The sequence below is a fragment of the Pristis pectinata genome, chromosome 17 (assembly GCF_009764475.1).
Source record: "Pristis pectinata isolate sPriPec2 chromosome 17, sPriPec2.1.pri, whole genome shotgun sequence".
In the NCBI taxonomy this organism is placed as follows: domain Eukaryota; kingdom Metazoa; phylum Chordata; class Chondrichthyes; order Rhinopristiformes; family Pristidae; genus Pristis; species Pristis pectinata.
This window is the reverse complement of record NC_067421.1, coordinates 43,386,866-43,959,484: the sequence shown is the minus strand read 5'-3', so window position 1 is coordinate 43,959,484 and position 572,619 is coordinate 43,386,866. Positions and strand designations below refer to the sequence as shown.

The following is a 572,619-nucleotide window of genomic DNA, read 5'->3' as shown; positions in this document are numbered from 1 at the left end:
TATGCAGGGGTTGAACTGGCTTTAACAATAATAAAGACTACTTGTTATGGGTAAGGAAGCCTTCAGCTGCAGGCTTATCTCTGTCAAATATTAAGGACTCCGATTTGATGGATGAGAGTAAAGTTTATGTGGGGACTGATGTGACTGTTTTACAAGAGACTGCAGATGCTGGGATCTGGAGCAACACAAGCAGAAGATGAGGTGTAACCTCCAGCTGGCAGTAGAAGGGGCCGTGGACAGGCATGTTGGTGTGACAGTGGGAAAAGGAGTTGAAATGGCTGGCCACCGGGAGATCCTGGCTGTTCCAGCAGACAAAGTGAAGGTGCTCGACAAAGCAATCCCCCAGTCTGCATCGGATCTCACCAATGTAGAGCAGGCTGCACTGGATGGTGTGTGTGTGGCTGACTGAACAATGTGATGAACAACAGTTCAACTGTGTCTTAGAACCCCGGGATTTGTGTGTGAACCACTGCCTCACCGGGAAGGACTTTTTAGGGTCCTGGATGGTGGTGAGGGAGGTGGTGTTGGGGCAGGTGTGACATGTAGCGAGGTTATAGGGGCGAGTGCCTGGGGAGGGAGAAGTGGATGAGTGGAGGGAGTGATTGTTGTGGAAAGCAGGGAGGGAGGGGAAGATGTTCCTGGTGGTGGGGTCTGTGGTAGGTGATGGAAGTTGTGAAGAATGACGTGCAGGCTGATGGAGTGGTAGGTGAGAACCGGGAGAACTCGATCCCTGTTCTGCCTGGGTCAGGGGACACAGGCTGAAGACAGAAGTGCGGGAAATAGAGGAAATGCAGGTGAGGACTCCATTGATAACAATGGGGTGGATCCCTGTTTTCTGCGATGTCCGGGAGTGGAAGGCCTCATCACGAACACATGCGGCAGAGACTGAGAAAAGGGAATGGCCTGCCTGTGACAGGATGGGAGGAGGTGTTGTCGAGGTAACTGAGAGTCTGTGGGTTTGTGGAAGATGTCGGTGGATAATCTGTCTCCTGAGATAGAGAGATCGAGAGGGGAGAGAGGTGTCGGAGGTGTACCAAGTGAATCTGAGGGCAGGGTGGAAGTTGGAGGCAAGGTTGATGAAGTTGAAGCAGCCCCAATGCAGGCGTCAATATAGTTGTTACAACATGGGCTGGTAATTAAACATTGAGCCTGAGAGGGAATGTTGTCGCTTTGTATTTTCAACCCAATCTTGGTTGTCAGCAGGTCAGGCTGCACCTGCAGGAAGAGAAATGTTCAGATCAGTCATGATCTTAATTGGGACCGTCTGAAGGAGCCTGAGTCCTGGTCTGAATTCACCCTTCAGCTTGGTCTCCAGTCCTGATTGAAGTGTGTGGCTGGGAGAAGGCAGCATCAGTTACAGCAGGTGGAACAGGGAAACAGGACCTTAAAACAGAGGTGGATTCCTAGGTAATGGGAAAAGTGTGTAGGATAATAAGAAATTGGGCCCTGATACAGAGAATGGAAAAACCAAAGGATGTAAAGAAATTAAACAGAAAAGAAAACTCAAAGCAAAAGAAGTACTGTAGGCCAAGCAACATCTGTGGAGCAAGAGAGGAGGGTGAGTTAGTGTTTCGGTCATAGATTACTACAGCACAGAAACAGGTCCTTCAGCCCATCTGGTCCATGCCAACCTGATCTGCCCCGTCCCATCTACCTGCATCCGGACCATATCCCTCCAATATACCTATTCAAACCTCTCTTAACTGTTACAATTGAACCCCGCATCTACCACTTCCGCTGGCAGCTCGTTCCACACTTGCACCACCCTCTGAGTGAAGAAGCTCCCCCTCAGGTTTAGGGTGAAAGGTGAAATATTTAAGGGGAATTTGTGTCCTCTAGTTCTAGTCTCACCCAAGCTGAGGGGAAAAAGCCTGCATGCATTCACCATAACTATACCCCTCATAATTTTGTATACCTCTATAAGATCTCCCCTCATTCTCCTGTGCTCCAGGGAATAAAGTCCTAACCTATTCAACTTTCCATGTAACTCGGGTCCTCAAGTCCCAGCAACATCTGTGTAAATTTTGTCTACAGTCTTCCAAACTTATTGATATCTTTCCTGTAGGTAGGTGACCAGAACTGTGCACAATACTCTAAATTAGGCCTCACTAGCATCTTGTACAACTTCAACATAACATCCCAACTCCTGTACTCAATGCCCTGATTTATGAAGGCCAATGTGCCAAAAGCTCTCTTTACGACCCTATCTACCTGTGACACTGCTTTCAAGGAGCTATGGATCTGTATTCCCAGGTCCCCCTGTTCTACCACACACTTCAATGCCCTACCATTCACTGTGTAAGACTTACCCTGGTTTGTCCTCCCAAAGTGGATCACCTCACACTTGTCTGTATTAAACTCCATCTGCCACTTTTCAGCCCATTTTCCTAGCTGGTCGAGATAGATATCTTTGTTAGTCACACGTACATCAAAACACAGTGAAATGCACCTTTTTGCGGTAGAGTGTTCTGGGGGCAGCCCGCAAGCATCGCCACGCTTCCGGCACCAACATAGCATGCCCACAACTTCCTTTGATAGCCTTCCTCGCTGTCCACTTACCAAGTGTGGACACACTTTAATGGAATGTGTGGACCAGGTCAAGACCAACAACACTTACAGCCACCTGATAACAGTAGAAGGACCAGGACCCTGTATCCCACTCCACAGATGGGAGGGAGTGAGTGTGTGAAGTGGTCTGACACAGGCAGAAGTGTGGATGTTGAGACGTATGGTGCAGGCCTGGGAAATGGAGGTTACAGAAGCTGGGAAGTCCAGAACAAATGAGGGAAGAACGAACCACCATGGGGAGCCAAGACAAAGGTCCTGCTGGAGAACAGAAGGGATGGGGCAGAGAACAAAGTGCAGTTTCTAATTCCTGTTTTAACTTCAAATTCTCTCTTTCCTCCTTCCATAACCCTCTCATACCACTGGCTGTAGCCACAGCAGCTCATTCTGCCTGTGCTTTCCTTGCATCTTCCCAAAACTCCAGCGCGCACCCTCTCATGCTTATTCGAACCAGATGGGCCATTTATGGTAACGTACTCTTGGAGCATGTTCCAGATTCCGTCCAAGGGCTCGGGAAGCGGTTGGGATGGGGGTCCGGTGATTCTGATCTGCAGCTGAGGGGGAAAGGTGTATGGACGACCTCATAAACCCTCGGTGACTGCCTTCCCTCAGTAAATTCGCAGTCTGCCTGAGTTGATTCACAGCAGGTGTGCTGAACACACCCCAAGGCCGACCCCTGGAGTTTACCCTTGCCCCTTGACCAATTTACTCCCCTCTAACTGTGGTTTCGTGCAGCATATCTGTGACTCGGATGTGGTGAGAACACAAAACTGACCACTTAGCCATGTCCATTCAGGCCTGCCAATGTTGACCCTCTGACCTCTAGGGTATCAACTGACGTATCACAGAATCTGAACCAAGGTTTAGTACAATTTAGTCTTTATTAGTACTCAAGTATAGTAACACTAGTAATAGTATAGTAACACTTTAATCTGCATTCTGTTATTGTTTTCCCTTGTACTACCTCAAGGCACTGATGTGATGAAATGATCTGTATGGATGGCATGCAAAACAAAGTTTTTCATTGTACCTTGGTACATGTGACAATAATAAACCAATTACCAATATGTCAGTGTACGATTAATTTCCAGTAACAGCATTTGATTCACTGTTCTAACTTATCACTCGTTATACTAAATCACAAACCTCACAGCTTGAACTGAACTACTGCTCAGGCTCACTACTGGCCCAGTTCCAGACCAGACTCAGAATCCTTTCTCACCACTCCCCTTTTCCTCCCTGTGCCGACCATCTCCCACCTCCACACTCAGGCCTGATGCAGGGTTTCAACCCAAAACGGTAACAACTCCTTTCCTCCCACAGATGCTGCTCGACCCGCTGAGTTCCTCCAGCAGATTGTTGCTGCAGAGTCTTCCTCCTGCGATGGTTGTTCCTGGGTTATCACCACCAATGTCCTTGATGGCCCCTCTTTGATACAGTTCCTTCTGATCTTCTAGAAGATTGATTGAAGTATGCCTGCCCAGGACTTGATGACTCTGAGATCATTCAGCCAAGGGTCAGGTACACATCTGTTCCATTATTCCCTTTTCCATCCTGGGCTCCATTGAGGGTGAACGACCTTCACAGCTGGCATGGTTGGCTGAGGCAGCTGTCCGGTTCCATTTCCTCATTATACCAGGGTAGAGGTATACATAAAGGTGACTCATGCTGAGGGGTTCAGCAGTTCGCCAGACCCTGTGAATGGTTGGGTACGAGGGAGTATGAGGGACAGAGGGACCACTGAGTACAAGTACACAGATCCTTAAAAATGGTAACAGACAGATAACCTGGTCAGAGTTGTATGGGATACTGGCCATCAGCTGGGAAACTGAGTACAAGACTTGGGGGTGGGGTTGTGCTCCAGGTTTGTAGAACCTCAGTCAGACCTCAGCTGGAGCACTGTGAGCGGTTCTGGTCACCGTGCTACAGGAAGGATGTGAAGGTGGTGGAGAGGGTGCAGAGGGGGTTCACCTGGATGTTGCCTGGGATGGAGCAGTTCAGTTATGAGGAGAGGCAGAGTCTGTTCTCCCTAGGGCAGAGGGGACATGGGGTATATAAAATTGAGGGGTATAGACAGAGTAGACTGCAGGAAACACTTCCCCATACCAGAGATAGATGAAACTAGAGGACACAGATTTAGGGTAAGGAGGAAGAGACTTGGAGAGGATCTGAGGAGGACCTTCTTCACCCAGAGAGTAGAGAGTACCTGGAACACACTGCCTGAGAGATGAGTTGAAGCTGGGTTACTGACATTTAAGAAGTGTCTGGATGAGCACTTGAATTAGAATTGGTTTATTATTGTCACTTGTACCAAGGTACAGTGAAAAACTTGTCTTGCATGTTGTACAGATCAATTCATTACACAGTGCATTGAGGTAGTACAGGGTAAAAACAATAACAGAATACAGAGTAAAGTCTCACAGCTACAGGGAATGCATTGCAGGTAGACAATAAGGTGCAAGGTCATAATGAGGTAGATTGTGAGGTCAGGAGTCCATCTCACCTCAGGCAATTGCCCAGGTATTGAGGGGAATGGGCCAAGTGCTGGAAGGTGGAATTAATATGTAGAGGTGCCCACTGGTCAACATGGACATGATGGACCTAATGGCCTGTTTTCATGCTGTATGACTCTACAATTTGTTACGCTGACAGAGATGATATCTGGAAAGTGCTGCCAGAGGAAGTGGACAATCAGATACAATTACAATGTTTAAGATGCCTTTAGACAGACTCTGAAATAGGAAGAAAACAGTCCTAATGCAGCTAGTGGGATTAGTGCAGGTGGGCACAAAGGTCAGCAAGGACGTGGTGGGCCCAAGGGCCTATTTCTGTGCTGTACACTGACTCAAGGAATAACAATACCAATAAACCAATACGATAAAATTTGTTCTGGTCCAGATGTGTCTGTAAGTCATTAAAATGCAGTGGATGGACACAAACTGAATTGGACAGGTGATGATCTGCTAATCTTTACGTGTGGGAGAGGAGGTAATGGGTCAGACTGGCCCACAGCCCGGTGTGGATAGTCAGTGAGCTCCCGTCTCACAGCGACTGCAGGAGGATTCACCAGAACATCTGAATAGGAGTGAACATCATCAATAGCCTGTCCTGGTCCAGCCACGGCCAAGAAAGCTCACTAGGAGGCTGAGGAAATTCAGCATCTCCCCTTTGACCTTCACCAACATTTATCGATGCACCATTGAAAGCATCCTATCCCGGATGCATCACGACTTGGTACGGCAACTGCTCTGGCCAGGACCACAAGAAACTGCAAAGAGTTGTGGACAAAGCCCAGCGCATCACGGAAACCAGCCTCCCCTCCATGGACTCTGATGCTGGCTGCTTTCTGAGGCAGCAAGAACTGTAGACAAAGTCCCCACCCACCCCGGACATTCTCTCTTCTCCCACCTCCCATTGGGCAGAAGATACAAAAGCCTGAAAGCACGTACCACCAGGCTCAAGGACAGCTTCTATCCCACTGTTATAAGACTACTGAATGGTTTCCCTAGTATGATAAAATGGACTCTTGACCTCACAATCTACCTCGTTATGGCCTTGCACCTTATTGAATGCCTGCAATACACTTCCCTGTAGCTGTGACACTTTACTCTGTATTCTGTTGTTGTTTTTCCCCTGTACTACCTCAATGCACTGTGTAATGAATTGACCTGTACAATCGGTATGCAAGACAAGTTTTTGACTGTACCTTGGTACAAGTGACAATAATTAAACCAATACCAAAAGATCTACCAGCATTTGGAAAGGCAAGCACTGATTAGTGACAGTCAGCGTGGATAATTGTGTCTCATGAATTTGACTGAGTTTTTTGAAGAAGTGACCAAGAGGATTGGGCAGGGACAAGGTCCTATATGGTATGCTGTTCTGGAGGTTAGATCACATGGGATCCAGGATGAGCAAGCTTTGTGGTAGGAGTCAGAGGCTGGTAGTGAAGGGTTGTTCTTCAGACTGGAGGCCTGTGACCAGTGATGTGCTGGGTCGACTGTTCGTCATCTATATTAATGATTTGGAAGAGAATGAAGTTGGCATGGTTAGTAAATTCACAGATGACACCAAAATTGGTTATATTGTGGACAGTGTAGAAGGTTATCTAAATTAGAGCAGGATCTAGATCAACTGGGAAAGTGGGCTAAGGAAGGGCGTTTGAAATTTAACTCGGACAAGTGCGAAGTGTTGCATTTTAGTAAGTTAAACACAGTAAACAGCAGGTGTTGTAGAACAGAGAGATCTAGGAGTACAAGTACATAGTCCCCTGAAAGTGGCAACACAGGTAGACAGGGTGGTGAAGGTGGTGCTTGGCAGCTTGCTTTTATCAATCAGGACATTGAATAGAAGGTTTGGGACGTCAGGTTGCAGTTGTCCAAGGCATTAGTGAGACTGTATTGTGTGCAGTTCTGGTTGCCTGGCTCTAGGAAGGATGTCATTAAGCTGGAAAGGGTACAGATTCACAAGGATGTAACTAGGGTATGGAGGGCTTGAGTTGTGTAGAGAGGCTGGACAAGCAGTGTGTGATCTTATACAAGTTCATGAGGGGCAGATATAAGATGGATGGTCAGTCCTTTTTTGGTGTAGGGGAGCCCTAAACTAGAGGGCACAGGTTTAAGATGAGAGGGGAAAGATTTAGAAGGGATCTGAGGGGCAAGTTTTTCACATGAGGGTGGTGAGTATATGAAATAAGCTGCCGGAGAAGTGGTGGAGGCAGGTACGTGGAAAGGTAAGGTTTAGAGGGATATGTGGCCAAATGCAGGTAAGCGGGCTGTTGGTTTAAAATTCTCATCCAGACAGTAAATCCTTCACTTGTTTAAATCCAAAACCCATAATTTCTCATTCATGATGAAACTTTTTTTATGGCTTAAATATAAGTTGTTTCTGCAAATCTACCAAACACAAGACAAATATTCTTCACCTGGACTGAAAGTCCAGTCCATTTAAGGGTCTCAACCCAAACATCGACTCCATAGATGCTGCCTGACCTGCTGAGTTCCTCCAGCGCCTTTGTGTGATCCCAGCATCTGCAGTCTCTCTTGTGTTTTCATAAGACAAGTACTGGCCAGTCTTTTAACAACAGGTTTCAAATTGGTTGTTTATTATTGGATAATGGGACTATACATGGTGTTTAGAAAGAAATCATTCAAATGATTAAGTTACTTCAGTTAAGTGGCATCTGTAGGTTCTTTTAAAGATTTTTAAATTGTCTTTTCTTTCCAAATTATCTTTTGCTTTCCTTTTCTTCTCTTGTTTTTCCATTTGCTGTTCTTGTTTTTCCTTCACAACTTCACTGTTTATTCCTTTGTAATAGACATCGAGCTTTTCTTGCAAAATTGTTCTGGCTATTTTTCTGTTCTGATCCACTGATCTGGTTTGATGGCACTAAAGGAAATGTAAAAGATGACATTATTTGGAGTAGGCTGTGTACTAGTGTTAGAATATTTGAATTTAAATAACAATAAGAACCATGGTACTTCAGCACAAGTGATTATGTCACCATTTTAAATGTGTTACAATTACCTTTACTACAATTCCAGATGGAACATGTTTGAGCACAACACAGTTACTGGTCTTGTTGGTTGCCTGACCTCCAGGGCCATGTCCTCGGACAAATTGTTCATCTAAATCATCTTCAACCACCACAGGCAGGTCTAGAAAGCCCTTCTTCCCAGCAATCGGAAACAACAAAGTAGTATGCTTAGTATCCAGAAACTCCCTTTGCTGTACTCCATTGTCGCATGGAAGTGGCTGTGCTCGTCCTAATGACCGTAAGAAACGGTACAGAATGGAGGAAAACATTGGGTTTTGAAGGCAGTTTTCTGAAAAATACAAATTTATGTTATTTAATGTATTTTAAAAATACAAGGAAGCAGCTACTGAAATCATGAAAATTGTACAGCACAGAGGAGACCATTCAGCCCATCATGGCGGCACAGCCACTGCCTCACCAGAAACCCAGGTTCAATCCCAATCCTGTGTGCTGTCTATGTGGAGTTTGCACATTGTCTGTGACCACATGGGTATCTCCTGGGTGCTCTGGTTTCCTCCCACATCCCAAAGAGGTGCGAGTTGGTAGGTTAACTGGCTGCTGCAAATTGCTTCCAGTGTGCAGCTGAGTGGTAGAATCGGGGGTTGGGGGGGGGGGGGAATGAGTAAGACGTGGGGAGAATAAAAACAGGCATTATTGTAGGATTAGCGTGAATAGGTGGTTGACGGTTAGCTCAACATGGTGGGCCAAAGGGCCTGTTTCCACGTTATCTCTCTGACTGTGCCAGTCAAAGGAAGAGCTGTTGAGTGCAATCCCACTTTCCTGCATCATCTCCATACTGCAGGCCACAGCTCTTCAGGAACTCAATAAGTATTGTTTAAGTAGGACAAAGGCTTATGTGTCTACCTCATCTATGGGCAGCAAGTTCCAATCACCACTACCCCCCCCCCCCCCCCCCCCCCCCGGTGAAAATAGTTTTTCTCAGCTCCCCTCTAATCCTTAAACTAATTAGTTAAATCTTTCCTTGTTTTTGACCCCTCTGCTAGGAGAGGAAAATCTTCCATATTTGAAGGAATAGAGGGTTATTAGCTAAAGTGGGTGAGGTCCTTGATGAGTACTTTGCATCAGTATTCACCAAGAAGGACATGAAGATCAGGGAAGTGCATGCTGATACTCTAGGTCATGTTGATATTAAGGAGACGGCATTGGGTATTTGGAAAAATATTAAGGGGGATGTCTCCAGGACCTGATGGGATCTATCCACCTTAATGAGGGAAACAAGGGAAGTGATTGCTGGGGTCTTGACAGAGATCTTGTCTCCCTTTTAGCCACAGGCAGAAGACTGGAGAAAAGCTAGTGTTGTTCCTCTATTTATGAAGGACAACAAGGATGAACTGGCAAGTGACGATGGTGAGTCTTTCATCAGTGGTGGGGAAAGTATCTAAGATTCTTGGACAGAATTCAGTCATATTGGAAAAGCATAGATTTATTATGGAAAGTCAGCATTAGCTTTGTCAGGGGAAGGGCCTGCCTCACAAATCTGATTTGAGTTTTTTTGAGGAAGTGAAGATGGTTGATGAGAGTAGAACAGTGAATGTTGTATAGGTGAACTCTAGTAAAGCATTTGACAAGATCCCTCATGATAGAAGATTAAATCACATGGGATCCACAATGAGTTGATAAATAGGATCGAAAATTGCATAAGAAGACAGATGGTAGTGGTAGAGGGATGTTTCTGACTGGAGGTCTGTGACCACTGGTGTTCTGCAAGGATAAGGGCTGGGGCCTGTATTATAAATGATTTGGGTGAAAATATAGGCGGTCTGATTAGTGAGTTTGCAGATGACATGAAAATTGGTGGAATGGTGGATTGCAAGGAAGGATTTCCAAGGTTACAGCAGGATATATTTTAGATGGAAAGTTGGGTAGAGTGTTGGCAGATGGAATTTAATCCAGGCAAGTGCTAGGTGATGCATGTTGGGAGGTCAATACAAGAGGAAAGTATACAGTAAATGGCAGGACCCTTAGGAGTACTGATGTACAGAGGAATCTTGAGGTGCAAGTCCATTGCTCCCTGAGAGTGACAATAACAAGTGGGACAGGGTGATAAAGAAGGCATACAGTATGCTTGTCTTCTTCAGTCAAGGCATTGAGTTTAAAAGTTGGGAAATCACATTGCAACTGGATAAAACTTTAGTAAGGCCACATTTGTAGTATTGTGTGCAGTTCTGGTCACTGCATTACAGGAAGGATGTGGAGGCTTTGGAGAGGGTGCAGAAGAGGTTCACCAGGATGCTACCTGGATTGGCTATTAGGAGAAGTTGGAACAAATGGATTGCTCTCTCTGGAGCACTGGAGGCTGAGGGGTGATCTGATAGTATATAAAGTTATGAGAGGCACAGATAGGATAGGTGGTCAGAGTCTTTTTCCCAGGTTGGAAATGTCAAACCTATGCCCTCCAGTATTTAAGGCGAGAGGGGGAATATTTAAAGAGATGATACTCCAATGACTGGGGTCATACCTTGTACATGGGAAGATGGTTATGGATGTCAGAATTCAATCACCTCAGCCCCAGGACTTCATTGATGACTATCTTTTCATCACAAGGTCAGATGTGGGGATGTTTGCTGATGATTGCACAATGTTCAATTCCTATATTTGTTGAGGTGTTGAAAATGGAAATTGTCTTAGTCTTGATGCATGATCAATGGTCAGATATGGCCAGTAATTAGCAAAAAACACCTGTGCCAGAGATATGGCAGTTGATAGGCAACTGGCAACTGCAAACTACCCCTGCGTAGGTGGGTGGCAGGAGAATCAAGGACAAATCAATGGACAAATGAAAGGTGACTAGGATATAAGTGGGAATATGTGTTTGATGGGAATGCAATATTTTAAATGGCTGAATGGCCTCCTACAATGTAAAAAATATAACAGAAATATGGAAAGGCAGATGGATGTAATATGGAGAAATGCAAGGTGGTCTACTTTGGTTGAACAAAAATTGAAGGGTGGTATTTTTTTAAATGGAGAGAAATTGAAAGCTGTTGGTGTTTACAGGGACCTGGATGCCCTTGAACATGAAGCACTGATCATTAATGTTTAGGTACAGCAATCGATTTGGAAGGGAAATGGTAATAGTCACAGAGCACATAAACAAGCTCTTCCGTCCACTGAGTCTGCACCAGATATCAAGCAACCATTTACATTAATCCTGCAATAATCCCACTTTATTCTTCCCATATTCCTATCAATTCCTCCAGGTTCTACCTCTCACCAGGACACCAGCGGCAGTATAGATGTGGGAGGAAACCGACTCAGTCGAAGGGAGAATGTGCAAACTCCACACAGATAGCACTAGAGTTAGGATTAAACCCAAGTCACTGGAGCAGTGAAGTAGCAGCTCTAATAATCACGGACACAGTGCCATCCCAAAGGACAAGGGGACTTCATTTCCTAAAATAAAATCTGTCATGGATTTTTTTTTGGGTTTGCTCCACATCAATAAAAAAGTAATCTTCTGAATGCAACTAACACCTTTTGCACTGACTAGTCTCAGTTAAGATTAGGATAATTGGAATCTATTATTGTCCTAGTGCTGATGCACATCAGAAACTTGATGATCAGCAAGGAGTATATGTTGTTACCAATCCTGCTTACTGATTGAGGTCTGTCAATGAGGAAGTTGAGTATCCAGTTGCAGAAAGAGGTACAGAGGGCCAGGTCTTGAAGTTCGGTAATGAGTTTGGATGGGATGATTGTGTTGAACGCCAAGCTATAGTCAATGAACAGCAGCCTGACGTATATGTTCCTGTTGTCCAGAGCAGAGTGAAGAGCCAGAGAAATTGCATCTGCTGTTGACCTGTTGTGGTGGTAGGCAAACTGGAGCGGACCCAGGTCATCTGAGGCAGGAGTTGATTCACGCCATAACCAACCTCTTGAAGTAATTCATTACGGTTGGAGCGAGCACTACCAGACGGTAGTCAGTGAGGCAGGTCACTATGTTCTTCTTGGGCACTGGTACAAATAGATGCCCTTCTGATGCAGGTGGGAACATCAGACTACAGAAGGGAGAGGTTTGAACATGTCCATAAACACTCCAGCCAGTTGGTCCGCACAGATAGCCGGCACGGTAGCATAGCAGTTAGTGTAACGCTATTACAGTGCTAGCGACCTGGGTTCAATTCTGGCCGCTGCCTGCAGGAGTTTGTATATTCTCCCCATGACTGCGTGGGTTTCCTCTGGGTGCTCCGGTTTCCTCCCACATTCCAAAGACATACGGGTTAGGAAGTTGTGGGCATGCTATGCTGGCGCCAGAAGCGTGGCGACACTTGCGGGCTGCCCCCAGAACATTCTACACAAAAGATGCATTTCACTGTGTTTCAATGTACATGTGACTAATAAGAAATCTTATTCTATAGCAGTTGGCCAAGCACACCATCTCAACCATAGTTCTCCCTGTGTGTCATATTTCTCCTTATTAAAGCATGCATAAAAGGCATTGAGCTCATCTGGGAGTGATGGGTCATTGCCATTTATGCTGTCTGAACTCGCCCTTGTAGGACGTTATATTGTGTAAGCCCTGCCACAGCTGTTGAGCGTCCACCTGTGGTTCCAGTTTAGTGCAAAACTGCCTCTTCACGCTGTGAGTGGCCTCCTGCAGTTTGTATCTGGACTTATACGACTTCTGGGTCACCACCCTGAACGCTACAGACCTGGACCCAGCAGATTACAGATCTCCTGCTTCATTTCGGGCTTCTGGTTGGGGATGACTCGGAATTTTTGGCATTGTCTGAAAACCCTGTAATCAGAGAGATTCCTGCAGCTTTCTGTCACGTTTCGGTAAAACTATAATATTTCCAGGCGACTTCTCCTTCTGCGGATAAGCGAGAGGAGGGCAGCGTTCCCGGGACCCCGTCCAGCGCTGCCCAGCAGCCACCGTGCTTCAGCTTACCTCAGCTCTGGAGCTAACATCGAGAATAAGTGAGCCTGTACTACTTCTCAGGCCGTCTCTCGGCTTGTGGGCTCCCGGGTCCGTGAGGCGGCCGGTGTGCGAACCGCAGACTCGGCCACCGACGGTGCGGGATATACCGGTCGCCCGCCCAACCCGAGCGCCGCGGCTCGAAGGCGCAGGCCGCCGCAGGCAGCCAATCAGCTTGCGCAGAGTTTGTTTTGCCGTTGGCAGCTCGAGACGTTCGAAAGTAAACGGCTGCAGCGCGCGCTCCGGATTGGCGCTGGGTCGGTCGGCGCGGGTGCGCGCTCCGGATTGGCGCTGGGTCGGTCGGCGCGGGTGCGCGCTCCGGATTGGCGCTGGGTCGGTCGGCGCGGGTGCGCGCTCCGGATTGGCGCTGGGTCGGTCGGCGCGGGTGCGCGCGCACGGTCTGTGGCCGTTGGGAAAGCGATCCGCTCTTGGTACCGTTGCGTCGGATGCGTTCGTCTCACGGGAAAGTTGGACAGAAGCCGCTGGTTCCTCTGCCTAATCTTGCGGATTTCCATTCCTGGAAGATCCAACTGGCCATTCCGCGGGTGATTGACAGACCAACCGGCCACTCAGCGGTGAGGATGTACCTGGAAACGTTCAAAAATAGAATGTTGAGGCTCGTCCCGGCCAATGAGTGTTGAGGGGGCGTCGCCCGGCTCTGTCGTCCCGCCTCTCTCTCTCTGTCGGTCGGGCCCGGGCCGGTGTGTGGAGGCCGGTGACCGGTACAGGCTCGGGCATTTTGTTTACCTCCCTCGCACGGCCGGCGAGGCGCCTGTTCTTGTTCTAGGGCGCGCATTGCAAGTGATGTGCATCGCTGTACACAATGTGGCGTTGATAGCGGTTAGGAACGGGGCATCCTTCCCTGGGCCGTAGATTCATCGTGCCCTTCCGTCAGGATGTGCATTCTCCGCCGGCGCGCCATCCCGTTGCCGTCCAGCTGTTGAAGGAAGCGATTGCACGCAGTGTCGGAACTCTTCCACCTCAGCACCAGGAGCCCGCAGTCTCTCCCGGGCACCGAGAGCGCCGGCAGCCGGGGCTGCAGCGGCGGTGACGTTGGATCATCGTTCAGAGCGACAACTTTACCTGTTCATACATGGCCCTCGAGGTTAGTTGGGGAATTCTGCGCTGTAGGTGACTCCCGGAGGACCATGGAGGACTCGGATTCTGACTCCGAGCAAACTGTTAAGGAACTGGCCAACAATACACCAAAACCCGCAGCTCAGCAAGATGTTGATTATAATTCCGCCGCACAGTGCACGGAGTCTGCACCAGCTGCAAACAGGTATGGAAGAAAACTGGATCTGGGAGTTGATGAATCAACTCTGCCTCTTCACGTGCGTGGCATTGCATTCTATACAGATCAGTAAAAATGTGGCATAGAGTCGCCAAATCACCTATGATGGCCTATGATCCAAGAAAAAAATTAGTTTAGCCAATTCCCTTGCAGGTGCTATGTTGTAAAAGTGGATTTGAGTAGTTAACGTGATGTTGCCATTTAGTTCTCGGAGCTTTCGGCAGTTAGATATATTGAAATCATGGTGATCTGTAACCGACAGCTGTTTACTTGTCTTTGGATTTTCTCCCTTAATACTTTTAGCTAACAAAATCTGAGCTCTTCATTTTAAAATTAACAAATGATGTACTGAAAGAGGGTTTTAAATGTCTTCCACCTTTGCGAGTAGAAGTTTTTTCTAACCTAAAAGGTCAAGCTTTGAGACTTTTTTCCTGGCTGAGCACACTTGTTCCAGACACTTGAAGCAACGGAAATAGAAGGTGTACAATTGAGTACCCCTGGTTCAATACTAGGTACCAGGGGTTCTGAGAAATGAGCTGAGCCAAGTGGAGCATTTATCAGTGAGGGCACATCTGGAAAGGAAACGGTGCTAGAGTTAAGGTTAGGGTAGCTACAGAAAAGCATGTTTACCACTCCATAAACTGTTAGAATGATTAGCACGTGATGTCCATGCTGGCACCCACTGGCCCTTTCAACGTAGCTTTGAAAAATTTCTCTATCAAATATTTATCCAATTTCTTGAAAGCCACAGTAGAACCTGCTTCCACCACATCTGTCAGCGTGCATTCTAGATTCCAGTCATGTGGTGTATAAAGAAACCTTTTCTCATGTTACTCTTCATTATTTTTTTCCACTAATGTGAACAGCCTCCCACTACCCACTCTGTACAGCCCTTGTTATTTTATATAGTTCTATAAAATCTCCCCTTAACTTTCTTTTCGAAGAAAACAGCCCCAGTCTCTCTAATCTATCCTTGTAACTGTAGTCCATTTTCCTAGGAGTCATTCTTGTAATTCATTTCTGGATCTTGAAAAGCTTTCACATCCTTCCTATTAATGTGGCAACGAGACTTGAACATAGTGCTCCAGCTGAAGCCTTAGCAGTGTTTTGTAAAGGTTCAGCATGACCTCCCTACCTTTATAGTCTATGCTTCTAGTGATAAACCAAGAATTGTGTGTGCTTTATTAATTGCTTTCTCAACCTGCCCTGCCACATTCAATGATTTATGAACACATACCCACATCCTTTTAAGAAAACTGTTTTTAAATTGCCTTTTCTTATTCATTCTACATAATGCATAAACTTGCATTTCTCTGCATTAAGCATCATCTGCCATTCAATCAGCCTATTTTTATCCTGTTATCACTATCCTTTTTGCAGTTCACAATACTGTCAAGTTTAGTGTCATCTGTACACTTAGAGTCTAGGTCATTAATATAGATCAAAAGAGGCAATGGCCCTGACACTGTTCATTGTCATTGTCATAGTCACTGGCAAAATAATCACAAGGAGAAGGACCAATTTCAATGGGATGAGAATGCTTCTGGCTAGGTAAATTGGAATCAAAGCATATCAGGCAGAACTGTAATTGAATAATAGGTTTTTAAGGTGAAGATGTTTCAGCAAGAGTCTAGGTACATTCTTGTAAGGGAGAAGGATGGGAAAATTAAAGACTAAACTCCTTGGTTCACTAAAGACGGAGTAAAATAGAGCAGAAAAAAGCATGTGACAAATGCCGGGTTGTTAAAACCAGTGACAACTGGATCTGTTATCGAAAGCTCAGCGGGGAAGGAAAAAAAATAAGAGACAGAGAGAGACCACGAGAAAAGTTTGGAAACAAAGTTAAAAGAGAATCCAGAAATATTCTAAAGGCATTTGAACAGGAAAAGGGATTAAGAGTTGGAGATGATTGGAGACAAAAAAAACCAATTACTTATAGAGACTGAGGGCAGGGCTGAGTTGTGAAATGAATTCTATACATTAGTTTCCACCATGGGAGAAGATGCTGATGGATTCTCTGCAAAAGAAGATGCAATTGAGATTCTGAATTGGCTAAAAATTGATTTAAATAAAAATGTACAAGAAAGGTTAGCTGCCCTTCAAGTGGATAAGTCATCTCTTCAGAATGGGATGCATTCTTAGTTGCTGAGGAAAGGAAAGGGATAAAATTGCAAGGTCCTGGGCATAATCTTCCAAACAACTATGGACTGGAAATGTTACACCCTGTTCAAAAGAATACGTAGCGGTAAACCCAGTGACTGCAGACCCAAGTTAACCTTGGTGATGGGGAAACTTATGGAAACAATAAATCAGGACAGAATTAGCAGTTACTTGGACCAATATAGATTGATTAAAGAAACATTATCATGGATTTGTTAAAGGCAGTATTGGTTCATCTAACTTGATTTTGTTTTGCTGAAGGAACAGAGAGGGTCCATGAAAGGGAATGTGGGTAATGTGATTTATTTTTTTAGACTTCCAAAAGTTGTTTGATAAGATGCCATGTAATAAGCTTGTTATTAAGATGGGAAGGTCATGAAATAAATGTGGCTGTAATGGTACGGATAGAAAATTTTCCAAGTAACAGGAAATGGGTAGTCCTGAAAGCGTGTTTGGGACTGGAAGAAAGTGTACGATGGAGTTTGCACTGGGACAGGTACAAGGACCACTGATTTACTTAATATGTATGTAAATGACTTGATGTGTGTGTGCAGAGCATAATTTCCAGATTGTAGATGACGAAAATTTGAAGGTGTAGTGAACCATGCAGAGGATAGTGATAGATTTTAAGGAGATGTATACAGGCAGATGAAATTTAATATTGAGAAGCATGAAGTGTTACATTTTGGTAGGGGGAATGAGAGGAGACAGTGGAGGAATTAAGATTTATAATGTTGCCAAAAAGAGCAGTAAGCCTGAGGATTGAAAAATAAATCAAATTTTAGCAAAGAAGGGCTATGAAATTGATAAAGGGACAGGAAAGTAGAATATGCAAGTAACCTAGTGAGGAACGTGGAGATGAGCTGTAAAAGCATCTATTGATGGGCAGAAAGAAAACGATTAGCCAAAGTTACTATTGGTATCTTACAGACTGAGGCAGGAGAAAAGAAGTGAGGGAGAAATTAAGCAAACATTTTGTGTCTACCTTCATAGGCACAGCGATAGGGAATAAAGAGCTGAAAGAAATTATCATGCTTTTTTAAAAAAAATCTGAAGTCAGAAGGATTGAGAAGTTTCCCAGGACCTGATGACTTGCATACCAAAGCTTGGAAGAGATGGCTGTAGATATGGAGAATGAACTGGTTGTTAGATAAGCATATGGAGGAATTTAAAATAGAGGGATATGTGGGAGGAAGGGGTTAGATAGTCTAAGGTGTGGTTTGAAGGTCGGCACAACATGGTGGGCCGAAGGGCCTGTATTGTTCTATGGTATGGTTCTATGGTTCCAAGATCCCATAGATTCTAGAATGCTTCCTATAGCTTGGTAGATGGAAAATGTAATTCCCCCTATTCAAGAGAGGGAGAGAGAAAACAAGGAACTATAGAATCAGAATCAGGTTTATCATCACTGACATATGTCATGAAATTTGTTGTTCTGCAGCAGCAGTACAGTGCATGACATAAAAATTACTATAAGTTACAAAAGTAAATAAATAGTGCAAAAGAGGAATAACAAGCTAGTGTCCATGGACCGTTCAGAAATCTGATGCTGGAGGGGAAGAAGATGTTCCTGTAATGTTGAGTGTGGGTCTTCAGGCTCCTGTACCTCCTCCCCAATGGTAGTAATGAGAAGAGGACATGTCCCAGATGGTGAGGGTCATTAATGAGGGATGCCACCTTCTTGAGGCACCACCTCTTGAAGATGTCCTCAATAGCAGGGAGAGTTTGTGCCCGTGATGGAGCTGGCTGAGTCTACAACCTTCTGTAGCCTCTTTTGATTCTGCACATTACAGCCTCCATACCAGGCGGTGATACAACAGCCAGAATGCTCTCACTGTACCTCTGTAGATATTTACAGAAGCCTTTGGTGACATACCAAATCTCCTCAAACTCCTAATGAAGTTAGTGGATTTCAGCACTGATGTTAGGTTATTAAAGAACTGGTAAAATTATATAGGATTGAGCAGAGTCAACATACATTTATGAGAGGGAAATCACGTTTGACAGATCTGGTATTTGAGGTTTCTCCTTATCTATTCTATTAGTTGTAACCAGTTGACATGGTGTAATTGGACTTTCAAGGGACTATGATAAGGTACTAGACAAGACATGATTAAATAAAATTGAAGCACCTTGGATTGGAGATTAGATACTGACATGGACTGAGGTTTGGTCATTTTTGGGTTTGGGATTCTGTCACTGATGGGATGCTGTAGGATTTGGCGCAGGCACCTCAGTTAATCATAGTCTATGTCAGGGATTTGGATGGATTGTTCAGTTGTAATAAGTGGACTAGAACATAAAGCAGGGATGTACTGCTGAGGCTTTATAAGGTGTTTGGTCACATTGCATTTGGAATATTGTGAGCAATTTTGGGCCCCCTATCTCAGGAAAGGTGCTGGCCCTGGATAGGGTCCAGAGGAGGTTCACGAGAATGATTCCAGGAACGAAGGGCTTAACCGACAGGAGCATTTGATGTCTCTTGGCCTGTACTTGATGGAGCTCAGAAGGATGAGGGGGAGATCTTATTGAAACCTACAGAATACTGAAAGACCTGAATAGAGTGGATGTGGAGAGGATGTCTCCATGAGTAAGAGAGTCTAGGATCTGAGGGCACAGCCTCAGAATAAGAGATTTCCTTAAAACTGAGATGAGGTGGAATTTCTTCAGCTGGAGAATGGTGAATCTGTGGAATTCTATGGAGGGCCAAGTCATTGGATGTATTTAAGGCAGAGAGTAATAGGTTCTTGATTGGTAAAGGGGTTAAGGGTTATGGGGAGAAGGCAGGAGAATGGGGTTGGAAGAAAAGAATCAACCATGATCAAATGGCAGAGCAGATTAGATGGGCCAAATGGCCTAATTCTGCTCCTATATCTTATGGTCAAATTTATGATAGAAAGCTAGGTGGCAGTGTGAGGGATATGTGGGGAGACTTCAAGTAATTATGAACGGGTTAATTGACTCAAGAAGGACCTGGTAGATGGAATATAACATGAAAAAAAATGTGGGCTCATCTGTTTTGGTAGACAATATAGAATGGTGGAGTGTGTTGCAAATGATGTAGGATTGAAAGGTGTGTGTTGTGAGGGACAGGAGTTTTGTTGCAAATGAATCATTGAAAGTTAATATACAAATTAGGCAAGCAATTAGAAAGGCTAATGGTATGGCTTTTAATCACAGGAGTATTGGAGTACAAGAGTAGAGATGTTTTGCTTCAATCACATCCAGAATTTCATGTTCAGGTCTGATTTCCCTACTTAAGGAGGGATGTGCTTATGATAGAGCATCTGCAGCATACATTAACCAGGTTGATTTATGCATGATGGATTTTTCATGAGAAGAGGACCCTTGACTTTGGAACAATGAGAGATTATCCCACTGGGATAGACAGAGTATAAGGGGAGTTGATGTTTCCCCGGCTTAAAACATAGAACACTACACCACTGGAACAGGCCCTTTGGCCCACGATTTTTATGCCGACTGTGATGCCAATTCAAACTAATCCCATTTGCCTGTCCACACTTGACATTCCTCCATTCCCTGCCTGTTCATGTCCCTGTCTAAATGCCCCTTAAGCATTGCTATTGTAACTACTTCCACCACTTCCCCTGGCAGTGCATTTCAGGCACCTGTCACTGTCTGTGTGTAGAGAAAAAAAAAATTTGCCTTGGAAATCTCCTTTGAGCTTTTCCCCCTCTCACCATAAAAGCTATGCCTTCTAGTATTTGACATTTCCACCCTGGGAGAAAGACTCTCACTATCTACCTTGTCAGTGCCTCTCATGATTTGGATACTTGTATCAGGTTGCTCCTCAGCCTCCACTGATCCAGAGAAAATAATCCAAGTTTGTCCAACCTCTTTCTAGTTAATACTCTCTAATCCAGAGAGCATCCTGGTAAACCTCTTTTGCACCCTTTCTACAGCCTCTGCATCCTTCCTGTAATGTGGCGACCAGAACTGCACACAACCTTCCAAATGCAGTCTAATCAAAGTTTTATACAGCTGTAATGTTATTCTTTGACTCTTGTACTCAAAGCCCCGACTGATAAAGGCAAGCATGCCATATGACTTCTTTAACACCCTATCCACTTGTGTTGCTACTTTTGGGGAGCTGTGGACTTGCAGCCCAAGAGCCTTCACAACAATGCTCCTAAGATCCCTGCCATTTACTCTGTACTTTCCCCCTTATATTTGACCTCCCAAAGTGCAATGCCTCACACTTGTTTGGATTAAACTCTGTATGCCATCTCTCTGCTATTCAGCTGGTCTATATCTTGCTGAATCTTTTGACAACCTTTCTCACTACCCACAACTTTGCCAGTTTTTGTGTAGTCTATAAATTTGCTAATCAGCCCAAAGGTAATATCTCTGTTGGAATGAGACGAGATGAGCTAATGTGGTAGTTAAGGAGCAGAAAATCAGATTAAGCTTCTTTATCTATAAAACATAGAACAGTACAGCACAGTATGGGCCCTTCAGCCCACAATATTATGCCTACTATAAAAAGCTACTCCACAATCAATCTAACTCTTCCCTCCTACACAGCCCGTAACCCTCCATTTTTCTTGCATCCATCTGCCTATCTCAGAATATTTTAAATATCCCCATTGTATCAGCCTTTACCACCACTTCCCACAGTGCATTCTAGGCACCCACCACTGTTTTTGTTAAGGAAAAAAACCTACCTCTGACATCTCCCCTAAACTTTCCTCCACTCACCTTAAACAGATATCCTTTGGTATTGGTCATTGCTGCCCTAGGAAAAATGTGCTGGCTGTCCTCTGTCTGTGCCTCTCATAATCTTATACACTTCTGTCAAGTCACCTCTCATCCTCCATTGCTCCAAAGAGAAAAGCCCTAGCTCGCTCAACCTTTCCTCATAAGACATGTTCTCCAATCTAGGCACCATCCTGGTAAATCTCCTCTGTATCCTCTCTAAAGCTCCCACATCCTTTCTATACTGAGGTGACCAGAACTGAACTATCCAAGTGTGGTTGAACCAGAATTCATAGAGCTGCAACATTACCTCGCAGCTTTTGAATTCAATCCCCTGATTAATGAAGGCCAGCACACCATACACTTTCTTAAGCACCCTATCAACTTGCACAACAGCTTTGAGGGATTTATGGATTTGGACTGCAAGATCCCTCTGTTCCTCCACACTGCTAAGAATCCTGCCATTAACCTTGTACTCCACTTTCAAGTTAACTCTTCCAAAGTGTATCACTTCACACTTTTCCAGATTAGACTCCATCTGCCACTTCTCCACCCAACTCTGCATCCTGTCTATATCCCGTTGTAACCTACAACAACCTTCTACACTATCCACAACTCCTCCAACCTTTGTCATCTGCAAATTTACTAATCCACCCCTCCATTTCCTCATCTAGGTCATTTATAAAATTCACAAAGAGCAGGGGGCCCAGAATAGATCCCTGCAGAAAACCACTAGTCACTGACCTCCAGATAGAATATGCTCTATCTACTACTACCCACTGCCTTCTGTGAGCATGTCAGTTCCTAATCCACACAACCAAGTTTCCATGGATCCCATGCCTCATGACTTTCTGGATGAGCCCACCATGGGGAACCTTGTCAAAGGTGTAACTAAAATCCATATACACCACATCCATCGCTCTACCTTCATCTCTTTGTTTTGTCACCTCCTTGGAAAAACTCAATTAGGCTTGTGAGGCACAACCTGCCCCTCACAAAGCTATGCTGACTAACCCTAATAAGACTGCACTTCTCCAAATGCTCGTAAATCCTGTCCCTAAGAATCTTCTCCAATAGTTTGCCCACCACTAACGCAAGACTCACTGGTTATAATTCCCAGGGTTATCCCTATTACCTTCCTTGAAGGACAGAACAACATTTGCCATCCTCTAATTCTCTGGTACCACTCTTGTGGCCAGGGAGGATGCAAAGATTATTGTCAGCACCTGAGCAATTTCTTCCCTTGCTTCCCATACTAACCTGGTGTCTGGCCCCAGGGACTTATCTATCCTAATGTTTTTCAGAAGCTCCAACACTATCTCTTTCTTCACCTTGATATTGCTCAAGCACATTGGCATGTTCTGTGCTGACCTCACATTCATCAAAGTCCCTCTCCCTGGTAAACACTGAAGCAAAGTATTCATTAAAGACCTCTCCTACCTCCTCCACCCCCATGCATATGTTTCCCCCTTTATCTTTGTGTGGTCCTAATCTCACTGTAGTTATCCCCCTGTTCTTCACGTAGGTGTAGAATGTCATGAGGTTTTCCTTAATTCTACTTGCCAAGGCCTTCTCATCTCCCCTTCTAGCTCCTAAGTCCCTTCTTAAGCTCCTTCTTGGCTAATTATCATTCTCAAGACCCCTGCCTGATTTTTGCTTTATTAAACCTTAAGTATATTTCCTTCTTCCTCTTGAATAAATGTTCCACTTCTCTTGTGCACCATGGTTCCTTCAGCCTGCCATCCTTTCCCTGTCTTAGTAGAACAAACCAATCCAGAACCCCAGACAGGTGGTCCATAAACAACCTCCACATTTCTGCTGTGTATTTCCCTGAGAACATCTGTTTCCAATTTACACTCCCAAATTCCTGCCTGGTACCATCATAATTGGTCCTCCCCCCATTAAGTACTTCCCATATCATCTGCTCCTATCCAGTCCAACAAAGGGATAGGTTATTCTGGACCTGGTGTTGGCTAATGAGCCTGGCCAGCTGACTCACCTATCAGTGGGTGAGCAATTGGGGGACAGTGACCACAGCTCATTAACTTTCAGGATAGCTATAGATAAGGTAGGGATATGGGGCTTGTGGGAGGATTTTAAATTGGAGCAGGGCTAATTATGAAAGGCATAAGGCAGGAACTAGGTAGGGTAAACTGGGGAAAACCTTTTTGCTGGCAAGTCCAAGTTGAGCATGTGAAAAGTATTTAAGGATCAAATACACAGAGTTTAGGATAGCTATGTTCTGATTAGAAAGAAGGATATAAATGGGAAAATAAGGGAACCTTGGATGTCCAGAGAAGTAATGAACTTAGTCAAGAAGAAAAGGAACAAGTATGTAGAGCTTCGGCAGTTAAGATCAGACAGAGTACATGAGGACTATAGAGAAGCTAGAAATGAACTCAAGAAAGGAATTAGGAAAGCCAGGAGGGGCCATGAAAAGTCCTTAGCAAGTAGAATTAAGGAGAATCCAAAGACATTTTATACCTGCGTAAGGAATAAGAGGATAATGAGGGAAAGGGTAGGACCACTTCAGGATAAAGAAGGGAATCTATGTTTGGATGCAGAGCATATGGGTGAGGTTCTGAATGAGTATTTATCTTCAGTATTTACCCAGGAAAGGGATATCTACAGGATGCAGAAATTGAAACTGAGAGTGTAAACCTGTTTGGGCATTTGGAGGTCAAGGAGGAGGTAGTATTAGGTCTCCTAAACAGTATTAAGGTGGATGTCCCTGGGGCCCAATGGGATTTACCCCTGGTTACTGAGGGAGGCGAGAGAGGAAATTGCTGGGGCATTGACCAGTATCTTTGTGTCCTCTTTGACCACGGGTGAGGTCTCGGAAGACTGGCGAGTGGCTAATGTTGTTCCTCTGTTTAAAAAAGGAACAAGGGAAGATCTGGGAACTACAGACCAGTGAGTCTCACATAGTTGTAGGGAAATTGCTGGAGAAAATTCTTAGAAATAAGATATACGAGATCTGGAATCCAATGGCTTGATTAGGGAAAGCCAGCGTAGCTTTGTGCGGGGTATGTCGTGTCTTACTAACCTGGTTGAGTTTTTTGATAGGGTGTTGAGAGAGACTGATGAAGGTAGAGCTGTGGATGTCATCTATATGGACTTCATTAAGGCATTTGACAAGGTCCCACATAATAGGTTAATCAAGAAACTTCGGATGCATGTGGTCAGTGGAGAATTGGCTGTGTGGATCCAGAACTGGCTTGCTTGTAGAAGGGTGGTGGTTGAAGGGACTTATTCAGGCTGGAGGCCTGTGAGTAGTGGTATTCTGCAGGGATCTGTATTGGGAGCTCTGCTGTTTGTGATGTACGTAAATGACCTGGATGAGTATGTTTAATGGATGGGTTGGTAAGTTTACAGACGATACCAAGATTGGTGGAGTTGTGAATAGTGTAGAAGACTGGCAATGAGTACAGCGTGATATAGAACAGTTGCAGATGTGGGCAGAGAAATGGCAGATGGAGTTTAACCCAGATAAATGTGAGGTGTTGTATCTTGGTAGGATTAATGTCAAGAGGTAGTACACTCTTAAGGGCAAGACCCTTAAGTGTTGAAGAGCAGAGAGACCTTGGGGTGCAAGTCCATGACTCATTGAAAGTGGCTACACAGGTAGAACAGGTGGTTAAGAAGGCTTATGGAATGCTCTCATTTATTAATCAGGGTACTGAGTATAGGAGTTAAGAAGTTATGATGCATCTCTATAGAACTCTGGTTAGGCCGCATTTAGAATATTGCATGCAATTCTGGTCATCTCACTATAGGAAGGATGTTGAGGCTCTAGAGGGAACAGAGGAGGTTTACTGGAATGCTGCCTGGATTAGAAGGCATGTACTATCAGGAGATGCTGGACAAACTTGGGCTTTTTTCTCTGGAGCGGCAGAGGCTGAGGGGTGATCTGTTGGAAGTGTATAAAATTGAGGGGCATAGATAGGGTGGACAAGCAATATCTTTTTCCCATTATTGAGCGATCCAATACCACAGGGCATGCATTTAAGGTGAGGGGGGTAGGTTTTTTTACTCAGAGTGGTGGATACCTGGAATGCATTGCCTGATAGGGTGGTGGAGGCAAATACATTGGGGGCTTTTGAGGGGCTTGGATGGGCACATGAATGAGAGGAAAATGGAGGGATATGGGCATTCTGTAGGTAGGAGGGAATAACTATGTCGGCACAACAAGGTCGGGGAGTTGTGGTCACTATTCCTGAAATGCTCAGCTACTGAGAGGTCTGTCACCTGACCAGGTTCATTGCCTAGTCCAGTATGGCCTCTCCTGTAGTTGACCTGTCCACATACTGTGTCAGGAATCCTTCCTGGACACCTAACAAATTCTGTCCCATCTAAACCTTTCACACTAAGGAGGTGCCAGAGTATGGACTTTGCTGAATAAGGGGATGAGTTTTTTTATTACAAGTATTTAAATGTAGGTAATTTAAAAGTTAAATCATCTTAGCTTTGTAGCTTTCAGTTGAGAACATAAACAAGGAACCTCAGGCAGCTGCAGTCAATTAGGAAGCATTTCCTATCACGTTCCAGTTAATCAAAGTCAGTTGACTCAGACTCAGGTGTACAAAGCTGAGGGCTACTGAGCACCGCACAGGACCACAGGGAAGCTCTCCACTCAGTCCACAGGAGTGACCCCAAGTTTCTAGCCACTTTAATTCACCATCCCAGACCCACTCTGATCTTTGTCTGTAGCCTCCTGCATCATTACAACAAGGCCCGACACAAGCTTGAGGACCAACCCTCATCTTCCATCTGGGCACGTAGCAGCCTGCAGGACTCAATTCCCCAACTTTTGATAACTTGCTCTCTGCATGGATGAAGGCTGGCCATTTCCATCTATCAACTTAGTTCAGTTTTTCTTTCTTTTTTTTGTATAGTTTGCCTATAAGGAATGTCCCACTGCCATACCATTAAAAACACATTACATATTGTAATGTTGTGGCCATTACAGAGACTTTGCTGTTGCAAGGGCAGGATTGGCTGCTTAATGTTGTGGGGTTTCAAAAGAGATTGGAGGGAAGAAAAAGAGCAGGGAGGTGCCACTGCTAATTAGGGATAGTATCACAGCTGCAGAAAAGGAAGACATCTCAGGGATCATCTACTGAGTCAGTGTGGGTGCAAGTCAGAAACAGGAAGGGAGCCATCACTCTATTGGGACTATTCTATAGGCCTCCCAATAGCCACCGGAACACTGAGGAACAGATAAGTAGGCTGAATTTGGAAAGGTGCAAAAATAACAGGGTTGTCATCATGGGTGACTTCAACTTCCCTAATACTGATTGGCACTCTGAGGACAGTGCACTCAGAGGAACAGTGTGCTCAAACTATATATGTGAGAAAGTAATTGGACTGAAAGCCAATAACTCCCTAGGAGAAGCGTTCTAGGGTTTTGAAGGAGGTGGCTGTGTTGTGATCTTCCAGAATTCCCAAGATTCTTGAATTGTTTCCACAGATTGGAAGTGATGTATGTAACCCCACTATTTAAGAAAGGGGGAGAGATAAATGGGGAACAATTGCTTGACATCAGGAGCAGGGAAAATATGGTACATAGAAAATACTAATATGAAAGGGAAATCCTATTTGGCAAGCTTGTTAGTCTTATTTTGAAATTGTAACTAGCAGAAGAGATTTGATGTAGCACATTTGGACTTTCAAAAGGCTTTCCATAAGAATACCCTGGAAGAGATTATTAAACAAAATTAGAACGCATGATTTTGTAATAATTCAATGGCGTGAATTGGTTGATGTGCAGAAAATAAGAGGTTAGGAATGAATATCTGGGCCACTTTTAGTTTGGGAAGTTGTGATTAGTAGAATCCCACAGGGATAGGTGCTGGGACTTCAGCTGTTCACAATCTATTGTCAATGATTTGGGTTAGGGTATCAAGTATAACACAGGGGCTTCCCTGGAGGACCTTTCTTGCGGAAACTCAACTTTACACATTCTCCATAATTTTTTAAAGTGTTTTTCAAGATAATAAGATGTTTCATGGTACTCATTGACAACTGTATATAATCCATTAATTTATTTATGGGTAGTGTTAGGGTGAATATTTGATGAAATAAATTATAGGAAGTGTTTGCAGAGCAATGTGATATAGGTAGCTAGAGGGTAGCTACAGAAAAATTGGCTTATTGGACAGTTCTTGGGATTGGAACCCTTGCATAACCTGGAGGCTGCCTGTATATCTAGTTTGCTGTGGTCTGCAAGAAGGATCTGGAGAGGTGGGGTGGGAAGATGTTGCTGGGATTAGATGGACTAAATGAAGAAGGAAGGACGTGGTTGATGGAATACAATGTGGAAAAACATAAGCTTACCATTTTGGTATTTAAAAATAAAAGCTAGGTAAGTTTTAGATGGTGAGAGGTTGGAAGTTGTTCACAGTTGGAGGAACGTGGGTGTCCTTGTGCATGAATCATTGAAAGTTAACACACAGGTACAGCAAGCAAATATGAAGGTAAATTGTATTTTGACCTTTATTGCAAGATAATTTGAGTGGATATGTCTTGCTCTCATGTATCCTGATGAGATGTAATGTGCAGGTCTGGTCTTCCTACCCAAGGAAAAATGTGTTGCAATAGAGGGAGTGAAGCTAGCATTTGCTAGATTAATTCCTGGAATTGTGGATAATCTGCTAAACATGTTTGGAAATTCTGGTGTTCAGTATCTGACTCTCCCATTTCCCACACCTCCTTTCAGCTCAGCAAGACCCTGTTTCCTGCGCTTGCTTTCAATTCACCTGGTTCATTGGAAAATTTAGTGTAATAGCTACAAAAAATAGGAATTTTAAATCATTTGCAGTATCAATAAGAGTAACATCCAGTAGTTTGAAACATCTGCCACTCCAGCAACACCAAAGTCCTGAGGATGCCAGATTATTGGAGTTTTTCTGTATGTTGTATGAGGAATGGTGGATGGGCTTAAATCCCCTTGTGTTTAGGAGAATGAGAGGTACTCTCATTGACATGTATAAGATTGGTAAGGAACTCAATGAGTTAAATGCAGAGTTGCTGTGTCCCTTAAATAGGTTGTCCTGAACAATGGGTCACAATCTCAAATAAGGGATTGGGTATTTGGGACAATATTGAGAGGAGTTTTCTTCAACTAAAGATAATAAATATTTAGAATTCTGCATCCAGAAAGACTGGTGGCTCAGTAGTTGTGCATATTTAGGACATAGGCAGAGAGAAGTTTTAATATAAAGGGTTAGTGCAGGAAAGTAGCACTTGTGTAAAAAGTCAGCCATGAATTTATTAAATGACAGAGCTGGCATGGGGGGGTCAAATAGGCTACTCCTGTTTGTTTCTTATGTTTCTATGTTCCAATTTCAATGTTACATTTGGTCTGTAATCTAGCTGTAGAAACATTTTAGATCCTTAGCAACATCTCCTGTTTTCTAACGCTAGATGTCGCAAGAGTATTGGGAAATATAGTTGTGAAAGTGCAACTGGTTTGTGCAGTTATTCTTAGAGAAGAATACAAAATCTTTTAAAAATGTTGGCACTCACATTGGACATTAGATTGTAGATGTTGCTATTACTACTGTGAATAAGGGTACACATTAAAGCTCTATGTTCCTGCATGCAGTTGCTAATCCATCATTGTGTGAGCTCCTTTGATTTGGAAAGGTGATTAATAAAATAATAACTATGGGAGATTTTTTGTTTCCTTTTATGCAGTTTTTATAATATAAAATTACAAATGCAAAAACATTTACTTTGCTAAGCATGTAAACGATACCTCATCTTCTTTGGAAAAATAATGCAAGAAGATAGGATGGTGATAGTAGGTACAGAGGCCATTTGTCCCATTGAATCTGTACTAGCTCTGCAAGAGCAATCCAGCTAGGACTTGTCATCTGTACTTTCCACGTGGTCCTGCAAATTTTTTCCTTCCAGATATTCATCCAGGTCTATTTTGAATATGACAGTTGAATCTAACTCTGCTACTATACATGGCAGTGCAGCTCATTCCAACCCCTGACCACTTGTGTTAAAATGTTTTCTTTATCCAATTTTGGTTCTTTTGCTAATTACCTTCATTCTATCTCCTCTGTCCTCTACTTCCATGAATGGGAAGTATTATCTATCTGCCTGGGCCCTTCATCATTTTAAAAACCCACCTGATTCCTCACAACTTCCTCTGCTCCATGGTGAATGATCCCAGCTTCTCCAGTCTTTCCAGATAACTAAGGTTGCTCATCCTTGGGACCATTCTGGTAAATCTTTTCTACACCCCCTTCAAATCCTTCACGTTTTTCCTAAAGAACTGGACACCATCTTAATGGCCAAATCATTTTTGTTATATAAAGGTTCACCGTGACTTTCCTTGTCTTGTACTTTGTGCCTCTATTTTTAGTACCTAGGATCCCATATGCATTTTTGACTGATCTTCCGGTTTCAATAAACTACACAGAAATACCCCTAGATCTCTCTGTTCTTGTATTCTTTTTAGACTTGTGCCTTCCGGTTCATATTGCCTCTTCTCATTCTTCTTATCAAATTGTAACAGCTAATGAACATTAAGTTCTATCTGCCATCATCTGCTTGTTCTACCCAGCCTGTTGATAATCTCCTTGAAGCTTATTTCTTTCCTCACAGTTCACTATCCCTCCATGTTTTGCTTCACCTGCAAATATGGAAATTGTGGCCTGTACACCTAAATCATTAATATATATCAAGTGGTCACTGTACCAAACACCAGGGAGCCCCATTGTATGCTTCCATCTTGTCTGGAAAACAGCCTTTCGCTACAGTATGTTTGCTGTTGGCTCAGCCTATTTTCACAAGATCACAAGACAAGGAGCAGAAGTAGGCCATTTGGCCCATTGGGTCTGCTCCATGAGCTAAACTAAAACTATTCCTATCTAGCCCCAATTTCCAGCCTTATCCCATATCCCTTGATACCTCGACTAATTAGATGCCTATCTATCTCCTCCTTAAATGCCTCCAATGATCAGGCTCCACAGCTGTACATGGCAAAGAATTCCATAATTTCACTACCCTCTGGCTAAAGAAATTTCTCCTCATTTCTGTTTTAAACCGGTACCCTCCAATTCTAAGATTGTGCCCTCTAGTCCTGGACTCGCCCACCAAGGAAACAGCTTAGCCACATCTACTCTGTCCAGTCCTTTCAACATTCTAAATGTTTCTATGAGGTCCCCTCTCATTCTTCTGTACTCCAGTGAGTACAGTCCAAAGAGCCGACAAACGCTCATCGTATGTACGCCCTTTCATTCCGGGAATAATCCTTGTAAATCTCTCTGAACCCTCTCCAACATCAGTACATCCTTCCTAAAATATGGGGCCCAAAACTACACACAGTATTCCAAATGAGGCCTCACCAGTGCCCATAGAACCTCATCAATACCTCCCTACTTTTATACACTATACCTCTTGAAATGAATGCCAACATGGCATTCGCTTTCTTTACCGCCAATCCGACTGGTGGTTAACTTTAGGGTATCCTGCACGAGTACCCCCAATTTCCTTTGTACTTCTGTACTTTGAATTTTCTCCCCATCTAGATAATAATCTGCCTGTATATTCTTTTTCCAAAGTGTACAACGGCACATTTCTCAACATTGAATCTCATCTGCCATTTCTTGCCCATTCTCCTAAACTATCTAAGTCTCTCTGCAACCTTCCTGTTTCTTCAATACTCCCTACCTCCATTTATCTTGGTGTCGTCTGCAAATTTAGCCACAAAACCGTTTACTCCATCATCCAAATCATTAATGTACAAAGTAAAAAGAAGCGGCCCCAACACCGACCCCCGTGGAACACCACTAGTAACTGGTAGCCAACCAGAACAAGATCTTTTTATTCCACCCTTTGCTTTCTGCCTACCAACCAATGCTCCACCCATTCTATATCCTATCTGTAATTCCATGACCTCTCATCTTATTAATCAGCCTCTTGTGCGGCACCTTGTCGAAGGCCTTTTGAAAGTCTAAATACACAACATCCACAGCCTCTCCCTTATCCACCCTACCTGAGATTTCCTCAAAAAAAACTCCAATAGGTTGGTCAGGCAGGATCTTCCCTTCACGAAACCATGCTGGCTTGGGCCTATCTTGCCTTGCACCTCTATGTAATCCATAACCTTATCCTTGAGGATCGATTCCAATATCTTCCACCACTGATGTCAGACTAATAGGTCTGTAATTTCCCTTATGCAGCCTCCCACCTTTGATACAGCGGAACTACATTTGCGACCCTCAGTCCTCTGGAACCATGCCGGAGTCTATTGATTCCTAGAAAATTATCACCAATGCCTCCGCAATCTCTAAAGTCACCTCCTTCAGAACCCGGGGATGCACCTCATCTGGTCCGGGAGACTTATCTGTCTTTAGTCCATTTAGCTTCCTAGCACCTTCTCTCTAGTAATCTTAACTGAACTCGGTTCCATCCTTGAGACCCCTGACTATCCGGTATATTGATGTGTCCTCCACAGTGAAGACCGACGCAAAATATTCATTTAGTTCCTCTGCCATCTCTTTATCATCCATTATAATCTCTCCCGCACCATTTTCGATTGGTCCTATATCAACCCGTGTCTCTCTTTTACTCTTCAATATTTAAAAAAACTTAGTATCCTTTTGAATGTTATCTGCCAACTTCCTTAAATAATTCATCTTTCTTTCCTAATGACCTTCTTAGTTTCTTTCTGCAGGTTTTTAAAAGTTTCCCAGTCTTCTGTTTTCCCAATAATTTTTGCTTCCTTGTATGCCCTCCCTTTTGCTCTTATTTTAGCCTTAACCTCGCTCATATCCAATTTGTGCCTTTTTTCCATCAAAACCTTTTTTCTTGGAATATATCTATCCTGCATTTTCTTTATTTCTTGTAGAAATTCCATCCATTCTGCTCTGCCGTCCCTCCAGCTAGCTTACTCTTCCAATCAGTTTGGGCCAGCTCCTCTCTCATGCCACTGTAATTTCCTTTGTTCCACTAAAATATCGATACACCTGCTATCAGCTTCTCCTCAAATTTGAAACTGAACTCAATCATATTGTGATCACTAGTTCCTAATGGTTCCTTTACCTTTAGTTCCCTAATCACCTCTGGTTCGTTACACAGCACCCAATCCAAAACAGCCGATCCCCTGGTGGGCTCATCATCAAGTTGCTCCTAAAAGCTATCCTGTAGACATTCCACAAACTTGCTATCCTGAGATCCACTGCCTTGCTGGCTTTTCCAATCCATCTTCATGTTAAAATCCCCCATAATTATCTTACGTTGTCTCTCTGACACGCTTTTTCTATTTCTAACTGTAACTTATACTCCACATCCGGCTGCTTTTAGGAGGCCTATGTATAACTGCTATTATTGTCCTTTTACCCTTGCTATTTCTTAGCTCCACCCATAAGGATTCCACTTCTTCTGACCCAATGTCCTTTCTTTCTATTGATTTTATATCATATAACCATCAGGGCCACGCCACCCCTCTGCCTACCTGCCTATCCTTCCTATACACTGTGTACTCCTGGACATTCAGTTCCAATCACATCCGTCATAAAGCCATGACTCGGTGATTGCCACAATGTCATATTTATTAATCTGTAGTTGTGCCACTAGGTCATCCACTTTATTCCTAACGCTATGTGCATTTAAATATAGTACACTTAGGCCAGTATCTGCTACTGATTTTGTTGTACTATTGTTCAGCAATTTATCCTGACTTTTCACCTGTCTGTCTTTCTTACCATCTTCACTGCACATATCTTGGACTTGTTCCTATATACCTCTCCTCTATCCTAACATCCTGTATCCTAACATCCTGGTTTCCATCCCATGCTTGCTGTTACATCCCTTTTAATTTATGACACGAAGCTTGATGACAAGCTATTATGTGGCACCTTATAAAATGCCTTCGAAATGCCTATAATAATACTACATTTCTCTCATGACCCTCTAGGTTAGTTAGGCACTGTTTACATTTAATAAAACCACATTGGCTTTCACTAAAATCTACACCTGTCCCAGTAACTGTGAATTCTGTGTCTAGTTGTTGTTTCTAGGAGTTTTACCCCTCACCACTGAAGCTAAAATGACTGGTCTGTAGTTATTGGGTTTATCTCTACATCTTTTGAACAGGTGTAACATTTTCCAGTTCTTGGACACCTTTGTGAAATCTGTGGATGTTTGGAAGATTGTGCTAGGGCTTGCCATTTACTGTTGTACTTCCTCAGCAACATAGGATGCAAACCATCTGGGGCAGGTAACTTATCCATGTTAAGTGCTGCAAACCTGCTAGTATTTTCTCTTTATCATTTTTTTAGCTAATTGGAATATCAATTGTATCTTCCTTTTGAGACCCTCTTTGCAATTCTTCCTTGTTAAAGATGAATTATTCATTTCACGCCCCCCCCCCCCCCCCCCCCCCCCCCCCCCCCCCCCCTCACCCCCCCCCCCCCCCCCCCCCCCCCCCCCCCCCCCCCCCCCCCCCCCCCCCCCCCCCCACCCCCCCCCCCCCCCCCCCCCCCCCCCCCCCCCCCCCCCACCCCCCCCCCCCCCCCCCCCCCCATATGTAATCTTGTGTGGTTGTTGCATTTGCAGCTGAACACCTTGTTAAACCTCTTGCTTCAGTTACATAAATGAAGTACACATTTTTGTACTCTATTCTATCCAAAATGTTGTATTACTTGTTATGCTAGTCTTTTATAAGATATTTATTTAGTAGTCACATGTATGTCAAAAACACAGTGAAATGTATCTTTTGCATGCTGAGAATGTGCTGGGGGCAGCCTGCAAGTTGTGCCACTCTTCCGGCGCCAACATAGCATGTCCACAGCTCTCCCAATCCTCCAATCATTCTTGTATCTCCCAATCATTCTCCATACCTTTTCAATGCTATTTCACGTGCTCATCCTGCTGCCAACTTTCCTCAGTTTGTGTGTGATCACCTCATAAGAATTGGACAAAGCACTTCCTAAGTCAGCCTTTCAATTTGTTTTCTGGGGACACGATTACTGTTCACCATCTATGAGCCAAGAGTGACTTTGTTGTCAATATTTCCAGCTCTTTTCTTAATTGTGATTTTTTTTATACACACAGATGTTGATAAGTTTTCGCATTATTTAGTAGTTCTGATGGTGAGGCACCCTTTAAGATGGTAACATGCAGTCAGCATATTTGTATTTGGGTTTAATCTTAACCAAATTTGTTGCTTGAATTACAAATCCCAATGTTACTCTAAAATGGTATCTTTTTAACTTTTACAGTAGAGAAAATTTCTTTTTATTGTTATAGGATATAATTTTGAATTAAGGTTTTTACAGTTATTTCAAAAATGGTGAAAAGGGAGAATCTTCTCATGTTATTATTCTTTCAGTAACTGTATAATGGTATATCTCTGCTCTTTTAAGCTGGACGGTAGAAGTTATGTCAGAACTGTTATACAGAGATGCAGCATGGAATCAGCCCTTCAGCCTATAGTTTGTGCTAACCTCAAGCACCATTTTTACACTAATCCTACCCTAACCCATTTTATTCTCTCCACATTCCATAAACTCCTCCAATATTTTACTCCACATCTACACACTGCAGGCAATTTAAAGTAGCCAATTCACCAATCAATCTGCAAACATTTGGGAAGTGGCAGGAAAATGGAACAACTGTGCTGACGTAGGGAGAATGTGCAAACTTCACATAGCACTGGAGGTTGATGTTGAACCTGGATTGCTGGAGCTATGAAGCATCAGCTCTACCAGTGCCCTTGTTCTTATCTTGATGCATAGAAAATTATTACTTTAATGCATATATCCACATTTTAGGTTCATGGTAATATTAACATATATTACTGAAACATAACTTTGTGTTAAGGCATTAATATGAGAGTAGTGCTGACAGTAACCTTATACCTATGTTGATTCCAAAATGATTGTCATTACTTAACTGGGTAAACACATTGTTGTCTGATATTCTCACTCTGATAATTTTGCACTCTACAATTAGGTTCTACTTCATGAACATTTGAAGAAAAATTTACCATCAATTAATCCAAGTGCTCTTCAAACCTTGGATGTTTAATGCAGGAGATTCAAAATACTAGTCGGGCAGATCCTGAGATTCTGAAGAGTTGTGAGTTGGTTGCCTGATTTCATTCTGGAAATTTAAGTATTTTTCAGACTATGAATTAATGTACCACTGGGTATGTTTATAAAGTCAGACTAGCAAGGTTTTATTCATGATCTGCACTGATTTGTAATTTTGACTTGTTTTGTGCATTCTAGATCAAGTGCAGATCCTCCAGATATTCTTTCTAGTTTGTCCTTTCATGCAGTTGTACATCTGAAAACACTGTGTTACCTTGTCAAGGGACACTTTACAATCAAACCTTAAGTTGCTCCCTTTAGTTTTGTTCTGAGATTTGTTTTCACTTCCTTCTGGTCTTTGGCAGAAGTATAGAGAGAGCAAGCGAGCAATTTTATTTTGAACTTTAGAATCAAATTTTTTTGTCTGCACTTCTAGAAGTTAAGCTGCTGGGTTACAGGAGGAAAGGGAGAAAACATGCACTTTCCCTGGAGTCTTCATGTCTTTGGGACATCCCAAAGATGTTCAAAACTAGGAATCCTTTTTATGCCAGTAGATGTGGCAGCCAGTTTGCACGTAATTCCACAGAACAGCTACTGATATAAAAGATCATTTATTACATTTACTGTAAATTGAAAACCGTTGGCCAAGAATTTAGCCAGATTTTCCTGTTGTGTACCTGCTCACCTAAACCGGGAGTCAGGGCCAGTTCCTTCTGTAAGTCAATGACTGTAACAGTTGAAATGCTAAATTGTTACCTATTATGTACTTAGGTTCTAGAATGAGACTTGAACCTGCAATCTCCTAACTCCAAGGCTTTTAGTTGGTCAAACCCTTCAGCATCATGTCCCAGTGAACACATTTACGTTTATTTTGAGTATAGAGAGTTCTGTAAAAGAAAATGTATTGCTGAGGTTAATTATGGATATAATTGAATAAATGCTGATGTAGATAACATGCACATTTTTGTGGATTGTTAGGTAAGATGGCTACAGCTATTTAAACTAGTGGAGAAGCAATACCAAGACCAGATATTGTCCCAGCAGGACCAATACCAATGTCAGATCCAAGTGAGTAAAGTGTATGTTATTGCATTTTTTGATGATTATGCTAAAACTCATTAAAGTGAAGAATATCATTACTGGTAGGTGGAGCTGTTCCACATTGAACACAAAACTGTTGACACTAAGCATTCTAGGTTGGCTTGTGTGGCTACAGGGAAGTCCTATGCACTGAGGCAACCAAAGCATTTTCTCTGTGCCATTTGGTTTCTCCTCCTTGTTTTCCCTGCACCTTGATTGCAGTTAATAATCAAATTCAGAATCTGGAAAACTTCAATGGGGTGAAATTCTCTTCTTATCTCACTTAATAATTTCAATTCTTTTATATACAAAAACATATGGTGTGCTTGAGGTTTCGCATTTGGCATAACTTGGCTTCTGATTTACGACAATATTACTTTTCTACATTTGCCAACAGTAGAGCAGCTCCTGCCCCAATATCAGATTTTAATATAGAAGGATTCGGAGGGATGAAACTGCCCCAATATCTGATGGCAAATTACCAGTTAGTAATATGTTGCATGCAGAATGAAAATAATTGTTCTGATGCATCAGGATACTAAAGTTGTAGAATTGGATACTGATTCTGGAAGGCTGCAACGTACCCAGATGGAAGATGGTGTGTTATCCTCAAGCTTGTGTTGCACCTTATTGTAACAGTGCAGAAGGTCATGACGGATAGGGTCAGATTGGGAGTGGGGAGGAGAATTAAAGTGGAGGGAAAGAGAAGCTCAGGGCCATTTCTGCAGATGGAATGCAGGTGCTCTGCAAAGCAATCACTCAATCTGTTTTGGATTCTACAAGCAGATGAGACCATATTTGAACACTGAATGCAGTACACCAGACTGGAAGAAATGAAGTACTGCTTCACCTGGAAAAACTATGGTTCCAAGATAGTAGAAAAGAAAGATGAAAGGTTGAGCATTGTGCTCCTGCAGTTTCAGGGAAAATAACATAAGACAAGGAGAGGGAACAAACGAGCAGCCCAGGCAGTCGTGAAAGGAATGGTTCCTTCAAATAGCTGATGGGGAACCGGAGGGGAATTGTATATCTGGTGGTGGTGTGGAAACTTGTGAAGAATGATCCTTTGAATGCAGGGGCGATTATGTGGAAGGTGAGGATCAGGGGAACTCTACCCAGGAGGAGAGGGGATGAGAACAGAGGTCATTGATGAAATGAGGTAAGGCTCTGTACATTGTGGTGGAGGTGAAGTCACGGTTCAGGAAGAAGGATGATGTATCAGAGACATCTATGTTAATCTCATTATCAGAGCATGTATGGCAGAAATTGAGGAACTGGGAGAATGGAATGGTCCTGAAGGAGAGGTTGGACAGGCTTAGGACTTTATTCCTTGAGCATAGGAGACTGAGGTGATCTACAGAGGTGTATAAAATCATGAAGGGCATAGATAGGGTGACTGCACTCAGTTTTTCCCAGGGTTGGGGAATCAAGAAACTAGAGGGTATAGGTTTAAGGTTAGATATTTAATAGGAACTTGAAGATCAATTTTTTTTTACACAAAGCGTGATCATGTGGAATGAGCTGCCAGAGGAAATGGTTGAGCAGGTGCAATAACAATTTTAAAAGGACAGTTGGGACGGGTACGGATGGAGAAAGATTTAGAAGGTTATCGGCTAAACGCTAACAAATGGGACTAGCTTGGATAGGATGTCTTGGTGTCATAACTCTATGACGTGTGGGAGGAAGTATCATTCAGATAGGCTGGACACGAGCATCCATCTCCATCTCAGGGGATAGTAAATCCAGGAAGGGAAGATTCAGTGATGGATCTTGGGGCAGAGATGTACTGTACATTATTGACTACATTGGTGCTGCTCCCTGTATTCATACAGAACTCAAAAGTCATTACTTTTTGCTATCACGTTCCACTTGCTCTCGCTTTCACATGGTCCATGGTCAGTCACAACAATGATTGCCAAACCGAATGATACTTGCCATATATCAATTCTGCTGAAGTGTTGTTATGCTTTCACTGTAGCTTGAGTTGAGAATGGAACTGAAACACTATGCGATTACATCAAGAATCCCTTCAGTCATCAGACCAAAAGCAGCAATGTCAACGGCGTGAGCAGCCAGATAACAAAAGGTGTAAAAGCAGCAACAGGATGTTTGCCAGCTCCACATTCACTCTTCTCTATACAAGTTCAAATCCATTATCACTTAAACAAAATAGAGAGACTTTTGAATATTGAATGTACTTAATGACATCCTCCACAGCCTCTTGGGTAGAGAATTCCAAAGATTCAGTACCATCTGAGTGGAAGAAATGTGTTTTTTTCCAGTGTAACTTGCAGATTTTTTTGAGTGAGACTGTGACCCTACTTCAAGATAACCAGTCGGCTTGGTCTCTCTCTAAGTCCCCCTTCCTATCTAGATTAATTGGTGAACCTTAGATGTGCTCCCTGTTACAATTATTATTCCTTAGGAATGGAGGCCAAACCCATGGTGTTCCAGGTGTCGCTCTCAGGGACTTGAGCACTCAGGTCCTCTTGTCATAAAGACCAACAGGCCTTCCTAATTTCCTGCAGTACTTGCACATTGACTTTCAGTGATTTCATGTACAGGACATCCAAGTCTTCTGAACTTGTCGCATTTTCTATATTTATCAAAAGTAAATGATCAGATACATTTTTTCCATAATATTTCATTCACTTCACCTGTCTTTTCTTCTTGAAATCTCTGGCACTTGGTATAGATTGTTAACAGCTCAGTTCAATACCAATCATTGTGACCCCAGTAGTTGCAGCTCCAAAACCCAAAGTGTAAGCTTATTTGTTCTTTCATAAATTTTTTTAATTCCATTATGTTACTCCCAATCCATGTGTTTAACTTTCTGTACAGCACTTTATCAAAGGTCTTCTGAAATCCAAATATGCCATATCCACTGGATGCCCCAATCTTTTACTAGTTACAACCTCGTAAAACTATTAATAGATTTCTCAAACATTATTTCCCTTTTTATAAATCTGTGTTGACTCTGCTCATCCTGTTATATTTTCTAAATGTCTGTTAGCACTTCTCCAATATTAGCATTCTCCCTACTGTTGATGTTAGGCGAATTGTTCTGTGGTTAGGGTTTTCTCCCTCCTTCCTTTACCAAAGAGTAGGGGTTACATTTGTTGCCTTCCAATCTATGGGAACCATGGAACCAAAGTCCATGGAAAATCCATGGACTTTGAAGATGACAACCAGTGCACCCACCATCTCCATAGCACTTCTTACAATACCTTGGGATGCAGATCATCGAGTCCTGCGGGTTCATGGCTTTTAATCCTATTATTTTATCTAATTTGTGCTAATGCATACTTCTTTCAGACCTTCATTCACTCTACGTCTGCAATTTACACTGAGGTTAGGACCTTAGGAGGTTGAGGGTGATCTTATAGAAGTTTACAAAATTAGGAGGGTCATAGATAGGCTAGATGGTTAGATTCTTTTTTCCAGGGTAGGAAAGACTAAAAACTAGAGGCACAGATTTTCAAGGTAGAGAGAAACTCTACTACCTTAATACCATTTAACCAGGTAGAGGAGGTTAAATGTGTGCTGAGGGATTGGAGTAAGGGGCAGGGATTCAGATTCTGGATCACTGGGGCCTCTTTTGGGGCAGGTATGACCTGTACAAAGAGGACAGGTTGCACTCGAATCCCAGGGGGACAAATATCTGACGGGGAGGTTTGCTAAGGTACTGGGGGAGTTTAAACTAGATTTGTTCGGGGGATGGGATCCAAACTGGAGAGACTGGGGAAGAGGTGTTGGCTCTCAAATAGAGAAAGCTAGTAGTAGGTATGAGAGGGAGGATAGGCAGGTGATAGAGAAGGGATGTGCTCAGACCGGTTGAGATGTGTCTATTTTAACACAAGGAGTATTGTGAACAAGGCGGATGAGCTTAGAGCTTGAATCAATACATGGAGCTATATCATGTGGTGGCCATTACAGAGACTTGGATGGCTCAGGGACTGGAATGGTTACTTCGAGTGCCGGGCTTTAGATGTTTCAGAAAGGACAGGGAGGGAGGCAAAAGAGGTGGGGGAGCGGCACTTGATCAGAGATAGTGTCATGGCTGCGGAAAAGGTGGATGTCATGGAGGGACTGTCTACGTAGTCTCTGTGGGTGGAGGTTAGGAACAGGAAGGGGTCAATAACTTTACTGGGTGTTTTTTTATAGGCCACCCAATAGTAACAGGGATATTGAGGAGTAGATAGGGAAGCAGATCCTAGAAAGGTGTGATAATAACAGAGTTCTTGTGATGGGAGATTTTAATTCCCAAATATCGATTGGCATCTCCATACAGCGAGGGGTTCAGATGGGGTGGAGTTTGTTAAGTGTGTTCAGGAAGGATTCTTGACACAATATGTAGATAAGCCTACAAGAGGAGAGGCTGTGCTTGATTGGTGTTGGAAAATGAACCTGGTCAGGTGTCAGATCTCTCAGTGGGAGAGCATTTTGGAGATAGTGATCATAATTCTATCTCCTTTACGATAGCACTGGAGAGAGATAGGAACAGACAGACGAGAAAGGCGTTTTAGTTGGAGTAAAGGGAATTATGAGACTCTCAGGCAGGAAATTGGAAGCTGAAAATTGGGAACAGATGTTCTCAGGGAAAAGTACAGAAGAAATGTGGCAAATATTCAAGGCATATTTGTGTGGAGTTCTGCATAGGCATGTTCTAATGAGGGAGTCACGGGAGGATACAGGAACTGTGGTGTACAAAGGCTATAATAAATCTAGTCAAAAGGAAATAAAAGCTTACAAAAGGTTCAGAGAGCTAGGTAATGTTAGAGATCTGGAAGAGTATAAGGCTAACAGGAAGGAGCTTAAGAAGGAAATTAGGAGAGCCAGAAGGGGACATGAGAAGTCCTTGGCGGGCAGGATTAAGGAAAACCCCAAGGCATTCTACAAGTATGTGAAGAGCAAGAGGATAAGATGCGAGAGAATAGGACCTATCAAGTGCAGTAGTGGGAAAGTGTGTATGGATCCGGAAGAAATAGTGGAGGTATTTAATGAATACTTCACATCAGTATTCACTATGGAAAAAGATCTGGGTGATTGTAGTGAGGACTTGCAGCAGGCTGAAAAGCTGAGCATGTAGATATTAGGAAAGAGGAGGTGATGAAACTTTGGAAAGCATCAAGTTGGATAAGTCACCGGGACTGGATGAGATGTACCCAGGCTGCTGTGGGAGGTGAGGGAAGAGATTGTGGAGCCTCTGATGATTTTCTTTGCATCATCGAGGAGACAGAAGAGGTTCCAGAAGATTGGAGAGTTGCGGATGTTGTTCCCTTATTCAAGAAAGGGAGTAGAGATAGCCCAGGAAATTATAGACCAGTGAGTCTTACGTCAGTGGTTGGCAAGCTGATGGAGAAGATCCTGAGAGGCAGGATTTATGAACATTTGGAGAGGTATAATATGATTAGGAATAGTCAGCATGGCTTTGTCAAGGGCAGGTCCTGCCTTACGAGCCTGATTGAATTTTTGAGGATGAGACTAAACACATCGATGAAGGGAGAGCAGTAGATGTAGTGTGTATGGATTTCAGCAAGGCATTTGATAAGGTACCCATGCAAGGCTTATTGAGAAAGTAAGGAGGCATGGGATCCAAGGGGACATTGCAGTGTGGATCCAGAACTGGCTGGCCCACAGAAGGCAAAGAGTGGTTGTTGAAGGGTCGTATTCTGCATGGAGGTCGGTGACCAGGGTGTACCTCAAGGATCTATTCTGGGACCCTTACTCTTTGTGATTTTTCTAAACAACCTGGATGAGGAAGTGGAGGGATGGGTTAGTAAGTTTGCGGATGACACAAAGGTTGGAGGTGTTGGATAGTATAGAGGGCTGTCAGAGGTTACAGCGGGACATAGATAGGATGCAAAGTTGGGCTGAGAACTGGCAGATGGAGTTCAACCCAGATAAGTGTGAAGTGGTTCATTTTGGTAGGTCAAATATGTTGGCAGAATATAGTCTTAATGGTAGGACTCTGGCAGTGTGGAGGATCAGAGGGATCTTGGGGTCGAGTCCATAGATGCTCAAAGCAGCTGCACAGGTTGACTCTGTGGTTAAGAAGGCATACGGTGTATTGTCCTTCATCAATCGTGGAATTGAATTTAGGAGCCGGGAGGTATTGTTGCAGCTATCTAGGACCCTGGTCAGACCCTACTTGGAGTACTGTGCTCAGTTCTGGTCATCTCACTACAGGAAGGATGTGGAAGCCATAGAAAGGGTGCAGAGGAGATTTACAAGGATGCTGCCTGGATTGGGGAGCATGCCTTATGAAAACAGGTTGAGGGAACTCGGCCTTTTCTCCTTGGAGCGACGGAGGATGAGGGGGGACCTGATAGAGGTGTATAAGATGATGAAAGGCATTGATCGGGTGGATAGTCAGAGGCTTTTCCTCAGGGCTGAAATGGTGGCCACAAGAGGACATAGGTTTAAGGTGCTGGGGAGTAGGTATAGGGGAGATGTCAGGGGTAAGTTTTTTTACTCAGAGTGGTGAGTGCGTGGAATGCGCTGCCGGCAATGGTGGTGGAAGTGGATACGATAGGATTTTTAAGAGACTTTTGGATAGGTACATGGAGCTGAGAAAAATAGAGGGCTATGGGTAAGCCTAGTAATTTCTGAGGTAGGGACATGTTCAGAACAGCTTTGTGGGCTGAAGGGCTGAATTGTGCCTGTAGGTTTTCTATGTTTCTAAGATCTGAGGGGCAAGTTTTTCCACACAAAGGGTAGTGAATATTTGGAGTGAGCTGCCAGAGGCAGATACTATTACAACATTTAAAAGCCATTTGGACTGGTACTTGGAATAGCAAAGGAGTAGAGCACTATGGGCCTAATGCAGGCAAATGGGATTAGCATAGATAGGCATTAAGGTTGGTGTGGATGAAGTGGGCCGTTTCTGTGCTGTAGGTGTTAATGATTTTGTGATCTTGGGACAGCAGCAAGAGCAATGTAGCCTTAGCAATAATGCTATTACAGTGCCAGCGACCTGGGTTCAATTCCACCGCTGTCTGTAAGGAGTTTATACATTCTCCCCATGACTGCATGGGTTTTCTCCGGGTGTTCTGCTTTCCTACCACATTCCAAAAGAAGACATACGGGTTAGGCGCTGGAAAACGTGGCGACACACGTAGGCTGCCTCCAGCACATTATCAGACTGTGGTGGTTGTTAATGCAGAAAGACGCATTTCACTGGGTGTTTCAATATACACATGACTAATAAATATTAATTTTAATTAAAATATTCTTTATTTCAGGGAAGTTTTGTCTTCTATGAAGATAGACACAAGATATGTTTAATATATCTCTGCCACTTTATTCTCAATATAATTCCGTAAGGGACTCTCATAACTAGAGTGAATCTTTACCTTTTCACATATCTGTAGAGTTTTCGCAGTCTATTTTATGATTCTCTCTGGATTAACCTTCATACTCTCCCTTTCCTTAAGGATTTCTCAGTCTGCATTTGCTGAATCTTTGTTTTCTCAAACTATGGGCTTACTGCTTTCTTAGAGACATCATAAGCCCTTTCCTTTTATCAATACTATCTGTGCCATCTCTTGTTGGATGGGCTACTTCCTGTTGGGTTTTTGAGTCTTAAATTATATGTTACTACTTTAAATGTTAGTCATTGCATAAGATTTGACAGTGGTTGAGCAGTTTTCCAATGTGCCATTACCAGCTTACACCTCATGCCTCTATAATGGCTGTGTTTTGATTTTAGACCCTAGTTTCCAATTTAAACTAAATCATTTTAAGTCTTTATATAAAAGTCTATGAACTCTTCCTTAAAGGCTCCTTAACTACCAGATTATTAATTAACACTTTCTCATTGAACAATAGTAGGTCTAAAATAGGCTGTTCCCCTGTTGGTTCCACAAATTGAGCTAGAAAGCCATTTATTATACATGCCATGAATTTGTCCTTCATGCTAATGCTGCTAATTTGATTTGGCCAGTCCATATGTACGTTAAATTGAATCATGATTATTGGATTACATGTGCTGCTAATTTCCTGATACTTGCTCTATATGTCAATGCTCTTGGTGGAGGGTATATGACAATTCCGCCAATGTTCTTTACTCCTTGCGTTTCTTGTCTCTACCCATATAGATACTACCACTTGCTTTTAGGAGCTATGATCCTATGTCTCTGTACCATTGTTTAACATGGGGCTGCCCCTCTACATTCTATTTTTTGTCCATTTCTTCTTTAGATAAATGTCCTAGAATAGAACATAGAACAGACAGCACAGGACAGGCCCTTCGGTGCACAATGTTGTGCGACATAGCTAATCCCTTCTACCTACAGAATGCCATATCCCTCCATTTCCCTCTCATTCATGTGCCCATCCAAGCCCGTCTTAAAAGCCCCCAAAGAATTTGCCTCCACCACCCTATCAGGCACTGCATTTCCAGGCTTCCACACTCGGAGTAAAAAGTTCCCCTCACGACTGTTCTGAACCTACATCCTCTCACTTTAAATGCATGCCATCTGGTATTAGGTCACTCAATAACTGGAAAGCAGTATTGTTTGTCCACCCTATCTATGCCCCTCATAATTTTATACACTTCTAACAGATCACCACTCAGCCTCCGCTGCTCCAGAGAAGAGAGCCCAAGTTCGTCCAGCCTCTCCTAATAGCACATGCCCTCTAATCCAGGCAGCATCCTAGTAAATCTCCTCTGCACCCTTTCTAAAGCCTTGACATCTTAATGAAATCGATTAATGAAAGCAAGCATTCCATAAGCCACCTTAACCACCCAGTCTACCTGTGTAGCCACTTTCAATGAGTCATGGACTTGTACCCCAAGGTCTCTCTGCTCTCAACACTGTTAAGGGTCTTGCCCTTAAGAGTGTACTGCCTCTTGACATTAATCCTACCAAGATACAAACACCTCACATTTATCTGGGTTAAACTCCATCTGCCATTTCTCGCCCACATCTGCAACTGATCTATATCACGCTGTACCCATCGCTGGTCTTCTACACTATTCACAACTCCACTAATCTTGGTATCGTCTGCAAACTTACCAACCATCCATTAACATACTCATCCGGGTCATTTTTGTACATCACAAACAGCAGAGGTCCCAGTACAGATCCCTGTGGAACACCACTACTCACAGGCCTCCAGCTGAATAAGTCCCTTCAACAACCACCCTTGTCTTCTATGGGTAAGCCAGTCTGGATCCACACAGCAATTTTCCACTGATCCCATGCATCCGAACTTCTTGATTAACGTATTATGTGGGACCTTGTCAAATGCCTTAATGAAGTCCATATAGATGACATCCACAGCTCTACCTTCATCAGTCTCTCTCATCACCTTGTCAAAAACTCAACCAGGTTAGTAAGACACGACCTGCCCTGCACAAAGCCATGCGGGCTTTCCCTAATCAAGCCATTGGATTCCAGATGCTCATATATCCTATCTCTAAGAATTTTCTCCAGCAATTTCCCTACAACTGATGTGAGACTCACCAGTCTATAGTTCCCTGGATTTTCCTTTATTCCTTTCTTAAATAGAGGAACAAACTAGCCACTCGCCAGTCCTCCGGGACCTCACCCGTGGTCAAAGAAGACACAAGAGTTGGGTCAACGCCCCAGCAATTTCCTCTCTCACCTCCCTCAGTAACCTGGGGTATATCCATTGGGCCCGGGGACATCCACCTAATACTGTTAGGAGACCGAACACTACCTCCTCCTTGACCTCTAAATGACCTAACATGTTTACACCCTCAGTTCCAATTTCTGCATTGTGCAAATGTCCCTTTCCTGAGTAAATACTGAAGATAAATACTCATTCAGAACCTCACCCATATGCTCTGCATCCAAACATAGATTCCCTTCTTTATCTTGAAGTGGTCCTACCCTTTCCCTCGTTATCCTCTTATTCCTTACGCAGGTATAGAATGCCTTTGGATTCTCCTTAATCCAGCTTGCTAAGGACTTTTCATGGCCCCTCCTGGTTTTCCTAATTCCCTTCTTGAGTTCATTTCTAGCTTCTCTGTATTCCTCACATACTCTGTCTGATCCTAACTTCTGAAGCTCTACGTACTTTTTCTGTTTTCTTCTTGGCTAAGTTCGTCAATTGTCTGGACATCCAAGGTCCCCTTATTTCCATTCGTGTCCTTCTTTCTAACCGGGACATAGCTATCCTGTACTCTGTGTATTGATCCTTAAACACTTACTACATGCTTGACATGGACTTGCCAGCTAAAAGGTGTTTCAGTTTACTCTACCTAGTTCCTGCCTTATGCCTTTCATAATTATCCCTGCTCCAATTTAAAAACCCTCCTGCTTGCCCCATACCTGTCCTCTATAGTTATCCTGAAAGTTAATGAGCTGTGGTCACTGTCCCCCAATTGCTCACCGACTGATAGGTGAGTCACCTGGCTAGGCTCATTACCAACACTAGGTCCAGAATAGCCTTCCCCTTGTTGGACTGTCAACATACTTATTTAAGAACCCCTCCTGGATATACCTAACATATTCTGCCCCATCTAACCCCTTGCACTAAAAGATCCCAATTTATGTTAGGGAAGTTGAAGTCTTCCATGACCACAACCCTGTAATTTTTACACATTTCCCTAATCTGTTTGCATATCTGTTCCTCAATGTCCTGGTGGCTATTGGGAGGTGTATAGTATACCCCCGAGAGAGTGATTACACCTGAGTTCTACCCATATAGACTCTGTGTCCGAGCCCTCCATTATGCCTCCCTGGTGTGCAGCTGATATATTATCTCTAATTAGTATTGCAACTCCTCCCCCTCTTTTACCCCCCCCCGCCCCATTCTTCCTAAAACTTCGAAACCCTGTTACATCGATCACCCATTCCTGTCCCTTCCTTAACCAAGTCTGTAATGGCCACAACATCATAGTTCCATGCACTGATCCATGCTCTAAGTTCATTCACAACCTTTCACTTTACAGCCATTATTTCTTTTTCTAAATTGGGATTTAGAACTCTGTCTTAAGGGTCTCCTAAGACAAAGTCTTAGGTGAATGATTTCCAACCACAACTATCTTCCTTTGGGCTAGATATGGCAAGCCCATGGTGATTTTCCTCTTGGTTCTCATTGATTTTCGTTTACCTGGACTCCTTGATGCCACGCTTGTGCAGTTTGGTGTAATGGCAGTCACTATCATATCCATTTGGAATTTGGCTTTTTGTCCATATTTGAGAAACTGGCTGTAATTAGACTTTGAGCTGAAAAGCAAATTTAAACTGGGCATTGGTGAGTGCTGCTTGATGATACCTGTTATCACTGCTGATACTTGGGAGGAGACTGAATAGTAATTGGCCAGATTGGATTTTCCTGCTTCTTGTAGTCAGGACACCTAATCATTTTCTACTTTGTTAGTTACTTGTTAGATGAAAACATTTGCTGTGTGTCTGGAATGTGAGCATTTACATCCTGACTCTATGTCGAAATAGTACACCTATTGATACTTGGTTGGGTTGGTGCTGATAGTGATTAGTGGGATTGTTGGTTGGGGAGGCAAATGTTAGTTTTGTCCCTCATAAGTAACTATAAGTTGAAATAATGTGTTTTTAAATATATTGCGATGTTTGCTGGATTTTAAAAAAAGTATATAATGTACAATGTTTAATTATTTGGTTTACATTCACTTTACCCTGACCCTCTAACTTGTACAATCTTGTATATTTATTACGATTGTGTATTAAAGTCAAGCTGACTTCTGTAAGAAAATTTGTGTATAAAAATGTTATATTGTCAGTTTAGCATCTAAATTATATTTTCAACCTGCCATTTCTAGCTTATCCAAGATGAAATCAAAGCACTAATTCAATTACAAAATGAAAATGGTGTCAAACATTGTACAGCCAGATTACCATCTCCTTCAAAGAACATGGGTGACTTGACTGGATCTGATATTGTCAATGGCCATCATATAGAGGAGTTGGAATATAACTTGGAATCCGATGTGCATTCTGACAGCAGCAAAGCAAAGGAACATCTGATAGCTAGCAACCAATGTAATGATGAAGGGAGAAAATTTCAAGACAACATGGAATTGACCTGTGCAAATGGGACATTTTTAGCACATGAACAAAATAATTTCCAAGCCTTGATGCAGTAAATGAGGCAAGATTGAACACTACAAACAATATACAGGAAATGAAGGAAAAGGATTTAATTCAATTCCAGCATAACCAATCCAGTCTTCCTCATCGGAAAGAAAATAGACAAGAAACCATTCATTTTGCCACTAGGATAAACACTCTTTCACACTTAAATTTTTAAGCAAACCAATTCAAGACTTGAAGATCAATCAGGAAGGAAATAGCAATAAATCTGATTTGGAAATTAAAACTGTGACTGACAGTCAGCTTGGCAAACAGAATAAGACCAATGGGTATGTAACAAAGATGTGAAAAAAAATGGAAGACCTAATATTGTTAAAGTTGATGCTTATTGTAAAATTCATGTAATTTTCATTTTGCCCATTTAAAAATTATTTGTAAGATCTAAAGTATCATGTTGAACAGTCAATATTGAAATGTTCTCTTTTAACAGAAAATTTGAAAAGACTTTGCCCTAATAGCTCAGTTTTATTCATTTTACTCTTGCAGCTTTGTTCTTTCAGCATGAAATTTACCTTTGTTGGTTAAACCTTTGAGAAGATGGTGGCTATGCTTTTGTACTACTTGCTAGTAAAAAAAAAGCCTTGTAAAATTACCTTTTTGCGAAGTGTACACTATGTGGAATTTTATTATAGAGCAGAGGGAATGCGAGTTGATTGTTGGGTTATTTTCAATGAGGTGATTGCTGACAGTCTCAAATTGAACGCAACATAAAGTATCTCAAGGTTGGTGTGATCCCCATCTAGGGGTTTGCTTTTCTGATTGGGATTGAGCCATGTCCTGCTGAAAAATACAGACTACTTGTGATATGTGCTGAGATTCTTTCCTGTCAGGGTGAAGGAAAAGGATGAGGGAACTCTCAATGACAAGCAATATTGAGGGTCTGGTCAGGAAAGAGGAGGAGGCAATGTCAGGTTAAGTAGATCAAGTGAATCCCTTGAGGAGTATAAGGGATGTAGAAGTACACTGAAGGAAATCAGAAGGGCTAAAATGGGATATGAGATATCCTTGGCAGATAAGGTAAAGAAGAATCTTAAGAGATTCTATAAGCTTATTAAGAGCATAAGGAATAGGTGCCCATAAGGATCAGTGGTTGTCTATGTGTGGAGCTACAGGAGATGGGTGACATCTTAAATGAATAGTTCTAATGTGTATTTACCATGGAGAAGGTCATGGAAACCAGGGAGTTCAGGGAAGAGAACAGTGTCTGGAGGTCGGTGACTAATGGTGTTCTGCAGGGATCTGTTCTGGGACCCCTGCTTTTTGTAATTTGTATAAATGACTTGGATGAGGGAGTGGAGGGATGGGTTAGTAAGTTTGCGGATGACACAAAGGTTCGAGGAGTTGTGGATAGTGTAGATGGTTGAAGTAGTATACAATGGGATATAGACAGGATGCAGAGTTGGGAAGAGAAGTGGCAGATGGAGTTCAATCTGTAAAAGTGTGAAGTGATGCACTTGAGAAGAACATACTTGAAGGCGGAGTACAAGGTTAATGGCAGGATTCTTAGCAGTGTGAAGGAACAGAGGATCATGGGGTCCAAGTCCATAGATCCCTCAAAGTTGTAGTGCAAATTGATGGGGTGCTCAAGTGTGCTGGCCTTCATTAGTCTGGGGATTGAGTTCAAGAGCTGCAAGATAATGTTGCAGCTCTATAAATTCTGGTTAGACCATGGAGTATTGTGTTCAGTTCTGGCCACATCATTATAGGAAGGATGTGGAAGCTTGAGAGAGGGTGCAGAGAGATTTACCAGGATGCTGCCTGGATTAGAGAACATGTCTTATGAGGAAACCTTGAGTGAGCTAGGGCTTATCTCTTTGGAGCAATGGAGGATGAGAGGCGACTTGATAGAAGTGTATAAGATTATGAGAGGCACAGACAGGACAGCCAGCACCTTTTTCCCAGGGCAGCAATGGCCAATATCAGAAGAACCATAGAATCATACAGCACAAAACAGGCCCTTTGGCCCACCATGTTGTGCCATCCATCAAACCACCCTCACACTATCTAACCCTTTCCTCCCGCATATCCCTCTATCTCACACTTCCTCCATATGCCTATCCAACAAACTCCTGAACCTGTCCAACGTATCTGCCTCCACCATCACCACATCCGTTTAAGGTGAGTGGAGGAAAATTTAGGGGAGATGTCAGAGGTAGGTTTTTTACCCACAGAGTGGTGGGTGCCTGGAACACACTGCTGGGGGTGATGGTAGAGGCTGATACAATAGGGACTTTTAAAAGACTCTTAGGTAGGCACAGGATATAAGAAAAATGGAGGATTATGGGCTGTGTAGGAGCGAAGGGTTAGATTGATCATGGAGTAGGTGTTTATATAGTTCAGCACAACATTGGGCTGAAGGGCCTGTACTGTGCTTTACCGTTTCTATGTATGTTCTATGTGGACATACCAACATTACAAAAGGGGTGGTGAAGGTCTTGGAACGCATAAAAGTGGATAAATCTTTGGGCCCTGACGAAGTGCATCTTAGGACGTTTGTGGCAAGCAAGGAAGACATTGTTGGGCCCCTGGCACAGACCTTTGTATCTTTCTTAGTCACGTGTGAGCTATCGGAAGACTGGAGGGTGGCAAGCGTTGTGCCTTTATTTAAGAAGGGCTTCAAGGACAAGCCAGGGAACTATAGACTGGTGAACTGAACATTAATGGTGGCAAAGTTACTGGAGGGAATTCTAAGAGAGAGGATCTATCTGTATTTGGAAAGTCAAGGACTAATTGGGGATAGTTAGCATGGCATTATGCATTGGAAGTCATGTCTCACAAATTTAATTGAGTTTTTTTGAAGAGGTGACAGGATTGATGAGAGCAGAGTGTTAGACATTCTCTGCATGGTCTTTAGTAAGGGTTTTGACAAGGTCCTGCTTGATAGGCTGGTCTGGAATGCTCCACCACATAGGATCTAGGGTGGTGTGGTGGACAGTGAAGAACGTTGTCTAAGGTTACAACAGGATCAAGATCAACTGGAAAAGTGGACAAAGGAATGGCAGATGGAATTAAACTCAGACAAGTGCAAAGTGATGCATTTTGGGATGTTAAACCCGGGTAGGACGTGCATGTGAATGATAGGGCCCTGGGGAGTGTTGTAAAACAGAGACTTGGTACAAAGTTCCCTGAAAGTGGTAGACAATGTGGTGAAGAAGGAATATGGCAGGCCTGCCTTCACTGGATGGGGCATTGGGCACAGGAGTTGGGACGTCATGTTTCAACTATACAAGATGTAGGTGAGACTGCATCTGCAAAATGTTCGCAGTACCCAACATCTAAGATAGCTGGTGCTGCCATAGCTTGCAGCTTCTGTCCAGAAGTAGAGGTCCATGGAACCTCTGTGCTAGCCTCTGGATATATATCAAACAAGATGGTCAGAATGAGTGACATTTTGCCCTTCTTGGAAACACATTTTTGATATTAATGCATCTATAAATCTCAATGTAATCTCCCTATTCTAAAAGTTTCTCCTTTTCTGAATGTTTCTCTTTTTTGATGCATTAGGACATTTATGACTTTCTCTGCAAAAGTTGTTAGATGATGAAAGTTTCCAATTTCTATTTATCTGAGAAAAACAATTACAAGAGTACCAGTCTGATTTACATGTCCTACCCTGTGAACTAGAAATTATTTTGCCGGTTACTTGAGCTGAAACAACATTAGATCATGAAATGTTTGAATTGAATTAATTCAAAAACTGCACAATGTCTTATTTCTCTTTCCCAAATGGAGAGGTGAAATATTTACTATCAACTCTGTTTTTTTGGGTGCTTGGGAATGCAGTGCTCTGATTACACATAGTCCTTTGGCAGTTGTGTGAAACCCACCTTCTCCTCCAGTACTGCAGCCATGTCTCTTTCCTTGGTTCAGGTTTCATTAGTTAGAACATAGAACAGTGCAGCACAGGAACTGGCTCACAGGCTCAGAATCGTAGAGTAATACAGCATGAAAATGGGCCCTTTCGTCTGACTTGATTCCCATCTAAGCTTGTCCCATTTGCCTACGTTTGACCGATATTCCTCTAAACCTTTCCTATTCATGTACCTGTCCAAATGTCTTTTAAACGTTGTTAATGTATCTGCTCCACTTCCTCTGGCAGCTCGTTCCATATATGCACCACCCTCTGCATGAAGAAATTTCTGCTAGGTTTCTTTTAAATCTTTCCTCTCTCACCTTAAAACTATGCCCTCTTGTTTTTGATTACTATTCCCTGGGAAAAAGACTGTGCATTCGCCCTATCTGTGCCCGTCTTGATTTTATACACTTCTATAAGATCACCTCTCAGTCTCCCATACTCCAAGGAATAAAGTCCTACTCTACCCAACCTCTCCCTCTAACTCAGACTATTGAGTCCTAGCAACATTCTCATAAATCTTCATTGTACTCTTTCCAGCTACATGACGTCTTTCTGATAACAGGGTAACCAAAACTACACAATGCTCCAGGTGTGGCCTCACCAATGTCTAGTATAACCGCAACATAATATCCGAACTTCCATTCTCAATGCCCTGAGTGATGAAAGCCAACATACCTTTCTCCCCACCCTGTCTACCTGTGATGCCACTTTCAGGGTACTATGAACTCGTACTCCTTGGTCCCTCTGTTTTACAAAACTGCCCAGGGCCCTAACGTTCACTGTGAAAGTCCTACCCTGGTTTGACTTCCCAAAATGCAACACCGCACACTTACCAAAATTGAAATCCATTTGCCATTCCTCGACCCATATTCCTAGCTGATTGAGATCCTCCTGTAATTTTTGAGAACCTTCTTCACTGTCTCTGATACCGTCTATTTTGTGTCATCTGCAAACTTACTAACCATGCCTTGTAAATTCTCATCCAAATCGTTTATATAAATAATAAACAAACATGGTCCCAGCACTGATCCCTGTGGCACACCACTAGTCACAGGCCTCCAGTCTGGGAAAAGCAACCTTGCACCATCACCCCCTGCTTCCTACCGTCAAGCCAATTATGCATCCACTTAGCTAGCTCTCCCTGGATCCCATGTAATCTAACTTTCCAGGACTAGCCTATACGACCTCGCTAAAGTCCATTTAGACAATATGCACCGCCTTGCCCTCATCAGTCCTCTTGGTTACCTCTTCAAAAAAAAAACTCAAACAGATTTGTGAGACACGATTTCCCACGCACAAAGTAGTGCTGATTCTCCCTAATCTATCAGTCCTTGTTTATCCAAATGCTGGGAGATCCTGTCTCTCAGAATCCTCTCCAGTAACTTGCCCATCACTGATGTCCAGCTCACTGGCTTGTAGTTCCCTGGCTTGTCTCTGCCGCCCTTCTTAAATAACAGTACAACATTAGCCACCCTCTAGTCTTCTGGAACTTCACCTGTGGCTAAAGTTAATGCAGATGTCTGTGCCAACCATGATGCCAATATAAACTAATCCTATCTGCCTGCCCATGATCTATATCTCTCCATTCCCTGCCTGTTCGTGTGCCTGTTTTAATGTGTCTTAAATGTTGCTATTGTATCTGCGTCCACCACTTCCCCGGGTGGCTCATTCCAGGCACCTACCACTCTCTGTAAAAGAAAAAACACTTGCTCACAAATCTCTTTTAAACTTTTCCCCTCTCACCTAAGATATGCCCACTAGTATTTGACATTTCCACCCTGGGGGAAAAGAGTATCTATCCTATCTTTGCCCCTTATAATTTTATAAACTTTTATCAAGTTTTCCCTCAGCCTCCAGTGCGCGCCAGAGAAAACAATCCAAGTTTGTCTAACATCTCCTTATAGCTAATACTTTCTAATCCATGGAACATTCTGGTGAACCTCTTGCACCCTCTCCAAAGCCTCCACATCCTTCTTGTAATGTGGTGACCAGAAATTCACACAATATGTGCAGGAACTTCCAGTTTGACTGTGGCAGCCACTGGCCAGCTTCATAATCCCAGATGTGCTATAGCAAGATCATCACTGCAAAGCCACGAGCTGACAGCATCATTACAGGGTCAGAAGTAACCCAAAAAATGAACTAAAAGCAATGGCTGAAGATGAGGATTTCAAGATTCGTGCTGGAAGAAAAATGGAGAAAAGTATATGATTCTTTCATGAGGGAAAATAGTCTCATAGAAGGCTATGGACTAATTGCTGGTGAATGATGTGCTGTATGACTTGGGCTCAATAGGGAATGCCAAAGCATTTATTGTTGCTTTCCAGAGTTCCTTCAGTGACTGCTGTATGGTGGTCCTAGAAAGTGCAGCACAAGTGAAAAATCTTGTGATCAGGTTACAGCAGACCAAAGAAGAGAGGTTAGCCATTTAAACTGCAAGCAGACTGGATGATGAGAGTGGGAGTGACCCTATCTGATTCTAGTGTGATTGCAGGGGAGAATCCAATGTGCAGGCAACTCCCGTGTTATGGCCATTCAGGTTATGAAAATACATACATTTTACAGAATTCATAAATCACTACCAAAAAGTTTGAAATATGGAACAAAATTCACTCTCGTAGAATTTATGTCAGAGAAAAAAAGTAAATAAAACAACACAGTGTATTTATTGTAAACTTGTGTTTCTTGATGCATGCACAGATGACAGCTTCGCATACAGGCTGTTTTCTAGAAATGCAATGCCGCTCTCCCCCCTGTAACACGGGGATCACCTGTATTGTGAACTGAAGTGAGAACTGGGGAGCTCAGTTTTATGGGTACCCCAAAGTAGTTTATGCAGGTATTTGTGATGGCATTAAATCTATTTTTATTTTTTTAAGTTTTACATCTTGGGCACAAAAGGTTAAACAGAAAAACTGGAAATCAAAATCTGGAAACAGAGCCATGTGTGAAATAATACAGCCACAAGGAGCTGGGCAGCCACAGACTGAAACACCAGAAGATGTAAGTGTTCTGATAATTTAAGTTTCTCTTCTGAAGTTTTCACGAGGTGTTGATAAAATCGCCATTGTTATTACTTATTTACGGATGGAAAGATACTCCTTCCAATACATTGTAATTTTAAGCTGTTTTGACGTTTTGCAGCTTCCAACAGACTTACACCGTAATAAACACAATCTTGGTTATGAAATCTTAACTCTGTTGCTTTTCTCTGCTTCAGATGGAAGAGAGCTGATCAACCAAGATATTTTCCAACCCTGAGACAGAAGCCAAATAGATTAGGGGCAGGTTGCAATTTGGGCATTTGCACTAGGAAATTATCCTGTCTTTAAGAATAGCCTTTGCTATTACAAGTATAGCTTGCAAAATTTTATCCTTGTTTATTCAAGGCTTTCTGAAATTACTACTTAATAGAAGGGACCTGGGAAAGAACATTTAATTATTGTGGCAAGTGAATCCTTGAATAGTGTTGGTTACTCCTCTGAAGCATTAAACACAACTGTAAACATTCAGCTTCAGGTAAACACAAAATTGAGGGCCTCATGTTTAACATCTAGTCTCCATTATTGGTTGGCTCCTTATCAAAAGAACTGGGTTTGTTCCTTTATAAATAAGTTTTAACCATCATTTTGACAAGTTCCTTTTTTATTGTGCACTTGTATAGTTTAATTAAAAAAACACAACTGAAAACTTGTCAGTTACCTGGGTAATACTAACACCACCATAAAGACTGGTTGTAGAAGTTCCAGAAGACTTATAAACATACGTACAGAATGTAGTGTTATGGATGATAATTGCTATTCAGAGTCTGAGGGGAAAGAAATGATGAAGAATAATATTTAGGAGATTTAGCATGACTTTGTGAATATCTTTGTGTATAACAAAGCTTTACATTTTTTTTTCCAATTTTCAGGTTCATTTGACATCTGCAGGTTCCTCTCCCAACAGCTCTTTCTACCTCAGCAGACCTTCCAGCAGTCCAAATTCTTTGGTATCTAACGTTTCAGGTAGATACAAGCATGAGCTTCTCTGATTATTTAAGTTTAAACTCTGGTTAATTTTGTGATATGACCTGGTACCTTTCTACATTAGATTGCAAGAATCATGAACAGATTTTTGTAGGTTTTTTTTAGCTGGATGATTGAGGACTAACGCTTCTCCCTGTGGAATTATTGGATATGTTACTATGAGCTCTGTTGTGGGTACTGCCCCAAGTTTCCAACTTTACCTTGTATAGCTCGAAGGGGAATTACACATGGTAAGGGATCTGACCTCTGATGTTTCCATTCCAGGGATACATTTTGTGTTCAGCACTCTGCATAACCACCCCATTATTGTGAGCTATGGTTTTATTCAGAGTTTTTTTTGATGAGAATTAAAATATTTTGTTATGAAAGCAGTAATTTTCCATACATTGGATTGAAGTTTATAATTAACCAATGGGAAAGAGACAGTCAGTAACTCCCTTTTATTCTGTCTCCGTTCCATCCTAACTTGCCGTATCATAATTTTGAACATGATTCCTGCCACAATATTGAAATGGATTCTTACCATTTATAATAAATCTAGTGTGGCTGCCTTAACCTGTTTGCAGCTTTTGAGATAGTTGAGCAAGGCATCCTTCTACAAAGTCTCTCCACTGTCAACTAGATGGATGGAACTGCACTTCAAAAAAGGAAAAAAAACTGTAGATGCTGGTAATCTGAAATTATACAGGAAATGCTGGAAATACTTGGTAGATCAGGCAGTATTGAAGGAGAGAAAAAAGAAATTAACAGTTAAGGTCAGTGACCTTTAATCAGAAGGGTCATCAGCCTGAAATATTAATTTTATTATTTTTTTTGTGGTGCTGTTTGAACTGCTAAATACTTCCAGAATTCTCCTTTTTCTTTGGGATGGCACTTGCCTGATCCATTTATATCTATGCAGTTGTAACAAGAGACTGATCTGCTAAGACATCTCTCCATCTCCTGTCCTACTACCTCTGGTCTTTGTTCATGGCTGCCTTCTGTTTCTCATTGTCATGCATCCTCTCAGCAACATCATCCAAAATCATGGTGCCAGCTTCCATTTGCATTGACAACACTTTACCCTGCTTCAACGCTACCCTCAGTTTCTTCAGTCAGAGGGTGGTGACTCTGTGGAATTCGTTGCCACAGAGGGTGGTGGCCAAGTCATTGAATGTATTTAAGGCAGAGATTGATAGGTTCTTGATCGGTAAGGGGGTTAAGGGTTATGGGGAGAAGGCGGGAGAATAGAGTTGGAAAAAAAAAGTCTGCTCTGATTGAATGATGATCAGCTGAATGAAATTCTGCTCCTATATCTTACGGTAAATCAAACAAAGATCGCTTATGAAGCATCCACTACTATATTTATCCCATCCTACTCTGCAATAGGATATAGATAGTTTGAACAAAAACTTGACAAATGTAGTATAATGTGGGAAAGCATGAGGCCATGCACTTCAGTAAGAGGAATCTAAAGGCAGATTATTATCTAAATGGAGAAAGGGGATTGGATTTTAGAAGTAGGGTAATATTGTAACAATTGTACTGGGTATTGGTGATACCACACCTGCACTACTGTCCTCTTATTTAAGAAATAATACACCAGTGTTGGAGGCAGTCCAAAAGAGAGTCACTAGGCTAATTTCTGGGATCAGAGGATTGTCATATCACAAGCAGCTAAATAAATTAGATTTACATTCTTTTGTATTTCCTGTACTAAGTTCTATTGGTATTCGTATTGCATTTTTCTCACTTGAAAACATCTGTGGAAAGAGAAGCAGAGTTAATGTTTCAGGTCACAAGCCTGATAGTGTTCGTTGAAGAGGTGACCAAACAGATTGATGAGGGTACTGCAGTAGATGCGGTCTACGTGGATTTTAGTAAGGCATTTGGCAAGGTTCCACATGGTAGGCTTCTTCAGAGGGTCAGAGGGCATGGGATCCAGGGAAGCTTGGCCGTGTGGATTCAGAATTGGCTTGCCTGTAGAAAGCAGAGGGTTGTGGTGGAGGGAGTGCATTCAGCTTGGAGGGCTGTGACTAGCGGTGTCCCACAAGGATCGGTTCTGGGACCTCTGCTTTTTGTGATTTTTATTAGTGACTTGCATGAGGGGGTAGAAGGGTGGGTTGGCAAGTTTGCAGGTGACACAAAGGTTGATGGTGTTTTGGATAGTGTAGAGGATTGTCGAAGATTGCAGAGGGACATTTATGGGATGCAGAGCTGGGCTGAGAAGTGGCAGATGGAATTCAATCTGGAGAAGTGTGAGGTGGGACACATTGGAAGGACAAACTCCAAGGCAGAGCACAAAGTTAATGGCAGGATTCTGGTTAGTGTGGAGGAGCAGAGGGATCAAGGGGTCCACATCCACAGATCCCTGAAAGTTGCCTGACAGGTGGGTAGAGTAGTTAAGAAAGCTTATGGGATGTTAGCATTCATAAGTTGAGGGATTGAGTTTAAGAGCTGCGAGGTAATGATGCAGCTCTATAAAACTCTGGTTAGACCACACTTGGAGTACTGTGTCCATTTCTGATTGCCTCATTATAGGAAGGATGTGGAAGCATTGGAAAGGGTGCAGAGGAGATTTACCAGGATGCTGCCTGGTTTAGAGAGTATGCTTTATGAGGAGAGACTAAGGGAGCTAGGGCTTTACTCTTTGGAGGGAAAGAGGATGAGAGGAGACATGATAGAGGTGTACAAGATATTGATAGGAATAGATAGAGTGGACGGCCAGCGCCTTTTTCCCAGGGCACCAACGCTCAATACAAGAGGACATGGCTTTAAAGTAATGGGTGGGAAGTTCAAGGGAGATATCAGAGGAAGGTTTTTCACCCAGAGAGTGGTTGGTGCCTGGAATGCACTGCCTGGGGCAGTGGTGGAGGCAGGTACATTGGTCAAATTCAAGAGATTGCGAGATAAGCATATGGAGGAATTTAAAATAGAGGGATATGTGGGAGGAAGGGGTTAGATAGTCTTAGGCGAGGTTTAAAGGTTGGCACAACATTGTGGGCCAAAGGGCCTGTATTGTACTGTACTGTTCTATGTATGTTGTTCAAAGTCCTTGTCATCAGAACTTGGAAAGAGGGAAAAAAAATGTTTGTCAGGCAGAAGAGGTGGGGAGAGGGATGGGTAGAACAAAGGGAAGATCTCAGGTAGGGTGAGACAAAATGAGATGATTAACAAGACTGTTTGCATTTGATCTATGCACAGCGGCTGAAGCGTGATATCCTTCTCTGGCTGAGGTGGCTGGTGAATCCTACAGGCCCTAAGTCATAGAGTTATATAGCAGGGAAAACATTTCTTCAGCCCAACTTGTCTATGCCAACCAAGATATCTATCAGAGTGAGTCCCAATTGCCTGCATTTGGCCCATATCTGTCGAGGCCTTTTCTATCCATGAACCTGTCCAAATGTCTTTTAAACATTGTAATTGTGCCTGCCTCTACAGCTTGGTCTGACAGTTCGTTCCATATTCCCAGCATCCTCTGGAAAAAGTTGCCCCTCAGGTACATTTAAAATTTTTCCCCTCTCACCTCAAATCTGTGCCCCCTAGTTTAGGTTTCCTCCACCCTGGGAAACAGACTGAGACCATCCACCTTATCTACTCCCCTCATGATCTCCTATGCTCCAGGGAGAAAAGTCTCAGCCTATCAGGCCTCCCCTTGTAACTCAAGTCCTCCAATTCCGGTAACATTGTCATGAATGTTTTCTGCACCCTTTCCAGCTTCATGACATCTTTCCTATAGCTGGGTTACCAGATCTCCACGCAATACTCCAAGTGCGATCTAACCAACACTGATGTTCCAAATCCTGTACTCAGTGCCCTGACTGATGAAGGCAAGCAGACCAAATACATTCTTCACCACCCTATCTACCCGTGTCACCACTTTCAGGGAATTATGTACCTGTACCCTTGGGTCTTACTGTTCTACAACACTCCGCAGGGCCCTACCCTTTACTGTGCAAGTCCTGTCCTGGTTTAACTTCCCTAAGTGCAACATCTTGTACTGATCTGAGTTAACTTCCATCTGCCATTCCTTGGCCCACTTCCCCAGATCATCTAGATCCTGTTGTAATCTTAGCAAACCTTCTTTACTGTTTACTACACCACCATTTTTAGTGTCATCTGCAAACTTACTAACAACATTGTCATCCACATAATTTATATTAATGACAAACAACAGTGTCCCAGCACTGATCCCTATGGCACATCACTGGTCACAGGCCTCCAATCTGAATAACAGCCCTCCTCTATTATTCTCTGACTCCTTCCACCAAGCCAATTTTGTATCCAATTGGCTTGCTCGCCCTGGATCCCATGTAATCTAACCTTCCAGTAACCCATTGTGCGGGACCCTGTCAAAGGCCTGGCTGAAGTCCATGTAGACAATGACTACTGCCTTGCCCTCGTCAATCCTCTACGTCACCTCTTCAAAAAAAAATCAATCAAATTCATGAGACACGATTTTCCACACTCAAAAGCCATACTGATTATCCCTAATCAGTCCTTTCCAAATGCTGGTGAATCCTGTCCCTTGGAATATCCTCTAGCAAATTTCTGTCAACTGATGTTAGGCTCACTGGCTCATAGTTCCCTGGCTTGTCCATGCAACCCTTCTTAAATAAAGCATAACATTGGCCACCCTCCAGTCCTCTGATATTTCATCCATGGTTAAAAATGACGTAAGTATCTCTGCCAGGGCTGCTGCAATTTCTTCCCTAGCTTTCCACAGTGTCCTAGGATATACTTGGTCAGGTCCTAGGGACTTATCCATCTCAATAGGAGCCAATTCACTTACAAGAATGCCTTTGGGATGTGGGAGAGAACCAGAACATGCAGAGAAAACCCATGTGGTCAGAAGGAGAATGTACAAAGTCCACCCATGGTCAGGATCAAATCTGGGTCTCTGGAGCTTTGAGGCAATAGTGCTAACCACAGTGCCACTGTGGCTACCCATCAAATCTAGATATTTTGTGTTCAATTCTTTAGAAGGGGATTTGAGCTCACAACCTGTGACATCCCCTTTGTTTATCCTGAGTGATTTTATTATCCTCTAAATGATAGACTATTAGAAAATTAGGGGGAACAACTGGAGAGAAAATTCAAACAAACAAAATTTTAATCATGGAACATCAAACAAGAGCAGCATGAGTGTAATCTGGCAGTAACTGGCCAACACAGTTCAAAAGATTGTGGAAAAAAAACTGAATTAAAACAAGGGAGATATCAGAGGAAGGTTTTCTACCTAGAGAGTGGTTGGGGCATGGAATGTGGTGGTGGAGGCAGGTGCATTGGTCAAATTCAAGAGATTACTGGATAGGCATATGGAGGAATTTAAAATAGAGGGATATGTGGGAGGAAGGGGTTAGATAGTCTTAGGCGAGGTTTAAAGGTTGGCACAACATGGTGGGCCGAAGGGCCTGTATTGTGCTGTACTGTTCTATGTTCTATGATATGTCTTAAGACTGCCAACATCTCTTTGTAATGTGGATATGTTCGAAGACATCACTGTTCATTTCCCTTAATTCTTTGGCTTCCATGACCATCACCATGGTGAACTCAGAAATATCCATATTAGACCTTGCCCGTATCCCATGGCTGCACACATAGATGACAGCATTGTTCCTTAAGGGGACCAATTGTCTCCCTAGTTACCTTTTTGCTCTTACTATGCATAGAATCTCTTAGGATTCTCCCTTATTATCTGCCAAAGCTGTCTCATGTCTTTTTGCTCTCCTGATTCCCCTCTTAAGTGTACTCCTACATCTCTGATACTTCTCAAGGGTTCGCTTGATCCCGGCTGCCTATACCTGACATATATCCTCAATATCTCATAAACCAAGGTTCCCTAATCCTGTGAGTCATGCCCTTCACTCTAGCAGGAACATGCATCCCTAAAATCCCCCTTTCTCACTCTTAAAAGTCTCCCACTTGCCAGTTGTCCCTTTACCTGGAAATAGCCTCTCCCAATCAACCTTTGCAAGGTCCTGTTGAGGTTTGCCTTGCCCCGATTTAGGATTTTAACTAGGATCTGCAGAATTTGTCACGTTGGGCAGCGGGTGGTGAATGAATGAATTGTGTGTATTTTGTGCTGTTTGCACTTTCTGTCCACATGCTCTAGTAGTAAAGGCTCAAGGTGCTCGCTGCCGTCCTGGATATTCCTCTGTCCACAGGCCAGAGATTCCTCTGATTTGAGGAGGATGTTATATTGAGTTAGTACAAAGTGCATTGATGTAGTATGGGTGAAAACAGTAACAGTACAGAGTAAAGTGTCACAGCTACAGAGAAAGTGCAGTGCAATAAGGTGCAAGGTCACAACAAGGCAGATCATGAGGTCAGAGTCCATCTCATTGTATAAAGGAACCGATCAATAGTCTTATCACAGTGGGGTAGAAGTTGTCCTTAAGTCTGGTGGTATGTGCCCTCAGGCTCCTGTATCTTCTACCTGATGGAAGAGGAGAGAAGAAAGAATGTCCCGGGTGGGTGAGGTCTTTGATTATGCTGGCTGCAACACCAAGGCAACGAGAGGTAAAGACAGAGTCCAAGGAGGGGAGGCTGGCGTCCATGATGTGCTGGGCTGTGTCCACAACTCTCTGCAGTTTCTTGCGGTCCTGGGCAGAGCGGTTACCATACCAAGCCATGATACATCCAGATAGGATGCTTTCTATGGTGCATCGGTAAAAGTTGGTGAGAGACAAAGGGGACAAACCAAATTTCTTTAGCCTCCTGAGGAAGTAGAGGCGCTGGTGAGCTTTCTTGGCCGTGGCATCTACGTGATTTGACCAGGACAGGCTGTTGGTGATGTTCACTCCCAGGAACTTGAAGCTGTCAACCCTCTCGACCTCAGCACCACTGATGTAGACAGGTGCCTGTACACTGCCCCCTTTCCTGAAGTCAATGACCAGCTCTTTAGTTTTGTTGACATTGAGGGAAAGGTTGTTGTCATGACACCATTCCACTAAGCTCTCTATCTCCTTCCTGTACTCCGACTCATCGCTGTTTGAGATACAGCCGACAACGGTGGTATCATCTGCAAACTTGTAGATGGAGTTAGAGCAGAATCTGGCCACACAGTCATGAGTGTATAGGGAGTAGATTAGAGGGCTGAGGACACAGCCTTGTGGGGCACCAGTGTTGAGAATAATCGTGCCAGAGGTATTGCAGCCTATTCTCACTGATTGCGGTCTGTTTGTTAGAAAGTCAAGGATCCAGTTACAGAGGGAGGTGTTGAGTCCTAGGTCTTGGAGTTTGGTGACAAGCTTGCTTGGAATTGTATTAAGGCAGAGCTGTAGTCAATAAACAATAGGGTCATGATTTTTGAACATCTTTTTTGCAGTCAGCTGGAGACAGTGGAGAATTTTGTCAGTGATAGCAGCTCCTGAGATGTGGAAGCTAATTCATATTTTCAAGCATCTTGACGTGGATCTTGATTGTCAGTGCTCTGTTGGGTACTGGGTGAAGATTGGTAGAGAACTTTTATCTTCTATATGTTTAACATGAGGTTCTCATTTTATATATGAACTAATGGATGAATCAACAATAACTGAGCTTAACCTCCATGTGTACACAAATGCAGATGTTGTCTGCATATTGTAAATTAATGACTAAGGGTGGAATGATCTTAGTTCTGGAATGGAGTCAACAGAGATTGAACAGTTCTCCATTTGTCCTGCAGATTACCCTATTCCAAAGTGTCTGCACTTCTGATCCTTTAGCTAAAAGAGATGAGAAAAGACCAACTGAACCTCTGGTTTTAAAATAAAGATCTCAAGCTCAAAAAATTCATGTAATTTCCTAATTAGTTTTCTGGTATCTACATTTTGAGATTAGTTTTCGTTGGAACCTTATTACTCCAATGTTTGTTTAGTTAATTTTATCTTTGCTTTAGGACTATCTTATTGGAAGATGGATGAGGGGGAGCTGTACCACTCATTACCGAAGAACAAGGAGACTGATTTTGCTGATGTGTTCTCTCCCTCGAAAACCATCAAAACATTCCATGTATGTCAAAAATGTTTCACTAAGCGTCTACTATGCAGTTATATCAAGGAGGAGATCTGTGTAAACTAGAAAAAGGGGATAATTGTAAAACTGCTAATTTTCTCAAATAAGCTGTGTTATTTCCAGCTGTTTCTCGTATGTCCTAAATTCTCGGATGTATTCAAATTATGGCATTATATGAATGTCTTGATGTGTCATTTTCTCATATTTTTCTTCTATAATATAAGAATAATTTAACTTTTCTTTCAGGCTTTCATTTGTCTTTTCCTCTTGAACATAAACAGAATAGTGAATTTACTAAAATGCATTTGAAGCGGGCAGACAAAGTGGGAATACTGGGTCTCTTCTGCAGATATGAGGTTGCATTCAGATTGGAGGGTGTGACTAGCAGTGTCCCACAAGGATTGGTTCTGGGACCTCTGCTTTTCGTGATTTTCATTAATGACTTGGATGAGGGGGTAGAAGGGTGTGTTGGCAAGTTTGCAGATGACACAAAGGTTGGTGGTGTTGTAGGTAGTGTAGAGGATTGTCGAAGATTACGGAGGGACATTTATAGGATGCAGAGCTGGGCTGAGAAGTGGCAGATGGAGTTCAATCTGGAGAAGTGTGAGGTGGTACACTTTGGAAGGACAACAAGGCGGAGTACAAAGTTAATGGCAGGATTCTGGTTAGTGTGGAGGAGCAGAGGGATCTGGAGGTCCATATCCACAGATCCCTGAAAGTTGCCTGACAGGTGGGTAGAGTAGTTAAGAAAGCTTATGGGATGTTAGCATTCATAAGTCGTGCGTTCGAGTTTAAGGGCCGCGAGGTAATGATGCAGCTCTATAAAACTCTGGTTAGACCACACTTGGAGTACTGTGTCCATTTCGGGTCACCTCATTATAGGAAGGATGTGGAAGCATTGGAAAGGGTGCAGTGGAGATTTACCAGGATGCTGCCTGGTTTAGAGAGTATGCTTTATGAGGAGAGACTAAGGGAGCTAGGGCTTTACTCTTTGGAGAGGAGGAGGATGAGAGGAGACATGATAGAGGTGTACAAAATATTAAGAGGAATAGATAGAGTGGACAGCCAGCGCCTCTTTCCTTGGGCACCATTGTCTAACAATAGCATTAGATTTTATCTAACTACTTGACATCCTTGCATGAAACAAGATCGTCTTGATTGGCTGAATTGCCGCCTCCTCTGTTATAAGAAGTCCATGATTCTATAAAATACAAAGAATACAAACTGGTTTTGTTGGTTTAGGCAGAGAGTAGCTCTTTGGTAATCTAGACTGTCTTCGTGCCTGCGGGTTTCAGAGTTGTTCTGATAGTGCTCCAGCTCCCAAGGGAACCAGACATTTTAGTTTCACCGGCAACCAGCTCCCCCTATCTAGGCCATCTATGCAGCTGCATGGCTTCTGAATGCTCTGCAGTACAAACTTGAACTGTTCCAACATAATCTGTAGTGGCATATTTGGCTGGGACAACATTTGTTGTCTTAATTTTTTGAGCCTTTGTCTTCTGCAGGTATTGTTTATAAGCACCTGTAATGCTTTGGCCTAATCTTCATCTTTCACTGGGCCACGTGTGTCTTGGCAACTAGTCCCTCTTCCTGACTTGTAAACTGATGTAAGATAAGATATCTTTATTAGTCACATTTACATTGAAACGCATGGTGAAATGCATCTTTTGCGTAGAGTGTTCTGGGGGCAGCTTCCGGCGCCAACATAGTATGCCCACAACTTCCTAACCCGTACATCTTTGGAATGTGGGAGGAAACTGGAGCACTCGGAGGAAACCCACGCAGACACAGAGAGAACGTACAAACTCCTTACAGGCAGCGGCCGGAATTGAACCCGTGTCGCTGGCACTGTAATAGCGTTACGCTAACCACTGTTACTGGTTTCTGCTGTTGTCTCCAAATTACATTCATATGTGCAGACAAGATTAGGATATTCCCTTATCTCAGGTTATTAAAACACAAAAAATCCAAGGATGCTGGGATAGCTTTGCTTTTTAAATTGCCTTAAAATATTTAAAAGGCTTGCATAAGCTGGACCCATATCACTATGGCGAGGAAAACAAAATTATTTTTAGCTTCCAGCAGGTTCCCGGTGTGAGATCCCTTCACTGAAGGAGATTTATTGTATGAAGCAGAAGGACAAAAAAAGTCTATCTGGCTGGGGTTCGTGTTCACCTCCACTCTTTCAATCTCCTCCACAGGTAAGACAGTTTAGTTCAACACAACAGCATTTTACCTTTAATTTAGCATAAGATCTAGAATTTTCAGTGAAGAGTTTTGGGATTGGGTAGGTTATGGTATGCTGAATTATTGGCAAGTTTGAGTTGCAGGAGGATGGGCTGAAGTGTGTCTACTTAAATGCAAGAAGAATCAGGAATGAGGGTGATGAACTTGGAACTGTGGCACGGCTGTCGCCAGGGCAGGAATGGCTGCTGGATATTCTGGGGTTTAGATGTTTCAAAAGGGATGGGGACAGAAGTAAAAGAGGTGGGGGAGTAGCTTTGTCACAGCTATAGAAAGGGAGGAGGTCCTGGAAGGATCATCTATTGAGTCAGTGTGGGTGGAAGTCAGAAACAGGAAAGGAGTGATCATTCTATTGGGAGTATTCAATAGACCCCCCAGTAGCAGCAGAGACACTGAGGAGCAGATCGGGAGGCAGATTTTGGAGAGATGCAAAAATACCAGGGTTGTTGTCATGAGTGATTTCGATTTCCGTAATATTGATTGGCACCTCCTTAGTGTAAAGGGGATAGATGGGGTGGAGTTTGTTAGGTGTGTACAGGAAGGATTCCTGACACAGTATGTGGAGAGGCTGTACTGGACCTGGTACTAGACAATGAGCCTGATCAGGTTTCAGATCTCTTGCTGAGAGAGCATTTTGGAGATAGTGACCATAACTCCTTGACCATTACCGTAGCCTTGGAGAGGGATAGGAGCAGAAGATATGGAAAAGTATTTAACTGGGGGAGGGGGAATTATGATGCTATTAGGCAGGAACTTGGGAGTGTAAATTGGGAACAGATGTTCTTGGGGAAATGCACAATGGAAATGTGGAGATTGTTTAGGGTGTACTTGCATGGGGTTCTGGATAGGTTTGTCCCGTTGAGGCAGGGTAAGGATAGCAGAGTGAAGGAACTGTGGTTGACACAAGATGTAGAATATCTTGTCGAGAGAGAGAAGCTTACTTGAGGTTTAGAAAGCATGGATCAGACAGGGCTCTGAAGTTACAAGGTAGCCAGGAGGGAGCTTAAGAATGGACTTAAGAGAGCTGGAAGGGGGCATGAGAAGTCCTTGGCGAGTAGGATTAAGGAAAACCCCAAGGCGTTCTCCTCATGTATGAAGAATGGGAGGATGACTAGAGTGAGGGTAGGACTGATCAGGGATAAAAGAGGAAACATGTGCCTGGAGTTGGAAGAGGTAGGGGAGGTCCTTAATGAATACTTTAGTATTCACCAGTGAGAGAGACCTTGACGTTTGTGAGGATGGCGTACGACAGGCTAATACACTAAAGCATGTCGATGTGAGGAAAGTGGATATGCTGGAACTTTTGAAAAACAGTAGGATAGATAAGTCACCAGGACTGGACAGGATATATACATGGTTATTACGGAAAGTGAGTGAAGAGATTGCTGCGCCTTTGACTATGATCTTTGCGTCCTCACTGGCCACAGGAGTAGTGCCAGATGATTGGAGGATGGCAAATGTTGTTCCTTTGTTTAAGAAAGGGAGTAGGGATAACCCTGGGAATTACAGAGCAGTGAGTCTTCAGTCATGGCCAAATCACTGGAGATGATTCTTTGAGACAGGATTTATGGGCATTTGGAGAAGCATAGGCTAATTAGGGACAGTCAGCATGGCTTTGTGAGGGACATGTTGTGCCTCATGAGCCTGATTGAATTCAGGTTGTGCCGACCTTCAAACCACTCCTACGACTATCTAACCCCTTCCTCCCACGTATCCCTTTATATTAAATTCCTCCATATGCTTATCTAACAATCTCTTGAACTTGACCAATGTATCAGCCTCCACCACCACCCCAGGCAGCGCATTCCATGCACCAACCACTCTCTGGGTGAAAAACCTCCCTCTGACATCTCACTTGAACTTCCCACCCATTACCTTAAAGCCATGCCCTCTTGTATGGAGCATTGGTGCCCTGGGAAAGAGGCGCTGGCTGTCCACTCTATCTATTCCTCTCAATATCTTGCATACCTCTATCATGTCTCCTCTCATCCTCTTTCTCTCCAAAGAGTAAAGCCCTAGCTCTCTTAGTCTCTCCTCATAAAGCATACTCTCTAAACCAGGCAGCATCCTGGTAAATCTCCTCTGCACCCTTTCCAACGCTTCCACATCCTTCCTATAATGAGGCGACCAGAACTGGACACAGTACTCTAAGTATGGTCTAACCAGAGTTTTGTAAAGCTGCATCATTACTTCGTGGCTCTCTAACTCTATCCCACGACTTATGAAAGCTAACATCCCATAAGCTTTCTTAACTACCCTATCCACCTGTGTGGCAACTTTCAGGGATCTGTGGATATGAACCCCCAGATTCCTCTGCTCTTCTACACTGCCCAGAATCCTGCCATTTACCTTGTATTCTGCCTTGGAGTTTATCCTTCCAAAGCGTACCACCTCACACTTCTCCAGATTGAATTCCATCTGCCACTTGTCAGCCCAGCTCTGCATCCTATCAATATCCCTCTGCAAGCTGCGACAGTCCTCCACACTATCCACAACACCACCAATCTTTGTGCCATCTGCAAACTTGCTAACCCACCCTTCCACCCCCTCATCTAAGTCATTAATAAATATTACAAAAAAGTAGAGGCCCCAGAACCGATCCTTGTGGGACACCACTAGTCACAGCCCTCCAATCCGAATGCACTCCCTCCACCACAACCCTCTGCTTTCTACAGGCAAGCCAATTCTGAATCCACATGGCCAAGCCTCCGTGGATCCCTTGGCCTCTGACCTTCTGAAGAAGCCTACCATGCGGAGCCTTGTCAAACGCCTTACTAAAATCCATGTGGACCACGTCTACTGCACTACCCTCATCAATCTTCCTGGTCACCTCCTCAAAGAACCCTATCAGGCTAGTGAGGCAAGATCTTCCCTTCACAAATTCTTTAAGGTTGTGACAAAGCACATCAACGAAGGTAGAACAGTGGATGTGGTGTATATGGATTTTAGTAAGGTATTTGATAATGTTCCTTATGGAAGGCTCATTCAGAAAGTCAGGAGGCATTGGATCCAGGGAAACTTAGCTGTGTGGTTCAGAATTGGCTCACCCCTAAAAGACAGAGGGTGGTTGTAGATGGAGTGTTTTCTGCCTGGAAGTCAGTGACTAGTGGTGTTCTGCAGGGATCTGTTCTGGGACCCTGCTCTTTGTGATTTTCATAAATGACTTGGATGAGGATGTGGAAGGTTAGGTTAGTAGGTTTGCAGATGACACGAAGGTTAATGGTGTAGAAGGTTGCTGTAGGTTATAACAGGATATTGACAGAATGCAGAACTGGGCTGAGAAGTGGCAGATGGAGTTCGCACCAGAAAAGTGCGAAGTGATACACTTCGGGAGATCGAATTTGAAGGCAGAATACAAGGTTAATGGCAGGACTCTTAGCAGTGTGGAGGAACAGAGGGAACTCGGGGTCCATGTCCATAGATCCCTCAAGGTTGCCATGCAGGTCAGTAGTTACGAAGGCATATGGAGTGTTGCCCTTCATTAGTCGGGGTATTGAGTTCAAGAGCCACGAGGTAATGTAGCTCTAGAGAACTCTGGTTAGACCACAAGTATTGTGTATTGTGTTCAGTTCTGGTCGCCTCATTATAGAAAGGATGTGGAAGCTTAAGAGAGGGTGCAGAGGAGCTTTACCAGGATGCTGCCTGGATTGGAGAGCATGTCTTGTGAGGATAGGCTGAGTGAGCTGTGGCTTTTCTCTTTGGAGAGGAGGAGGATGAGAGTTGACTTGATAGAGGTGTACAAGATGATAAGAGGCATAGATTGAATGGACAGTCAGAGACTTTTTCCTAGGGTGAGAATGGCTAAGATGAGGGGGCATAATTTTAGGCTAAGGTGAGGAGGCACAATTTTGTGATTGGAGGAAGGTATAAGGGGGATATCAGAAGTAAATCTTTTTTACACAGTGGTGGGTGTGTGGAACGCGTTGCCGACAGAGGTTTTGGGGACAGATTCATTAGGGACATTTAAGAGACACTGATAGCCACATGAATGATAGTAAAATGGAGGGTTATGTGGGAGGGAAGAGTTAGATAGATATTAGAGCAGGATAAAATGTTGGCACAACATCGAGGGCAAAAATGCCTGTACTGTGCTGTAATGTTCTATGTTGTAAGGCACAGTTGAAGAACAGAGTTTTGTGTCTTTGAAGATTGCTTAAGTGTTGAAGGTCTAAGTTTTACTGCAGAATTTCAGTAGGCAAGCCTGAATAATTGGCCATTCTAGAGTAGAGGAGATATGATGTATAGTGGGTCAGAAGGGAGAAAAACAGTTGAATTGTGGCAAGGAGTATGAGTGTCTAGCTGGTTGATCGATCAGGACAGGGCTTTTGAAGTTTGTGGGAAAGCCATTGGAGTTTATCAAGGGCAAAGTAGGGTGAACTTAATACAGTATAGGTTGTATTTAGTTAGGGTGAAACCCTGGATGGAGGCAGTCTTAAAAAGTCAGAAGTGGAAATGAACTGTGAATAAATGTCCTATTGGCATTTGTGAGACGTGAAATGGATTGGATGTTCAAGAAGATATTGAATGTGATTGAGATGAGGTTACAGAATTGTCACTTGTATATTGTTATGGAATAAAGGTAGAAAGTTGTATCAGCAAGCAGTCCCTTTTTTTTGATCTTCATGGTGGCAAATTTAGTCCTGACAAATTGGATTCTTTGCATTTCAGCTGGCAGTTTATTGGGGCATTTTGTTCTGTAGATTGAGAGAAACTGGATTAGAACTGATTGAAATTATTTTAAGATTTTTACAGAAAAGAAATAGAGATTTTTTATAATATTGATCATCAGGGCAGGATTTGAGGTTGGACTGAGGTTTTTGCCAAGGAGATTTTTATGTGATTCCTTGCAGTACCATGGTTGATGCTGGTACTGTTTATCCCATTGCACGGGTTAGTGTTTACATTCTTTCCACTTTCTTCCTTCCAAACCCAAGAAGACTGAGCCCAGCTTTGAATCCTCCATCACAGGTTAATTTGGGATACTACAATTTATATAATTTAAATTTAATTTTAAGGCCATTATATATGCCCTCAGGATGTATTTGTGCCTGCATACACACACCTACTTGCTGACCCTAGAAATCTATGAACCAAGGAGAAGTTGACGGTTTAGACTTGTGCTTGGATTTCTGTGCTTTGATATTTTAGAGAAATAACAAATACAGTGATGTTATCTATTCGTTATCATGCATAACATGATTTGGTGTATATTGAATTTTAGATCAAAGAAAGTAGTAATTTAGCCCAAATATACAAAAACTTTTACAGCTACATGTCAGAAATTCTATGAATCTTTTACTTATTGTGCTTTTCAATATTTCATAACATTAAGGGTGATATACTAGCATGTGTTGAGGATTGGCTAACAGACAGAAAATAGGTGGGCTTGTAAATGGGTGATTTTGGAGTTGGTAGGCTGTGAATAGTGGGGTGCCACAATGACTGGTGTTTGGATCCAACTGTTCATTATCTATAGCAGTGATTTGGATGAGAAGACCAAGTGAAATATATCCAAGTTTGTTAATGATACAAAGGTGGGCGTCAGTGTGGGTTGTGAGGAGGATGCAAAGAGGTTTCGGGGGATATAGACAGGCAAGGACATGGCTGTTAAAATGTAATGTGAAAAAAAAATGTGATGTCATCCACTTTGGTAGAAAAATAGAAAAACATTTATTAAGTGGTAAGAAATTCAAAGGTATCGATGTTCAGAGGACTTGGTACTTTATATGACTCACTGAAAGTTAAACATGCAAATACGTTAGGAAGGCAAGTGGTATATTTTACCGCAATTATATAGGGCTCTGGTGAGACTGCAGCACCCAGAATAGTGTGTGCAGGGCTGGTCTCCCTACCAAGGCAAGGATATACTTGCTCTAGAGGGAGTGCAACAAATGTTTCCCCACATTGATTCAAGGGATGGAGGGAGGGGTTTGTCATCTGTGGAGAGATTAAGCAGACTGGTATTATACTCTCTCAAATTTAGAAGAATGAGAGGTAATCTCATTGAAAGGAATAAAACGCTTATGGGGCTTAACAGGGTAGGTGCAGAGATTATGCTGTCCTTTGTCTGTTGTATCCAGAACCAGGATCTCAAGGTAAAGGGTCAGCTACTCCAAAAGAGTTGAAGAAATTCCTTCACCCAGGAATGGTGAATCGTTGGAATTCTTTGCATAAGAGTTGTGGAGGTTCAGTTGCTGCATTCAAGGCCGAGGTTGATAGAAAGTGTTTAACACTCAGCAGGTCAGACAGCATCTGAGGAAAGAAACTTAACGTTTCAGGTTCAATGAAGGGTCTTTGGCCTGAAACATTAACGCAGTTTCTCTTTCTAAATATGCTGCTAGATACCTGCTGAGTGCTTCCAGTGTTCTCTTTATTTATTTTGGATTTCCAGCAATGTATAGCTTTTTTGATTTCCAAAGACGTTATCGGATTGTGAAGGAACTGAGGGATATGGGACTAGTGTAGATTAAGTGATGCTGTGGTGAAAAAATTATCCATGACCTTACTAAATAAGCAGGCATGAGGGGCCACGTTGTTCCTCCTGTTTCTATTTTTGTTTTTTAATGAAAGCATATTTGATAATTGTTTTTGTAAAATGCAATGTGTTCATATAGAATGAGATTTTACATTAGAACTTAATCTGTTACTTTTTTCTCCAAGGTTTTAACACTTGATCCCACTCTTCACATGAAGCAACCTGTAGCATTTTCTCCACATAATCATTGTAGTACCTCAGCAGTGGTTTCAGAATGTGATACTCAGTCTTCAATTAGCCCAGACTCTCTAGTGGGTGTAACCGCACAAAGCTATTGCCCTCCTAATTCAGATTTGTGTGTACGTACTACTCTGGAATCAGAATTGACAGATACTTCCAGATGTGCTGTACGGAAAAGCTCATCACCTTCTCAAAACTGGAATCTCCATTCTGGTTCTCAGTCTTCCGCTGCTACCCAAGGTCAACACTTGATAAGCTTGAAACAAACAAGGAATGCAAGTTCATTACAAGGGCAAGACAGCAGTTCTACATTAACTCCATCATCTGTGCCTTGCATTGAGTTGAGTGCAAATAATGTAAATGGATCATTGGACCATAATGTTTCTGCATCATCTCTTGAGGATCCCATTATGTTATCTATGTAAGTAAAGACCTCATTATTTAAAAAAGACTTTAGTTTTACATTGCTTGGAATCTATCAAAATTCCCAACTGTTTTCGTTACTTTTATTACATTGACATACTTTAACATGCCTTTTCACGGTGCCACTTGTTTTCATTAGGCACTGAATCCAGACTTGAATGATAGTGTACAGTTGCGGAGCTTCAAATTTGCTTACACAGATCGGCATTTCAGGGGCTAAATATGATTAAACTGTCTGATTTATGCAATTTATTTCTGCATCATAAACTTAAATTCATATTCTCTTTTTAAACTTGTTATTTCCAGTGCTCGCCTAAACTTGCGTGAGAAGCATGCACGGCATGTGGCTGACATTAGAGCTTACTATGAGGCAGAAATCAGCAGCCTTAAGGAAAAACTGGACACTTTAAATTCACCTTCCGCAATAATTGAAGCAGAGAAGCATAACCAGAATCTTTCAAAAAGGTAGCTTTTTGGTTTCAAATAAATAAAAGCAAAGTTTGGAAAAATCAAATATAATTAATTTTCTTTACCTCTCTTGCTGTTCTTGTGCTTAATTTTTTTTTGAAATGCAACCAAGGTATACATGTTCTTTCTCGTGTAGTCATATTACACATTAAAAAGACCAATTGCTTAAAATAATCACAATTCAATTAAAAACGTAACACACACGAGCAGAAATGTACTTTGACCTGTTCAATAACACGATAGCCCAGATGCATTAGGATAGTGAGTTATTGGACACAGGCAGGATTGTATGTACTTGACCAACACAGCTTGGAGAGCAAATATATTGATGAAAATTTGATCTCATGCTTTGAGATGGAAAATTCAGTTAAAAATTTGAAATGATTATGGTTTATAGCACCTCTCTCCTAAAATTTCTGGGCATTGACAGTCTTCTGGTGGCTCATCTTTAATTGCCATTCATCATACTGTGTGATAACAGATTATTCAATTAAGACAGTTAATGCAGGCAATTCTTTTCAGATATCTAAAAACCATAGAACCATACAGCACAAAACAGGCCCTTCGGCCCACCGTGTCGTGCCGTCCATCAGACCACCCTCACACTACCTAACCCCTTCCTCCCGCATATCCCTCTATCTCACGTTCTTCCATATGCCTATCCAACAAGCTCTTGAACCTGTTCAATGTATCTGCCTCCACCACCACCCCAGGCAGTGCATTCCATGCACCAACCACTCTTTGGGTGAAAAACCTCCCTCTGACATCTCCCCTGAACCTCCCACCCATAACCTTAAAGCCATGACCTCTCGTCTTGAGCATCGGTGCCCTGGGAAGGAGGCGCTGACTGTCCACTCTATCTATTCCTCTCAATATTTTATATACCTCTATCGTGTCTCCTCTCATCTTCCTCCTTTCCAGTGAATAAAGCCCTAGCGCCTTAAGCCTCTCCTCATATTCCATACTATCCAATCCAGACAGCATCCTGGTAAATCTCCTCTGCACCCTCTCCAACGCCTCCACATCCTTCCTATAATGAGGCGACCAGAACTGAACACAGTACTCTAAGTGTGGCCTAACTAGAGTTTTGTAAAGCTGCATCATAACCTCGCGGCTCTTAAACTCAATCCCGCGACTTATGAAAGCCAACATCCCATTGGCCTTCTTAACTGCTCTTTCCACCTGTGAGGCAACTTTCAACGAACTGTGAATATGAACCCCCAGATCCCTCTGCTCCTCCACACTGCCAAGTACCTTGCCATTTACCCTGTACTCTGCCCTGGAGTTTGTCCTTCCAAAGTGTACCACCTCACACTTCTCCGGATTGAACTCCATCTGCCACTTGTCAGCCCAGCTCTGCATCCTATCAATATCCCTCTGTAAGCTCCGACAGCCCTCCACACTATCCACAACACCGCCTATCTTAGTGTCGTCCGCAAACTTACTAACCCAGCCCTCCACCCCCTCATCTAAGTCATCTATAAATATCACAAAAAGTAGAGGTCCCAGAACCGATCCCTGCGGGACACCACTAGGCACTGCCTTCCAATCCGAGGGCACTCCCTCCACCACAACCCTCTGCTTTCTACATGCAAGCCAATTCCTAATCCACACAGCCAAGCTTCCTTGGATCCCTTGGCCTCTGACCTTCTGAAGAAGCCTACCATGAGGAAGCTTATCAAACGCCTTACTAAAATCCATGTAAACCACATCCACCACACTGCCCTCATCAATCTTCCTGGTCACCTCCTCAAAGAACTCTATCAGGCTTGTGAGGCAAGATCTTCCCTTCACTAAGCCATGCTGGCTCTCCCTAATCAGTCCATGATTCTCAAGGTGTTCATAAATCCTATCCCTTAGAATCCTTTCTAACAGCTTACCCACCACAGACGTGAGACTCACTGGTCTATAATTCCCTAGCCTATCCCTATTACCTTTTTTGAACAAGGGGACCACATTCGCAACCCTCCAATCCTCCGGCACCACCCCCGTAGACAACGAGGACTCAAAGATCCTTACCAGCGGTTCAGCAATCTCCTCCCTAGCCTCTCGAAGCAGCCTGGGGAAAATCCCGTCAGGCCCCAGAGATTTATCTGTCTTAATATTATTTAACAACTTCAACACATCCTCTCTCTTGATATCAACAACCTCGAGAACATTACCCCTACCAGCACTCCCTTCTGCATCATCAAGACCCCTCTCCCTGGTGAATACCGAAGAGAAGTACTCATTGAGAACTTTCTCCACTTCCTGCCGCCTCCAGGCAAATTCTCCCACCTTTTGTCCTTAAGCGGACCTACTTCACCCTAGCATCCTCCTACCATTCACGTACTTGAAAAAGGCCTGGGAATTTTCCTTAACCCTCTAGCCAAAGCCTTTCATGTCCCCTTCTAGCTCTCCTCAGCCCTTTCTTAAGTTCCTTCCTCGCTACCCTATATTCCTCACGGGCCCTGTCTGAACCTTGCTGCTTATACCTCACGTATGTTACCTTCTTCTCCCTAACTAGTCGTTCCACCTCTCTCGTCACCCACGGTTCCTTCACTCTGCCATTCCTTCTCTGCCTCACCGGGACATATTTATCTCTAACATCCTGCATAAGATCCCTGAATATCGACCACATCCCCATGGTACATTTTCCTTCAAAAAGGACATCCCAATTTACACTCCCAAGTTCTCTCCTTATAGCCTCGTAGTTAGCCCTTCCCCAATTGAAAAACCTCTTGTCCTCTGCACCTGTCCCTGTCCATGACAATTTTAAAGGTTATGGAGCAATGGTCACTGTCCCCCAAATGCTCACCCACCAATAGATCCTTCACCTGTCCCGGTTCATTTCCTAAAACTAGATCTAACATGGCATTCCCTCTAGTTGGCCTGTCAACATACTGCGTCAGGAATCCCTCTGGACACACTTAACAAATTCTGTCCCATCTAAACCTTTGGCACTAAGCAGGTTCCAGTCTATATTTGGGAAGTTGAAGTCTCCCATTATAATAACCCTGTTATTTCTGCTTCTCTCCAAACACTGCCTGCCAATCTGCTCCTCTATATCTCTACGGCTACCGGGGGGCCTATAGAATACTCCTAGTAGAGTAACTGCTCCTTTCTTGTTCCTTAACTCCACCCATACGGACTCTAGAGATGATCCTTCTACAACATCCATCTTTTCCACAGCCGTAACAGTGTCCCTGACCAGTGTCGCCACCCCTCCCCCTCTTCTCCCCCCTTCCCTATCCCTCTTAAAACACCGAAAACCAGGAATATTCAATATCCACTCCTCTCCTGACGTCAGCCACGTCTCAGTAATAGCCACGATATCATAGTCCCCCATACTTATCCAAGCCCTCAGTTCATCCCCCTTATTCCTGACACTTCTTGCATTTAAGTAAACACACTTCAGTCCATCTATCTTACTACTTTTATAGCCTGTATTCTGCTTCTCCTTCCCCAAAGCCTCTCTACCTGTTTGATCTAACTTTTCCCCATTCTTTTCTTCCTCTGACCTACTCCTCCGGTTCCCTTCCCCCTCACAAACTAGTTAAAACCCTCCTGTACCACCCTAGCAAATCTCGCCGCAAGGATATTGGCCCCCTTCTGGTTCGGGTGTAACCCGTCCTCTCTGTACAGGTCCCACCTTCCCGAGAAGAGATCCCAATGATCCAGAAATCTAAAACCCTCCCTCCTGCACCAACTTCTCAGTCACACATTTATCTGCCACCTCCTCCTATTCCTACCTTCACTATCACGTGGCACTGGCAGCAATCCCGAGATTGCTACCCTTGAGGTCCTGTTCCTCAATTTTTTGAAAAGTGGTCATTGAATGCTGAACAGCAATGGGAACTTGGAATTTACTTATTTACACTCCACATCCCCAGGTTAAGAACGTTGGCAGATTTGATTACCCATTCCTGACATGTATTATTTAATGAGTATTGTTAATGACTTTACAAAATTATTACAAGACTTCTAATAGTTAGTTTGAATTTTCAGATGTGAACAATTAGAAGGAGCATTAACTGAAGCTGCCAAACGAATTCGGGACCTTGAGAACAAGAACTGCTTGATGGAAATGCAGTTGGTGGGTAAAAGTCATCGAGTAAGGGAATAGAATTTGTGTACAATTTGGAGCAAATACTACAGTCAAATCTTGATAAAACTGCTTCAGTCCTAAGTGGGGAGTGTACAATAGGTTAGAAAATGTTTTAAGAAATTAAGAATCTTGTACCATCCACAGAAATGCCAGTTGTTCCTTGCTTTATTTTTCCATTTTCTTTCCTAACCACTTGTGCTTTGGATTAGGCTGACTGGCCTGGACGTTATGATGCTGTTAGTACTGCAGCTAAGGCTTTACAACAGCGCCTTGATGAAATGCGAAAAGATAGCAAGGACAAAGATAACATGATCAACAAACTTAATAGCAGGCTCAAAGACCTAGAAGAAGCTTTTGAAAAAGCATACAAACATTCAGATAACAAAGATGCCAGAAGGAAACAAGAACACAAAATACTGCAGGATGTGAGTCAAGAATTTTATTTTTATGAATTGGGTTAGCTTGAGAGAGCAACAGAACCACATTTGCATTGAACTCTGTACATCATGCTTTAATTTGTAAAGAATTTAGTTTTTGGGTTTGAATTTAAAAATGGATATTTTTCATTGCAGCTGCTTACAGAATACGAGTCACTGGGAAAAGAACATGAACGAGTCAAGGTAATTTCATAATCCTTTTGCAGTTTGGGTTCAGGGAATGATTACATAGAACAGCACAGTACAGGCCCTTCAGACCATGATGTTGTGCTGATCTTTTAACCTACTCTAAGATCAATCTAACCATTCACTCCCACGCACTCCTCCATTTTTCCTGTCATCCATGTGCCTATCTAGAGTCTCTTAAATGTCCCCAATGTATCTGCCTCTACCACCACCCCTGGTTCCACGCACTCACCACTTTTTAAAAAAAAAAGAATTTGCCTCTATCCCCCCTGTACTTTCCTCCAATCACCTTAAAATTATGCCCCCTCGTGGTAGCCATTTTCACCTTGGTGGGGGGGGGGGGGTGGGAATGTTTGGGAAAGAAAGTCTCTGGCTGTCTACTTGATATATGCCTCTAGTCACCTCTCATCCTCCTTCACTCCAAAGAGAACAGCACTAGTTCACTCAACCTATCCTCATAAGTCATGATCTCCAATCGAGGCAGCATCCTGGTAAATCTCCTCTGCACCCTCTCTAAAGCTTCCACATCCTTCCTATAATAACACAATACTCCAACTGTGGTCTAACCAGAGTTTTATAGAGCTATAACATTACCTCGTGGCTCTTGTACTCTACCCCAGTTAATAAAGTCCAACATGCCATACACCTTCTTAATGACCCTATTGACCTGTGCAGTAACCTTGAGGGATCCATGGACATGGACCCCAAGATCCCTCTGTTCCTCCACACTGCTCAGTCCTGCCATTAACCCTGTACTCTGTCTTCAAATTCAATCTTCCAAAGTGTATCACTTCATACTTTTCCAGATTGAACTCCATCTGCCACTTCTCAGCCCAGCTTTGCATTCTATCAATGTCCTCTCGTAACCTACAGCAATCTTCTACACTATCCACAATACACCAACCTTCGTGTCATTTGCAAACTTACTAACCCACCCTTCCACATCCTGATAGAAGTCATTTATATAAATATATATTAAAAAAAATCACAGACAGGGGTCCCAGACAGATCTCTGCAGAACACCACTGGTCACTGACCTCCAGGCAGAAAACGCTCCATCTACAACCATTTTCTGTCTTCTATGGGCAAGCCAATTCTGAATCCACACAGCCAGGTTTCCCTGGATCCCATGCCTCCTGACTTTGAATGAGCCTTCCACGAGGAACCTTATCAAATGCCTTACTAAAATCCATGTACACCACATCCATTGCTCTACCTTAATCAATGTACTTTGTCACATCCTCAAAGATTTCAATCAGGCTCGTGAGGTACGACCTGCTCCTCATGAAGCCACGCTGACTGCCCCTAATCAGCCTATGCTTATCCAAATGCTTATAAATCCTTTCTCCAAGAATCTTCTCCAGTAATTTGGCCACCACTGAAGACTCACTGGTCTGTAATTTCCAGGGTTATCCCTACTCCCTTTCTTAAACAAAGGAACAACATTTGCCACCCTCCAATCATCTAGCACTACTCCTGTGGCCAGTGAAGACACAAAGATCATCACCAAAGGCGCAGCAATCTCTTCCCTCACTTCCTGTAATAACCTTGGATATATCCTGTCTGGCCCTGGTGACTTATCTATCCTAATGTTTTTCAAAAGTTCCAGCACATCCTCTTCCCTCACGTTGACATGTTTTAGCATATTAGCCTGTCGTATGCCATCCTCACAAATGTCAAGGTCAGTGAATACTGAAGTATTCATTAAGGACCTCCCCTACCTCTTCCGACTCCAGGCACGTTTCCTCTTTTATCCCTCATCATTCCTACCCTCACTCTAGTCATCCTCCTATTGTTCACATGTAGAATGCCTTGGGGTTTTCTTTAATCCTACTCACAAAGGACTTCTCTTGCGTCTTTCTAGCTCCAAGTCCATTCTTGAACTCCATCCTGGCTACCTTGCAACTCTCTAGAGCCCTGTATGGTCCTTGCTTTCTAAACCTTAGGCAAGCTTCTTTCTTCCTTTTGACAAGATATTCTATGTCTTGTTAACCATTGTTCCTCCACTCTACCATCCTTGCCCTGCCTGAATGGGACAATCCTATCCAGACCCCCATGCAAGTACTCCGTAAACAACCTCCACATTCCTGTTGTGCACTTCCCCTAGAATATCTGTTCCCAGTTTGCACTCCCAAGTTCCTGCCTAATAGCTTCATAATTCCCTCTCTCCCAATCAAATACTTTCCCATATCGTCTGCTTCTATCCTTCTCCAAGGCTATGGTAAAGGTCAAGGAGTTATGGTCACTATCTCCAAAATGCTCTCCCACTGAGAGATCCAAAACCTGATCAGGCTCATTGCCTAGTACCAGGTCCAGTATGGCCTCTCCTCCAGTCAGCCTGTCCACATACTGTGTCAGGAATCCTTCCTGGACACTTCTAACAAAATCTCCTCCATCTATCCCCTTAACACGGAGGTGCCAATATATATTAGGGATGTTCAAATCACCCATAATAACCACCTTGCTCTTTTTGCACCTTTCCAAAATCTGCTTCCCAATCTGCTCCTCAGTGTCTCTGCTGCTATTTGGGGGGGTCTGTAGAATACTACCAATAGAGTAATCGCTCTCTTCTTGTTTCTGACTTCCATCCACACTGACTCAGTAGACGATTCCTCCAGGATGTCCTCCCTTCCTACAGCTATGACACTGTCCCTGATCAGCAAAGCCAACCTCCCCCCCCCCCCCACCCCCCCAACCTCTTTTACCTCTGTCCCTGTCTGTTTTGAAACATCTAAACCCCAGAACCTCCTGCAGCCCTTCTTGCCCTTGCGACAGCCAAGTCTCTGGCCAAAATGTCATAGTTCCATGTACTGACCCATGTTCTCAGTTCACCACCCTTGTTCTTGATACTTCTCACATTAAAGTAGACACACTTCAGCCCATCCAACTGACTGCAATTTTGCCCTTTCAACTGCCTATCCTTCCTCGGTTTTTCTACACGCTACATCTAATTGTACACTAAATGTACCAACCTCTGACCTATCACTCAGGTATCTACCAATCATCCTATCATCCCCTACCAAACTAGTTTAAACCCTCCCCAACAGTTCTAGCAAACCTGCCCACAAGAATATTGGTCCCCCGCCAGTTCAGGCGTAACCCATCCCTTTTGTACAGGTCATACCTTCCCCAGAAGAGATCCCGATGATCCACAAATCTGAAACCCTGCTCCCTGCATCAATTCATCTGCCAAATCAACCTATTCTTACCCTCACTGGCGCGTGGCACAGGCAGCAATCCAGAGATTACTACCTTTGAGGTCCTGCTTTTCAGCTTCCTACCTAATTCCCCATAGTCACTTCTCAGAACCTCATTCTTTTTCCTACTTACGTTATTGGTACCAATGTGTACCATGACTTCTGGTTGCTCTCCCTCCCCCTTTAGAATGCTGTGGACCCGATCTGAGATGTCCCTGCCCCTGGCACCTGGGAGGCAACATACCATCCAGGAGTCTCTTTCACATCCACATAATCTCTTGTCTGCTCCCCTAACTATAGAGTCCCCCAGAGTCACAGAGCCATAGTGCCAGCAGCCTGACCGCTGTGGCTTTCCCTTGATTGGTTGTTTCTCCTCCCTCTCCCCCAAAACAGTATCCCAAGCGGTAAACATGTTATTGAGGGGAACAACCACAGGGGTACTCTGCACTATCTGCCCATTCCTTTCCCCTCTCTTGACAGTCACCAGCTACCTGCCTCCTGCAATTTGGGTCTGGCTACCTTTCTGTAGCTTTTATCTATCACTTCCTCATTCTCCTGTATGAGCTGAAGATCATCCAGCTGCAGCTCTAGTTCCCCAACACGGTCTGTAATGAGCCTGCAGCTGGATGTACCTCACATAGGTGGAGATATCAGGAAGACTTGAGATCTCCCACATCTGGCAGGAAGAACACACCACTGACCCTGGATTCATTGTCACTACTTTAGCTAGGCATTAATAGACAAAGAGAGAAAGAAACTTATCTTAGCCTCTTCTCACCAAAGCCTTTTGAGTCAAAACCTCAGTTCCCCATTCTAACACTAGTCCACTCCTCTTGAGCTAAAGCCTCAGATTCCCCACTCTAACACTGGTTCACTCCAACAATAGCCGCTCTGCTTGACCCTACCTTTTTATTGGTTGTTGCCAATTGGCTAATTTCCCATTTAGTTATCATCTAACAATTTGCCACTGTGCCTCTTGTCTGCAAAATATCTGGAAAAGAACTGGGCCCCGACACTCACCTCTTTATATGGCTCCCACTTCTTACACCAAGAGTCCCGCTTTTCGTTCCAAGTCATGGCCCTAGCTACCTGGATTACGTATGTAAGGAAGACATTTGGCCCACCTGAACTGCGCAGTTTACGAACAATCCTGTTAGCCAGTCCTTCCCCCTGCCCCCTATTCCTCCAATCCCCCATTGCCCTAATTTTTTTTCCTTTCAGTTACTTAACCAGCTCCATTTTTGAGCACAGTAATTGAATCTGCCTCCACGATGGCCTCTGCATTTCAGAGCTCATCCACTTGCTTTGTAAAAAAAAATTCTTTGTGTTACTTTTAGTTCTTTTGCCAGTCACCTTGTTTCTATGTCAGCTGGCTCACTTTTTGTCTCTGTTGACTCTAGAGGTCATTCATAACTTTAAACATATCATATTAGCACAGCACGGAGGGCCCTTTTGGCCCATCTTCTCTACACCACCTGTGATGTCTATCTAAGCTAATACCATTTGCCTGCATTAGTGCCCTGTATCTCTTTACACCTTTTCTGTTCAAGTACCTGTCCAAACACCGTTTAAAGCCTGTAATTGTACCTGGCCCCACTCCCTCCTCTGGCAGCACATTCCTAGATATTCACCACTATTTCCATGGATGAATCTGTGCCTCCAGATCTTTTAAATTTCTTTCTCCTCTTAAACCTGGGGGAGGGGAAAAGACTGTGACCATCTAATCTATCTAATTTTATAAACCTCTGTAAGGTCACCCCTCAGTCCCTACGTTACAGTGAGAACAAACCCAGCCTATCCAATCTCTCCCCATAACTACAGCTCTCCATTCCAGGCAACATGCTGGTGAAGTTGAAGTTATTGATTTTTCCTGACATGTTATGTATAAATGTCGACACTGTCAATAATTTTTCTTATGTTTTTTTTTGCCCAGGAGGCTTTAAATACCACAGAAGATAAACTGTATGATGCAAATTCTCAGATTTCTGAGCTGAAAAGGTTAGATGATGAGATTTTTATTACATAATGTTGTAAGTCATCGTGGCAAGTATGCTAAATTCATTAGTTTTTTTAATGTTGATTTAAAAGTGAATCTAGATACTTTACAGTAATATTTAGAAAATTTCATATTGGAGTAAGAATTTATTGATATCATAGATGCTTGGTGCTTCTTTGATACTTTTCACATTTCTGTGACAAGCCTCTGTTTTCTTTACAAATTTGGGTACAATTCTAAAGCAGCAATGGGGAATGAAAGTTTCTCCTGAGCTGTTATCTTTTATTATCTAATTAAGTAACCATAGCCTGTATCAGAATAGTCTGTATCAGGAGACCATTCAGTTCTTACCTGCCCTTTGTGGAGAAATCCACTTGCATTCCTCACGTTCCTGCATCTGTTTTATTTTCAAATATGTATCTAATTCTGTTTTTGAAATCCACAGGTGAATCTGCTACCAACATCCTTTCAGGCTGTGCATCATAACCACCATCCCATAAATTTTTTTTTGTCACGTCACCTCCTTGATAGTTTGCCATTCTCTTAAGTTTTTGCCCTCTGTGCTTGATCCTTTTGTTAATGGAAATGGCATTTATTTACTTACTTAAAACTAATAAGATTTTGAATACGGGAGGAGGTCGGCGGGTCAGGCGGCATCTGTGGAGGGAAATTGACAGTCGACATTTCAGGTTGAGACCTTTCATCTGGACTAAACCTGAAACGTCCACTGTCCATTTCTCTCCACAGATGCTGCCTGGCCTACTGAGCTCCTCCAGCATCTTGTTTGTTGCTTCAGATTCCAGCATCTGCAGTCTCTTGTGTTGTAAGATTTTGAATACCTTTATCAAATTTCTAAACTTTCCTGTTTGTGAAGGAACAACCCCAGCCTCTCTAATCTGTCCTTTTAACATAAGAAATAGGAGCAGATGTATGCCATATCACCCCTTGAAATTGCTCCACCAGTCATGGCTCATCTGATCTTGGCCTCAGTTGTATTCCTCGCGCCCCACCCACCACCACCACCCCCCCCCCCCCCCCCACCTTTTTTGCCTATAACCCTTGACACACCAATAGACTAGAAATCTCTCTCTGTGTCTGTCTTGGTTTTGAATACATTCAGTGATTCAGCCTGTACATTCTCTGGGATAGAGAATTGCAAAGGTTCACAAAGCTTATAGAGGAGAAATTGCTCCTCATCTCTGTCGTGAATGGGAATGTCCTTGTAATGTCTCGTCAAAGACTGGTCCAGCAGAACTAGGAAAGAGAGAAACCAAGTTAGCTTTAGTTTTCTCTCTCTTCTCTCACAGTTCTGATGGCAGGTCTTTGACCAGAAATATTAACTCTGTTTCTCTATCCACAGGTGCACCAGAACTGCTGAGTCTTTACAGCATCTTCTGATTTCCAGCATCTGCAATATTTTGAATGTCATTAACTTATGACAACATAGTTTTGAGGAAATGTATTATCAGGACAAAGAACTTTCTCCCTCATCTTTGAAATGATGCCATGGTATATTTTATCTTCATGTGAGAAGGCAGATTAATAGAAATGTAGAAACTAGGAATGGGTGTGGGTCATTTTGCCTTTTGGCATGCTCCACTACACATGTCAGTGCGCTGTTCACACCTTTGTTCCACATCCCTTGATCCCTTTGATCACGAAGGAGGTAGACATAAAGACTTGGCTCCATTACCTTCTGTGGTACAGAATTTCACAGGTCCACAATCCTCTGAGTGAAACAAACCCTCCTGATCTTGAAGGGCAGCACAGTGGTGCATCTAGTAGAGCTGCTGCGTCACAACGCCTGGGTTCAATCCTGACCTCGGGCGCTGTCTGTGTGGGGTTTGCACGTTTGCTCTGTGACTGTGCAAGTTTTTTCTGGCTGCTCCGGTTTCCTCCCACATGCTAAAGACGTGGGTTGGTAGGCTAATTGGCAGCTGTAAATTGCCCCTAGTGAGTGTAGAATCTGGCTGGGGGTGTTGAGGAAAATGTAGAGTTAGTGTAAATAGGTGATTGATGGTCTGCATGGACTTCATGGGCTGAAGGGTCTGTTTCCATGCTGTTCCTCTCTATGACTATGATTCTAAATGGCATACTCCATATCCTGAGGTTGGTACAGGGCCTTGGTATAGATATCCTTTCTCTTGCAATGAAAGCCAACGTTCCATTTGCCTTCCTAAATGTCTGTCAACCAATTCTTAACCTTTGCCAATATATTACTCCAAATGCCACATGCTTTAATCTTAAACACTAACCCCATTTGTAGGACCTTGTCAAAAGCTTTTTGAAAGTCCAAATATGCCATATCCCATGATTCTCCCTCATCTATTTTACCAGTTACATCCTCAAAAAAAACCTCTGGTAGATTTGTTACGCATAATTTCCCTTTCATAAACCCATGCTGACTTTGTCCAATCCTGTCAATGCCTTCCAAATGTTCTGTTATCAAGTTTTTTATAATAGCTTCTAGTATTTCACCTACTTTTGATGTTGGGTTTACTGGTCTGTAATTCTGTTTCTCTCCATCCTTGTATTTAAATTTGTACCTTTTAGAAGGCAAGTATAGTTTAATTAGTCATTGTATCTTATCTGTAATGAAGTAGTTTATTCTCTTTTCAGAGTTGTATCAAAACTGGAGGCTCAGATTAGACAAGCAGACCATGAGAGAAACTACATGAAGGTCCGGGCTGGTGCAGATAGCTGTTTACGTACGACAAACACCAGGTAAATAGGTACAGGAGTCAAAACTTCTGTTTTTGAAAAAGATCGTAAGATCTTTTACATAAAATTACTACATAAAATTCACTTTCATGGCTTAGTCCCATAAACGTAATTTCCTTAGTACTCAAAAATCTATTGATTTCAAACTTGAATATACTCAATTTTCAAGGGTGGGAATTCTGAAGATTCACGATCCTCTAAGTTATATTTCTTCTCCCCTGTTTCTTAAATGGCTGGCCCTTATCCTGAAACTGTGTGGCTTCCAGCTGTAGATTGTCCAGTTAATGGAAAGAGTCTCACAGCATATACCCTGTTGAGGATACATTTGAGACTGGCTTTTGCTCTATGAAATACCAGAGAATGTGGGCTCATCCTTCATAAGATGGCCTTCTCAGGAATCAACCCAGAGAACCTTTATTGCACCACTTGTAAGTGTGTAATTCCTTGGGTAAGTCGTCAAAATCATTCTTGGCTCCTTCAGTTGTTGTCTCACTTGTACACAGACTCCCCTGCAGCAAAGGCAGACTTATCATTTGCTTGTTGGACCTGTATGTGATTTGTTACAAGAACTTCCAAATCGAAAGGATATTGGAGCAGATGATATGGGAAAGTACTTAATCTGGGAAGGGCTAATTATGATGGTATTAGGTAGGAACTTGGGAGCGTAAATTGGGAACAGATGTTCTCAGGGAAATGCACTGCAGAAATGTGGAGGCTGTTTAGGGACCACTTGCAAGGGGTTCTGGATAGGTTTGTCCCATTGAGACGGGAAAGGATGGTCAGATAAAGGAACCATGGTTGACGAGAGATGGAACATTTAGTCAAGAGGAAGAAGGAGGTGAGGTAATGTTGTAGCTCTATAAAACTTGGAGTATTGTGCTCAGTTCTGGCCACATCATTATAGGAAGGATGTGGAAGCTTTAGAGAGGGTGCAGAGGAGGTTCACCAGGATGCTGCCTGGATTAAAGAACATGTCCTATGAGGAAAAGCTAAGTGAGCTAGGGCTTTTCTCTTTGGAGTGATGGAGGATGAGAGGCGACTTGGTAGAGATGTATAAGATTATGAGAGGCATAGATAGAGTGGACAGCCAGCAGGTTTTCCCAGAGTGGCAATGCCCAATACCAGAGGACATCTGTTTAGGGTGAATGGAGGAAAGTTTAGGGGAGACATCAGAGCTAGGTTTTTAACACAGTGGTGGGTGCCTGGAACGCACTGCCGGGGTGGTGGTAGAGGCTGATACAATAGGGACATTTAAAAGACTCTTGGATAGGCACATGGATGTAAGAAAAATGGAGGGTTATGGGCTGTGTAGGAGGGAAGGGTTAGATTGATTGTGGGGTAGGTTTATATAGGCCAGCACACATTGTGAGCTGAAGGGCCTGTACTGTGCTCTACTGTTCTAAGATAAAAAATGAAGCTAGACTCTCCTAAATCGAAAATTCTGTTTTCCTTTCATTTCTAATGGATAATTTCATTCTCCACCTTCATTATACTCTATTTGCTGCCTTCTACAGATGCCTGTCAAATGGGTTATTTGCTTGCCTCCTTTATGATGACTAATTTAATTTTTTCTTTAATTTGAAAGTTGAAGCTTAAAACCCGGTGTTAGGTTCATTAGCAGCTGTGAATTACCCCTGCACACTGGAATCTAGACCATGAGTTTCTACAGTAGTAAGGCGGTTCCATCAGGTGATTTGTTACTCCTTAGCTGATTGTTAGCTTCCTCTAGCATCAGAGTGATGCAGGAGGCCGGGTAGCAGGCCGTGCCTCTCGTAACAATCAACGTGTGACCCAACTGAGAAATGGGACTTAAACCTCCAGAGGAAAAATACTATTTAAAGTTTAATCCTCTGTAAATCCCAATTACTCCAGATAAACAGTGTGACTGCTGCAAATGGCACTGCAGTTATTTTTATAACTTCATTGTGCAGAATGAGAACTTTTGTAATCAGTTTTGGCAAGTCTGGTAAGAGGAGTGGGGTTGGACCTAGTTTTAGGAATGAATCTGGGCAAGTGGAAAGGGTGGCAGAAAGGAGAACATTTTGGAGGTAAGAATCATTATTAATTTATTTTAGTATATAATTTATCAAAAGTGGACTGGAAAGCTGGACTGGTATCGTAGAAGAAGAATTTGTGGAGTGCGTTGGGTTGCTTCTTGGAGTGGCATGTAATGGAACCGACCTGGGAACAGACTGTCTTAGATTTAGTGATGTGTGATGGGAAGGATTAATAAGAGATCTAGTTGTTCAAGACCACATGGGTGGTGGTGAATGTAATATGAAGAATACAGATGCAGTTTGAGGTGATCACTACAGGGCCAACACAGAACATAGAATGCAGAATAGTACAGCACAGGAATAGGGCCTTTGGCCCACGACATTGTGCCGAACTAATTAAACTAATGACACCTAATCTGCTCTGCCTGTACATGGCCCATATCCCTCCATTCTCTGCATATTTATGTGTCTATCTAAGAGCCTCTTTGTCACGAACCAGCAACAAAAGAAATACACTGAGCATGATTCAGTGTTAAAAACTATTTTACTAATCACTACTTATGATAATGTTAGTATGTTAGAATTCAAAAATGTTAAACCTCGAACGTTAACCCCAAAACTAAACTCTTCGGGTGTGTTTGTGGCAAAGTCCAAAACTCCCAGTTCCGGACTGGTTCTTAAAGTTCAGTTCCGCAAGCCATAAGGTGAAACATGAGCAAGGGCTTCTTCAACAACCACCGTTGTCTGAAGATAAGACGTAGACGTAGAGAAACATAGAGAGAGTAAATACGAAATCCAAATGTTCCACGATGGAACCCCAGCGACACTTCAGTGTTTACTCGGTAGTGACTTCCTCACCCCGAAAAGCATCCGAATCGTGGTCGTCCACACACAAATACCTGTTTCCTTCTACAGGTCAGCAACAAAGTGAACTCCACCGGATTACTTCCAACTTCCATACATGGATTTCAGTGGCAAACACAGTTATTGTTTCTCATCCATCGATAGAGAAAACAAGCAGGCTGGTGTCTCTCTCCCTTCTCTCTCTCTCCTTCTTCTTACTTCTTCAACAACATCATTACGTCCTTTATCTTCTATTGACGTAAGCACGCCCCACACACACATACACACACACTCTCTATCTTAAAGGGACTTTCACTGAGTCCGTAACACTCTTAAACACCTCTAATATATCTGCCTCCACCACCACCCCTGGCAGTACATTCCAGGCATCCACCACTCTGTGTTTTAAAAAAACTTGCCCCACACACCTCCTGTGAACTTGCCTCCTCTCACCTGAGATGCATGTCCTCTAGTATTTAGACATTTCGACCTTGGGAAAATGTTACCAACTGTCTACTCTATGTATGGCTCATAATCCTATAAACTTCTATCAGGTCTCCCCTGCGCCTCTTCTATTCCAGAGAAAACAACCCTTAGTTTGTCCAATCTCTGCTCATAGCACATGCCCTCTAATCCAGGCAGCATCCTGGTAAACCTCTTCTGCACCCCCTCCGTAGCCTCCAAGTATTTTTCTGTAATGGGGTGAATAGAATGGAATGCAATACTCGAGATGCAGCCTAACCAGAGTTTTATAAAGCTGCAGCATAACTTTCTGACTCTTGAACTCAATGGCTTGACTAATAAAGGCAAGCACCCTATCGATTTATGTGGCCAATTTCAGGGAGCTATGGACTTGGACCCCAAACTAAGTATCCTCAACTGAAACGAGCAGTTTATAATGGCATGAAAGTGGGGTTGTCTAAGGTGGACAGTGTGGTATGCAGTCCTTACCATGTTCCAGCCATCACTCATGTTTTGCTGTCTTCACATATTTCTCTGAGCAGCCATGTGGTGTGTCAGGGTTCACTGCATAAGGGCAATCTGCTCCATCCAACATGGAGATGGATATATTTATTTTTAAATGTGAATTTTTTTTCAAGCCTTTGGGATTTTTCCATTAACATTTTGCCATTAATGCAGCTTTTAAAAATAAGTTAATTTGAATTCACTTCAATCGTGTGTTAATCTGTATGCTGGATAATTCTGGCATTTGATTTTCAGTCATATAGAAAGGTCCTTTACAGCATGATTTTAGGTAACAATGCGTTATGAGGCATGTTAACATCTGCAATTTATTGATACAAGCATGGAAGCAAGCATTTTGTTACAAGCTACTTGTAGGCAACTACAAACTAATTTTAAATTACATTTCATTAATTTTCCATTTGTCTTTGAACTTTGGCCAAATTTGATGAATTACCTGAAATGGAAATTAGATTACAAATATAAAAACTCCCTAACAGATATAGGTTTCATTGAATTATCTCTGGTGACAACGCCGTAAAGATACCATGTTCTGATTTTTCTACCACTGGCAGCTGTGCCTTCAGCTGCTGAGGCTCTATGCTGAGGAAATCCCTCCCTAAATCTCTTTCTACCTCTTCCTTCCTTTAAAATTCATTTTAAAATCAATTGCTTTGACAGAGCTTTTGACTGTGTGTCAACTTTCGTCATTGAAAGACAATATATAAATACTGGTGTTTGTTGGATAAGTAGTAGTATAAATGGGAGTGGATTACTGAATACAGCTTGGATAATCCTTCACATCTGGACTTTGAGATCCAGGGTTGTAACCATTAACAAAAATATAACTTATGTCCCCATCTGAGAAGTTAAATGGGCACCTCCTAATTGAGAATACAGATGAAACATTGAAGTAAATAATTATGCACTAATCAATATTATCTCATTCGTGGCTTCTCTGAATTGTTTCATTATTTCTATTGTTTAAAAACAGCCTTTTCCACCATCACGATCCATATCATTCTCCTGTAAAATCTCCTTCTACTGATGTGGCAAGACGGAAGTGGCTGACTCCAGGTTCTGATTATTCCATCTTCACAGGACGACCTTTGGAGAGTAGCTACAGTGTTTCTGGCAGTGGATTTGAGGAAACTCACTTGCAGCCCAGAAGGTCAGTCCAACATTTATCCCTTAGGAATGAATACAGAAAATTGCAGATCAGGTAACATCTTGGAGAGTAAAATAGAATTAATGTTTCTGTTCAGTGACCTCTCATTGAGGAAAAAAACAGTACTGGAATTGTGAGATGCTGAACATTAGAAACCGAGTGCTGGATATTTCCAGGATCTACTACGTTTTGCATTTCACAGTTCCAGCAGCTTTTCCTCCATCTGTTCTCATTCAGCTCTTTTTCCATTCCAACAGACTGATCAGCCACGATTAACTGGATGACACCAAAAAGCATTGGAGTCACCAGGACAATCTTGACCTCTACCCAATCACAGACATTCCCTTTGTTCTCTCCACTTCTTTCCTTTCTGTAGTTTAAAACACTCCTGCTTTCCCATGCTTATAGTTCTAATGAAAAGTCATCAACACAAGAATACACACGAGGGGCAACGATAGAAACATCTCAGCATCTACCTTGTCATGTGTCCTTAGGATTTTGTATGCATCAGTAGGGTCACTTCTCATTCTTTTGAGCTCCAAAGATTACAGATATATTTTTTAGCTGTTCATGATGGGACATCCCAGGAATTAGCCTAGTGAATTGCTTTTTGGACTACCCCCAAAATCACTGTATCCTTTCTTAAATAAGAGGACCAGAACTCTGCACAGTGCTTCATGTGCAGCCTCACCAACATCCTCTGCAATTGTAACAGTACTTCTCTACTTTCAAACTTTATCGACAAAGGCTACTAATTTCCCTTCTGAATTTCAAGTTGCACCAGGTGATTTCTTTGTGCTTCATGTACAAGGACACCTAGATCCCTCTTTACTCCTCTAATTTGCAGTCTCTGCCTTTTGATACCTTATTGAAGTACATGGCCTCACACTTTCCTAAACTCCTTCTTGCCATGTTTGGCCCATAGCCCTCTAAACCTCATCTATCCATGTACTTATCTAGATGGCTTTTAAATGTTGCTGAAAGGGCCCGCCTAAACCACTATTTCTGGCAGCTCATTCCAAATACACACCACCCTTTGCATGAAGAAGCTGCCCCTGATGTCCCTTTTAAATCTCTCCCCTCTGATCATAAACTCATGACCTCTTGATTTTAATCACTCCCTCCCTGAGACAAAGACTATGTGTTTTCACCCTGTCTATGCACCTTATGATCTTATATACCTCTATCAGGTCACCCCTCAAATCTCCTATGTTCCAGGGAATAAAGTCCTAGCCTACGCAGCCTGTCCTTGTAACTCCATACAATGTTACTGTATGTTTCGTTATATCTACCTAGGTGTAGCTCAGTTTGTTGAATTATTTAAACACAAACTAGTGAGACCACTGGATTTTTGTAAAAGTCCATCTAGTTCACTAATATCATTCAAGGGAAGAAATTTGGTGTCATGAAGTTATACAGCATGGAAACAGGCCCTTCAAGCCCAACTGGTCCATGCCTCCCAAAATCCCCATTTAAGCTAGTCCCATTTGCCGTGTTTGGCCCATATCCCTCTAAACCTTTCCTAACCATGTACCTGTCCAAGTATTTTCTTTAAAATGTTAATTTTCCTGCCTCAACCACTTCCTCTGGCAGCTCATTCCATATACTGACCATTCTCTGAATGAAAAAGTTGTCTCTCAGGTTTCTATCAGATCTCTCCCCTCTCACAAACCCATGCTCTCTAGTTCTTGATTCCTCTACCCGGGAAAAAAAGACTGTCTATGCCCCTCAATTTTATACACCTCTGTAAGGTCACCCCTCATTCTCCTATACTCCACTGGAAAAGTCCTGCTCAACCTCTCTCCATAACTCAGCCCCTCAGGTTCTGGCAACCTCCTTGTAAATCTCCGCTGCACTCTTTCCAGCGTATTAACATCTTTCCTATAGCAGGGTGACTAAAATTGAACACTATATTGTAAATGTGGCCTCAATGTCTTGTACACCTGCAACATAACATACCAACTTCTATACTCAGTTCTCTGACTGATGAAGGCCAGTGTGCCAAAAGCAGCCTTCACCACCCTGTCTACCTGCGACATCACTTTCAGGGAACCATGTACTTGTACTCCTAGGTCCTTCTGTTCTATAACACTCCCCAAGGCCCTGCCATTCACTGTGAAAGTCCTCCCCTCACTTGTCTTCCCAAAGTGCAACACCTCGCACATATCTGAATTAAACTCCATTTACCATTCCTCGGCTCACTTACCCAGCTGATCAAGATTCCTCTGTAACTATCCTGATAACCATCTTCACTGTCAGTGACATCACCTGTTTTGGTGTCATCTGCAGACTTACTAACCATGCCCTGTACATTCTCATCCAAATCATTGATATAGATGACGGATAGCAATGGGCCCAGCAACAATGAGCATGTACAAAGCATGAATAAGTTTGCAGATGACATTGGTGTCCTCACCTTTTCTGGCTTATTTGTGACTCCATTTCTGCCAATGTGGTTGACTCCTAAAAGTTTGCTCAGTTTAGAGGCAATGAGATAATGCAGCTTCAGTTGAAGGTGCATTACCAGAAGAATATCAAATTTCAAAAGTTGTTGTCTGGGATGCAGTGCTCCACCACAAGCCTTGTAAAAAGAAAAAGAGCAGCTCTGTGTGACTCATGATTAAATGTATTACATGAAGTCTTTGTATTTGTAGTATAGAAAGTTGGAGCTGATCTGAAGTGATGGGTATTTAAGGCCTATGCATGACTGAATTAGCTCTTAGAGACTTCTATTGCTCTTTCAGATCATGCTCCTGTGCTTTTATCTTTAAATCTTCCTGGATTCCCTTAAACAAACAGATTTTGGCGTTTTAATCTAACTTTGTTATCTGATAAAGACATTAAAATTTTTGGAGAAACAAATTATTGTTTTCTTCAAAGAAAATATGCCGGAAGAGACTTCCAGTCTTATTATATGGGATGCTTTTAAAGCCTTTATTAGAGGACAAATTATCTCTTATACGGCAAGCATTAAGAAAAAAGCTAACAGAGAGAGAGTTGATTTAGCTAATCAGTTGTAACTACCAGACTAAAAATATGCCTTGGATCCAGATCCTGCTTTATATAAATGGTGAGTTGAAATTAAAACTAAATATGATCTTCTTTTAACGTATCCAATTGAAAGTCAACTTTTAAAAGATAAAAGTCAATTTTATATTCATGGAGACAAAACAGGTAAATTACTGGCTAACCAATTAAAAACCTTTATTGCTAGACGGCAGATTAAAGAAATTTGCAAAGCTAATGGTGAGAGGACAACTGATCATTTAGAAATAAATGATACTTTTAGAGAATTTTATTCTAAACTTTATAGTTCTGATTTTCCTAAAGATGATACCATAACGAATAATTTTTTTGACCAATTAAACATACCTACACTCTCTGCTGATAACCGAAAACAGTTGGATCAATCTGTTGCTTATGAGGAAATTGCCAAGGTTGTACGTTCATTGCACTGTGGAAAGACTCTGGTTCCTGATGGATTTCCTGGAGAATTTTATAAGGCCTTTTCCTCTTTGCTTATACCTTATTTATGTTCTGTTTTTTTTGGACTCTTTTAAATTGGGTAGGTTACCACAATCTTTTCATGAAGCTTGCATTTCACTCATTCTTAAGAAAAATAAGAACCCAATGGAATCTTCTTCGTACAGACCAATTTCTTTACTTAACGTTGATGTTAAAATTTTATCTAAAGTTCTGCCTCGTAGATTGGAGAATATTTTACCATCAATTATATCCGATGATCAGACAGTTTTATTAAAAATCGTTACTCTCATTTTAATATTCGTTGCCTACTGAATATTATCTATTCTCCCTCTAAGGAAATATCGGAATGTGTGATATCTGTGGATGCTGAGAAGGGCCTTTGATCGGGTTGAATGGAATTACTTATTTAAAAACTTTAGAGAAATTTAACTTTGGGCCTGATTTCATTCAGTGGATTAAGTTACTTTATTTATCCCCCTCTGCTCGTGTTCTTACTAACTTTCAAAATTCTAAACCTTTTAAACTTCAACGCAGAACCAGACAGGGATGCCCTTTGAGCTCTTTGATCTGGCTTTAGAACATTTAGCTATTGCTTTTCGAGAATCTAGAGATATTGCTGGTATCTTTAGAAGAGGTATTACTCACAAAGTTTCACTCTATGCTGATGATTTATATTCTCTACTTTCCTGTTTTAGCCAGTTTTCAGGATATAAATTGAATTTACACAGGAGTGAACTTTTCCCTTTGAATAAGCTGATATCATTTGATATTAACCTTCCTTTCAAAATTGTAAGAAATCATTTTACCTATTTGGGCGTAACAATTACTAAAAACTATAAACACTTATTTAAAGAAAATTTTCTTACCTTACTGAATATGTGAAAAGGGTTTTATCAAATTGGTCACCCCTCTCTATATCATTGATTGGCCGAATTAATTCCATTAAAATGAATATTCTACCTAAATTTATATACCTATTTCAGGCCTTACCTGTTTTTATTTCTGTCCTTTTTTGATTCTCTTGATTCAATTATATCTTCTTATATGGAAAAACAAACATCCTAGATTAAATAAAACTCACCTTCAGAAAGTTTAAAAAGAATGGAGGTTTAGCCTTACCCAATTTTAGGTTCTATTACTGGGCAGTCAATATACGAAATCTTACGTTTTGGTTACTTTACATTAATCATGAGGCTTTTCCTGTATGGGTTTCTTTGGAAGCTAATTCTGTTAAAAAAAAATCTTCTATTATTTCTTTGCTTGGCTCTTCACTTCCTTTATCATTAAATAAACTAACTGATAATCTGGTAGTTAAATGTGCTTTGAGGATTTGGTTACAATTTAGAAAATATTTTGGCTTATTGAGATTTTCTTTGTCTAGTCCCATTTTTTTCTAATTGTTTTTTTAAACCTTCTATGACTGATGTAGTTTATAAAGAATGGGACAAATTGGGTATTACTTGTTTTCAGGACCTGTTTGTCGGAGGAAATCTTTCCTTGTTTGAACAATTGTCAACTAATTACAGTTTACCAAAAACTCATTTCTTTCGATATCTACAAATTAGAGACTTTCTCCAATTTCAATTACACACATTTCCCATGAGTCTTGATAAGAACTTACTAGCTGTAAGTTTTAATTTGAAGCCTTTTTATGATGGCTCAATATCTAATATTTATGGCAGGTTATTAAGAGTGAGTAAGGCTCCTTTAGATAAAATTAAAAATGCTTGGGAACAAGACTTGCAGATTTCAATTTCTGAGAAATCTTAGAATGAAATCTTTGAATTGGTCAATACTTCATCATTATGCGCCCGTCCCTCTCTCCTTCAATGTAAAGTGGTCCATAGAGCTCACTTGTCCAAAGACAAGCTATCTCGTTTTTATTCGGATATATCTCCTTATTGTGATATATGCAATAATGGAGAGGCTTCTTTAATCCACATGTTTATTTTCCAGCGACGAGAGCGGAGAGTGCCGGAAAATAACGAGCGAGGTTTTTTTTTCTCTTTCTAGCGTTCGGGACAGCGGCGAGTGACTGCGCAGGCGCGTGACGTCACTCGGAAGCGCGCGGGCGATTTAAAAGTCGGAGGTTCGCCTTCAGTTTTCTTTCCAGCGACGAGAGAGCGGAGAGTGCCGGAAAATAACGAGCGAGGTTTTTTTTTCTCTTTCTAGCGTTCGGGACAGCGGCGAGTGACTGCGCAGGCGCGTGACATCACTCGGAAGCGCGCGGGCGATTTAAAAAGCAGACGAGCATATCCAGCGGGCAGCGTCGGAGCGGGCAGCTGAGTGTGAGGGAGCAGAGTGGGTTAGGCTTTGGCTCAACGGGCTTCGGCGAGAGCGGGAAAGAGGCGAGATTATAGAGAGGGGGTAAGTTATTAGTTTAGTTTAGTTGTTGAGCTCAGTGATATTCAGCAGTATGCATCTGGGATTAGTGTTGTGTTTGGAGTGTCAGATGTGGGGCCCCTGGGAGACGACCAGACTCCCTGATAACTACATCTGCGCAAAGTGCACCGAGATGCGGCTCCTCAAGGAACGGATTGAGAGTCTGGAGCAGCAGCTGGATGACCTTCGGTTGGTTAGGGAGAGCGAGCAGGAGATAGACAGGAGTTATAAAGAATATGTAGACAGCACCTCAGTGGCGGTCCCCGTCAAAAACCGATATCTCATTTTAGATTCGGTTGGAGAGGATGACTTCATAGAGGAAGACCTCAGCAGCCAGGACCTTGGCACCGTGTCTGGTACTGTGGTCCAGCAGAGGAAGCGAAATGCAGTGGTTATTGGGGATTCGATAGTAAGGGGTACGGATAGCAGATTCTGCGATACCGACAATGAGTCTCGGATGGTGTGTTGCCTCCCTGGTGCCAGGGTACGGGATATCACGGACCGTGTCAAGAATATTCTGAGAGGGGAGGGTGAGCAGCCAGAAGTCTTGGTACATGTAGGTACCAATGATGTAGGTAGAAAAAGAGAAGAGGTCCTGAAGGAGGAATACAAGGCATTAGGGAGAAGGTTGAGAAGTAGGATCTCAGGACTACTACCCATGCCACGTGTCAATGATAGGAAGAATAGAAAGCTTTGGCAGTTAAATGCGTGGCTGAGTGACTGGTGCAAGGGGCAGGGCTTCAGATTCTTGGATACCTGGGACCTTTTTTGGGGGAGGCAAGACCTATTTGCTAAGGATGGGTTGCACCTAAACTCCAAAGGGTCCAATATCCTGGCGGGAATGTTTAATTTAGTTGTAGGGGAGGGTTTAAACTGATCTGGCAGGGGGATGGTAACCAGGATGCTAGGTTACAAGATGCTAAGGTGAGGGAGGAAGTGTATAGAAACGAATCCATTGAGGATGGCAAGAAGGACAGGCAGGTGATAAGTCAGGATAATTTACTGAATAATAGAAGTACAACAAATCAGGATGTTAGGATACAGAATGTTAGGATCGGGGATGAGGATGTTAGGATACCGAATGATAGGATAGGGGATGAGGTCTACAGGAACATGTCTAAGATAGTAGGTAGCGAAGATAGTAAGAAGGATGGACAGGTAGAAAGTCAGGATAATCTGCTGAACAATAGAAGTACAATAAAATCAATAGCAGATACCAGTCTAAACGTACTATATTTAAATGCACGTAGCATCAGGAATAAAGTAGATGACCGAGTGGCACAACTACAGGTTAATAAATATGACATCGTTGCAATCACTGAGTCGTGGCTTCATGATGGATGTGATTGGGAACTGAATGTCAAGGGGTACACAGTGTATAGGAAGGACAGGCGGGTAGGCAGAGGGGGAGGTGTGGCCATGATGGTTAGTAGTGATATAAAATCAATAGAAAGGAAGGACATTAGGTCAGAGGAAGTGGAATCCTTATGCGTGGAGCTAAGAAATAGCAAGGGTAAAAGGACAATAGTAGCAGTCATATATAGGCCCCCTAACAGCAGTCAGGAAGTGGACCATAAGTTGCAGATTGAGATAGAAAAAGCGTGCCAGAGTGACAATGTGAAGATAATTATGGGGGATTTTAACATGAAGGTGGACTGGGAAATCCAGCAAGGCGGTAGAACTCAGGAGAGTGAGTTTGTGGAATGTCTAAGGGATGTTTTTCTGGAGCAACTTATTGAGGAGCCCACCAGGGGATTGGCTGTTTTGGATTGGGTGCTGTGTAGTGAACCCGACGTGATTAGGGAACTAAAGGTAAAGGAACCACTGGGAACAAGTGATCACAATATGATTGAGTTTAGTTTCAAGTTTGAGAAGGAGAAGCTGATAACTGGTGTATCGATATTTCAGTGGAATAAGGGAAATTACAAAGGTATGAGAGAAGAGTTGGCCCAAATTGATTGGAGGAGTAAGTTAGCTGGAGGGACGGCGGAGGAGAAATGGAAGAAATTTCTACAGGAAATAAGGAAAATGCAGGATAGATATATTCCAAGAAAAAAGAAGGTTTTGAATGGAAAAAAGGCACAGATGTGGATAACGAGGGAGGTGAAGAATAAAATAAAAGCAAAAGGGGTGGCGTACAAAGTAGCAAAAATTAGTGGGAAAACAGAAGATTGGAAAGTTTTTAAAAATCTGCAAAGAGAAACTAAGAAGGTCATGAGGAAAGCAAAGATGAGTTATGAAAGGAAGCTGGCGGACAACATTCGGAAGGATTCTAAGAGCTTTTTTAAATACATAAGGAATAAAAGAGAGACACAGGTTGACATAGGACCAATTGATAACGGTGCAGGAGGTATTATAATGGACGATAGTGAGATGGCAAGGGAATTGAATGAATATTTTGCATCGGTCTTCACCATGGAGGACATAAGCAATGTGCCGGTTAGTCAGGAGTCTCACGAATTGGAACTGAGTTCAGTTGAGATTAATAGGGAGAAGGTGCTAGGAAAACTAAAGGGGCTTAAGACTGATAAGTCTCCCGGACCAGATGAGGTGCATCCCCGGGTTCTGAAGGAGGTGGCTGTAGAGATAGCGGAGGCATTGGCGATTATTTTCCAGGAATCGATAGATTCTGGCATGGTTCTGGAGGACTGGAGGGTAGCGAATGTAGTTCCGTTGTATAAGAAAGGTGGGAGGCAGCACAAAGGAAATTACAGACCTATTAGTCTGATGTCAGTGGTGGGAAAATTATTGGAATCTATCCTCAAGGAGGAGGTTACCGAATACCTAGAGGCGCAAGGCAAGATTGGACCTAGTCAACATGGTTTTGTGAAGGGGAGGTCCTGTCTGACCAACCTATTGGAGTTTTTTGAAGAAATCACAGGTAGAGTGGATAAGGGAGAGGCGGTAGACATTGTGTATTTAGACTTTCAAAAGGCCTTCGATAAGGTGCCTCACAAGAAACTGATTAATAAGATGAGAGGTCATGGAATTATGGGTAGGATAGCAGAATGGGTGGAGCATTGGCTGGTTGGCAGGAAGCAAAGGGGGGAAATAAAAGGATCTCGTTCTGGTTGGTTACCGGTTACTAGTGGTGTGCCGCAGGGGTCGATGTTGGGGCCGCTCCTTTTTACCTTGTACATCAATGATTTGGATGATGGAATAAATGGTTGTGTGGCTAAGTTTGCGGATGACACCAAGATAAGTGGAGGAGTAGGGAGCATAGAGGAAATAGAAAGGATGCAGAGGGACCTAGACAGTTTAGGAGAATGGGCAAGGAAATGGCAGATGAGATTCAATGTTGAGAAATGTGCAGTTGTACACTTTGGAAGCAGAAATAAGCGGGTAGATTATTATCTAGAAGGAGAGAAGATTGAAAGTACGGTAGTACAAAGGGACTTGGGGGTACTCGTACAAGATACCTTAAAAGTTAACCACCGGGTTGGATCGGTGGTTAAGAAAGCGAATGCTACGTTGGCATTCATCTCGAGAGGTATAGTGTATAAAAGTAAGGAAGTGTTGATGAGGCTCTACGGGGCACTAGTGAGGCCTCATTTGGAATACTGTGCGCAGTTTTGGGCCCCGCATCTTAGGAAGGATGTGCTGACGTTGGAGAGGGTTCAGAGGAGATTTACGAGAATGATTCCGGGAATGAAAGGGCTTACGTATGATGAGCGTTTGTTGGCTCTTGGACTGTACTCACTGGAGTACAGAAGGATGAGAGGGGACCTCGTAGCGACATTTAAAATGTTGACAGGAAAGGATAGAGTAGATGTGGCTAGGCTGTTTCCCTTGGTGGGCGTGTCCAGGACCAGAGGGCACAATCTTAGAATTAGAGGGTACAGTTTCAAGACAGAGATGAGGAGAAATTTCTTTACCCAGAGGGTGGTGAAATTGTGGAACTCCTTGCCACGCACAGCAGTGGAGGCCAGATCAGTGGGGGTGTTCAAGGAGGAGATAGACAGATATCTAAATAGTCAGGGTATCAAGGGATATGGGGATAAGGCTGGAAAATGGGATTAGAATAGTTTTTTTTTCCCACCCCATTTCTTTTTCCCTTTTCCTTGGAGCAGACTCGATGGGCCGAATGGCCTGCTTCTGCTCCCTTGTCTTGTGATCTTGTGATGTTTTGGACATGTCCGAGTCTTAAAAAATACTGGATAGGGGTGTTTAAAACTTTTTCTGTGCTTTTTAAAATAAATTTTAAACCTAATCCTTTGACTGCATTATTTGGGATTGTTGGAGAAAAAGATATAACTTTGGAGATTTCTGATCTACACACTTTGGCCTTTATTTCTCTTATAGCCAGGAGGGCTGTGTTGCTTAAATGGAAGGAAGTTACTCCGCCTACTCATGTTCGATGGTTACAGGATGTTATGTCATTCTTAAATTTAGAGAAGATCCATTGTTCAATTTCTGATTCTAACTTAGGCTTTCAAACGTTGTGGGGACCTTTTCTGAACTATTTTCAAAACCTTTGATCTGGTGGTTAAAGTACAGATATTGGCTGATATCATTATGTGTTAAGGGTTTTTCCTTGTCCTTTTTTTGTTACCAAACAGCTTCAGTCTTGGTAGTGGGTTTAGATTTTTTTTATAATAACAAATAAATTGGAATATTTTTATTAATTAATTATCATTTTTGATTACTAATATAGAGTATTGTGATTTCAAGTAGGATTTAACACAATGTATTTAGTAGTATTTTATCTTTTTGATTCATGTATTCTGTATTTTCTTTGCGGAATTAATAAAAATATTGTAAAAGAAAGGAAGAAAAAGAGACTCTTCTAATGTGCTTGGTGTTTGTTAATGTTAACGAGCCTCTTTGATACCAAAATTTAATTCTAACAAGTATGAGCTCATTTTTTTAGGTTTTAATTATATGTTTTACATAGAACATAAAACAGTACAGCGCAGGCTGACCACAATGCCAAATTAAACTAAACGTATCTGACTGCATGATCCATGTCTCTGCATTCCCTGCATGTTCACGTGCCTGTCTAAATGCTTCTTAAATGCCACTATTGTGTCTGCTTCCACCACCACCACCTGTGGCGGCATGTTCTAGGTACTACCACTCTCTGTCAAAATACAAGATCCCGCACATCTCCATTAAACTTTACCCCTCAGCTTAAAGCTATGCCCTCTAGTATCTGACATTTCTACCCTGGGAAAAAGACACTGATTATCTACCCTATCCAAGTCTGTCGTAATTGTATCTGGTCTCCCCTGACCCTCTGCTTCAGAGAAAACAATCCAAGTTTGTCCAGCCTCTCCTTATAGCTAATACACTCCAATCCAGGTAGCATCCTGGTGAATTGCTTCTGCACTTCTCAAAAGCCTCCACGTCCTTCCTGTAATAGGATGAGCAGAACTGCACGCAATACTCCAAATGTGGCCTGACCAAATTTTATACAACTACATCATGATTTCCTGACTTTTATACTTAATGACCTGTCTGATGAAGGCAAGCATGCCATATGCCCTATCTACTTGTGTTGCCACTTTCAGGGAGCTATGAAGTTGAACCCCAATATCCCTCTGTCCATCAATGCTCGTAAGGGTCCTGTTTTTTACTGTAAATTTTCCCCTTGCATTTGAGTGCAACACCTCACACTTGACCAGATTAAACTCCATCTGCCATTTGAAAGGAATGGACAAGATCATAACACATTTAGATATAATTAGAAAGAAGCTGTTCCCATTAATAGATGGTTCAAGCACTAGGTGACACAAATTTAGATTGATGGGGAATGACATGGTGATATGAAGAATGAATATCTTTTCTCTCCCCGTAGAGGGTGGATATCATCTGAAATTTCCTGCTTGCAAGTGCTGTGGAAAGAAAGTAGATCAGGGCTTTCAAAAGGAAATTGGATAGGCATTTGAAGAAAGTAATTTGCAGGGCTATGGTTAACAAGTGACCAAGCCATAAGCAAGTTGTATGGTGCATTAAGGGAAATGGATTAAATCTCGTGTCTGCTGGCCATATAACCTGATCCAAGTGTGAGTTAATTGAAAAGCAACAAATTGAATGTAAAGTGTTATTCTAAACTAGCTGAATTCCTGTGACATTGCATATGAGAACTGAGATAAATAACTTCGAGAAGGCGGATAAGGGAATAGCTAATTACACCTGTATGTGTGGGTATAATTTAGTCCACATTTCATAATCATATTTTGTATTTGCATTATAAATTTCTTTCCATGATTATAGGGCAAACAGTCTATGCAAGCTTAACGATATAATTGCATCCTCATATACAGATTTTAATGTGTAAAAATAAGAACTATGCTTCTAGCTTGGTTGGTTAACACTTGTTCTTAATTGTGAAACAACCAACTCTGGTGAGGCTGTTTCCCAGGGAGATTTCACTCTTGGTATAAATATTACACTAATCATTATTGCAGTCATTTAGACCAAAGATCTGTTTTATACTTGCTCATGACATGCAGACGTACATTGTGTTGCTAACATTTATTGCCCTCCCCTAATTGCCACTGAATTGTTAGAGGCAACAACATTTGGTGGGCATAGTCATAAAACAGACCGGCTGGGTAAGGATGGCAGATCTCCTTCTCTGAAGGACAGCTGTAAACCAGGTTGCTGTTTCTAGATTTTCCTTTACTTTTATTTGCAATCTTACTTATTTTAAATATCTAAATAAAAATCTACACATTTAATTATTTACTGCACAAAATTTACATTCTTGGCGGAGGGGAGGGGGGGTGTGGGGCAGAATTCAAATTCACTTATCTGGATCAGAATTTGCTTGCAATAACTTGGTCAGTAATACTACCAAAAATATGTGAGTTGTGTTATGGAGTCACAGATGATATATGGTCCTTTTTCTTTTGTTGTTTTGCCCAGATACCATTCTCCACCAGAGAAAGATCACACATGCAGTCAGCAAGATTCTTCAAATGGCTTGGAGGAGCCAAATCCTCCCATTCTGAGAGCATTGAAACAACTTGATGCCAGAAAAGTTTCTGAAAACTGGGGAGTACAAGCACCATTACATGATGTTTCTGGAGCAGGAGATGGTACAAGTAAGGCCCAGTTTGTTCTGCTCATCTTGCCATACTTTCTTTGCTGTTTAGCAAACTTCATTTGAATTAAAATCTAAATTCACTTAATTTTTTTTGTTTAATTACTGGTTCTCTTGGTGTCATATAACTGCAAATTATTACAATGAATATCAAATATCCCATCATTGAGAGAAATGTTTTTAATTTCAAGTGAACCTTTGGACCACTTCTATTGTAATAAAACAAAATTTTTGAAACTTAAATATTCCCTTGGTATTTTGTAAAGAATGGGAGTATGGCATTAAAAGACAGTGAATGGAATTCACCACTAAGGAAGATTACACTGACGTAGTTTCAGCAAAGGAAGACGTTGTTGAGATCCTGGTTGACTTAAAATTGATAAAGAGATCCTGTTTGAAGGGCTAGCTGCCAAATCTCCTGTGCTGGATATGATTCATCCTAATTTGCTGAGGGAAGTAGACAAAGGAATTGCAGAGGCCCTGGCGGTAATCTTCCAATTATCTGCAGAATTATAGGTAGTGTCTGAGGACTGGAAATTGCAAATATTACTCTTATTTTTAAAAAAAAAGTTGTAAGGATGAATTAAGTAATAACATTTAATGGTGTTACCATCACTGAATGCCTCACTATTGATGTTCAGGGGGTTATCAATGACTAGAAGCTGAACCAGAGCTATATACATAATGTAGCTACAAGAGCAGGTCAGAAGCTAGGAATCCTGTGGCAAGTAATTCACCTGCTAACTCCAAAACCTGTCCACCATCTATGGTACAAGTCAGGATTGTGATGGAATGCTCTCCACTTGTCTCGGTGAGTGCAGCTTCAACAGCACTCAAGAAGTTCCACGCCATACAGCACACAGCAGCCCATTTGATAGGCACACCATTTACACCCAGTCACCCACTCCACCACCCACACACAGTAGCAGCAGTGTGAACTATCTACAGGATGCACTGCAGCAACTCACCAAGACTCCTCAGAGAGCACCTTCCAAACCCACCACCTCTGCCAGCTAGGAGGACAAGGGCAGCAAAAGCATGGGGAACACTGGCCCTAGAAGTTGCCCTCCAAGCTGCATACCATCCTGACTTGGAAATATATCCTCATTCTGTTGCTGGGTCAAAATCCTGGAATTCCCTCTAACAGTGTTGTGGGTATACCCACGTCTCAAGGACTGCAGTGGTTCAAGAGTCCAGCTCAACACCTTAGGGATTGGTGAACACGGAAAATTAAATGCTGGCTCAGCCTGAGAGGTCCACATTCTTTGAATGAATGAAAACAAAGGCCAGTTAGTTTAATCTTGGTTGTGAGAAAAGCAATAGAAAAAGTAGCTAGGAACTGAATTAGCAGTTGCTTAGGTAAGTGTTTATTGATTGGGGGAAATAAAACAGCATAGGATAGAGTTTTTTGATGAAGTAACAGTTGATAAGGGAAATGCAGTTGATGTAGTATATACAGACATCTTAAAGGCATTGGTTAAGATGCCACATAATAGGCCTGTCGACAAGATTGAAGGCCGTGGAATGCAAAGGGCTCTGAACCAAAACAAAATTCCAGAAGCGTTCAGCGGGTCAGACCATGTGACTTCAAAACATCTGAAGGATGATGTCAGTTAACAGAATTTGCAATCTAGATATGCTAGAAAACTGCCTGAAATTGGGAATGCAAATCTGACAGCATGCCTTGACATTTTGTCTACTTATCACAGCAACAGAGATTACAGTGTTAAGGGGGTTAAAAATGAGAGGTCATAAATAAAGGATCAAATGATGGAGATTTTAAAGTGAGCAGCAGCAACTCCCTCATACAGAACCGAGGTTTAGTGGTTGAGGCAGAAAGAATGAAAATTAAGTTGAATCAGGAAATGAAGGAACATGGGTTGAGGGGACATGGGAACAAATAGGTAAATATGATTAGTATTACTTGTCTGGAAAGAGAACACTAATGTGGACTAGATGGGCTGAATGTCCACTTGCCATGTTGTGACTTACTTGTTTTCTGCATAGAAGATATTTATATAGAACTTAACCATACCGCCTAGAGTAACTACTCATTGTGTTTCTTCCCTCCTGAAAGCCTCTTACTTATGCTGAAAGTAAGACCATAAGATAATAAGACAGAGGAGCAGAATTAAACCATTATGTCTGTCTGCCATTCGATCATGGCTGATTTATTTTTCCCTCTCAACCCCATTTTCCTGCCTTCTCCCTGTAACCTTTGACACCCTGACTAATCAAGAACCTATCAACCCCCGCTTTAAATATACCCAATGACTTGGCCTCCACAGCCATCTGTGGCAATGAATTCCATGAATTCATTACCCTCTGGCTAAAGAAATTCCTCCTCATCTGTTCTAAAGGAACGTCCTTCTGTTCTGAGGCTGTGCCCTCTGATCCTAGACTCTCCCATTACTGGAAACATTCTCTCCATGTCCACTCTATCCAGGCCTTTCAATATTTGGTAGGTTTCAATGTGATCCCCCCCTCATCCTTCTAAACTCCAGCGAATACAGGGCCAGAGCCATCAAATGCTCCTCGTACATTAAGCCCTTCATTTCTGGGATCAATCTCGCAAGCCTCCTCTGGACCCTCTCCAATGCCAGCACATCCTTCCTTAGGTATGGGGCCCAAAACTGCTCATAATATTCCAAATGTGGTATCACCAATGCCTTATAAAGCCTCAGCATTACATCCTTGCTTTTACACTCTAGTCCTCTTGAAATGAATGCTAACATTGCATTTGCCTTCCTTACTACCGACTCAACCTGCAAGAACATAAGAACACAAGAAATAGAAGCAGGATTAGACTGGAAAGGATCCACGAGCTTTCCATTCAGTAAGATCATGGCTGACCCTGTGACTCATGTTAACTTTTGTGCCAAATTCTCTGATTCCTTCAGTTCAAAAATCTATCCATCTTGGCCTTGAACATACTCAAAGATTGAGCATCACAGCAAACTGAAATACAGAATTCTAAAGATCTGTAACTCTGTTTAAAGAACTGTCTTCCAATCTCAGTTTTAAAAGGCAGATCATTCCTCCTGAGTCTATGTGCCAGAGTTCTAGATTCTCCAGCTGGGCCTAGTGTGAAGGTTGAGCCACTGGATAAGCAGCCAGAAATCTTGACCATTGATCCAGAGGCATGAGTTTGAACTCCCAACAAGACAAACCATATTATTCTTGTGATGCTATTTTGTAAGTCCCTGTTACTACTACCTTAAAAATACATTCTAACAGCAACAGATATAAACTAATTGGTTTTGTATTCACTAATTTTCTCTTTTGCCCTTAAACAAATTAAGTTTCATTTGCTGTCTTCCAGTTTGTTGAGACTGTTCCAGAAGCTGAGAAAATCCTAGACCCAAGGGATTCAGGCTACCAAGACCAGGGGATTTGCCTGGCTTTATTCCCTTTATTTCTCAGGACACTTAAGTGGTGGTTTGTTACTATCATTCAACTCTCATTTCCCTTCCATTTCTGCTGCATTTAATATGTCTTCTGCAGTAAAGATAGATTAAAAAGAAATAGCTATAACTCCTGTAACATTACCTCCTGGGTCTCCATACATGCCTGACCCAGGCTATGCTTAAACTAAGTGTGACTGCTTCCTGGATCAACTCTACAGGTAACACTCATTGATCCTTTGTAATTTTGCAGTTTGGATACCAGCTGAACAAATCTCGAGTCGAAATATCTTGAAATGCTGACACTGGCTGTAAATATTGTTGCTGGGGTTCCAAATGGACTTTACAAACTATTAGTCTAGAGAAAGAGGTCAGCTGTAGAAGCATGACTGGGATAACCTTCTGGACCAGTGACCAACTCTCTCACCCTTTTGGTCTGTGTGGTTCAATTTCATGTCGGTCATTGTGGAAGTTGTAAAATTTGCTCCAGAATTGAAATTTTTGATAAAAGTGTCAATGTCAGTTATCTGTTTGTTTAAGAAGAAATCTTGAAACGCACACAGACCTTGGGATTTGTGGACTCCAGCTGCAGTAGAGGCCAATCAATGGACTCGTATAAGGATCGAACTAGATCAAAAGGCAACAGTTCTCCCTCAGGCCAAAGATCATCATCTGTACCCCCTTCAAGTAGGAAGTCAACACCCACTTCTACTCCGAGTAAGAATAGTTCTGTAACCCTTTGGATGGGGTTAACTATTTGTTTATTGACCATCTCGTCTAGTTAAATAGTTTCTCCATGTGTATTAATCTCTTGTTATTTTTTCTGTCTTGGCTTCTATGACTTATGACAACAAGTAAAAATCAAGGTTAATTGTTTCTCGTAAAACCTTTTATGTTCATTTCTATCCTTGTTTCCACTTACTTCTAAATATTGTACCTCCTGCTTAACAGCTCTGTTATCATCATATAATTATTTGCATCGTGGTAAATAAAATAGATTGATCTTGACTTCAACCAAAATAGGTTAGAAATCTGAAAGAGACCAGATATGATTCAAGATAGGGTCTTACCGGGGCTCTATAACATTGGAGCAAAATGTCTCCACTCTTGTATTCAAATCCTCTTTCAGTTAAGGCCAATGAACCGCTTGTCTCTGAATGATTTGTTGAGCATGCATGATCACTTTCATGGACACCCAGGCCCCCCTGAACAATGCTTTTCAATTTCTTGCTATTTAAAAAAAATCTCTGCCTTTCTGTTTTCATACCAAAGTGGATGATATATTTTTTCACATTATACCATATTTGCCATGTCCTTACCCATTCACTTATCCTGTCTGTATCCCTTTGAAGACTATCTACGTTCTCCTCGCAGCCCACAATGCTGTCTTGCTATTTATCATCAGCAAAGGTTGAGTATATTACAGTTGATCCCCACACTCAATCCAGACTGTGAACAGATGTAGCACCCCACTAGAAACCATAGAAAACGACAGCACAGAACAGGCCATTCGGCCCTTCTAGTCTGTGCCGAAACATTATTCTGCTAGTCCCATTTACCTGCCCCCATCCCATACCCCTCCAGCCTCTCTCGTCCATGTATCTATCCAATTTACTCTAAAAGTTAAGAGCGAGCCCGCATTACACGTATCAGATGGCAGCCCGTTCCACACTCCCCACCACTCTCTGAGTGAAGAAGTTCCCTCTAATGTTCCCCTAAACCTTTCCCCTTTCACCCTAAAGCCATGTCCTCTCGTACTTATCTCTCCTAATCTAGGTGGAAAGAGCCTACTTGTATTAATTCTGTCTATGCCCCTCATCATTTTGTAAACCTCTATCATATCTCCCCTCATTCTTCTCTGCTCCAAGGAATAAAGTCCTATCATGCTCAACTTTCCCTGTAACTCAACTCCTGAGGACCCAGCAACATTCTAGTAAATCTCCTCTGCACTCTTTCATCTTACTGACATCCTTCCTGTAGTTCGCGACGACCAAACTGCACACATATTCTAAAATTTGGTCTCACCAATGACTTATACAACCTCACCAAAACATTCCAAACTCCTATACTCAATACTTTGATTTATAAATGCCAGGATGCCAAAAAGCCTTGTTTACAACCCTGTCTACCTGTGACTCTACTTTCAGGGAATTATGTATCCGAACTACCAGATCCCTTTGTTCCTCCGCACTCCTCAGTGCCCTACCAAATTACTGTGTATGTCCTCCCTTGATTTGTCCTTCCAAAATGCAACACCTCACACTTGTTTGCATTAATTCCATCTGCCATTTTCTGGACCATTTTTCCATTTGGTCCAGATCCTCTGCAAGCTTTGAAAGCCTTCCTCGCTGTCCACTACACCTCCAATCTTAGTGTCATCTGCAACTTACTAATCCAATTTACCAACATTATCTTCTAGATCATTGATATAGACACAAACAAACGATGGCCCTAACACAGATCCCTGCGGCACACACTAGTCCACAGGCCTCCAATCTGAGAAACAACCATGCACAAACCACTCTCTGTCTTCTCCCACTCGGCAATTCGATGGAAATTTTACAGCCTTTCCATGGATACCCATTGACTGAACCTTCTGAACTATCTCCCATGTGGGACCTTGACAAGGCCGTACTAAAGTCCATGTAGACAACATCCACAGCCTTATCTTCATCTACTTTCTTAGTGACCTCCTCAAAAAAAGTCCACAAGATTCGTTAAACATGATCTACCACGCACAAAAGCCACGCTGACTATCCTTAATCACACCCTGGCTGTCCAAATCTTATATCTCCTATCTCTCAGAAACACCTTCCACTACTGATGTCAGGCTCACTGGCCTGTAATTACCTGGTTTTACTCTTCGAGCCTTTCTTAAACAAATGGAACAATATGAGCTATCCTCTAGTCCTCTGGCACCACACCGAGGCGAAGGACATTTTAAATATATCTGCCAGGGCCCCTGCAAATTTCTACACTGAGTCTCTCTCAAGGTCCGAGAAATATCTTTCAGGGGCCCTGGGGTTTACCTACCTTTATTCGCTGTAAGCATCAAGTACCTCTCCTTTTTAATCTCTAATATGTTCCATGACACTAGTGTTTGTTTCCTTCCTTCCATATCCACGATGCCATTTCCTGAGTAAATACTGATGCAAAAAATTGTTTAAGACCTCCCCCATTTCCTGAGGCTCCACACATATACACCACTCTGATCTTCTAGAGGACCAATTCTGTCTCTTACTATCCTTTTGCTCTTAATATATCTGTAGAAACCCTTTTGGGTTTACCTCACATTATCTGCCAAAGCAGCTCATGTCTTTTTGCTTCCTGATTTCCTTTTCAGGTATTTCTTATATTTCCTATACTCTTCAAGTACCTCATCCATTCCTAGTTGCCTATACCTGCTATACACCTCTCTTTTTTCTTAACCAGCTCACCATATCCCTTGAAAGCCAAAGGTTCCCTATGCTTGTTACCTTTGCCTTTAATCCTGACAGGAACATACAAACTCTGCACTCTCAAAAATTTCGCCTTTGAAGGCTTTCCATTTACTGAGCACATCTTGCCAGAAATTAACTTATCCCAATCCACCCTATCTAGATCCTTTCTCATTTCCACAAAATTGGCCTTTCTCCATTTAGAACTCCACTTGAGGACTAGACCTATCCTTATCCATAATTATCTTGAAACTAATTGCTTTATGGTCACTGGACCCAAGAATGCTCACCTACACAATACTTCTGTCACCTGACCTGCCTGGTTCCCTAATAGGAGATCAAGTATTGCATTCTCTCTCATTGGTACCTCTATATATTGATCTAGAAAACTTTCCTAACACATTTGACAATTCCAAGCCATCCAAGCTTTCGTAGTGGTGGGAGTCCAGTCAATATGTGGAAAGTTAAAATCCCCTACTATTACAAACTTTCTGTTTCTTACATTGGTCTGCTATCGTCCCTACAGATTTGTCCCTTCCATTCTCTCTGACTATTGGGCAGTCTATAATACAACCCTATTAGTGTGGCCACACCTTTCCTGTTCCTCAGCTCCACCCATATGGCCTCTGTAGACGAGCCCTCCGGCCTGTCCTGTCTACGCACAGCTGTGATCTGTTCCCTGACCAGTAATGCCACTCCTCCCCCTTTCATCCCTCCCCCTCTATCACGTCTGAACAACGGAAGCCCGGAACATGAAGCTGCCAGTCCTGCCCCTCCTGCAACCATGTCTCACTAATAGCAATAACATCGTAATCCCACGTGCCAATCCACGCCCTAAGCTTATCCGCTTTACCTACAATACTCCTTGCATTGAAATAGATGCACCTGAGAACATTACTATCATGTACAAACCTTTGATTTCTCTCCATACCTGCAGACCTCGCATGATCATTTTCCTCCTCACTTTCTTCTCTAACACTCTGGTTCCCCTTCCCCTGCAAATCTAGTTTAAACCCACCGGAGCAGCACTAGCAAACCTACCCGCAAGTTTGTTAGTCCCCTTCCAGTTCAGGTGTAAACCGTCCCTTTGGAACAGATCCCACCTTCCCTGGAACAAAGCCCAATTATCCAGAAACCTGAAGCCCTCTCTCCTGCACCAAATCCTTAGCCACGTATTTAGCTGCATGATCCTCCTATTTCTAGCCTCACTAGCACGTGGCACTGGTAGCAATCCTGAGATTGCAACCTTGGAGGTCCTGTCTTTTAACTTTGCACCTAATTCCCTAAACTCTCTTTGCAGGACCTCCTCCTTCTTCCTATCCATGTCATTGGTCCCAACATGGACCACGACATCTGGCTGCTCACCCTCCCTCCTGAGAATATCAAGAACTTGATCTGAGATATCATGGACCCTGGCACCAGAGAGGCAACAGACCATCCGGGATTCTCGATCTCTCCCACAGAATCTCCTATCTGTCCCCCTAACTATTGAATCCCCTATCACTACTGCTCTCCTCTTTACCCTCCCTCCTATCTGAGATGAGGGTCCCGCCTCGGTGCCAGAGATTTGACCACTACAACTTGTCCCTGGTAGGTCGTCCCCACCAGCAGTATCCAGAACGGTATACTTATTGTTGATGGGAATAGCCACAGGGGTGCACTGCTCCTTCTGTCTAATCCCCTTCCCTTTCCTAACAGTCACCCAGCTACCTGCCTCCTAACTTATAGGTGTAACTATCTTCCTGAAACTCCTATCTATGTCTGCCTCTACCTCCCGAATGATCCAAAGTTCATCAAGCTCCAGCTCCAGTTCCCTAACACTGACCAAAATCTTTCAACCAGCTTCTTTGGTTTCTGTTCAGTAACTAATCCTTCATCTGCAACAGCATATTACTCTCGATGCTACGAACTTCTCTTTTATGTGACGTTTTATGGAAGGTCCTCTGAAAGTTCTACCACTTCAAATGGTTTGACCTTATTGGAAATACAGGAGACTGCAGATGCTGTAATCTGGAGCAACAAACAAACTGCTTGACAAACTCAGTGGGTGCGGGGATGATGCAGGATCTCAACCTGAAACGTCGACCATCCCTCTGCCTCCATAGATGCCGCCCAACCTGCTGAGTTCCTCCAGCAGTTTGTTTTTTTTGAGCTTATCTATTTTATAACCTTATTTTATAACCTCAAGAATTCCTACTTAGTTTTCTGACCTTTGTCCAAACCACCATTATTACCTTCAACATTATGAGCTTCATAAAATGATGTTGACTCCCTCTATCCTAAGTGACGAGTTTTCTAAATGATGTGTTAGCACATCCTTGCAAATGGATTCCAGCAGTTTCACAACAGCTGGTGAAAGACTAGCTGGCTTTAGTTCCTATTTTCCCTTTTTCATGATTTTTGAGAATAGATTTGTTGCATTTATTATCTTGCAATCCTTTTCAAAATCTAGTGAATTCTAGAAGATCAGCACAATTGTATCCATCTCTGCAATCACCTCTGTTAGAATCACTGGATGTAGCTCCAGGGGATTTTACAGCTCTTAGTCCAGTTAATTTCTTCATTACTTTCATCTTTCCTCCTTTGTTATTAAATTTCTCACTTTCATGAGACCCTTAGTTTTCCCAGTGTATCTGCCAAGTTATATGAGGTTTCTATGATGTCTGTACCATTTTCTTATTCCTTACTTTAATTTCTCTGCCTCTGAGGAACTTTCAGATACCTCCCAGTAGTCTGTAGTATTTCTTGATTTATCACAGTTTAGGAACAAGCTATTCACATTTTGAATAGTCCCATGAGTAAAAATAGTTCAGCACTTGAATATGTAATGCCCAATGAAATGTAAACTCCTGGAGAGTGCAGAGCCCAGCTGATAGATGACTTTTAATTATTCCAATTACTGTTAAAACATTGATTATTTTTTTCTCCTCTCTTTGCTAGCCAAACGAAATACTTTGCTAACATCATTGTCTGCTAAGTCAAGTCCCAAGCGCTGTCCTAAAGAAAACCTATCCCCTGGATTTAATCACCTCCTTGGCAAAGAAGAAAACACAGTGACAAGGTAATTAATGCTGTCATAAAGTCATGGAGTTGTACAGCAAGGAAAAAGGCCCTTTGGCCCATGCGTGTCCATGCTGACCAAGATATCTATTCAAGCTAATCTCATTTCCCAGCACTTGGCCCATATCCCTCCAAACCTTTGCTATCCATGTACCTCTCTAAATGTCTTCTAAATGTTATAATTGTACCCAACCTTACCACTCTCATTGGCAGCTTGTTCTATTTACCCACCACCCTCTTTGTGGGAAAACTTGCCCCTGAAGTTTTTCTCTTCTCACCTTATCCTGGGAAAAAGGCTGTGACCATCCACCTTATCTATGCCCCTCACGATTTTATACCTCCTTCGTGCAAAGGAAAACAGTTCCACCCTATCCAATCTCTCAATATAACTCAAGCCCTCGAGTTTAGATAACGTTCCTGTGAATCTTTTCTGCACACTCTCGCTTAATCACATCCTCCGTATAGTGTGATGACCGGAACTGCACATGATGCTCCAGGTGCGGCCTCACCAACGTCTTGTACAATTGTAACATGATGTCCTGGCTCCTATACTCAATCCCTTGGCTCATGAAGGCAAGCATACTATACACGTTCTTCACCACCCTGTCTATCTGTGTCGCCACTTTCTCGGAACTCTGTATTTGTACCCCAAGGACTTGCTGTTTGATAACACTCCCCAGGGCTCTGCCGTTCACTGTTTGAGTCCTGCCCTAGTTTAACTTCCCAAAATACCACACTTCACAATTGTCTGAGTTAAATTCCATCACCACTTCCTTGCCCACTTTCCCACCTGATCTAGATTCTGTTGCAAGGAGGAACTACTTTTCCCAGAGAGTAGTGAATCTTTGGAATTCTCTGCCCAGGGAAGCAGTAGAGGCTACCTCATTAAATATATTTAAGGCACAGTTAGATAGATTTTTGCATAGTAGGGGAGTTATGGGGAAAAGGCAGGTAGGTGGATCTGAGTCCACGGCCAGATCAGCCGTGATCTTATTGAATGGCGCAGCAGGCTCGATGGGCCGGATGGCCTCCTGCTCCTATTTCTTATGTAACTTTACACAATCTTCTTCACTGTCCCACTATACACCAGTTTTGCATTACCACCCTCTGCCTCCTAGTTGTAGAGTAATACAGTGCAGAAACAGGCCCGTCAGTTCACCTTGCCCATGCTGCCCATCAAGTAACCATCTACACTAATCCCACTTACCAGCACTTGGTCTGTAGCCTTCTATGTCTTGGCCTTAGACCACCTCTAATCCTTTTACTTCATACATCTCTATGCTTCGTGGTTTTGGATATCTCTGCTAGGAAAAAATGTTTCTCCCTATCCACCCTATCTATGCCTTTCATAACTTTGTTATACCTCTATCAGGTCCCCCCTCAGCCCCCTATGCTCCAAGGAAAACAAACCCAACCTATTCAGTCTCTCCTCAGAACGGAAACATGCTATCCCAGGCAACATCCTGGTAAATTCTCGGCACCCTGTCATGGAAATAAATTAGGGTTCTGAACAGCAAGAGTTTTTATATAAAAGTGATTATGGAATCTTCTTCAAGAAATCATTTTATTTTTAGGTTTGATGTCAACTTGGATGAAGTCGACTTTGCAGATTCAGACCTCTCCTGCAGTTCAAGCCCAAGAAAGAGACTTCAGTTCTTTCCACTGGAAAATACAGAACGTAAATATACGTAACATAGAGTCATAGAGTTGTACGGCATAGAAACAGACTCTTCGGCCCATCGTGTCTATGCCAGACATCATGCCTATCTATACTAATCCCACATGCCTGCATTAATTCCATTCCTCTCTATGCTCTGCTCATTCAAGTACCTATCCACATGCCTCAAATGTTGTTACTGTTCCTGCCTCCACCACTGTAACATGACATCCCAACTCTTGCACTCAAAGCCTTGGCTGATGAAGCCAGGCATGCCATATGCCATCTTTGCCACCCCGTCTAGCTGTGTTGCCACTTGTAGGGAACTATGTATTTGTACCCTTGGGTCTCTCTGTTCAACAACACTCCCCAGGGATCTGCCATTCACTGTGTGTGTCCTGCCCTGGTCCTGTCCAAAACGCATCACCTTGCACTTGTCCGAGTTAAATTCCATTTGCCATTCCTTTGCCCACTTTCCCAGTTGATCTAGATCCTGCTTAACCTTAGACAACCTTCTTCACCAGCAATTTTGGTGTAATCAGCAAACTTACTAATCATCACCTACATTCTCATCCAAATCATTAATATTCATGCCAAACAACAGAGGACCCAACACTGATCCCTGCGGCACACCACTGGTCGCAGGCCTCCAATCTGAAAAACAGTCTTCCACTACCACCCTCTGCCTTCCACCACCAGGCCAATTTTGTATCTAATTAGGAAATCTTTGGGAATTTTTTGAAATAGCAATTTGGAGATAATTAATTTCTCATCTGATAACATGAAACTTTTTTTTTGCAGCAAGGCAAAATTCAAGGTATCACGTTGACAAGTTTCAACATGCATTGCACACCGATTCTGTACTAAATGCAGTTAAGCTAGGGTCTATCACTAGTCGACCAGCCTGGGAAGACAAGACAACAACTTCTCAAAAAGAGAAAAAAAGTCCCCCGTTACAAACTCCCTATGAGACTGAGCTGACATTTAAAGCAAGGATGGAGGCTTTGGGAGAAACAGAGAAACTCTTTGATGCGCTTACACAAGAAAAGCAACAGGTAATGAAGCAACCAGCAACTCATGCCAATGTTGAGGTCCGGTTTAATTAAAATCTTTGTTTGAGAGTAATTATATCCTTTACCACAGATTTGGGATTTAGTAAAGCACCTCTGCAATTGGGTATGGACCAGTCCCCTATCAGGTATTTGAAAAAAAATGTTTTATTAGTTTTACATGCAGTTGATTTTACAAATATTGTCCTTTAAGCCAACAAGCTCTTGAGATTCATTAAAATACAGCCAGTGCAAATTGTAGCACCTGAACCGCAGTATTTCAGCACAAGTGGAATATTAACTAAATGAGGTTTTTTTTTGCTGTGTGGGTTTTGCTGCAAGGCCTCAGTGGTGTGTATTGGATTGATATGTGGCTTTTATTCTGCTCAGCTGAAATACTGATCGGCAGAAAGACTTTTACTGGGAAAAAAAACTGCAAAGCAAAGTTGATCTATTAAAGGGATGTTGGTTATTGTGATCTAGTTTTTTTTGCAATTTAATGTTAGATGGTGTGATAAGTGTTCAAAAACACTGTGAATGATATGGATATGTAGTGCTCATTGCCCCCGTGTGGATTCATTTATTTTCTTTGTTGAATCATAACCTAAACCTTGGGTCCCTCATCTGATGCTGACCATAGAGTACCCATATATGTGAATCCATTTTTTCAGCTCTTGGCTCATAGCCTTCTATGTCTTGATGATTCGTGTTCATATAGATATTTGTGAGAGAATCTTCATTCACCACCCCCTCAAGCAGTGAGTTTCAGATTCCAATCACTTCCTCAGATGCCCTTAAACTTGTGCCCTGTGGCTTTAAACACCTCTGCTGGGGAAAAGTTTCTTGCTACCCAAATAATCTAAGCCCTTCATAACTTTGTATACCTCAGCCAGGTAGCTGCCTTGACCTCCTCTGCTCTGAGGAAAACAAACCCTGCCTGTCCAGTCTCTCCTCATAACTGAAATGTTCCACCCCAGGCAACTTCCTGGTGTATCTAAAATTAAAACAGAAAATTCTGGAAATGCTCAGCAGGTTAGACCACATCCATGGGAAGTGGAACAGTCAACATTTCAGGTCGAAGACCCTTCGTCAGAACTGGGAAGGAGACAAGAGAAGCTCACTAAGCTGCAGGGAAGGTGGGAGAGGGGAATGTCTGATAGGGTAAAATCAGGGTGACTATGGAGCTGTCAAATGATTGTGAATGAAGAAAGATCTAACAATTGGAATACTGTATAATGTGGGAAAGTGTGAAGTTGTCCATTTTGACAGGTAATGTGAAAAAGGAAGCCTATTGTCTAAATGGTGAGAGATTGCAGAGCTCCGAGATGCAGAGGGATTTGGGAGTCCTCAAGGCGAGTATACAGGTAGAGCATTAAATAGAAACGCTAACAGAATGATGTTACTTATTGCTAGAGGAATTAAATATAAAAGTAGGGAAGTTGTGCTTCAATTGGTGGGACCACATCAGAGATACTGTGTTCAATACTTAGTTAAGGAAGGATGTTAAATGTACTGGAAGCAGTCCAGATAAAGATTTCCTACTGATAGCTATAAGGATAGGTTGGACAAACCAGGGTTGTATCTGCTGAAACTTACAAGAAAGAAAGATGACTTGATTGAAACCTACAGGATCTTGAGGAGTCTTGACAAGATGAGGTTGAGAAGATGTCTCCACTTCTGGGGTCACTGTTTAAAAATAATGGGTTGCCCAATTAAGATTTAGATGAGACAAATTTTTTCTCTCAGATGGTTGTGATTGTTTGGAATTTTGTTTTGCAAAGGGTGGCTGCAGTGGTATCTTTGAATCTGTTTAAGGTGGAGCTTGGTAGATTCCTGATAAGCAAGGGAGTGAAAGGTTACCATGGGTAGATCAAATCAGTTATAATCTTTTTAAATTTCATATGATCTCTCTGCTCTTGCTCTGTATCCTGGCCAATAAAGGCAAGTGTCCAGAATGTCGCCTTAACCACTTTATCTACCTGTGCACCTGCTGTTGGGAATCTGAAAATGCATCCCTTTGTACCTTTACACTTATCATATATTCCCTTGCCTTATCTGCCCTCCCCAGTTGCCTCTCTAGACTGAACTCAATTTTCCACTCTGTACCCTGTTAGAGTTCACCAATATCTTCTTGCAGCTGGAACTCATTGTTTGACCATCAGCCACACTGCCAGTTTTGGTGTCATTGTCAAATAATGGCCTGTAATTTATTAATATATATTGTAAAAAGTACTAAGCCCTTTCAAACCTTATTGCACACAGTCACCAATATCCCTGTTGGCCAACACCTTTTGGCTTTCTTGTACAGACCTATTTTTAATGCAACTTGATGTTTTCTCTTGGATGCCACATTTGTTTACAATCTGCTACGTGGGGCTATGTCAAATATTTCTAAAAACAATGCTGTCAATATCTAATGCTGTATCGTCATGAACAAATTTATGCTGATTGTCCTTGATTAACTCACATTGTCTTTGAATGCTGACTTATACTATCCCTTAGAATTTTTTTACAATAATTTGCTCTCCATTGATATTAAGGTTACTTGGTATTAATCCTTTCTCCTTTTCTTAAAAAAAATTAATGTCATGTTAGCTGTTTCCCAGGCCTTCAGCACCTTGCTTGTAGCCAAGGAGTATTGAAAACTGATGGTCAATGAAAAGAGAGTCTAACCCTTAACCTTGATATTCAATGGCATTGCTATCATTGAGCACCCCACCATCAATACTTCTGGGATTAACCATTGACCAGAAACTCATCTGGACCAGTCTACCATGGCTACACAAGCAGGTCAGAGGCTGGGGATCTGGTGGGGTGAACGATGCTTCCTAAAACCCCAAGGACTTCCCACCATCCACAAAGCAATCTTTAAAAATGTGATGGAATACTCTCCATTCACCTGGATGACTGCAGCACTAACAACTGTCAAGAAACTTGACATCATCCAGGACAGATAAGTCTGCTTGATTGGTGCCGCATCTACCACACTGAAAAACATCCATTTCCTCCACACAGTGGCTGCAGCGTGTATCATCTGCAAAATGCACTACAGTTACTTGACAGCACCACCCAAACCTTGAATCTCTACCACCAAGAAGGACAAGGGCAGTATCACCATGCAGATTTGCCCTCTAAGTTTCATGGCATCCTGATTTACTGTTCCTCAGTCGTCTCCAGGTCTAAATCCCGGAACTCACTTCCCAAGCACTTGGGAGCACCTTCACCAGAAGGATTGTAGTGGTTAAAGAAAGCTGCTCACCACCACCTTCTCCAGGAGAATTAGGGATGTGCAGTAAAACCTAGCCTTTCCTGCACATCCCTAATGACAGGCAATGACATGCAAATCATAAACATGTATGTATACATAAAAGAAGGGATCTATTGACAAGGTTAGATGGAAAAATGGTGGGGGGGAGACTCTCTTGGTGTTTAAACACCAACATACACCTATTGGGGAGAATGGCCCATTTTTCTGCTGTGGTTACTGCAATAATTTGCAATAGTATCAGCAAATATGGATCAGCTATAATAAATTAACATAAAAAGGTGGAAATCAAACTGTCTTAAGGGAGTGACTGACCACTAAACCTGTGGAAATACCTGCAGGCAGTTCCATATTCTTTTGGACACTATTCTGAAGGTTATCATAGAATCATAGAAAGTACAGCACAATATAGGCCCTTTGGCCCACAATGTTGTGCCGACCTTTAAACCTCACCTAAAAACTATCTAACCCCTTCCCCCCTACACATCTATTTTAAATTCCTCCATTTGCTTATCCAGCAATCTCTTGAATTTGACCAATGTACCTGTCTCCACTACCGCCCCAGGCAGTGCATTCCATGAACTTCCCACCCACTACTTTAAAGCCATGCCCTCTTATATTGAGCATTGGTGCCCTGGGAAAGAGGCACTGGCTGTCCACTCTATCTATTCCTCTTAATATTTTGTACACCTCTATCATGTCTCCTCTCATCCTCCTCCTCTCCAAAGAGTAAAGCCCTAGCTCCCTTAGTCTCTCCTCATAATGCATACTCTCTAAACCAGGCAGCATCCTGGTAAATCTCCTCTGCACCCTTTCCAACGTTTCCATATCCTTCCTATAATGAGGCGACCAGAACTGGACACAGTACTCTAAGTGTGGCCTAACCAGAGTTTTGTAGAACTGCATCATTACCTTGCGGCTCTTAAACTTGATCCCACGACTTATGAATGCTAATATCCCATAAGCTTTCTTAACTACCCTATCCACCTGTGAGGCAACTTTCTTACACATGTGATATTCCTTTCACAGCCTAGTAATGCGAGGGTGGATTATGGGAATGATATTGGTACAAATTTAGGAAAAGTGTTGCCTTGGGTGTTCTGTACATTATCATCTGTTTATCTTTCATAAAAGATTTTTCCAAGTTTGAGCAATGCCTTTTGAAATGGGTTCATGTATATTATGCAGCTCTGAGTTGGTTAGGTTGACATACGGGTGAATGAGTAGAACAAATCTATTGCAATGAGAAAGAGGCAGATTGTGTTGTGAAAAAATAATGACAAAGGATTTTGGCATCTCTGGCATGTTTTACATTTACTTTGAACTTAATTTAGAATCTAATTATTCATTGCAGATTGAAGCTGCATTAAGTCGCATACCTGGTTCAACAGGTAGAATGACTTTACAAGCAAGAGTGGAAAAGGTATGATCTAATCTGCTTTATAGGATGTATATTATAATGTTATAGTTCAATTGATGATGTTTATGACAGTTTTATTTCTGTATTCCTACCGGGAAGAAGACAAACAAATGTTAGAATCATAGACTAATGCAGCACTGTAACAGGCATTCTGACCCAACATGTCCATGCCAACCAAGATGCCCATCCAAGCTAGTCCCATTTGCCTGCATTTGGCCCATATCCCTTTAAACCTTCCCTATCCATGCACCTGTCCAAATGTCTTTTAAATGTTGTTACTGTACCTGCTTTAACCACCTCCTCTGGCAGCTTGTTCCATATACTGACCACCCTCTGGGTGGAAAAAGTTGCCCCTCAGGTTCCTACTAAATCTTTCCCCTCTCACCTTAAACCTATGTCCTCTAGTTTTTGACTCCCTTTCCCTGGGAAAAAGATTGTGTGCATTTACCCTATCTATGCTCCTCATGATTTTATACACCTCCATAAGGTCACCTCTGTGTCCTATGCTCCAAAGAATAAAGCCTGCCCGGGCCCTCGAGTCCTGGCAACATTCTCATAAATTCGCATTCTTTCCTGCTTAATGACTTTTTTTTTACTATAACAGTGGAACCAAAACTGTACACGATACTCTAGGTGCAACCTCACCAATGTATTGTACAAATGCACATAAGATCATCCCAAGTCCTATACTTAATGCCCTGAATGATGAAGGCCAGCGTGCCAAATGCCACCTTCACCACCTTGTCTAACTGTGATGTCACTTTCAGGGAACTATGTACTTGAACTCCTAGGTGCCTCTGTTCTACAACACTCCCCAGGGCCCTAATGTTCACTGTGTAAAGTCCTACCCTGGTTTGACCTCCCAAACTACAACACCTCACATTTATTGGAATTAACCTCCATTTGCCATTCCTTGACCCACTTAGCCAGCTAATCAAGATCTCCTTGTAATTTTTGATAACCTTCTTCAAAGTGTACAATACCACCTATTTTACTGTTATCTACATACTTATCTTGTACATTCTCATCCAAATCATTTATGTAAATGTTGATGAAGTAGAAATTATCTTTCACTATTTAAAATAGTTTAACATTGTTAGTGTGTGTGAGAAGTGATAACACTTCAACAGAAATAATGAATGATAATGCAGGTTAGGTTAAATGGTGCCAAACCATTTTTCTAGAGAAGGCCAGATTGACGATTCAAACCACCTCTGAGGTCCACTCTGGTGTAATATGCTTTAATGATATGTAACCAGATACCAATATTTTCAGTCACTTAATAAATTCTAGCATTTATTTTTTCCATTTAACTGTTTAGTTTCTGTTCAGATTGCTACCCAGCAAACAATAAGGCAACAATGGTTTTCTGTGGCATGCTTGAAATCATTTTTAGGCTTTCATTCATTCAGGAGACTTGATAGCAGCCTGGATCAATAATCCAAATAGCATCTAGTCTCATTTTTTCTTATTTTCTTTCTTAATTCTTGTTCTTAAAGTATTAATTTATTTCCAACAACTTTATTTTTAACTTCTGTCCTCTTAATTTGGTGATTACAATTCTGATTGATGTTAGTTTATTGTGTTATACTCCAAGGTGCAATGAAATTCCTTGTCTCTTTGAAGCTCACAGAGTAAACAGTATACATGGTAATAATATAAAACAATAAGTACAATGACGAGTACAAAACAACAGAATGGTGCAAAGTACAGTGTGCAAACTGAACTGTTGTAAAAAGAAATGCTGAAGAGACAATAACGGAAGAGGTAGAATTAAGGGTTCGAGAATGCAGTAGCACTACTGGGAAGGGGATGTGAAAGAAATGATTGGAGTGGGAAACTTTAGTTATGAGGAAAAATTGAATAGCTGTGGTGATTTGTTTGCAGCACAGAAGGGTGAGGAGAGAATTAATTGAAAATCATAAATTATGACTGTCCTAGTAAAGTATTCTTAGCAGAGAACACTGCTCAGACCAGTCCATCAAGCAAAACCAGCCTCCCTCTATTGACACTGTCTACGCTTCCTGCTGGCCCGGGAAAGCAGCCAACATAGTTCAGGATCAACAAACAACTTGCTGGAGGAACTTAGCAGGCTGAACCACATCTGTGGTGGTGGTGGGGAGATGAGGATGGAGAACATGGAGAGGATGCTTCCGGTAATGGGAGAGTCTAGGACAGCCTCAGAATAGAAGGACGTCCCTTTAGAACGGAGATGAGGTGAAATTTCTTCAGCTAGACAGTGGTGAATCTGTGGAATTCATTGCCACAGATGGCTGTGGAGGCCAAGTCTTTGGGTATATTTAAAGTGGAGGTTGATAGGTTCTTGATTAGTAAGGGTGTCAGATTACTGGAAGAAGGCAGGAGAATGGGGTTGAGAGGGAAAAATAAATCAGCCATGATCGAATGGCGGAGCAGACTTGATGGGCCAAGTGACCTATTTCTGCTCCTATGTTTTGTGGTCTTATGGGCTGAAGTGAATATTTTTTTGCCCAGTACTTTTGTATCTATTTTTTTAACATTTTTTGTGACATTTTCAAAACAATTGTTCATGCAATTTCCAGCTATGTAAAGATTCTTGGGTAAGGATGCAAAAGCCTAGTCTGTAGTTTAAACTATAGTTTAACAATTACAGTAAACTACACTGTCCATTTAGGGGACTGTTTGCAAAAAAAAAAATATTTTCTGGGAGATGTAACTTGGCTGAGGTAATTTGGAAGGCCTAAACCTGCAGGATTCTAGTTACCTGTCCCAGCACATTTGGGGAGAGTTCGTCATCACAAAGCATATTCTGTCCATTTTCTTCCAGTAGGTTTGCATTTATTTAAACTTTATATTGTTCACTTGATACTCATTATTTTGAACTTTTTTGCAGGAAGCTTTAGAAGATCGATTGGAAAAGATCAATCGTGATCTAGGGTCAGTCCGAATGACGCTGAAGCGATTTCATGTGTTACGAACCTCTGCAAATTTGTGAACTGTTTTCAACTTTTGTTTGACCAGATCTTTACTTGCACTAAAATTACATAGTTATGCACAGTTATCACTAACAGAAGGCGGGTTTATTTTGGATCATTTTATGACTAAATGATGGCCTTATAATGTACATCCATGTATTAGAGGTCACACTGTTGTGTATATAAAGTAAGACATTTTGTGCCTTTTTAGGAAATGCAGTCCATATTTCACAATTAGTTTTGTTATTAAAGGTTGGAACCAAAACCCATAAAAGATATATTTTGGTAATGGTCAGAAAGTGTATTATATACATACTTTTGTAAATGATTCAGAGCGTCTAGAAGTGAATACTATTTGTTAAATTTAGATTAAGATGAAAAATGTCTGTCAGAAACTGTTTTGCAGACAAGATATTTGTCAGAAATTTTAATATTTATATTTGAAGTTGAAATTTATGAACTAATTTTTTAAGAAATATCATTAAAATGCAGTATTGAATAAACTAATGGGCCACATTTGTTTGGTTGCAAAAAAAAATTCAATGAAGATACCTTTGAATGACAAGACCCTTATATAGTTTGTTTTTGGTTATAGCAACAAGTTTCATAGATTCCAAAGCAGAAACTTTAACAATCAGTCCTTGGTCAGTGTCTGGGTTTCTTTAACATGGTTAATGATTATATTTAGTTTGGGCAAAACCATTTACAAAATTATAGAAGATCTTAATTGCTCTGTGATGTGAACAGTTTATTAAAAATATAATGCTAATACTGTGATGACTAATCTTTTTGAGCTATAAGAGATGTACTGAGTAATTAAGAGCAACACTTTGCTATATCTTGGCCCACCAAGTCAAGAAAGTTGGTGGATTAAGCAATTAATGGGGATGAAATGAAAAACCAAGTGCTGGAATAACAGGTCAGCCAGTATCTTGCAATTTTTTAGGCTGACCTTTTATCTGAACTGATGAATCAGAAGTAAAACAAATTTTAAACTGTAGAGAAACATGTGAGGGGAAGAAAGAACAAAAGAGAGGTATATTATGTGTGAAACTAGGAGAGAGTGAATGAGATGAAGTGGTGCCAGCTGAAAGAAAATATTAAAGGCTAGTGTGGCAGAGGGGTGGTCTAAAAGGAGGAAATGAATGAAATTTGAATTTATTGGAAGAGAAATTTAAAAAAAAAACTGGAAACAAGATATGTCTGGAATGGCTGATTACCTGGAATTATTAAATTCATTGTTGAGTCTAGAAGGATTTGATGTGCCTAGTGGGAAGACAAGGTGTTGCTTCTCAGTCTCATGTTGAGATTTGTTAGAAGAACATAGGATGCCAAGTACAGTGAGGTCAAAGTAGGAGTGGGATAGAGAACTGAAGTGACAAGCAAATGGAATTCAGGGTCACCCTTGCAAACTGAAGTGATGTACTGCAAAGCAGTTAACCAATCTGTCTTGTGGTCTCCTGTGCATCGAGGAAACCAATCATGAGCACTGAATGCAATAAATGAAATACAAGTAAATCGCTGCATCACTTGGAAAGAACTTTTGGGTACCAGCACTTCAGGAGGTAAAAGGCAGATACTGAATCCCTATTTTACCTTTTGATATTTTCCCAGCTGTGGTTAAAGGTCATCGACCTGAAACACTTCATGTTTGATAGAGTATATACTTTATTAGTCAAACTTCACTTTGTCAAAGATATTTCCCGTAGCTCAATGTAATCATATAGGATCCTGGTGAGACTGCACCTGGAATATTGTGCACACGTCTGGCCCCCCTACCCGGGAAGAATAAAGGTGCAAGAAGGGGTCACCAGAGTGATTCCTCGAGGGGAACGGGTGCTCTGTGGGAGATTAACCGGGCATATGCACTTAAATGTTTAAAAAGAGATGAAAGGGGTGGATGTTTCATTGGTTAAGGGTCCAGAACCAGAGGTTACAGTTTCAAAATAAGGTCTTGGTCATTCAGGATTGAGATAAGAAATTTCTTCACCCAGAAGCTGGGTAGCCTTTGGAATTATTTTCTATCATCGTGTTCATGTAATTAGTCCGCAGCTGTGTGCTGGGTTTACCGGTCTGCAGCCACCCCGTTCCTCATCTGTGAGTGAGTGAGCGCTGCAGCCTCCTGGCAGCGGGCGGCGCTGTCGTTCCGGGGAGCACGGTCCGCTGCTGCTGCCGCTGCCGCGCCGGGCCGGGCTGGGCTGGGCTGGGCCGGGCCGGGCTGGGCTGGAGCGGGCGGCGGGGCGCCTCTGCAGCCGTGGGCAAGGCTTCCCTCAGTCTAGTGAGGTGGAATCCGCCCCTCTCCAGGACTCGGCACTGAGCGCGGGAGTTCGGCGGCGTTACCGGCTACCATGACTGCGGCGGCTGGCGAAGGGCGTTGGGCGGCTCGGGCAGACCGGCGGTGCCGCTCCGGGAGATGAGGTGAGCGGGGACCCCACCGATAAATGAACGGGCAGCGTGTACCGGGGCGCGGAGGCCTGCGGGCGAGGCCGGGCCAAGCGTTGCCCAGCCCGTTGGTCCGCCGGTCAACGGCAAGGTTTTCAAATGCAAGCCCGGGACCCGTTGCTAGGAGACGGGGCAAAGCGGCTGCACTGAGTCCCGCCCCGGAGCCGCCGGCCGCGGCTCGCCCGCTCCCGGAGCCGCCAACACCAGTGCGCGCAGGAGTTAGCGCCTCCGCGATCTCTGCCATTCCGGCTGTTAGTTCCTTTGCTTTTCTAAGTATTCAACCGACTTCGCCGTGTAAAGATTGCTGTGGACACTCTGCATAAATTACTTAGGTTTCGACCAAAATTATAGCTTGAGGTAAGCGATCAGCCGTGACACTTCAGTGATGCAGGAGTTTATCTCGAGTCACTTCCAGAATGTGGGTGTTGCCGGCGGGGATGGTTGATGAGATGGTGAGCAGCTTCCTTGAAACGCTGTGGTGCCAGTGAAGCTGCATCGGCAGGAGGAGTTTCAGGATTTAGATCCAATAACCAGGAAGATATTTTCACGTTAGGAATGAGTGTGATTGTTGCCGCTGACTGGGGTTGCACGTGTCTGCGGCCCTTTCTTGATGGCTCGGATTGCTGGTTTGGTAGGTGTTGTCGAGTTTTGGTAAATTGCTGCAGTGCATTTTGTTAATGATGAACAGTGAAGCCACGTTGAGTTGGTGGTCGAGGCAGTGGGTGTTAGGGTGTGGATGTGGCTTCAATCTGGTTTGTTCTGGAGCTGCACACACCTCGGCACATTGTGGTTTCCTCGCAATGGAAACTCTCACACATGGTTCTGTGAACATCCTCCTCCTCCTCTGTTGCAAGGGTACATACATTAACTGTTTGAAATTCAGCTACGAAGTACATCCAGGGTCGAAGCAGATCTTTTCTAAGAATGAAAGACATTACCTCTATTGTAATACTTCAAGTCAGACCATATGAAGATACAATATCTGAATAGCTGGGTACAGGGATGATTTTGTTTTCAAACTATCCTGTGGATAATTAGCAACATGGCAAACGTTCTTTTCAAATGTTTTTACAGTATTTTGTAGGAATTAAACAGCAGCTTTAGAACACAGAACAGTGTAGCACAGGAACAGGCCCTTTGGCCTACGATGCTGTGCCAAACTAATTAAACTAGTAATTAAAAGCCTAACTAAACCAATCACTTCTGCCTACACAATATCCATATCCCTCCATTCTCTGCACATTTATAAACATTTCTATCATATTTGCCTTTACTACCACTCATCACTCACTGTGTAAAAGAAAAACTTGCCCCGCACATCTCCTTTGAACTTGCCCTGCTCACCTTGAATGCATGCTCTCTGGTATTAGACACTTTAACCCTGGGTAAAATATACCGGCTGTCTATCTATGCCTCTCATAATCCTATAAACTTTTATCCGGCCTCCCCTCAGCCTTTGTGGCTCCAGAGAAAACAACCCAAGTTTGTCCAACCTCTCCTGATAGCACATGCCCTCTAATCCAGGCAGCAGCCTGGTAAACCTCTTCTGCACCTTCTCCCAAGCCTCCACATTCTTTCTATAATGGGGTGACCAGAATTGAATGCCATATTCCAGGTGGGGCCTAACCAGAGTTTTATAAAGCTGCAGCATAACTTCTCGACTCTTGAACTCAGTGCCTCAGCTAATGAAGGCAAGCAAGCCATTATGCTGCCTTTATCATCCTATCGAACTGTGCAACCATTTTTGAGGGAGCTATGGAATTGGATCCCAAGATACCCTCTGTATATCGACTCTGTTAAGGGCCATTAACTGTCCCTTTACAAATGATCTCCCAAAGTGCAACACCTCGCATTTGCCCGGATTAAACTCCATCTGCCATTTCTCTAACCATATCTACAGCTGATCTATATCCTGCTGTATCCTTTGGCAATCTTCTACACTATCCACAATCTTTATATTGTCTGAGAACTTACTAACTTACCCATCCATGTTTTCATCCAAGTCATTTATATATATCACAAACAGCAGAGGTCCCAGTACAGATCCCTGCGGAACACCACTAGTCATGGACCTCCTGCGTGAATCAGTCCCATCAGCCGCTTCCTCTGTCGTCTAGATCCTGCAATGATCATGCTTCATTCCTATACAAATACCACACTTGTGCTTCAAATGAACTGGTGTAATCATTGTGCACTTTAAAAGAAAGCTTTGTTCCTGTGAAATTCTTCACACAGGGTGGTGAATATCTGGAATCAGTTGCCAGAGGAGGTAGTAGTGGGAGATACAACATTTAAAAGGCGTTTGGGCAGGTACATGGGTAGGAGTGGCATGGAAGGATACAGGTAAATGGGACTAGTACGGGTGGGTATCAGCAAAGGTGAGGTGGGCCAAAAGGCCCACTTCTGTGCTGTAGGATTCTATGATGCCAGGTCATCACAATGTGCATCAACAAGGTACTTCTAAAGTTGTGATGTAGTGAATCAGCAGTCAATTTACACACAAGATCCGGCAACAGGAATGAGGTTTTAAGCAGGTCATTATTTTTAAATGAAATAAATATTGGTTAGAACTGTTGGGGATTTCTAGGTCAAAGTGAATGCATGTAACACAACATCTAAAGCAGATAATTGTTGTTAGATATCTTGCTACACACTTTGGTTAAAGCACATTGCCATATGGTGACTATGTATTTGTGGGATTTGTAGCACTACTGAACTTTAGTCTGTCTTTATTGTGTCCTGGGGCATGTGGCAATTACTTGCATGGTCCTCTCTGCTCAGACAACCTTACCAATGGTTCCTTGTTCATGGGGTCTGCAACAGCCTGGGGAAACTGACTCACATCCTGAGTCTGCTTCAGAGTGTAGACTTAAATAGGTGAGGGGAGTCTGCAGAATTTTCTAGGTCATAAATGCTAATTTCAGACTAAGAGGAATAAGGTAGCAACTGAAGCAGATTTGTTAATTTCTCTGCCCTAGGGAAATCCATCACTGTCAGTCCTGAAGATTTCAGTTAACCCCCAGCAAATGCAGGCTTTAAATGTGGTGAATTTCAGAGTCTCCCCACCCCTGTGATATTACTCCTCCATGTCTCAACCACATTGTAAGATTCCTCTTGCTCTCTTTCTTTTCCACCTGGAAACTTCTCTCTATCAATTTTATTGATTTACATAAAATCTGAATTAGAATGCCCCCAAACCTTTCAATTTTGAAAGAATGCAATCAGAATTGATATTTAATATTTTGACCATTTACACCTGGTTAATGTGTGCAATGCCCCCTCCATGACCTTATCCACCCTGAGTCTTGCTGCCCAGAACTGAACACAATGAACCAGTGGCAGTGACTTCTTTTGAGGTGACTGGGGCTGAGTGTTATAGATTCGTACGTTTGTTTACTGCTGTGGTCTATCACTTGGAGCACTTGAGGAGGCTGCTTTCTCCTAATGCTTTCTGAACAGTCATCATTTTGCATGAGCAGAGAATCATTTCTTGAGTTGGATGATTGTTTTATTCTGGCTAATTTCAGTGAAAAATTAGATTATAGTTTATAGATGTGCACTTTTTACTTAAAATTATCTACATCCTTTCTCTCAAGATTCCTTTTATAAGTACTGCATGGTCTCCCATTATGTGAAAGAACATTTGTAACAATACTGCTGTTGTAACTTTGTAGGTTTTATATTGGGAGCTGTCTACTTCGGAAGTAAAGCTGTGTGGGCAAAGGGATGGTCGCCATTTTGGATTGTGACCCTGAGGTCCTCCAGCAGTTTGTTATTTGCTCCAGGTTGCAGCATCTGCAGTCTCCCTTGTGTCTCCAGGAAGTACAGCTGTTACCTCTGTCTGCTGCAGAGGGCGAATTGTAAGAAAATTTGCAGCTAATTCAAGAAGGAAAGTAAAATGGGAGGCATTGTTTACATGAATAAACCCAGCTCTTTTCTGGGTCTTCCTTGATACAAGCCAAATGCCATAAAACTTGTTGTCAGAGCAAATAGACATCAAATGAACAGCACACAAACACACCATTTAAAATATTTGGCCTCTGCCAATACTTATGTTCCACGTGAGCAGTCTTCACCTTTTGTTCCTTCATCTCTTGTGTACATTTTGCTTTCCCATAAATGTGTCTGTAAAGTTGATGTTAGCAACTCTTTGTGGTATTGTGTTTCAAATTCTCATTGCTCTCTGGGTTAAAAAGTTTTTCCTGAATTCCCTATTGGATTTACTTCAGTAGGGGGCAGAGTGGGGCAACTGGTAGACCTGCCTCACAGCACCAGTGAGCTGTGTTTGATCCTGATGCCTAGTCCTTCTGTGTGGAGTCTGCACAGGTTTTCTCTGAGTGCCCTAATTGAAATGTGTATGATGCTGAGAAACGTTATGGGTAGATGTTAAAAGGCTGCTTTTCTGACTGTAGAGTCTTGGACCAGAAGGCAGAGCCTCAGTATTTGGGATTGGCTCCTTAGTTGTCGTATATATTAGTGATTTGGAAGAGAATGTAGTTGGTATGATTAGTACATTTGCAGATGACACAGAAATTGGTGGTACAGTGAAGAAGGTTGTCTAATGTTGTAATAGAATCTATATTACCTGGGAAAGTGGGCAAGGGGATGACTAATGGAATTTAACTTGGGTAAATGATGCATTATAGGAAGTTAAACCAGACCAGGACATGCACAGTGAACGGCAGGGCCCTGGGGAGTGTTGTTGAACGGCCTTTGGGTACAAGTATATGGTTCCCCGAAAGAGGTAAAAACTGGTAGACAGGATGGTGAAGGAGGTGTATGCCTTCGGCTGAGGCATTGAATACAAGAGTTGGGTCTTTGTACAAAACCTTGATTAGGCCAAACTTGGAGTATTGTGTGCAGTTCTGGTCGTCATACAACAGGAGAAATATGATTAAACTGGAGAGGGTGTAGAAAAGGCTCACACGGATATTGTCTGGATTGGAGGGCTTGAGTTATCAGGAGAGATAGGATAGGGTGGGTCTGTTTTCCCTAGAGCAGAGGAGGCTGAGAGGTGACATGATATAAAATTATGGGAGGCATAAATAGGGTAGATAACCAGTGTCTGTTTCCCATGGTAGGGAGATCCAAAGCCAGAGGGCCTTAATGGCATCTTTCCTCAAGCAAGATGACCAAAACTGAACACAGTACTCCATACGTGGCCTCACCGAAATGTGCAACATAGCATCCCAACTTCTGTACTCTGTGCCCTGAGTGATGAAGGCCAGCATGCCTGAAGCTGCCTTCACCACCCTGTCACGAACCAGCAACAAAAGAAACACACTGAGCATGATTTAGTGTTAAAAACTATTTTATTAATCACTACTTATGATAATACGTAAAATAAAAGTAAAAATGTTAGTATGTTAGAATTCAAAAATGTTAAACTTCGAACGTTAACCCCAAAACTAAACTCTTTGTGTGTGTGTGTGTGTGTGTGTGTGACAAAGTCCCAAACTCCAAGTTCCGGAATGGTTCTTAAAGTTCAGTTCCGCAAGCCATAAGGTGAAACATGAGCAAGGGCTTCTTCAACAACCACCGTTGTCAGAAGATAAGACGTAGATGTAGAGAACATAGGGAGAGTAAATACGAAATCCAAATGTTCCACGATGGAACCCCAAACGACACTTCAGCGTTTACTCGGTAGTGACTTCCTCACCCCGAAAAGCATCCGAATCGTGGTCGTCCACACACAAATACCTGTTTCCTTCTACAAGTCAGCAACAAAGTGAACTCCACCGGATTACTTCCAACTTCCATACGTGGATTTCAGTGGCAAACACAGTTATTGTTTCTCATCCATTGATAGAGAAAACAAGCAGGCTGGTGTCTCTCTCCCTTCTCTCTCTCTCTCCTTCTGACTTCTTCAACAACGTCATTACGTCCTTTATCTTCTATTGACGTAAGCACGCCCCACACACACATACCCACACACTCTCTATCTTAAAGGGACTTTCACTGAGTCCGTAACACCTCCCACCTAAAAAAAATTTTTCCCAAGAAAAATTTAACCGCGCATACAGTTAGTAATGTTAATAATTATCATGCTACACAACTACAGACTATCAGATTAGTACAGATACATGTTTCCCATTTAACATCGGGAAAGACAATCAGCAATCACATTATCTTTGCCTTTAATGTGAGTTATCATGAGATCAAACTCTTGCAAAATTAAACTCCAGTTTAACAGCCTTCTGTTCTTGTTTTTGACTCGGCTCAGAAACACCAATGGGTTATGATCTGTATACACAGTCAATGGTTTCTGAGCGGTGCAAACATATACACTGAAATGTTGCAAGGCTAAAACAAGCGACAGTAATTCTTTCTCTATGGTGGAATAATTCTTTTGATGCTCATTAAATTTCTTTGAAAAGTAAGCTACAGGATGGTCAATATCATCAAGGTCACCCTTCTGCAATAACACAGCTCCTGCAGCTTCATCACTGGCATCTACTGCTAATGAAAATGGCTTTTCAAAGTCAGGTGTTTTGAGCACAGGATGGTAGCATAAAATGGCTTTCAGCTTCTCAAATGCTTCTTGACAAGAATCTGTCCAAACAAACTTTACTCCCTTCTTCAGAAGATTAGTTAGGGGAAGAGCAATATCAGCAAAATTTTTACAAAATTTTCGGTAATATCCAACCATTCCCAAAAATCTTCTAACAGTCCTCGTACCTGTGGGAATAGGGAACTCAGATATTGTTTGAACTTTTGCCTGAACACGAGTTTGCTTGCCTTGACCTACAACATAACCAAGATACGTCACAGTGGCATGGCCAAATTCACTTTTAGCCAAGTTAACTGTAAGGTTAGCCTTGGAAAGTCTTTCAAACAATCTTTCTAACGCAGAGATGTGATCTTCCCAAGTATCATTCCCAGTCACTAAGTCGTCAATGTAGGCATCTGTATGTTTTAACCCATGAATCACTGAATTAATCATTCTTTGAAATGTTGCCGGAGCATTTTTCATTCCAAATGGTAAAACATTGTATTCATACAATCCAGAAGGGGTCACAAAGGCTGAAATCTCCCTTCCTCTATCTGTTAATGGAACACACCAGTACCCTTTTAATAGGTCAATCTTTGTAAGAAATTTTGCCTTTCCCACTCTATCTATGCAGTCATCCACCCTAGGAATAGGGTAAGCATCTGACTTTGTTACAGCATTCACTTTCCTGTAATCTGTGCAAAATCTAACAGTTCCATCAGGTTTAGGTACAATAACACAGGGCGAACTCCAATTTGAAGTAGAATGTCTAATAATATCATTTTCCAACATGTATTTGATTTCCTGATCAACAAGTTTACTTTTTTCCACATTCATTCAATAGGGGTGTTGTTTGATTGGTTTTGCATCCCCAACGTCAACATCATGGGTAATTATCGATGTTCTGTTTGGAACATCTGGGAACAGATTTTTAAATTTTAAAATTAATTCTCTCATCTGTTGTTTTTGTGAAACTTGTAAATGGTCCAACTTCGTTTCAAGGTTCTCCAGGATATTTTGGTTTTTTAGTTTCGATGGAACAATATTTGGTCTAAATTGGCCTTCCTCAACATCAACATCAGGCATTCTAGAAACAACCTTCACATCATCCACCAAGGCCACAACTGAATCCCTCTCATAATAAGGTTTTAGCATATTTACATGACAGAGTTGTGTTTTCTTGCCTCTATCTGGTGTTTTGATTATATATGTTAAATCAGTCATTCGAGATTCAATAACATAGGGTCCAGAAAAAAGAGATTGCAAGGGATTATTTTGGCTAGGGAAAAATACCAACACCTTTTGCCGCACTGCAAATGTCCTAGGCCGAGTACGTCTATCAAAATATGTCTTCATTCTTATCTGGCTAGTTTTCAAATTCTCTCTCGCTAGCTGGCAGACTCTCTCCAACCGAGTTTTAAATTTTTGGACATAGTCCAACAGACTCAAGTGCACTTCCTCATTAACCCATTGCTCTTTTAACAACTCCAAAGGTCCTCTCACCCTATGTCCAAATACAAGCTCAAATGGACTAAATCCTATTGACTCCTGGATTGATTCTCTAACGGCAAACAAAAGTAAATGAATACCTTCGTCCCAATCCTTTGTGTTTTCAAAGCAATATGTCTTCAGCATATTTTTGAGAGTAGAATGAAATCTCTCCAGAGCTCCTTGAGATTCTGGGTGATATGCAGATGATACAATTTGCTTTGCTCCCAGCTCATAGACTAGTTGTTGAAAAAAATTTGACATAAAATTACTACCTTGATCAGATTGGATTTCTTTTGGCAAACCAAACAAGGTAAAAAATTTTAAAAGAGCCTTTGACACCGTCTTGGCCTTAATATTTCTAAGGGGTATTGCCTCTGGAAATCTAGAAGTGATACACATAATGGTTAACAAATACTGATTTCCAGTCTTAGACTTTGGTAATGGGCCAACACAGTCCACAATCACCTTCGAAAATGGTTCACCAAAAGCAGGAATTGGTTTCAACGGAGCCACAGGGGGTTTTTGATTTGGTTTACCTGCCATCTGACGTGTGGCAGGTTCGACAAAACATCACCACATCTTTTCTCAAACCAGGCCAATAGAATTGTTTCAAGATCTTCCCTACAGTTTTATTCACCCCAAAATGACCACCCAAAGGCATACTATGGGCCAAATTTAAAATCTCATTCCTATAAACTTTTGGAACAACAACCTGATGAATAACTTCCCATTCCTCATTAACAGGAACATGAGGAGGTCTCCATTTTTGACATAATATCCAATTGGCACTTTTTCAATCTCCTCACATGAGAGTGCTTTTTCTTTCAATTCTGTCAACTCAGGATCCTTTGTCTGTTCCACCATAAAATCCTTCCTCGACAAAGACAAATCTTTAAATTCAGGCTCACTACAAGGATGTTGATCCTCCAGTGAAGACAGAAAAGTCTCAGATAAGGCATCATAATTTTCTTCCTGTTTAGGACTGTCACAAGCAACTACATCAGACTGCACCGGACTGTCTGTCTTGGCTAATTCTCTAGCTCTAGCTTGAGTCACCGCACATGATGGGTAAACATCTGGATCATTCTCAGACTCATCAATCCTTGGTTTGGTTGTTAACCGTACCACAGGAACAATTTCTCCATCTTGCAAGGTCATTTCCCAATAACAAAGAAACTCCTTCCACTGGCAAACTAGGTCTTATCCCTATCTCGACTGGTCCTTCTACGAACTTTGACTTTAAAATCACCCTGTGTAAAGGGACAGACATGGTGTCATCTGTAACGCCTCGTATTAGATTTACCTCACCAGTGTCACTTTCTTCACCAAAATTTAAAACACTGTCCAGCAAGAGAGATTGACTAGCCCCAGTATCTCTAAGAATTTTCACTGGCACCTGGGGTGACTCATCATTCAGTGAAACAAAACCCTCTGATACATAAGAACGGAATTCCTTTCTCACCTCCTCCAACTTTTCCGCTTTTCCCTCTTGCAAGGACTGATCTTTAACAGCATCTCCTGAACCTTTTTGATTTTTAATTGCCTGAAAGCAAGCATTGGACACAGCTTCCTTCCTTTTCTTCAAAAGGGCACAATTAGATATCACATGGCCAGGTTTCCTTCAGTAATAACAAGTACGCTCAACCGGTTTCTCCAGCCCTGGCTTCTTTTCATCCTTCCCTTTTTGATTACCTCCCAATTTAATCTCCGGTTTACCTGGATTGTCCTTGTAACTCTTTTGAAAGGTTTTAGGTTGTCCCCATTTTGATTTATGGGTTAAAGCATAATCATCTGCCAACCTAGCAGTTTCTTGTAAAGTTTCCACTGCCTTTTCATTTAAATATGTTGTTAATTCAGCTGGAACACATCTTTTAAAGTCTTCCACTAATATCAATTCTTTCAATTTATCAAAATCCTCATCTACATTTTTAGCCATGTACCATCGTTCAAAACATATTCTCTTTCCATTGGCAAATTCCATATAAGTCTGATCTGCAGATTTCCTCAAGTCTCTAAATTTTTGTCTATAAGCTTCAGGTACCAATTCATAGGCCTTCAATATAGCTTGTTTTACCTTGGTATAATCAGCTGCATCCTCAGCAGACAAAGCAGAATAAGCTTTTTGAGCTTTACCTTTAATCACACTCTGTACCATAAGAGCCCATCCTTTCCTTGGCCAGTTTGAACTCACAGCAACCTTTTCAAAATGTTGGAAATACTGATCAACCTGATCTTCCTCAAAAGGAGGGACTAATCGAACCTCCCTACTGGCTGAAAAGCCATCATCAGAATCAGATTCCAAACTCCTACGCTTCATTTGTAACTCATGCTGCCTCTGTTTTTCCTTCTCCTCTGCCTCAAACTTTAACCGAATTAGTTCCCGTTCCTGTTCAGCTTCTAACTTCATCTGAGTTAGCTCTCGTTCCCGTTCAGCCTCTAACTTCATCTGAGTTATCTTTTGTTTGGCCTCTAATTTCTTTTGTTCTCGTTCAGCCTCTATCTTTGCCAGCTGCACCTGTGCCTCAGAAATTGCTATTTCACTGCCAGGAAACTGTCGTAACACTTCCTTCTCAAACACCTTCTTTTCCACATAATGGCCAGCTATCAGTCTCTGAATATCTGCCTTTCTCATAGACTGCTTTACTTCTGTAAGGTTTAACCTTGTAGCAATCTTTATCAGATCATCCTTTTTCGCCACCTCCAATCCCTTTTGGGTTGGTGACTCCAAAAATGCCTTAATATCCATTGCTGCTGGTTTCCACACACACAAGCCAATTAAAAAGAATTTATCAGACCTCCCTCAAAAATCTTTGGATTGAATCCCGAACAAATCTCGTCAATCTGGGGAACGATCCCAGACGACACTCGTTAACCTTGGGAACTATCCCGGACGAGCCCCCAATTTTGTCACAAACCAGCAACAAAAGAAACACACTGAGCATGATTTAGTGTTAAAAACTATTTTATTAATCACTACTTATGATAATACGTAAAATAAAAGTAAAAATGTTAGTATGTTAGAATTCAAAAATGTTAAACCTCGAACGTTAACCCCAAAACTAAACTCTTTGTGTGTGTGTGTGTGTGTGTGTGTGTGACAAAGTCCCAAACTCCAAGTTCCGGAATGGTTCTTAAAGTTCAGTTCCGCAAGCCATAAGGTGAAACATGAGCAAGGGCTTCTTCAACAACCACCGTTGTCAGAAGATAAGACGTAGATGTAGAGAACATAGGGAGAGTAAATACGAAATCCAAATGTTCCACGATGGAACCCCAAACGACACTTCAGCGTTTACTCGGTAGTGACTTCCTCACCCCGAAAAGCATCCGAATCGTGGTCGTCCACACACAAATACCTGTTTCCTTCTACAAGTCAGCAACAAAGTGAACTCCACCGGATTACTTCCAACTTCCATACGTGGATTTCAGTGGCAAACACAGTTATTGTTTCTCATCCATTGATAGAGAAAACAAGCAGGCTGGTGTCTCTCTCCCTTCTCTCTCTCTCTCTCTCTCCTTCTTCTGACTTCTTCAAAAATGTCATTACGTCCTTTATCTTCTATTGACGTAAGCACGCCCCACACACACATACCCACACACTCTCTATCTTAAAGGGACTTTCACTGAGTCCATAACAACCCTGTCTACGTGTGATGCCACTTTCAGGGAACTATGTGCCTGTACTATGTAGTAGTTGATTTATCATACGAAATTTTCTAGACTGTTTGGTTTTGAGTACTTAGTAGTGTTGCTTTGTATGAAACAGCTTTTCACATTGCAAGATGTTGCTTTGATTGTAATTGCAAATCTGGTAATTGGAGGCGAATTTATTTGGCAGACCCTTGGTGTGTACCACCACTGGCAAAGCTTATTTTCAATGTATGCAATAGACTCCAAAAGGGTATAGCTACACTGGCAAAATGGGTAGACAAGCAGTGAAATTTAATACAGTTATGAAGTAGGAGTAATGAATGTGTGGTTGGTTCAGGTGGTACTGAGGTAAAAGCACAGCCCTAACCTCATTGAATGGTGGAGCACATACAAAGAGCTTACTTCTATCTATGTTTTTACATGGATGGGGGATATAAACTTGTGGACATGGATAGGGAACGGGCAAGACCTGGGGCATGCAGTCTGTGCATGAATCAGTGAAAGGCTGGGCCAGTTGATAAAGCAGTAACAAAAATATGTGGAATCCTGAGTTTTACAAATTGAGGCACAGGGTATCTGAGCAAAGAAGCTATGAAGAATCTTTGTAACGTGTTGATTTAGTCACAGCAGGTATATTGTGACCAGTTCTGTACACCATACTTGAGGTAAGGAGTGAAGCCCTTAAAGAGGGTGCCAAAGAGGTTTGCAGGAATAATTCCAAGGATGAGGGACTTTAGCTGTGTGACTAGCGAGTTGTTCTCCTGGGAACAGGTGATGTGTGTGGTGTTCTGACAGAGATTTTAAACTCCTGAAGGGACCAGTCAATAGACAGAATCTGTTTCCAATGGCAGAAGGATTAAGTCCCAGTGGGTCTTTTTTTTGATGAGCAAAAGAGCCAAAAGTGACATGAGAAAAACCCATTTTTGTTTATGGTGAGTAGTTAGAATCTGGACAATGCTGCCGGGAAGAGTAGTGGTACTTGAAAGGGGAAACAAGATCAGGACCATGGAGAGTGGCATTGGACCAACTGGATTGTTTTTGGACAGCTTGATGGGCTGAAGGACCTCCTTCCATTGCTATAGCCTTTTTGATTCTGTGAAGGGAAAGATGGGAACCTATCCAAGATTGAGAGTTAGTTTTCTTCAGGAGACAGTAGGACAGCTAGTAGAGCCACTGCCTCTTGGTGCCAGTAACCTGAGTTCAATCCTGACTTCCGTGCTGTCTCTCTCCATGCTGACTCCATGGGTTCCTCTGGGTGCCGTGGTTTCCTCCCACATCCCAACATTGCGCAGGATTGGTTGGTTAATTGGCCGTTGTAAATTGTTCCTAGTGTGTAGGTGAGTGGTAAAATCTGAGATGGTTGAAAATGTGGGGAGAATTAAAAAAAATATGGAAATATTGTAAGATGAATGTAAATGGGTGGTTGGTGATCAGCATAGATTTGGTGGGTTGAAGGGCCTGTTTCCATGCTGCATCCCTCAGTGATGCTACTGGAAATTAGGCCTCTGTACCCAGCAAGATTCCATTCCCTAGATAGAGAGAGAGAGAGAGATGGGATGTGTACCCAGGTTAGTGCCTGTGCACTGAGTAGCAGAGACATGTTTGCTGTACTGAAGGTGCGTATGTTGCCGGTACTGTACAAACATTTGATGCAGTTAATAATTTTTTTAAGAGTGGAAGGGATAGTCGAGCGCTGACTCTGTGGGGAGAGGACCAGAAATGCTAACTTTTGTGTGACTGCCCTTAACCTCCTGGCAGGATTTGACTCAGTATGGTATAAAGGAATCTTGATTAAAAGTGAAGTCGGTGAATAGTAAAGATGGTTGGATTCGTACCTCATACAAAGGGAGATGGTAGTGATTGTTGCAGGTCTCTCACCCCAGCACGGGGACGTTGTTGCTGGAGTTCCTTTCCAAATATCTTCAGCTGCTTCAATGATCTTCCTTTCACATAAGGTCAAAAGTGGTGTCTTCAATGATGGTTGCACAATATTCAGTTCCACCAAATGTAGGGCCCCCAGTAGTCAGTGAGAAAGAGGAGCAAATAGGAAGAAAAATCACAAAGGAGGTGTAGGAGTAATAGGATTTAATAGTAGGTGATTTTAACTACCCTGATATTGACTGGGATTGCCATGGTGCTGTGGGATTAGATGGGGCAGAATTTGTTAAATGTGTCCAGGAAAGCTTTCTCATGTAATAAGTAGATGAATCCTACTAGAGAGGGGGCAACATGTGACCTTCTCTTGGATATTGAGGCTGTCTAAGTGGCTGATATGTCAATGGGGGAGTACATCAGAACCAGTGACCATAAGTCTTAGTTTTAAGATAGTTATGGAAAAAGGTAGGACTGGTCCTCAAGCCCCAGTCCTAAACTGGGGCAAGGCTAATTTTCATGGCACCAGACAGGAATTTGCAAAGGTTGATTGGGAGAGGCTGTTAGCAGGTAAAGGGATGTCTGGCAAGCGAGAGGCTTTGAAAAGTGAGATGGGGTGAGTTCAAGGGCAGTTTATTCCTGTCAGAGTGAAGGGCAAGGCTGGCATGATTAGGGAACCCTGGCTGATGAGGGATATTGAGGCTCTTGTAAGGGGAAAAATAAGGAGGCATATGTTGGGTATAGGCAGCTGGGATCAAGTGAATCTCTTGAGAGGTGTAGGAGTTTACTTAAGAGGGAAATCAGGAAGGCAAAAAGGGGACATGAATATCCTGGGCAGATAAGTAAAAAAGAATACTAAGAGGTTCTTTAAGTATATTAAGAGCAAAAGGGTAACTAGAAAGCGAATAGGGCCCCAAAGGATGGATGTAGTTGCCTATTTGTGGAGCCACTGGAGATAGATGAGGTCTTAAACGAATATTTCTCTTCAGTATTTACTGTGGTGAAGGTCGTGGATATGAGGGAATTTGGGGAAGAGAACAGTGATGTCTTGAAACATATCCACATTACCAAACGGGAGGTCATAATGTGCACAAAGGTGGATAAATCACTGGGTCCTGACCAAGTGTATCCTAGAATGTTGTGGGAAGGTAGGAAAGATATTGCAGGGGCCCTGGCAGAGATATCTGTATCTTTAGCCACAGGTGAGGTACTGGAAGATTGGAGTGTGGCTAACGTTGTGACATTTATTTAAGAAGGGTTGCAAGGACAAGCCAGGGAACTACAGGATGGTGAGCCTAATATCAGTGGTGGGAAAGTTACTGGAGGGGATTCTGAGAGATAGGATCTTTCTGCATCTGGAAAGGCAAGGACTGATAAGCGATAGTCAGCATAGCTTTGTGCATGAGAAATTCTGTTTCATGAACTTGATTGCTTTTTCTTGAGGTGACAGAGTTGGTAACTTGGTTGACATGGATGAGTTGGGGTGAAGGGCCTGTTCCTGTGCTGTGTGACTCTATAAGTTCCCAGGCCCTGATGGGATCTATCCCAGGCTATTGAGAGAGACACGAGAGGAGATTGCTGGAGCTTTGTATCCTCTTTAGCCACAGCTGAGGTCCCAGAGGACTGGAGAATAGCTAGTGTTGTTCCTCTGTTTAGAAAGGGTAATAGACACAAACCAAGAAACTATAGGCTGGTGAGCCTTGCATCTATGTTAGGGAAATTATTGAAGGAGATCGTTGGGGCTAGGATCTACTTTTATTTGGAAAAGTATGGACATTTTAGGGTTAGTCAGTATGACTTTGCGTGGGGGAGGTCATGTCTTACAAATTTGATTCAGTTTTTTGAGGATTTGATGAAAATGAGTGAGGGTAGTACAGTGGATGTTGTATACGTAGGTTTTAGGGAAGCTTTTGACAAGGTCCCTCATGGTAGGTTGATCCAGAAGATTAAAGCACATTGGATCCATGGAAAATTGGCTTGGTCATAGAAGACAGAGGGGAGGGGTGTTATTCTGACTGGAGGTCTGACGAGTGGTGTTCTGCAGGGATTAGGGTTGAGACTTCAGTTTATGATGTATGTAAATGACCTGGACGAAAATGGAGGTGGGCTAATTAGTAAGCTTGCAGACGACACAAAAATTGGCAGAGTTGTGGACAAAAAGGAAGGTTGTCAAAGGACTCGGCAGGATACAGATCTGTTGGAAATGTGGGCAGAGTAAAGCAGATGGAGTTTAATCTGGGCAAGTGTGAGGTGTTGCACTTTGGGAAGTCGCATGTGAGGGGAAAGTATTCAGCAGGACCCTTCGAAGCATTGATGTGCAGAGGGAATGCAGGGCGCATAGCTCCCTGAAAGTGGCAACACAAGTAGATAAGGTCATAAAGAAGGCATACGGCATACTCACTTTGATTGGTTGGGGCACCGAGTATAAAATTCAGGAAGTCATGTTACAGCTGTATAAAACTTTGGTTTGGCCACATTTGGAGAGGATGCAGAAGTGGTTTACCAGGATGTTGCCTAGGTTAGATAGTATTAGCAATAAGGAGAGGTTAGAGAAACTTGGGTTGTTTGTTCTGGAGTGTTGGAGGCTGGGGCACATCCTGATAGAAGTATATAAAATTATCAGAGGCATAGATAGGGTAGACAAGAGTCTTTATCGCAGGATGAAAATGTCAAATATTAGAGGGCATAGGTTTGAGGTGAGAGGGGAAGTTTCAAAGAGACATTTACCAGAGAAGTTCTTTTACACAGAGCTGTAGGTGACTGGAACGTGCTGCCAGAGCAAGTGGTGGGAGCAGATACAATAACACTGTTTAAGAGGCATTTAGATAGACACCTGTTCAGGCAGGGAATAGATCAGGTGCAGGCAGTTGGGATTAGTTTAAATTGGCATCATGTTTGGCACAGACATTGTGGGCTGAAGGGCCTGTTCCTGTGCTGTACTGTTCTATGGTCAGTGAACCTTTCATTTCACCTGTTTGCCTTCTCTTATCTAGACAAGCTGCAGTCTGCTGGGTCATTTAGAGTCTTGGCCAGTTAACATTAGCAGGATGAGTAGAAAGGCTGGTAGCTCCTCAATGACTATGTATTTTAATGGTTTTCCTTGCTGCTGTGCCATCTCCTTTGTCTTGGGCAGTAGTGTGAATCAGATGGGTTTAAACAGGCTGCTGATCCTCTACACATCAATTGACTGAAGTTTTCAAGGTATTAGTATTCCTTAACTTTCTAAATGCCAGGGATAGCAACCTGCATTTCTGTAATCTTTCCTCTTAGTTTAATCCTTGGAGTCCAGTTATCATTCCACTGAACTCCCTTCAGGATCTAGTTAGTAATTTTGCTGTCAAGAACAGCTTTTAGTACTTTGGGTGTGATTTAGCCAACATTCTGGATATGTGTGTAGCAAAACTTGCATTTCAGTTCTGTAGATTTGGATTATTTTGTATTCCTCTGACATCTTGATTATGTATGTAACAAGTCTCTTTGGACTTTTCCATTGCTTTTTGCTGTTTTTAAAAAAAAAAATACTTTTTGGTCATTTCCAATACGTTTCTGATGGAATTGAAAAACACAAAGCTATTCAATTGATGTCCACTTGCAGGAGCCAAGAACTGAGAGGCAAACTTTTAAAAATTAACTTTTTCCACTTCACAAATTGAGCAGAACCAAAAATCTCCATCTTGTTCCAATAATAAACATCCGCTGGTCCTTCGAAGTGTAGACGTCAAGTGGCTGAATGTAGAGAGAACAGATTTTTGGTGCTGGTTGTCGGCTGATATAGCCACTCCATCACTTGATTGTACAACATGAGCACCAAAACCGCAGCATGGTAACCATATATAAATGGTAATGGCTGTGATCATCTAGAATCTATCACTCCAGTGAGGTATTACAAGCAACTAATTGTTCAGCATGTAGAATCGTAGAGCCATAGAAATGGGCCCTTTGGCCCATCACATCCATGCCAAACATCTCACCTATCTATACTAATCCTATTTGCTTGCATTTGTTCTTTCTATGTTCTGTCTATTTAAATACCTGTCTGAATGCCTCTTAAACTTGGTATCTGATCGGTAATCTGGAGGGCATTCCTTGTATCAACCACTCACTGTTTCAAAAAAAGATATCCCCTCCAATCCCCTTCAAAATGCCTTCTTTTCATCTTAAACCAATGCCCTCTTGTTTTCGATGCTCCTATCTTGCAAAAAAAATTTTGACTATCTACCCTATCTATGCCTCTTATCTTATGTACATCTATCAGGTTCCCCTCTCATTCACCTTTGCTCCCAGCCTATCCAATCTCTCCCCGTAACTAAAGCCCTCCCATCCAGGCAACATCCAGGTGAATCTCCTCTGCACTCTCTATAGCACCATCGCATCCTTCCTATAATGCAGCAACCAAAACTGCACACTGTGGTCTGACCAGCATTTTGTAAAGTTGCAACATAATATCCCAACTCTTGCATTCTATGCCCTGACCTATGAAGGTAGGCATGCCATATATCCTATTCACTACCCATCTACCTGTAGTGCCACATTCAGAGAAGTATGGATTTGGATCCCAAGGTCTCTCTGTTCATCATGTTCTTGGTACCCCACCATTTACTGTATATGTCCTACCCCTACTTGACTTTCCAATTTGCATCACCTCATACTTCCTGGGATTAAATTCCATCTGTCTGCACACTGCCCAATTTTCTATCTGGTCTATATCTTTCTGTAGCCTTGGAGAACTTTCCTTACTATCCACACCACCACCAATTTTTGTGTCATCAGTAAACCTACTAATCATACATCCAACATTCACATCCAAGACATTTATATTATCAGAAACGATGAGAGTCCCAGCTCCAATCCCTGTGGTACACCACTGGCCATAGACCTCCAGTCTGAAAAACATCCTCCACCACTGCTCTCTGCCTCCTGTTATCCAATTAACCAGCTTGTCTTGGATCCCATGTGCCTTATTCTCCAGATGGCTAGTGAGTGCACTGAGATACTCTAAGTGCACTCACCAGCCACCGTTGAATTGAGGGTGTTCTTTATATACTTGAAGGTTTATTGTTTGCTGCCAAGGACTGAAGGTTGAACAATAGCCTATGAACGTAAGTGATGTTGGTATGGAATCTGTGTCTGTTAAAGTTTCCAAATATTGATGTCACAAGATAAATACTTCATTTGACTGTTAATTCTCTTAAATATCTCCTGATGAAAGTTTGTGTATGAGGAATCAACATGGTACATTTTAACATTTCATTCCTGGTTCATGTTCGTCTGTGACGTTATTAAAATATTTGGAATATGTGGCTGTGTAAATGATAAGATAATGTGAGGAAATAATAGGTGAAGTCTTCTGAATCCATCGCAGCTGGTGGATTACCTTGATGTGTCCATTCCTGCATCAGAAACTTGCACAAGGAATTCTGCAGATGCTGGGATTTGGAGCAATACACAGAAAGTGCTGGAGGCTCTCAGCAGGTCAGGCAGCATCTACGGAGGGAAATAAACAGTTGATGTTTCAGGCCGAGACCCTTCATCAGGACTGGAAAGGAAGAGGCAGAAGCCAGAATAAGAAGGTGGGGGGGAGGGGGAGGAGCACAGGCTGGCAGGTGATAGGTGAGTTCAGGTGTTAGACAAGTCCAGGTGAGAGGTTTGGGGGGGTGGGGAGATGTAATAAGCTGAGGGGTGATGGGTAGAAGAGGCAAAGGGCTGAAGAAGGAGGAATCTGGTAGGAGGGGGCAGTGGACCATGGAATATAGGAGAGGAGATAGGCAGGTCATCAAGGTGGAGGAGGGAAGACAAAGGAATGGGGGGGGGGTGTGGAAGAAAAGGGGTGGGGTTACCAGAAGTAGAGAAATCAATGTTGAGGCCTTGGGTGGATTGTCTTCAAAGTTCAGCTGCATCCAAATGGTGTCCTGGCCCTTCTCTGACGTTAGCTAAACCACATGTAATCCTTGTATCAGGTGATCTATAGAATCAATTGTATTTTAATATGTAGAAACTTTGATTATCTAAAACAAACACATTGAACTCTGATAGATTGGGGAGTTCATTGAAAGGTATGATGAAGGATCAGTAATAGCTAACAGTTAAGGAATACTTGCAAGACTGCAGCAGTTACCCATCCCTTTCTGGCACAAACCAAAAAAAGAAAAGCTACCCAACCATGGCAACAAAACAAGTTAAGGATGGGTTGGACCCAACGAGGAGTCACCTAAATTTTCCAAAAAAAATCCAACAAGCATGAGGTTTGGGAGCAGGTCAGAATTAAGCAAATCAAAAAGACCAAGGGTTTGATTAAAAAATAGAGTATGAGAATAAACTTGCAAGAAACATGAAATCAGGCTCTAAAAGCTTCTGTAAGTAAATGAGTATCAAAGATAAATGTAGATCCCTTGCAATCAGAAACAGCAAAATTTATTATGGAGTACAAGGAAATGGCGGAACAGATAAACAAATACTTTGGTTCCGTCATCACAGAAGAGGATACAATTTTCTCACAGAAATATGAGGGAACCAAGGGACTGTCACTAACAGGTGGTAGTGATGCAGTCGTTGAATGGACAGTTTACCTTCCACCCTGCCCTCAAATCCACCTGGACTATTTCTGACACTTCTCTCCCTTCTCTGGATCTTTCTGTCTCCATGTCAGGAGACGTACTATCCATTGATATCTGCTATAAACCAACGGCTTCCCATAGCTACCCAGACCACATCTCTTCCCACACTTTTTCCTGTAAGGATCTCATCCCCTTCTCTCAATTTCTCCATCTCTGCTGCATCTGTTCTCAAGATGAGGCTTTCCACTTGAGGACTTCTGAAATGTTCTCGTTCTTCAGGAAATGTGGCTTGTCCTGCCCCCAAAGATGCTGCTTGACCTGCTGAGCTTCTCCAGCAGATTGTTGTTACTCCCTGTCTACCCCTCTGCCTTTCCTGGTGGTCACCAGTTGCCTGCTGCGTGCACCTTCAGCATGACCACCTCACTGAAGCTTCTGTCTATGATGCTCTTAGCTGAGTAAGTTCAACTGCAGCTTCAACCACTTGATGCGGTCAGTCAGGAGCTGCAGCCAGACACACTTCCCACAGCTATAGTCAGCAGGGACACTGGGAGTTTCCCTGATCTCCCACATCCTGCAGGAGGAGCATGTGACTGCCCTGACTGCCGTATCTAAATCACCAAGACTACAGAGGAAAATAAAAGGTCATACCTCATCTTTTCACTGCTCAGCCTCCTCACTGAAGCTTCACAAGACAAAGCCTCAACACTTAAACACAGCACTTACACGTCACAATAGCCACTTTCAAAATGGCAATCAAAGCTACACACAATATTCCAAGTGTGGCCTGACCAATGTTTTTTACAGCTGCATCGTGACATCCCAACTCGTATTCTCAGTGCCTCAGCCTATGAAGACAAGCATGCTAAATGCCTTCTTCACTACCCTGTCCACCTGTGTCACCATTTTCAGTGAGCTATGGACTTGCATCCCAAGGTGTCTCTGTACATCAACACTCCTGAGTTCCCTGCTGTAGATATCCTGTTAGTATTTAACTTCTCAAAATGGATTACCTCAAACTTGCCTGGATTAAATTCCATTCCCACCACTCTGTCCAATTTTCCAACTGATCTATGTCTCTCTGCATCCTTTCACAACTTGCTTTGCTATCTATGACTACAATTTTTGTCATCAGCAAACCTGCTAATCATATCATCTACGTTCTCATCTAAGTCGTCTGCCAAACAACAGTGGTTCCAGCACTAATCCCTGCAGAACAGCACCGGTTACAGATATCCAGTCAGACAACACCCCTCCTATAACCCAGTCAATTATTGATCCAGTTTGCCAACACACTTTGGATCCTGTGTGCCCTAACCTGTTGGATCAGCCTACCATGCAGAACTTTGTCAAAAGCCTTGCTAAAGTCCTTGTAGACCCTGTCTATCATGCTGCCTTTATTGATTTTCTTAGCCACCTCATCAAAAAACTTCCTTTCTCATCAAATAAAACTTGATCAGGCTCATAAGACAGGAAAAAATTCTAAGGACAGGATTTATGTTCACTTGGAAAGGCAGCGACTGATTGGGAGGAGTCAGCATTTTTGACTCCTAATCAGTTCAAGAACGTGAATCCCTCCCTCCTGCAGCAGCTCCTCAGCCAAGCATTCATCTATCCTGTCCTGCTATTCCTACCCTCAATAGCATGTGGCACCAGGAGTAATCCAGAGATTATTATAACCCTAGAGGTCCAATACTTTCACTCCGGTTGATGGAAGGCTCATTGACTTGTTTCCTAGCTTATCCCTACTGGCCATGACATAAGCTATCCTCCAGCTCTTACTTTGGTTGAATTTAATGACGAAATTGTAGTTTTCACTGATTTTATTTAGTAGCCATAAATTGCCGCAAATTCTCATGGAAACTAGTGGCAACAGGTGAAGAAAGCCAAACTGATGTACAGCACATTTTAACTCTGGGGTTTCTCAAGAATACCTGCCCAGAATGAAAGAAGTTCTCAGTTATAAATGCCGGCTACATTCTTAATCTTAAATGAGCTGATAATATTTGGTCATTTAAAAACTTTTTATAGTTGGCTATCTACTGGAGTGTTTTTCTACTAAAACTAAGCTACTGGATAATGGATAACGTTAGTTCACTTGATTGCAGGGCTGGCAATCTCCCACATTTGACCACTGGGACCCATAATGGGTTACATAACTGACTTGTTAAAGCAAAGCTTTATGGTTTCTCTGTGATCAAGTGCCTGTACAGCTTAGTGAACATAAGGGTGAATCATTCAATTGTTGTGTAAAAGTATTTGCAACATAGAACAGCCCTTTGGCCTAACTATTTTCCACTTCTCTTCCTCAGCAGTCCCTCGGACTCTAGGATGACTCGCACTCCAATTCCGAGTTGGCTGATGAGGGCAGGTAGGCAGTGTGGGAGGTGTGGCACTCCTGCCGTTTATGCTGGGCTTTGTGCTCCTGATGAGGTGCCAGCCTGAATGCTCTGCTTCCATTTTGAGTTGTGATGGAAGGAATTGGTGACAATGTTGCACTTTTGCAAGGAAGCTTTCACCATGTCCAACTGTTAGTCATTTGGTGTGATAGAGTTTGGAATAAATGTGTATTTCTGGTGTGGGGCAAGCAGACTTTGTGGCCTGAATATAAAATACCCAGGATGTTGGTCTGGGAGAGCACGCTGATGTCAAACTGCTTATCCTGCCATTAGATTTGTGGAGGCAGCGTAGGTGGTCTTGGGAGTGGATAGAAGGATGTGGAGCACAGCTCTGTCCCACTGGGACTTCCTACACCTCGTGTCTGTTGTGGGCATAGAGACTGCTGCAGCAAGAGGGTTGTGGAGGGAGAATTGGGTCTTCGGGCAGTTCAGACTTGTAAAGTTAACTGTAAATGCCAGTTGATGCATTCACATTTTATTTGCAGCCTGAAAATTTATTCCTTTTGTAATACAGATATAAAAGAAAATGATGAATCTTTCTTCCCTTTTACTTCACTAAATCTCCTGATGTGTTGTCCAGTGCTTCTACTGACATTCTTTGTTCAGTCTGAGGAGAATTATATTTTTACTGAATAGAAAAACAATTGCTTGAATTTATGAGTTGCCTTTGATAATACTGTGGGATACTTGATATCAAGCTAAAGGACAGATGGTCAAAAGCTTGGTCAAAGAGCTGTTTCAAACTACTACTTAAAGGATGAGAGAGGGAGGTGAAGAGGCAAGAGGTTTGGGAATTGCAGAGTTTAGGGCAAGGCCAGATCTACACGGGTTGGGCAGCATCTATCGGTCCTGATAAAGGGTCTCGACCTGAAATGTCGACTGTCCATTTCCCTCCATAGATGCTGCCCGACCAGCTGAGTTCCTCTTTCTTGTGACTATGCAGGTTATATGAGCTGCAAACCCACTCTTTGTTTAAACATATTTACTTACTATTTGTCTTGAGGCTTAGAACCAGTGGTTTTATACACACATTTTGACAAACAAATAGAATATTTTTGAGCAAGAATCCAGGGATTCAGGGTTTTATTTGTGAACTTTTATTGTCGGGAATGGTTTGAAGCATGGCCATTAAACATAGAACCTTGGTGTAATAAAAACAAAAGATTCTGGAAATAGTGGGTCAGGCAACATCTTATGGAGAGGGAAACAGTTAACATTTAAAGTTGATAAACAGCTTAGGGTTCCAGTAAAGGAAATGTGTGATTTATAGGTCTTGTTCACTGATCTGAAATGTAAGTAACAAAATAATATTATGACAGAAGTGCTCTGAAATTTTCTGATTGTCTAGAGTTGCCTGGTCTGTAGTTTCCATTTTAAATCTGCCTGTAGTGTTTGCTTGTAAACTATAAATCAATTGGAAACACAGTGATGACGTGCAGTCTGTGTAAAACATGTCTGGAAGCACACTAAGCTGTGTGACATGTAAAGTACATGTCAGTACTGGTCCTTTGAAATTTGTTGGATCAATAAATTGAACAAAATGCAGCAACCCTTTGCAAGGACTCTGTCAAACCTCCTGTCTAACCAGCTGTTTTAAGGTAAGAGAATATGGTGCATGCTTTTAATTCTCCTATTGTCATGTATATGTATAGGAAGGGAATGGGGAGGCACTTAGAGTTGAAATAATTTATTTGCTGGAATGGATGCTTAGAGCAGCTTTGGCCCTGGTGGTTGAATGCCACCTCTGTAGAGCCCAGGAGACTAAATAAAGAGATGGATTTTGCAGAAGCCTCCATTCCATGAGTGGCCTTGAAAGCGTGCACACTGCTGTCTGATACGAGCTCCGGGTAGACTGAGGCTCTATCCATGCATGGCAGTGAAACAGTTTGATTTGCACATTGGCCCTTTATGGATCTGAATTGTTCTCAAACTGCCACACAGTATAAAAGTCACATACAAGTAATTTCTTGCAGCTGAGTTAGTTGGAAATGGGGGGGGGGGGGGGGGGGGGGTGGGTAGAGAAGGGAAGTGAAGTGACATTTTAGATTGGTGTCATTTAATTTGTTTCTTTTGAGTGGAGCCTTGTGTGTAACATTTCTGTTGGTAACATTGTCACTGCAGAGCAGATAATGGGTTCAAGCTGCACTCTGGAGCCTTGATCCCAGGCTTGTTATTCCAGGGCTATACTGAGGGTGTGTTGCATAGTCAGGGAGGCTGAATTTTGGATCTCACGATGTCAAGGATCCTATGGCACTCTGTATTTCATTGAGTACAGGAATTATCCAGGTGTTCAGAACAATTAATTTTCCTCCACCAACATCATTGAAGCAGATTTTCTAATCACTTGGGTGGCATTTCTCATTTTTTTTTGTTTTTATTTGCAAATTAATAGCAGAAGGAACCTGTCCTGGAAATGTAGTCTCAATGTGAAATTGTTTTGCAAAATACCAGTTACCACACTTCAGAAGTGTGTGGGTGGTAAAGTGGAAGTTTGTGCTATGTAATTGAAGCCTTTGACTCTCACTTAAATGGCAGCATAATGCTTCTATAAGCACATCATTCCTCAAGATGGATAGAATTTTTAAAATATATCGATTTTGTTCATTGGAGGAAACGTTTCCAGGGGAGTGGGGTTAATTGGAGAAGTATTCCAAAGCACTGGCAGAGACTTGATGTGATGAATGGAATTCTGTGTTGTACAATTCTATCATGAAAATGTACACTAAGAGAAAAATAGTTTTTATTTTCCTATGTAACAGCTTGTAAATAATGCCAACTAATTGCAGTTATAATATTCGACATTGTACTAAAGAAATGTCTGATTGCATTTCTGAGGAGTGCCTTGGGATACTTAACTATATTAAGTGTTATCCAATGCAAGTTTTGTAAAGCAGTGAAAAGTGCACATACTTCATGAAGTATTCCTGAAGAGCAATAATTAGAACATGTCAATATAGCCTAAGGTATTTCAAATTAATCAGCTCTCTCAATGCCTTCATGATATTGGGGATGCAGCTTTGTTCCATTGTTTATAGTCTTTGAATATAGAACAGTACGGCACAGGAACAGGCCCTTCAGCCCACAATGTGCCAAACCAATTGCATTAGTAATAAAATGCCCAACTAAACTAATCCCTCTGCCTACACAATGTCCATATCCCTCCATTTCCCTCACATTCATGTGCATATCTAAGAGCTTCTTGAATGCCCCTATCGTATTTGCCTCCACCACCACCACCACAGGCAGTGCATTCCAGGCACCTACCGCTCTCTGTGTTTATAAAATAAAACCTTGCTGCACATCTCCTTTGAACTTGCCCCCATCACCTTAAATGCATGCCCTCTGGTATTAGACATTTCAACCCTGGGGAAAAGATACTGGCTGTCAACTTTACTGTATCTATGCTTCTCATAATCTTATAAACCTCTATCAGATTTCCCCTCAGTCTCCGCCGCTCCAGAGACAACAACCCAAGTTTGTCCAACCTATCCTCATAGAACATGTCCTTCAATCCAGGCAGCATCTTGGTAAACCTCTTCTGCACCCTCTCCAAGCCTCAACATCCTTCCTAGAATAGGGTGACCAGAACTGAATGCAATACTCCAGATGCAGCCTAACTGAAGTTTTATAAAGCTGCAGCATAACTTCCTGACCCTTAAACTCAATGCCTTGACTGATGAAGGCAAGCATGCCATATGCCACCTTTACCACCCTGTCAACCTGTGTAGCCAATTTCAGGGAGCTATGAAGTTGGACCCCAAGGTCCCTCTGCTCATTAACACTGTTAAGGGTCATGCCATTAACAGTCTACTGTCTCTTAACATTTGATGCTCCAAGGTGCAACACTTCACATTTGGCTGGATTGAGCTCTATCTGCCATTTCTCCGCCCATATCTGCAACAGATCTATATCCCGCTGTATTCTTTGCCAGTTTTCTGTACTATCCACAACATCACCAATCTTCGTATCATCTCCAAACTAACTAACCCACCCATGTACATTTTCATCCAGGTCATTTATATATATCACAAACAGCAGAGGTCCCAGTACGGATCCCTGAGGAACACCACTAGTCACAGACCCCCAGCTAGAATAAGTCCCATTGACCACTACCCTCTGTTTTCTACGGGCAAGACAGTTCTGAATCCAAACAGCTAATTCACCGTGGATCCCATGCACCTTAATCTTCTGGGTGAGCCTCCCATGAGGGACCTTGTCAAATGCCTTACTAAAATCCATGTAGACAACATCCACAGCTCTACCTTCATCAATCACTCTTGTCAAAAAACTCAATCAAGTTAGTAAGGCACAACTTGCCCTGCACAAAGCCATGCTGACTGTTCCGAATTAGGATATGGTTTTCCAAATGCTCATAAATCCTATTCCTAAGCATCCTCTCCAGTAACTTCCCTACCACTGATGTGAGACATCAGTCTATAGTTACCAGGATTATTCCTGTTTCCCCTGAATAGTGGAACAACATTAGCTACTCGCCAGTCCTCCGGGACCTCACCTGTGGCTAGAGAGGACACGAAGATATTGGTCAAGACCCCAGCGATCGTATCTCTTGCCTCTCTTAATGACCTGGGGTATATCCCATCAGGCCATAGGGACTTATCCACCTTGATGCTCTTTAAGAGACCCAACACTACCTCCTGCTTTATCTCGAAATGCCCCAGCATATTAGCACACTCCGCACTGACCTCCCTATCCTCCGCGTCCTTCTCCTTGGTAAATACTGATGCAAAGTCCTCATTAAGGACCTCACCCACATCCTTCCCTTCCAAGCATATGTTCCCTCCTTTATTCTTGAGTGGTCCTACCCTCTCCCTAGTTATCCTCTTGCTCTTGAAGTATGTATAGAATGACTTGGGATTTTCTTTAATCCTACTTGCCAAGGACTTTTCATGGCCCCTCCTGGCTTTCCTAATTTCCTTCTCGAGTTCCTTTATGGCTTCTTTATATTTTAAGTGCTCTGTTTGTTCGTAGCTTCTGAAGCTTTACATACTTTTCCTTTTTCTTCTTGACTAAATTCACCACCTCGCTCAACATCCAAGGTTCCCTTACCTTGCCATCCTTGTCCTTCCTTCTTACTGGAACATCCCTGTCCTGTGCTCTGTGCAGTTGGTCCTTAAACACCCTCCACATGTCAGATGTGGACTTGCCCAAAAACAGCAACTAACTTTCCCTTGTTCCTGCCTAGTGCTCCAGTAATTTGCCCTGTTCCAATTTAATACTCCCCTGCAAGGTCTATACTTATCATTATCTATAGTTATCTTAAAACTTAAGGAGTTGTGGTCACTTTTCCCTAACTGTTCTCCCACTGAAAGGTTGGTCACCTGGCCAGGTTTGTTACCCAACACCAGGTCCAGTACGGCCCCTCCTCTTATTGGACTATCTACATGTAGATTGAAGAAACCCTCCTGGATGCACCTAACAAATTCTGCCCCATCTAAACCTCTTACACTAAGGAGGTCCTAGTTTATATTAGGGAAGTTGAAGTCCCCCATGACAACAACCCTATTAGTTTTACACCTTTCCAAATCTGCCTGCATATCTGTTCCTCAATGTCCCGGTGGCTATTGGGATGGGGGGGGGGAGGGGGTCTGTAGTATAATCCCATCATAGTGATTGCACCTTCCTTATTTTTGAACTCTACCCATATAGACTCAGTGGACGAGCCCTCCATTCTGTCACCTCTGAGTGCAGCTGTGATATTGTCCCTGATTAGTTGTGCAACTCCTCCCTCTCTATCTTATCTGAAACATTAAAACCCGGGACATTACGCACCCTTTCCTGTTCCTCTTTCAACCAAGTCTCCGTTATGACCACAACATCATAGTTCCATGTACTGATCCATGCTCTAAGTTCATCATCCTTACTCGTAATACACCTGGCATTCAAGTACACACACTTAAAACTGTCCGTCCCATTGTGTCTATTACTTTGCTCCTGCCTGCTTTTACTGGCCCTGACATCTACCTTCCTCTCAACCCCTCCACTTTCTGACCTGGTGCTATGGTCCCATCCCCCTGCCAAACTAGTTTAATCCCTCCCAAGTAGCAATAGCGAACCTCCTGGCCAGGATATTGGCTCCCCTCCAGTTGAGGTGCAACCCGTCATCCTTGTACAGGTCACCCCTGCCCCAGAAGAGGCTCCAATGATCCAAGAACGTGAAACCCTGCCCCCTGCACCAGATCCTCGGCCAATCATTCATCTTTTCTGTCATCCTATTCCTGCCCTGACATCACGTGGCACTGGGAGTAATCCAGAGATTACTACCTTGGAGGTCCTGCTTTTCAGCCTCTTTCCTAACTCCCCATCTTTGCTGTACAGGACCTCTTCTCCCTTCCTACCTATGTCATTGGTGCCAATGTGCACCACAACCTCTGGCCTCCCCTTTGAGAATATTCTGCAGCTACTCTGAGATGTCCTCACCCCCAGCACCTGAGAGGCAACACACCATCCTGTCGTCTCTTTCGTGGCCACAGAATCTCCTGTCTGTCCCCCTAACCATTGAGCGTCCTATCACTATTGCTCTGCCTGACTTACCCTTCCCTGCTGAGCCTCAGGGCCGGCCACAGTGCCAATGACCTGGCTGCTGTTGCTGTGCCCTGATAGGTCCTCCACCCCCAGCAGTATCCAAAGGGGTATGGCCACTGGGGAACCCTGCACTGACTGCTTACTCCCTTACTTCTCCTGGTGGTCGCCCATCTATCTGAAGACTGTACTCTGGGTGTGACCACCTCAGTAGAAGTCTCATCTATGAGGTTTTCAGTTTCCTAGACGGTCCTGAGCACATGCAACTCCAGCTCCATTTCATTGACCTGGTCAGTCAGGAGCTGCAGTCTTGATTTTAAAACTTCTTCTGTAAGTCACAGTTATTGTGTGTGTGTTGCATACAATGTGCATGTTTGTATACAGCAAATGGTCCAAAACCAATTTGGACATTAAGTGATGGGCAACCCAAAATGTCTGGAATTACCAGTGTGCTTGCAGCTGTGCCCAGGGCCTTGTCGCTGATTTCTGATTAAAGCTCCATTACCATAATAAGGTCAGGCCCTTCTTTTTGTCCCTTGATTGGTCAGGTCTCTTGAACCATTTGGGTCAATGAATTAGTGATTGTGTGGTCACCAAAGGGGTATAGCTGGTCAAATTTAAATTTGGTCTTGTTTTGACTATAATAATAGGTCCAGTGAAACAAAATGTATGATTACTTTGCTGGGGAAATGGATGTGGCAACCTCTGGTAAACACACTTACTCTGTAGGACTTGAAAATTGTTATTTTTACAGGACTAATGAACATAAATCATCATATTTATGCTGTCTATGCAATAAGCATTAATAGGCCTTTCCAAATACTCTTTGCCCTCTAAGTGAAAGTGACATACACAGCTCTTAACAGCTGTTAACTTGACTGATGCTAGTTAAGTGTTGAAACAATAATAGGGCTGTGGTTGACTGTAAGCTCTTGGCTATACTCATTTGCATCATTCATTTAGAATGACACTTACTTTGCATATGCACAGGTTCCAACTAGAGGGTCAAAATGATTAAACAAGTTCACAGTGCAGAGGTGACCATTTGGCCCATCGTGACTGTGGTGGTTTTTGTTAGTGTCATTCAGTCCTATTGTTCTTTAACTGAATAGCTTCCTCTCCTGCAAACAGACTGGCACAAAAGGGAAGAGCCCTCGGGATCCAGGGCAATTCAGTGAATTGGATGCAAGATGAACTTGATAATGGGAGGCAAAGGGTGATTTTTGAGGATGGTTTAGTAATTGGAAGCCTATGACCAGTGATGTACTGCAAGGTTCGGTGCTGGGAACCTTGCTGTTTGTTTTGTGTATATAAACAGTCTGGTTGTGAATGTAGGAGGTGCGATTAGTAAATTTGCAGATAAAATGAGGATTAATGGTATTAAAACATAGAACCGCACAGGACAGGCCCTTCAGCCCACAATGTTATGCCGAACTAATTAAACCAATGACTCCTAATTAATCTAATCCCTCTTCCTCACACATTGACCATATCCCTCCCTTCTCTGCATATTCATGTACCTATCTAAGAGTCTCTTTAACGCTTCTATGCTACTTCCTCTACCGTCACCCTGGTAGTGCATTCCAGGCCCCACCACTGTGTTTTTAAAATAAAAACTTGCCCTGTAAACCTCCTTTGAATTTCCCCCCTCACTTTAAGTACATGCCCTCTAGTACTAGACATTTCAATCCTGGGAAAAAGATACTGGTTGTCTATTCCATCTATGCCTTGCATAATTTTATAAGCTTCTTTCAAATTTCCCCTCAGCCTCTGCTGTTCCAGAGAAAACAGCCCCAGCTTGTCCAACCTCTCCTCATAGCACATGTCCTTCAATCCAGGCAGCATCCTGGTTAGCCGCCTCTGCACCCTCTCCAAAACCTCCACACCCTTCCTATAATGTGATGAAAATTGAACGCAATGCTGTAAATGTAGCCTAACCAGAGTTTTATAAAGCTGTAACGTACTACCTGCCACGGGAGTTCACTTCAACTATCCTGATGGCAGTCTAAATCCCACCCCAGACGGACATGAAGCCTGCACCCAATCAACTCTACTCTGTGGTCAACAACCTTGAGACAGGATACCCTGAGGCCCTCTTCATTATTGCAGGTGACTTTAATCAGGTCAACCACAAGAGTGTGTTACCAAAGTACTACCAACACATCTGCTCCACCAGGGGACCTAGCACCCTTGACCATTGCTATACAACCATCAAAGATGCCTTCCGAGCCACCCTTCGCCCTCACTTTGGTAAATCAGACCACCAGGCTGTGCTTCTTCTTCCTGCATACAAACAGAAACTGAAATGGGAGGATCCGGTACAGAAAGTCATGCAGTGCTGGTCTGAGGAAACAGATGAGCTCCTGCGTGACTGCTTTGAGTCAGTGGACTGGTCCATGTTCAAAGACTCAGCTGCCAGCCTAGATGAGTATGTCACCACCATCACGGACTTTATCAGCAAGTGTGTTGAGGACTGTGTACCAAAGAGGATGATATGGGTGTTCCCAAACCCATGGATGAACTGGGAGATCCACTCCTTACTGCTGCATTCCAATCAGGTGACCCTGACCTTTACGAGAAATCGAGATACAACCTCCATAAAGCTATCAGATGCCAAGAGACCATACCAGTTCAAAATAGAGTCCCAGACCAGCCGACAGTTGTGGCAGGGCTTGCATGCTATAAATGGGCTACAAAACAAAGTTGGGCAGCATCGTCAACAGCAGTGCATCCCTTTCTGATGAGCTTAATGCATTCTATGCACGTTTTGAACAGAAGGGGATTGGTTTGTCACCACCCACACTGACAGCCTCCAATGCAACTGAACCCACGGTCACCGTTGAGGACGTAAGGTCAGTCTTCCGGAGAGTGAACCCAAGGAAAGCATCTGGCCCGAATGGTGTCCCTGGCCGTGTCCTCAGATCCTGTGCAGATCAGCTGGTGGGGGTATTGTTAGACATATTTAATCTTTCCCTGCTTCAGTCCGAGGTTCCCACCTGTTTTAAGAAGACCATTATCATCCTGGTACCGAAGGAAAAACAAGGTAACGTGCCTTCATGACTACCGACCAGTGGCTCTGACATCCACGATCATGAAGTGCTTTGAGAGGCTGGTCAGGGCACGCACTAACTCCAGTCTCCCTGGAAGAGTTTGACCCACTGCAATTTGCCTACCGCTGAAACAGGTCTACAGTGGACGCCATTTCCCTGGCTCTACACTCAGCTCGGGAGCATCTGGACAGTAAAGGCACCTACATTAAACTATTGTTTATTAACTACAGCTCCACCTATATTACTATAAATCCAAGCAAACTCATCACCAAGCTCCAAGATCTGGGACACAGCAACTCCGTCTGCAATTGGATCCTTGACTCTCTGACCAACAGACCATAATCAGTGAGGATAGGCAGCAACACCTCCAGCACGATTATCCTCAACACTGGTGCCCCACAAGGCTGCATCCTCAGCCCTCTACTCCCTATACACTCATGACTACATGGCCAGATTCTGCTCTAACTGCATCTGCAAATTTGCAGATGATACCACAGTAGTGGGCCGTACCTCAAATAATAATGAGTCGGTGTACAGGAAGGAGATGGAGGGCTTAGTGACATGGTATCATGACAATAACTTTTCTCTCAATGTCAGCAAAACAAAAGAGCTGGTCATTGACTTCAGGAAAGGGGGTGGTGTACATGCACCAGTCTACATCAATGGTGCTGAGGTAGAGAGCTTCAAGTTCCTGGGAGTGAACATCACTAATAGCTTGTCCTGGTCCAACCATGTAGCTGTCAGCACCTCTACTTCCTTAGGAGGCTAAAGAAATTTGGCATTTCCCCTTTGATGCTCACCAACTTTTATCAATGCACCACAGAAAGCATCCTATCTGGATGCATCACGGCTTGGTATGGCAACTGCTCTGCCTAGGACAGCAAGAAACTGCAGAGAGTTGTGGAGACAGCCCAGCACATCACAGAAACCAGCCTACCCTCTATAGACCCTGTCTATACCTCTCACTGCCTCAGTAAAACAGCCACCATAATCAAAGACCCCAGCCTCCCAGGTCATTCTCTCTTCTCCCCTCTCCCATCAAGCAGAAGATACAGGAGTCTGAGGGCACGTACCACCAGGCTCAAGGACAGCTTCTGTCCCACTGTGAGAAGGCTATTGAACGGTTCTCTTAAATGATGAAATGGACTCTTGACCTCATGTTATTATGACCTTGCACCTCATTGTCTACTTGCACTGCAATTCCTCTGTAGCTGTGAGACTTTACTCTGTATTCTGTTATTGTTTTTACCCTGTACTACCTCAATGCTCTGTAATGAATTGATCTGTACGAACGGTATGCAAGACAAGTTTTTCACTGGACCTCAGTACAAGTGACAATAATATACCAATACCAACATAACTTTCTGGCTCTTGAACTCATTGTATTGACTAATGAAGGCAAGCTTCTTTACCACCTTGTCAATCTGTGTGGCCACTTACAGGGAGCCATGTACCTGGACCCCCAGATCCTCTATTCATCAACACTGTTAAGGATTCTGCTGTTAACAGTGTACTCTCCCTTTATGTTGGATCTCCCAAAGTGCAGCACCTCGCACTTGCCCGGAGTAAACTCCATTTACCACTTCTCTGCCCATATCTGCAACTGATCTATATCCTGCTGTATCCTTTGGCAATCTTTGCGTGGTCTGCAAACTTACTCATGTACTCTTCCACATTTTTAATGTATGGTTGATAAAAAGGAGGATCTTCAGCTAACGTCATTATTGATGTGTTGACAAGATAGGCAGCGACATTATCCTGAAAAATGTGTAAGGTATTAACTAAGCTGGAACAGATATAACGAATGTAGGGTGCTAGGAAGCATTGAGGAACAGAAAGATGTTGGTGTATGTGTCCAAGGATCCCTGAAGGTAGCAGCTCCGGTAGGTGAGATAGGCAAGAGGGCATATGAAATACCTTCCTTCATTAGCCAAGGCACAGAATTCCAGAACAGGGAGTTAATGGTACAGTTGTATAAAATGTTAGGTATGCCACAGCTGGACTATTGAGTACATTTTGGTTAACACCAGAAGAAGGATGTGATTGCATTGTAGGTGGTGCAGAGCAGTTCACCAGGACGTTGCCTGGGATGGAGCATTTCAGGAATGAGGAGACATTGAATAGGCTGCATTTATTTTCCTTGGAGCAGAGAAGGCTGAGCTATACAAAATTATGCAGGGCATATTTGGGATAGATACGAGAAACCTTTCCCTTCAGTAGAGGTGTCTAAGACCAGAGGGCAGGAGATTTAGAGGAGACGTGAGGAAGAATATTTTCACTCAGAGGGTGAACAGACTACTGAGGGGGTGGTGAGGCAGAGAACACCATTTAATGTTTGTTCAGTGACCGAGATACCATTGCATAGAAGGCTATGAGCTGAGTGGTGAAAATAAACTGCAAATACACAACATTTAAAATAAAAATAGAAAATACTGGAAATACTCAGAATATGTGGTGAGAGAGAGTGAGCGTTTCAGGTTGGGAAAGTGGGTTGGTGTAGATGGTACATGATGGACACAGTGGGCTGAAGGGCCTATTCCCATACTCTGTGATAAGATAAGATCTTTATCAGTCACGTACATCGAAACACACAGTGAAATACGTCTTTTGCGTAGTGTTCTGGGAGCAGCCCACAAGTGTCGCCACGCTTCTGGTGCCAACATAGCATGCCCATTAGCATGCCCACAACTTCCTAACCCGTACATCTTTGGAATGTGGGAGGAAACCGGAGCACCCGGAGGAAAACCACGCAGACACAGGGAGAACGTACGAACTCCTTACAGACAGCGGCCAGAATTGAACCCGGGTCGCTGGCACTGTAAAATGTTACACTAACTGCTACATTACCGTGCCTGCGATAGATCACCAATACAACCTAGGCATTACATGAACAAAGCAGTCATTGCCCGACAGTCGACCTGACAAAATGCTCCTCTCAAACTCTTTAGTCCTGATGAAGGGCCTCGACCTGAAACGTCGACTGTTTATTTCCCTCCATAGATGCTGCCTGACCTGTTGAGTTCCTCCAGCATTTTGTGTGTATTGCTCCAGATCCCAGCACCTGCAGAATGTCTTATGTCAGAAATGTGTGGGGCTTGTATCTAAGTTGGGAAAGTTGTCCCATAGGTGATTTGAGCAACAGCTTGACATTGTCATTCTTACTTAGTCCAATAATATACCAGACTCCTTTATCACCCTTCCTAGACACATCCTGTCCCACTGGCAGGACATACACCACCAGAGGTGGAGGTACAGTGGTATACAGATGTGCAGGAGTATTTCTGGGAGGCCTAACCATTGACTCCATAACCTCATGATGGCAGGTCAGATTTGGGCAACGAAACCAGTTGATACCACCTGCTCTCCTCCCTCAGCTCATGAACTAATGCTGTTCCATGTAGAATAATGCTGGGAAGAAGCACTGAGAGGCGTACCGGGGCATAGAATGTACTCTCGATGTGGGACTTCGGTGTTCATCAACAATGATTTAGTAGCGCTGACAGGGTCCTGAAAGACAGAGCCACCAGGCTGGATCTGCAGCAGGTGGTGAATGAAACATCAGCAGGAACAAACCAATGTGACCTTTCTTCGCCAATCTACTCGAAGCTGCCAAAGGATATGGTGGAATCTGATAAAGTTACCATGTTTAAGAAGTATTTAGACAGATGCTTAAATAAACAAGACGTGGAAGGATGCAGTCCTAATACCGGCAATGGGATGTGTTGATGGGTAGAAAGGTTGCTGTAGACGTGTAGCTGAAGGGCCCATTTCTGTGCTGTGTGGCTCTGACTTTCCTCATTGGTTTACCTGTTGCAAATGCATCTATTATAAAGTTCCATCTTCACACTGAGGACATTGTGTAATCTGATACAACCATGCTAAATGAGAGAAACTCAGAATGGATCTGGCTGCTCATCACTGGACATCCATGTGGTACAGTGCACTCCAATCCAAGACCTCGTGGTCCAACATATCCTTGACTCTGCCACTACAATCAAGCCAGCTGATTGACCCTCCTTCAATGTGGAGTGCAGAAGGGCATCGGGCATACCTAAAAGCAGTAGGTTTATCAAATGATAAGAGGCATAGATAGCGTAGACAGTAAGAGTCTTTTTCCCAGAGTAGACATGTTAGATACTAGAAAGCATAGCTTTAAGGTGAGAGGGGGATAATTTAAGGGAGATCTGTAGGGCAAGTGTTTCTCTTAGGTAGGTGCCAGGACTGCTCTGCCAGAGGAGGTGGTGGAAGCAGACACTTCAGTGGCATTTGGACGGACACGTGAACATTCAGGGAATGAAGGGATATGGGTCTTGTGCAGGCAGGTAGGTTGAGTTTAATTTGGCATGATGGTTGGCACAGACATCGTGGGCTGAAGGGCCTGTTCCTGTACAGCTGTTCTGTGATGTGATAATTCCCATACAATCTGTTCTATGCAAGTGGGGATGTTTGCTGATGTTCAGTTCTGGTCACAACTTGGCAAGTGAAGCTGCCCTTGCCTGAATGCAGCAACATTTACATTCAGGCATAAACTAATAAGTGACGAGTAACATTCACACCATAAAAGTGCCAGGCAATCACCACCTACTGTTGACATTCATCACTGAGGACACCATCGTCAATATTCTGGGAACTACCATTGGCCACTAACTCACTGGAGCAGCCACACAGGTCAGAGGTTGGGTATCCAGTGGTAAGGCATTCACCCCTTAGAAATTTCCAAGGGGCAGCACGGTAGCGTGGCAGTTAAGGGGCGGCACGGTAGCATAGCTGTCTGTAACGAGTTTGTACCTTCTCCCGTGTCTGCGTGGGTTTCCTCCAGGTGCTCCGGTTTCCTCCCACATTCCAAAGATCTACAGTTAGGTTAATATGGGTTTAAAATGGGCGGTGTGGACTCGTTGGGCTGGAAGGGCCTGTTACCACGCTGTAAATAAAATTTAAAAAAAAATTTAAAACAAGGCACAAGTCAGGACTGTGATGGACTAATCCTCACTTACCTGGATCAGTGCAGAGTCAACAACTGTCAAGAAGTTTGACACCATCAGGACAAAGCTGCCAGCTTGACTGGTACCCAATAAGTTCCCTAAACATTCAGTCACTTCACCACCAGAGTACAGAGGTTGCTTGCAAATCGTATACAAAATTTACAGCAGTTATTTTCCCTGGCTACCCTGATAATATCCCCCAGCCTCCTAACCTCTATCACCAAGAAGGACAAGGGCAGCAGGTGCATGGGGACACCAGATTCCCCTCCAAGTCTCACACATTGCTGAGTTGGAAATATTTTGCAAGTCCTTTATTGGAGCTGGGGGGAGTTATCAGGGTAGCCAGGTCAAATAACTGCAGTTATTGGTCCTGGGTGAAAATCCTGGAACTGCCTACCAAATTCAAATAGCTCACAGGAGGAAGAGACTCCAAAGACATCCTTGTCCACGTGAGTGCGAAAGATAAGGCTGCAATATTGGCAACTGTGTTCAGCCAGATCCACCTCGAGTTCCTCCTGAGGTCAGAAGCCAGTCTTCAGTTTGATTCACTCCACATGTGGTTGAGAGCACTGTGCACAGCAAAGGCCATGGGCCAGATAATGTGGCTGTAATGCTGATGACTTGCAAAAACTGTTGTATTTAGATTCAAGTTCTCTACAGTTATGCATGCAACTGACTATGAAGTTTGCCCAGATACATCTAGTCCACAAAAGTACACAAATCCAATCTGGCTAATTACTGTACTCTTAGTCACCAGCAAAGTGATGGAATACGTTGTTGATGGTTGTGTCAAGTGGCAAAGTATACAACAGCTTATAGATCAGTTGCAGATATGGGCGGAGGAATGGTAGTTGGAGGTTAATCCGGACAAGTGTGAGGTGCTGCACTTTGGGAGGTCAAATATAAGAGAACAGTATACAGTAAAAGGCAGGGCCCTTCAGAGCATTGATGTACAGAGGGATGTTGGGGTGCAAGTCCATAGCTCCCTGAAAGTGGCAACACAAGTAGATAGGGTGGTAAAGAAGACCCCATACTTGCCTTCAGTGGTTGGGGTGTTGAGGATAAAAGTTGGGAAGTGATGTTGCAGTTGTATACAACTTTAGTTAAGCCACATTTGGAGTACTGTGTGCATTTCTGGTCACTGCATTATAGGAAGGATGTGGAGGATTTGGAGAGGGTGCAGAAGAGGTCCACCAGGATGTTGCCTGGATTTGTGAATATTAGCTATGAGGAGAGGTTGGACAAATTTGGATTGTTTTCTCTAGAGCATCAGAGGCTGAGGGGCAACCTGATTTTAAAAATATGTAATTGGTTTATTATTGTCACATGTACCAAGGTACGGTGAAAAACTTTGTTCTGCATGCCATCCATACAGATCATTTCATCACATCAGTACATCAAGGTAGTACAGCTGTAAAGCAAATAACAATTCAGGATTTAGTGTTACATGTAGAGAAAGTGCAGAGCAGGTAGACAATAAGGTGCAAGGCCATGACGAGGTAGATTGAGGTCAAGAGTCCATCTTATCATACAAGGTCCATTTTGTTGTACAAGAAGTCCAGATATGCAATTATGAGGGGTATATGTAGAGTAGATGATCTTTATCCCAGGGTTCAAATGTCAAATTTTAGAGGGCTTTAGCTTTAAAGTGTGAAGGGGCAAGTTTAAAGGAGACTAACAAGGCAGGTTTTTTCGCACAGTGAGTGGTAGGTGCCCAGAATACACTGCCTGCTGAGGTGGTGGAAGCAGATATAATAGCAAGGAGGCATTTAGATAGCCATATGAACAGGCAGGGAATGGAGGGGTATAGGTTTGCGCAGGATGATGGGATTTAAATTGGCAACATATCAATTATCTGATAAATTGCATGTTACATTTGCACCACTGAAATGCCAAGCAATGACCATCCCCAACAAGGGAAAATCTAACTACAGTCCTTTTGATATTAAGGGGCATTTCCATTGCCAAAACCCCTACTGCAATATCGTGGAGTGTCACCATTGGCCAATACTCACAGTACCAGCCAGATTAATATTATAAGCATTTCAGAGCTAGGTGTTATTTGGTGAGTGATTCAACTCCTCATGCCCCAGAGCTGTTTTACCATCTATACTGTATAAGCCAGGAGTGTGATAGAATGCTCTCTACTTGCCTATGTGATTTGACTCCCTACCAACTGCTGGTGGGTGTTGGCTGCAGGGTGTCCCATTTAGACAATGCACTGCCACTAGTGCCCGAAGGACAAGGGCAGCAGGTGAATGGGCACATTACCACCTGCAGGTTCTCCAAGTTAAACACCATCCTGTCTTGAAAATGTATCACTGTTCCTGAATTGTTGCTGTGCCTAAATCCTGGAACACCCTACCCAACAGCATTGTGTATCTTCACCAGAAAGTCTACAACTTTTTGAAAAGAGCAGTAAGCTTGAGAATTGGGAGTGCTTTAGAAATCAAAGGATAACTTAAAAAAAATCAATAATGAGGGGGAAAGTAGGATCAAAGTCAAATTTATTATCATATGCACAAGTACACGTCTGTACAGGTGCAATGAAATACTTGCAGAGTCACAGGTACATCGCATATAAGCAGCATTCACAAGACATGCATAAATCATACACAATCTTACAAGAAAGAAGACAAGTAGAACAAAAACCAGTCCATTTTAGTGCACGGTTGTCATATAATTGTAAACTGAAAAGATTATCAGAACAGATGTTAAGAGCTTCTATAAGTATGTAAATAAAGCAATCACAAATTTAAGCACTGGTCCCTTGGAAGCTGAGGCAAGGAAATCAATGATGGGGTCAAAGGAAACAGGAGTTAAACAAGTATTTTGCATACTCCTTCACAGCAAAACACAATAAAAGCAAACCAAATATAAGTAACATTTAAGGAGCAAAGGAGAGTCAGTTCACTTAAGAAGGTATTGGACAAAATACTGGATTTGGTCTGTATCTAGGGTCAGGAAGCATTCACTAAATGGATACTAAGTGCATTGGATTTATGCAAGATGCCAAGCATTAATTCTGGTAAGGTTCCAGCATACTGGAGAGCCTCAAATGTAAAACCATTGTTCAAAAAAAGAGGAATCAAACAAGCATGAAACTACAGACTGGTTAGTCCAGCATCGGCTATTGTGAAAATGCTTTAATGAGGAAAATGATGATAAAGTACTGGGTGAAGGATAACATAATTAGCCAAAATCAGAATAATTCTTTGAAGGTGAAATTGTGTTTTAACAAACTAATTTGTCTTTTCTGAGCATTTCACCAGAAGAGTGGATAAAAAGGACCCAGTGAGGAGGGATCTCATTGAAGCCTACCAGATACTGAAAGACTTGGAATAGAGTGGACTTGGAGGATGTTTCCATTGGTAGGACAGTCTAGGATCCAAGGGCACAGCCTCAGAATAAAGGGACGTCCCTTTAGAACTGAGATGATGAGGTATTTCTTCAGCCAGAGGGTAGTAAATCTGTGGAATTCATTGGAACAGGGGGCTGTGGAGGCCAAGCCATTGGGTGTATTTAAGGCAGAGATTGATAGGTTCTTGATTGGTAAGGGGGTTAAGGGTTACAGGGAGAAGGTTGGAGAATGGTGTTGGGGAAAAAAAATCAGCCATGCTTGAATGATGGAGCAGACTCAATGGGCTGAATGGCCTAATTCTGCTCCTATATCTTATGATCTTAATAGATCATAGAGATTTCCCAAAGGCATTCATAAGGTGCCACATGAAAGCTTATTGCACATGATGAAAGTTTAGGGTAATGTATTAGCATGGATCGAAGACTGATTAACAGACCAGTGACACAGTACTGAGAGATATAAGATATTTTAAATCAGCAAATTGCAGGTTAGGGATCAATTCTGGGCTTCAGTTATTTACAATCCATTTTAATGACTTAAATAAAGGAACTCAATATTATATCCAAGCTTGCTGAAGTTTGTGTACTTAAAACTTATGGCACCTGGAGAATACAACTCTGTGGTTCTGCTAAACTGCACTGTGTGTTTAAGTACCAAGTACAGTGCCCACCGAGTGCTGTTTCAACAATAGACTTTGACGTAAGGCTAATGATGTAGCTTTATACCTAAAGAATTAAATAAACCAAAGATGTACAGGTTAGGAAGTTGTGGACATGCTATGTTGGCACCAGAAGCGTGGCGACACTTGCGGGCTCCCCCCAGAACACTATGCAAAAAGGTGCATTTCACTGTGTGTTTCGATGTACATGTGACTAATAAAGATATCTTAAATCTTAAAATCTTAACTGTATGGACAAAAGCAGATACAAGAGAACAATGAGCAAGCTGTCCACAGCATCATGTTGAAAAGGAAAGTGACGATAATAGGGGACACTAGAATTGGCTGGCTGATAGTGATTCTGAATCCATGAGTGTTGATCCTGAAGATTATGTCAGCTGTCCATTGCCAGGGATAGAAACACCTCAGGGCTGGAGAGGAAGTGGCAAAGGTCCAGCTGTCATTGTGCAGGTGGCTCTTTCACTGGGATGAGCTTCATTTGAATTTGGCTGGGACAGTGTTCTAGTGAATCAAATAACTAGGGTTGTAGATAAGGTTGTCAACAAAATAATGGGATTGCATGGGGAGGGTGCTGGTGACAAGAAATTTAGGAAGTTGGGAGGAAAAGCCAGTGTTGCAACATACAGAAATGGGTAATGATAATTGGAGTCTGGAAGAAAGGGACAGTGCGTACAGATAAGAAGATGCCTCCAGTTAGGAGCTAGAGCTAGGAAAGCTGGTAAACAGACAACATTGAATTCTGCGTGTCTGAATGCAGGCAGTATTTGTAACACAATATTTGAATTAATGGCACAAACAGAAATAAACGGATGTGATCAAATGACCATTGCCAAGACATGGTTGCATGACCAAGGTTTTAGGTATTCCTGGATACATAAAGAGGCACAATGGAACAGTAGATGGGACAGCTCTGATGATAGAGTCATAGAGCACTACAGCACAGAAACAGGCCTTTCTGCCCATCTAGTCCATGCCGGCATGGTTTACTACCTAGTCCCATCTACTTGCACCCAGACCATAGCCCTCCAAACCCCTCCCATCCATGTACCTATCCAGACTTCTCTTAAATGTTACAATTGAACCCGCATCCACCACTTCCGCTGGCAGCTCATTCCACACTTGCACCACCTTCTGAGTGAAGAAGGTCCCCCTCTGATTTTCCCCTTAAATATTTCACCTTTCACCCTAAGCCTATGACCTCTAGTTCTAGTCTCACCCAACCTGAGGGGGAAAAAGACCTGCATACATTCACCCTATCTATACCCCTCTTAATTTTGTATACTTCCATAAGATCTCCCCTCATTCTCCTGTGCTCCAGGGAATGAAGCCCTAACTTAGGTCCTCAAGTCCCGGCAACATCTGTGTAAATTTTGTCTGCACTCTTTCAAGCTTATTGTTATCTTTCCTGTAGGTAGGTGACCAGAAGTGCACACAATAAATTTGGCCTCACCAGTGTCTTATAAAACTTCAACATAACATCCCAACTCCTATACTCAAGGCCCTGATTTATGAAGGCCAATGTCACAAAAGCTCTCTTTACAACTCTTATCTACTTGCGATGCCACTTTCAAGGAATTATGGATCTGTATTCCCAGATCCCTTTGTTCTACCACACACCTCAGTGCCCTATCATTCACCGTGTAAGTCTTACCCTGATTTGTCCTCCCAAAGTGCATCACATCACACTTGTCTGTATTAAATTCAATCTGCCATTTTTCAGGCCATTTTCCCAGCTGGTCCAGGTCAGTTTGCAAGCTTCAATAGCCTTCCTTGCTGTCAACTGCGCTCCCTATCTCGGTGTCATCCGCAAATTTGCTGATCCAGTTCACTATGTTATCATCTAAATCATTAATATAGATGATAAACAACAACTGACCCAGCACTGATCCCTGCGGCACACCACTAGTCACAAACTTCCAGTCAGAGAGACAACCATCTACTACCACTCTCTGGCTTCTCCTGCTAAGCCAGCATTGAATCCAATTGACTACTTCATCCTAAATGCCAAGTGACTTAACTTCCTGGAGCAGCCTCCCAGAGGCCTTGCTAAAGTCCATGTAGACAACGTCCACGGCCTTCCCTTCATCAACCTTCTTGGTAACCTCCTTGAAGAACTCTATAAGATTGGTTAGACGCGACCTGCCACGCACAAAGCCATTCTGACTAGCTCTAATCAGGCCCTGTCTATCCAAATACTTATATATCCTGTCCCTTAGAATACCTTGCAATAATTTACCCACAACTGACATCAGGTTTACCGGCCTATAATTTCCCAGCTTATTCTTAGAGCCTTTTTTAAACAATGGAACAACATTAGCTATCCTCGAGTCCACCAGCATCTCACCCGTGGCTAAGGATGTTTTAGATATCTTTGCCAGGGCCCCTGTAATTTCTGCACTAGCCTCCCACAAGGTCCGTGGGGACACCTCATCAGGCCCTGGGGATTTATCCACCCCAATTCGCCTCAAGACAGCAAGTACCTCCTCTTCTATAATCCAGATACGGTCCATGATTTCACAACTCTTTTTCCTCAGTTCTATAGACTCTGTGTCTGTCTCCCGAGTAAACACAGATGCAAAAAATCCATTTAAAATCTCCCCCATGTCTTTCGGCTCCACGCATAGATGACCACGCTGATCTTCAAGAGGACCAATTTAGTCCCTTGCTATCCTTTTGCTTTTAATATAGCTATAGAAACCCTTTGGATTTTCTTTCACCTTGTCTGCCAGAGCAACCTCATGTCCTCTTTTAGTCCTCCTGATGTCTCTCTTAAGTGTTCTCTTGCATTTCTTATACTCCTCAAGCGCCTCATTTGATCCTAACTGCCTATACCGGATATGCACCTCCTTTTTCTTTACCAGGGCTTCAATATCCCTCGATAACCAAGGTTCCCTAAACCTTTTAGCCTTGCGTTTTATCCTAACAGGAACATGCAGATTCTGTACTCTCAATATTTCACTCCTGAAGGCCTTCCACTTACTAAGTATCTCTTTGCCAGAAAACAACCTATTCCAATCCACACCTGTCAGATCCCTTCTGATGCCATCAAAATTGGCCTTCCTCCAGTTTAGAATCTTAACCTTAGGACCAGTCCTATCCTTTTCCATAATTATCTTGGAATATGATCACTGGATCCAAGGTGATCCCCTACACTCACTTCTGTTACCTGCCCTGTCTCATTCCTGAAGAGAAAATCCAGTATCGCATTCTCTCTAGTTGGGACCTCTACATATTGATTAAGGAAACTTTATTGAACACATTTGACAAACGCAATCCCATCCAGTCCTATTACAGTATGAGAGTGCCAGTCAATATTTGGAAAGTTAAAATAACTTACTATCACAGCTTTATATTTCCTGCATCTGTCTGCTATCTCTCTACAAATTTGCTCCTCTAAATCCCACTCACTATTGGGAGGTCTATAATGTAGTCCCATTCACGTGGTCATCCTTTTTTTTATTCTTCAGCTCCACCCAAATTGCCTTGGTAGACGAGCCCTCCAGTATGTCCTCTCCGAGCACTGCCATGACACTTTCCCTGATGAGTAATGCCACCCCTCCCCCTTTAATACCTCCTTCTCTATCATGTCAAAAACAACGGAACCCTGGAACGTTGAGCTGCCAGTCCTGCCCCTCCTGCAACAAAGTCTCACTAATGGCTACATCATCATAATTCCACGTACGGATCCACGCTCTAAGTTCATCTGCCTTACTTACAATGCTCCTTGCATTGAAATAGACACAACTCAGGACGTTAGTCCCACCATGCTCAACCTTTCGGTTTCCATCTTTCTGTCTTAATGTCTACTTTCTCCACAGCCTCTCCACTTGTTGTCCTGCCACTCTGATTCCCACCCCCAATAAAGAACGGGATAAAAGCCATAAAGAGGGAAGATCAGAGCTGTGAAAATCAAGAAGTAGAATCTAATTATAGATCTAAAATCTAAAATAGATCTAAATAGATCTAATTTCTTTAGAATCTAAAATAGATCTAATTTCTTTAGCCACTTATGATGGATCAATCTTCTGTCCCAGGAATTAGTCTAGTGAATCTCTTTTGGACATGGAGAGGATGTTTCCAAGCAGTGGGAGTGTCTTGGACCAGAGGGCACAGCCTCAGAATAGAAAGACATCCCTTTAGAATAGAGATGAGGAGGAATTTCTTTAGCCAGAGGGTGATGAACCTGTGGAATTCATTCCCACAGATGGCTGTGGAGGCCAAGTCACTGGGTATATTTAAAGCAGAGATTGATAGGTTCTTGATTGGTCAGGGTGTCAAAGGTTACGGGGAGAAGGCAGGAAAATGGGGTTAAGAGGGAAAAATAAATCAGCCGTGATTGAATGGCGGAACAGACTCGATGGGCTGAATGGCCTAATTCTGCTCCTATGTCTTATGGACTCCTCCAGTGGCAGTGTATTCTATCTTAAATAATGGTACCAAAACTGTGCACAGTATTCCAGGAGCGGCCTCAATACCCTGTATAATTGTAACAACACACTCCTACTTCTAAACTCCAATCCTCTTGCAGTAAAAACCGACCAACCTTCCCGTTTGTGATTCATGTACAAGAACACCTAGATCCCTCTATACTCTGCTCATTTGCAGCCTTTCTTCATGTAGATAAAAAGCTGCCTTTGGGTTCCTCTGATGAACAGCATGAGGTTACACTTCTGCACTGTAAACCCCATTGGCCAAGGCTTCACCCACTCACCGACCCATCTCTATCCTGTTGCAGAATCCAAATATCACAATGCGCTCTCCCACCTATTTTTTACTGTCATCAGCAAACTTGGATACCTTGCACTCTGCCCTGTTCTGCAGGTTGTTAATATAAATCCTAAGTAATTGAGGGCTAACAACTGCTTCTTGGACACTTATTACGTCCTCCAACTTGGAAAAGACCCATTTTTTATGATTTTCTGTGTTCTATGCTATAACTAATCTTCAGTCCATGCTAACACATTCCCCAACACCATGAGCTCTGGTACACCAACTTTTATATGGCACTCTGTCAAATGTCTTAAGGAAATCTAAATATGCTGCATCTACAGGTTCCCCTCTGTCCACCCTTTGTGTTATGTTAAAGCAAATTTATTAAATTTGATTTACCTTTCATAAAACCATGTTGACTTGATTACATTAAGCTTGTTTAAATGATTAGCTGTTTCTTCCTTGATTATAGACTCCAGTGTTTTTCCAACAACAGCTGTTAAGCTAATAGGCCTATTATTTTCTGATTGCTGTCTCCTTCCTTTCTGAAACAATGGAATCACACTTGCAGTTTTCCAGTTCGCTGGTACCTGCCCAGAATCTGGTGAGTTTTAAAAAGCTTCAACCAATCCTTCCTGTGTCTCTGCACCACTTCCTGTAGAACCTTTGGCTGCAGGCCCTGGGTGCTGGCAATTTGTCTGCCTTTAGTCCCACTAGTTTTTCTAATACCTTGTTCCTCGACAGTGGCTATGCAAGTTTTTCCATGTTATTTAAAGTCAGCCCATCAGATATCTTTGGAATATTTACAGTGTCCTCCACTATGAAGAATGATGCTAAGTATTGATCTAATCTCTGCATTTTCTTGTTTGCTGTTATTAGTTCCCTTGTCTTGTCCTCAGAGGGTGGGGATGGGTGAGATGGGGGGCGAAGGTCCACACTTACCTTAGCTATTCTCTTGGCTTCCAGATATCACTTAGCATGTTTATCTAGGCCGCATCAGGCTGCTCCACCTTCATACGTTTGTAATTGCCCTTATTTAAGTTGAGCACCTGAGATATTTGCCCTCGCACTCTCTCTGAACCTCTACCTTGTTGTGATCACTCATCGCCAGGGGATTCTTAACCACAACATCATTCTAGCTCATTACACATGACCACATTTAACGCACCTTTCCTTGGGAAGGTTCCGTAACATAATGTTTTAAAGAAATAATCCATGATGCACCCAGCAAATTCCTCTTACCTAGTTTCCATATCAGTTTGAGGTGTCCAACCCGTGTGCAGATTAAAATCACCTACGATAATTACAGTTCCCTTTTTACGTGCCTTTTGATAGTTCTCCATTCATAGAGTCATCAAGTTATACAGCAAGCAAACAGGCCCTTCAGCCCAACTCATCCATGCTGACAAAGTTGCCTTCCTGAGCTAGTCTTATCTGCCTGTGTTTGGGCCATATCCCTCTAACCCTTCCCTATCCATGGTGGTTAGACTGCACGTGCTGGAATCTGGAGCCGCATACAGGATCCTGGAGGAACTTGACAGGTCAGGCAGCATCTGTAAAAGGAAATGGACAGTCGGCATTTCGGGTCAAGACCCTTCACCTGGACTGAAAGATAGAGAGGAGATAGCTGGTATAAAAAGGTGAGGGGAGGGGACGGAGCAAGAGCTGGCAGGTGAGGGGGGGGGGTGATAGGCAGATGGGGGAGGGGAGAGTGGGAATGATTGTCAGAAGTGATAGGTGGAAGTGACAGAGGGCTGAAGCTGATGGAATCTGATAGGGGAGGAAGGTGAAGAGGGGAACTGGTGGGAAGAGTGTGTGGGTGATGGGTAGATCAAGAGGGCAAGGGAGGGGAAAGAGACAGGGTGACGGGGCCAGGTGGATCAGGAGGAAAGAGAAAAGAGACAGGGGGAGCAGTTACTGGAATTTGGAGAATTCTGTATTCATGTCACCGGGTTGTAGATTACCCAGGTGAAATATAAAGTGCTAATCCTCTAATTTGCATTCAGCCACATCTTGGCAATAAGAGTATGCCAAGGACAGACATGTTGGTGTGAGAATGGGGAGGAGACTTAAGGTGGCTTGACCCACTGAGTTTCTCATCAGACTGTTTATTGCTCCGTGGTTCATGTGTTGGCCCTATTGGCCACCTCAGAACTTGCAAAACCATAGTTGAACGAAGTCATCCTGACTCTGAGGGACTGCTTAAGAAGAAAGAGGCCACCTTGGGAATCTCAGATGTGGCAGATGCTGGAACTCAGCAGGTTGAGCAGCATCTGTGGAGGGAGAGAAATTGTTGATGTTTCAGGCTGAGATCCTACATCGGGACTAAGAGTGGAGAGGGAAGATAGCCGGTATGCATAGGAGAGGGGGAGGGGTGAGCTGGGGCTGGTAGGTGACAGGTGGATCGAGGAGGGGTGACGGATGATGGGCAGAAGGAGCTAGGTGGGGACAGGTTAGGAGTGAAGACAGAGATAGCTAGGAGGGTGATAAGCAGGAACACAAAAGCCCCCAGTCCTGAAATCTGATACATGGGTGATAATGGGAACTATTAAGGGAGAGATGGTGTGGGAGTGAGCAGGGGAGTTGAAATCCCACCATCAGCCACATCTTCCCCTCCTCACCCATTTTCCACAGGGACCACTGACTCCCTGGTCCATTCATCCCTCCTCACCCCCACCCACCAGTCCCTGACCCCTAGCACTTTTCCCTGCAACCGTAGGAGGTGCAGCACTTGTTCCTACATCTCCTTCCTCACCACCCAGGAATGTAAACAGCCCTTCCAGGTAAGGCAAAGATTTACGTGAACCTCCTCCAACCTTGTCTACTGCATTTGGTGCTCCCAGAGTGGCTTCCTCTACCTCAGCGAGACCAAGCGCAGACTGGGCGGCCAGTTTGCAGAGCACCTGCGCTCTGTCCCCAGTGGCCATCCTGAGCTCCCAGTTGCATGCCACTTTGATTCCCCTCCCCATTTCCACACCCACCAATGTCTGTGCTCGGCCTTCTCCACTGCCAGGGTGAGGCCCAAAGCAAACTAGAAGAACAACACCTCACATTCTGCCTGGGTAGTTTACAACTACTGTGAAAATCCGTGGAATTTTTGATTTGCAGGTAAACCTTGCCTCCTGTGTTTCCTCTCTCTCTCCTTCTGATCCTTCCTTCCTCCTGGTTCCATTCACCCACTACCCACACACGTCACCCACTGTATCCCCCATCTGATTTCATCTGCCCTTCACCTCTCCCCTAATGGCTCCCATTATTACCTTCCTTATCTGATTCCATTACTGGGAGCTTTTGTATCTCCACATCACCCTCCAGCAGCTGTCCTCCCTCCCCTCCCCTAGTTTTCCCCTCCATCTACCTTAGCTTTTTTCCTTGTCTGCTTCCATTTCTGTCTCCCAACCTCACCCCTCCTCAGTCCACCAATCACCTACTGGCCCCTTCTCACCCCTCGCCTCTCCTCTTTATACCGACTACCTTCTCTCTCCACTGTTCTGAGGCAGGGTCTCGACCCAAAACATTGACGATTCCTTGGCCGCCACAGATGCTGCCTGACCCACTGAGTTCCTCCAGCCAGTTTGTTTTTCGCTCTAGATTCCAGCATCTGCAGTCTCATGTCTCCACTGTTTTGTGAGATGATTTGTTCATTCCTTTGTTTCCACAGGGCCTCTTTGTGCTCTTCTCTATCCATGGTCTCACCAATTAGTTCCGAGATATGGGAAATGCCCACATCCTGCTCTATTATTGTCTAAACAGGATGCTCCAAACATTTGTCAAGAGATGAGGCCCATTGTAGTTGGCCTTTCTTACTCCTTCCTTGCCAGTTGTGCCGTCCTAGCTGGTCGTGCCCCTTCCTACCTTGGCCTTGAAGTTACCCAGGAGGATCAGTTTGTGCCCCTTTGGGATATGAACTAGGAATGTCGAGTAGAAATCCTCTTTGTCTTTACCTGAAGCTTCCAGGGTTGGCTCAGTGCTCAAATCACTGTACATGTTGCTTTCATGTCAGTATGAGCAGATTGGTCAGAGGCAGTTGCTGAGATGCCAGAACAGCTCACTCTTGATAACGAAAGCTCACTCTGTGAAGATGGCTTTCTTTTTCTGGTTTGCCTCCCTAGGAGAAGGCTTGTTGTTTTAACTGACCGTGTCACTCAGCGTAGTGATGGTTATGTCAAAGCCTTTAAGTCCCCAAGCTACCACAGCGGAGTAGTGTTGACTGCTCTTGAGGGTCCTGACATTCCGAGCATATTATGCAGCAGAAGTTGCCTTTGTGTGCATTCTTTCATTGTGGGGTACCTGATGCACACCAGCTACCACAGGAACTTCACAGAACAAGGTCTTTGGTATTGGTTTATTATTGTCACTTATACTGAGGTACAGTGAAAAACTTGTCTTGCATACCACTCATACAGATTCGATTCATTACACAGTGCATTGCGGTAGTGCAGGGTAAAACAATAACAGAATACAGAGTAAAGTGTCACAGCTACAGAGTAAGTGCAGGTAGACAATAAGGTGCAAGGTCATAAAAAGGTAGATTGTGAGGTCAAGAGTTCATCTCATCGTATAAGGGAACCATTCAATAGTCTTATAACAGCAGTATAAAAGCTGTCGTTGAGCCTAGTGGTATGTGCTTTCAGGCTGTTGTATCTTCTGCCTGATGGGAGAGGGGAGAAGAGAGAATGTCCTGGGTGGGTGGGGTCTTTGATTATGCTGGCTGCTTCACCAAGGCAGTGAGAAGTGTAGACAGAGTCCATGGAGGGGAGGCTGGTTTCTGTGATGTGCTGAGCTGTGTCCACAACTCTCTGCAGTTTCTTGCTGTCTCAGGCAGAGCAGTTGCCATACCAAGCTGTGATGCATCCAGTTAGGATGCTTTCTATGGTGCATCGATAAATGTTGGTGAGTGCCAAAGGGGACATGGCAAATTTCTTTAGTGTCCTGAGGAAGTAGAGGCGCTGGTGAGCTTTCTTGGCTGTGGCATCTCTTTCTTGACCCTAATTCTGCTCCTATGTTTTATGGGCCCAGTGACGAGGAAACCCAGATTGGATCAAAAATTGGCTTTGTAATAGGAGGGCAAAAGGTGATGGTGGAGGGTTATTTTTGTGATTGGAAGCCTGTGACCAGCAGTCATAGAGTTGTACAGCATAGATACGGGCCCTTCGGCCCACCGTGTCTATGCCCACCATCATGGCTATCTATACTAACCCCACTCACCCACGTTATTTCCATATCCCTCTATGCCCTGCTCGTTCAAGTACTGGTCCAGATGCCTCTTAAATTTTGTTCCTGTTCCTGCCTCCACTGCCAGCTCCTTGCAGACACCAATTACTCTTTGTGTGGAAAAACTTACCCCTCAGATTCTCTTTAACCTCACCTTAAGCTTCTCACCGTAAACCTATGCCATCAAATTTTAGACACCCCTACCATGGCAAACAGACTCTGGCTATCTACCTTTCATAATTTTACATACCTCTGTAATCACACCTCTCTGCTTCCTTTGCTCAGTACATGGAAAACAGACCCAGCCTATCTAATCTCTCGCTATGATTTAGGCCCTCCCAATCCAGGCAACATCCTTGTGAATCGTGTTTGATGTGGATTGGTGCTGGGACCCCCAATGTTTATTATATACATTAATGGTTTGGATGTGAATGTAGGAGCTATCATTAATAAGTTTGCAGATGACACTAAAATTGATGTGTTGTTGACAGTGAAAAGGATTGTCTTAGGTTACAGATTAACTGATATTGATCGGTTGGTAAAATGGGCACAGCAATAGCAGATGGCATTTAATGTCATAAGTGTCACTTGATGCACTTTGGGAGGATGAGTAGGAGGTAGGACATGAACAATGAACGTTAGGGCATTGAGGAACAGAGGGACCACGGTGTACAAGACCAAAGATCTCTGAAGTTGGCAACACTGGTAGATACTATGCTGGTAAATAAGGTGGTGAAGGAAGCATGCAAGACACTTGCCTTTATTAGCTGGAGTATAGAATATGATGGCAGGGAGGTTGTGATACAACTTTGTAAAACATTGGTTAGGCTGCAGCTGAAGTACTGTGTACATTATTGGTTGCCACACGATAGGACAGTATTGGGTACAAATGTAGAGAGCCAAGCTTGGAGCTGTTACATCTTTAATATAAGCATTCTAGACTCTGATTCTTTTGCTAATGTATTCATCAGAGCAAATAACACTTGCACACAATACACAATGCAAAACCTACAGAAGATACTGTATTAAAATTGCTGAGGACCGTAATGGGGTGATCAGATCCCGGAATCTTTTAATTTGCATTACATTAATCTTGTATTTATCAATCAGATAAAAGGGCGCTTCATGTTCTGTTCTGTACTTGTGCTTTGCAGTGATTGTTATTTGCTTATAGTTCTAGATCTGTTATTGGCAAGTGAAAGTTCCATGTTGGATTTCAGTTAAAGTCAATTAAGGAATAGGGATAGTGAACTCTCTTCTGCTTTTGAATTGAGGCCAAATGGACTGGAGTGATTTTTCTGGCCAAAGACATTACGAAAACCAGTTGGCCTGAGAAATGGAATTAGAACAAATGATATAACTGAAAATAAATAACTATATGTCTGTAATGTTTTAGTTTAATAGCAAAATATCAACTGTCCAAGTAACAAAAATATCACAATTTTGTTTTGTTCTCTGAAGTAGTTTGGCAGCTTAGTGCCTCAGGAATATTAAGGTCTTCAACCCAGCAGTGTACAGTTAGTGCCTTTGAAACAAGATGGCTGCAGTCTGTGTACGACTGAATTTTGATCAAGTAGTGAGTGGCTGGTATCCTATGGTTTGTGAGCTGACTGAGACTTCAGAAAATCAGTCTTGTTCTGCAAGACACAAAGGATCACGGTTTTCACTGTAATGGTTGAGGAAGGTCACCTGTAATTGCATTTCGGGCTGAGTTATTTTACTACAGAGGACAGGATTTCTTCACTATTATCACAAATAGATCAAAAAAGTAATTTTATTTTGTGATTTTTTTCATCTGAATATTTCTATCATGTGAAATTATTCAAGTATCTGTTCCTTGAAGGGGGTGAGTCATGCTGTTTTTGCTGTTTCTTTATCAATGTTTATTTCAAATTACTTATTAACATTTAATTTGCAATTCACTAGCTATGGTGTATGCAGTTTTCACTGCATTGAATCAGCTTCTGTTTCAGTGCTAACTAATGGCCAGAGACGTGATGGCTGGATGTTTACATGTCTGTACATGTAAATCAGTTTTGCAAGAGTCCATGTTTTTGTGGAATGAATTTATGTGGCAGTATTAATCATAGAATATAGTTTCCAAATGTTTTTTGTTTTAAATGTTGTAGTACATACTGTAGCATATAATTTGACCTTTTCTTCTAGGAAGTGTTGGAGAAAGGAAATGTAAAGTTGATTAGATGGAACATTCAAAGTGAAATACATTGAAACAATGCAGTAGTCTGCAGCACTGAGCACTGCTGTTGGTACAGCAGTAACAACATGCTGCTGAGTGGTGCAACAACTTCTGTTTCAGCCGAACTGAATGAAACAATTACTGACTTCAACATATTAATAAATTGTGACATGCCTAATTTAGTTGGACCAGGTGTGCTGGTACTGAAAAACTCATCACTGGGCAGAAATCAAAATGGATCCTTGTTTTGTGAACACAACCAATAAAATAATTGTTCTATGTTTAGTAATAATGGAATATTACCAGCAGTTGTTTAGAAGACAGATGGCTTCGTTGTGCCAAGCTAAAAGTAGATGGGGTTTGTGATAGAAATGATGATGTCTCTGTTAGTCGAGTGGTGTTTCTGAATTGTGATTCAGATCTAGACTCAGGTCTATAAAATGTCAGTTTTAAATATCCAAAGGGTGTCCTGTGTGTGCAATACTTGAAATTCTTTCCTGTTAAGCTATTTTTATAATGCTTAAATCTGCATACTTGATATGCACTTGGCTGAACTCTCCCACTTTGATTTGTGTACCAGATTCGCACTTGTGCTGCTTCTCTCCTGTGCACGAATCCATTTCCCCCACTTCCTACTCCTCTCCTTCTGCCTTCCTCCCCCACCACCACCCTTTTTCAGCCATTGTTGCAAGATCTTCCTGTGATACATTGTCGCACCATCATACCTGGCCAACAAACAGTCCCATTGTACCAAAGCCACGGTTTTCTGTGAGATATTATGGAGTGACGACTCTCCATAGGAAAGAACCTGGTTGTCCAGTCTTAAATATCAATAGTACCTTTTCCTTCTAATGGAATTGAAGATTGTTTTAAAAATTGGATGCACATGTTAGTGGGAATTCTTCTGCTGTAAGTTAGTACTTCCTGGAATGAGTCTACCTGATAATGGTCTTTCCTTTCATCAGCTGCCTCTCCTAAAGGCAGATTTTGCTGTCAACTTTCTGCAGATTGATCCAAGCTTTACTGCATGCACTCCACTCTTTTTATTAGACCGTCCCTCAGTATTGAGGATGATTTGCTTCTACTCAGTTCTATAGGTTCTGAGATGGGTCATGAAGCCAGTGTGGGAGTCACAGGCTTTCCCATAGACGGGTTATGTGTCGCCTGATGGGGCAGGCAAATGGTTAGATTCTGAGGTGGTGTACTCCTCCTGCTGTTTACTCAGGACCTTTGTGTATTTCAAAACCATTCAAGAGATGAAAGATTTAAAAGGCACCTGAGGGGCAACTTCATGCACAGGGTGGTGCGTATATGAAACGAGCTACCAGAGGAAGTGATTGGGGCAGGTACAATAACAACATTCAAAAGACATTTTGATAAGTACATGGATAGGAGGGGTTTAGAGGGATATGGGCCAAATGTGGGCAAATTGGATTAGCTTGGTGGGCAACATGATCAGTATGGACGAGTTGAGCCAAAGGGCCTGTTTCCGTGCTGTATGACTGTGATTCCATGACCATCTTGAAGGTACCTTCTCCACTGAGCAGTTGTGGGCCAGGGTTCCAGGAATCATTGGAAATCTTGCATTCCTTTAATGAAGCTTTGAACACATCTTTGACTCTTCTGTCTGCCTGGTAATCTCTTCCCATGTCAGAGCCTGAAATGGTATCTCTTTTTGGGAGTTTAATATTGGGCATGTGAACAAGTTAGCCTACCCAGCGGAGTTTAATTAGGGCCTCGCGCTGGTGATGTTGGCCTGGGAGGGGACATTGATGTTGGTTCACTTGTCCTTCCAGTAAGTTTAGAGGATTTTCTGGAGACAGCATTGATGGTAACTTTCCTCTGCCATGAGGTGCTTGTTGGAGATAGTCCAGATCTCAGTAATGTATAGGAGGGCAGGAAATAGATGAGATTGCAAGCTGTCGTTATGTAGGCATCTTGGGAATAAGAACCTTTTAACAACTATAGTGTGACATAATGCATCTTAGAACATATCATCCAGTTCTGAGACTGTTTCCATGCTCAGGTCTTTGCTGATGTGCACATCAAGCCATTTATTCAACTTCAATTATATCTTTGATGTTCTTAACAAACAAAGATGATTGAGGGCAGGGCAGTGGATATTGTATACGTGGACTTTAAAGCTTTCGACAAGGTCCGTCATGGTAGGCTGATCCAGAAGATTAAAGCACATGGGATCCATGGAGACTTGGTAGGTTGAATTCAAAATTGGCTTGGCCATAGAAGACAGAGGTAGTGGTGGAGGGGGGTTATTCTGATTGGAGGTTTGTGACCTGCGGTGTTCTGCGTGGATCAGTGCTGGGACCTTCATTGCTTGTAATGTTTGTAAATGATTTGGATGGGAACTAGAGCATCAGGTCAGAAAGTGGAGGGATTAAGAGGAAGGTAGATGTCATGACCAAGTCTGTAAGGAAGGACAGGCAGAAGCAAAGTAATGGGCACGATGAGACAGACAGGTTGAAGTGTGTTTATTTTAATCCTCGGAGTATTAAGGGTAAGGCTGATGAACTTAGAGCATAGATCAGTACATGGAACTATGATGTTGAGGCCCCTATGGAGAATTGGTTGAGAGAGGGACAGGACTGGGTGTTCAATATTCCAGGGTTTTGATGTTTCAGCAAAGATAGGGAAGGAGGTAAAAGGTGAGGGAGTGGCACTATTAACAATATCACAGCTGCACTCAGTAGGGAAATAATGGAGGGCTCGTCCACTGAGTCTATTTGGGTAGAACTCAAAAATAAGAAAGGTGCAATCACTCTGATGGGATTATACTATAGACCCCCCATAGCCACCGGGACATTGAGGAACAGATATACAGGCAGAGTTAGGGATAGGTGCAAAAACAACAGGATTACTGTCGTGGGTGACTTCGACTTCCCTAATATGGACTACGACTTCCTTCGTTTTAGACGGGGCAGAATTTGTTAGGTGTATCCAGGAGGGTTTCTTAAATCAGTTTGTAGATAGTCCAGCGAGAGGAGGGACCGTACTGGACCTGGTGTTGGGTAACGAGCCTGGCCAGGTGACTGACCTGTCAGTGGGAGAATGTTTTGGAAACAGTGATCACAGCTCCTTAAGTTTTAAGATGGCTATAGATAAGTATGGATTTTACAAGAAAGTATTAAATTGTGGCAGGAACTAGGGAAAGTTAATTGGGAACAGCTATTTTTGGACAAACCCACATCTGACATATGAAAGGTGTTTAAATACCAACTGCACAGAGCACAGGACAGGTATGTTCCAGTAAGAAGGAAGGAGAAGATGGCAAGCTAAGAGAACCTTGGATGTTGAGAGAGGTGGTGAATTTAGTCCAGAAGAAAAAGGAAAAGTATGTAAAGCTTGGGAAGCTAGGATCAAACACAGCACTTGAGGATTATAAAGAAGCCAGAAAGGAACTCAAGAATAGGGAATTAGGAAAGCCAGGAGGGGCCATGAAAAGTCCTTGGCAAGTAGGATTAAAGGGAATCCCAAGGCATTCCATACATGCATCAAGAGCAAGAGGATAACTAGGGAGAGGGTAGGATCATTCAAGGATAGAACATATGCTTGGAGGCAGAGGATGTGGGCGAGGTCCTAAATGAGTACTTTTCGTCAATGTTTACCAAGCAGAAGGACACGGAGGATAGAGAGATCGGTGTGGAGTGTGCTAATGTGCTAGGGCATTTTGAAATAAAGGAAGAGGTAGTGTTTGGTCTCTTGAAGAATGTTAAGGTGGATTAGTCACCAGGGCTTGATAGGGTATTACCCAGATTATTGAGAAAAGCAAGGGATGAGATTGCTTGGGCCCTTCACCAGGATCTTTGTGTCCTCTCTTACTGGAGGACTGGCTAGTAGCTCATTTTATTCTGTTGTTCAAGAAGGGAAATGGGGATAATCCTGGAAACTGTGGACTGGCGAGTCTTGCATCAGGTGGTAGTGAGCCTATTGGAGAGGATCCTTAGGGATAGGATTGATGAGCATTTGGAAAGCCATGATATAATTAGGGACAGCCAGCATGGCTTTGTGGGGGGGGGGGGGGGGGGAGGTCATGTCTTACTAACTTGATTGAGTTTTTGAGGGAGGTGACAAAGGTGATGAAGGTAGAGCTGTAGATGTTGTCTCCATGGATTTTATTAAGGCGTTTGACAAGGTCCCTCATGGAAGGTTCATCCAGAAGATTAAGGTGCATGGGATTAACAGTGATAGGGCCATTTGGATTAAGAATTGGCTTGCCCATAGAAGACAGAAGTTGGTGGTCAATCAGACTTATTCTGGCTGGAGGTCCGTGACTAGTGGTGTTCTGCAGGGATCCATACTGGGACCTCTGCTGTTTGTGATGTACAGTATATAAATGACCTGGATGAAAGTGTAGGTGGGTCGGTTAGTAAGTTTGCAGATGATACAAAGTTTGGTGGCGCTGTAGATGGTGTAGAAGATTGCTAAAGGATACAGAATGATATGGATCAGTTGTAGATATGGGTGGGGAAATGGCAGATGGAGTTTAATCTGGCCAAGTGTGAGGTATTGCACTTTGGGGGGCCAAATGTGAAGGGAAAGTATACAGTAAATGGAAGGATCCTTGAGCATTGAGGTACAGAGGGATCTTGGGGGTCCAAGTCCAAAGCTACCTGAAAGTGGCAACACAAGTGGATAGGGTGGTAAAGAAGGTTTAAAGTATACTTGCATTCATTGGTTGGAATGTTGAATATAAAAGTCAGGAAGTCAAGTTGCATAATACTTTGGCTAGGCCATGTTTGGAGTCGCCCCATTACAGAAAGCATGTGGAGGCTTTGGAATGGGTGCAGAAGAGGTTAACCAGGATATGGCCTGGATTAGAGTGTATTAGCTGTAAGGAGAAGTTGAGAAAACTTGGATTGTTTTCTGTGGAGGCTGCGAGGCAAACTGATCGAAGTATAAAAAATTATTTTATCTATATATATGTGTCTATAATCTCTTCCTCACCCTCACCCTCTCACTGCCTCTTCACTTGGCTTTGGAGCACCTAGGCAACAGCAATACATACGTTAGGCTGCTGTTTATCAATTACAGCCTGGCGTTCAACACCATCATCCCCTCACTACTAATCAACAAGCTTCAAAACCTGGGCCTCTGTACCTCCCTCTGCAACTGGATCTTTGACTTTCTTATTGGGAGACTGCAGTCAGTGCGGATTGGTAGTAACATCTCCTCCTCGCTGGCGATCAACACAGGCACACTTCAAGGATGCGTGCTAAGCCCACTGCTCTACTCTCTCTACACTCTGGACTATGTGGCTAGTCACAGTTAAAACGCCATCTATAAATTTGCCAATGACATTACTGTTGTTGGCAGAATCTCAGATGGCGATGAGGAGGTGTACAGGAGGTAGATCGGCTGGTTGAGTGGTGTCGCAACAACAACCTCACGCTCAACATCAGCAAGACCGAGTAATTGATTGTGGACTTCAGGAAGGGGAAGTCGGGAGAACACACACCAGTCCTGATTGAGGGGTCAGCGGTGGAAGGGGTGAGCAGCTTCAAGTTCCTGGGCATCAACATTCCAGAGCATCTATCCTGGGCCCAACACATTGATGCAATCACGAAGAAGGCACGCAGCGGCTCTACTTCATTAGGAGTTTGAGGAGATTTGGTATGACACCAAAGACTCTTGCAAATATCTACAGATGTACGACGGAGAGCATTCTGACTGGTTGCATCACTGCCTGGTATGGAGTCTCCAATGCACAGGATTGAAAGAGGCTGCAGAGAGTTGTAGACTCAGCCAGCTCCATCGAGGACATCCTTAAGGAAGTGCTTCAAGAAGGCGGCATCCATCATTGAGGACCCTCACCATCCGGGATGTCCTCTTCACGTTACTACCATCGGGGAGGAGGTATAGGAGCCTGAAGACCCACACTCAACGTTTCAGGAACAGCTTCTTCCCCTCCGCCTTTAGATTTCTGAACGATCTATGAACACTACCTCGTTATTCCTCTTTTGCATTATTAATTTATTTTTTTGGTAACTTGTATATTTTTTATGTCTTGCACTGCACTGCTGCTGCAAAACAACACATTTCACAACATATGTCAGTGATAATAAACCTGATTCTGATTCTGAATTATGAGATGCATATGCAGGGTAGTTAATCAGAGTCTTCCCAGGTTGGAAATGTCAAATACTAGAGGGCATATTTTTAAAGTGAGAGGGAGAATGTTTAAAGACAACTTGTGAGGCACGCTTTTTTACACAGAAAGTGGTAGGTGCTTGGAACGCACTGCCAGGGGAAATGGTGGAAGCAGATACAGTAGCACCATTTAAGAGGCATTTAGACAGACACATTAACAGGCAGGGAATGGAGGGATACAGATCATGTGCAGGTAGATGGGATTCGTTTGGATTGGCATCATGTGTGGCACAGACATGGTGGGTGGAAAGGCTAGCTTCTGTGCTGTCCATATGTGAAGAGGAGTAGGCCATTCAACTATGACTTCCTTAGTTATTATATACCCCACTTGTTAGATGCATTATTTTATTCCCTCTTTTCTACTTTTTTCAAACCAGGAGGGAGTAGAGTTGCCTAGTTGTGTTGCCACTTTCAGGGAGCAATGGACTTGCATCTCAAGATCCCCCTTTCTCAGTGGCAATCTTTCTCCAAGGGTTCTGCAATTTATTGTATACTTTCCTCGGGCATTTGACCTCTCAACATGCAACATTTTACACTTGTTTGGATTAAACTTCATTTGAAATTTCCAACAGGTCTGTATCCTGCTGTATCCTTTGACACCTTCCGTCACTATCCACAACACCACCAATTTTGTGTCATCTGCAAATTACTAATCAGAACACCTAGGTCCTGCATCGTAGGCTGGTCTGGAAGGTCACAACACATGGGATCTAGGGTGAGCGAGCCGATTGGACACAAAATTGGCTTGGCAGTAGGAGGCAGAGGGTGGTTGTGGAGATTTGTTTTTCAGATTGGAAGCCTGTGACCAGTGGGTCCTCTACTGGTTGTCATGTATATTAATGATTTGGATGAGAATGTAGGTCCCTGATTAGCAAGTTTGCAGATGACTCCAACATTGGTGTATAGTGGGCAGTCAAGAAGGATGTCTAAGGTTACAATAGGATATTGATCTAATAGGAAAGTGTGAAATGATGTAAATTTGTAAATTAAACTAGGGTAGGAGGTACACAGTGAATGGCAGGACCCTGGAGATGGCTATCAAACAGAGAGACTTCAGGGTACAAATACATCATTCCCTGAAAGTGACAACACAAGGTGGTGAGGAATGTGGATTACCTCACTGACCAAGGCACTGAGTACAGGAATTGGGACATCACACTACACTTGTGCAAAACACTGGCTAGGCCCCTCATGGAGCATAGTGTACAGTTCTGGTTGTCACACGGCAGGAGGATGTAATTTAGCAAGAGAGGGTGCAGAAAAGGCCCTCAAGGATATTGCTTGGATTGGAGGGCTGGAGTTATCAGGAGAGATTGGACAGTGTGGGTCTGTTTTCCCTGGAGCAGAGGAGGCTGAGAGGTATAAAAAATTCTGAGACGCAGATAAGGTAGCTAGCCAGAGGCTCTTTCCCATGGTGGGGGTGTCTAAAACTCGAGGGCATAATTTAATTTTATGTGTGGTGACCAGAACTGCACACAGTGCTTCATATGACCTAACCAACGTTTTGTACAACTGTAACATGACATCCAACCCTTGCATTCAGTACCATATGTTGTTCCTTTCGGGGAACTATGTACTTGTAACCCAAGGTCTCTCTGTTCTGTGATATTCCCCAGCGTCCTGCCATTCACTGTGTGTGACCTGCCCTGGTTTAACTTCCCAAAATGCATCACGTTGCTCTTGTCTGAGTTAAATTCCATCACCCATTCCCTTGCCCACTTTGCTAGTTGATCTAGATCCTGTTGTAACCTTAAACAACCTTCTTCACTGCCCACTATACACCAATTTTGGTGTCATCCACAAATTTACGCATCATATCAGCTACATTCTCATCCAAGTCATTAATATGTATGACAAACAACAGTGGCCCTAGAACTGATCCCTGTGGAACATCACTGGTCACACACTCCTCTACCACTACCCTCTGACTTCTATGGCCAAGCAAATTTTGAATCCAATCTATCAAGTCACTGTGGATACCATCTTTTGGATCAGACTAGCATGAGGGACCTTGTCCAATGCTTTACTAAAGTCCATGCAGACAACATCCACTGCCTTGCCTTCATCAGTCATCTTCACCTCCACCTCAAAAAACCCAATCGTTTGTAAGGCATGACCTGCCCAACACAAAGCCATGCTGACTATCCCCAATAAGTATGTTTTTTTTTAGATGAGAATAGACCCTATCCCTAAGAATTTTCTCCAGTGATTTCCCTACCACTGATGTAAGGCTCACTCACCTATAATTTTTTTTGTCCCTATTGCTCTCCTTAAAGAAGCAACATTGGCTATTCTCCAGTCCTCATCCGTGACTAAAGAGGGTACAAAGATAGTCAAGGCCCGGCAATCTCCTTCCTTGCCTCCCTCACTATCCTGGGATAGATCCTACCAGGCTCTGGGGATGTATCCACCTTAATGTTGTTAAAGAGACCCAACGCCACCACCTCCTCGATCTCATTGTGCCCTAAGATTTTAGCATACCCCACACTGATCTCGCTACCCTCCACGTCCTTCTCCTTGGTGAATACCAATGTGAAGGACTTGTCTAGTATCTTGCCCATTTACTCTGGCTCCTTCTTTGTTCTGAATCCTGAATATTTACATATGTGTATGTCTTGTTTAGGGTCTGGGTGCTATTGTCACCTGTTCATCACTCCATACTTGGTTTACACTGCCTTGCCAAATATCTTCCAGCAACTGATGAGAACATAAGAAAAGGAACAGAAGGGAAGTTCAGTTTGAAGTCAAAGGGTGTGCAGAGTTTGTGGACACCCTGACTCTCAGGTGGCACCTGGAAGAACTTTGATACTGTTAATACCCCTCCAAAGTGAGAGGGAGTAAAATCTTGGGGAAGAACATCAGGTTTGTTTGTATTGTAACAGTAAGAGCAAAAGCAGTAATTGTGTTGTCCGGGTTTATTTCCTCAGCCACTGTATACACAAGGGAGCTGTTGTGACGTTGACAAGTTAGTGATGCCTCTCTGACTTCCTGTATCTCGAAACTGAATGAAAGTTGTGTGCAACTCGGGTGAGTAATTGTACTGAAATCTACAGCTTCTCATGTGCACTTCATTAAAAGTTTGTGCTAAAGGAAGGGGAAGGAGTTCATAGTTTAGAACTACAAAGATTAATAACTCCAAGCTTCTGTACTATTCAGTATTGTCTTCTTATCTTGGTCATTCACTCGTTGTGCTTGCAAAGCTGGATCAGTAAATTCTGTTGTGTGTAGAATAAGCAACAGACTACATCTAGAGGCTTGAGCAGAGGATGGTGATATTGCACATTCAATCATTTGCTGCTATGGATAAAAACTGTGATTTTAAACTCTCTTCACTGTGTTAAACTGGACTTCCTGTTCAATTATCTTAAATAATATTAGGTGTAATTAAAGTTAATATTTTGTGAACCTAATATTCTCTTGTTGTTATAATTAATATGTGTAACTGTAAACCTCTCCTCAGAGTATGCAGGGCAAGAGTTGGTGAAGTAAACATGTCAACTAGAAAGGCAAGGTCATACACTTCAGGAAAGGATAAACAATCCCTGCCTCTTTTCTTTTTGAAGAAATAAAGCTGAGGGGTTACTTAATAGTCTCTTAAAAACATCAAAGGTTTTGATTGAGGAAGCAGAGAAGTTTCCATGTGAGGAAATTCATTACTAGAGGCAGTTGTTATGAGATAGTCATCAATAGGGAATAGAAGAAACCTGTTTACCCTAACAGTGGTGACAATGTGGAACTTCTCCCACAGAGAGAGGTTGAGGCAACTTAAGGGGAGATTAGAAGCAAGCACATGGAGAAGGTTACAAAAGTTTGAAGGTAATTGAAATTATTGAAATGAGCAGAATACAGTGCAATACTATATCTGCACTGTATCAGAACACTATATCTGAAATACAGTGCAAAATAATCAGCTTTTGATAACATAGACTTTAAATGTTATTCTGCAGTGCTGCAGTAACTGCAGCCTCTGGAATTACTGAGTTGGTCTCTGTGTTTTGGTGCCAGGGCCTTTGACTCCCTTTGACTTTTGCTTGCTTGCTTTCAGCAGCACACTGTCAGTTTGCCCTGTTTTCTTCCCCGCCTGCCATGTTCTCCCCTATCGATTATTATGCATGAAAAACATGATGATGCTGGAGGAACTCAGCAGGCCAGGCAGCATCTGTGGAGAAAAGCAGGTGGTCAACATTTCAGGTCAGGACCTTTCTTCAGGACTGAAACGAGGAAAAGGGGAAGCCCAATGTATAAGAGGGAAAAGCCGAGCAGTGAGATGTGGACAAAAGAGGGGAGGCGGGGTGGGCACAGGGTTGGTGACAGGTAGATGCAGGTAAGAGATAGTGATAGGCAGGGCGGGGGAGGAGGGGAGAGCAGATCCACCAGGGGATGGGTCAAAGGTAAGGAGAGAAAAAAAGGGGCTGTAGAAAAAAAGAGAAAGAGGCTAGGAAAGGGAAGAAAAGAAGAAGCATGGTTGGTGGGGAGGAGTTACTTAAAGTGGGAGAATTCAATGTTCGTGCCGTTAGGCTGCAAGTTTCCAAGACGGAAAATGAGGAGCTGTTCCTCCAGTTTGCAGTTAGAATTCTCCTGGCAGTGGAAGAGGCCGAGGACTGACATATCAGTGATAGTGTGGGAGGGGGAGTTGAAGTGACTGGCAATGGGGAGATGCAGGTTGTGGTTACGGACAGAGTGCAGGTGTTCTGCCAAATGGTCACCTCGTCTGTATTTAGTCTCACCAATGTAGAGGAGGCCACACTTGGAGCACTGAATGCAGTATATGATATTAAGGGAGGTGCAGGTGAATTTCTGTCTCACCTGAAAGGACTGTTTGGGTCCTTGGATGGAGGTGGTGTAGCGGCAGGTGTTGCACCTATGGTGGGGGCAGCAGAAAGTTCCCGGGGTGGGAGCTGGATGGGGGGTGGGGGGGTGGTTGGAGGGGTGAACTAGGGAGTTGCGGAGAGCGCGGTCCCTGCTAAAGGCAGAAATGGCTGGGGAAGGGAAGATATGCTTGGGGGTGGGGTCCTGTTGGAGATGGCGGAAGTGGTGGAGAATGATGTGTTGGATACGTGGGCTGGTGGGATGAAACGTGAGGATGAGGGGGACCCTATCCCTATTGGGTCTGGGAGGGGTGGGGGTGAGAGCGGAGGTGCAGGAAATGGCAGAGATATGGGCGGGAGCTCTCTCAACCACAGGTGGGGGGGATGCCCCTGTTAGAAAAGAAGTTGGACATCTCGGATGTCCTGGAGTGGAAAGCCTCATCATGGGAGCAGATGCGGTGGAGGTGGAGAAATTGAGAAAACGGGATCATGTCCTTGCAAGAGACCGGGTGGGAGGAGCTGTAATCGAGGTAGATGTGGGCGTCAGTGGGTTTGTAGAAGATGTCAGTGGATAAGGAATCTCCTGAGATGGAAAGATCGAGGAAGGAGAGAGAGGTGTCAGGGATAGTCCAAGTGAATTGGAGAGCCAGGTGAAAATTTGTGGTGAAATTTATGAAACTGTTGAGTTCCGCACGGGTTCAAGAGGTGGCACCAATACAGTCGTTGATATCGTGGGGAAAGAGGTAAGGAATGGGGCAGGAGTGGGCTTGGAACAGAGACGCAGGCACAGCTGGGGCCCATGCGAGTGCCCATAGCTATGTCTTTGGTCTGTAGAAAGGGACTGGATGTCCATGGTGAAGATGAGGTTGTGCGTGCCGAAGAACGTAAAGCTATGGAAGAGTTGGAGTGCTATTATTATGCACGCGTTCCCTTGCCTGATTCTGTGGATTGAAATCCTTGCATCTATTTCGTGGTCAGCAGGACCCAAGCTAATGCCTGTCCTCCTGGGGAGCATCTCGACCTGTACTGGGGCCATTATACCATTCTGGCTTAGGTGTTCTTAGATGTTCTAAGCCAGGCCAGGGGATTAAATCTAAGACATAACTGGGATTTATTACTCAACCTTTTCTCCTGTTGCTGTTGATCAAGTTGTCGATGAGGTTTACTTTGAGGTGCTGTTTAGGATAGACTCTGTATTCAGGAAAGAAATAACTTGTGGTCATCTTAAAGTACATGCAGCAGCACAGGTTTTTTGACTGTTCTTCCTATACAACATATCTCAGAAGATGTTTTTAAAATGACTCCAGTGATACTAGGGACTATGAGTAGCAGTATTTCCTGAGTGAAAATATTTTCAATTCAGTTATTTAGCTGTCCTTTTCAAAACTGCAAAGGAAATGCATTTAAATGTTTTATGCAGATCTTATCTCCATACTGAACTTGTGGTCTGATTGGGTCTCTGCATTTTACCTCTAGTCACTGGTGAAGTTGACGATGTGAGGGTGATGTTTGATGCTGTTGCCTAAAGGAAACTTGCTTTATAGGGCAAGCTTTAATAGTGAATTAAGCTGTACAGTGGAGAGAGATCCTCCATAGATTGTACAAATCTTTGTAAAGAGGTAATTGTTACATGTTTGGGGTTTCTTAGAGTTGGATGTTTTTCAAAAAATGATATACTTAAAGCTATTGACAGATTGTGTGGAGAAAGTTTGTTCAAAAAGCTCTACATCAGCTAATATTTTCAAGTAATTACACGATTGTGAATCTTATTGGTGAAAATTTTTACGATTTAACAAAATACTGTTGTATTTGGAAGGTTAGGTGTCATGCAGCTTGGGAAGAGATCACACATTTTCTGGATGTAGCAACCAAACTTCAGGATCACGGTAGCTCTAATTATTTATTTATCAAAAAAAGCTTCTAGCAGCAAATAATGCACAAATCCTCAGAAACCTGTTATATTGCAAGTATCTTGCAAAGGAGATATTTGAGGTAACTTGTCTGTGTGGAATCAGGAAGTGACTGGCACTGCAGAATGTGTACCTCTGACCAACTCTTGTAGCCAAAGTACTTAAGCAGCTGCTCCAGTGAAGTTTCTGGTAACTGTTGATTACCAGAGTTTTGGTATTGGTTTATTGTTGTCACTTGTACCGAGGTACAGTGAAAGACTTGTCTTGCATACTGTTCATACAGATCAATTCATTACACGGTGCAGATACATTGAGTTAGTACAGGCGTTGGGGATACAGGGCTGGTAAAGGAAGCAATTTGCAGGTAAGTGCACAAGTACACTTCCAGTTCAATTATTAGCAAACAACTCCCACAAATAATCTAACTGGTAGTTTATAAGTTTTTATAGAAAAACTTTGACTAATTTGGTAAAATATGCAAAGAAAGTTAATCAAATAGGAACAGGAGTAAACCATTCACACCCTTGAGCTTGTTCCTAATCTGTACCTCAGTTCCAGTTATTTACTTTAGATTTGTATCCCTTGATACTATTATCGTTAAAAAACGTAGGTATTGGTTTATTATTGTAAGTACAGTGAAAAGCTTGTCTTACAAACTGATTGTACAGGTCAATTCATTACACAGTGCAGTTACATTGAGTCAGTACAGAGTGCATTGATGTAGTACAGGTAAAAACAATAACAGTACAGAGTAAAGTGTCACAGCTACAGAGAAAGTGCAGTGCAATAAGGTGCAAGGTCACAATAAGGTAGATCGTGAGGTCATAGTCCATCTCATTGTATAAGGGAACTGTTCAATAGTCTTATCACAGTGGGATAGAAGCTGTCCTTAAGTCTGGTGGTACGTGCCCTCAGGCTCCTGTATCTTCTACCCAATGGAAGAGGAGAGAAGAGAGAATGTCCCGGGTTGGTGAGGTCTTTGATTATGCTGGCTGCTTCACCAAGACAGTGTGAGGTAAAGACAGAGTCCAAGGAAGGGAGGCTGGTGTCCGTGATGCGCTGGGCTATGTCCACAACTCTGTGCAGTTTCTTGCGGTCCTGGGCAGAGCAGTGCCGTAGTTTATGTTGATCCTCAGCATCCATAGAGTTACAGGTTTCCAATGCCTATTGTATGGAAAATAGTTTCCTGATATACCCTTGAGTGCTCAGATTTAATTTCAAAATTATGCCTCTTGTTCTGCATTTTACAGCAGAGGAAGTAAGGTCACAGACTTGGGAGGTGCTTTCAGAGAAGCCTGGGCATTTTATAGAAGGTACACAATGCTGTCACGGCATGCTAGTGGTGCAGGGAATGAACTTTTCAAGTGGTGGATGGGTACTAATCAAACAGAAATAAAACAGGAAATGCTGTTGGGAGAAAGAGGCCAAAGACAAGAGGTCAGAGTGGGTGTGTTGTGTCGAATTTAAGTGATAGGTACCTGGAAGGTCAGGATTTCTCTTGTGGACTGAACAATGTAAAATGGTTATTTCATCTGCATTTCTCTATAAAGGGGACCACATCATCAGCACAGAATGTGGTTTGTGAAACTAGTTGTACAAGTGAATTGCTGCTTCACCTTGTGTGCACTTCTGGTTGCCTAGTTACAGAAATGATGTCATTAAGCTAGAAAGGGTACAGAAAAGATTCACAAGGATATTATTGGAACTGGAGGGTTTGAGTAATAAGGAGAGACTGGATAGTCTGGGGCTTTTTTCCCTAGAGTGTAAGAGGCTTGAAGGGTGACCTTATAGAGGTGTGTACAATTATCAGGGGCATAGATTGCGTGGGCAGTCAGTCTTTTTCATAAGGTAGAGGAATCTAAGACTAGGAGGCATAAGTTTAAGGTGAGAGGGGAAAGATTTAAAGGGCACCTGAGGGGCAACGTTCACACAGAGGGAGGTGGGTATGTGGAATGGGCTGCTGGAGGAAGTGGTAGAGGTGGGTACAAGTACAATATTTAAAAGATATTTGGACAGGTCCATGGTTAGGAAAGGTTTAGAGGACACGAGCCAAATGTAGGCAAATGGGAGGAGCTCAGGTAGGCAACTTGATCGACATGCAGGGGTTGGGCTGAAGGGCCTGTTTCTGCGCTGCATGGCTCTATGACTCTGACCTGAAAGGAGTGTTTGGGCCTGAAGATGGTGAAGAGGAAGCAGATTAAAATGGCAAACCTTCCCCCCCCCCCCACACCCCCCCATCCTTTTCTTTTTCCCTCCATCTAGAGATCGGCTTATACATTGGAGAAACCAAAAGCTGTTTTGAATGACCTCAGTGCTGATCCTCCAGGGTTCCCTTGGGGTAAAGAACTCCAAAGATTCATCACCCTTTGTGTGAAGAAATCCCTCCTTGCCTCAATCCTAAATTGTCCTCCCGTATTTTGAATAGTGACCCCTAATTTGAGATGCCTCGGCCAGGGGAAACATCTTTCTGCATCGAGCCTGTAAGAATTTTGTAAGTTTTGCTGAGATTCTTATAGCCTCCAGAAAATCTAGGCCTAGATTATTTAATCTCTTGTTTTACAGTAAATATGATAACTTTGGAACCAGTCCAGTGAATCTCTACTGCAGTTCCTCTATGGCGAGTATATTCCTTCATAGTAAGGAGTTCAGGTGTGGTCTCACCTAGGCCTGAGGTAATTGCGGGGAGATGTCTTTATTCCTGTACTCATATGTTCTTGGAATAATGATTTGGCTTCCTAATCACTTAGTGAGGCAGCATGTTGGCCTTCAACGAATTGTGTACAAGGACACCAAAGCCTTTGAACATTAAGACTACTCAATCTCTCATCACTTTGGAAAAAAAAGGTCTGTTTTTCTGTGTCAAAGTGGATAACTTCCCATTTTTCCACATGATGTTGTGCCTGCCATGTTCTTGCCCTCTCACACCTTGTCCATATCCTCTTGAAATCCTCCATATGCTCCTCCCTGTACACAATCCCACCAGGCTTTGCATCACCAGCAGACCTGGAAGTGTGACCTTGTGGGAGGCTAGTGCAGAAATTGCAGGGGCCCTGGCAGAGCTATTTAGAACTTCCTTAGCCACAGATGAGGTGCCGGAGGACTGGAGGATAGCTAATGTTGTTCCCTTGTTCAAGAAAGCCTCTTAAGAATAAGCTAGGGAATTATAGGCCGGTGAGCTTGACCTCACTCGTGGGTAAGTTATTGGAAGGTATTCTGAGGGACAGGATATATAAGTACTTGGATAGACAGGGCCTGATTAGGGATAGTCAACATGGCATTGTGCATGGTAGGTCATGGCTAACCAATCTTATAGAGTTCTTCAAGGAGGTTACCAGGAAGGTTGATGAAGGGAAGGCCATGGACGTTGTCTCCGTGGACTTTAGCAAGGCCTTTGACAGAGTCCCGCTTGGGTGGCTGCTCCAGAAGGTTAAGTCACTTGGCATTCAGGTTGAAGTAGTCAACTGGATTCAACATTAGCTTAGTGGGAGAAGCCAGAGAGTGGTAGTAGATGTTTGTCTGACTGGAGGCCTGTGTCTAGTGGTGTGCTGCAGGGATCTGTGCTGGGTCTATTGTTGTTTATCATCTATATTAATGATTTAGACAATAATGTGGTAAACTGGATCAGCAAATTTGCGGATGACACCAAGATTAGGGGTGTAGTGGAGAGCGAGGAAGGCTATCAAAGTTTGCAAAGTGACCTGGGCTGAAAAATGGCAGATGGAATTTAATGCAGACAAGTGTGAGGTGATGCACTTTGGGAGGACAAACCAGGGTAAGACTTGCACAGTGAATGGTAGGGCACTGAGGTGTGTGGTAGAACAAAGGGACCTGGGAATACAGATGCATAATTTCTTGAAAGTGACATCACCAGTAGATAGGGTCGTATGTTAGTGAGGTCGAATTTAGAGTATTGTGTGCAGTTCTGGTCACCTACCTACAGGAAAGGTATCAATAAACTTGAAAGAGTGCAGAGAAAATTTACAAGGATGTTGACGGGACTTGAGGACCTGAGTTATAGGGAAAGGTTAGGACTTCATTCCCTGGAGTGCAAGAGAATGAAGGGAGATCTTATAGAGGTATACAAAATTATGAGGGGTATAGTTATGATGAATGTATGCAGGCTTTTTCCCCTCAGGTTGGGTGAGACTAGAACTAGAAGACATAGGTTTAGGGTGAAAGGTGAAATATTTAAGTGGAATCTTAGGGGGAACTTCTTCACTCAGGGTGGTGCGAGTGTGGAAGGAGCTGCCAGCGGAAGTGGTGGATGTGGGTTCAATTGTAACATTTAAGAGAAGTTTGGATAGGTAAATGAATGAGAGAGATTGGGAGGGCTATGGTCTGGATGTAGGTAGATGGAACTAGGTAGTAAACTAGGCCAGCATGGACTAGATGGGCCGAAGGGCCTGTTTCTGTGCTGTGGTGCTCTATGACTGGTCCTCTCAGCCAAATTGTCGATAGAGTCATAGAGCAAATACAGCACCCATACAGGCCCTTCGGCCCAACCAGTCCATGCCGACCACGGTGCCCACCCAGCTAGTCCCAATTTCCTGCGTTTGGCCCATATCCTTCCCAAGCCCTGCCCCTCCATGTACCTATCCAAGTGCTTCTTAAATGATACTGTTGTACCTGCCTCACCCACTTCCTCTAGCAGCTCATTCCATATACTCACCTCCCTCCACGTGAAAAAGTGGCCCCTCAGGTTCCTTTTAAATCGTAAATCAAATGTAGACTTTGAATAGCTGGGGCTCAAGCACCAATCCCTATAGTTACAGCCACACAAAGTGTAGTGAATAAAGTTAGTGAGTTGCACATGCAAAGAGCCCTATGAGAGTAAGGTGAGATAATAACTAATGTCCCAAGAATGACCATGTCCGGAGACAATATTTCTGAATACAAGGTGTTTGGAAAAGATAACGAAAGACGTGGAGTGACAGTATGATTCAGGAAGATTTTATCGTGCTGGTGATGCAGAATGTCTTTGTGAGCTCAGGAACAGAATCCATTTGTTTAGTTAGAAGAGCACATTCATTTTACTTGAGGTATTTTACAAACTGTCAAGAATTGGTAGGAAATAGATGTGTACATCAGGAGGAAAAGAATAGAGATTCATGTAAGATTAACTCGAATGGTTGAGAGGACATGCAAGAGTGATGATATTAGAGGACTTCATTAACAAGTGTGATAATTATCTGCTAGGGGTGAAAGACAAAATCTGAAATGTATTCAGGAGAAGATCTTTGATTGGAATGTTTTTGCCCAATGAGAAAGGAAGCTTTGTTAAACCTGGTTCTGAAGAAAGAGATGGGTGGGCCAAGTGAACATTGGTTTAGAAGGAGAATAATTAATGGAAAGTGATCATCCTGTTCTAACATGTAGATTGATAATGGATAGCAGCAGTAAACAATTTAAAGTAGAACTTCTTAACTGGAGAAGCACCAACTTTGGTAGTTTGAGTGGGTATGTGGTCAGGTAAAGTGGAACCAAAGGTTGGCAGCTTGTCTGAACCCTTCCAGCCATGTTCTTGTGGCACCACGCGGCTGCCTGCTATCCCACTCTAGCTGGTGTTCCTTGTATATAGAAGCTTAAATGCAGATCCAGCACATATTTGAATATCACCACAATCAGTGTTAAATTAAATGTGTGTCATTTGTCTCCTCCATGATGAAGTTGACTTTCTCAAGATCATTCCAACTGCTAGGGTCAAACTGAGGATTTTATTTTTACTTTTACTGGCTGCCTGGGTTCATTCCCAAGTTGGAAGCTGTCTGTGTGGAGTTTCCACGTTCTCCATTTGAACATGTGGGCTTTGGTTTTCTCTCATCCCAAAGGTGTGCTGATGGGATCATTGGTTACTATGAATTGCCTCTAGTGTCGGTGGCAGGACATTCAGAGGACATGTTAGAGAGAATAGGTTACAAAGAAATAAGTGGAGGAGCAGGTCTGTTGGGAATACTGTGAGAGCTGGGATAGACTAGATGGACCAAATAGCTTCCTCATGTATCGTAAGGTAATATGAGCACTGCATTGTCATACTGACAGTTCTATTGTGTTCACAACACAAAAACAATAAATTGTAGGAACCTTGAACATCCTGGGGTGGTTTCTTTGTCAGTGGCACAACGTCTTGGGTGTTGTTACTTACACTGGCATCCTGCTGTGAATTGTGTCTCATTTACTGACAGCAGATACAGCAAATTTCTTTGTTTTACTAATGTAAGTAAATCATTGTCCTTTCAGCACCTAGTCAACAAATAGGTTTGGAGCTGTGCTGAACTTTTATCTCCTTGAACTGTAGGTTGAGAGGGCAATAATTGTTCCTGCTTGCGTCTCTTCTTAAGGGCACAATTACATGCTTGCTGTAATAATTGGTATCAACCACCTGACACTGATGCTGCTGTAATAATGGAGACAGAGCAAAAGAAAGGAGACTCACTCTGCTTCATTGCAGAGACAGGGGAGGTGTCCATGCCCATTTTACTTAGAATTTGTTTCATTTGAACACTAAGCGTTGAGTATTAACATTCCTAAAGAGTTGGAAGAGAGTGTAGTGGTAACATAACCTGTTGATGAGACAGGAGTAGAGGGTTAGTAGCAGCAAAAGGAAATATTTAAAACAAAACTGAGGAGTTCTTGGATAGAATTTAATACAGGGAAGAGTGAGAGTGCATTTTTGAAGGGATGAGATTTTGCACATTTTCAAAAAAACATGGTGCAGAGTAAGAAAGCAACATTGGGTGTGGGTAAGTAATTCTCTGAGAGTGGAGATAAATAAAGTTATAAAACAATAAATTACATCTTAGTTTCCAAAATAGGAGCAGATTTTAAAAGTGAAGCAGTAATAGGATAATGGTTACGCCAGGGTTCAGTTTGTGTGCTCAGCTTTGGGTGCTCTGTACAGGAAAGGCACTAAAGCCATTGGGAGTGTTTAGCACAGATTCACCCAAAGGTCCGCTTAGATGTAAAGAGGAACTCAGAATGGGTAGAACTTGGAGTTATCAGATATTTAAAGACCAACTTGTGTTCATAAATATCAATGTGAAATTTAAATAAAGCACAGGACGCTAATGCACATGAAATAGTTGCTTGACAGTTAACAATATAGTGTTAATAGGATCTATGTTTAACTTTTATGATTAACTTCTACCAAGTTCCTCCCATGCAACCTTTAGCATTATTCAAACTCAGTTGTCTCTGGCAAGTTTTGCCATTAATCAACTGTTAGTTGACTGGGTTACTATTTTGCAATGTAATTTGTCCATTTGTGTGTTGCCATTAAATAGTCCTTCCATTTATTCGCTTTATGGGATCATAATTTATTGCTCATTCCTAATTACCCTGGAGAGCTGACTTCATGATCTGCTGCAGTCCTACTAGTGAATGTGCTTCACAACGCTGTTAGGTAGGGAGGTCTGGGAATTAAAGCCAGCAGTGATAAAGGATGAGATCAAGATGCTTGTGACTTGGAGAGAAACCTGCAGGTGGTGGTGTTCCCTGCTGCCCTTGCCTTTCCTGGGGGTAGAGATCGCGGGTATGGAAGGTGTGGTTGGAGTTGTTTGGGTGAGTAATCAGAGTGCTTTTTTTGGTACATATTGAAGCTGTTGTGAACTGTTGGGGAAGGGAATGAATATTTAGGTTAATGAATAGGGTGCTAATCAAGCGGGCTGCTTTGTCTTGGATGGTTTTGAGCTTATTGAGAGTTGTTGGAGTCATCCAGGTAGGTGGAAAGTTTTCTGTCAGGCTCCTGATATGTGCCTTGTAGATGGTGGAATAACGCTGGTTATTCCTGTGAGTGCCTGCATAGCCTAAAATCCAATGTTAAAATAATGTAACTCAGTTTTTACTAAGAACATAATAGAACATCAAATATAGAACACAAAACAGTACAGCACGGGAATGTTGTGCTGAACTAATTAAATTAGTAATTAAACGCCTAACTAAACTAATCCCTTTTACCACACAATGTCGTATCCCTCTACACTTGTGACCTGAATCGGATCAGAAGTAATATATACCTAGAATGTGAAGTGAAGTGAATGGAAATGTGAAGTGAAGATGTGAAATGCACAGTTGGCCGTCTGTGGACAGAAGAACAGAGTTACTGTTTCAGGTTAATGGCCTTTCGTTAGAAGTACAAATGGTCAGAGATGTGGCAGGTTATAAGTGGGAAAATGGGGAGGAAAGAACAAAAAGCTCTGGAACAGGGTGGATGGCAGGAGAGATTAAATGAAGAAAGTTATGTTGGTACAAGAGGATATATAGGGGAAAAATAACTCTGAGGGAAGTGCAGAATCATTCTGTAAAATAATTGATTTCATCATTGTGTCCAGATGGCCAATTGAAAGTCCATGTGAAAGGTGAGTGTTCTCCACTTGTGCCATTGGGCCAGTGTAAGAGACTGGAAAATAAAGGAAACCCTTCCAGGATTCTCAACAAGAATATGTCTCATTTGGAGGAAGGGAGTGAAATTGTTCAAGAAGTTGTTCAGTGTGACTTCAGGCAGATGTGGAGAGTGGTGGTGGATGAAGACTGTGCAGAGGGAACCAGAGAGCCCTCAGGCGAGTGGAAGTAGATACCAGGCCTTTCAGACAAACCTTACCTCATTTACAATTGTACATTCTTGCAGCAGATGGACTGAAAGCCTAGAAATTCTCTCGGTGTTCTTGTGAACTGTGGGATGCTGACTGCATTGAATTTACTGTGCATGTGCCCTCCTGTGCATCAAGGTGCCTGAGTGCAGGCAGTGGCTTTGAATTGTGTTCAGCACAGTTATGTATAATTTAATGATTTTGTGCAGAAACGTGTTCTGTTTAAGTTCTATGCTTGGCGCTCGTTGCAGGTCTCCTTCATGTCCCCATGAATGAAATCAGTTCAATTGTAATTCTAGCCCGTCTCCTCTCCTCACCACTTTAGCAACCGATGTGAACACCAGCTCCTGGAAGTTGCCCTCCAAGCCGCACACCATCCTGACTTGGAAATATATCACTGTTCCGTCACCGGGTCAGAATCCTGGAACTCCCTCCTTAGCAGCATTGTGGGTACACCCACACCTCAAGGACTGCAGCGGTACAAGAAGGCAGCTCACCACCACCTTCTGAAGGGCAACTTGGGATGGGCAATTAAATGCTGGCTCAGCCTGCGAAGCCCACATCCCTCAAAAATTATATTTTAAAAAAACTCAGTTCTCAACAGCATTGTGGGAGTACCTTCATCAGAAGGACTACAGCAATTCAAAGAGGCAGCTCACCATCACTTTTGCAAGGACAATTGGAGATGGGAAATAAATGCTGGCCTAGGCACCAACACTTGCAGTCAGAAAAATAAATGAAAGAAACTATTAAAATTGCACACAGGATTATTGACATAAAAAGTACAAGCAAGTAAGTTTTGTTAGAACAAATCTAGCAGAGTAATACGGCAGAAATCCGTGGGTCAGCTAGTAGAGCCGCTGGGTCACAGCTCCAGCGACCCAGCTTCAATCCTGACCTCCAGTGCTGTCTGTGTGGAGTTTGCACGTTCTCCCTTGGAGTTTGCACGTTCTCCTTTGGCTGTTTGGGTTTGGTCTGAGTGTAGCAGTTTACTCCCACATCGCAAAGATGTGTGGGTCAGTAAGTTGACTGGGCACTGTAAATTGTTCATAGTGTAGCTAAGTGGTAAAGTCTGGGGGGGAGTGGGTGGTAGCATGGTGAAACTAAGATGGGTGTCATAGATTCATACAGTACAGAAACAGACCCTTCAGCCCATCATGTCCATGCTGACCATTGTACTTATCTATACTAATCACATTTGGTCCATAGCCTTCCATGCCTGGGCAATTCAAGTGTTTGTTTAAATGCTGCTTAAGTATTGTGAGAGTACCTGCCCCCATCACTTCCTCAGACAGCACAGCCCAGATTCCAACTGCTCTCTGTGTGAGAGGAAAAAATTCCCCTCTGATGTAAACCTCCTACCTCTCCCCTTATACATGTGCCCTCACTGTGGGAAGAAGATTCTTACTTTCTACGCTATCATACTTTTATGTTGCTCTATCAAGCTACCCCTCAGCCTCCTCTGCTCCAGAAAAGCCAAACCAGCCTATCCAATCTCTCCATATAATTGAAGTGCTCCATTCCAGGAAACATTCCTGCATTCTCTTCAGTAAGATCACTTTCCTCCTCTGGTGTAGTGACTTACTAATCATACCTCCTATGTTCACATCCAAGTTGTTCGTGTTTCACAAATATCAAATATCCCAGCACTGATCCGTGTTACACCACTGGTCACAGATTTCCAATCAGAAAAGCAGCCCTCTACCATCACTCTCTGCCTCCTGTCACCAAGCCAATTTTGGGTCCAATTTGCACTTGCCTTCGATCCCAGGTGTTCTACCTTTTTGAACTAATCTATCATGCAGGACCTTGTTAATGGCCTCACTAAAGTCCATATAGGTATCTACCACACTGCCCTTGTTGAATGTACTCATCTCTTCAAAAAATTCTATCAAATTAGTGAGACAGGACTTTCCATGACCAAAGCCATGCTGACTGTCCCGAATCAATTTCTGCCTTTCCATGGGTAAATAAATCCTGTCCCTTAGAATTTTTTTCCTTGCCACTGTTGTAAGGCTCACTGGCCTTTCATTACATGGCTCTTCCCTGCTGCCCTTCTTCCACATTCGACATCCTCCAGTCACCTAGCTATCAAAGATGTAAACATCTCGGTTGGGGCCCCAACAATCTCCTCACATGTCCACCTAGCAGCCTGGGATACATCTCATTAGGCCCTGGGGATGTATCCACCTTTATGTGCTCCAAGATGTCTAACACCTCCTTAATGATAACATGTTACAGAACATCACCACCCCTCTTTCTGAGCCCTCCATCTACCACGTCTTTCTCTTTGTTGAATGCAGATGAGAAATATTCACTTAACACCTCATCCACGTCCCCTGGCTCTATGCACAGGTTTCCCTTTAGTCCGTAAGGAGACCCACTCTTTCCCTGGTTATGCTTTTGCTCCTAATGTACTAATAAAATGGAGACACAAGAAATTGCAAATGCTGGAATCTGGAGCAAGAAACAATCTGCTGGAGGAACTCAGTGGGTCGAGCAGCATCTGTGTTGGGGGGTGGGGGGGGTGGAATTGTTGATGCTTTCGGTCAAAACCCTGCATCAGGACATTTCTGTCAAGCTGCAGGGTTTTGACCCAAAACGCCGACAGTTCCTCTCCTCCCACAGATGTTGATTGACCCAGAGTTCCTCCAGTACATTGTTTGTTGATACCAATAAAATGCTTTGGGATTCTCTTTGTTTAAGGTGAGTGGAGGAAAGTTAAGGGGAGATGTCAGAGGTAGGTTTTTTTACACACAATGGTGGTGCCTGGAAGGCACTGCTGGGGTTGGTGGTAGGGACCGATATGATAGGGTCATTTAAGAGACTGTCCATGTGCCTATCGAATAAAAGAAAGATAGAGGATTAAGGGAGGTGAAATACAGCGGGGGATAGATTGAATGAGGATAAGGTTTATACAGGTTGGCACAACGTGGTGGGCCGAAGGGCCCATACTGTGCTGTATTGTCCTATGTTCCTTAATGGTCAGCATGACATGATGAGCTGAAGGTCTATTTCCATGATGTGTCACTCTGTGATGTGAATGAACCTACAACATGTAATAGAAACAGAAAACTTTGGAAGTAGTCAGCAGCTCAGGCAACACAAGAGATTCTGCAGATGCTGGAGTCAGGAGCAACACATATAAAATGGTGGAGGAACACGGCAGGTCAGGCAGCATCTATGGACGGAAATAAACAGTCAACATTTTGGGTTGAGACACTTCATCAGGACTGGAAAGGAAGAAGGCAGAAGCCAGAATTAAAAAGGTGGGGAGAGGGGGTGGAGCACAAGCTGGTAGGTGTTAGGGGGGTCCAGATGAGGGGGGGATGAAAGGGAGTGATGTGAGAAACTAAGAGGTGATAGGTAGCTGAGGCAAAGGGCTAGAGGAGAAGGAATCCGATAGGAGAGGACAGTAGACCATGGAACCATCTGTGGAGAGAGTTACACTGGTTAAGCCTCAGATGGAGCATTGTTGCCAATCTGACCATCTTTCTTTAGGAAATAAATCAATATTTTCGAGAGTGTGTAGAAGAGATCTTACGAAAATGATATCAGGAATGAAAGTCCGAGTTATGTGAAGGGGCTAGATAGTTGTTCTTGCTAAAACAGAAGGTCCAAAGGAGATTTGCACTTAATGTCAGCAAGACCAAGGAGTTGATTGTGGACTTCAGGAAGGGGAGGTCAGGAAAACACACACCAGTCCTCATTGAGGGATCAGTGGTAGAAAGGATGAGCGGCTTCAAGTTCCTGGGCATCAACAAAAAAAAATTGGGATGGCACGGTAGCGTAGCAGTTAGCGCGATGCTATTACAGCGCCGGCGATTGGGGTTCGATTCCCGTCACTGTCTGTAAGGAGCTTGTACGTTCTCCCGTGTCTGCGTGGGTTTCCGCCGGGTGCTCTGGTTTCCTCCCACATTCTAAAGACGTACGGGTAGGTTAATTTGGGGTTTAAAATGGGTGGCGCAGACTCGTTGGGCGGAAGGGCCTGTTACCACACTGTAAATAAAATTTAAAAAAAATTTAAAAACATCTCAGAGGAGCTATCTTGGGACTAACACATTGATGCAATCACGAAGAAGGCACACCAGCAGCTCTATTTCATTAGTTTGGGGAGATTTTGTTCGTCACCAAAGACTCTTGCAAATTTCTATAGATGTACGGTGGGGAGCATCCTGACTGGTTGCATCACTGCCTGGTATGGACGCTCCAATGTGCAGGATCGCAAGAGGCTGCAGAGAGTTGTAGACTCAGCCAGCTCCATTACGGGCACAACCCTCCCCACCATCGAGGACATCTTCAAGAGGCGGTGCCTCAAGAAGGTGGCATTCATCATTAAGGACTCTCACCACACGGGCCATGCCCTCTTCTTGATACTACCATCAGGGAGGAGGTACAGGAGCCTGAAAACATACAGGCTCAGCTGTTTCAGGAACAGCTTCTTCCCCTCCATCATCAGATTTCTGGATGGTCTATGAACACCACCTTGCTGCTATTCTTTTGCACTATTTACTTATTTTGAAACTTATAGTAATTTTTATGTCTTGCACTGTACTGCTGCCGCAAAACAACAAATTTCATGACATATGTTAGTGATAATAGACTTGATTCTGATTTGAAGGAAGCGTTCAAAATCCTGGAAGTTTGAGTCATAGAGTATCCCAGCACAGAAAGAGGCCCCTTGGCCCATTGTGTCCATGCTGGCTGTCAGGACTAATTCCATTCACCAGCACTTGGTTCACTGCCTTCTATGTCCTGGCAATTCAAGTGCTCATCCAGGAACTTTTGTTAAATGTCACGAGAGTCTCTGCCTCCACCATATTCTCAGACAGTGCATTCTAAGTTGCAACCACTCTAAGGGTGAAAAATATTTTCCTCCCATCGCCTCTAACCCTCATGCTACTCACCTTAAACCCATACCCTTTGGTTTTAGTTGTCTCCATTATGGGGAAATGTTTCTCACTGTCCACCCATAATATTGTATACCCTTTGTCAGATCACCCCTCAGCCTTTTTTTTGTATTCATCCAAGGGATGTGGGTTTCACAGGCTGGGATACACAGGCCTACTTATCCAGGGTGACACACTGAGCCAAACCAAAGAGGACGGGAAGATATTTAATTGGGGAAAGGCGAATTATAAGGCTATAAAGCAAGAACTTGGGAGTGTAAATTGGGATGACATTTTTGAAGGGAAATATACTATGGAGATGTGGTCGATGTTCAGGGATCTTTTGCAGGATGTTAAGGATAAATTTGTCCCGATGAGGCAGAGAAGGAATGGTAGGGTGAAGGAACCATGGGTGACGAGAGAGGTGGAACAACTAGTTAGGAAGAAGAAGGCAGCATACATAAGGTGTAAGCAGCAAGGATCAGACAGGGCTCATGAGGAATATAGAGTAGCAAGGAAGGAACTTAAGAAAGGGCTGAGGAAAGTGAGAAGGGGACATGAAAAGGCTTTGGTGAGTAGGGTTAAGGAGAATCCCAAGGGTTTTTTCTCGTACGTGAAGAGCAGAAGGATGGCTAGAGTAAAGGTAGGTCAGATTAAAGACAAAGGTGGGAGGATGTGCCTGGAAGCTGTGGAAGTGGGTGAGGTTCTCAATGAATACTTCTCTTCAGTATTCACCAAGGAGTGGGCTCTTGATGACGCTGAGGACAGTGTTGGTAAGGGTAATGTTCTAGAGTATGTAGATATCAAGAGAGAGGATGTGTTGGAGTTGTTAGAAAATATTAAGACCGATAAGTCCCTGGGGCCTGACGGAATATTCCCCAGGCTGCTTCGTGAGGCGAGGGAGGAGATTGCTGAACCGTTGGCTGGGATCTTTGAGTCCTCATTGTCCACGGGGATGGTACCGGAGGATTGGAGGGTGGCGAATGTTGTCCCCTTATTCAAAAAAGGTAGTATGGATAGTCCAGGGAATTACAGACCAGTGAGCCTTACGTCTGTGGTGCCGTGTGGATTCAGAATTGGCTTGCCTGTAGAAAGCAGAGAGTTGCGGTGGAGGGAGTGCATTCAGATTGGAGGGCTGTGACTAGTGGTATCCCACAGGGATCGGTTCTCGGACCTCTACTTTTTGTGATATTTATTAATGACTTAGATGAGGGGGTGGAAGGGTGGGTTAGCAAGTTTGCAGATGACACAAAGATTGGTGGTGTTGTGGATAGTGTGGAGGGCTGTCGAAGCTTACAGAGGGATATTGATAGGATGCAGAGCTGGGCTGACAAGTGGCAGATGGAGTTCAATCCAGAGAAGTGTGGGGTGGTACACTTTGGAAGGACAAACTCCAAGGCGGAGTACAAGGTAAATGGCAGGATTCTGGGCAGTGTGGAGGAGCAGAGGGATCTGGGCGTTCATATCCACAGATCACTGAAAGTCACCTCACAGGTGGATAGGGTAGTTAAGAAAGCTTATGGGATGTTACCTTTCATAAGTCGGGGGATCGAGTTTAAGAGCCGTGAGGTAATGATGCAGCTTTACAAAACTCTGGTTAGACCACACTTGGAGTACTGTGTCCAGTTCTGGTTGCCTCATTATAGGAAGGATGTGGAGGCGTTGGAAAGGGTGCAGAGGAGATTTACCAGGATGCTGCCTGGATTAGAGAGTATGGATTATGAGGAGAGACTAAAGGAGCTAAGGCTGTTTTCATTGGAAAGAAGGAGGATGAGGGGAGACATGATAAAGGTATACAAGATATTGAGAGGAATAGATTAGAGTGGACAGCCAACGCCTCTTTCCCAGGGCGCCAATGCTCAATACAAGAGGACATGGCTTTAAGGTAATGGGTGGGAAGTTCAAGGGAGATGTCAGAGGGAGGTTTTTCACCCAGAGAGTGGTTGGTGCATGGAATGCGCTGCCTGGGGTGGTGGTGGAGGCTGATACATTGGTCAAGTTCAAGAGATTGTTAGATAAGCATATGGAGGAATTTAAGATAGAGGGATATGTGGGAGGAAGGGGTTAGATAATCTTAGGTGTGGTTTGAAGGATGGCACAACATGGTGGGCTGAAGAGCCTGTATTGTGCTGTATTGTTCTATGGTTCAAACAAAGATGATGTGAGGTATTGATATCCATTAGTAACAGGCAATTGCCCATCAACAGCTCTCAATCTCAGTATGAATACTTCAGTTATCCTGCAGCATCCACAGCTGTTTAGGGAAAATAATTTGGGATTTCTGCTATTCTCCATGTGAAACAATTTCTTTCCTGTATCATACAGCTGTCATTTCAAGATTATTACCGGGAAGTGTTATCTCCAGATCAATCTTAACAAAACCTATTTTAAATAGACAGTTTCAATATAAAACTGAATCAGAGAAATGAATGCGGTGTCTTTCATATGTTAATTAGCAGTGCATATTTTCACTGGCTGTAGATAGTGAGCGGAAAGGGGCACCGTTTTGTCCTTTTCTGATCACGGCTTGATGAGCTAACTCAGGAGCAGACTGCAGAACAAAGTAGGTGTTTTATTTAAAAATAACACTTATTCCTGTCCTATTGATGTTTGTCATCTGATGTGGTAAGTTATTTCAGAATCCCTTTTCTGTTATAAAACACAGCAGTTGATTGTTTCATTTAAGCAAGAATTGAAGAACAGAATGCCAGTGATCCATTAAAGTGGTCAGAAGGTACATCTGTAAACCACAGACTGCAGAACAAAACCAAGTCAGTGTAAAACATATTCTGGATCATGGTCTGTGAACATGAAAGCTAATTACGATATGGTACACTAATGTGTTTCTTTAATGTGGTTGGCCAATAAACGCATTGTAAAGAACAATATGCAAGGATAAAGTCAGGATAGTTGCAGACTCCAAACTATTCATTCTTCTGGAAACTAACAACAACAGTTCGCAGTTATACAGCATGTTTATACTGTAAAAAAAATTTATTGAACAAAATTTAACACTGACTGCATATGGTGTCATTAGGAAAAATGACAAGAAAGAGAGCGGTTTTAAAAACCATCTTAAAGGAGGAGAGTGAAGTAGATAGTTGGAGAGAACGACGTAAGGAATTCCAGACATTAGGGTGTTGGGAGGTGAAGGCACCGTTTCTGATGATAGAACAATCCAGACGAGGCATGGCCAAGTGTGGTTGGCCAGAAGTGGACAAGCTCATGGATTTCAGGTTTCTCGGACTGGAGTGGTTTATAGAGGAGGGGGGGATGAAGCCCTGGATGAATTTGAAAAGAAGGATGAAGATGTTAAAATTGTGTTGTTTCCATGTTAAGAGCCACTAGAGGGTGGTGATTGTTTAATAGGCAGTAGAGTTTTGCATCAGTTTAAGTCTATTGATTGTGGATGATGGAAGCAAAACCAGATGTGGATTGGAACAGTGGAATCTAAAGATCTGGTTCAGGGAAATCTGGTGCTGTTTCAGTACCTGTCATCACATAGGATACAAAGAGCATCCCTCTGGACCAGTCGTTCACAGTCTGGATGCGCTAGCTCACTGGTAAATGATTAGGAGTAGGCTTCCAATTTTACCTTCTCCCTACCCTCTTGCAGCACTTGTGGCACCTTCAAGCATCATGAAACGCAAGAAAATAGGAGCAGAATCAGCTGCCAGGACCGTCAATCCTGCTCCGCTATTCTATATGATCATGGCTGATCTGAGCTGGCCTCAACTCCTTTTCTGTCCCAGATCCTCATAACCCTCAATTCCTCCATCTATCAAGTATTCATCCACCTCCTCTTTAAATACTTCTAATGATCCAGTTTCCACCACCCTTGGGGGCAGAGAATTCCAGAGATTCACCACCCTTTGCCAGAAGAAATATCTGTACACCTCAGTTTTAAATGACCAGCCTTTATTTTGTAACTATGTCCCTTGTTCAAGACTCTCCCACTGGTGAAAACATCTCTACATCTACCCTGTCAGGCCCCTTTAAGATCTTGTGTGCTTGAATAAAGTTACCCCTCATTCCGAGAGTCATACAACATGGAAGTAGGCCTGTGGTGGAGGACAGGTACATAGAGAGGAAAGGTTTATAGGACGGTGTGCTAAACCTAAGCAAATGGGACTAGCTCAGGTAGATACCTTGATCAGTATGGATGGGTTGGGTTGAAGCACCTGTTTCTGTGTTTATTCACTTTTTTTTCATTCATTCAAGCAATGTGGGCTTCGCAGGCTGAGCCAGCATTTAATTGCCCATCCCTAGTTGCCCTTGGGGGTGAGCTGCCTTCTTGAACTGCTGGTGTTCCTGAGGTGTGGGTGTACCCAGAATGGTGTTAGGGAGAGAGTTCCAGGAATTTGACACTGGAAGGACCTTTGTTTCCTTCCTATCCTGAAGGAACCATGATATATTTCCATGATGAACGAACAACAAGATCCTGGCGGAACTCAGCAGGCCAGGTAGCAGCTGTGGAGAAAAACAGATGGTCAGTGTTTCAGGTCAGGACCCTTCAGGACTGAAGATAGGAAAAGGGGAAGCCCAATGTACAGGGGGGAAAACAGGGCAGTGATAGGTGGACAAAAGAGGGGAGACGGGTTGGACACAAGGTGGTGATAGGGAGATGCAGGTAAGAGATAGTGATAGGCAGTTGCAGGGGAGGAGGGGAGAGCAGATCCACTGCCCTGCCAATGTAGAGGAGGGCACACTTGGAGCATCGAATGCAGTAGATGATATTAGGGGAGGTGCAGGTAAATCTCTGTCTCACCTGAAAGGACTGTTCGGGTCCCTGGATGGAGGTGGTGTAGGGGAAGGTGTTATACCTGTGGCTGGGCAGTGGAAAGTCCCTGGGCTGGAAGTGGGATCGGTGGGGGAGGGGGGAGGAGTGACCTAGTGAGTTGCAGAGAGAGCGGTCCCTGCGAAAGGAACAAAGGGGTGGGGAGGGGAAGATATGCTTGGTGGTGGGGTCCTGTTGGCCTCCTTTACATTGGTGAGACCAAATGCAGTCTAGGTGACCATTTCGGAGCACACCTGTGCCGTCCGTAACCACAGTCTGCATCTTCCCGTTGCCAGTCACTTCAACTTCCCCTCCCACTCCATCACTGATATGTCAGTCCTCAGCCTCCTCCACTGCCAGGAGAAGACCAAATGCCAATTGGAGGAACAGCACCTCATTTTCCTTCTTGGGACCTTGCAGCCTAACGGCGTGGACATCGAATTCTCCCACTTAAGGTAAACCAAGGCCCCCCCCCCCACCTTTCCTCTTCTTTTCTTCCCTTTCCTAGCCTGTCTCACTTCCCATTCCCCAGGGGATATGCTCTCCCCTCCTCCCAGACACCTACCTATCACCACCTTGTGCCCACCCTTCCTCCCCTCTTTTGTCCACCTATCACTGCTCTGCTTTTCCCTCCTATATGTCGGGCTTCCCCTTTCCTATCTTCAGTTCTGAAGAAGGGTCCTGATCCAAAATGTTGACTGCCTGCTTTTCTCCACAGATGCTGCCTGGCCTGCTGAGTTCCTCCAGCATCATCGTGTTTTTCATCTAGATTCCAGCACCTGTTTCTCCCGATATATTTCCAAGTCAGGACGGTGTGTGGCTCGGAGGGCAACTTCCAGGGGGTGGTGTTCCCCGTGCTTTTGCTGCCCTTGTCCTTCCAGCTGGGAGAGGTGGTGGGTTTGGAAGGTGCTGTCTGAGGAGTCTTGGTGAGATGCTGCACTGCATCCTGTAGATGGTACAAAGTGCAGCTACCGTGTGTCGGTGGTGGAGTGGGTGACTGGGTGTGGATGGGGTGCCCATCGAGCGGGCTGCTGTGTCCTGTGCGTGTTGAGCTGTGAGTGTTGTTGAAGCTGCCCTCATCCAGGCAAGTGGAGAGTGTTCCCTCACACTCCTGACTTGAGCCCTGTAGATGGTGGACAGGATCTGGGGAGGTAGGAGGTGGGTTACTCACTACAGGGTTCCCAGCCCCTGACCTGCTCTTGTAGCCACACTGTGGATATGGCTACTCCAGTTCCATTTCTGGTCAATGGTAACCCCCAGGATATTGATAGTTGGGCATTCAATGATGGGAATGCCATTGAATGTCAAGGGGTGAGAGCTGGATTTTCTCTTTTTGGATATCATCATTGCCCAGCCCTCATGTGGTGCAAATGTTGCTTATCACGTGTCACCCCCAGCCTGCATGTTGTCCCGGTCTGTTGCATTTACCTGTGGTAACTTTGCTAATGATCGAGAGTAGACAGTAATTGGCTGGGCTGCTTGTGGACAGGACATACCTGGGCAACTCCCCACATTGTTGGGTAGATGCCAGTATTGTAGCTGTACTGGAATAGCTTGGCCAAGGGCGTGGCAAGTTCTATTGAACATAGAACAGTACAGCACAGGAACAGGCCCTTCGGCCCACCATGTGCCATGATGCCAGTCTAAACTAATCCCATATGCCTGCACATGGTCCAAATTCTCTCCATTCCCTGCCTGTTCATGTGCCTGTCTAAATACCCCTTAAACATTACAGCCGTATCTGCTTCCACCACTTCCCCTGGCAGCGTGTTCCAGGCACCCACTACTCTCTGTATAAAAGAATACTTGCGTCTTAAATCCCTTTAATTTCTCCCCCTCCCCCCCCCCCCTCCACCCACTTTAGAGCTTTGTCCTGCAGAATTTGACATTTCCACCCCAGGAAAAGGACTCTATCTACCCAACCTATGCCTCTAATAAATTTATATACTTCTATCGGTTTGCTGCTCAGCCTGGAGCATGTCTTCAGGGCTATTGCCTCAATGTTGTCAGGGCCCATAGCCTTTGCTGCATCCAGTGCCTTCAGCCCACGTGGAGTGAATTGAATTGACTGATTGCAAAGACATATGGGTAGGTTAATTTGGGTTTAAAATGGGCGGTGCGGACTCGTTGGGTTGGAAGGGCCTGTTACCACGCTGTAATTAAAATTTAAAAAAAAAATTAAAAATCTCATACTGAGGGCCACTGGAGGAGGCCGAGATGGATCATCCACTTGGCATTTCTGGCTGAAGGTTCTTTCAAATGTTTCAGCTTCCCTCTTTTGTACTGATGTGCTGGGCTCTTTCATTGTTGAGAATGGGGATATTTATGGAGTTTGTTCCTCTAGTGAGTTGTTTAATTGTCCACCACCATTCACAACTGGATGTGGCAGGACTGCAGATCTGTAGAACTTTATGACTCTATATGCCAGGGAGAGTTGATAGAGGGGAACCTGTAGATGTCGTGTATTTAGATTTCCAAAGGACATTTGACAAAATGTCACATAAAAGGCTGGTTTATAGGAGCCCAAGGTATTGGAGGAAGTGTGTTAGGATGGATTGAAAACTGGCTGGCTCATAGAAAACAAAGAGTTGGAATAAATGGGTCCTTTTCAGGCTGGAGGCATGTAACTGGTGCAGATCCCAGGGATCAGTTCTTGGTCCTCATTTGTTTACTACTTACATTCATGACCTGGAAGAGGGAACAAAATGTAAAGTTTCCAAGTTTGCCCATGATACTTAAATAAATGGAAGGCCGTGTTGTGATGAGGGCATTGTGATTCTGCAATGGGAAATGGATAGATTGAGTAATTGGGTGAAAACCTGGAAAATGGAGTTTAATGTGGGCAAGTATGAGGTCATAGACTTCGGTAAGGGGAATCAAACAGTGGATTATTGTCTAAATAGAGAGAGAGAGAGAGAGAGAGAGAGAAAGAGAGAGAGCAAATGAGTGACATTCAGAGGGATCTAGGTATTCTAGTGCATGAATCCCTTCCCCCCCTTTTCCCCAACTCTATTCCCTACTTTTGCCCCATTTTCCCCCTTTTACCCTCTCTACCCTCTATACCCCCTTCCTCCAAACCGTGTATTTTGTGACATTTATATGAAATGATTAATTTCATTGTGAGTGTTTCTTACATTATTCTGCTGCTCCTCCACGTCCTTGGTGAAAGACCCACTAGTTTTGTGCGAGAATAACATCCCTTTCTACTTGCTGTGTATGTTTCATGAGGGTAATAATTGAAGCCAGTGTGTATGCACGTTTGATCTCTCTAACTGATTAATTAGGACCTAATTTGTATGGCTGAACATTGTATAACCTTGTATCTAGGGCACTAATTTCCAACTAGATATATGTACACTGCAGTCTTAAGGTATTGCATTTGGATCTGATGTCTTCCTTAGAAGTGAGTATTATCAGTTTGTTTCTCGCAGTCTTCATGAATTTAATTTTACGGAACAAGGCCAAACATGTAATCAGCCTTGGGGATCTGGCTAGGTAGATTTAGCATTCTCTACAAGTGCCTGTTGTCATTCCTGACTGAGAGTGGTAACCCACCTCAGGCTGAGCTGCTTAGGAGGTATTGGAATTAGTATTTTCATTCCCTTTTCCTAATCACGTATACACTCTCAGTTCAGGCCCTTTGCCCAACTTGCTCAACTGAGGGTAGGTACCTGTTTATATGGGTGAATTTAGCAATATGATTTCTTCCCTGAACTCTTTGAAGTAAATGTAAAATGCACAAATACATGATGAGTCCGATGGATAATGAGTAGGTTGGTATTGGACCAGCAACCTACACGTGGAGTAAGCAAATTCTCTTATGGCTTTATGAGAAATTGAATTTCATAAAATATATTGATTTGTGACTTAGAAAGAACAACTATAACATTGCCTTTATCAGGAACCAGGAAAACTTGGAGATAGGGCGTGAGCAGTAATATATGCTGTCTGTTCCCCTTCATCTCTCCTGCTTTCCAATTGACCACACCCTCCCATTTGTTCTCTCTTTCCCTCTCTCTAAATCTTATCTCTAATTTTTCCCATTTCAGGTGGTAGGCCATTGGCCTGAACTGTTTTTTATGTTTCTGTTTTCAGATGTTGCCTGACCAACTAAGTATTTTAAATATTTTCCTTCAGATTTCCAGCATCTACTGTATTTTACTTTTGTATTAGTCTTTTTTTATGTGGAGCTTGCCTAGTGGTCATCTTGGAAGTGTACTTTGTGGTAAAAGTTTCAAGTTATCTGGGTGTTATTTTCTGTTTGCCTTTCCTTTGATGTTTTTCTCATTGCTGTTACACAGTGTAAGCCCCTGCTCAGATCCTATTGTTCCGTAACATTTACAGTCCTTAAAGGAATGTAGTCTTCTGATTTCTGTCTCTCATTCTGTGGTGCTAAAATGGCTGAGTAGCTTTAAAGATATGAAAGCCTTGAGAGAAGTCAATTAAAACTTACAGCAGTGTAGATCTGTATAAACGTTATTGTAAGAACTCCAGTTTAAAGCAATAATGTACGTACTACAACCAGTATTTTGTTAAAAAGCTGATCATTTAAATTATTGATGTCGAGCTCAAATCCTGTGAGTTGCTAAGCAAAATGATGGCTACGGGCACAGAGACTGCACATTGATTTTGTTGTGAGGGTGCCTTTGGGCATCAGTCCTTGTGGTTTGAGTCTTGTGTTAGTACGAGGTGACACCACTTGTGATAGAATCCAAGTGATGTTCATGTCATTTGTAGAAGTTTCCTAATATTTTCAATGTTTGGCAATGTCAGGCATTAACAGATATTGAAAGCGTTTTTTACTGTGTGGGTACCTGGCATAATCAGTTGTCAAATCCTTTCTGGGGGTGGGGCAGGGATGTCCAGTGGCACACCACACTGGCACAGGCTGTGCAGACTCTGGTGCCACTGCAGGTAGATGTAGGTAGGGATGCAGCGCACACAGAAAGTTGCTGGTTACTGGTAAGTCAGATAAAATCATTATGTCGGCAGGGTTTGGCCCTCCATGGGCCATGTGTTGTGCAGCACCGTCATACAGTAAATCATCTCGTGAAATAAATCAGTAGTATTTACTACATTATTCAATCAATTATTTAGTTCTCTTCTTTCACTTTAAATGAAGGGCTCAGTATCTGCCTACATGAGAAGCTTTTAACTGTAGGGCATCCATATATATAAATCTATGGGGGAGGAGCTTCTTCATGTTAAACAGCTGCTTGCCGTGTTGATTGGCTTTGAAAACAACTCATGCATGCAGTCAGAGCGGATGAGCTAAGGGAAGGTTCTGGTTGCAGTGAGATGTGTGGTGGTGCTGATTAGTCGTTGCCTTGAGCTGGCATATTGTAGCGTTTCTCCACCTACCGAGCAGCTTCTTTCTCCATGGGAACTTGGTATAATGGTTCCAGGAGAGAAAAAAATGTCTTCCTGAGTGTGGCTTTCGTATCGAAGTGAGACATTTGCTTGTTTGTATTGCTCTGGCGAGCTGTAAGTAATGGAAGAGTAATGGTGTGCTTTAGAGCCGGCAGGAGGTGGATAATGGGAAGCATCCCCAATTCCCTAAGAAATCTTTGATGATGCTTGAGTAACCAAGGCTTCAAATATGTTAAAAAGGTAATTTATTTATCCTGCTACAGCAGAATATAATCTGGCTACAATTAAGCATGTGTTGATTTTGCAGTGGATCTCTCTCACAATATATCACACCAACTAGTCAAAATTTTAAATAACTTAGTCTCCCCAGAATGGATTAGATGTGTAAAATGAATCATGCTTATTGGCTCTGCAGTAGGGAGTGATAAGATTAATTGAAAAGCTTTTGAATCATCCCAGTATGAGGACTGTGTGAATATTGAGAGGATTGGTGCAACTTGCTGATCTGAAATCAAGAGACCCATGAAGAAAATAATATTATTTAACTACCATAAATACTTATCAGTTTTAACAAAGTAAGATATGTGAATCCCTACTTGTGTTTTTTTTTACAACCAGGCAATGAAATTATGAGCATTCCCCAGAGAGGGGAACTCCATTCAGGAAAAGCTGTAAGATTTCCTGGAAAACATTCGAGGTTCATTTTATCATTCATTTATGTTGGGTAGCTTTCAGCCTTCTGGAGATTGACTGAAAGTGTTCTGGTATTCAGATCTATTATTGGCTTCATGTTCAGAAGGTTTTTGTGACTGTACCTTTTTTCAGATGGTTTTCTTGATCTATAAGAGTGTTTTTAGCTTATTTCTATCCCAGTTCTTTTTATTTTGTGTATGTAATTTTGAAGTGAATGTAAATACCCGAGGTTATATTTATGTCTGTCAATAATTTTTAATTATCTGTAGCCAACACTGCACCCATTTTCAGTTTGTGTAGAGGGAATGAGACAGATAGGATTTAAAAAACTTTGCTCTGTATCAAACATTTTTCAGATTATTAAATGGATTTAGTTTTCCAATATTAGTGAAATAATAAGGCAATAAGTAGAATTCAGCCTTTTTTAAATAAAACTTCTTAACTATTCAGCATTTGCTTAGTTTGTAGCTATTGTATAAGTAGCTATTGTACACTGCTTTATTCTGTTCAGAGATTTGAAATGAAACATGCATGTTACCTGAATTTACAGGAACTTCTATATGTGAAGATTAGACTGCAGTTCATTATTTCTTCAGTCCAGCAAAGATTATGATATGCTGGTTAAAATGAGAGTTCCAAAAATGACCACATGATGGCCCTTTGTTAACTTGTCACAGGATATTAAAAGCAACATATGAACTACTCTGCAGGATTTGAAGAACCCAAAAATACTCAGCATTTCACAACAGCCCTCGAGCAGAGTTATGCACATTAAGTTTCATCCCAGCCTTTGCACATGATGTTTTTTGTGAACATGACTGCAATGCTCAGAGCTGGAATTTCTTGCAATTCTGAACTGTTTCAGAAAGATCTTGGGGAGGAGGGAATTGGGTAACATCCCACAGACAATCACAGGATAAATTCCCAGTTCAAAGCAATGGCTGTATACCTAAAGGTATTTCCTTTCACCTTGTCTGGGAATTGTCTGTGTTAACCATTTCTGGCCCACACAGCAAGCAAAGGCTTGATGTCATCCCTGACACTGATGTGATATTCTACAGATATTTGACATCTTGTATTGGTATGAGCTGCATGAGATGAGCAAGTTTATTTCTGTCTCCTGATCTGGCTTATCTCATTGATTGTAATTAATTTTATAATTGAATCTGTACAAGATTTGCCCCAGAATGGAATGTATGATACAAGTCTGATATAGTACACCACTGAAGAACACTTGGCCACAGTTCAGTGTGTTAAGTGTTCGGTGTTTTGTACCTAAGATATTCCAAGCAGTGTTTTTGTTCAATGTCAGCTTGGTTGAATAATTGAGAGGGTAATAATTTTGTGCACTGGGACAATAGATTGTCCAATGTATTTCTTTTTTTTAATAAAAGAAATGGCTAATTTTAAAATAAAAGTGTATGCTATATTAAAACATTAGTGATTTTGAAGTGTGCAACTACCCTTGACTTACCACCACATTACCTTTCATTACCATCACTGACTTACCTGGGGGTGGTCACCATTGCCACGAAACTCACCTGCCAAATCACAGAAATAGTGTTTCTACAAGAGCAGGTCAGAGGCTGGGTGATCCATTTCAAACCTACACTTGAAAAGGGATACTCCTACATTAGACTAAGGAGAACCAGTTTGAGGACTTTTATTTGCACTGTCACGCCAGAAAAATAAAATTTTACAGCACTGAAGGAGGACATTTGGCTCAGGAATTTGCTTCAATTGTTTGGAAGAACTTTCTAACTAGTTCCACTCCTCCTGCCTTTTCCTCAGAGTTTTAGAAATTTTGCCTTCTCAAGTAAATAACCAGATTTTTTTGTAATGTGCTGGGTAGATACCATGTTGTCAGATTCAGTGTGCACACTAAGAATTTGTAGCTCATGTAGCTAGTTGCTTTTCATGCCCCTTCACAAGTTCTTTTCCTTGTAAGCTTTATTTATTTCAGAACTATGGCTTGATGGAGCCAGTGTCTGCCAAAATCTCATTACAGTCTCAGCTGAAATTTAAGCAGGTGTCATTTGAACAAGAAAGATAACTTGTAATTGAAGAATTTTATTGGTCTCAGTGCTTTTCTTAATATCCTTGCTGGAAATAACAGAGCAATAATGTAATTAAAAGTGTTAATTCTCTCTATGAAAGGATCTGTCTCTTCATATTAAGTTATTATAGATTGCCTGCTTCCCTTTTTCTCTGAGGTTCTCCAAACTATCCTAAAGCAGTTCCTGCCATTGAACTTCATCTTGCTATTCCACACTGTACACTCTACCTGCATTGTGTTGTACCTAGTGTTTATTAAATTTGTTACACAATGCTTTCCCAGGTTTTCCCACTTTACTGAAAAGGAACAGACTTATTGAACTAATATTACAAGCTTGAAAATGGATGCTGTGATTTTTTAAAAAATTTTTGAGCATAACTCGGAGTCATGAGCAGAGTATTGAGACTATTGTTATGCTGTATTCAGGCTTTTTATTTAACAGAATTTGGATTCATGTTAAAAATAGAGAGACACAGTATTGAAACAGGCCATTCAGCCCAACACGTCCATGCCAGCCAGTGTGGACACTTCTGTATTAATCCCATTCAAGTGCTTGTCGACATTTCTTAAATGTTGTCAGTGACTCTGCTTCTACCACTCCCTCAGGCAGTGTGTTCCAGGTACTCCCCACTCTCTGGGTGAAGAAGGTCCCCCTCAGATCCCCTCTAAATCTCTCCCCCCTCACCGTAAACCTATATCCCTCTACTTTTATCTACCCCTGTAATGGAGAAGGGTTTCCTGCCATCTACCCTATCTATACCCCTCATAATTTTATGTACCTCAATCATGTCCCCTCTTAACCTCCTCTACTCCAGAGAAAACAGAGCTAGTTTCTCCAGTCTCTTCTCATAACTGAACTGTTCCATCCCAGGCAACGTCCTGGTGAATCTCCTCTGCACCCTCTCCAGTACTATTACATCTTTTTTATTATGTGGTGACCAGAACTACACACAGTGCTCCAGCTGAGATTCAACCGATATTTTATAAAGCTGGAGCATAACTTCCCTGATCTTGTATTCAGTGCCCTTACTAATGAAAACCAGCATCCCCTATGCCTTCTTAACCACGTTAGCTACCTGCACTGTCACCCTGTAAGGATCCATGGACTTGTACATAGAACAGTAAAGCACAGGAATAGGCCCTTCAGCCCACAATGTCTGCACCAAACATGATGCCAAATTAAATCAAATCTCTTCTGTTTGTATATGATACCTCTCCCTCCATTCTCTTCATATTCATGTGTCTATCTAACAGCCTTTTAAACGCAACTATCTTATCTGCTTCCACCACCGCCCCTGGCACCTACCACTCTCTGTGTAAAACAAAACTTGCCCCACACATCTCCTTTAAACTTTCCCCAACTCACCTTAAGTACCTCTAGTACTAGACATTTCTACCTTGGGAAAAAAAGTTCTGACTGTCTACCCTATCTATGTTTCCCATAGTTTTATAAACCTCTTATCAGGTTTCCCCTCATCCTTTGATGCTCCAGAGAAAACAATCCCAAGTTTGTCCAACCTCTCCTTGTAGCTCCTCCCCTCTAATCCAGGCAGCATCCTGGTGAACCTCTTCTTCACTCTTTTCAAAGCCCCTACATCCTTGCTGTAATGGGCGACCAGAATTGCACACAATACTCCAAGTCGGCCTAAAGAAGGTATACCAAGGCACTCTGTTCCTCAGTACTCCTTAGAACTAAACCATTCATGGTGTATGCCCTAGCTTCATTAGTACTCCCAAAACATATCACCTCAGAGTTATCTAGATTAAACTCCATCTGCTGTTTCTCTGCCCATTTCACCAACATATTGATATCACCCTGTAGCCTAAGACTACTTTCCATACTGTCAACTCCACCAATCTTTGTGTCATCTTTGAATGATAATGTAATTCAAATATTAATGTTCAGCATTTAACAACTATAACATTTAATTGATGAAACTAAATGTTGTCCATCCGTTGCCATAAAGTTAAAAAATTCTTGACATTCTACATTTGTATCTTATGGTTTTATTTTCCATATGGAATTTGTTAGTGGAGGATTGCAGATGCTAATGTCTTGCATTAAAACACCAAGGCACATCATTCACTGGATTTGCAAATTGCTTCTTTTACCTAATATAAAGCTCATCATTTGTCAGTAAAGCCTGTTTTATGTAAGTGTTGGCTTCTAAGTTTTTTTTGCATGTTGCACTTAATAGCAAATAGAAAGTCTAATCTGACGTTTGGAAAGTCACGTGTTAAAGTATCGCCATGTTCCCACAGTTAGTGAGAGTGCACATGGGAAGTAGCCCAAGCTCTCCTCCAAAAGTGGTGCAGTCCATTCCAAATGTGTGGTAACATCAGCAGCTGTCAAAATTATGTGTCAATTCAGAAACAAGTTTGTTCTTAAGATTATGTATCTTGATTGTGAATTGGTAAAACCAGTGGAAAAACAAGCAAAGTTCCTAATACAGATTTAAAGGCCTAATGAGAACTCATTCATTTTGGTATAATGTGTGGAAAAATACATCACAGAGATGTCATAGTCATAATTTTTATTGTACATACTGTGGAACCTGGCACTGAAACTGAGAATTGAAATGATTTTATTTTGAACTGCAGTGATGTTTGTCCATTCATTGCCCTAGTCAGTGAGAATATTTTGTCTTGCCTCATGGGTAAATTTTATTCATGTCTTGTGCAGGTAAAAGTTCTGCCAGCCAGTCTTTTGAGTTGCTATCAATTGCAACATTAATTGATGCTTCATGAAACCATTGGGTTGTGACCCTCAGATTTATGGAACTTGGGATCGAAGTTGCAATACAAAAATCCTGACACGATGTTTCAATATTTTGCACACATAGTTTCCCATTTAGTGCTTTGTTTAATGTCATCTTGATAGAATAATAACGTTTCTTTGAAGGTGTTAATTTTGTGCACTGGAAGAATAAATTACCCGATAAAGTGCTTTTAAATAAAACAGTATCAGAAATTGAAAAATAAAAGTGTAAGGCATAAAAAATTAGTGACTTTGAAGCATATTGAAAAGGTTACTTAATTCAAGGATCTCTCAGCTCTAATAAAAACAGAACATGCTGAAATACCCAGCAGTTCAGGCAGCATCTGCAGAGAGAAACAGACTTAACATTTAAGGTCAATGATTTTTCATTAGAACTAAGAAATATTTGAAATCCAAGATGTCTTCATTTGCAGAGAAGGAGAAGGTGTGAAGAGAATGAGGTAGTAATTTTATGTATTGAAACAATAGATTGTCTGACAAAGCCAATATGGTTAACTGAAAACTAAAAATATTAAGCATACTGTACTAAAACCTTAATAATTCTGAAGCGTATTGAAATAATTATTTAATTGAACTGACTCTGTTTGTCCAACTTGGGCCTCTGGATCATTTGCCTTGCCACATCTGGTCATGAATGGTGGCAGACAATTAGCTAATGGTAGGAGGTTGCTCCAAGAACATCCTCATTCCCATCGTCAGTGATGGTGGGGAGCAGTATGTAAGTGCAAAGTATTCATAGACATTTTCAGCCCACAGTGAACATGGTTCATCTTGAGATGTCCATCATCACAAAATAAGTCTTCAGCCAATTTGATTCATTTCACTTGATATCAAGAAATGGCTGAATAGCACTGGATATGGTAAAGGCTTGATGGGACCAGACAACCTCCTGGCTGTAGTACTGATGTCTTGCACTACTGCACTGGCTGAGCCTCAGTCCAAGCTGTTCCATTACAGTTACAGCAGTCATACCTACTCATCAATGTGCATTCTGAGAGACGTTACAGAATCATGGTTGTGAAGTTACCAAGTTGGGAATTAAATATTCCAGATATTTAACTCTTAAAAGAGGGAGACTGGATGGTCTCAATCTTAAAAGGAAGGACTTGAGTTCAAAACAAAAACAAAAAGTGGTATTAGTTTAGGTGGGGCTAAAAGACAGAAAATATCTATGGGAGTTGTCCACAGCTCCCAAACAATAATGGTAATTCTAATCATGAAATTAGAAAAACATGTAATAAGGGTAATATAATAATATAATAATCACCGGGGATTTCAATCTACATGTAGACTGGGAAAACCAAATGAGCATTAATAGTGTGAAGGATAAGTCACGTAGTGCAGAAGTGTTTTCCAGATCAGTATGTTGAACCAACAAGACAGCAGGCTATTTTAGATCTAGTAGTGAGCATTGGGAAACAGTTAATTGATAATCTGCTAGTTAAAGGCCTTTATTGAGAACTGTTATCATGATTTTATGGAATACTGTATAAAAATTGAAAGTGATTTACTTCAATCTGAAACCCAAGTCTTAAATCTGAATAAAACAAATTACAAAAGCATGAGGGATGAGTTGACTATAGTAGATTTTGTTTTAATTTATTAATTTTTCAGGATCTGGGCATCACTAGTAAAGTCTGCATTTGTTGCTCTTAAATGTTAACAGTTCGGGTAAGGATGGTACATTTCATGCTGTGAAGAACATTGGTGAACAAGATAGGTTTTTACAATAATCAAATAACTTTTTGAGGCACCATTACTATGGCTAGTGAACTGAACTTACATTCTGCAGCTTGTGTGATGGGATTTGAACATGAGTGTCTGGGTTGTTAGTCCAGGCCTCAGGATTACCAGACCAGCAATTTAACTGCTGTGTCACTGTGGTTCCCCATATTAGATGGTGTGACAATAAACATACATAGTACACGGCAAACATATATCCCTTTATGGCAAACTCACCCAAAAAGGGGTTTAACTGTGGCTATCAGTAGAGGTTACAGATAGTATTAGCTCAAAGGGAAATGGGAGTACCATGGTCTTTTTCAGGATCAGCAGAGGGGACCAAGGCACTGATGGTAGGCTGGCAAGAAGCACAATAACAAGATAAACAGAAAGGCAAAGATAGCATGAGTTTCTTTAAGTCCTTTGCAGACTGAGACAGGAGACATTATATTGGGGAATAATCAAGTAGAACACAGAAGAATACAGCACAGTACAGGCCCTTTGGTGCACGATGTTGTTGCCAACCATATAAACACATATTCCTTGATCAATCTACCCCTTCCTTCTTACAAAGGCCCATCACCTCCATTTTCTTTTTACATCCATGTGCCTACCTAAGAGCTTTTCAGATGTCCCTGTTGTATCAGCCTTTACCACCACCCCTGGCAGTGCATTCCAGGGGACCCACCACTCTCTGTAAAAAAAAGCCTACCTCCGACATCTCCCTAAGCTTTCCTCCTCTGACCTTAAACGGATGTCCTCTGGTATTGACCACTGCCACCTGGGTGAAAAGGTGCTGGCTGTCCACTCTATCTATGCCCCTCATAATCTATACACCTCTATAGACCCTCTCTAAAGCTTCCACAGCCTTCCTATAATGAGGTGACCAGAACTGAACACAATACTTCAGTGTAGTCTAACCAAAGTTTTATAGAGCTGCAACATTACCTGGAGGCTCTTGAACTCAATCCCCCGACTAATAAAGGCCAGCACACATACACCTTCTTAACCAACCCTATCACTTGCGCAGCAACTTTGAGAGACCACAAGATCCCTCTGTTCCTCCATCCTGCAAAGAATTCTGCCATTAACCTTGTACTCCACCTTCAAGTTTGTTCTTCCAAAGTGTATCACTTCACACTTTTTTGAATTGAACTTCATCTGCCACTTCTCCGCTCAACTCTGCACCCCGTCTATATCCCATTATAACCGACAACAACCTTCTACCTATCCACAACACCTTGAACCTTCGTGTCATCTGCAAACTGACTAACCATCCCTCCACTTCCTCATCTAAGTCATTTATAAAAATCACAAAGAGCATGGGTTCCAGAACAGATCCTGTGAACATAGAACATACAACACTACAGCACAGTACAGGCCCTTTGGCCCACAATGCTCTGCCGACATTTTATCCTGCTCTAAGATCTATCTAACCTTCCCTCTCACATAGCCCCCTATTTCTCTTTCATTCATATATCTATCTAAGAGTCTCTTAAATGTCCTTAATGTATCTGTCCCCACAACCTCTGCAGGCAGTGCGTTCCACACACCCACCACTCTGTATAAAAAAAAACAAACTTACCCCTGACATCCCCCTTATACCTTCCTCCAATCACCTTAAAATTATGTCCCTTCGTGTTAGCCATTGTTGCCCTGGGGAAAAGTCTCTGACTGTCCATTCGATCTATACCTCTGATCATCTTGTACACCTCTATTATCCTCCTCCTCTCCAAAGAGAAAAGCCCTAGCTCGCTCAACCTATCCTCATAAGACATGCTCTCCAATCCAGGCAACATCCTGGTAAATCTCCTCTGTACCCTCTCTAAAGCTTCCACATCCTTCCTATAATGAGGCAACCAGAACTGAACACAATACTCCAAGTGTGGTCTGACCAGAGTTCTACAGAGCTGCAACATCACCTCATGGCTCTTGAACTCAATACCCCGACTAATGAAGACCAACACTCCATATGCCTTCTTAACAACCCTATCGACCTGCGCGGCATCCTTGAGGGATCTATGGATGTGGACCCCAAGATCCCTCTGGAAAACCACTAGTCACCGACCTCCAGGCAGAGTACTCTCCATCTACTACTACCCTCTGTCTTCTGTCGGCAAGCCAATTCCAAATCCATACAACCAAATCTCCATGGATCCAATGCCTCATGTTCTGGATGAGCCTACCATGGGGAACCTTGCTGAAGTCCATATACACCACATCCACCAATCTACCTTCATCAATTTATTTTGTCACCTCCTCGAAAAACTCAATCAGGCTCGTGAGGCATGACCTGACCCTCACAAAGCTATGCTGACTATCCCTAATAAGACTATGCTTCTCCAAATGCTTGTAAATCCTGTCCCTTAGAATGGCTTGCCCATCACTGGTGTAAGACTCACTGGTCTGTAATTCCCAGGATTATCCTTTTTACCTTTTTTGAACAGGGAACAACACCTTCCATCCTCCAGTCCTCTGGTACCACTCCTGTGGCCAGGGAGGACACAAAGATCATCATTAACACTCCAGCAATCTCCTCCCTCACTTCCCTTAGTAACCTGGGGTACATCACACCTGGCCCCGGGGAATTATCTATCCCAATGTTTTTCAGAAGCTCCAACACTACCCCTTTCTTAACCTCGACAATGCTCCAGCACATCAGTCTGTTCTACGCTGATCTCACATTTGTCAAAGTCCCTCTCCCTGGTGAACGCTGAAGCAAACTATTCATTAAGGACCTCCCCTACCTCCTCCGGCTCCAGGCATATGTTTCCCCCTTTATCCCTGAGCAGTCCTACCCTCACTCTAGTCATCCTCCAGTTCTTCATGTATGTGTAGAACTCCTTGGGTTTTTCCATCCAGAACCCCAGATGAGTGGTCCCTAAACAACCTCCACATTTCTGCTGTGCATTTCCCTGAGAAATCTGTTCCCAGTTTATGCTCCCAAGTTCCTGCCTTATACCATCGTAAATAGCCTTCCCCCCAATTACAAACTTTCCCATATCGCCTGCTCCTATCCTTGTCCATGGCAATGCTGAAGGTCAGGGAGTTGTGATCACTCTCTCTGAAATGGTCACCCACCAAGTAGCAAAGAAATTAAACAAATGTTTGTCCTTCTTGGAAGAAGACACAGAAAACGCTCCCAAACAGCAGAGACCTACATATTCAGAGCGAATAAGGAGTTCAAAGAAATTGGCATTAGTTAAAATAATATTGGCGAAATTGGTGGGAGCCCTAGGTGATAAATCCCCAGAAGGATCCCCTACATCCCAGAGTTTTATTGGGGGGGGGTGTGGGGTGTGGAGGTGGGATCATGGATACACTGGTTGTCATCTTCCAAAATTCCATTGTTTCTAGAACAGTTCCAGTCCACATTTCCTCTGGATATAGAAGGCTGTTTCAGTTCTTCAAGTCCATGCCGGCTCACTGAGCATTCCTGCTCCCCACTCATTTTCTCTGTAACCTATTCTTCCACATTCCCACCAACTGTACTCCCAGATTCTGCTGCACACAGTTTTTGTCTCCTTATCTGAGAAAGGATGTAGTAACACTGGAGGAAAGCCAAAGGAGATTTATCAGCCTAATTCCAGGGATGAGAGCCATAAACAATCTGCTGGAGGAACTCAGCGGGTCGAGCAGCATCTGTGGAGCGGGGAGGAATTGTCGACATTTTGAGCCGAAACCCTGCATCAGGACTGCGTGTGGAGAGGGAAGATAGCCATTATGTAGTGGAGAGGAGGTGTGGTGAAATAGGGGTCAGAGGTGATTGGTGGACTGGGGAGGGCTGAAGGAGGATGGGCAGATGGAACTGGTGGAGGACGGGGAGGAGTGGAGTTGGGAGACGAGGGGTGGATGATGGGTGAAGGCAGACAACAAAAGGCAAATGGAGCCAGGGAGGGGAGGGGAAGGTGGAGACAGCCGCTGGAGGGTGATAAGTAGGGACACAAAGGCTACCTGTTTTGGATTCGAGTTCCTCAGGGCAGTGTTCTAGGCTCAGTCATTCTCAGCTGCTTCATCACTGATCCCTGCCTCACAAAATCAGAAGTGGGAGTGTTCACTGATGGTTGCACAGTGTTTGATTCCATTCCTGTGGCCTGACCTGCTGAGTATTTGCAGCAGTTTCTGTTTTTATTTTAGATTTCCAGCAACTGCAGTGTTTATGATTTTCACTGCCAATCTGCATCTGCCCTATTTTTATTCCAAAGTGGATTTCTAAGCAGCACAGATGGAGTCATAGATCAACACGGCATGGATACAGGTCCTTTGGCCTAACCAGTCTATGCCGACCACGGTGCCCACCCAACTAATCCCAATTTCCTGCGTTCAGCCCATATCCCTCCAAGCCCCACCCCTCCAGGTACCTACCCAAGTGCTCCTTGTTGTACCTGCCTCACCCATTTCCTCTGGCAGCTCGTTTCACATACTCACCACCTTCTGTGTAAAGAGTTGCTCCTCAGGTCCCTTATAAATATTTCCCCTCTCCCTAAATCTATGCCCCCTAGTTTTGGACTCCCCTACGCTGGGGAAAAGACTGTTACCATCCACCCTATCTCTGCCCCTCATGATCTTATAAACCCTTTTAAGATCATTGCTCATTTTCCAACACTCCAAGGAATAAAGACCTAGCCTGGCCAACTCAGGCCATCTAGTCCTGGCAACATCCTCGTAAATCTTTTCAGCACTCTCTCCAGTTTAACCACGTCTTTCCTATAACAGGGCGACCAAAACTGTACACAGTACTCCAAGTGCAGCCTCACCAATGACTTATACAGCTGCAACATAATGTCCCAACTCCTATACTCAGTGCCCTGACTGATTAAGGCCAGTGTTTTAAATGCCTTTTTCACCACCCTGTCTACCTGTGACACCGCTTTCAACAAACTATGCACTTGTACTCTTAGGTCCCTCTGTTCCATTACACTCCGTAGTGCCCAACCATTCATTGTAAAAGTCCTACGTCTATAAAATATGTTAACATATCACAAATGAGACTTCTGTTTTGTGACTGTGGGCTCTCTCTGAAGGTGGAGGGTTTATAACGGGACAACATTGGGAATTAGTATTTCCTGGTGGCAGAATCTCAGTGGACCTCTTACTGAGGTCATTCTTGGTTCATCTGGAAAGAGTAATGGCGCACCATGCACATTGTGGTCTTGTTCATCCTGTTGGGAGGATGGTGGGTCAGCCGAGGGAGGAAGCTGAAAAGCAATGCAGTCTGCACTTCTGCTGGAGCCAGCCATAACCCTCAGATTTGATTAGGATATTTTCTGTTTGGCAGTTTAAAACAACTGGTGAGGGGGAAATAGCCTAAAAATGGTAAATTCATCACTAAAAAATTTATTGAAATGTGCAAATTAACCAATTATTTTGATTAAGTGATCGATCTGCACCTGGGTAAAAAAACATCAGGAATTTGAGGACAACTTACCATTGTTGGGCAGTGAGTTTGAGTTCTGCTCTAGTTGCAGACAAATTCATCACCGAAGGATGACAGTTTATTTCAGTTTGTGGCTTTCCTGTTGTAGCTTGTTTTGATCTTGTAGCTATGGATGTGCTTTCCGCAGAATACATTGACATTTAAAGCTGTGACAGTCTTACTAATGTGTAAGCTAGGCTTTTGTGTGTGAGGCTAATTTGTAGGAAAATATACAAGTCAAAATTGTATTTTAACACCATTTAGTTTCTGTCTGCCTAAGCAATTTTATCTCTGAATTTTAGGAAATGGTTGCTCAATATTGCCATGCAGCTTGCTGCTAAGTTTAGCTCGATGTTAACTGAAAGTTTCAGAGAATAAACAAGAAGATTGGTAACATTTGACTATGGCAGCAGAATACTTGGAGCATCTGTGTAAAAAAAATGTGGATGATTCAGGCTGTTCAGATTTCAAGGTACACAGCAACTGGAGAATTGTATGTCTCTCCTTACTCTGTTCAACATTTTAGTTTAAGCACTGCAGGATGTGGTTTTTATTGTTTTCACTAAGAAGTTTTACACTGAAGTGCTAGCTAATTGCAACAATTTACATAAGGAGTTTAAAAGAATATTAAGGTACTTTCTCTTGTAGAAAGGCCATTAGTTACAGTTGGATGTTATAGAGAGCAGTGAACAGCTGAATTACCAGATACCAATGCAGCAATGGTGAACTTAGTGATTCTTGAAATGAAAACAGAAAGTGCTGGAAATACTTAGCTTCAACCATTGTCACTGACAGGTCTTGGAACTGAAATGTAAACTCTTTTCTCTTTTCACAGACGGTGTCTGACGTACTGTTTCCAGCATTTTGTTTTTACTTCAGATTTCCAGCATCTGCACTTTTATGATTTTCATTTTTTTTGATTTTTGCGTTTGTGCCTTGTAAGTGGTGATAGGCCCTGTGGTAACTAACTGTCACTGTTTGGATAGTGAATGGAAAAACTTCATTTTTAAAATGTGCTGCATGACCTTGAGCTTTACATGAAGGAAGGAGGGGGTTAGAAAATTAGGGGTATTATTTAGATCTTCCAGAGATCTGTGTTAGTGAACACATTAAGTGGAAAAAATGAAAGCAGGCAGAGATGATGTGGAAATGGTCCACCGTTGGTAGATTGTATCTCATGTCAGTCAGATGTTGCACCATCAAGGCTGCTCTTAGGCTACAGTCAAAGTGCTTAGGTTACAGTCTCTTCTGAAACATGTAGTTCCTCCTTCCTGTGAGCAGACTTGAGCATACAGCATCTGATGTACATGGCAGGAACAATGTCAGTAACCGGGAGCAAGAAACAAACTCCAGAAGGAACTCAGCGGGTCAGGCAGCATCTGTGGGGCATCTTAGGGTCTAGTCTGTTCACCTACGCCTTTGTAAGATCTGTACACCTCTAGACGATCCTCTCCCTTCCCTCCATTGTTCCCTCAGTACTAATAACCAAGCTTCAAAACTTTTCTCTAGAATTGGATCCTTGCCTTCCTTATAAGGAGACCATAGTCAGTGTGGATCGGCAATAACATCTCCTCCTCGCTGACCATCAACACAGGTTTACCTCAAGGATGCGTGCTTAGCCCACTGCTCTACTCTCTCTACACCCATGACTGTGTGGCTAGGCACAGCTCAAACACCATCTATAAATTCGCCAATGACACTACTGTTGTTGGCAGAATCTCAGATGGCAATGAGGAGGCGTACAGGAGTGAGATAGATCGGCTGGTTGAGTGGTGTCGCAACAACAACCTCGCGCTTAACATCAGCAAAACCAAGGAATTGATTGTGGACTTCAGGAAGGGGAAGTCGGAAGAACACACACCAGTCCTCACTGAGGAGTCAGCGGTGAAAAGGGTGAGCAGCTTCAAATTCCTGGGTGTCAACATCTTGGGGGATCTATCCTGGGCCCAACACATTGATGCAATCACAAAGAAGGCACTAATTCGTCAGGAGTTTGAGGAGATTTGGTATGTCACCAAAGACTCTTGCAAATTTCTACAGATGTACGGTGGAGAGCGCTCTGGCTGGTTGCATCACCGTCTGGTATGGAGGCTCCAACGCACAGGATTGAAAGAGGCTGCAGAAGGTTGTAGATCCGGCCAGCTCCATCATGGACACAATCCTCCCCACCATCGAGGACATCTTCAAGAGTCGGTGCCTCAAGAAGGCAGCATCCATCATTAAGGATCCTCACCATTCAGGACATGCCTTCTTCTCGTCACTGCCATTAGGGAAGAGATACAGGACCCACACTCAACGATTCAGGAACAACTTCTTCCCCTCTGCTGTCAGATTTCTGAGTGATCCATGAACACTACCTCATTATTCCTTTTTTTTTGCACTACTTATTTTTGTAATTTATAGGTTTTTACGTCTTTTATGCAAAACAAAAAATTTCATGTCATATGTCAGTGGTAATAAATCTAATATTAATTCTCCCTCCTTCCTTCTGTCTCCCTACCTTTTTTCCTCCCTCCCTTTTACACAGAACACTACAGCACAGTACAGGCCTTTCGGCTCACAATGTTGTGCCGACATTTTATCCTACTCTAAGAACTATCTAAACCTTCCCTCCCACATAGCCCTCCATTTTTCTATCATTCATGTGCCTATCTAAGAGTCTCTTAAATGTCCCTAAGGTATCTGCCTCCACAACCTCTGCCAGCAGTGCGTTCCACGCACCCACAACTCTGTGTGTGTATAAAAACTTACCCCTGACATCCCCCCATACCTTCCCCCATCAGCTTAAAATTATGCCCCCCCGTGTTAGCCATTTTCGCCCTGGGAAAATGTCTCTGACTGTCCACTCGATCTATGCCTCTTATCATCTTGTATACCTCTATCAAGTCATCTCTCTCCAAAGAGAAAAGCCTAGCTCGCTCAACCTATCCTCATATGAGAAATAAAGGACTGCAGATGCTGGAATCTAGATAAAAACACAATGATGCTGGAGGAACTCAGCTGGCCAGGCAGCATCCGTGGGGAAAAGCAGGTGGTCAGTGTTTCGGGTCAGGACCTTTCTTCAAGAAAAGGGGAAGCCCAGTATATAGGAGGGAAAAGCAGAGCAGTGATAGGTGGTTTTTGTTATGGCCAATTGCAATTTGGCAGTTTAAGACATTTGGACAGGGATATGGGCCAAATACAGGCAAATGGGAGTAGGTCAGACAGACTCTTGGTCAGCATGGACGAGTTGGGCCAAAGGGTCTGATTCCATGCTTTATGACTCTATGACCAAAAGTCATATTTCCAAGTTTGCTGATGTAAACTAGGTGAGTTCATGAGTAGATGTCAAAGGGATATAGATGGGCTGAGTGAGTCGGTTAGAAACTGGTAAGTACACCTGGAGATTGGTGTACTCTCCAAAGAGAGAGTGCGTTGAAGCTACCAAGAATGGTAGGTTTACCACTGCAGAAAATAGGCCTCTATTCTCTGCAGGTAAGATTATTATTAAAGTTTACAAAATACTTCCAGGATTCAACAGAATGCATGCAGAGAGGATGGTTTCACTGGCTGAGAAGTCTAGAACTGAGGGTCACGGACTCAGAATAAGGAGTTGGCCACTAGGGTTGAGGTGAGAAGTTTCTCTACTGCAGATGGCTGTGGAGGCTTAATCGTGGAGACCATTCAAATCAGAGACTGGGCAGCATTGTAGCACAGCTGGTAGTGTTGCTGCCTCACAGTTTCAGTGACCCAGGTTTGATCCTGCCCTCTGCTGTCTGTGTGGAGTTTGCATGTTCTTCCTGTAACCGCAAGGATTCCCCCCGGGTGCTCTATTTTTCCTTCCACATCCCAAAAATATGTAGGTTGATAGTTTAGTTGTCTGCTGTAAATTGCCCCAGTGTGTAGGGGAGGGGTAAAATCTGGTGGGAGTTGATATGAGTGTGGGGAGAATAAAATGGGGTTAGTTAAGATTAGTGCAAATGGGTCCTTGCTGGTCAGTGGGCCGAAGGGCCTGTTTTCATGATGGATGACTCTACGGTAGAATTCTGGATATTAAAGTTAGGGGATGGTGCAGGACAATGGCGTTGAGGTAGATCAGCCATGATCTTGATGCAGGCTCGAAGGACGAGATGGCTCATGTCGTCTCCTAATTGTTGTATTGTGGAGTTGTAGAGTCATGAAATACAAAAACAGGCCCTTTAGCCCATCATGTTTGTGCTGTGATTTCACCACCTCCTCTGGCAGCGAGTTCTGTGTAAAAAAAATCTTTCCCCTCAGACCCCCTTTAAAACTCCTTCCTCTCACCTTAAACTTATATCCTCTTGTTTTTGATAGCCCTACCATGGGAAAAAGATTTTGACTCTCTACCCTGTCTTTGCTTCCCATAATCTCATATACTTCTATCAGGATGCCTCTCAGCCTCCTTCGCTCCAGAGAAAACAAGCTCAAGTCTATCCAATCTCTCCCCATGCTAAAGTTCTCCCATCTGGGCAACATTGGCGAATCTCCTCTTGCACTCTCTCCAGCCCAATCACATCCTTCCTACAACGTGGTCTAACCAGTGTTATATAACCAGTGTTATATAAAGTTGCATCATAACCTCTCAAATCTTATATTCTATGACCCAACCTATGAAGTAGTAAATTAGTTAGATTTATGATTATTGGTTAGTGTTGTTAAGAATTATTTACTGAAATAGCTTAGATTGTAGGTTTATTTTTGTGGCAGTTGTTAGTTGGCAACTTTCCACAGCTCCTTGTGAATTAAACTTTGATAATTTGTTCCATATATCCCATTTGTTAGATGCTAAACCAATCACGAAAGCTCATTTAGATTAAGTTATTTTTCTTCATTGTGGTTTGTGAGTTGCGATACTGAGTGAATAAGACTCTAACGTTACATAAGTAGAGTTGGCTAAACTTAGTCTACTGCTTTGTTATTTTTGGGTTTGTAACTGCAAAAGCAGCCGAGGTTCATAGTCAATGTTGCATTTACGCACAGCTCCACTTGCCGTAGAATGGTTGTCTTGTATGTCGCCATTTATCTTTTAAACTTGGTTGTGGCTATGTAATTTTCCTTTACACAGCAGACCATCATTTGCTCATTCTTTAACTGCAATTTGAAAACAGTTAACTGAATTATATTTAAATTTTCCATGTATTAAAAGGTAGCACCTGATTTTATTTATATTACACACACACACACACACACACACACACACACACACACACACACACACACACACACACACACACACAGTCGTATGCAAAAGTTTGAGCACCCCTGGTCAAAATTTCTGCTACTGTGAATAGCTAAGCGAGTAAATGACCTGATTTCCAAAAGGCATAAAGTTAAGGATGACACATTTCTTTAATATTTTAAGCAAGATTACTTTTTTATTTCCATCTTTTACCGTTTCAAAATAACAAAAAAGGAAAAGGGCCTGAAGCAAAAGTTTGGGCACCCTGCACGGTCAGTACTTAGTAACACGCCCTTTGGCAAGTATCACAGATTGTAAATGCTTTCTGTAGCCAGCTAAGAGTCTTTCAATTCTTGTTTGGGGGATTTTCGCCCATTCTTCCTTGCAAAAGGCTTCTAGTTCTGTGAGATTCTTGGGCCGTCTTGTATGCACTGCTCTTTTGAGGTCTATCCACAGATTTTCGATGATCTTTAGGTTGTGGGACTGTGAGGGCCATGGCAAAACCTTCAGCTTGTGCCTCTTGAGGTAGTCCATTGTAGATTTTGAGGTGTGTTTAGGATGGTTATCCTGTTGTAGAAGCTATCCTCTTTTCATCTTCAGCTTTTTTACAGATGGTGTGATGTTTGCTTCCAGAATTTGCTGGTATTTAATTGAATTCATTCTTCCCTCTACCAGTGAAATGTTCCCCGTACCACTGGCTGCAACACAAGCCCAAAGCATGATTGATCCACCTCCATGCTTAACAGTTGGAGAGGTGTTCTTTTCATGAAATTCTGCACCCTTTAGTTTTACTTTTCCTGAGTGAAAAGATGGTGCATTCAATCTCAAGCATGTGATGAAAATTTGAAACTGAACTGCAAAGTTGAATACCTGTCTAAAATCAATTGTCAGCATGCCATCAGTACAATAAATATTAGCTCTCACTCTGAGTCTGCTTGGACAGAAAGTTAAATCTGGCTGGAACCCAAACCCACCTCAGCCCATCCCGATGTTGACCCAAAACCAAACACTTACGGTTCTTTCATTGCTAACCTGACTTAATTCAGAGGCATTTACAATAAACAAAAAAAAGTTTGGCATAATATATGTAGCGTTTGATCACGGACCCGTGTGGTAATACTAAGCAAATCATCTGGACCTAGATAAAGTACTGAGCCAGGCCAGCACAGCACGGCCCAATCCAGCCTGGACCTGAATGTTTTATCAGAATGTGCTCCCAACCTAACATAAAGAGCCTAGCAACAACCTTTCCCTCAATGTCAGCAAAACAAAGGAAATGGTCATTGACTTCAGAAAGTGCACACACTCCTGTTTACATCAACAGTGCAGAGATTGAGAAGGTTGAGAGCTTCAAGTTCCCAGGGGTGAACATCGCCAACAGCCTGTCCTGGTCCAACCATGCAGATGCCATGGCCAGGAAAGTGCACCAGTGCCTCTACTTACTCAGGAGGCTAAAGAAATTTGACATGCCCTCGTTGACCCTTACCAATTTTTACAATGCACTATAGAAAGCACACTCTCTGGATGCATCATGGCTTGGTATGGCAACCAATTTACCAATAACCTGGTCTCATCAGGTAGTCAAGCTGTAGTCAGCATTCAGGTCCCATTCCAGATCCTTGAGCTCAAAAATCCAGACTGACATTAAGAGAGTGCTACACTGCTAGACTGCTGGAGGTGCCATTTTTAACATCTAATGCTAGTCCTCTAAGCAGGTGGACATTGTAGAGCCTACTGGACTCTTGAAAATCATTAGAGCATTTAGCGCCAGTGTCCAGGATAACTATTAATCCGTCAGTCAACATTACCAAAAGATAGATTATCAGGTCACTATGTGCAAATCAACTGTGAAGTTTCCTAAATTACAATTGTGGTTACACTTTAAAAGTACTCTGTTGCCAAACACTTTGCAAGTAAGAAAAAATGGGTCATTTCCAGGTACATCTGGTGGGGTCCCTTGGGGATCAGTATTAGGGCTGTAACTATTTACTATCTAGATGGAGGAATTGAATTTAATATATCCAGGTTTTCTGCTGATACAAAGCTTTTGTGGAAAAGTAAGCAGTAAGGGGGGCACAGAGTCTTTAAAGGTGTGTATTCAGATTAAGCAAAAACATTGGTAGCATTGTGAGGAAGTGTGAGACTTGGAAGGACAGAAACAGAATATTATTGAAGTGGCATCAGACTATTAAATGTTGGTGTGTCGAAAGATCTGGGTGTCCCTGTGCAAGAAGCAGAGTTAGCGTGTCAGTACAAGTCGTTAAAAACACACATGGAATGTTGGCCTTTATTGCACTGGGGATGGAATACAAGAGTACGCAAGTCCTTGCTGCAACCTTATGGGCTTTGCTGAGGCCACACCTAGAATATGGCATACTGTTCTGAAGTCCTTTTTAAGAAAAGATATAGTTGCCTTGGAAGCAGGGCAGTGAAGTTTCGTTGAATTCCTAGTTTGAGAGGATTGACGTGGAAAATTATTGAGCAGAAAGGGCCTATGCTTGTTCGATTCAGAACAATGACAGATGACCTATCTTATTGAAAGATGTGGGATTCTGAGGGGGCTTGACAGAGCAGATGCTGAGAGGAAGCTTTTCCCTCATAGGGATTTGAACTAGAAGGGATCGTGATGGATAGAGGAGAAATTTCCTCTCTGCGGATCAGACAGAAAAGTGGACCCGAGGCCAAAGAATGGATCGCCTGTGATTTTATTGAACGGCATAGATAACTTAAGTTGCCTTTTCCTTATGTTTTTGTGCTTTTTTTTCTCATACCACTTAGGAAGGAGTAAATCCCACTCCCAAGTCTCGAGCTGACACGTGGCTGATGGTATGCTGCATGGTTCGAGGTGGCCCAGGAATGTGTGCTGCTGCCTCACCATTCCTAGAATTGATCCTGACCTTGGCTGTTGACTGCATGGAGTTTCCATGTTCCTTCTGTGACTGCTGGGTTTCCACCAGTTTCCTCCCACATTCCAAAGGCATGCAGGTAGTTAACTGGCTCCCGTAAATTATCCTTAAAATAAGTCAAAAAGAGAAAGGGAGCATATGTAAGGTTGAGGAAGCTGAAATCAGACAGGGCCTTTAACAAATAGAAAGAAAGCAGAAAGCAGGGAATTACGTGAGAGTAGGGGAGTGGATGTTATCTACGTGGACTTTAGTAACGTACTTGACATGATCCCTCACAGTATGCAATTCTGCTGATTTGGTAAATTGTATTCAAAATTTGCTTTTTCATAGAAGACAGAGGGTAGTGGTAGAGGGCTGTTATTCTGACTGGAGGTGTGTGACCAGTGGTGTTCTACAGGGATCAGTGTTGGGACCTCTGTTGTTTGTGATATATATATGGTGGGTTGATTAGTAAATTTGTGGATGACACAAAAATTGGTGCTGTTGTGGATAGTGAAGAAGGTTGCCAAAGGATACAGCAGGATATACATCATTTGCAGATACAGGCAGAGAAATGGTAGATGGAGTCTAATCCAGGCAAGTGTGAGATGTTGCATTTTGGGAGGTCAAATGTGAGGGGAAAGTACACAGTAAATGGCAGGACCCTTAAGAGCATTGATGTACAGAGGGATCTTGGGGTCCAAGTCCATAGCTCCCTGAAAGTGGCAACATAAGTAGATAGGGTGGTAAAGAAGCTGTATGGCACACTTGCCTTCATTGATTAGGGCACTGAGCATGAGAATCAGGAAGTCATGTTGCAACTGTATAAAACTTTGATTAGGCCACATTAGGAGTATTGTGTGTAGTTCTGGTCACCCCATTACAGGAAGGATGTGGAGGCTTTGGAGATGGTGCAGAAAAGATTTACTAGGATGCTGCCTGGACTTGGGGCCTGAGTTACAAGGCAAGGTTGCGTAGACTAGGACCGTATTCTGTGGAACGTAGGAGATTGAGGGGGACCTGATAAAGGTTTATAAGATCATAAGGGGCATAGACAGGGTGCAAGCACACTGTCTGTTTCCCAGGGAGTGGGTGCTAAAAACAAGAGGCATAGGTTTACACTCAGAGGCGAGAGATTTAAAAGGGACATCAAGGGCAGCTTTTTCACGCAAAGCGTTGTACATATTTGGAATGAGCTGCCAGAAATCATGGTTGAGGTGGGGACATTAGCAACATTTAAAAGCCTTCTAGATAAGTACGTGGACAGGAGAGGTTTAGAGGGCTATGGGTTAAACATGGGCAGGTGGGACCAGCTCACTGGGCAACACAGTCAGCATGGATGAGTTGGGCCGAGGGGCCTGTTTCCATGCTGTATGACTGTGATTCTAAGAGGTTCACCAGGGTGCTGCCTAGATTAGAGAGTATTAGCTTTAAGGAGAGGTTGGACAAGCTTAGACACATGAACATTCAGGGAATGAAGGGCTATGGGTCTTGTGCAGGCAGGTAGGTTTAGTTTAATTTGGCATGATGGTTGGCACAGACATCGTGGGCCAAAGGGCCTGTTTCTGTGGTGTATTGTTCTATGTTCTATAAGTAGCAGAGATCCAAAGGGGCTTGATGAGCATGTGAGAGAGAATAAAGGGAAAAGAAAAGGGAATGCCATTGATGGGATTGATCTGCCAGGAGTTGACATGAACTATATTAACACCATAGTCCTGTTTGCTCTTTCATGTTAAAAATAACTTGTGACATTTAATGTATGCAACCATAATACCATTGTTGTAACTGGGTTAGCTTTTTTAGGGGAAGGTATAAATATTGGGTTAACAGACACATTGCTGGATCAAGGAGTTGGGTATTGCCTGCTTCATTCAAGGGATGTGGGCTTCGAAGGCTGAGCCAGCATTTAATTGCCCATCCCGAGTTGCCCGTCAGAAGGTGGTGGTGAGCTGCCTTCTTGTACCGCTGCAGTCCTTGAGGTGTGGGTGTACCCACAATGCTGTTAAGGAGGGAGTTCCAGGACTTTGACCCAGTGACGGTGAAGGAACGGCGATATATTTCGGGACGGTGTGTGGCTCAGAGGGCAACTCCCAGGGGGTGGTGTTCCCCATGCTTTTACTGCCCTTGTCCTTCTAGCTGGGAGAGGTGGTGGGTTTGGAAGGTGCTGTCTGAGGAGTCTTGGTGAGATGCTGCAGTGCATCCTGTAGATGGTACAAACTGCAGCTACCGTGTGTCGGTGGTGGAGTGAGTGACTGGGTGTGGATGGGGTGCCCACCAAGCGGGCTGCTGTATCCTGTGTGTGTTGAGCTGTGAGTGTTGTTGAAGCTGCCCTCATCCAGGCAAGTGGAGAGTGTTCCCTCACACTCCTGACTTGAGCCCTGTAGATGGTGGACAGGATCTGGGGAGGTAGGAGGTGAGTTACTCACCACAGGGTTCCCAGCCCCTGACCTGCTCTTATAGCCACACTGTGGATATGGCTACTTCAGTTCCGTTTCTGGTCAATGGTAACCCCCAGGATATTGATAGTGGGGGATTCAGTGATGGGAATGGCATTGAACGTCAGGGGGCGAGAGCTGGATTTTCTCTTATTGGATATCATCATTGCCTGGTGTGAATGTTACTTGCCATCTATTAGCCCAGGTTTTGCTGCATTTGGATGTGGACTTCTTCATACCTGAGGAGCAACAAATGGTGCTGAACATTTGGCAATTATCAGTGAACATCCCCATTTCTGACCTTACAACTGAAGGAAGGTCAACGATGGAGCAGCTGGAGATGGTTGTGCCGAGGGCACTACCCTGAGGAACCTCTCTCTGCTCTGTTAGTTACAACTCCAATAAATCCTGACGGCTTTGCTTCCAAATGTTCAATGTCTGAATGATTTCCCCTTCATAAATCTACATCAACCCTGCCTAATCCTAACATTATGGTCCAAGTGACATGTTACCATATCCTTAATAATAGATTCCAGCCTTTTCCTGATGTTTTTATGATTTGTATTCTATGGTTTTTGGTATTAAAATGGGAAAACTATTAAACAGCATTTGATTATGAGAAAGTTCTCAGAATCAGGTTTATTATCACTGACTTGTATGTTGTGAAATTTGTTGTTTCACTGCAGGAATAAAGGAAGGATTCTTGTCAAGCTTTTGAACCTATAATTTGGAAATCTGTCCTTGCTGTCTCTGTGGTTCTTCAGCTGCACTTTGAATTGTTAGGTAAAGGAGCTTGAAAATCTTTGAAAGGATTCTTTAACTTTGTTGAACATTTCTCTCTGGCAATTCACGTCTTAAGGCTGAGGTATATGGAATTTTGCACATTTTTTAATCAAGGGATATGGTGATTGAGCAGGAAGACGAGTAAGAAAACCAGCTATGATCCATGGAATGGGTTGTGAAAGTTCTACATTTTCTGTTTCTAATGCTTCAGGCTTGCCTTCCAGGAAGTGCTGTAACTGTTTTGATGATCACTGTTTATCTTTTTAAATTGCAGTGACTCCTTAGTGGGTTGGTTGTGGAGGGGCGGGCGGAGGCAGGGTGTGGTGTGGTGGGGCGGGGTAGTGGCTTCTCACCTGGACTAATGCCTTCTCCCCACGGTAGGACAGATTCCACCAAAGCCATAATGTCTGATTGACTCATTCTGTTACATGTATGTCACGAAAGGAGAATCTGTTGTGTTGATTGGAGGTTAGATGGAAGTTCTTCCATCCATCTAAGGGATGTAAGGAAAATTCCCTTGAATGGCTTGTAACCTGCATTGGAATTTGTTGAAGGACACTGGGCTCATTTATGAAGCGATGGAGAAAAGAATCTCTTTTACTGGTGTTGTTGCTTGGTGTAATATTTCTGCCTCAAGGCCAATCCATGTCTGTACATTTTGCCCAGCTACATTCATCTCACCAACGTTCAGATTTAGTGTCTGAACAGTCCCTAACTTTTCACATTTTATGTAGATTCCATCTTACGTTCTCGAACGAGGGACGCATGCAAGGTACTGGAAGTACTGTTTCATTCACAGGAAAATTTGCCTCAACTGCTGATTCTGCCCTCAGGTAGTGGTCAATGAATCAGAATGCGGCGCACGGTAGCGTAGCAGTTAGCGTGACGCTATTACAGCACCAGCGATTGGGGCTCGATTCCCATCACTGTCTGTAAGGAGCTTGTACGTTCTCCTGTGTCTGTGTGGGTTTCCTCCGGGTGCTCCGGTTTCCTCCCACATTGCAAAGACGTATGTATAGGTTAATTTGGGTTTAAAATGGGCGGTACGGACTCGTTGGGCTGGAAGGGCCTGTTACCATGCTGTAAATAAAATTTAAAAAAAAATTAAATGCATGGAAGGACAAACCATTTCTAAATTTAGGTACAGAATAGGAATGAGTTACTTGATCCAGTAGTTCATTAAGGCAGTAGCTCAAAGTCATTTTGTGCATGGGGATTTTTGTTGGTTCGTATGCTGCACAGTAGTTAAATGCTCAACAGTCAGCTGAGAGATTTTCCTAAGTTATAACATCAAAGCTTTACACAAATTTTAGAATCTCCTTCACATCCCATTTAATCTACTTAGCTCTCAAATCGGTCTCAGTTTCTCTGTCTGTAACCAAATCCCTCATCCTCTGATTTCATCTTCATAATCTTTCTCGCAACAAGTTCCAGACATCCTTCCTAAAGTAGGGCACCCAGAACTGGGAGATACAATTGTCTGCAACATAACCAAAGGTTAATTTAATTTAGCTTAGGCACACTTTTCATTCATTTGATTTTCAAATCCTGTTTACTAATCTAAAGTAAAAGCAGAAAACACTGGAAACACTTAGCAGGTCAGGCATCACCTGAGGCAAGAAAAACCAAGTTAACGTTTCAGGGAAAAGACTCTTTGTTCGAACTGGAAAATTGAGAAAACAAGTAGTTTAACTTGCAGAGAAGGTGAGAGTGAAATGCACATGACAAAGACAATATCTCTGATAGGATGAGGCCAAGGTTACCATGGTGAAACTCAAAGTCGTTTAATTGATAGATTAATGAGGGAAGTTGAAATGAGAGAAAACCAAGGGGTATGTAAAAGCTGTGAAATGCAAGTCAGGACTAGTGCAGGGATCTGAAACCAAAGAAAGAATGTTGATAATGCCCAGTGCATAAGGCAGGGTCTACAGCAAGAGGAAAGCAGAGTTAGTATTGGCAGTGGATAAACTTGGAGCAGAACCCCTCCCACCCCAGTCATTCTCTCTTCTCTCCTCTCCCGCCAGGCAGAAGATACAAAAACCTGAAAGCACGTACCACCAGTCTCAAGGACAGCTTCTATTCCACTGTTATGAGACTATTAAACAGACTTCTTGTACGATAAAGACGAACTCTTGACCTCATAATCGACCTCATTGTTGCCCTTGCACCTTTTGTTTACCCGCACTGCACCTGCTCTGTAACTGAAACACTATATTCTACATTCAGGAGATGCATGATGCAATGGGTGGCTTCTGAGGTGATTCACTCCTGCTATGTATGCTGGGCTTCTGGATGCTTGCAGTGCATGGACAGGGCTTTTCAGTGTATTCCAAATCTTTTCGACTTTGAGCAGTCATGGGTCAGAGACTCCCAGGAGTCAGTGAGAATGCAGTACTTTTTTCAAGGAGTTTTTGAGAATATCCTTGAATCTTTTCCTCTGTTTGCCTGGTAATCTATTCCTGTGACAACTCAGAAAAGAGTATCTATTTCTGGATCTGGTGTCAGGCAAAAAAAAAACCATGGTCATCAGGCTGCACAGGACTGTCGGCCTTGGCTAATTCTTTAGCTCTAGCTCGAGTCACTGCACAGGATGGGTAAACATCTGGATCATTCTCAGACTCATCAATCCTTGGTTTGGTCATTAACCATACCACAGGGACAAATTCTCCATCCGCAAGGTCATTCCCCAATAACAAAGAAACTCCTTCCACTGGTAAACTAGGTCGTATCCCTCTCTCGACAGGTCCTTCTACGAACTTTGACTTTAAAATCACCTTGTGCAAAGGGACAGACATGGTGTCACCTGTAACGCCTCGCACTAGATTTACCTCACCAGTGTCAGTTTCTTCACCAAAATTTAAAACACTGTCCAGCAAGAGAGATTGGCAAGCCCCAGTATCTCTAAGGATTTTCACTCGCACTTGGTGTGACTGATCATTCAGTGAAACAAAACCCTCTGATATATGAGAACGGAATTCCTTTCTCACCTCCTCCAACTTTTCAGCCTTTATCTCTGGCAAGGACTGATCTTTAACAACGTCTCCTAAACCTTTTTGATTTTTAATTACCTGAAAGCAAGCATTGGGCATGGCTTCCTTCCTTTTCTTTAAAAGGGCAAAATTAGCTATCACATGGCCAGGTTTCTTACAGTAATAACAAGTCCGCTCAACAGGTTTCTCCAGCACTGGCTTCCTTTCATCCTTCCCTTTTTGATTACCTCCCAATTTAATCTCTGGTTTACCTGGATTGTCCTTATAACTCTTTTGAAAGGTTTTAGGTGGTCCCCATTTGGATTTATGGGTTAAAGCATAATCATCTGCCAACCTAGCAGTTTCTTATAAAGTTTCCACCTCCTTTTCGTTTAAATATGTTGTTATTTCAGCTGGGGCACATCTTTTAAAGTCTTCCACTAACATCAATTCTTTCAATTTATCAAAATCCCCATCTACATTTTTAGCCACCTACCATCGTTCAAAACATATTCTCTTTCCATTGGCAAATTCCATGTACATCTGATCTGCAGACTTCTTCAAGTCTCTAAATTTTTGTCTATAAGCTTCAGGTACCAATTCGTAGGCCTTCAACACAGCTTCTTTTACCTTTGTCTAATCAGCTGCATCCTCAACAGACAAAGCAGAATAAGCTTTTTGAGCTTTACCTTTAATTACACTCTGTAACATAAGAGCCCATCCTTTTTTTGGCCAGTTTGAACTCACAGCAACCTTTTCAAAATGTTGGAAATACTGATCAACCTGATCTTCAAAAGGAGGGACTAATCGAACCTCCCTATTGGCTAAAAAACCATCATCAGGATCAGAACTCTTTCGTTTCATTTCTAACTCCATCCTTTTTTGTTCCAACTCCATCTTCCTTAATTCCATCTGGGCCTTCCTTTCCTCAAACTTCAACCGAGTTAGTTCCCGTTCAGCCTCTAACTCTAGTTTCCTTTGTTCGGCCTCTAGGTTCTTTTGTCCCAACTCGAACTTCATTTGCGTTTGTTCTAACTCTATCTTTGCTAACCGCACCTGGCCATCAGGAATCTCTGACTCACTCTCAGTAAACTCGGCTACCTCACTCACCTCAAACACTTCCTTCTCCAAATAACAGTCAACTATCATTCTATGAATAACTGCTTTTTTCACAGACCACTTTACTGCTTTAAGGTTTAACCTTGTAGCAATTTTTACCAAATCATCTTTTTCGCCACCTCCAATCCCTTTAGGGTTGGTGACTCCAAAAATGCCTTAATATCCATTGCTGCTGGTTTCCACACACACAAACCAATTAAAAAGAATTTATCAGACCGACCACAATCAGTCGTCCACTAAGACCCCAATTTGTTCAAACTCAGACCTCCCTCGTCAATCGTTGGATTCGATCCCGGACGAATCTCGTTAATCTGGGGAACGATCCCGGATGACCCCCCAATTTTGTTACGAACCAGCAACAAAAGAAACACACTGAGTCATGATTCAGTGTTAAAAACGACTTTATTAATAACTACTTATGATAATAAGAAAAATAAAAGTAAAAATGTTAGTATGTTAGAAGTAAAAATGTTAAACCTTGAACATTAACCCCAAAAACTAAACTCTTCGTGTGTGTGTGTGTGTGGCAAAGTCCCAAACTCCAAGTCCAGGAATGGTTCTTAAAGTTCAGTTCAGTAAGTCATAAGGTGAAACATGAGCAAAGGCTTCTTCAACAACCACCGCTGTCTGAAGATAAGACGTAGATGTAGAGAACATAGAGAGAGTAATTACGAAATCCACAGGTTCCATGATGGAACCCAAACGACACCTCAGTGTTTACTGGGTAGTGACTTCCTTACCCCGAAAAGCATTCGAATCGTGGTCGTCCACACAAATACCTGTTTCCTTCTACAGGTCAGCAACAAAGTGAACTCCACCGGATTACTCCCAATTTCCATACGTGGATTGTAGTGACAGACACAGTTATTGTTTCTCATCCATCGATGGAGAAACTAGCAGGCTGGTGTCTCTCTCTCTTCTCTGATTGACTTCGACTGACTTCTTCAACAACGTCATTACGTCCTTTATCTTCTGTTGACGAAAGCACGCCACACACACACACACACACACACACACACACACACACACACACACACACACACACACACACACACACACACACACACACACCACAGTGCTCTATCTTAAAGGAATATTCACTGAGTCTGTAACACTAGCAATAAGCAATAACATGCTGCCAGCTTTCCTAATGACTTGCTATACCTGCAGACAAACCTTTTTGTGCACTGGGACCCCGTGGTTCCCATCTTGGATCTTTGCAATCTCTCACCATTTCGATAAAATGCTTTTGTATTTTTCCTGCCTAAATGTACGGTTTACATTTTCCCACGATATACTCCATTGGCCAGATCTTTGCTCACTCACTTAACCAGTCTATATTCCTTTGTAGTTTCCTTATATCCTCCAGTAGCAGCTAGAAATATATGTCACATATCAGTGAGGAGAGCTGCTGTCTTGCATCTCTGGTGACCTGGCTTTGATCGCCACTTCTGGTGCTGTCTGTTTGGAGCTTGCCCATTCTTCCTATGACCATGGGGGTTTCACTGGTGCTTCCACTTCCCAAAGAACATGCAGGTTCATGGGTTAGTTCGTCACTGTTAATTGACCCTAGGTGAGTGGTAGAATCTGGGGGTTAATGGGAATGTGGGGGGAAAAGGGGATTAGTGTAAATGAGAGGTGTGGTTTTATTGGGTTGAAGGGCTGTTTCCTTGCGGTATTATTCCATGTTTCTGCAGTTCTCTAGATTCTTCATAATTTACTTGCCAACCTACCTTTGTGCCACCAAGATAAGATATCTTTATTCGTCACATGTACATTGAAGCACACAGTGAAATGCATCTTTGCGTAGAGTGTTCTGGAGGCAGCCCACAAGTGTCACTACACTTGCGGCGCCAAAATAGCATGCCCGCAACTTCCTAACTCATACGTCTTTTCTGGAATGTGGGACGAATGCAGAGCACCCGGAGGAAACCCACGCAGACACTGGGAGAACGTACAAACTCCTTACAGACAGTGGCAGGAATTGAACCCGGGTCACTGGTGCTGTAAAGCGTTACGCTAACCGCTACACTACTGTGCCTGCCCCAGCTAATTTAACATCCATATTTTCAGTGCCTTTATCAATATCATTGATATAAATTGTAAAAATTGAGGTCCCATCACTGATCCATGTGGCACATCACCTGTTATCTCTTGCTAACCCAGAAGAAGACCCACTTATGCCCACTCTCTGTTTCCAGTTAACCAGCCAACCTTTTGTCCAATATATTATAATGAGTTTTGTGTCAGGTTTGAAATCTTGATCATCAAACAGCCTTTTGCTCAGACACCAAAGCTTGTGTTGGTGCACTGACTATGATTGTGGATTTAATCATAAGTGTCTGCCTTTGCTGAGACTTGGCTCCCGAAATATGGTCCAGGGTTTTGCCTTGGAACTTTATTGTTAGAGAGTGGTATTTACACTGTGGGCAGATTAGTAAAGGACTTTTGCTTTGCAGATGTAGAGTGTAAGGCCTGTCGTTTTGTATGCATCAATGAATGAGTGGATGCTGACTTAGAGCTCATCCTCCGAAATATTGTGTATGTAAGCACAAACTACACTGCCGCTTAGTTACTGAGGTTCTGGAGCAGAGGTATAATTTGGTTAAATAGTTTTTCGTTAGTCCTATAGATAGCTCTACCCTAGCAGAAGTTTGTTGGAGGTAAGGTGCAGCGCATAGTGGCAAGAAAGATTGAAAGAAATCAGGTCAATGACACACCTTGTTTGACACTGGTTTGCACTGAGATTTGGTACTTTAAGGACCTGTTGGTTAGGACCACGACTTGAAGTCCATCTTGAAATGAAAGATGAAGTTGATTTTCTGTTGAGAATGAAATTTGAGGATGGTGCTTCCCAGTGCCTCTCCCTTGATGGAGTGGAAGTCAAAAAGGCACATGTATTAGTAATTGGTGCTGTCCTTGTGTTTCTCCTGGAGCTGTGGCAAGGGGAACATTAGATTCACTGCACCTCAGGATCCTAGACCGGGAGCTGGAAGGTTGAGAAGGATCCTGGCGATACTTTTCCTTAGACAGCAGGACAATTCCTTTGTAGTTGGAGAGTCAGACGTCTCCTTTTGTGAAAATGGTCACAGTTACATTATCTCTGAGGTTCCCTGACATGTTTTCCTCTTTCCAGCTATGCTTCCTTAGTGCCAAGTTAGAGGATTTCAGTAGAGATGCCTTCTATTCCTGAGGTCTGGCTGTTTCTCAATGAAGCTATGGCCTTTTCAACTTCTTGTTGGTCAGGAATAGTGACAAAACTGGATTGATAAGGTTTCTGTGGAATGGAGTTAAAGGCTCTCAGGTCAAGGACAGAGCTATGATTGAGGAGATCTTTGAATTGGATGTTCAAAGTGTTTCTTCCATTGGGTCATAATCAGCTGGACATAGGGATGTTTGTCAATCGAATTTGCTTGTATCTGTATATCAGCATGCATTGAGGACATTTATAGTTGTAATGACATAATGTTAATTTCAAGCTGGAGGCCTTCAGTACATCTAGCTCACCTCTAATTCCCTTGGTGCATTTCTGTTAATAAGAGTCCATCTAGTTATTTCTTGTCCTTACTGGTTTGATTCATTTTAATTCATAATTTTCTTTGATAGTTAAATGTGCCATTTCGTTTTATTGATAGAACATAGAACAATTACAGCACAATTCAGGCCCTTCGGCCCATAAGGCTGTGCCAAACACTTCCCTACCCTAGAAATTACTAAGCTTACCCATAGCCCGCTTTTTTACTCAGCTCCATATACCTATCTAACAGTCTCTCGAAAGACCCTATCGTATCAGCCCCCACCACCGTTTCCGGCAGCCCATTCCATGCACTCACCACTCTCTGAGTAAAAAACTTACCCCTGACATCTCCTCTATATCTACTCCCCAGCACCTTAAACCTATGTCCTCTTGTGGCCACCAATTCAGCCCTGGGGAAAAGCCTCTGACTATCTACCCTATCAATACCTCTCATCATCTTATATACCTCTATCAGGTCCCCCCTCATCCTCTTGTCTCTCCAAGGAGAAAAGGCAGAGTTCCCTCAACCTGCTTTCATAAGGCATGCTCCGCATCCCAGGCAGCATCCTTGTAAATCTCCTCTGCACCCTCTCTATGGCTTCCACATCTTTCCTGTAGTGAGGTGACCAGAACTGAGCACAGTACTCCAAGTGGGGTCTGACCAGGGACCTATATAGCTGCAACAATACCTCCCGGCTCCTAAATTCAGTTCCCCGATTGATGAAGGACAATACACCATATGCCTTCTTAACCACAGAGTCAACTTGCGCAGCCGCTTTGAGCGTGCCATGGACTCGGACCCCAAGATCCCTCTGATCCTCCACACTGCCAAGAGTCCTACCATTAATACTATATTCCGCCAACATATTTGACCTACCAAAGTGAACCACTTCACACTTATCTGGGTTGAACTGCATCTGCCACTTCTCAGCCCAACTTTGCATCCTATCTATGTCCCGCTGTAACCTCTGACAGCCCTCCAAACTACCCACAACACCCCCAACCTTCGTGTCATCCACAAACTTACTAACCCACCCCTCCACTTCCTCATCCAGGTCATTTATAAAAATCGCAAATAGTAAGGGTCCCAGTACAGATCCCTGAGGTACACCACTGGTCACCGACCTCCACTCAGAATACGACCCTTCAACAACCACTCTTTGCCTTCTGTGGGCCAGCCAGTTCTGGATCCACACTGCAATGTCCTCTTGGATCCCATGTCTCTTCACCTTCTCCATAAGCCTCGCATGGGGTACGTTATCAAACGCCTTGCTGAAATCCATATACACTACATCTACTGCTCTCCCTTCATCCATGTGTTTAGTCACATGTTTTGATTAAGATTGCTTCATCAAATATTACATGGTTAAAGAATCACAAGTGACAAAAGTCACAACTCAAACAATGAAGGCAACTGAAAAATTGCCTTGGACCAGTTCTTTATACACTTGGTTCCAATTCTTGCCAATCTCGATAGCACTAAGAGTCGTACCACTTCTTGTTTAAAACTGTGATCATAACCATTGTTATTTAGCCAACCTTGGCAGCAAGTTAAATACAGCAAGGCTCCATAATTGTGGGATGAATCTGGGTTGTTGTCAGCAATCTGACCGGAGGAATTCAGATCCATGAGGTCCACATTTTATCAGAAGTAATATTGTAGTGTTGGAATGCTTAAAGATTTAACAAATTGAAATTATAGCTCAGCATATGTTCAGCTAATTCTGTTTGATATTTGAAATTTCCAAAGCTGCAGGTGCTGGAAATCTGAAATAAAAGCAAAAAATGCGGGAGACAGCCAGCAGATCAGACGGCGTCTTTGGAAAGAGAAACGGTTAATGTTTCGGGTCTGGGGTTCTGATAAACAATCCTGGACCTGGAATGTTAATTTTGTTTCTCTTTCTACCTGACCTGTTGAGTGTTTCCTGTGTTTTCTAATTTAAAACTTGATATTTATTTTGCATGTAATCAAAACACAACATAGCATTTAAATACATGCTAAATCAAAGAATTTTTTTTTATACACATAAAGATGCATCTACTCAGCTTCTGACGAATTTGAAATTTCTTAGCCTCCAGCTTCCTATAAAGGACTTTGATTTTTGCTACCAGCATTGTGAAGAGGCGTGCATTAGTCAGACCTGTTTAGTCAAAACACAGGATCAGTTCATCCCAAAGAAGAAGAAGCATTCTAAAGGGAGGATGAGGCAACCATGGCTGACACAGGAAGTCAAAGACAGCGTAAAAGCAAAAGAGAGAGCATACGGTATTGTAAAAATTAGTGGGAAGCTGGAGGATTGGGAAGGTTTTAAAAACCAACAGAAAGCAACTAAAAAGGCAATAAGGGGAGAAAAGATGAAATATGAAGGTAAGCTTGGCAATAATATAAAAGAGGATACCAAAGCTTTTTCAGATACATAAAGAGTAAAAGAGAGGCAAGAGTGGACATCGGACCACTGGAAAATGACGCTGGAGAGATAGTAATGGGGAACAAAGAAATCACAGACAAACTTAATAAGTATTTTGCATTAGTCTTCACTGTGGAAGACACCAGCAATGTGCCAGAAATTCGAGAGAGTCAGGGGGCAGAAGTGAGTGTAGTTGCTATTACTAAGGAGAAGGTGCTTGGGAAACTGAAAGGTCTGAAGACAGATAAATCACCTGGACTGGATGGACTACATACCAGGGTTCTGAAAGAGGTAGCTGAAGAGATTGTGGAGACATTATTAGTGATCTTTCAAGAATCACTAGAGCCAGGAATGGTTCTGGAGGACTGGAAAATCGCAAATGTCACTCCGCTCTTTAAGAAGGGAGGGAAGCAAAAGGCAGGAAATTATAGGCCAGTTAGCCTGACTTCAGTGGTTGGTAAAATGTTAGAGTCCATTATTAAGGATGAGGTTTCATTGTACTTGGAAGCACATGATAAAATAGGCCGAAGTCAGCATGGTTTTCTTAAGGGGAAATCTTGCTTGACAAATCTGTTGGAATTCTTTGAGGAAGTAACAGGCAGGAAAGAGAGAGGAGAGGAGCATTTGATGGCTCTGGGCCTGTACTCGCTGGAGTTTAGAAGGATGATGGGGGGATCTCATTGAAACCTACTGAATATTGAAAGGCCTGGATAAAGTGGACATGGAGAAGACGTTTCCAGCAGTGGGAGAGTCTAGGACCCGAGGGCACGGCCTCGGAAGTGAGGGATGTCCCTTTAGAACAGAGGTGATGAGGAATTTCTTCAGCCAGAGGGTGGTGAATCTGTGGAAATCATTGCCACAGACGGCTGTGGAGGCCAAGTCATTGGGTATATTTAAAGTGGAGGTTGATGAGTTCTTGATTAGTAAGGGCATCAAAGGTTACAGGGAGAAGACAAGAGAATGGGGATGGGAGGGAAAATAAATCAGTCCTGATTGAATGGTGGAGCAGACTTGAAGGGCCGAATGGCCTAATTCTGCTCCTATGTCTTATGGAATTCTTGTGTTTCAGAATCTACCACCTCTTGGGTCACATGACAGACAGTTACAACAGCTGAATAATCATCCATTCCAAAAGCCCCATTCATCTTGGGCAGCTAATTCAACTTGAATCTGAATTAGCTTGGCCAAAGTTTAAATCCCTTATGTAATAGGAATTTATTATCCAGTGGACAAATAGCCTATTGTTTTGTAAGTAGCACTGAAGTAATGCCTTCTATTAACAAGCAAAGTACTCAATCAAAGTCAAGTACCTATTCTGTTCATAAGATTTCTACGTTATATACTCACTCATCAAATTATCTGCTCCGCATTGTGGAATTGTCCAATTCACTCAGACATCTCTGTCCAGGACTTGAGGAAATAAACTGCCGACACCTTGGTGTGGTACTGAATGTGAGCTACATGATCAGAGATGCCTTCCTTTGTATGAGAGTTTAAATCAAGGTTCTGTCAGCCTACATGTGTACAGTTTAAGATTCTGGGTCAGAGAGTTTCCCAGTATTTTTATTAATATTCATCCTTGAACCAATCCCATCAAAAACAACAGATCAACTGAACATTAATCCCAACTTCCCCAAGTAACAGAGGTTGGAAAACAATGCAGGTCAGTGATCACCACTATTTCTAGTAGGAATGATTGAGTTGGTACATGAAGAACAATTGAAAGGGCAAGTTACCTTGGTTTGTGTCTCCATGTGGCCAATTATTGAAGTGCAGACACAGAGCTCTTGCCTCAGCTGGATAAAAGCCAAAGTTGAAGGTTTCCTTTGTGCTATTCCTACCACTGGACTACTTAGTACATGGAGTTTAAGTAGTGGAGTAGCAGGATGGAACAATGGATGGAAGAGTTCAAAGTAACAAATGTTTTGGAAGGAAGGATTATGGAAGGGAAATGCATGTTAAGAATTAGGAGCTAGAAAGGGCCACGGTCCAACAAACGTGCTCCACCGTTCCAAACTGTTCCCATTTCCTTTGAGTCTTTAGTGCTCAAAAATCTATCGATCCTTACCTTCAGTATACTCGATGCCTGACCATCCTCTGAACTCTAGAATAGACAATGCCATAAATTCACAGAATTAGAAGCAGAGGTACTGGAATGTTGTGCGTGGTTTGGCACTCAAAGATTTAGTAGGATATAAGAACAATGGAAAAAAGCACAGTGGATTCATGAAGATTTTACCAGAATTAAAGGAATACACAAAGGGTTCTTTCACTAGGGTTGAGAATGTTAAAGGTTGTGGTAGGTTTTAATGAAAAGTTGAATTAAGGTAATAGTGACAATTTGTTTGAATGATTATGTGAAATATTAATGTTGTGCAGAAACATAAGTTGATCATGTAGATACGACAGGAAGGTAGAATTGCTCTTTTACCCAGATGGTGTTTAGACTGTGGAATTCTTTGCCAGAAATGTTTGCAGAGAGAGTTGCTGCTCAGTATTTGCCTTGGAAAGTGAATGAATATGGAATTGGCTTGATATAATGTGTAGTGGGAATAAGGAGGTTGGTTTAGCTGCTGTTTTTGTAGAAGAGCACTAATAAGCAAAACAGCCCGTTTTTGTGCTGGGATGTTTAGTCAATGTAAATAGCTTAAGTTCTGTCAATGTAAAAGTCTTTCTTTCAGCAGTTTTGAAGACAGTAGCCAAAGTAATACTGGGCTAGAATTGTAAGTGGATATATGAGATTACATGACCACAGAAAGTGGATTACATTTTAATTTTGTTTGTGAAAAGGCTGCTTTATTCTGTAGATTTATCACAATGATACTGTGAATATTGATTGATGGGAAAGCTCTCACACTAAGAATTTTTTTATTTTGCTAAGGGATGTGGGCTTCACAGGCTGAGCCAGCATTTAATTGCCCATCCTGAGTTGTCCTTCAGAAGATGGGGGTGAGCTGCCTTCTTGTACAGCTGCAGCCCTTGAGATATGGGTATCTATCTAATCTCCACAATGCTGTTCGGGAGAGAGTTCCAGGACTTTGACCCAGTGACGGTGAAGGAACAGCAATATATTTCCCAGTCAGGACAGCGTGTGGCTCAGAGGGCAACTTCTAGGGGGTGGTGTTCCCCGTGCTTTTGCTGCTCTTGTCCTTCTAGCTCAGAGAGGTGGTGGGTTTGGGAGGTGCTGTCTGAGGAGTGTTGGTGAGTTGCTGCACTGCATCCTGTAGATGGTACAAACTGCAGCTACAGTGTGTCGGTGGTGGAATCAATGAATGGGTGTGGATGGATTGGTTAGAAAGTCAGGGATAATTAGAAACTATTCAGATTACTTTAAATGTAACTTTATTAAATATTGTAAAATATTAAATTACATTAGAACAAAATTAAAATATTAATACTAAGTAAAATAAATAACTGAGGGCTTTCTCCCATCTGATCTCTCGGGCTGGGGATGTTAGCCTGATCTGGCTTGGCTGCTGGACTCCGTGTGGAGTGCAGTGACAGATGTCCCAGAAAGTCCAGGGTTTGCCTGTGAGCAAACCCAGTCAACCTGATTTGGGCTGACAACTTTGAGTTGATCTTCTGATCAGAACAGAACAGAGTAGAATCATGTTTATTATCACTGACATATGTCGTCAAATTTGTTGTTTGGCATCAACAGTACAGGGCAAGACATAAAAATTACTATAAGTTACAAACATAAATAAATAGTGCAAAAGAGGAATGATGAGTGTTCCTGGGTTCATGGACCGTTCAGAAACCTGATGGTGGAGGGGAAGAAGATGTTCCTGAAACATTGAGTGTGGGTCTTCAGGCTCCTGTACCTCCTCCCCAATGGTAGAAACGAGAAGAGGGCATGTCCCGGATGGTGAGGGTCCCTAGTGATGGATGCTGCCTTCTTGAGGCACCACTTCTTGAAGATGCCCTCGATGGTGGGGAGGGTTGTGCCCATGATGGAGCTGGCTGAATCTACAACCCTCTGCAGCCTCTTTCGCTCCTGTGCATTGGAGCCTCCGTACCAGGCGGTGATCAACCAGAATGCTCTCCACTGTACATCTATAGAAATTAAGAAGAGTCTTTGGTGACATACCAAATCTCCTCAAAGTCCTGATGAAGTAGAGCTGCTGACGTGCCTTCTTCATGATCATATCAATGTACTGGGCCGAAGATAGATCCTCTGAGATGTTGACACCCAGGAACTTGAAGCTGCTCATCCTTTCCACCGCTGACCCCTCAATGAGGACTGGTGCGTGTTCTCCCGACTTCCCCTTCCTGAAGTCCACAATCAATTCTTTTGTCTTGCTGATGTTGAGTGCGGGGTTGTTGTTGTGACACCACTGAACCAGCCGATCTATCTCAGTCCTGTACGCCTCCTCATTGCCGTCTGAAATTCTGCCAACAACAGTAGTGTCATCAGTGAATTTATAGATGGCGTTTGAGCTGCCTAGCCACACAGTCATGGGTGTAGAGAGAGTAGAGCAGTGGGCTAAGCACGCATCCTTGAGGTGTGCCTGTGTTGATTGTCAGTGAGGAGATGTTACTACTGAACATTCCTGTTCCCTCTCCCAATTCCCTATGTGGGTGACATGTAGCTCACTGTGGTATAACATTATTACAGCTACAGACTTAGTAAACACCACCATACATTGTATTCCAGTCATTGATGAATAGCTGAATGATATGTTTAGGTTCAAACTGATCACGCAACTTGGATCAAAGTGCAGTTGTATGTGGTCTTCTAGGACTTATAATTTAAGTGCAGAAAGAATTAAGATTGATAATTCCAAATGTTGTCTACAATACGTGTCTTATATGGTGTTGGGCTTCTTGAGAGCTGTTGAAGCTGCACTCATCCAGGCAAGTGGAGAGTGTTCCATCACACTCTTGACTTGAGCCTTGTGGATGGTGGACAGGATCTAGGGAGGTAGGAGGTGAGTTACTCCTCACAGATTCCCAGCCTCTGAGTTGCTCTTGTAGCCACACTGTGGATATGGCTACTCCAGTTCAGTTTCTGGTCAGTGGTTGCCCTCAGGATGTTAATAGTGTGTTAATGCCATTGAATGTCAAGGGGTGATAGCTGGATTTTTTGTTGTTGGAAATCATCATTACCTGGTGTGAATGTTACTTACTGATTACATGTAGTGGGATCTGGCTTGAAGTGTGATGAGTGAGTGATTTCTTTAAAATTTGGGATTCAGATTTGACTTGTCATACGCACCTTGATTCAAAATCCAACATGGGCTGGCAATAGGTGTGGCCTGGAGCAGTATTTCAAAGTATCAGGGGCTCATTTGACTGTTCTCTAAAGAGTAGGATTGCAGAAAGGTATCACAATGGCAATCTATTATGGATAATTTTCCCATTCGAATGAATTTGGCACATTAATCACTGTTAGGCTGACGCTAATATCATTCACGTAGCTTATTTTTGAATTTCTTCTGCTGGCACCTATGATACAGGAAAATGGGTTTGATAAAGCCAGAAGCATTTATTATTTTAAGCTTTGCATTTAACTGTGTCTCAAATTTGGGCAGATTTACAGACATTGAATAGATATTGATTAACATTCAGCTGTTTACAAACCACAATAGTGAAGTCACTGAGATATGTTAATAGACTGGGAGCTATCAAGAAATCTCATTCTCTGACTTGTATTTCAGCATTTTACCGTGCTCCATAACTGATCAGCATCAAATGTGATGATCTATGGTGAATATAGCAATAGGAAATGTCATCCTCAAAGTGCATCAGAATAATTAGTTTTGCAGTCTCTGTGGCTTCCTTACTATTGCATGGTAGGTAAGCATCCAGCAAACTGAGCATTTTTTAGACAAAATGCATGTGAGGAAATGTTATCTTTAAATGAAAGACACAAGTTTAAGTTAATCAAATTGTAAATTATTCATCAAGCTTGTCCCTATTTTAAAGCTAGAAAATGCTAACTATGATCAGTTGGTTTGGTACATCTGGAGAGAGAAATTTCAGCTCTGACTGTTCATCAGAACTGGTGAAAGACCAGTGTCCTGAAACATTAACTCCATTTCAATCTCCACAGGTCCTGCTAGTTACATGCAACATTTTTTGCCCTTTTTGAGCTTTCCAGCATCTACATGTTAGATTGCACGTTAAAAGCAATAAAGTAACAAAAGCAAAGAGTTCAGCAGTAACACTGATTGGTAGAAGATTAAGGGGAATCTGTTCAACCTACAGTACCTCCACTCCAGAACCAAGGTACTTAGTTATCAGGCCCTCCCCTTGTATGTTTCAGTGACTAAGTTGATGAATTTGTCTACAGAGTTCACAGTGTAATACACTTGTATTTGCATATGTTCAACTCAGTCACTGAAGCGTACAAGGGGAGGGCCTTGTACTCAGCAGTGGGAGAGTCTAGGACCAGAGGGCACAGCCTCAGAATTGAAGACGTCCCTTTAGAACAGAGATGAGGAGGAATTTCTTTAGCCAGAGGGTGGTGAATCTGTGGAATTCATTGCCACAGATGGCTGTGGAGGCCAAGTCACTGGGTATATTTAAAGTGGAGGTTGATAGGTTCTTGATTAGGAAGGACGCCAAAGGTTACGGGGAGAAGGCAGGAGAATGGGGTTGAGGAGGAGAAATAAATCAGCCCTGATCAAATGATGGACCAGACTCAATGGGCCAAATGGCCTATTTCTGCTTCTATGTCTTATGGTCTTATCTGCAAGGCAAGGTCTTCTACCAACCTGCCGCCAGTATCCAATATCCTCCAACAATGAAACTTCATGGTGAGGTCCTGCAAAACGTGGATGAGTTTTCACGTGAGTTGATGATAAAATTTGCCTTCAGTGCACCAGCCCAGCCTTCGGTTGACTGAGTAAAAGGCAGTGTGTAGATCAAGACCTCGGATTGTCTGTGGCTAGCTGTGATCGCTTGGACTGGGAACTGGACTGATGCTCAGAAAGCAGGCAAGACTGAAAGACTAGAAAAATATCACCAGTGATGTCTCTGCAAAATCCACTGGAAAGGTAAACCAGTGTCAGTATCCTCTCCCAGGCCAGCAACCCTAGCATCGAGGCCTCATTTACCCTCATTTGCCTCTGTTGGATAGACCATATTATTCACATCCCAGCACCATACCTCCATGACACAGCCTCTATCCCGAGCTGTCACAGGAGGAGAATACCAGGTGAACAGAGGAAAAGATTCAAGGATGTGCTCAAAGCCTCCACTATGTATGGGATGCTTGCCTTTATTAGTCAAGGCATTGAATTCAAGAGTCAGGAAGTTATATTGCAGCTTTATAAAACTCTGGTTAGGCTGCATCTGGAGTATTGCATTCAATTCTGGTCACCCCATTACAGGAAAGATCTGGAGGCTTTGGAGAGGGTGCAGAAGAGGATGCTGCCTGGATTAGGGGGCATGTGCTATGAGGAGAGGTTGGACAAATTTGGGTTGTTTTCTATGGAGTGGTGGAAGCTGAGGGGGAGACCTGATAGAGGTTTGTAAGATTATGAGAGGCATAGACAGAGTAGACAGCTGGTATCTTTATCACAATGTTGAAATATCTAATACTAGAAGGCATGTCTTTAAGGTGTTTTAAGTTCAAAGCAGATATGCAGGGCAAGTTTTTTCACACAGAGAGTGGTGGGTGCCTGGAATGTGCTGCCAGGGGTGGTGGTGGAGGCAGATAAAATGGAGGTGTTTAAGAGGCTCTTAGGTAGGCACATGAATGTGTAGAGAATAGAGGGATATGGACATTGAGTAGGCAGAAGGGATTAGTTTAGTTAGAACATAGAACATTAAAGCACAGTACAGGCCCTTTGGCCCACGAGGTTATGCCGATCTTTTAACCTACTTTATGATCAATCTAACCACTCCCTCCCATATACCCCCTCCATTTTTCTATCATTCAAGTTCCTATTTAAGAGTCTCTTAAATGTCCCTAAAAAATGTCCCTAAAAAAATCATAAAGAGCAGGTGTCCCAGAACAGATCCCTGCGGAACACCCTACTATCCTTTTCCTGCCTCAATGGGACAAACCTATCCAGAACCCCCTGCAAGTGATCTCTAAACAGCCTCCACATTTCCATTCTGCATTTCCCTGAGTACATCTGCTCCCAATTTCCACTCCCAAGTTCCTGCTTAATAGCATCATAATTCACCCTCCCCCAGTTAAATACTTTCCCATACCATCTGCTCCTATCCCTCTCCAAGGCAAGGGTAAAGGTCTGGGAGTTGTGGTCACTGTCTCTGAAATGCTTACTGACCGAGAGATCTGATACCTGACCAGGTTCATTGCCTAGTCCCAGATCCAGAATGGCCTCTCCTCTAGTAGGCCTGTCTACATATTGTGTCAGGAATCCTTTCTGGACACACCTAACAAATTCTGCCCCATCCAAACCTTTTGCACTAAGGAGGTGCCAATCAATATTAGGGAAGTTGAAATCATTCACGACAACAACCCTGTTATTTTTGCACCTTTCCAAAATCTGCCTCAGTGTCTCTGTTGCTACTTGGGGATCTATAGAATACTCCTAATAGAGTGATCACTCCCTTCCTGTTTCTGACTTCCACCCACACTGACTCAGTAGACGATCCCTCCAGGACATCTTCCCTTTCTGCAGCTGTGAGACTGTCCCTGATTAGCAAAGCCACTCCCCCACCTCTTTTACCTCCCTCCCTGTCCCTAGGCATTCAGCACAACATTGTGGGCTAAAGGTCCTGTTCCTGTGCTGTACTGTTCTGTGTTTATATTAACAAGTTAAACGAGCAAGGAGTGATGGGTGAAATAATTTAATTATAAAATACTTTGGAATGTCCAGAGATCATGAAGATGCCAAATAAATAGTTTTTTTTTCATTTATTGCCCTTAATATATGTGACATTGTTGTTACCATGCAATATTTAACAATAATGTTTTTGAGGAGAGGATTTGGGGACTTAGCCTTGGTAATTGGTTTATTATGGTCACATGTACCAAGATGCAGGAAAAGCTTTTGTTTGCGTACCTTTCTGACAGATTACTCAATATATAAGTACAGCAAGGTATACAAACGGAAAACAAAACAGAATGCAGAATATAGTGTTACAGTTACAGAGAAATTGCAGTGCAGGTAGACAATAAAGTACAGGGGCCACGACGAGGTAGATGAGTGATCAAGAGTTAATTTAAAGGCCAGCTGGTCAGAATTCAGGACCAGCATCTTCCAGTGAGGAAGAAAGATGAAGATGGCAAGGTTTGAGAACCTTGGATGGTGAGAGATGTTGCAAATTTAGCCAAAAAGAAAATTCAAAATCAGAATCAGATTTATTATCACTGACTTAGATAACATGAAATTTGTTGTTTTATGGCAGGAGTGCAGTGCAAAGACATAAAATTAATATAAATTGTGAAAATAAATAGTGCAAAAAGAAGGAATAATGAGATAGTGCTCATAGATTCATGGACTGTTCAGAAATCTGATGGCGGAGGGGAAGAAGCTGTTCCTGAATCATTGAGTGTGGGTCTTCGGAGTCTCATATGTAAGGAGGCATATGTAAGGTTTAGGAAGCTGAAATAAACAGGACCTTTGAGGAATGCAAAGTACAAGAGAACTTAATCAGGGAATCAGGAGGGCTAAAAAGGCGGCATGAAATGCCCTTGGTGAATAGGATTAAAGAGAATCCAAGGGGAGATTTTGCTTGACAAATCTGTTGGAATTCTTTGAGGAAGTAACAAGTAGGTTAGACAAAGGAGAGTTGGTGGACGTTATTTATTTGGATTTTCAGAAGGCTTTTGACAAGGTGCCACACACAAGGATGCTAAACAACATAGCCCATGGTGTTAGGGGCAAGATACTAGCATAGGTAGAAGACTGGCTGACTAGCAGAAGTTAGAGAGTAGGCATAAAGGGGTCCTTTTCAAGGGTCCGTCCTGAAGAAGGGTCCTGACCCGAAATGTTGACTGCCTGCTTTTCTCCACGGGTGCTGCCTGGCCTGCTGTGTTCCCCAGTGTTTTTCATCCTTTTCAGAATGGCTGGCAGTGACTAGTGGAGTTCCGCAGGGGTTAGTGTTGGGACCACAACTTTTCACTTTATACATTAATGATCTGGATGATGGCGTTGTGGACAGGTTTGCACCAATAGGTGGAGGGACAGGTAGTGTTGAGGAAGCAGAAAGTCTGCAGAAGGACTTGGACAGGTTGGGAGAATGGGCAAAGAAGTGGCAGATGGAACACAGCGTAGGGAAGTGTGGGGTTATGCACTTTGGTGGGAAGAATAAAGGTTAGGCTATTTTCTAAATAGGGAGAGAATTCAGAAATCAGAGGTGCAAAGGGACTAGGGAGTCCTAGTTCAGAATTCCTTCAAGGTTAATTTGCAGGTTGAGTCGGTAGTAAGGAAGGCAAATACAATGTTAGCATTCATTTTGAGAGGACTAGAATATAAAAGCAAGGATGTAATGCTGAGGCTTTATAATGCATTGGTCAGACCACATTTGGAATATTGTGAGCAGTTTTGGGCCCCGTATCTAAGGAAGGATGTGGTGGCCCTGGAGAGGGTCCAGAGGTAGTTCACAAGAATGATTCCGGGAATGAAAGGGTTAATGTCTGAGGAATGTTTGATGGCTCTGGGCCTGTACTCAATGGAGTTCAGAAGGATGGGGGGGAATCTCATTGAAACCTACCGGATATTGAAAGGCCTGGATAGAGTGAGCGTGGAGAGGATGTTTCCATCAGTAGGAGAGTCCAGGATCCGAGGGCACAGCCTCAGAATAAAGGGATGTACCTTTAAAACTGAGATATGGAGGAATTTCTTCAGCCAGAGGGTGGTGAATCTGTGGAATTCATTGCGACAGATGGCTGTGGAGGCCAAGTCATTGGGTATATTTAAAGCAGAGATTGATAGGTAAGGGGGGTAAGTTAGCATAACGCTTTACAGCGCCAGTGACCCAGGTTCAATTCCTGCCGCTCTCTGTAAGGAGTTTGTACGTTCTCCCCGTGTCTGCGTGGGAATCCTCCGGGTGGTCCGGTTTCCTCCCATGTTCCAAAGATGTACAGGTTAAGAAGTTGTGGGCATGCTATGCTGGCGCCAGAAGCGTGGCGACACTTGTGGGCTGCCCCCAGAAACACTACGCAAAAGATGAATTTCACTGTGTATTTCGATATATGTGTGACTAATAAAGATATATCTTATAAGGGTTACAGGGAGAAGGTGGGAGAATGAGGTTGAAAAAAAATCAGCCATGATTGAATGGTGGAGCAGAGTCGATGGGCCGAATGGCCTAATTCTGCTCCTGTGTCTTATGGTCTTCTGGACATGGAATTTAACTCAGACAAGTGCAAAGTGATGCTTGTTGGGAAGTTAATCCAGGGCAGGACATACATAGTGAATGGCAGAGCCCTGGGAATGTTGTTGAACACAGAGACCTTGGGGTATAAGTACATAATTCCCTGAAAGTAACAACATATGCAGACAGGGTGGTGAAGATGGCATATGGCATACTTGCCTTCATCAGCCAAGGCCAAGCCGAGGTCTGTGACCAGTGGTCTTCTGCAAGGATCAGTTCTGGGGCCACTGTTGTTTATGATGTATGTAAATGATTTGGACGAAAATGTCAGTGGGCTGATTAGTAAGTTGACAGATGACACAAAAATTGGCAGAGTTGTGGATAGAGGGAAAGATTTTGACCAAGGATTCAGTGGGGTATAGACCATATGGACAGAGAAGTGGCAGATGGAGTTTAATCTGGACAAGTGTGAGGTGTTGCACTTTGGGAGGTCAAATGTAAGGAGAAAGTAGACAGTAAATGGCAGGACCCTTAGGAGCATTGCTGTTGGAAAGTATAAAAGTTGGGGAGTTTCGTTGCATCTGTATAAAACTTTGGTTAGGCCACACTTGGAGTATTGTGTGCAGTTCTGTTCACCCTGTTACAGGAAGGATGTGGAGGCTTTGGAGAGGGTGCAGAAGAGGTTCACCAGGATGTTGCCTGGATTAGAGAGTATGAGCTATAAGGAGAGGTTGGGAAAACTTGGGTTATTTTCTCTAGAGTGTCAGAGGCTGAGGGCGATCTGATAGAAGTGTATCAAACTATGAGAGGCAAAGATTCAGTAGATCGAGTCTTTTTCCCAGGGTGGAAATGTAAAATACTAGAGGGCATAGGTTTAAGGTGGGGGGGGGGGGTGCTTAAAGGAGATTTACCTGGCAAGATTTTTAAACAAAGAGTAGTGGGTGCCCGGAATGCACTGCCAGGCAAGGTGGTGGAAGCAGATACAATAGCAATGTTGGAGAGGCATTTAGAGCAGGCAGGGAATTGAAAGTTATAGACCATGTGCAGGCAGATGGGATTAGTTTAAATTGGCATCATGTTTGGCATAGACATGGTGGGCCGAATGGCCTGTTCCTGTGCTGTACCGGTCTGTGTTCTATGTGTGATTCTTTTTTTTAATCATAAGTGTACTTTGGAAAAGTTATTAGATGAATGGCCCCAAGGATGCTCCCAGTCAGATGTTCAGTGGGCTTGGAGTCTAAATCACAAGCTTATACTATTGAAAGCAAGGGGAGGTGATAGGTGCTCTGCAATACCTACTTGAGTGATAAAGCCGTTGTTCAGTCCCATGAATGGTAGAATGGGAGATTTCATATCTTGAAAAGGAGCTCCCAGTGTGGCTGCTCTCCTGCACATTTCCTCACTTGGGGCTAGGATTTTACTCAAAGGGAGTGAAGGAAACATCTCAGGATGTATCACAATATCAAGTTTGTTTGACATTTGCTACCCAGGATATGAATGTGCATGGATAATGAATTAACTCCTCTGTGCCTAGAAAAGATTTATACAATTGTAGTAGAAACAAAGGGAAGGTACATTGTGGCAATTAATTTTCCTTTGAACAGATATGTGTTGATGTTAATTTTGATAGTTACCCTAAAACTATAACTTCGATATTTATTTTAGTAATTCTCTATAAAGGTTGCTTATTTCATGGAATTAGTAGGATATGAGGTGCTGTGGCATTATGTTGCAAAAATGCTTCTCTTTCCCTGAACACTAGCTATTATTCCTACTATTACTGTTACATTTTTACCTCAGAACATAAGAATCAAGTATAACCTACCTCCTTGTAATTGGTAAAATCTATCTATTTAGACTTACAAATATCTACTGTGTTGAGGAATAGATTTTGCATGGTGTAACATTTTGAGAGCAGTGTCTTGGTAGTAACTATAGCCCAACACTGCTTAATTTTCACTGTTAGCAGTAATACAAAATGCAGGGATTAGCTGCATTAACCCAGAGTTGGTGCCAGGGATTGGATGATTAGAATAAGGAGGTGGGGTGGGGGAGGGTGGTGGTTAATTCTAACCAATAGATTATTAAGGTGGGTGGGTTGTGTAATGCTACCTTTAGACTTAAGAACATTATAAATATTTATTGGAAAAGTGTTTAAAGGTGCTGGTGTTCCTTCTTTTTTCAGGTGTGTTTAATAGATCATAAACCGAGGGTTTGCTGGCAGTCGTTGGATTAATTTTAAACTGTGAAGAGTCTTTCCATAAGGCAAAATGCTCATAAAGGAATACCACATCCCTCTTCCCATGAGCGTTGAGGAGTATCGTATCGCACAGCTGTACATGATTCAGGTATGACCTACAGCAGCCAGAGATTGTAACTGACTTAGAATTGGTCAATATCACTGATCAACTCATCAATTGGTATTGCTTGATTGAGAAATGTATGGTACTTCTGGTGACATAGAACTGGTTTGGGTTAGTGCAGCATGGGGAATGTTTCCCTCTGTCTCCCACAACACAGATTTTTATTGTTTTTCGATAACAAGAAAAGATTGTTGAGGTTTGATCTAAATGGTACCTGCATGTTGCTAAATGTTATTCCTCTGATTGTAAACTTTATAAATTAACTGGGTATTTGCCCAAGAATGTTGATTAAGCACAGTGATAGAGCTGAAGAGTCTTTAGAAAAATCCTGAAGCATCTTGCCAGCTTGTGAAAGTGTTGTTCCATTCTAGAATGCTCTTGCCAATTAAAAGATGAATATTTGTAGCAAGTGAAGAGTAACCCACCAAACTTATCAACAAGAACAATATCTATTTATGTAGCATCTTTCATTTAGCACAATGTTCCAATAGGCTTCACGAGGGAGCTGACCAGGGTTGAAATAACCAAGTCTCAAGGTAATAAGGGCATGGATGAGGTTTATAGCAATGGGTGAAACAAGGGATGTGTTGAGTCAGGCAATGTTGCAGAGTTGTAGAGCCTTACAGCACAGAAACAAGTACTTTGGCCTGCCATATCCTTACTGACCATCAAGTACTCATCTATACTGATACCATCTACCAGCATTTGCTCCATGTCTTGGCAATTCAAAAGCTCATCCAGATGCTTCTTAAACGCTGTGAGCAATCTAGAGCGGAACAGCACTTTCACAAGCTGACAGAATTTTTTAGAATTTTTCTAAAGACTCTTCAGCTTTAACAGGCAGTGCATTCCAAGGCAATATTTTTGCATTATGATGAAAAAAGTGGTCTGGGGTAATGGTGTGGTTATAAGGTTTGAAACTCAGCTCAGCTTCTGATGTGATACCATAGTTTCAAACAGTCTGGTTTGGTTTTGGGGCAGAACCATGATGCAGCAAGGAGAGCTGCTGCCTCATGACTCCAGTGACTCAGTTCAACCCTGATCTTTGGTGCTGTGTGTGTGCATTTTGCATGTTCTCCCTGTGACTAGGCTAGTCACAGGAGAACATGCAAGAGATAGGCTAGTTGGGAACTGTGAATTGCCCCCAGTGTGTAGACAAGTGGTAGAATCTGTGGGGAATTGATGGGAATGTGGGGTAAATAAAGTGGGAGTAGTGTATATGGGGACCTGATGGTCGGTGTGGAGTCAGTGGGACAAAGAGCCTGTTTGCATAGAAGCTGCAAAACTCACTTCTGGTTACCGAGGAAAGAGATGGAATTGGTGGTCAGGTACGGAGACTGTGACAGGGAGAGAAGTTGGGGGGCTCCAGGCTTCAATGTTTGGTTGGAATAAGTTCCAGCAAATCAGTACTAGATGTTGAATTAATGTTGGTTGTCTTACAGTTTAAAGACAGTGGAGGTTTCAAATAAAAAGTGGCAGTTAGGTAGAGCTAAATATGTTACCAAAGTGAAGGGGAGAATTTCCTATAATATAAATTATTTTTAGCTTGCTTGCATTTGTATGATATATAACATAATTTGCTTAATTCACTTTTTAAATTTTAATTTTTTATTCTGAAATAAAATTGAATATTAATGTCATCCTTAATATTTAGTATGGTGGTGATAGCTTTTACATGCTTAAATTTCCTTTGCTTAAAATTCATTGCACTTGGACACAGAACACCCTGCTTTTAACATTTCTGTTGAATTTTTCTCATTTCCACATTTTCATTCAACATTATGAAAATATGATGGACTCAGTTGCTTTGTCAAGCATCAAATATAATTATTCCATATGGCTTTCTCGTGTCCACATTACACTTTCACAGATGATGCACAGCTAGGCAGTTACTCTACAATATTGAAGATGATTAGAATAACTTGATGCAGTCCAGGGGCATTAAGCTGTAAGACTGGGGTGTTAAGTTTGAGCCTTTAATACAAGGATTTTCTGATTTGAATCTTGACAAGTGTTGAAGAAATGCTAGATAAAGTGTGGTTAAGATATTGAGTTTTATCAGCTATACTGTGCCTCCAACTTCAAGACTGCACTCCGTGTGGGAAGGAGAGATAAGTAAGTGGACGGTGAGGTAGACGTGGGAGGCAGAGGAAGTGAAAATAATGGTGATCAGGTGGGAGTTAGCAGGGACTGGGCAACTAAAAGGAACCTGAGGGGCAACTTTTCCACACAGAGGGTGGTGGATATATGGAATGAGCTCCCAGAAGAAGCTGTGGAGGTGGGTACAATTACATCATTTAAAAGACATTTGGACAGGGATGTGGGTACAATTACATCATTTAAAAGACATTTGGACAGGGACGTGGGTACAATTACATCATTTAAAAGACATTTGGACAGGGACGTGGGTACAATTACATCATTTAAAAGACATTTGGACAGGGACATGGATAGGAAAGGTTTAGAGGGATATGGGCAAAATGCAGGCAAATAGGACAAGCTCAGGAAGGCAACTTGGTCAGCATGGATGAGTTGGCCCAAAAGGCCTGTTTCCGTGCTGTATTACTCCATGACTCTACATGGAGCCTGAACAGAAACTTATGAATTAGGGGCATGAGTGACTGGGCTTTCAGTGGGAGAGCATTTGGGATCAGTGATCACAAATCCTTGAGTTTTAAGATAGATATGAATAAGGATAAGTCTGGACCTTTATGGAAAGTACTAAATTGGGGGAGGGCAAATAATGACGTTATTAGACAGGAGCTGGGGAAGTTAATTGGGAACAGCTGTTATTGGCCAAGTCCACGTCTGACGTGGGAGTTGTTTAAAGACCAGTTGATCAGAGTTCAGGACCGATGTGTTCCAGTAAGGATGTTGAGGTAAGGGAATCTTGGATCTCGAGAGAGGTTGTGAATTCAGTCAAAAAGAGAAAGGGAGCATGTGTAAGGCTTTGGAAGCTAAAATCAGACAGGGCTCTTGAGGAATATAAAGAAGGCAGGAAAGAACTCCGGGGAATTATGAGGGCCAAAAGGGGCCATGAAATGTCCTTGGCAAGTAGGATTAAAGAAAATCTCCAGGCATTTTATACATATTTAAACACTAGAGGATAACTAGGGAGAAGGTAGGACCATTCGAGGATAAAGGAGGGAATTTATGCTTGCAGTCAGAGGGTGTGGACGAGGTACTAAATGTGTACTTTGCATCGGTATTCACCATGGAGAAGGATATGGAAGATAATGAGAGCAATGTGGGGCATGATTATGTTCCAGGGCATTTTGAGATCAAGAAGGAGGAGGTGCTGGGTCTCTTGAAGACCATTAAAGTGAATAAGTCCCCAGGGCCTAATGGAATATATTCCAGCATATTAAAAGAGGCAAGAGAGGAGATTGCTGGGGCCTTGATGAAGATCTTTGTGTTATCACTAGCAACAGGTGAGGTCCTGGAGGACTGGAGAGTAGCCAATGTTTTTCATTTGTTCATGAAGGGAAATTATAGGCCAGTGAACCTCACATCAGTGGTAGGAAGCTATTGGAGAGGATTCTTAGGGATAGGATTTGCACGCATTTGGAAAAGCATGGCCTGATTAGGGACAGTCAGCCTGGCCTTGTGTGGGGCAGGTCACGTCTTACAAACTTGACTGAATTTTTTTTGAGGAGGTGACGGAGATGATTTATGAGGGTAGGGCAGTAGACGTTGAACACATGGATTTCAATAAGACATTTGACAAGGTCCCTTATGGTAGGCTGATCCGTTAGATTAAGATGCCTGGGATCCACAGTGGATCCACTTGGCAGTTTGGATTCAGAATTGTCTTTCACAGACAACAGAGGGGTGGAGGGGTGTCATTCTGGCTGGAGGTCTGTGACCAGTGGTGTTCCACGGGGATCGGTGCTGGGGCCTCTGTTTTGTGATATATATAAATGACTAGGACGAAAATGTAGATGTGTAGATTAGTAAATTTGCTGATAACACAAAAATTGGTGGAGCTGTGGACAGTGTAGAGGGCTATCAAGGATACAGCGGGATATAGATCAGTTCCTGATATGGTTGGAAAATGGCAGATGGAATTCAATCTGGAAATAACAGAGACTTGGCTGAGAGAGGGATAGGAATTAGTGTTTAATATTCCAGGGTTTCGATGTTTTAGAAAAGATAGAGAGGTAAAAGGTGGTGGGGGGGGGGGGAAGATGGGGAGTTGCACTACTAATCAGGGACAATATCACAGCTGCACTCAGAGGGGATATAGTGGAGGGCTCGTCCACTGAGTCTTTCTGGGTAGAACTGAAAAATAAGAAAGGTGTAATCACTCTGATGGGATTATACTACAGACCCCCCAGTAGCCACCAGGACATTGAGGAACAGATATGCAGGCAGATTAGGGAAAGGTGTAAAACTAATAAGGTTTTTGTCATGGGGGACTTCAACTTCCCTGATATAAACTGGGGCCTCCTTAGTGTAAAAGGTTTAGACGGGGCAAAATTTGTTAAGTGCATCCAGTAGGGTTTCTTAAATCAATATGTAGATAGTCCAACGAGAGGAGGGGTCGTACTGGACCTGGTGTTGGGTAACGAGCCTGACCAGGTGACCGACCTTTCAGTGGGAGAACAGTTAGGGAACAGCGATCATGGCTCCTTAAGTTTTAAGATAGCTGTAGGTAAGGATAAGTATGGACCTTGTGGACAGCATTAAATTGGAGCAGGGCATTAGGCAGGAACTAGGGAGGGTTAATTGGGAACAGCTGTGTTTGGACAAGCTCACATCTGACATGTGGAGGGTGTTTAAAGACCAACTGCACAGAGCACAAGACAGGTATGTTCCAGTAAGAAGGAAGGACAAGGATGGCAAGGTAAGGGAACCCTTGGATGCAAGGGAGGTAGTAGATGTCAGAGCCACTGGTCGGTAGTCATTGAGGCATGTTACCTTGCTTTTCTTCGGTACCGGAATGATAGTGGTCTTCTTAAAACAGGTGGGAACCTGAGATTGAAGCAGGGAGAGGTTAATTATGTCTGCAAATACTTCTGCCAGCTGATCAGCACAAGATCTGAGCACATGGCCAGGGACACCATCTGGGCTTTCTTCGTGTTTGGTATTGGTTTATTATTGTCACTTGTACTGAGGTACAGTGAAAAACTTGTCTTACAAACCGATCTTACAGGTCAATTCATTACACAGTGCAGTTACATTAAGTTAGTACAGAGTGCATTGATGTAGTACAGGTAAAAACAATAACAGTACAGAGTAAAGTGTCACAGCTACAGAGAAAGTGCAGTGCAATAAGGTGCAAGGTCACAACAAGGTAGATCGTGAGGTCATGAGGTCATAGGTCATAGTCCATCTCATTGTATAAGGGAACTGTTCAATAGTCTTATCACAGTGGGGTAGAAGCTGTCCTTAAGTCTGGTGGTACGTGCCCTCAGGCTCCTGTATCTTCTACCCAATTGAAGAGTAGAGAAGAGAGAATGTCCTGGGTGGGTGGGGTCTTTGATTATGCTGGCTGCTTCACCAAGACAACGAGAGGTAAAGACAGAGTCCAAGGAGGGTAGACTGGTGTCCATGATGCGCTGGGCTGTGTCCACAACTCTCTGCAGCTTCTTGCGGTCTTGGGCAGAGCAGTTGCCATACCAAGCCGTGATACATCCTGATAGGATGCTTTCTATGGTGCATCGGTAAAAGTTGGTGAGAGTCAAAGGGGACAAACCAAGTTTCTTTAGCCTCCTGAGGAAGTAGAGGCGCTGATGAGCTTTCTTGGCCATGGCATCCATGTGGTTTGTCCAGGACAGGTTGTTGGTGATGTTCACTCCCAGGAACTTGAAGCTCTCAACCCTCTCGACCTCAGGACCATTGACGTAGACAGGTGTATGTACACTGCCCCCTTTCCTGAAGTCTCTCTGGAAGACTGATCTTATGTCCTCAACAGTGACCATGGGTTCAGTTGCATTGGAGGCTGTCAGGGTGGATGGTGACAATCCAATTCCCTTCTGTTCAAAATGCGCATAGAATGCATTAAGCTCATCAGGAAGGGATGCGCTGTTGTTAACTATGCAGCCCATCTTCATCTTGTGGCCTGTTATGGCATACAAGCCCTGCCATAACTGACGGCTGGTCTGGATTTACCCTAGGTTATTGAGAGAGGCAAGAGATGCGATTGCTGGGGTCTTGACCAATATCTTTGTGTCCTCTCTAGCCACAGGCGAGGTCCCGGAGGACTGGAGAGTAGCTAATGTTGTTCCATTATTCAAGAAGGGAAACAGAGATAATCTTGGTAACTATAGACCGATGAGTCTCACTTCGGTGGTAGGGAAGTTACTGGAGAGGATTCTTAGGGATAGGATTTATGAGCATTTGGAAAACCATATTCTAATTAGGGACAGTCAGCATGGTTTTGTGCAGAGCAAGTCGTGCCTTACTAAAGGCTGAGTTTTTTGACGAGGCGCCGAGGGTGAAGGTAGAGTTGTGGATGTTTCCTATGTGGATTTTAGTAAGGCGTTTGACAAGGTCCCTCATGGGAGGCTCACCCAGAAGATTAAGATGCATGGGATCCACGGTGAATTGGCCGTTTGGATTCAGAACTGTCTTGCCCATGGAAAACAGAGGGTAGTGGTCAATGGGACTTATTCTAGCTGGAGGTCTGTGACTAGTGGTGTTCCTCAGGGATCCGTACTGGGACCTCTGTTATTTGTGATCTATATAAATGACCTGGATGAAAATGTACATGGGTGGGTTAGTTAGTTTGGAGATGATACGAAGATTGGTGGTGTTGTGGATAGTGTAGAAGACTGGCAAAGGATACAGCGGGATACAGATCAGTTGCAGATATGGGTGGAGAAATGGCAGATGGAGCTCAATCCGGCCAAGTGTGAAGTGTTGCACCTTGGAGCATCAAATGTAAAGAGACAGTACACTGTTAATGGCATGACCCTTAACGGTGTTAATGAGCAGAGGGATCTTGGGGTCCAAGTTCATAGCTCCCAGAAAGTGGCTACCCAGGTTGATAGGGCAGTAAAGAAGGCATATGGCATGCTTGCTTTCATTAGTCAAGGCACTGAGTTCAAGAGTCAGGAAGTTATGCTGCAGCTTTATAAAACTTCAGTTAGGCCACCTCTGGAGTATTGCATTCAGTTCTGGTCGCCCCATTACAGGAAGGGTGTTAAGGCTTTGGAGAAGGTGCAGAAGAGGTTTACCAAGATGCTGCCTGCGTTAGAGGGCATGTGCTATGAGGAGAGGTTGGACAAACTTGGGTTGTTTTCTCTGAGGGAAGACCTGATAGAAGTTTATAAAATTCTGAGAGGCATAGATAGAGTAGACCGAATCTTTTTCCCCCAGGTAGAAAAGTCAGATACTTGAGGGCATACATTTAAGGTGAGGGGGGAAATGTTTAAAGGAGATGTGCAAAGCAAGTTTTTTACACAGAGAGTGGTAGGAGACTGGAACAGTGGTAGTGGTGGAAGCTGATGCAATAGTGGCACTTAAGAGGCTGTTAGATAGACACATGAACATGCAGGGAATAGAGGGATATGGATCATGTGCAGCAGAAGAGATTTAGTTTAATTTGACATCGTGTTCAGCACAGACATTGTGGGCTGAAGGGCATGTTCTTGTGCTGCACTCTCAACTAAAATAGGCCTTTCTTGCCAAAAAGCTCAGAAAAATATTGTTTCAAAAGAGGAGAGTTCAGAGGCAACATATTCCCATTAAGTGTGAAAAGTAAGGATGGAAAAATCAGGGAACCCTTGATGACAAGGGATATTGGGGGTTTTATGTAGAAAAATAGGAGGCATATGGAAGTATAGATGCCTGAAAATGGGAGAGACCCTTGGGGAACATGCAGAGTGTGGGAATGTGGTTAAAAAAGAAAGTAGGAGAGCAAGGAGCGGCCATGAAATATCACTGGCAGACAATCCTAAAGTAGTTTATTTTAGGGGCAAGGGGGTGATCAGGGAAAGAGTAGAACACCTTAGGGACAAATGAGGTCATCTGTGCTTAGAGTCAGGCAACGTGGGTGAGGTCTTAAGTGAATATTTCTAACCCCTATTCACCAAGGAAAATAATCTGTGAGATGGAGAGCTCAGGAAGAGGGATGGTGATTTTCTATAACATGTTGGCAGTAAGAGGAAGAGGTGCTAGATATCTTGAAGCACATAAAGGTGGATAAATCCCCAGGGCCTGATGAGATGTATCCCAGGTTGCTGTGGAAGGCAAGGGAAAAGATTGGAGGGGCCCTATTGGAGACTTTTACATCTCCACTTGTCACAGGTGAGGTAGCAGGTGACTGGAGGATAGCAAATGTTATTCCTGTATTCAGGTAGAACAGCAGGAATAAGTCAGGTAATAACAGGCCACTGAGTCTTATATCAGTGGTAGGGAAATTATTGGATAAAATTGTAAGGGACAGGCAGGGATTGATTAGGGATAGTCAGCATCGCTTTGTATGTGGGAAATCCTATCTCACCAATTTGATTGAATTGTTTGAAGAGGTAACTAAGCATATTGATGAGGGCAGTGTGGAAGTGGACTTCAATAAGCCCTATGACGGGGTCCTGCATGGTAGTCCAGAAGGTTAGATCCAAGGCAAGCTGCCAAATTGGACCCGAAATTGGCTTGGGAACAAGAACCAGAGAGTGGGGTGCAGCGTGTTTTCTGATCAGAAGCTTTGACCAAGGTGTACCACAAGGATTGGTGCTGGGACCGTTGATGTCTATGATACACATTTATGACTTGGATTTGAATGCAGGAGGCATGACTAGTAAAGTTGCAGATGGCACACAAATTGGTGATGTCTTAGATAGCAAAGTGGATTGTCTTTGGTCTAGAGTGTGATAGATCTGCTGGAACATCAGGCAGAGCAATGGCAGATGGAATTTAATTTTGACAAGTGCAAAGTGATCTACTTTAGAAGGTCAGATAAAGGTAGAACATGCACAGTAAATGGTAGGGCTGTAGGGAGTGCTAATGAACAGAGGGACTTGGGTTGTGCAGCCTGAGGGTTGATGGACACATGTACTGTTTCAACATTTATGAAGCATCTCGATGACCACTTGATTTGCCACAGCATACAAGGCTGTGGACCAAATGTGATTAAGTGGGGTTAGTGTCAATGGGTGCAATGGTCAGCATTGACATGTTGGCCGAAGGACCTGTTCCTATGATGTGTGACTCTGTGATGTTTGTGATGTTATTTGATAATTTTGGACATGTTGTTCATTTTATTTGGAAATATGACATCTTCCTTAAAATCACTGCTGGTTGTGATGGGAAATTACAGAAGCCATTAAATATTCTGCAGAATCAGATGAAGTGATTTGAGCAGAAGGAAGTACTTAATTATATAACAGAAAGTAAGCCCTGAAGCTTTTAAATAAAGGTCAATAGTTCTGTACGGCTGTACTGATGAATGGCAGCAAGTCTTTCAGATTCAACTCATTTCTGCTTGGCTGTTTTTTGTTCAATATTGTATGCTGACATATTTTAAAAGAGGCATTTTGCTCCTTTCTGCTTTATTGAGAATGTGTTGTGCATGATTGCAAAGCAGAACGAGGATGACGTAGGTGGGAGATTAATGAAAAATACTAAAAGTTAGAACTGAAGGTATGTGCAACTGCCTGTGAAATGTCTGTTCCCGAATGCCTAATATGGAGAAAGCACAAACTGAGCTCTATCCATGTTAGGCATCATTAGCTTAATTAGTCCAGTACAACATTGTGGGCCAAAAGGCCTGTTCCTGTGCTGTACTGTTCTATATTCTAAGACTGAATCATGTTAACAGAGCGTGAAGTAGTCTGAGAACAGACGCAGATGTGCTGAGGCATTTGTCTGATACTCCAACAAACCTGTAAAACCAATGTAATCTCTTAAAATGTCAATTCACACCTTCAATCATAATTTAAATAATTTAGTTTTTTATTGCGGTTTTGATCATTCTATTTGTTGATAACAACTTGAGATATCTGCTTTAGACAGAAATGAGGAAAAAGTAAAGAACAGTTGGACAATATTATCTGTGACTAACTAAAGGCAGTCCATGAACATACTGTAAGGTAATTTTAAACAATTCTTTTCCATTTAGCTTTGTGGCTCAAATCAAAAAGATCAAGTAAAGATCAAAAAGAACTCTTTTTCATTGGTTTGCTGCGACTTTACTTAAGATATGGAGACTTGCACTTAGAACTGACATAAAATGCCATCAATGCTGCTGGAGACACTAGACTGCAGCTGCTCGAATCTGCAACAACAGACAGTCTGCTGGAGGAACTCAGTGGGTTGAGCAGCATCTGTGGCGGGGGGGAAGGAATTGTTGACATTTCGGGTCAAAGCCCTGCATCAGGACCAATCCTACCATTGAACATCTGTGATGAAATGGCTGATAGCTACATCTGGATCCCAAGGAGGGAAGAATTAACTGATCATCGATGGCTCCAAATTAGATGCAGGGAACCAAATTCTGTGATTTCAGATGCTGAAGTAATCGTATTTTCAAAATGTTTTCTTGTCTCGCTCATCAAGGTTCGATGGTTATTACAATATTTGTAACCTCTGTCCATTAACTTGAGATTTGAGACCTTCCAGACTTGTTTTATGGGGACCCAAACAGCAGACAGTGGAGAATTTCATCTAGGCTGAAGCCAAATCCCAGTGACTCTGCACTTATATCACCCAGTTTCCTGTTGTTTGCTGTGTGAAACCGTCGATCTTATCGCCAGAGCTGCTCTCAATCCCCAACACAATTCTGTTTGGAAGTGCTGCAGAACAATGTAAACAAAATTGAAGTGAGGAGGCGTTGTGTGGGTGTTGCTTGCAAGACCAGCATTTGTTACTCATCCCTAATCACCTTCAGGAAGGTGGTGGTGAGCTGCCACCTTGAACTACTGCATTTCTTCTGGGGTGAAAGTATTCAATAATATTGTTGAGATGGCAGTCCCAGAACTTAGATCCAGTGGGGATGAAGGAAGTGTGAGGATGGCCTGTGCCTTGTAGATGGTGGAAAGGCCTTTGGTTCTCAGGAAGGGAATCACTTACTGCAGGTTATTCAGCCCCTGACCTGCTGTTAGAGCCACAGTACTCATGTGGCTTACCCATTTCAGTTTGTGGTCTGTGGTGACCTGGAAACATTGCTGGTGAGGGGCTTGGCCATGGTCATGCCACTCAATGTCCAGGTAGGGGTTGCACTCTCTGTTTCTGGCGATGATCAGTATCTGCTGCTATAATGGCATGACCGTTACTTGCCACTGATCTGTCCTTCAGCTGGGGAAACAGTTTCTTTCTGATTCTTTCTAAAAAACATTCGTGATTTTAAACCCACCAGATTATTCATTACACCCTTGAGCTTAAAAAAATGCTTCTTAAGTAAAGGTGGAAGTGGTCACTGCATGGAAAATATAGGAATTGGAATGGGAAATTATCACAAAGTGAGTCCCATTGGGGGCTTTAGAAAACTAGGTGAGGCTCTGAGAAATAGTTTTAGAGAGAATTCTATAAGACAAGAATATTGCTGGGCTTGTTATCTTGCAAGTAAATTGTCATTCAGAGCCCTACAACCCCAATGTTACCTCGCGTTGTCTAGCTAAATTCTAGCCTGCTGCAAAAAATGTCCAGAGAGAGCTACTGTTAAAGGGAAGAGAAAGGAATCGACGAAGGAGGCTGCACTGTGAAGCTGATGTCTGAAGAAGGCTTGGCTGAATTTAATTGGGGAAAGGCGAATTATGAGGCTATAAGGCGAGAACTTGGGAGTGTAAATTGGGATGACGTTTTTGAGGGGAAATGTACTATGGAGGTGTAGTTGATGTTCAGGCATCTTTTGCAGGATGTTAGGGATAAATTTGTCCCGGTGAGGCAGAGAAGGAATGGCAGGGTGAAGGAACCGTGGGTGACGAGAGAGGTGGAACAACTAGTTAGGAAGAAGAAGGCAGCGTACATAAGGTGTAAGCAGCAAGGATCAGACAGGGCTCGTGAGGAATATAGAGTAGCAAGGAAGGAACTTAAGAAAGGGCTGAGGAGAGCGAGAAGGGGACATGAAAAGGCTTTGGTGAGTAGGGTTAAGGAGAATCCCAAGGATTTTTACTCGTACGTGAAGAGCAGAAGGATGGCTAGGGTAAGGGTAGGTCCGATTAAAGACAAAGGTGGGAAGATGTGCCTGGAAGCTGTGGAAGTGGGTGAGGTTCTCAATGAATACTTCTCTTCAGTATTCACCAAGGAGAGGGGTCTTGATGATGCTGAGGACAGTGTTGGTAAGGGTAATGTTCTAGAGTATGTAGATATCAAGAGAGAGGATGTGTTGGAGTTGTTAGAAAATATTAAGACAGATAAGTCCCCGGGGCCTGACAGAATATTCCCCAGGCTGCTTCGTGAGGCAAGGGAGGAGATTACTGAACCGTTGGTTAGGATCTTTGAGTCCTCGTTGTCCACGGGGATGGTACCGGAGGATTGGAGTGTGGCGAATGTGGTCTGCTTATTCAAAAAAGGTAGTAGGGATAGTCCAGGGAGTTACAGACTGGTGAGCTTTACGTCTGTGGTGGGTAAGCTGTTGGAAAGGATTCTAAGAGATAGGATCTATGAGCATTTGGGGAAACATGGACTGATTAGGGACAGCCAGCATGGCTTTGTGAAGGGAAGATCTTGCCTCACAAGCCTGATAGGGTTCTTTGAGGAGGTGACCAGGAAGGTTGATGAGGGTAGTGCAGTGGATGTGGTCTACATGGATTTTAGTAAGGCGTTTGACAAGGTTCCTCATGGTAGGCTTCTTCAGAAGGTCAGAGGCCAAGGGATCCGGGGAAGCTTGGCCGTGTGAATTCAAAATTGGCTTGCCTGTAGAAAGCAGAGGGTTGTGGTGGAGGGAGTGCATTCGGATTGGAGGGCTGTGACTAGTGGTGTCCCACAGGGATCGGTTCTCGGACCTCTACTTTTTGTGATATTTATTAATGACTTAGATGAGGGGGTGGAAGGGTGGATTAGCAAGTTTGCAGATGACACAAAGATTGGTGGTGTTGTGGATAGTGTGGAGGGCTGTCGAAGCTTACAGAGGGATATTGATAGGATTCAGAGCTGGGCTGACAAGTGGCAGATGGAGTTCAATCCGGAGAAGTGTGGGGTGGTACACTTTGGAAGGACAAACTCCAAGACGGAGTACAAGGTAAATGGCAGGATTTTGGGCAGTGTGGAGGAGCAGAGGGATCTGGGGGTTCATATCCACAGATCACTGGAAGTCACCTCACAGGCAGATAGGGTAGTTAAGAAAGCTTATGGAATATGTTAGCTTTCATAAGTCGCGGGATCGAGTTTAAGAGCCGTGAAGTGATGATGCAGCTTTACAAAACTCTGGCTAGACCACACTTGGAGTACTGTGTCCAGTTCTGGTCGCCTCATTATAGGAAGAATGTGGAGGTGTTGGAAAGGGTGCAGAGGAGGTTTACCAGGATGCTGCCTGGATTAGAGAGTATGGATTATGAGGAGAGACTAAAGGAGCTAGGGCTTTACTCATTGGAGAGAAGGAGGATGAGAGGAGACATGATAGAGATATACAAGATATTAAGAGGAATAGATAGGGTGGGCAGCCAGCGCCTCTTTCCCAGGACACCAATGCTCAAAACAAGAGGACATGGCTTTAAGGTAATGGGTGGGAAGTTCAAGTGAGATGTCAGAGGGAGGTTTTTCACCCAGAGAGTGGTTGGTGCATGGAATGCGCTGCCTGGGGTGGTGGTGGAGGCTGATATGTTGGTCAAGTTCAAGAGATTGTTAGATAAGCATATGGAGGAATTTAAGATAGAGGGATATGTGGGAGAAAGGGGTTACATAGTCTTAGGTGTGGTTTGAAGGACGGCACAACACGGTGGGCCGAAGGGCCTGTATTGTGCTGTATTGTTCTATGGTTCTATGGAAACGTGAACAGGTTGCACAGAGCAGTGAAATGACTTGTGAAAGAGGTTTGAGGAATAGGGAGATGAATTTTTTTACGTGGTGTGTTATGACCTCGATAAATACCTGAAAGACAAAAGTACAGCACTGTCGGGATAAAGGAGGATTGTTGGGGACAGTTTGTTGGGGCTAATTGGATAGCTTGAGTAATATGGCCAAAATGGCCACTTCTTGCCCTGTTTGGTTTGATGTCTAATCCATTAAACCTCTCTAGTCCACATGTGCCACAGTGTTAGTTTTCCCTTCTTCCGTCTTCTGTGTTCTGAACCTAGAAAGCTGTGGTCTATGAAGACTGTTGGCCTATGAAACTGATGGCGCAGAGGGGCCTTGCAGCTGGGGAAGGCTACCGGTGGAGGGTCTGAAGGAACATGTTAGAAGAGATTTATGAGGTGTATGACTGTGGATGTGTTTATTACAGTGCAGAGAGCATTGATAGCCTTTATAAGGCATTCACGTAGATGGAAGAGAGAAATCTCAGCTCAGAGGCGAGCAAGTGAACTTGAAACCATCCAAATACAACAGTTTCCTTATTTAACAGCAATGGGACAGCTTCCATTGGTGAAGCACCTTAGTGGAGTAAGTCATTGCAAGGCTCATCACACAGGAGTCACTCAGACTCAGATATCCTTCTGAGACCTTAAGTCAAAAAGGTAGATTTTAAGGAGCAGCTAATGGAAGGTAGAGAGGCAGTGTGTTTCAGGGAGAATTCTGGAGCTTAGGCCTTTGGCAGATGAAGAAAGCCCAGCAGCTAATGATTTGGCAGTTAAAACTGGGGACACACTGGAGGGCAGAACTCCAGGAGTGCGGACATCTTGAGGAATAGGGAAGGTTTGGAGGTATATGGGCTCTATACGGGAAAATGGGATTAGCATAGATGGGCATCACTGCTGGTGTGGACACGGTGGGCAGAAAGGGCCTGTGTCTGCACTGAAATAGGGAGGGAAAAGACCATGGAGGGATTTGAAATCAAGGGTGAGAGTTTTAAAAATCAAGATATTGCTTCCAGGAGCCAGTGGTTTTTATTCATAGGGGTTTTAGGCATTGCTAGCCCATCCCTAATTGCCCTTGAACTGAGGGCTTGTTGGGCCATTTCGGAGAAAAGTTAAAGTCACGCTGGGCGTCAGGAGTCACATGTGGCTTGGCTGGGGTAAGGGCAGCAGGTTTCCTCGGATAAAGGACGTTAATGAACCGGGTGGAGTTTTCCATCAATCTGCCAATTTCATGGTTATCATTACAGATGCTTTTTCATTTTGGAATAGAGTAAATCAACATTTTAAATTACCTTATGCGGTGCTGGAATGTAAACTTGTCTTTGGATCAAAGACGATCTGATCTAGGTGAAGGTCAGCAAGAACATGGATGATGGATGAAGGCGAGTAATTTAGGACACAAACAACTGAGTTTTGGACAGGCAAGTTCATGCAGGGTAGAAAAACACATTCTGGCAAGAATGGGTTGAAGATTTTAAAGGTAACCACGTTCCTATCTACTTCTATCTGCAGGCTTGTTGCTGGAGTTGATGGTTGAAGTGGTCCATCACCCATTTCACACAATGAGCCACAACAGCCACATCTGTTTCTTTTGCATTGTCAACATTTTCTGCTGAAATAATACAACTTAAATAGTACCTCATGTAACCTAAATAACCTGCTCACGTGACAGACTTTTCGGTAAAGAGCTTATATAGGGCTTTGTAAAGTGATTGTGCTACAGAGCTAGAATGAGCTTAACTGGTAATAATGTTTATTGTTCAGACTTTGAATTTAACAAGCAGCAGAACAGATTTTGTTCAGGTAACAACTGTTTCTTTTTCCTTGTTGCCCTGTGTCTCCCCACCACCACCCTCCATAATCCTGAGCTTATCGGTCTTTGATCGTTCTTATCACTGCCAATTAGACATGTCTGCAAGCTAAATCTTTTATTATTTTCAGCCAAATTGCAAGATGTGATGCAGTCCTTATTTGGAGCAGATGCCATTATAGTTTTATGACCCATTGCAATGGAGGGTTTTAAACACTCATACGTCTACCGTGACAAACTTTGTTTTACTGGCAATACTCTCTCCGCTTGAACATAGAAGACTTTAAGCTATATTCAGGTATGGATGAACATAGACCAGTACAGCACAGGAACAGGCCCTTCAGCCCACCATGTCCACGCTGACCATGATGTCAATATAACTAATCCTATCTTCCTGCATATAGTCCATATCTCTCCATTCCCTGCCTGTTCATGTGGCTGCCAAAATGCCTCTTAAACATTGCTGTCGTATCTGTTTCCACCACCTCCCCTGGCAGCACATTCCAGGCACCCACCACTCTCTGTGTGGGGGAAAAAAACTTGCCCCACACATTTCCTTTAAACTTTCCCCTCTCACCTTAAAGCTTTGGCCTCTAGTAGTTGACATTTACACCCTGGGAAAAAGACTGACTATCTATCCTATCTATGCCTCTCATTATTTTATATACTTTCAGGTCACTTCTCAGCCTCCGACACTCCAGTGAAAACAATCCCAGTTTGTCCAACCTCTCCTTTTAGCTAATACACTCCAATCCAGGCTACATCCTGGTGAACCTCTTCTGCACCCTCTCCAAAGCTTCCACATCCTTCCTGTAGTGTGGTAACCAGAACTGCACACAGTACTCCAAATGCAGCCTAATCAAAGTTTTATACAGCTGTAAATGACTTCTCAACTTTAATACTTAATTGGTATTGGTTTTGGTTTATTATTGTCACTTGTACCAAGGCACAGTGAAAAATTTGTCTTACAAACCGATCGTACAGGTCAATTCATTACACAGTGCAGTTACATTGAGTTAGTACAGAGTGCATTGATGTAGTACAGGTAAAAACAATAACAGTACAGAGTAAAGTGTCACAGCTACAGAGAAAGTGCAGTGCAATAAGGTGCAAGGTCACAACAAGGTAGATCATGAGGTCAGAGTCCATCTCATTGTATAAGGGAACTGTTCAACAGTCTTATCACAGTGGGGTAGAAGCTGTCCTTAAGTCTGGTGGTATGTGCTCTCAGGCTCCTGTATCTTTTACCCGCTGGAAGAGTAGAGAAGAGAGAATGTCCCGGGTGGGTGGGGTCTTTGATTATGCTGGCTGCTTCACCAAGACAACGAGAGGTAAAGTCAAGAGTCCAAGGAGGGTAGACTGGTGTCTATGATGCGCTGGGCTGTGTCTACAACTCTCTGCAGTTTATTGCGGTCTTGGGCAGAGCAGTTGCCATACCAAGCCGTGATACATCCTGATAGGATGCTTTCTATGGTGCATCGGTAAAAGTTGGTGAGAGTCAAAGGGGACAAACCAAGTTTCTTTAGCCTCCTGAGGAAGTAGAGGCGCTGGTGAGCTTTCTTGGCCATGGCATCCACGTGGTTTGTCCAGGACAGGTTGTTGGTGATGTTCACTCCCAGGAACTTGAAACTGTCAACCCTCTCGACCTCAGCACCATTGATGTAGACAGATGCATGTACATCGCTCCCTTTCCTGAACTCAATGACCAGCTCTTTAGTTTTGTTGACATTGAGGGAAAGGTTGTTGTCACGATACCATTCCACTAAGCTCTCTATCTCCTTCCTGTACTCCGATTCATCACTGTTTGAGATACGGCCTCCAATGGTGGTATCATCTGCAAACTTGTAGATGGAGTTAGAGCAGAATCTGGCCACACAGTCATGAGTGTATAGGGAGTAGAGTAGAGAGCTGAGGACGCAGCCTTGAGGTGCACCAGTGTTGAGAATAATCGTGCCGGAGGAATTGCTGCCTATCCTCACTGATTGTGGTCTGTTAGAAAGTCAAGGATCCAGTTACAGAGGGAGGTGTTGAGTCCTAGGTCTCGGAGTCTGGTGACAAGCTTGCTTGATATTATTGTATTGAAGGCAGAGCTGTAGTCAATAAACAATAGTCTAACGTAAGTGTCCTTACTGTCCAGATGCTCCAGAGCTGAGTGAAGGGCCAGGGAGATGGCATCTGGTGTAGACCTGTTTCAGCGATAGGTGAATTGCAATGGGTCCAGGTTGTCTGGTAGACTGGAGTTGATGCGTGCCATGACCAACCTCTCAAAGCACTTCATGATGGTTGATTGATAGTGGTCTTCTTAAAACAGGAGGGAACCTGAGATTGAAGTAGGGAGAGGTTGAATATGTCCGCAAATACTTCTGCCAGCTGATCAGCACAAGATCTGAGCACGCGGCCCGGGACACCATCTGGGCCAGGTGCTTTCCTCGTGTTCACTCTTCGGAAGACTGATCTTACGTCCTCCACTGAGATCACAGGTTCAGCTGATCACCAACTGATGAGGTAAGCATGCCATATGCCTTCTTACCACCCTATCCACCTGTGTTGCCACTTTTAGGGAGCTATGGACTTGCACCCCAAGATCCCTCTGTCTATCAATGCTCCTGAGGATCCCACATGAATAGAAGGGTCTTAGGGAGTATTGAGGAACTGAGGGACCTTGGAGTACAAGTCCATAGATCCTTGAAGGTGGCAACTCGGATTGATAATGTGGTTAGGAAGGCATATGGGATACTGGCCTTTATTAGTTGGGCCACTGAATATGGAGGTTATGCTCCAACTTTAGAAAACCTTGGTTGGACTACAACTGGAGTACTGTGTGCAGTTCTGGCCACCAGTCTATAGGAAGGATGTGCTAGTGATGGAGAGGGTGCAGAGGAGGTTCACCAGGATGTTGTCTGGTATGAAACAGTTCAGTTATGAGGAGAGACTGAAGAGACTGGGTCTGTTCTCCCTGGAGTGGTGGAGGTTAAGAGGGGACGTGACTGAGGTATATAAAATAATCAGGGGTATAGATAGGGTACACTCCTGGAAACGTTTCCCCATACCAGACATAGATAAAACTAGAGGACACAGATTTAAGGTAAGGGGGAAGAGATTTAGGGGTATCTGAGGGGGACCTTCTTCACCCAGAGAGTGGGGAGTAGCTGGAACACACTGCCTGAGGGAGCGGTGAAGCTGGGTTGGGAGCAGTATTTAAGAAGTGTCCAGATGAGCACTTGAATCACTTAGGCAAACAAGGCTATGGATCAAGTGCTGGGGGATGGGATTAATACTGAAGGGTGCCCATTGGTTTGTGTGTATGAGTTGGGCTGAGTGGCCTTTTTCCATGCTGTACGATTCTATGATTGACCTCCCAAAATGCATCACAGAATTGTCTAGACTAAACTCCATCTGCCATCTCTGCCCAAATTTCCAACTGGTCTGTAAGCCTGCTGTATCCTTTGACAACCTTTCTCACTAACCACAACTGCACCAATTTTGTGTCATCTGCAAACTTAATTATCAGGCCCTCTACAATACATCCAAGTCATTCGAGGTTGTTAGGTGCAGTCCAGAGACATGACCGTCACAGCACTGGACTGAGTTTGCTGCACTGCCAGAGATGATATTTTTTAGACCTTAAACCTAAGCAAAATAGGAAATGCAGAAACCACTCAGCAGTTCAACCAACACCCGCAGGGTCAGAAACAAAGTCAACGTTTCAGCTCAAGACCCTTCATCAGAACTATTCCAGTTCTGATAGAGTGTTTGACCTGAAGCAGTGACTGTTTCTCTCCCCACAGATGCCTCATGACCTGCTATGAGTACTTTTTTGTTCTTGCTTCACATTTTCATGACCTGCAGTACTTTTCCATAAGAACTAATGAATTATCTGTCTTCATTGAAAAAGGTCCCAAGGCTACTATTTGAATAAAAGGAGGGGAGTTCATCCAATGTCCTGACCAACAGCATTGAAACAAAATACCTGGCCACTTATTGCTTTGTGGGACTTGACTGTAGGCAAAAAGCCTGTTGCATTTTCTACATTTGCATTTTCTACATTTGCATTTCCTTCAATGTCAACAAAGCTGAAGAGCTGGTCATTGACTTCAGGAAAGGGGGCGGTGTACATGCACCTGTCTACATCAATGGTGCTGAGGTCGAGAGGGTTGACAGCTTCAAGTTCCCGGGAGTGAACATCACCAACAGCCTGTCCTGGTCAAATCACGTAGATGCCACGGCCAAGAAAGCTCACCAGTGCCTCTACTTCCTCAGGAGGCTAAAGAAATTTGGTTTGTCCCCTTTGACTCTCACCACTTTTACCGATGCACCATAGAAAGCATCCTATCAGGATGTATCACGGCTTGGTACGGCAACTGCTCTGCCCAAGACCGCAAGAAGCTGCAGAGAGTTGTGGACACAGCCCAGCGCATCACGGACACCAGCCTCCCCTCCTTGGACTCTGTCTTTTAACTTTCATTGTCTTGGTGTAGCAGCCAGCATAATCAAAAACCCCACACACCCTGGACATTCTCTCTTCTCTCCTCTTCCATCGGGTAGAAGATACAGGAGCCTGAAGGCACGTACCACCAGACTTAAGGACAGCTTCTACCCCACTGTGATAAGACTGTTGAACAGTTCCCTTATACAATGAGATGGACTCTGACCTCATGATCTACCTTGTTGTGACCTTGCACCTTATTGCACTGCACTTTCTCTGCAGCTGTGACACTTTGTACTGTTATTGTTTTTACCTGTACTACATCAATGCACTCTGTACTAATTCAATGTAACTGCACTGAGTAATGAATTGACCTGTACGATCAGTTTGTAAGACAAGCTTTTCACTGTACCTCAGTACAAGTGACAATAATAATCCAATACTAATACATTACAGTACTGACGATACCTGTGAATAACATACACCGTACCTGTAAAACATTTTGTGAAATTCAGGAGTGAGGTATTATGAAATGGAAATACGTTTGCTATTATTTGAATGCAAAAGAAAGATACCCTTGACAGGATGGAGTATCTTAAATTGCTAAAAATTCTCAAATAACTAACCAGTCAGCTATTTTGTTTCCTTTTGAAGTCTGCCCTCAGTCCTGACGCAGGGTTTTGACCCAAATTGTCAACAATTCCTCCCCCCATTCCCCCCCACAGATGCTGCTCGACTCACTGAGTTCCTCCAGCAGATTGTTTGTTGCTGCAGATTCCAGCATTTGCAGTCTCCTGTGTCCCCACCCTCTGATTGCTGCTCCTTTGTACTGTTCTTAAGTCTGTGGTGATTCCATGAGTAATGCCAGCTCTCCAGCATCTAAAAATGCACACGTTTGAGCAGTGCAGTTCATTGAGATAGTCAACAATAACTGAGTTAGATCTTTCCTTTCTAGCATTCACTCATACTGCCAGCTGTAAATTTCTGGAATGTTCTGTGTAGCAAGAGTCCTGGTTCTATTTCTGTGGGTGATGCAGCGGTACGGCCAGTAGAGCTGCTGCCTCACAGCTCCAGATACCTAGCCTTGATCCTGACTCTGGGGTTGTCTGTTGTCCTCTTCTCTCAGAGGGGGTTGAATCTCTGGAATTCTCTGCCCACAAGGGTGGTGGAGGCCAGATCATTAAATATATTGAAGGTGGAGATAGTAAATATTTGAAAGATTGAGGAACTGAGGGTTGTGGGGAACTGGCACAGAAGAGGAGTCGAGGTATAGATCAGCCATGATCATGTTGAACAGTGGGGCAGGCTTGAGGGGCCTAGTGGCCTACTCCTGCTCCAATTTTCTTTTGCTCTGGCACGTTCTCTCAGTGACTACGTGTTTGCCTAGGGTTAGCCTGGGTGAGTTTGTAGATGGTACACACTGCAGCAAGCAGTCCTGACCATGACTTCCAGCACTAAGAAGAACAATGGCTGCAGGTGCATGAGAATGCCAACTCACCTTGATTTGGAAATGAATCATCATATCTTCATCGTCACTCATTCTAAATCCTGAACTTCCCTGCCCCCAATGGAATTAGAATCCAAACTGTACAGTACAGAAACAGCCCCTTCAGTTCACCTCATCCGTGCTGACCATGATACCAATCTACGCTAATCCCATTCACCCACATTAGGCCTGTATCCCTCCTTTGTGGAAGCATCTTCACCAGAAGCACTGCAATGTTCAAAGAGGTGGCTCATCACCATCTCATGAACAATTAGGGAAGGGCAATAAATGCTGGCCTGCCTGCAACACGTATATCCTGGAAATAAGTATTAAAAAGGCCCAACTAACCTCCTTACAGTGCTGTATCATTCTATGATCCAGACCCTGCCACAAATGGACAGGTGTTTCTGGATGAGGTGTAAGGACAGGTAATTTGCAACACTGTGCACTCTCTTCACTCTTTGCACATTGCTCAGGTGTTCCTCTTGTAATGACAAGATATACACTTTCCCATGAAGATTCACCTTCCCCATTTTGGGTCAGGGATTCCCATGGGTCAATAGGTACCTCTCAGTTTATCAGAGAGGTTTGGAGAACATCCTGGAATCATTTTCTCTGTCTTCCTGGATATCTCTTGCCAGTGTGGTGTTTGTCCTTCCACAGATGCTGCCTGAACATCTCTGTTTTCATTATCTTGGATTAGAATACTTGTTTCAACATGCTGGTGTAACGTATGCAGATGATGTGGCCTGCCCACTGGGTTTGGGTAAGCATGACCAGAGCCTCGATATTGGTCTAGGAGAGGATGCTGATGTTTGTTTTGTTTATCATGCCAATGAATTGAGAGGATTTTCCGAGCCAGATTTGAGGTCTTGGTCTAATACTCCTTTTGTCAGTCACCTGAAGACCTTGCTGGCATCCTGAAGGCAGTTGTCCTGCAGGTTGTACATACTGCAATCACTGTGGGTGAAGGAGTGCACCTTTAGATAGGTTGATTAGGTAATGATTCACCATAATTTGGATGATGTTGCAACTTCACCTAATCAGTAAAACATAAGATGTTCCATCACAGGCCTGATATCATGCCCCCTTCTAGCTCTCCTAAATCCATTCTTAAGCTCTTCCTGGTAACTCTGTAGAACGCTGTCTAACCCTAACCCTAACCCTAACCCTAACCCTAAACCTTGAGCAAGCTTCTTTCTTCCTCTTCACTAGATATTCCACATTTCTTGACAACCATGGTTCCTTCACCCTACCATGGTTTTCCTGCCTCAATGGGACAAACCTATCCAGAACCCCATGCAAGTGATCTCTAAACAACCTCCACATTTCCTTTGTGGATTTCCCTGAGTACATCAGCTCCCAATTTGCACTCCAAGTTCCTGCCTAATAGCATCACAATTCGCCCTCCCCCAATTAAATACTTTCCCATACCATCTGCTCCTATCTCACCTCCAAGGCAAGGGTAGTTTAGTGATAAAATCTCCATATTAGTGGCAGAAATTCCAGAGGATGATCCAATGACTTTGAAGGCTGTTGGGGTGTAAGGCGAGGACAAGGGGAACCCTTATCCTTGCTCTGGGCAGTAGAAGGGTAGGAGAGGGCCACAGTTAGGGAGATGGGAATGCATCTCAGAAGCCGTCTGATTGCCCCTACTTTTTGGAACTTTCCAAAACCTTCCACTTTGCTACTTCCTTGCAACCTTTGAATTACTCAAAATACATCTCTTTGATCAAGCCATCAGCTGTCTCTGCTCACTGTTTGATAGGTCTGGTGTCTGATATTTTACCCTTTGTAAAACATCTTGGGCCTTTTCTACCTTCCCCACTACTTCAGCATCTCACTGCAGCCTATTAATTTCCAATAGCAGATTGATTTGTCAGTCCCACTGCTGATCATTAGGAGTGTTTACATTGAGTAAAAATGGGCATCAACTTCAATTCAGGGAATTATTTCAACTTTTTTTTAAATGTTAAAGGTTATTCAGTATTATTTCTAGTAATCTGATTCCTTATGATTCTGGTATTTAATCAGCCTACGCAGTAATTGGACATTACTTGCAGATAAATTTAAAATCATACAAATTACTGGCAATTAGCATAGAAATAATTGAAACTGGCTTGTGACAACTTTAGAGATTTTACCATTTGATGTTGCAGATAGCGCTTGAACCCTGTGTTATTATAATCAGTGTTGGAAAGTTTTGGACTTAGATTAGTTGAAAATATATCTCCATTATTTATGGACAGTCAGAAATGTATGAATCTGCTGAATTTAGGTTCTGTGTAATCTATACTGTATTTTTGTGCTTGTTGAGTGCAATGTGAACTTCAGAAACAATAAATAATCGTTACATTGCATTGTGTTACACACAACTTCTAAATAGAAGAAAGTGGCTTGCAAATTTAACTTGTAAAGCTATGGAATTGTACAAGCAATCAGAAAAATGCATTTGATCTATCAGATGTGTTCATGACAACCCTACAGAGAAGTCTTGGCTTTGAATATTTCTTCCCAAATTACTGGGATCCTCTGTTTGATTTTCCACTCCAACAAACTTGGAACTTAGACCACAGAACAGTAGGGCGCGGGAACAGGTCCTTCAGGCCACCATGTCTGTGCGGACCAAGATGCCAATATAAACTAATTCCATCTGCCTGCACATGGTCTATATCCCCGCATTCTCTGCCTGTTCATGTACCTATCTAAACGTTGCAATCATATTTGCTTCCACCATTACCCCTGGCAGTGTTATCCAGGCACCTACCACACCCTATGTAAAAAAAAAACCTTGCCTCATACATCTTCTGCAAACTTACCCCTGCCTACCTTAAACCTCTGCCCTCAAGTATTTGACATTTCCACCCTGGGATAAAGACTCTGACTCTCTATCCTGTCTATGCCTCTCATAGTTTTATAAACCTCTATCAGGTCTCCCCTCAGTCTTCAATGTTCCAGAGAAAACAACCCAAGTTTGTCTAACGTCTCCTTAAAGCTAATACTCTCTAATCCAGGCAGCATCCTAGTGAACCTCTTCTACACACCCTCTCTAAAGCCTCCACACCCTTCCTCTAATGTGGTGCCAGAAATGCACACAATACTCCAACTGTGGCCTAACCAGAGTGTTATACAGCTACAACATGTCTTCCCTACTTTTATACTCAGCACTCTGACCAATGAAGGCAAGTATGCCGTACGCCATCTTTTACCACACGGTCTACTTGTATTGCCACTTTCAGGAAGCTATGGACTTGCATCCCAAGATCCCTCTGTACATTAATGATCCTAAGCGTCCTGCCATTTACCATATACTTTGCCCTTTCACTTGACCTCCCAAACTGTAACACCTCAGACTTGTCCGGATTAAGCTCCATCTGCCATTTCTTTGCCCACATTTCCAACTTGTCCATATCCTGCTGAATCTTTTGACAACCTTCTTCATTATCCACAACTACATCAATTTTTCTGTCACCTGCAAAGTTACTAATCAGCCTGCATACATTTTAAACACATAGAACAGTACAGCACAATACAGGCCCTTCGGCCCACAATGTTGTGCTGACCTTTAAACCTCGCCTAATACTATCTAACCCCTTCCTCCCACATATCCCTCTATTTTAAATTCCTCCATATGCTTATCTAGTAATCTCTTGAATTTGACCAATGTACCTGCCTCCACCACCGCCCCAGGCAGCACATTCCATGCCCCAACCACTCTCTGGGTAAAAAACATCTTTATGATCTCTCTCTTGAACTTCCCACCCATTACTTTAATGCCATGCCCTCTTGTATTGAGCATTGGTGCCCTGGGAAAGAGACGCTGGCTGTCCACCCTATCTATTCCTCTTAATATTTTGTACACCTCTATCATGTCTCCTCTCATTCTCCTTCTCGCCAAAGAGTAAAGCCCTAGCTCCTTTAGTCTCTCCTCATAATCCATACTCTCCAATCCAGGAAACATCCTGGTAAATCTCCTCTGCACCCTTTCCAACATTTCCACATCCTTCCTACAATGAGGCGACCAGAACTGGACACAGTACTGTAAGTGTGGTCTAACCAGAGTTTTGTAGAGATGCATCATTACCTCGCGGCTCTTAAACTCAATCCCTCGACTTATGAAAGCTAACACCCCATAAGCTTTCTTAACTACCCTATCCACCTGTGAGGCAACTTTCAGGGATCTGTGGATATGGACCCCAGGATTCCTCTGCTCCTCCACACTACCCAGAATCCTGCCATTAACTTTGTACTCTGCCCTGAAGTTTGTCCTTCCAAAGTGTACCACCTCACACTTCTCCGGATTGAACTCCATCTGCCACTTTTCAGCCCAGCTCTGCATCCTATCAATGTCCCTCTGCAATCTTCGACTATCCTCTACACTATCCATAACACCACCAACCTTTGTGTCGTCTGCAAACTTGCCAAACCACCCTTCTACCCCCTCGTGCAAGTCATTAATAAAAATCACAAAAAGCAGAGGTCCCAGAACCGATCCTTGTGGGACACCGCTAGTCACAGCCCTCCAATCTGAATGCACTCCCTCCATCACAACCCTCTGCTTTCTACAGGCAAGCCAATTCTGAATCCACATGACCAAACTTCCCTGGATCCCATGCCCTTTGACCTTCTGAAGAAGCCTACCATGTGGAACCTTGTCAAATGCCTTACTAAAATCCATGTAGACCTCATCTACTGCACTACCCTCATCAATCTTCCTGGTCACCTCCTCAAAGAGCCCTATCAGGCTTGTGAGACATGATCTTCCCTTCATAAAGCCATGCTGGCTGTCCTTGATCAGACCGTGATTCTCTAAATGCCCATAGATCCTATCTCTAAGAATTCTTTCCAACAGCTTGCCCACCACAGACATAAGGCTCACTGGTCTATAATTCCCTGGACTATCCCAGCTACCTTTTTTGAATAAGGGGACAACATTTGTCACCCTCCAATCCTCCAGTACCATTCTCGCGGACAATGAGGACTCAAAGATCCTAGCCAAAGGCTCAGCAATCTCCTCCCTCGCCCTGCGGAGCAGCCTGAGGAATATTTCGTCAGGCCCCAGGGACTTAACTGTCCTAATATTTTCTAACAGCTCCAACACATCCTCTCTCTTGATATCCACATGCTCTAGAACATTAACCTTACCAACACTGTCCTCAGTGTCATCAAGGCCCCTTTCCTTGGTGAATACTGAAGAGAAGTATTCATTGAGGACCTCACCCACTTCCACAGCTTCCAGGCACATCTTCCCACCTTTATCCCTAATCGGTCCTACTTTTACTCACGTCATCTTTCTGCTCTTCACATAAATGAAAAGAAATTTTCATCCAATCAGCAACAGAGGTCCCGGCTCTGATCCTTGTGGAATACCATCAGTCACAGACCTCCACCACTACCCTCTTCCATGGCCAAGCCAATTTTGAGTCCTACACATCTAGGCAAATGGGACTGGCTTGGATGGGGCACCTTGGTCAGCATGGACCAGTTGGGCCGAAGAGCCTGTTTCCATGGATCCTATGTGCCTTAATCTTCTGGACCAGTCTACCATGAGAGACCTTGTTGAAAGCTTTGCTAAATTCCATGTACACATGATCCCCTGCCCTGCCCTTAATCACCTCTGTCACCTCCTCAGAAACTCAGTCAAGTTTGTAAGACGTGACTTGCCCCACACAAGCCATGCTGTCTGTCCCAAACTAGACTACGCTTTTCCAGATGCGAGTAGATCTTGTCCCTTAGAATCTTCTCCAATAATTTCCCTTACCACTGATGTGAGTGTAAGTTAACTGAGCTTCATTCTGCTGTTACATGTGGCCTGTTAAACTAATGTGATGTTATGTCAAAGACTGGTCTTCACATTGCCCAGGCATCAACTCTGGGTACACTGTGAACAATTATTTTGCATATATTACATTTAGTTGTAAGGGTAAGACTGATTCAATGTAATTTAAATATAAATTTTTAAACTTGTAAATACATGATTGGCAATTATTGATTTAAAAAGTGATGGTTTTCTTGGATATGTGGTTCTTTGGTTGCTTTTACAACATTTGTTTCTCAAGCCACATATGGAGCAGTAATTCCATTTCACATCTTTAGATATAATTGGCTAATTCTGAGGCCAGTTTATTTGTTCTCTATGCTATCTTGATGGAACTGTGCAGCTCTTGAACACCTTTTTCCTTTGGAGTTAATTGGTTAGCAATTTAATTACACTGGATCAGCAGCTAGATTAAATTAATTGTTCATATTGGCCACATTATTGATTTAAAAAACAATTAAACAAAATCAGGCCAGCGAGTTAAGTGAATGAAGTATATACTCTAATTAAGCTGATACTCTTAAACATTTATAATTACTGTTTAAATATAATAAGTTTTTCCTATAATGCTTTTTGTAGAGTGATGGATAGATAGAAATCAATCAAAGATGCAGTGAGATGAAAGCAGAATGGTGTTGTGGCTCATGATGAAATGTCACTTAATGAAAAAGAATTGTTGTCAGGAATTGTCTGTGGGAAAAGGAGTTTCAACTCTTGGTCAGAGTACCACATAATACCTAAAGTAATAACCTTGTCTCTTTTCTGTCCAGCTGCTGCCTGAATGTTCCCAGGATTTTTTCACATTTATAGCCCCAATATATTGCTTTGTATATTTTTAGTGATCTTTATGAAATAACACCTACAGTAATTAGCTGTATTCATGGAATCATGCAGCATGTAGGATAACTGTTCAAAACATCTTGTCACTGTTCACTCTGACAAAAAGCTCCTCATGGTTTCTCTCCACTGCTCTTCCCCCACACTGCTACAAAGTTTCTCCCTCCAAATACTTGTCCAGTTCCTCATTGAAAGTTCATACTGAATGTGCTTCCAAAAGAAAACCTTTCAACCTTGACTGTGAGAGTAACCTAACAGATCATTTTACTGTCTGCAGGAACTACTATGACTAACTTGCCTTCCATCCTGTTGTCAATTGCCTGTATGATAAATTATTTGCTTCAGCATTTCTCTTGGTTTTGAAACAATACAAGCCTACAGTATCTTATTCATGCAATCTATTTGCTACATCGGGAGTTAACTGTTATCAGTCCATTAAATGCCCAATACCTGTGAGTTGTATTATATCTACATTGACTATGATTAAACAATTTTTATCAATGGAACAAAACTGATTAATTTTGTGTGATGTGTATGAAGCTTAAATTGGTGCTCCTTTTCAGCTGTGAGTCCACACTGTGGAAGTGAAACAGCTCTATCAACTAAAGAAGAGGTGACATTCCATTCATCAAAGTCTTGGTTATAAAATGCTGAAAGAGACAAAGTTTGGAGTATTTATTTTTGAGGAATTTTGAAGTATTACATCAATTATGCCTTGCATTGCTAATTATATTCAGTGCTTTTGATGAAACATGTCAGATAAGTTTAACCAGTAGTTTTGGTCAGAACAAGGCAGTGTGGTGTTTTCTGTCTTTGAGTGGTTAGGAGCGGAGGTTGAAATCTCCCAGTAATAAGGCAATTGTTCACCCAACACATGTAACCTAGCACACAAAAAGAGGATGAAGCTTATGGGGGATTTTAATTCATGAAGGATTATGCTCTTCAGAATTTGGAGAGTTTGATTTCTGGTAGGTTGGTCCAGAGGTTAAGACACAAGGGATCCAAGGCAGGCTGGCTAACTGGATAGAAGGGTGCTTCTCTGATTTGGGAGTCTGTGACCAGTTGTGTACTGCAGGGATTAGTGTTGGGACCTTTGTTGTTTGTGATATATATTAAAGATGTGGATGTTAGTGTTCAAAGTCTAATTGATAAGTATGCAGATGGCACAAAAATTGGTGGTGTTGTGAATAGTGAAGAAAGTTGTCAAAGGCTACAGCAAGATATAGACTAGTTGGACAGAGCGTTGGCAGATTTAACAATCCCAACAAGTGGAGGTGAGGTATTTTTGGAGGTCAAATAGGGGTAGGATGACATGGCAAAGACTGTACAGTATGGTAGGGCACAAAAGAATGTTGGGGGTTAAAGCCCAAGATTCCCTAAAGGTGGCAACACAGGTGGCTGGGTGGTGAAGAAGGTGTGTGACATGCTTGCCTTCATAGATCAAGGCCCAGAATATAACATTTGGGACATCATGCTGCAACTTTACAAAACACTGGTTGGACTGCATGGAGTATTGTGTACGGTTCTGGCCACCACAGTGTAGGAGAGGAGGATTCAGCAATACACAAAAAATGCTGGAGGAACTCAAGCAGCATCCATGGAAGGAAATAACCAGTCGACATTTCGGACCAAGACCCTTCATCAGGACTGCAGGATTCAGCAGGATGTTTCCTGGATCGGAGGGCTTTAGTTATGGGGTGAGATTGGATAGGTTTGGGCTTGTTTTCCCTGGAGCAAAAGAGGCAGAGGGGTGGCTTGATAGAGGCAATAACATTATAGGAGGCACAAATAGGGTAGATGGTCAGAATCTTTTTCCATGGTAGATCGATCAAGAACAAAACAGCATAGATTTAAGGTGAAAGGAAGAATTTTAAAGAGGATTAGAGGGGAAAGTGTTTTACATGGAGAGTGGTCAATATCTGGAACTCACTGCCAGAGGAGGTGGTAGAATCAGATAAGTCATAATGTTTGAGACGCAGTTAGACAGGCACATAAATAGGCAAGGAAAAGAAGGATACGGACAGTGCAGGGAAATGGGATTCATGTAGATGGGCAAAAAGGTCGGCATGGATGTAATGGGCTGAAGGGCCTGTTTCTGTGCTTTACAACTCTTGAGACTCCATGAGTAAGTGCTGGAATTACTCAGTAAGTGAGGCAGCAAATATAAAGAGAGAGAAAAAAAAATTCACATTTCAGGTCAGTGGCTCTTCTTCAGAGGTACTTTTGATCAAGTTACATAGCCTCCATCTATTCAATGAAAATCAAAACAAAACTGTAGAGACTGGAAATCTGAAATAACATTAAAAATGTTGGACAGCCTCAGCAGATCAGGCAGGTTGGGAAAGAGGAACATCAATTGTTTCAATTTTCAGCAATGTTGTTGTTTGTATTGATGCAGTCATTACTCAGGATTAGACATGTGATAGTTACTAGCCACTATAATTTGCTTCTAGTGTGTTTGTGTATGATTGATAGAAGCTGGGGACAGTTGATGGGAATGTAGGAGATTCAAGTGGGATTTGTGTAAAATGGGTTCCTGAAGATCAGTGCGGATAATGAGCTGGAGGGCCTGTTCCATGCTGTATCACTCCACGTTTCTTTTCCATTCTACTAGTTAGTTTCTGCCATGTGTATCAGAGACATTGAGCTTGCTTGGGGTTCAGGTATATGCATCTTTAAATATGGGTAGGGCTGTTAAAAGCTCTTTGGTGGGGTAAAAAAAAAGAACTTGTAGGTAGGTTTTATAGAATCCAGCTCAGAGAACAAAACAAACCTCCAGGAAGAATGGTTTGGGTGTCCTTTTAAAAAAAAAGTCATCAAGATCATACAGGGCAGGTCAAGAGCCCAATAGAAGAGCTTTGATCAGGTAAACATAGGAAGGCTGCTTCCACTGCTTGCTGTGTCAGTAACTGGAAGGCATCAATTTAAGTTCTTCAAAATAATAAAGGGAGTAGGTAGAAATCTAGCCTGAGGACATTCCAAAGCATTTTGCGGTCAGTGAATTAATTTTTGAACTGTGGTAACTATAATAATGTAGGAATACTGCAGCTAGCTTATCAACAGAACAGGCCTCTGAACAGTAGTTAACAATGACCAGACAATTTATATGTTGATGCTGATTGAGGCACAGATCTCAGCCAGGACACTGGGGTGAATTCTCCAGGTCTTCAAACTTTTACATCCAACTGAGAGAGGATGCTGGGCTTCAGTGTAACAGAAGGAGCTGGAAATATTCAGTAAGTCAGGTAGTGTCTACATAGAGAGAAACTGTTAATATTTCAGATCAATGACCTTTCATCAGAACTGGGAATGTTAAAAATGAAATAAATGTTAAGTTGCAGAGAAAGATGGAGCAGAGATGAAAAGAACAAAATGGAAAGTGTGTGATAGGGTGGAGACCAGGAGAGTGGTGGTGGTGGTACTTACTGAAAAGTGTGCTTCAGTATGTCAGCAGCAGTCTCTGAAATACCAGAAGGGGAGAAAGAAACAAAACCAAGTTTGGTGTGGACATGGAGTCACAGAGCTATACAGTATGGAAGCAGGCCCTTCGGCCCAATTCATCCATGCTAACAGACTTGCCGAACTGAGTTAGTCCCATTTGCCTGCATTTGGTCCATTTCCATCTAAACCTTTCCTATCCACGTACCTGTCGAAGTGTTGTAACTGTACCCACCTCACCCACTTCCTCTGGCACCTCATTCCACACACTCAGCGCCTTCTGTGTGAAAACGTTGCTCCTCAGGTCCCTTTTAAATCTTTCCCCTTACCTTAAACCTGTGCTCTCTAGTTTTGGACTTCCCCACCCTGGGAAAAAGACAGTGACCATTCACCCTATCTATGCCTCTCATGATTTTATAGACCTATAAGGTCACCCTTTAGTCTCTTATGCTCCAGGGAAAAAAGTCCCAGTCTATCCAGCCTCTCCGTATAACTTAAACTTTCCTGTCCCAGTAACATCCTCATATTTCTTTTTTGCACCTTTCCAGTTCACGTCACGGAGTCACAGAATTGTACAGCATGGAACTAGGCCATTCGACCTAGCTTATCTCAAAGCCATCCAGTGAGCACCATTCTGTATTAATTCCATCTCTCAGCACATGGTCCATATTCTTGTAGGCCTAGGCGATTTGAGTGTTCATCTAAGCACTTCTTAAATACTATCAGTGACCCAGCTTCAACCACTCTCTCAGGTAGTGCATTCCAGGTACTCCCCACTCTCTGGGTGAAGAAGGTCACCCTCAGATCTCCTCTGTATCTCTTCCACCCTTCACTTAAATCTATCCCCTCTAGTTTCATCTACCTCTGATATGGGGAAATGTTTCCTGCAGTCGCCCCTATCTATACTACTCATAATTTTATATACCTCAGTCATGTCCCCTCTTATCCTCGTCCGCTCCAGGGAGAACAGACCCAGTCTCTCTTTGTAAGTGAACTGCTCCATCCCAGGCAACACACTGGTGAGTCTCTCCTGCACCCTCTCCACCACTATCACATCCTTCCTATACCTTGGTGATCAGAGCTGCTCACAGTGCTCCAGCTGAGGTCTGGCTGAGGTTATAAAGTTGGAGTTTAACCTCCCTACTTCTGTATTCAGTGCCCCAACAAGGCCAGTATCCCATATGCCTTCCTACCACTTCCTAATCTGTGTTGCCACCTTCCAAGAATCTACGAACTTTTACTCCAAGGTCCCTCTATTTTTCAATACTCACCAAGACCCTACCATTCATGGTGTATGTCCTCGTCTCATTAGTACTCCCAGAGTGCTTCACCTCACATTTGTCTGGATTGAACTCCATCTGCCATTTCTCCATCCATTTCACCAACACATCGATATCTCTCTTCCAACTGTCAACAAGTCCGCCGACATTTATGTCAACTGCAAACTTACTGAAGCCTCCCACATCTACACCCACACCCACCTCATCGACAAGTATGGAATTGCTGCTTATCTGAAATTGTTGAATTCATGTCAGGTCCTGGAGGCTGTAATTTGCAACATCAGAAGATGAGCTGATGTTCCTCAGGGTCATGTTATGCTTTAATAGAACAGTGTAGGGGTCAAAGTAGATGTGGCATAGATAATTACAGTGACTACAGTTGGAAGCTGGGTGGGGGTGGGGGGGGGGGGTCACCCTTGAGGCAGGCACCCAGTCTGTGTTTGTGGTCCCTGTTGTGGAGAAGACCACAATGTGAGCACTAACTGCAGTACAATGGACTGGAAGTAAATCAAATGAATCTGTTACAGCTGGAGGGAGTGTGTACGTCTTGCCTCTGTGGTATTTTGCTTTTGGCCTCAGTTTAACATTTCAGCTGGAGGATAGATCGAACTATTGTAATGCAGCAAATCGTTAGGCTGCAGGACACATCAACAAATTGGGGAACCAGAATCTACAATTTTAAAAATGGAAACATTTGAAAAATGGTTTAAAAAGAAAAATTTTCAGTTTAAAATTTTAAATTTATGAGCAAAGAAAAGCATTATGGGTCTGTAGATGTATTCTTCAAAGTTTTAGCACCAGCAGGATGTGCCAAATGTCTTTCTGTCTTTGCTTTAGAATTCACTATTCTTATTATGTTATGTTCTCTAGTAGCCATTTTCTGCAGCTGACTGATTATCAACGTGACTAACCAATGTCTTTAGCAAGTAATGGTTCTGTTTAGCAGCTATTTCAGGATATCTCATGAACACTGCTATTTGATTCTGCTGTGTGTTAATGTTATCCCAAAACATCCAATGATAGTTCAAGCTGACAGCAGTTGTCAGACATGCTTGTTGGCAAGAGGAATATAAATTATATTTCTTGGACGTGATGGGGCAGTTTTCACAAAAGATGTGATTATGGGTTGCTGAAGTAAATCCAGCTTGCATCCTTCATCTCTGCGAGACATCCCTCTTTACCATGTAACAAGTACTGACATGGACAGATGAGTATTTCTCATCAGTTTAATGTGAGTATGATGGTTTTATCCCCCATGGGCACAGATTGAAAATAGGAATGAATTCATGATGAAGGCCAAAAGCTTTCAATTTGGATAAACAGCTGTTCAGGCTTGTTGAAAACCAGTTAGGAGAAATACTTCACATGTTTGTGTGCCACAACCGCATTAAAATCCCTCAAAGCTGACAGGGATTCCAGGCTGAGGCCCACACCTAAGCCAGAAAGCAGTGTATTATCCAGCCTTTATCTGGTGAATGGACCTATAGCCACTGGAAAGGTTTGTCTCTGATGCATCAGGCTTTTCTTCCACACCACTGCCAAGAACCATTCACTGACTGACTTTGTTAGTCTCCTTTCGCTTGTCAAGATGCTGGACGCCTTCGAAAGCTACAGTCAGCTCTGCCAGTCACTTCCCCCACATCTACATCCAGTGAGATGGAAATTTAGAATAATTTTTTGGTGCATCGCTGTTTTATAAATCGTTGTTCTACTTTCCTCATTTCCCCGCTGCCTTAACCTGCCGCGTGGATGTGGGCTTTTTTGTGCTGTCATTTTCTGGACTCTTCAGCTCAGGAAAATAACTGAAGAGAAGTAACTTAAATCTTTCTTTTTCATTGGTGAATAAATACACTCTACTTGCATCTTTTCATAGCTTCTCCCCATTCCCGCCATCAGTAGATGGCGGGGGAGGTATAGCATTCTTATGGTCCTTGATTACATGTTGGATTTCCCCCTTACTTGTCATTAGGCAAGGCAGACAAAGAGAAACTATTCCTGTTAGCTGATGGTACAAGGTCCTGGGAATATAGATTAAATCTACATAAATATTTAAATATAACAAATGTGTCTTTCCTAGTACCAATGCAGGGTTTCGATCCAAAATGTTGACAGTTCCTTCTCAAGATGCTGCTCGACCCGCTGAGTTCCTCCAGCAGACTGTTACCTGTACTGTAAGTGAGTGGCAGGAGAATCAGTGAGTTGAAAATCATGTGAGAAAGAATAGGTTACAGGGAACTAATTGTAGGAATAGGTTTGGAGGGTTGGAATTGTAGGAATAGGTTTGGAGGGGAGGAATTGTAGGGATAGGTTTGGGGGGTTGCTCTGACAGTTGGCAGAGGCTCGATGGGTTCCTTCTCTGTTGTTAGAAAGTATAGACAATTTGCAGATGATACCACTGCAGTGGGCTGTATCAAATAATGATGAGTTGGAGTACAGGAAGGAGATAGAGAGCTTAGTGACATGGTGTCATGACAACAACCTTTCCCTCAATGTCAGCAAAACAAAAGAGCTGGTCATTGACCAGGAAAGGGTGTGGTGTATGTGCACCTGTCTACATCAGTGGTGCTGAGGTCGCGAGGGTTGAGAGCTTCAAGTTCCTAGGAGTAGTCATCACCAATAGCCTGTCCTGGTCCAACCCCATAAACGCCATGGCCAAGAAAGCTCACCAGCACTTCTACTTCCTCAGGGGGCTAAAGAAATTTGGCATGTCCCCTTTGACACTCACCAACTTTCATCGATGCACCATAGAAAACATCCTATCTGGATGCATCACGGCTTGGTATGGCAACTGCTCTGCCTGGGACCACAAGAAACTGCAGAGAGGTGTGGACACAGCCCAGCGCATCACGGAAACCAGCCTACCCTGCTGGGTTTGTTCTATATCTCGCTGCCTTGGTGAAGCAGCCAGCATAATCAAAGACCCCACCCACCTAGGTCATTCTCTCTTCTCCCCTCTCCCACCAGGCAGAAGATACAGGAGCCTGAGGGCACCAACCACCAGGCTCAAGGACAGCTTCTATCCCGCTGTTATAAGACTGTTGAATGGTTTGATGAGATGGACTCTGGACCTCACAATCTACCTTGTTATGACCCTGCACCTTATTGTCTACCTGCACTGTGACACTTTTTGTTATTGTTCTTACCCTGTACTACCTCAATGCACTGTGTAATGAATCAATCAGTATAAATAGTATGCAGGACAAGTTTTTCACTCTACCTCGGTACAAGTGACAATAGTTAATCAATATCAGTAATTTTCACCACAACCCCACCTCAGCAGATTTCCAGACTGATCCAGAAACCCAGTTCTTTCTCTGGGTGTCGTCAGTTTGAGGCCTTCCACCATTCAGTTATGCAGGCACACCCAAAATCTTTGGCAGAGCCTGGATTGCTGTCAGTTGAATTTGTGCATGGAGAGATTCTCAATGACGCAGTGAGGAACCTGTTTTGCCAGGGAGCTACTAGGGTCATACAGCATGGAAGCAGGCCATTCGGTCCAACAGAAGGACCATTCTCCCAGTCCTGTCACCCTTTGCCCTGGATGGAAGGTGAGTGTAACTGCCAGTAGGCAGATCGGATATATCCAGTCCCTTGAACCAAATCTCACCTGTTCCCATTGGTTTGTCTCATTTTCATACTAATGTCCATCTGCACCTCCTGATCCATTGATGGGATGTGCCAGTATTAAAGGCCCAACCCTAATTCCAAGAATGTTGGAAAAGCGGTGCATAAATTTGGTTTTTGTCCTTTAAACATTCAGATGGTAGACCAAATAAGACAACGAAGAAGACTGGAGCCTGAGTTAAATCTAATTAACGATCGGAGTGTGCACTGGTAGTGTGGCATGCAGCTTAACCTCATGGAAAATCAACGTTATTATTGAAGCAGTAAGTGCTGGAGTAATTGAGTCACCGGCTGATGGGCTGGTGAAACTGAGAGATGTCCGTCTCAGGAAGACTGATGAGGAAGGTTCCTGTGTCACTGAGTACAGGGGTCACCTGATTCAGCTAATCTCTTATTTATTACTGGAAGAAGCAATGAGCAATCGCCCTTGGTCTATGACTTCAGTCCTCACACCGCAGATAAATGGGAACTTGAAACAGTCTTATTAAATGCTAAAGTGAACCCAGCGGCTGGGAAAGGGTGCAGAAGAGAACTACCTGGAATGAAGGGCTCTAGTTACAAGGTTGGATAGGCTGGGTTTGTTCTCACTGGAGCATGGGGTGGGGGTGGTGCCTTATGTGATGCTAAGGGTCATAGATAGGGTCTTTTCCCCAGGGTAGGAGAGTCTAAAAGAGCACAGGTCTAAGGTTTAATATGAGAGGAGAGAAACTTAAAGGACATCTGAGGGGTACACAGAGGATGGTGGGTACATGGAATGTGTTGTCAGAGAAGGTCAGAAATACAAATGCAATTACAACATTTAAAAGGAATTTGGAATTGGTATTGGTTTATTATTGTCACATGTACCGAGGTATGGTGAAAAACTTGTCTTGCATACCGTTCATACAGATCAATTCATTACACAGTGCATTGAGGTCGTACAAGGGAAAACAATACCGAGTGCAGAATAAAGTGTAACAGCTACAGAGAAATTGCAGTGCAGGCAGACAGTAAGGTGCAGGGTCATTACAAGGTAGATTGTGAGATCAAGTGTATATCTTATCATGCTAGGGAGCCATTCAATAATCTTATAACAGCGGGATAGAAGCTGTCCTTGAGCTTGGTGGTACGTGCTTTCAGGATTTTGTATCTTCTGCCTGATGGGAGGGGGGAGAAGAGAGAACGTCTGGGATGGATGAGGTCTTTGAATATGTTGGCAGGCACGGTAGTGTAGCAGTTAGCATAATGTTCTACAGCGCCAGCGACCCGGGTTCAAATCCAGCCACTGTCTGTCAGGAGTTTGTACGTTCTCCCCATCTCTGCATGGGTTTCCTTCGGGTGCTCTGGTTTCCTCCCACATTCCAAAGACGTATGGGTTAGTGGGCATGCTATGTTGGTGCCGGAAGCGTGGCAACATTTGCAGGCTGCCCCCAGAACACTCTACACCAAAGATGTATTTCACTGTGTGTTTCGATGTACATGTGACAAATAAAGATATTTTATCTTATCCTTACTGAGGCAACAAGAGGTATAGACAGACGGGAGGCTGATTTCCGTGATGTGCTTAACTGTGTCCACATCTCTCTGCAGTTTCTTGACAGAGAGAGAGAGGGCGAGAGAGAACATAAGAAACAGGAGCTGGAGAAGGCCACCTAGCCTGTTGAGCCTGCTCCGCCATTCAATAAGATCATGGATGATCTGGCTGTGGACTCAGATCCACCTACCTGCCTTTTCCCCATAACCCTTAATTCCCCTACAATGCAAAAACCTATCTAACTGTGTCTTAAGTATATTTAATGAGGTAGCCTCTACTGCTTTCCTGGGCAGAGAATTCCACAGATTTACTACTCTCTGAGAAAAGCAGTTTCTCATCATCCCCATCCTAAATCTATTACCCCAAATCTTGGGGTTTGTCGCTTGGTTCTAGTCTCACCTACCAGTGGAAACAACCTTCCTGCCTCTATCTTATCTACCCCTTTCATAATTTTATATGTTTCTATAAGATCCCCTCTTATTCTTCTGAATTCCAGCGAGTATAGTCCCAGGTGATTCATTCTTCTCCTAGACTAACCCCCTCATCTCCAGAATCAACCTGGTGAACCTCCCCTGCACCACCTGCAAAGCCAGTATATCTTTCCTCAAGTAAGGAGACCAGAACTGCATGCAGTACTCCAGGTGTGGCCTCACCAGTACCCTGTACTGTTGCAGCATAACCTCCCTGCTCTTAAATTCAAACCCTCTCGCAATGAAGGCCAACATTCCATTTGCCTTCTTGATAACCTGTTGCACCTGCAAATCAACCTTTTGTGATTTATGCACAAGCACTCCCAAGTCCCTCTGCACAACAGCATGCTGCAATCTTTCACCACAAAGAGGACAGGTTGCACTTGAATCCCAGGGGGACCAATATCCTGGCAGGGAGGTTTGCTAAGGCTTCTGGGGGGAGTTTAAGCTAGAATTGTTGGGGGTGGGATCCGAATTGAGACTGGGGAAGAGGTGTTTGGCTCTCAAATAGAGAAAGCTAGTAGTAGGTATGAGAGGGAGGATAGGCAGGTGATAGAGAAGGGATGTGCTCAGACCGGTTTGAGATGTGTCTATTTTAACGCAAGGAGTATTGTGAACAAGGCGGATGAGCTTAGAGCTTGGATAAATACTTGGAGCTACGATGCGGTGGCCATTACAGAGACTTGGATGGCTCTGGGACAGGAATGGTTACTTCAAGTGCCAGGTTTTAGATGTTTCAGAAAGGACAGGGAGGGAGGCAAAAGTGGTGGGGGAGTGGCACTGTTGTTCAGAGATAGTGTCACGGCTGCGAAAAAGGTGGATGTCATGGAGGGACTGTCTACGGAGTCTCTGTGGGTGGAGGTTAGGAACAGGAAGGGGTCAAATAAAATACTGGGTGTTTTTTATAGGCTGACCAATAGTAACAGGGATATCGAGGAGCAGATAGGGAAGCAGATCGTAGAAAGGTGTGAGAATTAGAGTTGTTGTGATGGGAGATTTTAATTTCCCAAACATCGATTGGCATCTCCAGACAGTGAGGGGTTTAGATGGGGTGGAGTTTGTTAAGTGTGTTCAGGAAGGATTCTTGACACAATATGTAGATAAGTCTACAAGAGGAGAAGCTGTGCTTGATTTGGTATTGGGAAATGAACCTGGTCAGGTGTCAGATCTCTCAGTGGGTGAACATTTTGGAGATAGTGATCATAATTCTATCTCCTTTACGATAGCATTGGAGAGAGATAGTAACAGATTGACTAGAAAGGTGTTTAGTTGAAGTAAAGGGAATTATGAGGTTCTCAGGCAGGAAATTGGAAGATTAAATTGGGAACAGATGTTCTCAGGGAAAAGTACAGAAGAAATGTGGCAAATATTCAGGGGATATTTGTGTGGAGTTCTGCATAGGCATGTTCCAATGAGACAGGGGAGTCACGAGAGGATACAGGAACTGTGGTGTACAAAGGCTATAATAAATCTAGTCAAAAGGAAAAGGAACGCTTACAAAAGGTACAGAGAGCTAGGTAATGTTAGAGATCTGGAAGTGTATAAGGCTAACAGGAAAGAGCTTAAGAAGGAAATTAGGAGAGCCAGAAGGGCCCATGAGAAGGCCTTGGCGGGCAGGATTAAGGAAAACCCCAAGGCATTCTACAAGTATGTGAAGGGCAAGAGGATAAGGTGAGAAAGAATAGGACCTATCAAGTGCAGCAGTGGGAAAGTGTGTATGGATCCGGAGGAAATAGCGGAGGTACTTAATGAATACTTCACATCAGTATTCACTACGGAAAAAGATCTGGGTGATTGTAGTGAGGACTTGCAGCAGGCTGAAAAGCTTGAGCATGTAGATATTAGGAAAGAGGAGGTGATGAAAGTTTTGGAAAGCATCAAGTTGGATAAATCGCTGGTACCGGATGAGGTGTACCCCAGGCTGCTGTGGGAGGCAAGGGAGGAGATTGCAGAGCCTCTGACGATGACTTTTGCATCATCAATGGAGACAGGAGAGGTTCCAGAAGATTGGAGGGTTGTGGATGTTGTTCCCTTATCCAAGAAAGGGAGTAGGGATAGCCCAGGAAATTATAGACCAGTGAGTCTTACCTCAGTGGTTGGTAAGCTGATGGAAAAGATCCTGAGGGGCAGGATTTATGAATATTTGGAGAGGTATAATATGATTAGGAATAGTCAGCATGGCTTTGTCAAGGGTAGGTCCTGCCTTATGAGCCTGATTGAATTTTTTGAGGATGTGACTAACCACATTGATGAAGGGAGAGCAGTAGATGTAGTGTATATGGATTTCAGCAAGGCATTTGATAAGGTACCCCATGCAAGGCTTGTTGAGAAAGTAGGGAGGCATGGGATCCAAGGGGGCATTGCAGTGTGGATCCAGAACTGGCTGGCCCACAGAAGGCAAAGAGTGGTTGTTGAAGGGTCGTATTCTGCATGGAGGTCAGTGACCAGTGGTGTACCTCAGGGATCTGTTCTGGGACCCTTACTCTTTGTGATGTTTCTAAACGACCTGGATGAGGAAGTGGAGGGATAGGTTAGTAAGTTTGCAGATGACACAAAGGTTGGAGGTGTTGTGGATAGTATAGAGGGCTGTCAGAGGTTACAGCGGGACATAGATAGGATGCAAAGTTGGGCTGAGAAGTGGCAGATGCAGTTCAACCCAGATAAGTGTGAAGTGGTTCATTTTGATAGGTCAAATATGATGACAGAGTGTAGTATTAATGGTAGGACTCTTGGCAGTGTGGAGGATCAGAGGGATCTTGGGGTCCAAGTCCATAGGATGCTCAAAGCAGCTGCACAGGTTGACGCTGTGGTTAAGAAGGCATATGGTGTATTGGCCTTCATCAATCAGGGAATTGAATTTAGGAGTCGACAGGTATTGTTGCAGCTATATAGGTCCCTGGTCAGACCCCACTTGGAGTACTGTGCTCAGTTCTGGTCACCTCACTACAGGAAGGATGTGGAAGCCATAGAAAGGGTGCAGAGAAGATTTACAAGGATGCTGCCTGGAATGCGGAGCATGCCTTATGAAAGCAGGTTGAGGGAACTCGGCCTTTTCTCCTTGGAGTGACGGAGGATGAGGGGAGACCTGATAGCGGTGTATAAGATGATGAGCGGTGCATTGATCGGGTGGATAGTCAGAGGCTTTTTCCCAGGGCTGAAGTGGTTGCCACAAGAGGACATAGGTTTAAGGTGCTGGGGAGTAGGTATGGAGGAGGTGTCAGGGGTAAGTTTTTTACTCAGAGAGTGATGAGTGCGTGGAATGGGCTACCGGCAACGGTGGTGGAGGTGGATACGATAGGGTCTTTTAAGAGACTTTTGGATAGGTAGATGGACCTGAGAAAAATAGAGGGCTATGGGTAAGTCTAGTAATTTCTAAGGTAGAGACATGTTCGGCACAGCTTTGTGAGCCGAAGGGCCTGAATTGTGCTGTAGGTTTTCTATGTTTCTATTTAAGTAATAATCTGATCTTCTATTTTTCCTTCTTATCTTACCTTTACTGAGGCATCTGTATAGTAGTGGTTCCATCAGGCAGACACAGCATGAATTCAGGAAGGGCAGGTCCTGTTTGACAAACTTACTGGAGTTCTTTGAGGATATAATGAGCGCAGTGGATAGAGGGGAACAGGTGGATGTTATTTACTTGGATTTCCAGAAGGCATTCGATAAGGTTCCGCATAGAAGATTTATCCATAAGATAAGGATGCATGGAGTTGGGGGTAATGTATTAGCATGGATAGAGGATTGGTTAACCAATAGAGGGCAGAGAGTTGGAATAAATGGGTGTTTCTCTGGTTGGCAATCAGTGGTGAGTGGGGTGCTGCAGGGGTCGGTGCTGGGCCTGCAACTGTTCAAGATGTACATTAATGATTTGGAAGAGGGAAATGAGTGTAGAGGATCTAAGTTTGCTGATGACACTAAATTGAGTGGAAAAGCAAATTGTGCAGAGGATGCGGAGAGTCTGCAGAGAGATGTAGATAGGTTCAGTGAGTGGGCAAGGGTCTGGCAGATGGAGTACAATGTTGGTAAATGTGAGGGCATCCACTTTGGAAGGAAAAATAGAAGATCAGATTATTCAAATGGTGAAAGATTGCAGCATGCTGTTGTGCAGAGGGACTTGGGAGTGCTTGTGCATGAATCGCAGAAGGTTGGTTTGCAGGTGCAACAGGTTATCAAGAAGGCAAATGGAATGTTGGCCTTCATTGCTGGAGGGATTGAATTTAAGAGCAGTGAGGTTATGCTGCAACTGTACAGGGTACTGGTGAGGCCGCACCTAGAGTACTGCGTGCAGTTCTGGTCTCCTTACTCAAGGAAAGATATACTGGCTTTGGAGGCGGTGCAGAGGAGGTTCACCAGGTTGATTCCGGAGATGAGACTGTTAGCCTATGAGGAGAGATTGAGTTACCTGGGAATATGCCCGCTGGAATTCAGAAGAATGAGAATCGTATAGAAGCACATAAAATTATGAAAGGGATAGATAAGATAGAGGCAGGAAGGTTGTTTCCACTGGTAGGTGAGGCTAGAACTAGGGGACATAGCCTCAAGATTTGGGGGAATAGATTAAGGACAGAGATGATGAGAAACTGCTTTTCCCAGAGAGTAGTGAATCTGTGGAATTCTCTGCCCAAGGAAGCAGTAGAGACTACCTCATTAAGTATATTTAAGATACAGTTAGATAGATTTTTGCATAGTAGGGGAATTAAGGGTTATGGAGAAAAGGCAGGTAGGTGGATCTGAGTCCACGGCCAGATCAGCCATGATCTTATTGAATAGCAGAGCAGGCTTGATGGGCCAGATGGCCTCCTCCTGCTCCTATTTCTTATGTTCTTATGAGAGGGCGAGGGGGGGGGGGGCAAGAGAGAGAGTGGGGTTGAGTGAGAGAGAGAGAGAAGGCATTCATATTTTTGTTTCTCTGCCTGACAGTCAACTATATCTTAATGTTTTGCTGTTATGTGTCAAATATTTCTGTTTTTGAACACAGAAGCACTTTTGTCACCTTTCAGTGTGGGTGCTGAGCATATTAAACCTTATATGGCATGAGGAGACCATGTCTCGGAACCCTGGTTACCATTGACAACGTCAGAATAAATATTGACAATAGTTTGTGTGCAGTGTGATGTCTAACTGAGGTTGGTCTGAGGATAGGTTGCTGATGAAGTCCCATTGTCATAGCAACAGATGCTAGTGCAAAAATGTCCCTGTTCTATGATGGAGCTGCTTCTCTGAATAACCAGAGCAACTAACTATGTGCAAGTAACTAAAAATACTCTAATATACATAACGTGTTTGATTAAATCAAAGATGTAATTAATTCCAAGTTAAAATGGTGAACCCACTATTTGAGATTAAGTAATTCACAAACAGATTACGAAATTCAGTTTTTGTTGCTTGGATGACATCTGCATTCCTCAGCTCAGCTGTAAACAATTTCTGGATAAATAAATGCCGCACTTTGAGCGCTGTCTTGTCTGGAATACATCGATCATAAAGTGGAAAGCTGCAAGGCAGGTGCTGAAAACAGGCTCCTGGTAATGAATTAGCTGTCAAAGCCAATAAAAGCACAGGACTGGTCACAGCCTGCAGCACTGATTTAAATCATTCTTCCTCCTTTACCAGGTAAAATAACCTAAGTTTTAAACGATTGATTTCACTAATTTTCTGGCTCCAGAAGTAACTTCCCTCAGTCACAATACATGAAATGACTGTACTAAAAGGCAAGCAAATTGGCTGTTTTAAAGTCTCAATGTGTTATGATTTGGCTACTGCAGATATTGTCATCTGCTTCTATCTCTTCTTGCTCAGTGGAAGTGCATTACCTGAGCTTAACTCTTCACTCACCTGAGCTTAACACCTAACTCCTCACTTACCTCTAATGTTACAAAGATCTCAAAGACAGGTGAAGATAAGGAAGCTCCTACACGAGACATTTGCAGCATCTAATTGCCTCTTGAATGGTTTCAATATTTCCATCCACTCAGTAAGATGGGTCTCAGCATCATGACCCTTCCAGGGCTTGGATATTTTTCCAAAGCTCCAGCAAAGCATTATTCAGTTTTTACACAAACATGTCACAGCTGTTAAAGTTTAATTAAGATAAGTGCGAGGTGTTGCATTTTGGCAAGACAAATCAGGGTAAGACATTCACAGTCAATGGTAGGGCCCTGAGGAGTGTTAAAGAACAGAGGGACCTTGAAGTGCAAGTACAGGGTTCCCTCTGAAAGTGGCGTCACAGGTAGGTAGGGTGGTGAAGAAGGCTTTTGGCACGCTGGCCTTCATAAGTGAGTGCATTGAGTATAGAATTTGGGATGTGATGATGCATTTGTACAAGACATTGGAGAGGCTGCACTTGGAATAATTGTGTTCAGTTTTGGTCACCCTGCCATTAGATGCCATTAAGCTGGAAAGAATGCAGAGGAGACTTACAAGGAGGTTGCTGAAACTTGAGGGACTGAGTTATGGAGAGAGGTTGAGCAGGTTGGGACTTTATTCATTGGAGCGTAGGAGAATGAGGGGTGATCTTATAGAGGTGTATAAAATCTTGAGGGGCATAGATGGTGTGAATGTGCACAGTCATTTTCCTAGGGTTGGCAACTCAAGAATTAGAGGTCATAGGTTTCAGGGGAGAGGGGAGAGATTTAATGGGAACCTGAGGGGCAAATTTTTCACCCAGAGGGTGGTCCGTATATGGAATGAGCTACCAGAGGAAGTGGTTGAGGCAGATACATTTACAACATTTTAAAAGGTACTCGGACAGGTACGTAGATAGGAGAGGTTGAGACCAAACGTGGGCAAATGGGATTTGCTTAGATGGGAATCTTGGTAGCATGGACCAGTTGGGCTGAAGGGTCTATTTCCATGCTGTATGATCTGTACTCTGTGCAAGTTGTCTCTGAATACTTTCTGAAATTGTTTTGACTTCCTCATTCCCCAAAACAGAGGCTATCCTGGTAGGACGTGATCCCTGAAGTAGAACTAAGGATGTTGGGAATTCAACACAGTTCAATCACCTCACCACACAGACATGATAATTCAATCACCTCACCACACAGACTTAGACTTCTGGAAATACTTTGTCTGTAAGGCAGCGGGGAATCCTAACAAAAGAGGGAAACGTTCCCAGAGATGGAATCAGTATAAGTCATAGTCATAGAGCAACACAGCACAGATACAGGCCCTTCGGCCCAACCAGTCCATGCCAACCACGGTGCCCACCCAGCTAGTCCCAATTCCCTGCGTTCGGCCCAAATCCCACTCCCCACCCCTCCATGTACCTATCCAAGTGCTTCTTAAATGACACTGTTGTACCTGCCTCACCCACTTCCTCAGGCAGCTCGTTCCATATACTCACCACCCTCTGTGTGAAAAAGTTGCCCCTCAGCTCCCTTTTAAATCTTTCCCCTCTCAACTTAAACTTATGCCCCTAGTTTTGGACTCCCCTACCCTGGGGAAAATACTGTTACCGTCCACCTTATCTATGCGCCTCATAATTTTAAACACTTCTATAAGGTCACCCCTCATTCTCTTAAGTTCCAAGGAATAAAGACCCAGCCAGGCCGACCTCTCCCTGTAACTCAGGCCCTCGAGTCCTGGCAACATCCTTGTAAATCTTCTCTGCGCTCTTTCCAGTTTAACCACATCTTTCCTACAGCAGGGTGACTGAACTGCCCACAGTAACACAGGTGTTGTGAGCTGCCAGCTCTCCCAGCCACTGTGTCCCACATCCTGCAGTCACGTGCCAGCGCTCCCATCGGATTCTCCGGAGCTGCACTGGCCTCAGCATGACAAGAATTCCTCTGCTTCTGTCTCCATGGTAACACTGCGTTCCATCGGAGGCCGAGGGATCCCCTCCCCCCACTCCTGGCATCCTACACACACACACACACACACACACACACATACACATACATCTGTCTCTGCGGCGGGGGGGGGGCACAGCTGGGGCTCTCCCCGGTCGGTGCACAGTGCTGGACAGGTGGGTGGGAGGTTACCTCCACTCACCCTCCCACCTCAGCCTGACTCCACCACCCCCACCCCTCCCAGACACCTGTTTGTCTGGGGCATTCCTCTCCATCTCGCCTGTGATGTTGGCTTCAGTCAGTTGTTGCTGCTCCTCACTGGTATTCTCTCTCTCTCTCTCACACACAGATATACAGACACACACATAAACACACACACAGACATAAAGATACACACAAACACAAATAGACACACGCACGTGCAGACACAAATACAGACACACACACACACACACAAACACTCAAATACACACAAACGTGCAAATACACTCAAATGCATATATACAAAGCACACTCATACACATATACAAACATATATGTACAAACACTCACAAACAACAAATACAAACACACACAGGTAAACAACACACATACACAAATACAAACACTCACGCATATATACAAACATACAAGCACATGTACAAACACAAAGCATACAAAACACACAAATACAAACATACATAGATATGCATACACATACATAAAAATACACACATATACGTGCACTCACACACACACACACACTCATGCATACACACACACAAATCCACACATGTACAAGTACAAGCACAAATGAATAAACACACACTTATACATACAAATAGAAACAAACTCACACACAGATACACACCCATGTTTACACACCCAGATACATTCTCTAATGCACAGATGTACAAACACGCATGCATAAACACACTCTCACACAAACACAAACTCTCACATGCACATACATACAAACCCACACACTCTCACAAATGTGTAGAAGCACACATGTGGGGTGCAAGTCCACAGCTCCCTGAAGGTGACAACGTTATTGGTTAGGGTGGTAAAGAAGGCATACAGTGTGCATGTCTTCACTGATCAGGGCATTGAGTAGAAAATCAATGTTGCAGCTGTATAAAACTTTGGTCAGGTCACACTTGGAGTACAGTTCTGGTCACCACACCAGAGGAATGTTGTGGAGGCTTTGGAGAGGATGCAGAAGAGGTTCACTGGGATGCTGCCTGGATTAGAGGGCATGAGCTATAATGAGAGGTTGGACAAACTTGGGTTGTTTTCTCTGGACCGTTGGAGGCTGAGGGGAGACCTGATACGTTTATAAGATTACGAGAGGCATGGATAGGGTTGACTGCTGATATCTTTTTCCCAAGGTCAAATGCTAGAGGGCAGAGCTTTCAGGTGAGAGGGGGAAGTTTTTGTTTACACAGAGTGGTAGGTGCCTGGAACATTGAGAAACTCGCTGTCTTTCACACGCACACAAAGAAATTCACTCACACACACACAGAAACTTTCTCACACACAGAGAAACCTCTCTCTCTCTCTCTCTCTCTCTCTCTCTCTCTCTCTCTCTCTTTCTCTCTCTCTTTCTCTCTCTTTCTCTCTCTCTCTCTCTCTCTCTCTCTCTCACACACACACACACACACACACACACACACACACACACACACACACACACACACACACACGGTTTATTATCACTGACTTATATGACGTGATGTATATGGTGGAGAGGACAAGGATGTAAGGATAGGTATACAACATGGTGTGACTCTGATGCATTGTTGCCCCATACACTGCTGTTAGTTGAGATCTCCATTTTTTATTAAAAGCTCACTTCTGTTTATTATCCATTGCAAGCATGAACAGAAATGAACCTGTTGGCACTTCACTGGCATTGTATTTGTGATGTTGCTGCCTCAGAGAGTAGCAGGTGATCTCGTGTGAAGAAGATGAGGAACAGGCTTCTCTAAATAAAGATGATAGCAGACTGTTAACATACTGGATGTGTGGATAAGTTTGAGAGATGTGTGCACTCAGCCATTCTCCTTGTACAGCACAATCCCACTGTGCACATTCAAGAACACAAAAAAAAACAGGAGCAAGAGTACACTACTGAGCCTGGAGACTCCCCACCATTCAATATGATTATAGCTGATTTGTCCAGGCCTAGACTCCGCTTCTATGCCAGTTCCCCATAGAATACAGAACAGTGAAATGTGAGAAGGGGGAAGTGTGTTGTTTCATGAATCATAAGTCGAGGTCTCACAAAAGGATGTACTGAAGAGCTTTCAATCCAGCAGTGTCAGAGATCCTCGAGAACTACAAGTTAGATGTGTACCCCAGGTACTAGAGGAAATAGTTAATGAATAAGTAGACAGGTGAAGAACACAAGTCTTTTGTAGATTGGACATCACAGGGTCACTTAGTGTGCGGATTGGCAGACTAGTGAATTCAGTCAAGACTATTTAAGGCAGTCGACATTATATTCCAGAAAGCATGTAGAATAGCCGCCAGTAAGAACATGAGGCTGTTGAACAAAGGGCACAATTCTGAGCTGCAAGCAGGTTGCACACCCACAGAGGTGCTAATGAAGGCCAAGTCTGCTGCCTCACCACTGAGTTATTTGGCACCTAGAACAGAGAACAGTACAGCACAGTATGGGCCCTTCGGCCCACAATATTGTGCTGATCTATATAAACATCCACATTCAATCAATCTACCTCTCTACTTCACCTCCCATAACCCTCTGTTTTTCTTTCATCCATGTGCCTATCTAGTAGTCTCATAAATGATCCTATCGTATCGCCCCCTACCACCAACCCCGGGCACCCACCACTCTGTGTAAAAAAAAAACCTACCTCTGACATCTCCTCTGAACTTTCCTCCACGCACCTTAAACAGGTGACCTCTAGTATTGGCCAGTGCCACCCTTGGGAAAAGGTGCTGACTGTCTATGCCTCTCATAATCTTATACACCTCTATCAAGTCTCCTCTCATCCTGCGTCGCTCCAAAGAGAAAAGCCCTAACTCACTCAACCTCTCCTTATAAGACATGCTCAACCCAGGTAGCATCCTTGTAACTTTCCTCTGTACCCTCTCCAAAGCTTTCACATCCTTCCTATAGTGTGGCGACCAGAACTGAACAATATTCCAAGTGTGGTCTAACCAGAGTCTTACAGAACTGCAACATTACCTCACAGCTCTTGAATTCAAGCCCCCAGCTGATGAAGGCCAGCACATCGTACGTCTTCTTAACTGCCCTATCTTGTGAGGCAACTTTGAGGTATCTATGGACATGGACCCCAGGATCTCTCTGTTCCTCCACACTGCTGAGAATCCTGCCATTAACCATGTACTCTGCCTTTGTTTAATCTTCCAAAGTGTATCACTTCACACTTCTCCAGATTGAACTCCATCTGCCACTTCTCTGCCCAGCTCTGCATCCTGTCTATATCCTCTTGCAACCAGCAACAACCTTCTGCACTATCTACTGCACCACCAACCTTTGTGTCATTTGCAAACTTACCAACCCACCCTTCCACTTCTTCATCCAAGTCATTTATAAAAATCACAAAGAGCAAGCGTCCCAGAACAGATCCCTGCAGAAAACCACTAGTCACTGACCTCCAGGTCGCATACTCCCCTTCTACAACTACCCTCTGCCTTCTGTGGGCAAGCCAATTTCGAATCCACACAGCCAATTTTCCATGGATGCCATACCTCATGACTTTCTGAATGATCCTACCATGGGGAACCTTATCCAACGCCTTGCTAAAATCCATATATACCACATCCACCACACTACCTTCATCAATTTGTTTTGTCACTTCCTCAAAAAACTCTATTAAGCTCATGAGGCACGACCTTCCCTTCACAAAGCCATGTTTACTATCCCTAATAAGACTGTGCTTCTCCAAATGTTAATAAATCCTGTCCCTAAGATTCCTCTCCAATAGTTTGCCCACCACTGATGTAAATTTCACTGGTCTATAATTCCCGGGATTATCCCTTTTACCTTTCTTGAACAATGGAACGACATTTGCCATCTTCCAATCCTCTGGTACCACTCCTGTGGCCAGGGAGGACACAAAGATCATAGTCAACACCTCAGCAATCTCTTCCCTCGCTTCCCATAGTAACCTGGGGTATATCCTGTCTGACCCCAGGGACTTACCTATCCTAATGCTTTTTAGTAGCTCCAACACTGCTTCTTCCTCAACCTCGACACCCTCCAACACATTTGCCTGTTCTACGCTGACCTCACATTCGTCTAAGTCCCTCTCACTGGTGAACACTGAAGTAAAATATTAATTCAGGACCTCCACTACCTCCTTCAGTTCCCACCACATTTTATCCCCCTTATCCCTGAGCGGTCCTACCTTCACCCTAGTCATCCTCTTGTTCCTCACGTGTGTAGAACGCCTTACGGTTTTCCTTAACCCTACTTGCCAAGGCCTTCTCATGTCCCCTTCTAGCTCTTCTAAATCTCTTCTTAAGCTCCTTCCTGGTAACCTTATAACTCGCAAGAGCCCTATCCGATTTTTGCTTCCTACACCTTAAATACGCTTCCTTCTTCCTCTTGACTGAACCTTCCATCTCTCTTGTTAACCATGGTTCCTCCATTGTACCATCCTTTCCCTGTCTCACTGGAACAAACCTATCTAAAACCCCATGTAAGTGGTCCTGAAAAAACCTCCACATTTCTGTGGTGCATTTACCAGAGAACATCAGTTCCCAGTTTACGTTCCCAAGTTCTTGTCTAATACCATCATAGCTTGCCTTCCCCCAATTAAATATTTTCCCATAATGTCTGCTCCAGTCTTTTACCATGGCTATGCTAAAGGTCAGGGAGTTGTGGTCACTATCCCTGAAATGCTGGCCCACCAAGAGGTCTTTCACCTGACCAGGTTCATTGCATAATACTAGATCCAGCATAGCCTCTCCTCTAGTCAGCCTGTCTACATACTGGACGCACCTAACAAATTCTGCCCCATCTAAACCTTTTGCACTATGGAGGTGCCAATCAGTGTTAGGGAAGTTGAAGTCACCCACGACAACGACCCTGTTACTTTTGCACCTTCCCAAAATCTGCCTACTTATCTGTTCCTCAGTGTACCGATGGCTATTTGGGGGCCTATAGAATATTCCCAATATAGTGATTGCTCCCTTCCTGTTTCTGACTTCCACTCACACTGACTCAGTAGACGATCCCTCTGTGATGTCCTCCTTTCCTACAGCTGTCATATTATCTCTGATTAGCAATGCCTCCCCCCACCCCCCACACACCTTCTACCCCTTTCCCTATCCCTTTTGATGAAACATCTAAACCCCAGAACCTCAAGCAGCCACTCCTGCCCTTGTGACAGCCAAGTCTCTGTAATGGCCACAATATTGTAATTCCACGTACTGATCCACGCTCTGAGTTCATCACCCTTATTCTTAACACATTTCAACCCATCTAACTGACTACATTGGTACCCTGTCCCCTGCCTATCCTTCCTCATCTTCTCTGTATACATTGCATCTACTTCTACACCGACTGATTCGGTTCCCATCCCCCTGCCAAGCTAGTTTAAACCGTCCCCAACAGCTCTAGCAAACCTGCCTGCAAGGACATTGGGTCCCTCTCCAGGTTAGGTGTAACCCATCCCTTTTGTACAGGTCATACCTACCCGATAATAGATCCCAATGATCCACAGATCTGAACCCCTGTCCCCTGCACCAAATCTTCAGCCACTCATTAGTCTGCCGTATCTTCCTATTCTTTCCCTCCCTGGCATGTGGCACAGGCAGCAATCCAGAGTTTACCACCCTTGTTAGCTTCCTTCCTAACTCCCAATACTTGCTCTTCAGGACCTCATCTCTTATCTTACCCATGTTGTTTGTGCCAATGTGCACCGCAACTTCTGGCTCTAAGACTGGGCTTTGCCAGTTTGTACACTTCTCTCTTCCTCTTGAAATTCACTGCACAGGATTCCTGGCAGTTACCAAGCACTTCCAATTCAGTACAAAAGAAGAAATTCACGTCATCACTTCAATGGTTCTGTTTAAATTATAAACGCACCGTGTACCATCAGAGGCAGTGCTGGTTGGACATAGCAAGTGGAGGCAGCGATCTCCTGGCTAAACTAATGGCATTAAATTACATGCAATAAGAGCAAGCACTTTTTAATTATGGAGAACATCAGTTACTTAAGGCTTCTGTAGGGACGAAGCTCAGAATGCTGCTTAGTAAACATGATTTGCAAATACTGACGTGCAGGCTGAAGTACAAAGGATTCATTAATGGATTTACATTGCTTCTTGTAGAGATCAAAAGCTTTTACTAATCTCAGTAAAAACAATGTGGCTACAAATTGGCAATAGGAAGCCGATTTGTCACATACTTCTGTGAAACATATGCTGTTTGTTGCTAAGATACTGTCCAATAAAATGCAATATATTTTTGTTTGTATACATAATTTTCAAACATCGGAGACATACACACTATTATCTCTAGATTAAGCTCCTGTCCACTTTTAGTCCCAGTCGTGGTGTGACGTGAGTCACCTGCTGCTTAATGGCCATACCCAGGTGATGGAACAGATTAGCTTCTTTGTTATTTGGGAGAGAGGTTTTTTTTGCCCCAAATCAGCTGTTGGTAACAGGAATCTCTTTTGTTGAATTCTACAGATGTTGCAACCTGTCTGTGCACCAGAAGACCAAATGTTGAAAATTCTAATTATAATGTTTGGTATGGGCTACATAACAAAGCAAAACTAACAGTATTAAGAGATCATCTACAGGGATTAAGACTGACAATTAAATGCAGTTAATGTTCTCGATTGATGCAATGCAGAGTAATACTCTTTTTTTAAAAAATAACTGCATGCCTCTGAAAGGTCCAGCCCCACTCCATGCCGAGTGACAGCGGAGCAGAGACTTTCCTGTGGCAACAGCTGGCCCATCCTGCCCTGAAAATGGAATCCAGCCCCTCTTGAACTAACCCAGCTCCTGAGAAGCTTTGCCCCTTATGCACGGTTCTCATGATGCAGTCAACACCTGGCCAGTCATTAGAATACTGTTGTTCCACATGGCTGACATTTATTGGCAAAGAATCGTCCCCTCCCCTCCCCCCCCACCCCCCAAATTGAAATATTTAGTATTTCTTTACCTCTACACCGAGTTATCTTTGCAATTCCTCTCAGTTTGCTATTTTCATCCTGGTTTTCACTGGAGTTATTCACCTGAGAGGCAGCGTATGTTCCTTATTGTTCATCGGTGAGACCAAGCACAGACAAGGCTTTGCTTCGCTAAGTACCTACACTCTATCCACCATCTGGAGCTCCCAGTTGCCAGCCATTTTAATTGCCCTACCTATTCCCACACCGACCTGTCCTCGGGCCTCCTCTACTGCCAGGGTGAGGCTAAATGAAAATTATAGGAACAGCATCTCATGTTCCACCTGGGTAACATATTCCACACCCTTACAGCATGAACATTGAATTCTTCAATTTCAGGTAACCTACTCCCCCTCTGTCCCTTTTCACTCTCTTCCTGATCAACCCAGGTCCTCCTACACCCACCTGACCAGCTCCCCCCTCAACCAGCTTCTTTCCCCTCCTCCACCCACTCCATCTGTCCATCACCCACACACCCCTCCCACTGAGTCCCCTCTCCCCGCCATTCCCATCTGCCCTCCCCACTTCCCTTATTTGGTTCCTTGCTCCACCTTCCTCTATCAGATTCCACCATCTGCAGCCCTTGTTCACCTCCACCTCTCACCTGCCAGCCTCTGTCACTATTTACACTCTCCCCTCCTCCACCTGCCCGTCACCCCTCCTCACCTCGAGCCACCTCTCACCTGCCAGCCTCTGTCACTATTTACACTCTCCCCTCCTCCATCTGCCCGTCACCCCTCCTCACCTCGATCCACCTCTCACCTGCCAGCTCTTGCTCTACTCCTTCCTCTCACCTCTTTATACTAACTATCTTCCCTCTGTCTTTCAGCCCAGATGAAGGGTCTCGACTTGAACTTCGATCCACGGATGTTGCCTGACCCACTGAGTTCCTCCAGCAGTTTGTTTTTTGGATCCAGATTCCAGCATCTGCAGTCTCTTGTGTCTCCTTTTTTGTTATCTAATTCTCTTCTCTGTTGTGTGAGGAGTCCAGACTTTGGTTTCCTGCCCTCCCCACTTGTGGAAACATACTTAACCTGGGGCTGAAATGTTCCTTTTTGAAAGATTTTCCATAGGTCTGTTGCAGTATTGCCTGCCCAGATTTGATTCTGCCTTATCCTGGACAGATCTCTTATGATCTTATTGTAGGTTATCCCTCCTCCCATTTAGAACTTGTGCTTTATATTCCTTCTTGCCCCCTCTTCAACACATTTCTGAAACTCTCTCCCTTGTTCCTTCTAACTTTATTCCAATCATTACTGAAGTAATAGCTATCCTTTTCCCTACCCCCTCAAAAGAACTCACTCAACCATTCTTGCCCAATTCAACAGTTTCCTTGTAGATTAGTTGGTGATCCGTGGAATACACCAAAGGTCTGATGGCTCCATTCTTGCTTTAGAATAACCGGACATCCTCTCTGTGTAACACTCTATCTTCCTTAGTTTAGATTGCAACCCCTTTTTTCTTCCCTATATTTTTCAGCACTTTGTATCCAGGGATATTAAGTGCCTGATCTTGTCTTTGTTGAATCACATTTCAGTTATTATCATAATCCCACGTAGTAATTGTACTGCAGCTCACCGGCATTATTCACCACATTTTCCAAATTGGCTGTTTTTTATTGGTTAAGATTGGAAAATCCAAACCCTTTCTTTGTGGCTGGTCAGGCTGAGGTTCTGGTCAATGATAAATGATGCAGTGTGACAAAACAAAGGACAAATACTGCAAATAAATGCTTCACATTTAACAGAGAACATTGGCATTTTATATATTAACAAAAAATTGCAGATGCTGGAAACCTAAAGAAAAAAGAACAGCAGGTGCTGGAGAAACACAGTAGCCCAGACAGCATCAACGGTGAGAACCACTGGGCTGATACTCCTGATCAATGACCCCAAATGCCAACCCTGCCCCCTCTCCACAGGTGCTCTAACACACTGAGTGGCATACACCAGAAATGGCCAGTTCCCAACCTGAGAGGCTGTTGAATTCAGCATTGAACCCGAGGGTTATAGCATGCTTGGGTGAAAGATGGGACATTGTTCCTCAAGCTTACATTGGGCTTTGTTGGAACAGTGTAAGAGACCAAAGGCAGAGAGGGAAGGGATGCAGAAGTAAAGTGATGGGAACTGGAAGCTCAGGGTCACCCTAGAGGACCTGCCGAGTGGTGCCTTTATTTTCTGTTTTTAATTCAGATTTGCTGTATCTACCATTTTTTACTTTTCACATGTTGTCAGACCATGATCTCAGCTACATAATTTAATTTTAATTTAATTATATTTACAGCATGGTAACAGGCCCTTTCGGCCCAACAAGTCTGCGCCACCCATTTTAAACCCAAATTAACCTACCTGTACGTCTTTGGAATGTGGGAGGAAACCGGAGCACCCGGAGGAAACCCACGCAGACACGGGAGAACGTACAAACTCCTTACAGACAGTGACGGGAATCGAACCCCGATCGCTGGCGCTGTAATAGCATCGTGCTAACTGCTACGCTACCATGCTGCATTAATTGTTTGCATTAATACAGTGACCAAACTTCACAAATACTGCATTTCTGGGAAGTTCTGAAAAGGATGTGAAGGACCCTGTAGATATCTAAATCTTCGCTACTGTGCTCATTTTTGCAATGGAACTTGCTGATGTAAACCTGGGGCAGGTAATTACACTCTCATCCCCAGTGGAGGTTCAGCAAGGTTTCCACTAGAAGCAATGCTTTCACTGATACCAGGGTAGTCTGAAATTATTACTGGACTGGCAGTGGATTTACTCAGGAGATCTGGAACTTAGTTCATGATATTATGGATGGGTCCTTGCTTTTCACTGCAGTGTGACAAATATACTGAAAATGAGCAAACATTTGTTATTATGCTGACATTTACTAAAACTCTCAATTAACGTAATCTATTTACCATATGAGATATAACTGAGATTCTTTGGGGATGTGAATAATAATAAATGTCAGCATAATAACAGATGTTAATAATGATGAATGTCAATACCTCTGCCTTCTGTTGGCTTGAAATGCATTGCTGAAAGTGTTCCTCAACCCATTGTCTTGAAGCTCAAGACATTTAAATGGCAGTGAGATGCTAACCTCTACATTCAACATCATGTAGAGCACAGGCTATGCACGGTCCTGCAGAAAGCAGGCCAGCAGTTTAACAAGATCTACAGTATAGTATGGGTTGGCTTATAGACTTAAATAATCTACACTTCCATGGGACCTTTTCTAAGGTTCTTAGCTGCAGAGAGTACTTTTAGAAACATGAATTCTTTTGTAAGTAGAGCAGACAATTTTCACACCTGAAGATCCAACAAGCAGCAATGAATGTGTTTTAGTGATGTTGAAGTACTGACCCTGGTTCTCTGGAGAGAACCCCTGTGCCTCTTCAAAAACGTGAAATGGGATTTTGATTGCATTCTCCTGAGCTGTCAGTTGGGACCTCACATCACCACCTGAAAAACTGAAGACCACACTTTTCTGCACACCATCCAATTTTTGTAATTTATGTGACAAAGTAATGCCACACAATAATTAGGTTTTAAACACTTGCCCTGGTTTTTCAGCTACTGTTCCAAATGGCATTGTGATGTTTTCAACTATAGTATTTGTCAGTGCTGGTATTACTTGGTGTCTTACCCCAGCTATTTTTGTCTTACAGAAGAAGAGCAGAGAGGAGACCTGTGGAGAAGGGAGTGGAGTGGAAATCCTTGAGAACCGGCCCTATAATGATGGTCCCGGTGGATCTGGCCAGTATACACATAAAGTATACCACATTGGTATGCACATCCCCAGCTGGTTCAGATCTATTTTACCTAAAGCTGCATTGCGCGTAGAAGAGGAGTCATGGAATGCCTATCCCTATACCAGAACCAGGTAGGAAACATCTCTAGGTGTCTAAATACAATTCAAACATCATGTCAAACCTTTTATGTTAAAAACAATCACAGCTTTTATTGCTAATTACTGCATGAAATCAACTTAAATCACCTTTTACACCACAGTCCTTGCTTTGTTATACAGATCAGTTACGTTGTAGTTTTGATGTTTTCATTGATGTTCTTCTGGGAGTGCACCTTCTCTGCAACTCTGAGTATGGGCTCTGGAGGTTGTGCTGGTGTGAGTGTTGTGCAATTTCCTCGGTGAAGAGAAAACTGCAGCACTAATGATGGTGTTTATCTGTTAACTTGTACAGGACTGAAGCAAATGAAATTCAATTTGGTTCAATTTGGATTATTTCAAATTAGCCTCTTATGATGTGACGTAGTGGGCATTACCATGGCTTCTATGTCCTTGCATTTAGTAAATTGCAGTTTAATGTAATTGAGGTCCTAAATGACACAAGAATTTGAATAGAACTGAGTCAGTTAAAATTGATTTCCTCCGATGAATTCAGAATAAGGGGACACCTACTTGCAGATATGTCTGTAATCTACACAGTAGGAAGCATTCTAAAGGGAAGGAATAAAAGTTCAAGGCCAATGTTTTTCTGCCAGGATTAAAGCCAGGGGTAACAAGTATCAGAAACCCTGGGTGTCAAGGGATAGAACATAGGACATTACAGCACAGGTACAGGCCCTTCAGCCCACCATGTCTGTGCCAACCATTTCCCCAGGCAGCATGTTCCAGGCACCTATGTAAAAAAAAATTGTCTCTCATATCTCCTTTAAACTTACCCCTTTCACCTTAAAGCTATCCACTCTAGTATTTGACATTTTCATCCTGGGAAATGGACTCTGACCATCTATCCTATTTATGCCTCTCATTATTTTATAGACTTTAGTCAGATTGCTCCTCAGCCTCCAAGTCTAAACTCTCCTGATAGCTAATACTTTCTTTCTTCCACCATCATGAAGTGCTTCGAGAGGCTGGTCATGGCACGCATCAACTCCAGCCTCCCAGACAACCTCGACCCACTGCAATTCACCTACTACTGAAACAGGTCCATGGTGGATGCCATCTCCCTGGCCCTACACTCATCTCTGGAGCATCTGGACAACAAAGACACCAACGTCAGACTCTTATTCATTGACTATAGATCCACCTTCAACACCATAATTCCAAACAAACTCATCTCCAAACTCCTAGGCCTAGGCATCGGCAACCTCCTCTGCAACTGGATCCTTGACTTTCTCGACCAACAGACTGCAATCAGTGAGGATAGGCAGCAACACCTCCTCCACAATTACCCTCAAAACTGGTGCCCAGCAAGGCTGCGTCCTCAGCCTCCTACTCTGCTCCCTCTCCCTATACACCCATGACTGCATGGCCAAATTCTGCTCTACATCTGTGTCCCTTTGGTTTTATGTACCTCTGATATGGGGAAGAGTTTATATATCTCGACTATCTATAAATCTATATCTATAATCGAGACTCTTTCTCCTTGTACCCCTCGTGCAGGTGGGATGGGATGCATTTTGATGACTGCATTTGTGGGATGAGGATAATTTTTCGGTCACTGTGTTTGTGGGTGGGACAGGTATTATACGTAGATATAAAGGAAAAAAAGCACTTTTAGCTTCAATAGATTGCTATAATGCTGATGCTTAAGTTGAAATGTTACTATAATTGACAGAAAAAAACATATACTTTTCTCATGAGTGTCTGTGAAAAGATCAGTTGCATTTTGTGGTTAAAATAAACTAGCTTCCTGGATTTTCCTCGGTGTATGTTAAAGCCTGCAGCTGATTTCCTGCCAGGGAGATGACATGCACTGTTGGTTGTACTTTTGCATGAGGAAATACATAAGTTCTCAGCATGAATACAAGAAACCTCCCTGCTTGTCCTCATTAGTCTAATTGGTTAATTATCCAGCGACAGTGAACTGTGTGACTCCATCGTAATGTCTTGTAATACCAAGGTTCCATTCTGAAATGTGAATCGTGAGCATCTCACAGGCAATAACTAAACACCCCAATTTTATTACTGATATTTAATCACTATCATGTTCCATTACGTTAGTTATTTCTATAACTATAGATTATCTCTCATTTGAAATGAAGTTGACAGTACACTAACCTCTCATAGAACATTACAGCACAGTACAAGCCCTTCGGCCCACAATGTTGTGCCGACCTTTTAGCCTGCTTTAAGATCTATCTAACCCTTCCCTCCCACATAGCCCTCAATTTTTCTATCATCCATGTGCCTATCTGAGAGTCTCTTAAATGTCCCCAATGTATCTGCCTCCACCACCTCTGCCGGCAGTGAGTTCCACGCACCCACCACACTCTGTGTAAACAAAAAAAAATTACCTCTGACATCCCCCCCCATACCTTCCTCCAATCACCTTAAAATTATGCCCACTCGTGTTAGCCATTGTCACCCTGGGGAAAAGTCTCTGACTGTCCACTCGATCTATGCCTCTTATCATCTTGTACACCTTTATGAATTTGCCTCTCATCCTTCACTCCAAAGAGGAAAACCCTAGCTGGCTCAACCTAACCTCATAACACATGCTCTCCAATCCAGGCAGCATCCTGGTAAAGCTCCTCTGCACCCTGTCTAAAGCTTCCATGTCCTTCTTATAATGAAGTGACCAGAACTGAACACAGTACTCCAACTGTGATCCAACCAGAGTTTTATAGAGATGCAACATTACCTGGCAGCTCTTGAACTCAGTACCCCGACTAATGAAGGCCAACACACCATATGCCTTCTTGACAACCCTATCAACCTGCGTCGCAACTTTGAGGGATTTATGGATGTGGATCCCAAGATCCCTCAGTCCTCCATACTGTTAATAGTCTGCCATTAACCTTGCATTCTGCCTTCAAATTCAATCTTCCAAAGTGTATCACTTTACGCTTTTCCGGGTTGAACTCCATCTGCCACTTCTCAGCCCAGCTCTGCATCCTAGTAATGTCCTGTTGTAACCTACAGCAAACTTCTACACAATCATAGAACGTAGGACAATACAGCACAATACAGGCCCTTCGGCCCACCATGTTGTGCCGACCTTTAAACCATGTCTAAGACTATCTAACCCTTTCCTCCCACATATCCCCCTATTTTAAATTCCTCCATATGCTTATCTAACAATCTCTTGAACTTGACCAACATATCTGGCTCCACCACCGCCCCAGGCAGCACATTCCATGCCCCAACCAGTCTCTGGGTGAAAAACCTTCCTCTGATATCTCCCTTGAACTTCCCAACCATTACTTTAAAGCCATGCCCTCTTGTACTGAGCATTGGTGCCCTGGGAAAGAGGTGCTGGCTGTCCACTCTATCTATTCCTCTTAATATTTTGTATACCTCTATCAAGTCTCCTCTCATCCTCCTTCTCTCCAAAGAGTAAAGCCCTAGCTCCCTTAGTCTCTCCTCATAATCCATACTCTCCAATCCAGACAACATCCTGGTAGATCTCCTCTGCACCCTTTCCAACGCTTCCACACCCTTCCTATAATGAGGTGACCAGAACTGGACACAGTACTCTAAGTGTGGTCTAACCAGAGTTTTGTAGAGCTGCATCATTACCTCACGGTTCTTAAACTCGATCCCACGATTTATGAAAGCTGACATCCCATAAGCTTTCTTGACTACCCTATCCACCTGTGAGGCAACTTTCAGGGATCTGTGGATATGGACCCCCAGATCCCTCTGCTCCTCCACACTACCAAGAATCCTGGCATTAACTTTGTACTCTGCCTTGGAGTTTGTCCTTCCAAAGTGTACCACCTGACACTTGTCCAGATTGAACTCCATCTGCCACTTTCAGCCCAGCTCTGCGTCCTATCAATGTCCCTCTGCAATCTTCGACAATCCTCTACACTATCCACAACACCACCAACCTTTGTGTCGTCTGCAAACTTGCCAACCCACCCTTCTACCCCCTCATCCAAGTCATTAATAAATATGACGAAAAGTAGAGGTAACAGAACTGATCCTTGTGGGACACCACTGGTCACAGCCCTCCAATCTGAATGCACTCCCTCCACCACAACCCTCTGCTTCCTACAAGCAAGCCAATTCTGAATCCACATGGCCAAGCCTCCCTGGATCCCATGCCCTCGGACCTTCTGAAGAAGCCTACCATGTGGAACCTTGTCAAATGCCTTACTAAAATCCATGTAGACCACATCCACTGCACTACCCTCATCAATCTTCCTGGTCACCTCCTCAAAGAACCCTATCAGGCTTGTGAGACATGATCTTCCCTTCACAAAGCCATGCTGGCTGTCCCTAATCAGTCCATGATTCTCTAAATGCCCATAGATCCTATCTCTTAGAATCCTTTCCAACAGCTTGCCCACCACAGATGTAAGGCTCACTGGTCTATAATTCCCTGGACTATCCCTACTACCTTTTTTGAATAAGGGGACAACATTCGCCAACCTCTAATCCTCCGGTACCATCCCCATGGACAATGAGGACTCAAAGATCCTAGCCAATGGTTCAACAATCTCCTCCTTCGCCTCGCAGAGCAGCCTGGGGAATATTCTTTGGGCCCCGGGGACTTATCTGTCCTAATATTTTCTAACAACTCCAATACATCCTCTCTCTTGATATCTACATGCTCCAGAACATTATCCTTACCAACACTGTCCTCAGCGTCATCAAGAGCCCACTCCTTGGTGAATACTGAAGAGAAGTATTCACTGAGAACCTCACCCACTTCCACAGCTTCCAGGCACATCCTCCCACCTTTGTCTTTAATCGGACCTACCTTTACTCTAGCCATCCTTCTGCTCTTCACGTACGAGAAAAAACCCTTGGGATTCTCCTTAACCCTACTCGCCAAAGCCTTTTCATGTCCCCTTCTTGCTCTCCTCAGCCCCTTCTTAAGTTCCCTCCTTGCTACCCTATATTCCTCATGAGCCCTATCTGATCCATGCTGCTTACACCTTATGTATACTGAACTAGTTGTTCCACCTCTCTTGTCAACCATGGTTCCTTCACCCTGCCATTCCTTCTCTGCCTCACCTGGACAAACTTATCCCTAACATCCTGCAAGAGATCCCTGAACAACGACCACATCTCCATAGTACATTTCCCTTCAAAAATGTCATCCCAATTCACACTCGCAAGTTCTAGCCTTATAGCCTCATAATTTGCCCTTCCCCAATTAAATATCTTCCTGTCCTCTTTGCTCCTATCTTTGTCCAGGACAATGCTAAAGGTCAGAGAGCGGTGGTCACTGTCCCCCAAATGCTCACCCACCGAGAGATCTGTCACCTGACCCGGTTCATTATCTAATACTGGACCTAATATGGCATTCCCTCTAGTCGGCCTGTCAACATACTGTGACAGGAATCCATCCTGGACACACTTAACAAACTCTGCCCTGACTAAACCTTTAGCACTGCCAATCAATATTTGGGAAGTTGAAGTCTCCCATGAAAATCACCCTGTTATTCTTGCACCTTTCCAAAATCTGCCTCCCAATCTGCTCCTAAGTATCCCTGCTGCTACTTGGGGGCCTATAGAATACTCCCAGTAGAGTAACTGCTCCTTTCGTGTTCTTAACTTCCACCCATACTCACTCTAGAGAGGATCCTTCTACATTATCCACCCTTTCTGCAGCTGTAATAGTATCCCTGACCAGTATCGCCACCCCTCCCCCTCTTCTCCCCCCCTTTTAAAAAACTGAAATCCAGGGATATTCACTACCTATTCCTGCCCTGGTGACAGCCAAGTCTCTGCAAGAGCCACAATATCATAGTCCCATGTACTTAACCAAGCTCATCTCCCTTATTCCTGATACTTGCATTTAACTAAATGCACTTTAGCCCCTCCACCTTTCTACTTTTATACCCTGTACTCTGCTTCTCCTTCCTCAAAGCCTCTCTACATGTTAGATCTGACTTTTCCCCATCCACTTCTTCGTCTGGCCTACCCCTCTGGTTCCCATCCCCCTTACAAACTAGTTTAAACTCTCCCGAACCACCCTAGCAAACCTGTCTACAAGGATATTGGCCCCCCTCATGTTCAGGTGTAACCCGTCCTCTCTGTACAGATCCTACCTTTCCCAGAAGAGATCCCAATGATCCAAAAATCTAAAACCTTCCCTCCTGCACCAACTCCTCAGCCACGCATTAATCTCCCATCTCGTCCTATTCCTACCTTCACTATCACGTGGCACTGGCAGCAATCCCGAGATTACAACCCTTGAGGTCCTGTTCTTCAGCCTTCTGCCTAGCTCCCTAAACTCACTTTTCGAGACCTCATCCTTCTTCCTACCTATGTTGTTGGTACCAACATTTACCACGACCTCTGGCTGTGTTCCCTCCCGCTATCCACAACACCACCAACCTTTTTGTCATCAACAAACTTACTAACCCACCCTCCCACATCCTCATCCAAGTCATTTATAAAAGTCACTAAGAGCAGGGGTCCCAGAACAGATCTCTGTGGAACACCACTGATCTCCAGGCAGAATACACTCCATCTATAGCCACCCTTTGTCTTCTGTCGGCGAACCCATTGTGAATCCACACAGCCAAGTTTCCCTGGATCCCATGCCTCCTGACTTTCTGAATGAGCCTTCCATGAGGAACCTTATCAAACTCCTTACTAAAATCCATGTACACCACATCCACTGCTCGACCTTCACCAATGTGCTTTGTCACATCCTCAAAGAATTCAATCAGGCTCGTGAGGCACAACCTGCCCCTCACAAAGCCATGCTGACTGTCCCTAATCAGCCTATGCTTCTCCAAATGCCCATAAATCCTGTTTCTAAGAATCTTCCCCAGTAATTTGCCCACCACTGAAGTAAGACTCACTGGTCTGTAATTCCCAGGGTTATCCCTATTCCCTTCCTTAAACAAAGGAACAACATTTGCCACCCTCCAATCATCTGACACCACTCCTGTGGCCAGTGAGGACGTAAAGATCATCGTTAAAGGTGCAGCAATCTCTTCCCATAACAACCTTGGATATATCCCATCCGGCCCTGGTGACTTCTCTAGCCTGATGTTTTTCAAAAGTTCCTTTTTCCTCACGTCAACATGCTCTAGTGTATCTGCCTATTGTACGCCATTCTCACAAACGTCAAGGTCTCCCTCACTACCGAATACAGAAGCAAAGTATTCATTAAAGACCTCCCCTACCTCTTCCGACTCCAGGCACATGTTTCCTCTTTTATCCTACCCTCACTCTAGTCATCCTCCTATTCCTCACATACGTGTAGAACGCCTTGGGGTTTTCCCTTAACCCTACTCTCCAAGGACTTCTCATGCCCCCTTCTAGCCTTCCTAAGTCCATTCTTAAGCTCCCTTCTGGCTACCTTGTAACTGTCTAGAGCCCTGTCTGATCCTTGCTTTCTAAACCTTAGGTAAACTTCTTTCTTCCTCTTGACAAGATATTTTACGTCTCTTGTCAACCACAGTTCCTTCACTTGACCATCCTTGTCCTGCTTCAATGGGACAAACCTACCGGAACCCCATGCAGGTACTTCCTAACCAACCTCCAGATTTCCACTGTCCACTTCCCCAAGAATATCTGTTCCCAGTTTATGCTCTCAAGTTCCTGCCTAACAGCATCATAATTCCTCCTCTCCCAATTAAATACTTTCCCATCTCATCTGCTCCTATCCCTCTCCAAGGCTACGGTAAAGGTCAAGGAGTTATGGTCATTATCTCCAAAATGCTCTCCCACCAAGTGATCTGAAACCTGATCAGGCTCATTGAGAGGTCCAGATGGCCTCTCCTCTAGTCGGCCTGTCCACATACTGTGTCAGGTATCCTTCCTGGACACTCCTAACAAACTCTGCCCCATCTATCCCCTTTACACTAAGGAGGTGCCAATCAATATTAGGGAAGTGAAATCACTCATGACAACAACCCTGGTATTTTTGCACCTCTCCAAAATCTGCCTCCCGATCTGCTCCTCATTATCTCTGCTGCTACTGGAGGGCCTATAGAATACCCCCAATAGAGTGATTGCTCCCTTCCTGTTTCTGACTTGCACCCATACTGAGTCAGTAGATGATCCCTCCAGGACATCCTCCCTTAGAGAGAAGTCTTTCTCCTATTCAATAAGATTAAGTTGATGCCTACAGCCAAAATCTTAGCCAAAAAAGCTACTGATCCAAGCAAAGTTATTTGCACTTTGCCTATTCTCTGATGATTAAAATTTACAGGATATTACTTGTGTTTTTGATTTAAGGATGCTACCTAATGAAACTCTAGACTGGATCTAAGATTCTCTCACTGTATGCATTGTCAGCAAAAAAGTTGCATCTTTTAAGTAAATTGACATTTCCCATTAAGTCTCAGCTTAATGTTGCAGTTGATGGCACTTTCCACCTTGTCATTGGGTGAGATTGATAAATTGTGGGACACTGATCCAGAGGGGATGGGGATCGGGCAGGAGAGTGGAGTTGAGGAACACCATTGGTTATGTTTCTGTTGATTGGCAGTGAAGGTTCAGAGTGCCCTCTGGCTTACGCCTGCTACATATGTTCTTCTGGGAAATCTTGATTATGTAATCAAAGCCATAGGAAGCTATTCGTCCTGTTTTTTCTGTGCCAGCACTTAACCGGAGGAATTCAAGAAACTAATCTCACAATCATCCTCTCTCTGTCTCTCTCTCTCTCTCTCTCTCTCTCTCTTTTTCTCTCTCTCTCTTTTTCTCTCTCTCTCGTGCACAATCTCACTCTTATCTTGTAGCTTCTGCTGTTTCAAACATTATCTATTTTCCATTAAAGGTTATAGTAATCTTTGCCATAGTCTTTGTTCCTTGCGGTAAAGTACTGCATGCTCAATAAACTATGTCCTACCTTCTCCTTACAATTTTGAGCTTGTGATCCCCCATCACTGACTCCCCAATTAGGTGGAATAGTTTTTTATTATTTAAGCATCCTTTTGGAAATGTAACATGTTTGTCACATCAGCTGTTAACCTTTTCAGCAGAAATACCAATTCTTGCCTCACACAACTATAACTTTACTTCCTGGTGTAATTGTGGTGAACTTGTTCTGTGTACACCTTATCTTTAATTTCCTTTCTATACTGTGACCAAGTCACTCCCACAAAACCAAATGGAAATAGATGCTGAGATGGAGATGCTCAGTAGCTTGGACCAAGAAGTAAACTTTAAGGAAGCAATAGAGGGAGGGAGGTCTTAAAGCATTGATGTTAAAGGTTTGGATGTTAATGGAAGATCACCAGTGCTAGAGAAGGGGTGACATAGAATGGTACAGCACAGAAACAAACCCTTTGGCCCACCTTGTCCATGCCAACTGTGATGCCTATGTACTCTAGTTCCATTTGCCTGTATCCCTCTAGCCTTTCCTATCCATGTACCAACCCAAATGCCTTCTACAGTAAATGTTGTAAATGTTTCTGACTCTACCACCTCCTTTGGCAGCTTGTTTCAGATAAACACCACACAGATACAGGAGCCTGAGCCACAGATAGACCACCAGACTTAAGGACATCTTCTGCCCCACTGTGATAAGACTATTGAACGGTTCCCTTATACGATGAGATGGACTCTGACCTCATGACCTACCTTGTTGTGACCTTGCACCTTATCGCACTGCACTTTCTCTGTAGCTGTGACACTTTACTCTGTACTGTTATTGTTTTTACCTGTACTACGTCAATGCAGTCTGTACAAACCCAATGTAACTGCACTGTGTAATGAATTACCTGTACGATCGGTATGCAAGACAAGTTTTTCACTGTACCTTGGTACAAGTGACAATAATAAACCAATACCAATACCACTCTGTGTCAAAAACTTAGCCCTTAGATCCCCTTTAAATTCCTCCCCCCGACCTTAAACCTGTGGAAGGCTAAAGTCCGAGGAATTGAAGGTTTGGGGTAGTGGAAGTTAACAGAATTGTGGAGAGATGAGGTAATGGAGAGATTTAAATACAAAAAACAAATTTTAAATTTGAGCCATAGGAGTCAAGTTTAGGAGTCAATAGAGGACAGCAAGAGTAACTGGTGAGTTGACCTTGAGGACGAAGTGCATGTGTACATGGAGAACTGAGATTTGATGGTGTTTGGTGCAGACAGGTCATTGCAAAGACATCATCTTTATTCCATCTTGATCTATTGACTTTGTCCTTGGTTTAGGGCTTTTCTAGTTACTCTAGTGAAACCCTGCATTCTTTGGAATGGCCTATAATCCACTAAAAACTGGAAAGTTTGAACTATTAGCTTCCTTTCTTTTTCCAAAAATGATTGTGCCCTTTTTTTGTTCTAGGTATACCTGTCCGTTTGTAGAGAAGTTCTCCATTGACATTGAAACATATTATAAACCTGATTCAGGAGATCAAGCCAATGTATTTAATCTCTCGACTGCTGAAAAAAGACAAAGGATGCTTGGTATGGTATTTGCTCTCTATCTACTCCTTTTACTGTAACAATCATTTTAGCCGTTACTAATGGAGGGAAATCTATACAAAATGAAAGCCAAGTTAAGTTTGCCATAATGATTGTAGTATTTCCATTAAATGGTTCCATGCAATGTAAGTAGGCTGATGCTGGCTTCCCGGTTTGATACTTACCTGCTTGCATCTGCTACTCCGTTGTACTGGCTGTAAGCCAGGCTCCTGGATTAGATGCCAAGCTGTAGTGCACCACTATTTGAAAATGAAGGCAGGAGATATTATCTTCGTGCCATTCCTGCTGTGTTTGCATCCTTTCACTTGGTTATGAAGACATTTATAACCCAGAGTGCCTCATCTGAAGTTGATGTTGTGACAGACTCATAAAGTTGTTGAAGTGCTATAAACTAAATAAGTAGTTAAAATAATATTTCACTTTGCTTCCTTGTAGAAAGACATTGAAGCAAAGTGAAAACTTCTTTGAGGAAACTAAACACCATTTCACATTATAAGTAAAATCGTTCCGTATTGTATAATTTTATTAAAGAATCACTGTAAAAGGAATGTAGTATTTTTGCATATACTCAGTGATAGGCCACTTTCATAAACATATTTCAAGTAGATATTTTGCCTGAACAATAATTAATGGTTAATTGGAAGGATTATTTGTTTAAAGTATGATTTCAAGGTTTTCTGTAACAACCATGTTTTTAGTTATTTATTGGGGCAAGGCTTTAACTCCCTATAAGTGAGATGACCATTCTTGTTTTGTAATTGACACAAGAATATTAGACTTCTTTGGTATCCATTTAATAGCAAAACTAAATGTTGTGTTCATGTCCCATTAAATCAGGTTCATCGAAAAGCCACAAGAACTTAAAATTACTGATTGAAGGTCAGGGAGTTGCAGTGTAAAATATCCAAAGTATTCAAAAGTCAATCAAAAGTACATAGTCAGGCCAAAAATGTATGCACACAGTGTTATGAATCCATGCAAGTATTCCAGGCTGCCTGTTAGAATATCTTAGTCATAAACATTTAGTGCACTGGTATGACTTTTTAATAATTTGTGTACCAGTGATCTTTATTTTGTAATGAGATTGACCTGTTCTGTGATCTGTGTTACATTTAGCCATTCAGATATTATATATTGATAACATTATAAATTAATAGTCTTGTTAAAAATTCAGTATGTTTGGTATTATTGGATTGATGCATGGCTTTTAATCCTTTAAATATTGTGACAATTTCTGGTTAAATCCATTAAAACTTGTAAATATTATAACTTAGAAAATGTCTTACTTATTTCTGATTAAATTATAAGATTTCAGACTTTGTTGATAGATCAAATCTGTGACATCTTGTATGTATTGCAGAGACTAAACCCATAAATCACTGCTGTCCTTTAGAATATTCAAGTTCTGCCTATGCTAACCAAGTGTATAATGAAGGTTCAAGCCATAAATACCCTCTGTGCTGGCATCTTTCTCAGTTTGAGAAGGGAACAGAATAGTGGCCAAGAACCTTCAGCTGGGAGGACAGGGGAGGGGATAGAGGAATGCAGAGAGCAAAGAAATGGGAGGGAGGTTGGGTGGGGAATGAATTATTACCTCAGGATAGTCAACCTTATTTGAAAGCTGAGATTGGTTGTCTGTGATTAGTGTGTAGACCAAATATTAAACATTTTTTGTTTTCTATAAACTGTAATCTTGTTTATTAATTTTGTTCCATGATTATCTTTTGATTTTTGATGTTAGGAAAATTCATTTTACCTCTGAAATCTTCATTGAAACTTTTGTAAGTGTTGTACTTTACAATAAATGATCAATATATTGAAATTATATTTCCTTTTCGTATGTAAGACCTGCTGCAACTTTTTTTTAATGTCTAACTTTTACACAGCATTAAGAATAAATGTGTTCCCTGAAGTACTTACCATATACCTCTCTGAACTAGATCCTATTGACATTGTCAAAGACCCCATTCCTCCTAATGAATACAAAACAGAAGAGGACCCTAAACAGTACAAGTCTATCAAGACAGGAAGGGGACCCCTGTCCGACAATTGGATAGAGGAGTGCAAAAACAGGCCTGGAAAAATGCCAATTATGTGTGCGTATAAACTCTGCAAAGTAGAGTTTCGATACTGGGGAATGCAATCCAAAATAGAAAGATTCATTCATGATGTAGGTGAGTATTTGTCAGATACAACTTACGTGCTTATCAAAAGAAAACAATGTGTTGTTCCATATTGTCATTAAGAAGACACAGTGAAATTCAGGAGCGGAGGTGCTTTCACGTTTTCTTCAAATGAGCAATAGGAGGCTTACATGTTTTAGGCCTGCCTCTAATCAAGCTGTTCCAGTACAGCTACAACACTAACAATGTGGGAAATTGCCCCGCTCTGTCCTATCCACAACAAGCAGGACAAATTCAGTCCAGGTTATGACTATCCAATTTGTCTACTCTCAATCATCAGTAAAATATGGAAGGCCATCAACTAGTACTTATCTCTCACTATTGCCCATTTGGAGTTTCTCCAGAACCATTTGGTTCTAGACTTCAACACAGCCATCATCTAAACATGAACCAAAGAGCTGAATTCTAGGCATAAGGAGCAGTGACTGCCCAGGCAGTATTTGACTGAATGTTGCTTTAAGGAACCCTAGTAGAAGTGAAGTCAATGGGCACTAAGGGGAAAACACTCTGAAGGAAGAATGTTGTGGTTGCTGGAACTAGATAATCTGAGCCCCAGCACATCACTGCAGGAGTTCCTCAGGGCATGCCATAGGCCCAACCATCTTCCATCACTTCTTCATCAATTACCATCCATCCACTGGGTAGTCAGAGGTGTGGATAAACATGGTGACCACACAGTATTCCTTTCCATCACAACAGATGAAACAGCCCATGTCTACCTGCAGCAAGACCAAGACAACGTTCAGGCATGGTTTGATAACATGGTGAACTTTCAGGCTCCAAAGTGCCAGGCACTGACCATCTCCAATAACAGAGAGTTTAATCACCTATCCTTGACATTCAATGGGGTTATTATCGCCCTGTCCCAACCACCTACACCCTAATAAGGTTGGGGGGGGAGGTGCGGGGAGTCACCATATATCAGAAACTCAACTAATACTTTCCACTCACCTGGACAAACATACCTCCAACAACACTCAAAAAACTTGACACCATTCAGGATAAAGCAGCACACTTGATCAGCGCCTCATTAACTAACCTAAACAATTCGGCTGCCAACACATCGTGGCTGCAGTGTGTTCTCTACAAAATGCTACAGCAGTTACTCACCCAGGCTACACTGAGAGCAGCTCTCAAGTCACCAAGCTTTACCATGGAGAAGCACAAGTGCAGAGACTGCTGACTGCAGGTTTACCTCCAAGTCACACAGCCTTCCAGACTTGGAGATATTTTTCCCTTCCTGCATCATCGCTGTGTCTAAGCCCTGGAATTTGTTAGCCAGCAGCACTTTGGGACTGAACATCTGCAGGTGTTCAAGATGGCAGTTCACCCACACAACATCAAGGGCAGTTAGGAATGGGCAATGTATATCATTGAATGGGGAAGTAAGGAGGTTAACATTTAATTAGTAACATTTTGAATGATATTGTCCATATGTACACCTCAAGGATAGCACATTATTCAGGAGGAGAATTCTTTGAAAACAACTTGTCTTTTTGTCTCGCTCTTTAAAGTGAATTCACTTAGTCACTGAAATTGATTTGCAAACTACCTCCTGATATTGTTCTGCCCTATTCAGAAACTTTCATGCAAGTGTTAACTCTGTAAATGAATCTAAATTGGTGGGAACAAAAGCAAATTAATTTGAGCAATATTTCAGTGATATTTGCTTGGTTAAGAGCTTAGCAGTTTTCAGTTGGAGCTAAAAGGCTTTTCTTTAGTGAACTAAGCCTGGATTGCTTAAAAAAACACAACTGAGAAGCATTTTAACATGAACGAAATTAAATTTATCCCCAGGCAAGAATATGGTGGTGCCTTAAATTAACATGGAATGTTATTTAATCCATGGTCTTGTGTTTGTGTTGGACCAGGTGTCACATATATTCAGAAGTTGAAAGACAGTGATTTTCATGATACGTGAAGTTTCCTTGATGTCACTGTACCCGTCATTCTGAGAGTAGACTATAGACCCAGTTTGTTCAGGGAGAAGGTGCTGAAAGGACCATCACTGGGCAAGTGTAGGAGAGGGAAGAAAGGATAAATGGCGATTTACATATGTTATTATGCCAGCAGAGCAGAATTAACAAAAACACAACAGTGGGAAGTCAGTAGATCAGTCGGCATCCGGGGAGGAAGTAGATACTTTGGGTCACTGCCTTTGTGAGAACTCAGTTCTGCTAAAGCTTGAAATATGAATGTATCATTTCTGTGCAGAGGTTTTTAATCTCTATTCCAAATTTCCAGCAGTTACTAAATCAAAAAAAACTGCATATGTGCAGGAATAAAAACAAAAAATGCTGAAAAAAACCAGCAGATCTACCTGATTGTTCCTTTTGTTTTGCACTATTTATTTATTTTGTAATTTATTGGGTTTTTTGTGTACTGCTGCCACAAAACAACAAATTTCATGTCATATCAGACAGTGATAGCAGACCTGATTCTGATTCAGCATCTGTGGAAAACAGAGGTAATGTTTCAGGCTCAGGACCTTTGATCAGAACTGGAAAGATGAGGGTACAAGGTGAAGAGAGGGTGCTGGAGGAATGGATAGAACAGCAGGAAAATCTGACAGAGGCTGAGACCAAGGTTGCCCATGGTGGTACACTGTTTACAAAGCTATATGGTTAACTGATTAATGAGGGCAGTGAGAGAGAGACAGCGAGAGAGCAAACAAAGGGACATGTAAAAAGCTGTAGAAAAATGGATCAGAGCAGCTGCAAAGAACTGAAATCAAAAGGAGAAGTCCAATAGGAAAACCAGGCAGGGTAATGAACACAGCAGGAATGATGGGCTGAAGTGCACTTATTTCAATGCAAGGAGTATAACAGGTAAGGCAGATGAACTCAGAGCCTGGATGAGTAAATGGAATATTGTAGCCATTACAGAAACTTGTTTGAGAGAAGGGCAGGACTGACAGCTCAATGTTCCAGGGTACAGATGTTTGAGATGTCACTGAGGGGAATATAAAAGAGGTAGGGGAGTTGCATTATTGATTAGGGAGAATGTTACAGTTGCATTGAGAGAAGACATCCAGCGAGACCATGTGGGTAGAAGGTGCAGTCATTATGATGGGGTTTTATTATTGGCCTCCCAATAGCCAGCAGGAGCTAGAGGAACAGATATGCAGGCAGATCATAGACAGATGCAAAAACAACAGCATCTTTGTAATGGTTTATTTTAACTTCCCCGGTATTGACTGGGACTCCCTTGGTACAAGGGGCTTAGATGGGGTGGAATCTGTTAGGTGCATCCAGGAGAGTTTCTTGAAACAATATTCCTGAAATTATTGAATTTGAAGGCTGCAGCATGTTGAGCCCAGATGGAAGGTGAGGTACTATTTGTGTTGACAGAACTGTCATTTTAATTCTCCATCCCACGCTGACCTATCTGTCTGAGGAAAGCAACACTGCATTTCAGGCAACCATTGTAAACATCCAGAATTGTCAGTGAGATTTAGCACAGCTGGAATTAATGTAAACCATAGAAGCACATTTCAACTCCATCAATGTGGCATTTTCCACATTACCCACAACATAAGTAGGAAATTTGTCTAAATATTGTAGCCAGTTATTGCTGAATGAACAAAAGCAATATAATGCTGAAAATGTTCAGCATGTTAGGCCCTGTCTTAGTTCAATAACCTTTCATCAGAATTCAGAATAGAATTAAACAAATGAAGCTGGGTTTGTGCCAAGGGGCCAGGTCCTCTTGGAACAGATTTGCCCTTTCAAACTCACCTCAGGGCACCATTGCTGGACCTGCAGAACAAGACTCTCAACTCTTTGGTCTGGCTTGGACATGAGCTCAAATCCCAGTGATGTAACTTGTTATTTTACTTGTATTTCATAGGGGAGAAATTGATGAACAGGGAAAAAACTCCAAAAATACTTTTCTGTCTTTCTCTGTTAGTTGCAGCATGAACTCTGTGCAAACAGACTGAAGTGTGTTGAAGAGTCACCACTGATCTTGGGGGTGAAATGTCGACTCCAGTGCTGTCATTTCTATCACTCTGCCTAGATAAGTGGTATATGAGTAATGAAGGGGGCGTGGTGGGCAGTAGAGAGTCGGGTAGTTCCGAAGAAGTGTGCTTCATTAATTTGGAGACACATCTTTGTGATGGAAATTTATTTTAGGCTGCTGCAGCACTTGATATTTAAACAAAATAAACCTATAAATCTTTAAGGGGCAAGGTTAAGGATGTTCTGGACAGAACCACAGTTCTGCTTAGAGCCACGGGCAAATGGGATTTGGTTTTGTATTAGAATTATATGATGGAATGTAAAGTGATGCTGATATCACTGAATGTAATTTCATCAAGTTCTTTTAGAAGGAATATCCAAATTCTGATCTATTATTAGTCAGTATCATTTGGTCTTCACTTAAGGAAAAGGTCCCTTTTGGCTGAGTTTGTTGTTTGGCCTGTTCCACAGCCTTTGCTGGATTGATCTTAGCTTTTGTTTTCTATGTAGGTATAGATTGCCTTCATTTGTTTGTTTTTCCAGTTCCTTATGTGTATTAATTCAACAATTTGAGAAGTTATAAAATTAGAATAATGAAAGGTGCTTCTACAGTCAAATATGCTAATCTCTAATGATTTTGTCATGGTTTAGTGTGAATAACATTGACATCCCATGACGTGAATGTCAGACAAAATATATTGCAACTTAGCAAGTCCTATTAAATCATGAATTGGAGGAAGATTTTGCTGGGATTAGCCAGAGGATGCCCTGTTGTGTCAACCAAGGGATGCACAGATGAAGGGTCTCTCCTTCCCCAGGAGGATGCTTGGCTCCTTGAACTGAGTGAAGATATATCTACATCCTTGAAGTTCAATGTCCTGTATAGCAATTTGAAATACATTTGGTCTAGAAGCAGCCAGTTTTAATTGACTGTTTCTCAATCCTAGAGTTTTATGACCTTATCAAATTCATGGTTGCAGAGGGTTCTCTTCTCAGTGACAGTAATAACAAGATTGATTGGACTGTGTTATTTTTCAAACTATTGAACATTATTTGAATTTACAGGGTTCTGTGTTTTATAGAGTACTATGGTACAGAAACAGATCCTTCTGTCCATCTAGTCTATGCCGGGCTGGTTTTCTGCCTAGTCCCATTTACCTGCACCCGGACCATATCAATCCATACCTCTCTCATCCATGTACCTATCCAAACCTCTCTTAAATGTTACAATTGAACCGGCAGGTACCATTTCCTCTGGCAGCTTATTCCACACTCACACCACCTTCTGAGTGAAGAAGTTTCCCCTCAGATTCCCCTTAAATATTTCACTGTTCACCCTAAACCTATGTCCTCTAGCTCTAGTCTCACCCAACCTGAGGGGAAAAAGCCTGCATGCATTCACCCTGTCTATACCCTTCATATTTTTGTATACCTCTATAAGATCTCCCCTCATTCTCCTGTGCTCCAGGGAATAAAGTCCTAACCTATTCAACTTTTCCCTATAACTCAGGTCCTCAAGTCCCAGCAACATCCGTGCAAATTTTCTCTGGACTCTTTCAAGCTTATTGATATCTTTCCTGTAGGTAGGTGACCAGAACTGCACACAATACTCTTAAATTTGTCCTCACCGACATCTTATACAACTTCAACGTAACATCCCAACTCCTGCACTCGGTGCCCTGATTTATGAAGGCCAATGTGCCAAAAGCTCTCTTTACAACCCTATCTACTTGCAATGCCACTTTCAAGGAACTATGGATCTGTATTCCCAGGTCCATTTGTTCTACTGCACACCTAAGTCTTACCCTGGTTTGTCCTCCCAAAGTGCATCAGCTCACACTTGTCTGCATTAAATTCCATCTGCCATTTTTCAGCCCGTTTTCATAGCTGGTCACGATCACTTTGCAAGCTTTGATAGCCTTCCTCGCTGTCCACTACACCCCCAATCTTGGTGTCATCTGCAAATTTACTGATCCAGTTTACCACATTATCATCTAAGTCATTAATATAGATGATAAACAACAACGGACCCAGCACTGATCCCTGTGGCACACCACTAGTCACAGACCTCCAGTCAGAGAGACAGCCATCTACTACCACTCTCTGGCTTCTCCCGCTAGGCCAATGTTGAATCCACTTGACTACTTCATCCTGAATGCCAAGCAACTTAACCCTCTGGAGCAGCCTCCCATGCGGGACTTTGTCAAAGGCCTTGCTAAAGTCCATGTAGACAACCTCCACCTCCTTTCCCTCATTGACCTTCCTGGTAACCTCCTTAAAAAAAACTGTAAGATTGGTTAGACATGACCTGCTACGGACAAAGGCCATGTTGACTATCCCCAATCAGGCTCTGACTATACAAATACTTGTATATCCTGTCCTTCAGAATACCTTGCAATAATTTACCTTCCAATAACTGATTTTAGGCTCACTGGCCTATAATTTCCCAGCTTATTCTTAGAGCCTTTCTTGAACAACATTAGCTATCCTCCAGTCCTCCGTCACCTCACCCATGGCTAAGGATGTTTTAAATATCTCTGCCAGGGCCCCTGCAATTTCTGCACTAGCCTCCCACAAGGTCCAAGGGGACACCTCATCAGGTCCTGGGGATTTATCCACCCTAATTTGCGTCAAGACAAGCAAACACCTCCTCTTCCAAAATCCGGATACGGTCCATGACCTCACTACTCTTTTTCCTCCATTTTGTATCTGTCTCCTGAGTAAACACAGATGCAAAAAATCCATTTCCCCCTTCTTTTTTGGCTCCATGCATAGATGACCATGCCGATCTTCAAGAGGATCAATTTTGTTCCTCGCTATCCTTTTGCTCTTAATATAGCTATAGAAACCCTTTGGATTCTCTTTCACCCTGTCTGCCAGAGCAACCTCCTCTTTTAGTCCTCCTGATTTCTCTCTCAAGTGTTGTCTTACATTTCTTATACTCCACAAGTGCCTCATTTGATCCTAACTGCCTATACCTGACGTGCACCTCCTCCTTTTTCTTTACCAGGGCCTCAATATCCCTCGATAACCAAGGTTCCTTAAATTTGTTAGCCTTGCCTTTTATCCTAACAGGAACATGCAGATTCTGTACTCTCAATATTTCACTTTTGAAAGCGTCTCACTTACCAAGCATCTCTTTGCGGGAAAATAACCTATCCCAATCCATGCCTGCCAGATCCCTTCTGATGCCATCAAAATTGGCCTTCCTCCAGTTTAGAACCTTAATCTTAGCACCAGTCCTATCCTTTTTCATAATTTAGAAAGTTGCCCCACACAAGTTGCCCCTGACTGTCCCTAATTAGGCTATGGTTTTCCAAATGCTCATAAATCCTATCCCTAAGAATCCTCTCCAGTAACTTCCCTACCACTGACGTGAGACTCACCGGTCTATAGTTTCCAGGATTATCCATGTTTCCCTTCTTGAATAATGAAACAACATTAGTTACTCGCCAGTCCTCAGGACCTCGCCTGTGGCTAGAGATGACACAAAGATCTTGCTCAAGGCCTCAGCATCTCGATTCTTGCCTCTCTCAATAGCCTGGAGTACATTCCATCAGGCCCTGGGGACTTATCCACCTTAACCTTCTTCAGGAGACCCAACACTACCTCCTGCTTTATCTCGAAATGCCCCAGCATATTAGCAGACTTCACACTGATCTCCCTGTCCTCCGTGTCCTTCTCCTTGATAAATACTGATGCAAACTACTCATTTAGGACCTTGCCCACATCCTCTGCCTCCAGGCACATGATCCCTCCTTTATCCTTGAGTGGTCCTGTGGTCCTACCCTCTCCCTAGTTATCCTCTTGCTCTTGATTATGTATAGAATGACTTGGGATTCTCTTTAATCCTACTTGCCAAGAACTTTTCGTGGCCCCTCCTGGCTCTCCTAATTCCCTTCTTGAGTTTGTTTCTGGCTTCTTTATAATTCTCAAGGGCTCTGTTTGATTTTACATAGAACATAGAACAGTACAGTGCAATACAGGCCCTTCGGCCCACAATGTTGTGCTGACCTTTAAACCTCACCTAATACTATCTAACCCCTTCCTCCCACATATCCCTCTATTTTAAATTCCTCCATATGTTTATCTAGTACCTTCTTGAATTTGACCAATGTACCTGCCTCCACCACCGCCCCAGGCAGCGCATTCCATGCCCCAACCACTCTCTGGGTAAAAAAACCTCCCTCTGATATCTCCCTTGAACATCCCACCCATTACTTTAAAGCCATGCCCTCTTGTATTGAGCATTGGTGCCCTGGGAAAGAGGCGCTGGATGTCCACCCTATCTATTCCTCATAATATTTTGTACACCTCTATCATGTCTCCTCTCATCCTCCTCCTCGCCAAAGAGTAAAGCCCTAGCTCCCTTAGTCTCTCCTCATAATGCGTACTCTCTAAACAAGGCAGCATCCTGGTAAATCTCCTCTGCACCCTTTCCAACGCTTCCACATCCTTCCTCTAATAAAGTGACCAGAACTGGACATAGTACTCCAAGTGTGGTCTAACCAGAGTTTTGTAGAGCTACATCATTACCTCATGGCTCTTAAACTCGATCCCATGACTTATGAAAGCTAACACCTATAAGCTTTCTTAACTACTCTACCCACCTGTGAGGCAACTTTCAGGGATATGTGGATATGGACCCCCAGATCCCTCTGCTCCTCCACACTACCAAGAATCCTGGCATTAACTTTGTACTCTGCCTTGGAGTTTGTCCTTCCAAAGTGTACCACCTGACACTTGTCCAGATTGAACTCCATCTGCCACTTTCAGCCCAGCTCTGCGTCCTATCAATGTCCCTCTGCAATCTTCGACAATCCTCTACACTATCCACAACACCACCAACCTTTGTGTCGTCTGTAAACTTGCCAACCCACCTTTCTACCCCCTCATCCAAGTCATTAATAAATATGACGAAAAGCAGAGGTCCCAGAACTGATCCTTGTGGGATACCACTAGTCGCAGCCCTCCAATCTGAATGTACTCCCTCCACCGCAACCCTCTGCTTTCTACAGGCAAGCCAATTCTGAATCCACATGGCCAAGCCTCCCTGGATCCCATGCCCTCGGACCTTCTGAAGAAGCCTACCATGTGGAACCTTGTCAAATAGCTTACTGAAATCCATGTAGACCACATCTACTCATCAATCTGTCTGGTCACCTCTTCAAAGAACACTATCAGGCTTGTGAGACATGATCTTCCCTTCACAAAGCCATGCTGGCTGTCCCTGATCAGATCATGATTCTCTAAATGCCCATAGATCCTCTCTCTAAGAATCCTTTCCAACAGCTTGCCCACCACAGATGTAAGGCTCACTGGTCTGTAATTCCCTGGACTATCCCTACTACCTTTTTTGAATAAGGGGACAACATTTGTCACCCTCCAATCCTCCGGTACCATCCCAGTGGACAACGAGGACTCAAAGATCCTAGCCAACGGTTCAGCAATCTCCTCCCTCTCCTCGCAGAGCAGCCTGGGGAATATTCCATCGGGCCCCGGGGACTTATCTGTCCTAATATTTTTTGACAGCTTCAGCACATTCCCTCTCTTGATATCAAGATGCTCTAGAACATTAACCTTACCAACACTGTCCTCAGCGTCATCAAGGCCCCTCTCCTTGGTGAATACTGAAGAGAAGTATTCATTGAGAACCTCACCCACTTCCACAGCTTCCAGGCACATCCTCCCACCTTTGTCTTTAATTGGACCTACCTTTACTCTAGCCATCCTTCTGCTCTTCACGTACAAGAAAAAACCCTTGGGATTCTCCTTAACCCTACTCACCAAGGCCTTTTCATGTCCCATTCTTGCTCTCCTCAGCCCCTTCTTAAGTTCCTTCCTTGCTACCCTATATTCCTCCTGAGCCCTATCTGATCCTTGCTGCCTAAACCTTATGCTGCCTTCTTCCTCCTAACTAGATGTTCCACCTCTCTTGTCACCCATGGTTCCTTCACCCTGCCATTCCTTCTCTGCCTCACCGGGATAAATTTATCCCTAACATCCTGCAAGAGATCCCTGAACAACGACCACATCTCCATAGTACGTTTCCCTTCAAAAATGTCATCCCAATTCACACTCGCAAGTTCTAGCCTTATAGCCTCATAATTTGCCCTTCCCCAATTAAATATCTTCCTGTCCTCTTTGCTCCTATCCTTGTCCATGACAATGCTAAAGGTCAGAGAGCGGTGGTCACTGTCCCCCAAATGCTCACCCACTGAGAGATCTGTCACCTGACCCGGTTCATTACCTAATACTGGACCTAATATGGCATTCCCTCTAGTCGGCCTGTCAACATACTGTGACAGGAATCCATCCTGGACACACTTAACAAACTCTGCACCATCTAAACCTTTGGTACTAAACAGGTGCCAGTCAATATTTGGGAAGTTGAAGTATCCCACGATAACAACCCTGTTATTCTTGCACCTTTCCAAACTCTGCCTCCCGATCTGCTCCTCAGTATCCCTGCTGCTACCTTTCTCTTTTTGACTAAATTCCCCACCTATCGCATCATCCAAAGTTCCCTTACCTTGCCATCTAGTCCTTCCTTCTCACTGAAATATACCTGTCCTGTACTCTATGCAGTTGGTCCTTAAACACCCTCCACATGTCAGATGTGGGCTTGCCCAAAAACAGCTGTTCCCAATTAACTCTGTTCTCTGCCTAATACTCTCATAATTTACCCTCCTCTGTATAATACTTTCCACAAGTTCCCTTATTCATAGCTATCTTAAAACTTAAGGAGTTGTGATCACTGTTTCCTAAATGTTCCCCCACTGACAGGTCAGTCACCTAACCAGGCTCATTTCCCAACACCAGGTCCATTATGGCCCCTCCTCACATTGGACTGGCCACATACTGTTTTAAGAAACTCTCCTGGATACACCTAACAAATTCTACCCTGTCTAACCCTCTTGCAGTAAGAAGGTCCCAGCCTACACTGGGGAAGTTGTAGTCACCCACTATGACAACACTGTTGTTTTTGTTCCTCTCCCTAATCTGCCCTGGTGGTTATTGGGCGGTCTGTAGTATAATCCTACTGGGGGAGGTGGATTGGAAGAGACTGTTCGAGGGTAAACCCACGTCTGACTTGTGGGATTATTTTCAAGGCCAGTTGATCAACGTTCAGGACCAGCATGTTCCTATGAGGATGAAAGATGAGACTGCCAAGGTTTGGGAACCTTGGATGTCAAGATATTGTCAGTTTAGTCAAAAAGAAAAATGAAGCCCATGTAAGGTTTAGGAAGGTGAAATCAGACGAGGCTCTTGAAGAATATAAAGGAAGCAGGAAAGAACTTAAACAAAGAATTAAGAGGGTGAAAAGGGGCCATGAAATGTCCTTGGGGAGTAGAATTAAGGAGAATTCCAAGGCATGTTATACATATTAAGAGCAGAAGGTAGCCAGGGAAAGGGTAGGTCCACTGAACGACAATGGATGGGTCCGTGAGGTCTTTACTTAAATACTTTGCATCATTATTCACCAAGGGGAAGGACATTGATGATGGTGAGATCAGGGAAAGGTGTGTTGATCTTTTAGGGTAGTCACTATTAAGGAGGAGGAAGTATTGTGTGTATTGTGAAACATTAAAATGGATAATTCCCCAGGGCCTGATGGAATCTATCCCGGATACTGAGGGAGGCAAGGGAGGAGACTGATGGGGCTTTGACAGATAACTTTGTATCCTTTGTAGCCACAGGTGAGGTCCCAGGATACTGGAGAATGTTGTCCTTTTGTTTAAGAAGGGCTACAGGGACAAACCAGGAAGTTATAGGCCAGCGAGCCGTACATCAGTGGTAAGGAAGTTATTGGAGAAAATTCTCAGGGACAGGATTTACTTGCATCTTGCAAAGCGTGGACTTAGGGAAAGTCAGCGTGGCTTTGTGTGGGGCGGGTCCAGTCTGTCAAATTTGATTGAGTTTTTTGAGGAAGTGACAAAGGTGGTTGATGGGAGTAGGGCAGTAGATGTTGTCTACATGGACTTCAGTAAGGTTTTTACAAGGACCTCCTTGGTGGGCCGATCCAGAAGATTAAGTCACATGGGATCCAGTGAATTAGTGAACTGGATCCAAAATTGGCTTGGTCACTGACAACAGAGGGTAATGGTGGAGGGGTGTTTCTTTGATTGGAGGTCTGTGACCAGTAGTGTTCTGCAAGGATCAGTGCTGGGGCTTCTGTTGTTTGTGATAGATGTACATTATATGGATGAAAATTTAGGTGGTCTGATTAGTAAATTGCAGATGACATGAAATTTGGTGGAGTGAGGAAGGTTGTCAAAGGATTCAGCAGCATGTAGACCAACTGGAAATGTGGGCAGAGAGTTGGTTTATTATTGTCATTTGTACAAGGTAGAGTGAAAAACTCATCTGCGTGCAGTTCGTGTGGATCAATTCATTGCACGGAAATGGCCGATGGAGTTTAATCCAAACAAATGTGAGGTGTTGCACTTTGGGAGGTCAAATGCAGGAGGAAAGTATACAGTAAATGGCAGGACCCTTAGGAGCACTGATGTACAGAGGGATCTTGGGGTGCAAGTCCATAGCTCCCTGAAAGTGGCAACACAAGTGGATAGGTGTGGTAAAGCAGGCACATGGCAATACTTACCTTCAATGGTTGGGGCACTGAGTATAAACTACAAAACTTAGGCACTTTTGGTGTACTGAGTGCAGTTCCGTTTGTCACACTATAGGAAGGATGAAGAGGCTTTGGAGGGGGTACAGAAGAGGTTCACCAGGATTTTGCCTGAATTGGAGAGTGTTAGTCATAACAAGAGGTTGGACAAATTTGGGTTGTTTTCTCTGAAGTGTCAGAGGCTGAGGGGCGACCTGATAGAAGTTTATAAAATTGTGAGAGGCATAGATAGGGTAGGTAGTCACGAGTCTTTATCGCTGGGTGAAAAAGAGGGCATAGGTTTATGGTGAAAGGGGGAAAGTTTAAACGAGATGTGTGGGGCAAGTTTTTTTACACAGAGAGTGATGGGTGCCTGGAACGTGCTGCCAGGGGAGGTGGTGGAAGCAGATTATATAGTGACATTTAATAGACATTTAGGTAGACACATGAACAGGCAGGGAAAAGAGGGATACGGGCCATGTGGTCTGGTACGGCATTTCAAATGCGCTGGAGCATTAAGAATCTGCAGAGAGTCATGGACTTAGCCCAATAAATCATGGTTATATCCCTCTCCACCATCAAAAGTATCTACATGAGGTGCTGCCTCAAATAGCAGCATCTATCATCAAAAACCCCCACCATCCGGGCCATGCCATCTCTGGCAGCTACCATTGGGCAGGAGATACTGAAGCCTGAAGTCCCACACCACCAGGTTCAGGAACAGCAACTTCCCTTCGACCAACTGATGTGTATAACCCTAATCGTGATCTCAGTATAGTTACACTGTCACACTTTGCACTACAATGGACTTTGTTTATTTTTTGGTTCTAATTGTGTTCTTTCTTGTACAACTCTTTTGATTTATGTTAATTTATGTCCTTACTTCTGAATGTTGTGACTCTAATGCTATGTGCCTGTGATGCTGCTGCAAGTAGGCTTTTCACTGCACCTGTGTTTTCCATGTGCTTGGTCCTATGACAATAAACTCAACTTGATATGAAGGCAGATGGGATTAGTTTTAGATTGACATCATGGGCTACACAGACGGTGGGCCGAAAGGCCTGTTCCTGTGCTGTACTCTTCTATGTATTATGTTTCTATGAGTTTATTACAGTGAAAGTTCTGTTACCTGGCCTAGCAAGACTGGACACATGCCAGTTCATCAAATATTCCTATTGATCCTCTATTATCCTGGCTGCTGTCTTGCTGCTGTACATCTCCATGGGCAGATACAATAGCTATGTTTAGTATGCAGTTAGGCAGATGCAGGATCTCGACCCAAAACATCAACCATCCAGCTGCCAGATCTGCTGAGTTCCTCCAGCAGTTTTTCTGCTCTATTATTTTTTATAAGAACTTCAAATCTTAATAAGCTGATGATGTGGCACCTTCTTCAAATGTCTGTCCATAGGCGGATACATCAGCTGCAAAACCCATCAACCCTCTCCATACTGCATCAGTTAACTCCATCAAATTAGTTGGCCATGTTTTGCCTTTAACAGATCCATGTAGGCTTTTCTCGCAATCAATGCAAACATGTCCAAATGATTTGGTTCCAGAGCTTCCCACCACCAGGGTTAGACTAACTGCTCTGTAGATGCTGGGTTTACCCCTGCAGCTACCTTTGAACAAGGCTATAAAGTTTGCAATTTTCCAGTTATGATTTGAAATTGATTATCTTGGAATATCACAACTCCAAGTAACCCTGCTCTTCTCTCTCCCTTTCCCTGTCTCTCCAACTTCCCTCCTCTCACCCAAACCACTAAACTGCAAAGGTTTAAAACCAAAAAACTTCCTGTACATGGGAGTGTGGAATGATGTGTGCGTGGAGTATAATGTGTTAGGGAGTGAGTGGGTATTTATGCCCTGCATCCATCAGTGCAATGTATCAGCCCAACACTGGCTTTGTTTTCAGATGGTTCCACCAGCTAAGTGTGTGGTTCTTCAGAGGTAACCATTTACCCCCTGATTTGCTGAAACTTACTGCTGAGCCATTGTTGAAGAATTCTTTTCCTTGTTAACAGGAGATGAATTGTGTGTTCCTTCTAGAGGCAGTTCTCAGTTCGGCACCACAAATAGTAGTACAAACTTCCAGCACCATTTCTGACAACGCTGTTACCTGGTATCATGTTTAAGCAGTGGAATATTTTTCTTTTGTTTGTTCCAGTCATTTATTTAGGGCTGTCAGAAGCACACTAATATTGTGGCGTAAGTCTCTACAACCCATTCAGAATAAGGTTCCTGCATGGTTGAAGACTCTTTCCATGAATTATAGGTTTAAGGAAAGTGATGCTGAGGGCTCACCGACAAGCGTGGTGCTGGCAGGACGAGTGGTACGGCCTGACCATCGAGGACATCCGGCAACTGGAGCACGAAACCCAGCTCATGTTGGCCCAGAAAATGGCCCAGTTCGTGACCCAATTCAATGTAAACGACAGTGAAACTGAACAAACTGGCCTGACCCAATTCTCCAGTGAGAGAGATCAGGACACCAACAATTCCAATGTCACCCTCAATACAGAATCCAGCAGTACCAATCTAAAGGACTACAGTGACTCGTTAACAGAAAAAGCACTGACCAAACAATGGTCCACATCATCCAAGTCGTCCCATTCATCAGTGAGAGGAGGTAAGTCCTGGGAGCTCACGGCACTTGTGTTTTCTGCTCTCATTCTGTCTTTCCATTGTGTTGCTATACAGACAGCCCCATGTTACGAGGGTCAGGTGGGGTTGCTTTGCTAGAAAATGGCCCATGTCATGATTTTCCATAAACACAGCTGCATCACCTGCGCATGTTCAAGAAACATAAATTGAGAAAAGATTGTGTTTATTTATTTACTTTTATTTCACATAAATTCTGAGAGTTTATTTCCGTATTTCAAATTTTTAGGTAAAGATATGCAAATTCTGTAAGGGCAAATTTACGTTAACCAAATGGCCATAAAACAGGGGTCATCTGTAGCGGAATCTTGCTGTGCACAGATTATCTGCAGCAATGATTACATTTCTAAAGTACTTCAATGGCTATAAAATGCATTGGGATACCCTGAGTTCATGACAGGCGCTGTATAGATGAGCTTGTTTTCACATTCTTGTTCTTTCTGTACTAATTTCCCCTCCCACACCATCTGTCTTGGAAATCCTGGCTCACTGCAGCTTTGCTAGTTCCATGGCTGTAAGTTGCCCTTCCAGCACTTTCATCTTCATGGTGACTTGACTGGGCAGTTTAACTACATGGAGCATCATAACTGAATCTAGTTATTCCTCTTACCTGGCAGTCATTCTTCTAGTTCAAGTCATACAGCAGGGAAATAGGCCCTTTGGCCCAATTGGTCCATGCTGACCAAGATTTCCATCTAAGCTAGTCACTTGATAGTTAATTAGAGTAAAAATTTTGCATGCTTTCTTCTCCAGTCCCATATATTACAGAATTCCCAGGATAAACCTATTTACTTTCAAGGTGAGTTCAAATATTTTTTTGACTGTTTTGTTCTTGGAATATGAACAAGGTACAGGACAGGGGAAGACTATGAAATGCAGTTGGTTCAATTCCTTGACTACACGTCGTTTTAGTCTAATCTGATCATTCCTAAACATCAAAATTCGGAGAGTAATGCTCATTTTGTTTTGTTTTAGTATGCTGTATTATGTAAGAATGTTAAATTGCTAATCAAAAGTTCCTTGGCAGTGAGTTTTCACCAACCTTTTGAATTGTCTTTGTCATAAAGTTCATTGGTGCATCATAAGCCCCCTTTCATCAGGGGTGTTGTATGTTGAACTGAACTGTTTGATGTTTCCCAGCTGCCTGGGCAAGCCTGCTTTCTCAAGTTATGCAACACTGGATTATTGTCTAGAACCCAGCAGCGCAAATGAGAGAGCTAAAGATGAGTCCTGGGAGTGGGTCAGGAGCTCTGCAGCTGCCGTCATCGTCCAAGGCATTTCAGGTGCACCACTAGAACCTCTGTAGTGTCTGCACTGTCTTCAGTGACCAAGCACAGGATGTCAGATATAGAGACCTTTTTCTTGTTTAATAAAAAGTCTTTCAGTTCAACTTTTAATTTCTTGCAATTCTTTTTGCTGGAATAATTTTTATAAGTATTGTGTAGTGTTGATATGTTGAGTGTTTATTATACAGCGGCATGCAAAAGTTTGGGCACCCCTGGTCAAAATTTCTGTTACTGTGAATAGCTAAGCGAGTAAAAGATGACCTGATTTCCAAAAGGCATAAAGTTAAAGATGACACATTTCTTTAATATTTTAAGCAAGATTACTTTTTTATTTCCATCTTTTACGGTTTTAAAATAACAAAAAAGGAAAAGGGCCCAAAGCAAAAGTTTGGGCACCCTGCATGGTCAGTACTTAGTAACACCCCCTTTGGCAAGTATCATAGCTTGTAAACACTTTCTGTAGCCAGCTAAGAGTCTTTCAATTCTTGTTTGGGGGATTTTCACCCATTCTTCCTTGCAAAAGGCTTCTAGTTCTGTGAGATTCTTGGGCTGTCTTGCATGCACTGCTCTTTTGAGGTCTATCCACAGATTTTCGATGATGTTTAGGTCGGTGGACTGTGAGGGCCATGGCAAAACCTTCAGCTTGTGCCTCTTGAGGTAGTCCACTGTGGATTTTGAGGTGTGTTTACAACGGTTATCCTGTTGTAGAAGCTATCCTCTTTTCATCTTCAACTTTTTTACAGACGGTGTGATGTTTGCTTCCAGAATTTGCTGGTATTTAATTGAATTCATTCTTCCCTCTACCAGTGAAATGTTCCCCGTGCCACTGGCTGCAACACAAGCCCAAAGCATGATCGATCCACCCCCGTGCTTAACAGTTGGACAGGTGTTCTTTTCATGAAATTCTGCACCCTTTTTTCTTCAAACATACCTTTGCTCATTGCGGCCAAAAAGTTCTATTTTAACTTCATCAGTCCACAGGACTTGTTTCCAAAATGCATCAGCCTTGTTTAGATGTTCCTTCGCAAACTTCTGACGCTGAATTTTGTGGTGAGGACACAGGAAAGGTTTTCTTCTGATGACTGTTCCACGAAAGTCATATTTCTGCTGGTGTCGCTGCACAGTAGAACAGTGCTCCACCACTCCAGAGTCTGCTAAATCTTCCTGAAGGTCTTTTGCAGTCAAACGGGGCTTTTGATTTGCCTTTCTAGCAATCCTACGAGCAGTTCTCTCGGAAAGTTTTCTTGGTCTTCCAGACCTCAACTTGACCTCCACCGTTCCTGTTAACTGCCATTTCTTAATTACATTACAAACTGAGGAAATGGCTACCTGAAAACACTTTGATATCTTCTTATAGCCTTCTCCTGCTTTGTGGGCATCATTTATTTTAATTTTCAGAGTGCTAGGCAGCTGCTTAGAGGAGCCCATGGCTGCTAATTGTTAGGACAAGGTTTGATTTATAAAGGTTTGAAATTTGCATCACCTGGCCTTTCCTAACAATGACTGTGAACAAGCCATAGCCCTAACAAGCTAATGAAGGTCTGAGACCTTGGTAAAAGTTATCTGTTGGGATGCCCAAACTTTTGCATGGTGCTCCTTTCCTTTTTTCACTCTAAAATTGTACAAAACAAAAATAATACACTAATCTTGCTTAAAATGTTGAAAAGAATGTTTCACCTTTAACTCTATGACTTTTGGAGATCAGTTCATCTTCTACTCACTTAACTATTCACAGTAACAGAAATTTTGACCAGGGGTGCCCAAACTGTTGCATGCCGCTGTATGTGTGGTATGAATTTTGAGAGCACAGTAGTGCAGCAGTTAGTGCTGCCACCTCACAGCTCCATGACCTTGGCTGTTCTCTTTGTGGAGTTTGCACTTTCTCTCTCTTCCTAGTGCTCTAATCTCCCACATCCCAAAGGCGCATCTGTTGGTGCTCCACATTTTCTCCCAACTATTGTTCCAAAGTTATTTTTGTTTGGAAGAAGTAAATGAAGAAAAGTCTTAAGGGTTTGCTGCATTGCAGCTGCCTGCCCACCTCAGGACCACCTGCTGGTGCCTTGTGTGTTTGGGGCGTTCAGAGCACTGACTTGTTTTGTGATTCAAAATAGAAGGCATATTCTGTAGTAAGTCCTAAATGTATAAAGCACTTTCACAATCTCAGAATATCTATAGAGACTTCACGGTCACCAAAATAATTTTGAAGCACAATCACATCTGTAATGTAGAGAGTATGGTGTCTGGTTTACGTGCAAGCAGGCTCCTACATACAGCAGTCAATAACCAGATGATTCTTGTTTGTAACAGTGATACAATGGGGAGAAAGGGCATGAATACCAACTTAGCTATAGAAAAGGAAACTGAAGGTGATGAATGCCTGACGTTTGGAATGGATGGGGGCATACGATGAAGAAAGACCATTACGTTGTTGGCATGGACTTGCAAAATGTGGGAGGGGTGAAGAGAACAGAGAGAAAGTCTGTGATAGGACGCAAGCTAAGGTTGTCCAAATAACAATTACGTAAAAAACTGGCAGTGAGATACTGAAGAGGAAAGAATGAAATACATTGAAACTGAAAGGTACAGCCACGTCTGTGTAGAGAAAGAGAGGATTACGGAAATCGTTAATTTCAATATTAAGTCCCGAGGACTGTAATGTGACCAGACAGAAGATGAAGTGCTGTCCTAAGGCTTGCGCTGGTATAGTGTTGGAGATCAAAGACAGAGACGTCAACGTAGAGTGCGACAGGCGACTGGAAGCAGACTGAAGAGATCTGCAGAGTGGCCACCAAATCTGTGTTTGGTTTCTCCACTATAGAGGAGACCACATTGTGAACACTGTGTGAAGTGCACTAGAGTGGAAGAAGTGCAGGGGAATTTCTGCTTTCTTGCAAGACTTTGGGTCTGTGGATGGTGGGAAGTGAAGAGGTGATTGTTCCATCATGTACAGGTCCCACCTTCCCCAGAAGGGATCTCAATGCCCCAAGAATCCAAAGCACCTTTCCTTCAGCCACACATTCATCTGCTGCATCCTCTGATGTCAGTCGTGTGTGGGACTGGGGGTAATGCAGAGATTATTTTCTTTTGGATCCTGCTTCTCAAATTATTTCCTAACTCCATAAATGTGCCTGCAAGACCTCGTCCCTCTCTCTACCTCTGTGGTTGGTACTAATGTGTACTACAACTTCTTTAACCCTGCAGAATACTTGGCACTCTCTCAGTGATGTCTTTTATCCTGCCACTGCGAAACAACGTCCTGTGCCAGACTCGCATTCGTGATCATCTGCCCTCAGCTATGGAATCCTCCATAACCATTGCATTCCTGAGCTTCATTGTTCCCCTCGATGCAGTCTTTTGCTCAGGGTGCCACATTCTGCCCTGCTGCCCTTCAGAGTACATCTGCCACCAATCTAACCACTCTGATACTGATCTATATAATCTGTTTTAATGATGCTGGTTGAGGGATAAATGTTAGAGAAGACACTGGGGAGAAATCCCCTGATCTTTATGTCGTGTCCTGGATCATTTCCATTACCTGAGGAGGGAGCTGGAGGTCTCTGTTTAACATTCTGTGCAGAAGACAGTGTTTCTGTGGAGCATGGAATTTGTGCTCAACTCTCGCCACAGGTCTGTTTCAGCTGTACCTAGTGTAACCTGAATGGAGTAGACTGTTGCATTCTTACGGGCTGACCTGGGAGTTCTGTGTAGTAGTCTTTGACCTTAATCCCATGGAAAGAGGTCACATTAGACTGTTTAACCTTAGGTCCAATCACATTCGCCGCAAAACAAAGTGAAGACTACACAATAAAACACCCTCTATCTTGATTTAAAAATTATTCTGGGCTTAAAATCTTTCCAGATTGCTTGAAATGAATCCTTTGGTGATTTCTGCTGTGTGAATAACACAGATTCTCAATCAAACAAAAAGAAAGATTAACATTTTTACTATCATCTTTCACAACCTTGGCATATTACAGCCAATTGAGGGACTTTAAAGTGTGCTTTCTGCTGGAATGTAGGAAATGCAACAGTTAACTTGCACGCACAGGCTCCAACAATAGAAAAGTGATTATTAGTGAGGGTCAGAATACCAACAATGTACTCTTCCTTGAAATAGTGCATGGGATCCATTCTACCAGCTGAGAAAGCAGTTGGGGACTTGATGTTTTGTTCTAATGTTGGCACCTCTGACAGTGCTACTCTCCCTCAGTACTGCATTTTGTTGTCAGTCTAGACTTCTATGTCCTAGGTGGAATTGAGCCCATAGCCTTCTAAGAAGAATGCTACCAACTGAGCCACAACTGATCAACACAGTGACGTAAACAATGATTTAAACTGAGAGAACTAAAGGGCAGGCAGGCAGTGCAGGATTCTTCGGTGGCTGTTCCCCTCTCAAACAAGGACGGCTCCTCCCCAGATTACGGCAGCATTCTGCTCCTGAGAACTGTTTCTAACCCGACAGTTCACGTGTTGGGAATGTGGTTCTGAACCGAGTTCCCACATGGCAGAAGATGCCTGCAGACGTGGGTAGTCCTATAGGAATAGGTGGTCCGCTGAAGCATTTTAAATCTTGTTTTGCTATTCTTAATAATAAAGCTGATATTAATAAATTTAGTCTGAGCCCATCTCAGGCTGATGATGATATTCTTTTCAAAGGCGTTATTGCAGGTGAGGTTTTAAATGCTATTGATGGTTTTAAAAGGGACATTGCTTTTGGCCTGGATGGTGTGTCTCTGGATAGGATTTGAAAAATGGACATCAACACGTTAACTAGAAAGGATTCTTCTTGCGTTCTGTGGCAGAAGTCTAGCTAGGGTAGTGGCCTGCAGCCTTGCAGCAGCCAGGATATCCATCCCACTGGTCTCCCAAACGCTTGGTCGTACGTACGGGCCGTACATAAGTCGAGCGTTCATAAGTTTGGGAGGACGTGTATGCCATCTTGGACATCGTTGGGGGGGGGTAGCCTCTCAGGAGAAAATGACAGCAGCAGCCAGGTCAGTGGCACATTGACTGGCTCTGTTGTACAGCAGGGGAGGGCAAGGACTATGTGAGCAAAACTGAAGGGGGACTCCTTAGTCATGGCACCGAAAGATGTTTCTGTGGCCGTGGGCGATACTCCAGGATGGTGAGTTGCCTCCCGGGTGCCAAGGTCAAGGATGTCTCTGAGCGGGCACAGGGCATTCTGAAAGGGGAGGATGAGTAGCCAGAGGTTGTGGTCTGTATTGGTACCAGGCATCGGCAGGAAGGGAGATGAGGTCCTACAGAGAATTTAGGGAGTTAGGCAGAAAGTTAAAAAAGCAGAATGTCTAGGGTTGTAATCTCAGGAGTACTCCCTGTGCCAAGTGCTATTAAGTCAAGAAATAGGAAGTCCGTGAAGTTGAATGAATGGCTGAGGAGCTGGTGCAGGAGGGAGGGCTTCAGGTACGTGGATCATTGGGCTCTCTTCCAGCACAAATGGAATCTGTACAAGAAGGACTGGTTGCACCTAAACCAGCTAGTGCTATTTGGGAGGGTTTAAACTAGCATGGCAGGGGTTGGGAACCAGAGCAGTAGGTCACCAAATGGAGGGATTTAGGGGAGGGTAGAAATTAGATCAAGTAAGACTGAACAGAAGGACAGGCAGGGCCAGGTTACTAAACACACTGGGGCAAATGGGCTGAAGTGTCCTTATTTCAGTGCAAGGAGTATTGCAGGTAAGGCAGATGAATGTAGGGCATGGATTAGTACTTGGAAATACGATGTTGTGGCCCTTACGGAAACTTGGTTGAGGGAAGGGCAGAACTGGCAGCTCAATGTTCCAGGATTCAGATGTTTCAGATGCGATAGAGAGGGATGTAGAAGAGTTGGCAGGGGTTGCACTACTGATCAGGGAGAATGGCACATTGTCACTTAGGACATCCTGGAGGGCTCATCCAGTGAGGCAATATGGGTAGAGCTCAGGAACAAATGGGGAACATTGTCCTTGGTGGGGTTATACAATCGGCCTCCCAATAGCCAGCGAGAGATGGAGGAACAGAGGTGTAGGTAGATCATGGAAAGATGTAAAAGCAACATTGTAGTGGGTGACTTTAATTTTCCCAATATAGACTGGGACCTCCTTAAGTGCCAGAGCCATAGATGGGGCAGAATTTGTTAGATACATCTAAGAGGATTTATTGACACAGTATGTAGATAGTCCAACCAGGGAAGGAGCCTTGTATTGGGAAATGAGCCTGGGGAAGCATTTTGGGAACAGTGATCAGATCGTTATGGATAAGGATAAGGCAACCTTGGAGGAAAGTGCGAAGTTGGGGGAAAGGCTAATTACAACTGTATTAGGCAGGAGCTGGGGAGAGTAGACTGGGAGCAGTTGTTATTGGGTGTTCACATCTGACATTTGGGAGTTGTTTAAAGGTGATCTGGTCAGAATTCAGGGCCAGTGTTCCTGTGAGGAAAATAGATAAGGATGGCAGGGTTTGGGAACCCTGGATGGCGAGGGCTGTTACAAATTTAGTGAAAAAACAAAGGAAGCATACTAAGGTTTAGGAAGCTGAAATCGGACCGGACCATTGAGGGATACAAAGGAAGCAGAAGAGAACTAAAAGGGGCCCTGAAAGGTCCTTGGTGAATAAGATTAAAGAGAATTCCAAGGCATTTTATACATACATGAAAAAAACAAGAGGGTAACTAGGGAGCGAGTAGGACCACTCAAGAACAAAGGAAGGAATTTATGCCTAGAACCAGGGTAAGTAGGCATGGTACTAAACAAGTCCTTCACGTGGATATTCACCAAGGAGAAGGAAGTGCAGGATATCAAGATCCGTTCTGCTGATGCCAAAGTGAGCTGATGTTCCAGGGCATGTTGATATTAGAAATAGGAGGTGTTAGGGCTTTTGAAGAACATTAAGGTTGATAAGTTCCCAGGGCCTGATAGGATCTATCCTAGGTTATTCTGGGAGGTAAGAGAGGAGATTGCTGGGGTTTTGACAGAGATCTTTGTGTCCTCTCGAGCCACAGGTGAAGTCCCAGAGGACTGGAGAATAGCCGGTGTTGTTCCTATGTTTAAGAAGGGCAGTAGAGACAAACCAGGATATTACAGGCTGGTGAGCCGTACATCAGTGCTAGGGAAATTATTGGAGAAGATTCTTTGGGATAGGATCTGCTCGCATCTGGAAAAGCATGCACAGATTAGGGAGAATTAGCATGGCTTTGTGCAGGTGGGGGGGAGGTCATGTCTTACAAACTTGATTGAGGAGGTGCTAATGATGATTGATGAGGGTCGGGCAGTGGATGTTGCCTACATGGGTCTAGTAAAGCTTTTGACAAAGTCCTTCATGGTAGGATGATCCAAAAGGTTAAGACACATGGGATCCATGGAGACTTGGTAGATTGAAGACAGAGGGTAGAGGGTGTTATTCTGACTGGAGGTTTGTGACCAGTGGTGTTCTGCAGAGATCAGTGCCGGGACCTCTGTGGTTTGAGATGTATATAGATGATCTGGACAAAAAGTGTAGCTGGGTTAATTAGTAAGATTGCAAATGACTCAAAGACTGGCAGGGTTGTGCAAAGTGAGGAAGGTTGTCAAAGGAGACAGCAGGATATAGTCCAGCTGGAAATGGAGGCAGACAAATGGCAGATGGAGTTAGAAACATAGAGAAACTACAGGACAATTCAGGCCCTTCGGCCCACAAGTTGTGCCGAACATGTCCCCTACCCTAGAAATTACTAGGCTTACCCATAGCCCTCTATTTTTCTCAGCTCCATCTACCTATCCAACAATCTCTTTAAAGACATCGTATCCGCCTCCACCACCGTTGCCAGCAGCGCATTCCACGCACTCACCACTCTCTGAGTAAAAAACTTACCCCTGACATCTCCTCTATACCTGCTCCCCAGCACCTTAAAACCTATGTCCTCTTGTGGCCACCATTTCAGCCCTGGGGAAAAGCCTCTGATTATCCACCCGATCAATGCCTCTCATCATCTTATACACCTCTATCAGGTCCCCTCTCATCCTTCGTCACTCCAAGCAGAAAAGGCAGAGTTCCCTCAACCTGCTTTCATAAGGCATGCTCCACATTCCAGGCAGCATCCTTGTAGATCTCCTCTGCACCCTTTCTATGGCTTCCACATCCTTCCTGTAGTGAGGCAACCAGAACTGAGCACAGTACTCCAAGTGGGGTCTGACCAGGGTCCTATACAGCTGCAACATTACCTCTTGGCTCCTAAATTCAATTCCACGATTGATGAAGGACAATACACCATATGCCTTCTTAACCACAGAGTCAACCTGTGCAGCTGCTTTGAGCATCCTATGGACTCGGACCCTAAGATCCCTCTGATCCTCCACACTGCCATGAGTCCTACCATTAATACTATATTCTGCCATCCTATTTGACCTACCAAAATGATTCACTTCACACTTATCTAGGTTGAACTACATCTGCCACTTCTCAGCCCAACTGCATCCTATCTATGTCCTGCTGTAACCTCTGACAGCCCTCCACACTATCCACAACACCTCCAACCTTTGTGTCATCCGCAAACTTACTAACCCATCCCTCCACTTCCTCATCCAGGTCATTTATAAAAATCACAATGAGTAAGGGTCCCAGTACAGATCCCTGAGGTACACCACTGGTCACCGACCTCCATGCAGAATACGACCCTTCAACAACCACTCTTTGCCTTCTGTGGGCCAGCCAGTTCTGGATCCACAATGCAATGTCCCCTTGGATCCCATGTCTCCTTACTTTCTCAATAAGCCTTGCATGGGATACCTTATCAAATGCCTTGCTGAAATCCATATACACTACATCTACTGCTCTCCCTTCATCGATGTGTTTAGTCACATCCTCAAAAAATTCAATCAGGCTCATGAGGCAGGACCTACCCTTGACACAGCCATGCTGACTATTCCTAATTATATTATACCTCTCCAAATGTTCATAAATCCTGCCTCTCAGGATCTTCTCCATCAGCTTACCAACCACTGAAGTAAGACTCACTGGTCTATAATTTCCTGGGCTATCTCTACTCCCTTCCTTGAATAAGGGAACAACATCCGCAACCCTCCAATCCTCTGGAACCTCTCCCGTCTCCATCGATGATGCAAAGATCATCATCAGAGGCTCCGCAATCTCTTCCCTCACCTCCCACAGCAGCCTGGGGTACATCTCATCCAGTCCTGGCGACTTATCCAACTTGATGCTTTCCAAAAGTTTCATCACCTCCTCTTTCCTAATATCTACATGCTCAAGCTTCTCAGCCCGCTGCAAGTCCTCACTACAATCACCCAGATCTTTTTCCATAGTGAATACTGATGTGAAGTATTCATTAAATACCTCCACTATTTCTTCCAGATCCATACACACTTTCCCACTACTGCACTTGATAGGTCCTATTCTCTCGCATCTTATCCTCTTGCTCTTCACATACTTGTAGAATGCCTTGGGGTTTTCCTTAATCCTGCCCGCCAAGGCCTCCTCATGTCCCCTCCTGGCTCTCCTAATTTCCTTCTTAAGCTTCTTCCTGTTAGCCTTATACTCTTCCAGATCTCTAACATTACCTAGCTCTCTGTACCTTTTGTAAGCTTTTCTTTTCCTTTTGACTAGATTTATTATAGCCTTTTTACACACAGTTCCTGTATTCTCTCGTGACTCCCCTCTCATTGCAACATGCCTATGCAGAACTCCACACAAGTGTCCTCTGAATATTTGCCACATTTCTTCTGTACTTTTCGCTGAGAACATCTGTTCCCAATTTCAGCTTCCAAGTTCCTGCCTGAGAGCCTCATAATTCCCTTTACTCCAACTAAACACCTTTCTAGTCTGTCTGTTCCTCTCTCTCTCCAATGCTATCTTAAATGAGATAGAATTATGATCGCTATCTCCAAAATGCTCTCCCACTGAGAGATCTGACACCTGACCAGGTTCATTTCCCAATATCAAATCAAGCACAGCTTCTCCTCTTGTAGGCCTATCTACATATTGTGTCAAGAATCCTTCCTGAACACACTTAACAAACTCCACGCCATCTAAACCCCTCACTGTCTGGAGATGCCAATCGATGTTTGGGAAATTAAAATCTCCCATCACAAGAACTCTGTTATTCTCACACCTTTCTAGGATCTGCTTCCCTATCTGCTCCTCAATATCCCTGTTACTATTGGGCGGCCTATAAAAAACACCCAGTAAAGTTATTGACCCTTTCCTGTTCCTAACCTCCACCCACAGAGACTCCGTAGACAGTCCCTCCATGACGTCCACCTTTTCCGTAGCCGTGACACTATCTCTGAACAACAGTGCCACTCCCCCACCTCTTTTGCCTCCCTCCCTGTCCTTCCTGAAACATCTAAAACCCGGCACTTGAAGTAACCATTCCTGTCCCAGAGCCATCCAAGTCTCTGTAATGGCCACCACATCGTAGCTCCAAGTATTTATCCAAGCTCTAAGCTCATCCGCCTTGTTCACAATACTCCTTGCATTAAAATAGACACATCTCAAACCGGTCTGAGCACGTCCCTTCTCTATCACCTGCCTATCCTCCCTCTCATACCTACTACTAGCTTTCTCTATTTGAGAACCAAACAACCTCTTCCCCAGTCTCTCCAATTCAGATCCCACCCCCCAACAATTCTAGTTTAAACTCTCTCCAGTAGCCTCAGCAAACCTCCCCGCCAGGATATTGATAGTTTAATCCGGACAAGTGTGAGGTGTTGTGCTTTGGGAGGTCAAATGTACAAGTATACAGTAAATGGCAGGTCCCTTAGGAGTACTGATGTATTGAGAGATCTTGAGATACAAGTCCATAGCTCCCTGAAAATGGGAACACAAGTAAATAGGGGGTAGAAGAGCCTTCATTTGTCGGGGTTTACCTGGATGGTGCCTGACTTAGAGAGTATTCACTATAAGGAGAGGTCGGACAAACTTGTTTTCTCTGGAGCATCAGAGGCTGAGGGGAGACCTGATAGAAGTTTATAAAATTATGAGAGGCATAGATAGGGCAGACAGTTAGAGTCTTTCTGGGGTGAAAATGCCACACATCGGAGGGCATAGATTTCATGTGCGAGGGAGAAAGTTGAAAGGAGAAGTGCAAGGCGTTTTGTTTGCTCAGAGTGGTAGGTGTCTGGAATGGGCTGCTAGGGGAAGTACTGGACACAAATATGATAGCAATACTTAAGAGGCATTTGGACAGAGAGATGAACAGGCAGGGAATTGAGGAATATAGACCATGTGCAGGCAGGTGAGATTGGTTTAATGTAGCTTCATGGTCAGCACAGACATTGAGGGCTGAAGGGCCGGTTCCTGTGCTGTACTGTTCTGTGTTCTAAAGACAAGCAATGGTATTCTCCCCATATGTATTCTGTTTGGTCCCAGCTTTCTCTGTATTGGATACACATTGCCTTCAGCTAGATGCAGCTAAAAGAGCCACATGTATTAAAATCTCCATTTCCAATCATAGAAATGTTTGTTTTACAATCTGCTCTGCCTTTGAACATTTTTCATTGTTACAGGAAGCAGTATAAGTCAGCTGAATCACAGACTATATGATCAAGCTGTGCTTGTTTCTGTAGATAAATGAATCCTTCATCTTGTATTGTGTTTGTCCATATCCCAGACTGAATTCAGACAGTTTGAGCTACGACTTTGCGGAAAGCCTCCCGCTAGATCTGTGATATTGACGCCATCTGTTGCTTGTGATGCGGGTTATTTATAGAAACCATTAGCACTGTGGCGCTGACGTCTTTTGCTGCGTAATTTAACTATGGCATTCAAACTGGCTCCAAGACGCAGGAAAAGAGAGCTGCAGCATTGAAGGAAAAATATCCATGTGGTTGAACCTCCCCCAGCCCCTCCCCATCCTTTCTGTGGTCAGCAGTGAATCTAAAATAAGCTCAGCTGGTCGGAAAAAATAAACGAGGCTCTTCAGTGAACCATGCAGACTGATATCATCGTGTGGCCGTGTTAAGGAGGTCAATGTATCAACCTGCTTCCTGTGGCCTTGTCAATGTGCAACATTGCACAAGAATAATTGTGCTAGAGCCACAATGATGGGAAAGGTGAAACCCATTTGAAACCACATCCACTGGTTAGTAAGGAGATCCACTGCTGGCCTGGTGATGCTGATGTAGGGAATGAATTTATTTAGTGACACATTTCTCCTTCTCATTCTTCTCATCTGGGATCTGAGCTTGAATTCTGCATGAAAGTATTTATGTCACCCTGTAATTAACCGATATCCTTCCGCTTTCTGCTCCTTGCCAAGACACTGCTGCCATTCTCAAAGGAATTGAAACATTTGTGCAATAGTTTGCATCAGAATTTGAAAAGATTTTTTCGGGTACTCATCTTTAGATCACTGACACTTTCACCACCTACTTGTCCGCTAAGATGTTCCTTGAAATCAGACATATTGCTGTGTAAAGGAAATGTGTAATTCAGGTCACAGTTGTTGACAATGGAGAGGGTTAAAGTGGCCATGGAAAAGGACATTAACCACTCCAAGGTAAAAAATAGTTAATTGGAGCAGGGCCAGTTTTAGAGAGGACAGATGTAGCCCGGGTAAATCGGAATCAAAGCTCGGCAGACAAAACTGTAATTGGACAACAGGAGGCCTTTAAGGTTGAGATGGATCAGGAATGGTTTAGATACGTTCCCATGAGGGAGGAAGGTCGAATAATTAAAGCCACAACTGTCTGGATGGCCAGAATGATAGATAAAAGAGTGGTAAAAAAGAGCAAACAACAGATGCCAGGATGTTAATGTAAGTGAGAACAGGGCAGATTACAGAAAGTTCAGAGGGGAATCAAAAGAAAATAAGCTAGAGAGAGAAGGCTAAGAGTAAGCATCAAAGAAAATCATAGAACAATGAAAAATACAGCACGGTACAGGCCCTTTGGCCCATGATGTTGTGCTGACCTATATAAACCTTATCCACATTCAATCCATCTCCCTCTCGATTTCACCTCCCACAGCCCTCTATTTTTCCTTCATCCATGTTCCTATCTTGTAGTGTCTTAAATAACCCTGTCGTATCGGTCCCTACCACCACCCCCGGCAGTGCGTTCCAGGCACCCACCATTCGCTGTGTAAAAAAAAACCTACCTCTGACATCTCCCCTGAACTTACCTTCATGCACCATAAACGGATGACCTCTAGTATTGGCCAGTGCCACCCTGGGGAAAAGGTGCTGTCTGTCCACTCTGTCTATGCCTCTCATAATCTTATACGCCTCTATCAAGTCTCCTCTCATCCTGCATCGCTCCAAAGAGAAAAGCCCTAGCTCGCTCAACCTCTTCTCCTCATAAGACATGTTCTCCAATCCAGGCAGCAGCATGCTGATAAATCTCCTCTGCCTCCTCTCAAAAGCTTCCATATCCTTCCTATAATGTGGCGACCAGAACTGAACACAGTATTCTTAGTATGGTCTAACCAGGGTTTTATAGAGCAGCAACATTACATCTCGGCTCTTGAACTCAATCCCCGGACAAGTGAAGGCCAGCACGCCATACACCTCTTAACCACCCTATCAACTTGCATGGCAACTTTGAGGGATCTATGTACCTGGACCACAAGATCTCTCTGTTCCTCCACACTGCTAAGAATCCTGCCATTAACCTTGTACTCTGCCTTTAAGTTCGCTCTTCCAAAGTGTATCACTTCACACTTTTCTGGATTGAACTCCATCTGCCACTTCTCCGCCCAGCTCTGCATCCTGACCAAATCCTATTACAACCTTCTGCACTATCTACTACACCACCAACCTTGGTGTCATCTGCAAACTTACCAACCCACCCTTCCACTTCTTCATCCAAGTCATTTATAAAAATCACGGAGCAGGGGTCCCAGAACAGATCCCTGCAGAAAACCACTAGTCACTGACCTCTAGGTCAAATATTCCCCTTCTACAACTACCCTCTGCCTTCTGTGGGCAAGCCAATTTCGAATCCACACAGCCAATTTTCCATGGATCCCGTACCTCATGACTTTCTGAATGAGCCTACCATGTCCAATGCCTTGCTAAAATCCATATAAAATCCACTGCATTACCTTCATTAGTTTGTTTTGTCACTTCCTCAAAAAAACTCTATTAAGCTTGTGAGGCACGACCTTCCCTTCACAAAGCCATGTTTACTATCCCTAATAAGACTATACTTCTCCAAATGCTCATAAATGCTGTCCCTAAGAATCCTCTCCAATAGTTTGCCCACACTGACATAAGACTCACTTGATTATAATTCCTGGGATTATCCCTCCTACCCTTCCTGAACAATGGAACAACATTTGCCATCTTCCAATCCTCTGGTACCACTCCTGTGGCCAGGGAGGACACAAAGATCATAGTCAACACCTCAGCAATCTCTTCCCTCGCTTCCCATAGTAACCTGGGGTATATCCTGTCTGACCCCAGGGACTTACCTATCCTAATGCTTTTTAGTAGCTCCAACACTGCTTCTTCCTCAACCTCGACACCCTCCAACACATTTGCCTGTTCTACGCTGACCTCACATTCGTCTAAGTCCCTCTCACTGGTGAACACTGAAGTAAAATATTAATTCAGGACCTCCACTACCTCCTTCAGTTCCCACCACATTTTATCCCCCTTATCCCTGAGCGGTCCTACCTTCACCCTAGTCATCCTCTTGTTCCTCACGTGTGTAGAACGCCTTACGGTTTTCCTTAACCCTACTTGCCAAGGCCTTCTCATGTCCCCTTCTAGCTCTCAAGTCCCTTCTTGCTTCTTCTTGGCTACCTTATAATTCTCAAGAGCCCTGTATGATTTTTGCTTCCTACACCTTAAATACGCTTCCTTCTTCCTCTTGACTGAACCTTCCATCTCTCTCGTTAACCATGGTTCCTCCATTGTACCATCCTTTCCTTGTCTCAGTGGGACAAACCTGTCTAGAACCCCATGTAAGTGGTCCCTAAACAACTTTGACATGTCTGCAGTGCATTTACCAGAAAACATGTGTTCCCAGTTTACGCTGCCAAGTTCCTGCCTAATACCATCGTAATTTTCCCTCCCCAATTGAATATTCCCATAATGTCTGCTCCTATCTTTGTCGATGGCTATGCTAAAGGTCAGGGAGTTGTGGTCACTATCCCCGAAATGATCGCCCACCGAGAGGTCTTTCACCTGACCAGGTTCATTGCCTAGTCCAGAATGGCCTCTCCTCTAGTCAGCCTGTCTACACACTGTGTCAGGAATCCTTCCTGTGCACACCTACCAAACTCTGCCCCATCTAACCCTTTTGCACTAAGAAGGTGCCAATCAATATTAGGGAAGTTGAAGTCACCCATGACAACAACCCTGTTATTTTTGCACCTTTCCAAAATCTGCCTCCTGATCTGCTCCAAAGTGTCCTGTTGGCTACCTGGGGCCTATAGAATACCCCCAGTAGAGTGATTGCTTCCTTTCTGTTTCTGATCTCCACTCACACTGACTCAATAGACGATCCTTCTGTGATGTCCTCCCTTCCTACAGCTGTGATATTATCTCTGATTAGCAAAGCCACACCCCCCCCCACCCCTTCTACCTCCCTCCCTATCCCTTTTGAAACATCTAAACCCCGGAACCTCAAGCAGCCACTCCTGCCCTTGCGACAGCCATGTTCCTGTAATGGCCACAACATCGTAATTGCATGTACTGATCCATGTTCTGAGTTCATCACCCATATCCTTAACACTTCCTGCATTAAAGGCATTTCAACCCATCCAACTGACTGCATTCATGCCCCGTCCCCTGCCTATCCTTCCTCACCACCTCTGTACACATCGCATCTACTTCTACACCAACTGATCCATCTTCTAATCTAACACTCCAGTTCCCATCCCCCTGCCAAGCTAGTTTAAACCGTCCCCAACAGCTCTAGCAAACCTGTCCGCAAGGACATTGGGTCCCCTCCAGTTCAAGTGTAACCCGTCCCTTTTGTGCAGGTCATACCTACCCCAGAAGAGATCCCAATAATCCACAAATTTGAACCCCTGTTCCCTGCACCAACTCTTCAGTCACTCATTAGTCTGCCGTATCTTCCTATTCTTTCCCTCCCTGGCACGTGGCACAGGCAGCAATCCAGAGTTTACTACCTTTGAGATCCTGCTTTTTAGCTTCCTTCCTAACGCCCAATACTCACTCTTCAGGACCTCATCCCTTATCTTACCCATGTCGTTGGTGCCAATGTGTACCACGGCTTTTGGCTCCTCACCCTCCCCCTTCAGAATTCTCTGGACTTGATCCAAGACGTCCCTGACCCTGGCACCTGGGAGGCAACATCCCATCTGGGAGTCGTGTTCTTGTCCACAGAACCTCCTGTCTCTCCCCCAATCAATGAATCTCCTATCACTATCGCACCCCTCTTCGAACCCCCTTCTTTTCTGAGCCACAGAGCCAGACTCCATGCCAGAGACCCAGCTGCTGTGGCTCTCCACCAGTGATTCATCCCCCCAGCAGCATCCAGAACGATATACTTGTTCTCAAGGGAAACGGTCACCGTGGTATCCTGTAAAGACTGCCTATTCCTTTTCCCTCCCCTAACGGTCACCCAACTACCTACATCCCACACCCTGGATGTAACTGCCTCCTGGTAACTCCTGTTTATCATCTCCTCAGCTTCCTGAATGATCCGGAGTTCATCCAACTCCAGTTCCCTAATGTGGTCTGTAGGAGCTGCAGCTGGATGCACTTCCTGCAGGAGTGGTCAGCAGGGACACTGGAGATCTCCCTGACTTCCCACATCCTACAGGAGGAGCAGACCTGCCCTGACTGCCATTCCCACTGTTCTATACAAAGAAAATAATAAATAACAAAGAAGGAAAGAGAACCTACTAGAAGCCACCGTTCACCTACTCCGTCTCTTTACACCAAAGCTGCTTGAGCCAAAGCCTCAGCTTCCCACTCTAACACCAGCCCACTCTAATGTGGAAGAACAAATCTATAGTGAGATAGCAGACCGATGTAAGAAACAGAAAATTGTAATAGCAGGGGATTTTAACTTTCCACATATTGACTGGGACTCCCAACACTGTGAAAGGGCGTGGATTGGCACGTGGGATTATGACATTATTGCTATTAGTGAGACTTGGATGCAGGAAGGGCAGGACTGGCAGCTTAACATTCCAGGGTTCCGTTGTTTCAGACGTGATAGAGGGGGAGGGATGAAAGAGGGAGGAGTGGCATTACTAGTCAGGGAAAATATCACAGCTGTGGGTAGACAGGACAGCCCGGAGGGCTCGTCGACAGAGGCCATATGGGTGGAGCTGAGGAACAGGAAAGGTGTGACCACACTAATAGGGTTGTATTATAGACCGCCCAATAGTCAGAGAGAATTGGAGGGACAAATCTGTAGGGAGATAGCAGACCGATGTAAGAAACAGAAAGTTGTAAAAGTAGGGGATTTTAACTTTCCACATATTGACTGGGACTCCCACACTGTGAAAGGGCTGGATGGATTGGAATTTGTCAAATGTGTTCAGGAAAGTTTTCTAAATCAATATATAGAGGTACCAATGAGAGAGAATGCAATACTTGGTCTCCTATTAGGGAACCAGACAGGTCAGGTGACAGGAGTATGTGTAGGTGAGCATTTTGGGTCCAGTGACCATAATGTCATTAGTTTCAAGTTAATTATGGATAAGGACAGGTCTGGTCCTTGGGTTGAGGTTCTAAATTGGAGAAAGGCCAATTTTGTGGAAATGAGAAAGGATCTAGGAAGATTGGATTGGGAGAAGTTGTTTTCTGGCAAGGATGTGTTCAGTAAGTGGAAGGCCTTCAAAGGCGAAATTTTGAGAGTGCAGAGTTTGCATGTTCCTGCCAGGATTAAAGGCAAAGGTAACAAGCATAGGGAACCTTGATTTTCAAGGGATATTGGCGATCTGGTTAAGAAAAAAAAAGAGGTGTATAGCAGGTATAGGCAACTAGGAACAACTGAGGTACTTGAAGTGTATAGAAAATGTAAGAAAATATTAAAAAGGGAAATCAGGAAGGCAAAAAGAAGACATGAGGTTGCTTTGGCAGATAATGTGAAGGTTAACCCGAAGGGTTTCTACAAGTATATGAAGAATAAAAGGATAGTAAGGGCCAAAGTTGGTCCCCTAGAAGATCAGAGTGGTCATCTATGTGTGGAGCCTCAGGAGATGGGGGACATCTTAAACAGTTTTTTTTGCATCAGTATTTACTCAGGAAACTGGCATACTGTATATGGAAGGAAGGGAAACAAGCAGTAGTGTCATGGAACATATAGAGATTAAAGAGGAGGAGGTGCTTGCTGCCTTACAGCGAATAAAGGTAGATAAATCCTCTGGGCCAGATAAGATATTTCCTCAGACATTGAGAGAGACTAGTGTAGAAATTGCAGGGGCCCTGGCAGATATATTTAAAATGTCCTTAGCCACGGGTGCGGTGCCGGAGGACTGGAGGGTAGCTCATGTTGTTCCGTTGTTTAAAAAGGGATCTAAAAGTAAACCAGGTAATTACAGGCCAGTGAGCCTGACATCAGTAATGGGTAAATTATTGGAAGGTGCTCTGAGAGATCGGATATACAAGTATTTGGACAGCAAAGGGCTGATTAAGGATGGTCAGCATGGCTTTGTGCGTGGTAGATCGTGCTTAACGAATCTTGTAGAGTTTTTCGAGGAGGTTACCAGGAAAGTAGATGAAGGAAAGGCTGTGGATGTTGTCTACATGGATTTCAGTAAGGCCTTTGACAAGGTCCCACATGGGAGGTTAGTTCAGAAGGTTCGGTCACTAGGTATCCATGGAGAGGTTGTAAACTGGATTGGAAATTGGCTGTGTGGGAGAAGACAGAGAGTGGTTGTGGATGATTGTTTCTCAGACTGGAGGCCTGTGACTAGTGGTGTGCCTCAGGGATCTGTGCTGGGGCCATTGTTGTTTGTTGTCTATATCAATGATCTAGATGATAATGTGGTAAATTGGATCAGCAAGTTTGCTGATGACACTAAGATTGGAGGCGTAGTGGACAGTGAGGAAGGCTTTCAAAGCTTGCAGAGGGATCTGGACCAACTGGAGGAATGGGCCAGAAAATGGCAGATGGAATTTAATGCAGACAAGCGTGAGATGTTGCATTTTGGAAGGACAGATCAAGGTAGGACATACACAGTAAATGGTAGGGCACTGAGGAGTGCAGAGGAACAAAGGGATCTAGGAGTTCGGATACATAATTCCCTGAAAGTGGCATCGCAGGCAGACAGGGTTGTAAAGAAGGTTTTTGGCATCCTGGCATTCATAAATCAAAGTATTGAGTACAGGAGTTAGGATGTTATGGTGAGGTTGTATAAGACATTGGTGAGGCCAAATTTGGAGTACTGTGTGCAGTTCTGGTCACCTAACTATAGGAAGGGTATCAGTAAGATTGAAACAGTGCAGAGGAGATTTACAAGAATGTTGCCGGGTCTTCAGGAGTTGAGTTACAGGAAAAGATTGAACAGGTTAGGACTTTATTCCTTGGAGCGCAGAAGAATGAGGGGAGATTTGATAGAGGTTTACAAGATTATGAGGGGCATAGACGGAGTTAATGTGAGTAGGCTCTTTGCACCTAGATTAGGAGAGATAAGTACGAGAGGACATGGCTTTTAGGGTGAAAGGGGAAAGGTTTAGGGGGAACTTCTTCACTCAAAGAGTGGTGGGAATATGGAATGGGCTGCCATCTGATGTAAATGCGGGCTCACTCTTGAGTTTTAAGAATAACTTGGATAGATACATGGACGGGAGAGGTCTGGAGGGTTATGGACTGGGTGCAGGTAAATGGGACTAGCAGAATAACGTTTCGGTACAGACTGGAAGGGCTGAATGGCCTGTTTTCTGTGCTGTAGTGTTCTATGGTTCTAACACTGGCCCACTCCCACACTGGCCATTCCGCTTGACCATAACTTCTTTTATTGGCAGCTGCTGCCTAATTATCCAATTAGCTAATCAACGGGCCTATCTACTCACCACAGCAACAGGAACAACAATAACAGGCCTAGCTTTATAAACTGCTTCCCGCTCTCATTCTCACTCTAGTTCTCGTGGGACTTACCACGGCAAGAGACTTCCCGCTCCCGTACTTGTGCCACTCACCACAGCCAATCCAAAAATATTCCTTAGGCACGTGAACATGGTTGTCAGAGGAGAGGTATCCTGATGAGAGACCACAGAGGAAATCTACTCATCGAGGTGGGCAAGTAGAAGTGACTACATCAGACTTCAGCAAAGACTGATGTGGTTGAGATTCAGAATGGGAAGTGCCAGAAAGCCCAGCTACACTGAAGCCAGCTGAATCTCCTGTCAGATTCCATCCTCTTCAGCCCTTTGTCACTTCGACCTCTCAGCTGCCAGCTTCTGACATCACTCCCACTCTCCCCCCCCTCATCTGCTACCATCCCCCCTCACCTGGACCCACCTCTCACCTGCCAGCCCTTGCTCCACCCCTTCCACCTTTTTACACAGGCCATCTCCCCTCTTCCTTTCAGTCCAGATGAAGGGTCTCGACCTGACATGTCAACTGTCCATTTCCCTCCACAAGTGCTGCTGACCTACTGAGTTCCTCCAGCACTTTGTGTGCTGCTTCTGCAGATTTGGTGTGGTGTCTGAGGACCAGAAAATGTACGTGATGGTTTGGGGCTCTGGGTTATATGAGTGTTGATGGAGAACGATATTGGTGGCCTTGCAACTCCAATTCCTCCTGGCACTCCCACGTCATGTGCCAAGGCAGCGCAAATCACACAGTGGCATAAAGGGTGTAATGTTAGAACATATAAAACCTACAGCACAATTCAGGCCCTTCAGCCCACAGAGCTGTGCCGAACATGTCCCTACCCTAGAAATTACTAGGCTTACCCATAGCCCTCTATTTTTCTCAGCTCCATCTAATTATCCAACAGTCTCTTAAAAGACCCTATCGTATCCACCTCCACCACCGTTGCCGGCAGCCCATTCCACACACTCACCACTCACTGAGTAAAAAAACTTACCCCTGACGTCTCCTCCATACCTACTCCCCAGCACCTTAAACCTACGTCCTCTTGTGGCCACCATTTCAGCCCTGAGGAAAAGCCTCTGACTATCCACCCGATCAATGCCTCTCATCTTATACACCTCTATCAGGTCCCCCCTCATCCTCTGTCGCTCCAAGGAGAAAAGGCAGAGTTCCCTCAACCTGCTTTTCATAAGGCATGCTCTGCATTCCAGGCAGCATCCTAGTAAATCTCCTCTGCACCCTTTCTATGGCTTCCACATCCTTCCTGTAGTGAGGCGACCAGAACTGAGCACAGTACTCCAAGTGGGGTCTGACCAGGAACCTATATAGCTGCAACAATACCTCCTGGCTCCTAAATTCAATTCCCCTAAATTTGGCTCCTAAATTCAATGGGAAGAAGAGATCTTTTTCATTGAGCTAGCAGGTTGCCCATAATAGCTTGAATTTACTGGAGGTATTTACTCAATGATATTACAGTTATTTTTATTTCATTTGAAATAAATGGGACATCATGTTACAACTGTCGAAGGTGTTGGTGAGACCACTCTTGGAGTATTGTGCGCAGTTCTGGTCGCCCAGCTATAGGAAGGATGTCATTAAGCTGGAAAGGGTGCAGAGAAGTTTATGAGGATGTTACTGGGACTGGAGGGCTTGAGTTATGAGAGGCTGGATCGGCTGGGACTTTTTTCCCTGGAGTGTAGGAGGCTGAGAGGTGTATAAAATCATGGTGGGCAAAGATAGATTGGATGATTACAATCCTTTACCCAGGGTAGAGGAGTCTAGAACTAGAGGGCACAGGTTTAAGGTGAGAGGGGAAAGATTTTAAAGGGTTCTGAGGGGCAAGTTTTCCACACACGCGGTAGTGAGAATATGGAACGAGCTGCCAGAGGAAGTGGCAGAGGTGGTTCCAATTACAATGTTTAAAAGACATTTGTTAAGTACATGGATAGAAAAGGCCTAGAGCGATCTGGGCCAAACGCAGGCAAGTGGGACTAGTTCAGATAGATATTTTGGTCAGCATGGATGAATTGGGCCGAAGGGCCTGTTTCTTTGTCATCTGACTCTTTGAATTATTTGAGATCTAAATGTTTCTGACTGCACTCTGTGTGATTGGGAGAGTGATCCTATTATATCCCATCTGGTTGTTACCACAGCAGCAGAATGCCACAGGTTGTCACCAGGCAATCAACCCACTGCTGGAGCACATTATCCAAATACCTGTCATTGATTCATGACTCCAGGGTAACTGAACCAGCTCTTGACTTAGAATCACTTGAGTAAATAGATCACCTGCCTGGCATACGCCAATTATATGCTGGCATCCAAAATACTTATCCATCCTTGCTAATCTAAACACGGACTAGCCATTACAGCGAATGAGCTAATTATAACAAGGTAGCAATAATAAAATGGGCCCTGGTGACTGGTTGGTTGGTATACAGAAGCTCCTGTGACCTTTGCTTTTGTATCTGTTGCTGTTAATCATTCACCATGTTGATAATTTATGACAAACCAGACATGGTTTATGAACATATAGTGTAAAATTTAAACAGCTCAAATGTGTTATGTAATGGGACGGGGGTTGTATTTAGTATTTGGTTGCATGGAACATAATTTGCATTTTCTCACCAGATTCTTGCTCAGTTGCATGATTGAGCAGGCAGAGACTATAATAACGTATTTCTAATGACATGTTTCAGCAGTTACTATTTTTACAGATTGAATCAATAGTGGTTTGTCCCTGAACAGATGTTTCTTTATTTATCAGCAAGCCCTTCACGTCACAATATCTCAGACTGGCGAATGCAGAGCATTGCTCGAGACTCTGATGACAGCTCAGATGATGAATTCTTCGATGCACAAGGTACAGAACAGAGTTCCAAGGAAAAGGTCTGAAGACTTGATAACTTGGCCTTTGTAGTGATGATTATTATTGTCAGTATTCAAATGCCAGTATAAACCATCTTAGCCATGTGGCAGGACTAGGATGAAGAATCATAGACATTTACAGCACAAGAAAAGGCCATTTGGCCCACCCTATCTATGCTGGCCACTGCTCAGCTCTTGGCCCACAGCCCTGCAGGTTATGGCTCTCCAAGTGCTGATTCCGATGAGTATTTCTGCCAACACCACCCTTTCACACGGAGACCTCCGTACCCTCCCCACTCACTGAGTGAAGTGTTTTTATTTTCTCAATTTCTCTCTAATCCTTTTTCCAGTTACCAAACCTTGCCCTCTAATTACTGACCTCTCTGCTGAGGATCTTTGGCCTACCTTGTCCCAGCAGCTCATCATTTTTGTACATCAGTTAAACCTTTCCTTGTTCCAAAGAAAACAAACTGGGCGTGTCTCCCCGTGGTTACACCACACCCCTGTTATACACAAGGGATGGGGCACAGAGTTCACGGAGAGACACCAGGACATCACTGAGGCTGCTGGCAGAGACCCTGCCCTGGGTGTAACAACCTCTGGTGTGTTAATGCTGGACCCCAGACCCCCAGCTCAGCCCCCACACCCCAGATCCCCAGCTCAGCTCCCACACCCTGGACCCCCAGATTGGACCCAACCCCTAGATCCACAGATCCTCCCTACACCCCAGACCCCCAGGTCGGCCGCCACACCCTGAACCCCAGATCGGTGCCCACATCCCGGATCCCCAGGTCAGCCCCCACATGCCACACCTTGGACCCCCAGCTCAGCCCCAATACCCCAGCCCCCCAGCTCGGCCCTCACATCCACACCCCAGACCCCCACATCCTGGACCCCACATCCCAGACCCCCAAATCAGCCCCCATATCCTGGACCCCACATCCCAGACCCCCAAATCAGCCCCCATATCCTGGACCTCACACCACACACCTCACACCCCACACCCTAGATCCCACACCCACCTCCAGATCCACAGATCAGTCCCCAGATTGTCCCCCACATCCTGGACCCCACACCCTGGACACCCAGATCAGCCTCACATCCGGACCCCCAGATTGTCCCCCACATCCTGGACCCCACACCCTGGACACCCAGATCAGCCTCACATCCGGACCCCCAGATTGTCCCCCACACCCTGGACACCCAGATCAGCCTCACATCCGGACCCCCAGATTGTCCCCCACATCCTGGACCCCACACCCCGGACATCCAGATCGGCCTCACATCCAGACCCCCAGTTTGGCTCCGACACCCCGGACCCCTCAGATCAGCCCCGACGCCCCAGACCCCACACATGAGCAGTGACAAGTTTGTGACTATTTGGTGGCGGTGATACCACGTGGTCTTTCAAAATGAGAAGAAGACTTTCATTCCTTTAACAGACATAGGAGATGCTGGGGATACTCGGCCAGTCAGACAGCATATGTGGAGAGATGTTTCAGGTCGATGACCTTTCATCAAAACTTCCACCCTTGTTGTGTCTTTCCCACTTCAGGAAGCCCCAAGATTGCTTAAAGTCAGTGAGGTATTTTTGAAGCGTAGTCACTATTGTACTGATAGTTTTAATTCTGTCTCGTTGACCTTGAAAATAATCTGTCATAAGTCAGCTGAAATCCTGACTCCTCACAGTACCGAGCGTAGAAACTGGTTACACTTGTGTGAGCCATCTGTTCAGTCCACCACTACAGCCAGTGTTTCATAGTGTAACTCATGCTGCTCTTTACTGATTGTCACAGTTTGTGTTTGTTTGAAATGTGTGATTCATAGACAGTCATGGATATCTGCCTTTTTCTCTTTGAGAGCTGGAGAATATGTTTGTTATTACGTCCCTGCACCAGATGAGGATAAAATATTCATTGGCTAACAGAAATCCCTTGTGAAACATACCACTTATTACAGGGGCAGGCAAGCAAGTAACTCTTTGAAATACCCTGAAATAGTAACATATTGAAAAAACACTGAGCTCACTTGCAATTTTCGTATCCTACCAAAGGGAACCTTTTTGGCTGAAGTCTGTTTGTGTAACATGCAGTGAATTAACCAGTGGGGATGTGTTCCCATTGCTGCACCACCATATTGGCTGCTAGTTACTAGATGGACTGACCCACCAGTGTGGTTCATGATACCACTTGGCCCAGCGATACCGAGATACTCTGCCTCCTTCCACATCCTCCAGCAGGCAGAGACCTTTCCTTTGGATACACGCTCACAGCTTATGCACTGTGTGAATTCCTGAGCTGTAATTCATTTGTGTAAATACCACTGAATGCATGAACTATCCCAAGGGAGTCAGTGTGGTGAACGTTGTGCCATGTGCAAAAGGGAATGGAAAGGAACACCAGGGAACCACAGGCAGGGTTTTGATACTGTTGGCAATAATCGTAAAAAGTGCCCTGAAAGATTGAATAACATGGCGTCAGGAGCAGTATAACATCAAAATCGTCAGCGCAAGGAGAAAATAAAATGGGATTGGTGTGGGATTGGTGTAAATGGGTAATTGGTCAGTGTGGACTTGGTGGGCTGATGGACCTGTATCTGTGCTGTAAGACTCTGAGGAGATTTACACAACTAAAAACAAAGTGCTTGAAATACTTAGCAGGTCAGATAGTATCCATGTAGGGAGAAACAGAGTTAAAGTTACAGTTCTTGTTTGACAAATTTGCTTGGGTCTTGATGGATGCCACTGTTGACCAGGAATTGTCTGATTGCTGCAAGAATTACAAAAGCTGAATTGGTTACATCGATTTCACTTTTTCGTTCACGGCTGGTGGAGCGCATGACTACTGCATTGTGCAAACAGTGCTGAGGTGTGCAGCCACTGTGTTCCTTACTCTGGTTACATGTAGAAATCTTGTACATAGATTTAGGAATTTATGACTTATCTTGTGTTCACATACAATGAATTCTGTTGTTTTAAAGTCAAAAAATTGTTATTTGTTTTTTATGTTTCCTTTTCATCCACACAGAGGACTTTTCAGACAATGAGGAAAGCTTCCCTCAGGAAATCACAAAATGGAATTCAAATGATCTTATTGATAAAATTGAAGCATGTGGTGAAACTGAGGAGAGCCAGTGTAAGCTCAGTTTATTCATAAAGTTACTTGTATCACTTTAGTTCAATGTCATTTGAACCATAAAGTATCTTGGCCTAAAATGCCTGTCTTCAGTCTTTCCCATTGGCTGCATGTTGTTCCTTCTCAAGTAACTATATATCTAATTCTTTTCTGAAAATTGTTATTTAGTTCACTTCCACCACCTTTTAAGGTACTGTATCCAACTTGTTGCCTTAAAAACATTACTTCATTTCCCCTCCACACATATTTTTTAAAATTGCCTTAAAGTATGTCTGGCTGTGGAAGCAGTTGCACACTGTCTGTTCTACCAAGCCCTTCACAATTGAGCACATTTCTGTTAAGTCTCCACTTAATGTTCTCTACTCTTATAGTAAATAATTCTAATTTTCTCAGGATAACTCTTACTCCAGTTTTCTTTCAATATCTACCTGTTATTATCCAAAACAACAGATGCTTGCTGATTAAAGTATGCTTCCCTGGGGTTGGCAGTCAGCTTGTCATCCTTCATATGTAGCCCAGACAGCACTGACAGGCTATTGACCATGAACGGCAGAGTTCAAAGCCTGCAGTGAACTTTCCATGCTGATTGGCAGGGGAATGACCAAGACTGGCTCCCTGCGTAGAGCACTCACACCAATTTTAAATCCACCTCTAGACTCAGCACAGCTTGTAGTCTGAAACTGAGACATTCCAGAGCTACATGTTTCAGTGCTAGTTGCTGAACAGAAGAGTTGAGGTCTCAGAGAAGTTGGTTATTTGGACTTCCTTTGTCTGCAGTCACCGTGACTTTCCTGTATTGTGCTTACATACTACACCACTGGTGGACACTTCAATTTCCTCATCACTCGATGACTTTTAAATTGGTTTATCATTGTTACATGTACTGAGGTACAGTGAAAAATTTTGTTTTGCCTGCCATCCATAGAGACCATTTCATCACATCAGTACATTGAGGTTGTACAAGGGAAAACAATAACAGAATGCAGAATAAGTGTGACCTGACTAGATATGCAGTTAGCAGCAGCCGTGGCATTTTGCCAATGCACTGTAGGCCTACTTCTAGAAACCACCCCCCCACCCCCCACCAAATTTCTCATTTCTATTTTTTCCCTTTTCCTTGGAGCAGACTCGATGGGCCGAATGGCCTACTTCTGCTCCCTTGTCTTGTGATCTTGTGAAACAACACTTGTTTTCTTGAATTATCATGAAGGATGTAAATTTCTACTTTTATGGCATAAAAGTACTTTACAGTGAATGAAAGTTTAGTCACCTTTTTAATGTAGGAAAACACTTGCAGCCATTTCCACACAACAATGTGATGATGACCAGGTAATTTATACTAACAATACAGGTTGAAGGATCAGGATTCAGCTGTTCTTCAGAATACTTCATTGTAATGATGTATGCACATCTGTAACTGCAAATGGGACCTTGGGTTAAAGGTTCATGCAACAGATGCATTTCCATCTGTCTATGAGCTTGCAGTAGAACTTGAACCCATGTACTTCTGACGGTGAGAGTAAACCCATGTAAACTGTTGAATCCAGCAACCTGTACTTTAAATTTAAATTTTAAATTTTATTTACAGCGTGGTAACAGGCCCTTCCAGCTCAACAAGTCCACGCTGCCCATTTTAAACCCAAATTAACCTACCCGTATGTCTTTGGAATGTGGGAGGAAACCGGAGCACCCGGAGGAAACCCATGCAGACACGGGAGAACGTACAAACTCCTTACAGACAGCGACTTATGTGGCAACTTAATGTAATGCAGATGCATAAATTGCTAGAGGGGATGTGTTGATTTATGTGTCAAATACATAGATCCTATCCCATTATTGAAAAACCTTTATATTAATACTGGATCACTTTTCTCTCCCAGGTGACTTGTACCAAGACCAGTTGAGAGACTATGTTCCATCCAGTGCAGAGCAGCTGAATCCTATTGAGGTATGTGTTTTGGATAACAAACTGATAGGTACTAAGATGATAAATGCTTTTTTTGGAAGAAGGATTATTTTAACACAAAATTGCAAGATAGCAGTTCAGGTGTACTAAACCACTGAGGCATCAATTAGTTTATTAATCCCTGTAGAAAACTACCGCCATTTCCGAGGCTGTTGTTCAGCTCCACTGTTGGGGCAACACAACAGGACTCCTATCCCATGTTCTGCCTGTTCCAGAAATCCAGGGTTAGGGTTCCAGAACCCTAACCCTGGCACTTATATTGGACACAACATTTACTATAAAATACATACATACAAACAAAAAGATGCAGTAATCCACTCAAAATTATTTCTTATCTTACAGTGGGAATTGGTATGAATTATTATATTATCATATATTTAACTCTTAAAATCTACTAAGTGATCTCACTTGCATGACTCTGAGTGAACTAAAATTAGAGCCTGATTGTTTGCAGTTGAAGAGATTCTTAAACAAATCAAGATTGAAGAATTTTTATTTTCACTGCAGTGGAATTCCCATCTCAAAAGAGACCATTTAATTCTGTGTTGACACTGAACACCCAGCTGTTGCTGAGAACAGGATGTTTTTCAAAATTGCAATAAAGCTACAAACTATGCCCAAATTAATTACCTATACTCATAAATTAGAACATCTAAAGAATTAAAAGGAAAATAATAGTTCAGTTTCTGAGACTTGTTAAGACTATAGGAATTAAAACTAGAGCATTGGCAAACTTCTGCTGTGCAAAAACAAAGCACAAAGCAAATAAAACTTGACATTGTTGTTGACCAGAAATGATGTGGTGAATTTAGAGAATAACCTGTGTCCTCGGGGGTCTGAGCTCTGATTTGTCTGCATCTCAAACAGTCTTAAAGCCCAGAGAATTTCTCACATCTCCTCCCTCCTCTCAACATTGTTGCTGGTGTGCTTTCCATCCCAGACAGCAGGACAGAGAAAGAAATAATCTGCATTTATGGAAGTCTTTCGCCAGCCAGGCCCTTCCACAGGACTTGACACTCATTAAAGTAATCTGGAACTCTGTTCACCATGGTAATGTAAGAAACATGTCAGCCAATTTGCACACTGCAGAATCTCAAAAACCACAAAGTGCGATCAGTTTGTACTGGTGGTAGAATAACTATTAATTAGGCACTGGGGGAAGCTACCTATTTGAAAGGTATAGTAGAATGTTTCAGCCCAAATCCTCATTCATCATACAAACCCCTCGGTACTACAACGGAGTGTGAGCTGAATTATGTGCTCACATGTGAAACTTGAATCCTTTCTGACTTGGCGATGAAACTGTTAGCTCTGAACATGGTTAACTCTCTGTGACAAGCTTGAGTTTGTCATTAAACAGTCTCTCTGGAACTGTTTAGTCAGTTGATGACAAACCAATTTTCTGCTACTCCCTCTTCTATGACATGAGGTGTTTTGCCTCCAAGCAGGAAATTCCTACTCCATGGCTTAAAATGCACCACACAGCTCAGATTCAGTCTGGCAGTTTATTGTTAGTGTGATCTGCACTCTGTCACACCAGGAAACTATTATCAGCACTTTGACAATATCTTAGCCTACCAGTTTATCTCCCCCTTACAACAAGCAGTATAATTCAGATTATCAGGCTGCATTTGGTTCAAGCACAGAAGAAATCCATTCAGCCCACCCACTTAATGCTGATGATCATGTTCCTGACAAAATTCTTTCCATCCTTTCTACTAGATCACCCAAAATTCTATATTAGCTTTTCATCCCTGTGTATAGATTGTTTTACCTATATAGGTTGAGAGATCCCATTAATTCACCTGTGGTAAGAGCTGTTTGAAACTACCTCTTTGAAACTAACTTTGATCAACTGTTGGTCCTTGGCTCAGGAGAACGCCTGAGGTTCTGGTTAAATCTGCCACACGCACCATGATCGCGGTGTGTTAAACGTTAATCATTAGAACCTACCAACTGGGGAAAGTTACCCACAGAACAATCTGCTTTATTAGGTTTTGGGGTTCTATGGAAGGAATGTAAGAAAATCCAAAGTCAGGGCAAACCCTCAAACTCCTGCCACCACACAACTGGATCATGGCTGACCTTCTGATCCCCTTAGGACTGCAATCTTCACAGTTACGTTTGTTAACTGCAATAATATTTCCATTTATTTTGTTCTAATTTATTGACTAAGTTTCAAGATTTAGCATCATTGTTATGGAAACTAGTGTTTTTTGAAGCAGTAGGTGGCCATTTAATGTAACATTAAACGCCAATTTATTTCAAACAGCAACCAAGTACTGCGATGCTGCTGCACTAAGGTCACCTGGATTGATACTGTGCTGGATGCTTAATTTTGAAGCTGCTACTTCAGTTTTGTGTAGGAAAATGTTATGAAGGGTTTTACCTATTAATTGCATGTTAAATCTAGTGACCATGTAACTGATAGTTCAAGAATATGAAGATTGAAGTAACATAAAACATCACTTTATGATTCATAGAAATCTGATTTAATGCCTCTTGTTATGTTGCTGAGGGTGCAAGAGCCTCATTCATTCCCTTGGGAGATTAGGAAAGCCGATGGAAGGGCGACTTTTCAGCCCTGCCATTTTATCGGATCACAGAACGGTAACACAGCAGAAGGGACTGTTCAGCTTCTCCGTGAGAGCAGTCCAGCTGTTCCCATTTCCTGACCCTTCCCCTGAAATCCTGGATTGTTTTCCTTGCAAGTGCTGATCCATTCCCTTTTGGAAACCACTAATGCATGAGTTTCAAAAGTCTAGTGTGCAAGTACTGTGTGTGAACAGGAAATCGAGCAGAATGTTACTGTTCATTGGTAGGGGAATTGAATACAAGATGGGCAGGATATGCATCAGTTACAAAGGGCCGGGGTGAGACCACATCTGGAGTCTGTGTACCTTATTTACGAAAGAATATTATTGCGATGGAAGCAGTGCAGAGAAGATTTATTAGCCTACACCTGGAATGGACAAGGTCGGACAGGTTAGGCTTAGAGATGCTGGAGTTCAGAAGAGTGAGAGGGGACAACTTGATTGAGGGCTCTTCTGGGGAAGCAGAAAGGACATTGCCTCGTGAGAGGATCTAGAACTAGGGGTCACCTTTAAAAATAAGGTGTCACTCATTTAAAACAGACATGAAGTGTATGTTTCTGTCAGAGGGTCATGAATCTTTGGAACTCTTCCTCAAAGAGCAGTGAAGGCAGAGTCTTTGGATATTTTTCAGCAGAGGGAGATAGATTCTCGATAAGCAAGGAATGAAAGATTACCACACGTGAGGTTAAACTTAGATCGTGTGATCTTCAATGGCAGAGCAAGTCTGAGGGGCCGAGTGGTCTACTCCTGCTTCTAGTCCATCTGTTCATATGAATCTGTTTCCACCACCTTGTCTCAAAGCTGAGTTTATTGTCATCTGCACAACTACATGTACGCACAGGTGCAATGAAAATCTTACTTGCAGCAGCATCACAGGCACAAAGCATCAGATAAGCAGCACTCACAAGAAACACGTAAATTATACACAATTTTTACGAGGAAGAACATAATTGGAACAATAAAAACAAAGTGCATTGTAGTGTCTGGCAGTGCATTGCAGACACTAACAGCATAAAATGGTTTCTTTTTCATGATGCCTTTGATTTTCTTGCCAGTCACGTTTAATCTGTGTCTTCTGATCCTTCACCTTTGTTCCAAAGGGAATGGTTTCACTCCTCCACCCTTGTCTAGGTTCCTCATTATGAGCACCCTTACCCTATCTCTCAAAATTCTTTTCTGTAAGGAGAAGAGTTCAGGTTCTCCAACTTTTCTCCATAACAGAACTTCCACATCCCTGGAATAATTTCCATAAATTTCTTCTGTGTTTCTCTGTCTTCACATTCTTCCTGAAGAGCAATGATTAGAACTGTACAGAATGTTCCAGTTATGACCAAACGTCTGTCTAGAAAAGGTTCATGGTGACTTCCTTACTTTTGCAGTCTGTGTCTCAATTCATGAAGCCCAGTAGTGCATGTGCTGCTTAAACCACTTTCTCAATCTGTTGTGCCCTTTAATTACTTAGTTGCGATAATCCACAGTCATTTAAAAGATCATGCAGACTTGTACAATTTGTGTTCAGTAAAATAATTTAAAATATTTCTACTTAAATAGCATTTGGACTTCTATCAATTTCATAGCTTACCAAGTTAAGGTTGTAATATTAGAAACGGTAGATCAACCGTTTGAGAATCTTTGTTGCTGTTATAATGTACTTCCTACAAAACTCTATTCCTGTAGTTTTCTGCATCTCCTGACTGGTCTGTATTTTCATGCAGATACACAGCCCTCATAAAAATAAGAGTGTCAGTACCTCTATACCAAAGATTACAGTTACAAGTTTTCCAGCAGTAAGTAAAATTAAAGCTGTGGTTTTAGTGCCCTTACTGCTTCTGGAGTGTATTGATTTAAACAACATACTAATGTTAAGCTTCTCTGCTGAAAGTGTGGAAGGAAGGAAGCTTTACTATGGATACGTTTCCTCACAAGCAGAATTGAAGCTGTTGATTGAGATCTGTGATCAGCTTGATTGACATTTATTTTCTCCCTTGCTCCACCTGAATGCTTGGGCACTAAGGGACAATGTCATGGACAGTTATCACCTTACAATACCTTGCCCACTTGTGAGCTGGTGAGTGCCAACCAGCTATCCACCTGGATAAACACAATCAGAAAATGAATTCTTGCACACTTACTGGTGGGATTACTAGTTATGGACAGGAGACTGGACTGAGCTTCTTGTCTCTTTCAACCACCCAAAGTTACTGCCTTGGCTGATATGTGTCAGCACAAAGTGCTGTCATAGACCTGGGATTTTCCTGGACTGTGTGAATTTGAGTGGTCATATTACCACAAAATCACTACTTCTGAGTTATGTCCCTAATTACTTCTCAAGAATTTGAATATTTTTGAAATCTGAGAGAGCATGTAAGTTATGATGAGGAAGATTCAGTTTGTTTTCAGCTGGCCCTGTGGAAAGTTCTAGGAAATGGTCAAAGTGGTCTCAACTACACGGAGGGGGGAAGGTTACATGTGTGCTGAACCCCAGATTTGTCACCTTAATGCACTGTCATTGTTGAAATTTGCAAGTTTTCATTTTAAACTAGCAAATGTCTTTAAACTGTCACTTATAGAACATAGGACATAGAACAGTCTAGCGCTGGAACAGGCCCTTGAGCCCATGATATTGTGCCTAACTAATTAAACTATTAACTTAAATACCTAACTAAACTAATCAATTCTGTCTACACAAGGTCCACAATCCCTCCATTCTCTGTATATCCATGTGCCTATCTACAAGCCTCTTAAACCCCTCTATCTTATTTGCTTCCACCACCACCCCTGGCAGCACATTCCAGGCACCCACCACTCTCTGTGTAAAAAAAAACTTGCCCCACACATCTCCTTTGAACTTTCCCTTCTCACCTTAAATGCAGGCCCTGTAGTATCAGACATTTTGACCCTGGGAAAAAGATACCAACTGTCTACTTTATCTGTGCCTCTCATAATCTTATAAATCCCTATCAGATCTCCCCTCAGCCTCCACCACTCCAGAAGAAACAACCCAAGTTTGCCAACCTCTCCTAATAGCACATGCCCTCTAATCCAGGCAGCATCCTGGTGAACCTCTTCAGCACCCTTTCCAAAGCCCCCACATCCTTCCTGTAATGGGGTGACCAGAATTGAAGGCAATCCTCCAGATGCAGCCTAACCAGAGTTTTATAAAGCTGCGACATAATTTCCTGACTCTTGAACTAATAAAGGCATTGATATCCAAATGTGAAATATAAAATAATGTACCGCATTACATACACGCCGTGATGCAACTGTTAATTTTATCAATGAGATTATGGTCACAATGGCTTCCACTACAAATTACAAGGATATTGCACAAAAACGACCTTCTACCAATTAATTTTCTTGTTTTTATCACATTTTAGTGAACTTAACACAATTCATCTGTTTCACTTTATACAATTCTTGCCGTGTGTGTTTCAACAGCATGATTGTTTAGTAAGGTGCCGTTTACATGTTCCAGCATTAGCTTTTTGTCTTCTTTCTAGGTTTGATTATTGTTTGCAAGGCAATGATTGGCCAAAAGTTTACTTTGTTCTCCTATCTGGTATGATTCCTGAATTACCTGATTTTGTACACTGTCCTGTTCGTGTAGTTTCCTACAGCCAGTGAGGTGAGGCACAGGATTACAGACAATGACACCCCCAAAGCCTGCACGCTTGCTCCACAGTCATTGCTACAGAAATGCTGCTCTCTCCTCAGGCCAGTCTTACCCATTCAACCCCACCTGTAACAGCTAACCGATCCAATAAAGCGTCAGCTGTTGCTCCTGTTCGTTTTCCTTTGTTCCTTTCCTTGCCCTGACCATAATGTTTGAATAATATTAGGAGTTTGTTTTATGAAAGTAAAAGTGTGACATTGTTAACACAGAAAATGCAAGTCAGGCAGCATCTGTGGAAAAAGAAATAAAGTTAAGGTTTCAGGTTAAAGGCCCTTCGTTGGAACTGGGACAGAGAGAAAATGGGTTAGTTTTAGGTTGCAGAGAAGATGGGGAAAGGAAACCTGGGGCTAAAAGAATATCTGTGAAAGGCTGAGGTCAGATTGTTGTGGGGGTACGTTGTGCTTGATGGGTTCACAGCGACAGGTGGAGAGTGATAATACATAGAACACTACAGCACAGTACAGGCCCTTCAGTCCATGATGTTGTGCCAACCTTTTCTCCTGCTCTAAGATCTATCTAACCCTTCCCTCCCACATAGCACTCCATTTTTCAATCATCCACATGTCTATCTAAAGTCTCTTAAATATCCCTAATGTATCTGCCTCTAGCAGCACCCCTGGAAGCGAGTTCCACGCACCCACCACTCTCTGTGTATGATATAACCCCTGTGGTTTCCTCCAATCACCTTAAAATTATGCCCCCTCATGCTAGCCATTTCTGCCCTGAGGAAAAAGTCTGGCTGTCCACTCAATCTATGCCTCCTATCATCTTGTACACCTCTATCAAGTCACCTCTCATCCTCCTTCTCTCCAAAGAGAAAAACCCGAGCTCACTCAACCTATCCTCATAAAACATGCTCTCCAATCCAGGTAGCATCCTGGTAAATCTCCTCTGCATCCTCTCTAAAGCTTTCACATCCTTCCTACAGTGAAGCGACTAGAACCTGAACACAATACTCCAAGTGTGGTTTAACCAGGGTTTTATAGAACCGCAATTTTACCTTGTGACTCTCGAACTCAATCCCCCAACTAATGAAGGCCTTCTTAACAACCCTATCAACTTGCGCAGCAACTTTGAGGGATCTATGGACTTGGTCCACAAGATCCCTCTGTTCCTGCACCTGCCTTCGAATTCACACTTTTCCTGGTTGAACTCCATCTGCCTTTTATCAGCCCAGCTTTGTATCCTATCAATGTCCCATTGTAACCTTCAACAACCCTCTACACTATCCACAACACCACCAACCTTTGTGTCATCTGTAAACTTACTAACCCACCCTCATCCAAGTCATTTATAAAAATCACAAAGAGCAAGGATCCCAGAACAGATCCCTGCGGAACACCACTGGTCACTGACCTCCAGGCAGAATACGCTCCATCTACCACCACCCTCTGTCTTCTATGGGCAAAGCCAATTCCGAATCCATGCAGCCAAGTTTCCCTGGATCTCGTGCCTCCCAACCTTCTGAATGAGCCTATCATAGGGAACCTTATCAAGCGCCTTACTAAAGTCCATGTACGCCACATCCACTGCTCTACCCTCACCAATGTGCTTTGTAACATCCTCAAAGAATTCAATCAGGCTCGTGAGGCACGACCTGCCCCTCACAAAGCCATGCTGACAGTCCCTAATCAGCCTATGCTTCTCCAAATGCCCATAAATCCTGTCCCTAAGAATCTTCTCCAGTAATTTTCCCACCACTGAAGTAAGACTCACTGGCCTGTAATTCCCAGGGTTATCCCTACTCCCTTTCTTGAACAAAGGAATAACATTTGCCACCCTCCAATCATTTGGCACTACTCCTGTGGCCAGTGAGGAGGCAAAAATCATCGCCAAGGGCTCAGCAATCTCTTCTCTCTCTTCCCATAGTGTCCTGGGATCTATCCTGCCCGGCCCCGAGGCCTTGTCTATCCTAATGTTTCTCAAAGGTTCCAGCACATCCTCCTCCTTAACATCAACACGTTCTAGTGTATCAGCCTGTTTTTCGCTGTCCTCAAATGTCAAGGTCTCTCTCACAGGTGAACACTGAAGCAAAGTATTAATTAAGGACCTCCCCTACTTCCTCTGACTCCAGGCACGTTTTCTCCTCTATCCCTCTGGACAAAGGAATACAAAATGTTGCCCAATGCAGGGCTGTTAGACATAGCTAGGAAACCTCAGCTCTCACCCCTTCTCCATGGACAGGACAAGGGTAGAGTTCCCCTGGTCCTCACTTTCACACCAGCCTCCCCGTTCAATGGGTCATACTGCACAATTTCTGCCAGCTTCAACAAGATTCCACCACTAAGCACATCTTTCCCTCCTCTCCCCTTTCAGCATTTCAGAGGGACCATTCCCTTTGTGACTCCTTGGACCATGAGCCATTCACCTTCTGTCAGCACTTTCCCATGCAACTGCACCTGTCCTTTCACCTGTTCCCTTCCCACCATCCAGGGACCCAAACAGTCCCTCTAGGCGAAGCAGTGATTCACTTCAACTCCTTTCAATCTACTCAATTCCATTCAGTGTTCACTTCTGACCTCCTCTGCATTAGAGAAACCAAATGCAGATCAGATGATCATTTTTCAGTCAACAGGGGCTGTTGTTTGCCACTTTTACTTTTCCATCCGCTCTCACTCTGATCTGTCTGCATCCTTCTGCATTGTTGTATGAAGATTCAATGTAAGTTCGAGGAACAGCACCATCTTCCATTTGGAGATGTCACAGGCTTCCAGACAGAGTATCAGATGTCCAGTCTCAGGGAACTCGCTTTCTCAGTCTGTACCAGAGCTGGCCATCTCTGTTGTACGACACCCCTTGTAATATTGGTTCAGTTTTTCTCACTCCTTCAGAACAACCTGACTGGTACTGTACAGCACAACTAACAGTCCTGCATTTCACATTTTATATTTCTTTGTCAGTATTAACGCTCTCTAACTGCTACCATTAACCTCTAAGCCACAATTTATCCTCACGGCAACCTTGTCCTCACCGTATTACATATGTTCCCTAATTCCTGTCTCACCTCTCCCCCCTCCCCCCCCAACCTTCTCTGCAATGCACAACTAACTTGTTTCACTCACTTTCCCAGTTCTTGACCTGAAATTTTCATTCAGTTTCTCTTCCCATTGATGCTGCTTGACCTGCTGGGTATTACTAGCATTTTCTGGTTTTTTTATTTTAAATTTCGAACATCTGCAGTTTTTCGTGTTTCCATGTTGAAGATAAACAGTTGCTTTCCTTTTCCATGTTCTTCTTTATTGGTAACTGCTTTTGAAATGCCTCTATACTCTATTTACTGGCATGCAGAATTTTTATAAACCTTAATCCTTGCAGAGAAATTTACACTATGCAATTCTATTCATTACTAGATTGACACAGGAAAATCATTGGAAAGGAACACATGATTAGCCTGTAGTATGAATGAGGTTCAATTAAGCATGCAATATGTAAATGTGTAGACTTTTTAGTTGATGTATTTAACTCTGCTTCTCCTAGAAGATAGAATGTGGGTGATTCTGAGGAGTGTTTCTTTAACCATTACAAAAGTACATTGCAAAGTTGTAGTAATGGAAAGAACTTGTGTTTCTTCTACTTGTGAGAGAGTTACAGGAGGGTGATGCCAAATCAGGGCTGTACTTTTGGACTGCAAGTTTATCTGATGCATGGTCTAAGCTGAAGTGTTTGAAAGTGTTGATTTGTTTCACAATTGCCAGAAAATCATACTCCAGTTTGATTGTGCTTTCTTCACCTGAGCCCTCGTCTTAAATATTTAAAATAAAATCAGATTACTGGCCCTAGATAGACTTTGATATCTATCAGATGCAATCTCTTTCTTTCATATAATTCAGATCGTCTGTCATCTTGGATCATAATTTTGCAGTGTTGCCAAGGAGATCTAAGCTGCTAACATAAGCCTGTTAACTTGGTTATTAAAGAAGCCTCTTTGATGTTAGTCACAATTTTCTGCTGTGCTGAAATCAGTCCTAGGAACAGTTAACCCTTACACAGTTATCACTAGATTATATTTTATACATTTGGTGAGTATTTTGATCAAAGTATTTTTTCAATGTGTGAAAGTAACTCTTTTTAGTAATTGCAAATATTAAGCAATTGTTAGTGTTATAATTTGTTGTTCTTTACTTTAGGATGAAGCATCATTGCAAACCTTACAGTCTTGCAAGATTCACATGCTGGTGCTCATACTGCATGGTGGCAACATACTGGACCCTGGCAGTGGAGACCAGACCTCCAAACAGGCTGACGTCAACACTATAACCTCTGTCTTTGACACGGTGATGAGAGTACACTTCCCTGCAGGTCTAGGCCACATCGCAGTAAAGCTAGTTCCGTGCCCAGCTATCTGCTCTGAAGCCTTTTCACTGGTATCGAAGTGAGTGTTCCAGCTGTCTAGTGTGTAGGGATGTCACTGGTGGTCAGGGAACAATACACTGCAAGTCCATTGTATACGCCGTCTTTGCCAGCTGGCAAATATTTGCTAGCAGCTTATATGTGGCACACTTTTCTAAATATGTGTCTCCAGTAGAAAGGCTTATTTAATGCTGCTTCCTGTTATTTAGAACCTATTGTTGCATGGAAAGTCTTTTTCAGTTATTGCTGATATTTCTAATTAAACCATTGAGTGCGTTAATTGTACAAAACAGAACAAGCTACCATCTAGCTTATGAAACATTATTTGTTTTTGATTATGGTAGCCAGGTTCTTATGTATTTAATAGTTCAAACTAGAAAATGATGAGCTTTGTTTTGTAGCTAATACCACATCAGTTTTATGGTGCTCTTCAACCTGTCACATCCTTTATCCTCCCTCGATGGTTCTCCTCTTTGTCTAGTTGTATTGGGATGGGATTTCCCCTGGCTCTGTGCTAAAGTGTCCACTAGTAGGAGTAGCTCCTCTTCCTGCTTCCACCATTACCTCTAGTGTGAGCCGAGATCTATCCTTGCATTTCTCATCTATCTGATGCCATTTGGCAACATCATCTGAAAGCACGATCACATTATCCAGGTACACAAAGATAACACCCAGCTCCAACTCACTACCACCGCTCTTGACTCTTCCACTCTCTCTAAATTGTCAGCCTCCTTTGTCCAGCATCATTTCCTCCAATTATATATTGTGAAGACCAAAGCGATGTGCTGTGGACCTTGTCACAAGCTCTGTTCGTTAGCCAATGGCCCCACCCCACACAGTACAAAGAAAGGGAGTTGCCTACAATGGAGACAGGAATAGAATCCAAATGGATTGAGATCCAGACAAAAGATAACTCAGGGTAAATCACATTGATAGGCGAGACCAACACAGCACTGAATTATGGAAGAGAGTTGGAGAAAGAAATGTTAAGGCAAATTAGGGAAATGAATAAAAAAACATAGAATAATAATTATATGTATTGAAACAACACTGGTATTAATGGGATGGAAGAGGAGATGGAGCTTCTACAAAGTTACTGTGAACATGTGAAACAAAAGCATGAGGAGGCCACTGGTCCCAACGTGCCTGCTCCATCTTTCTCCTGCACTGACCCTGTGTCCATCGACTCCCTTAACAGTTGAATATCTGTTGATCTCTGTTTTGAATATCCTCAGTAACGGACCACCACAGTCCCAGATAAGAACATAGAACGGTACAGCACAAGAACAGGCCCTTCGGCCCATGATGCCCACTCCTCAGTAAATGTAGCAGGCCGTTTCTGCATGCAGCAAGAGCCTGGGTGATAAGTGGCAAGTAACATTCTCCCCACAAAGACTCCAGGCAATGAGCATGGAGACAGTGGTACAGCATAGGAACAGGCCCTTCAGCCCACCATCTCCATGCCAACCTGTTCACCCATCTACACAAATTCCATTGGCTCACAGTACAACCGTATCCTCCATGCCTTGCCTATTTAAGCACATGTCTAAATGCCTCATAAACATAGTCATTGTGTCTGATTCTGCCACCTCCTCTGGCAGCACGTTCTAGGTATCAACCACTCCCACATACCCCACAGATCCCCTTTAAAACTCCTTCCTCTCACCTTAAACCTACACCCTCTTGTTTGTGATGCCCCCACCATGGGGAAAAGATTCTGACTCTCCACCCTGTCTATGCCTCTCTTAATCTTATATCAACAAGAGATGCTCTAAGCACCTACCTTTGACATTCAGAGATATTACCATTGCCGAGTTCCCCCACCGTCAACATCTCGAGGGTCACCATTGACCAGAGATTTAACTGGAATATTTGTGTAAGTACATGGCCACAAGAGCAGGTCAGAGACTGGATATCCAGTGGTCACCTCCTGACACCTGAATGACTTTCCACCAACTCCAAGACACAAGTCAGGAGTGTGATGGAGCACTTGGCACTTGCCTGCATGAGTACAGCTCTGACAACTCTTAGGGTGTTTGACAACATCCAGGAGAAAGTAGCCACTTCATTGGTACCCCATCCATCGCCTAAACATTCAATCTCCCCACCATTGGCTTGCAGTGGCTGTATTGTGGACCAATCACAAAATGTTTTGCCATTATTTGCCAGGCCACTCCAATAACACCTCCCAAACTGTGCAAGGAATCCTACAGCCTTTTAGTTTATCTTAACTGCAGTAAGCGGCTTCTGCTTTTATTTGTAATGTATTCTGTTGCAGAATATGCCACCTCTGCAGCCTCGCTGTAGTTGCCATTGAAAGGTGATGGAGCCATCCTGAAGCATTCTGATCCATGTGCTGAAAGATACTCCTATGAGCTTTTGGACAGGATGTTCCAGGATTTCGGCTCTGTAACGATGACGGAATGGTGATGCATTTCCCAGATGACTTAGGGAAACTTGCAGGTAGTGGTCTTCCTGTGCCTCTGCAGTCTCCTGTTGGGTGGAAGTCACAGGTTGGGGGAGCTATTGAAGAATGCCGAGCTGCCGGTTAAATTGCGTGTTGTGGTCACAGTGTGCAAATTCTCATGAGCTAGGGTGCCAAGAAAATAGGATGCTCTGGCCTGAATGTTGAGACTACTGGCACCACATACACCCAGGTAAGAGAGTAGTCCATGAAAAATACCCTCAGTGTGCTTCATTTAAAAAAATGTCTTGTTAGCTTAACATCCATCAAATCAATAAAGTAATAAGTGTCAGTTTGTTTCAGACACTGTTGTAGCTTCTGTCTTTTCAGAGAACTTTTGCTCTTCTAGCCTCAGCCCGATGAGCTATGACGAAAGCTGTTTATCAAACAGCCAGGACCACATTCCTCTGGCAGCACTTCCACTGCTGGCAACAGCCTCGCCCCAGTACCAGGAGGCAGTCGCTACAGTTATTTCCAGAGCAAATCAGGTGTACAGTGATTTTCTCAAATCACAGGAAGGAGTCTCCTTCAATGGCCAAGTAAGTAACATAAAGGGAAATTGTTTGTGTCTCTAGAGATGGGGAAGGGAATATTCATCTGTGTATAATATTTAAAATGATATTTGTAATTGAAATTGCAACACTTGTAGCTTCCAGTTATTAAAATCTAGTTTAAAGGTGAATTAACAGGACTGGAGTGTTTGTATTGGGGTAATGAGTAAATAGGAATGCGATTCATGTTCCTCCCTGTGTAGCTGATGTAAATGTTTGCACATTTTAAGGCCAGAGTTTCCCATTTAATGAAATAGATTGTAGAACTTTTTACAGGATAAATTTCAAATGCACCTTAATTTAGTTTCATTCCTTCACTGGGTGTGGGCATTTCTGGGAGGACTGAAATGTATTACCCATCCCCCATCAGCTTCTTGACCTGTTGCAGTTCTGGTGAAGATGCTCCCACAAAGCTGTGCGATTGGGAGTTCCAGAATATATTTCCAAATCAGGATGGTCATAGAGGTGTACAGCATAGAAACAGCCCACTCGGTCCATCGTGTCTATGCTGACCATCATGCCTATACTAATCCCACTTGCCTACATTAATTTCATATCTGCCTCTTAAATGTTATTCATGTTCCTGCCTCCACCACCACCTCTGGCAGCTCATTCCAGATACCAACTACTCTATGTATGAAAAATTTACCCTTCAGATCCCCTTCAAACCTCCCTCTCAGCTTAGACCAATGCCCTCTAGTTTTTGACCCCCCCTCCACTACCGTGGGAAGCAGGCACTGACTGTCTACCCTGTCTATGCCGCTCGTAATTTTACACACCTCTATCATGTCACCTCTCAGCCTCCTTCACTCCAGGGAAGACAGAGCCAGCCTCCAATTCCTCCTTGTAACTCAAGCCCTCCAATCAAGTCAACATCTTTTCTGCACCCTCGGTAGCTTAATCACATAGTTCCTGTAGTGTGGTGACCAGAACTGCTTGCAGTACCTGCAGCCTAAACAACATTTCATACATCTGTAACATGAAGTCCCAACTCCTTTACTCAGTTCCTCGGCCAATGAAGGCAAGCACACCATATGCCCCCTTCACCACCCTGTCCACCCGTGTCACCACTTTCAGGGAACTATGTACTTGTACCCAAGGTCTCTGTGTTCAACAACACTCCCAGGGCCCTGCTGTTCACTGTGTGTCTCCTGCCCTGGTTTAACTTCCCAAAATGCATCACTTCACACTTGTCTGAGTTAAATTCCATCCGCCGTTCCTTGGCCCACTTTTCCAGTTGATCTAGATCCTGCTGTAACCTTAGACACCCTTCTTCACTGTCACCACACCACCAATGTTGGTGTCATCTGCAAACCTGCTAATCAGGCCACCTACATTCTCTTACGAACCATTAATATAGATGACAAACACCAGAGGACCCAGCACCGATCCCTGTGGCACACCACTGGTCACAGGCCTCCAGTCTGAAAAACAACCCTCCACAACCACCCTCTGCCCACCACCAAAGCAATTTTGTATCCAATTAGCCAGCTTACCCTGGATCCCATGTGATCTCACCTTCTGCACCAGCCTACTCCCTGTTTATCAACCTTTTGCTCATTCTTTGCTGGTTTCTAAATGTTTCCCAATTCTCTTCACCTATCACTAACCTTCACAATATTGTACACTTCTTTTTCAATTTGATGCCACCCTTGACTTCATGGGTTGCCCACAAATGGAGTATCCTTCTCATAATCTCTCTTCCTCACAGGGACATGCCTTTGCTGAGATTTATGAAGTCTCTCCATAACTATCTGATACTCCTTACATATCGTTTGATCCTCCCTTCTATTTTCCCAGCCACTTCAACCAACTCTGTTCTCCCCAGTCCTTGTAAATGTCTTCATTTAAGTTCCGGACAATAGTTTAAGGTTTGTTTCTCATGCACTAACTAAATTTGAAATTCTACCATGCTATGATCACTTTCCCTCAAGGATTCTTCACCAAGAGATCATTAATTGATTCTGTCTCTTTACACAATAGCAGATCTACGATACCTTCACTGCCTTAGAATCATGTCTCTATAACGGCTGTCAGATCATCCCGTTATTTCTGTTTGTGGCATCAACTCATCATGTTAAAGATGTTCTGTGCATACAGTAAATGAGCTTCTAATATTATCTTTTTCCTTACTCTGACTATTTGTTGGCACACTTAACGCTTGTGTACTGTGCCTCTTCCTGATGCACTCTGGTTCTCGTTGCCCCTCTCCCTGCCCTGCACTGTTGCCTTTTCCTTGCCTTATTAAGTACTCACCACCTGAACCCCGTCCCCTATTTCCAGCTTTGCTTTCCGCCCTTCTGATTGTACGCTCCGTTTCTTGCCACCCACCACCAAACTAGTTTGATCCTCCCCAACAGCACCTGCAACCTCTGCTCCAGTGAAGAGTCATTACTGTTGAGGGGCAAACAATCCAACTTGTAGCAACCCTACTGAAGTCATAGAGCCACACAGCATGGAAACAAGCCCTTCGGCCCAACTGGTCCATGCTGACCAAGATTCCCATCTAAGCTGGTCCCATTTGCCCATGTTTGGCCCATATCCCTCTAAACGTTTCAAGTACCTTTTTAACACTGTTAATGTACCTGCCTCTACCACTTCCTCTGGCAGCTCATTTCACCCTCTGGGTAAAAAGGTTGCTCCTCAGGTTCCTATTAAATCTCTCCCCACTCACCTTAAACCTGTGCCCTCTAGTTCTTGAATCCTTGACCCTGGGGGAAAAAAGACCCTGGGAGTGCATTCACCCTATCTATGCCCCTCATGATTTTATACACCTCTATAAGATCACCCCTCACTCTTCAACCCTCCAATGAATAAAGTCCCATCTGTTCAACCTCTCTCCATAACTTTCGAGTCCCAGCAACATTCTCATAAATCTCTGCAGTCTTTCCTGTTTAACGGTGTCTTTCCTATAGCAGGGTGTCCAAAACTGAACAAAGTATTCTAAATGTGGCCTCATCAATGTCTTGTACAACATGCAACATAACATCCCAACTTTTATACTCAGTGCCCTGACTGATGGCCAGTGTGCCAAACACCTTCTTCACTACCCTGTCTATCTGTGACACCACTTTCAGTGAACCATGTGTTTGTACTCTCCCTCTGTTCTACGACACTCCCCCAGTGCCCTTCTGTTCACTGTGGAAGTCCTACCCTCATATGTCTTCCCAAAAGACATCCCCCAGGAAGAGTGTCAATCCTCAGAAATTAAAGGTCTCCCTCCTACGCCACCTCACCAGCCACCTTTTCATCTGCTCTATCTTCTGATCCATTGAACTAATACATCCCTATCACTTGCTCTCTCAGTCTCTCCCTGTCCCTCCTGTGTACCTGAACCCCTCGTAGTGTCACATTCCTGGTACTGGCACTTCCTGGAGCCATCAACCCCAACAGCATCCAAACGGAGATGGACTTGGGGAACTCCTGCAACACCTGACCACTCCTCCTAGCCTACCTGACAGTCACCCATTCGCCCTCTAGATTTGGATGGGCTGCTAAAATAATATTCAATGAAAAAGCTGAATGTTATAATCACAACATTAGGATGGCCAAAAGAATTTTTTTTCCAATTATATTTGTCACCAATCAAGGATTCTTGCATTGTGTCTATTTCATTTGAATATTAGGGAGATAAACTCCTTAAAGGAACAACTGGTAGTAAAAACAGGGGGAGGGCAGGCCTGGGAGCACACTTCCTCATCATTGCCTCATTCATAAAAAGAGAGGAATAACCTAATTAGTTCACGTGGACAATCCTGCAGTCATGGACACTCAAAAATCATACCCACTGTGGATTTTCCAATCCAGAAATACATGTTAGAAATGATGTGTGATTAGAAAAACATTAAAGTTTCATACTCATAACTTCTTACTGTAAACTTTATATTTTCACTTCCACTGCAGGTATGTTTGATTGGAGACTGTGTTGGTGGAATCCTGGGCTTTGATGCCCTTTGTTTCAGCAATCAGACCGTGTCTGAGAGCCAGAACAGCAGCAGGAGAGGCAGTGTTCTGAGTGTGCAGGTAACAGGCAAAGCAGGCTCACCACTTTGGTTCATGATAAATGCTCTGTTTGTTATCAGCTGACCTTTTCCTTTATCATCTTGAGAAGTGAAATTCAGTGCAGTTATTTGTAAAAATCCAGTGGTCTTAATCATACTGAGATTTTTAGATTGAAAACGATCCTGTGTGTTGAGACCACTTGGCCCCTTGTCCCTGCTGCACCATGATTTACGGTCACGGCGCAGCCTTTACTTCAGCCCCATCTTCCCGCACTAACTCCCATGTCCCTACATTCCCTAAGGATCTATTTATGGCAGTTTAGTAATTAAAATTGTGTCAATCTTGTTATTAATAATACAACAAGATAGATATAAGATGGTGAAGATAAGCTGATGGAGAAGATCCTGAGAGGCAGGATTTATGACCATTTGGAGAGGTATAATATGATTAGGAATAGTCAGCATGGCTTTGTCAAGGGCAGGTCCTGCTTTACGAGCCTGATTGAATTTTTTGAGGATGTGACTAAACACATCGATGAAGGGAGAGCAGTAGATGTAGTGTGTATGGATTTCAGCAAGGCATTTGATAAGATACCCCATGCAAGGCTTATTGAGAAAGTAAGGAGGCATGGGATCCAAGGGGACATTGCAGTGTGGATCCAGAACTGGCTGGCCCACAGAAGGCAAAGAGTGGTTGTTGAAGGGTCATATTCTGCATGGAGGTTGGTGACCAGTGGTGTACCTCAAGGATCTGTTCTGGGACCCTTACCCTTTGTGATTTTTCTAAACGACCTGGATGAGGATGTGAAGGGATGGGTTAGTAAGTTTGCGGATGACACAAAGGTTGGAGGTGTTGTGGATAGTATAGGGGGCTGTCAGAGGTTACAGCGGGACATAGAGAGGATGCAAAGCTCGGCTGAGAAGTGGCAGGTGGAGTTCAACGCAGATAAGTGTGAAGTGGTTCATTTTGATAGGTCAAATATGATGGCGTAGTGTAGTATTAATGGTAGGACTCTTGGCAGTGAGGAGGATCAGAGGGATCTTGGGGTCCAAGTCCATAGGATGCTCAAAGCAGCTGCACAGGTTGACTCTGTGGTTAAGAAAGCATATGGGGTATTGTCCTTCATCAACTGTGGAATTGAATTTAGGAGCCGAGAGGTAATGCTGCAGCCATATAGGTCCCTGGTCAGACCCCACTTGGAGTACTGTGCTCAGTTCTGGTTGCCTCACTACAGGAATGATGTGGAAGCCATAGAAATGGTGCAGAGGAGATTTACAAGAATGCTGCCTGGAATGCGGAGCATGCCTTATGAAAGCAGGTTGAGGGAACTCGACCTTTTCTCCTTGGAGCGATGGAGGATGAGGGGGGACCTGATAGAGGTATATAAGATGATGAGAGGCTTTGATCGGGTAGATAGTCAGAGGCTTTTTCTTAGGGCTGAAATAGTGGCCACAAGAGGACATAGGTTTAAGGTGCTGGGGAGTAGGTATAGGGGAGATGTCAGGGGTAAGTTTTTTACTCAGAGAGTGGTGAGTGTGTGGAATGGGCTGCCAGCAACGGTGGTGGGGGCGGATATGATAGGGCCTTTTAAGAGACTTTTGGATAGGTACATGGAGCTGAGAAAAATAGAGGGCTATGGGTCTCTAAGGTAGGGACATGTTCGGCACAGCTTTGTGGGCCGAAGGGCCTGAATTGTGCTGTAGGTTTTCTATGTTTCTATAAGAATATATAAGAGTTAGCCAAACTTTTATAAACTGTGAAATGGCTGTTATTTGGGGTTTCCCTTCTTTGTTTAAAATCCCCAGTGACCTACTTATATTAGAACATGGAACAGTACAGCCCAGGAACAGGCCCTTCAGCAACCCCCAGCCTCCTTGATGCCAATCCAAACTAATCCCATCTGCCTACACATGGTCTATATATCCCTCCATTCCCTGCCTGTTCATGTTCCTGTCTAAATGCCTCTTAAATGTTGCTTTCATATCTGCTTCCACAACTTCCTCTGGCAACATGCTCCAGGTATCTACCGCTCTCTGTATATAAAAAAAACTTTGACTCATAAATCTCCTTTAAACTTTCCCCTCTCACCGTAAACCTGTGCCCTCTAGTATTTGACATTTTCACCCTGGGGAAAAAGATCCTATCTACTCTATCTTAGTCCAATAACTTAACAATGAATCAACAATTAAAACCCAGACTTTCTTTACTGATTTCACTGCAGTAATAAAAACGTAATCTGTCAGAATTTATCCTGACCATAATACATAAAGATCACTGGTGTACAGTTATTATAAATAGCATTTTCCTCCTGCAATCGATCTAGTTTTAATACTCAAAAATAGTCAATCTTGATAATCCAAATTACATGGCCACTCAAACGTCTGTTTCTCATCAACATTCCTGAATACTTGCAGAATGCCGTCAACAGCAGAAGCTTGTGCTGTGCAAGTAATGTGGAAAACTAGTCTATACAGCTCAACATTGTAGGTTAGATTGTTAGCAATTGCATTTGCTAAAATGCCATTATTATAAATCAAGAAACTTGTTTCCCACGAGGAATAAATAGAAACTGAAGTAAAATGTGTAATTAATCCTGGTTCCCTGGTACATTAGATACAATAGAGATGTGTCCCATAATTCCAATATTATGCAAATATATGCTATGTTTTATTAAAACAACAGACTTTCTTTACTGATTTCACTGCAGTAATAAAAATGCACTGTCAGAATTTATCCCTGACCATAATACATAAAGATCACTGGTGTACCATTATTATAAATAGCAGTTTCCCAGCAATATCACCGTTAGTTTGACTAATTATTCCCCTCACAATGGAACCCATATTCATGAATATAACTGTGGCGGGAAATGTAATCGAAATCTCACTGCTGTGCATTGTGTGACATTTCTGACTATGGAACCAAGAGATCATCTCAATCGCGAATTACCCGTTACCGACTCAAAACTGAGCAAAACCCAGGTCCTAATGTGGATCACGCAAGAACTGTAACTTGGTATTTCTTTTTAAAGTCTTCCATCCAAGGAGAGAAAAAAAAATTTCCGGGGAAGTTGGAATGGTAAAGGGTATAAAATAAATCAACTGCACAGGCTGGTTGGCTTGAAAGTCGAAACAAGCTGTACTTAATGAACCTCAGGAATGAAAAATTGATCCTTTGTTTACATTTGAAAATATTAGACGAATTTCCACTGTGATATAACATTTGTAATCTTCAGCTAGTTAATCTTGGCTAAGATGAGTAATTTAATCAAAAGCTCTATGTTCAACAACTATCCATCAAATCACCATTAATGTAAATAAACTATTTAACAGGATTACGAGGGAACTAGTCTGGGACACGGTACACTGAACCTGCCTCAGTGGTACAGGTAAACACAGTGCCTAAACTAGTCTGGGACATGTTGCACTGAACTTGCCCCAGTGGTACAGGTGAACACAGTGACTAAACTAGTCTGGGACACGCTACACTGAACCTGCCTCAGTGGTACGGGTAAACACAGTGCCTAAACTAGTCTGGGACACGTTGCACTGAACTTGCCCCAGTGGTACAGGTGAACACAGTGACTAAACTAGCATGGGACATGGTACACTGAACCTGCCCCAGTGGTACAGGTGAACACAGTGACGATGCAGAATCTCTTGTGTTTGTTTTGAAGCTCAGTACCAGTGCTCTTGGGGTGAGAATCCATGTTTTTCAGTGATTTTCATATTAAGCAGTCCCTCAGGGCAGAGGATAACTTCTTTCCACTCTGGTTCTGAGGCGGCCGATGAGGCCGCTGCAAGACCTGTGGATTCTGTCTCTGGTGGGGCAGGAGGTCAGTACTTCGGGAGGTGTTGCAATCCTTCCACCCGTCCCATCAAGGGACATGTTCATCTCCATTCTCCATGAGTCCTTGGAAACGTTACACCCTCTCTGGCAGCTCATTCGAAATACCAACTACTCTGTGTGTATCATTTACCCAGCAGATCCGTTATAAGCTTCACCCTCTCACTTTAAACATGCCCTCTAGTTTTAGACATCCCTACCATGGGAAACAGATTCTGCCTATCTACCCTGTCTATACCTCTCGTAATTTTATATCCCTCTATTATATCACCTCTCAGCCTCCTCTACTTCAGGGAAAACAGACCCAGCCTATCCGATCTCTCCTGATAACCCAAGCCCTTCAATGCAGTTTGTGTCGTGTCTGATATCTTGATATTCAAAAGCTCTTTACCTCAGCCAGAAAAGGCTGTGCTAGCACACCAAAGGTGGTGGTGAATCTCATCAACAATGTCTGCCTCCGTTAAGCTGTCACTGCTGGGATATGGGACAAAGTTTAGACGGAGCAGAATTTGTTAGGTGCATCTAGGAGAGTTTTTTTAAATCAATATGTAGATAATCCAACGAGAGGAGGGGCCATACTGGACCTGGTGTTGGGTAATGAGCCAGGCCAGGTGACCAACCTTTCAGTGGGAGAACAGTAGGGAAAAGTGATGACAACTCCTTAAGTTTTAAGTTAACTATAGATAATGATAAGTATGGACCTTGCAGAGAGTATTAAATTGGAGCAGGGCAAATTACGAGAGTATTAGGCAGGAACTAGGGAGAGTTAATTGGGAACAGCTGTTTTTGGGCAAGTCCACATCTGACATGTGGAGGGTGTTTAAGGACCAACTGCACAGAGCACAGGACAGGGATGTTCCAGTAAGAAGGAAGGACAAGGATGGCAAGGTAAGGGAACCCTTGGATGTTGAGCGAGGTGGTGAATTTAGTCAAGAAGAAAAAGGAAAAGCTTAGGAAGCGAGGATCAAACAGAACCCTTGAGGATTATAAAGAAGCCAGAAAGGAACTCAACTCGAGAAGGGAATTGGGAAAGCCATGAACAGGAGGGGCTATGAAAAGTCCTTGGCAAGTAGGATTAAAGAAAATCCCAAGGCATTCTATACATATCTCAAGAGCAAGAGGATAACTAGGGAGAGGGTAGGACCACTCAAGAATAAAGGAGGGAACATGTGCTTGGAAGGGAAGGATGTGGGTGAGGTCCTTAATGAGGACTTTGCATCAGTATTTACCAAGGAGAAGGACGCGGAGGATAGGGAGGTCAGTGCGGAGTGTGCTAATATGCTGGGGCATTTCGAGATAAAGCAGGAGGTAGTGTTGGGTCTCTTAAAGAGCATCAAGGTGGATAAGTCCCTATAGCCTGATGGGATATACCCCAGGTCATTAAGAGAGGCAAGAGATGCGATCGCTGGGGTCTTGACCAATATCTTCGTGTCCTCTCTAGCCACAGGTGAGGTCCTGGAGGACTGGCAAGTAGCTAATGTTGTTCCATTATTCAGGGGAAGCAGGGATAATCCTGGCAACTATAGACTGATGTCTCACGTCAGTGGTAGGGAAGTTACTGGAGAGGATTCTTAGGAATAGGATTTATGAGCATTTGGAAAAGCATAGCCTAATTACGGACAGTCAGCATGACTTTGTGCAGGGCAAGTCGTGCCTTACTAAAGGCTGAGTTTTTTGACGAGGTGCCGAGGGTGAAGGTAGAGCTGTAGATGTTGTCTACATGGATTTTAGTAAGGCATTTGACAAGGTCCCTCATGGGAGGCTCACCCAGAGATTAAGATGCATGGGATCCATGGTGAATTGGCCATTTGGATTCAGAGCTGGCTTGCCCGTAGAAGACAGAGGGTAGTGGTCGATGGGGCTTATTCTAGCTGGAGGTCTGTGACTAGTGGTGTTCCTCAGGGATCCGTACTGGGACCTCTGCTGTTTGTGATGTTTATAAATGACCTGGATGAAAATGTATGTGGGTGGTGCGAGTGTGGAACGAGCTACCAGTGGAAGTGATAGATGTGTACATGGATGGGGGGGGGGGGGTGCGGTGACGGTGTGGAGGTTTGGAGGGATGTGGTCTGGGTGCAGGTAGATGGGACTGGGCAGAAGATCAGGTTGGTATGGACTAGATGGGCCAAAGGGCCTGTTTATGTGCTGTAATGATCTATGACTTCAAAGATTTATGAGGATGTTGCCAGGACTAGAGGGCCTGAGTTACAAGGAGAGGTTGGCCAGGCTGGGTCTTTATTCCTTGGAACGTAGGAGAATGAGGGGTGACCTTATAGAAATGTTTAAAATTATGAGAGGCATAGATAAGGGAACAGTCTTTTCCCCAGGGTAGGGGAGTCCAAAACTAAGGGGCATAGGTTTAGAGTGAGAGGGGTTAAAAGGAACCTGAGGGGCAACTTTTTCACGCAGAGGGTGGTGAGTATATGGAACGAGCTGCCAGAGGAAGTGGATGAGGCAGGTACACCAGTGTCATTTAAGAAGCACTTGGATAGGTTCGTGGAGGGGCGGGGCTTGGAGGGATATGGACCGAATGCAGGGAATTGGGACTAGCTGGGCAGGCACTGCGGTCAGCATGGACTGGTTGGGCCAAAGGGCCTGTATCCCAGACACTCGAGCACAGGCAGCTGAATTTATTTCAGGATGGGTATGAGTTGGAGGGGAACATGCAGATGGTGGTGTTCCTGCCCTTGTCCTTCCTGCTGATGGAGGTTACAGGTTAGGGAGGTGACATCAGAGTCACCTGGCTGTGTGAGTGATCTTTGCAGATGATGCACAGTCAACATTGCACCAGCAGTGATTGTTTAGATTTATTTATAGGGTCCTGGATGTTGTCGAACTTGTTAAAAGTTGTTGGTGTTGAACTCATCCAAGCAAATCACACTCCTGACTTGTGCCTCATCAGTGACAGGCCTTGGCTGTCAGGAGGTCGGTCACTCGTATGGGATCCCCAGCCTCTGACCTACTCTTGCTGCCATAGTATTTATGTGACTGGTCCATTCGAGTTTCTGGTCAAGGTGACCCCAGGATGTCGATGATCTCGGTGATAGTAATGCCTTTGACTGTCAAAGGCAGGTAATTAGACTCTGTTATTGTGGTGTCAAATTTACTTGCCCATGACGTTGGCACAAAAGAGTGATATCAAATCACCTATAGTTGAGGGAGTGCAGTGACCCATGAGCAACTGCTTAGGGTGAAACTATGTGTAAAAGCAATTGAAATATACCCAGATTACTTGGCTGAGGTACAACATTGCTTCTGCCATATTGAAGTTGCCAACTAACGGAGTTCTGTTAAGTAACAGTAATCACTAATCACAGTCACTTTTCTGGACAGCAGCTTCTGCTGAGAGCAGTTATTGATCACCTGTGCTCTGTAATTGACTTACAGGACAATGATCTATTATCTCCTGGAATTGTTGTGAACAACAGCACTGGTTCCAACCTAGAAGCCAGTAGGCATCTCAGCAGAAGCAACATTGACATTCCTCGAAGCAGCATGGATAATCCAAGCAAGCAAATGCCGAGAAAGAGAAGTGATTCCTCTACATATGAACTTGATACAATTAAACACCATCAGGCTTTTCTTTCCAGGTGAATTTTTTAACTGTCAGGGAAGATGTGTAAGAGAGCCGGTGTGGCAGTCTGCTGTGTGGTGGCTGAAGCAGAGGTGAGATGCAGGTGTGATGCTTGGTAGGAAGGGCATCAGGCTGGGCACCAAAGCGCCAGTTACCCAGGAAATACATGGAATTAATGGCCAAACCTGGATGTTGCAGGTGAATGACTGAGCTTCCTAAAGGGTGATCTCTCCCCAAACCACAACAGTATCATTAAAAATGATCATCAGCCTCTTTCCCCCAACCACATCACTCGATCTATCTCCGTGTGGTCAATGTGTGGTTATTTCCTGGTGAAAACAAACTCTCCTGAGAACAGAATTTCACTGACAGCTGAGCTTGGCTTACTTTCAGTCACTGAGGAGGAATCTAATTAGGGAAGTATCAGCTCAAATAACCTACGTAAGATCGAACCTCACTGAATAATTTGTTGACTGAACAAATTCACTGGATTAATAAACCATCATTTTGGCAGATTGGGAATTGTGTAAAAAACCACTATTTCCAGGGGTTGAATCTGTAAAGTAGGCAGTTTCAGAAACATGAGAAAAGTGGATATAACTGTTGAATGATGTTAAGGTGGGTAGTTAATAAGATGCTTAATTTTACAGTTATGAGTTTTAAATGTACTAAAATTCCAAATAGTTTGAGTAGATAACAATTCTAGGTCTCTGAGAAGTATATAGAACCATACAGCACAAAACAGGCCCTTCAGCCCACCATGTTGTGCCGTCCATCAAACCACCCTCACACTACCTAACCCCTTCCTCCCGCATATCTCCCCATCCCACACTCCTCCATATGCCTATCCAACAAGTTCTTGAAGCTGTCCAATGTAGCTGCCTCCACCACCACCCCAGGCAGCGCATTCCATGCACCAACCACTCTCTAGGTAAAAAACCTCCCCCTGACATCTCCCCTGAACCTCCCACCCGTAACCTTAAAGCCATGCCCTCTCGTCTTGAGCATTGGTGCCCTGGGAAGGAGGCGCTGACTGTCTACTCTATCTATTCCTCTCAATATTTTATGTACCTCTATCATGTCTCCTCTCATCCTCCTCCTTTCCAGTGAATAAAGCCCTAGCACCTTAAGCCTCTCCTCATATTCAATACTCTCCAATCCAGGCAGCATCCTGGTAAATCTCCTCTGCATCCTCTCCAATGCCTCCACATCCTTCCTATAATGAGGCGACCAGAACTGAACACAGTACTCTTAAGTGTGGCCTAACTAGAGTTTTGTAAAGCTGCATCATCACCTCGCGGCTCTTAAACTCAATCCCGCGACTTACGAAAGCCAACATCCCATAGGCCTTCGTAACTGCTCTTTCCACCTGTGAGGCAACTTTCAATGAACTGTGAATATGAACCCCCAGATCCCTCTGCTCCTCCACACTGCCAAGTACCTTGCCATTTACCCAGTACTCTGCCCTGGAGTTTGTCCTTCCAAAGTGTACCACCTCACACTCTCCGGATTGAACTCCATCTGCCACTTGTCAGCCCAGCTCTGCATCCTATCAGTATCCCTCTGTAAGCTCCGACAGCCCTCCACACTATCCACAACACCACCGATCTTAGTGTCGTCCGCAAACTTACTAACCCAGCCCTCCACCCCCTCATCTAAGTCATCTATAAATATCACAAAAAGTAGAGGTCCCAGAACCGATCCCTGCGGGACACCACTAGTCACTGCCTTCCAATCCAAGGGCACTCCCTCCACCACAACCCTCTGCTTTCTACATGCAAGCCAATTCCTAATCCACACAGCCAAGCTTCCTTGGATCCCTTGGCCTCTGACCTTCTGAAGAAGCCTACCATGAGGAACCTTATCAAACGCCTTACTAAAATCCATGTAAACCACATCCACCGCACTGCCCTCATCAATCTTCCTGGTCACCTCCTCAAAGAACTCTATCAGGCTTGTGAGGCAAGATCTTCCCTTCACAAAGCCATGCTGGCTGTCCCTAATCAGTCCATGATTCTCTAGGTGTTCGTAAATCCTATCCCTTAGAATCCTTTCTAACAGCTTACCCACCACAGACGTGAGACTCACCCGTCTATAATTCCCTGGCCTATCCCTATTACCTTTTTTGAACAAGGGGACAACATTCGCAACGCTCCAATCCTCCGGCACCATCCCCGTGGACAACGAGGACTCAAAGATCCTTACCAGCGGTTCAACAATCTCCTCCCTAGCCTCTAGAAGCAGCCTGGGGAAAATCCTGTCAGGCCCCGGAGATTTATCTGTCTTAATATTATTTAACAACTTCAACACATCCTCTCTCTTGATATCTACAACCTCGAGAACATTACCCCTACCAGCACTCCCTTCCGCGTCATCAAGACCCCTCTCCCTGGTGAATACCGAAGAGAAGTACTCATTGAGAACTTCTCCCACTTCCGCCGCCTCCAGGCAAATTCTCCCACCTTTGTCCTTAATCGGACCTACCTTCACCCTAGCCATCCTCCTACCCTTCACGTACTTGAAAAAGGCCTTGGGATTTTCCTTAACCCTACTAGCCAACACCTTTTCATGTCCCCTTCTAGCTCTCCTCAGCCCTTTCTTAAGTTCCTTCCTCGCTACCCTATATTCCTCACGGGCCCTGTCTGAACCTTGCTGCTTATACCTCATGTATGCTACCTTCTCCCTAACTAGTTGTTCCACCTCTCTCGTCACCCACGGTTCCTTCACCCTGCCATTCCTTCTCTGCCTCACCGGGACATATTTATCCCTAACATCCTGCATAAGATCCCTGAACATCGACCACATCTCCATGGTACATTTTCCTTCAAAAAGGACATCCCAATTTACACTCCCAAGTTCTCTCCTTATAGCCTCATAGTTCGCCCTTCCCCAATTAAAAATCCTCTTGTCCTCTCTGCACCTGTCCATGACAATTTTAAAGGTTATGGAGCAATGGTCACTGTCCCCCAAATGCTCACCCACCAATAGATCCTTCACCTGTCCCGGTTCATTTCCTAAAACTAGATCTAACATGGCATTCCCTCTAGTCGGCCTGTCAACATACTGCGTCAGGAATCCCTCCTGGACACCTTTAACAAATTCCGTCCCATCTAAACCTTTGGCACTAAGCAGGTTCCAGTCTATATTTGGGAAGTTGAAGTCTCCCATTATAACAACCCTGTTATTTTTGCTTCTCTCCAAACACTGCCTGCCAATCTGCTCCTCTATATCTCTACTGCTACCGGGGGGCCTATAGAATACTCCTAGTAGAGTAACTGCTCCTTTCTTGTTCCTTAATTCCACCCATACAGACTCTAGAGATGATCCTTCTACAACATCCATCTTTTCCACAGCCGTAACAGTGTCCCTGACCAGTATCGCCACCCCTCCACCTCTTCTCCCCCCTTCCCTATCCCTCTTAAAACACCAAAAACCAGGAATATTCAATATCCACTCATCTCCTGACATCAGCCACGTCTCAGTAATAGCCACGATATCATAGTCCCCCATACTTATCCAAGCCCTCAGTTCATCCCCCTTATTCCTAACACTTCTTGCATTTCAGTCCATCTACCTTACTACTTTTACAGCCTGTATTCTGCTTCTCCTTCCCCAAAGCCTCTCTACCTGTTTGATCTAACTTTTCCCCGTCCCCTTCCTCTGACCTACTCCTCCGGTTCCCTTCCCCCTCACAAACTAGTTTAAACCCTCCCGAATGTTGTTACAAACAACATTTATTGAATGCTGAAGGTTGTATTGTGGATATGATTTTAGGGTGAGTTGGTTTCCCTGCAGTGTTATAATGTAAAGTTGTTGGACAGTCCTGGTATTCAGTGTCAACACATTTCATCTTGATGACACAGGAGACTGCAGATGCTGGAATCTGGAGCAACGAACAATGTGCTGGAGGAACTCAGCGGGTTGAGCAGCATCTGTGGAGGGGAAAGGAATCGTTGACATTTCAGGTCAAAACCCTGCATCAGGACTAAGCGTGGAGAAGGAAGACAGCCAGGATAAAGGGGGAAAGGGGGTGGTGGTGAGACGGGGGCCAGTGAGTGATTTGGTGATCATGTTGAATTTGATTTTGTGCTTGATTCAAATCTTCAGGTTTGACCTCAGTTCACAGCCCATGAAAGTACATCCCATAATGTGGTTTACTGTGATTTGTGAGATGTTGTCATTTCCTTCTGTTCTCTCAGTAATTCCTATCATTTATTGGCCATGCCAAGTCTCTGCAGCCGCAGTGTTTTGGTAGAAAATTAATTTAGAGGCTAATTTTAACAAGAATGTATTTTCTCTTATAGTTTGCAGTCCAGTGTTTTGAGGACTGATTCAGGGTCCAGGCGATCTAGCAGTTCAACCATGCTGGAAGGAGTGAGCCCTGGGAAGTTTGAATTTGAAGTGACTGACTTCTTTCTGTTTGGTTCCCCTTTGGGGCTGGTGCTGGCACTGAGGAAGACAGTTGTCCCCAACTTGGATGGTGGGTATCTTGATCAATCCAATTCCCTTTATGTGTTACTGAAAGATCATTTGCCGATAGAGCTTGCTTTTAAATTCTGTGCTGACTGTGAGGATACGTTGTCAAGTCGCTCCATGAAGTATGATCTCATGTGTCAGAAGTTCTCGCTGTGGGCAGACTGAACAAAACGGGTTGTAGTACTTGACAAGAGACTCTCTCAGCATTGGGGCTAGAGTGGGGAGAACACAGACTTGTAGCAGTTACGTTGCTATTGCTCTAAATATATTGCATTTTCATTTTTTGAATCTTAGAATTTATTCAACAGGCATGAAAAACCAATTAGCTTCAATTGAAATAGTACAGCAGTTTCTTTTCCACTTGTTGTTTTGAATGCCCATTACTGTTCCACTTCAGCTGTTTTACTTACATCACAGAAATCATGTTTACTTTATTTGATCCAAACAAAACTTCGTTCCTGTGATACTGTTCCATTTTTCACTAGTTTCCCAGCTGAGGCCGGCGTGTCAGCAGGTTTACAATCTGTTCCACCCAGCTGATCCCTCATCATCCCGATTGGAGCCACTCCTGGAGAAGAAGTTCCATCTGTTAGCACCATTTAATGTTCCCCGCTACCAGAGGTTCCCACTGGGTGATGGCAGCTCTGCTCTTCTGGGTATGCACATTTTCAATGGAAATACAAAATTATTGGTTGACGTGGGTGCTCTGTTCACATCACCTTACTGGTTTACCAATACCTACTGTGAACAACGTTTTACAAGTAAATTATGTCTAATTAGCCAATGTGATCAAAGCTATAGTTTATAACAAGCACTGTAGATAGAAACTATTTCAGAAACTGAGGAAAGAGAACTTTTGGTAATGCCTGCTGGTCCAGAGACCAATTTTGTTTACTACTTCTGGTGAACAGAGGCACATTTCCGAGTCTAAGTAAAAGACCACTGACAGGCTGAAGTAATAGGAAATAGTGATCATGCTGTATCCAAAGGGCCCTGAGTTGAGCTGCAGTAACCAGAATGTTGAAGGGCTATCACTAATATAGGTATTTTTACAATACAGTATCAACAGAAATTTAACAGCAGACTTGTGTCCGAGCTAAAGGCTGCAGAGGTCAGGGCTTGATTCTCCATAATTTTTGTTAATGCATTGGCTGAGAGCCCATGTTCTTTATTGTTTTGTGGTTCATCAAGTTCGTCTATGCATGAGTTTTAAACAGATAAGGTTGACCTTACATTTAAAACCATTTGTTAAAATATGTAAGTTCTAGTAAACTATTTCAGTAGCTTGAGGGAAAAAGACATAATAGAATATAAAGAAATAAGATGTTAGCATAATCTGTGAACATTGTTTGTGAGCATTGTACTGTTGCGGTTTGGTTTGTGGCTACATGTCTGCCCTCTTGTTTTTCTCCATCTGCTTTAGTTGAGACAATCCAGAACAATCCCATCCTTATCCTGGAAACTCCATTTGTGACTCTCCGCCGACAGGAGAGTGTAATGGAAACCAGTATACCTGTTCCTGTCTGTAACTGGCAAGATGCTTCCAGTAGGAATCCAACTGTTGCAGAGTGTGTGTAGTCTCTCCTTTTGTACTCTTGTGATTTGTGTCGTGTGCTTGCTTCTTTGCATGGAGACTATAAGATTTGTCATTAGGATGGACTTGAAACATTTCACTGCAGGGGAGGTAATGCACAGGGACAACATGACACTGCGGGAGGTATATGTCTGGTAAACCCGAACAGCAGGTGCAGAAACACAACCTGTATCCACATAAGCACACACCTACCCACCGAAAATCGGAGCAGGAGTAGGCCACCCAGCCCCTCAAGCCTGCTTCACAATCTGTGGCTGATCTGTGCTGGCCTCAACTCCTCTTTTGTGCCAGTTCCCCATACCCTCAATTCTTGCAAACACTTATCTGTCTCCACCTTAATTATATCCAGTGATCTGGCCTCCAGCACCCTCGGGGACAGAGAATTCCACAGATTCACCCCCCTCTGACAAGCAGAGTTCTACACACAGTGTTAAATGACCGGCCCCTTATTTTGTAGCTATGTCCCCTTGTTCCCACCTCTGCCACTGGTGGAAACATCTCAACATCTACTCTGTCAAAGCCCCTTTGCATTTTACATGTTTGAATAAAATCATTCCTCATTTTTCCAAACTCCAAGGACTTCAAATCCTACCAGAAACTGCATTTATTTAGCACCTTTAACACCTGCACATACACCTGAACTTACACATGCACTCAACACAGATGAATGTATGTGTGTGTGGGTATACACACATGCTGCCCTACAATAACACAGTGGTTACATTGCTGGACTAGTTATCCAGAGGCCTGGATTAATCCTCAGGACAGCTGGGATTTTAAATTCAATAAATTAAATTAAGAAAGATACGTAGTTAATGTCATTAACATTGACGATGAAGCTATCAGATTGTCAAATAACTCATCTAATTCACATGAGTCCTTTTGGGAAAAGAAATACAGCTGTAGACCCACAACTGTTGTGCCTCTTGAAATGGCCGAGCAATCCATTCAGTTCAGGGGTACAGAAATAAAAAGTGCTGGAAGTATTCAGCAGGTCAGGCAGCAGCTGTGAAGGGAGGAACTGAATAATGTTTCAGAAACTGGGATAAGTTAGGGATGCAGGTTTGAAGATGCATGGAAAAGAATGAGAGGAGAATAGAACAAAATGAAAGATGAGTGAAAAGCAGGAGATCGATTGGGATTGGTTTATTACTGTCACTTGTACAGAGGTACAGTGAAAAACTTGTCTTGCATACCGATCATACAGGTCAACTCATTACACAGTACATTGCAGTAGTACAGGGTAAAAACAATAACAGAATACAGAGTAAAGTCTCATAGCTACAGAGAAAGTGCATTGCAGGTAGACAATAAGGTGTAAGGTCATAACAAGGTAGGTTGTGATGTCAAGAGTCCATCTCATAGTATAAGGGAACTGTTCAATAGTCTTATCACCGTGGGACAGAAACTGTCCTTGAGCCTGGTGGTTGGTGCCCTCAGGCTCCTGTATCTTCTGCCTGATGGGAGAGGAGAGAAGAGAGAGTGACCCAGGTGGGTGGGGTCTTCAATTATGCTGGCTGCTTCACCAAGGCAGCGAGAAGTGTAGACAGAGTCCATGGAGGGGAGGCTGGTTTCCCTGATGTGCTGGGCTGTGTCCACAACTCTCTGCAGTTTCTTGTGGACACAGCCCAAGGGTGATAGTGCAAGGTGAAAGTGTGGTGACAGGACAGGGAAGGAACTGAAGATCCATGTGGGGAAGCAGAATCATTACTTGAAGTAACCAGAGGAAACTACTGTGAATGCTGGAAACCTGAAACTGTGGAACTCTGTGTTCAGGCTGGTTGGCTGTAGTTTGTCTTTTCCTTGAGCATTTGCTGAGCTTCACTGGGAATAGTTGAGGTTAGCCTGGGAGTAGGTCAAATACTTAAAGAGACTGGAACTGGAACCAGGGTCACAGTTGTAATGAAGAGTGTCATTTACTCTGCATTTAGTCTTCATATCCCAGAGGGAACCACTTTGTAAGGAGTGAATGCAGTGTATGAAATTGTAAGGAATACAATTAAATCACTGCTTCACAGGGAAAGTGTGCTTTGAATCCTGGATGTTTGGAAGGGCAGGTGTTGCATTTTTCCTCTTCTTTCACCTTGCATTGCCATGTTCTGTTTCTCATTTACAGTTCCAGCGTCCACAGTATTTTTTGTGTTGTCACTTCGAGGGGAGTTTGGGATGGGCGGTGAACACAGAGCTTGCCAGTGATGTCCACGACCCACCCACACTTGTGTTATAGGCACACCCAGACACTGATGCAGCACTTCCGATTCTAGCAATGAGAATAACCTGGTCATGTAGGACACAGATACCGTATTGTTTACACACAGTGGAAATTCTTTCAAGTCCAACACGGCAGTATCTGACGTTTTTTGTTTGCACTTGCTAAAGCATCCACTTTAATTTCAAATTACTTGTCAATTCGTTTGAACTAAATTCAAGATAAGATTGAGCAGAGAATATACAAATATTGGTGCAAGTGTATTGAGAAATTGTAGCCAAGTAATCCCACCTTGGGCAAAGATTGCACTTGGTCTTGTCTCCCTGAGGACAGCTCAGGATTGGCACTTTTACTTTGTAAGTTTAATCAATCGTCTTCAGTCACTGTATTATCCTTGACCATATACTGATGAATGATTCACTCATGCATCACTGGACAAACACTGATATAAGGAACTCTTTGCTTTTGCCCAGATTAAGAGCAGCTCATGTAGAGTCATGCTGTGATCAGTTTAATAAAGAATCCCATTAAGTATTTGATTTCAGCTGCCTATGCTTTCTGATTCCAGTTTTGCATGTTGTTCATTTCTTTCCCCGATTAATGGATTGGCAGGACTTCTCCAATCCGGATCTTTATGTAGTGAGTTTGGGTTTTACTTTGCATTTTGTGCTTTTGGGATTTTTTTGGCATGAGAAATTTGGTATTGAAGTAATTCTTACTGCTTGAAATTCAGTGTGTCTGAAAAATAATTTTTTTAAATTTGTTTTCCTTGAACAGATAACCCAAGAACAAAGGGAGTACATGAGCTAATTGTATGAAACAAAGTTGACAAAATTCATTGGTTGGGTTTCTGGCATTTTAGGCATTTGAAGAAACTAAACATAGAACATCGTTCCAGTTAGCCACTGGAATATTGGAACAATTAGTATCGGAATATATATCTCTGATACAACTTTATAATACGTAATTCCTCACTGAATGTTATCAGTGACCACCACTCCCCATGGCCCTCCCACTCTTTGTCACCCTGGTTTCTTCATTTGTCCATCATTGAAACTGAATGACATAACACACCTGTCTCTGTAACTGCTGATCAGTGATTGAGTGTGTACAATCCTTGGAGTGAAGTGAACTCTTCTTCACCTCCCTCCCCAACACAGAACTCCCCTGTTTCTCAAGCACTCAGACCATGAACTGGCAGCCCTGATACTCAACCATTGATCTGCTGACCACAACACTGTAATCATCCAGCATTTGAGGGGCTTCTGTTTTACAGTATTCACTGATCTGTTGGTGCATGTCAGAGAAGGGGAAGTATGGTCAGAATCCTCTTTACTTTTTGACATACTTCGTCCAAAATGGTTTTTGTAATGCAGGAAAATGCAGCTGCCAAGTGAAATATGCTGAGTACAATCCATAAGAATGATGTATTGGTGTACCAGAATTTAAAGTCCAGGGACCAAGTTGAGCAGCATGCAACCCTCCGAGCTTGAGTTTGACATTGTTTTCCCCAGTGTTAACTCTCATCTCTGCTATTCCCAAGTCAAGCCACATTTAGCTTGGTCGGTTCATTTTCCCCTCCTGACTGCCATCACCAAGGTTCACGGTGTAGCGGGTTGTCCTTTGCTTTTACTTTTCTTTTATTACGAACTTCAGATGGAATAACTTTCTGTACCTGAAACTGATTAAAAAGTTGATGCCTTTTTCTGATCATCCTTGTGTTTTGTCTGTTGTCCTGTTGGGTTTAATTTTGATCTCCTTGTTTTGTTGCAACAGCGGATGTCATTCAGACTCATGCCGGTGTCTTCATGGAAGGTTCATCTCCTTCCTCTCCCTCAACAGCCCCAATATTCAGGGGCTTCCGCAGAGCAAGCGAGGTCAGCATTGCCAGCCAAGTATCAGGAATGGCCGACAGTTATACAGCTTCCAACATTGCCAACAGTGAGTGCCACAGTACATTGAAACATCCTGTGTCTCGCTGTAAACACCAGCACCATTCCACTAGGTGACTGCAGAGAACACTCTCCAATTTGGGGAGAGATTAGAGTCCTACAGCTTGGTTTTCAATAGTCTTACATCCCTCAGTAGTTAACAGGTTTTACCGTTAACAGCTGAACCTCTGAATGGGAGTTAGATAACATTGTTCTGCCTGCTCTAATTAAGGCTCACACAATGGAGAGAAAACCAGGAGCTTTGCCTCTGTATTTAGAACATAAACGTAAGAAGTAGGCCTTGTCTGGCCCTCTCTTCAATAAGGTCGCGCTGATCCATTCTTGGCCTCCACGCCACCTTCCTGCTCTCATCCCGCACCCCTTTACACCCTTGTAGTTTGAAAGTTTCACCCTCGGTGACTCTGCCTCCACAGCTCTCTGGGAGAGGATTCCAGGATTCACAACCCTCAGAGGGAAGAAAGTCCTCCTCATCCCTGTCTGACCGCACATCTTCTCAGCTTTCACCCCGTTAATCCCCCTTGAGATCTCATATGTTTCAATCGGATCACCTCTCGCTCTTCCACACTCCACTAAGAATAAGCCCAGCTTTCTCTGCCTGCACTGCACTTCCTCTGTAGCTGTGAGACACCACTCTGCACTCTGTATTGTTTTCCCTTGTACTGCCTCAATGCACTGTGTAATGAATTGATCTGTACGAACAGTATGCGAGACAGGTTTTTCACTGTACCTCGATACGTGACAATAATAAACCAATTCCAATCCTACACAACCATTCCTCATATATCAACCCTGTCATCCTCTGCTGCACTGCCTCAAATGAAAGCACATCCTTCATTAACTATAGAGAGCAGAACTGTGGGCAGTACTCCAGGTGCTGTCTCACCAGCACTTTCTAAATTTCCATCAAAATGACCCAGTTTATATATTCTTGCACCTTGGAGTAAAGGCTACTATTCCCTTTTGCCTTCCTAATTACTTGCTGTACCTACGTATTAATGCTTTGTGTTTCTACGAACCTCAGATCCTTTGCTTTGAAACATTTTGCAGTCTTACAAAATCAAATAATAATTTGCTTTATCATTGTAATTTCCAAAATAGAATACCTTCCCCTTCCCCGCGTTATACTGTATCCGCCAACTTCTTTCCCACTGACTTAACCTCCCTGCATCACTTTGCAGACTCACAACCTGCTAACCCACTGATCTTTATATCATCACCACGTTTGGCCACGGTCTACAGATCCCTTCATCTAAACCATCAACATAGACTGAGTGCACTGAGGATTCAGCTCTGATCCCTTTGATACCCCAGTAGCTCAGAATTACCAGTCCAAAAATGTCCCTCTTTTATAAGCCTCTATAAAGGTCACCCCTCAGCCTCCTACATTCCAGTGAGAACAATCCCAGCCTATCCAATCTCTCCTTGTAACTACAGCCCTCCGTTCCAGTCAACACCCTGGTGAATCTCTTCTGCACTCTGTCTATTACTACCACATCCTCTCTGTAGTGTGGAGACCAGAACTGTACACCATTGCAGTCCAACCAATGTTTTGTACAGCAGCAACATGACGACCCAACTCTCATACTCAATGCCTTAGCCTATGAGGTAAACGTACCACATGCCTCCTCCACCACCCTATCCACCTGATTTATTGATGTGTACTACTGTATCCTTCAGGGAGCTCCTAAGGTCTCTCTGTACATCGATGCTCCTCAGGTCCCTGCCATTTACTCTACATGTCCTACTAGAATTTGACTTCCCAAAGTGCATTACCTTACATTTGCCAAGATCAAATTCCGTCTACCACTGTTCTGCCCTACTTTCCAGCTGATCTGTGTTCCCAGCATCCTTAGACGAGCTTCTTCACCATGTAAACACGTCTACTGCTCTGCCTTCATCAATTTTCTTAGTTACTTCCTCAAAAAACAATCAGTTTTGTGAGACATGATCTTCCCTGCACAAAACCATGCTGACTCCTAATCAGTCCCTGACTTTCCAAGTGAAGATACATCCTCAGAATCTTCTCCAACAACTTCCCTACCTCGGATGTAAGGCTCACCAGCCTGTAGTTTCCAGGCTTATCCCTGCAACATTAGTCATAGCTCCAGTCTTCTGGTTCTCACCCGTGGCTAATGAAGATGAAAAAATATCTCAGAGCCCTAGCAATCTCCTCCTCTGCTTCCCTGAGCCTCCTGGGAGAGATTCCAATAGGCCATGGGATTTATGCACCCTAATGTGCTCCAATATTTCTAGTATTTTCTCCTTCCTGATACAGACATGCCCCCCCCCCCCTTAACACTCCAGACTCTACATCCTTCTCCCTGGTGAATACCGATGTGAAGGACCTTGCTCATATCCCCTGGTTCCATGCATAGATTACCCTTTTGGTTCCTGAGGGAACCTATCTTTCCATAGGTACTGGCTTGCTTCTAAAAGGCTTTAGGAGTCTCCTTAATCCTACTTGCCAAGGTCATTTCATGGCTCCTTTTGCCCTAAGTTCTCTCCTATATCCCCTGTTAACCTCAAAGATCTCACTCAATACCGATTTCCTATACCTGACTTACGCTTCCTTCTTTTCCCTAGTGAAGTCGTCCTTGAGGCTACCCTTGCCAATTTGATTTGTCCAGTCCATATGATAATCATCCATGTACTTTTCTTACAAGCACCCATGATTTATTGATGTGTACCACCGTGTCCTTCAGTACAGCTACTCTACTCCCACCAGTCACCTCCTAACCTAGCTGTTTCTTAACTCCGGTCAAACTGATCTTTCATTTTAAGCTTTATCATAGAGCAAGGAACAGGCCCTTTGACCCAGCAACCCACATCCAGCACATGGTCCATTGCCCTCTATGCCGTGGTGTTTCATGTGCTTATCTAAATACTATAACGTTGTGAGAGTACCTGCCTTCATCCACGTTTCAGATTTCAGCCACCTTCTGCGTGAAAAAGAATCTTCCTCAACCCACTCTAAATCTGGCCCTTACCTAAAACCCTTGGCCTCTTTGCCATCAGACACCTCTGCTGTGGTGCTGTTTCTTGCTCTCTTCTCTGCTTACACCCCTCATAATGTTTTATATATCATTATCTTTGTGTATCTCCCTTATCCCCCTGTGCTCCAAGGAAAACAGACCCATTGTATCTCATCTCTCCTCGTACTGAACTGCTCCATCCCAGAGATCATCCTGGTGAATTTCCTCTGCACCCTCTCTAACGCAGTCACAACATTCCTATAGTGTGACAACCAGAACTGTACACAGGACTCTAGCTGTGGCCTATCTAATGTTTTATGCAGTTGTACCATAACCTTCCTGCTCCTGTATTCTATACTCCAGCTAATGAGACAAGTATCCCAAATGCCTTCTACTTACGATGATGTCTTCAGGAATCCTTGGACATATTCCACCAGGATCCCTCAGTTTCTCAGTACTTCCTAGGGTCCTACTATTCGTTATGTATAATCAGAGCCTTATTAGCCCTCCCAAAAGGCATCACCTTGCACTTTTCAGGATTAAGTTCCATCTACTGTAGTGTAATCTACCCATTTTACCACCGGTCAATATTGTTTCTGGAGCCGAAGACCACCCTTCACACTATCAATAATATCACCGATTCATATCTTCTACCTTCAAATCCATATTGTTAACAAGGCAAGAAATGGATCCTTGCTGGACATTGCTGGTCACAGTCTTACAATCACAAAAAAAATGCTTGACTTCACCCTCTGCCTCATTTCACCAAGCAGTTTCAGATCCAGTCTGCCGTATGGAACCTTGTCATCAGCCATACTGAAGCGCGGCTGATTGCATCATCCACCCTGCCCGTATCAACATCTGTAATCTCTTTGAAAAATTCAATCAAATTAGTCACAGGATTTCCCCTTAACAAAACCATGATCTTTGATTAACCCCTACCTTTCCAAGTGTAGAATAATCTTCCTTTAGATTATTTCCCAGTGATTTCCCCAGCCTGTTATTATCAGGCTTATCCCTGCATACCTTCCCTCTCCTCCAGTCATCTGCTGTGGCCAGAGGGTAAAAAACTCTGTCAGAGCCCCAGCTATCCGCCAGTACCTCTCATAGGTGCCGGTTTCTTACTGTTCGTTAACATGTTGGTTTGAATGTAAGAGATGCAGTTGGTAAGTTTGCAGATGACACAAAGGTTGGTGATGTCAGTGACAGAGAGTTGGCAAATTGAATTCAAAATTGGCTTGGTCGCAGGGTAGTGGCGGAGGTGTGTGGCCAGCGGTGTTCTATAAGGATCAGTGCTGGGACCTCTGTTGTTTGTGAGATATTTCAATGATTTGGATGAAAATATAGGTGGTCTGATTAGTTAGTTAGTTTGCAGATTGCATGGAAATTGCTGGATTTGGAAACTAGCAAATAAGGTTGTCAAAGTATAGAGCAGGATATAGATCAGTGGAAACTTGGGCGCGAAATAGCAGATGGAGTTTAATCCAGGCAAGTGTGAGGTGTTGCATTTGGGGGGAGGGTCAAATGCAAGAGTGTACAGTAAATGGGCAGGTCCCTCAGGAGCACTGATGTACAGAGGGATCTTGGGCTGCAAGTTCATGGCTCCCTGAAAGTAGCAACACAAGTGGGATAAGGTGGTAAAGAAGGCGTCCAGCATGATTGCCTTCATCAGTTGATGCAATGAGTACAGAAGTTAGCAAGTCATGTTGCAGCTGTAGAAACTTTAGTTAGGTCACACTTGGAGTATTGTGTGCAGTTCTGGCCACCGTACTATAGGAAGGCTGTGGAGGCTTTGGTGTAGAAGAGGTTTTACCAGGATGTAGCCTGGACTGGCATGTATTAGCTATAAGGAGAGGTTGGACAAACTTGGATTGTTTTCTTTGGAGCGCTGGAGGTTGAGAGGCATCTGTTAGAAGTGTATACAATTATAAGAGGCATAGCCAGAATAGATAGAGTCTTTTTCTTAAGGTAGAAATGCCAAATACTAGAGGGCATAGATTTAAGGAGAGAGGGGGAAAAGTTTAAAGGAGATGTGTGGGGCAAGTGTAGGTGCTTGGAACATGCTGCCCGAGGTGACAGAAGCAGATACAATAGTGGTGTTTAAGAGGCATTTAGACAGACCCATGGACAGGTAGGGAGTGGATGGATATAGACCATGTGCTTGTAGACCGGATTTGTTTAGGTTGGCATCAAGGTCAGCAAGACATGGTGGGCCAAAGGGCCTGTTTTTGTGCTGTTCTATGTTCTGTCTGAGAAAGGTAGTCTTCGGCTACAGATTGACCTTGTCTTCATTAGCGGGGATACAGCTCGTCCAGGCCCTGGGGATTTGTCCACCCTTAAGCCTGCTGAGCTATCTATAGTTCCTTTAAAATGATAATTTTTTTACCAGGATTACAAGTACATAGTTCCCAGAAAGTGGTGACATGGGAAGACAGGGTGGTGAGGGAAGGTGTGTGGTATGCTTGCTTTTATTGGCTGCGGCCATTTAGTACAAGAGTTGGGACTTCATGACTCAGTTGTAGAAATCGTTGGCTGAACTTGGAGTACTCTGTGCAGTTCTGGCCGCCACACTATAGGAAGGATGTGATTAAGCTAGTGCTGGTGCAGGAAAAGATACACAAAGATGTTGCCGGGACTGAGGGATTGAGTGATAAGGAGACACTGGATAGGCTGGAGTTTTATGTCTTACACTGCACTGCTGCCGCAAAACAACACATTTCACAACATATAAGTCAGTGATAGTAAACTTGATTCTGATTCTGTTTTCCCTGGAGTGAAGGAGACTGAAGGTTGATTCTTATAGAGGTTTATAAAACCATAGTGAATGGTCACAGTCTATTTGCCAGGGTAGGGAGTCTAAAACTAGAGGAGAGAGTTTAAGGTGAGAGGGGAAATGGTTAACGATGACCTGAGAGGCAAGTTTTTCACCCAGAGGGAAATGGAGGCAGATACAATGACAACGTTTAAAAAGGTGTACGGACAGGTACTTGGATCGGAAAGGTTCAGAGGGATACGGGCCGGATGCAGGCTGATGGGATGAGTTTGGATGGGCATCTTGGTCGACAGGGACAGGATCGGCTGAAAGGCCTGTTTCTATGCTGCGTGACTCTTGTCTCCATGACTGTAATTCCACCACCCTTCCCTGAGTTCTCCGACTACAACCTCCTCCTCCACACTGAATACGGATAAGAAATATTTGCAGAATTGTGCTCACTGCTGTGATCTCAGTCTGTACTAACAGAGGTACACCACTCCTTTTTATTCTTTATTAGCAGAGGTATACATCTGTGCAATGATAATTCAGCTTCTCTGAGCTGTACTGGATAGGTGTTTGGTCAGTCAGAGGAGCATGGCTTGGGTCAGCTGGTGGGGCTTCAAGCACATGGTTATCAAAAGAAAGCTCCTGGTACTATCTTCATTCTGCATTTTGAGAAATCCTGTTTCCCTAAATCCCTAAAAGAATCTTTCAGTGTACTACTGTACTGTCTCGACCCTTCCGCTCTCGCCCATTTATCTTTACATGTAAAATACCTTGGACTCAACTCTTCGATAAAACAGAACGCAGAAAATCAGGCTCACTTCACGAGAACACATTTTCCCAGTGGAGGTGTGAAACTGATGTCTGTTCACACAGCCCTGACTACCTGTCCCCATGGAGCTGTCTAGCTGCTGACCCGCCCAGCCTTGGTTAACCTTGCCGTGAGGAGCAGTTCACAGGTTGGAGATGGGGAAGTTCAAAGAGAACAAACACACATAGAACATAGAACAGTACAGCACAGTACGGGCCCTTCAGCCCACCATGTTGAGCCGAATTATATGAACAGCTCCTCCATGATCAATCTAACCCTTCCCTCCTGCACAGCCCATAACCCAACATTTTCCTTACTTCCATGTGCCTATTTAAGAGCTTTTTGAGTGTCCCTATTGTATCAGCCTCTACAGCCAGCCCCGGCAGTGCGTTCCAAGCACCCACCACTCTCTGTGTAAAGAAGCTACCTCTGACATCTCCCCTAAACTTTTCTCCTCTGACCTTTAACTGATGTCCTCTGGTATTGGCCATTGCCGCTCTGGGGAAAAGGTGCTGGCTGTCCACTCTATCTATGCCCCTCATGATCTTTATACACCTCTGTCAAGTCACCTCTCATCCTGCATCACTCCAAAGAGAAAAGCCCTAGTTCACTCAACCTTTCCTCGTAAGACATGCTCTCCAATCCAGGCAACATCCTGGTAAATCTCCTCTGCACCCTCTCTAAAGCTTCACATCCTTCCTATAATGAGGTGACCAGAACTGAACACAATACAAGTGTGGTCTAACCAGAGTTTTATAGAGCTGCAACATTACCTCGTGGCTCTTGAACTCAATCCCCCAACTAATGAAGGCCAGCACACCATACCCCTTCTTAACCACCCTATCAACTTGTGCGGCAACCTTGGGGGATCTATGGACTTAGACCCCAAGATCCCTCTGTTCCTGCACACTGCTCAGAATCCTGCCATTAACTTTGTACTCTGCCTTCATGTTCATTCTTCCTAAGTGTATCACTTCATACAAATCTAACCTAATGCAAAATTTGCTTTTAAGTCAAAGACATTTTTAAATAATTCTTTGAGATAGAAACAATGTCAATGATACATATTTGTGTATTGTGTAATGTGAATTTTGTTTTCATTTCTCAGAGCAAAAATATCTCTCAACCCATAACAAAAGTTGGGTTTCTTGTCCAAACTTATCCCCTACAACAAAGCCCTTCCAAAATGCATTTACCCTCAGGACTATAAACAGTCCAAACCAGTGCTGTCACAGAGTCAGAACAAGCAAAGACTGAAAACAGAGTCCAACACCACAGACAGTCTCAGAGATGGAACCTCCAGACAGGTATCGGGTCGTAGAAAAACCTTTTAACGTAGCTTTTAGGTGCATCTTTGTTTATAAACTGTCTCACAGAAGTAAAACATTTCCCTTCCTAATGCCTAGAAATAAATTCCATGGTTATTGAACCCAATTGTAATCTACCATTAACACATCTGTAATCAGTATCTTTTCCCTTACTAACTGGTTCACAGAATAGTTGAAGTCACATTTAAATCAATTTCTATGATTAACTAGTTAGTATTTTTCTTCCTTCCTTATTACAACATAGAAGGAGGCCATTCGACTCGTCAGTGTAGCGAAATCTCATCAGTCCCATTCCCCTCCATGGGATTTTGACAGCCTCCTGCCAGGGTGTGTTTCCTGGACAGTGCTGCAAACTGGTATCGGCACAGCATTCCTCTGCACTGTTGGAGTGCAGCTGTTACATTTGGTACCAGCACTGTAAGCATGTGCACAGGAAAGAACACAGAATAGTCCCAGCACAGGAACAGGCCCTTCGGCCCACCATATCTGTGCCGACAATGATACCAACCTAAACTAATTCCACCTGCCTGCACGTGGTCTGTATCCCCTCCATTCCCCACCTGTTCATGTGTCTATCTAAATTACTCTTAAATGTTGCTCGTGTATCTGTCCCACCACCTCCCCGGCTATGTGTTCTGGCACCCCACCACACATATATTTCCTTTAAATTTTCCCCCTTAAACCTGTGCCCGTAGTGTTTGACAATTTCACCCTGGCAATAAAATCCACCACATTATCTCAGTGGGTGCCTTCAGCTTGGGTGTAATTGTCTTTAGGTATAATTTGTCCCTCTGATACTTTTATAAAATCACACTGCAGCTGCATTCTATTTCAACAACATTATGCTTTGGGTGATTGTTATTACATAAAGGAACCCCAGTTACGGGAAGGTGTGGATCATTAATGGAAGTGATCAGCATTACAGTGGTTCAAAATAGAAAACCTTCCTCTTCCTCCTTCCCAAGTGCAGCTGGGGTTGGGCAGTAGTTACTGGCCTTGCCAGTGACACCCACATTCTGACACAACCAGCTCTTCACTGTGAGAATAGGAAACAAACATATTAATCCGTTCACCTTTCACTAATCCTGACATTATCTTGTCTTTTTACCATTAAGAAGGGTTTCTGTTTTGTGTCAGTTGCAGCAAGGTGGTGGGGAACTAAGAGAGTTTGACTATGCTCTCTACTGCCCAGACGCTTGACGGCCTTTCCCCACCCATCGCCTTGCCCCACCTCTTTCATGCCAGTTACTGGAGTCAACCGATGTCGTCTCGTTTCTGCTACGACAGGTAAGAAGGACACAATTTCCATTGTGTTTTCCTTGATATCAGGGTAAAGCCAAGCACTTTCCAGCCGACTGAAGTACTCTTGGACTGTAGTTTACTGTGGTGACATGCAATATGAAATATTTACACCTAGATAATGAGACATGAAATGCAAGTGTTCTGGAACTGGATGGGAAGGAAGTTCAGTATTCAGTCCTTCAAAACCACGCGAGAAGTGGCTTCGCAAGAGGACACATGTTAAAATAAGTGGTATGAATTTCCTTTGATATCTTGGCGTCAGCATATTCTCTGATCTGATAACTGCACTAGTGAGGAACATCTAAGAAATATAATCATAGCATCTTAAGGTTTAGAATAGCTATGGGTAGAGCACATAGACCATTCTAAGATGAAGGTACTCATTTGGAAAGGGAATTTCACTGAGTGAAGCAGTCTACCCCAGATACATTGGAATCAAAGCTTGATCCATGGAGGGCTCTGAGGGGTAGATGTTGTCTAGGTACATTCCCATGAGACAAGGAAATTAAACCAGAGCCCCCATGTGACCAATAAAGACAGAGTAAAGAGAGAGATAAAAAGAGCATCAAATAGATGTCCGGTTGTTAGGAGTGGGAACCAGGCTGATGACCGAAATTTCAGAGAGGAAATCTAAAAGAAACAGGAGAAATGGAGAAAGAGCGTGAGAAAAGACCAGCGTCAACGTAAAAAGGAGTCCAAAAACATTCCCTGGGTACGTGAACAGGAAGGGAGTTGGAAGAGGTGCCGGTCCAAGCTGTGAGAGTGATGGGCTTTACAGACGGCCAAGGTGAATGGGCAAGGACAGAGCAGATGGGATATAACTGGGAAAGACATGAGGCCAACTTTATTGGGAAAAAGTGCAGAGTTTTATTTAAATGAAGAGGAATCGAAAGGGGTGGATGTTCAGAGGGATTGGGATGTTACGTGCAGGTACCACAAGTACTTAAGGAGGCCGACGATATTTTGGCATTTATTGTAAGAAGGTTTGAGTAAAGATGTCTTCCTGCAATTATATAGGCCTGGTGAGACTTCACTGGAATATTCTGCCCCTTGTAACAGTGAAGGTTCACCAGATTGGTTACCGGGAGGGGATCACATTAGCAGGGTCTGAGCAGACAGGGCCGAAACTTTCAGTGGGTTGTTAGATAGAGCTGAGACATACAAAATTCTCAAGGAACTTGACAGTGTAGATGTAGGGCTGCCATTTCCCTGGCTGGGCTGTCTAGAACCAGAGGTCACAGTTTAAGACAAATGATTGGCCATTCAGGACTGAGATTCTGCCATTAAGTAATGTTGCTTGCAATGAACTGAACATTATGTCAAATAAATTTCCTTTCTACATGAATTCACACAGAATGTCACAGCAAACCATCGTGTGAACGATGTCATTGTCACTGAAGACGGCCCTCAGACACTGACAGGGAGATTCATGTATGGGCCCCTGGATTATGGTCACACTGACTGGCGAGAAGGTGAATTTCCTGTTGACATGATGCACATCACTTACTGGATCTGGTGAATGCCAGCGGTGTTTCAAAGAGTACCATTTTTACCTGGTGGGATGTTTGAACAAGAACCTGGATCAGAAGTTGGGCAAGCAGTATCCATGAGAAGTTGCTGGTCACAAGGTGGAATGCTTTCCTGGGGTAGCTGGATTGTTTTTCCAGAGCTGAGATTCCCAGCCTGCAGCTCAGGGACAGCTCCACACCCAGCATTGCCCAGCCCCTGGGACACTGAGACGTGCTGTCCTGTCTAGCAGCTTGCTACAGTTCATGGAGTTGCCAACAGTTCCCAGGAATCCAAGGCAACTCCAATTTTTCCACCAGAGTGACCTGTGGGACTCACACAGGACGAGGAGGAGCAGTGCAGAGGCTGTGACTACAGACCCAGTCAGGTTACCAGCTGGGTCTGCACTAGTCATCCTGATCCAGGTGTGGCCAGCTGTAGACCCAGGTGGGGCAGATGTGATGCTGTGTCACAGTGGACAGCACTTTTAAAGAGCTGCTTCAGGTGGTCTTGTCTGGTGCCAGCGACAGACTCTCTGCCAGAAGTTACTCTGGTTTTGGATATGCACTTGTATCGATGTGAGAAGTTCCTGATAAAGAACTAGACCAGCCCAGAGGGTAGGAGATTTTCAGGACCTATCCCTAATCCTTCACCATTGCTGAGTCTACATGTCTGAGTTGGCACGGTCTGCAGGTGGTGGTGTTCCCTTACGTCGGCTGCCTTGTCATCCTTGACAGTGGAGCTCATGGCTGAGAGGTGTTAGAGTAGTCCCAACAGGTAGCTGCAGTTTCTGTCGAATGGTGACCACCCCTCACTGCCCCCGCTATTGATGGAGCAGGCTTGGCAGTGGTCACGTTGCCAAACGTCATGGACAGAAATAGGTGAGGATAGCTGGGCCCAGGACCCGGTGTAGTGCTCCCCACTGACCTCCGGAGGCTGGGATGACTCCCCACAGCCACAGCCGTCTTCCTTTGCGTGCAGTACTCTGCAATTGCTGTAATGTTTTGTCCTCGATGCTCCAGTGTTACCAGGGCTGCCTGACACCGTATTCAATAAAATGGTGTGTTCATGTCACTCTCAACTCAGCTCCTGAATTTAGCTCTTTGGTCAGCTTTTACATAAGAAACAGGAGCAGGAGTCGGCCATCCGGTCCGTCGAGCCTGCTCCAGCATTCAATAAGATCACGGCTGATCTGGTCGTGGCCTCAGATCCACCTACCTGCCTCTTCCCCATAACCTTTAATTCCCCAACTATAGAACATAGAACACTACAGCACAGTACAGGCCCTTCGGCACACAATGTTGTGCCAACGTTTTATCCTGCTCTAAGATCTATCTAACCCTTCCCTCCCACATAGCCCCCTATTTTTCTATCAATCATGTGTCTATCTAAGAGTCTCTTAAATGTCCCTAATGTACCTGCACCCACAACCTCTGCAGGCAGTGTGTTCCACACACCCACCACTCTCTGTGTAAAAAAACTTACCCCTGACTTCCCTCTTATACCTTCCTCCAATCACATTAAAATGATTTCCCCTTGTGTTAGCCATTGTTGCCCTGGGAAAAAGTCTCTGACTATCCATTTGATCTATGCCTCTTATCATCTTGTGCACCTCTATCAAGTCACCTCTCATCCTCCTTCTCTCCAAAGAGAAAAGCCCGAGCTCACTCAACCTTTCCTCAGAAGACATGCTCTCCAATCCAGGCAACGTCCTGGTAAATCTCCTCAGCACCCTCTCTAAAGCTCCCACATCCTTTCTATAATGAGGCAACCAGAACTGAACACAATACTCCAAGTGTGGTCTGACCAGAGTTCTGTGGAGCTGCAACATCACCTCGTGGGTCTTGAACTCAATACCCCGACTAATGAAGGCCAACACTCCATATGCCTTCTTAACAACCCTATCAACCTGCGTGGCAACCTTGAGGGATCTATGGACCTGGACCCCAAGATCCCTCTGTTCCTCCACATTGCTAAGAGTCCTGCCATTAACCTTGTATTCTGCCTTCGAATTTGATCTCCCGAAGTGTATCACTTCACACTTATCCAGGTTGAACTGCATCTGCCACTTCTCAGCCCAGCTCTGCATTCTAACAATGTCCTGTTGTAACCTACAGCAAGCTTCTACACTATCCACAACACCACCAACCTTTGTATCATCAGCAAACTTACTAACTCACCCTTCCACATCCTCGTCCAAGTCATTTATAAAAATCACAAAGAGCAGGGGTCCCAGAACAGATCCCTGTGGAACACCACTGGTCACTGACCTCCAGGCAGAATACGCTCCATCTACCACCACCCTCTGTTTTCTATGGGCAAGCCAACTCTGAATCCACACAGCCAAGTTTCCCTGGATCCCATGCCTCCTGACTTTCTGAATAAGCCTTCCATGAGGAACCTTATCTAACGCCTTACTAAAATCCATGTACACCACATCCACTGCTCGACCTTCATCAATGTGCTCTGTCACATCCTCAAGGAATTCAATCAGGCTCGTGAGGCACGACCTGCCCCTCAAACCCATGCTGACTGTCCCTAATCAGCCTATGCTTCTCTAAATGCCCATAAATCCTGTCTCTCAGAATTTTCTCCAGTAATTTTCCCACCACTGAAGTAAGACTCACTGGTCTGTAATTCCGAGGGTTATCCCTACTCCCTTTCTTAAACAAAGGAACATTTGCCTCCAATCATCTGGCACTACTTCTGTGGCCAGTGAGGACACAAAGATCGTCGCCAAAGGCGCAGCAATCTCTTCCCTCGCTTCCCATAATAACCTTGGATATATCCCGTCCGGCCCCGGTGATTTATCTATCCTAATGTTTTTCAATAGTTCCAGCACATCCTCTTTCCTCACGTGGACGTGCCCGAGCGTATCAGTCTGTCATAACTTGACGTCACAAATGTCAAGGTCTCCCTCTCTGTTGAATACCGAAGCAAAAGTCTATCTAACTGTGTCTTAAATGTATTTAATGAGGTAGCCTCTACTGCTTCCTTGGGCAGAGAATTCCACAGATTCACTACTCTCTGGGAAAAGCATTTCCTCCTCATCTCTGTCCTTAATCTATTCCCCTGAATCTTGAGGCTATGTCCCCAAGTTCTAGTCTAACCTACCAGTGGAAACAACCTTCCTGCCTCTATCTTATCTATCCCTTTCATAATTTTATGTTTCTATAAGATCCCCTCTCATTCTTCTGAATTCCAGCGAGTATAGTCCCAGGCGACTCAATCTCTCCTCATAGGCTAACTCCGTCATCTCCGGAACCAACCTGGTGAACCTCCTCTGCGCCGCCTCCAAAGCCAATATATCTTTCCTCAAGTAGGGAGACCAGAACTGCACGCAGTACTCCAGGTGCGGCCTCACCAGTACCCTGTACAGTTGCAGCTCAACCTCCCCACTCTTAAATTCAATCCCTCGAGCAGTCCAGAGGTCCCGCAAAACCTCAACCGATCATGGGTCAGGAGGTCGTACTGGATGTCTCAATGTCTTGGGTCTTGTAGTTTTGTTAAGAGAGTGTTGTTTATGTTTCCTTTCTGCCTGTAGATCTGAGATACCAGATCCTCTGTTGCCTGATTGTAGCCCTGCTGGCCAAAGGAGGCAGTTACCCCAAGAATGGACACTGCCCCTGTGACACCAGTCTCACCTTTGTAAAATCCTTCTTGCCAGAGGCAACTGCTGATAGATCTTCAGTGCTTGTGAAATGTTTTTATGAATCTCATGAATGCATTACTGCAAAGGTGCCGCGGAATGTTTGATTTAGTAACAACCACATGATATAACTCTCTTCTTCCTTCAGGTGGATATTCATATTATGACTCAGCCTCCCACAGGAGAGTGGGTGTATTTTGACACCGACATTACAAACAGCAGTGGCAGAATTTCCTACGTTATTCCAGAGGACAAAAGGCTGGGAATTGGTGTCTATCCGGTAAAAATGGTGATTAGGTAATTGTGAAGGTTGTTCAAATATTGAAGTATGCAGTTGTAAGATAACTTTCTTTAGACAAACATTGATATTTCTAAATAATTGCTTTATTTTAGGCAGTTTTTTTAGAAGATAAAATTGAGGCAGACTGCTGAAATAAAGTCTTAGTGAAGAACGTTATCAAGAAATCTGGTTTTAAAATAGAATGCTGTTTGATGAGGTGAGGGTCTGGTCTGTCTGACCAGAGCTGCTCACCTACATGCACTAGGTTCCAGCCAGCTTTGTGGGGCTCAGCTGTTGGGAACCCTCTGAGTTACCCTTGTTTTGCCAGCCATGGCTCAGTGCAGCTCTGCATCATAAGATCATGGGTCCACACCCCCTCTTCGGAGACTTGAATCCATGACCCACTCCTGATATCAGTGCACCAATGTTGGACAACTTTCAGCACATTAGCTAATTCACGTTGATAAGGAATTAACAGTACCTGCCAGTGGATTAGATATACAAGTATACTAAAGGGTGATGCCTCCTTCCCAGGGCACCACTGCTCAAGACGAGAGGGCATGGCTTTAAGGTTATGGGTGGGAGGTTCAGGGGAGATGTCAGGGGGTGGTTTTTTACCCAGAGAGTGGTTGGTGCATGGAATGCACTACCTGGGGTGGTGATGGAGGCAGATACATTGGACAGGTTCAAGAGTTTGTTGGATAGGCACATGGAGGAGTGTGAGATAGAGGGATATGCGGGAGGAAAGGGTTAGATAGTGTGAGGGTGGTTTGATGGACGGCACAACATGGTGGGCCGAAGGGCCTGTTTTGTGCTGTATGGTTCTGTGGATGCTATTTGTTTGAACATCAGGAATGTGAGCAATGACTCGATAAGTAATAATTAATATAAAATTGACATCTACCATTTGTGTACTGTGAGCTTATTTTGATTGCCTGTGATAAGGATTTCCTGTGATTATTCCTAGGGGGGACCACACGTCCGGAGATAGCTACATAACTGTCCTGCCAAAGGGAACAGAGTGTGTGGTGTTTAGTATCGATGGATCATTTGCAGCCAGTGTTTCTATAATGGGCAGTGACCCCAAGGTCAGAGCTGGAGCGGTAGATGTTGTAAGGTAATACCAGAACTTAACTTGCAATGACGGCACAATGTCAAAGTGGATTGGGGTATACAATCCTCCATGCATCAGAGGTGAAGTAAACAGCTTCTCAACATTGACTAAGTTCCTGGGCCTGGTAATGCACATCCCAAGAGGAAAAAACAGAAAGTGCCGTGGGTGCTGGAAGTCAAATAAAAATACAAAGTGCTGGAACACTCAGCAAAACAGCTAGCCTCCGGGGTGAGAGGGAAGAGGGTAAAGATTCGGGGGGTAGTGTAAGAGGCCACCGTCCCTCCACTCTCAGTCCTGATACACCTGAAACATCAACTGTTGCTCTCCCTCCACAGATGCTGCCTGACCCACTGAGTTCCTCCAGCAGCCTGCTTTTTGCAGTATTTGGCTGTTTGCTTTATTTGTTCGAGGAACATGGGTGCCACCAGCAATGCCAATCCCAAATCTGGACCGAGCGGTTGGCACGTTTCAGAGGCCAGTGGGTCTGGGTAGGTGGGGGCAGATTTCTTTCCCTGAATGGCATTTGTGAAGCATTTGGGGATTTATGATAATCCATAATTCCATGGCCACCGTGACTAATCACTGCTTTTTCTTCCACACTATTTAGTTATGTCTTGGATTTGAAGACCTGTCTTCAGATCAGCAGTGGCACAGCAAGTGGAGCCTCTGCCTCACAGCTCCAGGCACCCCGGGTCAATCCTGACCTCGGCCGCTGTCTGTGTGGAGTTTGCACACTCTCCCTGTGACTGTGTGTTTCTCCTTGGTGCTCCAGTTTCCTCCCACCTCCCAGAGATGGTGCAGTTTGATAGGTTAATTGACTGCTGTAGATTGTCCCTGGTGTGTGGGTGATGGTAAAATCTGGGGGGAGATGATGAGAAGGTGGGGAGAATAAAAACCAGATGTAAATAGCTGGTTGTTGGAGACCTGTGTCTGTGGGGTGTGATTCTGGACACTAGTTATGTGAGCGCAAATGAAAGGTTACCGATCTGAAATGTTAATTCTGTATCCCTCCTCAAAGAGGAAAGCAGGGTGTCGGTGCAGTGGTTACATTGGTGTCCCAAGTGACCCAGAGCCCTGGACAAACGTTCCAGAGATCTGAGTTTAAGTGGCAGCTTGTGTCATTAAAAAATACTCATCATTAGGAAGTCACAGAACTACTGGAGTGGCCACCCAAACCACCAGCTGACAGAGCCATCCACCAGCCCTCATCCCGACAGCAGGCAGGCAGGCATCCGTTCCCTGAGGAGAGTCAGGCCAGCGCACAGACAATTTCTGATGAGGGGCCAGATCCCCACAGAGGAATCTTCTCCTGCCCGGGCTTAGTGTGGAATCACATCTCTGGACAACAGCAGGAGGTGTCACTGCACATCTTCAGGCCCCACCTCACCAAACATGCTGACCTTTAACCTTTGCTCTCCTCCTGAGCCCATCTTTAGTCTGCTCCCCACTGGGGTCGGCCCCATTGGCATTTTCTTGGCTGTGACATCGGATCTGCCCAGTGTCACGGCTGCAGCTCGAGATGGAATGGGGCCTGCTGCACTTTTAGCAGTGCCAGCTCCACGGGTGTATTCTTGCTGTCTGCTGATCACCTCTATCACACCCATTCCTTCTGCACACGGCTGCCTTCACACGTTTTCTCCACACTCGACTCACCGTTTACTCTGCCCAGAACCTGCTCTTCCACTTCATGTCCTCTGTTTCTATAAACACACAAGGGAAGAGAGATTTTTTTATATCTTCCGGCTTTCTTTGATTTTGCCTGCGGGTATTTTTGTTACCTATTTCCTCCTCAGTCTCCTGGATCTTTGGGGCTGTTTCTGGGGAAGGTGGGACCTGTACAAGAGGGGCAGGTTACACCCAAACTGGAACAGGACCAGCATCCTAGCGGGGAGATTCATGGTGCTGTTGAGGGAGGTTTAAACTGAGTTGGCAGCAGAACGGGGCTCAGAGTAGATGTTCAGGTGGGGAGGTACAGTCACTCAGAGGAGGAAACATTAGGAAGTCCAGTCGGCAGAGCAGGCTGGTAAATGCAGAAGGAAAATACAAAGCTAAACTGTAACTATTTTAATGCAAAGAGTCCACCTAGTGAGGTTCATAACATCAAAGCTTTCATGAACCATGTCTCAGTGATGGCCACAATGGTCCCACATGTTAAAGGACAGACAGGACTGGCAACTGTCCCGGGATATGGGACGTTTAGACAAAACCAGTGAGATTATTGACTTGGTCACCACCTGAGGAAGGATATAGTTGGCACGTTTCACCTGATTGATTCCTGGGATGGAGGGACTGTCATTTGAGAAGAGGTTAAGAACACTGGGCCTATAACCTCTTGAGTTTACAAGAATGAGAGCTGATCTCATTGAAACGTAAAAATAAATTATGGGGCTCGACAGTGTTTCCCTGAAGGCTTCGTGGCCCTACAGGGAAACTGTCAGACTCAGCGTTACTAGCACAGGTTCCCTTGTGTTTATCAGCGGTGTCTGGAGCTTGCTGCTGCATTCATTGGCTTTGGGATCACTAAGGGTTATGAAAGGCACTATAAAAATGTAACTGCATCTTTATAAATCCATGTTTGTGTGACAAAATGTAAGTCACACTGCAGCCTTCAACACTCTCCTGTATATTTCTATCACACAAGACTATAAGTAGTGACGTGATCTGTGGTCAATAGATCGGCTCGGAGAGTCTCAGAAGCTCTGAGCTCATGTGTGAGCTGCATGCTTGGTTTTGGTGCCCGGGTTAGCAAAGGGAAGATTATTCGGGGTCTGAGTTGCTGAAGATGTTTGTTTGAACTGCGTCAGGTTAACTGTGGTGCCTCCCACAGTTGAATATAGTGTTGACACTAATGGGCAATGCATAAATGTTGGTTCCTTTGGCAGTGATAAACTGAATCCCGACAGGAACCTCGAGGAAGAATTGAATAGGCGATTTAAAATAAATTACTAGATATTAGATCGAGAGATCTTGTCTACTTCAGCATGATGTTTTTGATAGTAAACTTTGGCCATTCTTGAATTCCAAAAATTCAGACAAGGCACTTTAGGCAGGAGTTGTGCTTCTGTCTGATGCAATTTCAGATGCTGTGTCAAATGTCATTCCTTCTGGAATATTGTAGGGAGAATTAGTCACAGTTGTCCCAGGTACCATATCCTGGTTAGCCCATGTTTATGTTGCTCAGCCCCAATCTGGGGCTCCTGTGAAATATGCCCCGTACTTCCCACCACCCACCGATGCTACCGGCACACTCTGTGGGAAGCTATAATTTTCATCACCCCGCTTCGCCTGTGGACGCTCATCCCTGGAATTCCCTCCCTAATCCTCTCCGCGCCTCTACTTCCTGTTCATCCTTTACAGGACTCCATTAAACTCTCGGTTTTGAGCAAACGTTCAATCAGCTGCCCTACGTTGCCCTAGTTAGCTTTATACTGTGATAATGCTCCTCGGGAGGATTTACCACATGAAAGGCGCTGTGTAAATGCCAGATGTTATTGATGTTTAGGTCAGTGAATGGTATAGGTTGCTTGTGTAGAGTTCATGCAATAAATAATCCGGCAGATTGTCACTGAACTGTCAGAGATGCATCACTTGCACCAAAGCACCAGTGCAGAAGGAGACAGAAATAAATTATTCACATGCCATAAGAAAATCAAATTCAACCCTGGTAAAAGTACTGAGCCTTGCACTGATGGTGAGACACAATAGAAAGTCTTTTAACAACAATGTTAATCCGCTGTTGTCCCCACAGGCACTGGCAGGATCTCGGCTACTTCATCGTGTATGTGACAGGACGACCTGACATGCAGAAACAGAGGGTGGTGGCTTGGCTGGCTCAGCACAACTTCCCCCACGGAATTGTCTCCTTCTGTGACGGACTCGTTCACGATCCCCTCAGACATAAAGCCAACTTCCTCCGCAGCCTCGTCCAGGATGTAGGCATTTCAAATTTTAACTGTGTTGTATCTCAGCAGAACTATGATGAACAATGCTTGTTATATTCTTCACAGATCTGTCTTGGGTAAACAATGAGTAATATTTCACCTTTCATTCGAAAATATTGCCTGTATTGATTTAGTTCTGTGTTTCCAATCCTTGCAGGTGTCAGTGAAGGTTCACGCAGCCTATGGATCCACAAAGGATATTTCAGTTTATGCTTCCCTGGGTTTATCACCTTCTCAAATCTACATTGTGGGTCGTTCAACCAAAAAGTATCAGCACCAGTGCCAGGTACAGAGCCACACACCGATACTCTTCTCAAACCATGTAGGCATTTAATGGCAGCAGAGCTTGGGTCAGGCCAACCGAAGGTTTGCAGTAATTCAGTGTCCCGGAAACACCTGGGAGCACGTGCAGCTATTGCACCAACCTGTCACTACCCACAGCAATGGCTCCAAGGCACTAGGCAAAAGCCCTGATCGTCTGGGATTTCCTGCGTTAGGCCTGTACCCTGCACCTTACCTGTCCATTAAAACTGTAATTGTATCCGCCTCCAGCACCTTCCTCTGGCAGCTTGTTCGAGGTATTCACCCCCTCTGTGGAAAACCTACCCTTCAGATCTCAGTCGTACAGTCAGACAGCACGGAAACAGGCCCTTCGGCCCAACCGGTCCATGCTGACCAGGATGCCCCATCCAAGCCAGTCGTGTTTATCAGTGTTTGGCCCATAACCCTCTAACCCTAACCCTAAGGCTAAGAAGTAGGGCTAAGAAGTAGGGTTAGGGTTAGGGGGTTATGTCCAACTGTCTTTTAAAAGTTGTTGTCGTACCTGCCTCACTCACTTCCTCTGGCAGCTCGTTCCAAATACACACCACCCTTTGTGTAAAAAAAGTTGCCCCTCAAGTTCCTATTAAATCTCTCCCCTCTCACCTTAAACCTATGCCCTCTAGTTCTTGATTCCCCAACCTTGAGATAAAGACTGAGCGCATTCACTCCATCTACGCCCCTCTTTATGTAACTTTATACACCTCCATAAGATCACCCCTCAGTCTCCTGTGCTCCAAGGAATAAAGTCCTAGACTGTCCAACCTCTCCCTATAACTGAGTCCCTCAAGTCCTGGCAACACTCTTGTAAATCTTTTCTGCATATTTTTGAGTTTATTAGCATCTTTCCTGTAACAGGGCAACCAGAACTGAACACAGTACTCTAAGTACGGCCTCACCAGCGTCCTGTCCAACCATACCATGACCTCCCAACTTCTATACTCAATGCCCTGACTGATGGCGGCCAGCATGCCAAAAGCCGCCTTCATCACCCTGTCTACCTGTGACTCCACTTTCAGGGAACCATGTACCTGTACTCCTAGGTCTCTCTGTTCTACCACACTCCCCAGGGCCCTGCTGTTCACCGTGAAAGACCTACCCTCGTTTGACTTCCCAAAATGCAACACCTCGCACTTATCTGAATTAAACTCCATTTGCCAGTCCTCGGCCCACTTACCCAGCTGATCAAGATCCCCCTGTAATTTTTGATAACCATTGACCACTATACCACCTATCTCAGTGTCATGCCCTTTAAATTTCTCCCCTCTCAACTTCAACCTGTGCCCTTTAGTTTTAGACCCTCCCTAACCTGGGAAAAAGATTTTGACTATCGATACCCTTCATAACTGTATAAACCTCTGTAAGGTCACCCCTTAACCTCCTCTGTTCCAGTGAGAACAAACCCAGCCTCTCCAATCCCTCCTTATAACTGCAGCCCTCCGTTCAGTGACATCATCTCTCATTCTTCTAAACACCATAAGGCTCAACCTCTATTCATTACACATCTCCGCTCTTCTCAGAGGCAAGTATAAACCTTCTGTAACGAGACCAAAGCTGTGCACAGCCCTCCAGTGGGAGAGCCATTATCAAAGGTTTACACTTGCCTCAGAGGGGAGCACATTAATTCTGCCAAGCAGGTTATGTGTTTTGTAAGTACTCTGTTCCCCTCTTTAATGGATTCCAGTGTTTTCCTAACAATTGATGTTAGGCTGAGCAGCTCGTAGTTCACCTTTGTCGCCACCTTTTGTGACATTTGTTATTTTCTGAGACCTGGGCCACTATCTCTGCAGCTACCAGTTTTAGAAATCTGGGATGAAGTCTGTCAGGTCAGCAGATTTATGAGCACTTAGCCCACTAATTAGCCTAATGCTTTTCTCTAGCCATTTTTAACCTTTTAAGATTCCTCGCTCTCTTTTGTCCTTGGTTACCTGCTATTTTAGGTATACTTTTTGTAATCTGCCTTCACAGTAGAAGCATATTTATTAAGCAGGGCCCTGGAGAGTGTTATTGAGCAGCGAGGCCTTGATACGTGGCTCCCTGAAAGTGGCAACACAGGTAGACAAAGTGGTGAGGAAGGTGTACAGCATGCTTGCCTTCGTTGGCTGAAGCATTGAGTATAGGAGTTGGGACATTATGTTACAGTTGTACGAATCGTTGTTTCGGTTGCGCTTGGAGTATTGTGCTCACCATACTACAGGAGAGATGTGATTACACTAGAGACGGTGTAGAAAAGATTTGCAGGAATGATCATCCTTTCCTGGAGGATCCTCCACTGTGTAACCACAAACTCTTCCTATCTCGTTGCACACGACCAGAACTAAAAGAGCAATTAAAACACAAAATAGTGGAGATGCTGGAAATCTGAAATTAAGGCAGGAATTGTAGGAAATAAAAGCTCAGGCCCTTGGAGGGGGAAACCGATTGAAGATTGCAGAGCCTTGAAGAGTCACTGACTTGAAGCACCAGCTCTGCTTCTATCTCCACAGATGCTGCTTAAACTGCTAAGTATTGCCAGCACTTTCTGCTATTTCAGAATTATAACCTGTCTCCTCGTACACATACCATTTTGGAAAACTCTCAATGCCTTTCCAAGAACTCATCCTAAAGGCTGAAATTGGCCTGTTTCATTTGTTTATTGAAAATCAAAGAAACTGAAGATGCTGGATATCTAAAGTAAAAGAAAGATTTAATTTTTTCTTCGAGCTGAAACAATGGCTCTGATTCTCTTCCCGCAGACACAGTCTAACCAGCTGAGTATTTCCAGCATCTTCTGATTTGATTTGATTATTTAATACCATTTGCGGTATCTTTCTGTACACATTGTCACTGAATTTTCCTGGACCAGAGAAGTACCTCCAGCTTTCGGAGACTCCGAGGATGTGGGAAATGCTGTGCAAAATGCAAGTTTTCTTTGTGAAGTTATTCACTTTTTTTTTTCCAGAGGTGGAATTTCTGAGCCCTGGCTGTTTAATAAGCATTTAATTAGTTTCAGAGCCAGCCAAGTATGTCTTGTTGATAGCTTTATGCTGTTCTAGTTTTTGACAGATGGATATGCAGCACATTTATCCCAGCTGGAGTATAACCAGCGGTCCCGTCCTGCTAAGAGTAATTCCAGAATGGTGCTGCGGAAGGGTAGCTTTGGCTTACCTGCACAGCCAGACTTCCTGAGGAAAAGGAATCACCTGTTGCGCACCATCTCCAGCCAGCAAGCAGCATCCACTTCCTCAAAACCTGAGCGGACACAAAGCCAGTCTGAAGGTGAGCGTGATCGAGACAAGGAGCGAGGTCACAGGAGCATGAGCATCACGGCAGGCTGCTGGGGTCGCACAGCCACGTCCAAACTGGAATCTGGTGTCTAATGAGGATACTGGGGGAAGTTGGCATCAGCTGCAGAGCTGGGGGTCAAAGCAGCAAATGAGGAATGCGTGGGGTTGTAACCTGCAGGGGAACGGTACCATGGTGCTAACAAAAAGATATTGAAGACATGAACTCGTATTTTGTGTGAACTCTGAGCCTTAACAATTCAGTGTTGCATTTGTGGAACACTAGTTCAAAAGTTACCCTTTGTTATAGAGATGTTTAGAACCTGCTTAATTCTGCATCTTTTCTCTTGTGATTTTGGCAGAGGTGATAGTGGAGACCCATGCCGCCTGTCACAATCACTGGAATTCTGTTACTGACCGTGTACTTTCCAAAGTTTTCTTGGAATTCAGCAGGAAAATCGCACAAAATTAGCTCTTCATTTTCATTTGGTTTGGCTTCAGTAACTCACTACTGAAAATCCTTCATTTTGCAGAATTACCTTTAGATTCATTCACAGCATAACCCTCTCCTGTGTAGACTGTAAACACATTAGGATTCATTCAAAGCTGCTCACTGAAGTATCTGAAATTATGGTTAGAATCATCCCAATAGAAAGATAAAACAAAGTTAAAAAGAACTTAGTTCTTTGATTCCCTGATAAGGAACTTGGGAGTAATGCCAAATGAATAGACAGTATCCATTTTTGCCAAATATAAGGGTAAATGTAAACTTGAGGTTCTATCAAATGCAATAAATACAAGTTAAGTTGATATTTCAGAGATGGACAGTTTCTGCACATCGCTTTCAGCAAGGGCAAGATTGAGGAAAAGCGCAACAAGAACAAATGTTGGATTTAAAGTTAAACCAGTTAGTTCAGACGCACGGTCTTGGGGTTTAGGAAGCAGGTAGGCACAAGGAATTTCCTGTTGAACAAAGATGCTAAACTGCCAATACTTTAAGTAGCTTTGTTGACAGTATGGTTTCCTTCTTAAGTAAGGCTTTTGTACCATATTGGAACTATAAGTATAGAATGCAATCAGTGCTTCAGTTTTTTAGAGCTGACAAGAGAAAGCTATCCAGATGCCAGAGCTACATTTGCCAGTCTAAAATGGTGCTTCATTTTGTACAGAGCCAAGTGACTCCCACTGCAGCTAACGAGGCAGCTGGCGGATGTCATTCATTGAAAGGTAGTTTTAACAGCATGTCTTAGCGAGGGCTTCCATTGGTGCAAGCAGATTGAATGTTTAGGATTGGTGATTCATCCAATCATTGCAACCTAGTTTATGAATATCCTGTTTGTATTTTGGGGTGTGGGAAAGGGTAAAGGGTCACCCAGAGTGAAACTACATAACTTATTGTTAAGAAAGAGAGAGGAATTAAGCTGAATATTTCTTGCAACAAAAATGGATCCTGTTTCTCAGTTCCAGTTGTAAAAGTAATGGCAGTGAATGTGTCCATTATTACAGTCAGTGTTTTCGTATCTGCAATGGATCCTAATTCCTTTTGTTTGGAAGCTTGCTTCCTCCTTACGCTGGCATCCTTGCACCCTCTCTCCCCAGGCAAACATGAGATTGCCTGGTCCAAGCCTCTGCTCCTTTGAAAGTACCGTCAGCATACAGAAACTTGTCGGGGGGGAGGGCAGAATTGTAGGTGGACACAATTCCCAACAGATTATGCTGTAGCCTTTCACTGTTTTCATTCACGATAATAGCACATGAACCCATTTAGCTAAAATGGAACAGTTTCAATGTGATTACAATTAAACTAAAATACTGGTGATGCTGAAAATCTGAAATAAAAACAAAAAGTTTTCAGGTCAGGTAGTGATTGGAAAGAGAGAAACTGATTTCACATTTCAGGCAATTAAAATTTTTGTTGACTAGTTTCACTCCCTACGGGAGATGTGTGACTAGCGCCTTCTGGTTTTATTTCACATTTAATGGTGTTTGTTGTGCTTTCTTACACTGAAAGACACGCATATTTATTAATATTAAACACAGGTTCACAAGCTAGTTCAATCTGAATGACTAAACTAAGAGAAAATAGCAAGTGAGATTTTTGCCCTTTTAAAATCCCAAAACTAAACATCCAATTAAAATAAGTGAAAGCAAGTAATGCATCTGCTCTGCAGACGGCAGTTGGAAGTAATCTGTAATAAATATTGTGTGTAGATAGTGTAAAGCAAATAAATGTAAATGCAGATCTAAATAAGGGGAGCGATATTTATTTGTGTAGATAAACTGCAGGACATGGCAAATCCTTCAAATTTATTAATATTTAAAATATAGAATTTTGCTTTGAATGGTATATGAGATAATTTTATGGACCAAGAATAATTTAATTGTTCATTGCACATGTGCAATACACAACCACTGTTCATAATTGGTAATCATGGCATTGACAATCAATGTAGTGGGGTACTGGGATGGATGTGACCTTTTGGTGACCCCAGACTACAGCATACATTTTCTCCCCCTGCCTGCGTCAACCACCTTTTTGTGTAAGTTCACTTTTAAGGGGAAGAAATATCAAAGGGCAGACTGGCGTTAACTTCCCTTCCTCCTGCCCCTTCACCAGGGACTGAGTGTGTGATACCAATGGCACCTGAACCCTATACCAGCTAGGAAGCTGATTCACAATCATGAACGTATCTGCCAGAAGTGGTGTACGTGTCACAGTATCGCTCCAGCACTGGGTGACTGGTACTGGCACTGTTTTACTGGCACATCAAAGTGCAGCAGCTTCTGACATGGTCAGAGATCTTGTTTGAATGAAATGTCAGTATTGACACTGTTCTACACAGCCATTACATAAACAGGCAATGACTGCTAATTGTCAGCAGAACAAATATAGCAAACTTTTTTTTACACAAGATTCTCTGAATTAATTCTAAATCGGTGAGCTATGTCCCTTGCTATTTTGCAATGACAGCCATTCCCAAGCAATCCATGGCAGGTTTAGAGTGTTGAAAACTTCTAGTGCTCCTGACAACTCACCAAAGGGTCACAAATAAATCCAGCCACACCCTTCACACTGGAACACTTGGTTGTCTTGCTGGTTTAAGGTAAGACAACTTGCTGCATTTAAGTATTACCTGCTAAATCCTTCCATTCTTTTCTGTGCTAATTGCACAGATATATTGATAACTTTGACAGTAATTTTTTTATTCAGAAGTGTTTGTTATATTTTATTTATAGAAATGTTACATATGGACTTGTTAAATATTGCAAATGCCAAATGTGTACAATTTGCTAGACTTGTTAAATGATGCACACCTCAAATTAAATACGGTATTAGATTTAATATACTGCCCCTGGCTCTCCATTCCTTAGAGTTCAGTTTATGTGTAGAGATGTTCTGAGATCTGTTCAGTTGTATGTAACACTGCACACTTGCACAGACTGCTACCGCTGCCTGTTATTGTACATCGTTATTATGCCTAGGTGTGCGTTGTGCATAATTGTATGTCAACTCCATTAAACAAAAATGGGACAGTATTACTTTGTAGTTTATTCATTACTTCAGATCCTGGTACAAATTAAGATAACCAACATATTCTCCATGAAGGTCATCAATGCCTTGAACACTGTACAGTATGAGAGGTTAATTAATGATAGGGTTAAAACACTACTTTCGTCCAGTGCCAATCCCAATTCAATAATAAAACTTTTTTTTAAAAAACTGCAGGTGCTGGAAATCTGAAATAAAAAGCAGAAAATGCTGGAAAACCTCAACAGGGCAGGCAGCATCTGTGGAAAGAGAAACAGTCAGTGTTTCAGGTTGAAGACCTTTCATCAGAACTGAGGAAGGGAGAAAGTAAATTAGTCTCAGTGTCAAAGAAGGTGAGGCGAGGGAATGTCTGTGATGTGACAGCATCATTTCCCCCATCCCAGACAATCCCCTTGTTCCACCAACTGACCCCCACCCCCCCAACCTTCTCTGCCACTGACATGAACCTGCTTTTCTCTTTCTCAGTTCTGATGAAGGGTCTTCAACCTAAAACATAACAACTGCTTCTTTCCGCAGATGCTGCTTGACCTGCTGAGATGATCCAGCATTTTCTGTTTTTATAAGCATTTTTTAGGAAGGATCCTCAATTTGTCTAATCCTAGGGAGGTGACATCTGGTGCTCACAGACTGTTGCATTCATCGTCTCCAGTTGAGTCCATATCCCTTCCAGGATCATAGAATGAATGACTGCTTCACATCACAGGAGTGTTACACCAGCAGGGTTAAAGCAGGATCTGCAGCTTTCTGCTGATGTGAAAGAAGCCAGTCTCAGACAGCAAAGTCCCACTTAAGCACTTTGCGAAATGCCAAGTCACTTCAAAGGGAAACCATGGCACCTGAGATACCACCCACGGATCTTGCTGTGTGTCATGAGATTTTTTTATTGGTTGATCTGGTTTTAGGTGAGCAGTAGATATTGACCAGGAACTCTTACGGCACTTTATAATATCTTTTACATAACCCAAATGGACAGGCACGGCTCAGAGTGATGCACCACTGTGGTGGTATCCAGCCTTACTGTGAGACCAGACCCTAATCAGATGTACTGGGAATAGATTTTATCCTCAAACACAGGACAGTGAGCTGGGCCTGACATGTCCGATACCAAACATCTCCTCCATGTGGAGGAGTCCATTTCTCATCTCTCTCACCGCAGGTAGCAGGGAAATCTCCAATTTTCCTCTCAAGTATTTAAATATAATTGTCTTGTATTATCAGGGGAGACTAAACTGGATGATTTGCACTAATTCAAGTGGCTGCCTCTGCTCAATTCACTAATGCTTTGTAATTCACCGTGAAACTGAACAATCAGGGCATCCTGTTTCACTGGCCAATTATAGCAGCATGAGGAAGCCAAAACTCTGCAACACAAACAACAAAATTGCAACTGCTGTACAATTTATTATTTAAGAATGGTATTTCATTAGTTTTTAAAGTTCTAATTATCAGCATATATTGATTTGAAACCAGTCATCCCAAAGACTTTCACCTCTTGTCACCTTTGGTCAGGCCCATTCTCACCTGGAAAGTGAATCCATCACCCTTAGTCGCATGCTGCAAAACCAACAAGGTATAATTAGCATTGTGTCAATCATCCACTCAGCTACTGAGCAAAAGCAATAAAGTCATAGAGCAGTACAGCAGGGATACAGGCCTTTCAGCCCAACCAGTCCACACCAAGCATGGTGCCCACCAAACTAGACCCAATTTCCTGCATTCAGCCCATATCCCTCCAAGCCCCGCCCCTCCATGTACCTATCCAAGTGCTTCTTAAATGATCCTATTGTACCTGCCTCACCCACTTCCTCTGGCAGCTCGTTGCACACACTCACCACCCTCTGTGTGAAAAAGTTGCCCCTCAGGTCCTTTTAAATCTTTCCCCTCTCACCATGCCTATGCCCCCTAGTTTTGGACTCCCCTACCCTGGGGAAAAGACTGTTACCATCCACCTTATCTATGCCTCTCATAATCTTAAACACTTCTATAAGGTCGCCCCTCATTCTCCTACGTTCCAAGGAATAAAGACACAGCCAGGCCGACCTCTCCCTGTAACTCAGGCCCTTGAGTCCTGGCAACATCCTCAGTAAATCTTCTCTGCCACTCTGTCCAGTTTAACCACATCTTTCCAATAGCAGGGCGACCAAAACTGTACCCAGTGCTCCAAGTGCAGCCTCACCAACGACTTATACAACTGCAACATAATGTCCCAACTCCTGTACTCAATGCCCTGACTGACAAAGGCCAGCGTGTTAAACGCCTTCTTCACCACCCTGTCTACCTGTGATGCCACTTCCAATAAACGATGCACTTGTACTCCTAGATCCCTCTGTTCCATTACACTCCCCAGTGCTCTACCAGTACAAGTCCTACACTGGTTTGATTTTACAAAATGCATCACCTCACACTTATCTGTGTTGAAATCCACTTGCCGCTCCTCGGCCAACTTCCCTAACTGATCAAGATCCCCTGTAATCTACGGTAACCTTCTTCACTATCAACGACACCGTCCTCATTTTGTGTCATCAGCAAACTTACTGATCGAGCCTCGTGCATTCGCATCCGAAAACATTTATATAAATAACGACCAACAATGGTCTCAACACCGACCCCTGCGGCACACCACTAGTCACTGGCCTCCATTCCAAGAAACAACCTTCAACCACTGCCCTCTGCTTCCTACCTCCGAACCAAGTTTGAATCCACATAACCAGCTCTCCCTGAATTCCATGGGCCCTAACCACGAAGGCTTTCCTAAAGTCCCAATAGACAACATCCACTGCCCTACCCTCATCTACCCTTTTGGTTACTTCTTCAAAAATCTCTAAAAAGTTTGTCAAGCACGAATTTCCACACACAAAGCCACGCTGACTCCTCCAAATCAGACTCTGTCTATCCAAATATTGGTAGATCCTGTCCCTCAGAATTCCTCCAGTGACTTCCCCACCACTGATGTCAGGCTGACTAGCCTATCGTTCCCTGGCTTGTCCTTGCTACCCTTCTTAATCAACGGAACAACATTAACCACCTTTCAGTCTTCGGGAACTTCACCAGTGGCTAACGATGAAGCAAAACTCTCCACAATTTCACCTCTAGCCTCCCACAAAGTCCTAGGATGCCCTTGGTCAGGCCCTGGGGATTTATCCACCTTAATGCACTGTAAGGCTCCAAATACCTCCTCCCTGGTAATATGAATTTCCTCCAAAACATCTCCACTAGTTTCCCTCATCTTTTGAGCAACCAGAATTTTCTCCTCAATAAACATAGAGGAGAAACACTTGTTAAAAATCGCACCCATCTCCTGTGGCTCAAGACGTAGACGGCCCTGCTGGTCTCTAAGGGAACCAACTCTCTCCCAAGCCACCCTTTTACTCTTTATACAGCTACAGAACCCCTTGGGATTTTCCTTATCCTCACCTGCCAGATCATCTCAGACCCTCTTTGCCCTCCTGATTTCCCTCTTTATTCTTTATCTTTTTATAGTCATCAAGGATTGACCCATCCCCGAGCTCCTAAACCCAATGTATGCTACCTTCTTTTTCTTGACCAGAGCCTCAATATCCCTCAACAGCCAAGGTTCCCTAAATTTGCCAGGTTTACCCTTCACCCTGACAGGAACGTGCTGCCCCTGACCCTTGATAATCACAATGTAACACTCCCCGAGCTACTCTGCTCAATCTTTCTCTCTTGTGTACAGTGGTCCTGCTTCCCCTCGCTAACTGCTGTCTCCTGGCTGTAACCACCCCATCTACCAGGGGCGGAAAATCCTTACACTTGCTTATTATGTTCTTTGTTTCAGTCCAAGTCAGAGAACATACAGGAGGCCATTTGGACCATTGTGTTCATGCCTTGCTATTACCCCTTTCCAGCACTGGGTCCTACTCAGATCTTCTGCCTCTCTTTACAAACACAACCTCTTGTAGCTAAATACAAAGCCCTTTCATGCTTAGACACACAAACTACAAGCCATACATCGTCATTACAGTCGCAGGCACTTCAGTGATAGAGTGATGAGTAACTGGGTGAAAAACTTGGAAAATGGACCTTACGTGGAGAGTGAGGTCACACATCTAAGGGCAGAATACCATCTAAACGGGGAGAGATTGTGGACAAGCGGAGTGCAGAGGGGTCAAGGTGTTCTTGTGCATCGATTGCAAAATGTTACTGGGCAGATGCGGCAAGTAGTTAGGTAGGCAATGTAAGAGGGTTGTGAGGTTAGAAACAGGGAAGCCTTGTTACACCTGTACAGGATACTAGGTGAGGGCACACGCCAGGTCGTGGGCACAGTTTTCTCCCGTATCTAAGGATAAACTGCCACTGGAGGGAGTCTGAAGGAGATTCACTGGGCTCGACAGTTTGTCCACTCATCTGTCACTACAGAAGTTAGGTCTTTGTTTTGAAGAACGAGGAGCAATCTCTTTGAAACATAAAATGCTGTGGGAGCACAACGGGGAGAAGTGGAGATACTTCCACTGATGGAAGAAACCCAAACAAGGGGACAGAGTTACCAGGTTAGGGGTGGGTGCGGCCACCTGGGTGATGGGTCTCTGGAACTCGCTACCCCAGAGGGTTGTGGAGACCAGGTAACTGGGGGTATTTAAAATGGTAAGCAGGTAAAATTCAGAAAGAACAGGGAATTTAGAGCTATGTGGAGAGGAGACTAGGTCATGCTCATACGAATGGTGGGCCTGGCTTGAGGGGCCCAGTGGCCTACTCCTGGCTCTGATTCTCCTGTGATACACTAACTGCAGATTTCTAACAAGGCAGGCTCCATCTTTACATGAGAAACATGTGCCTGACACAGTACTGCCGCTGACAAGAGCTGTTAGCCCACTGCAGCTTGCCAATTCCAATTATCTTCCTCCCACGTGTTCTCTCTTCCCAGTCCCTGTAGAATTGCACACCAGTGAGGGAAGTGGCAGCTCGCTCCAGCCTTTCCCTTCTGCTTCCCCTCTCTTTCCAACTGAGACAGAGAACTAACATCAACAAGTATCTCTGTACAACACCCTCCAAACTTAACCCTGTAACGAGCTGGCGATTCCACACTCTCAAGGGCAGTACCTCTTGACCTCAAATAAATTAAAGCAAAATGGCATAGTTTGCTACTCCCGCCCCCTAAAGGCTGTTCTGTTAGCTGAAGCAATCAGGAGAGACTACCAAGGGGCTGCGCACAGTACCCCGGGAGCTGGGTGGCCGCCTCCGCTCTGCCTCAGTTACGGACAACACCAACAGATCAGGCCGGCCCATTCTCAGGACTTTGACCTGGTGTCATTGTGGAACAAGAAGCTGCAGCCACCTCTGTACCAACCTCGGGCACCTGGTCTCAGACAGAATAAAGAATGCATTTGGGGAAACATTCTTCAGCAAGATGTTCCCAGAATTATGACAAGATATTTTGTGGGGATTTTCGGGATAAAGTTATAACAGAGCTGACTAGAGACCATTTCTGTGCGTGATCACAGTGACAGCATCGAAATCTCTCTCTTCAGTACAAACGAAGAGTCTGTTACCTTGTTTATTTCTCTGTGTCTCTCTCGGCTGACGATTTTCTTCCAGAACTTCACCATCACCTTTAATCAGCCTGCAACACACATAACATGCAATCTAGTTACCATGTTTTGTCATTTTTAATCTTATTCTATAAGTACAAAATCATAATTAGTCCCACTAATGTCGAGAGCTGTCAAAAGGAAAACATTGCTCAGTCAGTATGAGCGTTTGAGTAAATGTGTCCTCAGCCAGCCTGTCCACAGCTGAAGTGTGAATCTGACAGCACTGCATTTATTCTGTTCCCATCTCACCGCAATGATTCAAATTGCCCCAAAATGTCCATCAATATCATAATGGAGACAGCCACACAACATAGAGCAAACACTTTGAATAATTTGACCAACTGAGTTCTGTAATTTATTCATTTTGTTGAAAGATACTGCACACACATCAAAATGAGGAACCCTATCCCTGGTGTGACACCATTCCTGCCCTTGTGTCAGGCACTCCTGATCCGTGGAGACCAGGCTCCATCTCAGGATTTCATGCTGATCCCCAGTGGCATTCTCTTGCCCAGCAGATGGGGAATAGGTGGGTGTGACCCCTCCACATCACATGGATGGTGGGAGCCTTTAAAGCCCTCTGTACAACTGGGGGCCCATCAGCTGGGACAAACACAGGACAGTACAGCACAGGAACAGGCCCTTCGGCCCACCATGTTGTACCAAACTAATTAAATACTCAACTAAACGAAGCCTTCTGCCAACAGAATGTCCATATCCATCTAGTTCACACACATCCATGGGCCGAAGAGCTTCTTCAAACTCTCCATCGTATCTGCCTCCACCCCCACCCCTGGCAGCACATTCCAGGCACCCACCGCTCTCTGTGTAAAAAAACCTGCCCTGCACATCATGTTTGAACTTTCCCCTCTCACCTTAAATGCATGCCCTCTGGTATTAGACACCTTGACCCTGGGAAAAAGATACCGGATGTCTACTACGTCTATACATCTCAAAATTTTATAAACTTCTATCAGGTCTCCCCTCAGCCTCCGACGCTCCAGAGAGAACAGCCCAAGTTTGCCAACCTCTCCTTATAGCACATGCCCTCTAATCCAGGCAGCATCCTGGTGAACCTCTTTCCCTTTACTGTGATCACCTCTACAGATGGACTGTACACATCACACCAACATCAGCCCACGTCTCCCCATGACACTTTACCAGTCAGCATGGTTTGGTGAGCCACATTTTCCTACTGTGGCAAGGTCGTGGATTCGGAAACTTGAACACAAGGATCCAGGCCAGGCATTAGCTCCAACCCAGCAGAGGGGTGGCACACACTGCCACCAAGTGGCAGCAACAGCCTGTTACAGCAGCTGTTCAGGCAGGTTGAACCAAATTGGCAAATAATCAGATCTTCCCTTTGCAACTGTCTTTAGCCCAAGGTTGTCTTGATGCCAATTTATCTAATCTCCTCCTCCTGTGTATCATCCACATCCCTCCAATCCCTTCATATCCATGTGTCTAAAAGCCTCTTAAACTCCACCAAGCTGCCTGCTCACCTAGTCCAGGCGCCCACCACTCTCTGTGTAAAAACTTGCCCCTCACGTCACCGTTAAACTCCCCCACCACCAAGCACCCCCTCCCCCCCCCACCCACCTTAAAAGCCCGTCCTCTGGTGTTTGACATTTCCACCCTGGGGAACAGATTCAGACCATTTACCCTATCTCTGCCTGTCAGAATTTTGAAAACCTTTATCAGGTCTCCCCTCAGCCTCTGACGCTCCAGGGAGAACAACCCAAGTTTGTCCAACCTCTCCTTGTAGCTCATACCCTCTAATCCAGGCAGCATCCTGGTGAACCTCTCCTGCACCATCTCCACACCCTGTAATGGGGTGACCAGAACTGCACATGATACTCCGAGTGTGGTCTGACTCAAGTTTTATACAGCTGCAGCTCTTCCTTACATTCTAAATAATTCACAACCAATCCCATGAAGTGCATTACACAGCCTTTCACATTTCAGAACATCTTACAGCTCATGATGTATTTCTGAAATGTAGTCACTTTGACCAGCTCTCTCCCGAGCAGTTCCTTGGGACACTTTATTTGCACTTGAGGGAAGGACTGTTTAACATCTCATCCCCTCTCTGGGAGGGTAATTCCTCCCCCCCCCCCCCCCACCACCAACAGTACCAAGTGCTCTTGGCAAACTCTCCTAAGTGCAAACGGAATTTGACACAGGCACAAGAGGTATACTTAGGAGTAACCAAAACCTTTAGCAAAGAGGGATGGTTTTTAAAGGAGAGGGGAAGAAAGGGTTAGAGAGGAAAGTCGAGCACTGTGCAGCCTGGCAGCGGAGAGCGGTGCTGGTGAGAGAGCATGGAGATACCAGATCCCACTACAAAATCACAAGCTGCAGATGGTGGGAATGTGAAATAAAAAGCAGAGACCCTCAGTGGGTCAGGCAGCATCTGTGCAGGGAGAAATGGAGTTCACATTATGGTAGTGTAGCAGTTAGCAGAGCACTTTACAGCGCCAGTGACCCAGGTTCAATTCTGGCCGCTGCCTGTAAGGAGTTTGTATGTTCTCCCCTTGTCTGCGTGGGTTTCCTCCGGGTGCTCCGGTTTCCTCCCACATTCCAAAGACGTACGGGTTAGGAAGTTGTGGGCATGCTATGCTGGCGCCGAAAGCGTAGCGACACTTGCGGGCTGCCCTCAGAACACTACGCAAAAGATGCATTTCACTGTGTTTCGATGTACATGTGACTGAAGATTTCTCTCATCTTTTAGGTTTATTTTTATTCATCCAAGGGATGTGGGCTTCACAGGCTGAGCCAGAATTTAATTCCCAACCCGAGTTGCCCTTCAGAAGGTGGTGGTGAGCTGCCTTCTTGTACCGCTGCAGTCCTTGAGGTGTGGGTGTACCCACAATGCTGTTAAGGAGGGAGTTCCAGGACTTTGACCCAGTGACGGTGAAGGAACGGCGATATATTTCAGGATGGTGTGTGGCTCGGAGGGCAACTCCCAGGGGGTGGTGTTCCCCATGCTTTTACTGCCCTTGTCCTTCCAGCTGGGAGAGGTGGTGGGTTTGGAAGGTGCTGTCTGAGGAGTCTTGGTGAGATGCTGCACTGCATCCTGTAGATGGTACAAACTGCAGCTACCGTGTGTCGGTGGTGGAGTGGGTGACTGGGTGTGGATGGGGTGCCCATCGAGCGGGCTGCTGTGTCCTGTGTGTGTTGAGCTGTGAGTGTTGCTGAAGCTGCCCTCATCCAGGCAAGTGGAGAGTGTTCCCTCACACTCCTGACTTGAGCCCTGTAGATGGTGGACAGGATCTGGGGAGGTAGGAGGTGAGTTACTCACCACAGGGTTCCCAGCCCCTGACCTGCTCTTGTAGCCACACTGTGGATATGGCTACTCCAGTTCCGTTTCTGGTCAATGGTAACCCCCAGGATATTGATAGTGGGGGATTCAGTGATGGGAATGGCATTGAACATCAGGGGGTGAGAGCTGTTGGATATTGTCATTGCCCGGCCCCTGTGTTACCTGTCACCACTCAGCCCCGGCCTGGATGTCATTGAACTCTGGCTGCATTTGGGTGTGGACTGCTTCGTTATCCAAGGAGCCACGAATGGTGCCGACCATTTGGTGATCATCAGCAGCACTGCCAGACACCCGTGCTGTAGCTGTACTGGTGCAGCTTGGCCAAGGGTGCGGCAAGTTCTGGAGCACGGTGCAAACACGAGTTGAAACCCCTTTGTCAGAACTCACGGCACTTGAACCGGACGAAGGGTCTTCAACCTGATCTCTCTCAACAGATGCTGCCTGAGCTGCCACCAGTTACCAAGGTGATTGCTCCCCTGCCCAGTGCTGGTCCTCCCTCTGTAACTGGATCCTTGACTTCCTGACCAACAGACCACAATCAGTGAGGATAGGCAGCAATACCTCCAGCATGATTATTCTCAACACTGGTGCCCCACAAGGCTGCATCCTCAGCCCTCTACTCTACTGCCTATACACTCATGACTGTGTGGCCAGATTCTGCTCTAACTCCATCTACAAGTTTGCAGATGATATCACCGTTGTAGGCCATATCTCAAACAGCGATGAATCGGAGTACAGGAAGGAGATAGAGAGCTTAGTGGAATGGTGTCATGACAACAACCTTTCCCTCAATGTCAACAAAACAAAAGAGCTGGTCATTGACTTCAGGAAAGGGGGCAGTGTACCTGTCTACATCAATGGTGCTGAGGTCGAGAGGGTTGAGAGCTTCAAATGCCCAGGAGTGAACATCACCAACAGCCTGTCCTGGTCAAATCACGTAGACGCCAGGGCCAAGAAAGCTCACCAGTGCCTCTATTTCCTCAGGATGCTAAAGAAATTTGGCATGTCCCCTTTGACTCTCACCAACTTTTATCGATGCACCATAGAAAGCATCCTATCCGGGTGCATCACGGCTTGGTACGGCAACTGCTCTGCCCAGGACCGCAATAAACTGCAGAGAGTTGTGGACACAGCCCAGCGCATCACGGAACCCAGCCTCCCCTCCATGGACCCTGTCTACACTTCTCGCTGCCTCGGTAAAGCAGCCAACATAGTCAAAGACCCCACCCACCCCGGACATTCTCTCTTCTCCCCCCGCACATCGGGCAGAAGATACAAAAGCCTGAAAGCACGTACCACCAGGCTCAAGGACAGCTTCTATCCCGCTGTTATGAGACTATTGAACAGTTCCCTGAGCGATGATGGACTCTTGACCTCATAATCTACCTTGTCATGGCCTTGCACCTTATTGTCTGCCTGCACTGCACTTTCCCTGTAGCTGTGACACTTTATTCTGCATTCTGTTATTGTTTTCCCCTGTACTACCTCAGTGCACTGAGTAATGAATTGATCTGTACCTCGGTACAAGTGACAATAATAAACCAATTCCCCGGCAGTGCGGCCACACCGGCAGTGCAACAATGGCTAAAAGACCAAAATCTAAGGACACAGAGTGATAAAGCCAGCCAGCATGAGATTATACAGATATTTTAAAAATTAAGAGTTAACAAGTTGAGCGTTGGTCCTATAGAAAGTAAATCAAGGGGTTTAACACAGAAAACGGCAGATTAATTTAACACATTTCCTGCATCAGTCTTCACTACAGAGAAAACAAGTCACATCCCAGAAATTGCTGTAAATTGGGAATTGGAAGGGAGCGACTCTGGAAAATTACAGTCACCAGGGCAGTGGGACTGAGTGAACTGTCTGAGCTGTGGTTCTACAGGAAATGGTTACTGAGATAGTTGATGTGCTACCACCTGATAATTTTATTACTTTGCCTCTGTTACATTACTCTTTTACCCAACAACTCCACTGCGTAGTTCACAGGGTGAACCAATAACTTTACCTTTTCCTGCCGGTCTCTGGATCCACAACGTGTCGAAGGACACTCTGCCTGGCTTCCCACTCCTCCTTCGTCATAGGTCGCATGGCCTGAATTCGAGCTTTCTGCTCATCTGTAACAACTGAAAGAGCAGGATGGGTCACAGTGGGATGTTACAGCACGGCACTCTGTACAACATCTGGTTCAGTCCCACAATGCTCCTCAAATGAAGCCGTGTGAGGACGGAGAAAGGAATGTACACAAAGGATGTTGTCCCTTTGCTGGGGTGTATTACAGACCTCCCGACAGTCACGGGAGCTAGAGGAACAGGTATATAGCCAAAGAGTGAAAAGATATAATAAAAACAGAGTTAAAGTCATAAGCGATATGAATAGTAACCGGAATTTCCTCAGCATAAGAGGCTCAGAAGGGGCGTTATTTTTGAGGCGTGTCCAGCAGAGTTTTTACACAGTACACAGGTAACAACGAGGGAAGGAGCATCACTGGGGAATGCAGCTGGCCAGGTGGCGGAACATTCTGGAGGTGGTGACCATAACTCCGTATATTTCAAAGTGGTTATGGAAAAAGATGGAGATGGACCACAAGGTCATAAACTGGGGGAAGGCCAATTGTATTAAAACAAGACAGGACTCGGCAAAGGTACATTGGAAGCATCTAGTGGCAGGTAAGTATACTGTACATCGGCACAGTAGGAATCATTCCAAAAGAGAAATCACAAGAGTTCGGAGCTAACCTGTTCCTGTGAGAGTGAAGGTCGGGGTAACAAGGACAGGGAACCCTGGATATTGAAGTTTGGATAAAGAGCAAACACAGGGCAGGTGTGGAGAACTAAAGACCAGGGAAGTCCCACAGTGGAGGGAGGTGCTTAGAAAGGAAATTAGGAAGGCAAAGAGTGGTCACAAGATATCACTGAGAGAACAGGGTTAGGGTAAATCTGAAGCCACTTTGTAAGTACACTAAGAGCAAAGTAACCAGGGAAAGAGCAGGGCCCATTAGGGACAAACTGTGTGTGGAGCCCAAAGATGTAGCTGAGGTCTGAAATGAATCTGAAATGAGGTACTCACAAAGGGAACAGACTTTGTAGTTGGAGAGTTCAGTGAAGGGGACAGTGGAAATCTAGTGCAGGTCTCCATAAATAAAGCAGGTAATCAATGCCTCACCGGGCTTACAGGTGGATAAATCCCCAGGATTGGGTGGGATTTAGCGCGGGCTGCTACAGGAGCCAAGACAAGAGTTAACTGGAGCTCTGGCTAAGATTTTTAAATCTTTACTGGCCACAAGAGAGGTACCAGATGACTGGGGCAGCAAACGTTCTCCCCCTTTTCAAGAAGGGGAGCAGGAAAAAGCCTGGTAACTATAAAGCCATGATCCCAACAGCAGGGAATTCTGAGGGACGGGATTAATGGTCACTCGGGAAGGCAGGGAGCAATCAGAGACAGTCAGCACGGATTAGTTTGAAGGAGAAACAATGCACTGATGAAGGCAGTGCAATAGGTGTGCTTTACTACTAAAGCCCTTGACAAGGTCCCACTTGGGAAACTGGTCCAAAAGATTAGAACCCATGGGATCCGGGGCAAGTTGGTAAACTGGATCCAAAACGAGACTGACCATAGGAGACAGAGCTGATGCTAGAGGATTGCTTTTGTGACTGGATGCCTGTAATCAGTGGTGTTCCACAGGGATCGGTAGCATTTACAACGATTTGGATGTGGATGTTGGAGGCGTGATCAGTAAGTGTGCAGAGGACACAAAGGTTGGTGGAGCTGTTGATCATGTGGAGGGTGATATCGATGGGCTGAGGAATGGCAGATCGAGTTGAATCCTGATGCATTTGGCGAGAACCAGTGAGGCTAAGATACACACCATGAATGGTCGGGTCCTAGGGAGTATTGAGGAGTAGAGGACTTGGGAATATAGATCCTTGATGGTGACAACACAGGTAGATAATGTGGCTGAGAAGGCGTATGGACTGCTGGCATTCATTAGTTGCGGCAAATGAATACAAGAGTAGGGAGGCTGTGCTCTAGCTCTATAAAACATTGGTCAAACCTCAGCCTCTGCACACCGTCTGGTCCCCACACTATAGGAAGGATGTGACAGGGCTGGAGAGGATGCAGAGAGATGTTAAGCAACAATGTACCGGAGGAACTCAGCAAGTCGAGCGGCAGCTGTGGAGGGAATTAAATTGTCGTCGTTTTGGGTCGACGTTGATGTCCTGATGCAGGGCTTCCGCCTGAAGCAGCAACAATTCCTCCACCCACAGACGCTGCTCGACCCGCCGAGCTCCCCCAGCGTCTGCAGCCGCAGTGACCACTCGGCCGGCCCAGGCGTTACCTGCCCCGGGATGGGCGGGCCGCTCGCTCGACCGCTCCGGAGGCCCCGCCGCTCCCTCACTCGCGGCTCCGCCTCGCTGACTCTTCGCCGCCTTTGGCTCCTTCCTCCGCTTCTTAGACTTTTTCTTTCTCCTTCTGCGCTTCTCTTTCCTTCTCTTCGCGCTGTGGCTCCTCCTCCTGTCGCCGGACTGGCTGCGCGACGAGGGCGACCGGCTGCGCTTCCTCTGGTCCGGAGCCACCGGCCGCACCTCCCCCCGGTCGGCGGCCTCACCGTCCATCCCCGGGCAGGGGGCGGCTGCAGGACAACGGAGCGGGTGGCCAGTTAGTCAATCGGGGAAAGGGGAGGGGGGGGAGGAGGAGGAGGAGGGGGGGGAGGAGGAGGAGGGGGGGAGGAGGGGGGAGAGGGGGGAGGAGGGGGGAGAGGGGGGAGGAGGGGAGGAGGGGGAGGAGGGGAGGAGGAGGAGGGGAGGAGGAGGAGGGGAAGGGGGGGAGGAGGAGGAGGGAGGGGGAGGGGGAGGGGGAGGGGGAGGGGGGGAGGGAGGGGGGAGGGGGGAGAGGGAGGGGGGAGAGGGAGGGGGGGAGGGGAGGGGGGAGGGGGAGGGGGAGGGGGGAGGGGAGGAGGGGAGGGGAGGGGGGAGGGGGAGGGGGAGGGGGGAGGGGAGGAGGGGAGGGGAGGAGAAGAGAAACCGATGGACACTCTGCCCCCCGACCCCCCCGCACCGCCACCACTCTGACCCCTGACCCCCGACCCCGGGGCCCACCTCAGCCTCTCAGCACAGTGTCGTTTCTCCGGCTCCTACCTCCACTTCCGGTTACCCGCAGTTGTGCGACAGCCGTTTGTGTCCGGCCGGAAACCGCATCCGGTCGCGGGGTTCCGGCCCCCGGAACCCATGACGGAACATCCCGGCCCCGCACAGCCGCCGCCCGGTGCCCGGTGCCCGGCCCGCCGAGGGCTCCAGCCCCTTGTACTTGTCGTTTGAAAGCAGGAATTGCTCGGCAGGGCAGACGGCAGCTGTGGTGAAAGGTCTGAGAAAGGAAACGGTGACCTTTTCTCTCCAAACAGCGTTCCCAGCATTTTCTGATTTTATTTCAGGTTTGCAGCATCTGCGGGTTTCCAGCTTCAGCCAATCAGGCGCCTCGGTCCCGAGGCGTGAACCCGCCTCCCCCGCAGCCGGTGCAGCCGGTGCCCCGCTGCAAACACCGGCACCTACTCCGCCTCCATCTCCTTCGGAAGGCGCTGGCAACACTCAGCGGGTCGCGCAGCCTCCGGGGAGGGAGACACAGAGTCAACGAGCCTTCAACAGAAGTGGAAGAGGGGGGTGTGAAGCTGCAGAGAGGGGAGGTGAGGAGGGGCCGGGAGACCTCTGACAGACCGGCTTGTGCGGGTCACACGAAGCTGACCCACTGACCCGCTGACCCGCTCTCCCGCTGACCCGCTCTCCCGCTGACCCGCTGACCCACTGACCAGCTCTCCCGCTGACCCGCTCTCCCGCTCTCCCGCTGTCCCGCTGACCCACTGACCCGCTGTCCCGCTGACCCACTGACCCGCTCTCCCGCTGACCCGCTCTCCCGCTGACCCGCTCTCCCGCTGACCCGCTGTCCCGCTCTCCCGCTGACCAGCTCTCCCGCTGACCCGCTCTCCCGCTGACCCGCTCTCCCGCTGTCCCGCTGACCCGCTGTCCCGCTGACCCGCTGACCCGCTCTCCCGCTGACCCGCTGACCCGCTGTCCCGCTCTCCCGCTGACCAGCTCTCCCGCTGACCCGCTCTCCCGCTGACCCGCTCTCCCGCTCTCCCGCTGACCCGCTCTCCCGCTGACCCACTCTCCCGCTCTCCCGCTGACCCGCTCTCCCGCTGACCCACTGTCCCGCTCTCCCGCTGACCCGCTCTCCCGCTGACCCACTGTCCCGCTCTCCCGCTCTCCCGCTGACCCGCTCTCCCGCTCTCCCGCTGACCCGCTCTCCCGCTCTCCCGCTGTCCCGCTGACCCGCTGACCCGCTCTCCCGCTCTCCCGCTGTCCCGCTGACCCGCTGACCCGCTCACCCGCTCACCCGCTGTCAGAGGATCTGCTGCAACGGCGAGAAATAGAACAGGACAGTTGTTGAAGTGAAGGGGGATCTGGGAATATCCAGCAGACCGGGCAGCACACGCGGAGAAAGCGGTGGATGTAACGGGTGTTCCGGACGTTTGCTTGTCCACCAAATGGAAGACACTGGATTGGAAGTGCAAGTGCTCGCTGCCTCACCTGTCCGGGCAACTGGCTGCAGGGGAGTGACGCTGAGGCAATTCTATGCCATGTGGTAGCATTTCTGCGGAGGTGCTGTTTTAGTATTTTCACATCCATCCTGAAGTTCTTGAACCCTGCACCAGTGGCAGTGATCACTCTCCAGCTACACACCATCAACTAGATGTACCACTGTATCAATGCAGCACAACACAGTTAGGTGTGTGCAGGCTGCCTGTTGTGGTTTTGCCCACTGAATAAACAGGTCGTCTTTCCTCAGTGAGAACGACTCTGTGAAGGGAGTTGGCCAAGCCCCAGCCCATTCCTACTGGGCAATACCCACAGTATCACAGTATGTTGAACATCAACAGATTTTCAGATAGTAAGAGAATCAAGGATACCGGTTAGAGCAGAGGGTGGGGCTGAAGTATGATCAGCCACGAGGTTCCAAATGGACTCCCGCTTGTTTCTAATGTCCGAGAATAAACCAATTACTGCCACATCTGTAACGTTAATCCTGTAGGTAATGGATGGTGTTACATTTGTGTGCACTTTAATCTGTAACCGGCTGTTCGAGGCCTCGCCCATTTTAATGAATTTGTTGCTGGGACACGGGCCACACCAGCGTGGTTAAATTTGATGCCTGACCGCTTGCCACAACTCGGTTAGGACAGTTTAGATCTGGCAGGGTTATCGGGTCAGCTTCACTGCAGCCCCTGGAGGCCTTTGACCACAGCCCCTCCAATCACCGTGAACCGAACAAGATTAGCAACTTGCGAGCCTTATCCCAGAAGGGGGAAGCACTCAAAAAGGGAATGGCTCAATTCCCAACGCAAACAATCTTCATCACAATAAACAATAGGATTTAATCTTGTGGGAAGTGGGTTTGTTTGTACTTGTTTGTGGGGCACAGATGTCACCAGCAATGCCAGCATTTGTCCATCCCTAACTGCCCCTCAACTGAGGAGGCAGTTAACAGCCAATCACGTCAATGGGTCCGAGTCACATACAGATGGGGCTGGGGGAGGCCAGCGCACACCCACCTCTGAGGGGTATTTGTGAACCACATCTGGTTTTAGATCAATCCAGCAAAAACCTGCAGATGCAGGAAATCTAAAATAAAGACATAAACTCGCTGGAAATACTGAACAGGTCAGACAGCATCCACTCCTTTACTGCAGGGCAATGGATTATAAGAGTAGGAAAGTTTTGAAAGCAACTTTACAGTGCCCGATGTATAGTTTTGGTTTTATGTATCAGGAAGGATGTCCTTGCATTGGAGCAGAGCAGTGCATCCAGGAGTGTGAAGAGTGAGTGAGGAAGTGGAGTTCAGGCGAAATTTGGATCAGAGATGATCTCACTGAACGGTGGAGCAGGCTGGGAGGACAGACTGGCCAACTCCTGCTCTCACTCCACATCTGATGTAGGCAGAGCTGAGCTTTCATCAGCTGATGGTTTCCAACCTAATACACTGGAAACATTCTCCCTCTGTTGATGCTGCCTAACTCTGAGTACTTCCAGTATTTCCTTGGCCAGTGTTATGTTTGCCATTACCGAGACCTTTTTAAAAATTCCAACTTAACCAATTGAATTTAAATTTCCCACAGATTTGAACTTGACTCTCTGGATCAAAGGCCCAGATGAGGTGGGAAGAGGAGGGAGGATGATGTAAGAAGCTCCAAGGGTACACGGACAAGCGACTGCAGCAAGCCGCTAGCAATGGTAAGTTGGCTTTATTGTAAGAGGTGAAGAGTAAGGATGCCTTACTGCAGTTACACAGGGCCTTAGTCAGACAACACGGAGTATTATGTATCGTTTCCATCTCCAATGATACACAATGCTGCAGTATGATCTCACTAGCCACTGAGGGAGAGCAGTGAGGGTTCGCCGGCCGGTTTCCAGGGTGGCACGTATGCCATACGAGAAGACTGAGACGGTATTCTCTAGTGTTTAGAAGAATGAGAGGAGACCTCACAAAGTTCTTACAGAACTTGACGGGCCAGATGCAGAGAGGACATCGAGAATGGAGGCCACGGTCGCAGAAGGGGTCAGCCATTTAGGGCTGAGATGAGAAGCAGTGAATCTCTAGCAAAGGAATTCTCTTCCCCAGAGGGCTGTGGAGACTCGGTCACTGAGGTCACTCCAGAGATTAATAAATTTCTGATATCACGGGATAGGGGGACAAAGGACATTGAGGTAGAAAATCAGCAGATGCTGGAAATCTGAAACAAAAACAGAAAATGCCGGAAACACTCAGCAGGTCAGGCAGCATCTGTGGGAAGAGGAACAGAGTTCATATTTCAGGTGAGGGATGTTCTGACAAAGGGTCTCCAACCTGAAACATTAACTCACAGATGCAGCCTGACCAGCTGAGTACTTCTGGCATTTTCTATGATCTTGAGGAGATGATGGAGAGGAACTGCAGCCCCTAGTTCATGTTACAACCATGATCATTGTTCTCCGCTGGCCTCATGAAATATCTGGTAACTCAGCGATGGAAACATTTCTCAGACATTAACTGTGCCGTTCACTGGGTACAGAAGTACCCAGATGACATTCCCTCACTGGATCCTGAACACAAATGTGTGGAATCCAGTCCTCAGACCATCTTACATTAACACAGGCTCCAGACTGACCCAAAATTGGTTCAGCTGCCAATATACAACCTGTGCACAGCGAACAGGTGCCAGGTACAAAGGACTCATTGTCAAATCATCCGCAGGTGTGAGTACCAGTTCCCTAACTTCTGCAGATCAGGACAAAAGGTGCACAACTGGGGAATGAAACATCAGTTAGTTGCCTCTGTAGCAATCCAGGTCGAGGGTGTGTGCCCTTTTACACACACACATTCTCTCTCTCACACACAGAGCTCCACTCAGACACACACACACACAGAGCTCCATACAGACACACACACACTCAGACACACACACACACACACACACAGAGCTCCACACAGGCACCTCCACACAGACACACACACACACACACACACACCCCTCCACACAGTCACACACACTCACAGATACCCCCGAACACACACACTCACACAGAGCTCTAGACACACACACTCACAGACACACACTCAGACACCTCCAAACAGACGCGCGCATGCGTGCGAACACACACACACACACACACACACACACACACACACAGTTACCAGACTTTAGGAAGAAATATTCATTTAAAGAAAAAAATGGAAGCTTTTCTCAAATTCTTTGACTACAGAAGGCACTTCTTGCACCAACGATTGTTAATCAGCCAAGCACTAACAGTGGTGACACATGGACGGCTGGAGACTGGAGCTCTCCCAGCCGGACGAGGATGCGATAGATGATCAAACGGGAGCAGGCTGTGCACAGCGGTCCCACAGCCAGTTCACTAGTTTAAGGAACAGACATCCACTGACGGCCGCTGGTCCTCTGAAGGCGTGGCAGTAAACCCATCCCCAAACCCAACCGCGTCCTCCAGTTGTGGCTTTCTGTCACACATCGGACACAGCTGGTTACGGACCTGCGACGACCGCATCCACACGATCAGGTTCCAGCGTTCCCCCGAGGAGATGGGCAGTGCCCCATGACAGTGCTGGCCCCGGTGGAGCAAGCCGTGGCCCACTCTGTGTTCGATCTCGACACACTCGCTCTGACTCACCCGGACCTGAAACCACACACATACAGGCCACTGGTCAATATCAACAGACACCCGGGTAGTGGCTGTTTCCTTGGAATCAAGAGTCCAGGGAAAGATTTCAAATCCCACCATACCCTGACAATCTGCATTTTGTGAAGCTGCAGCTGATGTCAGCTAAGGGTTGTGGGTAAAGTCAGCCGGTTCACTGCCTGGGTCAGAGGACCAGGCACACCATCCACACAGCCGACCGACAGCTGACAGGGCAGCCTCCCTGAGAGGTTAAACCGGGGCACACCTTCTCTCTCTGGGATGAACATGCAAGTTCCCAAACAGGGAGTGTTCCCCACTGCCCCGGGACCAACATCAATAAGAACACGTTACCTGGCCGTTATTATGTTGCCGCACTGGGATCTCACTGTACACACCAGCTGCTAGGTTTCCTACATCAGGGACCGCGGTTCGAAGGACCACGGCTGTAAAACACTGTGGGACGTTTGGGAATGCAGAACGGGAAAGCTAACCTTTCCTTTAGAGAAGGAACCCCGTTCTGTCCCCTGGTCGAGCCTGTGTTGTGTGTTCAGAGGCTGGGATGGCGGCAGGCAAGCTATAGCTTTGGGCCACAGAGATGGGGACAGTAGTGCATGGAAAATGTCAGAGGGCTTTCAGTGTCGAAACCACTCTGCTTAAGGCAAGGTCTGACTGCTGAGAATTCTGCTCGTAAATAAAGTTTTTTAAACCTGTGTTGGCAGAAAAATTTGTTTTGCTGCAGCTTCTTAATTACTAGTTTAATTAGTTCAGCACAACATTGTGGGCCGAAGGGCCTGTTCCTGTGCTGTACCGTTCTATGTTCTTGCTGACAGGTGGGAACTTGGTCCAGCTAACATTGAGGAATGAGAGGTAGCTTCAGGTCCCCAAATGTCTACCCACAGGAATACATTGCTTTGTTCCTGATTTAGCCTGTCTGGGAACCGACCATACAGGCTTGGTGGGGCCAAGAGGTTTCTTGGCCTAACGGGCATGAAACATTGCTGCACTCCGAGGTTTAGAAGCAGATGTTGCAGCGTATTTGAACACTGGGGCTGGAGTACTGAACAAAAAGACCAATCTCATTTCAATGCACCCTTCACAACCACCGGGCAGCCCAAAGAACCTCACGGCCAATGAAATATCTCAGAAGTGTAGTCCCAGCGATGGGGTTGGAACTCTGGCAGCCAATGTGCACTCAGCAAGCTCCAATACATCAGTGACCAGATAACATGTGGTCAAGGGATAAATACTGACCAGGAAACAAGCACAACTAAGGGGCAGACATTAGGTGGCACTTCTGACAAGGTAGGTCACCCTCAGAGCTGCACTGGGAATCTCAGCCTCAATCTCACACTCAACTCTGTGAAGTGGGACCAGAACCCAAGATGTCATTACTCAGAATGGAGAATAGAGCGACTCAAGGACAGCTTCTATCCCTCCGTTATCAGACTCCTGAACGGACCTCTCATACGCTAAAGATGAACTGTTGATCTCCCAATCTACCTTGTCGTGGCCCTTGCATTTTACTTGTCGACCTGCACTGCACTTTCTCTGTAGCTGCAACACTATATTCTGCATTCGGTTTTTCTTTTTACTACCGCAGTGTAATGACATATGGAATGATCTGTCTGGTTGGCACACAAACAAAAGTTTTTCACTGTATCTTGGTACATGTGACAATAATAAACCAATACCAACACCACTAACCCATTACCAATGTGGCCAGGAGTGTCACAGTTACTGGTTACAGAAGGAAGGAGGAACACAATGTGTGGAAAACCTTAGAGAGGACACAACAATCTCTTGTGAAACTACATAGGACACGAGGTATTTTCTACAGTACCTGCCTCATGTCTCCAAAGTAGAGGTTTCCCTCATTAAAATCTTTCCCAAGTGACACATTCAAAGTAACTTCAGCATTGTCATAATGGAAACTCAAGTCCCGGTCTTGGTTCACGGCATACTTCACTACGAAAGCCTTGTGACTATCCATCCCCTGACCTCCATAGTCCGGGTAAAGAAGTGACGTAATTGGTTGAAGGTAATCCTCACGCAGTGATGTGATAAACATCTCATCAAACCCAAGTTCGTTCAAGAGCACCTTGATGGGATGGAGGATAGAAGGGTTTTATTGCACACCGTTTACATCAGCAGGCATTCCAACAATTAAACTAAAACCAACAAGACTGACTGAATTTATAATAAAAGCAAACACCTGCAGATGCTGTAAATCTGAAATAAAAACAGAAAATGCTGAGAACATTCAGCAGATCAGGCGACATCTGTAGAGACACAAATAGTTAACGTTTCAGGTCGATGACCTTTCATCAGAACTGGGAAAATTTAGCAACCAGGAGTTGCAGTGCAGGGAGAGGGGTGGGTTGGGTGTCTGGAATGAATAGCTGCAGACCAAGAGAAAATAGCTGAGAAAGTGTAAGGAGGACTTGTTAATGGCAGCTAATCTGTCTGAACATATAATCAGAGGGAGAATCTATCTGCTGCTGGCTATTGGAAGGCTGACAGTATAACCCCATCAATAGTGAGTGCACCTTTCTTATTCCTGAGCTCTATGGATGAGCCCTCCAGGATGTCCTAGGTGACACTGCGACATACTCCCTGACCAGCAGTGCAAGTCCCACCTCTTCGGAATCCTCTCTGCCGTGTGTGAAACATCAGAATCCTGCAAACTCCACACAGACAGCACCGGAGGCCAGGATTGAACTGGGTCACTGGAGCTGGAAGGCACAGCTCATGTGCCACCCATTCAACAAGATCATGGCTGATGTTCACAGTCACCCGGCTGTCCTGGTTCATCGAGAGTGTGCAGGATGACACACAGGTGGTGCTGCTGCCTCACTGCTCTGGCGACCCAGGTTCAGTCCCGACCTCCAGTGCTGCCTGTGTGCAGTTTGCATATTCTCTGCATGGGTGCTTTGCTTCCCTCTCGCATCCCACCACCTGCTGCACCACTGTGTTGTCCAGCATGCTCCCTTTCAATGAACGAGGACTGCCAGGTCACGAGGGGAACTGTCCACTGGAAATTACCCCTGGTGTAGGTAGAAGAATTAAGGGGATTGATGGGCAAGTGAGGGAAATAAGCGGGGGAATGAGACTGATGCGATTACTCACAACTGCAGAGACTTGATGGGCCAAATGGCCTCCTTCTCTGTCACGAGGAATGTGAGGTACAGGAGGCACCAAGGAAGGCAAACAGTACATTGGCCACTGCTAGAGTCACACAGCACGGAAACAGGCCCTTCGGCCCAACTCGTCCATGCCGACTGTGCTGCCCAGTGAGATGGTCCCCCCGCCCTCGTTTGGCCCATAGCCCTCTAAAACCTCTCCTACCCATGGACCTATCTCTATGGCTTTTAAATATCACTAATGTGCCCGCCTCAGCCACTATTTCTGGCAGCTCATTCCAAATACGCACCACCCTTTGTGTGAAGAAGCTGCCCCTGATGTCCCTTTTAAATCTCTCACCTCTGACCTTAAACCTATGCCCCCCTTGTTTTTAGCACCCCCTCCCTGGGAAAAAGACTGCGTGCTTTCACCCTGTCTATGCCCCTCGGGATCTTATACCCCTCTGTCAGGTCACCCTCAGTCTCCTGTGTTCCAGGGAATGAAGTCCTGGTCTACACAACCTCTCCTCGTACCTCAGGCCCCCAAGTCCAGGCAACACCCTGGAAAATCTTTTCTGCACTCTTTCTAGTTTAATAAAATCTTTCCTATAACAGGGCGACCAAAACTGTACACAATGCTCCAAGTGCGGCCTCACCAACGACTATATAACAGCAACACAACGCCCCGGCTCCCTTACTCAATGCCCTGACGGATGAAGACTGATGACATCGCGACATCTGCCACAATTATACAGTCTTAACGAGACCACGCCTTCTGCACGTTCTGGCCTCATCCAAAAATGGATGTCCTTACTTTAGTGGGAGCAACAGAGATCTATCACTGCCTTGTGGGATGGCAAGGTCTGTCATGTACGCCTCTCCTCTTTACATTCCCTGTACCGGGGCACCGAGGGGCAGGGGCCACAGTCTGTGTGCAGGGAGAAACTCCCTGTGGCTGAGGCTCCAAGGAGCAGGGGCCACAGTCTGTGTGCAGGGAGAACACTCCCTGTACCGGGGCACCGAGGGGCAGGGGCCACAGTCTGTGTGCAGGGAGAACACTCCCTGTGGCTGAGGCTCCAAGGAGCAGGGGCCACAGTCTGTGTGCAGGGAGAAACTCCCTGTGGCAGGGGCACTGAGGGGCAGGGGCCACAGGACAGAATAAGGCATCACCCAGTTAGCACTGGATGAGGAGCAAGTTCTTTGCTCAGAGGCCAATCAGCCTTTGGAACTGTCCACCCCATTGGTCTGTGGAGGCCCAATTACTGATGTCATCAAAACTAACACTGATTCCCTCTTTGTTATTGGAGGGAGATGGGGACGGGGCAGGAAGGCAGCGCTGAGGGAGAAGGTTGGCCATGACCTTGTTGAATGGCAGGGCAGGCTCGAGGGGCCAAATGGTTCTTCCTGCTCCTGTTTTCATGCATCCTTTACGTTGAAGCCCTTACCTCATCCAGGGGAAACAACCTCCCCACATCTACCCTGTTGACAATGTTATTGTGGTTCCAAGTAACTTCCCCAGACTCAGGTAGGGAGCTGTCACACAGCTGGTTTGCTTGTGAATCCGTTGATGGTGAGACATTTATCACAGCGGCTGACCCAGAGACAGACATTACCCCATAGTTATTCATGGTGTTGGGCCGACCCTTCGGCATGTCCGAGCATTCAAAGTTCTCCAGCTCCTCCACGAGCTGCCTGCAGAACTCCACGGTGAACACCGGGAAAGAATAAACTCTCTTGGCTAAAAGGAGAAATAAAATTGAACAACGAGTCACAGATGCATCGAGTCACAGAGCTGGGCAGCACAGATACAGGCCCTTCGGCCCACCACGTGCAGACCATCTACACCAATCCCATTTTCGGTCCATCTACACCAATCCCATTTGCCCGCATTAGGCCCGTACCCTGCACTGCCTTCCTATTCAAGTGTCTGCCTAAGCACCTGTTAAACGTAGTGCCTGTACCCAAGTCCATCACCTCCCCTTCAGCGACTTCCAGATATCAGCCACTCTCCGTGTAATAAACTTTCCCCTCAAATCCCCTTCGAAACTTCTCCCTCTCACTTTAAACCTCTGACTTTGATACCACCATGATGGAAAAAAACAATTCTGAACATCTACCCTATCTACCGTATAATTTTATACACCTCTATCAGGTCAACCCTCAGCCTCCTTCGCTCCAGGAAAAGCAATCCTAGCTTATCCAACCTCTCCCAGTAACTGAAGCTTTCCAATCCAGGCAGCATCCTGGTGAATCACCTCTGCACTCTGCAGCAAACCACATCCTTCCTTCAGTGTGGCAACCAGAATTGCACACAGTGCTCAGGTGCAGTCTGACCAGTGTTTTGTAAAGTAAGTTGTAACATAATGTCCCACTTTTCCATTCTGTGCCCTGCCCGATGAAGGAAAACATGTCAAATGCATTCTTCACAACTCTCTCCACCTGTGTGGCCACTTTCAGCGAACTATGAACTCAAACCCCAAGCTCCCTCTGTTCACCAACATTCCTTAGCACCCGAACATTTACTGTACATGTCCTACCCCAATTTGACTTACCAAGGTGCATCACCTCACACTTGTTGGGATTAAATTCCACCCGTCGACACTCTGCCCGATCCATCTGATCTACCCTGCTGTAGCCTTAGACAACCTTTCTTGCTATCACAACACCTAATTTCATGCCATCTGCAAATTTACTAATCTTGCCTCCTACATTTACATCCAAGTCATTAATAATTATCACAAACAACAAGGTTCCCAGCCCCGATCCCTGCGTATACCACTGGTCATGGGCCTCCAGTCAGTAAAGCATTCTCCCACCACGACACCCTGCCTCCTGTCACCAGGCCGAGCCAGCTTGCCTTGGATCCATGCACTGGATGCAAGGGGATTCAGCAGGATACTGCCTGGATTGGAGGACCTTAGTGATAGGGAGAGATTGGCTGCCAGGGGAGGTGGTGATATCGGATACAGGCATTACGTTGAAGAGGCTTTTAGACAGACACTTAAATAGTTAATATACAAATAGGCAATGCATAGAAGTGCAAATCTAGTGCAAGCAAATGGGATTAGTGTAGATCGGCATAACGGCCAGTATGGGCACGATGGGCTGAAGGGGCCACATCTGTGTTGTACAACTCCATGACTCTAGTGTTATCACAACATAGAGATTCGGCAAATATACAGACACGCGCAAATAATCAGACCAGTGACACTGCCCAATTTACTGGGTAATGTTCGGGAGCAGCACCTGCAGTGCCACTCACTGACACGTGGCTGGGCCACAGGTGGACACTGCCTTTGGTGGGTGACTCTGCTGGCAGAATATGGAGCCCAGCCCCATAAACCACCCTGACTATGGGGGAAGCTGGGAACAAAGACGTCTAACTGTTTCTATGTTTGACATTTAAAAACTAACAAAATTAAACCAAAAAAATTTTAAGAACTTAAAGGTAAAGCCAACTAAAATCACATAAAAGCACCTAGAAATAATATAAAAATATCAAACTAAAGCAAAGTAGTTTTAAAAAACTTGCCGGACTGGAATTCCAGTGACAGGCACAGGATAGGAAAGGCAATTCCCCAGTAAAATGGTCAGGGGTCCCAGCAAGACCAGGTCCAACTGTTGGACTCCGTGGGCAGTGCAGAGGCATAGCCAACGGACAGATTTCACCAGCTGATCACCAGTGGTTCCTTTCAGAAACTATGGTCACATCCAGTGAGGTTCAGCCCATTGTTTGCTCTCTGGTTACAATGAATTTGCTTTGAAATGTTTATTATTCAGGTTGCCAGCCCCAACATAAACCTCTGGGTAAAGGATGTGTGATGGAAGAGCTGGTGCAAGATGGAGGCTTTAGATATTTGGATCTTTGGGTTTAATTCTGAAGCAAATGGGACGTGTAGAAGCAGGACAGGTTACACCTAAACCAGAAGGGGACCAATATCCTTGCAGGAAGATTTGCTCACACTACTCAGGAGGGTTTAAACTAACTTAGCAGGGGGGTGGGAAACTCATTAGCAGGGTGGCAACTTGACTCAAATGTAGAGAATAAATCATCACGTCCAGTGCGCTGAGCAGACAGAGGCAGCTTCAGGAGAACTGGGGGGTAGTCAGGCTCAACTGTATGCCAGCAGCCTCACAGGCAAGTCAGATGAACATAGTGCACGGATCAGCACATGGAACTACAATGTTACTGCAATCACGGAAGTGGTTGATTGAAGGGCATGACAGGCAGCTTAATGTTCTGAGGTATGGAAGTTTCACATGTGACAGCACAGGTGGATAGGGTGGTGTAGAAGGCAATAAGGTACGCTTACCTTCATAGGTCAGGATATAGGATATAGTCGGGATGTTATGATGCAACTTTACAAATCACTGGTCAGACTGCACTTGGAGAACTGTGTGCAGTTCTGGTCACCACACTACAGGAAGGATGTGATTGCACTGGAGAGGGTGCAGAGGGGATTCACCAGGATGTTCCCTGGATTGGAGGAGTTTAGTTATGGGGAAACATGAGGTTAGTTTCCCCACTACGGTGTGCTGCCCTCTACCCCAGGTGACTGCTCTCAGAGTAAGTACCGGGCTCCTTTTCCCTGGAGCAAAGGAGGCCAAGGCGAGATGTGATGGGGGCATGTGAAGTCATGAGAGCACAGACAGGGCAGGCAGCCAGGATCTTTTCCCCATGGTAGGGGTAATAAAACCAAGAGGCCACAGGTTTAAAGTGAGAAGGAGGTTTAAAGGGGATCTGAGGGGTACGTTTTTTTGCACTGGGGAATGCACTGCCAGAAGTGGTGGGGGAATTACATACAATCACTTAAATAGGCAAGGTGTAGATGTTGCAAATGGTATTGGTGTGGGTGGGCACAGACGTGGTGGGCCAAAGGGCCTGTTTCTGGCCTCTACTACAACTTGACTGCATGACTCTCAGTATAAAGCACTGTTTCACATTTTCCCTCAAGCAGAGACTTTCAAGACGTGCCTGGTAGTGACTGGATTCGGTCCAACAGCCCTTCGAAATCTGCATCCTTACTTCTGCAATAGGCAACGATTTCACGGAATTCTGGAGCGAGGAAGTTTTCCTTGAAAAAACAAAGCAGCATCTTTTCTTATACTGCACCCAGCGTAAAAGGTTCTCATCTTGTACAGCAAACATTCTCTGCTGCTGAAATCTAGTAGCTAAATGTGACCAGATACAAGGGTGGGTTACGTACTTACTGAGGCAACACTACATCCAACTCTTACATTGTACACTGGGTAAAAACAAACAACTTGCATTAAGTAGCACCTTTCACAACACAGGACACCCCAGAGCACTCTTCTTAATTCTTTAATGGGATGGCCAACATTTATTGCCTATCTCACAGTCCCTGTGGGGTTGGGGGTGGGGGGTGGGTGAACTGTCTGGTGAGGAGCCCCCATGGTGCTGTTGGGGAGGGAGTTCCAGGATTTAGACTCAGTGACGATGAAGGACAAGCAACACATTTCCAAATCAGGATGGTGTGTGACTTGGAGGGGAACCTGCAGCTGGTGGTGTTCCCATCCTTCTTGTGGGTAGAGGTTGTGGGTTTGCTTATTGGAGGGGTCTTTTAAATTTTGTAGCTGGTACAAACTGTGATCAAGATGTGGTGAGTGAGTGGGTGGGTAGTTCACTGGGGTGCCAATCAAGCAGGCTGCTTTGTCTTGGATGGTATTGAGTTTCCATGATGCTGTTGGAGGTGACCTCATCCAGGCACTCCTGATGTGCCTTGTTAAAGGGCTGAAAAAGACTTTCATTGTCACACTATTTGTGTGGTTAGTCCAGTTGAGTTTCTGGTCAATGGTCACTCCCCCCAACCCAAGAATGTTGATGTTGGGGCACTCAGCAATGTGTAACAGGGATAGATAGTCGGACTCTCTCTTGTAGAGAAGGTCATTGTGTGGAGTAAATGTTAAATGCCACTCCAGGCCTGAACATCACCTGGCCCTGCAGTGTAGGCCGTTACCTACAAGGAGTTGCAAATGGAATTGACCACGGTGTGATCACCTCCAGCTGACTGTACAATGTACAGCCAATGGAGCAAAGTCACTGTTGTAACACAGGCAACGTGCAGCAAGCCCACTCACATGGCAAGGTTACATTAAATACAATCTCTTTTATGGCGTGGATTGAGACATAGATATTGGACAGGCGGCAGAGGATATCTCCTGTGTGTTTCTTTGAAGTAGTTCCACGGTAACATTTACACCTGATGGGACCTCGGTTCAAAGTTGTACAGAGGACTGCACCTCTGACACAGCAGTACTTCCTCGGTGCTGCACCACCGCATCTTCTGATTCAGAGACAACAGCTTTCCACAAAGCCATGGGAAATGCTGAACCAATCCAAATTAATAACTTTTCACATAAAAAAAACAATAATTCCACCAAGAGTTTTGAAAACTGTGAATGCTCCAACCTGGTAAGACTGACTGTGTCTGTGTGGCTTTGGTAGCTCAGTGAATTAATCTTTGGATCAGGGAGATCTCCATCTCCACCTGCAAATCCGCTGCCCGATGGAAGCAAAGTTTAACAAAGGCAGTGGGTAATGTAGGAGTTAGCAACTGATATCTGCCATGATGGAGAGATGGCTGTCTTTGAACAACCATGCAACTAGTCGAGTGGGGGCTGGCCTGCGCAGGCGCGGCGCGGGCAGCTTAAAAAAGCAAACAGCCTATAGAGCGGGCAGAGGAGTGAGAGGCAGCAGAGTGGTCGGGCTTTGGCTCAAGGGGCTTCGGCGTGAAGGGGCAAGGAGGGTAAGTAGCTGGTAAGTAGGTAAAGGCAAGGTTTACCTCTTGTCTTATAGATTTGTAGGTGGGATTAACTAGGGGGAAAAAAAAGGTAGTCAGATGTAGGACATGGTCATATGCTGCAGCTGTTTGATGTGGGAACTCGTGGACCTTGCTGCGGTCCACGATGGCCACATCTGCAGTAAGTGCTTGAGGCTAGACGAACTTCAACTCAGAGTTGATGAGCTGGAGTCGCAGCTACAAACACTGCGCAGCATAAGGGAGGGAGAGAGTTATGTAGACACGGTCCATCAGGTGACAGTCACCCCCCTTAGAGCAGGTACATCTGAGGTTCAGGATGCAGATAGAATGGTGACTGTCAGGGGAGGGAAGAGGAAGAAGAAGTCAGGCAGGCAGACAGAGCAGGAAACCCTGGAGGCTGTTCCCCTCAGAAACAGGTTTTCTGCCTTGGAGGCTGTTGAGGGGGATGACCTGCAGGGGCCTAGCTGCAGTAACCAGGTCTCTGGCACTGGGACTGGTACTGCTGCTTAGAAGGGAAGGGTGGGAAAGAGACATGCGGTAGTGATAGGGGACTCGATAGTCAGGGAAACAGATAGGAGGTTCTGTGGCAGTGAGCATGAATCCCGGGTGGTATGTTGCTTCCCAGGTGCCAGGGTCTGGGATGTCACTGATCGGGTTCACAGGATTCTTGAGCAGGAGGGAGAGCAGCCAGAAGTTGTGGTCCATGTTGGCACCAACGACATAGGTAGGAAGGGGGATGAGGTCCTGAAGAGCGAGTTCAGGGAGCTAGGCAGAAGACTGAGGAACAGGACCTCAAGGGTAGCAATCTCGGGATTGCTGCCAGTGCCACACGATAGTGAAGGCAGGAACAAGAGGAGGTGGCAGATAAATGCGTGGCTGAGAAGTTGGTGCAGGAGGGAGGGTTTTAGATTTCTGGATCATTGGGATCTCTTCTGGGGAAGGTGGGACCTGTACAGAGAGGACGGGTTACACCCGAACCAGAAGGGGGCCAATATCCTTGCGGCTAGGTTTGCTGGGGTGGTTCGGGAGGGTTTAAACTAGTTTGCAAGGGAGAAGGGAACCGGAGGAGTAGGTCAGAGGAAGAAGGGGATGAGGAAAAGTTAGATCAAACAGGTAGAGAGGCTTTGGGGAAGGAGAAGCAGAATACAGGCTGTAAAAGTAGTAAGGTAGATGGACTGAAGTGTGTTTACTTAAATGCAAGAAGTGTCAGGAATAAGGGGGATGAACTGAGGGCTTGGATAAGTATGGGGGACTATGATATTGTGGCTATTACTGAGATGCGGCTGACGTCAGGTCAGGAGTGGATATTGAATATTCCTGGTTTTCGGTGTTTTAAGAGGGATAGGGAAGGGGGGAGAAGAGGAGGAGGGGTGGCGATACTGGTCAGGGACACTGTTACGGCTGTGGAAAGGATGGATGTTGTAGAAGGATCATCTCTAGAGTCTGTATGGGTGGAAGTAAGGAACAAGAAAGGAGCAGTTACTCTACTAGGAGTATTCTATAGGCCCCCCCAGTAGCAGTAGAGATATAGAGGAGCAGATTGGCAGGCAGTGTTTGGAGAGAAGCAAAAATAACAGGGTTGTTATAATGGGAGACTTCAACTTCCCGAATATAGACTGGAACCTGCTTAGTGCCAAAGGTTTAGATGGGACGGAATTTGTTAAATGTGTCCAGGAGGGATTCCTGACGCAGTATGTCAACAGGCCGACTAGAGGGAATGCCATGTTAGATCTAGTTTTAGGAAATGAACCGTGACAGGTGAAGGATCTGTTGGTGGGTGAGCATCTGGGGGACAGTGACCATTGCTCCATAACCTTTAAAATTGTCATGGACAGGGACAGGTGCAGAGAGGACAAGGAGATATTTAATTGGGGAAGGGCGAACTATGAGGCTATAAGGAGAGAACTTGGGAGTGTAAATTGGGATGTCTTTTTTGAAGGGAAATATACCATGGAGATGTGGTCGATGTTCAGGGATCTTATGCAGGATGTTAGGGATAAATATGTCCCGGTGAGGCAGAGAAGGAATGGCAGGGTGAAGGAACCGTGGGTGACGAGAGAGGTGGAACGACTTGTTAGGGAGAAGAAGGTAGCATACGTGAAGTATAAGCAGCAAGGTTCAGACAGGGCCTGTGAGGAATATAGGGTAGCGAGGAAGGAACTTAAGAAAGGGCTGAGGAGAGCTAGAAGGGGACATGAAAAGGCTTTGGCTAGTAGGGTTAAGGAAAATCCCAAGGCCTTTTTCACCTACGTGAAGGGTAGGAGGATGGCTAGGGTAAAGGTAGGTCCAATTAAAGACAAAGGTGGGAGAATGTGCCTGGAGGCGGCGGAAGTGGGAGAAGTTCTCAATGAGTACTTCTCTTCGGTATTCACCAAGGAGAGGGGTCTTGATGACGCGGAAGGGAGTGCTGGTAAGGGTAATGTTCTCGAGGTTGTAGATATCAGGAGAGAGGATGTGTTGAAGTTGTTAAATAATATCAAGACAGATAAATCTCCGGGGCCTGATGGGATTTTCCCCAGGCTGCTTCGAGAGGCGAGGGAAGAGATTGTTGAACCGCTGGTAAGGATCTTTGAGTCCTCGTTGTCCACGGGGATGGTGCCGGAGGATTGGAGGGTGGCGAATGTTGTCCCCTTGTTCAAAAAAGGTAGTAGGGATAGTCCAGGGAATTACAGACCGGTGAGTCTCACGTCTGTGGTGGGTAAGCTGTTAGAAAGGATTCTAAGGGATAGGATCTATGAACACCTAGAGAATCATGGACTGATTAGGGACAGCCAGCATGGCTTTGTCAAGGGAAGATCTTGCCTCACAAGCCTGATAGAGTTCTTTGAGGAGGTGACCAGGAAGATTGATGAGGGTAGTGCAGTGGATGTGATCTATATGGATTTTAGTAAGGCGTTTGATAAGGTTCCTCATGTTAGGCTTCTTCAGAAGGTCAGAGGCCAAGGGATCCAGGGAAGCTTGGCTGTGTGGATTAGGAATTGGCTTGCCTGTAGAAAGCAGAGGGTTGTGGTGGAGGGAGTGCCCTCGGATTGGAGGGCAGTGACTAGTGGTGTCCCGCAGGGATCGGTTCCAGGACCTCTACTTTTTGTGATATTTATAGATGACTTAGATGAGAGGGTGGAAGGCTAGGTTAGTAAGTTTGCGGACGACACTTAAGATCGGTGGTGTTGTGGATAGTGTGGAGGGCTGTTGGAGCTTGCAGAGCGATACTGATAGGATGCAGAGCTGGGCTGACAAGTGGCAGATGGAGTTCAATCCGGAGAAGTGTGAGGTGGTACACTTTGGAAGGACAAACTCCAGGGCAGAGTACAGGGTAAATGGCAAGGTACTTGGCAGTGTAGAGGAGCAGAGGGATTGGGGGGTTCATATTTACGGTTCACTGAAAGTTGCCTCACAGGTGGATAGAGCAGTTAAGAAGGCCTATGGGATGTTAGCTTTCATAAGTCGTGGGATTGAGTTTAAGAGCCGCGAAGTGATGATGCAGCTTTACAAAACTCTAGTTAGACCACACTTAGAGTACTGTGTTCAGTTCTGGTCACCGCATTATAGGAAGGATGTGGAGGTGTTGGAGAGGGTGCAGAGGAGATTTACCAGGATGCTGCCTGGTTTAGAGAGTATGGAATATGAGGAGAGGCTTAAGGTGCTAGGGCTTTATTCACTGGAAAGGAGGAGGATGAGACGAGACATGATAGAGGTATATAAAATATTGAGAGGAATAGATAGACAGTCAGCGCCTCCTTCCCAGGGCACCAATGCTCAAGACAAGACGGCATGGCTTTAAGGTTATGGGTGGGAAGTTCAGGGCAGATGTCAGGGGGAGGTTTTTTCACCCAGAGAGTGGTTGGTGCATGGAATGCACTGCCTGGGGTGGTGGTGGAGGCAGATACATTGAACAGGTTCAAGAGCTTGTTGGATAGGCACATGGAGGAATGTGAGATGGAGGGATATGCGGGAGGAAAGGGTTAGGTAGTGTGAGGGTGGTTTGATGGACGGCACAACATGGTGGGCCGAAGGGCCTGTTTCGTGCTGTATGGTTCTATGGTAAATGCAGTAACACTGACCTACCCCACACACTCAACACCCACCCAGACTGAGAAAGAGATGGAAGAACTGTGGGGAACATAACAGACTTGGAACAGAAAACAGTGTACGCACCGTCACTGAATTAATCTAACAGGACGGGGTAACTGTTTAACACAGATCTCCCGGCACTGTATGTGCCAACTGCAGTCCTTTGTGTTGTACACATTGGCAATCTACTCAAGTCAGTGCTATCGACATCCACTCATTGATGATTACAGAGTCTGCCTTGTATAATTAGACCCTTGTTCATAGTCAACTTCAGTCACTTTGGCACTTTTCACATATTTCATCAAAGTTAGTAAACTACTTGCCTGCGTTTGTAGTTCCTCACTCTTCCCTGTCTCTGCAATATCAGCATGAAAATCTGTGCACTAACATCCGCTGCCTTTAGCACTTAGAGCCAGCTGTGGCTGTCCCTCAGGACCCAGCTGTGACTGCCCCTCAGGACCGCTCTTCAGAGGGGGGCAAGTTTCAAACAAAAGATAAAATGCGAGTCCAGTTTCAGTGAGAACACAGACCATTTCAAAACATCTTGAACCCAAACTAAATCTGTAGTAGGTGCTGCTGAAGACATCAGTTGGAGAACCACGAATGTCTCTGGTATTTCCCTGTGATTTACTCTGTGTCCTGTGTTAATGAGCCAAGTCTTTAAAAATGCCCTAGGTGTGCTGTTGTTTGACACAGCTGGACGTACCTGTAAAATGTAGACAGCAGGATTCAGCGGTTTGTAATGTGCTGAAATAATTGCCACTCTCTCCAAACTGGCCTGGCTAAGCAGCCTCCTTCTCTGAACTTCCTGGTCAATCTGAGAGGACAGGGAAAAGTGATATTTACAGCCAATGATTTTCAAACTGCATTTCTCAGAATTACCCTAAAAGGCTTCCTACTACAGTGTTACAACAGACCTGATCACATAGCAAGATCCCACAAGGAGCAAAGATCACTACAAGCGAGGAAGGGCATTCAAACCATCTTAATCCACCAGGAAAGGAAATGCAAAAATATCAGCAAACAACAGTGACTTAAACAGTGAAAGGGTCTGCTCTGTTCTGCCTGGTGATTCTCCCACAATAGTGACTACATCCAAATGCATCTGCATGTCCCAGAGCCGTGAAGACACAGCAGAAATACATTTCCTTTTATTCCACATTTTGATTTTCAGGAAGGCCTTGATAAAGTCCCACATAAAAGGTTTGTGGGTAACCTTAAAGTACATGGCATTGGGGGTAACCTACTGTGTAGATTGAAAACTGATTGATAGACAGGAATAGAGAGCAGGAATAAACAGATCTTCTTCGAGTAACACAGGGATCAGTCCTGGGCAATATACATCAATGAAACAGAATATAATCTGAAGTTTGCCAACAGGTGGATTTTGAGTTGTGAGGAGGATGCAAAGACAATGTAGATGGAATGAGTGGGCACAACTTGACAGAGGAAGAAAACACCAAAATACGTCAAGTCCTCCACCGGCACCAAAAACAGACAGGCATCACATTATCTAAGTGGTGATAGACTGGGTGTGCTGATGTACAAAGGGACCTGGATGTCCTTGAACACCAGTCACTAAAAACAAACATACAAGTGCAGCAAGCAGTTAACAAAGCAAGTGAAATGTTGGCCTTCAGAGAAAGAGGTTTTGAGTACAAGAGAAAGGATGTCTCACTACAATTATACAGTTCTTGGCAAGACCACACCTGGAACACCGAGTACAGTTTTGGTTTCCAACCTAAGGATATACTTGCTATTGAGGAAGCGCAGCAAAGGATCGTCAGACTGCTCCTGGAACAGCAGGACTACAGGGGGAGGAGAGATCAGGTCGGCAACGTTTGTAATCAGCAGAGTTTAGAAGAATGGCAGGGGATCTAATTGAAACCTGCAGAGTTTCAATAGAGATAGGTAGACCAGTTGTGGGGAGGACCTTTCTCCTGGCTAGTCACTAGAACAAGGGGTCACAGCGCCAGAAACAGAGCAAGAATCTTCTGATGCCAGAAGTTGATGAACCTGTGGAATTCTCCACTGCAGAGGGAAGTAGACGGGAAGTCACTGAATACATTTAACAAGATGGATACATTTCCAGAAACAAAAGAGATCAAGGGATATGGGGAGAGAGCAGAAATTAGGTATTGAGACAGATGATCAGTACCACCCCTCCCACGGTGTGACCCTCCCTCAGTACCGCCCCTCCCACACTGTGACCCTCCCTCAGTTGGCGGTGTACATGCACCTGTCTACATCAATGGTGCTGAGGTCGAGAGGGTTGACAGCTTCAAGTTCCTGGGAGTGAACATCACCAACAACCTGTCCTGGACAAACCACGTGGATGCCATGGCCAAGAAAGCTCATCAGCGCCTCTACTTCCTCAGGAGGCTAAAGAAATTCGGTTTGTCCCCTTTGACTCTCACCAACTTTTACCGATGCACCACAGAAAGCATCCTATCAGGATGTATCACGGCTTAGTACGGCAACTGCTCTGCCCAAGACTGCAAGAAGCTGCAGAGGGTTGTGGACACAGCCCAGCACATTATCGACACCAGTCTCCCCTCCTTGGACTCTGTCTTTACCTCCCGTTGTCTTGGTGAAGCAGCCAGCATAATCAAAGACCCCACCCACCCGGGACATTCTCTCTTCTCTCCTCTCCCATCGGGTAGAAGATACAGGAGCCTGAGGGCACGTACCACCAGACTTAAGGACAGCTTCTACCCCACTGTGATAAGACTACTGAACGGTTCCCGTATACAATGAGATGACCTATGACCTCACGATCTACCTTGTTGTGACCTTGCACCTTATTGCACTGCACTTTCTCTGTAGCTGTGACACTTTACTCTGTACTGTTATTGTTTTTACCTGTACTACATCAATGCACTCTGTGCTAATTCAATGTAACTGCACTGTGTAATGAATTGACCTGTAAGATCGGTTTGTAAGACAAGTTTTTCACTGTACCTTGGTACAAGTGACAATAATAAACCAATACCTATACCGCCCCTCCCACAGTGCGATGGTCCCTCCACAATAAATGATGGGTGTGAACAGACCTAATCTCAGTAATCTGTGGGACCAGTTACCAACATGTAGGCTGGTTCACCTTAACAAAGACCATGAGGTAAAGTGGAGGTACTGGAAGGTGGGAGCAGAGCAGGCAATATGACACTGGGTGTGACAGTACAGTACATGTAGAATTGGGCAGACAGTAGGTTTGCTTTTACCTTAGCTTGAACCTCTTTGAACTGTTCTTCAGTCTTGCATCCTTTGCTTTGTAAAATCTGGGATAAGGCAAATTTTATGTTAATGAAAGAAACTGATATACTGCAAGCCTCATTAAAAAGCAAAAGCCCAGTTCCAGATGCAACCCTGTGAGACATCTGCAGTGTTTGCGGAGGAACAGCCATGTCACCTCTAAATGCAGAAACACTAGAGCTTTCCACAACAGACTGAAGAATGGGTTATGTGTCTCAGATCTCTGCTCCATTGCCGACAAAGAACATAGAACAGTACAGCACAGAACAGGCCCTTCGACCCACGATGTTGTGCCGACATAGCTAATCCCTCCTACCTAAAGAATGCCCATGTCCCTCCATTTTCCTCTCATTCATGTGCCCATCCAAGCCCCTCTTAAAAGCCCCCAAAGAATTTGCCTCCACCACCCTATCAGGCAACACATTCCAGGCATCCACCACTCTCTCAGTAAAAAACCTGCCCCTCACGTCTGTTCTGAACCTACCCCCCTCACCTTAAATACATGCCCTCTGGTATTGGATCGCTCAATAATGGGAAAAAGATATTGCTTGTCCACCCTATCTATGCCCCTCATCATTTTATACACTTCCAACAGATCACCCCTCAGCCTCTGCCGCTCCAGAGAAAAGAGCCCAAGTTTGTCCAGTCTCTCCTGATAGCACATGCCCTCTAATCCAGGCAGCATTCCAGTAAACTTCCTCTGCACCCTCTCTAAAGCCTCGATATCCTTCCTACAGTGAGGTGACCAGAATTGTACGCAATATTCTAAATGCGGCCTAACCAGAGTTCTATAGAGATGCATCATAACTTCTTAACTCCTATACTCAGTACCCCGATTAATAAATGAGAGCATTCCATAAGCCTTCTTAACCACCTGTTCTACCTGTGTAGCCACTTTCAATGAGTCATGGACTTGCACCCCAAGGTCTCTCTGCTCTTCAACACTATTAAGGGTCTTACCCTTAAGAGTGTACTGCCTCTTGACATTAGTCCTACCAAGGTGCAACACCTCATATTTATCTGGGTTAAACTCCATCTGCCATTTCTCTGCCCACATCTGCAACTGTTCTATATCACACTGTACCCATCGCCAGTCTTCTACACTATTCACAACTCCACCAATCTTGGTATCGTCTGCAAATTTACCAACCCATCCATTAACATACTCATCCAGGTTATTTACGTACATCACAAACAGCAGAGCTCCCAGTACAGATCCCTGTGGAATACCACTACTCACAGGCCTCCAGCCTGAATAAGTCCCTTCAACCACCACCCTTTGTCTTCTACCGCCAAGCCAGTCTGGATCCACACAGCCAATTCTCCACTGACCCCATGCATCCGAACTTTCTTGATTAACCAATTATGTGGGACCTTGTCAAATGCCTTACTGACCATTTGCCTAATTTAAAATCATGGAGAAGGGAGTGGAGAAGGAATGTTCCTCTCAGAGGCTTGGAAGCTTCAGAATCACTGAGGCAAAGAATGACAAACATTCTTCCCCTACACATCCCCCTCCCCGCACCTCACCCTGTCCCCCTCCCCCACCTACCTCCCTGTCCCCCACCTCACCCTGCCCTCCTCCCCCACCCCTGTCCCCCACATCCCCCTCCCTGTCCCCCTCCCCACCTCACCGTCCCCCTCCCCCACCTACCCCCCGTCCCCACCTCACCCTGCCCTCCTCCCCCACCCCTGTCCCCCACATCCCCCTCCCTGTCCCCCTCCCCACCTCACCCTGTCCCCCTCCCCCACCTACCCCCCCGTCCCCCACCTCACCCTGCCCTCCTCCCCCACCCCTGTCCCCCACATCCCCCTCCCTGTCCCCCTCCCCCACCTACCCCCCGTCCCCCACCTCACCCTGCTCTCCTCCCCCACCCCTGTCCCCCACATCCCCCTCCCTGCCCCCCTCCCCCACCTCACCCTGTCCCCCACCCATCCCCCACATCCCTCACCCTCTCCCCCTCACCCTGTCCCCCTCCCCCAACCTACCCCTCCCTGTCCCCCTCCCCCCAGCCCAAGACCCCCCTGCCCCCACCCCAGACCTCCCACCACCCAGGACCCTCCTGCCACCCCTGTACCCCTCTTCCCCCCCACCCCTGAGCCTCTCCTCTCCCACCCACCCCACCCCCGACCCCCCTCCCAACCCAGCCCAACCCACCCCCGACCCCCCTCCCAACCCAGCCCAACCCACCCCCGACCCCCCTCCCAACCCAGCCCAACCCACCCCCGACCCCAGCCCCCCGGTCCCCTCCAGCCGCCTGCTTACGGGCCGGAGGTCGGGGGCGGCCGCCCGGTTCACATGGAGCCGGTAGTCCTGCAGGAAGATGTTGTCGGTGTAGAAGCAGCCGCAGGTGTAGAAGCGCCGGGCCCGGGCTCCCGCCATCCCCGCTCCGCCGCCCGCCGCCCGCGGGCCCCGGCCCCGCCCGGTCCCGCCCCCGCCATGGCCGGCGGCAGGCGCAGCGTCGCCACCCAGACCGAGCGGCCCCCGGGCCCCGAGGCCGCCGATCGGTACCGGCACGTCCAGCGGTACCTGGAGCGGGGCGTCTACAGCCCGGCCCTCAGCCCCCCGCAGCGCCGCAGCGTCCGGCGGCTCGCCGCCAACTTCGCGCTGGACCGTGAGTGGCGGCGGGGGGAGGGGGGTGGGGATGGGGGGGGGGAGGGGGAGGGGGGGTGGGGATGGGGGGGGAGGGGGAGGGGGGGGTGGGGATGGGGGGGGGAGGGGGAGGGGGGGTGGGGGGAGTGGGGGAGGGGGGGAGGGGGGAGTGGGGGAGGGGGGGGAGGGGGGGAGTGGGGAGGGGGCGGGGAGGGGGGGGATGGGGGCAGTGAGGGGGGCAGTGAGGGGGGGGCAGTGAGGGGGGGTGGGGGGGTAGTGAGGGGGGGAGTGGGGGGGAGGGGATGGGGCAGTGAGGGGGGGAGGGGGGGATGGGGCAGTGAGGGGGTTGGGGGATGGGGGCAATGAGAGGGGTGGGGGCGGTGAAGGGGGTGGGGGGAGTGATGGGGCAGGGGATGCTGATGGGTGGGGGGGCAACGTGCCAGGGAAGAGTTGGGGTCGTGGGAATGGACAGGGTCAGGGGAAGGGGTGCAATTCCAGCGGGGGGGGGAGGGCATCATTTGAAGGTTGTGGGGATGGGGAAAGGGGTGGAAATGGAGGGTGGTCGGGGGCAAGGGGAGAAAAGGGGTGAGGAGATGGGGAAGATGTGGGAAGGGAGAAGTGGGGCTGGGTGAGGCAGTGGGGAGAGAGGGAAGCGGAATGGGTGGGGAGTGAAGATTCAGGGGGAATAAGGGTGGTGGCTGTGGAGGGGAATTCTCTGATTCTTAAACAGGCAGATTATCTTCAATTCAAGGTGAAGGATTTGTTTTTAACGTAAGACATGGAAGTAGGAGCAGGTTGTACATGAGCAGAGGCTGGCTCGCGTGCTGGATGTCTCTGTGCTGCCCCTGAGCCATGGAACACACAAACAGGCCCTTCAGCCCACACGTCCATGCCAATGTTTTTGAACATCTACAGTGTTATTACTCCTGGAACTGATGTCAGACTCTGAGTTCAGAATACATATTGTGCACAAACTTAAATCAGCAAAAATACAGGCCAGTCCCATGGTATTTTAGCTTTATTAACTGTTATCAGACTTCTAAGCATGATGTAATAAGTAGGCCATTTGGTAAGATCACGGCTGCTGATCTACCTGCACTAACCCCATAACCCTTGCTTCCTTTAATGTCTATTGATCTCTCATTTTGCAAAGTTTCATTCTAATAACATTGCTTTGCTGAGGCTGTTATTCAGTTTTCTTGTCAGGGTCTTGCAAAAAAAAACAATATTCCATCTAGGCTTGAATCCCAAGAGGTCTTACTTGTTTTTTTTCAGTAGTTTTCAAGGATTCTTTCTGGATTAAATATTCCCCTGTTTTATTTCTCTTCTGTTTTCCTTCATGCCCAGTCCCTGGAGCCCACCTCCTGCTCCCCCCAACCAGCTGGGTGCCCGGTTCTATCCTGGCCCCATGCCCGCTGACATTGGAAGCGTTCCCTCTCTACGTGCCATCAAGTCGTAAAGCTGCCATCAAACAATGATTCCTTATCACTGTGTCAATGACATCTCTTCCAGTTTGTCCACATTGTCTCTGCCCCCATTTCTGTACAGTTCCCATCTGCAGGTTTACTTGACCATCTCCTCCAACAACAATGACCTTCCCCTCTGCTTGTGGGCCCTGCCACAAGAAATGCCCACACACAGTTCAAGCACCATGATCTGCTCGGGTCTGAGGAGAACGAGAGTCCCCTGTCCCGTCAGTGCCACAGCTGCTGTGCTTTATTTGTGTCTGAGGACGGCACCGGCGCTGTAGAAATGCAGGTGCTTGGGCTGAACCGGTTGCTATGGCAACACTTCGGGCTGGTGCGCCGGTGAAATGCGCCCGGCGCTTCCGGCCGGTTCGGTACCGGGCTCCCCTGAGCGCGGACAAAGTGTCCGCCCCGTCGGCCGGTGTGCGGCTTCCAGCCATGGCCGAGGTGGGCAGCAAGTTCCGCGACATCCAGCGCTACCTGTCCGATGGCCGCTTCCCCCCGACCTTCTCCCCGGCCAAGAAGAAGAACCTGAAGCGCTACGCGCAGAAGTTCCTGCTGGAAGGTGCGTGGGCCCGGCGGGGCCGCGGGCTGGGGGTGGGAGAGCGCCCGGCGGTCGGAGCGGGGAGGCCGGCCCGGCCCGGTCCGGCCCAGCCCGGCCTCCAGGGTGACAGCGGGACCGGGCAGGGGCGACGGAGCTGTGGAGGAGAAGGTCTGGTGGATGCAGAGACCAAAGGCAGTGGGAGCCGAGCAGTCCGTTCAGCCCCTCCAGCTGTCTGCTGTTCCGCGGGATCCTGGCTGATTCAGCATCAAACCTTCGACTAGAAATCGATCTCGGCCTTAAATACAGACAAGGGCGCTGCCCCCGGAGCCCTCTGCAGCGAGGGGTTCCACAGACAGCCCCCGAGGGAAGCAATTGTTCCTCATCTCAGTCTCCAGTGGATGCCCGATTCCCATTCCATGCCTTCAGGTCCAGGAGACTCCCATGAGAGGACACATCACCTCTGCATCTATCCCACCAGCCCTGTGAGAATTTTGCCCCACGGAGCTCGTATCCTCGTACCTGGACACTATCCTGTTCCCCCCCCCCCCCCCCCGGTCCTATCTCTTCCCACCTACATCCGTGACACATCACACGCTCTCCAGCTCTTCCATAGCTTTACGTTCTCCCGCACGCACAACCTCATCTTCACCGTGGACATCCAGTCCCTATATACCTCCATTCCCCATCATGACGGCCTTACCGCCCTCCACTTCTTTCTTGACCAGAGACAAAACCAGTCCCTCCACTAACACTCTCCTCCGCCTGGCCGAACTTGTCCTCACCCTGAACAACTTCACTTTCCATTCTTCTCACTTTCCACAGACCAAGGGCGTAGCCATGGGCACTCGCATGGGCCCCAGCTGTGCCTGCCTCTCTGTGAGCTACGTTGAACAGCTTCTGTTCCAAGCCCACTCCAGCCCCATTCCTTACCTCTTTCCCCGCGATATCAACGACTGTATTGGTGCCACCTCTTGAACCCGTGCGGAACTCAACAGTTTCATAAATTTCACCACAAATTTTCACCTGGCTCTCCAATTCACTTGGACTATCCCTGACACCTCTCTCTCCTTCCTCGATCTTTCCATCTCAGGAGATTCCTTATCCACTGACATCTTCTACAAACCCACTGATGCCATCTACCTCGATTACAGCTCCTCCCACCCGGTCTCTTGCAAGGACGCGATCCCGTTTTCTCAATTTCTCCGCCTCCGCCACATCTGCTCTCATGATGAGGCTTTCCACTCCAGGACATCCGAGATGTCCAACTTCTTTTCTAACAGGGGCATCCCCCCCGCCTGTGGTTGAGAGAGCTCCCGCCCATATCTCCGCCATTTCCTGCACCTCCGCTCTCACCCCCACCCCTCGCAGACCTGACAGGGATAGGGTCCCCCTCGTCCTCACGTTTCATCTCACCAGCCTACGTATCCAACACATCATTCTCCACCACTTCCGCCATCTCCAACAGGACCCCACCCCCAAGCATATCTTCCCTTCCCCAGCCATTTCTGCCTTTAGCAGGGACTGCGCCCTCTGTGACTCCCTCATTCACTCCTCTTCCCTCCCCCCTCCTTCCAATCCCGCTCCCACCCTGGGAACTTTCCACTGTCCCCGCCATGGGTGCAACACCTGCCCCTACACCACCCCCATCCAGGGACCCAAACAGTCCTTTCAGGTGAGACAGAGATTCACCTGCACCTCCCTTAATATCATCCACTGCATTCAGTGCTCCAAGTGTGGCCTCCTCTACATTGGTGAGACCAAACGCAGACTAGGTGACCGTTTCACAGAACACCTGCGCTCCGTCCGTAACCACGGCCTGCATCTCCCCGTTGCCAGTCCCTTCAACTCCCCCTCCCACACTATCACTGATATGTCAGTCCTCGGCCTCTTCCACTGCCAGGAGAATTCTAACTGCAAACTGGAGGAACAGCACCTCATTTTCTGTCTTGGAACCTTGCAGCCTAACGGCACGAACATTGAATTCTCCCGCTTTAAGTAACCCCCACATTCCGCACTACCCCTCCCCCAAACATGCTTCTTTTCTTCCCTTCCTAGCCTCTCTCTTTCTTTTATACCCTTTTTCCCCTTTTCTCTCCTTCTGTTTGACCCATCCCCTGGTGGATCTGCTCTCCCATCCTCCCCTGCACCTGCCCATCACTATCTCTTACCTGCACCTACCTATCACCACCCTGTGCCCACCCCACCTCCCCTCTTTTGTCCACCTCTCACTGCTCTGCTTTTCCCTCCTGTATATCGGGCTTCCCCTTTTCCTATCTTCAGTCCTGAAGAAGGGTCCTGACCCGAAACGTTGACCGCCTGCTTCTCTCCACAGATGAGTTCCTCCAGCATCACTGTGTTTTTCTCTAAGAATTTTATTTATTTCAATAGGATTACCTCTCATTTTTCTAAATTTCTATGAGTAAAATTCCAACCTGTTTAACCATACTGGGGATCATCCTCATGAATCTTCTCAGAACCTCCAAACAGAAAAACTGGAATTGTTCGCAGTGCTCCAGTCGCAGTTTCGCTATTGCCTTGTGAAGTTGCAGTAGGGTATCCCTACTTTTATATTCCAATCTCCTTGGGAACGGGGCCAACAAGCCTTCCTCTTGCTGCACTGATCCTCAAATCTCTGTGTCCTGCAGTTTTTCTCCATTTAAATAATCCTCGTCGTTTTGCAACATTCAAAACGCTGGAGGAACTCAGCTGGTCAGGCAGCACCTATGGGGGGAAACGGACAGCTGACGTTTCAGGTTGAGACCATTCAGGACTACGTTGCTGTGTATTGCTCCAGGTTCCAACATTTGCAGTCTTCTGTCCCCATCCTCTTCTTTTGTTCTTTTCAAAATGAATAACTTCACAATTTTCCACAATGCAGTTTTCTGCCCACTCAGCTAACCTGTCATTATCTCCCTGTAAACTATCTTATCATCCTCACAACTTGCCTTCTTGCCTATTTTTGTGCCAGCTACCATACTTTCATCTGTTCCACTATGTCATTGTTGTAAATAGTTGTAGTCCCAGCACTGATGCCTGTAGTAGCTCACTGGGCACCGGTTGCCAACCTGAAAAGACCCCCTTAAGTCTACTTGCTGCTTCCTGCTTGTAGCCAATCCTCCATCCATGCCAAAGTATTACCTCCAACGCCACGGGCTCTATCTTGTGATATGAGGGGCAGCTTTTCACACAGAGGGCGGTACGTACATGGAACGAGCTGCCAGTGGAAGTGGTAGAGGCAGGTGCAATTAAAACATTAAAAGAATCAGTTAGATGGGTAAATGGAGAGGAAAGGTTTGGAGGGAGATGGGCCAAGCATGGGGAAATGGGACTGGCTCAGGTAGGCAACTTGGTCGGCATGGACGAGTTGGGCCAAAGGGCCTGTTTCCGTGCGGTGTCACTCAGACTGCAGGATTAGCCTGAATTTCAGAAATCCATTAATCTCAGCTTCAAATGTACCAATGACTGATTAACAACTACCCAAAGATTTCAAAGACCAATTAACAATGCTGCCAATGAAGAGATTTTTATCTTGTCTCTAAATGGCCACACTGTCCAGAAGCTCCAAATTGCTGTTTTTGCAGGAATGCCCTCAGTGTTGTGTTCTGTGGCTGACTGGTATATGATGTGCCCAGAATTCACTGATTTTCAGTTAGACTTGACAGCATGAAGCACTCTCTGTTGCTTTTGCTATAGGGACATATCCAGTTTCTCCAAATGTATAGATGGGCAAGTGTTAAGTGCTTCAGTTACAACACTGGGTTATAGTATATCTCATTGTAGCAGTTATAGACATTGAATTCAGTTAAACATCTTTGAGAATGAAAACATGGCACAATATAAGTGAGCAGGGAGCTGCCAGATTGATGTAAGGTGAAGGTAGATTTGCATTCGCATTATCTCCTTTCACTGTCTCCATGCCCTAAATGAAAGACTTTTGCACTCACTGTTGTAGGAAATGTGGCAGCCAGTTTGTTTCAAGCAAGCTGCCACAGTTAGCAGTGCAAATATCTTTCTTTTTCAATCTTTTTATTAGTTTTCAAATTAATACAGATTGATATATAGCATCAATATTTATACATGTAATACAAAGAGATCAGGATAACAGTCATAGCATATATAATCATAAAGAACAATAAAATATTTTTAAAAATCTGTAGATCCAACGATCTCTTAGTAAAAGAATATAATATAAAAGAAAGGAAAGAAAAAGATTTATTATATAAATTTTAAAAAAAAAACCAAATCAATAAAAAAAATTATAAACAATATAAACTAAACAAAAAAAAACTTTTCAAAAGAAAAACAAACAACAAAAAAAAAGGGAAAGAAAAACTGGGCTAAAATTTCTCAGTAGAAACAGAGCAATATTATGTCGTCAAGTCCGTTCCTCCAAGTTGGAAAGTTATTGAAAGGGGATCTACATCATGTGAAAATATTGAATAAATGGACTCCAAATATCTTCAAATTTAAGAGAAGGATCATCAGTACCACTCCTAATTTTTTCCAAGTTTAAACATGATATAGTTTGAGAGAACCATTGAAAAGTAGTCGGGGGTATTGGATCCTTCCATTTAAGCAAAATGGATCGTTTGGCCATTAATGTAACAAAAGCAATCATACGGTTAGCGGAAGGAGATAAACGGCCAGACTCTATCCTTGGTAATCCAAAAATTGCAGTGATAGGGTGAGGTTGTAAATCAATCTTCAATACGTTTGAAATAATGTTAAAAATGTCTTTCCAATATTTTTCCAGAAGAGGACAGGACCAAAACATATCTGTCAGAGAAGCCACATTCGATTTACATCTATCACATATAGAATTTATATGGCTATAGAAACGAGCTAACTTATCTTTGGACATATGGGTCTGTGCACTACCTTAAACTGTACCAACGAGTGTCTGGCACACATTGAAGATGTATTGACTAAATGAATTTTCTTCCAAGTCTCTATAGGTATAGATGTCTGGAGTTCACTCTCCCATTCATTCTTAATTTTGTCTAATGATTCTAGACGTATTTTCATAATTAAATCATAAATTATCGCTATCAAGCCCTTCTGACCTAAAATTTTTTCCATAGTTTCAATTTTGTAAGGTGTCGGAAAAGAGGGTATAGTAGTTTATAAAAAATTTCTAATCTGCAAATATCGAAAAAAGTGTGATCTAGGCAAATTATATTTATTAGACAATTGTTCAAAAGATGAAAAACAGTTATCAATAAATAGATCACGAAAACATACTATTCCCTTCCTTTTCTATATGGAAAAAGCTGAGTCAGCTCTGGATGGATGAAAGAAAAAATTAGATTGAATGGGACTCGACAAATTAAATTTATTCAATCCAAAAAGTTTACGAAATTGAAACCATATTCGTATTGTATGTTTAACAATTGGGTTAGTCGTATGTTTACTTAACTTGGTAAGTGCAAAAGGGAGAGAAGCACCTAAAATAGAAACTAATGAAAAGTCAGGAACTGATTGGTGCTCAAGGCATACCCATTTGGGGCATTGAATTGCATCAGAATCTTGTATCCAAAAAATTAAATATCTAATATTAATTGCCCAATAGTATAATCTAAAGTTAGGCAAGGCCAAACCACCATCCTTTTTTAATTTTTGTAAATATTTCTTACTTAACCTTGGGTTTTTATTCTGCCAAATATATGAAAGAATTTTAGAATCAATTGTGTCAAAAAAAGATTTCGGGACAAAAATTGGAATCACTTGAAATAAATATAAAAATTTTGGTAAAATATTCATCTTAATCGCATTAATTCAGCCTACCAATGATAAAGACAGTGGAGACCACTTAGTAAATAATTGTTTAACATGGTCAATTAAAGGCAATAGATTAGCTTTAAATAAGTCCTTATGTTTCTTGGTAATTTTAACACCTAAATACATAAAATAGTCAGTTACCAATCTAAAAGGTAATTGGCTATAAATTGGGGTTTGCATATTCAATGGAAAAAGTTCGCTCATTATTAAGATTTAATCTATAGCCAGAAAAAACACTAAACTGATCTAGTAGTGATAGTACTGCGGGGATAGATTCATCCGGATTAGAAATATAAAGTAACAGGTCATCGGCGTAGAGAGATATCTTATGATTCATCTGTCCGCGAGTAATGCCACATACATTTGAAGAGTCCCGAAGTGCAATAGCCAAGGGTTCTAAAGCAATATCACAGTGCAAATATCTAGTTCCAGTCCAGATGAAGGGTCTCGACCCGAAACGTCGACTGTCCATTGCCCTCCACAGATGCTGCCTGACCTGCTGAGTTTCTCCAGCAGTTTGTGTGTTGCTCCAGATTCCAGCATCTGGAGTCTGTCTTGTGTATCTAGTTCAGTGAAGGTAAATCTGTGTGTTCCTCCATGTCTTCACACGTTGAGTAATACTAGCAGCAGAGCAGCAGGCAATTCAGCCCGGCCACTCTGTGCTGGTGCTGCTGCTCTATACCAGCTCTCTCCTACCCTTCACCTCACCCTATTGGCATATCCTTCCATTACTTCCTGCCTTGTGCTTGGCTGTGATATTCCCTGTGGTAGGTTTCACAGGTTCTGGCCATGCTTCTTGACTTAGCTAGTCCTGGCAGTGTTCAGTCCCTTGCAGCTCGTCCTGAGATCCAGGCAGTAGACAGACCGCACAGGATGGTGTGTTTATTCACTGGGCCATTAGCACGGAGACAAGGTTTTCCCATTTTGGTATAAAGTGACTTGAAGTTTAATTTTCTTAGTCTTGGTGCTTTTGCATTGGTGTGACATGTGCTGTGTGATTTTAAGGAGGCTGTTTGTACTACGTGGGGCCAAAGAAGGATGAAAAGAGAGAGGTGGTGGTGGACCGAGAGAAGCGCCGGCAAATATTCCTGGAATGTCACTTCTCCGATGTCGGCTGCCACTTGGGCCAGAAGAAAACTGTACACAGGATCCAAAGCCGCTATTATTGGTTGGGGATAGTGAAGGATGTTGTAGACTGGGTAAGGAAACGAAACCAGCAGGTGACAAATGGCAGCTTTGTGTTTACAGTATCAGCTTCATAAAAGGATGCATCGAAGGATGAGGTCATTGGCACATCACGTCTTTGCTGGCTCTTCGAAAGAGCCCCTCAGTTAGTCCCACGCACCCGTTTTCCCCTTTCAGTATTCATCCAGTTCCCTTCTGAAAGTTCTTGATAAATCTTTTTCCACTGCAATGTGGTGAATTTTTGAGCGAGGTGTTGCACATCGCAATAGCTTGCTGCACGAATATAACATTCTCCTCCGCCCTCTGACTTGATGATCACCTTCTCTCTGTACCCTCTGCTCACTCAGCCTCCTGCCCCTGTTGACTTATCCAACCCTTCCTTGGTTTTGAATACAAGCGTTGAATCTCTCTGAGCCTTCTCAGTTTAAGGAGAACAACCCCGGCTTCTCCACATAACTTGGTGTCACAAACTTTGTGGGTAGAGAGTTGTCACCTTCAGTAGTTTTGTTTGATTGATGGTTGACTGAAAATAATTTTGTAACGAGATGTTTCTCACTTTTGTGTTGGAACTATAGATTAAAATGTGTGATACCTGCCAGCACGCAGAGCACTACAAGAATGTGTCTCGCAAATTTCAACCCTTGAAAGTGACAAGACCGTGGGAAATTCTTGGCCTTGACCTCACTGGTAAGGCAGCTTTTCTGTCATGAACTGCTTTCTAATTTTTGTTGATGTCAAATCTGACCGTCTTTCTGTTGGTGCAGGTCCTTTCCCAGAAACTGTCCGCGGGAATACCTACCTACTGACTGTCACTGATTATTTTACAAAGTGGGTTGAAGCAATTCCAATACAAAAAAGAGATGCCTTGTCTGTAGCTGGGGGTTTGGCTGCTACTTTTTACAGGTAGGCACTTCAAAATATACAGGCCTTTCAGCTGGTGTCAGTAGGGACAGGTGCTTCCTCTTTTGAAGTCTTGTCCAAGCCACGAGGCTCAAATGCAAGTACTGGGGCATTCTTGGCCAATCTCTGGTGCAGAACTTTGCATTCTAATTCAGGATTTAACTAGTAATGGATCAATAGCTTGTTGAAGACCTCTGGTGCCCAGACAGAAATGCTGTCCTACAATGAGTGATTAAGTAAAATCAGCCATTCAACTTCAAATTCTCTGAAGTTTAAATTACCTCATTAATGTGTCTAACAGTCTTATAAACCAGACAGCGTGGACACTGAGAGGCTGTTTCCTTAGATTGCAACGTTTAAGGTTAGGGGACATAATCTCAGAAAATGGAATCAGCCAAGATCTCATTGAATAGTGGAGCAGGCTACAGTTGTGTAGCCTGCTCTGGGACTAGCAGCCTGTTGGAATTCTAACATATATTGTTGGTTTCCTTGGAGTTCATAGAGCAATTTTCTGGGGCTTATGAGCTGGCGATGGCACACAAATTGTCAGTAGAATTCCTGCTCGACTGGCTGCCGTGAAGGTGATGTCACTGGCTGTTTATTTTTAGCCTCTCCTACAGTTTGCACCCTGAAGGGTGTTTGTCTGATTTGTGTTGCTTCAAATTTACCATGAGACCTTTTTAGAAGTGAATGACATCAGCGTGTACCACTTAACGTGCGGTTCCTTGTTGGTGATGATGGGTGGAGCTGCTGCAGACGGGGCCCTTTTCTGTTCTTATGCTTGTCACCTAAGATTTGCATTAAGTGGTGCTTTCTCAGTGGAATCTTCCCTTATCCCTGCGTCACTCCATAGTTCGGCTCATTAATGTTATTTATTTGACACAGGTTTGGGGCTTCAAAAGAGATATTCTCCAATGAAAGCAGAATATTTTGTGATGAGGTAATGGACATTTTCAGCTCTTCCATGGTGAGAGAACGAGTGCATGTGTATGAAAGCACACATGTGTTGTAAATGTATGTACACTGGAACAAACACCCAAAACCTGCCGGAAACATGAGAGATTGTAGATGCTGTAATCTGGAGCAAGAAACGATCTGCAGCAAGTCAGGCAGCGTCTGTGGAGGCAGAGAGGTGGCTGATGTTATGGGTCAAGACCCTGCATTAGGACTGATGCAGAGTCTTGACCCGAAACGTTGACTATCCCTCTGCCTCCACAGATGCTGCCTGACCCGCTGAGTTCTCCAGCAGTTTATTTTTTTTTACTTAAAACCTGCTGTCAGTCAATATTTTTATATTTTTGAAAGCTGTTCTTGTTTATGCCTGAAAATGTGCAATGTTTGATCATTTTTTTAAAAGATTATGGTGACTGAAAGAACCTGCATTTCAGTGGTGCCTTTCCCATCCTCCAGATGCACAAAAGTCAGTGGCATACTTCTGAAATACAGTCATTGTTGCTATTCAGAAAATGCAACAGCCAGCAAGATCTGACAATAGCAATGATGTGTGACCAGGTGGTGTGTACTTCCAATGGTTTAGCTAGTGTGATTAACAGATCAGGTACATGGATGTTGGATGGGCCTATTGCAAAGGGATATGGTAATGTTCCGTGGAAAGAAATATCAGGGGTGATTGACAGTGAATTGGTGTAAGTGAGAAGTTCAGATCCACCAGCCTTTTAAAAGTGGGGCAAGTTTTAATGGCCTCTGTTCCTATGTCAAGCCCAACATTGCACTTGAGTAATTCTAGTATCTCCCCATATACTGAATTGCCACTTTCTCATTTGCTTGTTTTATTCCACCTCCCCCGCCCCCGTGGACCCCTATTGGAAGCTCAACCCTGAGCAGCATTCACTGCAAGTTCCTTGAATGGTCCTGACTGTAACGTTCCCAGCTGGAGGAGGAGTGAGAAACACTGTCCATGCCTGACTTTTCGTTAAGCAGTTGTGGGTACATCACAGGATGACATTGTCGTTGAAATATTGTGACATTTTTCTGTGCCTGAAATGTGTGATGTTGTAGACTACTTCATTCTTTGGGCTTGTATTCTGAGTTCTCGTCTACCTGCTTCAGGTGAACAAAAGTTTATTTGAACGTTGGAATATTAATCACAAAGTGACCCCCGCTGAACATCCGCAGCACACCGGCCTCGATGACAGAACCAGTGAGATACTGAAAGCAGCAATTAGAAATGCAGTGAATTCCAAGCAGAAGGACTGGGATAACTGTTTGGACCCAATCCTGTTTGAATTTCGAACATCAGTAAATTCAAGTACTAAGTTTACGCCTTTCTTTCTGCTCTACAACCGAGAAGCACAGTTATCATCTGAGGTAGGGGAATGCAGTCCACTGGCCCTGGTTGCCTTGAACTGTTTACTTGTAGTACTGTCATGTATCTCTGGTTGGTAAACTCCCCCAAGGGTTCTGGTAGAAGTTCTTGACTCAAAATGCAGTCTATTACGCATAAGGTGAAATTTAATATAGAGAGGTGGTTTGGGGTATTGGGTTAAATTGCTACCTGGATGTTGTTATCAGGTAGAACCTGAGGCTTCAGACATTTGAGAAGTGGATCTCCACTCTGTTCCCAGTGCAAGGTTAGCATTGCTTTGTAAAGTTGCACCCAAAGTTCAGTTTGATAACGTGGTTAACGTAGAAGTAGATGACAGTAGGTCCTTGACCACATACATTCACAAATACAAGTCAGGAGTGGCAGGGTTTGATGTTAAAGCATGTGTAAATGAATAATTAGTCTTCTAAGTCCTTCAATAAATTTACTTTTGCTGTTACAAATCCTAACCTTTTAAAAAAAAATCCTTAAAGCCAAGTGGTTTAAATGTTATCATGTATTATCTGACTTACAGTTTTCCATTTAAAAGGGATATTTTGAGCTCTTAGATTTCATCAAAGTATGAAAAAATTCCATTCAGCAGTCTTTCTGAGAGGGTTTTGGGGAGTTATGTTGTGATATAAACTTAGTTCTTACCTTTTTATAGTTTCTTTTGATTCCCCAATCCACGTTCCTTTTTAAGAAACTCTTAATTCTTGGCTTAATGTAATGTTCTTCTGGTGGGAACCTGTGTTTTAACATTCTAATAATGGGGCGTTTTCCCTTTATGGAATGTGCCAATCCTGGTCTAACTAAGGTACTAATTAATTGTTAACAAAGGATGAAGATGAAGGAAAGCCACAAACTATGATCTAAAGTTTACAGTGAATCAGAATCAGGTTTATTCACTGACATACGTTGTGAAATGTGTTGTTTTGCGGCAGCAGTACAGTGCAAGACATAACGACATAAAATTACTTTAAGTTACTAAAGTAAATAAATAGTGCAAAAGAGGAATAACGAGGTAGTGTTCATGGACCATTCAGAAATCTGATGGCGGAGGGGAAGAAGCTGTTCCTGAATCGTTGAGTGTGGGTCTTCAGGCTCCTGTACCTCCTCCCCGATGGCAGTAATGCAAAGAGGGCATGTCCCAGATGGTGAGAGTCCTTAATGATGGATGCCACCTTCTTGAGGCACCACCTCTTGAAGATGTCCTCTGATGGGGAGGGTTGTGCCCGTGATGGAGCTGGCTGAGCCTACAATCCTTGGCAGCTTCTTTCGATCCTGCGCATCGGAGCCTGCATACCAGGCGGTGATGCAACCAGTCAGGATGCTTTCCACTGTACATCTGTAGAAATTTGCAAGAGTCTTTGGTGATAAACCAAATCTTCTCAAACTCTTAATGAAGTAAACCTGCTGCCGTGCCTTCTTTGTGATTGCATCAATGTGTTGGGCCCAAGATAGATGCTCTGAGATGTTGACGCCCAGGAACTTGAAGCTGCTTCAACTAAGCTAGGTGCCTATGAGAAAGATTCACCACAATGAAACGTTGAAGGGGACAGATTGGATAGGAGTAGAGAAAATGTTTGTGGTAGGATTCCAAAACTAGATGCTAAAACAATTACAGCAATGCCTAGTAAATCATAGCACAGCACAGCACAGTACGTGCCCTTCGGCCCACGATGTTGTGCCCACCTATATATGCCTACCCCATGATCAATCTAACCCTTCCCTCCTACACAGCCCATAACCCTCCATTTTTCTTACATCCATCTGCCTATCTAAGAGTCTTTTAAATGTCCCTATCGTATCGCCCTCTACCACCACCCCCGGCAGTGCATTCCAGGCACCCACCATTCTCTGTGTAAAGAACCTACTTCTGACATCTCCCCTAAACTTTCCTCCTCTCATCTTAAACAGATGTCCTCTGGTATTGGCCATTGCCGCCCTGGGGAAAAGGTGCTGGCTGCCCACTCTGTCTATGCCCCTCATAATCTTATACACCTCTGTCAAGTCGTCTCCCATCCTGCGTCGCTCCAAAGAGAAAAGCCCTAGCTCGCTCAACCTTTCCTCGTAAGACATGCTCTCCAATCCAGGCAGCATCCTGGTAAATCTCCTCTGCGCCCTTTCCAATGCTTCCACATCCTTCCTATAATGAGGCGACCAGAACTGGACACAATACCCTAAGTGTGGTCTAACCAAAGTTTTAGTCAGTAGAAAATCAGTGTCAGTAGAAAATTCCAAATCAGTAGAAAATCCCTTGGACAGCAGTGAGAATGAAATGTGGACCGATCGAGGCAAACAGTGGGGGTGTATTTAAGGGAAAATGAAAGAAATTGAAGAGGATGAGAAGAGGTTTGTGCAGAGCATCAACACCTGCAAGTTACTTGCACTCAGTGTTTCTGTGCTGCACATTAACTTTATCAACTTTTGTTTTGAATTTACTAACTTATTTACTACTGTGAATGCCTGCTAGTCTTGAGAATTGCACAAAACTAATCCAAACCATTCTGTCCCTAGTCAATAATCCATTCCTGGGAGCTAGGGTTACTTTATCAAATTATTTAGTAAATGTTAAGCAATGAGAGAAAATAGAAAATTACGGGCCAGTTAGTCTAATGTTTAGCTGTTGGGAAGACGTTGAAATCCATTATCAAGGAAGTGATTGCAGAGCATGATGCGATTCAGCAGGGTCTCATCAAACAAACCCGTGGATGTAGTGAACTGGGTCTCCCATTTGATGTGGGGCCACGTCAAAGGTTATTGTACAAGGAAAGGGCTTGTGGGTAAAACATTAGCACAGGTAGAGGACTGATCAACAGACAGAAAATAATCCAGGGATAAATTGGTGATTTTTAAGTTGGCAAGCTATAACTGAGATGAGCACAGGGGCCTTCGCTTCCTACAACCCACAGTCATGATTTAGATGAAGGGTCCAAAATTTGCTGGAGATACAAAAAGAGGTGAGAAAACAAATTGTGAGCAAAGCACAAATCTGCAAGGAGGTGTGAATGGGGTAAGTGGCTGAAAATTTGGCAGGTAGTGTGGGGAATGTAATCTTGGAAGAACAGAACTGTATTTAACTGGTATGATGCTTTTGATTGTTGCTGTATGGGGAATACTGGATGTCCTTCTGCAAAACTCTTGTGATAGCAGATAGTGAAGAAGGCAAATGGAATCCGTCCTTTATTGTAGAGCAGGAGGGAGTACAAGTGTGAGGCAGTCTTGATATAACTGTACAGGGTTTGGGTGAGACCGCCCTGGAGTACTGGTTTGTCTTCTCATCATTTAAGAAAGCAGTGGACTAGATCGATAGTCCACTGTATGACGGTGTTTTATTGAGATGAAGTCTGAAAAGGTTTCAAAGGGTAGATGCTGTGAATATGTTTCCATTGGAGGAGCATCTAGAACTGAATGGAGAAAGTAGTCACTTGAGAGGAATTTCTTCTCTGGTTGTGAATCTCTGTAATCTTTTCCCCAAAGAGTGTGAAGGCTGGATCATTGAATGTACTGAAGGCTAGGAGTTGAACTTTAGGAAGGGCAAGGTTTCCGAGGACCTGGCAATGAAGGGAAGTTGCCAAAGGTCAGATCAGAATGCTGGAGCAGTTGGAGTGACCAACATGTGCTCAAATGTTCAAAGGTTTACATTACAACATATTCTAAAGTATAACTAATTGTATTTCAGGGAGAGTTTGAAATTACACATGAGTACAGATTGCCAGATAACTGTGCCATCAAGACAGAAAGTATAGACGAGTTCACTACTTCTATGAATGAGCAACAAAATGCAGTTAAAGAAATGGTATGTATCAGGACAATCTCAGCAAATCATCCAACTGTGTGATGCACAGATTAGGCCAATTAATTCTGATTGTGTTTTGAACAGAAGGACACAAGAAAATTGGAGGAAAGCAGGAGGAGGCCACTCGGCCCCTCAAGCCTGCCCATGATCATGGCTGATCCATGCTGCAAAGGGCCAGTTCCCCATAAGACTCAATTCCCTGATCTTTCAAAAATGTATTTACCTTAAATACCCCCAACAATCAGGTCAAAGTTTGATGGTAGGTTTTTGTTGAAGTCAGAGGAAAGAAGCCTGACTTTGACACAACCCTTGCGTCCAACCGCTGATTGTCAGGAACATCTGTAGAGATGGTCATTCTCTCCGTTCCTCCAGAGTTTGAGGTTAATTGTCCTTTCTCTAGAGAGAGAGCCACTTTGGAAGCCTCAGCAGGGTGACTGTATGAAGCAGATGCATCTCCAAATCTACACACTGCTGAATCTGCTGCACCCTGACACACAACTGGTACCTTGTTGTGCAATTGATTTTGGAGGGCTTCACAAGCTGAAACTGTGCTGATGATGAGTGTTTTACGTTGAACGAGGTGAATGAAAGCCAAGAGTCCTGTCAACGTTCACATTCCCTCTACGCAGGTGATCGCTAATCTGGCTGCAGCTCACAAACGGGAGAAGAAGCATGCCAAGAGGAAAGCCAGGAAAGAGATCCATTTTACCACCAGTGGGGAAACGTTTCCCAGAAACACCAATCCAGCTAGCAAAAAAACAAAAAAAAGTCACTTTCTTTCTTTTCAAATTGAAACAACTTTGTCCTCTGAGCACAGTGTGAGCGGTGGGATGGCGTGAAGCTGCTTTTCAAGATTTGTATATAATGTCCAAGGGACTGAAGAGAATTTCTTTTGGTGAAGTCTTCCTAGGAAGCTGATCCCAGCAAGTGGATTGCAGACAGCAATGCAAGCCCCAGCTGTGGAACCAGGTGCCCAGCGCCGTGCCCAGCGCCGGGCCCAGCACCCGGGGGCAGGTGCCCAGCGCCGGGCCCAGCACCCGGGGGCAGGTGCCCAGCGCCGGGCCCAGCACCCGGGGGCAGGTGCCCAGCGCCGGGCGCAGCACCCGGGGGCAGGTGCCCAGCGCCGGGCCCAGCACCCGGGGGGATGTGCCCAGGGGCAGGTGCCCAGTACCTGGGGACGTGCCCAGCACCCAGGGGCAGGTGCCCAGCGCTAAGCCCAGCACCCAGGGGCAGGTGCCCAGTGCTGAACTCATGGCCAGAACTGTACATCAGGTACTTGGCATCGAGCAGCCTGACTGCTGGCTGTGAAACTTTATCTTTAAACTGTTCATAGTCCTTGAGTAAATTTACACAAACAGTTTCAGCTGTTCGGTCATTTGTGGTAACTTTGTGGAGAGCTTGCACCTTGTAAATATCTGAAGTCTGCTGAAATTCCTCACCCTTTTTATTTTATAAAATGTGCTGTTGTAAATTTGAAGAATTGAAATCTTCGCTTCAAAAACTGGATTGATGCAGACGCGTGTTTAAAGCTCTCTGTGTGGAGTTTGCACGTTCTCCCTGTGACCAAGTGGGTTTTCCAGGTGCTCCGGTTTCCTGCCACATCCCAAGGACGTGCTGGTGTGTTACGTGGCTGCTGTAAATTACCCCTAGAGTAGGCTAAGGGCTAAAAAAGGGAGTTGTGTGAGAGAGAAGACGTTGCAGAGCTACAGGGAAATGAGGGATTAACTGGACTGTTGGGAACTGGCATCAACCTGAGGGACTCAATGGCCTCTTTCTGTGATATATATTAGCAAAATGTTATAATAAGTACTTTTGAAATCCTCCCCCTTCATGCTGAATAAACGAATCCACATAACTTGTTGCTGTGGGCTGCCTAAGCTGAGTGCCGGGAGACCAGGTGGACCAATGGTGCAGCAGTGGCTGATTACTTTGTGCTGGGAAAAGTCTGCAGCAAGCTCTGTAGGTTGTGTATCACAGCCAGGTGCAGGGTCAAGCTTCCTCCCTTGGAGAGGTGCTTCCACTGCATCAGCCAGTGCCCCTTGTTCTCTCCTGTTTCTCATCTGCATCATCCATACACACACAGTCCGTTTTCATCTGTGTACCGCTGACCAGCTTTACCTCACTGCACCTCCCTTGACACTGGCCCAATTCCCTTCTGACTCCCAATTGTCAGACTTCCAGTCACCAAGTATTGGGAACACCAAAGCCATTGCTTCAGCCCCCTGTGTCCCTCTCCTTGGTAACAGTCAGAGGCTGAGCACGTTGTCCGTAACCTTAGTATTGTACCTGACCACAAATTGAGCTTTGAACCACAGCTACCTTGCCACTACGACTGCCCATTTCTACCATGCTTACCTCAACACTGACCGTTCCAACAATTAGCCAGCCTCCCTCATTCCACTTCCTGTAAGCCATGCTGCCCATGCCCCACCTTGTACCATCCTTTTAACCCATTACTGACCCAAATTGGCTTCTCATTAAACAGTCTCATTTTTCAAACAAAGAGTTCCCATCTTGTTCTCAGCCCTCGTCCCCTCATTTCAGTCTCCCTATCTCTTACCCTTGCAGCCCTAAAGACTCAGTTACCATGCTAGGACTTGACAATGATTTTACTGCCCAAGCAGCTTATTTTACAGCAGTTGCTGATGGAATTGTTTTAAATACAATGAAAGTCTTACTTTAGTGTGGTGTAACGTGAACACCAAACTCTCTAACTAGCAGGCTTAACAAGCAAGGGAGAGGAAAACAAATGAAACCAGGAAAATCCCTGGACTGCTTTAGGAAAAAAACTCTTTTTCAGCCTCCATAGTTCATCGGAGCTTAAGGAACATGAGGCCATTTGGCCCATCATGCTTGTGTTGGTTCTTTGAAAAAGCTCTGCATTCTGCCCACTTCCCTTTCTCCAACAGGCCTGTAAATTGTTCCCAAGTATTTATCCACTTCCCTTTGAAAGTTGCGACTGAATCTGCTTCCACCTTCCAGGAATTGCATTCTAAATCACAGCACCTTCAAAGGAAACATTTCCCCACGATGCCTCTGATCGAAAAGATTTCAAGAAACAACATGGCCCCAAGGACTACTGATCTCTGGGAACATACCATCACACAGGAGCAATCCTGAAGTGCCTGGGAGGGTGAATCACTAAAACTGATCTTAAATTGGTAGCAGGAATTCCATTGGGAAAGAGAAATCAACAGATAAAAATCACAGGAACTATGTTAAATGTTGCATGCATGGCGAAAGCAGGCCATGCACTTTACCAAGCTCACTGAAGCAGCAGATCCTGTGCCTGTCTTTCACACTCTGAGCCTTGCTTATCCAGAAATGGAGGTTTTATAATTGCTAAAGCTTCCAATGTGGAATATTTTACTATTGTAATTTAAATATATCTGTAATATAAATGTTGAGGTTTTACTGATAATAAATTAAGCAATGTTATTGGGAGCATTAAACATAATGTATATTTATTGTCTAGGTTTTACTGGACTGAGGGCAAGTTTGTGCCCCAGAGTCTGTGCTCCTATTGCAGCAAAAGGAAATGCAATGTATTGCTGTATGTGGGGAGTGACAAATGTATTGGGAATAACTTTCTATGACCTTTATGTGACAACCTTGGACACACTGGAACTGTAACTACAATTTGGCATGTTTGAAACAGTACATTTATTTATATATCCTTCATCAGTTAATTAAATGTGCTGTACTCTTTGCTTTATTAATTTTGTTGTGTATAAATACTTTAGCAAAATTAATACATTAAAAAATTAGATATAAAATGCAACATCAGTTTCTTCACTGAAACTATTAATATTACTGAAGAGAAAGTATAGGCAGACTAATGGCTGGCAAATTCCTTGGACATGATGACCTGTATACTGGTGCTCCAAAACACAACATCCAGCTTGTGACCACATCCACCAGGAATTCATAATGTTGAAGCTGCTGGCCTGGTGGTGAACATTGGGCAGACCAAGGTCTCCCTGCTCAGGTCAACCTCCTATCCAGGTGCTGAACTTTTAACAAAATAGTTGCACAGCTATCCTGCCAGTAGCCAGCTTACAACCACCACATCATTGGTGCTGGTTGAAGGTACTAACACCATTCCTCACCATTCAGCTTTGCATCTTTCAGTTATATATAATGTCTGTAGCATATGTCCAGCTCTCTGAATGATCACCAGAAATTGATAGTGGGGAGTGCACTTTGCCACAGATGGAGGTCCAGCACGTTGTCCTAGCAACACTGTAGGCTGGTCAGCACACACTGTCAGAGGTGATGAGGGAGAAGTTGAGTGGGTGGGGCATGACAGAGGACAAACGAGGGGTGGAGGGTGCTTGTTTGGTGGAACTTAAACATAGAAAACCTACAGCAAAATTCAGGCCCTTTGGCCCACAAAGCTGTGCCGAACATGTCCCTACCCTAGAAATTACTAGGCTTACCCATAGCCCTCTATTTTTCTCATCTCCATGTACCTATCCAAAAGTCTCTTAAAAGACCCTATCGTATCCACCTCCACCCCCGTTGCCGGCAGCCCATTCCCCGCACTCACCACTCTCTGAGTAAAAAACTTACCCCTGACATCTCCTCTATACCTAGTCCCCAGCACCTTAAACCTATGTCCTCTTGTGGCAACCATTTCAGCCCTGGGGAAAAGCCTCTGACTATCCACACGATCAATCCCTCCAATCCTCTGGAACCTCTCCCGTCTCCATTGATGATGCAAAGATCATCGTCAGAGGCTCCTCAATCCCCTCCCTCGCCTCCCACAGCAGCCTGGGGTACATCTCATCCGGTCCCGGCGACTTATCCAACATGATACTTTCCAAAAGTTCCAGCACCTCCTCTTTCCTAAAATTTACATGCTCAAGCTTTTCAGCCTGCTTCAAGTCCCCACTACAATCCCCCAGATCTTTTTCCGTAGTGAATACTGATGTATTCATTAATTCCTCTGCTATTTCTTCCAGATCCATACACACTTTCCCACTGCTGCACTTGATAGGTCCTATTCTTTCGCATCTTATCCTCTTGCTCTTCACATACTTGTAGAACGCCTTGGGATTTTCCTTAATCCTGCCCGCCAAGGCCTTCTCATGTCCCCTTCTGGCTCTCCTAATCTTTTTAAGCTCCTTCCTGTTAGCCTTATACTCTACCAGATCTCTAACATTACCTAGCTCTCTGAACCTTTTGTAAGCTTTTCTTTTCCTTTTGACTAGATTTATTATAGCCTTTGTACACCACGGTTCCTGTATCCTCCCGTGACTCCCCTGTCTCATTGGAACATGCCTATGCAGAACTCCACACAAATATCCCTTGAATATTTGCCACATTTCTTCTGTACTTTTCCCTGAGAACATCTGTTCCCAATTTAATCTTCTAATTTTCTGCCTGAGAGCCTCATAATTCCCTTTGCTCCAAGTAAACGCCTTTCTAGTCTCTCTGTTCATATCTCTCTCCAATGCTATCTCCAAAATGCTCTCCCACTGAGAGATCTGACACCTGACCAGGTTCATTTCCCAACACCAAATCAAGCACAGCCTCTCCTCTTGTAGGTTTATCTACATATTGTGTCAAGAATCCTTCCTGAACACACTTAACAAACTCCACACCATCTAAACCCCTCACTGTCTGGAGATGCCAATCGATGTTTGGGAAATTAAAATCTCCCATCACAACAGCTCTGTTATTCTCACACCTTTCTAGGATCTGTTTCCCTATCTGTTCCTCGATATCCCTGTTACTATTGGGCGGCCTATAAAAAACACCCAGTAAAGTTATTGACCCCTTCCTGTTCCTAACCTCCACCCACAGAGACTCCGTAGACAGACCCTCCACGACATCCACCTTTTCTGTAGCCATGACACTATCTCTGAACAACAGTGCCACTCCCCCACCTCTTTTGCCTCCCTCCCTGTCCTTTCTGAAACATCTAAAACCCAGCACTTGAAGTAACCATTCCAGTCCCTGAGCCATCCAAGTCTCTGTAATGGCCACCACATCGTAGCTCCAAGTATTTATCCAAGCTCTAAGCTCATCTGCCTTGTTCACAATACTCCTTGCGTTAAAATAGACACATCTCAAACCGGTCTGAGCACATCCCTTCTCTATCACCTGCCTGTCCTCCCTCTCGTACCGACTACAAGCTTTCTCTATTTGAGAGCCAAACACCTCTTCCCCAGTCTCTCCAGTTTGGATCCCACCCCCAACAATTCTAGTTTAAACTCTCCCCAGTAGCCTTAGCAAACCTCCCCGCCAGGATATTGGTCCCCCTGGGATTCGAGTGCAACCCGTCCTTTTTGTACAGGTCATACCTGCCCCAAAAGAGGCTCCAATGATCCAGAAATCTGAATCCCTGCCCCTTACTCCAATCCCTCAGCCACGCATTTAGCCTCCACCTCATTCTATTCCTATACCCACTGTCACGTGGCACAGGCAGTAATCCTGAAATTACTACCTTTGAGGTCCTGCTTGTCAACTTCCTTCCTAACGCCCTTTCAGGACCTCATCCCTTTTCCTACCTTTGTCGTTGGTGCCAATATGCACCACAACCTCTGGCTGTTCTCCGTCCCTCTGCAGGATATCTTGGACGCGATCTGAAACATCCCGGACCCTGGCACCTGGGAGACAAACTACCTTCCGAGTTTCCTTCCTGCATCCACAGAATCGCCTGTCTGCCCCCCCTAATTATCACTACTGCCCTTCTCTCTCTTTCCTTACCCTCTGAGCCACAGGGCTGGACTCTGTGCCAGAGGCACTGCCACTGTTGCTTCCCCCAGCCCTACCCTCATTAATCACCTTCGTCACCTCCTCAGGTTTGTAACATATAACCTGCCCCACACAAAGTCATGCTGACTGTCCCTAATCAGGTCATGCTTTTCCAAATGCACATAAATCCTATCCCTAAGAATTCTCTCCAATAGCTTCAATAGATTCTAGTGCAGTATTTTTGAGCCTATTTTAGACTATGCCTCAGTGGCAAAGTCCACACTGCGAATTATCTGGGGGCTGCCCAAATTTGATGCAACTGCATTCAAGCAGCATTTGATGCACCTCAAGATTGTTCTCCAATTCTGGATTACTCTTGTCAGTGTTTCCATCCAATACAGCTACTTTCTGAACCTACTTATTAAATATTCATTCAGATTGCTCTGGATGGTGAGGAGCCAATGTTATTTCCATAGAACATAGAACAGTACAGCACAATACAGGCTCTTCAGCCCACAATGTTTGCCGACCTTTAAACCACGCCTAAGACTACCGAACCCCTTCCTCCCACATATCCCTCTATTTTAAATTCCTCCATATGCTTATCTAACAATCTCTTGAATTTGACCAACGTACCTGCCTCCACCACCACCCCAGGCAGCACATTCCATGCCCCAACCACTCTCTGGGTGAAAAACCTCCCTGACATCTCCCTTGAACTTCCCACCCATTACTGTAAAGCCATGTCCTCTTGTATTGAGCATTGGTGCCCTGGGAAAGAGGCGCTGGCTGTCCACTCTATCTATTCCTCTTAATATTTTGTACACCTCTATCATGTCTCCCCTCATCCTCCTCCTCTCCAAAGAGTAAAGCCCCAGCTCCCTTAGTCTCTCCTCATAATGCATACTCTCTAAACCAGGCAGCATCCTGGTAAATCTCCTCTGCACCCTTTCCAACACCTCCACATCCTTCCTATAATGAGGTGACCAGAAATGGACACAGTACTGTAAGTGTGGTCTAACCAGAGTTTTGTAGAGCTGCATCATTACCTCGCAGCTCTTAAACTTGATCCCTCAACTTATGAAAGCTAACGTCCCATAAGCTTTCTTAACTACCCTATCCACCTGTGAGGTAACTGTCAGTGATCTGTGGATATGGACCCCAGGATTCCTCTGCTCCTCCACACTACCCAGAATCCTGCCATTAACCTTGTACTCCGCCTTGGAGTTTGTCCTTCCAAAGTGTACCACCCCACACTTCTCCGGATTGAACTCCATCTGCCACTTCTCAGCCCAGCTCTGCATCCTATCAATATCCCTCTGCAATCTTCGACAGTCCTCTACACTATCCTCAACACCACCGACCTTTGTGTCGTCTGCAAACTTGCTAACCCACCCTTCTACCCCCTCATCCAAATCACTAATAAATATCACAAAAAGTAAAGGTCCCAGAACCGATCCCTGTGGGACACCACTAGTCACAGCCCTCCAATCTGAATGCACTCCCTCCACCACAACCCTCTGCTTTCTGCATGCAAGGCAATTCTGAATCCACACGGCCAAGCCTCCCTGAATCCCATGCCCTCTGACCTTCTGAAGAAGCCTACCATGTGGAACCTTGTCAAACGCTTTACTAAAATCCATGTAGACCACATCTACTGCACTACCCTCATCAATCTTCCTGGTCACCTCCTCAAAGAACCCTATCAGGCTTGTGAGACATGATCTGCCCTTCACAAAGCCATGCTGGCTGTCCCTGATGAGACCATAATTCTCTAAATGCCCATAGACCCTATCTCTAAGAATCCTTTCCAACAGCTTGCTCACCACAGACATAAGGCTCACTGGTCTATAATTCCCTGGACTATCCCTACTACCTTTTTTGAATAAGGGGACATTTGCCACCCTCCAATCCTCCGGTACCATCCCCGTGGACAACGAGACTCAAAGATCCTAACTAACGGTTCAGCAATCTCCTCCCTCGCCTCGTGGAGCAGACTGGGGAATATTCCGTCAGGCCCCGGGGACTTATCTGTCCGAATATTTTCTAACAGCTCCAACACATCCTCTCTCTTGATACCAACATGCTCTAGAACATTACCCTTACCAACACTGTCCTCGGCATCATCAAGGCCCCTCTCCTTGGTGAATACTGAAGAGAAGTATTCATTGAGGACCTCACCCACTTCCACAGCTTCCAGGCACATCTTCCCACCTTTATCCCTAATCGGTCCTACCTTCACTCTCGTCATCCTTCTGCTCTTCACATAAGTGAAAAATGCCTTGGGGTTTTCCTTAACCCTACTCACCAAGGCCTTTTCATGTCCCCTTCTTGCTCTCCTCAGCCCCTTAAGTTCCCTCCTTGCTACCCTATATTCCTCACGAGCCCTGTCTGATCCTTGCTGCTTACACCTTATGTATGCTGCCTTCTTCCTCCTAATTAGTTGTTCCACTTCTCATCACCCACGGTTCCTTCACCCTGCCATTCCTTCTCTGCCTCACCGGGACAAATTTATCCCTAACACCTTGCAAGAAATCCCTGAACATCGACCACATCTCCATAGTACATTTCCCTTCAAAAATGTCATCCCAATTCACACTCGCAAGTTCTAGCCTTATAGCCTCATAATTTGCCCTTCCCCAATTAAATATCTTCCCGCCCTCTTTGCTCGTATCCTTGTCCATGACAATGCTAAAGGTTAGGGAGCGGTGGTCACTGTCCCCCAAATGCTCACCCACTGAGAGATCTGTCACCTGACCTGGTTCATTACCTAATACCGGATCTAATATGGCATTCCCTCTAGTCGGCCTGTCAACATACTGTGACAGGGATCCGTCCTGGACACACTTAACAAACTCTGCCCCATCTAAACCTTTAGCACTAAGCAGGTGCCAATCAATATTTGGGAAGTTGAAGTCTCCCATGATAACAACCCTGTTATTCTTGCACCTTTCCAAAATCTGCCTCCCAATCTGCTCCTCAGTATCCCTGCTGCTATCTGGGGGCCTATAGAATACTCCCAGTAGAGGAACTGCTCCTTTCTTGTTCATAACGTCCACCCATATTGACTCTAGAGAGGATCCTTCTACATTATCCACCCTTTCTGCAGCTGTAACAGTGTCCCTGACCAGTATCGCCACCCCTCCTCCTCTCCTCCCCCCCTCCCTATCCATTTTAAAACACTGAAATCCAGGAATATTCAATATCCATTCCTGCCCTGATGACAGCCAAGTATCTGCAAGAGCCGCAATATCATAGTCCCATGTACTTATCCAAGCTCTCAGTTCATCACCTTTATCCCTGATACTTCTTGCATTTAAGTAAATGCACTTTAGCCCCTCCACCTTTCTACTTTTATAGCCTGTACTCTGCTTCTCCTTCCTCAAAGCCTCTCTACATGTCAGATCTGACTTTTCCCCATCCACTTCTTCCTCTGGCCTACCCCTCTGGTTCCCATCCCCCTTGCAAACTAGTTTAAACTCTCCCGAACCACCCTAGCAAACCTGCCTGCAAGGATATTGGTCCCCCTCGGGTTCAGGTGTAACCCGTCCTCTCTGTACAGGTCCCACCTTCCCCAGAAGAGATCCCAATGATCCAAAAATCTAAAACCTTCCCTCCTGCACCAACTCCTCAGCCACGCATTCATCTCCTCCTATTCTTACCTTCACTATCACGTGGCACTGGCAGCAATCCCGAGATCACTACCCTTGAGGTCCTGTTCTTCAGCCTCCTGCCTAGCTCCCTAAACTGACTTTTCAGGACCTCATCCCCCTTCCTACCTATGTCATTGGTACCAACACGTACCACGACTTCTGGCTGTTCTCCCTCCCGCTCTAGAATCCTGTGGACCCGATCAGAGACATCCCAGACCCTGGCACCTGGGAGGCAACAAACCATCCGGGATTCATGTTCACTGCCACAGAACCTCCTATCTGTTTCCCTGACTATCAAGTCCCCTATCACTACTGCCTTCCTCTTCTCCTCCCTTCCCTTCTGAGCAGCAGGACCAGTCCCAGTGCCACAGACCTGGCTACTGCTGCTTGATCCCTGTAGGTCAACCTCCCAACAGCTTCCAAAGCGGAAAACCTGTTATTGAGGGGAACAGCCTCCGGGGTCCTCTGCTCTATCTGCCTGTTCGTTTTCTTTTTTTTTCTCTCCCTTGACAGTCACCCATCTATCTGCCTCCTGGACCCTAGAAGTACCTGCTCTAAGGGGGGTGACTGTCTCCCGATGCACAGTATCTACATAACTCCCTCCCTGAGGCTTCGCAGTGTTTGAAGCTGCAACTCTAGCTCATCAATTCTGAGCCGAAGTTCCTCCAGCCTCAAGCACTTACTGCATAAGTGATCACTGTGCACCCCAGCAGGGTCCACTAGCTCCCACATCAAGCAGCTGCAGCACATCACCATATCCTCCATCTGAACTATTCTTTCCCTACCTAGTTTTATTCTACTTAAAATTTATAACATTTCCCTGCTTAGAACAAGAAAGTATCTCCTACAGTTTCTAAGGGTGTTTCATGGATTCACTAGAGAAGGCAAGTTAGCAAATGCACATGAATTTATCACTGAACTGAAGAACGGCTACAAACAGCAGTGCACATTATGACACAAGCAGAAAGCTTCATCTAGCATCTTTCATAAGACAGTAAAGCACTTCACAGCAATGACTCCAAATGAGTCACAGTGATGTAAGTAAATACCCACGGTAAAGCCCTGGGATTATCAAAGAGATGAAAGTCCAGAAGAACATTTTTGGTGCAGTCGGTTGGGGAATAAATGTTGGCAGGGCAAGGGAGAACTCAGCTCACTGGAGAGGTGACTTCGGTGTTGGCAGAACTCTGTTGAGACAAGGCTGGCACAGAATAGGTTCATAAGCTCATGCAAGATGCTAATCCTTCTCCCTTTTGGATCCCTGTGGTTCTCCAATTCTGACCTCACAATCATCTCCCATTCCTATCCCACCACTGGTGACTGTGCCTTTAGCTCTAAGCTCTAAATCTGTTCCCTAAATCTTTCCCATCTCCACCTCCTTCATTAAGATGCTCCATAACTTGCTCTCAAACCAAACTTACAGAGTAATACAGTCATAGGGTCATACAGCATGAAAACAGGCCATTCAACCTACCACGTCCATACTGACCAGCGGGCACCAATTTGTATTAATCAAATCTTTGAGCAATTGGCCTAGGCGATTTAGTGCTCGTTTAGTCAGTCTAGTCTACACCTCGTTGCTCAGGAAAGCAGCCAACATAATCAAGGACCCCTCCCACCCCAGTCATTCTATCACCTCCCCTCTCCCATTGGGCAGAAGATACAAAAATCTGAGAGATGTACCACCAGGCTCAAGGACAGCTTCTGTTCCGCTGTTATCAGACCCTTGAACAGATCTCACATCCACTAAAAGATGAACTCTTGATCTCCCAATCTACCTCGTCGTGGCCCCTGCACTTTATCTGTCTACCTGCACTGCACTTTCTCTGTAACTGTAACACTATATTCTGCATTCTGTTTTCTTTTTCCTACCTCAGTGTAATTATGTACGGAATGATCTGTTTGGTTGGCACACAAACCTTTTCACTGTATCTTGGTACATGTGACAATAATAAACCAATTCCAATTTCAGAACAAAAGGCTGGGCTGATAAAAGTGACCCTGAAGCAGCTGTTCAGTTGTTATAAAAACTCTGGTCCTTAGGGGAGAAAGTCTGCCATTCCTTCCCACTTCGGCCGAAATGTGACTCCACACCCAACCAATGGGGTTGACTCTTAACTGCTCTTTGCAGTGCCCCAGCACAAGACAACCAGTGGTACAAATAACTACCTGTTTGTCTGTAATGTCACAAGCAGAGGATTAATTGTACTACTTCATTGAATAAGATGCTGAAGTACTGTACAAGCAAAGTAGTTCTTGAGCAGTGCGATGAACTATTCAGGACAGGCTTGAATGACACCATCCAATAAAACAATTTAAGACACTCTCTGTCAGCAATGACCAAACATTGATCTTTTAAGGTATTTCTTCACAGGCTTTTGCAATTTAGTTATCACAATATTTCAATAAAGTATGACTGCTTATGAGTTTACAATAAATTGCAGCTCTCAATGAAACAACTTTGGTTCACTGTCCCTGGATAACACCGAATGATGCACAGAAATAGATTCTCACAAGAACATCTTCAGCTGAGAGCCCTCAGCACTGAGTCTGTACCCAGAATAAAAGGCATATCCTACTGAAAAGTTTAAACACATTAACTTGCCTTATAATTCATCTTCATCATACTTTTGCTCTGTGACAGTATGCAGGCCACAACATTAACCAACCGGTCTACAAGAGAAGCATTCTCAGTGAAGACCAGCGCCAAACAAGGCTGCACCATTGGTCCAACATGTCTCTCAATCTTTCTCATCACATCACTGCACCTCACCGCCAACAAACGTCCTGTGGGGTGAAGCTAATCTTCAGCACTAATGGGAAGTTGTTCAACCTATGATGACTATGCTCCAGAGTCAAGGTCACCCCAACCTCTGAAGACACTCAGAGGCTGAGTTCCAAACCACTGTCGACTTGTTCACCAAGGTGTGTGAGACCATCATCTACCAACCTGCCCCCGCTGCATCACACTGCACACTGACAATAAAGGTTCAGGACAAGACCCTGGCCAAGAAAGCTCACCAGCACCTCTACTTCCTCAGGAAGCTAAAGAAATTTGGCATGTCCCCTTTGACCCTCACCAATTTTTATCGATGCACCATAGAAAGCATCCTATCCGGATGCATCACAGCTTGGTATAGCAATTGCTCTGCCCATGACCGCAATAAACTGCAGAGAGTTGTGGACACAGCCCAGCGCGTCATGGAAACCAGCCTCCCCTCCATGGACTTCTACACTTCTCGCTGCCTCAGTAAAGCAGCCAACTTGATCAAAGACCCCACCCACCCCGGACATTCTCTCTTCTCCCCCCTCCCATTGGGCAGAAGATACAAAAACCTGAAAGCGCGTACCACCAGACTCAAGGACAGCTTCTATTCCACTGTTATGACTATTGAACGGTCCCCTAGTACAATAAGACGGACTCTTGACCTCACAATCTACCTCGTTATGACCTTGCACCTTATTGTCCGCCTGCACTGCACTTTCTCTGAAACTGTAACATTTTCTTCTGCCTTCTGTTATTGTTTTATCTTGTACTACCTCAATACACTATTGTAATGAATTGATCTGTATAGACAGTACGCAAGACAAGTTTTTCATTGTACCTCAGTACATGTGACAATAATAAACGAATTTTCCACCTCACACACTACCCACCCAGTCTGTCTGTGGAGGAGTTGGCCTCACCACCACCTCAGAAGCCACAGAACCTGTGAGGAAGTCAGTCACCCTCGATCTCCAGGGACTACCTGAGAAGAAGGTGGTGGAAGGAGTGCCATTCAAGCTGGCTGCTCTGACTTGGATCGTGTCAAGTTTGTAGGAGCTGCACTTCTGGCAGTGGAGAGTTCCATCATGCTCCTGATGTTCCTTTTGGAAAGGTTTTGGAGAGTACTGAGGGGGGTCACTCACCATTAGCCCACACATCTGTCTCTTCAGGGCCTGCCTTACTACAGCCAAACAAAGGCACACACGCTCTCGGAGTGTCCTGGCGCAGGTTGGGAACCCAGCATAACACCCCGATGTTGTGTTGATGATATTGGATGACCTAACCTTTCCCTATCTCTCTGCTTTCATTTCTGTGGAGTTCAAGTTGCAAGAAGAAGGAAGATGATCTGTAAGGTGCTTTGGGACAAAACAGGAGCTTGGGAGTACACAACCTTAGTGATCACATTGGGTTAATGAGCCAAAGACATGAACGTGACAGCTGGGAAACGTTTAATTAAATAGAAGCGAACGCTGGCAATGATGACTGTAAGTCTAACCAATTGCTCTTAAAAGCCCGCCTGCTCCTCCAATGGCCTTTGAGAGGGAAGTCTGTCGTCCTTCCCCAAACAAGCTAGTGCACTACCAGCATGTTAAGTACCTGTGACTGGAGCTACAGGAGATGGGTGAGGTCTTAAATGAATACTCCTTGTCTGTATCTACTGTCGAGAAGGTCATGGAAGGCAGGAAATTGAGGGGAGGAACAGTGCTATCCAGGAGCATATCAACATTACAAAGGAGGAGGTGTTGGCAGTCTAGAAGTGCATGAAGGTGAATAAATCCCGCTGCCCGACCTGTGTATCCTTGGACATTGTGGGGGGAGAGGAGATTGGGGCCCTGGCAGAGATTTCTGTGTCTTCATTAGCCACAGGAGAGGTACCGGAAGGCTGGAGGGTGGCTAATGTTGTGCCTTTATTTAAGAGGGGCTGCAAGGACAAGCCAGGGAACTACAGGACAGTGAGCCTAATGTCAGTGGTGGGAAAGTAACTGGAGGGGATCCTGGGAGACAGGATTTATTTGCATTTGGAAAGGCAAGGACTGACTAGGGATTGTCTGACTGGCTCTGTGTGAGGGAAATCACACCTCAATAGTTTGAATGAGTTTTTTAAGGAGGTGACCAAGAGGATGGACAAGGGCAAGACGATGGACATGGTCTACGCGGACTTTAGCAAGGCCTTTGACAAGGCCCCACATAGTAGGCTGGTCCAGATGGTTAGAGCACATGGGTGAAATAGCCAATTGGATACAACATTGACTTGGTGGAAGGAGGCAGAGTGGTAGCGCAGGGTTGTTTCTCAGATTGAAGGCGTGTAACCAGAGGTGTGCTGCAGGCTTCGGTGCTGGGTCTGCTGTTGTTCATCGTATGAAGGAGAATGTGTGTGGCAGGTTTAGTAAGTTTGCAGATGACACCAGAGGTGGTGGCAGACTGGGCAGTGAAGAAGGTTGTCTAAAGTTACAGCAGGATCTGGATCAACTGAGGAAGTGGGCAAGGGAATGGATGATGGAATCTGACTCAGACAAGTGCAAGTTAAAGCACAGCAGGACACACAGAGTGAGTGTTGCAGAGACCTGGGGTACATCGTTCCCTGAAACTGTGACACAGGTAGACAAGGTGGTGAAGAAGGCGTGTGGCACGCTTGCTGATCAGATGGGACTTTGAGTACAAGAGGTGGTACATCATGTTACAGCTGTACAAAGCATCGGTGAGAACATACCTGGAGTACTGTGTGCAGTTTTGGTCACCATACAAGAGGAAGGATGTGGTTAGACTGCAGAGGGGGCAGAAAAGATTCACAAGGATGTTACCGGGACTGCAGGGCTTGAGTTACGGGGAGAGACTGGACAGGCTAGGACTGTTTTCCCTGGAGTGAAGGAGGCTGAGGGGTGACCTTATAGATGTTTATAAAATCATGAGGGGCATCGATAAGGTGGATGGTCACAGGCTTTATCCACAGGGTAGGGGAGTCTACAACTAGAGGGCATAGCTTTAAGGTGAGAGGGGAAAGATTTAAAGAGGACCTGAGGGGCAACTTTTCCACACAGCGGGTGGTGGGTGTACAAAATGAACTGCCAGAGGAAGTGGCTGAGGTGGGTATAGTTACAATGTCTAAAAGACATTTGTACAGGTAGATAGATAGGAGAGGTTTAGAGGGATATGGGCCAAATGTGGGCAGATGGGACTAGCTAAGATGGGCCTGTCTCCATGCTGTATAAACTCTATGGATAAAATTAACAATTTGGAGAGGAGGTGGAATAAGACAAATGAAAGACAATGAACAGGGGCAAACAGGAGGTGAGAGGTCGAGTCTGGCAGAGACAGGGAAGTATCAGCAGAGTGGAGCAGCCTCCAGGGACCTGGGAAACACTGAACCACAAATCAGCGCCAAACCACTTCACAGCATCAAAACAGAGGCTCCCAAGCTCCAGGGCAACGTTCCCTATGGCAATCATCAGCCCTCCCAACAAGGAACAGGTTGGAGAGCTAACGTCTAATGTTGTTAACTGCAATGTGATGTAACGTGGCTAATGAAGTGGTACATTGAGCATGTGATGAGCTTCATCAGAACAGTGCAGAGCAGGGTAGGAGTAGATAAGGGGCAAGGAAAATGTCAGCTGACCAGGAGACCAGCCTGGTGCAAGCACAGAATGATGTTTAGGTTTGCTGAGTGGGTGGTGCTGGGGGGTGGTTCAGCAAAGCTTGTCATGGGAGTTACGCGTGGAACACCAAACCAAACTGTCACATCAATCGTTATACCTGAAGGAGTGTGTAGAGCCCTGGACATTCAATCCAACAATTTAGCAATTCTGCTGAATCATCTTTGACAGTTATTTCCACAGCTGCCCTGAACACTGCGGTACTGTAAATGCTGCTCATATTTTAACTATACAGTGTTACTTTTCCAAATTACTGTGGCACTGTTAGCAGAGTAAAATACTCAGATATCCTTTATAGATGCATAATGAGACAAATGTTAATGTCATTAGGACAGGTGATCAAAGACTGAAGGTTGTAAGGTGTGAGGAAAAAGGGAGAGAGAAGAGTTTAGGGAGGGAATTCCAGAGCTTGGAGCTCAGGCACAGTCACTTCTGGAGAAACAGAAGATGTCAGGATGCAAATTTTCATTCATTGTGTTTATTTCTAGCTGCCACTTGAGAACAAGTATCTGCTTTGCTTTTTACTCCCAAAGAACAGGCCCAGTGTCTGGAACATGGTCAATGAGCAATTAATTCATTACATAATGGACACTTCAGAGGAAGAAATTTATTTTTGTACCTGAGATAGATTTGAAGAAAAAACTTTGATATTGATCTTACACATCCTCAGGACTAGACAACGCACTTTGCAAATCAGTCAATTATCCTTGGACTGTAGTCACCGCTGATACCGGGTAACACAGCAGCTGATCTATCCGCAAGAAGCTCCCAGAAACCACAATGGGATCAATTACCAATTCATCTTGTTTGGCATTCGGAATGTCCACTTTGACACTCACCAACTTTTATCGATGCACCATAGAAAGCATCCTATCTGGATGTATCATGGCTTGGTACAGCAACCGCTCTGCCCAGGACCGCAAGAAATTGCAGAGAGTTGTGGACACAGCCCAGCGCATCACAGGCACCAGCCTCCCCTCCATGGACTCTGTCTTTACCTCTCGCTGCCTTGGTGAAGCAGCCAGCATAGTCAAAGACCCTACACGGGTCATTCTCTCTTCTCTCCTCTCCCTTCAGACAGAAGATACAGGAGCCTGAGGGCACGTACCACCAGGCTCAAGGACAGCTTCTATCCCATGGTGATAAGACTATTGAATGGCATCAACCTTATACGATGACGATCTACCTTGTTATGACTTTGCACCTTATTGTCTACCTGCAATGCACTTCCCTGTAGCTGTGACACTTTACTCTGTATTCTGTTTTTGCTTTACCCTGTACTACCTAAATGCTCTCTGCACTAACTCAATGCATTGCGCAATGAATTGATCTGTACGAACGGTATGCAAGACAGGTTTTTCACTGTACCTCGGTACATGTGACAATAATAAACCAATACCAATACCAATTTGATGACCTTAGTTGAGAAACGAATGTTGACCCAGAATACCAGCATAAGCACATCATTATACAAATATGCTGGTTTATGTCTAAAACATGTCTAAAACATGGCATGTTCAATAATCCAACGGACTGGGATCAGCTTATTTTAATTATTGTTATAAAGTGCAGAATTTATTCACATTTTATGTGAACAGTGTTATAGTGAATGGAAATGACTGCAACAACTTAACTTGCATCACACTTTCACAACCAGATGTGCCCAAGAGATTATCTCAGTCTACTTGAAAATCTGTTATCTTGGAATCCATTCAGTTAACGGCCAACTGATGAAGCTTGCAGGAGATCAGGTAGATAGGCCAGAACCTGCCTCCACCTCCACAGTCACCCATACACAGTCATGAAATGTTTAACTGATTCTTCATCATCTACAGTTCTTCCACCAGACGTTACCAGACATCAACACCAAACAGCCTTCACTAATCCTGTGATTTCCCCTTCCTTCTAGACTCCCCTACTGAAAGAAATAGTGTTTCTATTCTACAATCAATATTCATCTCAGTACAGAGTTGGCCTGATAGAGGTCACTGAGCCTCTGTTAGGAAATTATTACAGTTTGACAGTCTGAGTTAGGTCAGGGCAAGTGAGCTTATAAGCAGAAGACACAGGAGCAGGAGAAGGCCATTTGGCCCCTCAAGCCTGTTCTGCCAGTTGTTATCATGGCTGATTCTGTATCGCAACAAATGTTGTTCTTTCATATGACGTACATCGTCCTGCACGTGTGAAGTCACCTGCTTCCCTTCCACAATGGAAACTTGTAAACAATGTTTGTGGGCCTCATTGGTGCAATAACATGGGGGTACAGAACAGTGATGTATAACTGCTGGACTGTGCTCTGTTAGTGTTGGTGTAGGTGGGTGGCGCAGTCGTACAGCTAGTAGACATGTGCCTCAGCTCCCTGATGCTGCAAGGTTCTTGCTTGTATTGGGGTTTGTCTGTAGTACGAGCTGGGTGCAGAGATCGCACCTGCTTTGCTACGTGCAGAGAGATGTGAGAACCTGCACCACACCCTGGTGGCTGCTGTCTCCCTGCTCCAGCAGCCTGGGGTTAGACCACAAGACCATAAGATATAGGAGCAGAATTAGGCCATTTGGCCCATCGAGTCTGCTCCCCATTCAATCATGGCTGATTTTTTTAACTCCATTCTCCTGCCTTCTCCCTGTAACCCTTACCAATCAAGAACCTACCAATCTCTGCCTTAAATATGCACCATCTGGATGCATCATGGCTTGCCCAAGACCGCAAGAAACTGCAGAGAGTTGTGGACACAGCCCAGCACATCACGGAAACCAGCCTCCCCTCCATGGACTCTGTCTATAACACTCGCTGCCTTGGTGAAGCAGCCAGCATAATCAAAGACCCCACCCACTTTGGGTCATTCTCTCTTCTCCCTCTCCCATCAGGCAGAAGATACAGGAGCCTGAGGGCACGTACCACCAGGCTCAGGACAGCCTCTATCCCACTGTGATACGACTATTGAACGGTTCCCTTATACGATGAGATGGACTCTTGACCTCACAACCTACCTTGTTTGACATTGCACCTTACTGTCTACCTGCAATGCACTTCCCTGTAGCTGAGCTACTTTACTCTGTATTCTGTTATTGTTTTTACCCTGTAGTACTTCAATGCACTGTGTACTAACTCAATGTATCTGCACTGTGTAATGAATCGATCTGTACGAACAGTATGCCAGACAAGTTTTTCACTGTACGAATTCACTGTATTGGTACCAATACCAATACTAATACACCCAATGACTTACCAAGAAAGTAGATGAAGGAAAGGCTGTGGATGTTGTCTACATGGATTTCAGTAAGGCCTTTGACAAGGTCCCACATGGGAGGTTAGTTCAGAAGGTTCGGTCACTAGGTATCCATGGAGAGGTTGTAAACTGGATTGGAAATTGGCTGTGTGGGAGAAGACAGAGAGTGGTTGTGGATGATTGTTTCTCAGACTGGAGGCCTGTGACTAGTGGTGTGCCTCAGGGATCTGTGCTGGGGCCATTGTTGTTTGTTGTCTATATCAATGATCTAGATGATAATGTGGTAAATTGGATCAGCAAGTTTGCTGATGACACTAAGATTGGAGGCATTGTGGACAGCGAGGAAGGCTTTCAAAGCTTGCAGAGGGATCTGGACCAACTGGAGGAATGGGCCAGAAAATGGCAGATGGAATTTAATGCAGACAAGTGTGAGGTGTTGCATTTTGGAAGGACAGATCAAGGTAGGACATACACAGTAAATGGTAGGGCACTGAGGAGTGCAGAGGAACAAAGGGATCTGGGAGTTCAGATACACAATTCCCTGAAAGTGGCGCCACAGGTAGACAGGGTTGTAGAGAAGGCTTTTGGCATCCTGGCATTCATAAATCAAAGTATTGAGTATAGGAGTTGGAATGTTATGGTGAGGTTGTATAAAACATTGGTGAGGCCAAATTTGGAGTATTGTATGCAGTTCTGGTCACCTAACTATAGGAAGGATATCAATAAGATAGAAAGGGTGCAGAGGAGATTTACTAGAATGTTGCCAGGTCTTCATGAGTTGAGTTACAGGGAAAGATTGAACAGGTTAGGACTTTATTCCTTGGAGTGCAGAAGAATGAGGGGAGATTTGATAGAGGTTTACAAAATTATGAGGGGTATAGACAGAGTTAATGCGAGTAGGCTCTTTCCACCTAGATTAGGAGAGATAAGTACGAGAGGACATGGCCTTAGGGTGAAAGGGGAAAGGTTTGGGGGAACATTAGGGGGAACTTCTTCACTCAGAGAGTGGTGGGAGTGTGGAACAGACTGCCATCTGATGTAGTAAATGCGGGCTCACTCTTAAGTTTTAAGAATAACTTGTATAGATACATGGATGGGAGAGGTCTGGAGGGTTATGGACTGGGTGCAGGTCAATGGGACTAATGGAATAAAGTTTTGGCACAGACTAGAAGGGCCAAATGGCCTGTTTTCTGTGCTGTAGTGTTGTATGGTTCTATGGACTTGGCCTCCACAGTCCTCTGTTGCAATGAATTCCACAAATTCACCACCCTCTGGCTGAAGAAATTCCTCCTCATCTCAGTTTTAAAGGGATGTCCCTTTATTATGAGGCTGTGCCCTCAAATCCCAGACTCTCCCACTGATGGAAACATCCTCTCCATGTCCACTCTATCCAGGCCTTTCAGTATTTGGTAAGTTTCAATGAGATCCCCCTCATCCTTCTGAACTCCAGTGAGTACAGGCCCAGAAACATCAAATGTTCCTCATATGTTAAGCCTTTCATTCCCAGGATCATTCTTGTGAACTACCTCTGGACCCTCTCCAGGGCCAGCACATCTTTCCTTAGATGTGGGTCTCAAATTTGCTCACAAATTCCTAATGTGGTCTGACTAATGCCTTATGAAACCTCAGCAGTACATTCTAGTCCTCTTGAAATGAATGCTAACATTGCATTTGAACTCAACCTGCAAGTTAACCTTCAGGGAATTCCTAGCTAGGACTCCCTAGTCCCTTTGCACCTCTGATTTCTGAATTTTCTCCCTATTTATAAAATAGCCTAACCTTTAATCTTCCTACCAAAGTGCAGAACCCCACACTTCCCTACGCTGTATTCCATCTGCCACTTCTTTGCCTACTCTCCCAACCAGTCCAAGTACTTCTGCAGACTCCCTGCCTCTGCAACACCATCTGTTCCTCCACCTATCCTGGTTCAATCCTGACCTCTGGTGCTTTCTGTGTGGAGTTTGCAAGTTCTCCCTGTAACTGTGTGGGTTTCCCCCGGGTGCTCCGGTTTCATCCCACACCCCAAAGATGTGTGGGTTGGTAGGTTCATGGCTGCTGTAAAATTGCCCCTAGTGTGTAAGTGAGTGTAAGATCTGGGGGGAGTTGATGAGAATGTGGGGAGAATAAAGGTGGGATTAGTGGGGGATTTGTGTAAATGATGGAAGGTTGGTGTCGACTCGGTGAGTCGAAGGGCATGTTTCCTTGCTGTGTCTCTCAACAAAGGCCAGTAGGCTTATTACTGACACTAAAGGGCATGCATTTAAGGTGAGAGGGGGTAAGTGCAGAACAGATGTTCAGAACATTCCGGGCATTCACCACTCTCTTTACTGAGAGTGGTGGATGCCTGGGATGCGTTGCCTGATAGGGTGGTGGAGGCACGTTCACCGGGGACTTTTAAGAGGAGCTTGGATGGGCACATGAATGAGAGGGAAATGGAGGGACATGGGCATTCTGTAGGTAGGAGGGAATAGCTATATCGGCACAACATTGTGGGCCGAAGGGCCTGTTCTGTGCTGTACTGTTCTATGTTCTATGTTATGTTCTTAACTTAGGAAACTAAAGGGACTGAATGTGAAGTCAAGTGTACTGGTCACGTCCGGTGAGCAAGAAGGGGTATGGGGCGGGGCTGAGTGGGACCGTGTATAACCAGGAGAAATTAAAAATGGTATTACTTTTAAGGAAAAGGCTTATAAAATGACCAGAATAGCAATAAGCCCAAGGACTGGGAGTGTTTTAGAATTCAGCAAAGAATAAATAAAAATTGATAAGAAAGGGAAAATAGAATGTGAGCATAAGTTGGCAATGAACATAAACACAGAGAATCTATGTGTAAGAAGGAGGGCAAATCCCTCACAGAGATGGGGAAATTTATAATAGAAAATGAGGACATGTTGGAGGAATTAAACAAGTGCTCTTGTATCTGTAGTGGACCAGGATTCTGCAGAACCAAGGTCCAGTGCAAACACGAATGTGTCGATAGAGCTGAATATGGATGGATCTGCACTTGGGTCTCAGAGATCAGACTGTGTCTCTGTAACCCTGGGGGGTGCTGAGCTCCAGGTTTGGTCTGTCGGGGGCGTCTAGGCTGCTCCTCCTGATTCCCATGTGCTTCTTCCCAATGATGTCATCCGCTGCTTCCTTTTAAGGAGCTGTGGCTGTCAAGGGGAACCCTGGCCCTCAGGCCCTGCTGGGTTTATGTGAAAATAACAACCCTGTATCAGTCTCAAACCGGATGTGATCTCCCTTTCACATATGACAGTAACCCTCCAGCAAGCATGGAGAGTGGCCAGCAGAAGGGTGATCTTGCGGGACTGCAAGGGTGGCGAGTGAGGGAGAGCTGGGCAAACCTAACCCACAGGTCGTATGTTCCCTGCCACCACTTCGCACACAGTCCCCTCATCAGTACCTGACCATATTGTCAGCCCAGGCTGCCATGGCATCAGCAGCCTGTGGAAACAAACTCAGTTGCTGCCACTGATCCATATCTAAGGTGGCAGTTTCACTGTTTAACACATTGCCTACAGAGGTGGCAGATAAGCTGAAAATGACATTTTCTTTCTACGTTACTGCATTTTCCTTCAAATGAAACTCTAAGAGGAAGTTGCTACAGTATTATTTGTGAAATTTGCTGTTATTGTTAACACCTGCTTGGTAAGTTTTCAGAGAATGTCTTGGTAGTTCCTCTACTAGAAAATGAGTATGTTCAAGTGGGAATTAACATTTTGTGATCCGAGTATAAACTTGAGACATGACACTTAGATCTCATAGTCTGGGCCACAGCGGACATGTGATCCATTGAACAGTTGGCTGGTGCTCATGAAAGAAAAGGTGCAATGTAAAGCTCCAAAACCTTAACAAGAGCAGCTTCAGGTTTTAGCATGGCATAAGGTTAAACAGGTTCCAATTTTTTTCAAATCCTTTACTTTGTGGACGTTTGCTAGTTTGTTGTTTGGGGAGAGATTAGCAGACTGGGCTGTCTAGTCTTTAGCTTTGAAGAATGAGAAGTGATCTCACTGAAGTGTACAAAATTCTTTTGGGGCTTGTCAGGATAGATGATGGTATAATGTTTCCTTTGCTGGGGTGTCTAGATCCAAGAGTCACAGTATTAAAATAAGAGCAAAGTATTCACAGCAGAGACAATAAGCAATTTCTTCACCCAGGAGTTGGCGAATCTTTGGAAGTCTCGATCCAAAATGACTGCGGAGGCTCCATTGCTGAATATATTCAGGACAGGGATTGGTCATGTCAAGGCAATCAATGACTATGGGGTTCATGCAGCAAAGTGGCACTGAGATAAAAAATCAGCCAATTTTATTGAAAAATGAAGTGGGGATAAAGGGCCAAGTAGCCTTCAGTTACTCCTGCTTCTTTGTATGTGTTTTGGCAGTGCACAAGTTTACATTAACAAATTCTGTGGGTCACTGACCAGGATTTGGTTGAATGTCTTTCCTTGGAAAGGCCTGGATTGCATCCGAGTAGATGGTGCCCAGATCGGCGGTCATTGGTAGTGTGGAAGGAAGACCATTGAAGGATACAGTAAAGTATATTGGACTGATCATTTGGGCAGGAATGTGGAAATGGGATTAAATCCAGAGAAGAGTGAGAAACTACATGTAAAGAAGAAGGGGCAAGGAATTACTTTTTTATTTATTCACTCACGGTACATGGACATTACTATCAACGCCAGCATTTATTGTCCATCCCTAATTGGCTCTGAACTGAGGAGACAATTGAGATTCAAACACACAATAACTAGTGGGATAATGAGCAGTGCAGAGGATGAGAGGGATCCTGTGTTTATTAGCCACTGTCCCCAGAGGACAGTGTCATAGAATCCCAAGACACAGAAACGGGTCCTTCACCCACCTCATCCACACTGACCGTGACGCCTATCTACGCTAATCCCACCTGCCCACATCAGACTCGTGTCCCTCCACTCCTTTCTGATCCAAGTAGCTGTCCAAAAGCCTTTTAAATGTTGTAATTGTATCTACCTCCACCACCTCCTCCACCAGCTCATTCCAGATATTCACCACCCTGTGTGAAAACTTACCGCTAAGATCACCCGTAAATTTCTCCCTTCTCGCCTTAAAACTGTGCCCTCTAGTTGTAGACCCTTCAGTCTTGGAAAAAAACTCTGACTATCTAACCTTATCTATGCTCTTCATAATTTTATAAACCTGTATAAGGTCACCCCTTAGTCTCCTCCATTACAGTGAGAACAAACCCAGCCTGTCCAATCTCGCCTTATAACCACAGCCCTCTGTTCCAGGCAACATCCTGGTGAATCTCCCCTGTACTCTCTCCATTGCTACCACATCCTTCCCGTACTGTGACGACCAGAACTGTACACAATACTTTGCACAGTCTGACCAATGTTTTGTACAACTGCAAAATGACCACCCAACTCTTATGCTCAATGCCTCAACCTCTGAAGACCAGCATACCAAATGCATCCTTCACTACCCTGTCCACCTGTGTTGCCACAGGGAGCAATGGACTTGCATCCTCAAGTCTTCCTGAACATCAATGCTCCTAAGGTCCTGTCATGTACTCCATTTGTCCTGCAAGCAGTTAACTTCCCAAAGTGCACTACCTCACATCTGTTTGGATTGAACTCTGCTAGTGCACCACCCAACTTTCCAACTGATCTATGTCCTGGTGTATCCTTAAACAACAGTCTTTGCTATCTGCGACCTCACCAATTTCTGTGTCATCGGTAAACTGATTAATCAGACCACCTACATTCTCATCCAAGTATATTGATGACAAATAACTAAGGCCCCAGCACTGATCCCTGCAGTACGTCACTGGTTACAGATTTCCAGTCAGAGACACACCCATCTACCACTACCCTCTGCCTCCCATCATCAAGACAATTTTGGATTCAGTTTGCAACGCACCTTAGATCCCTTAAGCCTTAACCTTCTGGACCAGCCTACCATTTTAAAATGCCAGCCAATTATTTTAAAATGGATACAAGTGGTCCACAAGTTAAAGTCCTAAATTGGTGCAGGCCAATTTTGATGGCATTTGATGGCAGGTAAAGGGATGTCTGGCAAGTGGGAGGCTTTTAAAAGAGATAGGGAGGGTTCCTGTTAGAGCTCCCTCTGATCCTGCACCCCTTCAGAACATTACCTTTTATATTGCCTCTCCTCATTCTCCCCACCAAAATGCACCACCTCAGTCCTCCACATTAAACATCATCTTCCAAGCATATGTTCCTCCACTAGCCTGGTTATATCCTGCTGCAATTTATCACTATCTTCTTTGCAGTTTATGATTTTGCCAAGTTTTGTCACCTGAAAACTTAGACATCTTGGCTTGCATGCCGAGCCTTAGTCATTAATATACAGTAGATCAATGGCCCCAACACAGATCACTGAAGACACCACTAGAAGTTCACTGGGACTTCTTCCTGTTCCAGACTGAACACTCACACAAAGAGCAATTGTGATGTACCAATTTTAAATTGTACATCTGTGATTATTCATTTTTGTTAACCCAAGATATTGACATGGATATAGAACAAATAAAATTTGATTATGATCAAACTATTCCATTGAACAGCAGAGCAGGCTTCCTCCTGGACTGCTCTGTTCTAGGTTCCCTCATTTGAAATCCACTGAGCCTTTGGGCTTTGTTTCTTTTTCATTTTCTTCACCTATCAGAATCTAATTTGTCTAAAATTTCCATCTGTTTTGAGTGTTTTCTCCACTCCATCCTCAAAATTTTCTCTTCAATACAGGGAAGACTATCCATTATGCCCTCAGCGGATACCTAGAAACATTTCATTGGGGAGATTTATTGTCCTGGAATCATTTGCTATTTCTCATGATGAAGCATTTCCTTTGTCATCTGATGTGAATAAATTTAGAGGAATACGACATTTAAATCATGGAGAAAAGTACATTTAAATATTCTCTGAAGGAATCAAAGGGGTTGAATCCCCACTGTTAATTAAAAGAAAAAATGTGCAGAAGGTTTGGAATTATGGTTGAAAGTTTATCAGTGTTAACGTGGAAATTTATTCAGATAAGATGGAAATAAAGATTTCCTTTCAGGGGATGAAAAGAGCAGTCGTTCATGGGAAGCTCCGCTGATTCCCTTCAATGTGAAAGTCATTTTCAGCAAGCAGATACCACTATTTCCTTCATTTTGAACTTAATGAAGGAGATTGTTCAGATTTGCATAATGTTCAGTTTCTTTCAAAATGACCAAGAAACCCTCCCCTCCCTGGCTCCTCCCAGAGGTAGATCTGAAAATCACCAGTACTTAAGGAGGTCTTTCTTGCCTTTACACAAAACTCTTAGTTTGGGATCAGCCTGGTGGATTTCAGCAGTGAGCGGAGGTGAGTGCTGGCTAGTTAGATTTAGCTAGTTCTTTCTATGACATCTACATTTCCTCTTTTGATGCAATTGTTGTTTCTTAAGGACAGTTTTTACAGATTTTATAACTCCAGAGTAAAGCTGCCAAGAATGACAGTGTTGTAAAATAATTTTTGGATTTTGAATTAGAAATGTTAACTTGGATGTGTTAAATACTCTCAAAACCACAACATAATTTAGTGTGAGCACAGTGCAAGAACTGATGGATTTATTTCAACCAATAGTTCTGTAAATTTATTTTTTTTTACAAAGATAGAATAAAAATGTTAAAGAAAGGCCTGTATTTCTATTGTGCCTTTCACAAGCACAGGATGAATGAAAACACTTTATAGCAAATGAGGTACTTTCAAATGTCACTCTTTACAGTACAAAAAGTACCACAGGCAACCTGGACACAGCAAGTTCACACAAAATCCATTGTAATAAAAAGGAGATAATCTGTGTTTAGTAATGTTGATAAGGGTAACTATTGACCAGAACATTCCAGATAATAGCCCTAATCCAATCCGAAGTAGTGAGATCTTTACTTCCTCTGAAAGAGCAGACCAGATCTCACTGTTTACCCTTCATTTGCTACATTAAACAAACTGAAGACAACACCATCTATACCAAGATGAATGACTAAACTTCCTGCTCCGTACAAACTGAGTTTGAATCTGGGTAATAGTTTTCAACAATTAAGATGCTGCCAGGAAGTTGTTTTTGATTTCAAATATCTAAAGGTAGGGAATCATTTTCTCCTGATGTTATTGAACTTTGCTTGTACTCTGGGCCTTCAAGCATGGGATGCCTACTTCTCTCTGGCACCTCCAAGGCTTTGCCTGTTTTTGCTTTAGATCCGAGCAATGTTAGATCTGCACAAGTAATCAGTCACTCTTGTTGGCTTCTCATTTCTTCTGCCAGAAAGTGCTCACCTGTAAATTCCCAGTAATGCACCACCATGATTGGAATAAGATTGTAAATTATTATTTTGTAATGAAATAAGTTGGAGCACCAGAAATTTGTCAAATTACTGTATCAAAGGGAATGCAAGTGGGAAGGAAATTAAATAAAATACTGACTGAAAACTTCAACAACTCCCTAAGATTTGAGACAACAGATTTGGGGAATGAAGGTGGATGATAAGCTCAAATTCTGGAGCAAAAGCATCTGTTAGGAAGGAATAGAATAAATGTTTGTTTCCCAATTATTGCATCCCAATTTTATCAGCATCAACAAGGACTTTCAGTCAAAAGTTTATGCAATGAAAACTATTTATGTACATTGTAAATTCTAGAAGGATTGCTAAAGAATGACCTTATTAAGAATCCCTTTTAATAACCATTTGCTGAATTGAATATTCATGTTTATGTTGGACCTCCTTTATAAATGGAATGAATATTGGACGTTATAAAAGCCTTGCAGTGTGTTGCTTATACATTGTATGTGTAGTGCAACTGTAAGGTAAGGAAGAACCTTAACATTTAGCAGTTTGCATTTCATGAATGTGGAATTGTGTGTATGAATTAAGAACAGGAGTAGGTCACTTGCCTGTAGAACTCTGCAATCCTACATACATCTGGTGACCTTTCACCCCTTGTTTATTGGGAATTTATCTACCTCTGCTTTAAAAATATTCAAAGCCTCTGCTTCCACCTTCCTTTGGAGAAGAGCTCCAAAGACTCCCAACCCTCTATAAGGAAAAAAAATTACCTCATCTCTGGGCAGTGAGATTCCTGTGATGTTACAAATGAAATCAAGAATTATTTGGAGTATCAAAAGTACTTTTTGAGTTTGATTTCTTGTCATTACAGTACACATACAATGTATAAGCAACACACTGCAAGACTTTTATAACATCCAATATTCATTCCATTTATAAAGGAGGTCCAGCATCAGATTAAATCTGTGAATTGCTAAATAAAACTGAGTTTGAATCTGGGTATACGAAACAAGGTAGATGAGCTTATAGCGCAGTTAGAAATTGGCAGGTATGATGTTGTGGGCATCACAGAGTCATGGCTGAAAGAAGGTCAGAGCTGGGAGCTAAACATCCGAGGATACACATCCTGTTGAAAAGACAGGCAGCTGGGCAGAGGGGGTGGGGTGGCTCTGTTGGTAAAAAATGAAATCAAATCCTTAGCAAGAAGTGACATTGCATCAGAAGATGTAGAATCTGTGTGGGTAGAGTTAATGAAGTGCAAGGGTAAGAAGACCCTGATGGGAGTTATGTACAGGCCTCCGAATAGTAGCCAGGATGTTGGGTACAAATTACAACAGGAGATAGAAAAGGCACGTAAGAAAGGCAATGTTACGGTGGCCATGGGGGACTGAGAGGGAGAAACTAAAATCAAATGTATCGGTATTACAGCTTGCATTCTCAGAGGTATGAGAGAGGAGCTGGCCAAAGTTGATTGGAAGGGGACCCTGGCAGGGATGACAGTGGAATAGATACGGCAGGAGTTTCTGGGAGTAGTTCGGAAGACGCAGGATCAGTTCCTCTCAAAGAAGAAGCAGCGTTCTAAAGGGAGGATGAGGCAACCATGGCTGATAAGGGAAGTCAAAGACAGCATAAAAGCAAAAGAGAAGGCCTACAATATTGCAAATATTAGTGGGAAGCTAGAGGATTGGGAAGCTCTTAAAAGCCAACAGAAGGCAACTAAAAACAATAAGAGAAAAGATGAAATATGAAGATAAGCTTGGCAATAATATAAAAGAGGATACCAGAAGTTTTTTTCAGATATATAGAGAGTAAAAGAAAGGCAAGAATGGACATTGGACTGCTGGAAAATGTATTCTGTTATATAAGTATTTTGCATCAGTCTTCACTGTGGAAAATACCAGTAACGTGCTAGAAATTCAAGAGTGTCAGGAGGCAGAAGGTCTGAAGGTGAAGAAGTCACCTAGCCCAGATGGACTACACCCCAAGGTTCTGAGAGAGGTAGCTGAAGAGATTGTGGAGGCATTAGTAGTGATCTTTCAAGAATCACTAGAGCCAGGAATGGTTCCAGAAGGGAAGGAGGCAAAAGACAGGAAATTATAGGCCAGTTAGCCTGACTTCAGTGGTTGGTAAGATGTTAGTCCATCATTAAGGATAAGGTTTCAGGGTACTCGGAAGCACTGATAAAATAGGCCGAAGTCAGCATGGTTTCCTTAAGGGGAAATCTTGCCTGACAAATCTGTTGGAATTCTTTGAGGAAGTAACAGGAAGGATAGACAAAGGAGAGTCAGTGAATGTTGTTTATTTGAATTTTCAGAAGGCCTTTGACAAGGGTCCGCACATGAGGCTGCTAAAAAAGATCAGAGCCCATGGTATTACAGGAAAGGTACTAGCATGGATAGAAGATTGGCTGACTAGCAGAAGGCAAAGAGTGGGAATAAAGGGGGCCTTTTCTGGTTGGCTGCCGGTGACTAGTGGTGTTCCGCAGGGGTCGCTGTTGGGTCCGTTACTTTTCACGTTATATGTTAATGACCTGAATGACAGAATTGATGGTTTTGTGGCCAAGTTTGCAGATAATACAAAGGTAGGTGGAGGGACAGGGAGTGTTGAGGAAGCAGGGAGTCTGCAGAAGGACTTGGACAGGTTGGGAGAATGGACAAAGAAGTGGCAGATGGAATACAGCGTAGGGAAGTGTAGGGTCATGCAGTTTGGTAGAAGGAATAAAGGCATAGACTATTTCCTAAACTGGAAACAAATTCAGAAATCAGAGGTGCAAAGGGACTTGGGAGTCCTAGTGCAGGATTCCCTAACTTGCAGGTTGAGTCGGTAGTAAGGAAGGCAAATGCAATGTTAGCATTCATTTCCAGAGGACTAGAATATAAAAGCAAGGATGTAATGCTGAGGCTTTATAAGGCATTGGTCAGACCACATTTGGAGTATTGTGAGCAGTTTTGGGCCCCATATCTAAGGAAGGATGTGCTGGCATTGGAGAGGGTCCAGAGGAGGTTTACGAGAATGATTCTGGGTAAGAAAGGGTTAACGTATGAGGAGCGTTTGATGGCTCTGGGCTTGTACTCGCTGGAGTTTAGAAGGATGAGGGATTTCATTGAAACCTACTGAATATTGAAAGGCCTGGATGGAGTGGACGTGGAGAGGATGTTTCCAGTAGTGGGAGAGTCTAGGACCAGAGGGCACAGCCTCAGAATAGAAGGACGTCCCTTTAGAACAGAGATGAGGAGGAATTTCTTCAGCCAGAGGGTGGTGAATCTGTGGAATTCATTGCCACAGACGGCTGTGGAGGCCAAGTCATTGGGTATATTTAAAGCGGAGGTTGATAGGTTCTTGATTAGTAAGGGCATCAAAGGTTACGGGGAGAAGGCAGGAGAGTGGGATTGAGAGGGAAAAATAAATCAGCCGTGATCGAATGGCAGAGCAGACTTGATGGGCCGGATGGCCTAATTCTGCTCCTATGTCTTCTGGTCTCATGGAAAATAAATACAACATGTGCACTGGTTTTGAACGAACGTTTTTAAATCCCACACAAATGCAGTTCAATACAAAAAAAGTGACAAAATCTTTGAGGAATCAGTAATACACCGATATCTAATTCATCAAAATGTTGCAAAATGTACAATTTAACCAATATTAAATAAAGTGCTTATTGTGAATGCACATATCAGTGTAAAAACATAGAAAAGACACATAAAACCTCACAGGAAAATTGAGGAACTACAAATGTACAGTGAATCGGGATCTAAGAGAAAAAAGCATTAGTGAAAAAATTAGAATTGGGGAAATTAAGTGAGACCGAAGCCAGTAATTCCCCAGGTCCTGATGAGCTACATCCTGGGGGTCTGAAGGGGGGTAGCTGTGGAAATAGTGGATGTGCTGGGGGTCATCTTCCAAAATTCCATATATTTTAGAGCAAGGGAAAAGTAATAGGCACTTGGGAGATATTTTAAGTTAATAAAGAAAAGCCGACACAGTTTCATTAAAGGTATTGTCCAGGCTCAGTGTCCTTGAACCAACCATGTTCAGCTGCTTTTGAATGAGTTTTCTTCTCTCACAAGGTTAGAAGTGGGATGTTCACCCTTGATTGCACAATGTTCAATTTTATTTGCAACTCTGCAACAAATGAATCAGTCCATGCCTGCATGCAGCAAGACCAAGATAATACTCAGGCATTGTTGATAAGTGGCAAGTGACATTTGTGCCAGGCAGTGGCCATCTCCAACAAGAGAGAATCTAACTACCTCTTCTTAACAGGTTTACTGACTTTTCTATTCCCGAGCCTCCCACCACCAATGGTTTACCAGAAACTCAACTGGACCAGCCACATGAATACTGTAGCTACAAAAGCAGGTCAAAGGCTGAGAAGGCTGTGAAGTCTGATATCCAAAGTCTTTCCACCATTTACAAGAAGTGTGAGGCTCTAACAATACTTAAGGAATCTGAGACCATCTGGGAAAAGCAACTGCTTGAATGGAATCTCATGCCCTACCCTAAACAACAATCCCCTTCACCAGCAATGCACAGTGGCCCATCTACAAATTGCAACTTAAGGTTACCTTGTTCCACCTTCCCAACTACAATTCCCAACCTGTGAGCTCCACCACCTAAAAGGATAAGGGCAGCAGGTAGAGAGGAACACCCCCTCCTTCAGGTTCCCCATGTCACATATTGCACCTTCGTCTTGATTGGGTCTAAATTGTGCAACTCCCTATTCAATAGCACTCAAGAAGGCAGCTCACTGCCACTCCACTATCCATGTAAAGACATGGTTGTATATTTCCAATCTGGATGATGGGTGATTTGGGGAACATGCAGATGGTGGTGTTCCCCTGCACATGCTGGCTCTGCCTACATTCCAAAAAATGAATAAATAAAACTTAATTGACATCTGTTAGGATTCTTGAAAACAAAACAAGTGGAACACTGGAAGAATGCAGTGGATCAGGAGCACCTACAGAAGCAAAGGGTATATGTTGATGTTTTGTGTCGAGACCCTGCCTCCGGACTGGGAGGGAAGAGGAAAGCTATATACTGGCAATCTTTCCTCTTCCCTCTCACTGCCGAAATGTCAACATACACTTCTTTCCTCCACAGTTGCCACTTGACCCAGTGAGTTCTTGCAGCGTTTTGTTTGCTGTTCTTTGTTAGGATCTTGCCGCACACCATATGACTGCAGTTCCCTAAAGATATAACAGCAATCACACCACAAAAGATATTTCATCAACTGCCTTAAGTGTCAGCAACTGTCCCACTGAAAGACATGATATTAATGCACGATTTTTCCTTGATCTATAGGAATATCAGCATTGATAACCTAGGCACTTTGATAAACCAAGTAAACCTGTAAATGCAATAGAGCACAAGATAGGTGCACACGGGAGACTCAAACTCAACAATTAAGAGGAATCTGTCTCTGACTGAATTGATTTCTACTGGCATTTTTGGGAGTTTGGAATATAAGAAACTCACCAATTGAATGTTAACTGTTCAATTCTGTAAATAAGGCATCTGTTCTTTGTTGTGCTTTCATTTATTCTCAAGTCCTATGCAATACGAAGGAGCTCTAATTCACTTTGAATATTTTAATATTCAGAAGTAAAACTAATATTCCATTTACCCAAAGATAGTTGTTTTTTCAAAATTGTTTTACAAGTGAATTGAAAATGGAGGGATATCTTCAAACTAATTTTAATCTCCTGCTTTTGCTTCACAGTAATGAACATTGACATCCTGCTTTTCAAGTTCTGAAATATCACTAATTACAACTGCGAAGGTTGTGACAAAGAAGAAATGGTGAAATTATGGCAACAACACATAATCAACTTTATTTTCATCTCATTGGACGAGCTAATATCATCAATTTTATACACCCATGGCTATGTTACAAATCAGTTCCAGTCTGACATAAAGGAATTTGATATTTCAAGTTCTTTTATTGACCTGTGGGCACTATGTTTCTTTAGGTTTTGTCTGATTTTCGGGACCTCAATTGGAATTTCAATGAACAGAATTGATGGGCCAAAGAGACTAAAATCTGCAGAAAAATGCCTAAGTTTGGTCTGCCTAATGATGCCTTCATACGCAATAATAAAAATGTTGCTTTACTCTGAAACTGAGATCTTCCCAGATGATCCGTGGTTTTGGGGCCTCTTTGTATGGACTTTCATATCCTCATTAGTCACCTACCAAAGAGTATGTCAACTTTCAGGTGTAAAAACATCAGATTTAGAACTTGGGCATTTTGAAGACCTGGAGAGTTTAATGAACACTGCTTGCAATCAAGACACAGGGAACACCAAGCAAAGTTCAAATATGCTGAATAGTGCATGGAAGCTAACAATATACTCAAAAAGAAATGCAAATTTATTGGTTGGTGGAATTGTCCTTATTTTGATAAGTACTACAGGTATGTAACATATCAAAAGTACTTTGTAAGCTTTGTGGATGACATTAGGTCATGAAACATGCCATAAAAATGCCTCCTTTTTTAACTTCCTCTGTTAACTTAAAAAAAATCATCTTTTAACTTTCTCAGTTCTCCATCTCACCTCTAACACAGATGGTTACAAGTTGCAGAACTGCAATGATGAACAGAGACCTTGGCATTTAAGTCCATAGTTCTCTTAAAATGACATCACAGGTGGCTGGGTGGTAAGGAAGGCATATGGCAGTCTTGTCTTCACAGGTCAGGGCATAGAATGTAAAGGCTGGGACCTTATGTTACAACTTAGAAAGCTTGGAGTACTGTGTGCAGTTCTGGTCACTACACTATAGGAAGGCTGCAGTTGTGCTGGAGAGAGTGCAGATGATGTTGCCTGGATTGGAGGACTTTAAAATGGGGAGAGATTGGAAAGGCTGGGCTTGTTTTCCCTGGAGCAAAGGAGGCCAAGGGGTGAACTGTTGCGGTATATAAAATTATGAATGGCATAGATAGGGTTGATCCCCCATCCTGTCCCCCCTCCCCCATACCCCATCACAGCACCTATGTTATAAGTGGCAAAGTCACGGCCTTGACTTTGCTTTTTGACAACTTCCTCCCTTATCACTCAGATTTGCAGAACTCATGCCTGTAATCCTGGGAAGGGTTAGATAGATCTTAGAGCAGGATAAAATATCGGCACAACATTATGGGCCAAAGGGCCTGTACTGTGCTGCAGTGTTCTATGTTCTATGTTTTTTTGTTGTGCCAGTGCTGTGAAGTTGCAAAGCACCATCCCAACTCTTATATCAAGAGGTTAGTTTCCCAGTGGGACCATGGCACCCACAAAGGTCCACAAACTTGATCAATTTAATATTATTTTCAATTTCATGGCATTGTTTCATTTTTGAGTTTTTCAAGTGAATACTGGTCCAATTTCTCTGCCATTGCATTGAAGCTTTCCATAAATTTAAAAGCCTTTTAAGTTTAAAAAAAAACTCCAATAATCTGCTTTCTGATTCTTCAGAAATCCAGATGGTTTGTTATCTGGCTGACTGACTGCTGATTCCAGTGCCCTCTTTAACATCCTGACTGGGTGCTGATTCCAGTGCCCTCTTTAACATCCTGACTGGGTGCTGATTCCAGTGCCCCCTTTAACATCCTGACTGGGTGCTGATTCCTGTGCTGCCTTTAACATCCTGACTGGGTGCTGATTCCTGTGCTGCCTTTAACATCCTGACTGGGTGCTGATTCCTGCGCTGCCTTTAACACCCAGACTGGGTGCTGACTCTTGCGTTCCCTTTAACATCTGGCTGACTGGGTGCTGATTCCTGCATTTCCTTTAACATCTAGCTGACTTTCTCTAATTATATGAGATGGAGCTCTGATTTAGGACTACCCTGGAAATGTATTACATAAACAAAGGAGGAATGTTGCTTAAAGTTGCACAGTTATTTGAATATAGTCCTTTCTGACCTTATTGTATATTTGTAATGCAAAAAGTATTTCTTAATTTCAGATGAAATTTATCTTTTTTTTAATCTAGGAGAGGTCATTGTTCCTTTTTTACTGGGCAAAGTATTGGATTCTCTATCTCAGGACTCCACGCTTGTCAATGTATATATAATCATAATGGCATTATTATCTCTTCTAGGGTAAGAATTTGCCAGCAACAGTTTTTCTTCTGGATAATAAATGTATATCTTTATTGTATCAGCTTTGTCTCTATGTTACTCTTAGTCAGAATGTTGTAGATTCAAGTCTAACTCCAGAGATCTAGCATTGTAGTACAGGCTGACTCTAGTACCGAAGGAATGCTGTGTAGTCAGGAGTTCTGCCTTCAGATAGATGTTAATTTGAGGCCTATTTGCCTTCTATGAGGAACATAAAAGTTCCGTTGACACTGTTTTAAAGACAATCAAGGGCATTATCCATAGTGTTATGGCTGATATTTATTCTTCCATTTAAAATTAGAGAAACAGTTTGTCTGACCATTATCTCACGTGTGTTACTGGGATCTTGCTTTGCTCATACTGGTTACTGCATTTCCTTCATAACTGAATACATTTCATTAACTACTTGACAGTCTATAATGTGCCTTGGGAAGACCACTACTTGTGAAAGGTGCCATATAAATACAAGTTCATTTTTATATTTCAGTGAACATAAGGATTGCATTCACACACAATGATATTCTTGCATTGTCTGCTCTTGAACCACTTACTTGTACTTGGCAAAGTGCTAGTGAAATGAATAATTAACATAATGGCCCAAGTACTTGCCCTTGTAACTATGTAAACACCCTCTCTAGATTAGTGCTGCTTGAAATATTTAAACTAAATGTCAAACAGTACAAATTATGTTTTATTTTACAAGTAATATATTCTAAGAAATTCATTTGTGGGGAAAATAATTGATTTTGGCAGTCTAGTTTCTGTAATTACAATTTGCCCTTGTGATTTATTTGAATGAAAAATATAGTAGTCAATTGGAAAAGATACATTTCAAAAAGTTATTGCACGGGGATAGTTGCCTGAAGGAATGGAGAGAGAAAATTCATCTTGTTAACTCACTGTGTCTTTTCCAAAAACAGGGCAATTGCAATGGGTTTATATCAAGGTTTGTTTAATCTGGCATTTGCTAGGTTAAATGTTCAAATACGCTCCGATTTATTCACTTCCATAATGGAAAGGGACATCAGTTTCTTCGATTCTCATCAGACAGGTCAGTGCAATTAATTACAAAGTCCAGAATCAGACTGAAAATAAACCTTGTTATTGACTGGACTGACTTTTGTAATGCCAATGGTGAACTATGACTTTAGCTTGTGTGTCTTTTGAAACTTTGAAAAGAATTTTGCTGGAAAACAAGGGGGTAATTCAGGTCAGAGGGTGAGTAAAGTTAGGAGCAGTAAAACTGATACCTGACTTGAAATTACCTACTTCCCACCAGAAATTACCTTGTTCCTTTCCCAACTGCCTCTACCCAGGTTCTAAATGCATCATCTCTTTGAACATCAGCTGAATCTTCCAAACCTATGGTGCCTATAGAAGGATAAGGGCAGCAAATGCATAGGAACTCCACCACCTCCGAGTCTCCCTCCAAATCATACCTCATCATAAGTTGTTCTCTGACATTTATTGGTTCAAAAGTTTAAAACTTCGTTCCAAACAGCATTATGGGGTTTCTTCACTATATGGATGTAGAATCTCAAGCAGATGAGTTAGCACCCCTTCTCCACATTAATGGGAGATAGCCAAAAGAGGCCTTTTAATTTAGGTAGCAGGATTTCTTGGAGCGGATAAGGATGGATAAATCCCAGGGCTGGATGAAATCTATCCCAGGATGCTATGGAAAGTAAGGGAGGAGACTGCTGGGGCTCTGATGGTGATTACAGAATTTTTGTTAGCCACAGGTGAAGTACCAGAAGACTGGAGGATGTCCGGACAAGACTAGTGAATGTTGTTCCTTTACTTAAGAAAGGCAGTAGGTATAAGCCAGATAACTATGGGTTGGTTAGCCATATTTCAGTTATAGGGAAATTATTGAAGAAAATTCTAAAGGATAGGAATTATGTTCATTTGGAAAGGCAGGAACTGATTTGGGATGGAGATGATGTGATCTGGAGCAAAAACAAACTGCTGGAGGAAATCAGCACATCAGGCAGCAGGAGACAAAAGAATGGTCAATGTTTGGGGTCAAGACCCTGCATCACGACTGAGAGTGTAAGGGTGAGATAACCAATATAAAGAAGTGAGTGGAGAGGGGTGATGTAGTTGCTGGCAAGTGATAGGTGGATCTAGGTGAGGAGGGGTTGATGGGCAGGTGAGCCACCTGGGGGAGGAGGAGCAGAGATAGCGACAGAGGTTAGGAGGTGATTGGTGGAGACAACAAAGAGCTGCGAATTAACACCGTGATAAGAAAGAAAGGTGATAGGAACTGTCAGCATGGCTTTGTGCAGCAGGAAGTCCTGTCTCACTCATTTGATTGAGTGTTTTGAGGAGGTAAGTATGAAGGCAGGGCAGTAGTTGGTGTCTATATAGACTTTAGTAAGGCATTTAGCAAGGACCCCCATGATAGGCTGGTCCAGTATGTTAAAGCACATGGGATCCAAGGAGAGCTGGTTAATTGAGTTCGAACTTGGCTTGATGACAGGAGGCAGAGGTTAGTGGTGGAAAGGTGCTTTTCTGATTGGAGGTCTGTCACCAGGGGTCAGGGAAGGGACCTTTGTTGTCTGTGATGTATGTATATTAATGACTTGAATGTGAATGTAGGAGGTATAATTAATAAGTTTGCAGATGATGTGAAAATTGATTGTGTTTGTATAGCAAGAAAGGTTGTCTCAGGCTACAATGGAATATAGAGCAGGAGAAAAGATGTGAAGAGCATTGGCCGATGGAATTTAATCCCAAAAAGTGCAAGATGGTGTATTTTGGAAAGTCAAATAGGGGTAGGATATATGCAGTATATATATGAAGTGGCAACACAGATTGATAGGGTGGTGAAGAAGGCATGTGACATGCTTGCCTTTGTAGGTCAGGGCACAGAATGTAAAAATCAGGACAATATGTTGCAACTTTACAAAGCACTGGTTAGACCACATTTGGAGCAGTGTGTGCAGTTCTGGTCACCACACTGTAGGAAAGACATGACTGCGCTGGAGCGTGCAGAGGGATTCACCAGAGATTGGACAGGGTGGGTTTATTCTTACTGGAACATAGGAGGCTGAGGGTGATTTTATGGAGGTTTGTAAAACTATGAGGGGCATGGATAGGATAGATTGACAGTCTTTTTTGCAGGGCAGGGGAGTCTGGAACCAGAGGGCACAGTTTTAAGGTGAGGGGGGGAAATTAAAAGGAGATTTGAGGGTAATTTTTTCACACAGAGGGTGGTGGTTATCTGGAACAAACTGCCAGAGGAGGTAGTGGAGGCAGATACAATTACAACATTTAAAAGACACTTGGACAGGTACTTAGATAAAAACAGATTAGAGACTTATTAGCCTAATGTAGACAAATAGGATTAGGGTAGACAGACATCACAGTCGGCATGGACGAGCTGGGCCAAAAGGACCCATTTCTGTGCTGTACTTTTCTAAGATTTATGATTCTATACGTTAATCCCATTTTTATTCTCCCCACGTTCTCATCAATCAGATTCAAACCATTCACCAACGCACTAGGGGTAGTTTACAGTGGTCAATTAACCTACCAACTTGTACGTCTTTGGTATGTGAGAGGAAACCCACATGGTCACAGGGAGAACATGTAAACTCCACACAGACAGCAGCAGACGTCAAAATTGAAGCCAGGCCGCTGGAGGCGAGACAGCAGCTACCAGCTGTGCCACTCTGCTGCTGACAAATCCAGTACCTGTGTTCCTGTGGCACACCATTGCTCAAAAGCCTTCGATCTGAAAAACACCCCGCCACTACCAGGCTCTGACTCCTTCCACCAAGCCAATTTTGAATCCCATTGGCTAGCTCACCCATGTGATCTCACCTTCCAGACCAGTCTGCCATGCGGGACCTTGTCAAAAGTCTTCCTGAAGTCCATGTAGACAACGTCTACTACCCTGCCCTTGTCAGTCCTCTTAGTCACCTAGTCATAGAGTCATACAGCGTGGAAACAGGCCCTTCAGCCCAACAGGTCCATGCTGACCAAGATGCCCATCTATACTGGCCCCACTTACCCGCGTTTGGCCGATAGCCCTCTAAACCTTTCCTATCCATGTTTCTGTCCAAGTGTCTTTTAAATATCATTAGTGTACCTACCTCTACTACTTCCACTGGCAGCTCATTCCATATACAGACTACCCTCTGCATGAGAAAGTTGCCCTTCAAGTTTCCTATTAAATCTTACCCCTCTCACCTTACACCCATGTCCTCTAATTTTTGATTCCCTAACCCTGGGAAAAAGACGTGCATTCATCCTATCTATGCCCCTCACAATTTTATATGGCTCTATAAGATCACTCCTCATTCTCCTACGCTGTAAGGAATGACGTCCTGGCCCACTCAACCTCTCTCTATAAATTAGTCCCTTGTGTCCTGGCAACATCCTCGTAAATCTTTTCTGCACTCTTTGCAGCTTAATGGCATCTTTTCTATAGTAGGGCGACCAAAACTGAACACAATGTTCCAAATATGGCCTCACCAACGTCTTGTACAACTGCAACATAATGTCCCAACTTCTATACTCAATGCCCTGACTGATGAAGGCAAGCGGGTCAAACGCCTTCTTCACCACCCTGTCTACCTGCCAGAACTATGTACTTGTACTCCAAGGTCCCTCTGTTCTATATCACACCTGATTTGACTTCGCAAAATGCAACACCTCACACTTATCTGAATTAAACTCCACTTGCCATTCCTCGGCCCACTTATATAACTAATCAGAATCCCCCCTGAAATTTTGGATAATCTTCTCCATTGTCTGTGAAACCACCTATTTAAGTATCATCTGTAAACTTACTAACCATGCCTTGTACATTCACATCCAAATTGTTTATATTAATGATGAGAAACAATGGGCTTAGCATCAAACCCTGGGGAACACCACTAGTCACAGACCTCCAGTCTGAAAAACAACCTTCCACTATCACCCTCTGCTTCCCATCATCAAACCAAGTCTGTATCCAATAAGCTAATTCTCCTTGGGTCCCATGCGATCAATCCTTGCAGACTAGCCTTCCATGCAGGACCTCTTCAAAGGCCTTAATGAAGTCCATATAGATCACATTTACTGCCCTACCCTCATCGACTTCTTGGTTACCTCTTCAAAAAACTCAAATCAAATTCATGAGGCATGATCTCCCACACAAAAAGCCATGCTGACTATCCAAATGCGTGTATATCTTATTCCTTACAATCCCCTCCAATAACTTACCTGCCACAGATGTTAGGCTTACTGGTCTGTAGTCCCCAGATTTTTCTTTGCAGCCCTTCTCAAATAAAGGCACAACATTAGCCATCCTCCAGTTTTCTAGCACTTCACACGTCATTAACGATGATACGTATATCTTAGTCAGGGCTCCCACAATTTCTTCTCTAGCTTCCCACAGTGTTCTTGGATATACCTGATCAGGCCACAGAGATTTATCTACCTTCGTACGTTTTAAGATATCCGGCACCTTCTCTGCAGTAATGCAGACTATCACCAAGACATCCCCATCAACTATCACGTTCCGAAGTCTTCATGTCTTTCTCCATGGTATAAACAGAGGAGAAATATTCATCGAGGCCTCGCACATATCCTGCGGCTCCACACATAGATGTCCCCTTTGGTCTTTGACGGGCCCTATTCTCTCCCTAGTTACTCTTTTTCCCTTAGTAAAATCTCTTTGGATTCTCCTTTATCTTTTCTGCCAAAGCTATCTCATGCCCTCCTTTGTGCTCTTCTGATTTCCTTCTTAAGTACACTCCTGCATCGCCTATACTCGTCCAGGGATTCACTTGATCCTCGCTGCCTGTACCTGACCCATGCCCTCTTCTTGTTCCTGATCAGAGCCTCAATGTCCCTTGTCATCCAGGCTTCCCACTCCTGCCAACCTATTCAAAATCTCAATAAAATTCACGAGACATGATTTCCCACACACAAAGCCATGCTGACTATCTCTAATCAGTCCTTGCCTTTCCAAATGCAGATAGATCCTGTCCCTCGGGATCCCCTCCATTAACTTTACCCATCACTGATGTCAGACGTGCCAGCTTGTTCCCTGGCTTGTCTTTGCTGCACTTCTTTCAAATAAATATTGTATTTCTCTGGCTTGTCCTTGCAGCCCTTCTTAAATAATGGTACAACATTAGCCACACTCCAGTCTTCTGGTACCTTGCCTGCGGCTAAGGAAGATACAAAAATCTCTGCCAAGTCTTCAGTAATTTCTTCACTTGCTCCCCACAATGTCCCAGGATACACTTGGTCAAGACCCAGGGATTTATAAATGCCTTAGATGAGGATGTGGAAGGGTGGGTTAGTAAGTGTGCTGATGACACAAAGGTTGGTGGTGTAGTGGATAGTGTAGAAGGTTGCTGTAGATTACAACAGGATATTGCTAGAATGCAGACCTGGGCTGAGAAGTGGCAGATGGAGTTCAACCTGGATAAGTGTGAAGTGATACACTTCGGGAGATTGAATTTGAAGGCAGAATACAAAGTTAATGGCAGGACTCTTAGCAGTGTGGAAGAACAGAGGGATCTTGGGGTCCACGTCCATAGATCCCTCAAGGTTGCCACGCAGGTCGATGGGGTTGTTAAGAAGGCATATGGTGTGTTGGCCTTTATTAGTCGGGGTATTGAGTTCAAGAGCCACGAGGTGATGTTGCAGCTCTTTAGAACTCTGGTTAGACCACACTTGGAGTATTGTATTCCGTTCTGGTCGCCTCATTATAGGAAGGATATGGAAGCTTTAGAGAGGGTGCAGAGGAGATTTATCAGGATGTTGCCTGGATTGGAGAGCATGTCTTATGAGGATAGGTTGAGAGAGCTAGGGCTTTTCTCTTTGGAGAGAAGGAGGGTGAGAGGTGACTTGATAGAGGTGTACAAGATGATAAGAGGCATAGATCGAGTGGACAGTCAGAAGACTTTTTCCCAGGGCGACAATGGCTAACATGAGGGGATATAATTTTAAGGTGATTGGAGGAAGGTATAAGGGGGATGTCAGGGGTAAGTTTTTTACACAGAAAGTGGTGGGTGTGTGGAACGCACTGCCTGCAGAGGTTGTGGGGGCAGATACATTAGGGACATTTAAGAGACTCTCAGATAGACACATGAATGATAGAGAAATGAGGGGCTATGTGGGAGGGAAGGATTAGATAGATCTTCAAGCAGGATAAAATGTCAGCACAACATTGTGGGCTGAAGGGCCTGTACTGTGCTGTAGTGTTCTATGTTCGATGTTCTATGATTTATCCACCATTTTACGCCTCATGACCACCAACACCTCCACTTTCATAATGTCGATATGTTTCAGGACATCGTTTTTATCTTCCCTGAATTCTCTGGATTCCATGACCATTTAAGATGACAGGTATCCATTTAAGGAACATGAACATAGAATACTACAGAATAGTACAGGCCCTTCAGCCCACAATGTTGCACATCTCCCATGGATCCACACATAGACAACTAGACAACCACAATAATCCTTAAGGGGCCCTATTCTCTCCCTAGTTATCCTTTTGCTTGTAATATACTTATAGAATCTCTTAGGATTTGCCTTTACCTAATATATCATGTCCCATTTACCCTCTTGATTTCCCTCTTGTGTACTCCTACATCCCTTACACTCCTCAAGAGATTTGCTTGATCCCCGCTGCCTATACCTGACAAATGTCTCCTTTTTCCTGATCAGAGTCTCAATTTCCCTCACCAGGGTTCCCTAAACTTTCCAGCCTTGCCCTTCACTCCAACAAGAACATCTTGACATTGAACTCTCGCTAATTCACTTCTAAAAGTCTCCCACTTGTCAGATGTCCCTTTCCCTGCTAATAGCCTCTCCCAATCAATCTTTACAAGTTCCTGTCTAATGTCATCAAAATTAGCCTTGCCCTAATTTAAGGGCTTTAACTTGTGGACCAGTTCTATCTTTTACCATAACTATTTTAAAACTTGTAGAATGTAGCCAATACTCACTAATGAAGGCAGCATCCTGGTGAACCACTTCACCCTCTCCAAAGCCTCCACATCCTTCCTGTAATGTGGTGACCAGAACTGCACACAGAACTCCAAATGTGCCCTAACCAGAGCTAACCACATGCCAAGTAAAGATGTAGGATTTCGTTCCCTAAAGAACATGTGAACTAATTGGTTTTAACAAAACCCTGTACTTTTCTCGTAGCCAGTAATATCTCCATTCATGATTCTGTTGCACAAATTCCAGAATTTATTTTATTAATCAGATTTAAATGTTCTAAATATTATTATGGGATTTAATCATCAGCTCAGAAATCTAGATTGTTAGCCTAGCAACTTGACAACTAATAGTTGTCCTCAGTAGAAGTTGCACAATATTCAGCCTTTGACCTGCTTTTTCAGCCACAGTATTAATGTGGTTGATTAAGTTAAATTTTACGTCAGTACTAATCGGTTTATATTGTTGACTTTACTTCAATTTCTAAAACCTAGACATTTCATTTACATTCAGATGAAGAGGAAATTCACTTCTGTTAACACAATCTGGTTAATGTTATAGGGGAGCTGACATCCCTTTTGACATCGGATACCACGGTTGTCAGTGACATCATCTCACAGAATGCTGTCGTATTTTTGCGATACATGATTAAAGCTTTCGAAACAGTTGTGCTCATGACTATTATTTCCTGGAGGCTCTCCATGATTTTGATCATAGAACTTCCAATATTATTAATGTTTTCAAGATATTTGGGGAGTTATTACAAGGTATGTTCAAACACAAATGCTCTTCATCACAGATTAAATGCACATGAATTAATTTCATCTTGTTGTTACATCTACATTATTTTGTGTCATTGTAGCCATTCACCTCTTGGCTATGATTCTTATCTAATATCACCACCTTCACACACACCACCTATTATCTCTGTCTTAGCCTTTATGTCTTCATTCATGGCAATTGTCCCCAGTGTTTTTCTGACTTCCTTCCTTCTCTGAAATGGGTGAGTAAATGGTGTGCCACAGGGATCAGTGCTGGGTCTTCCAGAAATCAGGCCCTTCAACCCAACTGGTCCATGCTGACGAAGATTCCCAAGCAAGCTAGCCCCATTTGCCTGCGTTTGGCCTATCTCATTCTCAACTTTTCTTATCCATGTACCTGTCCAACTATCTTTTAAAAGTTGTTAATGTACCTGCCTCAACCTCTTCCTCTGGCAGCTCATTCCAAATGTGTACCACCCTCTGTATAAAAAAGTTGCCCCTCAGGTCTCTTTTAAATCTTTCCCCTCTCACCTTAAACCTATGCCCTCTAGTTCTTGATTCCCCAGCCCTGGGAAAAAGACTGTGTATCTATGCCCCTCATGATTTTATACACCTCTATAACATCACCTCTCAGTCTCCTATGATCCAAAGAAAAAAGTCCTAGTCTGTCCAACCTCTCCCTATTACTCAGTCCTTCGAGTCCTGGCAACACCCTTGTAAAACTTCTTCCAATCTAGTGTACTGCATTTGGTATTCACAATATGGCCTCCTCTACATTGGAGAAACCAAATGCAGATTGGACAATCGCTTTGCAGAACAGAATCAGAAGCAGTCCACCTGCTGGGCATATCTTCCTTCTCTGCACTTCATAAATCCTACATTCTTTTGTGTATGTTCTTTTGTCTTTGTCTCACTAACTGCTCCCATTCACTCTTTGGTCAGACCTCGTGCATCCATTGACCAGATAACCTTGATTACAACTTATTCCCATGGTCACCCTGGTTTTATGGTATCAGAGACACCTCCTCATTCATCCTCCCTGCAGTTTACTAAGCTTCTTTTGTCTCCTTTTCAGCTTTTCAGGGTCTTTGACCTGAAGTGTTAACAATGCTTCTCTTCCTGTAGCAGCCTGACCTGCTGAGCATTTCCAGCATTTCCTGTTTTATTTCAGATTTCTGCAGTTTTTTTTATTCACTTACATGGGGAAGTAAAGCACTGCCTCTTATTTGTAAAGCATAATTAGTGTGACAAGGTTCCATTAGAAATGTGGACATGAGAATTTACAATGGGAAGAAACTGATACACGAGAATGGCATACACATGACAATAGGAAGTACATTTCTGTTGACAGAAATGGGTCAAAATGGTTTTCAATGTATTATATGCTGTTATGAGAAGATTAAAAATGCATATTTCATCTAAAGGTCTTAGGTACCAGCAATTTACCAACCCTTTTGCGTTCTTCCCCTTAGAAACTAGCTCAACACATTCAGCAAGCTTTGGCAAAAGCAAACAATACAGCAGAGGAAAACATCTCAGGCATAAAAACTGTACGTAGTTTTGGTAATGAAGAAATGGAAACAAACTTCTATACTGAGCAGCTGAATGATATGTATAACCTGAACAAGAAGCAAGCTTTGTTAGCGTCCTGTTACAGTTGGTATAGCAAGGTAAGATTTATTGTATGTTTGGTACCCACTTTAAGTTTTACAAACTCAGTGTGGAATAAGAAGGTGAATCCAATTTGCATATTGCTAGAGGAAATGGTGTGCACTAATCTAGGCTCAAGCCTGGACGTCTCTAATCAGCAATGCAATGATCTATTATGTTAGAATCTAAACATTTTGAACCTTTGACTACTGAATCTCTCTTTGCAGCTTTAAAAATATTCTTATACTTTTTGATATTTAACAATTATTCAGTAATGTTAAGTCAAAAACAAATACTGAAGATGATGGAAATCTGAAATATAAACACAAATGTTTTATTTCAGTAAGACTATTAGGTCTCCGAAAGTCTGAACATGCCCAAAAAATAAATTCAGCTGACAGGGCTGGGCATGCCCAGAGTATAACTTGACCACATCACACAGCTAAATCTGTACTCAATTAAAACTTATATTTTTCCTTATTTAAATTAAAATTGTCAATTTGATTTTAAATAGCAAAGATTGCAGGAATTTAGGTAGCTGAGAAGTGGAACTGATTAGAGCAAAAGTTTCTCTGCAGTTTAAAGCAAAGTGGGCTGCAAATTGAGGCATTGTAGTGCCACTACTGACTGAGGAGTGCAAACTGCAGTGAGAGAGATTTGCAGCAGCACTTCCATTATAAAGGTGGACTGAGGAATTGAAAACGGATACATATAGACAGAAGGTTTAACATGTGAGAGACATATAGTGTTTATCTTGATTTTGTAGGATAACTCACACATAGTCAGTGATATAGTGATGAAGCAGTGCAAGAATGAAACAGGGCCATGCAGACACATACTGAACATGAAAGTGGACAGTTAGGCCTTCAGGAGGTGACTGGCGGTTGAGGGGACGGTGCTACTCAGCCATTCCTCAACTCCACTTAGCTCTGCTTATTGTAACTCTTGAACTCAATGCCTCAACTAATAAAGGCAAAAAACAGTTTCAGACTTAAAAGCACTACGGAGCCACCACCATTGATGTACAGAGGGATCTTTGATGTACAGAGGGAGTTTGGGTCCAAGTCCATAGCTCCCTGAAAGTGGTCACACAAGTTGATAGGGTGGTAAAGAAGGCATTGGGCATGTTTGCCTTTATTAGTTGAGGCACTGAGTTCAAGAGTCAGGAAGTTATGTTGCAGCTTTATAAAACTCTGGTTAAGCCAGATCTGGAGTATTGCATTCAATTCTGGTGGCTCCATTATAGGAAGGATATGGAGGCTTTGGAGAGGGTGCAGAAGAGGTTCACCAGGATGCTGCCTTGATTAGAGAGCATGTGCTATAAGGAGAGGTTGGACAAACTTGGGTTGTTTCCTCTGGAGCAGTGGAGGCTGAGGGGAGACTTGATAGAAGTTTATAAAATTATGAGAGGCATATACAGAGTAGACAGTTGGTATCTTTTTCCCAGGGTCGAAATGTCTAATACCTGAGGGCATGCATTTAAGGTGAGGGGGGAAAGTTGAAAGGAGATGTTCGGAGCAAAATTTTTACACAGGCTGGAATGTGCTGCCGGGATAGTGGCAGAGGTAGATACAGCAGAGGTGTTTAAGAGGCTTTTTCTTAGGCACATGAATATGCAGAGAATGGAGGGATATGGACCAGGTGCAGGGAGAAGGGATTAGTTTAATTAAGTGTCATTAGCTTAATTAGTTCGGCACAGCATTGTGGGCTGAAGGGCCTGTCCCTGTGCTGTACTGTTCTATGTCCTATGTTCTAGACACATGGATAGGAAAGGTTTAGGTCAAACACAGGCAAAGGGACTAGCTTAGATGGGCATCTTGGTCAGCAGGGACAAGTTGGGCTGTTCCCGTGCTGCATGACTCTAGAAATCTAAAACATTTTGGGAAGAGAACAACAGCCTCTTAACTACTTTCACGTAAAGGAGACATAGCTACAAAATAAGGGGTCGGTCATTTAAAACTGAGGTGTGTAGAAATTTCTTCTCTGAGGGCAGTGAATCTCTGGAATTCTCTGCCCCCAAGGGTGGTGGAGGCTGGATCATTAGATGTATTTAAGGTGGAGATAGATAAACATTTGAAAGATCGAGGAATTAAGGGTTATGGGGAACTGGCACAGAAGAGGAGTTGAGGCCAGCACAGATCAGCCATGATCAAACTGAATGGTAGGCAATATGAGGGGCCGAGTGGCCTCTCCTGCTCCTATTTTCTTGTTCCTGTGTGAACTGTTTCTCTTCATCCTCTTCAACTTATCTGCAATCTTTCACTGTTAATCACCAGCCTCCTCCAAGCCCACTACAGCTAAGATGGACTCTTTTTGTGGTTTCATTCCTGTCCATTGAATCCTAGCCAGAGAATCGCTTGCAATGACTTCCCTTGCTCTTCCTGTACCATTATATCTTGGAATTACTCAATGATCTATCTCCTCTCCCCGATTTTTCATCAACATGATACCTTTCAATGATATCATTGGAAAGTACATTGTGTATACTAATGAAGCTTGGCTCTCTTTCACCAACAACCCTCTGAACTATCCACAGTCTCAGATTTATAAGACTGTTTGACATGCGACAAACAATCTGCTGGAGGAACTCAGTAGGTTGAGCAGCATCTGTGGGAGGAAAGGAATTGCCAACTTTTTGGGTCAAAACCCTACATCAGGATTGAGAGTAGAGAGGGAAGATAGCTAGTATAAAGAAAATAGTGGTAGTGGTGAGATGGACACCAGTGGGTAACTGGTGGACTGGGATGGTGAAGGATGATGGGCAGATGGAGCCAGGTAGGGGAGGGGAAGGAGTGGTATTAGGAGACAGAGGCAGGTGGGTGATAAATGGGAACACAAAGGCTACCAGTGCTGGTGATAATGGGAACCATTAGGGGAGAGGTGAAGGGTAGATGGAACCAGGTGGGGAGGGGACGTATCCAGTGGGTAAAATGTGTTGTCTCTTGTGCTTCCAATTTGACATGCAATACAGGATGAGCTTCCTACAACCAAAATATTGGTTGTCAGTTCAAACTCAGCCCACTAGCCATCATTCTTTAAAATTGTGTGAAGTTACATGACAATATTCATTCATAACTTGGTGTTGTGTTTGACTCCATCACTAAAAGGTTACCTATTTCCACCTCCATAACATTGTCCAACTCTGACACTGTCTCAAATATTCATCCATGGATTCATAAGAGTTATACAGCATGGAAACAGGCCCTATAGCCCAACCAAATTGCTTAGCTGAGCTAGTCACATTTGCCTGCATTTTGCCTATAAACCTTTCCTATTCAAGTACTTGTCTAAATGTCTTTTAAATGTTGTAATTGTACCCACCTCCACACTTCATCTGGCAGCTCGTTCCATATACCTACAACCCATTGTTTTAAAAAGTTGCCCCTCAGATCCTGTTTAAATTTTTCCCCTCTCACTCTAAATCTACGTCCTCTAGTTTTAGAGTCCTCTAGCCTGGGAAAATGACTGTGACCATTCACCTTATCTATACCCCTCATGAATTTAAATACCTCTCTAATGCCACCCCCTCTACACTGCAGGGATAAAAGCCCCAGCCTATCCAGTCTCGCTTTATAAGAAGTCCTCCAGTCACAGTAACATCCTTTTGAATCTTTTCTGCAACTTTTCCACCTTAATGGCATCCTTCCTATAGGTAGGCAACCAGAACTGCACACAATACTCCAGGAGCAGTCTTACCAACATCCTGTACAGTTGTAACATGATGTCCCAACTCTTGTACTCAGTGCCCTGTCAGATGAAGGCAAGGGTACCAAATACCTTCTTCATCACCTTGTCCACCTGTGTTGCCACTTTCAGGGAACTATGTACTTGTAATCCTAGGTTTTTCTGTTCTACAACACTCCCCAGGGCCCTGCCATTTACTGTGTAAGTCCAGCCCTGGTTTAACTTCTCAAAATACAACACGTTGCATTTGACCATGTTAAATTCCATCTGCTATTCCTTGGCCTAATTTCCCAGTTGATCTTGATCCTGTTGTAATTTTACACAACTTTCTTCACTGTCCACCACACCACCAATTATGGTGTCATCCGCAAACTTACTAATCATGCTGATTACATTGTCATCCAAACCTTTCACATGGATGACAAACAACAGGGTACCCATCACCAATCCCTGCAGCATACAACTAGTCATGGGCCTCCAATCAGAGAAACAACCCTCCACTAGAATCTTCTGAATCCTACTACCAAGTCAATCTTGTGTCCAATTGTCTAGCTCACCCTGGATCCCATGTGATCTACTCTTCTGGACCAACCTATCATGCAGGGCCTTGCTAATGTCCATGTAGACAACGTCTACCAACCTGCCCTCATCAATCCATGATTTTGTGACCTCTGGACTTTAAAATTCCAAAGCTCCCCTGAATGGCCTCTACCCTATATTCAGCTAGAGCTCATCCAAACCTTAGCAACCTTTATCTTAACCTGCTCCAAGCCTCATTTCTGTCCCTTCGATATTTTATGTCCTTCACTGGATTCTATTTCAATGTAAGTGATCTGGCAACCAAAGGATCAGATTAAAGCCCTGCAGTCCTTCCACACCTAGTCAGGAATGGTGGTGAACAATAAAACAGCAAATTGGATGAGGAGGATACAAGAATATCCACATCCTCATACGTTTCCTTCCAAGCTGCACACCATCATGATCTGGAAATATGTTGTTGGTCTTTTATTGTCACTGGGTCTAAATCTTGGAAGTATGCATAATTTTGGCCTCTTGTGCATTCTTATTTGCTTACTGACATCTCTTTCTGTTGCCCTGACCCTAGGATCTCCTCTCCATTCAATCTCTTCTAAGAAAATGAGACTGGGCAAGTGGTTGATGTGTCATTGGGGGAGTACTTTGACACCAGTGACCATAATTCTATTAGTTTCAAGATAGTTATGGAAAAAATAGGACTGGTCCTCAAGTTAAAATCCTAAATTAGGGGAAGGCTAATTTTGATGGCATCAGACAAGAACTTGCAAAAGTTGATTGGGAGAGGATGTTTGCAGGTAAAAGGACATCTGGCAAAGGGTAGGCTTTCAAAAATGAGATAGGAAGAGTTCAGGGCCACCACATTCCTGTTAGAACAAAGGGCAAGGCCAGCAAGATTAGGAACCTTGGTAGACGAGGGATAGTAAGGTTCTGGTCAGGAAAAAAAAGATATATGTCAGGTATAGACAGCTGCGATTGAGTCCCTTGAAGAGTATAAGAGATGTAGATGTACAGTTAGTGATCTATATGAGGAACCACAGGAAGTGGGTGAGGTCTTAAATAACTTCCTCATGTCTGTAGTTATTATGGGAAAGGGCATGGAAGCTAGTAAGTTCATGGGGAGGAAAAGTGATATCATGGAGCATATTAACATTATAAAGGAGGAGGTGCTGGAGGTCTTAAAATGCATAAAGGTGGATTAATTTCCAGGGCCTGACCAGGTTTATCCTAAGATGTTATGAGAAGCAAGGGAGAAGACTGTGGAGCCCTGGCAGAGGTTTTTGTATCTTCATTAGCCACAAGTAGTGTTTGATAAGACTGGAAGATAACTAATGTTCTGCCTTTATTTAAGAAGGGGAGTAAGGATAAGCCAGGGAACTACAGGTCGGTAAGCTTAACATCAGTTATTGGAAGGTATTCTGAGGGACAGGATTTATTTGCATTTGGAAAGGCATGGACTGATTAGGGATAGTCAACGACGCATGGGAAATCATGTCTCACGAATTTGATTTTTTGAAGAAGTGACCAAGAGGACTGACAAGGACGTCTTAAAACGTATGAAGGTAGATAAATCTCTGTGGCCTGATCAGGTATATCCAAGAACACTGTGGGAAGCTAGAGAAGAAATTGCAGGAGCCCTGGCTGAGATTATATGCATCATCATTAGCAATGGGTGAGGTGCTAGAAGACGGGAGGGTGGCTAATGTTATCAGCAATTACTTAAGAAGGGCTACAAGAAAAACCTGGGAACTTTAGACCAGTAAGTCTAACATCTGTGGTAGGTAAGTTTTTGGAGAGGATTCTGAGGGATAAGATATACATGCATTTGGAAAGACGGGTTGATTAGGGATGGTCAGCACGGCTTTGTATTTGAGAGATCATGTCTCACGAATTTGATTGAGTTTTTTTGAAGTAACCATGAAGGTTGATGAGGGCAGGGCAGTAGACGGAGTCTTTATGGACTTAAGCAAGGCCTTTGATAAAGTTCAGCATGGTAGACTGCTCTGGAAGGTTAGATCACATGCAATCCAAGGAGAGCTAGCTCACTGGATACAGAATTAGCAATAGTAGGAAGCAAAGGGTGACGTTGGAAGGTTGTTTCTCGGACTGGAGGCCTGTGACGAGTGGTGTGCCACAGGGATCAGTGCTAGGCCCATTGTTGTTTGTCATCTACGTCAAAAGTTTGACCATAAGACATAGGAGCAGAATTAGGCCATTCGATCTATCGAGTCTGCTCTGCCATTTGATCACGGCTGATTTATTTTTCCCTCTCAATCCCATTCTCCTGCCTTCTCCCTGTAACCTTTGACACCCTGACCAATCAAGAACCTATCAATCTCTGCTTCAAATATACCCAATGACTTGGCCTCCACAGCCGTCTGTGGCAAGGAATTCCACAGATTCACCACACTATGGCTAAAGAAATTCCTCCTCATCCAAGTTCTAAAGGGATGTCCCTCTATTCTGAGGCTGTGCCCTCTGGTCCTAGACTCTCCCACTACTGGAAACATCCTCTCCACGTCCACTCTATCCAGGCCTTTCAATATTTGGTAAGTTTCAATGAGATCCCTCATCCTTCTAAACTCCAGAGAGTACAGGCCCAGAGCCATCAAATGCTCCTCATACATTAACCCTTTCGTTCCCGGGATCATTCTCGTAAACCTCCTCTGGACCCTCTCCAATGCCAGCACATCTTTCTTTAGATATGGGGCCCAAAACTGCACACAATACTCCAAATGTGCTCTGACCAACACCGTATAAAGCCTCAGTATTACATCCTTGCTTTTATATTCTAGTCCTCTTGATGAGAATGTACAAAGCATGGTTAGTAAGTTTGCAGATGACACTAAAATATGCGGTGTTACATATAATGAAGAAGGTTATCACAAATTAGAGGGGGATCTTAATCAGCTAGGTAAGTGGGCTGAGGAACAGCAAATGGAGTTTAATTCAGATAAGTGCTAAGTGTTCCATTTTGGGAAGTCAAATCACAGTAGGACTTTCACAATGAAGGGTAGGGCCCTGGGGAGTGTTGTAAAACAGAGGGACATAGGAATACACATACATAATTCCCTGAAAGTGGCATCACAGGTAGACAGGATGGTGAAGAAGGCTTTTGGCATGCTGGCCTTCATCAGTCAGAACACTGAGCACAGAAGTTGGGATGTTATGGCGCAGCTGTACAAGACATTGGTGAGGATGCACTTGGAATACTGTGTTCACTTTTGGTCAGCCTGATATAGAAAAGATGCCATTAAGCTGGAAACAGTGCAGAAAAGATTTATAAAATGTTGCCAGGACTCAAGGGACTGGGTTATATGGAGGGGTTGGGCAGGCTAGGACTTTATTCCTTGGACTGTAGGAGGCTGATCTTATAAAGGTGTATAAAATCATGATAGGCATAGATAGGGTCAATGCCCACAGTCCTTTCCCCAGGGTTGGGGAACCAAGAACTAGAGGGCATAGGTTTAAGGCGAGAGAGGAAATATTTAATTGGAACCTGAGGGATTTTTTTTCCCAAACAGAGAGTGGTTAGTATGTGGAACGAGCTGCCAGAGGAAGTGGTTGTGGCAGGTACGATAACAACATTTAAAAGACAGTTGGACAGGTACATGGGTAGGAAAAGTTTAGGGGGACCAGCTTAGAAGGGCACCTTGGGCTGAAGGGCCTGTTTCCATGCTGTATGACTCTATGACATTAGAGACACTGAATAAATAGTATATACATGTTTTTTGCTGTGTATCCCTATAATCAATTTGCCCTCCTTTGGACATCTTACTCTAAAAGTGCAAGATTTGAATAAATAGGTGTACGTGAAAAGTAATCCTGGAGCTAAGATCGGTGAAGTTAAAAGTACAGAGTGACTAGGTGAAATTTTACCCAATATCATTATTGAAAGAAGACTGCAAATGTGTAATGCACTTACAAACTGCTCCATTTGTATCAGATAACTGGCATTCCCTGGAAGGTACAGAGCTTTTTTTTCCTCTTGTTTACATTTTTGGTATTTTTTAACTAATTCACATAAGGAACTGGGTACAGTAGTACATTTAACATGTTATGGATTAGTATTCCCAAGAATGGATTGGCATAAAAATCCAGATGGTTCAGTGATTCCTTTATTGAAGCAAACTTCTTTTCTTCACTCTTTCTGATGTGCACGATCCCTATTGGCCTTGAACCATTTCTTGATCCATTTTCCTATTACATGGTTGTTTGGTGTGTTCTTATCCTTTCCTTGTAATCATCCTTCCTTAAATGCAGCTTATCTGTAATAGGTTTCCGTTGAGAGAAAAGATTGATGTCTCAAATTTCGATTGATTTGCCCTTACACCACAGTTCCAGCCTATAATTTCAGCTTTAGAGTCCTCTGTTTCAGTTTGTCTGTGGCTGTTCTGAAGTTATGAATAGTCTGATCGTTTTCACATCCTTCCCTCATCCCATTCCAGATTCTGCAAGTTACTGTACAGTTTGGCACTATATTATATGGAAGCCACCTTGTTCAGAATGACATAATGACATCCGGTAATCTAATCACTGTGTTCTTATATCAGGTTATGCTAACTGATAATTTTCAGGTGAGTGTGCTGTTCATACTAAATAAAATATAAACTTTCGAATTTTTACCAGATGTTGAATTAATTCAAAGAAGGCATATTTTGATTTCAGAACATCACCTCTACGTTTGCTGGATTGATCCAAGGAATTGCCATAGCACAAAACATATTTCAGAACATCAAGAGTAAATCGACTTGGCAAAAAACTGGAAGCTTTATTCCAGAAACTCTGAATGGTGAATTCACATTTAGAAATGTTACTTTTGCATACCCTAATAGGCCACTCAACCAAGTTTTAAAAGTAAGTTGTCTTTAACAATGCTGCAGTATTGAACTATGCATTGTTGCTGCTGAAAGGGTCTAATTTTTTTTTCCTATTTGCTCCAAACAGCACCAGTCTGTTGGTGTACATTCCACATACATCCAACTTCGACAGTTTGGGTCTATATCATTGGAGCTTAAAAGAACGAGGGGTGACCTTATTCAAATATATAAGATCCTAAGGGGTCTTGACAGAGTAAATGCTTATGGTGCTCGGACGTGACAGTCCTGGTGAGCTCCTGCTCACCTAGCCTGGAATATCTAACGGTGAAGTGTCGACCATTCTATCTGCCAAGGGAATTCACTTCAGCTATCCTGATGGCAGTCTACATCCCACCACAGACGGACATGAAGCCTGCACTCAATGAGCTATACTCCGTGGTCAACAACCTTGAGAGAGGATACCCTGAGGTCCTCTTCATCATCGCAGGGGACTTCAATCAGGCCAACCTCAAGAGTGTGTTAACAAAATACTATCAGCACATCTCCTGCTCCACCAGGGGCGCCAACACCCTTGATCACTGCTATACAACCATCAACTTTGGGAAATCAGACGACCAGGCTGTGCTCCTCCTCCCTGCATACAAACAGAAACTGAAATAGGAGGATCCGGTACGGAGAGTCGTGCAGTGCTGGTCTGAGGAAACAGATGAGCTCCTGCGTGACTGCTTTGAGACAGTGGACTGGTCCATGTTCAAAAACTCAGTTGCCAGCCTTGATGAGTATGTCACCACCATCACAGACTTTATCAGCAAGTGTGTGGAGGACTGTGTACCAAAGAGGACAATACGGGTGTTCCCAAACAGGAAACCATGGATGAACCGGGAGATCCACTCCCTACTGAAGGAGAGGACTGCTGCACACAAATCTGGTGATCCTGATCTGTACAAGAAATCGAGGTATGACCTTCAGAAAGCTATCAGGGATGCTAAGAGGCAATACCGACTCAAAATAGAGTCCCTGACCAGCTGCCAGTTATGGCAGGGCTTACATGCCATAACAGGCTACAAGACAAAGTCGGACTGCATAGCTAACAACAGCGCATCCCTTCTGTCTGAACTTAACGCATTCTATGTGCGTTTTGAACAAAAGGGAAGTGGATTGTCACCATCCACCCTGACAGCCACCAATGAAGCTGAACCTGTGATCACAGGGGAGGACATAAGATCAGTCTTCCGGAGAGTGAACATGGGGAAAGCACCTGGCCCAAATGGTGTCCCTGGCCGCGTGCTCAGATCTTGTGCTGATCAGCTGACAGAAGTATTTGCTGACATACTTAACCTCTCCCTGCTTCAAGCTCAGGTTCCCACCTGTTTTAAGAAGACCACCATCATCCCAGTACCGAAGAAAAGCAAGGTAACATGCCTCAATGACTACTGACCAGTGGCTCTGACATCCACCACCATGAAGTGCTTTGAGAGGTTGGTCACGGCACACATCAACTCTAGCCTACCAGACAACCTGGACCCATTGCAAATTGCCTATCACCGAAACAGGTCTACAGTGGATGCCATGTCCCTGGCCCTACACTCAGCTCTGGAGCATCTGGACAGTAAAGACACCTACATTAGACTATTGTTTATTGACTATAGCTCTTCCTTCAATACAATAATCCCAAGTAAGCTTGTCACCAAACTCCAAGACCTAGGACTCAACACCGGCCTCTGTAACTGGATCCTTGACTTTCTAACAAACGGACCACAATCAGTGAGGATAGGCAGCAATACTTCCGGCATGATTATTCTCAACACTGGTGCCCCACAAGGCTGTGTCCTCAGCCCTCTACTCTACTCCCTATACACTCATGACTGTGTGGCCAGATTCTGCTCTAACTCCATCTGCAAGTTTGCAGATGATACCACTGTTGTAGGCCATATCTCAAACAGTGATGAGTCGGAGTACAGGAAGGAGATAGAGAGCTTAGTGGAATGGTGTCATGACAACAACCTTGCCCTCAATGTCAACAAAACAAAAGAGCTGGTCATTGACTTTAGGAAAGGGGGCAGTGTACATGCACTGGTCTACATCAATGGTGCTGAGGTCGAAGAGGGTTGAGAGCTTCAAGTTTTTGGGAGTGATCATCACCAACAGTCTGTCCTGGTCAAATTACGTAGAAGCCACGGCCAAGAAAGTTCACCAGCGCCTCTACTTCCTCAGGAGGCTAAAGAAATTTGGTTTGTCCCCTTTGACTCTCACCAACTTTTACAGATGCACCATAGAAAGCATCCTATCTGGATGCATCACGGCTTGGTACGGCAACTGCTCTACCCAGGACTGCAAGAAACTGCAGAGAGTTGTGGACACAGCCCAGCACATTACGGACACCAGCCTCCCCTCCTTGGACTCTCTTTACCTAGAACCATAGAACACTACAGCACAGAAAACAGGCCATTCGGCCCTCCTAGTCTGTGCTGAAACGGTATTCCGTTAGTCCCATTTACCTGCACCCAGTCCATAACCCTCCAGACCTCTCCCGTCCACTTATCTATCCAATTTATTCTTAAAACTTAAGAGTGAGCCTGCATTTACTACATCAGATGACAGCCTGTTCCACACTCCCACCACTCTTTGAGTGAAGAAGCTCCCCCTAAACTTTTCCTCTTTCACCCTAAAGCCATGTCCTCTCGTACTTATCTCTCCTAATCTAGGTGGAAAGAGCCTACTCGCATTAACTCTGTCTATACTCCTCATAATTTTCTAAACCTCTATCAAATCTCCCCTCATTCTTCTGCGCTCCAAGGAATAAAGTCCTATCCTGTTCAATCTTTCCCTGTAACTCAACTCCTGAAGATGCCACTGGTGAAGCAGCCAGCATAATCAAAGACGCCACCCCCCCGGGACATTCTCTCTTCTCTCCTCTTCCATCGGGTAGAAGATACAAGAGCCTGAAGGCACGTACAAACAGGCTTAAGGACAGCTTCTACCCCACTGTGATAAGACTATTGAACAGTTCCCTTATACAGTGAGATGGACTATGACCTCATGATCTACCTTGTTGTGACCTTGCACCTTTTGCACTGCACTTTCTCTGCAGCTGTGACACTTTACTCTGTACTGTCATTGTTTTTACCTGTACTACATCAATGCACTCTGTACTGACTCAATGTAACTGCACCGTGTAATGAATTGACCTGTACGATCGGTTTGTAAGACAAGCTTTTCACTATATCTTGGTACAAGTGACAATAATAAACCAATACCAATAAATGTTGAGATGTTTTCACTAGTGGGAGGGTCAAGAATAAGGGGACATAGTTACAAAATAAATTTCTTCTCTCTGAGGGTAGTGAATCTTAGGAATTCTCTGTGCCTGAGGGTGATGGAGGCAGGATCATTAGATAGATAAATATTTGAAAGATCGAGGAATTAAGGGTTATGGGGAACTGGCACAGAAGAGGAGTTGAGGCCAGCACAGATCAGTCATCATCATATTGAATAGCATAGCAGGATTGAGTGGCCTGGTGGCCCACTCCTGCTCCTATTTTCTTGTGTACACTCAGACTTGAGTGAGTTTTAGATGGGACAACAGGCTGGGAATTGTCACTCTTTTTACTGTACATTAAGGGACTCGAGCATTGTAAATTGAGGGTAACATGCTATCGCATTCAGCAGAAATATGGTCTCCGCCACCCTGCCCAATGCTCCTTATATGAAAATTCTCATTTGAAGTCTCAGTAGGTTAGTTTGCCCTTTTACAAATCTTGCTGCAAGAATGAGTTAGACTAGAAATGTTGTCCAAAGCGGCAGTCACTGGCCATGTAAAAATGAATAATATAAAACACTGTTGGACCCATGATCTCAATACTCAAAATCACAGACTGAACGATGTGAATGTTAACCTTTTTTTATGCAGTTGTTGGCAAAATGGTAAGCTGAAAAACAGTGTGAATTTTTTTGATTGATGTATTTTAGATCTTTGATTAGTGAGTGGATGTAGAACTGTGTTCAATGAATATAAATACGTGAAGTATATTCACCTGTATTGTGTAAGGTGTTTTCTTCTGAAATGAATGCATGAGGCTGAAACAGTTTTAGAGCTCTTAACTTTGTTTCATTTTGGATAACAAGTATGTTGCTTTTACAGAACATATCTTTCACCCTATGTCCCTGTGAAATAACAGTTCTGGTGGGTACTTCAGGAAGTGGAAAGACCTCTTGTATGCAGCTGCTGAAGAATTTCTACACCCCACAGATTGGGACAATTCTACTGGATAATCGGCCACTTGAGGAATATGATAATAATTACCTTCATGCCAAGGTGAATGTTAGAACTTGGTTAATAAATTGTTACAGATCCAGTGTGTCATTTACTTTTATATACCAGAACCTAGCAATTACTGTTGATTTCGGCAGATGAATGTCCAGAAGCATTTGACATTTTTCTTTGTTATTTTCAGCAAGACAGTACTTTATGTTTTACCAAGGCTAAAAGCTCTTTCAAAATGAATCAAATTTTTAGATAAACTCCTAAGTTTACAAAGGCTAAAGCTGTACTGTACATCCTCAATCTTTTTGAGAAGAGGTGACAAAGTCCTGACTCAGGGTCTCGACCTGAAATGTTGATTATCTCTTTGCCTCCACAGATGCTGCCTGACCTGCTGAGTTCCTCCAGCAGCTTATTTCTTTTAGCTCTGTATAATTTCTTAGTAACATGTTTATAATGTTGCCTTAGGTTGAGATATAACATCTAGAATTTTAACTTGAAAATATTTGCAGACTGCATCATGTTTAGAAGGTTTTTTTTAATGAAATGCCTCAAAAATGAAGCCTCCGGTTGGAGAGGATGGGATCTTGGTTTTCTAATGGTCCTCTGGTGGCTATTTGGCCAACAGGCCTGTACTTCATCAGCAGAACCTTGGCACACTATGGGTAGAAAATGGGCATCTCAGGCCAATGCTTGTCTCCATATAATCATAGAAAATTTACAATCCAGGTGGCAACCATTTTGCCCATTGTGTCCATTGGTTGAAAAAAAAGCTGAACAAGTTAATTCCACCTTCTTGCAACAAGTCCAAGCCTGCAGGTCATGACCCTAAGTGCATATCCACGTACTGTGTAAATGCGATGACAGCTCTTCCCTCTACCAATCTTTCAGGCAATAACTTCCAAAACAATACAAATGCTTAAAATTATGAACCCAAGAAGGAAAGAGACCTCAATCAATGTACAATTAAAAGCAGTATTCTGTGGTACCAAAATGACAGCATCAGATTTACTCTGGCAGTTTCATTTCATTTTAGATAGAGGAAGCAAGTAATTGCAGCTTGGCTTGTGTCAGTGTCATGCTTCAGTTGACCTTTAGAAGTGCACTCGAGCTGCTAGGTTGATGTGAAATTCTTGATCTTCATCCTTTAACACGAAGAAAGATTGATGTGTGTTCAGTAGCACTTTCTGATTGTCTGCCTGAGATATATGGAAAAGCATCTGCCCATCATGGACGTGGTAATTTGTGTGTTTGCACTGGTGACAGCCAAATTACCCTAGTTTTAAAATATTCAACAGTGATGAAGCTGGAATGCTGGAGAAATCAAGCCATTATGTACATAAGTCACTGCTGCAGAGTTCATGGCAAATTCATATCATATACACAATTTTGAAAGCTGACATGGATTGGTTACTGAAAAGAATATCTGACAGCAAAGAATATCTGACTGCAAAGACAACATGTAGAACCTCAAGATCATATCAAAAGGATTAAATGATTAAGGAGAAACAAAGGACTGCAGATACTGGAATCGAGATGAAAACACGATGATGCTGGAGGAACTCAGCAGGCCAGGCAGCAACCATGGAGAAAAGCAGGTGGTCAACGTTTCAGGTCAGGACCCTTCTTTAGGATTAAGTGATTAATTTGTCACCATTCATGTAAACAGATTTCCCTTTCATAGATTTGTACATAAAATATTAATGAAATATTTTTCCAATAATTTGTATTTAAGATTGCTATGGTTGGTCAGGAGCCAATGTTATTTGCACGTTCAATACAAGAAAATATCGCCTATGGACTCCAAGGGTGTTCCATGGATGCAATAGTGAAGGCTTGCAAATTCGCTAATGCACATGGATTTATCACTGAACTAAGTGACAGCTACAACACAGGTAAAGGTCATTGTACAAATTTGGTCTTAGTGACGTTGTTCAAAGCTCACCTGCATCAAAAATTACACCAAATTGCCAACAGTCTGTTTAAGTTTCAGACATTTGTTAGGGAGGAGGATAGATCTGATAGCTAGGGACTGATGGAGAACTGAAGACAAGGGGTTTGGTCTTCTCAAGACCTGAAGCAAATTTTTGGTCATCCATTCTGAGATGTCAGACATAAAGTCTGACAATTTCAAAAGAGAGAAGTCAGTAGATGTACTGGTGAAATAGAAATTGGTGTCATCAGAGTATATCTGGAAAATGACTGTGTTTTCAGAGGATATGCTGAGGGACAATATGAAGATGAGAAATAGGAAGGGCTCTACAGTAGATCAATGGGGGAAAGACAGAAGTAACAGTACAGCTTTTGGATGTGAAGCCATTCCTAGGGATTGTTTGATTGTTTCAAAAAAATCAAGGAGAAAGTTAGAGAAAGAAAATCCATCTGGTTCTAGAAATGGTACTATACTGCCATATGCCTGGATTTCTTTCTTGATGCTTGAAACAAATCTATGCAGATGAAATCACCCTACAGTATGTAAAATAGTAATTTAAAATCTTTCCCTTGACTTTAATCAGACAGCGGAGAGAAAGGCACACAACTGTCTGGTGGACAGAAGCAAAGAATAGCCATTGCTCGAGCACTAGTTCGTAAACCTCAGATTTTACTGCTAGATGAAGCCACAAGTGCGCTGGATGGAGAAAGTGAAGATAAAGTAAGCAAGGACACGTTACTTAATATCAGCTAATACTTTTATATCACTTTTAATGTAAGCAAATGTCCTAAGGTACATCATGAACAAATGCAAGGAAAGCACATGCTCATCTAGCAAAGATTAGTTGAAAATTTATTTTGTGTTATCACAGAGGAAAGATCCCAAGAGTGTCAGGCGTAATGAAACAAAAAAAAATGATTTGGAATATAGAAGCCTACATGCAAGGGGTGGGAAAAATTGAAAGACTGATTGAAATGGATAGATATCATGAAAGCCTTAAAAGGACAGAGGGAGAGAGGTGAAGCATTCAGGAGGGATTTCCAGAGGCCAATAGTTTAGGAAACAGGGAAAAGCCACTTATAGTACAGTGAAATGGGGATGGGGGTTTTTGTGTAGTTGGGGAGGAATGGTGTATAAAAGGCCAAACGTAGGAACAAAATTCAGATAGTGGTAGATGGGGAGAGTTGCACCATCAGAGAAGGTCAAATGGAGAAATGACAAAATGGAAGAACTGAAACTCAAGTATCTGGGGGATTCGAAGCCAACGCGAGTCTGGTAATATAGAAGAGATGGAAACAATACGAAGATGAGAAATAGGAGGGGGCATGTGTAGAGAAAGTCATGTCTAACATGATTGAGTGTTTTGAGGTGACAAAGGTGATTGATGAAAGTAGAGCTGTGGATGTTGTCTTCATGGATTTTAGTAAGGTGTTTGACAAGTTCACTCATGATAAGCTCATCCAGAAGATTACGATGCATAGGATCCACGGTGACTTGGCCCTTTCAATTCAGAATTAGCTTGCCCATAGAGGGTAGTGGCCGATGGGACTTATTCTGGCTGCATCTGTGACTTGTGGTGTTGGGAAGGGCTTGTGATTTATATAAATGACCTGGATGAAAATATAGATGGCTGGGTTAATAAGTTTGCAGACGATTCAAAGATTGATGGTGTTGTGGATAGTGCAGAAGATTGCCAAAGGATACAGCAGGCTAAAGATTAGTTGCAGATATGGGCAGAGAAATGGCAGATGGAGTTTAATTCAGCCAAGTGTGAGGTGTTGCACTTTAGGAGATTAAATGTAAAGGTTAATGTACACAGTTAATGGCAAGATGCTTAACAGTGTTGATGTACAAAGGGATCTTGGGGTCCAAGTCCAAAGCTCCTTGAAAGTGGCTGTACAGGTTGATAGGGATAAAGAAGGCATATGGCAAGCTTGCCTTTATTAGTCGAGGCATTGAGTCCAAGAGTCAGGAAGTTATGTTGCAGCTTTATAAAATTCTAGTTAAGCCACATCTGGAGTAATGTATTCAGTTCTGGTCGCCCCATTATTGGAAGGATGTGAATTAGAGGTTTACCAGGAAGCTGCCTGGATTAGAGGGCATGTGCTATAAGGAGAGGTTGGACAAACTTGGGTTGTTTTCTCTGGAGCAGTGGAGGCTGAGGGGAGACCTGATAGAAGTTTATATGATTATGAGGCATAGATACAGTCGGTGTCTCTTTCTCAGAGTTGAAATGTCTAATACTAGAAGGCATGCATTTAAGGTGAGGGGGGTTCAAAGGAGATGTGCGAGGCAAGTTTTTTTTACACACAGAGAGTGGTGGGTGCCTGGAGTGTGCTGCCAGGGATGGTGGTTGAGGCAAATAGATTTTAAGAGGCTTTTAGATAGGCACATGAACATGCAGAAAATGGAAGCATATGGGCATTGAGTAGGCTGAAGGGATTTGTTTAGTTAGGCATTGAAGTACTAGTTTAATTAGCGTGGGCTAAAGGGTCTGTTCCTGTGCTGTACTGTTCTATGCAGATGGGAGAGTGTGCTTGGATGGAGGTAGGAGAATGGGCAACATCATTTTGAATGAATTGAAATTTCTGGAAGGTCAGATTGGAGGGTCTTCAGGAGATTATTGGAATAATTGTTCAGAGGTAACAAGAGCACAGTTCAAGTTTCAGGAATGAATGAATTGAGATAGGTGCAAGTGGAAATGGTGATTTTATTAAAGTAAAAGTAGTGCCTTTGTGATGGAGAGGGTGTGAGTTGGAAACTGAGCTTGGAGTCGAAGAGGAGGTTGACATCATGAACACTCTGCATGAACAATGTACAAGCAACTAGCAAGTGTGGTGGTGAAGGGAACAAAAGTTTAACTTAGGAATTTATAACACATGTAAGGATGGATATTGGACAAGCAGAGTTTGTCAGTACAGAGGTGTTGGTGTGTGAACTGAGGTGGTGAAAAGATGCAGTTATGTTTTGTCACGAATCTCACTCAAGTCTTGTCAGCATCTGTGCATTTGGTTGTGAAGACAATGCAAATGGTTGAGGAACAAGAGACCCATAAATGGATACTTGAGGAATGAGAGGTAAATGTGGATGTGGGAGCAGAAGTCATTGGCAGGGGAACTCTGGGTACAAACAAGTAGTGAAATGTGAACTTGAGGAGGAGTGAAAGGGAGCTGGTGCATTCAAGTTTCTTTAGTCCACATGCTAAGGAGCTGGGAGATGCAAAATTGATGCACCAGAGCACTACCACTGCTGAAGAAGAGATTAATTGTAGAAAATTCAGGAAGAACTTAGCAGGTCAGGCAGCATCTGTGAAAAAAGCAACAGTTAACATTTCAGGTCTGAGACCCCGCTTCAGAACTGAGAATGAGAGAAACAGGTTAGTCTAGGTAGCAGAGAAGGTGGTAGATGGCAATGGGTGGAACTGCCCGTTAGCAGCCACAATATTTCACCCCATCATAGAAATTCCCATTGCTCCACCCAATGACCCTCTCCCACCTTCTCTGCCAGCTAAACTTGTTCCTCTCCTTCTCAGTTCTGACGAAGAGTCTCAGACCCAAACATTAACTGTTTCTTTCCATAGATGGCGCCAGATCTGTAGAGTTTTCCCAGCATTTTCTATTTTTATTTTAGATTTCCAGCATCTGCAGTTTTTTTGATTTTCATTTGTGAGAGATTAGTCACATTGTGAAGTCTGTTCCTTGTGGAAAATACCACACTGGGAATAAAGACAATTAGGTAGAGGACTTTCTATAAATTCTCAGTTTAATGCAAATTGTTGTTCATTTTTTTTAAAGTAGGTGAGTAAAATACAATGATGTAACTTAAAAATCCCTACTCTAGTTTACAACATCAGTGTGAAAGGTTTATTGGTTTTAATCGTTTACTACCACATTAATTATGCTCTTAAATGATATTCAAATTCAAAAGAAGAATTCAAAGTGTCATATCCTTCTGAGAATTGATCAGTTTCGTCCATGCATATTCATTCTGATATACTATTTTGTTGCTTTGAATTAAGGATCTATTTACTGTTTCAGATCTATCAAGAACTGAAAAAGTTGAAGAAACACTGCACCATAATAATTGCATCACATTGTTTAAGTATTGCCAAAATTGCACAGAAAATAATTGTCATGGACAAGGGCACAGTGGTGGAGCAAGGGAACCATAAGGAATTAATGAAGAAAGAAGGTGTCTATTTTAGAATGGTGAAAAAGAAAATGTCTGGGGCACAATCTAATTGATACTCATCCAAATCCAATCAGGATCACTGAAGAAAATGTGAAAACTGAGAATAATAAGTGGATTAAAATAAGCCATTACTGCACTAGTACTGCGATGGTTAAGGATTACTTCCTACTGCTGCTAAAGCATGGCAAATATTTGGAGAAGATTTAGCCTTGGACAATTTTTGGAGATTGCATACATTAAGCTTTCCTCCAACTCTCAAATCATAGTGATCCATTTTGTTGTAAATTACCTTTAAATGGACTGTGTAATGGAAAATTTTAGTTTGATTCTATCAAGCTAATGGAAAAAGTTCAGAATGTAAACGTCAATATATATGAAGAAGGGAGTGGGAGGAAGTGGAGTGTTTTTCACTACATCCTCTACATGAAGAAGTTTTGCTTTCTCTTATTCAAATCTATGTGTTCTTCTTGACGTTTAACTTATATTGCTTTACAAACGTAAATTCATTGTCAGAATTTATCAATCTGCCAAGGTCCTTTTTTGGAGAAATTATATCTTTAATGTGAAATTATTTGAGGACAATAAATAAAGAAGCTCACCACTTTCACTGTCTATGTAACACACAGCACAGTAAACAATACCTTGGAGTTGTGGAGGGGGACGCAGTCATAGGTTTAGTAGTTTGGAGATGAGTTTGTTCGGAATTATGGTGTTGAAGGCAGAGCTAGAATCAATAAATAGGAGTCTGACTAAGGTGTCTTTGTTATCCACCTGTTCCAGAAATTAGTGTAGGATGGCCGATGAAGGCAAGCATGCCAATATGCCTTGCTCACCAACCTGTCTACCTGTGTTGCAATTAACATTCATGGTGCCCTCCCTAAACTCACTAGCTTCCATTTCCTTCCCCACAGTAAATGCAGATATGAAGTATTCATTCAAGACCTCACTCATTTCCTGTGGTTGCAAACATAGATCACCATACAGATCCTTAAGGGGACCATCTACTCTCTCTAGCTTCTAATATAATTATACCATCTTTTAGGATTTTCCTTTTTCTTGACTGCCAGGGATATCTCATGGCCCCTGTTAGCCCTCCTAATTTCCTTATTATGTATTTCTACATCCCATATATTCCTCAAAGGACTCACTTGATCCCAGCTGCCTATACCTGACATATGCCTCCTTTTTCCTGATCAGACCCTTAATATCCTTGGTCAGCCAAGGTTCCCAAATCTTGTTGGCCTTGCTCTTCACTTGAACAGGAACATGCTAGCCCTGAACTTTTCCTATCCCATTTTTGAAGGCCTCCCACTTGCCAGATGTCCATTTACATGCAAACAGCCTCTCTCAATCAACTTTTGCAAATTCCTGTCAAATGTCATCAAAATTTGCCATCCCTCAATTTAGGACTTCAACTCGAGGACTAGTCCTATCCTTTCCCTTAATTATCTTGAAATTAATAGAATTGTGACACACTTAACTAATTCCATCCCATCTAACCCTTAGATCTAAGGCAGTCCCAGTCAATCCGTCATCGTGGCTATCCCTCGAGGTCAAGGAGGATGGTCTTCATTCTGTTGACCTATTTATGAGCTCTCCAGTGGCTTATGAGTCCAATCTTCGCTCTGAAAGTTCTTCCACATTCAGGACAGGTAGTTCCAGGTGGCAGATCGGGCTTTGGTTGTTGCTGCCTCTCTTTCCATCTTCTTCTCTTTTCTTCTAATTCTGCACATCTGTAGGCTTCGAAAGTTGCTGTTCCTTCTTGGATGATGGTTTGCCAGAGTTTCCTGTCCTTGGCATTGGTTTCCCAATTGTTGATGTCGATACGTGCCCAGTCAATATTAGGGATGTTAACATCACCTATTATCACAACCTTTTTATCCCTGCATCTATCCGTGATTTCCCTACATGTCTGCTTCTCTAATTCCTGCTGATTATTGAGGGGCCTATTGTATAATCCCATCAAAGTGATCTCCCCTTCCTTATTTCTAAGTTCTATCCATATGACCTCGCTGGATGTTCCCCCTGGGATATCCTCTGCAAGTACTGCCTTGACGTTCTCCCTAATCAATAGTGCAACTCCTCCTCCTTTCTTATTTCCACCCGTTATACTGGAAGCATCTGTACCCCAGAACTGAGCTGCCAGTCCTGTCTATCCCTGAACCATGTTTCTGTGATAGCTATAATATCACAGTCCCATGTGCCAATCCACGATCCAAGTTCATCTACCTTACCTCTGAGGCTTTTCCATTAAAGTAAATACAGTTTAGCTTGTCAGACCTTCTATGATCCCTGCGCTGCCAACTGGCCTTGCTTGTTCTAACCTCTATACTTGCTTCAACTTTCTCATCTGTTTCACTAATATATTTGGTCCCCCATCCTGCTAGACTAGTTTAAACCCACGCAGGTAACATTAGCAAATCTACCCACAAGGACATTAGTTCCCCTCCAATTCAGATGCAATCTCTTGTACAGGTCACCCCACCCCCAGAAGTGATCCCAACGGTCCAAGTACCTGAAGCCCTCCTGTCTGCACCAGCTCTTCAGTCACGTATTCATTTGCCGTACCCTCCTATTCCTACCTTCACTAGCACGTGGCACAGGGAGTAATCCTGAGATTACAACCCTAGGGGTCCTGCTTTATAACCTTCTGCCGAACTCCCTATATTCACTTTGCAGGACCTCTTCTCTCTTTGTGCCTAAGTCGTCGGTACCAATATGGACCATGACCTCTGGTTGCTCCCCTTCTGCTTTCAGAATGTCCTGTACCGGCTCCAATGCATCCTTGGCCCTAGCACCAAGGAGGCAACATACCAAAGTCAAAGTCATGTTTATTGTCATATGCACAAGTACATGTATGCACAGGTACATGAAAATCTTACTTGCAGCAGCATCACAAGCACATAGCATCACATAAGCAGCATTCACAAGCAAATCATCCTGGAGAGTTGTTTGTGGCCACAGAAGCACCTATCTGTGCCCCTCAATATAGAGTCCCCTGTCACTACTGCTTGCCTAGACTTTGACCTTCCTGCTGTTCAAGAGAGCTAGTCATGGTGCCACTGATCTGGCCATTGCTATCCCATGAGAAGCCATTCTCCCAACTGTATCCAAAACGGAATACTTGTTAGAGAGGGGAATGGCCACAAGGGAATCCTGCACTACCTGCCTTCCTTTCCTGGCAATCACCCATCTATCTGGATGAACCTGCAGTGTGACCAACTCCCTGAAACTCCTGTCTATAATACTTCATGGATGATGTGGCAAGGCAAGGGTTAAATTAGTGCGCAGGCAGAGATGGTTTGCAGACAGTCTGCAGTCACCCGTGCTGAGCAAGGTCCTTGAGCATAGCTCCTCTTTGTACAGTATGAGAGCCAAGGTCACCAGGCACACCAACACAAGGATGTAAACAAAGGATTGCAAGGCACACACTAACTATTGGACAATTACATTATTAACTCTAAGGTATTATTGGCCATTAACATGTAGTTTCTATTGGTTATTAGCACCTATATTAATGTAACATGATTGGTATTTTATGTATGCAAATGAGGGATTCTAAGGTGTGCATGATTTCAATTGGTCAATATCTGTATAAAAACAACAGTTCTTTGTTGAAGCTTTAGAATAGTCTGGTGATGGGGCCAGACTGTTCTCCTTGTGCACAAGTAAATAAAGTGTGATTGAGAAATGAGTGCAAGTTGTCAGAGACCAGGTAACCAGTGACAACAACTTCTCAAAATGGTCTGCAGCAGTGAAATATCAGGTGGCCTTCAGTCCAGTCATTGGTTCCTGTCATGGAACAAGTAACAAGGAACATGAACATCTTTATGGACCCTCCCTCAAACAATGGTATAACTTAACAGGTGCCAATGCTTTGGCTGAGGGGGTTCCCATGAATTTTCGTGCTTGTCCCTCTGACAAAACAGGGTATTGTTATATCACAGCTGTGTTCCAAACATTCCAAGGCCTGTGTTACAGGCCTGTGCAGAAGTAGATGATCTTTGGGTAAAGTCACATTTGTAAAATGCAAAAACCACAGCCCAAGAAAATTTGTCAAAAGAAGGAACTGTTGGAGTTAATCTTCCCTACTCCTTCCTTGGCAATCACACCTTGCCAGAGGAGTACATCCTTTCCCACCCAGGCAATGAAGTTGTCAAGAGGATCAGTTTGTCTTCCTTTAGGATTTGGACCAGGATTGTTTCAAGGTCAGAGAAATCTTCCTTTGCCTTATCTTAATATTCCAGGGTTGGAGCAGATACACTGTTATTTGTAGTAAATTGCTTGTGTGTTCAAGTGAGCCAAAGGATCATAAGGTATTTGCTAATTTTTCAAGGCAAGTGTTGAGACATTGGACTACTTAATTTGTGGTGGTGAAACCCACTCTGTGAAGTTGGCATTCCTCTACCAGCTTGCCCTTCCAGACAAAGATGAATCTACCACCTTGTTCTTTAAATTGGTCATCGAAAATGTGGACACTCAAGTAGATAGGGTGGTAAACAAGGCACATGGCATGCTTGCCTTCATTAGGGTACTACAGAGTGAGGAAGTCAAGTTGCAGCCATATAAAACTTTGGTTAGGCCGCACTTGGAGTATTGTGTACAATTTCTGGTCACTGCATTACTGGAAGGATGTGGAGGCTTTGGATGTTGCCTGGACTAGAGGGTATGAGTTACAAGGAGCAGCTGGATAAACGTAGGTTGCTTTGTGGATTGTTGGAGGCTGAGGGGAGACCTGATAGAAGTTTATAAAATTATGAAAGGCAAAGATAGAGTAAACAGTCATAATCTTTTTGCCAGGATAGAAGTGTCAAATACTAGCAGACATGCATTTAAAGTGAGAGGGGGAAAGTTTAAAGGAGTGCTTGGAACGAGCTGCCAGGGGTAGTGGTGGAAGCAGACATGATAGTGGCATTTAAGAGGCTTAAAAATAGAACTATGCTGCACTGTTCTATGTTCTATGATGTGCATCAGCTACGACATGGGCTTCACAAAGTAAGATCCTGATCCAGTGGAAAGGGAGACCAAGACAACATAAAACTAGGCTTTGCTTTCTAGTACAGGTCAGCATACAGGTGAAAACACACACACACACCCCTTTCCCACTGCCTCCCTCCTTGTTTCTCATTCAGTCACCAGCTCCTGAGCCTGGCTATATGTGTGTATATATATATATCCATGTATCTGTATACCTGGATGTCCACCCATCTGTCCCATGTTCCTGACCCCTGACACCTACGCCCCTCCCCAACCCCTCCCACATCAGCCTGGTGCTGAGGCTCCCATGACTAATAATCAACTCCCCTACATTACCAATGGTTTCCCCTGCCAAATACCAGTGTCATCCCAACCAGTAATATTCACTGACTCGACAACTCGCCCAATGAATTGAGCTCCAATATTGAAATGAGCTTACATTTGTGCAGGCTCAGAAGACAAACTCCAACACAGAGTGTACAAGAAGATGGCCTTACACTCAACGTCCACAAGACCAAGGTCTTCCAGTAACTTGCCCCCTTTGTACCATGCTCTCTACAACATAGGTTCATGGCGAGACCCCAAAAAACATGGACTACTTCTCATATTTCTGGAGCCACTTCTTGGTAAAGGTAGATATTGATGATGAAATTCACCACTGTTTTCAATTGGTTGATTGAGGAAAGGGGTATTTGAAGATCGAGACCTCAGACCTGGCACAGAACTCATTGGCCATGGAACTCAGTAATCCGTGCCCTCCTATATGCTTCTGTAATGTGGACTATTTATGGAAGGCATCTCAAAATAATGGAAAAATACCATGAAAGCTGTCTCCAGAAAATCTTCCAAATTCACTGAAGGAAAAGTTAACCAATGCCAGGGTAGTCTCCACAGCCAACATCCCCAGCATTGAGACCCCAGTTATATTCAGTTGGTTATGTTGGGCAGACTGTGTAATTCACAGATCCAACACCAGGCTCCCAAAATGGACATTCTATTCCAAGTTCTGTCATGCGAAAAGATTACCAAATGGACAGAGGAAAAGACAGAAGGATGTGCTTAAAGCTTTCTTGAAGAAATGCAACATCTCCTGACTCCTAGGAACCTCTGCCTCCTGACCAGCAATCAGAATGGTTTTGACAACCGTGCTGCATTGTGAGCACACAGGTGCCTTGTGTAAGCGACAGGAGGAATGAATCTCCTACCCACCCCTTTAGTCACCACTACCACATTTGTGAAGGAGCCTGTGGTTCAATTGGAAATAAGTTACCCTCAACCAGAGGGACTGCCTAAGGAGAGCAACGTTAAATAATTTCAATGTTATTTATGTAGTATAACATAATTTTAAAGCCATCTTAAACCCTTAGATTATGTACTGCAGAACTGGTCAGCCAAGGACAGGAGAGTGAGGCAGTTTTAGGATCCAGGAGGCTGCATTGGAGGAGCCTTACCTCATGTACTTGTACAACAGGTACATATTCTTGCAGCCTATGTGGACAAATGTAGAAAATGAGCAAACTGACCACAACTACATGATACTAGGGGCTAATCCAGTTAAAAGAATGAAAAGATATGCAGTAGGGGACAGATGGGGAATAGTATAATTATCGATATATACGCAAACTCAATCCCTTAAGTCTGTTTGCCTACCTAGTGCCAAGGTTAAATGAGATCTCCTTGGAGAAGGAACTTGGAGTAAAAGGGGATGAGCCTGTTGTTGTAAGTCCACATAGGAACCAACAACATGGATAGGACAAAGAAAGATTCTGACCTAGATGGTTTTCTAGATCAGAATGTTAAGGAAACAAAGGGAACAGTTGTTGAAAAGCAAAAAACTGCACATGCCAGATGAATGAAATAAAAGCAGTAAGTGTTAGGGATACTGATGAAAGGTTATTAACCTGAAATATTAACTGTTTCTCTTTCCAAAGATGCTGTCTGATCTGTATCACTAATGGTTTCTGTTTTTAGATCTAGTGTTGTGCAATGAGAAAGGATTAATTAATAAATTTGTATTTAAGGAAATGTGACTGTAATATGACATAGTTTTATGTTAAAAAGGAAAGTGATTTAGTTCAATCTGAAATCAGGGTCTTAATCTAAACAAAGCAAACTACAAAGGAATGCATTGGCCATGTTAGATTGGGAAACTTGTGTTTAAATGTATAAAAGTAAATAAGCAATGGTAAATATTTGAAGAATTAGTATATAGTTTACAACAATAAATATACCTTAGGCACAAAAACAATGGGAAAAAATCGTCTGGCCTTGGTAATTAGTGATATTATTACATGCTATGACCCTCACCAATTTTTACAAATGCACCATAGAAATCATCCTATCCAGATGCATCACAGCTTGGCATGCAACTGCTCTACCCAGGACGAGAAATTGCAGAGAGTTGTGAACATAGCCCAGTCTATTATGAAAACCAGCCTCCCCTCTATTGACTCTGTTTACACTTCCCACAGCCTTGGGAAAGCAGCCAACATAATCAAAGACCCCTCCCACCCTGATCATTCTCTCTTCTCCCCCCTTCCATCAGGCAGAAGCTTGAAATGGCTACCACCAGGCTCAAGGACAGCTTCTATCCCACTGTTATAAATATCTTGAGCAGAGTTCTTATACGATAAAGATGGACTCTTGATCTCTCAATCCACCTCATTCACAGCCCTTGCACCTTATTTATCTACCTGCACTGCACATTCTCTGCAACTGTAACACTATATTCTGCATTCTGTTATTGTTTTTCCTTTTGTACGACCTTGATATACTTATGTTTGGAATGATCTGTCTGGATGGCATGCAAAATAAAGCTTTTAATTGTATCTCAGTACACGTGACAATAATAAACTAATTATCATCACAGGAAAAGGCCTATAATTATAACCAAAAGAGCAGAAAGCCTGAAGATTGAGAAAATTTCAAAATTCAGCAAAGAAGGACCAAGAAATTGATAAGCAAAATAAAATTAGAATATGAGAGTAATCTTATGAGAAACATCAAAACAGACTAAAAGGTTCTATAAATGTATAAAAAGAAAAAAAAGCAAAATTCTTGTGGGCCCCTTGAAGGAAAAATTATATTGAGGAATAAACAAATGGCAGAACATAAGAAACAGGAACAGGAGTAGGCTTCCCAGTACCTCAAGCTCACTCTGCCATTCATTAAGACCACAGACACTTCAACATCATCCCACGGTAGAGAAATTAAACAAATATTTTGGGTCCATCTTTGTGTAAGGCACATAAAACCTTCCAGAAATAGTGGAGGGCACAAATTTAGAATGGATGAGGACCTCACAGAAATTCACACCAGCAAAAAAAAGTACAGAAGAAAATTGATAGATCCCCAGGATCTCACAACCTACAGCCTAAGGTTTAGAAAGACTTGTTTATAGATAGTGGTTGTCGATTTCAAAAATTCCATATTCTGGATGGTAGCAAATCCAACCTATTTATTTGAGAAGGGAGAGAGAAAACAGACCAGGTACCCTGACATCAGCAGAAAGGGAAGCACTGAAATCTATTATTAAGGAAGCGATAACACCACATAGGGAATCATAATAAGACTGAGCAGAGTCAACAGAGATTCATAAAAGAGAAATCATGTTTGACAAACCAGCTGGAATTTTTTTGAGGTTGCAACCAGCAAAACAGGGAATGGTGAACTGGTTGATGCAAATTTGATGTTCAGAAGGTCTTTGGTAAGGCCCACACAAAATTATTAACCAAAATTAGCAAATATAGTACTGGGTGTAATACTCCAGCATGGATCAAGTATTTGTTATAGGAAGTTAATAGAGAGTAGAAATAAATGGGTCATTATTGGGCTGGAAGCTATGATTACTGGGGTGCTGTAGGGATCAGTTCAGGACCTCCAGTTGTACTCAATCTATATCAATAATCTGAATGTAGGGACTATATGTAACATATCCAACTTTACTAAAGATAGGGCAACACAGTGGTGCAGCTAGTAAAGTTGCTGCCTCACAGCTCTGGTGACCCCGGTTCAATCCTGACCTCTGGTGCTGACTGTGTGGTGTTTCCATGAGTTCCCTGTGGCTGCATGGGTTTCCCTTGGTGTTCGGTTTCATCCCACATAACAAAAGTGTGCAGGTTGGTACATTCATTGGCCAGTGTAAATAGTGCAAAGGCAAGTGGAAACTGGAGAGAGTTGATGGGAATAAAGATGGGATTAGTATAAACTTGCTTGATGGTCAGCGTGGACTTTGTGTTGTGCTGTGACTCCATTACAAAATATTAGAGTGGCAGTGTGAGTTATGGAGAGGAAGCAGAAAAACATGCCAGGTAGAATATATTGTGAAAAATTGAGAGGTTTCCCAACTTGGTTAAACAAAAGCAGATTACTTTTTAAATGGCGAAGGGTGTTGGTTTCTAGATGGACTTGATTGTTTTTGTACATAAACCACTGAATATTAACATGCAGAAACAGCAAGTGATACTAAGGCAAATCTTATTTTGGCTTTTATTGCAAGAGGATTTGTTCCAATTATATAGAACACTGGTGAGTGCAAAAGGAGTGCAGCAAATATTGCCCAGATTGAATCCTGGGATGGGGATAGGAGCTTGCCATGAATGGAGAAATTAGACAGACTGGCACAATGGGCTTTCTCATGGCAGGTTTTGAGGATGATATTTCCCCTGGCTGGGGTGTCTCGAACCAGGAGCTAACTGTCTCAAAATAAGGGGTCAACCATTCTGAAGAGAGGAGAAAATGCTTCAGAAGTGGTAAATCATTGTAATTCTCTACACAGAGTTGTGGAGACTCAGTAGCAGAGTATATTCAGGAATGGAGAGCCATAGATTTTCAGATACTTAAGGGATTTAAGGTGCACGGTAGTGCACGTAAGTGGTGCTGAGGTGGGGATCAGCCACGGTCTCAGTGAACGGGACGGGGCCGAGGCGGGGATCAGCCACCGTCTCAGTGAACGGGACGGGGCCGAGGCGGGGATCAGCCACCGTCTCAGTGAACGGGACGGGGCCGAGGCGGGGATCAGCCACCGTCTCAGTGAACGGGACGGGGCCGAGGCGGGGATCAGCCACCGTCTCGTAGCGGGGATCAGCCACCGTCTCAGTGAACGGGACGGGGCCGAGGCGGGGATCAGCCACCGTCTCAGTGAACGGGACGGGGCCGAGGCGGGGATCAGCCACCGTCTCAGTGAACGGGACGGGGCCGAGGCGGGGATCAGCCACCGTCTCAGTGAATGGGACGGGGCCGAGGCGAGTGCGAAGGGCAAATAACCGACGCTACTGATGCCAATCGGTTAACACAAACAGAACCATAGAACCATACAGCACAAAACAGGCCCGAAGAGCAAGAACATTCTAGAAAAGCTTCCTTTAACA

At 43.8% G+C, this 572,619-nt stretch overlaps 7 protein-coding genes across 14 annotated transcripts; 4 read left to right on the top strand and 3 right to left on the bottom strand.

Moving 5' to 3' along the window:
* Positions 1 to 7,652: 7,652 nt before the first annotated feature.
* Positions 7,653 to 13,594, bottom strand: mtrfr (mitochondrial translation release factor in rescue). 3 transcript variants are annotated; one of them, XM_052032432.1, is made up of 3 exons: positions 13,476 to 13,594; positions 8,092 to 8,390; positions 7,653 to 7,953 (listed from the first exon to the last, which is right to left on the bottom strand). In XM_052032432.1, the coding sequence occupies exons 2-3, from the start codon at positions 8,368 to 8,370 to the stop codon at positions 7,723 to 7,725; spliced, it is 510 nt and encodes a 169-aa protein (XP_051888392.1). In that variant the 5' UTR covers positions 8,371 to 8,390; positions 13,476 to 13,594; the 3' UTR covers positions 7,653 to 7,722. The 3 variants fall into 3 exon arrangements, with proteins under 3 accessions (XP_051888392.1, XP_051888391.1, XP_051888393.1); XM_052032431.1 differs by lacking the exon at positions 13,476 to 13,594 and adding an exon at positions 13,014 to 13,189; XM_052032433.1 differs by lacking the exon at positions 13,476 to 13,594 and adding an exon at positions 11,720 to 12,059.
* A 586-nt stretch (positions 13,595 to 14,180) lies between these two features.
* On the top strand, positions 14,181 to 125,583 carry LOC127579563 (M-phase phosphoprotein 9-like). 4 transcript variants are annotated; one of them, XM_052032428.1, is made up of 21 exons: positions 14,181 to 14,322; positions 48,118 to 48,717; positions 55,184 to 55,307; positions 56,218 to 56,311; positions 64,194 to 64,306; positions 66,385 to 66,510; positions 73,214 to 73,689; positions 73,998 to 74,156; positions 78,147 to 78,234; positions 78,456 to 78,671; positions 78,819 to 78,866; positions 84,000 to 84,064; positions 86,682 to 86,786; positions 91,581 to 91,757; positions 104,493 to 104,671; positions 108,618 to 108,791; positions 114,452 to 114,572; positions 116,146 to 116,249; positions 117,030 to 117,283; positions 121,897 to 121,965; positions 124,835 to 125,583. In XM_052032428.1, the coding sequence occupies exons 3-21, from the start codon at positions 55,248 to 55,250 to the stop codon at positions 124,934 to 124,936; spliced, it is 2,730 nt and encodes a 909-aa protein (XP_051888388.1). In that variant the 5' UTR covers positions 14,181 to 14,322; positions 48,118 to 48,717; positions 55,184 to 55,247; the 3' UTR covers positions 124,937 to 125,583. The 4 variants fall into 4 exon arrangements, with proteins under 4 accessions (XP_051888388.1, XP_051888386.1, XP_051888390.1 ...); XM_052032426.1 differs by having other exon boundaries at positions 108,615 to 108,791; XM_052032427.1 differs by lacking the exon at positions 14,181 to 14,322 and adding an exon at positions 36,244 to 36,332 and having other exon boundaries at positions 108,615 to 108,791.
* A 1,497-nt stretch (positions 125,584 to 127,080) lies between these two features.
* LOC127579258 (membrane-associated phosphatidylinositol transfer protein 2-like) lies at positions 127,081 to 441,150 on the top strand. Its single transcript, XM_052031908.1, is given in 33 exon segments — positions 127,081 to 127,334; positions 189,635 to 189,734; positions 264,434 to 264,596; positions 321,826 to 322,040; positions 332,325 to 332,446; positions 334,405 to 334,638; positions 349,493 to 349,846; positions 373,886 to 373,981; positions 377,013 to 377,120; positions 379,001 to 379,068; positions 389,481 to 389,725; positions 392,517 to 392,706; positions 396,622 to 396,741; positions 403,954 to 404,156; positions 408,445 to 408,620; positions 409,102 to 409,272; positions 410,040 to 410,186; positions 414,196 to 414,360; positions 423,378 to 423,409; positions 423,411 to 423,455; positions 423,457 to 423,490; positions 423,493 to 423,527; positions 423,658 to 423,667; positions 423,670 to 423,702; positions 423,705 to 423,770; positions 424,007 to 424,008; positions 424,897 to 424,989; positions 424,991 to 425,014; positions 428,846 to 428,994; positions 429,945 to 430,094; positions 433,840 to 434,023; positions 434,190 to 434,318; positions 437,386 to 441,150. Coding segments are annotated over 31 exon segments (4,002 nt in total). The 5' UTR covers positions 127,081 to 127,334; positions 189,635 to 189,734; positions 264,434 to 264,518; the 3' UTR covers positions 437,710 to 441,150.
* arl6ip4 (ADP-ribosylation factor-like 6 interacting protein 4) lies at positions 441,146 to 455,178 on the bottom strand. Its single transcript, XM_052031907.1, has 5 exons — positions 455,173 to 455,178; positions 454,374 to 454,667; positions 452,043 to 452,160; positions 446,671 to 446,741; positions 441,146 to 442,717 (listed from the first exon to the last, which is right to left on the bottom strand). The coding sequence occupies exons 2-5, from the start codon at positions 454,648 to 454,650 to the stop codon at positions 442,707 to 442,709; spliced, it is 477 nt and encodes a 158-aa protein (XP_051887867.1). The 5' UTR covers positions 454,651 to 454,667; positions 455,173 to 455,178; the 3' UTR covers positions 441,146 to 442,706.
* A 3,134-nt stretch (positions 455,179 to 458,312) lies between these two features.
* On the bottom strand, positions 458,313 to 480,128 carry ogfod2 (2-oxoglutarate and iron-dependent oxygenase domain containing 2). Its single transcript, XM_052031905.1, has 7 exons — positions 479,751 to 480,128; positions 477,454 to 477,510; positions 474,936 to 475,046; positions 468,352 to 468,451; positions 464,990 to 465,114; positions 462,098 to 462,355; positions 458,313 to 460,254 (listed from the first exon to the last, which is right to left on the bottom strand). The coding sequence occupies exons 1-7, from the start codon at positions 479,865 to 479,867 to the stop codon at positions 459,979 to 459,981; spliced, it is 1,044 nt and encodes a 347-aa protein (XP_051887865.1). The 5' UTR covers positions 479,868 to 480,128; the 3' UTR covers positions 458,313 to 459,978.
* Positions 480,129 to 481,908: 1,780 nt separating this feature from the next.
* Positions 481,909 to 497,226, top strand: zgc:113436 (uncharacterized protein LOC503528 homolog). The gene is made up of 9 exons (XM_052031904.1): positions 481,909 to 482,108; positions 488,871 to 489,064; positions 489,626 to 489,737; positions 489,815 to 489,953; positions 490,836 to 490,890; positions 492,021 to 492,278; positions 495,959 to 496,075; positions 496,705 to 497,044; positions 497,090 to 497,226. Exons 1-8 carry the CDS (start codon positions 481,982 to 481,984, stop codon positions 496,912 to 496,914), a joined length of 1,212 nt encoding a protein of 403 aa, XP_051887864.1. The 5' UTR covers positions 481,909 to 481,981; the 3' UTR covers positions 496,915 to 497,044; positions 497,090 to 497,226.
* Positions 497,227 to 523,401: 26,175 nt separating this feature from the next.
* On the top strand, positions 523,402 to 563,258 carry LOC127579253 (ABC-type oligopeptide transporter ABCB9-like). 3 transcript variants are annotated; one of them, XM_052031901.1, is made up of 12 exons: positions 523,402 to 523,424; positions 530,106 to 530,798; positions 532,357 to 532,465; positions 533,404 to 533,534; positions 541,001 to 541,206; positions 542,673 to 542,870; positions 551,517 to 551,645; positions 551,737 to 551,925; positions 556,030 to 556,203; positions 557,885 to 558,044; positions 558,666 to 558,802; positions 562,120 to 563,256. In XM_052031901.1, exons 2-12 carry the CDS (start codon positions 530,183 to 530,185, stop codon positions 562,324 to 562,326), a joined length of 2,256 nt encoding a protein of 751 aa, XP_051887861.1. In that variant the 5' UTR covers positions 523,402 to 523,424; positions 530,106 to 530,182; the 3' UTR covers positions 562,327 to 563,256. The 3 variants fall into 3 exon arrangements, with proteins under 3 accessions (XP_051887861.1, XP_051887863.1, XP_051887862.1); XM_052031902.1 differs by lacking the exon at positions 523,402 to 523,424 and adding an exon at positions 524,054 to 524,183; XM_052031903.1 differs by lacking the exons at positions 551,517 to 551,645; positions 551,737 to 551,925 and having other exon boundaries at positions 562,120 to 563,258.
* The last annotated feature ends 9,361 nt before the right edge of the window (positions 563,259 to 572,619 follow it).

What these genes read in the sequence shown, in the direction of transcription:
- arl6ip4 (XM_052031907.1), bottom strand. Translation starts at nt 454,650, where the DNA reads ATGGACGGTGAGGCCGCCGACCGGGGGGAGGTGCGGCCGGTGGCTCCG. An exon ending in GCCCGCCCATCCCGGGGCAG is followed by an intron (nt 452,161 to 454,373) that starts GTAACGCCTGGG and finishes CTGCTCTTTCAG; the next exon opens with TTGTTACAGATGAGCAGAAA. An exon ending in CCAGAGACCGGCAGGAAAAG is followed by an intron (nt 446,742 to 452,042) that starts GTAAAGTTATTG and finishes TGTGTGTTGCAG; the next exon opens with GCTGATTAAAGGTGATGGTG.
- mtrfr (XM_052032432.1), bottom strand. Translation starts at nt 8,370, where the DNA reads ATGTTTTCCTCCATTCTGTACCGTTTCTTACGGTCATTAGGACGAGCA. An exon ending in CATCTGGAATTGTAGTAAAG is followed by an intron (nt 7,954 to 8,091) that starts GTAATTGTAACA and finishes CATTTCCTTTAG; the next exon opens with TGCCATCAAACCAGATCAGT.
- LOC127579253 (XM_052031901.1), top strand. Translation starts at nt 530,183, where the DNA reads ATGGTGAAATTATGGCAACAACACATAATCAACTTTATTTTCATCTCA. An exon ending in TATTTTGATAAGTACTACAG is followed by an intron (nt 530,799 to 532,356) that starts GTATGTAACATA and finishes TTTTTAATCTAG; the next exon opens with GAGAGGTCATTGTTCCTTTT. An exon ending in CACTCAACCAAGTTTTAAAA is followed by an intron (nt 551,926 to 556,029) that starts GTAAGTTGTCTT and finishes TTGCTTTTACAG; the next exon opens with AACATATCTTTCACCCTATG.
- zgc:113436 (XM_052031904.1), top strand. Translation starts at nt 481,982, where the DNA reads ATGGCCGAGGTGGGCAGCAAGTTCCGCGACATCCAGCGCTACCTGTCC. An exon ending in TTGGCTGCTACTTTTTACAG is followed by an intron (nt 489,954 to 490,835) that starts GTAGGCACTTCA and finishes TATTTGACACAG; the next exon opens with GTTTGGGGCTTCAAAAGAGA. An exon ending in GCAGAATATTTTGTGATGAG is followed by an intron (nt 490,891 to 492,020) that starts GTAATGGACATT and finishes TACCTGCTTCAG; the next exon opens with GTGAACAAAAGTTTATTTGA.
- LOC127579563 (XM_052032426.1), top strand. Translation starts at nt 55,248, where the DNA reads ATGTGTGAAATAATACAGCCACAAGGAGCTGGGCAGCCACAGACTGAA. An exon ending in AACACAAAATACTGCAGGAT is followed by an intron (nt 78,672 to 78,818) that starts GTGAGTCAAGAA and finishes TTTTCATTGCAG; the next exon opens with CTGCTTACAGAATACGAGTC. An exon ending in TTACGTACGACAAACACCAG is followed by an intron (nt 86,787 to 91,580) that starts GTAAATAGGTAC and finishes GTTTAAAAACAG; the next exon opens with CCTTTTCCACCATCACGATC.
- ogfod2 (XM_052031905.1), bottom strand. Translation starts at nt 479,867, where the DNA reads ATGGCGGGAGCCCGGGCCCGGCGCTTCTACACCTGCGGCTGCTTCTAC. An exon ending in TCAAAGAGGTTCAAGCTAAG is followed by an intron (nt 475,047 to 477,453) that starts GTAAAAGCAAAC and finishes CTGTCCTCTCAG; the next exon opens with ATTGACCAGGAAGTTCAGAG. An exon ending in CTGCTGTCTACATTTTACAG is followed by an intron (nt 468,452 to 474,935) that starts GTACGTCCAGCT and finishes TGTTTTTTCAAG; the next exon opens with GAAAACTTCCTCGCTCCAGA.